General features: G+C 44.8%; 5 protein-coding genes and 1 pseudogene across 10 annotated transcripts; 4 read left to right on the top strand and 2 right to left on the bottom strand.

The window, feature by feature from the left end:
- Positions 1-15,392: 15,392 nt before the first annotated feature.
- On the top strand, positions 15,393-15,961 carry LOC119827072 (annotated as a pseudogene).
- Positions 15,962-33,076: 17,115 nt separating this feature from the next.
- On the bottom strand, positions 33,077-53,119 carry Uhmk1 (U2AF homology motif kinase 1). 4 transcript variants are annotated; one of them, XM_038349056.2, is made up of 9 exons: positions 52,708-53,119; positions 50,744-51,036; positions 49,913-50,104; positions 47,108-47,202; positions 45,709-45,785; positions 45,482-45,580; positions 43,736-43,824; positions 34,029-34,087; positions 33,077-33,320 (listed from the first exon to the last, which is right to left on the bottom strand). In XM_038349056.2, exons 1-8 carry the CDS (start codon positions 52,973-52,975, stop codon positions 34,061-34,063), a joined length of 1,140 nt encoding a protein of 379 aa, XP_038204984.1. In that variant the 5' UTR covers positions 52,976-53,119; the 3' UTR covers positions 33,077-33,320; positions 34,029-34,060. The 4 variants fall into 4 exon arrangements, with proteins under 4 accessions (XP_038204984.1, XP_038204983.1, XP_038204982.1 ...); XM_038349055.2 differs by having other exon boundaries at positions 33,077-34,087; XM_038349054.2 differs by lacking the exon at positions 34,029-34,087.
- Positions 53,120-83,997: 30,878 nt separating this feature from the next.
- Positions 83,998-109,902, top strand: Sh2d1b (SH2 domain containing 1B). Its single transcript, XM_038350141.1, has 4 exons — positions 83,998-84,197; positions 104,058-104,121; positions 106,849-107,011; positions 109,312-109,902. The coding sequence occupies exons 1-4, from the start codon at positions 84,064-84,066 to the stop codon at positions 109,347-109,349; spliced, it is 399 nt and encodes a 132-aa protein (XP_038206069.1). The 5' UTR covers positions 83,998-84,063; the 3' UTR covers positions 109,350-109,902.
- Positions 109,903-120,229: 10,327 nt separating this feature from the next.
- On the bottom strand, positions 120,230-415,724 carry LOC119827302 (carboxyl-terminal PDZ ligand of neuronal nitric oxide synthase protein-like). 3 transcript variants are annotated; one of them, XM_038348855.1, is made up of 12 exons: positions 415,210-415,724; positions 338,623-338,694; positions 214,302-214,394; positions 200,385-200,458; positions 170,261-170,369; positions 158,767-158,908; positions 150,410-150,576; positions 148,827-149,006; positions 141,681-141,846; positions 140,210-140,362; positions 124,611-124,938; positions 120,230-123,723 (listed from the first exon to the last, which is right to left on the bottom strand). In XM_038348855.1, exons 1-12 carry the CDS (start codon positions 415,312-415,314, stop codon positions 123,228-123,230), a joined length of 2,085 nt encoding a protein of 694 aa, XP_038204783.1. In that variant the 5' UTR covers positions 415,315-415,724; the 3' UTR covers positions 120,230-123,227. The 3 variants fall into 3 exon arrangements, with proteins under 3 accessions (XP_038204783.1, XP_038204784.1, XP_038204785.1); XM_038348856.1 differs by having other exon boundaries at positions 200,385-200,443; XM_038348857.2 differs by lacking the exons at positions 338,623-338,694; positions 415,210-415,724 and adding an exon at positions 302,851-302,869.
- Positions 131,582-134,396, top strand: Spata46 (spermatogenesis associated 46). Its single transcript, XM_038348859.1, has 3 exons — positions 131,582-131,684; positions 133,189-133,284; positions 133,876-134,396. The coding sequence occupies exons 1-3, from the start codon at positions 131,582-131,584 to the stop codon at positions 134,394-134,396; spliced, it is 720 nt and encodes a 239-aa protein (XP_038204787.1).
- A 44,653-nt stretch (positions 415,725-460,377) lies between the features above and the next one.
- On the top strand, positions 460,378-499,256 carry Olfml2b (olfactomedin like 2B). Its single transcript, XM_038349516.1, has 8 exons — positions 460,378-460,887; positions 463,346-463,609; positions 465,430-465,537; positions 477,645-477,821; positions 482,660-482,885; positions 484,551-485,069; positions 497,658-497,834; positions 498,339-499,256. The coding sequence occupies exons 1-8, from the start codon at positions 460,714-460,716 to the stop codon at positions 498,938-498,940; spliced, it is 2,247 nt and encodes a 748-aa protein (XP_038205444.1). The 5' UTR covers positions 460,378-460,713; the 3' UTR covers positions 498,941-499,256.
- Positions 499,257-519,402: the final 20,146 nt, after the last annotated feature.

Raw genomic sequence — 519,402 nt, 5'->3', positions numbered from 1 at the left:
ACGTAGCAAGAAAATTCCTGAGCATTTTGTTCTAGTCCCCATATCTTCCCTTGGTCTGCGTCACTTGGTATGAGTTAGGGCAGGTAGGGCCTATGTCACAATGAAAGTCTCAAGCAACGCCCGTTGGCTTTGCATCAGAATTATACTATAGAACTATGGTCTTAAAGCTTACTGTGAATGAAAATAATCCCAGGAGTCAAGAGTATCTCATGTTCCAGACCAGGCTGGCTACATAAACACTATATAGAAAAACGGGAGAAGGGGAAGATTTACTTGGATTCTCAGTGTCATTGTCAAGTTAGTTTCTATGTCCCCACAGCATTGGCTTATTCACTTAATTTCTTCAACTCAGCATAATAGATGAGAACGTGAATTCCAACGCTAGACAACGTGAGTTTGAATTGTGGCTCTGTCTGCAGTCACTACTTTAATATCGTTAACAAGTTACTTACTATCTTTGGGCGCCATCAGGGATGATAATAAGACCAACCTATTAGGGTTGCTGTGAGGATTATTGTTTTCATAATACTTCAGAGTAATTACTAACACACATTACTCGAAAGTAATTTGTGCAAATCGTTGCTTGAAAAATAATATTTGCTAAACTTAACTAGGTGTCAGGAAACAGGGCATGAGTTTGAAAAGAGTTTGTTTACTCCCCTCTCCTGGAGTTTGGGCAGGATTCTTTCCTAATTAATACAGTTTACAAAAGGGGATGAGATGTTGTTATGGTTTCAATGTTCCCACCAAAACTCATTGGAATTTAATCTCCCTTGTAAAGTATTTAAAAATAAACTGAAAGGGAGTGGAGAGATGGCACAGTGGTGAAAAGCACTGGCTGCTCTTTAAGGGACCTGGGTTCGATTACCAGCACTTATGTGGTAGCTCACAGCCTTCTGGAACTCCAGTTCCAGGAAATCCAGTGCCCTTTCTGACATCCATGCTTAAATAGGCATGGATGTAGTGCAAAAAATAAATAAATAAATTTAGGCAAAACACCCACAAACTTAAATGTTTCTAAATACGTAAGTTTTTTTTTAAAAAAGAAAGAAACTAAATGGGACATAGAAGAGTTAGTTAGATTGGGAGGACTCCCTGGACATGGTGGCATATGCCTTTAATCCCAGCACTTGGGAGCAGAGGCAGGCAGAACTCAGTGAGTTTGAGGTCAACCTGATCTACAAAGTAATTTCTCAGACTGTTACACAGAGAAACCCTGTGTCCAAAAACCACACACACAGACACACACACACACACACACACACACACACACGAGAACTCAGGAATAGTTTAATAAGCTAGTTTAATGTTAATGGATTAGTTTTAGAATAGGTTTGTTATAAAATGTTTGGTTCTGCTCTTGTGCACACACTTCTTGCTTTGCAACGCCCTCTGTACCTGGGGACTCTGGAGAGTTCCCACCCATTGATCTTGGAGCTCCCAGCCTCTAGAATCGTGAGATTAAAAAACCCTCTATATTTATAAACAACCAAGTCTGTAATATTAAATTATAGCAATAGAAAATTGTGTGATATGGCAAAGGGATGAAACATCCCATTTCAGAACATATTCTATTGTGCTAGACTTCTTTCTAGTGAACTTTCTAGTGAAGAAAAACAATCCTGCCATGATGCCAATGGCTATGGATGAATTACATGGTAAAGAATTCTTTGTAGCTTCTAGATGCTGAGTGTAGCCTCCAGACAACAAAAATACAAATAAGGTGAAAGCATGCTGGCACATTCTATAATCCCAGCACACAGAGGAAAGATCAGTTCCAGTCTGGGCTACATAGTAGGATGCTAACTCAATACAACAATACTATCAGTGAAACTATAAACAAGCCTGTAGCTTTCAATAGTGAAACACAAGGAAACAGTTGGATAGTGCCTTTGTCTCTGGTGGCGTCTCCAAGGTAGGAAACCTCAGATCTGATTCCTCATTGGAGCCCTCAGAGAGAGCTTCAAAGAGTAGCTACAAGAGTAGACTGGAGAAAACCATGTAACCATGCTGTCTGTTCTGACTTTCTGACTTTAAATTCACAGCTAAGACAAGCATGATGTCTCATTAGGTAAAATGCTTGCCACCAAGCCTGACAATCTGAGTTCAATTTTCAGGTCCCACATGGTGGAAAGAAATAACTGACTTCCGAAGAGTGGCCCCTCTTGTGCCTGCACATGCACGCACACACACACAGATAGATAGATAGATAGATAGATAGATAGATAGATAGATAGATAGATAGATAGATAGATAAGTAGTGGGATGTTTGTATACTCTGTGAAGGTATATTTCTGTGATTGGTGTAATAAAAAGCTGACTGGCCAATAGCTAGACAGGAGGCTTAGGTGGAACTTCCTGGCAGAGAGAGAAGAAGTGGGCAAAAATCTAGGCACATGAGAGAGATGCCAGGAGACATGGAGGAAGCAGAATGGGCAGTATGTAACAGAACGTAGATGAACAGAAATGGGTTAATTTGTTATACAAGCTAGTTAAAAAGAAGCCTAAGATATGGCCAAGCTTTCATAATTAGTAAGTCCCTGTGTTTGTTATTTGTAAACTGGTGGCCCAAAGAAAAATCTGACTACATTTGACATCTAACACGGCACATACCCAAAACCCACTGCTCAAAGCACACAGAGGCCGACTTGTTTGGCTCATTTGAGAGGCCCTGCTATGAACAGCCAATGAGCTACTCTGTAGCGGGAAACTTGATAGAAACCCACTCCAGTGCTGGGGCACTCCAGCTTCCCAGAGCTGGGACAGTTAAGTGCAGCTGGAAAGGTTATGCAGACCTGAAGGGGGTGGAGCCAGCAACCAGTGCCATAAGCCAAAACATAGCAGCAGGGGGCCTAGCCAAACAGTTTAAGATTTGTCTCACCTGGTCAGAGAATACCAAAGGTGCTTAGTAAAGTCAGGTCCAGACTGAAAAAAATATCTGAACAGATAACAATATATTTGAATAGGCTTAGTTGCTACAGAAAAAAAGAAGGAAGAAAAGAAAATGGGTATAGACAGTCATAGAAAAAATAGTTAAAAAATAATAAAGTATTTAAATAAAAAAACTAATGTAAAAAGATTAAGTCACATAAAGATGGGAAATACACAGGGTGTCTGGATCCTGTATGATGCTTTGTTGACTTTGAATTTTTTTAAATGCTAGTAAACAAAAAACAATAGATGCTGAGACATTGGATTATATTAACTGCTAAATTAAACCAACCTATATAGTTTTAAAATGTCTTAACTTCAGAATGAACATCATAAAATAAGTTGCACTGCTAGTCTCAAATATTTTACATTGGTATGGATTTTTGTATACTGGTGTGGGAAGTTCTTCTGTCTATGCGTTGCTTTTATTGGTTAATGAATAAAGAAGCTACTTTGGCCTATAATAGGGCAGAATAGAGCTAGGCAGGGGTGAGGGGACCTAAACTGAATGCTGGGAGGAAGAAGATGGAGTCAGAGAGAAGCTGTATATCCCCTCCGGAGACAGATGCCAGATGGAACTTTACCAGGCAAACCACAGCCATGTGGTAATACACAGATTAATAGAAATGGGTTAATTTAAGATATAAGAGTAAGTGAGAAATACACTTAAGATATTGACCAAACAGTATTGCAAATAATATAGTTTCTGTGTGATTATTTTGGGTCTGGGCAGCTGGGAACAAATGAGCACTTTCCCAACAGTATGCTGATACAAATTTAAAGTTGGTTTTGTTATACTGTATATGTGTTTAAGCTATTATATACTCTTGTTTAAGATATTGTACCTATGCAACTCATTTAACAATGTAATGTAATTTTCTAGTCCTTGAAAGCTATTATTACAAACTATATAGGATAATTAAGAAATACAGGTTAGTAATTAGTCATCTATAATAGTCAAACTTGTCATGTTAGGTATGTTGTCAAGGTCAAATGGATTTTGGATGGATGGGTGGTCTTCAAACACTTCAAAGACCTATAGAATATGGTATTTAGAATGTTTTAATAACATAAGGTTTATAATTCATGACAGTGAGATACATCTGCTCCTGGCAACATCAATTTACTTCATAAAAGGATGATGGGCATTGAAGAACCTACATATGGAGTTTTCTTTTACTATGGCAAAGTTAACCACTGGGAAAGAAACTTCTCTTGACTGCTTGATAGTATGTTGTCCAAATTGGACAAGCAGGCACAAAAGAAAGCTAGTGCCAAATTTCACCAAGACAAGGCAAGACAGTCCTTCAAACTTCATGCTTCACAAAAAAATCTGTCATATATTCTTGGCCTATAGGTTGAAGATGGATGTCCCAGAATTGCAGAGAAACCTTGGAGTAATTACCAGGCAGCCAGATATCAGTGCTTTCTTAATTTTGGAAATTGCTTGCTCTGTACTTCCTGTTTAATCATGTAATATTATATCCTTCTCACGTCTCTGATAGGGTTGAAGACAGGACAGTTATAGTTCTACAGTTTTTCCTATTACCAAATTCTGAAAAGAAACTCACAAAAGTTGTAAAGCTTAAGCTGTTTATCTTAGAAAATGTTTTGAAATCTAAAATGATAGTTTTGGGTTGGTAATACAAGTTAGGATAAAAAATAAATTAGATATAAAACTTTAGACTCACCAAGATAGGTTAGATAATGGATTTTTTGTGAAATTGCCAAATATAGAGAGACTATAATGTAATTCTTACCTGATAATTGTTCTCATTGTATAATTTTACTATGTTAGAGTTAAAACCTTTCCTTTTATTTTTGACAAAAAGGGGGAAATGCTGTGGGATATTTATATAATATGTAAAAGCATATTTCTTTGATTGGTAAAATAAAAAGCCAATAGTTAGGCAGGAGGTATAGGCAGGACTTCCTGGCAGAGAGAGGAGAAGTAGGAGGCAGAATCTAGGCACATGAGAGAGATACCAGGACACATAGAGGGAGCAGGATGGGCAGTATGTGACAGAATATAGATTAATAGAAATGAGTTAATTTAAGTTATAAGAGATAGTTAAAAACAAGCCTAAGCTAAGACCAAGCTTTTTTAAAAAAATTATTTATTTATTATATATACAATATTCTGTCTACGTGTATGCCTGCAGGCCAGAAGAGGGCACCGGACCTCATTACAGATGGTTGTGAGCCACCATGTGGTTGCTGGGAATTGAACTCAGGACCTCTGGAAGAGCAGGCAATGCTCCTAACCCCTGAGCCATCTCTCCAGCCCCAAGACCAAGCTTTAATAATTAGTAAGTTTCTGTATTGTTATTTGTGAGTTGGAAGCTCAAAGAAAAATCTGATTATATAAATAAGTAAACAAATATGAGTTAAAATTAAATCCATAACCATTGCAATATCACAAACCTCTCTAGTCTCCTCATTCCGACATTCTCTAAGGTAATTCCTTTATTTTCCTGAGACTCCTATTATTTCCCACATACTTACTTACTTTTTTTTTGTTTGTTTGTTTGTTTTTCGAGACAGGGTTTCCCTGTAGTTTCTGGAGCCTGTCCTGGAGCTAGCTCTTGTAGACCAGGCTGGCCTCGAACTCAGAGATCCACCTGCCTCTGCCTCCCGAATGCTGGGATTAAAGGCGTGCGTCACCACCGCCCGGCCTACTTACTTACTCTTAACAGTAACCTTGTTCCTTTCATTGAGAAATGGTCAGAAGAGAACTTTCACAGACCCCATACAAGCAAATCCACCCAATTACTCTATCAGTGCTAGTTTTTTATTCAAATACCCATGGTCCAAGCCCACTACCTGTGTATGAATGTTCGTGCAGAGGTCAGAGAACAATCTCAGGTATCATCATCAGGACCACCTTCCACCTCTTTATGAGGCAGAGTCTCTCCTAGGTCTGGAACTCGCCAATCAGGCTAGACTGGCTGCCAGTGGGCCCCAAGGATGCTCCTGTCTCCACTTTCCCAGTGCTAGGATTACGAGACCATACCATCATGCTGGCTCCTTTTAAATTTATTTTTGTTTTTATGTGTTTGAGTATTTTGTCTATATGTATGTGTATGTGTACCATGTGTGTACTTGGTGCTCAGAGAGCCCAGAAGAGGGTGTTTGAGCCTCAGGTATGGGTGTTTAAATTGGTTGTGAGCTGCCACGTGAGTAATGGGAATAGGACCCCTGCCTCTGCAAGAGCAGCAAATGTTCTTAAGCACTGAGCCAACCTTCCATCCTCATTCCTGACTTTTTGTCTGAGTTCTGGGGATTGAATTTACAACCTCATGCTTTCAAGGTAAGGATTTTATCATCTAAGCTATCCCAGAGGCCTTAATAGAAGATTTTTTGGTTTTGATTTGTTTGGAATTATTTTTGCAGGAGGGAAGTTTGAAACATAACCTCAGCCGGGCGGTGGTGGCGCATGCCTTTAATCCCAGCACTCGGGAGGCAGAGGCAGACGGATCTCTGTGAGTTCGAGACCAGCTTGGTCTACAAGAGCTAGTTCCAGGACAGGCTCCAAAGCCACAGAGAAACTCTGTCTCGAAAAACAAAAAAAAAAAAAAAAAAAAAAAAAAAAACCATAACCTCACTATGTAGTCCTGGCTGTTCTGGAACTTACTAGATATACCAAGTGACCTTGAATTTGGGGTGAACTCCTGCCTCTACCTCCCAAGTGCTGAGATTACAGGCATGTATCACCATGACAGGTCTTAGAGATTTGGGGTATTTGTTTCGTTTTGTTTTTTGTGGGTTGTGTTTGTTTGTTTGTTTTCTCAAGACAGGGTTTTTATGTGTGTCTTTGGTTGTCCTGAAACTCCTCTGTAGACCAGGCTGGCCTCGAACTCACAGAGATCTGCCTGCCTTGGCTTCCTGGGTGCTGGGATTAAAGGTGTGTGCCACCAAGCCAGGCTAGATATTTCTCTTTATTTACATAAGCATTATAAACATAGAACTTTAAATATATTAAAGGAAAAACAAGAGGGAAGAAAGAAAATAAGGGAAACACCCTCTGAGCCTACCACACATAAGAATTTGTATCAACGCTTCAGTTTCTTTCCTTACAGGCTAGAACTTCTAAATACTTAAGTACTTTAAAAAAGAGTATTTACAGATAATTTGTAGCATTCTACCCCTCCCTGTCTTCCCCTGAGGAATGAAAGGAACAATTTGTTTTTTTGAAAACCGACTTGGTGTTTACAAACCACACCCTGACCCAGCTGAGCTCATCTCCAGCCAACAAGCTTTAGAAAAGACTACTGAGAGCTGCTTTGTCTGTGAACCCAAACCCTTCCCAGCATCACACAGAAGTCATTTATTTTTTTCTTTTCTTTTCCTTTCTTTCCTTTCTTTTCTTTCTTTCTTTCTTTCTTTCTTTCTTTCTTTCTTTCTTTCTTTTCTTTCTTTCTTTCTTTCTTTCTTTCTTTCTTTCTTTCTTTCTTTCTTTCTCTTTTTTGTTTTGTTTTGTTTTTTGAAACAGAGTTTCTCTGTAGCGTTGGAGCCTGGCCTGGAACTCTCTCTATAGACCAGGCTGGCCTGGAATTTATAGAGCTCTGCCTGTCTCTGCCTCCCAAGTGCTAGGATTAAAGGCTGTGTGTGCCACCACGGCCCGGTTTCACAGAAGTCATTTCTGACAAGGCTTCCTCAACCATGAGGCTGTCCAGATTCTTGCTTTGAAAGGGAAAGAAATTTTGTTGTACTGTATTACCAGCAAGTAAAATAAATGGATGGTAAACTATAAACAGAATAGATTGAATCCATCAAAAAAGATTAAATCCTTTCTGTAATTATTCAGCCACAAATAAAGCTGCACTTCCGGGTTCTAGAGCCATACATGTACAGACAAGCCCTCAGGCAAGTGCCTGAATGTTAAAGGGCCCCATGTGACCCACTTGCGGGTATGTGTAGTTCCATCCACGTACAACTCAGCGAAACCCTGTGAGCATGCATGAGCCCATCATTTGCATATGACGTAGCCACGCCAACCCCCTGTACACTTGTGCTAGGCAGCTTTTAAAAGCTGGACGCGCCATCTCCCTCTCTCTTTGCACACCAATTCCCCAGGCCTGTATCCACCCCCTCTAATAAACTCCTAAGCGGGTTTGTTGCGTGTTCCGTGTTTCCTTCTCGCTGTGCCAGGTAATTTCACTTTCATTGAAAGGGAGGTACAAACCAGGTACCATGTTATTTGCAGGTGGGAAGGCTGAGGCAGGAAGATGGAGCTTGAAGGGTAGCCTGAGCTAGTTCCTGTCTCAAGATGGAGGGGAAGAAGGGTGGAATGGAGCTAGGGTGGGGGAGGTAACACAACAAGCTTCTTCCTCTTAACCAGAACCCTCATTAAATTACAGTGTGAGGAATTTCATGCTTAATCTGTTTTTATAAATCCCAGAGTGTCTTTTAATGTTTTTTTGTTTGTTTGTTTGCTTTTGTGTTTTGTGTTTTTTTTTTGTTTTTTCTTTTCCTACTAGAAACTGTTCTACTGTGTCAGGTTTTATTAGATTCTACTAAAAAGGTGACATTTTGTTTATAGATTAAGTTTCAAATCCAGGACAAATGGCTGAGAAGCCTACTTAACATACCAAAGCAGACCTGGCCACCAGGTTCTCCCAGCATCCCTCAGTCCATACCTGGTACAGGGCATGACTGGTTTACCCCGCCCCCTCCCCTGAACTCTCTAGCTCAAGGGCTGGGCTGCCCTTCCCCCAGAGGGTCTTCCCTCTGTCACCCAGACATTTTAGTTGCCACCCCTTTTGTACCTTTGCCTCCTGGCTGCAGTTCTACTCTCCCTTCCTCTTCCCCTCCCTCACCCTCCAAATGTCACGACCACTCTGGCCTCTCCCAGATGCCCCGCCTCTGACTATGCTCTCCCAGCATCCCTATAACAGACTTTCTCCTCCACCATGCCAAGAACAGTCATGTCCTCTCAGTTCTATAGATTTTTTTTTCATTCATAGATGATCACTTATTTAAATAAGTGTTTTAAAATTATTTGTTATTGACCTTTAAAAGGAACTGGAATCCACACTTTAACAGACAGAAGTAGTACTTTCCTCGTACGTTACTAATAGAAACACAAATGCAGCCTTTCACGTGGCTGCTGGTGGCTGGCACAGCGTATGCCACGATGGTGATCTTTGTGTTAGCGGGAGAGAGTAGACAATGTGCTTGAGCTGTTTCTCACCATGAAAGTTGAGATCAAAAGGAAAAAAGAAAATACCATTTTCTAGTAATTAACTGATCGCACTTCATACCCCCATCTTTGCACCGTTCATCTAGAAACCATCAGTAAGCCGCATCCTAAATGTAATTTCCTGCTGTGGGATGGGACGAGTTCCAGAGTCCCATCATTAATTATATCAACTTGCCATTTGTTAAGCACAGAAAAATACTTTTGGAATTTTTTTTAAAAAGGTTTATTTTTATTTCATCCAGAATTGGCTGAACTGATACGTATCTATTATTTCCTAGACACATGTTACGAGACACTGAGTCCAGTCCTAAGTGTGCTAACAAAACTAAAGAGATTTTTCAGTGATTCTCAAGAAGCACAGTGTGGGTGCTGGGTCCATCCGGGGCTCAGGTGGTTAAAGTACTTGCTGTCCCAGCAAAGCAGCTGTAGTTAAAACCGGGTGTGTGGCACAGGCGATTGATCCTGGGGCTCAGCGGTGAACCATCCTGGCCTAATCAGCAAGCCCCAGGTCACAGTGACAGACCCTACCTCAAAATTCCAAGTAGTTGAGCCAGTCAGTCATGGTGCACTTGGGAGGCAGAGGCAGGTGGATCTCGGTGACTTTGAGGCCAGCCTGGTCTACAAAGTGGTTCCAGGACAGCCAGGAGTGGTACACAGAAAAACTCTGTCTCAAAAAACAAACAAACAATAGATGAAGAAAATGACTGAGCCCCACACTGGAGCACCGGACTGAGCTCCCAAGGTCCTGATGAGGAGCAGAAGGAGAGAGAACATGAGAAAGAAAGTCAGGAACGTGAGGGGTGCATTCACTCATGGAGACAGTGGGACAGAACTAATGGGAGATCACCAACTCCAGTTGGAATGGGACTGATGGATCATGAGACCAAACCCGTCTCTCTGAATGTGGCCAACAGTGGGGGCTGACTGAGAAGCAAAGGACAAAGGCGCTGATCTTTGATTCTTCTGCATGGACGGGCTCTGTGGGAGCCTTCTCAGCTTGGTCGATCACCTTCCTGGACCTGGGGGGAGTTGGGAGGACATTGGTCTTAACATAGAGTAGGGAACCCTGATGGCTCCTTGGCCTGGAGAGGGAGGGAGGGGAGGTATGGGTGGAGGGGAGGGGAGGGAAGGGGGAGGAGGAGGGGAGGAGATGGAAATTTTCAAATATAAAAAAATAAACCATGAAAAAACAAACAAACAAAAAATCCAAGCGGACGGTGCTTGAGGAAGGACACTCAAGAATGACTTCCTACCTACACACAAACACATGGGTGGGGGGGGGTTGTGAGGGAGGAGGAGAGAGGAGAAAGAAGAGGTAAGAGATGAGAAATAAACAGCATGATGCTTACAGGGAAAAATATGAGAATTCTAAAATAAATCTACATCTAAAAGAAACACCTGGCACTTCAACATCCTGTTGACAAGTAGTCAATAATCATTTAGTGGATATGGAATTTGTTTTTGTTATTTTGTTTGTTTTTGTTTGTTTTTTTAAAAGATTTATTTAGTTAGTTATGTATACAACATTCTGCCTGAATATATATGCTCGCACACCAGATCTCACTACAGATGGTTGTGAGCCACCATGTGGTTGCTGGGAATTGAACTCAGGACCTCTGGAAGAGCAGCCAGTGCTCTTAACCACTGAGCCATCTCTCCAGTCCTTGTTTTGTTTTTTGAGAGCCTGTCCTTGGAACTAGCTCTTGAAGACCAGGTTGGCCTCGAACTGACAGAGATCCCCCCCCCCTCCGCCTCTGCCTCCCGAGTGCTGGGATAAAAGGCGTGCGCCACCACCGCCCGGCTCGAGGATATGGAATTTGGCAAGACTCAGGCAAACCAGTTTTAAGTGGGGTCTGAATTTGGAGGAAGAGCAGTCTATATATTTGTTCCATTTCCTCTCCATGAGCTTCAGGGAATCTTCAAGAATAACCCCTAGCACCACACAAATTGGGTGTGGTGTTGCTTACTGCAATCCCAGCACCCAGGCACAGACCTAGGAGGTTCAGGAAGCTCAAGGTCAGCCATGGCTACACAGTGAGGAAACACTGAGCCTAAGATACCTGTGACTGTGTCTCAAAAACAAGTAAATAAAAATGAAGAGATGAAAACCCATTTCTCAGCCTTATTTATACACATGGTTACCATTTCTGGGACTCTGGATTTTCTTCTTATGGCCTAAAATGCCATCTGGGCCACTTCCTTCAGCCTAAATCACTTCCCTCAGTGTAATGGTCTGTCCTGTCCCTTTAAGAGACAAGTCCCACCCCCCTCTGCCCAGGCAGAGCCCTTCCTTTCCAGCTCTCCCCAAAAGATGCACCTTCTGCCTCTCTCCCTTCTCCCCACTTCTTCCCACCCCTTGCTTCTCTCTCTCTTCTCTCTCTCCTTCTTCCTTTCTCTCTCTCTCTCCCTCTCTCTCTCTGTCTCTCTTTTCTCTCTCTCCCTCTCTGCTCTTCCCCTTTCTCCCCTTCCCTTCCATAACCCACTAAATAAATATCTAACCTCACTCTGCATGGTGTGCCTATCCATGTCTCTGTTTCTCACCTGCCGCATGGCTCCCTGCATGGGACTGGCTGTCTGCCACCACTGGGGGACCTGTGGCATGGTCTCATGGTGCCATTTGGGAACCTACAGCATTTCTGCTGCTGCACCCCTCAGGAACAGTGCTGATTTTACTTAAACCATTAACACTCAGTGTTTCTTGAAAGCAAGCTTGCTGCAAAGAATTTTCTCACACATGTCTAAACCCAGGAATATATTTAGCTTGCCTTCATTATTTAAAGCATAGCTTTCCAGAATATAAAGGTCACCCATTTCTTTCTGATACATTTTCATATTTTTGCTGAAACATGTTTCTCACTTTCCACCCAAATAAGCCAGAACCCGCCAACAAGGAAACTTGTGTTCTGTACTGTGAGTCCTGCAAGGGTGTGTGTGTGTGTGTGTGTGTAGAAAAAGAGGAGGTGGGAGCACACCTGGCAAGAACACCACAGGCTCCATTCTCAGACAGAAGTGCAACCCTTTCTCATATTAAATGCTCTTAAATTGCTGTTTGCTTTTGCCTCAAACTTGTAAACAATTGCTTCTCTTTAACCGCACGTGTGATTTTAGAGCAGTCTGGGAGGAAGGACTTCCCACCATTGCACTGCTCTGGTATATACAGATTAAGTGTGTGCAAAAGCTTGGATCCTTAGAACAGCAGCCAGCAGCTTGAGAACACTTGATTGTATGAGTTGCTTGGCTCCATCACAGAAGCCTATCCCTCTGGAGTATGTCAGTTTAGTTTAGTTTTGTTTTTTTTCTTATTGGAAACTAGAAAAAAATTATGTTTTCATTGGGGATCACGGGGGACTCAGATGTCCTGAGCATCTGCTGGGTTTCTAGTGTGACATATTATCCATGTACCATTGCTCTCAAAAATAGAAATTTGGAAGCCTTGAGTCACGGCTCATGCTTGTAATCTCAGCACCTAGGAGACTGAAATGGTAGACTAACCACGAGCTCCAGGCTAGCCTGGGCTACGGAGTGAGAGCTGATTCAAAAACCCAGATGATGCTGATGACAATAATGATGAAAAACTGGGCCTTTTTTTTTTTTTAAAGAAAGTTTGAAAAAGCACGGGAAAAATTCACCTTCAGAAATATTTTAAATTGCTACCACTCCAAAGAAAAGTTTACATGTTTAATATTTGAGTCTATTTTAGATTGCCACCAAGAGAAAGATTTACTAATCATATGTAGCATATTGCCTGTTCTCTCGTTTCTCCATCCCTCCCCATCGCAGGAGCCTGTGTGTGTGTATGTGTGTGTGTGTGTGTGCGCGCGCGCGCGTGTGTGTAAACATGGTCTGTTATGTAACCATGGGTATCCTAGAACTTGCTGTGACCCCAGACTTGTAGTGCTCCCCCTGCCTCTGCTCCCAGATGCTGAGGTTACAGACATGCACCATCATGCTCTGTTTAAAGATTATTGCTGCTAGTGGGATAGATCTCCACCAGAACAAACTTGGAACAAAAAAGAAAAGAATTTTAATTTGAGGTCATACTTCCCCTTCGTTATGGGAAGAGCTAGGATATAATTTATAGAAGATGAGCCTAGGAAAGACCAATTCAATAGCCAGAACCCTCACTTTGCAAGGAGCAACTGCACCAAGAGCAATATTTAATGTGTGTTTTGTTTCTTTAGCCTTTGTCCCCACAGGGGTGCAGGGTTGGGTGCGGTAATTATTCTTTTCCGTCTTGGCTTCTGCTCATTTTTGGAGTAATGTGGGTGAGAAGTCATTGGCTAGTCATCGGCAGGAGGGATGCTGAAGTAGGAACGGAGTGCCCACCCTCCTCTGTCACTTTCCCAAGAAGAGGAGGATCCATCCCCTCAGGAGCAGACACAGACCCGGCAGAAGGGGCCACCACTGCCAAAACTTGAGTCATTTCCCTCAGTGCTTAGGCAAACCCTGAAAAGCATTTCCTTCTCCAGCATCTGGGACCGAAATCTCACCATGGCTAAGAGTTTGGAGTCAGGGAGGGGAAAGAACAGAGACTGAAGGCAGAAAAGTTGAGAGGGTAGAGAGTTTAGTTAGCTGGTCTCTAAGCCCCATTTGGTAGCCAAGGGGAGGATCTGCTCTTGACTTAATCCTAGAAGTTACTGTTCTCAAATGTACATGGGTATCAGTCCTGAGTTCAAAACTAGATAAAAACACAACTTGAACCCCAGACGTACCCAGGTGGGGTTTTGTTGTTCCTGAGAGCATCATAAGTTATTTATCTAAATAAATAAAATAATCTTTGTGCCATGGCTTTGGGGTCCCCACAAGGAGAATAATCAGGAAATCATTTAACATTTTCTGTTTGAAAGTAAGAGAATCCTGTGTTCATGTGTGTGTATGTGTGTCTGTGCGCACGCACGTGTGTGTCTGCAGTGGTGGTGGTGGTGACAACACCCAAGGTTTCATGCATGTTAGAAACCTACTGCTGAACTTCCACAGCTTCTAGAAGTTACTTGGTCTTTGCCATATCTATGCCCTAGTCTATGTATCTGTCTTTTCATAATCCAAAGGCCCACTGAATTGTTTCCTCCAAACAAAAGCTAACTAATTCTCTTTAGAGTTATAAAGCAAAGTTTGCAAAATTACAATGGTTTTGCAATCTGTGGCTGTTATCCAAAACCTGTTTTAAAATGACTGAAAATTTCCTGGCTTCTTGTTCAAAGTTTATCTTTAGGCTCTACGATCTTAATTATCCCATTGAGAATATTTTCTTCTTTCTGTTTATTTTTTATTTTTGAGATGGGTTTTTACCCTAGCTTAGGCGGACACTGAGTTCACCATGTAGGCCAGGTTGGCCCTGGTTTGAATTGAAAGCACTTCCTGTCTTAGCCTCCTGTGTGCTAGGATTATAAACATAACCACTGTGTCCATCTGAGAATATTTTCTTTAAAAAAATACTCTTATTATTATGAACAATGTTTTTGGATACCATACAAATTCCTAGGTGAGAGTCACGTGATCCGGCTGTTTCAGTGTGGACTTTCAGTTGTGCTGCCTGTTCAGTGTGGTAGGGCAAACTCACCTTTTTCCACTCCAGGCTTCTCAGTGTTCATCTGGATTGTTCTAGCAAAGGTCACAATTGCCATAGTTAATATTTGACTAAAACTATATTTTTTTATAAAGAGGATGTTGCTTCAAGCTAGTTAAAAAAAAACAAACTTCAGAAAGATTTAAGGTGAAGTGGTTCAAGAAAAAGAAAGGCTTGTGAACTCAGACAACTAGAAAACTGAGATGTGCTCAAATCATATTCAATTCATAACTTTGAGGTTAGTCATTATTAGTTTTAATAACAGAAAATTAATTTTTTGCTATTGTGTGATCAGTTTACAATTGCTATGACCAAAATACTTGACAGGCTGGGCGGTGACGCTTGCCTTTAATCCCAGCACTCAAGAGGCAGAGGCAGAGGCAGGCAGATCTCTGTGAGTTTGAGGCCAGCCTGAACTCTACAGAGTGAGTTCCAGAACATCCAGGACTGTCACATAGAGAAACCCTGTCTTAAAAAAAAATACCTGATCCACCCTCCACCCCCTCCCTGCTGCTGCTGCTGGGCTCGCTTCGCTCCAGCTGAGCCCTGAGTAGCAGCAGGACCAGGGCAGGGACTGACTCCACTCCTTGGACTTAGGACGCCACATCGCCTTCCCTTACGTGCGTGACTCAGTCGCATATCATTTCTGTTTATGCCTGGGGTGGAGAGAAAAAATCCAAATGAGCCGTGTAAATGAGTATGGAAGATTATGATTTCCTGTTCAAAACTGTTTTAGTTGGCAATGCTGGAATGGGGAAGACGGGCCTAGTCTGACAATTCGTTCAGGTCAAGGAGCCAGAGTTGGAGTGTATTTTATGATTAAGACGGTGGAGAACGGTGGAAAAGGAAAGTTACATGGACTGCATGCTAGGTCCTGATTCCCTAGCAACATATGGCCCACCAAGGCCGCTACTGATTCCTTTGCCTCAGCCTTTAGTTGAAATTAAATAATGCTTTTCCCCTCTCCGGGTAAGGAAGAAGTTCACCAATGTGTTCTATCTGTATGCTAGCAATGAGGTCATCACTGTGCTGGTGGGCAACAAGATTGACCTGGCTGGAAGGAGAGAGGTCTCCCAGCAGAGGGCAGAGGATTCTCAGAGGCTCAGGATGTGTGTTACCTGGAGACGTCAGCCAAGGAATCTGATAATGTGGAGAAATCCTTCCTTGACTTAGCATGCCAACTCCTCAGTGAAGCAAGACAGAACACACGGGTGAACAATGGATCTTCTCCCTTACCCGGAGAGGGGAAAAGCATCATTTAATTTCAACTAAAGGCTGAGGCAAAGAGAATCAAGGGAATCAGTAGTGGCCTTGGTGGGCCATATGTTGCTAGGGAATCAGGACCTTCTGACTCCTGTAGGCTCCAGAACTTACAAAGCATGCAGGCCAAGGGCCTCGACTGCAGGCCAGCATCATCAGCAGAACACATAATGGTTTCAGCCTTTTGCAATCTGGCATTGGAGCAAGGAGAAAATAGCAGTAAGCGCTCCATGATCTGCAGAGCGTGTTGCTTTTGTTTTTAAAAGAGCAAGTAAAAATGCATTCCTGAACACAGAGCAGGGGATCACGTACTGTGGGAATCCCGCCTCTGTGTCAGCGGGTACATGTGGGGCTGTTCTTCAGACTTCAGTGGTTATCTGGTGCCCATGGTTTTCTCATCTACCACGTAAACCAAAACTGGAAAGGCCACGTACTTATCGATAACCCCGTGGAGATTTTGAAAAGTGCTGTTTCTTCTGTCCACAAGCACTTCCAAAACCTTTGGGATGTAAAAACGGAAACTCTTCTCATGACCAACAGTAAAAATTATTGTTTAATAACATATACAAGCTCCATGACTCCTTTTGGTGCTAATCATTATGGTATTTCACAGACCAAATGTTTTACTACATTGATACCCTTAGATATATTGCCTACAAATAAAAAGAAAACGGAGGGAAAAAAACCTAACAGAAAAGAGGTAGGATTTCCTTGTGATCATGGCTTCAGCAGGGAGTGGTGGAGAGGGCATGGTGGAAAGAAAGGGCAGGGTGGGCAGGACATGGTGGGCAGGGCAAGGCAGACAGGACATGGTGGTCAGGGTAGGATGGAAAGGGCAGGGTAGACAGGGTAGAGTGGTATGAATAGAGCAGGGTGGACAGGGGGAGTGGACGGGGGAGTGGACAGGGCATGGTGGGCAGACAACAGTACAGCAACACAGCTCACATAATTGTAGGCCGGGAGGCAGCGTGAGGGAGATAGGGATTGTTGATATACTCAGCTGGCTTTCCTTTCACCCTTCTTGTTTATCTGGGCTCCCAACCCATGGGATGGTGCTGCCCATGTTAAGGGTGGGTTTTCCCTAGCAATTAATCCTCTCTGGAAATACCCTTACAAACACACTTATCAATTAATCCTCTCTGGAAATTGTGACTGGAAAACCCGCCGCAAGTGTCGCTGGAACCCGCCGGGTGAAGGGGTGAAAGGACGCTTAAAAGAAATCTCACACTAGCTCAGAATTGAGAAATATTTATTTAGGGGTGAACTCACAAATCAGAATCCTCCGCTTGACCAGTTGAATCATGCGATCCAAAAAGAGCAGCCGGCGGAAAGGAGCAAGGGGAAGGAGAAAAGGGATGGACCAATTTTTCATCCGTGTGTGTGTGTGTGTGTGTGTGTGTGTGTGTGTGTGTGTGTGTGTGTAGTATAAGAGGCCATGCCGGGCGGTGGCGCATGCCTTTAATCCCAGCATTCGGGAGGCAGAGGCAGGCGGATCTCTGTGAATTCGAGACCAAGCCTGGTCTACAGAGCTCGTTCCAGGACAGGCTCCAAAGCTACAGAGAAACCCAGTCTGGGGGGGCGGGGGAGGAAAGCCCACGCCCCAGTAGGTGGGTGATTACAAGCAGCAGGTCTTTCTTAGCAGGAAATACCCTTACAAACACACCTATCAATCTAAGACTAAATCCAGTCATCAGTGAAGATTAACCAGTTCATAGTCATGCTCCTAGAGCATGAAATGTGAGCAATGAATCTGAGTGTGAAATGTGCCAATAAATAGAAATGATCTGCATGAAGCATACTCGCCAGGGGCACATATTCAGAATCATGAAGCTAATTGTAAAAAGCATCATTAAAGAGAGATTTAAGCTTTGACATTCTGGCTGCACAGAGAATAAACTCTCTGAATTAATCTTTATAATCTTGTTCCTGACATTAAACAAACACACTGACAAGCTACTGGCTCACACAGATCCATACCTGCATGAACTGTAAAATGTCTTTTGTGAATTAATAAACACCCATTACCGAGATTTTCATCCAAGCAATGAGTTCATACTGCTGTTGGATATAATATATTGCTAAAATCCTCAACAAAACTCCTCACCCAGGTATTTAGACCTGATTTTGAAATTGAATAATTTTTTTGTTGTTGTTTTTTGTTTTCTGAGACAGGGTTTCTCTGTAGCTTTGGAGTCTGTCCTGGATCTAGCACTAGTAGACCAGGTTGACCTCGAACTCACAGAGATCTGCCTGCCTCTGCCTCCCAAGTGCTGGGATTAAAGTCGTGGGTCACCACTGCCCCGCGAAATTGAATAATTTAAGTTCACAGTGATGGTTTCAATAGGAATGGCCCCATGGGCTCTTATATTTGGATGCTTAGTTATTAGGAAATGGCCCTACTTGACAGAAATTAGGAGGTGTGACCTTGTTGGAGAAAAGTGTATCCTAGGGGTAGGCTTTTGGGGTTTCAGAAGCCCAGGCCAGGCCCAATGACTCTCTCTCTCTCTCTCTCTCTCTCTCTCTCTCTCTCTCTCTCTCTCTCTCTCACCTCCCTCCCTCCCTCCCTCCCTCCCTCCCTCCCTCCCTCCCTCCCTCCCTCCCCTCCTCTCTCTCTCTCTCTCTCTCTCTCTCTCTCTCTCTCTCTCTCTCTCTCTCTCTCTCTCTCTCTCTCTCTCTCCCTCTCTCCTCTCTTCCTGTTGCCTGCAGATCCAGATATAGAAATCTCAGCTACTTCTCCAGTATCATGTCTGCCTGCATGCTACTGTGGCCCTGGCCTGATGACAATAGACTAAACCTCTGAAATTGTAAGCCATCCCCAATTAAATGTTTTACTTTATAAGAGTTGTCATGGTCATGATGTCTCTTCATAGCAACAGAACGATGAGTAAGACAGAAGTTGGTACCAGGGACTGCGGTATTGCTGGGATAGGCCTTACCATGATTTTGTTTGGAGAAATACGGAACACTTTGGGACTTTGGACTAGAAAAGAAACGAGATATTTTAAGCTAGACTTAATGAGCAATCCTAGTAGGAGCATGGAAGACAGTGATGTTGAGGGTGATTTGAACTGTGGGGGTCTGGATCAAGAGGTTTCAGAGGAGAAGAATGTTAGTATGTTGGTGAGAGATCATTCTTGTGAAGAATGTGGCTGTTTTTTGCCCTTGTCCAAAAAGTCTGCCTGAGGCTAACGTGAAGAGATCTGGATTAATTCTGTTGACAGAAGAAATCTCAAAACAGCCTAGTATGATTGATTCTGTTTTATGGTCATTAGTGGTCACTCTTATGTAGATCTATAATGAAAAGGAACAAGCTGAGCAAGGAAAAATACAAAATGTACAGTTCAAAGATTAAAGGGCACCAGGAAGTAGAGTGGAGCTAAATCCTGTGTTCAAGTAGAGAAACAGAAAAGAAAAGCCCGATGGTAAATGAAATAAAGGAGTGGTTATCTCAAGGCAAGATCCCATCCAGCCAAATTTCCTATTTGTAAAAAGGAACTAAAGAAAAGCTTAGAACTGAGTGTGGGCATGCACGCCTTTAATCCCAGCACTCCAGTGGCAGAGGCAGAGGGTACCTCTGAGTTAGAGGCCAGCCTAGTCTACAGATCAAGTTTCAGGACAACCAAACTTAGGCAATGAAGGAAACCATGGAAAAGAGAAAGCTGATGAAAATGTAATTGAATGAGGGGCAATGTTTTAGTTCCAGCAAGCAGAGCTTGGTAGCTTTGCCCATGCCATTCTGGCTTTAGAGTCAAGGATATAAGACAGGGGTTGTGGATTCTTTCTCTGAAACCAAAGAAAGCAGAGGCCAGGTTTGTCAGGGATGTCCTTGTTGGAGGCCCAGAGAGATCATTGTGTGCAGCTGTGAAGGGGAAGCCTGGGTTGCCCTGGAGACCCCAAGATGTTGGAGATGTCAGAGCCATGGGATGTCTGACAAGGAGAACTGCTAACATGGAGTGGAACTAGCCCAAGAGAGACAAGTATGCTGCAGTCAACACAGCTGGAAGGAGTTGGAGATCTGAAGGGTTCTTTGACATCAGACATGGAGATACAGAGTTTGGAGTTTGCCCTACTTGGTTTTGGTCTTGCTTTAGTCCAGCATTGACTCACTGTGATCCCTTCTCCTTCCTTTTGGAATGGTAATATCTGTCCCGTGCTAGTACATATTGGAAATATGGGATCTGCTTTTTGATTTTTATTTTACGAGGAGTTACAGTTAAGAGATCATCTTGAGTCTCAGAAGTGACTTTGATCTTGGACTTTTAAACAAGTTTGAGGCTTTTCTAGACGATGCGGACGTTTGAAGATGGAGTGAATGCATTTTTTGCATTGTAATATGGCTACTAGCCTATGAAGGCCACGGAGTGGAATGTGGTGGTTTGAATAGGAATTCATAGGCTCATGTATTTGAATTCTTGGTCATGAGGTAGTGGGGCTACTTAACAGGGATGAGGAGGTGTGTGGTGCGCCCACAAGTATTATACAGTAAATGTACAGCTGACAGATCTATTAGGCTAATCCACATGGAGAACCTGTTTCGGCAGAGATGTGGGAACACTTGTCTTTTGGATAAGTCACTGTCAATTCTGTAGAAATCTTGTGAAATCATGGCATTTCTCACTTCTATAATAACCCAGCAGTGTCAAAACCTGACGTTTCCTATAGGGCAAACGGACACCTCCCCCCACACCGTGAAGCCATGGTGTGAAAGCATTCCTTCCATCATAGCCACGTTCTCATAACCAAAATCTACATAAAACTAGTCTCCCACGACTTTCTTTATTGACTGGACTCTAACAGCAGACTCAGGAAGCTGTAATCTACTGGTCTTCTGCTGTGACTTAATAAATTACTAATATTCTGTATTTATCATTTACCTTGGTTTCAAATTAACATAAGATCATAGCCCAGGGAAATTAACTGTTTATACAGGGGTAGGGGAGGGGAGAAGGCCTGAGTCATTAAAACTAGCTTCAGACAAAAAAAAAAAAAAAAATTCTCACTTGGGCACCCTGCTGGAGTCAAAAGCAAAGTCCCTAAAAGCCATTCCCTTTAACTGAACCAGCTAGACGCTAATGCAAATCAGGTACCTTGCCTCCCTCCCAGGCCCTTGCTCTAGCTACCGAGGCCTATTCCCAGCCCCTAAGTAGCTTCACAGCCATGCCCCCCCACCCCGAGGTAAGGCGCCTCCTTGTCAGATCCACTGGTTTTTCTTGTGATTCTGTGAAATGCATATTTGATACGCTTGTTACCGCCTATGGGATTGCTAACTTGTCTTATATATGCCTATATAAACTGAAAGCTTTATGGAGAACAGCCTTTCTTTTTTTCCTTCTCCTTCCCTTTTTTCTTCATCGCCCAAGGGATAAAGAAACACGCAGGAAGTTTGAGTCAGTCATTTTGTTCTACCCCTCAGATCCCTGTCCCCAACCAGTTCCCAACCAGTTTTTGCCTGCCATAGTGAATCTTTCTGGACCCTGAGCACCAGGGTTTCAAACGCTCAAGTTAGGCCCAATGGCTCACTCCCTCTTCCTGCTCTCTGTGGATCCAGATTAGTACTCTCAGCTATTTCTCTAGAACCATGTCTGCCTGCGTGCTGCCATGCTTCCTGCCATGATGATAATGGACTAAACTTCTGAAACAATAAGCCAGCCCCAATTAAATGTTTTCCTTTATAAGAGCTGCCTTGGTGTCTCTTGGGGGGTAATAATTGTTTTTTTTGTTGTTGTTGATTGGTTGGTTGGGTTTTTGTTGTTGTTTTTCAAGACCGGGTTTCTCTCTGAAACAGTCCTGGTTGTCTTGGAACTCTTTCTGTAGACCAGGCTGACCTTGAACTCAGAGATCCACCTGCCTCTGCCTCCCGAGCGCTGGGATTCAAGGTGTGAGTCACTACCACTTGGCTAAAGAGGGTAATAACTGTAATAACAAGAGAAAAAGATCATGAGCAACTATGTTTCTGAATCCATTGCAGAGGATGTATTGTACATACTTTTAATTAATGAGTTGTCTAGGAGGTTAGAGAAATGGCTCAGCAATTATAAGTCTGTACTGCTCTTGCAGAGGACCTGGTTTCAGTTCCCAGAGCCCACACTGGGCAAGCTCACAATCATTCATTTGGCAGGGGTTCAATTCCCAGCACACACATGGTAGCTCACCAACATCTGGAACTCTAGTCCCAAGGGATCTTCTGACCTCTGAGGATACCAGACATACATGTGATGAACAGACATGCATGTGGACAAAACAGCTACATAAATAAATAAATTAATTAATTAAAAAAAAAGAGAAGCTCAACCTGAAGTTTGACTGAGAATAGTTACTACGGTGACAGGAACAAAGGAGAAAACACCTCTGTGGCATTTCCTGTAAATTAGCTTGTGTTGTCCTCACTGGCTAATCTTGTAAATTGTACTATGTACATATTATCTCTATGTTACAAAGGCGACCAAGAGGCTTACTGAGGCCAGTTAATGTGTGATCAAAATTGAGAGAGAGAGTTAAACAAATCACCTTATCGTTCAACTTTTCTGTCTTCATCCATGCTACCTCACCTGCCTTGCCTTCAAATCCGTAACTGTGTGTGTCTGTCTGTCCCTCCCCCCTGGCCACACACCCCACATCTGGCATCTCATCACCTCACTGTAGTAAGGGTAAGGAGCCCTGGGGAACTGTAAAACAAACAGAACTGGACAGGAGATTACACGGGAAAGTAGTGAGTGACCTGAGGCTAGCCTGGGCTTACCCAGTAACCGAAAGATACTGGGCAAACATGGTATTAAAAAGGGTGATTTATTTCTTAATTTCTATTTGCATCCATGTGTGACAACCAAAGACGTTACATTTCCAGCTCTTGATGGGTCCTATCTGTCTTACTGACTGGCCAACTAGCTGATTTTCCTAACAGTTTCTCTGGAGAGAAGAACACAGTTGAGTGTGAGCAGGCATGTGAATAAGTGGATGAATGCTATTTTGAATGATAGACTACCAGTTTGCTAAAACCTGGAACAAAAAGCATGATACATGACTTTGCAGCAGAGCCTACCTCCCGATTCTTTCTTGACTTTGATTCAAAAAGCTGATACACAGGCCCCTGAGTGGGAGGCAATCAGGTAGTGAGTGCTTGACCACAGCCAGGTGCCACCATGCTTCACGTGCTAATGGTGAACTCTCCTCGGCTGGTGCTCTGCGGGGAATGGGCCCCTTTGTAGCAGTGGTCTTGCTGGCTCTCCCACCTTCCTGATGCCTGTTCAGAGTGATACACTGGGTCATATGATCAGAATGTACACAATGTGTGAATCAGGGCTCTGCAGAGAGTCAGAACCAACAGGACATAAAGAGAGGCAGAGACAAATGCAGGAGGTGGGATTTATTAGAATCACGTGAAGGCTATTCTCAGCTGTTAACCTGACAACCAAGAATGAACTGCAGTCCAGAAATGGAGAGAGCTACAACCCAGAAATGGGAGGGCACACTTGTGATCTGGGTTTTGAAGCAAGACAGCACACCTTCATACCAGATCTTGAGACTGGAGGACACGCACCTTTAATCCAGACCTTGAGGCCGGAAGGCACATCTTTAATCTGGGCCACACCTTCTGCTGGAAGGACAAGCAGAAGAAGGAAGTGGGTGTGTTTGTTTTTTGCCTATTTGCCCTCCCCTTGTCAGCACATCCATCCCTTCACTGGCATTGGAGCCTGCTTCTTCCAGATTCTAGCAAACACAGAACAGCTGAGATCCCAGCCTCTTGGGACTGAGCAACTCTAGATTCTTGGACTTTCTATTGTTGGACTGCAGTCATTCCAATAAATTCCCATATGCGCGCGCTCGCGCGCACGCACAGAGAGGGGGGGTTGAGGGGGGGAGAGAGAGAGAAAGAGAGAGAGAGAGAGAGAGAGGTGGGGGGGGGGAGAGAGAGATTCATTCCTAAATTCTGTGGCTCTAGAGAACCCTGACTAACAAATTGACTGATGTAAGTACAGGGATAAGCAGGCTGCCGGTGCCAGAGAATTTAAATTCTGATGTTGGAGAAAGTGGTCCCAGCTACAGGAGGGACAGCAAACTCACCCTCCCTCTGTTTTGTTGTCCTACCCCATCCCCTAACTGGTCACAGTCCACCCACACCCACCCCGAGGACGGACCTTCCCCATTGAGCCCACCGACACAGTGTCAATCCCTCCCAAGAACACCCTCACAGCATTCCCAGAACACTTTACTAGCTATCTGCATACCTGTCATCCAGTCACGGTGACATCCAGACATCTTCTCTTCTGGTTCTGCAGAAAGTGTGGTCAGGTAGACTGCTGGTGGGCCAGCATCTGCGGCAGGCAGGCTCACCAATTCGGGAATACTTAGAAAACGTGTAGCCACTGCACCTAAACTGTGCTCTCCAGCTGCTCTAGCAGGAGCAAAAGTCATTTGATTCCACAGCTGGACCAGGTTCTCAGGAGGGGCAAGACTTATTTATTGCCTCTTTCATTTATTTATTAACATAAAATTATTAGGTTTTGCTATGATATTTTTTTCTAATAAAATGATCCCAAACTCATAGGTCTCTGCCCCCCAAGTGCTGGGATTAAAGGCATGGACCACCACTGCCGGGCTGTTTCTTGAGCTGTTTCTCCCTGGCCCTTTCTCCTCCCCTCTCACTCTCTAATCCTCTTCCCCATAGTCTTCCTTTTGTTCTCAGGTCACAGGTGTCCTTTTGTTCCTCTCCCTTCTTTCTCAACACCACTTGGTCCCCTCCTTTGGTCCCCAACCTTGTGTCATATTTTTTACGTTCTCACGTCCCTCATTTACATATATGCAGACATCAACACATCTGCCTATGACAGAGAACATGTGAATTTTATCTTTCTGAGTTTGGATCCTCTCACTTAATATAGTATTTTCCAGATCTGTCCAATTTCCTGCATATTCATAACTTTATTTTTCTTTACAGCTAGGTAACATTCCATTTGTTTAAATTCCACATTTTACTATACGTTTATTTACTGATGGACATCTAGGCTGGTTCCATTTCCTTGCCATCAAGAATATAATGCAACAAGAATACAGATGTGTAAGAATCTCTATGTTAGGATATAGTCTATCAGTATGGGTCATTTTAACCTACAGGGTTTCTCTGCATAACTGCCCTGGCTGTATTGGAACTTGTTCTGTAGATCTGGCTGGCATTGAACTCACAGAGATCCACCTGTCCTGTCTCCAGAGCGCTGAGATTAAAGGTGTGCACTATCACCCAGCAATTTTAATTTTTTGGTAAATGCCACACTGATTTAGTAATGGCTTAGTAATGTCTTACTAGCTTACATTCCCACCAGCAGTGAATATGAGTCCCCTTTTCTCTACATTTCTTCAAGAAATCACATAGCATTCTGATTGTAAATGTATCCTTTTAGCTGTAAAATAAGCAAGATACAACCATTGCTCTTAGAGCTCTCATGCACAATGGAAACAAGCAGGTTAAATGTTACCAAGTATGGACATAAAACTCGTTGGGACATCAAGGAGACTAATAGCTGAGTCAGCCTCGGAACCACAGGTCTGCAAACACCTGGCTCATGGCTGGATTCTTAAATGACAGCCGTTTCCTAAACAATGCAAATGGAGGAAATATTCTCAGCAGATAGCACAGCAATACCCAGGTAGAGCTGAAGGAGGAAAGGCAGAGCATATAAAGTTTGGTAAGCAAATGAGATGTTAAATTCAAACACAAAGTCAGGCTAGCGAGATGGCTCAGCAGGTAAAGATGTTTTGTTGCAGCAAAGGTGCTTGCTGCCTGAGGACCCGTGTGGGCTCCATCCCCCAAACCCGCGCGATGAGAACAAATGCCTGAGAGATGCTCTCTGATCTTCACAAGCATGCTGCAGTACGCATGTACTCACTCATGCTCTTCTCTCTCTCACACACACACTAAAATAAACCAAGGCAATCAAGGTTTGGTTTTGCTTTGCTTTGTTTTTCAAGACAGGGTTTCTCTGTGTAGCTTTGGAGCCTGTCCCAGACTTGCTCTGTAGTCCAGGCTGGCCTGGAACTCCCAGAGATCCACCTGCCTCTGCCTCCAGAGTACTGGGATTACAGGCGTGTGCCACCACCTCCTGGCTGGTAATAAAGTTTTTAAAAAGCACAAATTAGCAGGCTTTACTATAAGTTTGCCAACTAAACATCTCCAGAACAGTGGCCAGAGAATCTGTCAGTCAGCATATACCAAGTAGTTGCTTTTCTTTTTCTTTCTTCTTTTTTTTGGGGGGGGGGCGGAGTACAGGGGCCTCACTGTGCTGCAGAGCTAGTCTAGAATTTACAATCCTCCCATGTCTGCCTCCTAAGAGCTGGGATTATAGACACCTATCACCATTCTTGGCTACTGTAACTTTGATCAACACTGGCTAACTGAAAAGTTATTGAAGTGCTTCAAAACCAGGGGAAACTAGTCAGGATAGAAATTTCACTGATTGGTGGCGTGGAGCCCGAAGTCAGGGAAACCACATTAATAGCAACAGGTTCTAACTGCACAATAAGCTGCAATAAGTGCAAGCTTCAGGGGCTACATTTAAAATGCATTTACAGGGCCAGAGAGATGGCTCAGTGGTTAGGAGTGTGTACTGCTCTTATAGAGGATCCAGGTTTGGTTCCCAGACTTCAGGCAGCTCACAACTGTCTTTAACTCCAGCCCTAGGGGGATTCAAGCCCTCTGTCCTTTATGGACATCTGCACATACCTACACACAGAGACATAATTTAAAAAAAAGAAAAAATCTTTAAAAAATTTATTTAAGGGCTGGAGAGATGGCTCAGTGGTTAAGAGCACTGCCTCTTCTAGAGGTCCTGAGTTCAATTCCCAGCAACCACATGGTGGCTTACAACCATCTGTAATGAGATCTGGTGCCCTCTTCTGGCCTGAAGGCATGCTTGCAGGCAGAATAGTGTATACATAATAATAAAGAAAACTTTAAAAAAATTTATTTAAGATGGCTAAAGACATTTGTTGCATAAATTTGATGAACTGAATTCAATTCCCAGGTGGACGTTGTCTTGAGACCCACCCTTGGCATGCACGAACCCCTCCCACATATACTTCACACATAATAACAGTAGTAGATACAAATCAATAATATTTGGGGGCATTTAAAGTCTAAGATGTGGGTGACTTATGACTGCATGTTGACGAATGAGGAGCGGGAAAATGAGAGGATGGCACAGTGGGGTCTTCTTTCTCCTCCTCCTCCTCTTCTCTTCTTCTTTTCTTTTTTGAAGAATTATTTATTATGTATACAGTGTTCTGCCTGCATGTATGCCAGAAGAGGGCACCAGATCTCATTATGGGTGGCTGTGAACCACCCTATGGTTGCTGGGAATTGAACTCAGGACCTTTGGAAGAGTAGCAAGTACTCTTAACTTCTGAGCCATCTCTCCAGCCCTGCACTGCTATTCTTACACCTGATAAACTCAAGGATCCTGATGGCAGACTTTTGTTAACTGTTCATGTCAGCTAGCGTGTCTTTGTGTTGTTGATAGTCAAGGAAGAGAGATGATGAATGGAGACGAAACAGCTATAAGACACAGAGGTGAAAACATCCGGTCGGGCTTTGACCTATGAGCATGGCACATGGAATGTGACAAGCAGTTGGTATAAAATAAATGTATGCCCGTGTTTCGTGAATCCTGAAGGAATATGGTCACCTCAAAAGAGCAGAACAAAAACACAGAAGAAAAATAAATGTCAAGGGAAAAGATTTAAAAAAATACAACTCAATGGCTCACACCTTTAATCCCAGCATTCAAGAGGCAAAGGCAGGCAGATCTCTGTGAGTTCAAGGACAGCCTGGTCTACAAGAGCTAGTTCCAGGATAGACTCGAAAGCTACTGAGAAACAAAACAAACAAACAGACAAACAAACAAACAAAAAAGGCAACTCACTTAGGACACTAAAATGCTTAGGAAGGAAAGTTAAATGTTTACTTCCATGAATGATGTAGAAATGATCCTTTGGTTATCATGGTAAAAGCAGAATTGTCCGTCTTAGGATTATTAAATATGATTAAATCATATAAATATAATAAAATGAAATGTATTAACGAAGAGAAACCTCCCTATATCAACCAAGCATTACATGGTTTTTACTCCAGATGTGTGAGGCATCCACACTCAGTGTTTCCATTTCTGCTTAGGAAAAACCAGCCACTGGTGAGCAATGTAATGATGCCATTGGCTTTGCTCAAGATCAGGGGAGTAATTCCTAGGCTTAGCTCAAGGAAGGACTGGAATGCCTGAGTCACACTGAGCCATCCGTCAGAAATCACAGTGGGGTGAGATTCCATCTGGGATGACTGCCAAACAAGTACTCAGTGTTATTTGTCTTGGAATTTTGTGTAAAAACTTTAAAATTTATTATTAAATGATCACTGGACTACGGCATTTGTCAAGTATGATAATTCTTTGGAGCATATTTGTTCTTTTTCCTCTCATACTTAAATATTCCTTTAAAAACATACGTGTACATGGGATTTAGCTTTTGAGATGGTATCTCACTATGCAGCCTAAGCTGGCCTTCATCCCACCATACTCCTACCTCAGTCTTCTGAATGGTGTGATTACAGGCAAACTCCACCTTATCCAGCTAAAATATATTTCTAAGCATAGCCTCTGAAATAAATGTCATTTCAGCATGTCATTCTCCTGGCACACAGACACAAAATTTCATATTGACCCACCCGCACACACACACATACATACACACAGGCACACTCACAGAAACACATGCTCTTTCACCTTTCTTTCACCTTCCCACACACATAAACACAATGCACACACGCACATACACACAATGCACACGAACACAACATAAAAATGCAACACACAATCGCATGTACAAGCACACATGCATAAACCCTCTAGCACACCCATATAAACACATGCACATATGTAGAAACATGTGTGCACACACTATTGGGAATAGAAGGTCACAAAGGACAATTAGAGTTTAGATACATGTGCTCATTTGACTATCCAGGATGAGACAGAGATGGCTAACACTGGACAGCCAGAGGGCCAGAGAGCCAGTGACTGTTATATAACCACTCCTGGAAAAATACTAGTTATTTTATGATTCTGTTTAAACACAGCCTAGAGAGCAAAAACTTCAGCTGTCTATCTATAGGCCTGTGTGTCTAATTCTGTGCAGCTGTGTGCTGATGTGTTCTGGGTACCTTCCAGCATCTACCTGTGTTTCAGTAAATAAAGCATGTCACATTTGCCTATGGCTCCTCAGCTCTTTAATTTCCCAATCCCCTGTGACCTTTCTCCTTTTGTGGTGTTGGAGCTCAGACCCAACACACACACACACATACACACACACACACACACACACACGTATGTACACAAATATACATGCAAACACACATGCATGCATAATCACACGCACAATAAAACCACACACATACACATGAGCACAGGCACACACACATACATAAGCGTATCCACAAACATGTACATAATACATGAAAACATACACACAAAAACAAATATAAATACAATTATGTACCTAAATATACGCACACACATATCCAATATATGCATGTGCACACACACATGCTCAAAATATACACATGTGCAAGTGTGAAATGCACACAGATCGTGCTTTTTAAAGTGCTAGCATATGCCAAATTATAAGAATAGATTTAAACATACAATCAAGTTATTTTCTCAGTGTTCTAAGAACACTGCAAAATTCATAGATAATCTGAACGCAAAAGAAACACTAGCATGGTAGTGCACACCTGTAATGCTGGTGCTTGTTTGGAGGCGGGAGGACTAGGAGTTCAAGGTCATCCTGGCTATTTAGTGGGTTGTATAAAATCCTTTCTAAATAAATAAATAAATAGGATTCCATCATACAAAAGGTGAGAGGGTTAAACCACAGGAATGAATTCGGAATTAGCAGAAATGTGAGTAGTTCCGAATTAGTTGAAGCAAGAAGTACAAGATGGGAAAGACACAGGCATTGAGGCTGGACTGGCAGGCAGGGCTAGATTGTGAAAAGCCTCAATAACAATGTAAGAGGATTAAATCACTAACCAGAAGGCAAATGGGCAAAAACAATGTTTGTTTCCCAACACAGGGTTTCTCTGTGTAGTAGTCTGGCTGTCCTGAAACTCGCTCTGTAGACCAGGATGGCCTCAAATACAGAGATCCAACTGCCTCTGCCTCCCAAGTACTGGGATTAAAGGCATGCACTACCACGCCAGCTAAAAGCAATGTATTTAAAAGCAGGAAATAGTGCGGCCAGGCTTATTGTTAAACGCAAAGCGGTTGCAGAGATGGCTTGGTGATTAAGTGTACTTGCAGATCTTGCAGAGGATCCAATTTCAGTTCCCCACACCCATAAGTAGCTCACAGCTGCCTGTACTCCAACTCAAGGGGATTTGATGCTCTCGTTTGGCTTCTATGGATGCACGCACGCGCATGTGCGCTTTTTTTTTTTTTAAGAAGGCAAACAGCAGTGGAGAGCAGAGCGTATAAAACTGGCAGCAGCTGGGACTTGAAAGCAGCAGTAGAAAGGAGGGTTGAGGGACTGAAATGTTTGCATAGGAAATGGAAAGGTGGATGAGGAGGAAACGGGGTTCTACCGAGCAGTGGTGCAGAGAGCACAGCACCAAGGCTGGCAAGATGGCTCAGCGGTTAAAGCATTTGTGCTGTAGGCAAAAAGGCTGGACCTGGGACTCCCTAAAACCCACATAAATGATGGGTGGGTGTGGCAGCTCACCTGTAATTCCAGCCATGGAAGGCAGAGACAAAGGATCTCCAGAACAAGGTTGCTAGCCCAGACCGGCCATATTAACAAGCTTTGGAATTGACCGGGCACCCTCTTCAAAGACTAAGGTGGAAGAGTGATTGAGATAGAGTCCTCACATCAATCTTAGGCCTTGACACACGTGCGCACACATGCACACCTCCTCTGCACACACACCCTCACACACACCACGCATATACGAGAAAGGAAAAACAAACACATGAGATGTTAGACATTCACTGTACAGACCAGACCCTAGGTCACGTGAACCCGCTTCAACCATACAATGGAGGCCAGGTGGTGGTGGCACACGTCTTTAATCCCAGCACTCGGGAGGCAGAGGCAGGCGGATCTCTGTGAGTTCGAGGCCAGCCTGGTCTACAATAGTTCTAGCACAGGCACCAAAAGCTACAGAGAAACCCTGTCTCGAAAAAAAGAATGGAATGAGTACTACCTATCGCACTCAGAGTTAGAACAGGTCTAAGATTAAATGGAGGGGAGATACTGCACTTAAAACAACCTAAAAGACCTGTCTGAATGGTCTCAAGTGTCAGGGGGTTTTAAGTAGCTTGTGAATTAGTACTGTTTCTGCTTTTAGTCTGCACTGCAACCAGGGCTGCACTTAGAACAAGCATTCAACAGTTTTAAGTGTGGCTCCAGGCAGGCAGCAGCTGTACCTGTGAGCATGTCAGAAATGCAGTCTCAGACCTCACACAGACTAGTTAGGGCAGGGCACAGCAGCAATATTCTTGAAAGCTCTCTGAACTGATTCTATTGTGTGGTCTATTATGAGAATTGTTGATTTCAACACTGAAATTGCTGATTTCATTCAGATTATTATTATTATTGTTGTTGTTTTTTGAGACAGGGTTTCTCTGTCACAGCCCTAGCTGTACTGGAACTAGCTCTTGTAGATCAGACTGACCTCGAACTCAGAGAGATCCGCCTGCCTCTCCCTCCCGAGTGCTGGGATTAAAGGCATGCGCCACGACCGTCCAGCCTCAGATTATTTTTTTAAGGTACCAGTATTCCTCCTAAATCATAGGAAACTGGCACAGTTTCACGAGACAATGAATCTCAGAACATTAAATATGACCCAAACTCTGGAAAATGTGTCTGCCACCTAACTGATATGCTCTCACAAATAGCTGTTGATCATTACAATCATGCGATTTCATTCACTCCTCATAAGCATACAACTATTGGCAAAATAACATCACTTGATTAAAGCAACCCACTCTGCTAAAACACAGATTAGCATGCAAATCTCCCAACAGTTGAACCAGGATATTTCTGCAATATCATATTTTTCCAAAATTAAAGTTACAATTTAGTATTGTTAATTTGGGTTCAGTAACTAAAATTAAACAAAGTTTTTTGTGTGCATTTATTTAGTTGCATGTGTGCACATGCCTGTAATACATGTGCATCAAAGAACAGCCTGTGGAATGTCAGCTCTCCCTCCATCATATGATTTCCAGGGAAAGTAGTTATTTACTCCATCATATGTGTGTGTGTGCCTGAGTATGTGTATGTATGCATATACATACATATATGTGGTGTGTGTGTATGTTTCTGCTGCTTAGAGAAGCCAGGAGGGGGCAGCACACACCCTGGAACTGGAGTTATGGAGTTATAAACAATTATGGGAGCCAAATCTGGGTCCTCTAGGGAGCAGCAAATTCTAACCATTGAACAATCTCTCCAGATCTGGGGAAATTTTAATAAATTAAACCTAAGTAAGGTCTCATGCTTGCTGGGAAAAATTACTGTCAGAAACCTCTGAAATAAAATTAGGTAAATGACACTCACCTGTAATCCCAGGATTTGAGGTGGAGGCAGAAAGATCAGAAGTTCAAGGATAGCCTCAGCTACATAGTGAATTGAAGGCCAGCTTGATGTGGGAGTCTTCTGTTTGTGTTGATTTCATTCATTAATAAAGAAACTGCCTTGGCCCATTTAATAGGCCAGCCCTTAGGTGGGTGGAGTAGACAGAACAGGGAGAAGGAAGTGAGGTAGATGGCTCAGACAATTGCCCCGCCTCTCCTCTCTGGGACAGACGCCATGAAGCCAGCCACCAGGTCAGACATGCTGAATTTTTCCCAGTAAGACACCATTTGTGGTGTTACACAGATTATTAGATATGGGTTAGTCAAGATGTGAGTTAGAGGCTGAAACTAATGAGCTAGGCAGTGTTTAAATGAATACAGTTTGTGTGTTGTTATTTCGGGGCATAAGCTAGACAGGTGACCAGGAGCAGAGTGGCGGGAATGCAGCTTGCAGCTCCATACTACACCAGCTGACCTACATGAAATGCTATCTTAAGAAGAAAAAGAAACAAAAGAGCATTTCTTTTTTTCGTAAGCTTTATTTTTATCACTCTTATCCACCACACATCGGGAAGCTGTCAACAGTGCATCGCACGCTGAGTCAGTTCACAACAAAACTGAACAAGGCAATTGTGTTTACAGGGGAGTCTTCAGCAGAAGTCCGCAATGCAGCTCGCTGAAACACAGTGCTCACACTTTAGAGGGAGGTGGAGATAAAGTCCTCTGCTATCAGCAAGAAAACAGACGTCTGAAGAGTGGTATGGAAATCAGAAATTTAGGGATTTGAAAAAAGAACACCTTGGTACTAAAACACATCTATCTACATTTATAGTCCCACTTAGTTCAAACAAACAACAAAAGCCCAACCATTCACAAGCAGTAAAACATCATGAAAAACAGAATCATGGCACCAAGAAGTGCCAAGACCAACATGCTACTGGAACATGGGGCAGACTGTCAGAGGCAGCTCCTCGCTGCGCACGGTCACGCTCCTGCCCTCTGAGGAGAAGGCAGCCCAGCGGGAGCCAACGCTCCTTAGAACTGGCTTTGGTTTAGGTGATCTTTCACATGTTTTTAACCAGACCTTCTACGCCCAAAACATGTTTGCAAGGGAAAGCAGTAGTAGGTTTTCATATTCAGAACCAATCACTCCAGTGCCAACATAGTTTCGAGTTCAGAAACCATGAAGAGGTATTGATAATAAAAGGAATTCCTAGGAGTGACAAGAAGATGGAAAAGATAGAGCCCTTTTTAGGAGGGGAAAAAAAGCGTTCTACCCCAGATCTAAAACTACTTAAAGGAGATTAAGGAATGTTAAAGTATTTTAAGATTTTTTTTCAAAAAAAAAGAAAGAAGAATGAAAAATAAATTGATGAAAAAGATGTGACAGTTTTATATTCTGCTAATTACAGACGTGAAGATTAAGGTTTTTAACATAATAATAAACAGTACTTACACTTCTTTTCACAAGGTGCTGTAACTCTGCAGTTAGTGCATACTAATGCCACCCATCCCCTGTGCAAAAGGAAGACACAGACGGCTGACCCTCAGTTTCCTTCTGAGTCTCAATTTGCAAGAATAGTAATAAAGCACAAATGCCCACGGCTGGAATTCAAATACTTTACAAAATTAGGACAAACTGAATATGGATATTTAATCTGGCCTCATAAACCCTGACAACAATCTGCTGGGGAACAAGGATGAGGAATGTGTCCGAAAGGCAATGTTTTCATGCTACAGGTAATAATCTAGATTTTTAGATTGTGAACTGTATGCGGAAGATTACTAACGCCAGTAAGGGAGTCACTTTCTTATTTTCCTCTATCCGTATTAATTAATCATTTTCTTCCTTACTCTTAACTCTGACAGCCTTCTGGTGACCCACCTTATAAAATAACATAGTAAAGGTAATTCAAGTAACTGAAGAGATTCTGAGAGGAGCTGACAGAGAAAAGGAAAGTGATTCCAACCACGGATCTTATTTATTTTAATTTTATGTGCATTGCTGTTTTTGCCTGCAAGTATGTCTGGGTGAGGGTGTTGGATTCCCGGGAACTGGAGTTAGACAGTTGTGAGCCACCATGTGGATGCTGGGAATTGAACCCAGGTCCTCTAGAAGAGCAGCCAGTGCTCTTAGCCCCAGCCATCTCTCCAGCCTCCAATGGAGGATCTTGAAGAATTACTAGAGGTATGCTCATTTATAATAGTGGCTGCAGGTGGTAGTAGCCTGTCTACACAAGTTGCTCAGTAAGAAACAAACAAAAAAGCAAACAATTCCAGTTTTCTTCTCAGAATGTAACTTGCTTTCATTATACAGAGAAGTAGAATAAAGCTGTCTTTTGCACAACAGAGATTAATGGTCACTCAGGCAAGTAAGAACATGTCTTATTGCCTTTTCATTAAAACACTAGGAACTCAGTTCACAAAACACACACCATCTTCAAAAGAGCCACCAATTTCTCTTCACATTGTTGTGACAGCTACCTAGTTTAATACTCAGGCAATTGTTTAGTGAGGTTCCCGGGAATGCCAGCCTTTAGAATGGTGTCAACAAACACAACTGCCTTGGTTATGACTCTCTGAAAGGCACAAATACAGCAAATTTAAAGCAATCATTCCTATAAGCAGCACAAGAAACAGGGAAAGTGCTGAGCTACAGATAATCAATAGTTTATCAGGATAGCAAAATTTGTGTAAACTTTTGTGTTTGTCTTATATCCTGAAAAATTCCCTTAATGACCACCTATAAAGTTTCCTACAAGAGTTGGGCGTGATGGTGCACACTGTGATAAGCAGCACTTGGGAGGCTGAGACAGGAAGATCCTGAGCTGGAGGCCAGTCTAGGCTACACTGTGAAACCCTGTCTCCAAAAAGCTGTTTATTTCTAAATGCTCCCTGGCATATATATATCCCTTTGACAGCTCTTTTCTTCTATAAAGTCATAGCAAAAATAGTCTAAATTGTTTACCTTCTTAAATATCTAGTACCTGCCAGCTGCTGGTCATGGTATGAAGCATTAGTCACCAGACAACTTCAGACATAGTGAACACCATCTTGGGGAGGACAAAAATCATGATCCATCCTGTGGTATCAGGTGAAGAAAGGATCAAAATTCATTACAAATGGGGTGGGGGCACTCTAAAAACTAAAATATCCAAGCTTCTCCATGATTAAGAATCTAAAATCTAAACACACCCAGATGAGCTCCACATGACCGAGACTCAAGATCAGGGTGTTCTTTGAGGAAGTTAGGACACCAGGTGGAAAGACTACAGACCCTACTCAAAAGAAGGGTGAAAGCTGAGCACCTCGAGAAACAGGATTTCTTTTGAGCTAGCAGTGACCAAGGACTGGTCTGTATGTGACCACAATTTACAAGAAATAGAGAGAGCTGGAGCAATGAGATTTGAGGCAAGAACACTAACAAATGGAAGGAGATCTCAGAATTAGATGTGCTGGAGAACTGACCTTTCCATCAACATGCAACACTGAGACACATCAAGTAGGAAGAGTTTTACACATACATAGTTTTTAAGTAAGCCAAGGAAAGTCTGGACTCACACGACTCAATCCACGTTATTCCAAGAAAAGGTGACAGTGTGGTCATCACCTGGAGCTTTTGCCCAGGTGAGGTTTAATATTCACCAGGAAACACAAGGCACTTGCTCCTATGAGCCAGTTACACATCCCACAGATGGAAAGTTATGGTGTGACCCTACCTGTACCCTAACTGGAAAAAGCCAGCCCGTGTCCTCTGAGCGAGAGTCTAGATAGACCACACGGCTACAAGTGTCTCCCTGACTGATGCCCTCACCCACTATGCTGTTCTAATTACCATCGGGTATGATGATGCTCATTCTCATAAACTGCTGAAAAATACAATGCTATGTACAATAGGCCTAAGAAGTCAGAGTGAGAACTACCAAAAATGATGACAAACTGTCAGCCACCTGCCTTTGATCAACAAATTCAAAAGAGCCATGAAACAGCTTCTAATGAAGAGTCTAACCTGCCTTTAAAGTTACTCCACAGCTGAAGCCCGTACTTGAGGGAAAGTCCAGTGTAATAAGACACCTGCAATTCTTCTGCACTTCTCTCTGTGAGGCAGCATGGTTGGTGGCAGGTTAATATATCTCAACACTCTTTAGCAGCTACAGATGAAAGAGAAGGCTGTGCTTCTCTCAATGAAAAGAGAGGCAGATGAGTAAAACTATATTAGTCATATGATTCTAAAAGCAGCCGTAAACTTAGCTCAGGAGACAGCAGAAAGGGAGATTTCCCAAAGATAGCTGCTGTGCCAATGGCTACAAAGAAAGGAGGGTATCCAGTGCTAATAAACCCCTTACTGAGGTGCCCAACACTACTATTCTCTTCTAAATATAGTATAAGAGTTTTTATCATGGCTACTAGCCACCTCCTCCAAATACTTCTAAAGAATGCAAAATTCCCCAGGGGCAATCAGTTCCTATGCCTTATCTGGGACAATGGTAGAGTAGTACCATGGAAGAACAAGGAAGGAAGTGGGAAGGCAAGAGGGAAGGAAGCACAAATACTAAAATAGGGAAAGAAAAACTACCTGAGATAAAATTTGCCCCCAGAGAAAGGTGCTAATATGAATCCTTGCCTCTTTACCTTGCCTGGTAAAAGAATTCTTCTAGGTTTTTAATAACTTCAAAGAATTAAGATTTCTGTGCATATATTTATTGTGAAAATTGCATCTTTTATAACATTTGGTCCTATTTAAGAAAGTCCTCATGGTATCAGAGGAGGGAGACTACGCAGCTGTCCTCTTTGGTAAATGGGCTAAGAACTAGCAAACAATGGTTTAAATCATAGTAGGGTAGCTTTTGTTTTCAATTTTGTGGCTTCAATATAAATTATTTAATTCAATACATTTACTTGGGCCCACCATTTACTTCCTTAGTTCCCTCAAAATCAAGTTAGCATCGTCTGCAGTAAGTCTACAGGGTCAAACACGACACACACCTAGGAGTACATTTGCACTACGAGGATCACAGAAGGCTGAGTGCAGAAATGTTAGCAGCATCGCCCGACAGAGCTTGGAAGCCTATCTGCAGTTTATTTGCAAGGATCTTTTTTATGAGACAGGGGAACATATGTCAACCATACTTGCTCTTCCAAAGAACTCACTTGTACCTCGTGACCACAGAAGCAGTCCCTGATGTAAATATTTATGCTCTAGGAAAGCATAGGACTTCACAGTACTGATTTCATGCTCTCTAATTCTGACTTGAAAACCACCCAATCAATTCTGGAAGAGCCTTCTATCTAAGGAACATATCAGGGACCATGATGTAAGACCATGACGTAATCCCCTTAAAACAAATTTAACTTCATAAGAGGGAGCTCTGAATAATTTGATTTTACTAACAAATGTTGGACAATGTATCTTTCAACAGGATAAAATAACTCATCCTTTAAAATGCAAATTGTAATGGAGCTTTCAGGAGCTTATATGGCTCGGACAAGAGAAAACTATATAAGCAGGCTGCAGTCAGGGAAAGAAACATGCTCTTTCCTAAGGAAAAACAAATAAATAAAACTCTCATTCAGGTAAGGAGATGGAAAATTCCAAACTGGTGTACAGTCTGTGGGTTATCCTGTGCTATCAGTGCTTTACTAAGTTACAGCTCTCAAGGCAATCTACTGCAGAATAAGAAGAAACCACGCTCACAATCCTCAAGCCACAGTCCATCTGTGCCCACAAACTCATGAGAACAGCGCCCTCTAATCAAGGACACATTAGATCACTACAGAGCTTTTAGGAACTGAGTTTTGATTCCTGTCTACTTACACCTAATAATACCCCAACCTTTCTTTACTCCGTTACAGTCAAAAGCCCTCCAGCTGCAGACAGAGGCAAAGGGGACAAGGGATGAGGCGGCAGGGCAGCAGGGAGGACACAGAGGAGGAAGGGTCCATAACTGCCTTCTTTGCACCTTTCTCTTTTCCCTTCACTGTACAACAAACTTTTTTCTGATCCACTCAATTTCCCATTACAGCAGAAAAAAAACTACATCTGAAGAAATTTTACAATTATCACAAGAGAGAGGTTCAGTACAAAACAGATGAGTTAATCTTGGGTCTAAAGTAGACCAAAGACTGGGATAATTTACATGTACAAAACCTTCTTTGTTCCAGTCACTCGGAAGAGTTTCAGTGTAACCCTGGTCTAGACTCCAGTTTGTTCTGCACTTTTTGTCATTTACATTCTATCAGTCAGACCAACTTTCGAGAAACCTGTATGTCACGTCTCACAAGTGTGAAACAGGCAGGAAGAAATGGTTACAGACTGTATTAGCTCACAAGACTCACACTATAAAGTACACTGACTCCAATTTCTCTATTCTTTCACACCTGCACACCCACTCAAGCACACATACTAGACATAAAAATTGTGCAAGATCAAGCATCAGCTTTCTATTGTAAAAGCCTTAATAGTAATTTAAAAAACGTTGATAGGCTCACTGCAGTTTCTTCAGAGGAATATTAAGTTCTACAGTACTCCCTTAGAAAAATTCACAACTCATTGTTAAGAACACGGTACGTAACTGCTGCTTGACAATGACTTAACATTATTAGAGCATCCAGTGCCAGCTAGAATAACAATGAGATACACCTGACAATACAAACAAATAATCTGTGATGTCACCAACCCTAACAAATTTGTTAATAATATTCACTATGACAAATTACTCATCATTGCTTCATCACCACATGAAATGACATCTTTTTAGGTTGCATACTAAAGAGCAGCACCTGCCCTACTGCACAAGTTAAGGGTGCCCACATGGGTGCTCTAACCCCCTCAATGTATAGCTGAGAGGTCTTGTCCTACTCAGTGCCAATGTTTGCAATGCAGTCACTGTTTGGGCAATGGCTGCACATTAGTAGGATTAAATAAATGTACAAGGTACCCTTTAAAATGGGTAAAGGGGTGCTCCTGCATTCAGCTGTGGAATATAATAATCCAAGAAATGGAAGAGGAGAACAGGAAACAGTCCTTAGGTTACTAATTAAAGCAAGGTTTGATACAGGTATCCCCTCTTGTAGGCACTCAGTGGGTAGAATGTAGCCACAACAAACTTTCCGTCAAACATCCTCCCAGTCAGCAATTTCTGAGCAGCTTTGGAATCCCCAGCGTTTGCGTACTCAACAAAGACCTGCGGGAGTCAGAGAGGCAGCATCACTTCACAGCAGTGAGTTCAGATTTACATCAGTACTTTAATGTCCACCCCGTTACACGACATATACAAACATTAACTAAGACCATGTGAGACACTGGTCCTCTAAGATCTTAACTGAGTTGGAAATTCATACTGCCTGGTATTTTACTGTACCTTTCTGGCATTTACACCAGTGTTTACCTGTGTATCACAGCTGCCTACAGTATTCAAGATAGAAATATCCCAGGTTTGTAGATGAGCAACAACAGACTACAAAATGCAGTCTAGGTGTTTTGTAGGCTCTATCAGGCAAGCATAAGTGTGCTGTGTATCAGTTTGCACAACAAAATCACAGAAATGCATTTCTCATACTATTTCCTATTATTAAATGACACAAATGTGTATCACTTGGGGATTTTGTTAAAATACAGATTTTGCTTCTATTAGTTCAAAGTACAGCTTCAATGTCTGTAATTTCTTTTAGAAATGAATTCTCTCTCTCTCTCTCTCTCTCTCTCTCTCTCTCTCTCTCTCTCTCTCTCTCTCTCTCTCTCTCTCTCTCTCTCTCTCTCTCTCTCTCTCTCTCTCTGTGTGTGTGTGTGTGTGCAAGTCAGAGGATAACTCTCAGGAGACAGTTCTCTCCTGCCACCTTATAGGACCTGCAATTGAACTTAGGCCATCTAGCCTACCCACAAAAACCTCTACCCCAAGTCATCCTACCTGCCTGTGTCTGCTTCATCACATTTCTTAACAAGCTCTGATGGCAATGCTGATAATCCACTGAGCACAACTTATAGTAGGTTAAAACACTTCCTTAGAACTCAGCTCAATTCATTAAATTCTTAAGAGCTATCAAAGACAAGTTAGGTGAAAAAGCATACGAGTTTTAGTGAAACTCAAAGGAGTAAGGAGTAGTAGATGACAGAGCCAGGTAAGGATGTAGAGCCCAGAGAGAAACTAACACCACAATAAAGAAAGCTACACTTGTAGAAGTACACGATGGGAAAATATCTGAACAAAGCTACTCGCAACTATGCCTGTCAAATATTTATACAAACTACAGACCGAAACTATAATAAAGAAGTTCAAACCCAGTGATTTCCTTTCCTGGAGCATCTGAATCCTTCCCAAAAGTAGAGATTGGAACAAGGAACCATGGACATTCTCTTTGCTGCCCTAAAGCAAAAGGGCAGGGAATGGGAATGATTTGGAACAACTTGTTCTCAGTTATCCTACACATCAGAAAATGAATTAGATTCAAGAACTGCCTTTCTGCTCTCTCTGTCACTTACTCATTATGTCAAGAATTACCATCTGGCGATGGTGGCGCACACCTTTAATTCCAGCACCCCAGAGGCAGAGGCAGGCAGATCTCTGTGAGTTCAGGGTCGGCTTGGTTTACAGAGTGAGTTCCAGGACAGGCTCCAAAGCTAAAGAGAAACCCTGTCTTGAAAAGAAAGAAAGAAGGAAGGCAGGGAGGGAGGGAGGGAGGGAGGGAGAGAGGGAGAGAGGGAGGGAAGAAGGGAAGAAGGAAAGAAAAAAGGAAGGAAAGAAGGAAAAAAGAAAGAAAGAAAGAAAAGAATGAAAGCAAGCAAGCAAGCAAACAAAGAAGAAATTCAGAGACTTTTGAAAGCAACGTGAAAATGGATCCTCACCTTCCAGTTAGTTTCAGACAGGGTTCCAAGTCACCCAAGCTGGGCTAAACAAATTTTATGTAGGAAGAAACCCTTCAACTTGTTTTTCTGCTTCTGCCTCTGCTACTCAAATGCTGGGATGATAGGCATGTGCCACCATGCCTAACTCTTCTATACACGTTCTGTGTTTTCAAACTAATTCACCTACAAATTCAGGCACATTCCCAGTTTTGACCTCTCCCTGCACAGGAACCCTTCTCTCATTAAATAAATTAATTAATTAAAAAAAGCCAAGTTCGCTTCCATGGAGTATAAAAAAAATTATAACAGAGTTCCATATGCATGCATATGTATACGCGTGTGTGTCTGTCTGTCTCTGTGTGCAAGTGCAGGCCTGAGGCTGAGGACAGGTGCCCTCAATCACTTTTCCACCTTTTCTTTTTAAATGACTTATTTCTCACTGTCTAACTAGAATGGATGACCAAAAAACCCCAGGGATTCTCCTGTCTCTGGTTCCTCAGTGCTGGAATTGTAGGTACATGACAACATACTTGGCTTTTACATTATTAGTGATGTAAATGGGTTTTCATGCTTGGACAACAAGACCTTTCCCCTCTGTGCCATATCCTCAGCCCCAATACCCAATTTTTTATGGAATATTTCTAGGTGACCTATGACTAGTCATTCCATCTCATGCGAGTATTCTGTTAAGCATGGTGTGTGTGTGTGTGTGTGTGTGTGTGTGTGTATTCGTATTTTTGAGACAGGGTTTCTCTGTAGCTTTGGTGCCTGTCCTGGAACTAGCTCTTGTAGACCAGGTTGGCCTCAAACTCACAAAGATCCTCCTGCCTCTGCCTCCCGATTGCTGGGATTAAAGGCGTGCACCACCACCACACGACTGATGTATAAATTTATACCTAAAGAATTTGGACCTCTGATAGAATTTTCTAAGTTTATATATATTGGAAAGTGAGAGGTGGTACTAATTTTGCTCCTTTAATATAACTATGTCTAAGGTATGCACTGCTCCTGAAGACAAAGCAAAGATTAACCAATAATAAAACAAGCCATATATATCGATGTCTCACTGGTCAAATTACTTGCCCTACAGCAGTAAAGGCTGGAGTCTGGATCCCAAGAACCCATGTAAAATGACAGGCAGCCATGCTGCTTTGTCTTAATTTCATCCTCAGAAGGCAGAGAGCCAGGAAATCCCTGGAATAAGCCAGTCCAACAAGACTAGCCATATTCGCAAGCTCTGGGTTTAACTGAGAGACCCTGCCACAATAAAGAGGAAAAGAAATGGGGAATGATTCCCAACATCAGACTTAGGCCTTCAAATGTACACACACACACGTACACAAACACACTCACACACACAAAAATGAAAATAAAAAGTTAGATAAAATGATACTTGTCAGCTATTCAGAGACCTTATTTCTAAAATATGTCATTAATTGAAATAAAAACATCTCCAATTGGCCAATGAGCTATAAGATAATATCTTCAATCAGCAGCATGGTGGTGGCATGTGCCTTTAATTCTAGCACTCAGGATGCTGGAACAGGAGGAATTGGTAGAGTACATAGTCAAGTGATGGCACCACTCTAGATGAACATCTCCAGTGGGAGGGTCAGGATAAGAAGGGCAGCCACTGCACAGAGGCAAGGGCTGCTGCTGCACAGCCTACACTCTGCAGGGCAGATCCCTCAAAGTGATATGCCTTGAATGTTAACAGCGAGTAGAATAGAAACCTGAAATATATTAGAGTAATGTTCTGTTTCTCCAAAAGTAAAAATAACATAAACAAAGCATTTGCATGTTCTTATCCTTTTTTCCATGTGATTTATTAGAGAGAGACCTTCTAATAAAAATGATGATCATAGTTTTCACCCAGACAACTGACTGAGGACGCATGGACCATCACAGGCTGGTCAAACCGAGACACGGCTCAGGCACGAGTCTCCACCCAGCAATGCTGGTTTTCTTTAAATGATCACTAATCACTTTTATTGCAGTCAGAACCTAATCCAACTGGTTTTTTAAGTGTACTTAATATGAACAAAATTGAACCAATTAGCTCTCTAATTAGACCTAATGGAAATGAACACACAATTCAGCTTGTGTCACTGTCTACAATGGCTCAAAAGTACATTTTTAAAAAACAGAGTTTAAATGACTACAAAATTAAATATACTGTAAAATTTCTAGATGGGTAAAAAGCCTAAGAAAGTAATTATAATCTATACTGAAAAGAAATTCTGTACACCTCCCACAGAACCCATCTAACACACAATTTTAATAGTCTCCAAATAATTCTGCAATTATAAAAAATGGCTTACTTGTCCTCTGCCAGGATTTTCCTTTGGAACAAGCAGAGACACCACTGGTCCATATTTCTGACACTCCTCTTTGACATCTTCTACAATATCTGGTGAGAGAACCGCACAACAGTAGGCCGGTGACTATGTGAGAACGCAGGGACACACAGCTGAGTAGTGGAACTATTTTCCTTACCTTAGGGGAAAAAAGCTTAAAATATATAAATTCAGAGCATTAACAATTTAATAGTCTATATTTAATGTTTTAAAATTCCCATCTGTCATTCTGTTTTTCCTGTTAAAGTCAACCAGCACCATGAAGTTACCACTGTATCTGCCAGTGTTATCAGTGTACACAAGCAAATAGAATTTTATGTAGTTTAAGGAACAATTTACACTTTAGTATTTCTTAAGTATATCTTTGTAGTTTTCTAGATTTTATATTTATTTTAACTTATTATTTAATTAGTTTATTTAAGTGCTTTAACTGCAGATATACACGTGCAACATGTGACTGCAGAGCCCCCGAGGACAAAGAGGGCATTGGATCCTCCAGAACTGGAGTTATAAGACCACTGTGAGCTGCCAAGTGACTGCTGATCCACCTCTCTGGACAGTTTTCCATATTATTAAATGAAATATTCTCATTTGGTTTTATGACTATGTACTTTAGGACAATTTACTATATTCAAGAAATTACCCAATGTCTCCCAACTGATGACTACTTAACTATTTCAAAACTTCTTGATATTGTAAACAATACTATTTACAATTCATTCCACTTCATTATTTCTTGCAGCTGGTATTCTAGAAATACCATTGCTAGGTCAAAACTGACATAAACTTGCAATGTTGTTACAATTATCAGGTTGTCTTTCCTAAGGGTCTAACATAAACTCTTTAAGCAGTGTAATCAAAAATTTGTTTTCCCATTCCCTATAGTTTTTGCTCTTTCTGTGCCCAGCAAAAAAGACATAGCAATCTGGATTGAACTGACGTAAACTCACTCCTTTCTACCGTAAATGTTTATTGGGTGCCTACTATACACTCTTCCAAGTGTGCTACAATCCAAGTCTTAACCACAGTCATCAAGCCTTTTAGGTATGTGCACACTGGCTACTGTTGCAATTTTAACTGTTTTCCAACAAGTAAGTTAAGATACAATCATGCCAAGCTGCTGCTCCCTGAACATGGCACACTTTCTACTTGATGTTACTTCTTCCTACCACTCACCTTTTAGGTAACTAATCATTGAGCTCAGCTGTAACCACTGCAGTGAAAGCCCTCACTGATCACTCAAGCTAGGCTGAGCACCCTTTTTCTGTTGTCATTTGTATGTGTTTCTCTTGCATTAAAAACAAGAAATAATCCCATGTGTCTGAATGAAAAGGCTGTTAAAAGGCGCACACACACACAGAGAGAGAGAGAGAGGGAGGGAGGGAGGGAGGGAGGGAGGGAGGGAGGGAGAGAGAGAGAGAGAGAGAGAGAGAGAGAGAGAGAAATGACAGCACAGAGGAGGGACAGAAAACAGATCAGAGACAATCTTATGGGTAAATATTAATTTGGTAAAATAAAATGTCAAGAGTCCCAATGACTTTAGGAATCTAAAAAGCACAAATATTTTAGACATTACAGAATTCAATGGCCTGTTTAAATTTTGTGTTTAGAAAAAAATAGAAGAATATTATGAATAAAATTCAGATTATACAGACATTGGTCATACTGTGTGTGTAAGAAACACTACAGTATAATTTGGGAAGCACTAACCTTCATATTCATCTTCGTTTTTAAGATAATCATCATCCAGCACATTGAGGAGTCTGAGCACTGGAGTTGGAAGCATCACCAGATCTTCAATGTGAGGGGCTGTGAAGGTTCATGACAGTATGGTTAAATGTAATAAACTGAGGAACTGATCAAGTAAGGAACCTGAGAATATATACAGATAATTGCCGAAAGACCAGGGAGGGGACATAATGACAGATACAACTTACCAAAAGGAATGCTGAAGAATGGGCTGCACAATGCCATCTCAGCAGGGATCCTTCTGCTTGGGTCATCGTGAAGCATGCTGAGACATAACAAAGTCATTATTATTACTGCCAAACCTTCTGAAAGTAAAGCTATCAGAAAAACAAAATAAAAACAAAACAAACTAGTGTTCATCTCAGCACCTCCTTTACTCTCGTGGATTACTGAATCATTCCCCCGTGCAGAATAGAAAGATCACCTGAGTAACAGTGCAATAAACCACGAGACATTTCTGACACAGTATCACGCTATGATTTAATGTTTCTGACTAAAAACTGAAACAGGAGAGTGACGCACATGCTACAGCACAGTGAGGCAGGGGCTGCACAAATGTTTATGATAGTACAATTAGCAAAAACAAAAACCAGAAGATAGTAGTGGGGTAACTGAATCTTGCCAAATCCTCCTAATCTTAAAACAATTTTATGTAAAAATTTACAGGCAATAATGCCGAAACAGACTATTGATAGTAGTAATACTCACACAGCATAGGCATTCATTTATAAGAAAGTAGAGAATAAACAAGTGTACAGATAATAAACAAAATAAGGCAGGAGAAGAAAACAATAAGACAAACAGACAGCACTGGGAAGTGCAGCAAGCCAATTTTAAAAAAGCAGATGAAACTAAAAGGGACTACTGCACTTATACCAGGTAAATAGAAACGAGTCTCTGGGAAATCCTAAGAGCTAGAGTAACCCAGAAACTAAGATTTCCTAAAATAAGCAGCCAAGACACTGTCATGGAAAATTCCAGTGAGAAAAAAATATTGGGAAAAGAATTCAAATGATTAAAATGGGGGAAGACAGGAAGACAGACAGAGGGAAAGTAAGATTTATTAGAACAAAACCAAGGAAGAAGAGTCAGATTGCAGGATAGGGAAAAAAACACACCTTTTCCCCTCTCGTCTGTGGCTATGAGACAATGTCTCACATGTAGTTTAAGGCAGCCTTAAACTACAGCTCTCCTGCCTCCACCTCCCGAACACTGGGATTACAGACATGCACCATCATGCCTGGCTTTCCTTTAACATTACATAAGAACAGCAGAATGACACTTATATAACTAGAAAGGCATCTTAATTGCTCTGCTTTGTTTGAGACAAGGTCTCACTACGTAGCTCTGGCAGGCCTGGAACTCTCTTTGTAGACCAGGCTGGCCTTGAACTCACAGAGATCCTCCTGCTACTGTCCAGGAATGCAGGGATTAAAGGCGTGCGCCACCTCATCTGGGTAAAATTCCTATCTCTAGGGGAGTTAACATCTACACTGATAGGCAAATCAGTAACACTAATATAAATTTAAAAAGGAAAAAAAAACATTGGTAAAGTCTGCAAAGCAAGTTATACTGTGTCTAACATACCTTTTGATAAGGTCTCTGAGGTGATAGGCTGGAATTGCGGCATTCACCACTGCTTTACTGGCAAATATATGATCAATAATAGCAGAACTGTTTGCCTAAAAGAGGGATAAAAGTCTTCCTTAGGTTATTCATCTCAGCTCGCATTTATTGAGCAGTAGCCATGTGGCACTATTCCATGAGCAACATGCGATACCTCTTCCAAGAACTTACAATCTTAATGGAGGAGACTGCATTACAGTGAATTTCTAGAGGCACTAATTAATACAATACCTGGCATTATTAACATCTTCAAAACTCAAGAAATCACACTGAGATGAAATTTTATGAATGACTGTAATAGGTGGGTCATAGTGCCTAATGATGAGTCTTTGTTAGTATTCAGGTGAAATAAACTGTCACTGAGAAAAAGGAGGAAGCATGAGAATGTTGCCTTTGTTACATTATCCACATTCCATTTGTAGACGACAGATAGCACTTGCTCCTTGAGTACTGTGATGGTTAATCTTCATTGCCAATTTAGAATCACTGAAGACACTGGTAAGGTATACTTCTTGGGTACACCTGATAGTGTATGTCCAGAGATTAACTGAAGGGAGAAGGCCTACACAGCATGTAGGTGCACTATCTCACGGGCTTGAGTACAGAATTAAGGAAAAAGGGAGACAGCCAACCAAGCACTAGAATGTCCCCTTCTCGGCTTCCTAGCCATCAGGATGCAAACTGCCCTGCCACATTGCTAAAATCTTCCTGACAGCATGGACCAATACCTCTGAAACTGTGATCCAAAATAAATATTTCCACTAGATATAAAAATGTAACTAACAATATGCAGCAAGTACTATACTAACTCAGAATGCAGAACTGTGTAAATAACAAACACTCAGACATCCACAATAACTAGGATCTACTGGTTACTTACCATGGACCACACACTATGCTGAAAAACGACACAACATTTCTTTTTTAGTTTTAGTACTCTTATAAGACATTACATCCATAGTCTTCTTACATTACAGGAAAGTAAAAGGTTTAATGAACCCAAATAACTTAGTAAGAGGTGAAAGTAATATATAGTTGAACTTCAGAATCTATGCTCACACAAGCTTGGCAATTTTGCCACTGCAGAAGGCGATAAAACAGATTATGACACTATACCTAGAGAGACATATATTTGAGATTCCATTAGTATATGTCATGCCTCCAAATTTCACACAGTTTGAGTGTGACTTATTTCTGATGTGCTCTGGGCCAACTAGATACAGTTTTAAGGGCCTGAACACAGTCTAAGCTAATTTAAATGACTGACCCATATTCAGATAGACACTAAAAAACACTTAGCTTGTTAGCTATTTGGAAATATCATTAATATAAAGAAAATAACATTGGTTTTATGTCCATACACAACATTTTTTGGGCCAATAATAAAATTAAGGTAATCCCACTAGAGAGTTAGTGTATTCATTCCAAGAATCACTAAACCAGAAATCAGTGACTAGGGTTTAGCACAAATGAAACTATACTATAATGGCCACCTACTATTTGTTATATGTTTGTTTGTTTATGGTTTTTCAAGACAGCATTTCTCTGTGTAGCCCTGACTGTCCTGGAACCTGTTCTGTAGACCGCTTGCCTCTGCCTCCTGGGTGCTAGGATTAAAGGTATGCACCAACACTGCCCGGCAGCTAGACATTTATTATTAAAATATTTAATCTCAAATACTTATTGCTTAAAACTAGATTTAATGATAATGTCAAAGTATTACATACAGAGATACTGAGAACATCATCATAATAAAACATCACAATACATCTGGAAAACTAATTAGGATGAATTCCTAACTTAGAGACATACAAAAGTTCATTTCAGCCAGGAGGTGGTGGTGCATGCCTTCGGGAGGCAGAGGCAGGTGGATCTCTGTGAGTTTGAGGCCAGCCTGTTCTGACAGGCTCCAAAAGCTACAGAGAAACCCTGTCTTGAAAAACAAAACAACAACAACAACAAAAAAAAAACAAAACAAACAAAAAAATTTCATCTCAATGTCTGAGATTTGGAATTTAAAACCATGCTCCCGCAGAAACAACAAAAGCAGTAATTGCTATACAATAATCATATAAGCTAACTAGATAGTGCAGAATGTGTAGCAGCCTATGGAACAGTAATAAATACAAAGTACTATGAAGCTATGGAAAGCGTCTAGAAAGAGGAGCTAGCACATGACCTGGAACCAGCTATATTACACAACTCTAGCAGCCAATAGGACTGTTCAGAAAAGTTAACAAGATTGTGCTATAAAGTACCTTTTAACTGTAAAGCATTTTTAAAAGATTATTATTTAAATTAATACCTATAATTTTGCTAGTAATACTTCTGAAGTTAAGATAACTAACTTGATCAACAAAGGAAATTTCTTTTTTGGTGGTGGAGGGATGTTCAAGACAAGGTTTAGAGCCCTAGCTGTCCTAGAACTAGCTCTGTAGACCAGGCTAGCTTCTAACTCACAGAGCTCCAACTGTCTCTGCCTCCCCAGTACTGGGACAAGAGGCGTGCGCCACCATGACCAGGGACTTTCTTCTGCCAGTTTGGGAAATGCGTCCTGGCGTTTCAGCCAGTGCTCGCTACACCAGGGCCTGGGTGAAGAGCGGTGAGGCCGCAAGGCCGGGGTCAGCGGAGCACAGGGAGAGGCCCGAAGTGTACAGAGAACATGACGGAGAGGAGGCAGTCAGATTCTCCGACTAAAACCAAAACATCATACAGCAAATTACTAAACTGAGGAAGCCCGCAAAGCAAAACCTTCGTGCAGTTTACCTTCCATTCCTGAGATCTGACTGTATGTTTCAGTTTCATTCCTGAGAACATTTCCAGTAAAATGACTCCGAGGCTCCACAGATCCACAGCTGAGGTACATTCTGTATCACTCTGCAGGCCAGCCTGGGCCAGGCAGTTTTGCAGTTCTGCTTCTGGAGCTCGATACCCGTCTGTCTGAATATACTTGACATCCTACGGAGACAGAGACACACTGCAGCTAAGAAGGCTCTCAGTTTCTGTCCTTCTCTGTCATTCTTCAAAGGCACAGCAGTGACCGACAAAACCAACACCATAAGCCTTAGTCCTCATCTACCACAATTCTTCAGCTCCTTTTAAGGGAGGTTAGCACAGAAAAGCTGCACGCATTCTATACAGTTGCTCAAAAAGGAGTTTTTTTTTTTAAAGACAGTTTCTTGCCTATTATGATAAAGACCCTCTGCAAAACCTTAATAAATCATAGAGAAATGGGGATTTGCCTGAATTGTCACATCTGCCATCAGTCATGGATAAGAGCCCCAACACCAAAGAAACAGGAACAGCAACCCGGCAACAACTCACCAAATGCTGACAGACCGAAAAGCTTTCTATGTGGGCTAAACATGCTTATTAATTTCTGAGCTTTCAGGAGACTTACTAACTCCTTCTACCTGACCCAAATTTATGCCCTTGTTTCACAGAGCATCACTGAAGTTCTTTTAATTTCTTAAAATTAAAAGAAGCACTGTGGTACTTTGCAAGTGTCCCTTCAGTCTCTAAACTGCCACTGTTATTAAAAACATTTGGCTTGGGTCATCAGAATTTAAACCATAACGAAGAAGAAAAGACTCTTACCTGATTGCCTTCTTTGAAGCTAAGCCCAAAGTCGATGAGCTTAAAGCACTCATTCTCCGCGCTCCACAGAATGTTTCGTGGTTTGAGGTCTGCGTGGACATAGCCCTCGTGGTGAAGGAAAGCAAGGGCCTCCAGAACATCTCTGGCACAATGCTGTATCATCCACATGGAGCAACCCTGGTGACTGGAATATAAAAGCAATTCCGAAACACTGACATCCAGGAGTTCAAGCAACAGACAGCGTGATGGCACATTTGGAGGTAAGTGTATGGTAAAGACTCCATATAAAGTCACTACGAAAAGAAAAAAATTACAGTACTTTACACATCAAATTCATAGTAACTCACTACCAAAGTAGTTAACTCCTCTATATAAAATCTAATTTTTATGTGTGTGCGCGCGTGTGAGACTGCGGTGAGAGCTACTATTATAGTGAAACAATGGAATTCCCCTCTAGCTAGACTTTATTCACCCCTCAAGAGCTAATCCAGTTGGTGGGGCGATGACGGTCTAAGGGCCTCGCCCTAGCCATGCTAAAGAGGTAGAGGTGTATTAGTCCTTTCACGAGATATTTATTTTCCCAGAATTCCTGCCCCTGGCCCAGTCTCTTGCAAAACAAACCACGCTTTTCTCAATCACGATCTTAAAGGGACCTCCAGGCCTTGTGGCTGTGTGACGACCCCATCTCCCTACCAGACACGCTGGCCTCCACACTGGCTCGCCACTGGCAACATGGCTTCTTCTTTTTTTTTTTTTTTTCATTTTCTCCTTAGAGCAGCTGCTGAGATTTCAGCTTGCCTTCCCTGGGGTTTTTCTTTTAAACTCCCAATGAAATTGTCCTCAAGCACTTCCCCCAGTGTCATGTGACCTCTGAGGCAGTATGCCCCCAAATCTCAAGCAACACTGGGAACCGACCTCAGGTCCTCTGCAAGAACAGCTGAGCTACTCTACCTCTTGCTCCCAGATGAGGATAACTTTGATCAGCAAGGAACCTCCACTATTTTCCAATGAGTAAATTCTTTGGACAGTGGGGTTATTTAAATAAAATAAAACACTGTATATGGCAGTAGTGGGTGAATATGCACTTAAGATGTCAAGAAAAAAATATTTAAAGTAAAAACCGTAATATTAAGTAACTCTTAAAAACAAATTGATTGGTTGGTTCATATCTTAAATAGTAAATAAATAAATCAAGACATTGCAGATAACATTTTAATGTAATCTCGCAGGGAATCAACAAGTAAGGAGGCTTGCAAAAAATTTTCCCTGACAAACATCAAGGTTAAGGTGATACTCCACTTAGCAAGCTTAACAAAACACTAGTATCAGAAAGATTTTCTGCCAACAAATAAGTATTATAAAAAGGTCTTCAATTTATACATGGATTCTGTATACCACGATGTATAACCAATACAAGCTTGCACTCTGAATATCTGAGTCACGAAAGTCTTACTAGAGCAAATGCAGAGCTCCTAAATTTCACTCTTTCACAACTTCTAGGTAATACTTTCTCTCCTCTCCCAAATCCACACTAAATATGTAGCATTTGAGTTGCTAGTATGTTATTAGCTGTCACTGATGTCATTGGATGCCACAGCCCTAGAATATTTTCCATTTTCTATTGGAAGGAAAAGACGCAAAAATTTCCACTCAAGACATGACAACCTAGCAAAGGAATGCCTTTCGCTGCCAAAGGCATTTATCTATGCTACTAAGCACAGGCTGAAAACCGAAGCAGACAGGACTTTACTAAGCACTGCTATGTGATAATCACCTCCACCATACCTCAGAGCGTTGCAAAGGAAAGGCGGAGGGAAAAGGGACCTGCATCGGGCAATAACCAGTGAGGCCCAATCCTCTCCTCCCACCTAAACGGACCAAGGGCCGGAGGGGCGAGCGCGGCGCTGAGGGCAGGTACGCTGGGAGCGGGACCGGGGCAAGAGTCGGGAGACGGCCACAATTACCGATGTTCCTGTGACCCTGCAACTGCTCCAGCGCTGCCCTCTCTTTGCGGAAACCATACTCCGCGGCCGACGCCGCAGCCCCGGTAGTTCCCGGAGGCAGGAACTGCTTGAGGGCTCCGGGGGGCGAGCCCGGGTTGCCGCAGCAGCGTACCCGATACACCGAGGCCGACGAGCCGCTGCCCAGGCGGCTCTGTACCTGCCACAGCCGCCCGAAGGCCTCCAGGAAGCGCGGCGGCTCGGCGCCCCAGGCGCAGCCGGACCCCGCCATGGTGCGGGCTGGGGTGAGGACACGCGAGCCGACACGACGCGCCAGGCAGGCCCGCGGCTCCCGCCGTCACATCCCCGCCCGGACCCGCCGCTCCGCAGGGAGGGGCTCGCAGAGCCCGTACCGACTCCCGGGACCTCAGGCCGCCATGACACCGGAAGCGGGAGTGCGCTCAGGCCGGAAGTCGGTGAAAAGCCAATCCTAGAGGCTAAAGGAGGCGGGCCTAGGAGGGGCGGGGCCTCCATGGAGCCGGGGAAGCTAATTTGTTTCGCAAAAAAATGACAGTGAGATACTAAACTTAATTATTTGTCCTAGGAGTGTAGTGCAGTAGTTGAGTGCTTGCCTAGCATACACAAGGAAGACCGTGGGTCCAGTACCCAGCAACACATACGTCAATATTTTTTGGTTTTATTTATTTTATTGTTAAAGATTTATTAGATTTGTATCTATATGTTTGTGTGTTTATGCGACATGTGTGCGAGAAGGCAGAAGATATCATCTCTGGTGCTGGAGATACAGATGTTTGTGAGCTGCCTTGTTTGGTTGATGGGAACTGAACCCCTATCCTTGGGAAGAACATTACATACTCTTAGTCACTGCATGGTCTGTACGGCTTTTTTTTTTTTTTTCCTCCGCGAGGCAGGGTTTTACTGTGTAACCCCGGCTGTCCTGGGGCTCACGCCGTAGACCAGGCTGGCCTCGAACTCACAAAGATCCACCCGCTTTGCCCTTCTGAGTCCTGGGACTAAAGGTGTGCGCCACCTGGCCTGCTTGCAATCTTATTTTTTCATTGCCTATTATTGCAAGCCCAGTACGACCTACCTGCTTGTTCCTCCGCCTGAAATCCATTATCACTATCTTCCTTTCTAATATACCCCTGATTTTTGTTTAGGACAGTGACATGCATAAAAGAAATACAAGTACTCCCTCCAAGCCGGCTTTGACCACGCCTACAGGTCTGGCCAATGACACCTTCCCAGGCAACTGCCAAGGAGCTGCTGGAAAGTTTTGCTTCACGTGTAAGTTGTGTTTTCTTCCCTGATGTTTCTTTTCTCCTGCTTAAAAAAATAAATAATTAAATAAATAAACATAAAGTTAAAGACAGATTAGTCACCTTGTGTCCATGCAGCAACTGAGAGAATGAAAGTCAGATACAAACATATTAATTGTATATAGACCTATTGTTACAAAGAAACCCAAAATACAGTGTCTTAAACAAGGAAACATTTCTTCTCTAAAGTAGGGTTCTGCCATTTTCCATGGGGCTTCTATCTCTGGGACCTATGCGTTTATTTTGCTTTTCAGTGTTTCATAGTTTGAGAATGGGGAAAGAAAGCAGAGAAGCACAAACCATATCCCATTAGCTAGTGCTTAGCTAGGCATACAGGCTGGAAAACCCAAGCATAATTTGATTACTAATGGAAGAAGAGGAGAATGGATGTTTAGAGGCAAAAGCAAGTCTACCTCACTCATGCCCCAGCAGAAATACAGAAGGCTTCTGGGTCCTTGACAGTGTTGTAGAAATCCATTCTGCTTCCCATAGCCAGTCTCCAGACATCTTGCTCTGTGTGTGTGTGTGTGTGTGTGTGTGTGTGTGTGTGTGTGTGTGTGTGTGTATAGGGGCTTGGGGGGGTCTATTGATTTAAGCCTCTTATTGTTTTAGCAATTTGACAGGTTTTTTAATGCAGGTAAATATGCACAGCAAAGCATTTAGCATATTAATCATATTTAACTGAATGGGTGAGTAATATTAAGTACATTCACATTGTGCAAACATTACCAACAACCATCCACAGAACGTGTTTCATCTTGTAAAACTTATTAAATAAGTCCCCAATCCCACTTTCTCCAGCCCCTGACAAGCCACCATTTTATTCTGATTCTTATCCATAGGCCTCCCTGGAGTTTATCTCTTAAATTGGCTCATACGAATCACCATCTAGCATACCACTCGGACTAACACGGACAACCTCTTGATGACCAAATACAAATACCAGCCCACAAGTCAAGAATTACTAACTGGGGCTGGAGAGATGGCTCAGAGGTTAAGAGCATTGCCTGCTCTTCCAAAGGTCCTGAGTTCAATTCCCAGCAACCACATGGTGGCTCACAACCATCTGTAATGAGGTCTGGTGCCCTCTTCTGACCTGCAGGCATCCACACAGACGGAATATCGTATACATAATAAATAAATATTAAAAAAACAGCAGTTTTTTCTGATTCTGCTTACTTAGTGAAGTAATTCAACATGGCCTGCTTTAAAAAATTGTCACTAGGTTTAGGCTGGAGAGATGGCTCAGCAGTTAAGAGATGGTTGCTCACAGAGGTCTTGAGTTCAATTCCCAGCAACCACATGCTTTCCCAACTATTCTATAATGGGATCTGATGCCCTCTTCTGGCATGCAGGCACACATGCAGACAGAGAACTAATAAACATAAAATACATAAATAAATAAACATTTAAAAATTGTTGATGGGACAAAGGGGATGGGTCATTGTGCAATAGCACTTTCTGCACTAATACACGGATCTGAGATCAAGTCTAGAGTACTTATGTAAAAAGCAGACATGGGAGGTATGCCTGTAACCTCAGTGCTAGGGACCCTAGGAGACAGGAGGACAGTTAGGGCTCGCTAGATGCCAACCTGACACCCTCCTTTGACTTCTGCACGTACACCACATACCACAGAAAGAATATACAATTTTATGAAAGTTTTAGTAATAAGAGTTCTAAATTTAAAATTAAATTTAAATAAAAAAATCTAAAAGGTTTTTAAAATCAGAAACAAACAAACAAACCGGGAAGAGAAGATGGCAGTGTTTGTTACAAATAGGTAGTGACTACCTGAACATTTCAGGATCTGGAAAGAAGAACTGAGGAATGTTTGAGTCTTTGTGATGAGACCAATCTCTCAGGTTAAAAGCAAAGTGGTGAGCGGGGCAGTGGCGCACGCCTTTAATCCCAACAATCAGGAGGCAGAGGCAGGCGGATCTCTGTGAGTTCAAGGCCAGCCTGGTCTACAAAGTAAGTTCCAGGACATCCAGGGCTTTTACACAGAGAAACCCTGTCTCAAACATAACAACAACAAGCATAGTGGTGGTGTTAAAATCAAGATGAACTTGGGAGTAACACTTCAGCTTCATTATCTCTTGAAGGGAAGGAAGAAAATCAAGTCTACTCCAATGCTTCATGCACACTAGCTTGCAAAAGGGCCCAAGATAGGGCTCAGAAACATAAGACAAAAAGGTTTTCCTCAGTTCTCCAGATTAGTTTCTTGTCATGATATAACCTACCCCCTGGCTCTGGTCCTTACTGACTGAGCCCCTCCCAGCGGTGCCTGGCACCTGCTCAGCATCTTCCTCCAAGATGGAATAGAAGAGATGGCACATCATCACAGGTCCCGACAAGGATGACCTCCTCAACCAATCTCTGTAGGCGTCTAAGGGTGGACTGTCACCGTCACAAATAATTCAAACTTCAGAAGTGCTTAGTCTGTGACAAGAAGATGGTACTTCTTTCAATCTCCATAACAACACAGTAGTTTTTTTATAGTAGGAGAAATGGATACTGAGTCAGAAGTCATTTGCCTAAGGTCACATGCATCATGAAAAAGTCACAAACTTAGCGTTGAAAGCTGGGCAGTTCAACTCCAGAGCCTATGTTCTCTCCTGTGCTTTTGAATGTAAGTCACATTCTGTTTTCTATAGACCATATAGTAATTCATCATTTACCAAGAAATGCTGTTACCTGTCAGTTCTGCTGAGTTCTGCCGAAGCTTACAGTTGATCTTAGATTAATATTTTAGGCACTAGAATGACAACTAAATATATCAGTGATACTTGTTTTCGTCAGGCTATATTTGCTAATTTGTGTGTTTTTCCCTTTGAGAATCCACTAGCCCCCCCCCCCCCCAATCCTTAGCCTTCCATATACAACTAGGAGAGGCTAGTAGTTTTAGCTAAGGCTTTCTGGCTTCTCGGAGCAGTTCTAAAACTACTAAAGACGCTTTGCTGGTTATTAGCAGAAGCTGGAGAAGAAAGCAGGGAGACCGAGAAGTCATTTTCCCCATCACCATGTAGACAGACGGTTGAAGGGTTTGAAAGGAGAGGATTCAGTCCCGCATTTACTTTCTTCGCTCTGCTTTGCCACATTTTAAACGGGTGGAAATCACAGCTCTGCTCTTCTTCACTGGTAATGGCGTGTGGTGTGAGTGGAATACAAATCTTTTCTGCACTGCACATCCAATTAGTGCCCTTAACAAACTCAGTCATTGCTTTCTGTATTATGATACAGCTCTGACACGGCCATAAAGGGAAAAGACTTCCCACCTTCTCTCTGCACCCACCCCTTCCCCATGGAATAAACACATCAGAAGGTAGGATACTAAAGTATGCTCAGTACTAGTACTGCAGGCCATGGCAGGGCACGGCTCTAATTTACCCAGCACTGGGGTTTTCCTGATCACCTTTTCAGTGTCTATTAACAGTCCCACCAGAAGGTGGAGACAAGAGCAGGGAGATTAAGAAGCCTCAAACAGTACCCTGGGGAAAGAGGCTTTCCTAAGTCTGAGGGAGAGACTGTAAGCAAAGAAAGCCGCCCAAGTGAACCACTTGCTGTGTTTTTCGAGCCCCCTTTCTATTGCTCTTTCTATTCCTCTTCATACCTAGCCTTCTCCAAACCCTTCCTATCTTGCATCTGGTATTGTCTTAGTTAGGGTTACTGTTGCTGTGTTGAAACCAAGCAACTTGGGGTGGTATGTTAGACAGTTTTATGTCAACTCTACACAAGGTAGTCATCTAAGAGGGGGGAACTCCAATTAAGAAAATGCCTCCATAAGCCCAGGCTGTAGGCAAGCTGGTCGGACATTTTCCTAATTAGTGATTGATGAGGGAGGGCCCAGTCCGTTGTGGGTAGTACCATGCCTGGGTTAGTACATCCCTGAGTTCTATCAAATGGCAGACTGAGCAAGTCATGTGGAGCAAGCCAGTAAGCAGCATTCCTTCATGGCTTCTGCCTCAGCTCCTGCCTCCAGGTTCCTGACCTGCTTGAGTTCCTGTTCTGATTTCCTTTGATGATGAACTGTGATGTGGAAACGTAAGTCAAATAAACTTTTCCTCCCCAGCTGGCCTTTGGTCATGGTGTTCCACCACAGCGATAATAATTCTAAAAAGAAAAAGACAGGGAGGAAAGGTTTTATTTGGCTTACGCTTCCATATCGCTGCTCCTCATCAAAAGCAACGAAGGCAGGAAGTCAAGCAGGGCGGGAACCTGGAGGCAGGAGCTGATGTCGTAACTATGGAGGAGTGCTGCTTACTGACTTGCTCCTTGTGGCTTGTTCGGCTTGCTTTCTTATAGAAACCAGACCCAAGCATGAGCCCACCCCAAATGGGCCAGACCCTCCCACATCAATCACTAATAAAGAAAGTGCCCCTCAGCTTTGCCTACAGCCCAATCTTTTGGAGACATTTTCCCAACTGGGACTCCCTCCTCTGATGACTCCAGCTGTGTCAAGTTGCTATAAAACTAGCCGGTACAAGTAATGCCTTTAAAAAAAGCACAATAAATATGTAAGAATTCCCCTCTGTCTGTAAGAGATCATGTTTCTACATCAAAGGAAAGGAATTAAAGTTTTTTTTTTTGGTTCTTTTTAAAGTCCTTTTAATCCTACATAAAACAATCAGGGTCCAAGATTGAGGATCAGAAAAAAAGCAAACAAACAGCTAGCCGAAGATCCTCCTGCTTCAGTGAGGACTGTGGTCTCAGGCTCCTGAAGAGGGCCTGGGTCATCCCTTTAGAAGTTACAGAAGAAGCGGTGGCTGGTCAGCTCAGTTGGTTAGAGCGTGGGGCTAATAGAAGTCACAGATGACTCTGCTTGGTCTGGGGAAAAGGAATATAGAAAGCTAGACATGGAGCTATTTTAAAAAGCAAGAATGGATCCCGTAGGAAGCGGATACTAAACAACAATCCAACAGGCTGCGGGGATAGCTCACTCGGTGAAGTGCATGCAGGAGAAGCACAGGAACTTGGATTCAACCTCCAGAGCCCACATGAAAAAGCCAGATAGGGTGGTACAGACTTGTAATGTTAGCCCTGGATGCTGAAGACACGAGTATCCTTCAGGCTTGCTGACCAGCCAGCTTAAACTAATTGATGAGTCCCAGGCTATTGAGAGATTCTCTCTTGAAAAACAAGGTAGCTCCTGAGGGACATCTGAGGCTGACCTCTGGTGTCTGCACCCACGCACACACATGTGTACCACACACCCACCCATGCAACCACACGCACACATGCACGTACAGCCCACTCTGCCTTACCAAGGAAGTTGGCAGGCCCACCATAGCAATAGTCTTGTACCTGAAGCTTCCCTTAAATTTAGGAGAGGATCTGAGAGACTGCTGTTTCCAAGGAGCACAGAGGATTTCTCTAGAAACTAAGATTCCCCTGTGGACAATGCCATGCCCTTGGCACCCAACCATCCTGCTACATTGTCTGTTGTATGTAGTTTTTACTTGTATAGGAAATCCTCCTCTGTAGCAAAAAATTGTTGGACTAGCTTTGGATCCCCAGCCCACAAATAATGACACAGAGACTTTTTGCTTCGTTTTTTCTTTTCTTTTTGAGACAGGGTTTCTCTATAGCTTTGAAGCCTGTCCTGGTACTAGTTCTTGTAGACCAGGCAGGTCTCAAAATCACAGAGATCCGCCTGCCTCTGCAGGATCTTGCTGTCGTGCTTGCCTGAGACAAACCCCTTCTTTGTTGTGCTAGAATAGTAAAACATCATCTTCTGAACTTGGTAGAGCCTATGAGGATAGCATGAAGAGTTTGAAATAAGGGAGAGAAGCTACAGAGAAAGACAGCCTAGCAGAAGACAGCCCAGCCAGCGAGCTGTGGCAAGAGCAAACAGGAAACCATAGCTGATCCCTCAACACACGGGAGCTAGAAAAGCTTGTAATAAATGTCATCTGTTTAGTGTGACTTCGTGAGTATGAGGAAACTGAAACTGGGTCTGCCTTTGTAACCTGTGGAGTCTAATGAGAGATATTGAGGGGTAGGAAGGATTGGCTGGTGTAGGCAGAAGTTTGCTATACCGCAGTCACTTGCAAACACACTGAGGCTTACATTAACTATAAATGCTTGGCTGTTGGAATTTATTCAGTCAATAGCTTTTGGGGGTACTAGACTCAGGGGCATGGTGTTCTGTTTGTGGATGTGATTGTTTTTAAAAGGAGGGACTTGTTTGCTTTCTTAGGTGGTGGTCGGAGATCTGATCACAGCTCCTAGCGCCCACAGAGGAGAGGACCGAGGCAGCTCTCTATCTTGTTGTTCATGAGTGTTCCCCAATAAATATTTGATAACCCCTTTATCTTGGGTTCTCATGGATTCATTTACCCACACCTATACTTGGCCACTTGTAGGGGCATGGTAGATTGATAAATAACCAGATCAGCTCAATGTAAAAGATTTAGTTTTTAATAATTGAGGAAAAAGGGAAAACTTACATGACCAAAGATCCCACAAGCACCAGGAGCGCAGGAAACCAAAGAGGAAAAACAAGCACACACCGATGGTTTTATAGGCTGTTTGGGGCCCCAGGGGGAACACACCTTATACAGCACATGATTGGCTGAAGTCCCCCATCATCTCCCCCTTTCTCTAAACAAGATCAAACTAAACCCAATACAACTACATACTGTAGGAACAGATACCAAATATAAAATTACAAACAACAAACAATATTAAGCAAGAAACATATAACAAAAGTTTTGCTAAGCATTCTATTTCAAGGAGTCTAAATAATGTAGAAGGTAACTACGATTATCTAATCTTCAACTCCATCAAAGATCTGAGAAGGGAAGTAATATTGCTTAAGCAACCAGGAAGTACAAACGAGAAACCTCCAAAATGTGCAACAAATGACAGAGGCAACTGACTACCTGGGCAATCACCCAAAGTCTCGTTTGCAATGTTGAGGCAACCAACTTTGGCCAAGGCCTAACATAACAAACATACCATTTTTAAAGGCAAAGAACTTTTATTTAGAACTATCCTACCCTGTCTTGGCAAGATAAGACAATTCTGTTTTTATCCATTTATGGATACTCTGTATCTCTGTCAGTAGTCAAGGTATGGGCTTTCCTTTGCCCAAAGGCCAGTTCTGCCAAGAAGACAAGCTCCCAGTGGATTGTCTTTGGTGCTTAATGTTCTCTTGGGAGTAGGGTGGTGTTGCCAGGAGTGATTGTGTCTCATTAGTACGAAACTCTAGGTTAGATTAAAGGCCATTTTCTACAGCTCTTCGAAGAGGTTGAAGATTATACTATCTATACTAAATATAATCTCTATGTATCTAAAAAACCTGATTATCCTAAATATAAATACGATAAACATATATGACTATTGATTTATAATTCTTGATACCTATCTAACTTGAAGACTAAGAGAATAAACAACTGTGCAATAAATGAGGACAATGATCTCCAAATGTAAACAATGTCATTACATAAATAATAGCAGAGGTAGAAATGTACATTGCAATATGGTAAATATATCAATACTCTCTCTCTCTATATATATATATATATGTACATATATATAAAACAATTGTTTTAAACAGAGGTAGAAGCATACTCATACAATAAATAGAGGTAGAAGCATACTCACATACAACATTTAATATATCAATATATAAGAATCAGCACCAATACAATTTTCTAAAAACAATAACTCACAAATACCATTTATCCCATCAAACCATTTAATCCCCTTTTATTTTTTATTTTATTTTTTAATCAATTAACACCCCTATCCCATAAAATACCTCCCCCATCCCCTCAACCCCATACTGACCACAAAATGATGTCCCTAAACCTGAGGGCAAACTCTGTTGGGAGAGGGGGCGTCGTCCAGTTCAAGCTTATTACTAGCTAGCTCTTACATTTTCTAAATTAAACCATATTCTTTATTTACGCTCTGCCATGTAGTGGTACATTTATTAGCAAAGCACATTCATCTCCTGCTCCTTCTGTGTCTGACTGGCAACCCCAGCATCTGCCTGTCTTCTTCTTCCCAGCATTTTTAGTCTGGCTCTCCTGCCTAACTTCTCTTGTCCAGCTATTGGCCAATCAGCCTCTTTATTAAACCAGTCACAGCAACAAATCTTCACAGTGTACAGTAGGTGGTCTATGTGGAGGGGCAGGGGAAAGTTGTTCTAGAAGGCACTGACATGATCTGGACCCTTCAATAGGATGACAGCATGGAGCTTCCAGGCTAGAACTGGGGCAGGTCTGGCAATCTTTCCATAGTCATGTGCTTTGGCTTTGCTTTTTTTTTTTTTTTGGATATAATGGGGCGAGAGATATAAAACCAAGAAATTAGGTGAGAAGTGGGATTAATGTTCTTTTCTGTATAGATGCTGGAAGAAGAGACACCAACTCCTTCAGACTCTTGTCAGCTGAAATTTCAATGAGAAATTAGATTTCTTGTAGCCCAGAAGGGAATTTTCTACATGAGTTTCTCTATGGGACCTTTCTACCCCCTTCAGCAGGAGGCCAAAGGACTGTCAATAGAGGAGGGGTAGGGATAGAGTCACATTGCCATCCTCAGCAGCCTAAGGAGCATTCCCTATGCTTTTAGGGATCCCAGTTCAGGCCAAACCTGGATTCCTGGCTTCAGGGATGGAAGAAATTTCTCAAACTAGCTGGTCTTGTAAAGCAGAGTTGAAAATTTTATTAACTACATACCTAATAAATTTATATAATTTTTTTTGAGACAGAGTTTCTCTGTGTAACAGCCCTAGCTGTCCTGGAACGAGCTCTACAGTTCACACTGGCCTTGAACTCACAAAGATCTGTCTGCCTTTGCCTCCTGAGTGCTTGGATTAAAGGCATGTGCCACCACCAACTGTATTAATTTATATAAATTAAACATATATATCCGGTTAAACATGAGGGTTAGGAGAAAAAAAGAAAAAGAGGGGATCCGAAAAAGTAAGACACACGTACACCCAAAAGTATGAATGTGGGCTTCTCAAAGAAGTCAAGGAAAGTAAGATGAGCCCAAATGTGGGTATGGGCTTCTCCAGGAGAAAATAAGCAATTCATTGCCCTAGCGTTAGCCATGGGTACCATTTAATGGCTTGGAGGTAGTGGCTCTCAACTTGTGGGTTGCAACCCCTGGGTCGCATATCAGATATTTACATTACAATTCTTAACAGTAGTAAAACAACAGTTATGAATTTGCAATGAAATAATGTTATGGTTGTGGGGGTCAGAATAACATGAGGAGCTGTCTGTATAAAAGGGTCACAGCAATAGGAAGGTTGAGAACCACTGCATCTCAAAATGTTGCAGAGAAAACTTCTGTCCCCACCCTCTTGATAAGAGATATGTGAGGTGGTTTCAGAGGCCTTACATGGAAGTATAATATGACGAAATAAAGCCAGGAGCCATTAGGTTGCACAAGGAATTTAGTATGTTTGTACTTCTCCTATAAATGGGGATTCTGGTGTGATTCCTAGAAAACAGCATGTTTAGGGCTGGGATGGGAAAAGACCTTGAGCAATTGTTACTGTGCCAGATTGTCTGTCCCTTTTCTGCTGGTGAGAAGCATCAGCCAGTTTCCCAAGTGAGGGAATCTTTTTCTTTCTCATGTCTCTCCAACTGTTCTCTGCCCTTCCATCCTGCCTCTGATCCTCATAGTGGAGCCACCAGAAACGCTGGCCGTCCACAAATATTTGTGTTTATGCTGTAACTGAAGGTAGCCAATAACTGTAAGCTCTGAAGATTCCAGCTCCCATGAAAGCCCAGAAAACCTATTTAAAAGTGAGAGAGCTAGGAGTGGTGCATGCTGGTAATCTCAGCATGTGGAAAGTGGAGGCAGGAGGATTAGTTCAAAGTCATCTTTGGCAATAGAGTGAGTTTGAAGCAAGCAGGCACTGCAGGAGATCCTGTCTCAAAACAGCAACAGTAAACAACATTGCAGAGAAGATAAGATCTGATATGAGGTTTAGGAAGTGGAGACACATGTGGTTTCCTTGTGCTGACCAGGTGGCCCCTTCCTTTATGTTCTTTAACATCTGAGTACTAACCAGACCCAGCCATGTTTAGCTTTTGAGATGGGATGAGACGAGACTGGGCACACACAGGGTGCCATGGCCCATACATCCCTCTTATTTTTCCTTCTGCCTAACCTTGACATTTGCTTCTGCATGCTCTTTTGGTTCTGTTTCTTCCCTCTGTCAGGTACCAAGTCTGATAAGCTAACTAATGGTCCTCTACGCTCTGAGCCATGTGGATATGTTCAGTTACTTGACCAAAGAAGAAAATGCCTTCTACTAGAAAGGGAACCACAAGACAGGGAGAGCCAAGAGTTGTGGAGGAAGTGGGTCTCGCAAAAGCATGTGACTGACATGGCAGCAGAAAGGAAGCTACTGGGACAGGGTGCAAAGGGCAACAGGTGAATGGGAGAAAATCAAAACCAAACTTTGTTTGACAGTTCCAAGAGTAAACCTAATACTTTGTATAGTGATCTTAAAACTAGTTTTTAATCTAAAACTAAGATAAAAATAAGAAAAAAGATGCCTTTTAGGTAGAATTGAGGTTGTTAATTAGCCTGTTTAAAATAAGGAGATTATTCCAAATTATCTCAGATATATCCAGGGTGTAAACATGGATGTTCTTAAAATTGCAGGAAGACAACTTGGTGGTCATGGATATTCAGTTAAGGGGAAGGCAGAGCAAGCATTTGAGTGGGGGTTAAAAGGTCAAAGAAGCTAATCACTGTTATTTGCTCTGAGGACAGAAGAAGGTGATGAGCCAGGAAATGTTGGAAGTGTCAGGTGGTGTGGGAGGTCCTTCTGTCTATATGTTGCTTTTATTGGTTAATGAATAAAGAAACTGGCTTGACCTGATAGGGTAGAACTTAGGCAGGTAGGGAAAACTAAACTGAATGCTGAGAGAAAGGAGACAGAGTCAGGGAGAAGCCATGTAGTCCCCTCTGGAGACAGACACTGGGAAGTTTACCTGGTAAGCCACACCCTTGTGGCGATTCACAGATTCCTAGAAATGGGTTAAATTAAGATGTAAGAGTTAGTCAATAAGAAGCTAGAGCTAATGGGACAAGCAGTGATTTAAATAATATAATTTCTATGTGATTATTTTGGGGCTGAGCAGCTAGGAACCAACAAGCAGCCTCATTCAACAGTCAGGAAATTGATAATGGTGTGACCAACAGCTAACAATAAAAACCCAACCATTAAAAACTTCCAACTGCAACTGCATGAAATGTGAGTCCACCAAAGACCCCAGTGCACAGAAGATGGATTTTTTTTACATAGAACCTCAAAAAAGAACAGTTCTCTGTGAATATCACAATATTTTAAAGAATTATACTATTTTTAATTATGTGTATGCATGGGAGCAGTACATACACATTAATACATGTGCATACGCATGAATGCATGTACATGAGGAAGCCAGAGAGGTGTTGTATCCCGTGGAGCTGCAGTTATAGGCATTTGTGAGCTGTGTTTCAAGCTATACTACAGAGTTATAATACTAAAAACAGCATTGTACTGGCATAAAAACAGACACATAGATTGAGAACACACACAGAAGTCCACACTCCTATAAGTCAAATGATTTTTTGACAGAGGCCAATGATACACATTGGAGAAAATAAGACATCTTCAACAAATATTGCTGATCAACATATAGGTAGTTATATATAGGAGAAAAAATTCTATCTTTATCTCTCATCTCTCACTCTGCATAAAGCTCAAGTCCAAATAAATCAAGGACCTCAATATAAGACCTGATATCCTAAATCTGATAGAGGAGAAAGTTGGAAATGTGCTTGACCTTTTATTGGCACAGGAGAGAACTTGTGAACAGGACTCTGAAAAGCCATTAAGAACAACTAATAAATGGGATCCAGTGAAGTTTTTCAAAATATTCTGTATAACAACACCACCACAGAGGAAGGGACCAGCCTTCTGCAGGTCAGAGAGACTGGGAAAGAGATGCAGAGGAGAAGTGTAAAACCACACAGGCTTCTTTTCTGAGGGATAAAGGTTTCTTCTTTCTCTTATTCTTTCTGTCTTTGTTCTACTCTACACTTTTTCAATTCTGCCCTTTTACCCTGGTGTTTCCTTTCCTTATCTCTCCCGATATTTCTTCTCATGACTTCCCTATGTCTTCCTTTTCTCTCTTATTTTTTCATTTGTAGCCAAAAACCCCAACAGAATCATTCAAACATAAAAATTACAATGTGGTCACATTCTATTTTTTTAAATGAATGATATCAATGAATATGAGTAAAAAGCAACATGTTTCCCATCCCCTTTTCATGGATAAACACTTTACATATTGCAGGTAAAAAAAAAAAAACCAAATTATCCTCAAGAACCCACATGTAGTTAAATATTTATCTTTTAGACTTCTCATAGCAGGAGCCTTTCAGCCATAATTGTTTACATACGCAACAGATTTTATAATTGCCAGGAAAACAGGTTACTAGTTTCACTTTTCATATTTTAGAGTCCTGTCCTATTATCTTTATTTTTAATTGATTTTTATTGAGCTCTACATTTTTTCTCTGCTCCCCTCCCTGCCTCTCCCCTCCCCTTCAACCCTTTCCCAAAGTCCCCATGCTCCCAATTTACTCAGGAGATCTTGTCTTTTTCTACTACCCACGTAGATTAGATCTATGTATGTCTCTCTTAGGGTCCCCATTGTTGCCTTGGTTTTCTGAGACTGCAATTTGTGGGCTGGTTTTCTTTGCTTTATGTTTAAAAACCACTTATGAGTGAGTACATGTGATAACTGTCTTTCTGTATCTGGGTTACCTCACTCAAAATGATGTTTTCTAGCTCCATCCATTTGCCTGCAAATTTCAAGATGTCATTATTTTTTTTTCCTGCTCTGTTGTACTCAATTGTGTAAATGTACCACATTATCCATTCTTTGGTTGAGAGGCATTTAGGTTGTTTCCTGTTTCTGGCTATGACAAACAAAGCTGCTATAAACATAGTTGAGCACATGTCCTTGTGGCACGATTGAGCATCCTTTAGATATATACCCAAAAGTGGTATTACTGGGTCTTGAGGAAGGTTGTTTCCTTATTTTCTGAGAAATCGCCACACTGACATTCAAAGGGGTTGTACCAGCTTACATTCCCACCAGCAATGCAGAAGTGTTCCCTTTACCCCACAATCTCTCCAGCATAAGTTGTTATCAGTGTTTTTGATTTTGGCCATTCTTTCAGGTGTAAGATGGAATCTCAGATTTGATTTGATTTGTAATTCTCTGATCACTAAGGATGTTGAAAATTTCCTTAAGTGCTTTCAGCCATTTTAGATTACTCTTTTGAGAGTTCTCTGTTGAGATCTGTACTCCATTTTTTTATTGGGTTATTTGTTCTTTTGATGACCAGTTTCTTGAGTTCTTTGTATATTTTCGAGATCAGACCTCTGTTTGATATGGGATTAGTGAAGATCTTTTCCTGTTCTGTAGGCTGTTGTTTTGTCTTGTTGACCATATCCTTTGCTTTCCAGAAGCTTTTCAGTTTCAGGAGGTCCCATTTATTAATTGTTTCTCCTAGTATCTGTGCTACTGGGGTTATATTTAGGAAATGGTCTCCTGTGCCAATGCGTTCAAGTGTACTTCCCACTTCCTCTTCTATAAGGTTCAGTGTAGCTGGCTTTATGTTGAGGTTAGCCTGGTATTGGCATAAGAATAGACAGGAGGCCCAGTGGAACTGAATAGAAGACCAAGATATTAATCCACACACCTTCAAACACCTGATTTTTGACAAAAAGCAAAAAATATCAAATGGAAAAAAGAAAGCATATTTAACAATATATGGTGCTGGCATAACTGGATATCAACATGTAGAAGAATGAAAATAGATTCATACCTATTACCACGCACAAAACTCAAGTCCAAATGGACCAAAGACCTCAACATAAAGTCAGAAGTTCTTTTATTGTACAGGATTGTTTTGGCTATCCTGGTTTTTTGCTTTTCCATATAAAGTTGAGTACCATTCTTTCGAGATCTTTGAAGAATTTTGCTGGAATTATGATAGGCATTGCGTTGAATCTGTAGATTGCTTTTGGTAAGATTGCCATTTTTACTATGTTAATTCTGCCTACCCAAGAGCATGGGAGATCTTTCCACTTTCTGGTGTCTTCTTCAATTTCTTTCTTCAGAGATTTAAAGTTCTTGTCATACAAGTCTTCCACTTGTTTGATCAGAGTTCTCTGAGTTATTTTATGCTATTTGTGGCTATTGTGAAGGGTATTGATTCTCTAATTTCTTCCCCAGCCTATTTATCATCTGTGTACAGGAGGGCTACTGATTTTTTTGAGTTAATCTTGTATCCTGCTATATTGCTGAAAGTGTTTATGAGTTGTAGAAGTTCCTTGGTAGAATTTTTGGGATCACTTATATAAACTATCATATCATCAGCAAATAGTGAGAGTTTGACTTCTTCTTTTCCGAATTGCATCCCCTTGATCTCCCTTTGGTGTCATGTTGCTCTAGCTAGGACCTCAAGAACTATATTGACAGATATGGAGAGAGTGGACAACCTTGCCTTGTTCCTGATTTCAGTAGGATCGCTGGGAGTTTCTCTCCATTTAGTTTGATGTTGGCTGTTGGCTTGCTGTGTATTCCCTTAATTATGTTTAGGTATGTTCCTTGTATCCCTGCTCTCTTCAAGACCTTTATTATGAAGGGATGTTGTATTGTCTCAAAAGCTTTTTCCGCATCTAATGAGATGATCATGTGGTTTTTATTTTTCAGTTTGTTCATATGGTGGATTACATTGACATATCTTCATAATTTGAACCATCCCTGCATTTCTGGGATGAAGCCAACTTGATCATGGTGGATGATGGTTTTGATGTGTTCTTGAATTCGAGTTGCCAGTGTTTTATTTAGTATTTTTGCATCAATGTTCATGAGTGAGATTGGTCTGTAATTCTCTTTCTTAGTGATGTCTTTCTGTGGTTTGTTATCAGGGTAATTATAGCCTCATAAAAAGAGTTTGGCAATGTTCCCTGTTTCTATTGTGTGAAATAATTTGAGAAGTATTGGTATTAGTTTTTCTTTGAAAATCTTGTAAAATTCCGATCTGAAACCATCTGGTCCTGAGCTCTTTTTGGTTGGGAGACTTTTGATGACTGTTTCTATTTCTTCAGCTGTTATAGGTCTGTTTAATTTGTTTATCTGGTCTTGATTTAATTTTGGTAAATGGTATTTATCCAGAAAGATGTCCATTTCCTTTAAGTTTTCCAATTTTGTGGAGTACAGGTTTTCAAAATATGACCTAATGATTCTCTGTATTTCCTTCATACCTGTTGTTATATCCCCCTTTTCATGTCTGATTTTGTTAATTTGGATATTCTCTCTCTGCCTTGGATAAAGGTTTGTCTATTTTGTTGATTTTCTCAAAGAACCAACTCTTTGTCTTAATGATTTTTTGTATTGTTTTCTTTGTTTTTATTTTGTTGATTTCAGCTCTCAATTTGATTATTTCCTGCCATCTAGTTCTCTTAGGTGAGTTTGCTTCTTTTAGTTCTAAAGTTTTCAAATGTTCTGTTAATTCACTAGTGTGGGATTTTTCCAGCTTCTTTATGTAGGCAGCTAGTGCTATGAACTTGCCTCTTAACACTGCTTTCATTGTGTCCCATAAGTTTGGATATGTTGTGTAGTCATTTTTATTGAATTTTAGGAAGTCTTTAAGTTCTCCCTTTATTTCTTCCTTGACCCCTTGATGATTAAGGTGAGTATTGTTTAATTTCCATGTGTTTGTGGGTTTTCTGGAATTAGTATTGCTGTTGAATTCTAGTTTTAAACAATGGGGATCTGATAAGGTACATTGGGTTATTCCAATTTTTTGTATTTGTTGAGGCTTGTTTTGTTACTGAGTATGTTGTCAATTTTTGATAAGGTTCCATGAGGTACTGAGAAGAAGGTATATTCTGTTATGATTGGATGGAATATTCTAAAGATGTCTGCTAAGTCCATTTGAGTCATAACATCTGTTCATTTTTTGTCTGATTGACCTGTCCAGTGGTGAAAGTGGATTGTTGAAGTCTTTGACTATTAGTGTGTGGGTTTAATGTATGATTTAAGCTTTAGAAGTGTTTCTTTTTAAAAAATATTTATTTATTATGTATACAATATTCTGTCTGTGTGTATGCCTGCAGGACAGAAGAGGGCACCAGACCTCATTCCAGATGGTTATAAGCCACCATGTGGTTGCTTGGAATTGAACTCAGGACCTTTGGAAGAGCAGGCAATGCTCTTAACCTCTTAGCCATCTCTCCAGCCCTAGAAATGTTTCTTTTACATATGAAGGTGCCCTTGTCTTTGGGGCATAGATGTTCACTATTGAGATTTCCTCTTGATGAATTTTTCCTATGACTAATATGAAATGTCCTTCTTTGTCTCTTTTGATTGATTTTAGTTTGAAGTCTATTTTGTTAGATATTAGGATAGCTACACAAACTTGTTTCTTAGGTCCATTTGATTGAAATATTTTTTTCCCAACCCTTTACTCTTAGAACATGTCTGTCTTTGAGGTTGAGGTGTGTTTCTTGTATGTGGCAGAAGGATGGATTCTGTTTTTGTATTCAATCCTCCAATCCATTAGCTTGTTCCTTTTTATTGGAGAGTTGAGCCCATTTATATTAAGGGATAATAATGACCAGTTATTGCTATCTTCTGTTAATTTAGTTTTCATTGTTGGTGATGTTAATTTGTGCGTTTTCCCCTTCTTTGGAATTTGCTGCTATGACACTATCAATTGTCTGTGGTTTTGTTGATGTAGCCAACTACCTTGGGTTGGAGTTTTCCTTCTAGTATTTTGTATAGGGCTGGGCTTGTGAATAGGTATTGGTTAAATCTGGCTTAGTCATGGAATATTTTGTTTTGTCCTTCTATGGTGATTGAAAGTTTTGCTGGGTATAGTAGTCTGGGTTGGCATCCATGTCTCTTAATGTCTGCATAACGCTTGACCATGACCTTCTGGCTTTCATTGTCTCCAATGAAAAGTCAGGTGTAATTCTGATAGGTCTGCCTTTATATGTTACTTGGCCTTTTTCCTTTGCAGCTCTTAATATTATTTCTTTATTCTATATGCTTAATGTTTTGATTATTATGTAGTGAGGGGACTTTTTTGTGATCCAGTCTGTTTGGTGTTCTGTAAGCTTCTTGTATCTTCATAGGCATATCTTTCTCTAGGTTGGGAAAGTTTTCTTCTATGATTTTGTTAAACATATTTTCTGTGCTTTTGAATTGAACTTCTTCTTTTATACCTATTATTCTTAGGTTTGACCTTTTTATGGTGTCCCATATTGTTGACTGAGGTTTCTTTTCTGTCCTGCCTGGTTCCCACAGTTGTCAAGTCCCAAAGAAATCATATGGAAGTCTACATTAGTTATAAACTGATTGGCCTAGTAGCTCAGACTTCTTATTAACTCTTATAACTTATATTAGCCCATTATTTTTGTCTGTGTTAGCCACGTGACTCGGTACCTTATTCGGCAAGGCAGTCACATCATTCTTCTTCTGTGGCTGGGTCAAGACTGTGGACCAAGCTTTCCTCTTTCCAGAATTCTTCTATTCTTGTCACCCTGCCTCTACTTCCTGCCTGGTTGTCCCACCTATACCTCCTGCCTGCTTTGGTCAATCAGCATTTTATTAAAATATAATTGACAGAATACAGACCATTGTCACACACCACTATGTTTCCTGGATATTTTGGGTTAAGCTTTTGTTAAATTTAATGTTTTCTTTGACTGATGAGTCTATTTCCTCTATTTTATCTTCAATGCTTGAGATTTTTTTTCTTCCATCTCTTGTATTCTGTTGCTTATGCTTGTATTTGTGGTTCCTGATAGTTTTCTCATGGTTTCTTTTCCTATAATTCCCTTAGCTTGTGTTTTCTTTATTGTCTCTATTTCAGTTTTCAAGTCTTGAATGGTTTCTTTTATATGTTTGATTGCTTTTTCTTGGTTTCCTTTAACGGATTTGCTGATGTCCTCCAATTTTTTGTTTGTCTTTTCCTCCATTTCCTTGAGGAATTCTCATTTCCTCTTTAAGAGTTTCAAACATTCTACTGAAGTTATTTTTAGGTCATTTTCATCTGCTTCATCTATATTTGGTTGTTCAAGTCTTGCTGTTGTAGGGTCTTTAGGTTTTACTGCTGTTGTGTTGCTCTTTGTGGCATTGTGTGTGTTCTTACCTTTTCTACTCATCTTTTCCTCTAATAGGTGTTGTTGCTGCTGTCTGTGATTCTGTTGGTTAATCTTCTAGGTGCCAGTGAATCCAAGGCTCAGATAGTTGTTCCTTGTGGTACAGTCAGTGCCATGGTTCTATTTACCCCTTTGGTCATTCTGTGTTCCTGGAGGTCACTCAGCACTCTCAGGCTTTCTCTACTCCCTTGAAGTTTGCTCTCTCAGGCCTGCTCTAGCCTAGGTTGTCGGCTCAGACCTATTTCTGTAAATGTTCCTGGTCTGGATCCATTCCTGCAGAGTTTCCTGGCTAGGGATTGGTCTTGTAAAGGACTCTGGCTCCTATCTACTCTCTCAGAGTTCCCAGGCTCAGGTACACTCAGACCTGCAAAGGACCTGGCTCAGGCTTACTCCCTCAGAGGTCCCAGACTCACGCTTGGACCCGCAGAGGTTTCTGGTTCCTGGCTATTCTCTTTGATGTCCCAGACCAATGCCTGGACCCACAGATATCCTGGCTCAGGCCTACTCCATCTGAGGTCCCAGACTCATACCTGGACCCACAGAGATCTCTGGTTCCTGCCTACTCCCTCGAAGATCCCAGATTCACGCCCAGACCCGCAGAGATCCTGGCTCAGGCCTAGTTCCTTAGAGGGCCTAAACTCATGCCTAGACCCACAGGGGTCCTGGCTTAGATCTAGTCCCTTGAAGGTCCCAGATTTATGTCCGGACCTGCAGCAGTCTCTGGCTCTGGCTCACTCACTCAGCTGTTGCTTCCCTGCACCTGTTCCTGTGGAGTTCGCTGTTTCAGGTCTGCTCTGGCCCAAGTTGGTGGCTCAGTCCTGGTCCGCAAATGACCCTGGTCTGGATCTGCTCCTGCTCTCATGGAGTTAGGCCTGCTCTGATCCAGGTCGGTGGTTCAGTCCCACTCCTGTCGTGTCCAATTATCTTAACTAATCATCTAATCCTTTGTTTTTTTAGTTACATGAAGTCATTATTTAAAGCTTTTTTGTTTAGCTATAATGCACACAGAAACCTGTCAACACATTTCCCAATATCAAAAAATTACTTGAGTTAACTCCCGGAACTCAACTGTTTTCCTTAATCATTAACCTAAGCCATAGCCTCTATGACTCTTCAAGTAAAACTCATAAGTCCTAGCTGTGTGACACTCCCTCGTCCTTATTTTCTATCCTCTGCAGCCCCTGCTTTATGAAGGGCAGGGCCAACCCTATATCCTATCTTCACCTATATCAATCTTCTCACTAAATTAGCCTCTATCATAATCCTTTACTACTGTTGTTTCCATGTTGAGAGATCCCCCCCACCCCAAGAGGCCACCAGAATCCAGTCAAGTCCAGAATACAAAAACAAGGTCTATTTTTTATTCCAGCTATCTGGGTGCTGTCCCCAAATGTGATGCAGCACAGTAGGGAGAGCTCCTGTTCCTCTTTTGGGATTGACATATATAGGCAAAAACTATAAGCCAGGGTTATTTATGGTCAAAAGAGTTAGTCTTTGCTAAATGCAGGGTATGAACCATTTCTGCATACCCCTTTCTCCTTTAAGCAGTTGCTTCTGCTTTTGTGCATGCCCCCCACCCACTCCTCAAACAGTTATTTCTGCCTCTGTCTGGACCGCAAAGCTAGGTGGCTAGCTGCTTCGTCACTTTTGCAAAGGTTCCTGTTTTCAGCTGACTCTTGATGCTGCAAAGAGTTGTAAGACAGTGTCTTGATCTACTCTTCACCAAGCAAAGCTTTAAAAACTTTTATGTCTTACAACTACATTTGTTAAAAATCCCTTAATCATCAAAATTCTATTTAAACTAACACTATTATTGTATAAAATCATTACTTCAGTTAAACAGTACAGCTTAAGAGGAAATCATCTTCATATAATCCACAAATAAAAATGCTCAGTAGAATGGGATATTTCCATAAGATAATCACACACATTAAAGGTGTTGGAAATCCCCCAACACCCAATCACACCATGCCAGATACCAGAGAAAATTACAGCGGCAAACATGTAAAGGCAGAGCAGTAGCAAGAGACAATCCAGTGCCAAAGCCTGTGGGGCCTTGCCTATCCAAGATTCATCCAGCAGTGTCTTGCCTTCTGGTTGGCTGACCTCCTGAAGTCAATTGCCACCTGCTGCTCTTCTGACATAGCCACCAGCAGGATACCATCATTGGAGTGAAGAGGCAGCCTACAGACTTTACCATCTATACATCTAACAAAAAAATTGGTATCTAGAATGCACAAAGAACTAAAAGAAATTAAAAGCAAAAACAAAAAAAACTAAACATCAAAAAAACCCCAACCTTTTAAAAGAGTGGGATGTAGTAGTACTTTCTTATTGGGACTTCCAGCTCACAAATAACACACAGACTTCTTATTAGTTATGAAGGCTTGGATTTAGCTAAGGTTTTTCCCAACTAGCTCTTATAACTTAAATTAATCTGCTTCTATTTGTCTGTACTCTGCCATGTGTTTCAATTCCATTTAGTCTGTACTGTATGTCTTACCTCTTCAGTGTTTCCCTGGTGTCTCTACCTCTCTTTTTCCCAAAGTCCTCTCTTCCCATGGAAGTCCCACCTATTCTCTTCTGCCTAGCTATTGGTCATTTAGCTCTGTATTAAACCAATCAGAAGGAGCCTTGGCAAAGACACATCTTCAAAGTGTACAAAAAGGTTATTCCACAACATTTACCCCTTTTTGTCTAAATAAAAAGGAAAGGTTTTAGCTATAACACAGTAAAATTGTATACAGTAAGAACAATTATTGATTAAGAATAATTCACAATGTCCAGTCCATTTGTACTTGGCATATTTGAAGAAAATATTTTTATTATCAATCCTATCTTGATGAATCCAAAGTTTTATACCTAAACCACTTGTTGCCATAACTTGTATTACCAAACTAAAAATATATTTTTAGACCTTAAGACATTTCCTAAATAAAAAAAAGCTTAAACATTTATGTCTCTCAACATTATAACATTTTACCTCTTTTGTGAGTTTCTCTTTTGAATTTGGTAAGAAAGAAAATGCTATAACTATCTAGTTTCTAACCCCCATCAGAGACCCAAGAAAGATATAATATTACCGGAGTAAATAGGAAGTACAAGCAAACAACTGCCAAAGCTATAGAAATGACAAAGACAGCTGGCTGCCTGGATAGTTACCCAAGGTTCCTCTGCAATGTTGAGTATCCATCTACTATCCACAGGCCTACAGTATCTGACATGTAGAGGTCCAAAAATGTAAGCCTATTTCCACCTTGTCTGATGGTCAGAGAGTTTGGAGGTTGCTTAAAATTGTTGACAACAACCAGAGTTACACATATTGACCCAGGATGTGGTTACTTGGTTCTTTTGACATTAAGATGGTACATACAGGTAGCTCTACTCCATCCTGACAGATATCCAGGATATGCAAACATACTTCTGCTCCTTCTTTTGTAACAGGAATTTTGACCTAGAGAATGGCTACCTTCAGGATATTTGATCTAGGGTGGCTTCACTGTCTAAACAACAGAATGCTAATAACTTGATGTCTCAAAGTGTTGAAGCAATTAACTGTTCAACTTGTCCTTTTTATCATGTTAAAGAAGTCTCTTGTTGCCTTCTTTCCCCTTTTGTATTGGGGTATAAAGGTGTCTAAAAAATTAAATGAGGGTGATTTCAGTATTCATTGGGACTCCCTCCCAATACTATCCTGTTTCTGTTTTGTTATTTTTACTTGTATCTTCATCTTCCTTACTATTTTTCTGATCCCCATGCCCCTACCCTGGCAAGTGGTATTTTTGTCAAAGCTAGTTTCTGACACTGACAAGCTTTTCTGTGAAGCAGGAATTTTGAAGGATTGACCAACCTTGTCTTTGCAAAGTTTGGCAGTTGCCTTCTTTTGTGTCCTGTTTTTCCGATTTGGACAACATATTGTCAGCAGTATAGGCAGGGGCAGTTTCTTGCCCAGTGGTTAACTTTGTCACAATAAAAACAAACATCATATGGAGGTTCTTCGATGCCTGACATCTTTTTTAAAGTATATTGATGCTGCCAGGAGCAGACATATCTCACTGTCATAAAAAGTCTTATATTATTAAAGCATCTTTTTGTCTGATTTTTTCAAAACAGGGCTTCTCTGTTGCTTTGGATTTGCCTTGAGCTAGCTCTTGTAGACCAGGCTGGCCTCAAACTCACAGAGATCCAACTGCCTCTGCCTCCCAAATGCTGGGATTAAAGGCATGTGCCATCACCACCCAGCAAAAAGCCTTACATTATTAAAACATTTTAAATGCAACATTCTGTAGGCTTTTAAAATGTTTGAAGACCACCTATGTGTCTAAAATACATCTCTATTTGACCTTGAAAACATATTTAACGTGGTTACAAATTTGATTGTTAAATGACTGCTAATTTATAATTATCCCAAATAGTTTGTAATAATAACTTTCGAGGACAAGAAATTTACATTACATTGTTAAATGAGGTGTATAGGTATAACACCTTAACAAGAGTAGAAACATATACAGCATAACAAAAAATAACCTTAAATTTGTATCAATATATGAAAATCCATACCAATATAAAATATTTGAGATTAGTAGCTCTGTTTTAGTTAAAAGTAGATTCAACAACCTACCCTTTTATCCTAGCATTTCTATGTCTCCACTTTTTAAAATCTTTTTAGAAAAACATCTTTGAATCTAATCTCCTTTGTTTAGTTTCCTCCCTGACCATGATCAATAACAACTTTAATTAATCCCCCTAAACAATTACAAATATTCACCAAATGATCAGAAACCATCTACCCTACCTCTTGGGAATGTGGGCATCATATTGTCTAGATTGCTTCCTGTTATCTGGGGTGAAGGCATCTCTAGGAGACCGTGAGAAAATTGGGATAATGGTCAAGTTCCAGCTATGCCATATGAAAGTATTCTATGTAATATTAAGTCATGAGTACTCTGTAGCCACAAGATTTATCATGTTTTATCTAGTCTCAGAGTTGTTCCCATGTAGTCAGTTTAAATGTCACCTGTCCTTTAGTTTTCTTGTTTATTTCTTCATGTCTAGCCAAGATTTTCAGGATGTCTCCTCCAGTAAAATTTGATCTTTATTAATGTTGAAGAAATATATAGTATAACCTCTCTCCCAATGCAACACAATTTTGACTTCCATTCTAAAGTTAAGACATCCTTATGAGATGCTATGTAGCTGCCAAAGAAGTAAGATGCCAGAACCTTACCGGTAGGCCATAGCCCCATGATGATACATAGATTTAAAGAAATAGGTTAATTTAAGATGTAAGAGTTAGCAAGAAATAAGCCTGAGTTGTTGACCAAACTGTGTTGTAATTAATGTAGTTTCTGTGTGATTACTCAAGTCTGGGAAGTCAGGAAACCAAGGCTCAGTCTCCTTTTACATAATGATGCCCAACATTTGGCATTGTACATTCACATAAAGCCTAAGAAAGCTTTAAAAAAGTACTTCTAAACACAAAAAATGGGAGTCAGTGGGAGCTTTCTCATAGCCACATATTTTCAGATAGGCTCTGTTTTCTGGCAGTGAGCAGAGGCATGGTTCCTTTTAAGAGAAGGCTTCCTGATTCAGCATTAGCAATAAAGACTTCATGGCTACTTTAAGAGCTGGCTTCCTGGTTTGTGCTGGCAGCATGACTAGCTCTGGTTCTTTAGTGAGGTTCTGTTACAGAGCATTTTAATGGGATTTGTGAGCAGAGTTTTACAAGTTACTTAATGGTGACATAGACCAACTGCATCCCTGGAGCTGGGGTGGTAAGCATGCTCACAGAGGTGGTAACCATACCTCTGTCATGTTGGACTGGGCAGAGCCAACAGACAAAGCCACAGTGTTAATGCCTAGTCATGCCTACTCAGCATTTCAAAAACAAAAACTAAACAAAAACAAAAACAAAACAAAAAACCTCTCCTGGTCAGAAAATGATCACAGATATACAATAAGACAGATTCAGATGAAAAAGACCTCTGAATGGGTTATAGTGTTAGATAAATGTACATGGGCTTAAGAGAAAGGGAAGAAAGAGTACATACAGTCATAGATTAAAGAAATAAAGATAACAAAATAAATATTAAGAAGTAATAGAGTAAAACAAATGTCACATAAAGATCAAATATATACAGTTAGCATATTATTGTGTTTTCTTGACAGCAGAGAGACATTTGATTCTGGGAGCTGCTAAGCTAAACCAATATAAAAGTATCTTGACTTCAAAATTTAAGTCTAAGAATTCGTTACTAGCGGGGCGGTGGTGGCGCACGCCTTTAATCCCAGCACTCGGGAGGCAGAGGCAGGCAGATCTCTGTGAGTTCAAGGCCAGCCTGGTCTACAAGAACTAGTTCCAGGACAGGCTCCAAAGCCACAGAGAAACCCTGTCTCGAAAAACCAAAAATAAAAAAAAAAAAAAAAAGAATTCGTTACTTTGGAAAAGAGGCTCTGTTTTTGTTTCCACAGAAGATGAGAACCTGTCCTTCTAGGCTGAAGATGGATGCCCCAAGGTTACAGAAGAACTTTGTGTGACTGTCCAGACAGTGAGATATCTCTGTCAATTCTAGAATATAGGAAGTTGCTTGCAATGCACTTCCTGTTTACTTAGGTAATATTATATCCTTCTGGGGTCTTTGATGAAGTTAAAGACAGACAGTTATAGTTATGGTTTTCCTTAGTTATGATAAAAGATAAATTAGATATAAATATTGTAAGTGTAATTCTTGCTTGATACCTGTTTTGTTATATGTTATTTTACTATGTTAAAGTTAAAGCCTTCCTTTTTATTTAGACAGAAAAGGGGAGATATGTGGAATTTCATTCTGTATGCTATCAATATGTTTTATTATCATTGGTTAATAAAGAAGTTACTTTGGCCTATGGCAGGGTAGAATATAGCTGACAGTAAAACTAAACTGAATGCAAGAAGAAAGAAAGCAGTGTCAGGCAGACGTCAGGTAGCTGCCAAAGGAAAAAGACACTGGAAGCTTAAAGTAAGCTACAGCCTCATAGTGATACACAGATTTATAGAAACGAATTAATTTAAGAAGTAAGAGCTAGCTAGAAATATGCTATTTCTGTGTCATTGATCATAGTGTTGTAATTTTAAAAAAAAGACATCTTTAAAATATATAGGCTGGTTCAATTTAGCAGTTCTTTTCACAATCCAATGTCTCTCAGTAACTGTTGCCTTTGTTCATTGATATTTAAAAATTTTAAAGTCAATGAAACAACATACAGACTCCAGATGCCCTGTTATCTTCCATCTTTCTTCACCTCATTCTTTTTACATCACTTTACTCTCTCTTTAAAGACTTTATTATTTTCAAACTATTTTTTCTTTGACTGTCTATACCCATTTTCTTTTTTGCTTTAGCACCTAAATATATTTTAAAACATACTGTACCTGTTTAGAGTTTGTTTTTCTGTTTGTTTTTATCAGTCTGGACCTTATTGTTTGTATGCTTGTAGCTGTGTGCTTTGAGAAGACAAATCTTTAATTTTTTTTTCTGAGACAGGGTTTCTCTGTAGCTTTGAACCTAGCTCTTGTAGACCAGGCTGGCCTCAGACTCATAGAGATCTGCTTGTCTCTGCCTCTCAAGTGCTGGAATTAAAGGCATGCATCATCACCACCCAGCCTGAGGAGATAAATCTTAAACTACGGGGCTATACACTGGTGCTTGCCTCTATCCCCTTCAGTTGGTGAGTGCAGAGCATTATGCCTATGGGAACCAACCTGGAGCTGGTCTATCCTCCCCAGGTCTGGAAAATTTCTGGGTCCACTGTGTAGTAGGCATTTTGACCTAGTCTCCCACCATCAAGTAGCACTACTCGCTGCTCATAAGCCCCATTCAAGTGCCTGGTAGCAGAGGCTCTCAGATATCTGTCTCTGTACACAATGATACGTCTTCACAGTGTCCAAAAAGATTATTCCACAACAGTGGGGATGGAATTAATCAGAGAGCTCTCAAATGATGAAATATGAATGGTGGAGAAACATTTGAAAGCATTTAACATCTCTAGTTATCGAGAAATGCAAACTAAAAGTACATTTTAGTTTGTTTCAGTCAGGGTAGTTAAGATTAAAAACCAATGATGACAGATGATGTCATGAACATGGGGAAAGAGAAATACTCATTTATTGCTGGTGGGAGCACAAACTATAGTCACCACTATAAAAATCAGTGTGAAGGTTCTCAAAAAGTTAAAAATAGATCTACCACATGACCAAACAATATAACTATTAGGCATATACCCAAAGGCTCCTTTGTACTTCTGTAGAGATACTTGCTCATCTGTGTTCGTTGTTGCTCTGGGAAATTGAAACATCCTAGATGCCCATAGACTGCAAAACAGAAAATGAACATGTGTTACATTTGCTCAATGGGAAATTATTTAGTTGTTATGAAATTCTCAGGTAAATGAATGGACTTGGAAACAATCATTTTTTGGGTTTTTTTTTTTGAGATAGGGTTTCTCTATGTAACATCCCTTGCTAACCTGGTACTCGCTTTGTAGACCAGGCTGGCCTTGAACTCACAGAGATCCACCTGCCTCTGCCTCTGGAGTGCTGGAATTAAAGGAGGAAATAATCATTCTTAATGACATAACCCAGACCCAGAAAGACTGAAGTCATATATTTTCTCTATTTGTGGGTGTTAGCTTTGAAGCTTTAAATATGTATGTTCTATTTGGAATACCTATAGAGATAAGGAAATTAGTAAGGGCCCATGGGGTGATATTTCAAGAGAGAGGAAATAGGATGCAGTGATGCAAGAAAGGGCTAAAAGAAAATAATGGTACAGGAAGGGTTAAGTGAGGAACTGGATAGGAGGGTAGGCTAGAAGAGGGAACACTGGGAGGGACAACTAACACCAAAGGCGTTTTGAAAAAGTTCTTTCTACTGTAGAAGTTTTGTGTGTGTGTGTGTGTGTGTGTGTGTGTGTGTATGCATGCATGTATACATATATTATACACTGTAGTAGCATTTCATTTGTGTTTTAATAAATAAAGCTTGCTGGAGGATCAGAAAAGTAAAACAGCTACAGTGTCCAGCCTTACAGACCAGGCAGCAATGACACACACCTTTAATCCCAGCAGCCACACTAGTTTGCGATAGAAACCAGGTGGTAGTGGTACATGCCTTTAATCCCAGAACTAGAGAGGATTATAAAATGAGAGGAGACAGCTATCAGGCTCAGTCTCATTCTGAGATTCCTGGAGGCAGGATTGCCATTTCAGACTGAGGTAGAGGTAAGAGCCAGTGGCTGGCTGTTTCTCTTTTCTTGCCTTCAAGTTGAACTCCAACTTCTGTCTCTAAGTTTTTATTAATTGTGCTTCAATACACATAAAGAATTAAAATGGCGTTACCTGTAATGGTGCACAATGCCCCATTAGACAGTACGAGCTAACAGCTAAGAATCCCAGTGCCAGGAATGGCTTACTTATTTTAGAGTTGTTGTCTAGTGAGACCCTATCTTAACTAGGGTTTCTATTGCTTTGAAGAGACACCATGACCATGGCAACTTTTATTAAGGAAAACATTTAATTGGTTGGCTTACAGTTTTAGAGGGTTAGTCCATTATCATCATGGTGTGACATGGTGTCCTGAAGGCATAGTGCTAGAACAGGGCACGAGAGTCTTTACATCTTGAATGGAAGGCAATAAGAAGTATTCTGAGACACTGGGTAGTACCTTTAGCATAGAAGACCTCAAAACCCACCCACACAGTAACACACTTCCTCTAACAAGGCCATACATACTCCAACAAAGTCATACTTCCTAATAGTGCCACTTCCTCTGGGGGGCATTTTTTCAAACCGCCACAGGTCCCATAGACTTCAAATATTATAGGTTATTGTCATTGTTCTTGGTTATTCTCCAGAACTCTATGGTGAGTCCCTGAAACTGAAGACATCATATACTTGAGTCATAAAACACAGAGAAGATAAACTGCCTCTTATCTGGAAGCCTCATTCTTGGCTAGCTTTCACAGTCCTGTGCACGCTACTAAAGAAGAAAAGTCATCACTATTTTTACGCAGTTGTGAACTCTATGAGTTAAAATAATGACCAACTGTCAAGATATGCGCACTGGTGCAATAGCAGCACAAATGTCATAGAAGTAACCAACCCACTTTCTGATTGGATTTAAAGTCCACTGCACTAATTGAAGTTATAACATGTACCCGGACACTAGTAGGCCACTAGAGCTTAGCACACTGATGTCATGATGAAAGTACCATTGAGGCCATAAACCTCAGTATACAGACACTGCCCCCTGTCAAAACAGTAGTCCCCAACCTTCCTAATGCTGCGATTCTTTAATACATTTCCTCATATTGTGGTGACTCACAACCGTAAAGTTATTTGGTTGCTACTTCATAACTGTAATTTTGCTACATTTATGAATCATAATGTAAATATTTGATATGCAGGATATCTGATATGCAACCCCTGTGAGGGTTACAATCCACAGGTTAGGAACCTCTGTGCCCAAAACGAAAACAAAGACCTAATCCATCAAAATCCACAGATCTGGGAAAGTCTCTAAAGGTACTAAGCTTGCATTTTAGTTTCTGTAGTCCTGCTCTGGCGGTCCTGGAACTCACTCTGTAGATCAGGCTAGCCTCAAACTCACAGAGATCCACCTGCCTCTGCCTCCCCAGTGCTGAGATTAACGGTGTGCACCACAACACTCAGTTGAGGCTTAACTCTTCTTGATGAGGAGTGTTAAACCAGAATGTGGTTTTGTGCTTTAAAGTTCACCCCAAGAAAGGCTTGGGGCTGCACAGGGATCCTGAGCACCCAGTGTAGTTACTGCTCAGTTAATAAAGGCTTTCCATGGGGACCTGTGTCCAAGTAGTCTTCTCTGATGGATGCTCCCAGACAGAAACTTATGCTTAACACTGTTACTGAGGTCAAGAACCTGTGGCTGGAGGGTTCTTGGACCAGGGGAGACTCGACTACTATGACTTTGTGAAAAGGACATGGTATTAAGCCAACACCAAATGACTTATTGTATCCACAGGGCAGTGCAATCTCAACCTTCATCAGAGCTTACTTTTAAATAGATGCTGATGAACACAGAGCATGACCAGAGAAAGCCCAAGAAGAATATGGGTATCCAGTACTGTTGTACACAGTGAAGTTGCGCCATGCTACAGGGCTCACATAGGAAGTTAACGTAAGAGGAGAGAAAAGGGGAGAAGGGGGCAGAGAAAGGGGGCAGAGGCCAGTTCCTGGGGATAAGAGTGGTGGAAGAGAAAGAGAGAGAAGGAGAGAGAGGGGGAGAGGTGGAAAGGGAATGTAGCAAATGTGCCCAAGGGAAGCTCTCAGTGACTGCAAGGGATGCTCTCAGTGACTGCAACTGAGGACCTATCCTGTCAGGACCCAAGGGCAGGCCAGTACAGATGCCTGAGTGCTAGCAAATCCAGCAGGATCAGTGGTATGCTTGTTAGAGAGCACAATGCTAGCCAGAAGGGATGAAAACCAGTGGGAGATATGCTGGACGAGGGAGCTTGACTCTAGTGGTTGCTGCTGCATCCACGAACAGCATTGCCTGTTCTTGCCGCCTTCTGTGAGTCATATTTGAGACACCCACCCCTAGGCTGAAATGCCTTGGTCACTTTATCACCCCTCCCTTCTCATTTCCTGCGTCTGATAAAGCTGACTGAACCCACAGAGCAATTTCATCTTGTTTGGACAACACTTGAAGAAGGGACATTTCCCTTCCACCACTCTCTCCACTTCCCTCTTTAAAGTCACGACTTGGCCTGGAGCTGGATCTCAGGTTGCCAGGACAGTTAAAGCATAACTTCGCCCTCCATGGAGCTGCCTTACTACCACGGCCCGCTAACCAAGCAAGAGTGTGAAACCCTGCTCCTCAAGGGCGGGGAGGATGGCAACTTTCTGTTAAGAGACAGCGAGTCTGTGCCAGGAGTCCTGTGTCTCTGCGTCTCGTGAGTAGCTTTGTCTTCATGAGTTGAACCCTGATGGCAGCCTTTGCAGTGCTAAGGAGTCGGACATGGCCAGGAGAGGCTAGAAGGATGTGCCTACCCAGCTCTTCGGCTTCCCTTTCCCTCCCGGTTGTGGATACTATATGAACAGACCCTGAAATAGCAGAAGTAGGGATGGTGGGGAAGGAAAATAAGAGGGTGATGGGCAGAAGGAAGAACTGTCAGAACACCGTCTCCTCTCCGTATTTCTTTATTTGCTGTGGAGAAGTCGAGGGACCCTTTAGAATGTTTCAGGCTGAAAGGTTATTTGGCTACATTCTCACGCAATATCTAAAGTGCTAATATTTCATACTTTGTCTGGTTGATAAAAGACTCTGTAAGCAGCATTTCTTTGTTTCTTTTTATCCTTTTTGTGGTCCTTTTGAGGCAAGCAAACGCAACCGTCATTTTTATAGATGAAGAAATAGAGAAACAGCGAGTCCTTGATCATGCCTGTTCGAGACATGGAAGAGGACTTTAAGGAGGGCCTCCTGAGAGGCGTAGTGATGGGTGCAATGGTGACATCAGTGGGAGAGAGAGTGGGCTTAACTCTGAATCTAGAGTAAACAAGTAAGAATTGAGGAGCAGGATAGGGTCAGTCATGGAAAAGTCCTAAGAGGAAACTTCAGAGAGAAGAGAAGCGCTGGCTGAAAGGAACCCTGGGTTTTAGCTGAGTAAAGGCCACCATGATTAGATATCATCTGCGGATGGCACAGACGAAAGAAGCCGATGAGATACTGAGGGTGCTCAGATAGTACCAGGATCCTCTGATGAAGCGGAATTTTGTAACCAAAATGCACAGGTGGGCCGGGGAGGTTAAGGAGCTCAGCTGAAGTCTGGGCAGACAAAGGGTTGTCGTCCCTGTAAGGAGCTCTCTTGTGCTTCTCAGAGAAAGTTTCTAGGAGAAAGCTGAGAGGGCAAAAGTGACTGTCATTACTAACTGTTATAGGGGGACCTTTGTTTCTTTAAATGGTGCCTGGAGAAACAGGGGTGTGAGAAAGAGGGCATTAAAGTCCACCCCAGCTTCTGAAGCTAAATGTGATTTTCAAGTTTTCTGTGTGTCCATCTGTGGTTCCATGTGTCCGAGGCCTGGTCCCCAGGTAGTAATATTAAGAATGGAACAAGGGGAGACCATTGGTATTGGAACTATTACCTTTGGAAGGATCTTAGGAGATGCCGGGTTAGTTCTTCCTAAGTGGGCAGCTATAAAAATAGTAAGACTGGCCCTTCCCCTGACCCTTGTTCTGGTTTACTGTCTTCCTTCCCTCTGCATGATGCCATCTGCCACTATGTGATACAGCCAAGTGAGCCTTCGCCAGAACTGGGCCATACTGAGCAGATGAATGGCAAGCTCTGGGATCTGGAACTTCAAACCGATAAGGAGAAAGCGTTAATCCCAACGTGGAGAATAAGACCACTACCACAGTTTGAGCCAAATTTAAAGCAAGCTTGATTTTTTTTTTTAATGAGGTGCATCAAAGAGCTGGCTAGTGAGTGCCTCCTAAATTGAGTTAAAGAGAAAAGTCCTGAATCCATTTCTTGGACACCTTCTGAGGAGTAAACTCATGAGTAGTTTTACAGAAGAGAGACAATGGGGCAATGAGGAAATTAAAAAAAAAAATCTCAAAAAAAAACACCCATCATATGGTCGCCATGATGATTGTGGTTACCTGATTAGGGAAGGTTTAGAGAAGGTTCAAGGAGGGTCAGGGCGGGTCAGGGCGGGTCAGTGAGCCTCAGGGAGGGTCAGGGAGGGTTAGGGAGGGTCAGGGAGGGCTAGGGTATTCTTAAAAACAAGTCTGAGTCCTGGGTTGGGGAATGTTAGGTTCCTGGAAACAGAGAGCAACTCAGCTCTTACAGTAAATAGAAACTCATGTTTAACAATATAGCACAATGGCTCCTGCTCTCAAAATAGAGCCAGGAAGATTCCTCATTAGTCGTTAAACTAGTGCTACACCATTGCACCTCTGGAGGAAGTGATCTGAACTACTTAAGGTAGGGTACATGGCAATAGGAAAAAGTGAGACTGGACCCATATTGGCCAGGATCCCAGAGTACATGGTCTGCACTGAGATTCTCTTTAAACTCGAAACTTATTCTTAGCTTCCCTGAGGTGTGTCCACCCAGCTCATATATTCATCTAGAGCAAAGGCCACTTAGACTTGTTTAAAAACAACAACAACAACAAAAAAAGTCAAATGAGAAAAGGAATAGATGAATAAATATTTGCTGAGCACCTTCAGAGGATCAAGCTTCACCGTCCTCGCTGCCCAAGTCAAGGAAGAAGAGGTCATGTCCTCACCCATGTCAGAGAAGAGCCAATGAAATGTCATGTGGGCTCAGACATCAGGTGTAGGTCAAATGATCCTAGTGACCTCATCATAGACTTACGATCACCATTATTTAAAGTTTCTCACAGGCCAAGCACTGTGCTATGTTCTGAGCTGAGACCTTCAATACAGGCCTGAGCCCATTAGAGGAAATTAAGAAGGCAGTGGACCCTATGGGGCATGCAATTGGTATGATGATTAGAGAGAGTATCGTGGTGCACCGTGGGAGCTGACAGCAAAGAATGACCAATCCATTGAGGAGCAGAGAGCCTCATGTTGGTGTTGAGTCTTAGAGGATAAACCGAACCTTCTTTTATTCATTCAGCAAGTGTATGTTGAAGTTCTTTAGGTCCCAGGCATAGTTGTAAGCATTGGAACCCAGTGACAAATAGTGGAGGAAATGCCCCTTTGTGGAGATCCTTGTAGTAACTAATGTTACCCTTGTTCTTGTTTGTTATCTGTTTTTTGGTGTGTGTGTGTGTGTGTGTGTGTGTGTGTGTGTGTGTGTGTGTGTGGTGTGTATTTGAGACAGGGTCTCACAAAGTCCAGGTATTATTCATCACTACGTAGCTCAAACTTATTCAAAATCACAGAAGTCTGCCTGTCTCCACCTCCTAAATGTGATTATAAGTATGCACCATGCAACTGTTTATATAGTATCCTAGGTCTCGACTTTACTAATGCCCCCAGAGTCACTGAAATATGTTCAGGGTGGTTATCTCAGAACTAGGCTAAAAAGTGCCCAGGGAACTATGCTATAAAGTGCCCAAGCAGGGGACCTGAGCCCTGACTGTGCCCTCATATCCAGAATCTTGCCATCCTGCTTGCCAGAGACAAACCCCTTCTTTGCTGCACTAAATGGACTTCTGAGCTGTTACCGAGCCAAGCGAGGAAAGTTAAGAAAAGTCAGAGATAAAGGAGGGAGGACAGCAGTGGTGGCTCATGCCTGTGGACCTAGCAATTTGGATTGCTAACCTGGCTTATAGAGTGAGGCCCTGTCTCAAAATTCCAAAAAGAGAAAGGAAAGAAGGAAGGAAAGCCGGAGGGAGGGAAGGAAGGAGGGAAGGAAGGAACAAAAGAGGAAAAGAAGGAAGGGAATGGAGGGAAGGAAGGGAAGGGAGGGAAGGAAGGAAGGAGGGAAGGAAGGAAGGAACAAAAGAGGAAAAGAACAAGGAAAGGGAGGGAAGGAAGGAAAGAAAGAGGAAAAGAACGAAAGGAAGGGAAGGAAGGGAAGATGGAAAAAAGTAAAGAAGGACCATTGAGCCTGGCATAATAATGTACGCCTGGAACCAATTCCAGCCCTTGACGGGGAGAGGCAAGAAGATCTAGAGTTTGAGGCCAGATTTGGCTACGTAATAAGTTGAGGCTAGCCTGAACTATACAACATCCTGTTAAAAAATAAATAAAAGGAGGAAGAAGATGAGGTGAGTAGGAAGAGGAACTAATGAAAGGCATGGGAAGCCTCAGAGAACGTCAATCTTGCCAAGAGCTACATTACACATGGACAGGAAACCGCATCTGATCACCCAAACTCATGAGAGCTAGAAAACCTCAATGTGTGAGATGTCTGTGCAGTGTGACCCCGTGAAAGTGGGGAAACTGAAACTGGCTCTGTCTTTGCACATCAGGGGGTGAAAAGGATTCATCCGAGGAAAGACTCCATCAAGGGAAGGGCAGAGAGGCTGCAGGTGTTGTCTGCATTGAGGGGTTTGGGGCAACGACTCTCTCTCATCAGAGTTGCAGCTTCCAGATCTTTAAAAAGGGTTCAGAAAGAAAAGCAATAATCTGAACAGCTATATTGTCCTTAAGACATGCGTAAACGCCTTCAAGAAAAACCAAAGGGCCGGTTGAAGTTCACTGGTGAAGAATTAGTCTATCATACACAAGGCTCTGAGTTCAATCATAGTAACAAAATACAATTATTACTACTAATATAATTCTCAAAATAAAAATTAAAACAAGGATTCTTGCCTGGGTTTCCAGAATGTAGGAGGTTGGAGTAAAAAGATTGTCATGAGTTTCAGGCCGGCCTGAGCTATACAGTGAGTTTCAGAACAGTCTGGAATATGGTGTGAAACCTTGTCATAAGGGCAAAAAGAAAAAGAAAAAAAAAAGAAAGTGGGAGGGGAGAAAGGCAGGAATGAAAGAAAGAAGAGGAAAAAAAAGAAAGAGGAAAATAACCATTAACACTTATAAAAAGGGAAAGAAAAGCAGAAATTATTTTCCTCCAAATTCAGAAGTCACTTACATTTCAACACACATTAGCAAACTTTTTGCCACGCACACATTGCGATTGTATATGTAATAAATGGCTCTCTAAACAAAATAGTTTTTAACCTGTTTTTCTCTGAACATTGTGTGTGTGTGTGTGTGTGTGTGTGTGTGTGTGTGTGTAGGCCAGAGATCAATGTCAAGCATCTTCCTTAATTGCTCTCCACCTTATTATTTGAGGTAGGATCTCTCATTGATCCTAGTGCTTACTGATTTGGCCAGACTAGCTTGCCAGCCATCCTCAGTGATCCTCCTGTCTTCTCTTCCTCGGTGCTACGAATACAGGCACATAATGCCATGCTCAGCTTTTACACGGGTGCTGGGGATCCGAACTCATTTCCTTACGTTTACACAGAAGCACTTTACTGACTGAACCATCTCCCCAGCTCAACAAAGCTAGCACTACCATCCTCATGACTGAACAGCATTTTTCTGGTTGCAATTATAATTTATATATCAAGTATCTAGGTTATTTCCAATTCTTATTTTGCATTTGATCTGGCGGATTAAATATAATTGGGAACAATTGACAGCTTCATACTGACATCTTTGAAAATTTGCCTTTCACGAAAGTCTAAACATTTTAATTTTGTCATGCACATCGACAAATTGATACAGCACCAGCTTGCACTTACATATGTTCTAATCAAGGGCAGGAAAATGATGGGCAGTCAACAGACTCAAAACATGGCTTATAACCTTGGGTTCTCCAGAGTTTCCAGACATGGCATGGAAAAATGTAGTCCACAATTGTTTGACACCATGAAATCCAGTAGGTTCTATTTCCTTCCACTAATATTTCAAAGTTTGGTTAAAATAAAACTAAAAGGCTGACTACAAACATGCTTTTCCATAATACTGGCCACAACTTGGGACAAAATACTCATGAATGAACTGCTCATGAATCAGTTGAGATTTACACGTAGTGTTTCATGCTTCAGCAACAAACGACCATTCCCAAGGCTAGCCCATTCTGCAGTGAAACCGTTCAAAATAAATGAAGCTAAGCGAGTCTAGCCTTTTCCAAATGTTTTTCTCTTTGATTTTCTTTGTACTAAAGTTTCTTTTCTTCTGTGATACTTATTTTGCTGCTAAGCCCATCTAGTATCCTCTTCCTTTCGGGCTCAGTGGCCTTTAAGGAAGCTTCACCACACTATTTTTGCATCACTGTTATCCACACGTTAACTTTCCCTCTTCCTTCTAGCTTCTTAAACATCTGGAATAAAATTGTGTTGTTATCCTTTTCTGCTTCTCCTATTATCTGTCTCATTCCTGAGTCTATTTCTGCCGATTATCTTATTATTGGTTTACTTCTCATTGTTGGTTTTATTTTCTGTCTTTATCTGTGCCTGGCAAATTTGGATTAGGTGTCAGGTATAGTAAATTTTACCTTTCTGGGTATCAAGATTTAGTGTTCCCATGAACGTTCTTGAACTTTGCACTAAGAGGCACTAAGTTACTTGAAATGGTCTCAACTTTTGAGGGTTTACTAGAGCCAAGAATAGCTTTGGTTCCAGAGAGACTTGTTCTTCTATGGGGGTAGAGTTAGGCTATCTTTCTGCATAGCCCACTGATGGATGTACAAGACGTTCTCCCTGTTCCACGAGAAAGAGAACCATTTTCAGACCACAACCTTGGGCTTCTCTTAGCTCTAGTTCTTCTTCACTTTAGGGGAACTGTTAGATGTTCCTGCACTAAGTCACCCCTGTCCTTGCCAGGCCACAGGGGGAAAAATGTCTTTCAGCCAAAACTAATGTAGCAAGGCTGCATTTCCCCCTTTTCTCCAGGACCAGTGTCCAATGTAGCAAGGCTGCATTTCCCCCCTTCTCTCCAGGATCAGTGTCCAATGTAGCAAGGCTGCATTTCCCCCCTTCTCTTTGGGAATCAGTGTCCAGTATTCTAAGGCTGCAGTTTTGTGTATCTTTCCCCAGTCTCTCAAGGCTTTTGAGGAGAAGGGATAATAAGTATTGTCCCATTATTCCATCTTAGCTGGACGTAGAAGCCATATATATCCTGCTTTATAGTTAGAAAAAGCAGCTATCATGTATGGAGCATTTACTATGCACCAGGCAACAGGTTCACCACTTAGCACAACTATTTTAATCATCAGCTCAATAATATGACTTAGCAGAAAAAAATGGAGAATTGAAGGCAGGGGTCATGATGTTTTGATTTATAATAAAAATAAAATATATACATAATAATTTACATACCTGTTTATGTACACAATTGATGTTCATCCTTTTTTCTAGAACGGATTCCTAAAACTCGTTGGGTCTCTGGGGTGATGAGTGCCTTTATATGTTAACAAAACTATGTCAAGATAGCCTCAATATGAGGATTAATTGCCAGAAAGACCTAGGTTGGATAAACTCTATCCAAACTTCTCAAGAGAATATGTGGAGAGAAATAAAGGTTGTTGTTTCTGGGTGTGGGACTTTAATCCTGGGACTTGGGAGACAGAGACAGGCAGATTTCTATGAGTTTGAAGTCACCCTAGTCTATGTAGTAAGTTACAGGTCAGCCAGAGCTACATAGCAAGACACAGTATCAAATGAACAAATAACAATTGTACTAATGTATAATATTGTTGAAAGTGTTTATGAAGTACAAAAGGGAGGAAAAGGAAGAGAATACAGAGAGTGCGAAGATCCACTAGTGGTTTGGGAATCTCTCTGAGCAACTGAAATCAGACACACTGACGGAATGGTGAAAGAAGTCAGCCAATAGGAAGGGAGCAGAAGTGAGCAGAAAGTGAGGTTGAATTTGTGGATTCTGTAGGTCATTGGCTGGTGTGGGAAATCCTTCTGTCTATGTGTTGCTTTTACTGGTTAATGAATAAATTTGTTTTGGCCAGTGGTTTAGCAGAATAGAACAAGTTGGGAGTTCAAAGCAGACAGAGGAGGAGTGAGTAGGTGGTGTCACAAGAAGCCATGGAACTGCCAGAGGAGAAAGAAGCGAGCTGCCAGCCCGAACCTTGCCAGTAGGCTACACGCCTCATGGTGAAATATAAAATAATAGAAATGGGTTAACCAAAGATTTAAAAGATTTAAAGATTTAAAAGCTAGCTAATGATATGCTTAAGCTATTGGCTAAACAGTATCGCAAATAATACAGTTTCTGTGTGATTATTTTTGGTCTGGGTGGCCAGGAAATGAACGAGCAGCTTCCCCCAACACTTGACTACTATCAGGGCTTCTAGTTTTATTATAAAAATAGTAAGAATCAGAAAGGGTTGAAAACAGCATGGTTTGATATCTATCTATCTATCTATCTATCTATCTATCTATCTATCTATCTATCTTCTATCTATCCATCCATCCATCTTTCTGTGTTTACCTATCTACTACTTACACTCTGGGTATATGCTCACTGTGTCTCAAAATATCAGACTCCTGTGGATGCGTGTATGGGTGTGTGTACTGCTTGTTTCTGTGGCTTATCATTTATTTATTTATTTACTTATTTATTTATCTTTTTATTTATTTGTTTAGTCTCACACCCTAGCTTAGGCTGACCTCAAATTCATGGCAATACTCCTGCCTTGGCCTTCCAAATACCAGGGTTGTAGGTGTGCCACCTCACCAGGTTTATGTTGTACTGTAGACAGGCCTCGGGGCCTCAGGCAAGCACTCTACCCATTGAGCTAGGTTTCTTCTGTAGATCTTACTACTACTTTCACTGACTTGTTCTGTCTTTTATTTTCCTTGCTTGGGGGTTGTCACCCACACTCTTTCTAGCCCTGCCCATCTCCCCTCTTCTCTGGCCTCTTTCCTTCTTCCCACTCTGCATCTTTACCTCTATATCTGATTCATAGTTTTAAAATATTATCTAGGATGCTGTGTGTGGAACAGACTGAAAAGAGTTACGTATTAACACAGCAAGGTTGGGGAGACTACTGAAAGAGTCTAAGTCATCAGAAGTTAATGAAATAAAAATGGAAGTGATGAGATGTGGTTCAATCAACAAATACCATGAAGGTACTAGGCCAGTATCAGATATTATAGGGCATGAAGATGACTGTGGACCATTTATACTTTATTATGAACAAGAAAACTGTTGTAATAATTGAGGCAAAATCGTGGCTATTTTCTGATATATCAGATGAAATCAAACTAGTATTGACTTACATTACTGTGAAGTGTAACATGAGGGCCTGCTTGTCAGGGTTTCTGTCTTGCCCAGTTCCTGCAGCCGTTTAACCCCAAAGAAAATCACACAGAGGTCTCCATAAGATTATAAACTGATTGGCCCATTAGCTCAGGCTTCTTATTAGCTCTTGTAGCTTATATTAACCCATTATTCTTATCTATGGTAGCCATATGGCTCAGTACCTTTTACAGAGGGGCAGGTTACATCCTGCTTCTTTGGTGGTCTGGGCAGGACTGGCAGGAATGGGCTTCCTTCTTCCCAGAATTCTCCTGTTCTCATTGCCCCACCTCTACTTCCTCTCTGGTTTTCCTGCCTGGCTACCGACCAATCAGCATTTATTTAAAACATAATAGACAGATATAGAATTTTCTCCTGCACCAGTGAAGAATTTTTAAATGGATGCATATACACATACATATATAAAGAAAGCATTTTTTGCTTGGTCATCTGGGATTATTCAGTCTAAAAGAGAATATGAAATTGTGAACTGTAATTATAAATTCAGTAATGTGGGCTGGAGCGATGGCTTAGCCATTATAGGCTAGGCTCACAACCAAAAATAAATATAGTAATGTTTAATAAGATTGCAATAATTCATCCACACTCCAAGATATATTTAGATTTTATGCTAGTCAAAGACCCAAGTAAAATGAGGATGTGGGCATCAACACTACACATAGTTCATTCCTTTATGGGGCTTAGTACAGACAGACATTCTTCCAGAGATGGGCTTGTGTTATGGTTTTGGCAAGTGAAATTGGTGCTTTAGATGGGGTTCAGTCAAAGGGAGACATGTGTACATACACTATAGAAATAGAATAAGGGGCCAGGCGGTGGTGACGCACGCCTTTAATCCCAGCACTCGGGAGGCAGAGGCAGGCGGATCTCTGAGTTCGAGGCCAGCCTGATCTACAAGAGCTAGTTCCAGGACAGGCTCTAGAAACTACAGGGAAACCCTGTCTCGAAAAACCAAAAAAAAAAAAAAAAAAAAAAAAAAAAGAATAAGGGTATTTGCTCAAGAAGGATGAACTAAATAATAGCTGGAGGTCATAGACATCAGAACACAGAGTAGTGTGGAGAAGGTTGGGAAGGAAATGTGGGACACAGAGCATCCAACACAGGAATCATGCTGGGATATTTATCACATCAAGTCTAAGAAAACTCACAGGTATATAAGAGGAGACATGAAATAAACAGATGGATAAATGGATCTAAGATTCAGGGGCAAGTTGGATCTAGGAACACAAATTAAAATACAATTCAATAAAAATATTTTACTTGTGGTCCTTCTGTTTAAAAACACTACATCTTTCTTTATTTGATGAACTGTTCTTTCCAAACCTCCTGGTAGTGTTTCTTCATGAAGATTCAGCACATTCAGTGTAAGTCAAGAACTGTGTGCTGGGTCTGTATTTAGAGCCAGGCATTGTGCTAGAATGGATAGATCACACAGTGTGATTCGAGACTTGAGGAACTTACACCTGAGAGTAAACTGGAAATGGATGAATGGATAATTAAAGTTCAGCATGTTAAGTCCTGGATATGGATAGTAGCGGGTGATCCCTGCTCCCCATCCCCCCAAGAAGTCTGTCTCCTTTGCTCTATCTCAAGACTTTTCACTGAGGTTCTCAGCGCCCGGAATCATCAACTCAGCTACGTTCTATCACCAGCTGTCTGCACAGAGCTCTGGGTGGAAAGATGGTGTGTAGACTAGTTATTACAGCATGTTGATTGTTAGCGCCATGATATCTTTACTGGGATAATAATCATAGTCTGATGGTTGGTCTTAATTGTCAATAAGACACAATCTAGAGTCACCTTGGAAGGGAGTCTTAAGGAAGGATTCTCTAGATCAGGTTGGCCTGTGGGCATGTCTGCCAGAAATTATGTTGATATGTTAACTGGAGTAGGAAGGCTCACTCCCTGTGGATAGCGCCATTCCCTAGCCAGAGTCTTGAACTGTGTAAGAGTGAAGAAACAAATGAGAGCAAGCAAGTGTGCATTAAGTTCTTGCTCTTTCCTTCTTGACTGTGGATGTCAGTGTGACTTCCTACAATGATAACTAGAGCCCCGAACTAAGATAAACCCTTTATCCCGATGGCATTTTATTATGGTACTTTATACCTGCAACAGAAATGAAAGACATAGTTTTATAAGAAGACACCACGCACCTATCAGCTCCTCTTCTTTCCCTCACAGGAACTACCTCTGACTATCTCGTCCCTGTCCCCATCCCCACCCCCAAACACACAGGGAAAGAAAATCAGGGGTACAGAATCTCTTAGATTGACATTTTAGGTCAGGTTTTTAAAAGATAGAGAGTTTTTTTTTTTTCCCTGAATGTTGAATAAGATCCACCCTTCCCTCCCCAAAGAACTGTTAAATAATGAAAGCATAGCCTGGCTCACACCTTTAGTCCCAGCATTCAGGAGGCAGAGACAGGTGGATCTCTATGAGTTCAAGGCCAACCTGGTCTACTGAGCGAGTTCCTGGACAGACAAGGCTACACAGAGAAGCCCTGTCTCAAAAAAAAAAAAAAAAAAAAGGAGAATGAAAGAATTAAAGTATTGCTGTCCAAATATTGTTAAAAGTTGGTGAGAAAAGTAATAAGTATTTAGGGTTGACAAATAGTTTCGGATCCCCAGTAGTAGGTTTCTCTGCTTATACAATAAGCCAGATCAAGCAGAATAAAAAAGTCTAGGTGTAATGAGCCAAGCACCCCCAATGACTCTCAAGCACCCCAGAAGTGAGCCAGGGGAGGGAGGAAGAGAAATCACATGGCAGGACTAGGGACTGGAGCTTAAATACCCTGTAGGCATGGTCTTGAACAGCTCTGGGGAAGGAGCTGCAGCTTGGCAGGCTTTCTGAGAAGGACAGGATTTGGAATGGGGTGGGGAGAGCTGAAATGGAGCTTCCAACTAAACAAGGGCTTTAATTCTTTTCATATGTTTAACTGTCTTGTTTTAGAGTTTGTATAAAGATTGGAACAGTCAATAAATGCCTGAAATCTAGAAGGCTCCCATCAAGATTACCAGAAGCAACAAAACTTGTAACTTGCCCTCCCTTCCTTCCTTCCTTTCTTGCTTCCTTTATCTCCTTCTCCTTTTTAGACAGGGTTTTTCTACACACCCCTTACTGTGCTGGAATTTACAAGTAGACCAGGCTGGCCTCAAATTCACAGAGCTCTGCCTGCCTCTCTACCTCCTGAGTTCTGAGATTAAAGGTTTACACTAGCATGCCTAGCTTCTGTAACTTGCTTTCAATACAAAAAATATTAATTCCCATAAAATTCAATATTTTCCTGAAAGTTTTTTTTCAAAGTTACAGAAGAAATGACAGGATTATTAGGATGAATAAGCAAGGGAGTTTCAGGGGGATCCTGCATTATTCTTCCACAGACAGGTAAAAGTGTTTTCCAAAGGCTGACAGTCTAGGCAACAGCTGGACATCTACACAGAGGCAAACCTTCAGTGGACACCAAAGCCACTGATGAACTCCCCCTTACCCCTTCTTCCTCTCAACATTCCTGCCTTCCTTAACGTTCCATCCCTTCATCCCCCCCCCCCTTCTGTCCTCCCTGGTGTTTATCTTAAAATCTGCATTTGAATAAAGCCATTTTCTTTCATTTGCTCCATAATGAATAGCAACATATTAATGATAAGTATTGAATCCCCAGTTATTGGATTGCTCTGTCAATGCAATACGCCAAATCAGATCAAATCAATAAATCTGGATTTCATAAACAGAGCAAAGCAACTCTTGGGTGACTCTCAGAAAGGCAGGAGAGAAAATCCCATGGCAGCTCTACCCTGTAGGCAGTCTTGTGCAGTTTCAAGGGAGGAACCACCACACTTGGGTTTTCTGAAGGGTGGGGTCTGGATTGGGAGGCAGGGAGGGGAGGCGTTGGAATGGGGGAGTGAGAGACTAGAGTGGAGATCGCCAACAGTTAGGTTTATGGTGTTTTAATCTTTTTTTTAAAGAGTGTGTTGTGTGTGTGTGTGTGTTGTGTGTGTGGGTGTGTGTTGGGTGGGGGGATAGGTACACAATTGTGAAGCACAAGGGAACCTGAGGTTAAAGTAGGGAATCGTCTGTAATTGTTTTCTTTTTATTCGTTGAGGCAGGTTCTCTCAGTCAAACCCAGAGCTGACAGATGAAGCTAGTCTTAATGAAGGGACCACACCCAGACACAATTTCCAACACAAAGAGATCCTTGATAAAGAGATAGATGGTGGTGGTTGAATCTGAATCAGGGAGAAACAAGTGGCTCAGCAGAAGACACAAGGGAAAACCCCTGCTAGGGCAAGTGACTGGAAACGTTGGTCAGTATAGGCAAATAGGGATGTTGATAACTGGACGTTGGTGGTCAGCCCCAGGAATGAGGAAGTGGCCAAACAAGAAAGAAGATGGGAAGAGCAGCCTGCCAGCACCACATTTGGATTGGTTAGGGCCATTTGCTTACCAGCCAGCTTGCTCTGGGAAATCCCTTCAGAGGCTGGGATTACAGGAAGTCACCCCTCACCTGGCATTTCCTGGATTTCTGGGGATCTGAACTCCAGTCCTCATACCTCCATTGTTAGTGCTTTAACCATGGAGCCATCTTCCTAACCCCTACTGTGGAGTTACTTTAATAATTTAATCACATTAGAGATAATTATGTAATTTATTACTTTATGTATTTACTTGGTTTTTATATTCATGAATTTTTAATATTTTATTTTATCTTAAAGATGCACTTATTTTTAGCATTTGGGTTTTTGCACCAGGAGTGTGCCTAGTCCCCATAGAAGACAGAAGAAGTCAAATTCCCTGAACCTGAGCAACACCACAGGGCTGTGAACTATGTGTGTGCTGGAAACTGAGCCTGGGTCCTTTGTCGGAGCAGCAACCGTTAAGTCATCTCTCCTTTTTAAAGCCCCCTTTTTCCTTTATTTCTTTTTTCAAGACAGATTTTCTCTGTGTAACAGTCCTAGTTGTCCTGGAACTCATTTTGTAGACCAGGTTGGCCTCGAACTCACAGAGTTTTGCCTGCCTCTGCCTCTTGAGTGAGCCACCATGCCTGGCCCTTTTAAGTATTTTAAATAAATTAAATATATAGGTTCACCAATCTTTATGTTTTTTCTTTTGTTTGGTTTGGTTTTTCAAGACAGGGTTTGTCTAAATCTTTATTTTTTAATAACCGATAAAATTATCAAAATGGCATTATCCACAATGTTGCTAGCTCATAAAATACACATTTTCTAATTTTACTAAATTTTATCAAATTGTTCTCAATTTGTGGCATATTAACCTTTCTCTAAGGCGTCATCAGACCTTTATTTGGCATTAGTGAGTTCCTCCAGCTTTGCCCTCTGGTATGAGACGGGTGTGACAGTGACAGGTGTGACAGTGACAGGTGTGACAGTGATGGGTATGACAGTGACGGGTGTGACAGTGACAGGTGTGACAGTGACAGGTGTGACAGCAATAGGTGTGACAGTGACGGGTGTGAGAGTGACGGGTGTGACAGTGACGGGTGTGAGAGTGACGGGTGTGACAGTGACGGGTGTGAGAGTGACGGGTGTGACAGTGACAGGTGTGACAGTGATGGGTGTGACAGCGATGGGTGTGACAGTGATGGGTGTGACAGTGACGGGTGTGACAGTGACAGGTGTGACAGTGACAGGTGTGACAGCAATAGGTGTGACAGTGACGGGTGTGAGAGTGACGGGTGTGACAGTGACGGGTGTGAGAATGACGGGTGTGACAGTGACAGGTGTGACAGTGATGGGTGTGATAGCGATGGGTGTGACAGTTACGGGTGTGACAGTGACGGGTGTGAGAATGACGGGTGTGACAGTGACAGGTGTGACAGTGATGGGTGTGATAGCGATGGGTGTGACAGTTACGGGTGTGACAGTGATGGGTGTGATAGTGACGGGTGTGGCAGTGATGGGTGTGACAATGTGGGTGTGATAGTGATAGGTATGACAGTGACGGGTGTGGCAGTGATGGGTGTGACAGCGATGGGTGTGACAGCGATGGGTGTGACAGCGATGGGTGTGTTAGCGATGGGTGTGACAGCGATGGGTGTGTTAGCGATGGGTGTGACAGCGATGGGTGTGGCAATATCTGAGAAGCCATACTGGTGAGCACATGGTAGAAGGTTGGGATTCTCTCCTGATTGCTTCCATCCTCTCGGTTCCCATTTCTCACCGAGAAGATAAGAGCATCAGCTGAGAGTAAGACTCTCTAAAGAAAGAGAATGCTGTTCCACAAGGAAGCAGAAATCATGGTACATTATCTAGCTAGGCAGAAACAGTATTTATAATGTCATCATAATGTTAACACTTAATATTAACTTACTTAAAAATTATGTGATTGCTGAGAAGAGAAAGCAGAGACAGGAAGAAGAGGCAGAAGTACACAAAAGATAAACCCTCTAAAAGAGATAACATTTTCAAAGAAGGCAGTTCACAGATGTCTGTGTACAAGATTTTGAAATGAGGCAAGTACAAAAAGTTACTAAGAAGCTCTGGACAAGGAGCAGGGCCTGGTGCTGAGAATGGAAAAATAGGCAGGAAACTGCAAAATTTGGTTATAAATTTTATAGTTGACGTTTAAACTGCATGCATATATTACTCTGGCAAAAATGAAATGTAATTGGAAAGTAAAACCTATAAAGTCTATCACCTTCAAAAATATTTCTCCCTCCACCCAACAATTGAGAGTACTGGCTGTCTTAGGCACCAGACATGTATGTGGTACACAAATGAACACACAAGAAAAACATCCATACACATAAAAAAGGCAGATGATGGATTTAAGGAGAAAAGATAAAGAAGAAAATTGTTTCTAAGGAACATAGGGAAATAATTAATTCTCTGGAACCATTAGGAGTTTAAGTGAGTGGGGTGGGAGACAGAGGCAGGTGTATCTTTGAGTTTTAGGCTAGCCTGGTCTATCTATAAAGTGAGTTCCAGGACAGAGAAATACTGTCTCAACAAACAAACAAACAAACAAAAACAAGCAAGCAAGCAATCAAACAAGAGTTTGAGTGAAGCTAGTCATGGAGGAATATGATTTTAATCTCAGAGTTTGTGGAACAGAGATGGGGGATCTCTGTTGAGTTTTGGGTCAGCCTGGTCTATACACTATTAACCTCAAATATTTTACACTGGTATGAATTTTGGTATATTGACACAAATTTAAAGTTTTTGTTATGCTGTATGTATGTTTTTGTTCTTGTTTAAGGTATTATGCTTATGAAGCTTTCTTTAAAATGTAACATATAAGTAAGAAATGTAGGTTAGTAATCATCTATAATAATAAAACTTGTCATGTTTTCAAGATCATACAGGGATATATTTTAGATAGATAGTGATCTTTGAACACTACAAAGACATTTAAGGTGTTTGATCACTTAAGGTTTTTCATGACAGTAAGACACATCTACTCCCAACAGCAATGATCTACTTCATAAAAGGATGATGGACCTCAAAGAACCTCCATATGTAGTTTGTTTTCACTGTAGCAAATTGGGCAGAAAACTGTTCTTGCCTTGACTGCTGACAGTATGCTGTACACACTTGACAGGCAGGACACAAAGGAAAAAGACTGTTGAACTTTTCCAAGACAAAGTAGGGCAGTCCTTCAAAATTCCTGCTTCATACAAGAGTCTGCCAGATATTCTAGGACTGTGGCTCAAAGATGGATGCCCCAACACTGCTGAGGACCCTTGGGTGACTGCCTCGCCAGCCAGATGTCTGCCATTTCTATAGTCTTAGAAGTGGCTTGCACTACATTACACTTCTGGGTCTTTTTTTTTTTTTTTTTTTTTTTTTTTTTTTTTTTTTTTTTTTTGGTTTTTCGAGACAGGGTTTCCCTGTAGTTTCTAGAGCCTGTCCTGGAACTAGCTCTTGTAGACCAGGCTGGCCTTGAACTCAGAGATCCACCTGCCTCTGCCTCCCAAGTGCTGGGATTAAAGGCGTGCGCCACCACCGCCCGGCTTCCTTCTGGGGTCTTTAATAAAGACTAGATACTTTTTTAAAAAGCAGTCTTTTTTTTTTTTCTTTCTTTCGGCTCATTTATTTATTTATTTATTCCGAGATAGGGTTTCTATGTAGCTTTGGAGCTTATCCTGGAACTAGCTCCTGTAGACTAGGCTGGCCCCAAACTCACAGAGATCTGCGTGCTTCTGCCACCCGAGTGCTGGGATTAAAGGCATGCACTACCACTGCCATGTCTGAAGACTAGCTACAGTTTTCCTTAGTTATGATAGAAAATAAATTAGGTACAAAACTTTGAACTTACCAAGATAAGATAAATAAATACTTTCTTTGAATTTGCCAAACAAATGGACTCAATATTATAACTGTAATCCTCACTTGATAATTATTCTTGTTATATATAGCTTTACTATGTCAAAGTTAAAACCTTCCTTTTTTATTTAGACAAAAGGGGAAATGTTGTAGAATATTTTTTTAATTAGGCAAAGATATGTTACATTTATGCTGCATTTGTTTAATGATGTAAGGATGGGATGTGTTGCATTTGTTTCATCTTGCCTGCCTAAGGCACTTGACTGATGTAATAAAGAGCTGAATGCCAATAGCTCGGCAAAAGATGGAGAGGTGGGGTTGGCAGGCAGAGAAAATAAAGAGGAGAGATCTAAGCTCAAGGAGAAGAGAGAAGGAGAGAAGAGCAAGAGATGAGGAGAGGGACACGCCCAGGCCAAAAGCCAGGCAGCTACCAGTCAACCACACATGAGAAGCACTGAAAGCAAGATATACAGGAGAATAGAAATATAAAAAAAGCCTGCAGTAAAACATAGATGAAGAGAAGCAGATTAAGTTATAAGAGCTAGTGGGACAAGCATAAGATAAGGCCAAGCTTTCATAACAAGATGTGTCCGTATCACAATTTGGGAGCTGGTTGGTGGCCCAAAAGAAAAGGCCTGGTACAAGATGGAAATAGCATATTGATTGAAATTTCAAGATCTGAAGTGTAATTTCTACGGGCATGTTATTTTCATACTACATAAACCAAAGAAATCATAAAGTTGAAGTTTGTAAGCCAAACCATTGTATTAGGCTACACTTCCTTATAAAGTCACATAAATCATTATATGTGTGTGTGTACACATATACACATATATACACACATATATGTGCACACACATATCACCTGAGTATTAAAGGAAGTAGTGATAATGTTAAGTAAGTAATCTAAGAAGGATAAATATATTAGCTTGGTTTCTACTGCAGTGATAAATACCATGACCAAAAGCAACCTTCGGAGAAAAGAGTTTATTTGGCTTACATGTCCAGATCTCAGTCCGTCACTGAGGGAATTCAGGGCAGGAACCCAAGCAGGAGCAGAGGCAGGAACCATGGAAGGATGCTGCTTACTGATTTGCTCTTTAGTCTCATGTTCAACTACTTAAAAAAAAAATCCGGCATATTCATGTGTAAAACAGTGAGTTCACATGGGATATGGAAAAACATGGTTATTATTAGTGATGAGTGGGGTAGGGTGGTAATTTGTGGCTAGAAAAAACTTGCTTCAGACTATCAAGACTCAGAATACTTCATACTGACTTGATAATGATGCATGCATGACTCTAAAATAGTCCACCTTTCCCTACGAGGGAGCCACGGTGAAATGATGCTCTCCAAAAGTGGTAAATATTCAAAGAAGCTATTTTGTAATGGTATTTTTTTTTGAGACAGGATTTCTCTGTGTAGCTTTGGAGCCTGTCCTGGAACTCACTCTGTAGACCAGGCTGGCCTCGAACTCACAGAGATCCACTGCCTCTGCCTCCCAAGTGCTGGGATAAAAGGTGTGTGCCACCACCTCCTTTCTTTGTAATGCTATTTTAAATACTGAGACAAAAATTATTCTTACAACAAAAGAATATGCCCTTGGAAATTTAAAGAGTTTTTATAAAAGTATATATCAACATAAGTCAGGGAATTAAAAGTGTTATGGAGTTCAAGACTCCTGGAAAAAGACCACAGAATCAATCTGGATAATAATCAGTTAAATTTGTGAAAACTGCTAGCAAGAGAACAGTCTCTGAGTCAGCCCTGAGATTGCCATGCAAAGGGGAGTGGGGGGAGGATTTTTAAAGTGAAATGACAAGAAGAAGCAGAAGCAGGTTCTAGAAGCCAAAAAAGGCAGTTAGTCACATCATAACAAGTAGATGGTCAATGAGCCTGTACATTTTGGGGTGGGGGGGTCACTGAGCCAGGGTTTCCAGGAACTATCTTCCAGGGACAAGCATCAAAGACAACCTAGCCAGGACCAAGATGGATGACCACCATAAATGGAGCTAGCCAGGACCAAGATGGATGACCATCATAAATGGAGCTAGTCAGGACCAAGATGGATGGCCAACATAAATGGCGTTTCTTTTGCTATCACAGAAGGAATTATCCTGTTTCTCCTCTGTGTATTTAAACCAACTGCAGCTATCTTTTTTATACGTAACAGGACCTGCCCAGGGAAGGCACAGCTCATAGTAGGTCTGCCCTCCTACATCCACCATTAATCAAGAAAAAGCACCACAACTTTCATACAGGCCAATCTGATAAAATCATTTTCTTAGTTAAGGTTTCCTCTTTTCAGAGGACCTTGCTGTGTCAAGGTGACCAAAACTTAACCAGAACAAGCAAGGAAGGAGTTGAGGGCACATAGGTGAGAACAGAGAAGAGAGGAGAAATTGATGGGTTGGAAAATTCATGGGTCAAGAAATTGTGGAATCATTGAGCTAGAGAAAGAGATGAGAAACAATAGAAGAACAGGATTCTCATTATGAAGTAGCTGCACTTCCCGACAAAGATCAAGATGCAAGCAAGGACCTTCAATATTTCCTCCTCATCTGCTTTGCTAGAGTTCGCCGTCTGTCATCTCTAAGAGGCTCTGTGTTTCCAAACCCTTTTTTCTTTCAAATTCAAATGAGAGAGTCTGGGAATGGTCAGTTTCTTTCTTAGGATCTAAGACAGAAAAACACATTGTGTCTAAACTGTATAGACAGCCACCACGGAGTTTTGTATATAAGAACATCAGTATTTACGAACTCATCTTTCCATAGGTTTAAAAAATTTGTCTACACCTACCGAATCTTCAGAGAGAAACATGGATATTACAAGATACAGGTAAGAATGCATAAGGACTGTCACACAACAGTATGGGAATTAGGGGAAAGCTGGGGTCATCTCCTGAATCTTTGGTGTGACCACACGGAGGTTTTTACAAGCAGGAATACCACACCAAGTTCAATAAGCAGTGAGTGTCACCTGTCTCTGAGAGAAACAGGCCAGTGCTGGAGTGGAGTGCCACGCTTTAGTAATCCTGGCTGTTGCTCCAGACTGTAGAGGCAGTCAAGCCCACTCCCATTAAGGTCAACCACATGAACCTGGACACCATTGAAAACTGCAGTATAAAACTAAACCATATCCCAGGACCGGAGTGAGAAGGCAGGTGGGGGGAAGCTCAGACGTTCCAAAGTCAAGTGTATCCATAGCTGACTGAAAATAGAACAGGAGCCATTAAGTCACTGGAAGTTTTAGCGACTCCTTTAGTTTTTCTCTGGTTCCCTGTGAACTCAACAGGGAAATCTCTTTGCTTCTTTTGAATTTACTTATGCGCTTTAAGAAATTTAAGTATAACAAATGTAATGGAATTCTTAATTACCACCATAAGATCCTAAAATACTTTCTGAGAAATATCTTCAATATGCTCACGTAACTGTGAATATCTGAAAGAGATTAAAACATACAGCGATCCCTAAAATACCTAAGCATCTTTTTTCTTTTTTCTTTTTTTTTTTTTTTTGCTGTGGAAGACATCCTCGAGGCAATTGGTAAAATTTGAATTAGTTTCAAAATTCAAACAAGATTAGTAAGTAGTACTTCATGAAAGTTAATTTTCTCATTTTAATCATTGCAATATGGTTATGCAATGTCTTTGCCTTTTGGACTACTGAAGTACTTAGAATTAGTCAAAGAAATACACCTTCAACTTTTCAAATGCCTTTGAATATTTTTTTGAGATCATACTTTAATTGCATCATGGTCCCTGCCCTTTCTTCCCTCCAGACCCTTTTTCTCTTTCATGGCCTCTTTTCACATTGTCGTTACACACACACACACACACACACACACACACACACACACACACAAAGCACATAAGTATAACCTACTCAGACTGCATTATGCCACTTGTATCCGTAAATTTTCACTAACATGACTTGACTATGCATGACACCAATAGACATACTAATGTGGATGGTGGAAAACTCACGAGGCCTCAACTATACGTAAAGAAATACAGGCAACTGAAAGATGCCGAGAGCGGGAGAAATGGTCTTCTGAGGAGAAAAATCACACCAATTGCATACCAAATGGTCATCCCTAAAAACTATTTTTTATTTTTTTATTTTTTATTTTTTTTTTTTGGTTTTTTGAGACAGGGTTTCTCTGTGGCTTTAGAGCCTGTCCTGGAACTAGCTCTTGTAGACCAGGCTGGTCTCGAACTCACAGAGATCCGCCTGCCTCTGCCTCCCGAGTGCTGGGATTAAAGGCGTGCGCCACCATCGCCCGTCTTAAAAACTATTTTTTAAAAAGAAGGTTCATAGACTGGCTGTGGTGGCTCATGTCTGTAATCCTAACACTTAAGAGGTAGAAGCAGGAAGTTCACAAGTTCAAAGTCATCATCAGTTGAGGTCAGCTTGGGCTACATGAAACCTTTTTTAAAATATATATATATATATATATATATATATATATATATATATATATATATATCCATTTATTTTAGAGAGAATAAAAAGGCAAACAAATAAAACATTATTATATAGTATATGAATGGAGAATTTATGGGACTTTTACTTTTACTATTTTTCCAATTTGCCTGTGTCTGTCTGCAATTAAGTTAAAATAAAATGCCTTCTATTAAGTAGACCATTTTGAAACCCATTCTTCCTTTTTTCTTGTATACATTTGGGAATTCTGGATATTCCCTCAGAACCTGCTTTGTCCCTCTTGTTTATGTTTCTGAACAAACTGGAGAGCTCTCCATGCGGCACATTACTCGGATCCAGAGAAGCATTCGGCTGAGGGAAGGTTGTACCCTCACAGGCCTGCGGCAGGCAATGCTTCGAGCTGCAGCGACAATCTCACCGGAACGCACGCCCGCCGAAGTGTTCGCATCTCTACAGTGGAGGCTAAGCATGTGCTTCAGAAAGCCTTCCAGCCCTATCTGTTAGCCAATGCTCGGGCCATAGATCCCCACAGTGACGACCAAGGAAACCACACACAAAAGGGCAGGAGAGAAAAACTCTTTTTGTTTTTAAGGTCCTATCAGAAAAGTGGATTTTTTTTTCTTTCTGGTTGCTAACCGGAAAACGGGTCTGCGATTTCACTAAGTCACGTTGACACCTTACTCTCAGTATAAACTGGGACTTGTGCCCTGTGGAGAGCCCACATGCATCTTATAGGTCAATTATTTGGCATTTTCTCCCAGGAGTCCCCTAACTCAGCAAAGTTCAGGAGCACGGCATAGTCTGGTAGGGAACTCCAGGGGGGTTACATTAAGAACCACCCCGGACGAATTGCCAAGGAGGGGGCTCAACACAGTGGCTGAGGATCTTTTAAGCAGAACTCCCCTGTATATGGAGTTGCTCAGTCACGAGCTTCCTTTCCAGAATGAGGAACCTCTCTGTGAAAGGCCATTGGTGGGAGCACCGGGCCTGAGCTGTAGCCCCTTGCTTTCGGCTTGTCAACTCAACTCTCAAAAGCAACCCTAAAAACCACTGTTGCAAGAAGTGTCACATTTCACCCACAGCTGCAAAGTGACCAGTGACCTTTTTTATGTCTTTGCAGACTGTGGAAGGGACACCAAAGCAGATCTTTCCAAACCTAGAGGAACTAATCTCCAAATTTGAAAAGCCAGGCCAGGGACTGGTGGTTCACCTTTCAAACCCAATAACGAGAAAGAGCTCCTGCCCAAGAGGAAGAAGGGTGATGTTAGAGCTGAATGTCTATGGTAAGAGCCCTGACAAAGGGTCAGAACGGACCCGAGCCCCACGTCCACTCGTAGTCTACTCTGTAGAGTCAGTGGAAATTGATGCCTTGCTCTAGGACATTCCTCTAAAGAGCTTCATCTTGCTAAGTGCAGTTTCCACTATCCTGAGAAACAGCATCTTTAGCCCTGCATGTGGCCAAGACATAGAGTTGTCTGTGCCAGGACAACCAGCAACGAGAGGGAAGGCCCTGACAGAAAAGCTGACGTGGACTTCATTCTGGGGCCATGTGTACTCCACTCATGGGAATAAATGTACAGATGGGCAGGTTTTCACTGAAAAAAATCATATCAAATCACCCACCAAGACTTCTCCTGTTACATTTTGCTCCATTTTTGATAAGCTCTCATTTGTAAAATGATCAGGAACAAATCATTTCATATATATCCCCCCAAAAATGAAGCCATTACGATACATGGGGTGGGGGCTTCAGGACCTGTGAGTAAAGTCTACTCACAGAACTCGCAGATCATATTCCAAGCTTACCCTCACCTTCGTCATCTGCCCATTGCAGCTGATTTGGAGAGAATTTAGCATCTGCCCAATTGCAGGGAATTTTGAATTAAACACAGACACCCAGAGACATTTTTGGTCCCACCCGGTTCCTTATGACCAAGTGTGTGGCTTCATTCTGTGCGAGAGGGATTGCAGTTGTCTGTGGGTGGCACTGGTGATGACAGCAGGTTGACTAACTAGAGAAGGGTGAGAGGGCATGAGTTCTCAGGGATCCTGGAAGCATCCCTATCCATGCTATTCCGTGGGAGCATCCCTATCCATGCTATTCCGTGGGAGCATCCCTATCCATGCTATTCCGTGTGAGCATCCCTACCCATGCTATTCCGTGGGAGCATCCCTACCCATGCTATTCCGTGGGAGCATCCCTGTCCATGCTATTCCGTGGGAGCATCCCTACCCATGCTATTCCGTGGGAGCATCCCTATCCATGCTATTCCGTGGGAGCATCCCTATCCATGCTATTCCGTGGGAGCATCCCTATCCATGCTATTCCGTGGGAGCATCCCTATCCATGCTATTCCGTGGGAGCATCCCTATCCATGCTATTCCGTGGGAGCATCCCTATCCATGCTATTCTGTCTGAGCATCCCTATCCTTGTTATTCTGTCCGAGCAAAGTCGCCCTTTAGACTGCTGTGGTAAGCGTCTCAATTCTCTAAAATGATGAAGCATGGGATTTTAATGATGAAAAGAAAACCTATCCCATACAATTGTTCCCATACATCCACCTTCATTCAGGGGATTGTGTGATCGGTACAATCTGGTCATTTCCTACAGGCCCAGCCACAGACACAGCCCTAGTTCTCTTTTCCACAAAATTTTACAGAATTAGGAAGTATAAAAGGTCTTGAGAAATAGCCCGGTTGGTAAAGTGCTTGCCTTCATTGTGTGAGACCCTGAGTTGGATACCTAGAAATGATGGTTTTGAAAATATGGACATAGTGGCACAAGCTTGCCAGCCCAAGGCTGAAAAGGCAGACACGGGTAGATCTGTGGAGCGCCCTGCCCATTAAACTGGTGAGCTCCAAGCTTCCAAGAGAGAAGGTAGATGGAACCTGAAGGACGACATGTAAGGCTAACCTCTGGCCACACTCGCAGGCACTCATGTGTATACACACCTGCATACACACCTGCGTCCATGCATACACGCTTACACACAAAGGTGTTAAGGGGAAAAAGAAGAAAGCATGAATGTGCCAAAGTCAGATGCTTGTGCAAATCAAGATGAGTTGCTGGGGATGGTTGGTATGGTAATAGTATTGTCTAAGCTGTAATAAAATGCTACCAAATCCCTGGAAATTGGTAGAGAACGGACTTGGGAGAGGTCTTTCCCAAGAACTGTACATGGAATTTTCCAAGTGTGATCAGACCTGGTAGAATGTGCTCTATATACTTAGCTACTAAAGGGGAAATGCCTTCCCATGGCTTGAATTCTTCCTTCCCTTACTCTTGTCTCCTTAGAATAAGCTCCATGCAGAGCTACACGGGATTTTCACTGGTGAAGGCAGACACTGAGTACTAGAAACTAAGGCTCCACTTATCAAACAAAACAAACCAAAACCAAAAAACAGAAAAACACAAAAACCCTATTTGGCCAGCCACGTTCCTAGTGCCACTGCAGCCTTTGACGGTGTCTCTGTAATGTGGAATCGGCACTGCTTTGTGCATGGTGCTCTTTCCCTCGAGTCGGGCTGCCTGGTGGGACTTCTGGGTGCCACATCTCATGGCTGTCCTTTGCTTTTCCCCAGAGAACACTAGCGAGGACTACGTGGATGTCTTGCCTTGAAAACAAGAACATAGGAGTAAACAAGCTGACAGAAAGGTGGTAGAGTTTTCTCCGCTGCCACCACCTCTGCAAGTGTTGATCGAAAGCGCCAGTTTCTAGCAGGCCTTTGAGACTCCTCTGATCTGGGTAGCAGGATCTTCTCTACTGAAGCCTTGGAGAAATCCCTTCCCACATCCTGGCCTTCTGGCACACTCACAAGAAGCTCCAAAGCCACTGCTCACCTGTCACTTTCCTATTTTGGGATTGGACAGCCAGAAACTAGTCTCCTGACTGGCTGGTCAGAGGCACTGCCACTGCATCCTGGCTGACAACATCTAACAGGACAATGGGAAGGGCGGCTTCATAGAGAGGGAAGAATGCTCTACAATGACTTTAGAGTCCCCGTCCCATGGTTGTGTGATTTTGGACAAACGACACTTCCTGGTGTGGTGGAGTGGTTGATACACACTAACCTGGGCCCTCTGTTGAGCCTGGTTGTCCTGGGTGGAGCTGGGGTCTGAGCAGAGGAATCAAGATCTAAGGATACTGAAGAAGCAACATGTCCTCCACTTGTCTTGGTTGTGATGAAAGGGCTGTGACCCACCCATGGTCCCTTTCCCTTTAGTTTGGGCTAGGTTGACTTCCTGCCACACATTCCTCTGGCCACAGTTTTTCCTGATTTTTCCCAATTCTATATATGCAGCAATCACTTTGCCAACCCTGCCTTCTGATAAACATGATAAAAATATTTATTTTTTTATTATTAGTATTTTTGGTTAGTATACAGAGATATGGGTTTCATTCTGACCTTTTTATACCTTAAATCATCATCTTTCTTTGTTTTCTTTTTTCTTTTTCTTTTTTTTTTTTTGAGACAGAATCTCAGTCTAGCCCAAGCTAGCCTCAAACTCAAACTTCCTGTCTCAGCCTCCCAAATGCTGGGATTACAGGCACACATGGTCACATGTGGCCAATACTTTCTTCATTCTTGACCTTCCATTGTACTGCCCCACTTTCCCCAGCTCGCTGGGACCCTCCTGTCCCTACAGAGACCTCCTTCTGCATATATTCCTTTGCCCTCTCTGTTCTTGCTTCCATTTTAGACCTCTTCCTCCTGTCTCATAGTTTGAGTTTTGAACTTTCATGTCCTCCATATGAATGTATGTTTATACATATAAATTTAAATCTAGATTTTTGCACAGGAGAAAAATGTGGTTTGTCCTTCTGAATCGGATAAATTTCACTTAACACAATGATCTTCAGGACTGTCCGTTTCTTGGTGTGTGAATTCTATGAATTCATTGTTCTAATTCCATTGCGCATGTTGTACCAATGCTTGGTTATTTTAAAGATGTTCTCACATGGGTGGTCCTATTCCTGCTTGTGTTGTAAGTGCCATCCAAGGATGGCTGTGCCCCCCTTGCGGGAACATGATGCACAGAGACGCGCCTTCCCTGCACACAGGAATTACGGGATGGACACATTTTTTCTCAAGGGTCGGATGTGCTCACTTTAAGGCCTCTTGGATTTTTCTGCTAGTTTCAAATGTTAAGCAACAGCTGGACATGTAGTGCAATGGTGGAGCACTTGCTTTGCCTGTGAAAGGCCCCGGTTCAATCCCCAGCACCTATGAAGTAAGCAATCAAGCAAACAAATAGATAAAAACTAATTAAGGCCTGGTTAGAAGTGTGGGTGCATTCATCTGAAGCCTTAGCCACTGAGGGGGACTGAAAAGTTGAGGTCAGCCTGGGCAGCACAGTGAATGGAAATGAGGCCACGACCGCCCCAAGGCAATGGTGAAAGAGAAGGTTTTATTGTAGATATGAGGGAGAGAACAGCTAAGAGTCCCCTGGAAGGGCCAAGGCTCAACAGGGCCAGCGGACTGAAAGGGCCATGGGAGGGGGCAGGCGCACCACACGGGGTAGATGGGACAGGACAACCCAAGAGAGGAAGTCTCACTCAGTACTTGTGGTACCTTCCAGCACTTCTCACCCTGCCCCCTACCCTAAACTTCTCCAGCCCAGGGCCTGGGCTTCCTCTCTCCCAGCTTCCCTTTCCCTTGTAAACTTAGCCTTGTGGCTACGGCTCTGGGGTCTCGGTTCCTGGTTCCTCCTTATTCTCCTGGTTACTATGTGCTCTATTTTTGTTTCCTCTCTTTTTCTCTTCTTCCCCTCTTGTGTTGTCCTGTACCATCCACCCTATGATGTGTGCCACTTAAATAAAATGAACCTTGGGTCAGGAGACTGAAAGCAACAAGTTGGGACAAAGTAATCAGAGAGCATCAGAGGGCATCTGGATGAGAGAAAAAGATGCACTGGAAGTAGTAGGGAGGGCTTTTGAATGGTGCAGCCTTTTCTGTTTTGGTAGAGCAGAAGGATGTGCTTTTGGGGAGATATCAGTAAGGAGACACGGTTAGCTAGTTGCTACTCAACCTCTCTGAGCTAGCAGGTTTTCACCCCAGCCTTTGAGTCTGGGGTTTTATTTATAAATAGAACAATAGTGATTCAGTTAAAGCTACCTTTATCGGCAGCGGCAAAACCAGGGCATGTGGGACAAGAATTCGCACCGAGCCATTGCCAGAGAATCAGGAGCCACTGCCAGAGAAGCCAGCCCATACCTGCAGAGTCACAGTGGCTGAAATGGCAGTGGATTAAGGTGTAGCCACTGTGCCAAAGAAGAAACTACAAGTAACAAATTTTACCATACAGGTTTTGTATATTTTATTAATAATCAGTTCCTCTCTCTCTCTGTCTCTGTCTCGTCTCTGTTTCTCTCTCTCTCTCTCTCTCTCTCTCTCTCTCTCTCTCTCTCTCTCCTTCTTTCTGGCATTTTGAGACAGGATTTCTCTGTATGGTCTTGGCTATCCTGGAAATTTGCTTTGTAAACCTTGAGATTCACCCGCCTCTGCCTCCCAAGTGCTGGGGTTAAAAGCCTGCACCACCACCACCTGGCCAAGAATTAATTCTTAATTAATGTATTAATCCTTTTCAATTGTCATAAATTGCAACTTATATTTTATTACTTTTCTACTAGTTTACAATAGTACCAGGATACTTTCTTAGTAAACCTACTAGTATACCTGTTGGCTCTGGGTTTGTCCTGTGTAAATTTCTTCACCCCCTTTTTTCTTTTCTTTCTTTTTCTTTTTTTTCTTTTTGGTTTTTTGAGACAGGATTTCTCTGTGTAACAACCCTAGCTGTCCTGTGTTGTGGGAGTTTCCACTGTGTGCTGTGATTACCATTAATGAATTAAGAAACTGCCTTGGCTTGTTGATAGGGCAGTACTTAGGTAGGCAGGGGGTGAATGCTGGGAAAAAGAAGGGTGAAGTCTGGAGATGCCATGGAGCCGCCAGAGATAGACATGCTGAAACTTTGCTGGTAGGCCATGACCTTGTGGTAATATACAGATTAATAGGAATGGATTAAACTAAGATGTAAGAGTTAGCCCAATAAGAAGTTAGAGCTAATGGGCTAAGCAGTGATTTAATGAATACAGTTTCTGTGTGGTTATTTCTATTCTGGGCCATGGGGACAAACAAGCAACTCCTCCTACTATAGTCCTGGTACTACCTTTGTAGATCATACTTACCTCGAACTCACAGAGATCCACCCGCCTCTGCCTCCCGAGTAGTGGGATTAAAGACAAGCACACCACTGCCCAGCCTATGTAAATTTTTTGAGAGTGTATTTAATAACATTTTGTTCTCTTTCTTTTCAAAACTGATGTGTCCTCTTTTTGAGTTTATTTCATTGGCTAAGGTTCCTACTATACATTAAGCCCTATACCAGACTGGCCTTGAAGTCTCTGAGGACCACCTGTCTCTGCCTCTTGAGTGCTGAAATTAAAGTGTGCATTACCATTGCCCAGTGACATTTCATTTTTATTGACATGATACCTTTTTTTATTATTTTAATGTTCCTTTTGCAGCTACAGATGTATCTCCTTCATACATTAGTTCTGTCTTTCTCTTTTATATTAACCAGTTCTAGCTTAGTCCTTTCAAAGCCAGATTTTTGTTTTATTCTTTTTGCTTTTGTTACTGTTTTTAGATTTTTTTTATTGATAGGTTTTCCATCTATGGGGGCACCTAAACTGTCTTCATTATTTGCTATTTCCTGATTTACTTAATTATGTATTTGTTTATTTATCTATCCATTCATTTATATTTATTTTGAGTCAGAGTCTTCCTATGTAGCTCTGGTTGATCTAAGATTCACTATGTAGCCCAGGCTAGCCTCAGATTGGTGGCAACTTAAGTTTTTACTTCCCCTCCTTTTTTCCTATCTATTGAGAAGATCAAGTTTATTTCTTTTGATATGAAAGAACTATTAGAGTGTTTTGGTTTACCCATAGCTCATTATGACTTATATTTCTGTTTTTCTCTGTAACACTGTAGTATTTTCCTTGTGACCATCACTAATCTTGCCTGGTTTCTTAATAGTATCTAAAATGTAGTCAATTTATTTTGTATCCTTTATCACTTAAATGCAGTAAACATGCTAATTACCCATTCTTTTCTCTCATGGGATCTCAAAGCACACAAAGTCCTTCTAACTTTAATATTTTGCTAATGTGTTTACTGCAAGGGGATTTTTGCATCCTGGCAAATTTTCAGTGTTCTCATTAAAGCTGATCTTTGAGTGGTAAACTTTCTTTGGTCCTGAATGCCTTATAATGTCTTTTAGACATTACACTTTTCCACATTGCGATGGTTGAACTAAGTAGCAAATAGCAGATTAAAAGCTCACAAGGTAAAGAGGCGAAGCCACTGTCATCAGCCTCTTTAACTTGGTGCACAGGCATCTTACTGAGAACACATGTCAACTGCATTCTCCTTCATAGCCGAGTTTCCTCCTGGAAATTTAAAGGATGGTTTGTCTTTATGATCTTAAATTTCCATGTAATGTGCCCAATTGTAACATGCTTTAGAAATATTCTCTCCCCCCTCTCTGTTTTTGTTTTGCTTTTGTTAACTCTACATCGTTGATTTTCAGGATCTCAGAATTTTGGAGACTCTAGTCTCTGTCAACAGGTCACCACTATGCGGCTGAGGCTGCCCTGGAACTTGCTAGGTAGCCCAAGCTGGCCTCAAACTCCAGATTGCTTTATGCAGGCATTACAGGACAGCATGACCATGCCAGGCCCTATGCTTTTATTCAAAGATTGTCTTCCCTATTATTCTCTCTCCATCTAGAATGTCTCGTTAGGGAGTGTCATTGCCTTTATTTTTTTCTCCACAAACTACTTATCTTATGTGAAGACAAATGAGCTTAGCATAAATGCATGCAACTCTAGGCAGAGGGCAGCATTTATTAATGCCATTTTTGTCATGAAAAAAATCTTCCTTTTGTGGAAGGGATGAGAAGCTGCAATCCTAAATCGATCCACAAGGGGTCAGCCGGCCATCGCGGAAATGAGTGCCATGAGGATTTTTGTTTTGTTTTATTTTGTTTTGTGTCAAGCACTGTTGAGTAACCATGGTAGCTGCCAAACCTGAACGATTTTTTGGCAGGTATTTGCCAAGCGGGACTCAGCGCCCGGTTGAATAACTCCAGGGTCGATAACCAGATACGTGCATAAGCCAACCCTCTCTGAGTTTGTAACAGAAGCACCTCTGCCTTTCCATTCCTGCCACTCTTCTGCAAGTGGAAACGCTTGCATTTCAGAATGCATTCTTACTAACACCCTTAAGAAGGAATGTTTTGGGAGAGATGGCTCAGTAGTTGAGAGCACTGGCTGCTCTTCCAGAGGATAGGATTCAACCCCCAACACCCACATGGCAGCTCTGCGATACCTAGAAAACAGGATAAGGACTCTTACTGCTAAGGGTTACTGTGGGGATTGTTTTTGCTTGCTTTGGTTTCCTTTCTTTCTTTCTTTCTTTCTTTCTTTCTTTCTTTCTTTCTTTCTTTCCTTCCTTCCTTCCTTCCTTTTCTTTTCTTTCTCTCTCTCTCTTTTTTTGGGGGGAGGGAGGGTTTCAAGGCAGGGTTTCTCTGAGTAACAGCCCTAGCTGTCCTGGAATTCACTCTATAGTCCAGGCTGGCCTCGACCTCACAGAGATCTGCCTGCCTCTGCCTCCCACTACAGGGATAAAGGCGTGCGCCACCACTGCCATTCTATGAGACTTCTTCCTTGCCCTGGTTTCAAAATGCAGTCTGCTGATTCCTCTTCTAGAAAACAAGGGGCAGAGGAGAGGGTCTCTAAATTCCCATACTAAATAGAATATTCAGTGTTCAGGGAAATTGCATTTATCCTTAGAAAAGGTCAAACTAAAACTGATATTTCTGGGCCATTACTAGTTCCCGGACTTCTTATTTGCTTGTGTGATGGAAGCACACAGAGCAGTGGGTGACAGAGAAGGGGAGTGACCCCCCAGTTGAAAACCTCGGCCTTCGGGACTCATTTGCTTTTCAACAGTTGTAAGGTTCATTCCTCCATCCCTCCGTTCTACTGAAATACCCCTCTCAAGATAGGAGAATTAACAGACTCATGTGTGGATTTTTCTGAACGTAGTAAAAGAGTACGTGTCTGAAAAATGGGCTTCCTCAGATTGCCTGTGCAGTGTCCCTGAGAAAAGCGCATGAGATGGTGTGTGCAATTTTATCAGAACGATTGCTGGACTCCTCAGAAGCTTTGGAGAATACAATGAATCTCCCATGAGTGCCTAGGATGGCAAAGGAGAGTATTAAGAACTGGAGCCCAGGGGGTAAGCGTTTATCTGGCATCAATAGGTGCCTAGCATTCCTGCTTTAGACTATCAGCATGTTTCTGGGCACCCTGTGGCAAGGTGGCACCCGTCTATGCAGGGAGCAGGGTTAATGAAGGCTCTGGATGGACTTACATGAGCTACTTACTGGCCCATTAGTCAGTTTCCATTTCGAGTATGGCCTTCCATAGTCCACTGCGCAGTGACCAACCAGGCCCAGAAAGTCTGCTCTAGATAGAGACACTGAGGAAGACAGCCAGCCCTGCAAACCACACGGGAGACACATGATCAAAAATGTGGGGTGCTGGGGGGGGGCAGAGGATGTGAGGGCGTGTTGTGTTGTGGTCTGAATGTAAATACTCCCCACATTTAAATATTTGAATACGTGGGACCCCAGCTAATTGGCCCTGTTTGGGAAGATAAAGCTCAGCCTGGCTTGGAAAACATCATTTCACATTCAAAGCACAACAGGGTGTTGTCAGGGCAGGAAGCCTAGCAGAAGGGAAAAGCCCCAGTGGAGATGTGAAGGATGAATTACCACAGCCTGACCAGATCAGAAGAAAGGAAGGTGGAAGCTTAGATGTGGCAGCCATGGTGGTGAATGCCTATAAGCCCAGCACTTGGGAGGCCAAGGCAGAGTGATGGCAAGTTCAAGTCTAGCCTAGGCTATGCAGTCACACCCCATCTGAAAAACCAAAACTAAAACAAAGGCAGAGAGGCAATTCTGGGCAATTTGGGGTGCTGGGATTTTGGGGCAGAGATGGAATGGTGGTATAGGAACCTGGAAGGGGAGCTAGGTTGGGGCCTGGCAGAGAACCACCTGACAGCTCACTGCAGGCTTCACAACAAGGCCCAAGGCCTGGTCACAGCATTTGCTACCCACAGTCACGGGTTGATAAAGGCCTGGCCGAGGCCCCTGAGCCCCCTCTTCCTGTTAAGCTGTAATGCACACAGCCCCCCCTCACAGACTAGTATCACATCTCTAAAAGATACAGCCCCCAGACAAACCTCACTGAATACAGAGCATTCTTCAGCTTTGCTGACTCTTCCAGACAGAGGACCAAAGACTGAGCTGGGCCAGCAAGACTAACTGGAATAGAGTTTACCCAGAACTATGAGCTGATTGGGTCTGCCCTTTGCAGGTGTAGGGAACTCATCAATGGTGCTTGAGTCTCAAGCCCTTCACAGGGCTGGTGGAATTTACTTCCCTTGGCCACAGAAGTCCACGAAGCTCCCTTTCTTATCCTTCAGTGGTTGGGACCATCCTAAACCTCCTGGGAGTTGTGGGTTGGCCCACAGTGTGGGCTGAACACTTGGATGTGCTCGAACATCAGACTGAGCCAACTGGAATTACATAAGAAGCACAAGTTTAGGAGAGATAAGGTGGTAAATGGAGGGCTGTTTTAAGAAAGAAGGTAGCTAAGCAGATGGCACTGGAAACAGCTCACTGTTGAAACAGTCCAAAGGGGTGGGGGAGCTACAGTTTGTTGGTAGGTTTTATTTGTAGGCCTTTTTCTTTTCCTATAGCAAAGGAAAACACAAGCCACATTTCATGTGCCATGCAACCAACATAAATCTTTAGCAACGCCCACGAGAGAGAATGCAGTCTGCTGTATTCGAGTTGGTCCTTAAATATTTCTTCAGGACTGTTTCCCCTGTCGGTATTAATAACCGAGTTTCCTGGGGGTAGAGCTGCCCCAGGCTCCCTTGGGCTGGTCTGTTCATCATGGCAGCAGCTGGGGATAAGCTGGACACAAAGACTTGTGTCTCAGGAGGGTCGGTCCCTAGATACAGAAAGCGGAGGAATTTTCTCATTAGTCGGAAGTCTGGGCTTTCATCAGGTGCCCCTGGTACAGATGGCAGCAAAGAGGAAGGCTCTCCGTGGGGCGGGGGAAAGACCTCCACAGGGCTTCCACTGGACAACTGGGAGTTTCCAAAGCAAGCTTTCTTGGGAGATGAAGAGCAGACATGCCACTGGTACTTAGGGAGGTAGCGAGTCCGCCCATAGGAGCTATCTGTACTTATCCCTACTTCCAGGAGAGCCATGGTAGGGGGTGTTCCCTGTGAGGCACCTAAATCTCGGGGGGTGGAGGGGGTTGTGGGGAACATTACTGAGTGAATCTAAGGGATCCCAAGGGCCAAAATCTTAGAGATAATCATTATAGCCAGGCTGGACTGGGAAACTCAGAGGGGTGGGATGGCAGGGAATGAAGAGACAGTGGAAGCCTACAACTCTCCTGAACATTCCTAGCACCCCCACACCTCAGGGTGATTCCAAAATTGGTGAACAAACCGACCAAGAAGGAATTCTCTAAGTTTGGGACAGCATCTGGGGCTGTTTAGAAGTGCTAATTCCATTACATTTGAATATCAGCTGGGGCCCCTCACCAGCATTGCACAGAGCCTGGGAACAAATAAGAATTCTTAAGGCCCTCCAGTAGACTACTGGTGTCCCTTAGCAATTGCTGTAAACCCAGAGGAAACGGACATTCCTACAGTCGAAATGAACTGGCCTGCTTTGGGTGGCTCTGCCATGCTCTAAGACATTGGCATCAGTGTCTGGATAAAAGTGCAGTCTTTGTCCCTTTAGCTTCTAGACCAGTGGTTCACCTTAGAAAACAGCGCAGGAAAAGGGTCACGTGCACATCCACTTCCACACTTAGAATTTCCCTCAAAACCTTTTTTCATAACCATTTTTGCATACTTGACTATAGGCAAAAACAACAAAAACCCAAACTAAACCAAAAACCCAACAGCTTTGCGCAGCAGAGGGCTTGTAACAGGCAAATTTCACACCTGAATTGATGACAGAAGCAGATCCCAAAACCATCCAATGAGAGAGGTCGCCTAAAGAATGGTCACCAGAGCACACGCTTAAAGAAAAATGTTGCTATTGTAAGCATTTTCAATGCATTTTCCCATGCACGGAATTCCGCTGGGTCGGTTTTTGTGTTGCTCCTGTTTTCTTGGAATAATATAGCTGTGCCCCACAGTGGGGTAAGCAAACTCACTTAGAAAACTCAGTTTTTCTCTTCTTTGTTCCCTCTGGAACAATGAGATGCAGAAAAGGTCAGAGCCTTCACTTCATGTAGAGATGCTTCTGACATAGAGCCAGGGCGCCTCGACATACTGGGCCATAGACTCCAAACCCAGGTTTAGTCACGGCAGCAAAAGGAAGCTGGACAAAAAGGCCCCTATCTTTCCCCTCTGGTAATGTGGATGGCTTGTGTGAACGCAGAGGAAGCCCCTTTCTCTCCCTTCCCTTTTCTTCTCTACCGTCTTCCTTCTGAGGAAATCAAAGGCTCGACTGACTCTAGAGTAGTGGTTCCCAACCTTCCTGATGCTGTGACCCCTTTAACACAGTTCCTCATGGGGTGGTGACCCCCAACCATAAAATGATTTTCATTGCTACTTCATAACTCTAATTTATGAATCACACTGTTATGAATCATAATAGAAATATCTGTGCTCTCTATTGGTCTTAGGTGACCCCTTGTGAAAGGGTTGTTCAACCCCAAAGGAGTCACAACCCACAGATTGAGAACTGCTTCTAGAGCATCAGTCCTCTGGACCTTGAAATCTGACAGCAGTAATGGCAAAGGGGCTCCACACCAGTCTTGTTCATGACGTCAGCAAATATCACCAAGGGCTGTCCCAGTCCAGAGCAGCCATGGGAAAGCAGTTTCCCCCAAGTCGAGAGCTTTGAGTATTTCTCTGCTAGTCACTGATGCTAACGAACTCCCCGTGGGGAGCTGCCCTGGTTTCTGTGGTGAGTGTGCACACAAACATGTCCCTCCATCCCTCTGTGATGGAAGTAGGCTGCAGAGCCTAGGGTAAGACCTTCAAGAAGGATTCAATGGGCATCTGAGTTTCCTCACAGCTTCCCCCCCAAGGAGGGCTGGACAGGTATACATCAAGTTGATGGTCAGAAAGTCACAGATGGGGACCCTTCCAGCAGTCAGCGAGTCAGTGGCATAAAACACAGTCCACCCTAAACACATCCTCGTTACTCTAACAGTCTCAAGATGGAGGCTTGTTTGCGGTAGCCTCCTTCATCATCTCTTCCAGCCCCCTCATCCCTCCATCTCGCAGGTTTGCAAAGCGAAATTTCATGGTTCTGCACCTACTCAGGGAACCTCCAGGAGCCCAGGCCTCCAGAATTTTCCACTAGTCAAGAGGAAAAAAGACAAGCCAGCAAAACACATTACCATTTTATTATGTAATTTTCTTCTACGAGAAAAAAAATCTCTAAAAATATAAATATGAACTCTCTAAAAAATACCCAGAATAGAACTATAATCTTGTTCTTCCAAACAGGGACCAACCCTGCTCTGTAAAAGATGATGGATTCAAAACACATGTCTTCATATCTCCCAGATACAGAACATTCACAGATACATTTCTAGAGAGAAGAGTGGGCTGGGACAGGGGAGGAGATACCTTCTCTCCAGACTTCTGGAAGCTTCCATTATGATCGATCTATCAGGGTAAAGCTATGGACTGAACAAGAGTATATGATGGGGCTGGAAAGAGGTGGAAGAAAAGGCTCCAAGGCCCCAGCTTCTTCAAACATAGAAGTCATATCCTTCATTCTTCTCCATTAGCCTACCCTCACCCCCATGCAGATCAAGGTACAAAAAAACTAAGCCCCCAGGGGAGTTTGATTCAGTGTGAAGGCTGCTGTGCTGCAGTCCAGACTGCTGCATGGTCAGTGAGCCTGTGAAGGCCCTAGATGGAAGAACTGGTGTGAGTCAAAGCCTCAAGAGGATTTGCTCCTGCTGGTCCCTGGGAAGCGCTTAGCCCCTAGCACCCGGCTGTAACTGCAGCATCTAAGACAAGGCTCAGTCTCAAAGGATCTCCTGAGGTAGCAGCATCACTTCTGTAGCAGGGAGATGGCCAAGACCCCAGGAGTTGGTGTAGGCATCCATTGCACCTAATTCAACATCAAACACCATCTAAAGTACTCGAAGTTTCCTTTACAGGGGTCTTGGGACAATATGGTAGGATCTCTTGGCTAATCCTGGGCCTGAGGGCCAGGCCTCCAGCAGTAGCCTGAGTACTTAGACAAGCCAAGCCTCATGTTGTCGGACTTAGGCAATCTTAACACTTCATCTTTGGGGAGGAATAGCCCCATTGGGCAGCTACTGGCTGAGCTTCCCATCAGAGGAGCAAACCAAGATTCTGGTATGGATAGATCAGATTACACTGGATTTGCTCTCTGGTGCATGCCTAGACTTCCCACCCCACAGCCTGAACTCTCTCTGTTTTGGGTAATCACAAATCACTCTGGGAAAATTCATAGGTCCTCGAATGCTAGTTCTAAGGACTTCTCCGATTTCAGGGTCAGATGTCACATCTTTGGGATGTTCTTGAAGCAAGGCACATGTGATACATAAGTGTTAACAGTCCTGTATACTCCATCAGAGCCTTCAGATGCCTGGCTACATGGGTTCTCATCTGAGAGAAAGAGATAGGACTCTGTAGGGAGCATGGGATGGGTCAGAGGGCAGAGATGGCTGAAGTCATACAGCTGCTTAAGCAAGTATTTGAGAAGGGAAATCTCATCCCAGGGATCCTGCTGAGGCCTCCTCTTCGGGTTCTGCAGGAGTTAGCTCAGATATCTGCTGGTTGGGAGGAGGGTAGCCCATTGGTGATGTTGAACTGGAAAGTGAGACCTGTGTGCCCAATCTCACAGATGGGAAGCCAAGCAAGCAGAAAGGGGAGGACCACAGAGAGTAGAAAAAAACTGCTACATGGCCTGCCCTGGCTGGACGCACCATCTCCAGCTTTCTTGTGGAGCTCTGACCTCCTTGTTCAAGAATAGGGATGTCCTCTTCTGGCTACAAAGACCCTTGTGGCTGGGGTCACTACAGAGCCTCCAGGCCACAGGAAGACAGCATGATAGGGCCCCTGGAGGGAGAAAGGAATACAAAGCAAGTTAACCTGAAAGACAGGGGCTGGTCAAGGGTCCACAAGCCTTGTTGGTTCCTTACACAGATCCTGCGGGCAGAAGCAGAGGAAGATCGCCCTTACCTGGATGAAGGACAACAGCTTGGGTATCTCTGGGCAGGCCTGGGGCTGCAGGGAATTCAGGCAACCTTAGCACAAGCATAAAGCAGCACACTCACTCACCAGCATCTGCTCTGCCTCCACAGCCCTCAGCACATTCCAGTCTCTCACATGCTCCACCCTGGCTCCCCCCACCCCACTCTTCCCAGGCCCCCCTGCCCCGCACTACCTCCTTCTGGGTGTGGTGGCCTGAGAAGCTGCCCTGATTCTCAGCGATCCCCTTCTCAGTCCTGACTTCACTCTTCTCTGTGATCTCTGCGCTTGGCTCTTGTAGGCCCAGTCCATGTTCCCGAGCTCTCCTTTTAACATCAGAACACTCTCTGCTGCTTCTGCAGGGGCCTGCCCATCCCCGATTTCACACACACACACACACACACACACACACACACACACACACACACACAGCAAGGAACCCAAGCACAACTGCCCACACCATTTTCCTAAGTGTCTACACAGAGAGGTAGGGCTACATCTAACTGGATGGGAAAACCCTGGGGACCCTGGTGACAAGGTTCAACCTTTGAGGTTGTCCTCAAGGCCCCAAGCCTGGGAAGAACATCCTCTAGCCCTAACCCAGAAACAGAGAAATGATGGTGGCTAGGGCTCCACGTGGCCTAGAGACTGAAGGAACTATGATCAGGTTGCAGTCAGGCCTGATCCCATCATCAAGCCAAACCTACCATTCCTCCCTAGCAGTATTGCCATCAAGGTAGGGAGTCCTGGCACCATTATGGAGGAAAGGGGCAGAATCAGGGATTGGGGTGGGGATGAAAGAACAGATAACATATGCATCGAGTCAGACAGCAAAGAGAATTCCTGCCAGACCTATCCTCCTAGGCAGTTGGCCCTGAAATTCAGTAGGAAGCTGGGACAAGCCTGAGAGTGGATGATGAGCAGCAGCAGCAACCAGAAGATCTTACAGAGAAGTAGGATCCTTTGCCATTCTGCAGACTCCCTAACTGGGACTACTTGTGGCCATCTGGTCCCGCAACCCCTCAGATAGAGAGGGGGGCTTTGCTCTGCCTTCCACAAGGAAGATGAGGGCGTGGCAAAGCTGGGACAAAGGACCTGTGTGCAGTGGAGGAAACAGTGAAGATCGTGCTCAGCAGGGAAGACAAGGCGCACTACTCGAAGGACAGCAGGTCTGGGTGAAGCCCCTCATTGTCAAGGCTGGAAGTCCGTGCCCGGGGAGGTGGGCTGCTGTTCTCCCAGGACTCGGCCAGACTGATGGGGCTCAAGCTGAGTTTGAGGCCGTTCCTCTCAATGGGAGCTGGGGAGGAGGTTTTTCTGCATTCGCTTGCTTTCAGCTTGGATTCCTCCTGGTTGCTCTTGTGTATTAGGTCAGGCACCAACAGGGACACCTCCCCATTGGACAGAGCCTCTCCCCTATCTCCCACTTCACTGATAGACTCTGGCCGAGAGGTATCTGCAGAGACAGGCCGGGCAGTGGGGGGAGAGTTCTGGGCCTGCTCAGGTGACAATTCCGTCCCGTATTCGAGATTGCTTAGGACAGGCTGCGATGAGATCAGCATGTCCTGGGTGGTCTTCAGGGCCCGAGGGGTTCGCTTCCGGGTTATGGGAGGAGGCGGATCCAGTAGAGGGAAGGCTTCTTGGACAGACCTGCAAGACCATGACAATAAACACTCAGGCTTTATGATGGCTGAGACACCGATCTATACACATTCTCCAGTCTCTACTCTGGTTGCTCCTTCAGCTTGCCTCTCCCTTCTTTCCCCAGTGTGTGTTTCATCTGTTGAGTGCTCATTTTGGGTTTAGAGTGTAGAGTTTAGCAACTTCAGCACAATTAGCTACAGGGCTCTTCCCTCCTCATTCAGTGCTCAAGCGGCAAAGAGTGCTGCCTCTGTGAGGCTGGATAAAGATCCCTGCCCTCGTGAAACCCGAGTACTGGGCCTCGAGAAAGGGTGCATGAGCTCTTGATATAGGTGTTGGAACCAAGGCCCAGAAAGGAGCTGTTGGGTGGAAACAGAAGTAGCCGTAGCAGCTGGTTTCTCCCTTCCTATTAGGCACTCAGGCTATAGCAACAGTTCTCAGGAATGGCTGGCATCAGAATCCATGTGGGGAGTTTCTGGGCAATACCAGGCTTCAAATTAAGTTTCAAATACTAACTGAGAGGCACAGCTATCTCTCTGAACTGGAGTCATTTGCAAGTGAAAATATATCTAAACCTGCCATGGTGGCTCATATCTATAATCCCAAGAAAGCCAAGACAGGAGACCTGCCATGAACTGGAGGTCAGTTTGGGCCAGAAAGTGAGCTTCAGGCAAGCCTGGGTTACAGTGTGAAGCAGAGCTAAGGCTATAACACCCAGGCAGGAAGTGCTTCTCTGGTTACAGAGGCTGAAGTGGGCTCTCAAGAACACAGGTCTATCTCAGCTTTCCTTGCAAACTGCTCATCCCCTCCCTGGGTCTGTTTTCCTCCGAAGACAGTTTAGTCTGTCCATGTTCCTACCCCTTCAAGTGGGATGACGGGCGACTGAGAAACCTCACCTTTCATCCTCCAGCCAGGCTCCACAGGCCGCATCTTCCCCACCAGCCAGCTGGGCCCCAGCGGTCTTGTTAATCTCCGTCACACCCACACTGCCCAGGCTTGAGGGCTCCTTTCTTCGCAGGAGGTCATTGACCTTGGCCCCCATGGCTTTGCCCAGGTTCTTAAGGTGCTGACTGCTGCCCACCCTCAGTCCTGGTCCTCCTGGCTCTGCAGAGCCAGGGGTGATGGAGTTTGGGGCCACAGATCTGGACAGGTGCGGGAAGGAATGGCTGGATTGGAGCTTTGGAGTGAGGGCTGTGTTCAGATTCTCAAACATGCTGTGGTCAACTATGAACAAAGAAGAAAGAGAGACATGTAAGCGGAGGGGAGGGGGACTCTGGTCTCTGTTACTCAGCTTTCCTTCTTTTATAACACACTCAACGCTTATCAACTCACAGAAGGTTGGAAGTTTCTCATAAAGATGCCTTTAAACTTTCAAGGGTAGTTTCTTGTGATAGGACATGAGACCAAAATTCCAGTTGTTCCCCACCCTGGTCAATCAGTAACCGACTCCAGTCATAAAAAGTCAAGCATATTCCTTGAAACCAGCTTCCTTGACTCATGGTTTGACCTCTTTGGCCTCGGGGTCGCCAGACCCTTTGAAGCAGAGAGAAAATGAAGATGAGACATGAAAGGCAACCGATTTGCACTGGGCGAGCACATGCAACACTCTCTGCTCGGGCGCTGGGCGCAGGATCTGTGTCGGGAGCTGCCCTACTGAAAGACACGTGTGACACATTCTCTCCATGGAATATGGGCCAGCAGCTCCCAAGGTCTCCTGGGGTGGAACTTTGGAGAGCAGGTAAACTTGTAGACACAGAGATCAGGCAGCCAATCAGGGCCTTGCTTCCAGTAAAGGAAAAATGTCCCCATGAAAGCCAACTAAAGAAGTTAGACTAGGGAGAGGCTCAGAGCAATAACGGAGGGCCCGACATCACAATACTAGCTATTGATTGGCTGGGATCAAAACTCAGGCCTTCTAAGCCAGAGTCTTGGGTTCCGTCCTCTACTTGGGTCATGGAATGGCTATGGAAGATGATCCTCTTGGGACCTCTGAATGGCCTGAACAGTTTGCTTGAGGGTTCGCGTACTGGGTGGTAAACATTCCCCAAGGCTGAGGCCACACATCATGTAGCTTTGCATTTATATCCTCAACACCAAGCGTGGGCCTGGCACACAGCAGGTATTCAGTGAGTATCTCAAATGAACTGCTCCAATCCACTTGGCCAGTGAAGCGTGAGGAAGGGTAAGAGAGCGGCAGCCCTGAGGTCTGTTGTTGAGACAGAGCTCCAGGCTCTCCACTATGCTGCTCTCACACTGGGTGCTGTTATCATTTTATGTCAATTCGACACAGGCTAGAGCCATCAGAGAGGAGGGAGCCTCAACTAAGGAAATGTCTCCATAAGGTGACACCCTAAGCAAGCCTGTAATTAGTGACTGATGGAGGAGGGCCCAGCCCATTGTAGGTGGTGCCATCCCTGAGCTGGTGGTCCTGGGCTCTCTAAGAAAAGCAGGCTGAGCAAGCCACAGAGAGCAACATAGTCAGCAGCATCCCTCCATGGCCTCTGTATCAGCTCCTGCTTCCAGGTTCCTGCCCTGTTTGGGCTCCTGTTCTGACTTCCTTCAGTGATGGTCTATGGATGTGAAAACATAAGCTAAATAAACCCTTTCCTCCCCAACTTGCCTTTGGTTATGGTGTTTCATCACAGCACTAGAAACCCCAGGGCACGCTGCCACCTAGGCATCCACATCCTCTCTGAAAATTCATCTAGGTCATTAAAGGAGCCAGACTTGGAGCCTCAGTTGTCCATGACCATTGTTATAGTTTTATTGTCTATCTGGACGAAGAGAGGTTGCATGTGGTCCCTGGACTGTCATTGCCAATAGTTCTGCTAAGGGTCTATCTCAGTAAGGCTTTCCTAAGATTGCCTGAGGATATGCCTTCATGTTCTGTCTCATTTGTCCTGAATTGCTGTGTTCCAGACCAGGAGGAATGCTTTGCTTTCTGTGATTTGACTTAACAGATCCCCCATTGGATCAGTCACCTAGATAACTTGTATTTGAAGGGGCGAGTGCCATGGGAAGAAGAGTGGAGTTCTCACCCATGGGTGACTTCATGGTCTTTACCTCTGAGTAGCCTTGACCCATGGAAACATTTTCTCATGGAATATGGGCTGGCAGCTCCTCAGGGCTCCTAGGATGGAATTACTGTGTGGTGGTAGGAACATGCCAGGGAATTTGGTACAAATCCCCAGCTGTTTGGACTCCAGATGTGCACCCAGTACACTGGCACAGCTCTTAGCCAACCCCACAGCTGCTCCTGACCATTCTCTTAAGAGTGTATCTTGCCATGCCATACAGTTTGGCCTAATTTGCCTATCATGACTTAAATCCTTCCATTTTATTTACTCAGGCATTCCACAAGCTGGCCAAGGTTATTTGGAAACTAATTTCACTATCCCTCTCCTCCGCCCCCATCCAGAAAGTACAGAGAACAGAAAGGAATTGTATGCAATGTTCTATAGGTGTGTAATAGGAACAGCAAGTTCTCCACTGTTTCCCGAGCCTCCTATTTCTCTGGTGGTTTCTATATATTGTTAAAGCAAACACACCCAGTTTTTAAGGTGGAAACCCTAAAACTGCCTATCAATGTGATTTGTAAATCAGGAGTGACAATTAATACTTTTGAAGCAGACCTTTAACAACTTAGATGATGATACCTCATCTGGATTTTCTGTACTTCTCTGTGAAAGATTCTAAACTCAGCAATTTAAAGTGAATCTATTATATGATTTCTTTATCATTACCTCAATTTTCCTCGGAAATACACCTGGTCTATCTAACAGAATGGGAATGCCCTTGAAAGAGGGTCTAGGATCTTAGAGTGCTTTCATTATCCACAAGGTCTTGCATAACAGAAAGCATTTAATAAATTAGTTTAATTGAATTTGACTTTTATGTGAATTATGAAAAAAGAAAACCCTCATCTCAATGATGGGCTAATAATAGAAGCAGTCACTCAGGCTGGCTCCAGACTTGGGAAGAGTCTCAGAAAGCACTCAGCCCCTCTGTGGCAGCGGCTACATGTGAGCGCAGGCTAGGAAGCATCGTCTTCTCTGTCCAGCTGGCCTCTGTTGTCCCCACAGTGGGCCCCTTTCCTGCTAATGGCCCTCTCACACTCTGTCCCTTCAGCCCCAGTCTTGGTGACTGAGAACAATGACGATGGGTGGCAGGTGACTGGATCCAGCAGGAAGCCCCCCAGTCACACCCCATTACATGCACATACTCAAGCAGGGGTGGGGGGATTTGGGGAAATACATCATCCACGAGGAAGAGGGAATCTTACCTGTCCGAGAAAAGGGCTCGAAAGGCAGATGGGGAACAAATGAGAGAAAGACACATTTATGTAGTGACCAACCACTGTGAGAGGTATCTCCTGTTTGAGCCATCAGCAACAACACAGGAACAAGGCCGTGCCACAAACCTTTTTAGCAAACCATGGAAAGTCCAAGTTCCCACAGACTTTCTGGTAGCTAAATCAAAACAGGGTCGTGTTTTCAAAACAACAAAAAGACACTACTACAGCCTTCCCAACTTCCCTCCCGACATATTGGGCCCCCTTTACAAGAATTCTATGTACCTAGTTTGTAATAAAAGCACTCCCAAGTCACTTGAACCCTGTGCATATAACTCATATCTATGCGCCTTTAACATGTAAACTGCTACATTGTAGCCAGGAAGACATCCATTCACACATTCTCACTCAGTCCTAAAGGAACAGTACGAAAAAGCCAAGTGGCAGAGGCTGCCCACCACAGAGGCAGCGGATGGAAAAGGGGATTCAAAATCATGTAACCTGACCCCAAGACCCATGAGCTTTGCCTTACACCATGGTGACCCAAATGACATGGTCAACAACCTTAGAGCCACCAAAAATAAGTTCAGTTTACACTGTCAACATCCCAGCAGTCTAAGCCAACCATGGGGAGGGACAGAAGGAAAATTAGGATCCCTCATTCCTTCAAATGTTCAGGTAGCTGGGAATAAATGCTCAGACAGCTTCTACAAGATGGTCATAGTTGGGAGTTTAGGATGGGATTTTCCTTTCGCAGTCGGTATGTAAGCATTGCCATTTACATCCAAAGCACTTCTGTGTAGCTAAATTGGTGGACTTTGATGATCCAGAATGGGGCACCTGAATCTTCTCGTCCAAGGGTCACAATCACCTTTTACTCTACGTCCTACTAAGGCACCAAGCTGTTATGTAGGAAAGGCAGGCAGAGAGATAAAGCGGCCCAGAGTCCACAGTCTCATCAGCACACTGCCTTCCCATGAGGGAGGTAGGATGGAGGAAGCCACTTGCCTAAAAGAGCGCCAGCAGTTAGAAACAGTATCTGACCCCTAACCTGAAGAAAGAGAGGTCGAAATGTTTAGGTATAAAAGGATATAGCGTAACTTACCTCCAAATAATTCGGAAAACAACTAAACAAACATATTAAGGACTGGAATGTTGTTCAGTGGTAGAGTGCTTGCTCAGCACATGCAAAACGTTGGGTTCCATCCCCAATCACAAACACACACACATGCATATACTCCCGCACACACACACACACACACACACACACACACACACACACACACACGTGTATACACACAAATTATGACAGGTAGAGGAACTGATAACACAAATGGGATAAAAACGTTAAAACAGGAAAATCTACCTACACAGCATATGGATATTTTTGTACTAATTTTAAGTTTTGCAAATTTTAGGAATTAAAATTATTTCCCAAATGTGTATCAAAAAGCATGCTCTAAACAACACAACCAATAGAACAAGACAACAAAAACACTGAGTAGAGGTAGAGGCTAGGAAAATAAGAGAGAAGGAAAGCAAGGTGGTCACTCCCAGAGGACGGAGGGTCCCAGACGTGGGGACACATGGAGATGTTAACACCAAAACGGGGACATGCATAAAGAAAATAGGGGACAAACAACACCACTGTCATGGCTCTACAATAGTCTTCCTTCTGGCTGGGCCCTCTCAGCCGAGATAGGCCACTGAGGAATGACAAAAACAAACAAAAAACCCAACAACAACAACAATGAAGACAGAAAAAGGAAGGAAGGAAGAAAGAAAGAAAAAGAAGGAAGGAAGAAAGGAAGGAAGAAAGGAAAGAAAGAAGGAAGGAAAGAAAAAAGAAAGGAAGGAAGGAAGGAAGGAAAGAAAGAAAGAAAGAAGGAAGGAAGGAAGGAAGGAAGGAAAGAAGAAGGAAGGAAGAAAAAGAAAGAAGGAGCCGCCTCCCTCCCGAGCTGACTCCCTACCCCCAAGTGAGTCCGACAGCCTTCACTAATCCCTCAAGCCACCACCCACTAAGGCAGACGGAAGAAATCACTCACGCCGAAAGAGAAAGAAAGGAAGCAAGGCGGAAGAACAGAAAGAAGGAAAAAGAAAGAAGGAAAGAAAAAAATAAAGGAAGGAAGGAAGGAAGGAAGCAAGCAAGCCAGCAAGCAAGCTAGATCCCAGCTAATAGCCCCCACCTGCAGTATGGGTGCCAGAGACTTTCTTCCATCTGCGGATACCTGTTCACTCCATCGAGAGTTTCTTTTGCTATGCAGTGCCTTTTTAATTTCATGCAGTTCCATCCTGGGGCTATTTCCCGAGTCCCTGGAGTTCTGCTTAGAAAGCTCTTGACGATAGCTATAATCTTGAAGTGTATTTATGTTTCCTCTAGCAGTTCCAGCATTTCTGGACTGTAATTGTCTCTGATCTACTCTGAAGTCACCTTTGCATGGAAGGAAGGATCGTGGGTCTCACTGTATTCTTTCGCAGACGGATGCAGTTTCGCTAGAACCAATTGTCTTTTCCCCATTGCAAGCTTTTGACACCTTTGTCAAAAATTAGGTGGCTACAGCTTTGCCAGTTTATTTCCAGGTCCCCTGTTTTATTAGTCTAGCACCCGTGGAAATTATAATATTAAACAAGGTGACCCAACTCAGAAAGATTAAAAGCTAGACATCTTTTTTTAGGTGCAGATTCTAGTTTGTGATGTTTATAGATAGATGGGTGTCAGGGTGGTTAGGGTCCAAAAAAAATACTAGAAAAAGAGACCCAGAAATAATAAAAAGAGATGCTAAGGAAAGTGGAAGAGGACACAAGAACACATGTATGTAATGTAGAAGGAACGGCGGGGCTGTTTCCTGCCACCCGGCTAGCTTTACCCAAAATAATTACATGGAAACTGTATTCTTTTAAAACACTGCCTGGCCCATAGTTTCAGCCTCTTATTGGCTAATTCTCACATCTTCCTTTAACCCATATTTAGTAATCCGTGTAGCACCACGAGGTGTGGCTTACCAGGAGAGATCTTAACCTGCGTCCATCTTGGAGAGGAGAAGCATGGAGACTTACTATGGCGACTGCCTGAAGCGTCTCCCAAACTCTGCTTCCTTTTTCCCACAATTCTGTTCTGTCTACTCCGCCTACCTAATTTTCTGTTCTCTTAAAGGGCCAAGGCAGTTTTCTTTATTAATTAACCAATAAAAGTAACATAGACAGATAACTCTCCTCCATCAATGTAAAAACAGAAGAGTGCTGGGAAGGCTGTGGGGGGTTGGGTGGTTAGAGGGTGCGGAGAAGGGAGAAGAATCTACTAAAACACAACTTTGTTAAAAAATTCTATAATGATAGCTAATCCTTTGTATAACGATTAAAAACCTTAAGTTAAGAAGAAACAACAAAACAAAAAAGTAGTTAAGTTTTTAAAAGGCCAAAATCTTTATCCGAGAACACTACATCCATCTTTTAAACCCGTAACGGAATCGTGGGACCTTGTGATGTCAGCTCCATTCAGAATGTTTACTGCCTGGACAATCTGGCTAGCTTCTTGGGGGCATCTGTGTGACCGCCATACCTCGTGGTGGTCAGAACATGGAGAGCTTCTCACTTCTCAGCATTTCGAGACCGCGAATCTCTTCCTCTGCCCTGAGTGCTTTTCCTGATATCCTGTCCTCACTTGCCACCAGCTTGCCAGGTAAATGCTGAAGTCGCTAGGACCATAGCGATGTGGTATTCCCTTCATTAAGCTCACTGGAGTTTATTTTGAAAAACATGATCCCGCCAGATCATGCTATAGGATCATGATTGGTTGAGAAAGCCAAGCAATGTCGGGGAGAATATAAGTTTTCTAAAGACTGCATTCCTGGTAAATCTTGCTGATTCATAATCTCTGGCAAGGGACAGACAGCAAAAGCATTTGTGGTCATATTTCTTTCCCTTAGAGGCAGCTTCTATATGAAATCTCAAGTGGGTGATCTGCCTATATAGAGAGCAGGCCCTCCCATTAACTTGGTCTTAAATTGGAGGGAAAAAAATTAGTTAGTGGCAAATAGTAGGCTAACTGATGAGCGCAGGGAGGAACAAAGGGAGACACGCGAGAACTTGTCAACTGAAGTGTGATCCTGGCTCTTCAGTGTGAGTATCTTGGAAGCTGAGAAAGGCAGCTTCACAGGCCTCCATCCCAGATGAAATGATTCAGAACAAGATTCTCTAGGGATTCCCCATGCTCACTGCAATTGAGCTGTCCTGCTGTGGGAGTTCTAAACATCCATTTGCCTCTACAGAGAATAGTTTAAAATCCGTATCCTCAAAGCTCAGCCATTGCCACGGGTTCAAGGCAGAGCCACTTTCTCCCAGACCCACCTAGTGGAGGTCAAACCCAGAGCCTCATGCACACTTGGCAAGAGTTCTCCCACTGAGCTAATCCCCAACCCTAGATGGTTGTAGACTTTTCTTATGGGAACTCCTCATTTGAGATTTAGTAGCTACTTCAGTAAACAAAATGCAACAAGGGCCCCTACACACCCTCTGAGAAATGCTTCAGCTGGAGAATGTGGCTTGCTTCTCATTCTCACAGGGACCATGCAACTTGCCTGTGTGGGCTGTGACCAGAGCGTCCATCCTGGAACCTGTGTTCCAGAGTTTTGTGGTTAGGCTACATGTGATAAGCAGGAGCATTAGGTGAGGCATGGACCAAGGAGAAAAGGTGTCATCTGAGACAAGTCCATTAAAGTTTGGAACCAAGGCTTTAATCATGCTAGACATGATGTTGCTGGCCTGGCCAAACCTTATATTCTCGTTTCCAAAGTATGTTTCTTAGGTCTGAAGAAACTTCCCCATCTATGACTTCCTGGGATACCACCTATAACAGGCCAGCTTGTTTGAGTTCAGAGGTCACTTTTTTTTTTTTTTTTTTTGGTTTTTCGAGACAGGGTTTCTCTGCAGCTTTAGAGCCTGTCCTGGAGCTAGCTCTTGTAGACCAGGCTGGTCTCGAACTCACAGAGATCTGCCTGCCTCTGCCTCCCGAGTGCGGGGATTAAAGGCATGTGCCACCACCGCCCGGCAAGAGGTCACTGTTTTGCATTAGTTTTCAAATCCCCAAACACACAGAAGGCGAGCCTCTAAAGTATATCTTGGAAGTTCCCCCAAAGAGGACTGTCAATCTTGCTCAGTTCACCACTGTTTCTTCTGTAACCCAGACATTGCAAAGACAGAGGTACCCACTGAGGCATCTAGACTAGCTTGGGCCCTGGCCCTGCAGTACCAAAGCAATGCTCTCTGGCATGGGATGCACGGTCTCTCCAGGTGAGGCCTTCTCCAATTCAGGACAGGGCCATGTGAGAAGCTACAAAGTGACAGGAGACGAACCCCAAAGGGAAGGGTGTCTGCAAGTTCACTCACCACATTCTCCCTCCCCCGCCCGCACCTCCTTTAGAAGAGGCCCATAGAACCATGAAGGCTTCTTACGTCCCCAGTCCTCTCTGCCAAGATCATGTGGAGAGCCAGTTTCTGCCTGAGTAGTCTATGGAGGGATTAGAATGGGTACCAAGGCTGGAAAAGTTGTCAAACCATTGGTGGCAGAAAGATTCTAAGATGTCAGATGTCTGTCTACCTGTCCTTGCCTATCCTTAGAGGTCAGAAGTCAAAGGGTTTCTACACAGGGCAGGGTCTGTCTCCAGCCCAGACACCTAGTGGCTATTTTCCCTAGCAGGAAAAGAATGCAGCAGGAATGGATGTCTTGGGCTGTTCTTCCCACCCCTCACCACCTGAGGTCTTTCAGCCATCACCAAGGTGGAGCACAGGTCTCCTGAGGTCATGGCTGCCTGTCTGTCTGCTTCCCCTGATTGCCTCCAGACACTTCAATCTTCCCTCAGCCCCAAACTCAGACCCTGCCCTTTCTTTTGCAGACTTGAGGGACAGCCAGAATGGGGAGCAGCTGAGGCGAAACTGCACCATCTACCGGCCCTGGTTTTCTCCTTACAGCTACTTTGTATGCACAGACAAAGAGAGCCACCTGGAGGCCTATGGGTTCCCAGAAGTGGACTGGGAAGAGGGCAGAGGGGATAACTGCCTTATTGAGGATGTGACTGACAGTGTCTGCTCATCTTCCTCCTCCCAAGAGAACACATTCCCCAGGGAGGCCAACAGGAAATCCAAGCATGGGTTGGAGTCTATTACATCCCAGGATATCCTAATGGCTTCCAAGTGGCACCCGGCCCAACAGAATGGCTACAAGTGTGCGGCCTGCTGCCGCATGTACCCCACTTTGCACTCCCTCAAGAGCCACATCAAGGGGGGCTTCAAGGAGGGTTTCAGCTGCAAGGTGTACTACCGCAAGCTCAAAGCTCTCTGGGGCAAGGAGCAGAAGGCCCGGCCAGGAGATAGGCTCTCCTTCAGTAGTTGCTAGGCCTTCAAGTAGTCTGCTGACACCTTAGGTAAATAGGGATGAAACCTACTTGTGCCTCTGGAGAGGTAACAATAAATTGAAGTTAATCATAATTTTCTTTGGTCAAGTCTGGTCACCACCATCTGCTCTTCTTGGTACCCAGTAGATCATCATCTTCAATTAGTGATTGCCTAGCAACACCAGACCCACCTCTGTCCCCACCCCCGCTAGATAAACACTATATATACTTGAAGTTTGAGAGCATCCTCTAAGCTGCCATGAAAGCAAGGTACCCAGACTCGCAGTAGCGGCCTCCTCTGAAATCAATAAGAGAAACAATTCTTAAATCATGCTCAGACCTGCTTGGTCAGAAACTCCAGGGAAAGAGCCTGACCAGCTGTGCCATAACCATCCTCCACGGTGACCCTGAAGCGATTCAGATGGAAAGAAACCACTGCTCTAGGGTGCTGGTCTATAGGACCAGTCCTTGTACACACTGAGGACAAAGGGCAGAGAAAGAATTCCTGCAGTTTGAAAGGCATCTTAGATATTAACCTTTTGAGGGATTTGTATCCCTGGAGAGGACCACATGACTCTGAGCATAAGTCAGGAAAGAGACAAGGAGTACGGGCTCCTTGTCATGTACCATGACTATGACTCAGAGTGTGTACCTCTTGCTAAAGCAGACAGAATTATGCTTATCCCAGGGGATATATTTCCATGGCTGTTTTGAGTCATGTCAAAATAGGTAGGCAACCATGTGATAACACTATATTCTGCCCCTACACAGTGTACCAGGTGGACAGTCCTGACCCTGACTCCATTTCAGGGCCACCCTCTCTGCCAATCTGAAACAGAAAGAAGACTGGGCATTTCCTTTTGGGGACTGGGTATTAATTTAGTCCCCGAAGAGTGGGTCAGTGTGTGTAGGTCCCTCCTTTGTTTTCCCCATCATACACGAAGACCCTTCCTGGAGCCTAACTTTATGGATCAGCAGAGCGGCTTCTGTTTATTATTGTGTTACCAAAATATCATGCATGATTCTTATGTTTCCCCAGCATGAAAAATGCTGTGCTCAAATCCCCATCACATAACATACTGTGAGAGCAACCCTGACCCTTCACCAAGCCCTGTATTTCATGGCTTTTCCTGTGCCCTCCCTTCTCAGCTAGAGGACAGAGTCTTGACTGTCAGGCTCAAAAGCTGGGATTTTCAGGCCACAAGCTGGCCACTCAGAAGCAAGGTGGTCTCTAGGCAACCCTGACATCACTTGCTGGATACCATCCCCCAAGGGATATATGTAGCTGGTGAGCCTTTCTAGCACCCACGCTGTGTTTCTTAACTGGAAAAGCCACTGCGCGCTGGGAGGCGGCATCTTAACATGTGTGGTTGTACAGATGTGGCATGTCCCATTGATAGGGCTCCTTAGCAGGTACAGTGAGAAGCGTACACAGGAGAGGCCTCTTGGGTTCACCACTGCCTGGGAAATGGATCCCAATCTGCTGCCAACCCCACGCTCCTTGCTATGGGACCTCTGCATTACATGACTCAAGCAGCCAAGAGGAAAACCAGCCATCAGGGCTAGAGAAGGGACCACACCATGTGCTCATTACTACCTAGGGACAGGAAGGTGCCTTGAACATTTTGCATTTAATATACCGAGAGGCATCATAACTAGGACCAAGTCCCATGTAGTTTTAGAACACAGAAAAAGGTGCCCAGCAGTTCCTGTACCTACCAGCACAGGTGTGGGAAGGAGGAAGCGCACTAAGATGCTGTACTGTCCCCTGGAGTGGTCTTAGCTATCTCTGCTGAGGTCTTTTTAATGCCATCTTATATGCTCTCATGAAAGCTGCATATGGCAGGCACCATCCCAGTGTACGGGTGAGGAAACAGCCCAGTTCACTTCACTGTCAGCGGCGAATAGAGGGTACATAAACCTGGTTAATGGCCTTTCCGGTCTTGCCTCTGGCCCGGGCCTGACAAAGCACCAGATTTAACAGCTGCCTGCCTTCAAAAAAGCCAAAAGTCCCAGTTTTTGGAAGTCAGAAAAGGAAAGGCTACATCGTGAGGCCCATGCGCCCACATGCCAGGATTTACAGTGAATCCTTGTCGCTGCAATACTTCTGGGAAGACATGAGGAGCAGCTTGTTTTGTTCTCTGTATGGCACTTGGTTGGAATGGGCACTTTGGGGCAACTACCAAATAGCAATCTCAGAGTTTTGGAGTCAGTAAAACTGCATAGTCCCGATCTCAGATACTGTAGAAACAATGCCATAGTGTTCTAATAAATTCACTACCACTACCCTCGTACTCTAATGGTATCTGGAGTCTGAAGAGACCTGGGGTCGTAAGAGTCTGAAAAACTGGGTGGAGGCTGGGGGATTACAATCTCTGTTTTAATGGCCTTGGGCAGATAATTCTTTGTCAAGGCTGTCCTATGTATGGTAGGATCTCTGATTTCCATTCACTATATGCCAAAAGCATCTATCCCCTAGGTATGATCAATGATAAAGCATTGAGACACTGTCACATGTCCCCCAAGGAAGCAAAATTATTTCCAGTTAGCAGCAGCAGACTGTCTGACTCTGCAGGGCTGGCTCATAATCCCTGCAACCAAGGATCCACCTGGCTCCTCTCCTCCAGGAAATATGGATTCTTTCTATATCGTGTCCTAGAGCTGATGATACCTAGCTTAGGAAATGGGTGCAAGGGAAGGGGACAGAAGAAGCAGGTTAAATAGAAGAAGCAAGTAGAGACAACGGAAAAGCTTTTAGAAATAAGAAAGGTTTATTTAGCAAAAGCCACTAACTAGTGACAACATCCAGGGAGTAAGTGCACTTACATTAACAGAATCGTTTCCCAGAGAGCTGATCCAACAGTTAATGACACACGACAGTTTCAGGAAGCAGAGGGCTAGCAGAGGGGAGGGAGGGAATGGGAAAGCAGTCAAGCAGAGTCTAAATAAATACAACTCATAAACAAGGTCAGCTGAGAGGAACGAGGCTCAGAAAGGTTTTTATAGACAGCATCAATATAAGCAGGAATATAAGGAATATAGTTTTCCGTTCCCATAGGCAGTCCATCCTGTGCAGAGAAATTCTGTCCTGCCTCTGCAGCTGCGAAGCCTTGTATGCCCAAGAGCTTTCTGGCACCTGGGGCCGTCTTCAATAAGGAACCCCTGGTGTCCATGTGTCCTCCATACAGAGTATGGGCAGAGTAGAAGGAAGGAGAAAGGCAGAGTTGAGTTAGCAGAGCAAGAAGCAAGGAAGGCGGAGGATGCTGCTGGGAGACCAGGTCTGCAACATTGTTTGTCCTGTCCATTGGCCTGAATGGTGGCTGGTGACCCCACAAGACCACTAGATCCACTCTTTGTGACCCATTTCCACATATCAAGTGTGTACAAGTTTAGGTCTTATGAGGGAGGATACCAGCACATGAATGAATTTCCAGAGAAGGTGATAATCAGGGAAAGGGGAAGGTCAAAAAAGGCAGAAAGCAAGGGCAAAAGTCTTACATGAGTCTCAAGTCAGCGTCCATCCATTCACAGTCTCCCCAGTTTCTCTATTTCTTCCTCTCACAAGCTTTAAAAACCATCATCTTCCTCCCACACTTCTTCGCTCTCCTCTAGCCCTATCCACACGCAGTCCATACACCTCCATTTGTCCCCGATTTTATCCTTAGCCCTGCTCACAGGGTAGTAGCCTGTGAGGAAACAGAACACCCTCCCGCTCTCTCAGGTCCACAAAAGCTTGGATCCAAAGGTCCTAGACTCAAGGAATCCTAGGTTGGGATTGAGTAAGTTAGACAGGCTCAGCCAAACTTGATTCCTGCCAGCTGCTCCTTCAGTTTTGTGAACCTCACATCTCAAATTCTTCCTTCCTTGTGTATCTGGACCTCCTTCTAATGGTTAATTAGAAAATAACAGAATTTTACCTCTTCAACTAAATGCAGGGTGGGAAAAGGAAACAATGCTATTGTTCATCCTAACACCCTGGAGCTCTTTCTAGTCATGTCTCAAGTTCAAAAGCATGACATTGCTTCCCTTACACACACACACACACACACACACACACACACACACACCCTGATACACTCGGGAGTAATAATGTAAAGCTATGCTAATTTCCTTTAACTTAACTGTTTAGTTTAAAAGAAACTCCACTGTGGCTGTAAGAAAGGGCCATGCTTGCATTCAGATACTTTTCAGAGCAAAGCTGGGTCAGAAGAACTCCATTTGGGCAACTCCATCCTTATTAACCTTATTAACTGTCGGTCTGATAACACTGCAGTTCAGCCTACGCTTGTCCAGGATGAAAATGAATGATCCCCCCAACCCTACTCTTCCACCCCCACCCCGCTCCCAATCATATAACTTTGAACACGTCTCAGCTATCTTTTCAGGAGTTGGAAAAATCTATGAATCAGTTAAGGTCTTATTGGTGGGGGAGGGTTCTCATGAGCACAGCCAGCCCATTACTGAGTGGAGATCCTGCACTTCTAACACCTGTGCTCAAGGCATGCACTCGCAGAGAGATGGGCTGAGGTGCCATGTCTGTGGTCCCTGATCTAAGTGGCAGTGATTCTGAAGGGTAGATAATCTCAGCCATTAGCTTGCATCTGTTCCCCCCCTCCCCCTCCCCCCGTGCAGTAAATACTGACCACTACAGCCCAGTGGAGGGGACAGGAACAGAGGTAAGGCAAGAGAGCTCTGGACTCAGAGACTTGCCCAAAGGCACAGCACTGTCACAAAGGGGTGTTAGGGTAGTTCTTGGCCTTATGTATATGAGCTGGGTTGCAAGCAGGAAATGGGTTGGGGCAGGGTTTCCAAACTGAAGAATCAGACCTAAGTGAGCTGCAGCAGCAATGAGCTATCCTCCCCCTGGGCTTTCCCAGCAGGGTCCTGAACTGTCTTAAAACTCCCAGCTTCCTCAGAGGCAACAGCCAACACCCAGCTAGAGAAAACTCCTAGTTAGCCACTCTGACTTGTGAATCCCCTCGACTCCAGACTCAGGCATAGCCTCCCTTTCCCAGGAGCCCAGGGCACCCAACCTCTATGGTCTCAGCCAGGGCCTGGGGAGGGAATTCTCCTATAGCTCAAGGGAGGGTTAGGCAATTTATAACATCCTGATATCCAAAAACAAAGTACCCGAGAAGGTACCAATGGCTTCCCTTTCTGGTCTGCACCACAGAGACAGGAGAGCGTGAGTGTCACCGAGGCATCACGGGATAGATTGAGTAGAACCTGACTATAGTAATAGCGGTAGCAGCAGGCCTTCCGGAACTGTGGTTCTGAAGACGGACCTTGTCCCAAGGCCCTAGGTTCTGGGAAGCCCTGTTTCCACCCCTTCAGTCGTTAGCATTATGCATGCGCTGATTCCTGTCTCTGAGAATCCAATTTCTTCCCCGATTTACCTTCCAAAGCAAAATCCTGACCCTCTTTCCAAAGCCCCACACTCTCCGCCCTGGGTGTTATTCTCACGCCTTCCCTGGGCATCCCCTGCCACGGAACAGGCAGACTTGACCCCATTGGCATCATGCTGCCACCTCCGCCAACTCCTTGCCCTGCACCTACACAGCGATCTCATCATCCAAACTGTCACCCAACTCCTGCCGCTGTAGGACATTGAGCAGGCGTGGCAGCTCCTCCTGGGACCATGAGTCACGCTCCTCGCTTTCGTCCGTGTTGGACTCATACTCTGAGGCGATGCCTGACTCTCGGAACTTGATGAGCTCCAGGCCACCCAGAAGCGGCTCACCCTGCGCCATCGGCCTGGTATCCTCAGACGGGAGGAAACGAAAGCACTCCAGCTTCACCAAACAGTCACGCCTACCTAAGGGGCTGCCCGCTGGGTGGGCAAAGTCAGCCAAGCCGGCACCGAGCAGTGGCGAGTGTAGGTCTTCTGGCTTAGGGGTGGTGGGTTCACAGAGCACAGGCAGGGCACCTGAGCGGAAGGTGATCTCCAGCAAGCTGTCCTGGGAGCCCACTGAAGGGAGACAAGGGACAAGGAGAGGCAGTGTTAGGCAAGGCTTCAAACGGGAGCTCAGTTATTAACCCTTGCAGCTGGGAAAGGCTTGGTTCTGACAATTACAGTCCCTGAAATGGTCCTTTGACTGACTCGGCAGCATCCCTGAGAGATTTTACAGCTTAACCCAGCACTTTTTCTCTTCCACCCTTGCAAACATCAGATGCACTTGGCTGCTGGGTGGGGTGGTGTGGGGCTGGGGACAGCTTTCAGAGAGTTGGGAAGGATGCTGAATGCCACATAGTGGATTTGTGATGGGGGAAAAGGTACCAACCCATCCACATTCCAAATACGGGGTAATAGTGGAACCTTGCAAGAGCATCTGGACACCAGAGTGGGGTTACACACATTTTAGACCCCAGCCCTGTCTCTGACCACTGATGAGAAGTCCCCATGGGCTGGACTATGAGACAGCTATGAGCCGTAACTTTAAGAAACCAATGGCAGAGCTAGAAAAACATCAGACTCGCAGTGAAGTCTTAAGTGTGAGTCTAGGCTCCACTCACTGTTGGCTAATTGTGTGACTGAGCTACTTATTAAACCTCTCTTGAGTGTGTTTCCTCAGTTGTGCAATGGTCATGACAGCGTTTACTACTACAGAGAATAAAGGAGCTTACACATTAAAAAATTCGATCACAGTTCTTTGTGTAATAGCTGATCGGTAGGTATTTGCCAGCACACAGTCAGCACAGGCTTCATGCATGCCTAGAACTCACTCAAAGGCAAGTTTACGATAAAGGCCAGGAACTAGACTGCCTACTGCTTCCCAGTTCAGCTTGAGGAGTCTGGTATGCAGGTAGCAAAGAATCTCAGACCGTAGAGTCTAGTTATGGCCACAGTTACTGAGCCGCCTTATCAATTAAATGGACATCTACATAGTGCAGAGAATCAGTTACTAAAGAGTTTGGGGGAACCCACAGAGTTCACAATATGATACCCCGTATGGGCTCAGTATATTTTCATTGGGAAAATCTCTCTGAGAAAGAAATGGGCTTTCTTGGAATATAAAGTGACCAAGTTTTCTATAAGGAGAGAGTGGACAGATATGTACTAGTGTCTCCTAGGGACCTTCAAGGTCAAGTCTGGGTAGTGGATAGAAGGCAGCCAATATGGACTCTGGCCCTGTAATTCTATAATTTATGAAACGTGCAGACTAGTAACAATGAAGCCTGTGTTCTATTGAACTATAAGGGCGCCATCAAGGCTCTAAGCAAGCATCCCCGGTTTGTGAAAATAACTTATTTTATGAAGAGTGAGGCTGGATGGGACCTCAGCTTACTGGCATTCTGTCCTGACAGCTTCAGCTCCAGCTCCTGCACTTGCTTGACCAGCAGAGAGATATGCTGGAGCATGTCCTTGTTCTGCAGCAGGAGCTGGTGCACTCGCGCCTGGGCCTCCAGCCGTGCTGCAGCCTCAGCAGCCAACTGATCCTTCAGCAAGTGAACCTGCAGAGAGCATGAGGCCAGGAGACAGAGAGAAGGAGGGACAAAAAAAAAGAGAGGGCATTACTACAAATTGACAGTTGCCAATGGATGGCCAGGACTGGAGATGCCCCTTTCCACATTCAATTCAAGATGAAGAAACCCTGCATGGAAAATTGGGCACCTAGAATTGTAATGTTGGAAAAGTGGCCAAGAGAAGACAGGTTGCCAGCCCTGTGGACTTCTCTCTATACTTCAGGCACCACTCTGAGCCCCATGTCAAGTGCAGAAAGTAGGAAAAACACTCACTTCCTGCAGTGTCGTGCAGATAAACTGCCCTCCATTCCTGTTTTAAGAACTTACATAGGCCCCACACAGCACATTTTTCTAACTTCGATTTGTTTGTTTTGAGACAGGGTCTTGCTGTATGGCCCTAGCTAGCCTGGAGCCGACTGTATTAACCAGGCTGGCCTTGAACTTGCAGTCACTCTCTTGTGTGTCTGCCTCCTCGGTGCTAGGATTGCAGGCATGTGCCATCACACCCAGCGTTACCCATATCTTTAAAAAAACAAAAGTAGCTGGGTATGGTGGGGTACATGTTGTAATCCTAACATCTGGGAAACAGAAGCAGGAGAATTTTGAGGATGGTCCAGTCTATGTAGCAACTTCCAGGCCAGCCAGGGCTACCTAGCAAGATCTCAAAATCAATTAAAAAATAAAATACAAAAGCTTATATATTGACCAGACCATCACCATGGGACGCCTCACCCTAACCAATAATCTTTCCTTCTACTTTCCTGAACATCAGTGCAACAAGACACAGGAAGTAGAACTCCATTGCAGTTAGTGAGCTGGTTGTGATAAAGCTTGGCTTCTCATATCTGGGTACCAGCTTCTCCGCCTTTCAATTCTTTTCTTATTCTCAATGGACACCCATAGAATCCCTGATTCCTCCTTGGAATGGGTTAAATGTTTGTTGAGTGACTAACAGTAGTGCTCTCCTGACAGCCATATAAAGCCAAGTTCACAGTGAACACTTCATCTATTCATATCCCTCTTGTGGTACGGGGTCAGCCACGGCACACTCAATAGGCTCTAGGCCTGTGGTGTTTACGTGCCCATTCCTGGAGTGTAACCCTTGAATAAAGGTGAAATCACTGGGGAGAGATGGGGCAATTATATCCAGGATGCTAGCTTCAGGAAAATAGTCAGAAGGCCAGGGTTCACGTATACATGGTTCTTGTACTTAGGAATGGGATCGGGAGGATTTTGGAAGGCTCTCAAGAAAGGGAATGAATGAGCTTGGTCACCTGGAACCAAGTCAGTGCATAGGAAAGATGGTTTTCTTGGAGACGAACCATGGTGTTGACAAAGAACCTGGGTGGGTGGGTGGGATGTGGGGTGGGAGAGGGATGGAAGAGGGGAAGCCTCCACTGTTCTCTTTCCCCTTTTCTGAAAAGCAGCATTCTCTAGAAATTCCCATGTGGCTGAGACTGACCAAGGCATCTGCAGGCCTCTGCATCTGCCTTCTCAGGACACAGTGCTGAGACGATTGTACTCAGGTGCAGCGGATGCTTCCTTCTCTGCCCTGTTCAGAAGAGAAGGTCTCGCAGCTGGCTCTGCTTTGAACTGAGCAAGGGCACCAATGAGATTTGCCAACACTTTTCATTAGTGGATCCTCAAGGTCGGGCTCATTCTCCCCAGGGCGATGATGCTTAAGGAATCTAAAGGAAATCTGGCCATTTAAAGGACTGCCAAGGACAGAACTCTTGTTTTGATCAGGATGATCCTTTGCTGTTTCAGATTCCCGGGAGAGATTCTCAAGAGGGACGAGAACAGGAAAAGAAGTGTCAGTAACACTGGGGCCTGGGGTTCTGATGGAGGGCAGCTATGAAACACGCAGCTTCCTGGGAAAGAGAGGCACGGAGAAATTCCACCCAGGGGTCTCCTAAATCCTACTGAATCTAAGAAACAGGGAAATGGCTATGGGAAGCCCCAACCTGCATCCCCACAGGACAGGCAAGCTCAAAACTCTAGCTGCTAGTACTGTTACTTACATGAAATAAGAGTATCAGGGAAAGGACCCTACCATCTATGCAATCTACTTATTAGATCTCTCACTTTCTACTTACTTTGGAATCAAACAGAAATATAAGACAGAAATATGGAACGTGGCTTTTCAGTGGATAATCAGAGAGCACAGAGCCCTGCACACCACTAATTAGCATCTGTTATGGGCTATACACCTGCTACACCCTCAGGTACCAGCATCCCAACAGAATAGACCATTAGGAAGCAAGCATGAGACTAGCAGCTGAGGTGCTGGCATCTTCGCTGACTCCTGAGACAACCCACTTTTCCTTGGGCTTCATCTGCCCCATCTGTCATGGGAGAGGGCTGGCTAGGGACTGAGATGTCCGATTCTGCATTCAGACAGTCAAAACCACTGGAGGGCACTTAAAAAAGTCCTCAGATCCCATGGTGACATCTGAGAATTGGGAGGGAGAACAAAAAAAGAGGAGAGAAGTTAGGGGAGTGTTGGAAGCTTCTCTGGCAGGTGTCCAAGTTCCAAAGGTGGAGTGCCATCAACACCCGAGAGACGACCCTTGAATACTATGCTTCTGGTAAAACCCATTGACATTAAGTGCCATGAGCAAACACGCCAGAGAGCGAGTGCCTCTCGTTCCGGATTACATAAGAATTTTACCTCTGCCAGCACAGAGCGGTATCATTTCGGATGTTTTTAAGCCCCATGAGCACAGAAACGACGCGCGGCTGTCACTGCCCAAGCCAGCACTAATGAGCCTCCTGCATCTGCAGTCATCCAAAGTGGAATCAGGCAGGAGGCTCAGACCTCTGCCTGCAGCACCCAAACCAGGCCAAGTGAGGACAGCACGGCTTAGAGCTCTTTAAACTCGGAAAGGAATGCTCAAATGAGGTGGTGTTTGCTTCACCCTTGGCTTGGGCTCTGTTTCTCAACTAGGACGGGAGTAGAAGGTTCCACCCCCACCCCCGATACCCGTGAGTCGTGGACGTTTATCTTTAGACAACTTTTCTTACAAAGAATTGAACATTTCCCACACAGCTGACCACAGTCCTTTCGGAAAAGGTAACTGTGGAATGTCTCCTCTCCAGACTATGGCACCTTGAGTACGGACTCTCCCATTCAGACTAAGCCAGAGGCACAAACACAGCGCTGTGGCACTTAGAGCCACACTTCATGTCGGCATCCAGCTCGGCATCCCAATCCCAGAACAACACGTATAACACCAACCCTGTCCCTCCAGCCCTGGACCACTTCCCCAAAGTCGGGCGCTCACCCTCAACCCACCCGACCACCTCAGACCATCGCCCCAATCAACTCTCCAGCCTACTTGCCTGGACTCCAGCTCCTCCATCAGAAGTGGGGGCAGGGCCAGGCTGAAGTTAGGGAGTGGCAGGCACATGGAAATGGCAGCGGGGATAACCAGAGCAATCCCCCCCCACCCCCTTCCCTATACAGGATAAAGCAGAGGCAGGCAGCGCTGTCTCAGCATGCATTAGGCCAGGGACTTGGGCAAGACTGGGGATTGGGAAAAGCCACAAGGACAAACGCTACGTGGAGGGCCAGGGTGGGGGGTGCAGCTTCCAGCGCTGTTTCTCTAACCACAACACGCAATATCAAAAAGCATAAATAACAAATTACTTGTTCCTAAATAAGCAGAGTGGCAACAGGCAGAGGAGGTCTTTAAATAGCAACAATGAGCTTCACTACCATTTTCCCAAATGCTAGGCTAAGGGCTTGGCAAACTGTAAACATATCTGGCCCACTTAACTGTTGTCAATAAGCCATAATCCTGGAGCCAGGCAGGCCCAGCATGCAGCTATGCAGGCACCAACTATATCCCAGGTACGATTCAAGGTGTGGCTCTGTTTTTCATCCACACCCTTGAACTTCTGGTCCAGGTAAAAGCAGAAGCTAATGCAGCCAGGCGAGCCTCATGCTGGGCTGGGAGAGTCTCAGAGGGACTAGGGTAATTCACTATTTACACACTGCAGAATGACCTGGAAACCCTTAGGAGTTGGTTAATACCATCTTTGCTCATACGTGTTTAAGGCCAAGGAAGGCCTGATCAAGATCAGCACTGAAGGAATTGAGGTGAGGGCTTGAGGTCTTAGAAAAAGTCACGACAACATCAAAAAGAACGGACTATGGTCCTGAAGGCAACAGCCAAATCAGATTGGTGTGTGAGAGCCAATGCGGCGGGGGGCATAAAGAACGCAGTAAGCAGCCTTAAGAGCACACATTATCTGCAAGAAATTGGGGCTTTACCCTTAGATTTTGGACTAAGAAGTAACACAGGAGGGTTTGGGAGCTCAGAGAAAGGGAAACTACATTCTTAGCCTAAACACTAAGACAACAGTTACAACTGCTGAGTTCTGGGGACCACTGGTGTTTCAGTGAGACACCTTGCCGCATGCCAGCAGCTGTCTGACAGAACAAGAGAAAGTTGACATCCCCAGTAACTAATTGGTCCTGAGGAAGAACCAGGGTATTGCAGTTGGTCTGTTGCAGGCCCATGGTAGATGTCAGGATCCCCTGTCATCAGCCTGCTTGCATGCCTTACATAACTGATTAGACCCATAGATGGGGACAATGACAGAAAGTTCTTTGATCAAATCCTACAAAGGTACGGAGCTTGAAGAGGCTGGTTTAAGACTGAACCCACCTGCAGGACCGGGGGGACAAGGGCCAGCTGAGAGTACAGTTGTACCCTACTGTGTCCCTGGCAGTATATATAAGATGCAGATGGAAGGCAGGTGGTCAGAGAGCGACTAAGGACAATGGCAGGGACAGGTTAGAGGACTATGCTCAAGAAGCCATCAGATGACCTTAAGTCGAGTTCGATGGAAAAAGTTCAGAAGGCTACCGCTCTACTCAGAGTCGTCACTGTCCTACGGCAGCCTTTTGTCGTATTACTGCTTGAGCCGAGGGTCCAGCGGCTCACTTGTCAGCTACACCCAATAGATTCTGAGTAAATGAGAGGCTTGGACTGGCCAACCTGGTGAAACACCTAGAACTTAGAGAGAGGCTCATGAAACGGATCTGTAACACTATATGGTTCCCTTTCCTTAGATCCCACACCTCCTAAGGAAGAGGCGATTAGAGTAGGGCAGGGCAGGATGTTTTGTTAAGACAGACAGTTGCTATGCCAGAAAGCCACTTTTAGGTTTGGCCCTGATGGAGGCTGACCTGCGACAAGTTGCGCGTCTGACTGAGTGCAGGCTGAGTGCTTCCTTCCACTGCCACAACGCCGCGTGTAGATGTGACACTTGCAACTGATTTCTCTCTAGCACTTAGCTGAGACTTCAAATTCAGATGCCCTTTGCTAATAAGACAGCATGAATATGCATCAGATCTACTCTTGGGTAAATAATAATTACTTGGGAATTGATATGCTGAAAGAGAATTGTTTGGAGAATGGATCCGCATTCAGTGGAAAACTTGGGGAAATGCTGAGCCTCGGGATGGGCCGGGGCTGAGATGCACAGGCTTTGTGTTGCCGTCAATCCCCACACTGAGGAGGAGAGTCTCAGACTACCATGCTGTCATTAGCCAGAGATGGATTCTTTCATTTGACAAAGAACGTTTTTTTCCTCTCTCCAAATATAAGAAGTCATTAATGACATTCCCTTTTCTCTGACACTGATTTGGGAACACCTGCAAATCCTCCCACCAGCATGGTGTAGTCTTTGATTTCACAGTCAGATCTCCCACCCCCATGCCGCCTCCAAGGCTCTGTCTGCTACTTGGAGCATCGTCCCACTGGTTCCGCTCTTCTGAAATGCGGAGCCAAAGTGACCCACAAGGCACCAGCCTCAGGGACGGTCGGTGAAGGCTGGAGGACAAGAGGGCTCTTTCAGGCCAAGCCATAGCAGACGGAAGGATCATCCAGGAGTCAGTAGAAGAGGAAGCAGATCACACAGACGGATCAGTCAATTCTCCCTGGAGGAGTCTATTTCCTGTACTGAACACGGAAGATCTCAGCACCTAATCAAGCCTATCCCATCCAGAACACTGGTGCACACAGTGGCCTTTCACAGATAACTCTCCAACCATCCCATCCCATCCTCCTGACTACCTTCGTCTACCCACATAAGGCCTGATCCTGCCTGGTTCTGGCTTCACACTTCAGCTTTTATACGGATCAGATGCATGTGTCTTCACCATTCCCTGACCTGCCCATCATCGAGAGACGGCTCAAACTACGAAATTCCAAGGAAGTATGGATGACAGCGACCTCCAAATGGAAACCAAACAGAAGGGATTCCTGCTGAAAGCAGCAAGGGCAATCAGCTCAATCCTCTCCCAAGAGCAGCAACGATCCAACCAGATTCCAGGGCACAAACTCCATCCAGATGCGAAAAGGTAGCCATTTCTCAAATGGCTCAGATCATCTACCTGAATTCCCATGAGTTCATTGCTATTAGAATGAGTTCCTAATCAAATACTGTCTGGAATAAGTAGGTCAGTATTGGAGGCTTGAGGACCTGTTCCGGTCAAGAGGGTTGGGATGCCTGAGCAGCAGTCTGTGCAAGGATGCTAGTCACAGATTTATACTTGGAGCTGTTTTAAGAGTTGTCACCCCTGTCCTAACTCCAAAGGCATCCCCTCCCACCCCAAACATGAGGAAATAAGGTAGGGAAGGGAGGGTGGGACTGCGTACTTCTTTTTCTTTGGTACGTTCAAATCATCATCCAACAACATTCAGCCAAGCCAGCCAAGCCTTACTCAGAGCGAGGGATACACGGGGGGAACCGATGTGTTTTTCCGTTTTAACCATAGCTCCCACCTGTCCCCCTCCCCTGTCACCTCCTAGAACCCCAACAAGCAATGATCCAATAGCATGAGCAATTCCTTAGAGCCCCCTAGGTTGTAAACCTGCCCTGAGCCCCTTGCTAGGGAAGGCGCGTCAAGCCCATGAGAGTGGAGCCTGTGAAGAAGGGAGGAGGCTGAGGAGAACCTGGGCCACAGCCACTTGCGTCTGCTGCTGCTGCTGCTGGAGGAGCTGCTGGAGAAGCTGCATCTGGTGCTGAGTGGACAGGGGCGTCCCCGCGCCCAACCCTGGTGGCTTCGAGGAAGCAGAAGGGAGCAGCATGCGGGGTGAGGCTGTCAGCATGGGCTCCTGAGGACTGGGTGAGACCTGAAAAGACAGAACATGGCTCATAGGCAGAAGCCACCTCCGAGGGCATGCTCCCTCTTACTGTGATGGTTGCGATGGGTACATGGGCAGAGCGAAATCCAAGTGCTAGAGATGCAGCATCTTGAATGACAGGAATAGCTCCAGGGAGAAAATGCTGGCACACCTGGGTTTGGACCACAGAGCCAGAAAATTCTATCCCCATACCTTGGGAACATCATTTGTCAATAGGGTGGGAGACGGGCAGTTGACAAAACGGTTTTTCTTTTTAACCCCTCGTTTTCTGATGAATTGGGGTTTCTAGCGTTAGAATCTGTTTGTGTACACAGCAGCCTATCATGTTACTATGGCAACAAGAGAGAGATGGTCTCAGTTCTTCCCCCGTGCTGTCCTTTGCTTCCTCTTCTGGGGTCAGATGCTCCAGCCTCTCCCATCTCTTCTCACAGTGAAGGAAGAACATTTGGACATCACATGACCCGGAGGGACCTCTGTTAGCTAGGTGACCACAGCTGCGGTCTCTTTCTCCTGATGGACACTTTCGCTCAGATGGCTCCGGTAAGTCAGAGTTGAACGCCAAGGAGGTAGGTTTTGTTTCCAATGGCTCTGCTGATCTTCAGATATTCAGGAAGAAGGCACCGGGGGACAAATGCCTATTGCCCCTTGTAGAGAGGTCATGGGGCAGCAGAGGAAACTGGAGGCACTGCCCGCCAAACTACACAGGCGTTTCCTCATGAACTGGTCTAATCTAGTTGGAGGACAGAAAGTGCCCAAGAGCTTCCTGGGAACCCAAGGGTCAGGAGCTTCCCTTTCAGTTTTTATTTTCCTTAGCTTAGTTGTCTCTAAGTTTGAATTTAGTCTTGGGGCTTTTGGGGCTTGTTTCATGGATCGTATCAGAAGCTCCCCTAAGCCTTAGTTGTCCTACCCGTGGAATGCCAGGCTGGGGTGATGAGGCCCGCCTTATTGTGGTCTCAGTTTCTAATATGCCGTGGGCCAGTTTCCAGACTCAACAGAGCTGTTATCCAGGAGTTTTAAAGGCACACAACTGCTAGACAAGGCGAGGGGGCTCAAACAGTCTGTTTTTCATAGCTAAGTCATGTGATTCTCTGCATCACATGGGTCTGCACAAATATCACAAGATGCTGTTGTGTACGGAGAAAGGGATAGAACATTGACGGGATTCCCCCAGGTGGGCAATAAGCTTCAGACACCAGCTCCACAGCACCCTCACATGTGTGCCGGCCCATGGATGCTGAACCTGCAGAAGTCGGACCCCTCGGAGAGGCGACAAAATATGCCACTGGGTGACAGGGCACCTCACTTCTGAAGCTGCAGCAGCGGGAGCTATAAGGCGCCTGCTGGCCGAAGGCTACAGCTGCGACACAGCTTGCTCTTGGAGGACCACCTACCGTGGAGTCTATGTGGGAGTCTCCTTCCTTCCCGACAGCATCCAGGTCCGTCACCCCGCGACTGAACTTGAGAATGTCATTCCCGGGGAGTGGAACCTCCACAGCATCAATATCAGTTTCCTCCGCCGGAGCAGTGGAGCCCCTCTCAGCTCCAGGAAGCTGGCGGCCTGCAGGGACAACAGGGCGGGAAACAATGACATAAGGAACGGTATTTTCGCTTTATTTTGTTAGTCCTCCGTTAGTCAAGCCCGGGCGTGCCATGGGCTTCCTCTGACATTTCACACTTCCTTTTGTTACATCTTTTCAACCCCGTATGATACTTTTAGTCTTACATCATAGTAAAGTTCAGAAACAAACAAATGTTTCCTCAAGCTGGGGGCAGCATCTCCACAGCCTGGAACATTTCTAACAGCAAGGCGTAGAGACGCTAGAAGAAAGGGCGCTGTCATCGCTAACTTCATCCCAGCTCAGGGCTCTGCTTCCCAGCCTGGCACTTACTCTCAAGGGTTCCACAGAGAATATTTCCTTTCCCTATATTTGGGATTAGGTTTGTCACTATGTTCTGTTTTGGTGTTTCAAGATGGGGAGGGAGACTTGACTTTATAGCTCAGAATAGTTCACAAGGCCAGCCCCAACCTGTGCCTATCTTCCTGTCTCTGTCTCCTGAGAGAGGATTACAGGCATGTGCCACCATGCTCCTCTATGTTCACCACGATTTCTTCAAATACAATTTCATAATAGCTTTCAGAGACCAAGCAGCAGCTGGAAAACAGAGTTGGGTGGTGGTAGCGGGGTACACAGAGTGCTGATTCCCTAACGTTGGAGATAGCCCAGACAATCAGGTGTTAGGCATGTGTCTGCTTTGCAGAGCCAGTGGCTGTAAGTCCTTTCTATGCAGATAAACCTGACTATGTATGGGAGCGAGCTCAGTATTTAGAAGTCAACAGTATGCTAGGTTTTCCTCCTAGCTGATCCAGCCTTTTATTTCCTTGTTTTTATTGCATTTATTTATGCATTGTATGTCTGTGTATGGGTGAGTATGTGCCACGGCGCACCTGTGGAGGTCAGAAGACAGCTGACCTGAATTGCTTCTCTCCTGTGGTGTGGGTTCCAGGGATCAGATTCAGGCTGTCAGTCTTGGCAGCAAATACCTTTACCTGCTGTGTTCTTTTGCTGGCCCCTAGCAGGTTTTATTTGAATAAAGTCCTTCCAAAGGCTTCCCAGTCTATGTACATGCTGGACAGTTGCTACGTGGGAGAAGGCATACCTCCAAGGAAATAGATCTCTCCCGGGAAACCCACCCCAGGGAGAGTCTGAGAGAGGGTATACTGCAATAAAGATTTGAGCAGTGGTCCCACCTTGCTCTGAGCCTTGGGGGTGGCCAGAGGCAGCTGTTGCCAAAAGATACAAAAGATATAACTCCCCCATAGTACAGGGAACAGGAGAAGAATGAGGGAGACAAGAAAGACAGGCACAGAGCAGGGAAGGAGAGAGGAGGCACTGGGAGGCAGGTGAGTGAGAAGCAACATAACCCCCCCCCCCCCCCCCCCCGCTGAATCCCAGAAGAGAAAACGCTGACATCGAAGAAGCCAGGACAGCTTCCAGCACTTGCCCTTTTCAATTTCCAAGTGTAAATAAGTTTCCTCTGTACAATGAAGGGCCTGCCATCCCATCACAGGCAGGGCTCCTCTGGAAAGATAAACACTGCATTCAATGAAAAGCTCCCCAACACAGAAGCCAGATCCCTGCAGGAAACCATCGGTTTTCCTCTGGACCTTCATAGGAAAATCCTTCTCAGGAGAGCAGATGCGAAAAGAAAAAACAGGTTGCCAGCAGTTTACACACACTAAGAAGGTGAGTGGGAGGCATAAAGGAAGCCACCAGGAGAAGGCAGTGAGCAGGCTTCCTGAAGAAGAAAGGGTTCCACCTCCAGATCCAAAGGGCACCGACAGCTGACACTCAGATACACTCAGCCTCACGGCCACAGGAAAGCCAGATCAACCACTCAGCTCATACCTACTGTGAACTACAGACCTTCAGAGCATCCCCCATCCATTTCCTTGTGCATATGTTCCATATGCAGAACCCTAGCTACACTGCTAGCACCAAGAGCTTACAATAAACCCCGTCCTAGGTTCATTCACCTGCATTCTCTCAGTGCCTCAAAGAACTGGTACCCAACATGCAGTTTGCTGGAGATCACTGAGTGGGCAAGGGTAAGGTCAGGATGAAAGTCCGACTGCCCTGTGTAGCAAGCCTGCAGCTCCAGTGACCTCTTGACACGACCTTCTCACTTCCATAGCCACCCACAGTCTGTGCCAAAGGGCCAGCCACCACAGAAACCCAGGCACCTGCCAAAGATTATTCTAGAGCTTGCTGTGGAGTTACTTTTTAAATTGCAACTAATATTTAAAGCAATCAACCTTGTGTCAAGTGGATGCCCGTCTGTGGGCAGACTGATTTGATCAGATGGAGGTTCAAACAGAACAAAGACGAATCTCCCACGAAGAACAGGGAATGACAGCAGCTGATGGCCTTCAGACTCAAATTCAACCTTCCCCAGGTCTCCAACAGCACATTATTGATTTACCAGGCTTCTAGTCATGTGAAACAATTACTTAAAATGAACCTCCCATTAAACACAAACACAGATAGAGATGGGAAGGAGGAAAGAGATTTCTGTGTAGCTATTTCTAGCCAAGTTTAATTGCTGGGGAGAGAAGACTCCTCAGTGAAACTGGGGTAGTGTTCTTGATGCAGATTCCTTTAAATCACCCATGGTCCTGGAGGAACCCCAATAAACTCACTGGTTTCTCAAGCCAAACTTGGGTGTAATCATTCTTTACCGTCAGGGCTCTGTGGGCTGAATGAACATTTGTTCCTGTCTCTGCAGGAGAAGCCGCACAACACACACTCACTCATACACACAGTAATACACACACACACACACACACACACACACACACAGTAATACACACACACACAGTAATAACACACATAGTAATACACTCACACACACAGTAATACACACACACACACACACACAAATGATATGTCATGTACTCTTTCTCCCTTACATTACTGCATAACCTCACCTTTGCCAGCAGGTGCCTCCCTCCCTCTCCCCCAGGGATGCCAGTATGTATGATAGAGTGTGCCAACTCGAGCTTGACTGGCCTTGAAAAGATACAGCTAATGTATCTTTGTCATCTTAAACCTCGAAGCAAGCATGCTGGGTGAATTAGTTTGCTTTCGATTGCTGTGCTAAACGTCATGACCGAAAGCAATTTGGGGAGGACAGGGCTGGTTTGGCTTCTGCATCTCCATCACAGTCCATCACTGAGAGAAGCCAAGGCAGGAACTCAAGCAGAAGCAGCACAGAAACCATGGAGGAACGCTACTTATTGGCTTGTCCAACCTGCTTTCTTACGCAACCAAAGAGCACCTGCCCAGGGGTGGCACTGCCACGGTGGGCTGGGTCTTCCCACATCAATCATTAATCATGACAATGCCCTACATGACAATCTGATCTAGGTAATTCCTCATTGGAAGTTATTTTTGTCCAGGTGGCTCTAGTTTATGTCAAGATGATTAAAAGAAAAAGCACACTGGGCCTGACACTACCTGTGGAAGGCCAGTTATATAATTACATTCTTTAAGGTATATAAGAATGTCAAGCAGATGATACCTCATGTATATTAATGCAAATTAAGAAAATTGTCTCTAAAAAGGTAACAGAACAGGCCAGGTGTGCTGGTGCATGCCTCTAACCCTAGCACTCAGGAGGCAGAGGCAGGTGCATCTCTGTGAGTGTGAAGCCAGCCTGGTCTACATAGCAAGTTCTATACTAGACAGGGCTACTACATAAAGAGAGGTAACAGAACAGAGGGTTAGTGGTGCCTAGCATGGCTGGAAGGTGGGTGCTGACTTTTATTCTACAGCGAGAAGAGAGTAGCTATGCTGGACTCTTCAGTAGCTACCGTCTCCGCCACTGCCTTCCTGGCAGTCCACCGTTCAGCCCTTCTGAATTCACTTTGCTTTTACCACCTCAGTTGTATTAACTCCCCCAGTGGAGACCATTCCTCATCAAAGTCACTCTGGTTGGAATCTCTTCTCAATCTTCAAGCTCATCTTAGCATGGAATAAGCACTTTATAGATGATTGTTGACAATGATTAAAACACACCCCGTCCCTTGGCCGCGCGTATTGACTGTCAGTTTACTCAAGTATTTATTGTGCTAGGAGGCCCCTGTGCTCCCAAGGCTCACAGCCCATTGAAGACAGAGGGCAGGCATCCTCTGCCTGGTACTCAGAGGGCTGGGTGTTAATGTCAATGGAATCCTCCAGGAGTGCTGAGAACACAGGCACACAGCAGAAAACAATGTATTCTGAGTTTCTGAAAGGGGAAGGGAAGAGAATGGGAGCTAGGAATCAGGCCCCCCAGAGGAGAAAACAAGAGTACAGAATGAGGAGGAACTCTGCAGGAAGCAGAAGGCACTGTGCCAACAATGGCTTTAAGGTACAGGAATTACCCAGAACAGGAAAGGAAGGAGTTTGGGGTACCTGGGGGAAATGAGACTGAAAGCAAAGAACAGGAAGTGATCCCTACTGGGAACTGCATGGATTCCCCAGAGTCTCCTCCTCAGCATGACAGGAAATCCGTCATCTCCTCCAGCGGATGGCTTTAGGGGCTGTAGGTTGAAGGACAGCACTGTTCCGATTGCAGGAAAATAAGACCTATTTCTTAGTGTTGCCTGTAAGAAAGGTCACTGGCAGTTCTTGTCAATGGGTCAGCCCAAGACATCATGACCTCCATGACCAGAGGCTGAGGGACAGATCCAATTAGCTACTTAGGAATTACAGTAACCTCCTCAGACAGGACTTCTGCGATGACAATGGCCGTCCCTTCCACTCTAGGATAAAGCAGTTTCACCAGATCAGTGTCCTCTGCTTTCTGGTTAGAAATTTCTCTCTCTCTCTCTCCTCTCTCTCTCTCTCTCTCTCTCTCTCTCTCTCTCTCTCTCTCTCTCTCTCTCTCTCTCTCTCTCTCTCTCTCTGTGTGTGTGTGTGTGCACCAGCTGCCAGTGTGAGCATGGCTTAGAAAGCTCTTGAGATTTCAGCTGCTACTCTCTACCAGCAAGGTAGCAGGGCATTGGCAAAGTGTTATTAACAGAGTATGGGGATATGGCTCAGCCAGCCTATACAGTGCTTTCAAGACTAGTTTGGGCCAGGCAGTGGCGGCACACGCCTTTAATCCCAGCACTCAGGAGGCAGAGGCAGGTAAATCTCTGTGAGTTCGAGGCCAGCCTGGTCTACAAGAGCTAGTTTCAGGACTCTCTGTCTTGAAAACCAAAAAAAAAAAAAAAAAAAAAAAAAAAAAAAAAAAAAAAAAGGACTAGCTTGGTCCTCAGAACCCATGCAGAAAAAAGCCAAAAGCCAAACCTGATGGGTACGCACTTGCAGAGTCCTGGTGCTGGGGAGGAGACAGGGTAATTCCTGGGCCTTGCTGGCTAATGTCACAGCCTAGTTGGTGGGTTCTAGCCCAGTGAGAGAACTTGTCTCAAAAAAAGTGAATGGCACTGAAGGAAGGATACCCAAGATTGTCCTCTTGTCTCCATATATATACACATACATATATTCACATACATACACAAAGCATGCAAACACACATGCACATGCATGTGCACGCACATACCCTCACAGTCACATACACAAAAGGAACGTCTCCAGGCAAGAAATCCACCTCTCATCTAGCAGTCTACGGCATCTTACAGTGCAGAACTAAGCAAATAGCTTCCGATCTCTGAGCAAAGTCATCAAGCATAGGTCTCCAGAGCATCCAAGAGAGGCCAGGAACTATCCCCAATGGGCTCTCTACCCATAGCTACACAGGCCTGTGAAGTATTTGCCAAAGACTACTTGTAACCCCGATCCCTAAGTCTCAGAGTACAGAGGTGGAAAGGGGTTAGGTTTACAACATTACCATGGCCTGTTATAAACCTGTTATAAACCATGAGTGGTCCAGTGCACAGGGGAAAATACAAGGCTCCATCTAGTGATGGTTATTATTAGGGAAGATTACTGTGATGCTTGCATTAGCCAGAGGCTACCATCAGTTGGCACAAATGAGAGAGCCAAGAAAGAAGCATGGAGGCCCCCTGGGGTCACAGAGGAACAGGGCATTAGATGAAATGTCATGTTTTCTTAATTTATGACTAATATGTGTCCAGGGTAGAAACGTTATGAGTACAGTCGGGGGTAAATCTTCTTGCCACCTCAGCCACCTGGCTCCTTTTTACAGAATGATCTATGTTGCCACTTTCCTGTGAATCAAGCCGTGAAGATTCTATGCATGGCAAACTTGCATGTGCACATATATGTACATACATGTATACCACATGTGTATACATGATTATTCCTATGTACTTACAATAAAATGTAATTTCTAGGAAGCATAACCACAGTTCTAGAGCTTGATTTTTTACAAAATGGACAAAATGTCTTAAGATGGAATTATATCAGTTCACAGATAATTGAGTATTCTTCTTAATCATTGAGCAATAGTCCACTATTTATACTTAAAAGTGACTTCATAGCCAGGCATGAAGTACATACCTTTAATCAAGAGGCAGAGGCAGAGCAGAGGCAGGCCAATCTCTCTAAGTTTAAGGCCAGCCTGGTCTATAGAGTGAGACCAGGAGAGTCAGGGTTACATAGCGAGGCTCTGCCTCAAAAAAGAGAAAAGAAACGAAACTGTCTTTTATAATCCTTTGGCTTTATAACTGATTCCTCACTTATGTAACCATACAGAAGGTTTACTGTTTCACATGTCTAGTCTATCTTTAGAATGCAGTCCTAGAGATACTACGAGCATGATTTAGGAGTCAACTGACATGTAGAATTTTGAGTTCTGTGGGTATTCTCATGTTATTCTCCCCAGGGATCTGCAACATATTAGCGCATGTGCCTGACTCGGGCTCTGGCCTCCTGCTTTGAGCGGTTCAGTTGCTTTACAACAGCACAGCTCTCCCTGGTCGCATCTACATGGATATTTATTTAAATATAGAGCGCCAGTCAGTCCTTTGTTACTCACTTTTCCTTGAAACTTTCTACCTTGATTTTAGAAGTTTTCACACACCTGTGCTCAAACAATAATAGTTAACATATATGTATATATAGCTAACATGTATGCATCTATAGCTAACAAGTATGTATTTGGTCTTTCTGTGTGCCAAGCATCAGATTTGGCCTTTTAAAATCTATTAGCTCACTGAATTATGTCATGACTCTGAGGCACACACTATGAGCTATTTCTCTAGAAGTAGATACTTAGGCTCAAGGCCGAGTGGAACTAACTTCTGCATGCATGCCTAGAGACTGTGACTGTGCTGTCCAAATGCAAACCAGGAGCCTGTCTGTCCAGCCACGTGACAATACTGCTATTTAAGCATAATGCCTATTTTTTTGTGATTTTTTAAAAAAAGATTTAATTATTTATTATGTATAGAGTGTTCTGCCTTACATGCCAGAAGAGGGCACTAAATCTCATTATAGATGGTTGTGAGCCACCATGTCGTTTCTGGGAATTGAACGCAGGACCTCTGGAAGAGCAGTTTTCTTAACCTCTGAGCCATCTCTCCACCCCTATTTTTGGGATTTTTTTAAACTTTTTTCATTTGTTTTAGAGACAAGCTATATGTAGAATGGGTTGGCCTCAAATTTTTCATGATTCTCCTACCTCTGCCCCCTCTGTTTTCTAACTCTGATGTGAATAATTAGTTCATATGACTTTTAGGATGTCTCATCTGCTAATGGAAATAATTGAATTTTTGCATTTTTCTTTGATTACCATTTTAACTCTTCCTTTTAAAGCTTTTTGAATTTGAGTACCCCAGGTTACCAGGATGTCTCCTTTGCTTATAGAAATCTGTGCCATGTAAGACACAGTATTCATGCTTATGACATTTAGGTTTTCCATTCAATACTATGGTATGTTCTTCCATTTCTTAAACTAAATATGTATATCTATCTAATCTTAAATACTTTATCTTGGTTAAACTGTCATATTAATGAACTTCTTTTTCTGCAGAAGAAATCATGTAGATCTGATTTCTGGCTAGTTGTTATTGGTACATATTAACACCATCCCTCACTCAGGAAGCTAAGGTAGGAGAAGTCCAAGTTCAAGTTCAGTCTGGGCTACAAAGCAAGAACTTATCTCAAAGCTAAAACAGACAAAAAGAGAACAAAAGGAAAAAATGTAATCAAAGTAAATGTGAAATTATTAGAATTAGTTTTTAAGTAACTTAACGCATGGCCCACACTGTGTCCTCCCCATCTGCAGCCACGGTGCCTACCTGGGTCTCCTGAGCCATCGCTGTTCCTCTCACTCTCCCCATCTTCCTGGCCATCTGCATTCTGCTGGGTGTGCTGCAGGCTCAGCTTGTGGCAGACTTCAAAGGCCTGACCCACTGTCCGCACGATTCTCATAGCTTGACTCTGGGAAGGAAGACGGAAAAGAAAGAGTGAAGGATGTAGAGACTCCACAAGGGCACAGCAAGGGTCAGTGTGGCTGAGGATGTGCAAGGTGGTCAGAAGCCTACGCAACCAGAGAAGGAAAGGTGGAAAAATTCAGGATTTCTTGGATGCACACATACCCTAGAAATAGCACCTGTGACACCATAGCTCTGAAGCAGTCGTCAACTGGAAGACAGGCGCCAGAGGCAAGTGTTCCAGTTCTGCACTTAGAATTGGACTTGGCCTCATTTGTCCCTTCCAGTATGAAAGTAGTTCTGATCCTTCAGAATCTGTCACCAGCCACTACCAAATGTCCAGTGAGCCCATCAAACTAGGAGGGACTGGGCCATCCTTTGCCTTCTACTGGCAAAGTTCCCAGGAGCTCTTACAGACGGGCCTCTGTGGGGCTGAGAAGACAACGGTTAACTGCAGAACCAGCTGAAGACTGGCATCCTCACAGACCCACAGTGACCAGCAGACAGGAGAGGCAACTCTTTACCAGTGCTTCTCTAAGACATTTTATACCCAGATCTGTACACACCATGGGGAGAGTTTCTTCAATAAATGGCATTAGGAAAATAAAATATTTATATGCGGAAGAGTGAAATTAGACTTCCCGACTTATACCATATATGGAAATTAACTCAGATCAGAGTCAAAACTAGAAAACTACTAGAAGAAAACAGGGATGAAGCTCCAGGGCACTGGTTTTGGGACACGATGCAGCTCCTTCCTTGCTTTTATTCCTGCTATGTAACTTCTTCCTTTAGGAGCCCAGTGGGAAAGCTCATAGGCTTCCAGGATTCCACCACTTAATACAGAAAGATAGGGAGGGCAGAGAAGCGATTCTCAGATTGTCTGCAGCAACGCAGCAGGCTGCACAGCTGGGGTCCCTGGGCATGGTCTCAAAGGTGTCCCGCTGGTTAGATAACTTGATGATTAGTTACCTTTCACCTACTTTCAAGTACTGAAAATGAAAGATATGTAAATATACAGTTGCAGAGCCCACAGTGAGGAAAGCCAAACATTGCGCCATCATCAACTCTGGGTTATTTCACTAGACTTTACCTTATGCCCAACTCGAGCACTAGCCATGTTTTGATGATCTGAGTTTGGGTGTGACTGCTACCTACTGAGACCGTATAGTCCACTGATAGTATTTTAACCCCTCCCCCCCCAGGGGACATCAGCATGAGGCGGATGACACTGTATTACTACTCTAATATCCAGAGCTTTGACAGACTAAGGGGGTCCTGCTGAGGTTACGCATGATTCATTTGTACTTCTCATGATGTTGAGATTTGTCTGTATCTCCCATATTACATCCATGAACTCTTTCCCATTCCTAAAGCATGAGAACCTGTACTTCAGAAGGTATGGTACCTAACAAATCAATGACGAACATGCCCCAACTTTGTTCATCTCTTTTCTATAATGATGATGATAAATCATTTGAGAATTTCATGAATCTCATACGATATATTTTCATCATATTCACCCTAACTCCTCCCTTTAACTCTTCCCAGGCCCACCCCCAACTGCCTACCCCTCCAAACTTCATGCCTACCTCCTCTTTTTTAATAACCCATCAGCTACAATTTGTGCTGTTCAGATACTTCTGTGGGGCCATCAGTAGAGCGTGGACAACTTCACCAGGAGCTCTACCTTTAAGGAAAGCCTACTGTCCCTCCCTTAGAAACCATAAATTGTCCCTAGCTACTCAGGGGTGGGCTCACAAACCACTCCCAACTCTAGAGTACCTACTGGACTGCCTTATTCAGCAGGCAATTGCAGCTGCTGGGCTATAAGGACATCTACATCACTTTTGATCATGAGGATGCTCCCTGGTCAGGGCTGGACCAGGAAGCTCCACCTTCAGATAAAAAGACCACTTGCTGCGGCCTCAGTGATGTTCATCTTCTAGTTCCCTCCCCCCTTCTTTCTGAAAAGAGGAGCAGGCTGCCTATGGCTTCTCAATCTTTCACATCACAGCAAAGCTCATCCACAAGGCACCGCATGTGTGGCTTTCTTCTGCCTGCCACTGCCCCTTAACTTCCCCTCCCCCAACTAACTTTTGCAGATTTTCCTCTCCTAAACATCTTTACATGATGCAGAAAAGCTAAATGCTTTAGGTTCGCAAAACAAAAATGGGTAAGACTAAGCTTTTGGGCTTTTGGTTTTTGTTTGTTTGTTAGCTTTTGTTTTTGTTTCGTTTTGAGACAGGTTTTCTCTGTGTGGCCATAGCTGTCCTGGAACTCACTCTGTGGACTAGACCTGCCTCCAACTCACAGAGATCCACCTGCCTTTGCCACTTGAGTGCTGGGATTAAAGGTGTACACCACTACCACCTAGCTGAGCAATATTTAAATACCAAGAGTTTAATTCTGTGACTTTCTTATATATAAATTAACACAGAAATCTCATTCTGAGTAAATATTTTCAAGGAATGGGTCAGTTTCCCCCATCACTCCCAGAGTAAAGACTCAGTTTCCCTCTTTAAAATTTAGTCACATAGGAAACAAAGCTCATTTCTGAGTGTATTGCTGTAAAATCTTAAATTTCCCTAAGAAAGACATGGTACAACTTCCATCACCTCTGTAAGTCACAGGCATGTCCTCGGATTACAGGATTGGTCAGGGGCAGAGGAGGATTTATAGGCTTGTTTTGGATTTATATAAGAGGCTGGGGTGGGTGGGAAAGACCTTCATAGAGGACTTTCATCTCTTGTGTATCCGCAGCTGATAATGGATGTTGGGGGTACTCTCAGAACTGAGTATTTAAAGCCTCTAAATTCTGCCTCAGTCTCTAGTCTTCCACCTTCAACAAGAGCAAAGATGCAGGCACGCACATCTAAAGGTTCAGCTGTTTAAAAGCCCGCAATGGCTGCATGGAAGTACACTGGTTTTAATGCTTGATGCACGCAGCATTTTTACATTTCAGTGCATCTTCTAGACTCAACAACCAACTCTGAGCTCTATTTGATTCCCCTGGAAATGCAGAAAGGGCTGCTTTGGGCTACTGGTTGTGCCTTCCCCTATGTTGGAAGGGGCAAGTCACCCCCTCAGCCCCTGATGTCCTTCTATCCTCCCCTGGTCACAGTTTCTTCATTTAAGTTTCTCTAGCTCGCTAAGGATGTGAACCAGTAGTGTGTGTTTCTCATTGCATCTCATCCATTGCACGGAGGACTGATGTGTGAGGAATGCACATGCTAGCACCTCCCACAGGACTCTCATACAGCAGTGCTCAAGAAATGTTTTACTCTGACAAGTGTAGTATCAGACTTTTATAATCCTAGTTCTTGTGGGGCAGAGGCAGGAGGACTGGAGTTCAAAGTCAGTCTGGGCTACATATCGAGACATTGTCTCAGCTCGGGGGGATGACTTGACTTTGATCCCCAAAACACACATTGTGGAAGGAGAAAACCAACTCCCCCAAGCTGTTTGCTGGCCTCCACATGAATATCATGATATTCATAAATATTATGAATATCACAAACATGCATACCAGCACACACAAACTAAATAACTAATGCAATAAAAATAAAAACCTCTATTCTTATTAAAAATTTATTGCATCAAAAGGTAATTAAGTCAAAAAGGGTAGATCAATTATTTAATCATATTATTTGCACAGTGTTCTACCTGCATCTATACCTGCATGCCACAAGAGGGCACCAGATCTCATTATAGATGGCTCTGGGCCACTATGTGGATGCTGGGACTTGAACTCAGGACCTCTGAAGAGCAGCCATTGCTCTTAACCTTTGAACCATCTCTCCAGCCCCCCAAAAGATATATCTTGATAGGCTGTTTGTGTTTTCTTTATTAAACAGCAGAAACATGAAGAATTTAAGAGAATCTCCCTTTTTTTAATATATCCTAAGGTCAAAAGGATGATAGTCATTGCCTCCTTCCTATAGCATAAGAGGAAAACCCTTGAGCAAATGCATCTCATCTCTGAGCTAGTGCAACAGCTTCTGTGTGGGAAGACACTGGTGAACTTCTGCATTTGCATGGTTGGTGTAAAATGATTTCATTTCAATTTCTCTTACTCTTTTTAAAATAAGGCTATGTCTCCATTCACAATAAGAGGTATAGCAGCATGTTTGATGGACAGCTCTGTGTTCTTGAGGAGGTGACTTGGTACACATCAAACTAGCCTGTCTGTTCTGCAGAATGATAGCATACCCATAAAAGACCATCCCTCGCATTCATCACTCTGGGGGGTCAAAACCAGCTAGCTGGCTCCTAACACCACTTGCCAATAGCTATATGGCGTCCATATGCCTTTGACCTTTAAGACTTTCCTTTCATCACCACTGAAAATCTTTTTAGAGGACTTTCTAAGAGGACCTTTGGAGTGGAACAATTACTGGAAGGCAGGAGCTCATCCTCTCATAGCTACTCTCTGCACAGCCCACCGGGCTCCTTTCTACAGGTCGACTGCACTTGGTGATCCTAGGCAAGAAAACTGTTTCTGCTGGCTACCTTGAAATGCAGGAGTCATACAAGCTGGAACCTTCTAGAAGGCCAGGTCTGAACCTAAGAGGGATAACTCCATTGAAGAGAAGCTTCAAAATGAACTCTTTCAGAGGTTTTCATGAAGACTGGGTCTCCAGGATCACATGGAAGCAGCTGCCCGGATCTCGTGATATTGGGAAATCAAAGTGGAGGTTTGGAGATTACAGGCATTCACGCACACTGTGGAGCCAGCAAGTGGACTATTAGGAAGACAGCCTTTTCCAGCTTTCAGAGATCTGGCCACTCTCTGGGATTTACTAGGTTGGGAACATCATTATACCGCATGATTTTTGTACAAATCCAGCTTAGTTTTACATAATCCTTTGAAAGTGCTGGGTGGCGCATGGACCAAATCTTCCTGTCCAGGAGCCAATTTCTCCTAGCAGCCCGGAGCATGTGTGGCCTTGTGGTTATCAAGATTAGCTTGGATATGGCTGCTTTGATGTTTTCAGAGCTGGAAAGGGATACCTAACCTCAGAGTGGCTCTCAGCTGCAGACGGAGAGCAATGACACTCACTGGAAGTGCCAATTACAGGCAATTTCGTGAAAACAGGCCTGGAAGGAAGCTACCGCAGAACCGTATGCCTCTGATCCCACCACACAGGATTGCTTTAAACCATCTCCCTAGCCTCTTGATAGAAGCCCTCTCCCAGCCTACAATCCTTCTCACCCTGGTACAGAAACCAAGACAAGATGGATGAATTAGCTATTCTCGTTATGCCTAATGTGGGCTTCAACATAGCAGGTGTCAATAGTTGAGAAACTGGTGCGATGAAAAGGACAGGATTCTCTGCGAGCATGAGCTATCTGCTCAAAAGTAGACAAAGGCTGGTATATTCGCTTCAGAAAGCCAGAAATCAAATGTTGATTCTCGTACTTGATCCATCCACAGGAAAACCACTTATGACACCATTCCACCTTCTCCATCTGATGAGCCCGTTGCTGGTTGGCTATATATACTTGGGAATCTTTTCAGAATTGATGATTGCTGTACTCTTCTGAATTTCACCACTCCGGACAAAGCTCTCTCTCCTTTACACCTTGTGGAGATGATTTTAAAGCCCTCAGAAGAGCAAGGAAAGCAGAGCCCAAAAGCACAACGTGCAAGGTGCACAAGAGATGGCGAGAAGATGAAGCTGCCGGTGATGAGAAAAAGGAAGAAACATGAGGCCTCTTCTGCCAAGAAGCCTTGCTATTGGTCTACCATCCCTCTGCTCTGTGGCGACCCCTCTTCATCTTCTGGGCCCTGGGGATTTATCTCCCAAGTACTTCTGAGTTCTAGGGAGTTGGCTTCCACCAAGTCAGGTGCACAAGGACTTTTGTAATCTCCCCTGACCACAGCAATAAAGTACAGTGCCTTTATGTTGAGCTCAACTACTGCAGAATCTACCAAGAATAGAACTGGATGTCATGTTTCTTTAATGTGTCACTTAAAGGCATCTCAGAAAGGAGCTGGGGAGATAGTTCAGCTGGGAGAGTGTTTGCCACACAAGCACAAGGGCCTGAGTCTGATTTTCAGAATACACACACACACACACACACACACACACACACACACACACACACACACGGGGCAGGAGAGGGAGTGAGACAGAGTGTGAGCATGAGGCCTGGTGGCTCAAGTTTATAATTAATCCCAGCATTAGGGAGATAGAGACAGGTGTACTCCCCGGGCTTTCTGGCCAGCCAACCTAGCCTAATGAACAAGTTCCAGGCCAATGAAGAAATTTCATTTCAAAAAGCAAGTTGGATGGCACCTGAGGAGTGACATCAAGGTTGACCTCTGGCCTCTGCATGAACACAAACACCCACAATTCATGCAAAATAAATTAAAGGTACCTTCAGTTTGGCGTTGTCAGGGACTACGAGCTGAAGCATGAATACATTTATATGTGGGCATCAACATGTAACATACTAATGGTTTGAAATAAATGATAGGTGGGTGAGGATTTTGTCCACTGTGTTGTTGATGGCTTAATTACATAATTTGGTAGAGGGACTTCCTTGGACAATGAATCATTGCCCGGTATGGAAAATTTACTTTCAAAGTGGGTCTGACTTTCAACATTGATGGGAAATAATGGTCATAATCTCAGTGCTGTCAGTATCTAGATAGAGGACAAGGGATGGGTTAACTCACCTTTCCAAGTGTTACTAGATACTTGCCATTTTTTCAATATCTTTATATTATGTGCACTGGTATTTTGCCTGTGTGTACATCTGTGTGAGGTGTCGGATTCCCCTGGAACTAGAGTTGCAGACAATTGCAAACTACTATGTGGGTGCTGGCAATCAAACCTGGGTCCTTTGGAAGGGCAGACAGTGCTCTTAATCTCTGGTCATCTCTCTAAACTGACACTTGTCATTCTTTAACACATGACCATCACTGACCTTCCAAACCTCCTCTAAACTCTAAAGGACAGATCAGCTTTGCATCTGTGGACCCCAGTTTGCTGATAAGAGCGTGACAAGAGGAAGCAACTTCTCCTCACCCAACCCAACTGAACTGTGATTGCAGGAAAAAGGATGTCGAGGAGTTGACTTTGCGGCTGGTAGAACTCCCTGCCGCTCCCGCTAACCACTAACAAGGCCTGGGGAAATGTGCTAATAAGCACAGCTATGTGCATTAGGTATGAATGAGTGCACCCTCTGGGGGATGTGAAAAAAATGCCAAGAGAGTGACATCCTCACCACAGGAGAGGTGGAGAGGCCAGGCAAGGGGTTGCCCAAGAGGGGAAGAGTCTTGCAAATGATACTGTCGTTATATCCCAGAAGGCGGGAAGCGCAGGAAATGCCAAGTTGCCAGAAAGTCATCATCAAGAGCTTCCTCTGTTTCCCAGCACCAATGGGAAAGGTGCTGGGACCTCTTCACCCCAACCTGACATGCAGAACTCGCTCCTTCAGATCAGAAACACCAGTCCACGGCACACACAACAACTAGCATTCCTAACATGCCTCTCACCTTCTTGGGTGACTGGAAGACTCAAGCCCTGAGAGGTTCCTGGGTTTCTCTCCACAGGGTTAGTGGTAACAGCTCTGGACTGTCAAGGAGGAAGCCAACCTAGTTCTAATTTCAGTGACTTTATCCATTCACTGGTCAGGGGTAATTAACTATCCTGGGCCATTTCTTTTGCTAATTATAAAGTGGGGCCCAAGCACTGTTAACCATATAAGGACACTATGGGACAAATACCTATGTCACAGTGTGTTGGGGCACTCAGAGTTAGGAGTTCTTTATAAGCTAGTAGTGATTGCAGCAAAAGCCACTACAGATTGGCCTTGGGGACCAAGGCTACACCTTAGGTATATGATTTTTTCTTATTTTTTATTTTTTTGAGACAGTGTTTCCCTATGTACCCCTGCCTGTCCCAGAACTAGACCAGACTGGCCTCAAACTCAGAGATCTACCTGCTTCTGCCTCTGCCTCCTGATAGCTGGGACTAAAGGCGTGTGCAACAGTCTGCTATCTCGCTTCCAATGAGAACCCAACAATTGCAAAAAACAGCTGCAAGTTAAACCCCAAGATGAGAAGCACATGGGTCATTCATGTGAATGGCCAGAGAAAGATCCAGAGGTACAAAAAAATCGTTTTGGAAGCTAGGAGTAGGGATTCCTTAAAGAGGAAGACTGAGATGTCTGGCCAGTATTCTCAATCAGCAGCAGAGACAACCCATTTTCTATAGCAAGGGTGACACTGCATTAGAGGCCAATCATGAGAAACATGTCACCGGCACACAGAGAGACATGGTGTGGAACAGTGGTAACTAAATATTAGGCACAGCAAGCAAGACACTTACTCAAGGCTTTTCTATGCTGTGATCAATCTGAGAACTCAGGAGAGCACTGGGTTTCCTGGCTTCCCACCAATGTGACTCTTAATGGTCCACAACCATCCTTGCAAGATACATTTCCTTAGGGTCTATAGTTCTTTCTCCCTGTCTCTTAAATATGCCTATGATTTGCCCATTAAAACTCCTTCCCAAGCTATTATCTCCAGAAACCAGAGGGCTTTGTAAGAAAGTTAAACACTTATTTGGAGGCCAACCAGGATGGCGCGCAAAACCTCCCAGACACATTCCCCACCCCTCCCAAACTGGGTTTCCTTTGCTGAACAATTCCTTGCTCTTTCCTGGCTTGGAAACAGTTTCTCCTGTCTAGAGTTTAACAGCAACAGCGCTCATAGTCCAGGCGGTCTGGAAATAATTCTCCTAGCTGCATGGCTGCAGGCCAGCACAGGGCCTGAGAACCAACCCCATGAAGAGCTACAGACTCAGTAGGTAAGGGCAAAAGGGACACAGAAAGCAGGCGAATGAGAAGTAGCTCTGAGAGCTAGGAGGTGTGAAAGAAACCAGGGTGACCCGAAGCAGAGAACGTGTCCTTGGTCAATAGGAACTCGATTCGGTACCTAACGCTAAGACCTAGGTTCTAGGTGGAGGTCATTCTCACACACTGGTTGGCAGCAGGACACCCCAGCCTGCTGTGCCACCAGACTATATCCCCAAAAGGATCCAGGATCTTCTTCACCTATGTTTTTTTTTTTTTGCTCAAAATCCTTTTGTTCTGTGTGTTTTCTTGGTTCTAGCAACTGCCTTTCTAGGAGAACCTGGCAAATCACTCCGAGCTTCCACTTACTAATCTATGAAAATGAGAATAAAAAGCATTTATTTTGCCTTCCTAAATATGCATTATAAAGATAAAATGAGATAAACACGTAGGCAGTAGGTAAATGACTACGTTATCTATAACTCAAATCTCTAAGTTGTACATAGTCTATGTACGAGACTGCAATCACTGCATAGGTAAGAACTCAATGGAAGGAGGGGTGGTTCACTCTTGGGTGGCACACGAGAGAACAGTGCAGACGGTCGCTATCCATCAATGAGCCCCTCACTCTCCTAGTCCCTAAACCCGCCCATCCCCAGTGACTAGGGCTTATTCTCTCTCTTTCTTGCTACTCAAGTTCCCTTAAGTTCTAACACACAGCCTAATATGGCCTTACGTACATCTCCTGCCCTTTCAACTGTCATATAGACGGTAAGCCTGGCAATTTATCCACCTTCTCATCTCAGAAAGAAGTTACTGCTCCTTTCCTACCGCTACACTCCTTTCTGGTTCTAGAACTTTCTGGTCCATTCTATGACATATTTCAAAAGGGCCTGACAGCTGAAGATGGATCTCACTGAAAGACAAGGGCACAGATCTTAGAGGGCATGGTAAGTTAGCACTGTGTTCCTCCTTCATAGGAAACAAGACAACTATATAATATGAGTTATGATGGTTTGATTTGGCATCTTTTTAACTATATGATGGCGTAAAAGCTACACATTGTATGCATGTATATATGTATGTATGTATGTATGTATGTATAGTAGAAATTATACTTCAAAATTTGAGTTTTCCCCCCCTAGTCCAATGGTGTTCAGTAGGGAATGCTTGTGACACTGGACAGTGGCAGCCAGCCACAGCTCCCAGAAATGGCCAGTCCATAGGTATTGCGCTGTTGAGCAATAATGGATGCTATGCTGGATATATTAAATACATTTTCAGTTTATAATATTTTTAACTTAAGAGAGGATAATCATGACATAACCTCCCTCATGTCAAGAAACACATGTATTCGTGAATTTTGACCTTGTCAGGTCTTACTTGTAGTGCCCATTTGATCATGATAAAGTACCCACGAGTCTATGAGTGACACCGTAAAGCACAGGAGGGGATGTACAGGCAGCGGACCCGAGTCTTATGAGAAGCCAGACTTGACGGTTTCTCTCTGAGAGCAGAACTGTAAGACCTTAGAAACTGCTGGGGTGCTTTACAAAAACACACACATGATGCTGTAGCCAAATCAGTTTTTAAAATGCTAGATTAAACAAGTTAAGGGGCTTCCTTAACATCAGGGTCTCTCAGAAAATTAAATACAGTAGTTATAACATGAAACACTTTGGGTGATAAATGTTAAAAAAACATTTATTTTTGGAAAATGCTGGTTTTAAGGCATCAGAGAAAGTGGGAAGGGAACAAGATGGGGTAACTGGAATAAATATAATTGAAACATTATGTACATGTATGAAAATGCCATAAATCTCATTATTATGTATAATTGTATAATTATGCTAATAAAACATTTTTAGAAGAAAATGCTAATTTTGTCTGTCCTCAATGTATCTTTAAAGAAGCTGAGACTCGGTGGGGTAGCAATTGACTTAAAAATTATTTACTACAGTAGGAGGGTGGGGTTAATTCTAGGTTCTCTACCCCTCAGGCAGGCATTCCAAATCCTAGTTTTGTGTGCCAGGCCCTAGAGGAATGCCAGAGAGAAAGGGCACCTCTACAGAAGTGTAAAAATTACATTTACCCAGTGTCAAGGTTGTCATATTAAAATAATTTCCCATGACAACCGATATCATACCCTCAGCTAAATTAGATTCCCCATGCCATGATTTACTAATACAGCTGGACCACTGAGTTACATGCAAGACTGGGGTCAAGGGTCACCTTAGTTAATACTTCTTTCCTTCAAGCTAAGGTCAGCTGCTGGTTCTGCTGGTTCTGCCTATCTGGTCCTCTCTCAAAAGATGCATCAAACAGTGGATCCCTCTCTATTGCTATATGTAACTAAGTACAAAGTTTGGTTGATGCTGCAATCAAAGAGGGTTTCATTGTATTGGAGCAATGACAGGTGACTAAATTGGTGTTACCAGTTCTGGTATTAAAACATCCATCTCCAAACTTCAATCAGGGAGGCAAGTTGATGACAGATACATGCTGGGTCCATTAGACAAAACTAGCAGACTACCCATGATAACCCCCTTACCTTCTTTTTGGACTTAAAGACATTACACCTGAAGATATTGCTGGCCCCATCCCGCGCGATATAGCTGAAGATTTTCAAGTCTTGGGAATCATGGGAGACGTAGAAGATCCTATGGAAAGAACAACAGAAAAGCACACTGAATGTGGCATTCAGTCCAGGGTGTCCACAGGAAGCCTCTGATCACGAAGAGGTGGAAGGCAGAACTCACTGATGCCAAGCCATCAAAGAAAACCCTTTTCCTGTGGGATCCAAAAGCTGCTACGCAGGAGGCTCTACAAACATGGCTGCTCCTGTGAGGGGCTTCCAGATTTGGAAGAGCATGCATGGTAGGGTGTGGAAACCACATTAATATTGATTACATCCTGAGGTTGCCAACCTCTGCTGGAAGGGGGAAAAATAGTTCCCATCTTTGCCTGAGCAATAACTCTATATTAAACCCAGGGAAATGTACACAAGTTTTCTGAGACCTGCTCACATTTATCCCCAAAAAAGGAGCTTTGGGAAATTAACAATCGGGGCCATGTTGAAAAATCTAAGATATTTGCATTATTACAGGTCTCCTGGTGACAGTGACTTCATTTCCCACCCCACTCTGCATGAGCCAGGTTTCTAAATATTCCTCGCGGATCTTGGAAAACATGGGCAGCCAGGTGCCATGGCAGCAGCAGGGCACTGAGTGCTCCTGAGCTCACAAGACTTCTGTGTAGATATCAGTACACAAGTAAGACGCGCTACCGTGAAACATCCAGCAGTGGAAGCGGCGGAGTACAACGGAGGCCGCTGTTTTAGAAAAGATGGCCAAACGATGCACAGCGATTCAGAGACCTAGATGACATGTGAAATGCAATCGCGGAGACTGCCGGGCAAAAGCACTATAGGAAGAGGGACAGAGGTTATGAGCCAGCCCTACACAGCACAGAAGGTGCTAGGGCGGTCTGAAAAATGACCAGTGTGATTCAAGCAAGATCACAGAACCCAATGTCAGAACACAGAGGAAGTTCAGTGTGTGTATTCTAAGTTGAAGATGAGAGGCCACTGGGGACTCTTGAGCTGATGATTAACTTCTTCATGCTTAGAACCAAAAGTTCCCTCTTGCTGCTGGCTTGGGGCTTTAGGAAGGTAGGGACAAAAGTGGAGGCAGAAGTAAATGGGGGGAAGATTATAAACAACGTCCTGGAGGCTGCTTAACACGGGCTGGTCCAGGGTTCTATCGGAGCAGTAGAGGCCAGTGGGGTCAGCTGAGTGGTTGGGGTACAGCTCTTAGTAAAGTCTACTGGGGCCACAAGTTCTTCACAAATCTTTTTTTCCTCTCTCAATAATAACATTGACAATATTGGTAATGTTCATAGGTAAGTTTCTTTCTTCCTTTCCATCTATCTATCTGGCTATCTGTCTGTCTGTATGTCTGTCTGTCTATCTATCTGTCTGTCTATCTGTCTGTCTATCTGTCTATCTGTCTGTCTATCTTGTCTGTCTGTCTGTCTCTCTGTCTCTTTCTCTCTCTCTATCTTTATATCTATCTTTTTTTTCCTTTTTTTGAGACAGGGTTTCTCTGTAGCTTTGGAGCCTGTTTAGGGACTAGCTCTTGTAGACCAGATTGGCCTTGAATTCACAGAAATCTAACTGCTTCTGCCTCCCAAGAGCTGGAATTAAAGGTGTGCATCACCACCGCCCAGCTATCTCTATCTAGCTTGAGTCAGGGTCTTGTTATGTAGCCCTAAAACTCCTATACAGCCTAGGCTGGTCTCAACTCAAGGCTATCTTCCTGCCTCGGCCTCCTCAGAGCTAGAATTAAAGGTGTATATAGATGGGTACGACCACTCCTGTCATACAGGCCTATTTAAAAAAAAATAATGTTAAGGATATGGGCGAAAGGACGGAACTTAGTGTCTGTAGCTTTATAAGTTTGTTATTTACTGCACTAGAAGTAATGGAGCCATTTAGAAGCTTAAATGTGTTGTCCACAAAGTAGGGCTGATCATAGAAATATCTTGTGTGGTTATCAAGAAGATAAATGTTTAGTAACACACCATGCCACTTCTCTTTACCAATTTTGCTGCTAAGAACTTTAGAAACCGGGACTACTCCTAGAAACCCGGTACAACATGAAAAAGAAAAGTGGGCTGGGACTAAGAACACTGCAAAGAACCCTGGGAAGGGAACCACATCTCCTCTGCTAAATTCTTTTCGAGGCATTCTTGTGTGTCTCATCTTCAAATAGACACCATGGCTTCCTAGAGAACTCATCTGAGGTTGCAGGGTGCACAGGAACCCCCTCAGCCTTCTAAAGATGTCAAATTACTAATATATTAATAAATATTAATAGCAAAGTAGCAACCAAGCCAACAGCTGGGCCACCGTTTCTCCTAACTGAGCTCTAGGCTCATGAAGGACATCCTCGCTCCTGGAGACTCAAGTTTCTCAGAGTTACCTGTCTTCTACCTGCAGTCACCATTAGCCCCTCCCTGCCCTTCTCTCCTGCACGGCCTCAATGACCACAATATTCACTCAAGACCGAAATCTAGGGACCGGCCTCGAGTCCTTCCCTCTTCTGTTGCCAGTACCCGTTCCTCATGATCAGGTTCTCAGCACTTCCCAGAGTGTCCCTCATTTGTTTTTCTCAACTCCACAGTCTGCTTTCGTTGGGTTGCAATGCATTCCGCAGGATGCGTCTCTCCATTTCCTACCTCACTGCCAACCCATTCTTTACAGCGCTAGCACTGATCTTTTTAAAAACAGACTGCGCTCCACTATTTTTATCCTAAAACCATCTAAAGGCTTCCTGCTGTCTGCAGGATAAAGCCCAGCCCCTCTACCTTGGAGTATCTGCCCTGTTTCCATCTCATTCCAGAGCCCTGACCTACCCAGGTCTGCAGAGCCAGCTACACACATCCTCTTGAGTTTGCAATCCCTGGGGACACCCTGCAGATCCTTTAAGACTTGGATCAGAGGAACCTTCTTTCTCCCTCAGCAGGCTGAGCAGCTTAACCTCCCGGGGCTCCCTTGAGTCACAGTGTGCATCATACAATGACATTTGTACAGAAGATCTCAGGGCCAGCACAGTGACTGGCATGTGGGAGACAGGCACTCCCATCGTCGTTAAGGAGAATCTGTAATGTAGTCTGCCCAGCTACTCATTTTTCCCCGCTGGAAGTCAGGACCAGTTAGTTCAGACGCATCACACATAAAATTCCTTTGATCAAGTTTTTAATTTATTATGTAATGCCCTTAAGGACTGAGAGCTGGATTTAAAACTGACAGAGCAGAGATGAATGCGAACTATCCAGCCAACCAGACACAGAGATACGGAAAGTATGCAGGGGCAGCGGCGAGCTAATGTAACCTTAATAGACAAAGCTTCTTTTCGGACTATCTGGTGACAACCTCTGCATGAAGCTGTCACTCTTTTTGGACTGTAGCTCTCTGGAGACCACTCTGTTTGCTGTACCTAGGTTCAGAAGTGCCAGGTGTTATAAAAAGTAAGCAATCTCTATGCAGCCAAAAATAATTATTTGGTGAATAAAGACAACATTCTACCATCAGGACCAAGAAGTAGGACTCTTTCCCATGGGGCCTCATTCCTTAGCAAATGACTAAATCCAGAAGTTAAAGGCTCAGCTCTAGACTTCTAGATACAGAAATACATACTGAGGACCTTTATTCTTCATTACTTGGTTTGCTGAAAAACTGTTGATGGGGGGAGTAGTCAAAACTGGGAGGGAGGAGGACCATATTTCAGGGATTTACCTCCTCCCTCCTCCCTCTTTCTTCGTCTTTATTCTTAAGATGAGGGTAGCTCTGAACCTGCTTCCAGAAGTGTCCTGGTCAGTCTTCTCACCCCTCGCCATAATCATTAAGGCTAGGGCACTAATGCAGATCATTAAGGTAGTAATGGTCCTAAGGTTCTGAAAGGCTTTGCTTTTCTTCAAGTTCAAAGATCTCTTGCTTTCATTTCATAATACGCACAGAATTATAATTTTCCCTTATTTAATAAAAAACAACAATGAACCTGTACAGATTCTTACATCCATATACTTTCCACAAAGAGTGAGAATTTCGCAATCTCTTGCATAAACTATACTTGGCATTTATCACTATTTTGGAGTTCAGGTGGACAAAGCCATAAAGATTCATAAGACTGTCCAGTAATACCCCTCTCCTGCTTCCTGGACTAATAATTTACAGGTAAAATTGCATTTCTGTTGAGCATGATGGTCATAGAATAAAAATAGAATTTCAGATTAAAATACACACACACACACACACACACACACACACACACACACACACACACAAATCCCCAACAACCATGGAGACATCAGGCTTGGAACCCAACATCTCAGTCAGTCAGGGTTTGTCAGTGATAGGCAATTTGTTTCCTAAGACAGCATCCATTCCCTTTTGGGAAGGTTCTAATTACTTGGAAGCATTCCCTTATGTTGATTGGAAATCTACCCACAGGAATTCAGTGAAGGAAAATGGGTACGAAGACTGGCCTGAGGGTAGGACAGGCCTAGATTTCAACAGAGGCTCTGCAGTGATGCTGGATTTAGCCACACCTTCTCCCTGCTCTGGCTCCTTGCTCTCAATGGGGGTGGTCGTACTGCTGACCCTCATTTACAGGACTGACAGAAAGGGTTCAGGGGGTTGACTTAGAGCGAGTGGTAGACAAATGGCAACTGCCCAGACTAGGTCCACCCTCTACTCTGACACCTTAAACAAACCTATTGACAATGACTTCAATATTTGTATCCAACTACTACGTTTGCATTTATTTTGTTACTTTCCTCTTAGAGACAAACATTTCCTCTTCCTTCAGTAGTTCAACTAACCCATATCCAGATCTCTTTTTGTTCCGGCAGGTTGGCACTGTGGAAAGAATATGAGCTTTGGGATAAGAAAGATCCAGGCTCAGGTCAGAGGTGTGCTGCTTCTTAGCTGTTCGGCTTTAAGCAAGACAGTTAAATGATGTAACCGTTTGTTCCTGTATCTAAAACAGCGCAGTAATGACTTCTATCTGGTACTATCTTACACGTTAACATATGTATACAGCATTCAATCTGATGCCTAACACACAATGAGCTGCTTGCTCAGTAAACAGGAGTACCACTTCCCCTTTTAACCTTTTAAAACCATGTAAAAACTTGCCACTGACTCCTTTGAAACAAATGCACTTCCATAAAGCGATCTGGCAACACAGACAATATCTTTTGATGAATATTTTCTATGCCTGAGAGCTGAATTTTCATCAGAGATCTGTTTTGTTCTTTAGTTACAGTGTCTCACTGCTGGCTCATATAGTGGTCAACTCACGGCTTCAAAGGCTTTTTGCACATTTGTCCCGAGGCAGATTTCCTGAGCACACCTGGGTACCCAGCTTCTGGGACTGGCTCCTAACGGTCACTCTTTCCTTTTCCAAGCGCTCACAGACCATCTGCTCAACGGTCTTCTAGATTCTGTCTATGGGTAATGACGAATCCACTCTTCTCCAATTCCTGGACCTAGATGTCCCTTCTTTAAAAGGCAGGATGTCTCCTTATAATCTAATATATGCACTCCACAGTGTTACAAAGACAACCAAATGGTATTTTGGAATCACACTTTTGGGGATTCAAGGAACTGAGGAGGTCTGGGCACACTGAAAGGAGATGCATTACTTCCTTGCTTTTATACACAAACACACACACACACACGTATATGTATACGTATACGTATATGTATATATATTACATCTTCTGTTGTTCTACATTACACTTATGTTCTAGTGTTTCTAACTTGAAGATCAGTTCTCTATGTGACAGTGGGGCAGGGGTAGAAAAGAGATGATTGGGAGGTGGGGAGACTTGAGGGTTTCTCTCTATGCACTAACTTTTTCTTCCCTTCTTTCCCTCATCTTCTGCCTTGCCCACTTGTCCAGTGTCCAGGCTCTTAGACCACACTGAAGGCTTTTCTCTTGCACTCGTTTTAAAACCCCCTTTCACCATGTGTACTTCCCAATGTCCACAGCATGAAAATCTACACGGCTACGCGATTTCTCTTGATAGCCTTATATTCTGGAATGTTTAGTCAACTATGCTGTGCCTTCATGTTCAGCTTCTCATCTCTCTAGCCACAACTCCACTTCTTACCATGCCATGCTTCTCTCTGAGCTCTAGGGAGCCATGGCCTCTTTGATGCCCAGCTTCATGTGTCGGCTTGTTAGGGCCATGAGCCCAGCACTGTTCTGGGTATATCTGTGAGTCTGTTCTGGATGATAACATTTTAAACAGTGGACTCGGCAAAGCATATTTTCCTCCATAGTGTGTGTGAGCCTCAAGTGAAGGCCTAAGTAGGACACAGTGGCTGACCAAGAGGGACTTCCTCCTGCCTGAACACTGCTGCGGCACTGGTATTTGCTGGTGTCTGGGCTTGGACTGAAACATCAGCTTTTGGGGCTGCAAACCCACCAGCTTTTGGAGTGAAAGTTATACTAGCGGCTTTCCTGGTTCTCAGGCTTTTAGACTTGGGCTGGAACCAGACATCACCTTTCTTGGGTCTCCAGTTTCCCAAGTGCAAATCTTGGAAATTCTCAAGTCTCCAGAATCATGAGTCAGTTCCTTATAATAAATCTGTGTGTGTGTGTGTGTGTGTGTGTGTGTGTGTGTATGTGTGTGTGTGTGTTTGTGCACACGCATGTGTGCACATGTGCACATATACATGTGTATACATACATACTCATTCTGTTGGCTCGGTTTCCTATAGAACCTTGATTAATACAGCCATTGTCTTTATTAGTATTTCTATTGCTGTGAAGAGACACCATGGCCATGGTAACTCTTATAAAAGAAAAAACATTTAACTGTGGCAGCTGGCTTAGAGTTTAGAGGTTCAGTTCATTATCATCATGACAAGGAGCATAGCAGCATGCAGGCAGACATAGACATTGGAGCTGAGAGTCCTGAATCTTGCAAAGGCAAAAGGAAGTGATCTAAGTTACTGGGTGATATCTTGAGCATATATGAGACCCAAAGCCCGCTCCACAATGATGTACTTCCTCCAATGAGACTACACCTACTCCAACAAGGCCACACCTCATAGTGCCACTCCCTTTGGGGGCCATTTTCTTCAAACTACCGCAGCCATAATTTTCTGTGTGTTCATATCCTCCCTCCGATGCCTCTCATCTCCACTGAAACTGTCTGCTGATTTTAGAACTCCATAGCTGCTGCAAAGAATATGGAAAATCTTAAGCTCCCTGGAAGGTTTCCTATCAGGTCTGTATTTAAGCTCCTCCCCATTCCAGACTCACAGAGAAGTCTCTGCCCTCTTTCTAGTCAACCCCTGCTAGGTCTCACCCAGTCATCCCAACCATGACATAAGCACAGAACCTGAGGTCAGAGGTCTGGACCTGCCAAGGGCCTTTGAGTCAACTCTGTTCCTTCTCTCAGACTTCATTCTTAATCTTAATTCTTAACCTTTGAAGCAATAATAGTAGAAACATCGTTTACTATTATGGAAGCCATAATGTCCATATTAGCCAATGATAAACAGTGGTAGGCAACGGGTTTGTACAAATATTTTAAAACTATGGAAATGAGCATAGACATATCAAATGAAATACCAAGAAACATACTCACTGCTCTCCCATTACTGTCTTTAGAGGTGGGATAAGGTAGTTCTGTAGCTTGAACGTGGAGCTACCTTAGTCTGTTTTTCATTAATATAATGAAATACCCATGGCAATATATTCTAAAACAAAAACAAGTTTGTTTATACAGCTCAGAGTCTAGAGGCTGTAAGCCTAAACCACATAGCATATGATCTGGTGAGGGTCCCCTCTGGCTGTGTGACCATAGTAGAAAGCATATGGACCTCTACATGTCTTCTGATCTCTTTCCCTCTCCTTATGAAGCATCATCCTGTGCTTAGGGGAGTTCTACTCCAATGATCTAATTGAATCACTTTCTAAGTCACACTTCTAAACATTATTGTGAGTTAAGTTTTCACGTGATAGCATTAACACAGTGTTTTAGGGATCAAACATGTGCATGCATTTGGGGTGGGGTGGGTCAACAGCAAACCACATTCAGAGTACAGTAGGCTGGAAACCCTTTTCCTTGAAGTTCTGTAAGACATGGGCTTTCCTAACTCAGAAAGCCATCCCATAGGATGGAGGAGAATGAAAGCTAAGGGAAAAAGACAAGAGATGAAGTAACTACAGTTGGTAGGGACAGAATCAAGTCATGTTCTTAAGGGAAATCCCCAGGATAGGAAGTATATGTGAAAGACTGCAAACCAGAAAACAGCCCCACCCCACATGGTTGACTAGAGAGAGCATGATCCTTCCAGCCTGACCCTGCACTCAGGAACAAATGATTCCCCAGATAGCTCAAACAATTTTGGTGACCCACCCCCCAAATGAGTGTGCTATCCCTAGAGGAACCCGGGAACAGTTTGGAACAGGTGCCGGGTCAGAGGGAGGCCAGTGTCCTCTCTGCTTTGCCAAAAGAATACATAGAGAATCTGCATAGAAAGGAACGCAGCAACCCTCACACCCACCCTCCGACACTGCCTGAATACTTGTGTGTCCTATCCCACTCCCACACCATGACATAGCATCAGGATGGTTTCACAGCCTGTCCTGGGCTGTCTCTCACTCTCTTTCCTGCACCACATTTATTTTTAGTCCAATCTTTAGAAAACACTGACCTACCTTTGTGTTGATTGTTTTTCTCTCTTACTGCTGGCTTAATCTGCTTATCCTTCTCCTTCTCCTGGACTTACAGGGCTCACTATCATTTTGACTGCTTCTCTTTCATTAGCAGTTACTTTGATTTCCATCTTTCACATCCCTCATGCTCAGAACAGAAGTCTGCTTCCCTGAGATTTCATTTTCTCAAGGCTTTTTGGCACGGAGCATGTGTGTGTGTGTGTGTGTGTGTGTGTGTGTGTGTGTGTGTGTGTGTATGTGTGTGTGTGTGTGTGTTAGAATAACCCCCAGCAATGGTGCCCTTTAAGTCCCTCGTGGAACTTTCACATGACATGTAGGTATTTTGACACATTGTCCAGTATCTGTTTGTCACAATGAGTGGGATGTATGTCATCTGCCACAGTATGCTGTAGAAGGAAGGGATCTCAGGGCTGGGAGACACTTTGACAGCCAGGCTCATTTCCCAAACTGCAGGCAAAGGAAAGCAAACACAGGAGCTGGTTTATAAAGGTCCTCTCCAGGAACAAATGCATAAATGTCTCCATTACTGCTGCAAAACATCTCCTATGCACCCAGAGAAAGGAATAAACACAACTGAGTTTTAAAATCTGCCGGGAGCTAGACAAATGTATGCTTATCTTTTGCGAGCCTAGTTAAGGCACCCTTGTGGTCTATCTCAGCTGTTAATTTATGTTTTAATTTCACAGCTGTTACCAAGTTCTTTCTTATGTCCCACTAAAATCTCCCCTGCTTTGCTTGAATCAACCACAAAGCATCACATAGCCCTTCCTAAATGCCAAGTGCGTGATAAGTTAATTTCTTCTTCTTCTGTACTTGACAGGCAGGAAAGAAAAGTCAGCATCCCTTAAAAACATAGAAAAAATCCTTTTCATATACTTCAGGGCTTTCTCTCACTTCTTTCCAACACTCAGAATGTCTTTAAAATAACTTCACCTGCTGTTGGCTGTCAAGATCCAAATCCGTTTATACAACCGGCTAATTCTCTTTCCTCTAAGACAGAGTTAAGAGTTTGGATACGAAGCTTCTCCCAACCGTTGTTCAGGTGTTGGAGGCCTGGCCCCAAAGCAGGATTCAGAGGGAACTTGATCATGAGAGCTTGAACCTTATTAAGGATTAACCCGCTCACGGACTCTTAATTAGATGACATTGTGGGGGAAGGACAGAAACTAAGCGGTTGAACCTCGCTGGAAGAAGCAGGTTCCTGGGAGCATACACTGAAAGGATATCCTGTCCACAGCCCCTTCCTTGTTTTCCTCCCTCTCTCTGTTGTCCCTTTCCTTGCTTCCTGATTGCCACAGAGTGAGAAGCCTTTCACCATGCCCTTCTGCCATGACCTTTCTGCTATGCCACAGTCCTAAGAGCAATGGAGCCCACTGATCTGGAACTGGAAGCTCGGCCATAGCTGTTTGCCCCAAGTATTTCGTCATAGAGATATAAATAAATAAATAAGTAAGTAAATAGATAGATAGATAGATAGATAAATAAATAAATAAATAAATAAATAAGTAAAGCGGTCTATCTACCGAGTTTGCTCACATTTGCCCAGGGTAATCCCTGCTTTTCCTATACTTCTCAGGGTCCTCTCGCCTCCCGAAGATTCTTGTTCAAAGATAGAATTTCCAGCCAGAACCAGAAAGCAGAGGGAAAGCCAGTAGCGTTATTCTGTTTGGTATATGTTGGGGCCCTTGCATACAAAACTGCAGCCTCCTCTCCTTTCTTCATGGACAGTGACTGTGGTCATCAATATCCCATGGAGAAAGGCATCACTGACAGATGTTCCTGATAAAACCATGCACAGAGGTGTATACCTTCCGTCCTTGGCTCCCCACAGGCACACTGCGATCTCCATGTTGTAGAGAAATAGAAGAACAGACAGAAGAGTCACACTGCAGGCCACAGAGCGGTCCTACCATGTGAAGCTACTGAACATTCTGAGACTTGGTCTTTTTAACTGCAAAATGGGAGAAGAGGCTCATGGGAGTATTCGAAGAATAAGACAGTATGGTAGAGACTGGGGGTGTTGGCAACCCAGTCCAGGCCGTGAAAGCAACTGCATTCCTTGAGAACTCTGAGAAGAATTAACTGGGAACTGTGGGGAGAGGACAGAGCAGGTCCCTGGGCACCCTCAGCATCCTAATGATGAGAACTTTCAGAATCTAGAGAGAGAACTCCATAACAAATCCACAAAGGCAATCTGTAGGCAGGGACCACAGTAGGAAAAGCTGGGGAAGAGGTCTGAGGGGGACAATGGAAAGCTGTCAATCACAGAAGCAGAAGGGAGCAGTCGTCATAGTAGACACTGAATGGGAAAGGCAGAGTCATGAGACGCAGTCCATTCGTGGGCAGGGAGCAGAGGGTATGCTGAGGGCCCATAGGAGCTGGGACCAGACGGTTGTCAGGACCAATAGCGGTGAGGCCAACTGCATGCTTCAGACCTTACCTCACGAACTAAGGGCACTGGTGGGGTCTGAGCAGGGCAATGTGGTAGCTGAGGTCAGCAGGATAAATGGACTGGAGGAAGGTGGCAATAAAAGGCACACTAACCGGAGGCTGTTGTAACATGGAATGTGTGGGCACACAGGAGAGCCTGGGCCTGGGGCTTGCCAGGTGGAAGGCTACACTGATCCTCTGTGCCCAACTGTGAGACACAGTGAGTATTTTTAACTCTCAGGTTTTGCTTTGTTTTGATTGTTCAATCTATAAGCTCTGGGGATGTCATGGTAATTTGAGTTTGTCACGTCAGGTGCCAACCACAGGGTAGGGAGACTGGCGTGCCCTGGTAATATGCAGAATAGTCAGCAAGGCTAGACTGAGCAGCTTGAGACAAAGCAAGAGATGCCCAAGTCCTAAGCAAAGGCTGCAATCACAGGTGTAAGGGGACAGGCTTGGGCATCCCTGACAGGAAGAGGAAAGAAGGGTCTGACATAGCTGACTGAGTGAATGGCAAGGAGATGATGGGCTTGGAGCATTCCTCAGTTGGGAGGAAGATAACTCTATTGTGGGATGCTTGGTAGAAAGGGACAAAGAGGGAAAAGGAGGCTGGGAAGGCAGGGAAGGAAGGGACAGAGTGTGGTTGGTGATGGACACGTCAAATTTGAGAGGTGAAATTGTGCAGGGACTTATAGCTGGGATTTCTCACATCTTGGGAAGCAGAAGGAGCTAGACCTGAACTAGGGTTGAGCTATACTGATGGAGGAGGGTCTTCTATCAATCTGTTGATTTCATTGGTTAATTAATAAGGAAAACTGCTTGGCCTGATAGGTTAGAACATAGGTGGGTGGAGTAGACAGAACAGAATGCTGGGAAGAAGGGAAGTGAGTCAGATGCAATGAAGCTCCGACCCAAGATGGATGTAGGCTAGAATCTTCCTGGTAAGCCACCCCTCGTGGTGCTACACACATTACTAAATATGGGTTAATCAAAATGTGAGAGTTAGCCAGTAAGAGGCTGAAGCTAATGGGCCAAGCAGTATTTCAGTGAATACAGTTTGTGTGTTGTTATTTTGGGTGTAAAGCTAGCCGTGTGGGATCCGGGCGGGACTAAAAGCACACCTGCTCGCCCATCTTCACTACACTATACCTTCAAAGGCCTGCTCTTAGCAACACGACTTCTCTAGCTAGGCCCCACCTCCTAAGAGCTCTATAACCTTGCAACACAGAACCAGTAGCTGGGATCAAGCGACGGACCCAGAGAAGGACCATCACAGCAATGACAGATTCAGGAAGGGTTGAGAAGGACTGAAGGGCCACATCAGAGCTCCCACTGGGTGTCAATAGAAAGAGACCTAGTGAGACATCACTGGTGGGTGACCTTGGCAAGGTCCATCTTGGCTGAGTTACTTGGAAGGCCCAGTTAGAAGGAGCTGAAAAGCTCAAGGGAGTTTTGGAAAGACAGACAGCAAATGCAATTAGTTAAAGAGCTTAGTAGCAATAGGGCAAGACTGAGGGGCTGAGAGTTATTTTTCTTTTATAGGAGTGTATTAACAGAAAGAAAGGAGGGAAGGAAGGAAGGAAGGAAGGAAGGAAGGAAGGAAGGAAGGAAGGAAGGAAGAAAGAAAGGAAGGGAGGAAGGAAGGAAAGAAGGAAGGAGAGAATGAGTTTGGACAATAGCTCAGCCAGTAAAGTGATTGAACCTGAGTTAAATGCCAAAAACTCACATGAAAGATACTGGATGCACACAGAGACAGACATAGAGACAGACAGACAGACAGACAGACAGACAGACAGACAGATACACACACACATGATGAGAAAGAGATACACAGAGAGAGACAGAGACAGACACACACAGAGAGGGAGACAGAGAGAGAGGGACACACACACATACACACACACACACAAACACAGACACACACAGAGCCAGCCAGCAAGGGGGCATGGACAGGGAGACAGAGAAACACACTCACAGATAGACAGAGAGAGACAGAGACAGACACACACAGAGGAAGACACAGAGAGAAAGAGGAAGAGGGAGACACATAAATACATACATACACACAGACAGATGATGTGGACAGAGACAGAAACACACATACACAGAGAGAGAGACAGACAAACAAACAGAGACAGAGAGAAACAGAGACATGGAGACAGAGACACAAGTCTCAGGACCCAGGGAAATTACACAGCATATGATGGCTCAAGATTTAGAGGCAGCAGAAGACAGGGTCTAAGTGGACGAGTCACCTCAAGAGGATGATCTGCCACTATGGTGGGCGCTGGCCTTGACTCCTTCTCCCTTCCTCAGACAGCTCCTTGGCAGCCTTTTGAAGCAGTCCAGCTTTTCCCTGACAGGGAGCTGGAGCTGTTTGATGTGGAAATAGGAGTTGGCTTGGTGGCAGCAAGGGTCAGCACGAGTTTGAGGACAGTGTCCTGATCAAAGCTATTCACCTGTCCATTACTTAGTTGGCTCTTCTGAGGGTGGAGACAGCTAGCAGAAACGTGACCTGGGTCTGAAGGAAAGCAGGCAGAATCAAGAGGAGATGCGTATTGGCTTATCCTGGCACTGAACTCCTGAGGAACCAGGCTTGTGTAAACGTGGAAGCTGGATACACCAGGAGGCCAGGCTCCAGGCAAGACTCTCTTGGGACTTGGCTTCTGAACACTTGGAGTTTCTCTTTTAGAGTTAGCTTGTCAAATTCTTCTTCATCAACTGAGGTGTCTGACAGGCTTAATTATTTCCTTAGGGCTTAGTTTTTCCTTCAGTGAACAAAGGCAATTGGGAAGATTAGGCTTAGCTCTTTTCCTAATAAAGGATTCTTACCCATGCACATGTTCACACACTGGCATACACCGAAGTTTGGGTACGACAGCAGACTGACCAGAGTACTCTCCTATTATTTGGATATTGCCCCAAATACAGGAGGAAACGTACCCGTAGCTTCTCCCATCTTCAAAGATTAATTATGTGCTAAAAGTAGACAACGATCCCATACACACATCATAACTACTGGGAGTTGTCATTCTGGGGGTCTTCCTGCTTATCTCCTCCAAAAGAAAATATTTCATGAGGGCCATTAATAAGAATAAGATGAGCCCACTTACTAGCTTTTATGATTTCATCCTTTCTCCTACTCTCTGAATGTCAGGAATTATCAGTGAGATTGTAACAAACAGAACAGGAGGTGAAGTCAGAGGCCAAGATAACACACAGTCAGGCAAAGTGATGAATGCACAGCCAGGGGTCTTAGCCAGGCACCCTCCACTAGCTGCAGGAAGGAGCGTGGGCATTTTCAAAGGCAGCCTGCCCGGCTGTTAATCCCACAGCAGTAAGAGGTGCTGGGCTGTCTGAGCAACAGTGAGCACGATCGTTTGACCCTTGTTTCTCCCTGTCCCCAACTGCAATGTTCTTCGGAATAGTAATTAATCAGTGGCTTGTTTTCTGTTAGGACACACATTTTCTTGATCTAACATTAGTGTTGGTTTTATTCTTCAAACACTTGCATACAGGGGAGAAATTCAGTGTTGAGTGAAATGTTGATTGGTCAGCCCATCTATTTATCCAATCTTAGACCTAGGTTTGAAGAAGGATCATTTCTACTTTGGGGGAATTTTGTAAAGATTCAAGAAGAAATCAATTAAATTGAACAAATATGCACTGAGCACTGTTATGTGTAAGAGATGGAGGTCAAGCAGCCCGGGTGATCATTAAGTTGCAGTCCCATTTCCCTACAATTTTATTTTATTCATCACTGGGGCTGTGGGGAGGGCGGAGCTGGAGGGAAGGCAGGAGAGAGAGAGGTATGTGTGGTGTGTGGGTATATGAAGGTCACAGTACATGTATGGAGGTCAGACGACAATTTTTGGAGTTAGTTCTCTCTTGCCACTTTGACAGGCATTCTGGGTATTGAACTCAGGTCTTTAGGTTTACACAGCAAGTATTCCTACTGAGCCATCTTGTTGACCATCAAATGTTGTTCCTGCTAAAATGTATTGGACAGATAAACAACTATTACCAAAGAGATTATCTTAAGGGCACTGAAGAGGCTGAGACAGGAGAATTGCTGCTGAGTTTGAGGCCAACCTGAGCTATAGAGCAAGTTCCAGGCCAACCAAGACTATATAGCACGAACCTGTCCCCAAAACACCACAAAGCAAGGGAAAAGATAACATCTCCACTGTGAAGGTAGGGATGAAATGAGGGGTTCCTGTGGGGTGTGATATTTAAAATAAACCTTTTGAAAGATGGATAAGAATCCGACAGGCAGAAATGTTAAGCCAAACACAGAGAATACTTAATTAATCATACTTTGATCTTGACTGCTGCCAGCACCTTGGAAAAGCCGTGATTCTTTAAGAGTCCGCACCTCAAAATCTCTTGATAGAGGACATAGACAAGCCAACTCCTATTCGTCCCATCTCATCCTCCATCTCATCCCAACTCCCTGTCCATCTCATCCTTCATCCCATCATTCCCTATCATGTCCCATCTTATTCTACCATCCCATCCCGTTTAAGGGACTACCAGAAAGAAAACCCAAGGCCACAATCCAGTGATGCTCCCAACAGTGTTAAGACAACAAGGAAGAGCCCACAGAAAGCTTACTAGCCAGGCCAGAAAACAGGGCACTGTTATAGTGTCTAGACTGGTTTTCAATGGAAAGTATCTTAAGTGGCCAATGTGGGCTAAGCAGTGACACGACTCATTGTCATCCTAGAAGCTGTCTATTAATAGTAAAGATCTGTCGGCAAGGGACTATATCACCAAGTCAATGGCTCTTCATTTGCCTTTAAGGTTGGTTACGCAATAGCCCTCCTCATGAGCTATGATTTTTTTTTGTCTCTGGAAGGCGGTAAGCCTTATCACTGTATCACCAAGACATCACCTGCTCTTTAGACCAGGCCTTATGCCAACTTCCTCAGAATCCAAAAGATCCCAAGGACACCGAGGACACCATCAAGGCTACCCCTTATGCAAATCCGAGCCTTTAAAGCTATTTGAAACTCAACAACACAAGATTGGTTTGTTCTGAATAGAGAAACTCCTCTATCAAGCTATAAATGGCTCCCGGACTGGTGAAGGAGTCAATCGTCATTTAAACATTAAATTGTTAAGAAAACTCGATAGCTTTGATTTTTGGTTTTGCTTACTAGCTCCTAACCAGTCTGAGAAGTAGGAGAGAGCTCATGGCAAATCTTCTTGGCTTCAAAAGTAAAATTTTAAAGATGACACTGAACCTTTAGTGTCATGAAAGGCTATTCCTTGGGGTTCATGGGTCTGCAGGACAGTAGGTCCCCAAATTTCCCTAAAATTGAAAATTCTGATCTGGGCATAGTAGCTCATACCTATAATTCCAGCACTTGAAAGGCTGTGGTGATAAAATGGCCTGGAGTGTACAAGAATATGCATCCTCCAGCTCTAATCAGATTTTCAAAGATACTTATATCCTAGGGAGTGTCAAGACCACGCAATGAAGGCCCAGGACAATGCCTGCTTGGCAGCAGGGAGCGAGGGGTTTCGCTTGGCACACACACTTTCCCCTCTGAGATTCCTCAGCGCCTCACAAAGCTCTAAATCAATTCTCTTGGCATGTTTAAGGAGAAAATGAAGCACCGAGTAATGAAAATCATTTCATAGCAGAGCTGGCCCCAACCTGGCTCCCCAGTTTCCTGCTTCTTCCTCCACAGAGTAATCCTCTCCCTGGAAGACAATGTTTAATTATGTGACGGTTGCTACCGTTGGCCTAATTGGATTTTTCTTCATTAATGTAAGAGATGCCCTGTAAGGTCAGGCCCAGAGAGGCTGCTAAAGTCTGTTTCAGCTGTCTTCCACGCCTGCTTACTTGCTCTTCAGTGGGCTTTGTGCCACTCTTGGGCTGCTCTTAGGCCACCATGAAGGACAAGGCCACTGTAGTGGTCTGACTGAGACAGGCCCCCACAGGCTCATCTATCTGAATGCTTCGTCCCCAGTGGGTGGAGCTGTTCGGGAAGGGGTAGGAGGCATGGTCTTGTTGGAGGTGTGTGTCACCGGGGTTGGGCTTTGAGCTTTCAAAATCCCACACCTGCCCCAGTCTCACGCTCTCTCTGCTACCTACTGATCGGGATACAGGCTCTTGGCTACTGCTCCAGCACCAAGTCTGAGCCATGCACAGACATGACGGTCATGGACTAACCCTCTGAAACTGTACGCAAGCCTCCAGTTAAATGCTTCCTTTTATAAGGTGACTCCCTTGGTCACCGTGGCTCTTTACAGCACAGGATACTGACTAAGACAGCCACCAAGAGGATAAGTAAGCTTAATGGCCTTCCTGAAACAAACATTTTAAAGATTATATTTATTAACTTACTTATTTTGATGGTGCTGGGGATCCAACACAGGATCTTTAAAAGAAATTAATTTTTAGGTTTATTTATTTCATGTGTGCTTTTCCTGCATAATGTTTGGTCTGCATGTCTCTGTATGTATGTGAACCACATGTATGCCTGGTGCCTACAGAGGTGAGAAGAGGGCATTAGATTTCTTGGAACTGGACTTATGGATGGTTGAGCCACCATGTGGGTACTGGGAAATGAACTCATGTCCTCTACAGGAACAGTAAGTGTCCTTACCCACTGAATAACATAGGATTTTGCACATCCTACCCAAGCACTCTATTTCTAAGCTAGGACCTCAGCCCTGAAATGAATGTTTTAGCATGGCAAAGGAGCAGACCTAGCCTACCCCCGCTTTCATCATGCAATGATCCTGAATCCCTGTTATCTACTAAGGATCTCTCCAGGCACTGGAGACACAGAAGTAGACAAAGCAGGCATGGTCTCTGCCTCCACAGTGCTTAAGCTAAGGGTGTGACACAAAGTTCTATTTGTTGAACAGGACTGAATTTCCAATCAAGTGGGATGCCACAAGAGACAGAAAGGACAGTTAGGTCGATGGAGGAGTGTCTATGTGTTACTTTCATTGGTTAATAAAGAAACTGCCTTGGCCCCTTTAGTAGGACAGAAAATTAGGTAGGCGGAGTAGACAGAACAGAATTCTGGGAGAGAGAAGGCAGATGCTTCAGGCAGTCACCATAGGCAGTCGCCATGCTTCTCCTCTCCAAGACAGACACAGGTTAAGATCTCTCCTGGTAAGCGACCACCTCGTGGTGCTACACAGATTACAAAATATGGGTTAATTAGCCAATAAGAGGCTGAAACTAATGGGCCAGGCAACGTTTAAAAGAATACAGTTTCCGGCCGGGCGGTGGTGGCGCACGCCTTTAATCCCAGCACTCGGGAGGCAGAGGCAGGCGGATCTCTGTGAGTTCGAGACCAGCCTGGTCTACAAGAGCTAGCTCCAGGACAGGCTCTAAAGCTGCAGAGAAACCCTGTCTCGAAAAACAAGAAACAACAACAACAACAACAAAAAGAATACAGTTTCCGTTTAAAGCTAGCCGGGTGGCGGGATGCAGCCCCGCCGCTCCATCAACATTAGGTAAGTATTGAAGTTCCAATGGGAGGTGACTGGACCCTCCTTTCCCTCCTTCATTTATTCTCTATACTCAGACATCACTGATCTGGTCCATGCCTAGAAGAACTCACGGTTGGTGCATTTCTGCTGCTCTCACCTGTTTTGGTCCTACACTGATATCTCCTATTATATTCAGATCACGAGGCAACCTTTCCTGTGTTTATCTTGTTGAACCGAGTGTCCCCCCATTTATTGTACATTGCCCTCCAAGCCAGGTGAGATTCCCTGCAATGCTGCCTTCGCTTTGGCTCTTTCAGAGCCAAAGGCATCATGGGAAATTTGCAATGTAGAATTATACTGAGCTTTGAAAAAAACCAGAGTAACCATATATTTGCAGATACAGTATCCTAAACAGGAAGTTAAGATGGATACACCATACACATCGATGATGCTGGGGGTACTGATAGCTTCCCCCTTAAGAAACTAGTATTTTATTTTATACAACAAATATACATTATTTGGGCATTTAAAAAACTTTTTGTCTGAGGGGTACCCAGATGGCTCAGCAGGTGTCTTAGTTTGCTCTCTTTTGCAGTAACAGAACATCATGACCAAAAGTAACTTGGAAGAAAAAAGTTTTATTTCAGTTTACAGGCTAGGCTAGGGTTTATCACGTAGGGGAGTCAGGGTGAGAGCTTGAGGAAGGAATGAAAGCAGAGGCCATAAAGGAATGCTGTTGACTGGCTTGCCCCAATAGTTTGCTCAGCTTCCTTTTTTATACAGCCCAGAATCACCCGCCTCAGGGTGGTACCGCCCATATGGAGCCTGACATTGCCACGTTAACCATTAGTCAAGAAAACGCCCCTGCAGGCTTGTCTAGAGGCCAATCTAATGAGGGCAATTTCTCAGTCCTGATTCCTTCTCCCCAGATATGTCCAAGTTTGTGTCAGACTGACAAAAACTGACCAGTCCAGCAGGTAAAGGCACTTGCAGTGTAAGTCTGGTGACCTGAGCTGGCTCCCAGGAGCCCACACAAAAGTGGAGAGAACCAACTCCACCAAGTTGTCTCCTGACTTTCATGTATGTCCCACCCACATGTATACACACCATGTACACATACTCCATGATAAAGGAGTGTAAAAAACCCTTACGTTTGCATCCCATTTCACCGAACATCTGTCTGAAGCCTGTCATAGGGAGTAGAGGCCAGAGCGAAAGCCTGTAGGATAAGTGCTAAGTCCTTTAGTATTTCCACCCCCATTGCTCTCTACGGAGTAGCATATCCTGACTGGAAAAGAAGCAATGAAAGCAAAGGAAGGAAGACAGAGGAAAAGAAAGGTCAGACACCTGCCCAATAGAGCAAGAGGCTGCAGCTAGTGATGGACGAGTCATCAATCCTTGGCAGAGACTCGGTGGCCATTCTAGGTGTTTACTGAGACTCGCCAAGCACCACTAGAATACGGGGGTCCTTTTCCACCCCATGAAGAGGAATAAAGACATTGCAGAACCCTAGCTGACCAAAATTAACCACAGAGATTTTGGAGGACTGAGGACAGATAGAGAGCCAGAAAGTAAAAAGGCAGGGCTTAAAGAGGATCTCTGCCCTTTTAGAGAGAGGAAGAGAAGAGGTAGGAGGTCACTGGTGGCTTCTCCGCAGCTTCTCTGATCATTTAAGTTTTTACCCCACTATCTGACTCCTGATGTTTTAATGATAAAGAAGAACTAGATTAAACACTTTACTTACATGAGATCACCAGGACTGAAGGGTGGCTATTTCAGGGCAGGGGGCAGCTGAACATGTGTGAAGAGGGGCAGGGAGCCATTGAGATTGAGAAAAGAAAAGACAGGAGCTGAAGTTGACCACGAGTGAGGGTGGGGTCCAGAACAGACACAGCTGGCAGCGGTATGAGGATGCTTTAAGGGACAAGGGGACTCTCATTGGGGAGGGGTCTCCCACAGGCAGTAAAGGTATAGGGTTGACAAGTAATAGGAGATGAAAAGGGCGGAGACATTAGTGAGGATTTCTACCACAGTGAACAAGGGATCACAGGGCAGCTGTGGGCGGTAACCGAAGCCAGACAAAATGAATGCTCTCCTCCCCCCCCCTTCTCGGTTCTTTTCAAAATGTTCTCCATGCAGAAAATTGGGTGAGCTATTCTTACTCATGCATATGTATGAGAAACTGTCAAGGAAAGGTCTCAAAGCTGGGAGAAATAAAAACATCAACTCTTCATGAAGCATTACTCATGGTTAGAGTGATAGAACAATTATATCTGTCAAATGAGCTGTCCAGAAATGACACAGGAGAGTTAGGGAGAGATCCCTCAGCCGGGCGGCCTTCACACTCCTGATAGCAGCGCTTCCAGTTTAGCAGAGGCCCCGTAAGAACCTAGATAATGGGAGGTAGAAGCAGGAGGAGGAAAAGGCGCCCAATCGAGAAACAGTCCAGGAATCTGCAAATAGCAACACTCATTTAGGAGACATCATAAGCAAGGGCTGGCTCAAGCTCCAGGTCTACACCTCCATCTCTGACCTTTCAGGACGTTCTGTAGCCTGGGTTCCTTCCAGAGTCCAGTGGAAATGGACTGCATGCCAGGATTTAAGTTGGCTTGTGGTGGTTTAGAGGAAGGTGCTATGGGTTTGGCTGTGCCCTCAACAGTTCATTTGTAAAGCCATGGTCTTTACTTAGTGTAATACCTGGTTGGTGACAGTCTTTGGGAATTGGGGTCTTATAGGAGACTACACAGGTCACTAGAGATGTCCCCCAAAAGGAGACTATGGAATCTACACCCATGTTCTCTCTTCCCTTTCCCTGGCTCAAGATGTGACCACTGACTCCAGTATGTGCTTCAGTCATAAGCAACCTTCACTGGAGGTTCAAACCAACAGAAATACCTGAATTGTGAGCCACAATAAAACCTCGAAGTGACTGGAGATTAGTTCACCTACCATCTCTCATAGCTAGCTATCTGAGGTCTGAGTTGTGTGTCATTATATGCCTAAAAACAGGAACACTCCAAAGTTGTCTATACTTTAGAGACCACCAATCTTTCTTTGTCCCCTACGAACTGCTCTTCTTGCCTTTGTGACCATATTACTATCTCTTCTTCCTAAAACAGATTTCTACTCCACCTCATCATTAAGTTACAGTTCATCACATTACAATTCATCCTTCCGCTGCCAAGTAACTGAAGGAGCTCCTTCGACCATTCACCCAGATGTCCTCACATCATCTTTTCTTCTGTCTTAACTCTTCGGCCCAAATTTATCCTTTCAGAATGGATGCTCTCTTATTTCTAAGCCTCTCCACTAAGGTTACCTAGGATTTTTTTTCCTGCTTGATTTTCACGATTAAAATGTTTTAAGGAGCTCTTTCTAAGCTTCAGCACTTGACAGGTACTTAACTTCGCATATTCTTAACAATAATTCACTGTTTTCTCTCTCTGTTCTCCTAAAAAGTATGTTTCTTTCCAGATGTTCTAGTTTCTTTTCTGTTCCTGCAATAAAATACCCTGACCAAGAGCAACTGCAGTGAGAACAGGTATATTTGGCTTACCACCCCACGTTATGATGGTGACTTGCGGAAGTCACTGTGGCAGGAATTTGGAACAGCTGGTCACATCACAACCACAGGCAAGAGCAGACACAAATACACCCATGCTGCTTATTTGCTGTTCATCTATCCTTTCCTGCTCAGACGAGATCAAAGAAGACCCCATGCCTAGGGAGTGGTGCTACCCATAGTGGGCTAGTACTTCACACATGAATTCACAAGCAAAACCATTCCCCACTGACACACCCACAGGGCAACCTGCTCTAGACACATCCTCAGTTAAGACTTTATTCTTGTGAGTGTAGGCTTCCCAAATTGACAGTTAAAATTAAGTGGCATATCAGGCAATAGATTTTTTTTTTCCAAGGCATGCCGAAAAATCTTTGTCCTATGAATTCTAGAGGTTTATTGCTATAAGCTCACAATTTAAGAAAAAACTATCTTTGCTTGAAATTTGGTGTCTTTCCTGAATGTGAGGAAACATCTATGCTGGCTAACTTTATGTCAACCCAACAGAAGCTATAATTTTGGAAGAGGAAGCTACACTTGAAAAAATACCACCCCCCCAAAACTGGCCTGCAGACAAACCTGGGTGCATCTTCTTGATTGATGATTGATGTGGGAAGACCCTGCTTACTATGGGCAGTGCCACTCTTGGGCTGCTGGTCCTCAGTACTATAAGACAGGCTGAGCAAGCCATGAGGAACAAGCCAAGTGTCTTCAGTAACAGGATCTTATTAACCAGTTCTGGTGGGTAACCAAAAACAGTAGAAATTGCCTGTATTGTTTTGGGGACTTCAGTTTTGTTCCTAGGACCTTGACTAATAAAATTAACACATATTAATTATACATAATAGTGAATTTTATTAAGTCTGACATTTACACAGATGATGTATTCTGATTATGTTTGCACACATTCCCACTGTTCTATTTTGTTCCTCTCCTTCTTCCCCGAATCCTCTTCTTAACTAATCTCGTACTTCTACATACATGTCATTATTTATTTGTTTACTTTTGTGAACCAAAGACTTTCTTTAGGACTGTTACAGGTACAAGAGTGAGTAAAACTTTGTTTATAGGGGCACACACACCTTACTAGTGGCTACAACACACTGAAGAAAATGCCTCTTTCCAATTAACCATTATCTACATACAAATCTTGAGGGAGGGTCGGAGCCCTGTGATGGTTAATTTCAATTGTCAGATTTTTATTCTGTTTTTGTTTTTTGAGACAGAGTTTCTCTGTATAGCGCTGAGTGTCTTGGAACTTGCCCAGTAGACCAGGTTGGCCTCAAATGCATGGAGATCTGCCTGCCTCTGCCTCTTGAGTGCTGGGATTAAAGGTGTGTGCCATCACGGCCCAGCTTTCAATTGTCAATTTGGTCAGATCTAAAACCATCTGAGAGATGACCCCCTAAGCATGCCAGTGGAGGATTATTTTGATTTGGTTACTTGAGGTGGGCAGACTTGGCTACTGTGGGTGATACCTTTCCCTGACTCAGAACCCTAGATACTGCATAAAAGGCAACTGAGGTCAGCCAAAGCATTCAGCACTCTCTGGCTTTTGACTGTGCCTGTGATGTGACCAGCTGCCTCAAGATCCTCCTGTTGTCACTGCTCTGCCATGGTGGGCTGTACCCTTAAACTGTGACACAAAGTAAACCCATTCTCCCTTGAGTTGCTTTTGTCAGGGTATTTTATAACAAAGCAACTAAGGCAGCCCTGAAAGCCTCCTTATCTTCTAAGCCAGGGTGGTGACAGCCCCTGGTCTTTTAGAGATCCTATGGAAGTAATCAGAGATGCTGTGAGTTAAAGAATTCAGCAGCCAGGTCATGTCCAGAAGCCAGGGCTCCACACATCTACCCCCCCCCTTTCTCTGGCTCTAACATTTTTTTTCTATCTCTTCTTCTACAATGTTCCCTGAGCCTTGGAGGCGGGATAGAGATGCCCCAGTGTGTCCAGACTTCGACAGTGGTTTATTCTCTGTACTTTGATCAGTTATGGTTTTCTGCAGTCACCACTGATAAAGAGTTTCTCTGACCAAAACTGACTATTCTATGAGCACAGATCTTCATTAGAAGCCAATTAGACAGGCACACCATATTCATTTAGCAAAGAAGCAACCGTAGCTTAGCACTAAGGCCTACCACCACTCCCAGCCATGGACTGTAGCCAAGTTTACAGCACCACATGCCCATTCCCTCCTGTGGAATAGGCATCAGAAAGTGGCTGGTTGCTCCTTGTCCTAGCTTTATTTTGTTGCTGTGATAAACACCATGACCAAAAGTAACTTAGGGGAGGAAGACATTTATTGGGCTAACATTGTTAGGCAACAGTCCACCACTGAGGGACATCAGGGCAGAACCCATGGAGGGAATGCTGATTGCTGGCTCATATTTGTTAGCTTTTCTTATATAGTCCAGGACCACCTTCCCAGGGACGATGCTGCCCGCAGTGGGCAGGCCCTCCTACATCAACTAGCAATCAAGACAATGCTCACAAACCATTCTGATTTGGGCAACCCCTCAACTGAGACTCCCTTCTCAGATGACTCTGGGCTGTGTCAAGTAGACAAAGCTAAGTAGGGCATTCTCATAATAGACTTGCCAGTCTATTGGACCAGTGAATTCATCTTGTTTGGTTGTCAGTCCACAAGGGTCACAGCTGATTAGGACTGCAGCTGATTCTTATCCAACATCCTGCATAATACCTTCCGGCACTATGGTTGCTACACGGCAGAGAGGAAGCTTCCTGCCCAGTTCCAACTTTCTTTCTCTATGCCCTGTCACCAAGGTATGAAGTGTCTTCAGTAACTGCTTGTATTGTCTTGGGAAACCCAGGGACATTCCTAGTCAACAATTCTTAGGGAATTGACACTGGGATTTCCATTTGATAACCTATTGCTTATGCAAGCAGCTTAATAGTTTAATAATTATTAGAAAACTCGGTTTAAATTGCTATGGTTTCTGTCTCCCAACTGGCCTCAGCATGAAATACCACTGTTTATCCCAGTGCCAAGCAGTTTTCTATGCACTTTTTCCTCCCTCTCCAGGAAGCCCCAAAGTAACTGATTTCTCACTCAAGAATCAAAGCATGGATGGAGGTGGAAGATCAACACTGGAATACACCTGCCTGACTTCAAATTAGCACAGCAGCTGTTTGGATATTAATGTCATTTCTGAGAACTGTCTGGAAGCCTGTTGGGAACAAATCTACATGGTTTGGTCATTGAAAGAACTGGAGAATTACTCAAAGACTTTGAGTCATATTAATTTACTTCCTCTAGCATTAAGGGAAAAAAAAGTAGGGGGGTTGTTTGTAGTTCAATCTCTAGTAGCAAGGAATATAAATACCACAGGGGCGGATGTAGTCAAATATGCTAATTCTGCCTGTGCTCAGTATGAGTGTAGGAGAGGTGAGTTCCAGGCAGTCACACTACAATTCAAAGGCAATGGTTTCCACAATGCGAAATAAGTAAATACACTATTGAACTTATTTTTATCCTAGGAACTATGTCATTTAAAATAAAAGGTAAAACAAGCATCCTCATGAAGGAAATGAAATCCAAGGCTGGCAAAGAGTTGAAAACAAAACAACAATAAAGCCCTCGTGCTCTTCCTTTCCCAGGGCCAGCTCTGCTTTATTTCATGTGTGACTTGGAAGAAGATATTCTCATTAAAGCCACACACGCATAGAAAACTAGGAGGGAGAGTCAGCCTGCTACTAGGTTGCTGTATAAATTCTTACCGAGTGAATTCGACCAAGCTAAACCTATGTGTTCCAGGATCTTCTTCCCCCAAAGATCCCTTTTTTGGGGCTGCCCATCAGACAGACTAGTGAGAAATTTGGATGGTGGAAGAGAAGCAGCAGGGGCTGGAGAGATGGCTCAGCGGTTAAGAGCACTGACTGCTCTTCCAGAGGACCCGGGTTCAATTCCCAGCACCCACATGGCAGCTCACAACTGTCTGAAAATGCAGTTCCACGAGATCTGACACCTTCACACCAATGAACATAAAGTTAAATAAATCATTTAAAAAAATTAAAAAAAGAGAGAAAGCAGCCGTCCTCTTCTGGAGATCATCAGGGGTTAGAGGGCGCATCTGGGCATCACGGGTCTCTCGAATGACTTTTTGGAGCTTGTCCTCACTTTTTTATGTCCTGCGTCCAGCTCTCCTTCACAGATGTCAGCTCTGCTGAATAGCAGTGGCCTAGGTCTGACATCAGAAGCTTTACTGCATTGCCAGGAAGAGCCAGCAGCCTTGCATGGACCCTGCACTTGGCCCCTCTGCAGGTGAAATCTAGCAGACTCTAACTCAGGCTCCCGGATGCTCCCGGATGCTCTGACTCAGAACCCACAGCAGGCAAGGTGGGTGAAGGCTTTTTCTCTGACCCTTTTTGGACCTTCTATATGCAGCTCCCCCCAACTGTGCAAGTCTACATTCCACAGCCAAGTCCTTACCACAGTGATATGTAGGCATAGTGTCTTCATTTCTGTATTTAGGCTAAGAAAACCTTAACACTAAAGAACACAGAAAATAGGATTTAAAGCAACTACTTTAAATATTCCTAAAAGTCTAGAAACTACCACAAGCTAAGACCTGTCATAGTTAGTTATATAAACAAATGATAACATGATGCAATTTTTAAGAACCATTAAATTCCACATTGTAGAAGTAAATATAGCATCTAGAATAGTCTATCAAATCTTAACACTTAAAAATCTCTCTCTCTCTCTCTCTGTGTGTGTGTGTGTGTGTGTGTGTGTGTGTTTCTGAAAGAAAGGGAGGGAGAGAGGGAAGGAGGGATGGGGAGAGAAAGGGAGAGAGAGGGAGAGACAGGAGAGACAGAATGTGTGCATGTGTTCTGAAGCGAAGAAATACTCATTTAAAAATTTCCTGATGTTCCCCTCTTCAGAGTATATTTTTCTTTCTAAAAATGAATAGATGGGAAAAGATATACTACACAAATTGAAGGAAACCTCAGAAATAGAAGAGAGTTGGAGGGTCATTACTATGAAATTTCAATAATCAATATAATTAGATGAACAGAATAGAAACTGACCATAAAGAAATGGCTCACTGATTTCTAATACAGATGCAATGACAGTTGAGTGGAGAAAGGATAACCTTCAACAAATGGGGTCAAGATAACTGGCTATCCATGGGTGTTAGACAGAAGTGATCAGAAGACAGTGGATGGAGTAGGGGAGGAGGTCTACTTAGTCCACTCCTCACATGGAACCAAACTGAACCATTTGCATGATCATAAAACCTAAAACTGCCAGGCAGTGGTGGCTGATGCCTTTAATCCCAGCACTAGGGAGGTAGAGGTAGGCGGATCTCTGTGAGTTTGAGGTCAGCCTGGTCTACTAGAGCTAGATCCGGGACTGGCTCCTGAGAAACCCTGTCTCAAAAAACCTAAATAAATAAATAAATAAATAAGGCCTAAAATTATCATGCCCCAGATGAAAACAGAAAGTCTCTGAGTTAGGGAAAGATTTTATGATAAATTTTAAATCCACCAAAACCTGAAACTTAATAGACATAGTAGTGCCTGCCTATAACCCCAGTACTTGGCAGTCCAAGGCAGGAGGATTGCAGGTGTGAGGCCAGCCTGACCTACATAATGTGACCCTGTCAAATAAGTAAATTCAATTAAATTAAAAAAACATAATTAGAAAAAAAACTATTTATGAGATAGGGCTTCTCTGTGTAGTTCTGGCTGTCGTGGAACCCACTCTGTAGACCAGGCTTTCCTTGGACTCAGAGATCCGCCCATCATAAGCATGAAGTGGACTCTATTCGGGGGGGGGGGGTCGGCATAATATGAAGGGGGATGAGAAAGGGCGAGAGAGGGCACAAGGTGACTCTGTAGAGTGACAACATTGTCTACTCTCTTGGCTAAAGTGATGGTTTCACAAATGTACATACACATCAAAAATTGTCAAGTTATGTGTTTGAAGATATTCTCATTTTAAAAGAAATATCATTCTACCTCAATAAAACTATTTAAAAGTAAACAGTTTGTTTAGAATATATGAAATGGGAAAGTCCTTCCAACCAAGAATAGGCAAAATTAAAATTCATGAACAAGCCAGGCATGTACTTGGGAAGCAGAAGCGCATGGACCTTTGTCAGTCTGAGTCCAGTCTGGTCTATATAGTGAGTTTCGGGACAGTCAGGGCTACACAAAGATACTGTCTCAAAAAAAAAAGTCGTGAACATCTGCAAAAGGTCACTTTGTTTTATTTACATGGTGCAAAAACAAAAAACAAACAAAAAACAAACAAAAAACCCTCTATCTGGGGGCTGAAAAGATGACTCAGTGTTGAAAGTACTTGCTGCTCTTCCAGAGAACATAGGACCCAAGTTTACAGCATCTATATCAGACAGTGAGTGTTACTCTAGCTTCAGGTGATGTGGTGTTCTCTTCTGGCCTCGACAGCCACTCACACTCGTGTGGCTTGCACACACAGATACCACACATTCACATAAAACGTTCTTCCTTTTACAAAATGCACAGTATAGTGGTTTGTCTATTTATAGTCTCTAAGCTAATATGATCTGTTTTTTAAAGCCTTTTCTCATCAATCAAATAGAAAGTAATTGTTCCCTCTTGTGAATTACCATAACTTATACTAATTTTCATAACGTAATTTAATGCATTTATCTAACCACTTACTAAGTGCCTCACATGGGCCAGGCACAGGCTTGATGCACCATATACAAAGGTTAACAGAGAATAGTTCCTTCCTTAAAGAGCCTTACAGCCTAGTGATGAATTATTTATTCAATTAGCTAACAAGCAAACAAACAAGTTGCAATAACACACTAAAACAACTCTTCCAAGAGCCCTTCCCCACATTGTCACCAAATGCATGGTAATAATCTGAGAGTTGGCAAAGGCCAAGGTCTAAGTCTAGGTCTCCAAATTCTCCTAAGGATGACTCTTTTCCCAGGAGAGAAAACAGGCAGAAGGGAGGAGGTAGATCTGCAGAATCTGGGATGGAAGAATGATACCCACAAGTCAGGGTTATGCCATGGTTCCAGGGACAGCCCTGGGTTTTGTGTTATTGCTACTGATTTTCTCATCCTTAGAGAAAACATATGGGTGGCAGCCATTGGACTTCTATGGGAGTTGTACCAATCTAATTGTGAAAGCAACTTCTGAGGGTGTGTCATTTCCAGTTGCTACAATAGCATACCATAAACCAGATGGCTTGTAACTAATATTGTACTTCTTACAGTTTCAGAGGTTGGAGAGTCCAAGATCAAGTGACTGGCAGGCTCAGTATCTGATGAAGGTCTATTTGCTGGTCCACAGATGGTACCCAAGAGCCCTGTCCTTGTGTGGTGATAGGAGCAAACTAATAACTCTCTGAGACCTCTCTAATCCCAAACATCTACCCTCGTGGCCTAATTCTTTCCATATAACACCCGTCCTCATGCTATCAGCTCGAGGGTTAAGTTATCCACAGATAACTTTTGGAGGATCATAAGCATTGGGGCCACACATTGTCCTGGGGGTGTCCTTGGGACATTTTGCTTTTTCACATGACCAAAACCTCTTCTCTATGTTCAAATTCTAAGGAGGAAGAAAAGTGGAAGAGACAGCACTGGGGAATTGGAAGTATGGGAGATGAGCTAACTCAGTTATCTCTTTTCCCATGATCAATATCTATGCAATTACAGAATTCCAAGTAGCACAAAACCCACAAATTGAAAAGGTCTCCAATTACAATGCGGCCATTTGAATTAAACAGCAAGGAGAGATCCCTCAAACCCCCCTCAGGGCAATTCATCACCACAAAAACTTTTAACCTTAAAGATAGTTACATCTACAGGTCTCAGAGGGGAAAGGCATTAGTACTTTATTTAAATTGGTCTGCACCCACCGGCAAAAGAGATGGCTCCAGGAGACAGCAAGGGTCCCTGGAGCTCTGCATCTTCCTGAGCACTGGGCTGGGCTCTTACCTGTAGATAGGGTCCTGCATCACCAGCATCTTGCTCTCATCCCATGTCCACTCCTTTTTCTGCAATAAAAGAAGCTGTAAATGAATAAGTTAGGCTTGTCCTCAGGGCAGAACCAGGGCACACATTGTGCTACTAATGCATATGCAAACACACGCATTTGCTCCTGACTTTTTCCCTCTAAGAGGCTCAGAGTTGATTGCTTCAAAAGGACAAGTGGAAAATGTCATGTGTCTGGTCTGATCAGTTTCCTGCAGGCGCTTTAGGAAAGCGTCTCTCCAGGCACAGAGGATGGGAAGGAGCCAAGAAGGCCTCATGGGAGCACAGGCGGACTCTAAATTTCTTTATAGAAAGTCAGGGGGCGGGGAGAAGGCTATATATCAATCAATCCAGAGGAGTGGAAAAGGGGGAATAAAACAGAGAAGGGGCAAAGATAAACCTTCAGAATACGTGGACAATGTTGTCCAACCCAAGTGAAATGTAGCCCCAGGCTCCTCTGGGAGGGGATAGTGACTGAACCCATGTGTCAGGTAAGTTGACTAGTGCCCTTGCAGTTTCTCATAAAAGGATAGTCATGCTGGCTGCGACCAACTTGCTGTGACGGCAGAAAAGACTGCTGAAGCATGTGCAGAGGAGGGAAAAATGAGGATGAGAAAACTCAAACTGAAGAGCCTGAAGAAGTGAGCAGCACCCCAATGTGTGGTGGGAAAGCTCCTGAGATCAGCCACCTTCCCTCAGGCCTGACTCCCAGTGCAGGGACACAGAGAATCCTGCACCACCTTTCCTGGTCTTTATCACATATACATAGTGTTGTCAAGGGAAACTGGGGGAGATTGCATTCATCTGTGAAAAAAAAAAAAGACTCAAGAGAGCAGGGAAACACTGCATTAATAAATGAGGTCTTTTAGCGGGGTGGGGTTTTAAATAGAAGGCGCAGGATGGTTAGCCACTCTTAAAACATGGAGGTTTGAAAGCTCTCCAAGAGATTACAGAAGACCACGATCAGGCCCAAAGAGTAACACACACACACACACACACACACACACACACACACCCCACATACTTGTTTCCTTTAAATACTTGTTTGAGAATTTCATGCATGCATGCAATGTGTTTTGATCCCTCTTTTCACTTCCCTACCTAAATACTTTTCCTTCCCAACATCATGAGCTTTTTTATTTATATTCACGGAGTCCATTTAATGTAGCCTAGATGTGTATAGGTATAGGAATAGGACCATCTATGGGAGCATGCAACTGACTCTCTCTTTCCTAGATGCCATCAATTGCCAACAGCTCCTCAGCTGAGGATGGAACTTCACGAGTCCCTACTCCATCCCTGTTGAGAATTTGGCTGGCGTGATCTTGTACAGGCAGTTCCAGCCCATGACAATGTAACATCAATGCAAAACTAGAGGTAGATTTTAGACTGGTTCACAAGCACTCAATATTAATCAATTTAAACAATTTTACAGCCCACAAAATTTCAGTTATACCTAAACTGTAACTATTGTTTAAAGAGTCTTTTTCATAATGGCTATTCATTACCCTCCAATGTTCTAAACGGCCTATTTAGAATAGCACAGAATGGGGAGACTAATTAATTTTCTAAGAACCCCTTCAGAAACATAAACATAGCAGGTTCAGAACTTCCTTATTAAACAGTTTCAGGGTTTACAAACAGCCCCTACTGGACACATTTTCCAAACTTTCTGTTATCATAGTTGACACGTTTTGTACATACGACACCTGTTCCTGCAACCCTGATTCTCTGAAGCCCTTTGACTCTGACTCACCTGTGGTCTGGTCAGCATGGGAGGAAAAGACAGCCCTCGCCGTATTTTGGTAAGGACATCACCCTGAACCCATCGGCTTCACCACTTCATTAGCTGCCTCATCACTCCACGAGCATCCATTGGAGCCATTTTCCAGTGGATGAGCAGAAATATTTTTTAAGGTTTAAAGTCCAAATAGCTGGATGGCTATTTCCAACCTAGAAAAGTTTACTATACGCACTATTTAAAGAACAATATAAAATATATGAGGTGTGATTTGATTTGGGGCTGGGTGGTGGATTTTTTTTTATATAACATGAACATTAAATTGAGCCACGACTGTAGTCATGATCTGTTCTGCCTGACCTTTCAACTCAACCAGCAATATTCATAAAGCGTCGACTATTCGCTGCTGAGGCCTTCTGGTGAGTTGATTTCAACTGTCAATTTTTTTTGTTTCTAAGATTTCTACTTAGTTCTAATTAAAACTAATTTCTTATGTACCTACTTTGTACTTTTTTATTTGTTCAGACAGGAGCCGGACATGGCGACACAAACAAATTGAGGCAGGGGGATCACTGACCCCGGGAGTTAAAGAGCAACCTGGGTAGTATACTAAGGCATGTTCTCAAAATGAAAATAGAAACAAGAGTATCTATGACTGCTCTAAGAGCATTTTTTAGGACTCCTCCCTTTGTCTTTGTCAGGTAACTTTACCAGATCTGGCAACCTGGGAAAGACACTTCCTACCTTTTGTCTTCCTCGCAGAGTGAGATTTTACTCCTACTTTCCCATCTTCAGAATGCTATTCTAACTGTATAGAAGTCCACTGAGATTTACAGTCTTCAGGTCTGGTTAATTTCATTGTATGATGTGTTGTCTTTGCAAGAATTTATAATAAAGTTTATTTTTTTTTCAAAGTGAGATACTTCTTATTCCTTCAATGGCAAATTACTTTCATTTGAAACCCAGGACCTTTAAACTATTATAAGATTTGAGATTCATTTAAGCTTTGTTTTAGTGTCACCCCACAACCATGCCCCAAGAGGGGAAAGAGAAAGACACCACCTTGCCAACGATGGCTTTCCTACTGGCCTCTGTTGTTGCTGCTGTGGGTGCTGCTCCAGCTCCCCACCTGGCTCACAGAGGCCAGAGTGCTTTGTGCTTGCCTTCCACGTATCCTCCACCTGGTGCTGCATGCAGCCTCATTACTGCTGGGCAGTGGTGGGAGTCCAGGAGCCCACAGGCCTTCACTGACATCACCCAGGGAATAAGGTGAGAAGGTGGGAGGAGACATTACCATTGGCCAGGATGGAAGGCTTTCAGCTTTCTCTGATGGGATAGGGTGCCTGACTCTAGCCCAGCAGTGGGGAAGTCAGGATTCTACTTAGCCGGGTTGGCCTCACTGGGGATTTAGAGAAGAACTATTTCCTAAACATTTGCCTGGGAGAGCATTATGCTCAGCTGTGTTCTACCTAGCCAAGGTGATCTTTTCCTTCTCCTTTGGGTAGAGAGCAGGCTGCATGTACTCCCATGGCATATCCGGGTTGCCAGCTTCTTTAACTGTGAGTCTGGGATAGATGAGGCATAAAGAAACTTCAGCCCACAATCATTTAATTCCTGGTATCCGTGGTCCAAGCCCCAGTAATGGCAGATGGTTTCTGTGACCCACATATATTTCTACTCAAAGTGGCTGTGATATTAAGACTGAATCAGAACCTAGATTACATTTCTGGCCTGCCCAGTCTGCTCCCAATTCAAAGTTAATCCTGGGAGGACTCATCTTTGCAACTCTAAAGAACGCAACTAACCTCTCCATTAAAAGGAAAGAGTAGAGAGGCAAAACAATGTCATGTAGCTATTTCCTTTTTTGGCATTCTTGGGCAGGAGGATGGCAAGGCCAGACTCCAGGCATCTTGTACGAGTTTCACGGGAATCAACCAATACTGGCAGAGTCTATTGAAGCCAGAAATTAATTTTAGGAGCAATTCCTGCATCCACAGAGCACATCCTTAGAAGGAAGGAAAACTCTCAGCAATACATTCACTCAATTATTGTCCTTTTCTGAAAAAATCCCATTAAAACTTTCTCCTCTTCATTAAAAACCTTGCAGTAGCCTTGGGTGAATCCAATAAATCTATGAGGAGAGCAAGAAATGAACACAGTAACTCAAAAGGTTTAGGGGAAGGGTAGCCTCTCCAAGGTTTTGATTACCCAAGAATTTAAGGTAAACAGGAATTTTGCTTCTTGTTTTTTCTTTAAACACAGACTCTTCCATGTGCCAGTGATACTCCAAAAGTATCAGGATGGGAATGGAAGGTCTGCAGCCCTCAACACTGTTGCACGCCTGGTGTTCTTCCTGCCTGCCTCATCCACAGAGCTCACCAGAGTAAGGTGTGGCTCCCGGTTTGCAGCCTCTTCAGAACAAGAACCCAGTCTTCCGGGTTCTTAGAACAATGTTGGCCCCACTGCTGGGGATAATTTAGACGCCGTGCAGTGTTGGGAACAGCTCAACTCAGGGGAAGCTCCACACATCTGGGCTTTCGTTTCTGCAGCACAGCGGACGGAACCCAGAGACTCCGGCAGCACCTTGCTATGTAGTATGTACACTGAGCTATGTAGAGCCCAGCTTAACTGAAGGACTGTTAGATTCTCCTTAGTCCGAAGTGACTTCTCATCTCCTCTATTTCACAAGCATTTGAAAGACAAATAGACGACAACACAAACAAGCCACCCCTTCTCACTTTTCCAGATGAAAATACATTTTTCATGGAAAAAGTAGCAAATAATAATAATAATAACGAGAGATTGAAATAGGAAGAAAGACTAATAACTGTTCTTTACAAGATTATAAATTAAGGTTAGCTTCAAGCTTAGGCTAGAAGGTATAACTGAACAGTTATCATAGCCAAACTGGTTCAAGCATCTTCAGCAAGCCCACATAACTCCAAGCTGTATCCAAAGCCAGCCTCCTCTTCTTCTCCCCTCCCCTCCCTTTCTTCTTACATAAATGCTTGAAAATAGGCCTTCAATTCTTGGTAGCTGTGAGGACATTTTTAGTTTTGCTACTCTCCGTCCTGGCTCAGCTGTAGTCTCCGAGACAGGCAGGAAATGAAGATGTCCCCAGTCTGGAGTGGAGTGGAAGGATAGAGCAGGGGTCCAGGCCTCTAAAGCTCCAGCAGCACCCCTCTAAGTACCCTCTGTGGTGTCCTTCACAGCATGGGAGGAGCAGCAGGGCTACCTTCAGTCTCCTTCCACCTCAGACATGTCTCACATGAACCCTCTGGGAGTGCAAGAATTAACTATAGAAAGGGGTGGCGGGCAAACTAGCAAAGTCTCCAGCAAGAAAACACTCACCCCCCACCAGCTCTGCAAATATAATATAATGGAATGGAGGCAAGCCACAAGTGTGGAGCTCGTCCCCAGTGAAGCACACAAATACCTAGCCTCCAGCCACACCTTGTTCTGCAGCCCTAGATGTAAGTCCCCTGCTTACCCCCAGGGCCCTGTGGAGCCTTTTATGGGTGCTGTGAGCCCAAGTTTACTAGCCTGACCATCTCTCTAAACATGACTCTTCACTTTCTTTTATAAGTTCTTTATTATAGAGTCTTTTGAATGCTTATTTTATTTATTTAATTCTTTTGAGACAGGGTCTTACTAATGTAGCCAAGGCTGGCCTGGAACTCACTATGTAGACCATGTTGGCCTTTAAACTCATAGTGAGCTGCCTGCCTTCTTAGTGATAGGATCAAAGGTGAGTACTACTGTTACCTGACTTGCACAGTAGTTTAATTTTTAAATTTTTTTTTTATATTTTGGTTTTTTGAGACAGGGTTTCTCTGCAGCTTTAGAGCCTGTCCTGGAGCTAGCTCTTGTAGACCAGGTTGGTCTCGAATGCACAGTAGTTTAAAAAGTCATTTGGAAGGTGTGGGCACAAGAGCATACTGAAATAAGATCCAGAGAGAGTGTCGCTAACCTAGTGCCTGGCTGTATCTTGCAGGCCATCACTACAATCAAGCAGGGATCATGCAAGGCTTGGCTGCTCCTAACCCAGTGCTGAGGAGGGAAAGCAGTCCTCCCAGGAATAGTAGGGGGTCTCTGAGGGATGGCCTGCCAGTCCTGAGGTTGCCTGGCAGTCCCAGTGGCTCTTACCAAGCGGCCCCACAGTCTGGCACTCATCAGCCTTTCCCGGCTGCTGCCCCTTTTACCCTTTAGGCCTTTGCCTGGCACTTGTGTCTTCTCAGACTAACAGGGCAGGGCAGGAAGGACAAAGAGAGGGAGGGAACTCACCTTTATCTCTTTCAGGTTTTATTCTCAGATGTTTCCTAGTTCTTACAGGATAAAAGCCCATTGGGCCTTTTTTGCTTGTTAAAAAGTTTTCTAGATTTATTTTGCATGTATGAGTGTTTTGCCTACAGGTATCTATGTATCTATGTGTACCATATGCACTCCTAGTGACTCTGGAAGTCAGAAGAGGGCATCAGATCTCCTGGAAATGGAGCTACTGATGGTTGTGAGTCACCTAGTGGTTGGAAATGGAACCTGAGTCCTCTGTAGGAGCAATAAGTGCTCTTAACTGCTGAGCCATCTCTCCAATCACCACCCCCAAACTGGTTTTTGTTTTGTTTTGATACAATGTCTCTTGTAGCCAGGGCTAGCCTTGAACTTATACAGGTCTAAGGATGACCTTAAACTTCTACTCCTCTGTCCCCTGTCTCCAAAATATTAAGATGATCGGTCTGTAGGCCTACAGCTGGTTTGTATGGTACTCCATGCATGCTAGGCAAATACGCTACTGATAGACCTGCACCTCCAGCCCCCACTGATCTACCTAAGCAGGGAATTTCTGCAGAACATTTACACATTAAAATTGGCCTCCTGTTTTAAAGATGAACGCAGAGGCTGTGGGGGCAAATGAGTTCCTGCTAAGGCCCTTTCATCCTGTTGTAAACAGCCTGCCTTATCTGCTTCTAAACCCTATCCTCTTTGTTAAGGTGATGAAATACAAATCTTTTCCTCTCCACTGTCATGGAGGTCTCCGCTTCCAGGAGAGAGTGTGGGTGAAGGGCCTGTGTGTGCTTCTCTGAGTCTGATAACGGGGGTAAGCACATCCGGATCCAGAACCTTCATTCCTTTATGTACCGAGTTCAGGTCAAGTCCTCCATGGAAAGGCATAGACCTTTTGGCATTCCAAAAGCTTGCACTAGGAAATATTTTCTGAGATCCAGTTCACAGGTAGGACTAGTTAGAAAAGTGAGAGAGAGAATAGAATGAAGAAGAATTAGCACAGTGGCCCTCTCTCCTTTTGAAAGTCAGGAAAGTTTATGACACCTTCGTAGCCCTTGCATAAGAACCCAGAGGTAGTAAAGGAATGTGTACTGAAATTTATTTGCTGACCATATTGGAGACCAGAGGCAAGCGCATTCTAGCCTGAAGTTTGGTATTATTCACTCACCAGACAGCCATGGCAGCTTATTTCAAAATAAATACAAAAGGCCTAGCAAGGCTCTATAAACCATAGGCTGTATAAACTCAGCTTGACACATTCCCCTGCTTCCAGGTGAACAGTTACTAGCCGGAAAATAAAGCTGTCTTCCACGCACAGGGTAATCAATGGCTCCAGGATAGCGCATTTCAAAACTGAAGGGATAATGAACCCCACACAGTGCTTGTGATTTCTAATGTGATTATTTTAAAACTACTAGGAAATAAAGTCCTACAATCCGAAAGGAAGATAACCAGACCAGGTTTGGGCTGTAAATTCACAGTCTCTTTCTGTCTCTATCTGGTGACCTTGCTCTCATCTGCTCATCCTCTGTGGCCACAGCTAATCAACTTGGGGTGGTGGTAACAAACCGGATCATTTCTGAAGTCCTTCTAAACTCTGGTTCTGTAATTCTGAGGGCCTCCTTTCCTTACCCAGTGAGCTCAGAAAGAACTCTTTGTTTCCATAGTAACACCATCACTTGGACAATACGATAATTTCCTTGTGAGGTGATGGCCTTGGTAATAGGAGTCAAATATTGGATTTTGTTGGGGATGCAGGTTAGTGGTAGAATGCTTGCCTGGCATGTGTAAGGTCCCGAGTTCAAGCCTCAGGTCTGGAACAATAATAAGCAATGGATGGGGTGGGGCAGAGTATGAGAATGGTTTTCACATCATGGGATACGCGAGGATGCACAAAATCTGAGTGCACCACAGCCCACTCACTAGAAAGTGTAGGTGCTCAGTGTCGGTGTGCGCTATTATTAGCAGCCGCGCCCGTCACCATCTCAGGATGTAATTACTGCTGTCCCTCGCTCTCTCTCTCTCTCTCTACCTTCCAAAGCAGATGAGACAACAAGTTAGAGAAGACATGCTCCCTTCCCACGAGAGGCTCACACACAGGTGGGGAAAGAGATAAATTACTCTAATGTGGGATGAGTCCCTGGGTTCACCCTCCAGCACTCCAAAATACAAGAAGATACCTTTAGCACAGTTTCCCAAGAGCTGTAATGGCCTTATATGTAAATGCCATCAGAAGTAGTCAATTTGGGGCTGGCAAGATAGTTCAGTGGTAAAAGCATTTGCCACCAAGCCTCACACACACACACACCCACGCACACGCACACACCCACACCCACCCCCACCCACCCACCCACACACACACACACACACACACAAATGTAATAAAATGATTTTAAGAAACAGCTTTGGGCTGAGACAGTGGCCAAAGTCAAATAAGCTGTGGAGGCATAAGGAACTGAATTTGGATTCCTAGTCAGATAACAGACAGACAGACGACAGAAAGGCAGATAACAGACTCATACACACACAAATGTAATAATTTTTTAAAAAATGAAATACCTATGTTAAGGCTGTGGAGATGGTTCAGTCAGGACAGTGCCTGCTACATACACATAAGCATTAAGAACCTGAATTTGGATGCCCAGCACCCATATAAAAGGCACTGAAAGCACCTGCCTATGTATAACATTAGTACTAGGAGGGCCGAGGGAGGGGATCAGCCTAGCAGAACCTGTGAGTCCTAGGATCGGGGAGAAACCATACCTCAAAAATAAAGTAGTGAATGATAGAAGATACCCAACATGGACCTATGTATGTGTGTTTATGTGTGTGTCCCAACTGAATGTGAGTCTCTCATGTGAAGAGAGCATGTCTTCTCTAACATGTTATTTCAAACACCCCCTGCCACACACACACCTGATTCCTCTACGCTTCCAGCCTACAGTTCCCAGAACATGGTGGATCCATGGTAAGTATTTGTTCATTAGAATGTTGGAGCCTTTCTAATCTGTCACCTTAGGGGATTCCAACAAAGTCAGTGGTTTACAGAAGAAATCTGAAAACATGAAACTGAGCTGTTTAACAGAAAAATTCCTTGGATGAAGTTGAAGGTTAATCTTAGTCAGGATTCTACTCCCCAGCAAAGGGTGCCATAGTGTGGTTCTAGGGTTATAATAAATGAGCATGATTAGCTACACAGAAAAGATAACTACTTGGGCCTCCTTGAACATTGAAAATGATGTTCTGATTGGAATACATCAAAGCGAAGCCAATTATCTTAGCAACTGAGCTTCTGAAACTAATTCAACTTAAGATTCATTATCTTAAGTTGGCACCAGTTCAGGGAGAGTGCATTCCTAAATGCTTGTTAGCAAACCAAAAAGATGGTTTTTACACAGCAATGGAATGACCGTCTCACATCTGGCTATTGCCCACACTAGTGGAATATGCATAAAGGTTGATCCATCTGAACAAATCCTACTACCAAACACTGATGCGTGTGTGTGTGTGTGTGTGTGTGTGTGTGACATGCTTGCACATGTCAGTCCCAGGTGTGTCATTCCTCAGGAGCCATCCACCTTAGTTTTTAAGACAAGGTCTCTCCCTGGCCTGGAGCTCAACGAGGAGGCGTCATCGGCTGCTGGCAAGTCCCAGAGATGCACCTGTCTCCATCTCCCCTTTGCTGGATTATATCATGCTCAAGCTTTACATGTGGTGAGCTGTGTATATGTGGCATGTATGCATGCATGTTTTGCATGTGTATGGGTGAATGTGTATTCTATTTACATACCTGTGTGTGTAAAAGCCCAATGTTGACCTCTGCAGCTGTCCTCCATCTTTTGAGGCAGGGTCTTTCACTGAAACTAGAGCTCACTGATTCCAGCTTGTCTAGTTAGCCAGGATCCCCGGGTCCATGTCCCAAGTGTTGGGGTTGCAGAGAGCCAACATGCCTGTCTGGACTTTACCCGGTGCTGGGGATCCTGAACTTCAGTCCTGAGTTACAGCAAGTGCTTTGCCTGCTGAGCCATCTCTCAAGGCCTTCTGCTCGGTTTTTTTTTTTTACACTGGTTCTGGGGGCTGAACTCAGGAACCTCCCCACTCCCTGCTCAGTCCCTTAAAATAACAGTGACAGAAAAGAAGAAAGATGTGATGACCAAAAGCAACAGTTAAGACTTCACTGCTGATTTCTTCTGGATTTACTGACACGACCGCATACAAATGACATCCATTCATACAGCTAGCCCACAGCCACAGGCAACGCAATCATTCTAGAAATGTCAGGCCATCCAGGAAAACGTTGAGCTCACAAAGATAGTCCTGGCCTTATAAAGCTCACTAGGCAGCAGGGGTCCCTTTAAAACACGTCTCTTACGGTGGGAAGAACTCCATTCACTGATCAGTCATAGACAGTTTGAAGACAAAGAGGCCGCCTGATGGCCGTTCTGGGAGGTGTGTGACCTCAGAGTATCCCTGGAAGACTGAAACTGGCTTCTGAGGTCTGCTTTCTCTGCAGCCAAGTAGGTTGACAGGGGCTTGAGCGCACGCATGTGACCTTATCTACATACAAGCATTAAAAAGCATGGCTCCATGGCTTGTGCTGAGATCTGAGCTGACAAATCACCCCGACCCAGTGCAAACCAACATGGGAGGGAGGCACCAGTTAACATCTCACAAGCAAGTTACTGAGTACGAGGCAGGAGCGCCAGACTGAACATAAGCTGTGCTGCTCTGCCCATAGTTAGGGGCCAAGAGGGCCAGGCCTTGACCATGGTGGCCTTAACTCCTGGCCCTTGCTGACTGCTCCACTTCCTTGTAGAAAACTGAACAGTTAAACTGTGGCATGTCACACCCTTCTCAACCCTCTGCGAGGGAGAAAGAGAGTGTGTGTGCCTGAGTTTGGTGGCAGCACTCTCAGCTACGGCGACTGTCGTGTGGGAAGCAGACAACAAAAAGGCTGATTGCCGGTAATGCACATTCATCTGCCAGAGGCGGTAGAATATGCACACAGTGATTAAAGGCATTATCCACAGCACAGCTCGGGCCCTGAAATGGACACCGGGCGTGGGTGGAGGAAATAAGACAGGAGGCTCCTCTTTCCCAAGATGGCATGGGAAGAATCAGATCTAGGACTGACCTGCTACACTGCCTCCTTCCTGGGGCAGGAGGGCAAACGCTACAGATTACCAAGCATGCAGTTTCAGAGTGAGTCACGAGTCCCCAGGACTCCCTCAGGGACATGCTGACCTAGCTTAGCTTTCATGTACTTAGGGAAAGAGGGGGTGGCTTCTCTCCCAGCTAACACCCCAGCATTCCGCTGCCCTTGTCGGTGTGTGATCTAGCCTGTCTCCCTAGACATGATGGAGATGGCACCACACATGGTATCTGATACAAGGGGGAGCCCTGAGTGAGTTGGGAAATAAGGCTATCCTGTAAGGACAAGACCTGAAGCTACTCCACAGTGGATGGTAGCAGAGCTATACTAAGTTATCTAAAACGACATAATAGCTCCCAGGGGCCTAACTAGAAGTAATATGCACAAGGTGGTGGGGTGGAGATTTTAGGTGTGTTAGCCAGAGATGAACAGAAGTCAGACAGTCATGCAGAGAAGCTCTGTCCAGGACTATCAAATAGACTCTAGGAATTGTACTCCCAACAAGGTCATTCTGAACATCCAGTGGCTCCAACACTCCTGATGGAGAATAGCAGAGCTGGCCTGCCTCTGTGTCCACCCAGCAGCCCTGTACTAAATTTCCTTCTCATTTTGCCTCAGATTGGTAGGAAATGTGTGCTTATGAGGATAATCTCTGGTCCAGGAGACAATTCTACTTCAGAGTGGATTAAGAAACTGTTAGCCCAGTTTATACGTCTTCTGCCTTGAGCTGGTCATGGGACTTAGTGTCCCGGGGGCCACAGCTTCAAAACTGTAAGTCTGGATAATATTTCAGGCCAGAGGAATAAGTTTATTATGCATTTTTCTCCTTTTTAATTTTTTGACAATTTTTTACATGTGTACAATGTATTGTGATCATATTTGCCCCCATTGCCTGCTCTTGTTTCCTTCCCATTCCTGCTGACCCCTCCTCCTCCCTAAGTAGTCTTCCTCCTGCTGACCCCTTCTCCCTAACTAGTCTCCCTCCTGCTGATCTCCTCCTCTTCCCTAACTAGTCTCTCTGCTGCTGACCCCTCCTCCTCCCTAACTAGTCTTCCTCCTGCTGACCCCTTCTCCCTAACTAGTCTCCCTACTGCTGACTGCCCTCCTCCCTAACTAGTCTTCCTCCTGCTGACCCCTTCTCCCTAACTAGTTTACCTTCTTCTGATCCCTCCTCCCTAACTAGTCTCCCTTCTGCTGTCCCCCTCCTTTTCCCTATCTAGTCTCCCTCTTGCTGACCCCTCCTCTCTAACTAGTCTTCCTCCTACTGTCACGTCCTGTCACGTCCTGTTGCTTCTTTGTGTAGACCATGTGCAGGCAGCGGCAGCTGCAGTGTTCTCATGGTTCCCATACCCGCGGCATATCCAGAGGGCAGATTTCAGAACTCTTCCTCATCTTGGTCTCCTATCATCTTCCCTCCCCTCTACAATGCTCCCTGGATTTTGAAGTTTGAAAGACTAATAACTCAGCCCCTGGCAAGGAGCGGGGAAAGTCTGTGAAGAGATCTCCAGCCAATGACAGGGCCATAGTGACCAGTGAAAGGCTGTGTAACAATGGGTGTGAAAACATCCTGTCACCTGGAAAAGCGCTCACAAATGACTTTACCAGTGAAGGATGCTGAGCCACCAATTCCCCTCATGTGAAGACCCGAGGACAGCAATCTAACACACATGATAAAAACAAGTATCCCTGAACCAGGATTGTGGGTTGGACTGGTTCTGCCAACTCTGAAAAGGTCTTCCTCAAGTTAAAAGGTCTTTCCTCACTTATAATTTCAATCCCAGAGACTTAAGAGGCATCTATGTGCTTCATCTCTCTTAGTCAAGAACTTCCTAGAAGAAGACACTTTAGGTCTCCCCCATGGCTATATGCAGTGTGTGGACCTGTGTGGGTAGGAGAAGGCACTTCCCAGGGGCAGCAGCAGCTGTGAAAGAAGGCCACAAGTCACATAGAGTGGGGGCTGCAGGACACTTGGGGTGGGGTTGAGCAGTCCAGGTAGCTGCCTCCTCTCTTGTGCTCCCCCCGCCCCTGAAGCTTGTTACTAATTTCAAGTTGACAATCTCTGTCCCAAACATTTAACACAAGCAAGTTTCACACTTCAGAGGACTGGGGGAGGGGATGCTATTCAGGGAATGTTTGTGTAGACTTGACCAGTCTGGAAATATGACTTTGAAATGGACCAGCATCAGAAACTTCTGCAGTACTGACGTGATGCCCCAACAATTTCCAATTTTGAAACATTTTGGATTTGAGTTGAGCAATGCTCCGTGTGTGTCACTTAATGTGGAAGCATTTCCCATTATGGGACTCAGATAAACCAGGTGTGAGAATATACCTGTCATCTCAGTGCTCGCGAGGCCAAGGCAGGAGGAATGCAAATTCACGTTCAGTTTAGGTTACATAATGAGACTCTGTCTACACACACACACACACACACACACACACACACACACACACACACCTCAAAGGTAAAGATATTCAAATGGAGGAGAGACATTGAACATGAGGTTGCTGGGAAATGACCCACAGGCTATGAGTTACTGAGACTCAATCTGAGCAATAGGCCCACTGGGCCACGGGCCTCTGCCTCACTATGCTCCAGCTGTGGCTTAGCAACTCTGCTGACCAAAGCAGAGTCCACCGGATAACGTTCTAAAAGGAAATGATGGCTCATGTCTAGCTGGCCAGTTTCCGGTCCAGAGTCACTCACCTTTTTCTTCTTCTTCAGAATCACTTTCACACCATCCACGGAGACCATGATGCTCACTTTCTTCTTCTTGATGTTCTTGGCTTTAAACTCATACTGCAAAGAGAGCAGAGTAATGGATTCTGATTAGACCAGCCATCTGCAGCGCCACAGCTGGCCACCAGCCTGGCAGCAAGGGCTGCAATGCTGTGCAGTCCATAACAAGCACCTCTGGGGACGAACGAGCATGTGGACAACTCCAGAGAAGGCTCTGGGGGAAAGAACCTCCAGGTTAGAACAGGAACCCAAGTAGTCATCAGCTCCCCCTTGGCCATCACCTAGGACCATGTCAGCAGACCTAAACATTCTCAGATGGACCTAAGCCATTCCATGAGATACAAATACAGCCTGCCTTGAAAGTCTCCCCTATATACCAAAACCTTCTCTCAACAATTCACCCTGCTGTTTAATGACTCACTGTCAGGCAAGTACTCCTGTGTCTAACCAAATGCTACTGGCACACCATTCCACCCCCAGGGAAGATTAAGGGCTGGAACCAGCCTTCACACCAGGCTTTTTGCATAAGAAAAAAAAATTGTGAATTCTAAGCTATTCTCCATGAGTTCCACCTCCAAAGTCCTTTACCTGCAGGTCAGTCTCCAAACCTACCCACGGTTTAATTCATCTGAACATTGCCAGGCTGGAAGATAGTGGGGTGAGGGAGGAGCTAGACCAATGATACTCAGATACTCATACAGTTTGCATTGGAAGATAGTGGGGGTGGGGGGAGGATAGTCCAATGATACTCATACAGTTTGCATTGGAAGATGTGTGGGGGGGATCTAGATCAATGATACTCATACGGCTTGCGTTGCCTCACACCTCCAAGTTTTCAGCTCGCATCTGCAGTCCTGAACAGGACGTTGCATCAGTCTGCCTTGCTGCAGAACACCCGCTCAGACTACACCCCAAGTCTTTCCATGAAATTTCCCCGATCACAGTCACTTTTTATGCCTGTACAGATGTTTATTGCTGGCAGTCCAATTCATCATTTTCCTCAATGAACTTCATTCTGAGTACTCCTCACATTTAGCAAAACCATTTTCAAGAGGCTTGATGAGCCATGCCTGTAGTTCTAGCATTCGAGAGGCTGGTGAGGGAGGGTTGGCAGGAGTTTGTGGCCAGAGTGGTTTACATAGTGAGCTCCAGGCTCACCTGGGCTACATAATGAGACCTTGTCTCAAAAATACAAAACAACAAGAAAACATAAAAGCACTTTCATTTGGTCTCCAATTTAGTATTACCACATTAAAAAAAATATCTGGAAAGCTCTCAAACATGTGTGATACAGACTAAAATAATCAATTGGTTCAGACACAGAGCCAAGACCTCCAGCTATGCCACCGTCCAGTCTTGGCTAAAGGCACCCAACTCCTCACTCGGCTCCTGAAACTCCATTATTTTGAAGTGAGTATGCTGCTAGGAATCACAGGAATCCATCCCAAAAGAAGGAAGAAAACACATTGATAACCTTACCAGAAGCCATAGCCTGACTTCCCTAGCCACGCCCTTCAAGAAGCAGACCTCAAGAGATGCCAAGCTGGTGATGTAGTTTAGCTGGAAGAGTGCTTGCCTGCCATGTGGAAGGTACAGTGGCACACACCTGTAATTCCAGCACGTGGGAAGTGGAGGCAGGGGGAGCAGAGGCAAGGGTCATCCTGGGCTAGATAACAAACTGAAGTTAGACTGGGTTTGAGATGTAAAGTCACTTGCCAAGCAAAGCTGCTGATGTGAGTTCCATCCCTGGAACCCACATAAAAGTGGAAGGAGAGGACTGATTCCATGAAGTTGTCCTCTGAGCTCCATATACATGTAAACACACAAATAACAAACAGAAGGAAACAAGCAAGCAAAGAGTTCCCCATTGCCCACAGTCTGTCCCTTACACCAAGATTTTTTTTTATTCTAAGTCATTTTATTTTATAAGAATTTGAGGATCTAATTAGTTCAAGAGCCATAACATACATGTAAGGACACATTTAAAATATGGACTGTTTGCTCGTTTATTCCGTCCAGCAATAGATGGACACTAGAGAAGGAATTGTGGCATAAGAAACAAAACAAACGAGGCACCTCCTTTAGCGCCTAGACCATTCCCCCTGAATACAGGAGGAAAGGGGAGAGAAAGGAGGGAGATTTGGTAGCAAAAGACAGCAAAGATTTCACAAGGAATCACCCTTGTCATTACTGGCCAACACCATTAAGTAGCTTTGCAGTGTAGAGCCCCTATATTTGGGGAAGAAGTCAAGTATCGTCAATAATAAAAATAAATTACATCCATTTTTGACTTGGTTTGAAGCTGAACTAAAATATAAAGCAAATATTTGGGATTCCATTTTTTTCAGAAATCTGATTCACCGCTATGCAAATAATCTGACATTTCAAAAATGTATTTTCAATAACATTTGAACCGCCAAGAATTTGCTAATCCTCCTGCTCTGCTTACAATGCTCGTACCTCTTGGATACCTGCTTCCTAGAGACAAGGACACAGCCTTACTAACGGAGGTCGTATAGCCTTCTTTCTATTATCAGCACGTGCTGTTGATCACAGCTGAATAATCTCTAGGTGTCAATACCATATATCTCTCAGTCTGATGGCCACACACCCCCAGCCTCAATCACAGTACTCTTCCAAACTGCTTCTTATCATGGGGACCTGGAAGAAGGGCAAACCCAGGTAACAATTACAAAGAAGACAGCGAAAGTCTGCCTCGGCCAGAATCCAAATGAAGAATAAAAGAGGAGGGTGGTGTGCATGGAAAGGTGAGGACGGGAGTCTGGCGTGGGACAGGAGCTCGGCTTCCTATCACAGTGCCCTCTAGCTGTTCAGCACCCGCACCCGTGGTGGACAGAATAGGAACTGCTTAGCAGGCACCTGGGGAACGACTCCAACTCAGTTTGTCCCTGGCCTGCAGCGTTCCACTCAGCTGCAGTCTAGATGAACTAACATGACCTTGGGTGAGAAAACAGTCGTGCCAATCTGCAAGACAGCTGACTTTGGACGTACGCCGACCAGGAGAGGGGAACCAGCCCTAGTTCCTGACCACACCTTCCCTTACCTCCGCTTATTCGAACGGAATAAACACACCTTCCAGCTGCACCCCTTTCTGAACAGGCCTTGAAAGTGTAGGCTGCTCCTGCAGCCACACACATGCTCAAGAGTCATGCCAATAGACTCTGGCAGAAGTTATGGGCACAAGAGCCTGGAGAGAGCCAGTGAAGGGCAAAACATGCCCCATGCAGGCCAGTCTCAACTGCTTTTCTGTCTTTGGTTTCTTCAAGGATGCCCGTTTCACATTTTCTTACATATTTCCCTTTTCCCCCTTTATAACAACAAAATTAAAGCAAATACATCAGTACCTGCTTCTGCTAGGCACTGTGCCATCTCTTCTACCCTCAATTTTACTGTATTTGGGTATGTATGGAAGGGGGTGGGTGCCCGTATGCATGCCTGTGAAGACCATCAGTCAACCTCAGGTACCATCTCTCAGGAAAGAATTGCCTTGTTTTTTAGGTAATGCCTCCCAGGTAGCTAGACTGGACTGGCCGGTCAGAGAACCGCAGGGATCTGCCTTGCTCCGTGTCCAAAGTGCTGCTTTTACAAGCACATACCACCATGGTATTTTTTTTTTTTTGACCAAACTCTGGTCCTTAAGCTTTCAAGGCCGTGCACTTTACTGATTGAGCATCTCTCCATCCACAACCCCAATTTTAGATAATTAATTGCCTGCTAAGCCAAACACAGGTGCCTCCTATTTCAAGACGAATCTTGTAATTGACTACATCTCTTTCCTATTTGGTCCACTTCTCTGCTGGATTCACCCTGGGATCAAATATCATGATTCATCACCTAAGCCTAGAAAGATGTCCCCAGCTAGTTCCTTGTGATTCTGAATCTTACCTGTATTTTTACAGTTCGTGTAAAATGGGATATGGTTGGTGCACGCCTCTATTCTCAGCACTTGGGAGGTGGGGCAGGCTGATTTCTATGATTTTTAAGTCATCCTGGTCTACATAAAGAGTTATAGGCCAGCCAGGGTTACATAATGAGACCCTATCTCAAAGACAAAACAGAACAGAACAATAATAAAAGAAAAAAAAGGCAAAACCTTCCACAAAATCTGGGGTCACTGAGATGACTCAGTGGGTAGGGTACTTGCCACCAAGCCTGGCGATATGAGTTCAGTTCCCAGAACCCACATGGTAGAAGAAGAGAATAGACTACTTCAAATTATCCTCTGACCTCTTCACGAGCTCTGTGTCATAAACACACACACACACACACACACACACACACACACATGCACGCATAACAACAACAAAAACAATATCGCAAAATGGAACTAAACTTTCTTACAACCGGAAGCACTTTCTGCCTCTATCACCATGCAAATGCTCCACACGCAGGGCTCTTACAGGTCTGTGGGTGCAACGATTACCAAAAAAGTGAGACATTATTTTCTCCCAGAACTCAGTGACATTGTCAACACAGGTGCCTCTTCTAACATCTGGCACAATGCTCTGGAGTGCTTCAAGTTGAAAAGGAACGAGAGAGGCAGGACGCAGGCCCCTGGGTCCCATCACACGCAACTGCCAGCACCGCCTGCACGCTGCCTGCAAAGGCTCCGAGCTCTGTCACACTCTGTTTTAGTCCACCTGCCTCCTGATGTCCCGACCACTTTCCACCTGCAGAGCTGGAATGGAGCTGCCATTCTTCCGGGAACTCCGGACATAAAAGCAAAATGCCGAAATATATTTGCCATTAAGCCATTTCTTTTCAGAGTAATTACCCTCCACTCAGACAACCATGCTTTCATGCTCATTAGGGGGAGAAGGAAGGGAAGGGGCTCCCAGAAAGAAGTCCTCCCTTTTCCTGGCTGCTGCTGCTCTGAGGTGGAGTGCTGTTGGGTAAGCGGGCTTGGGAGGAAGCATCTGTGTCCCTCGGGGCAAGAATCTTATCTGCTCAGGAGTTGCCAGGGGCTGAAGAACAAATAGAATCGCTGGTGCCACCACTGTGGATCAGGCCAGCAGCAGAGTGTATGCCAACAGGCCTGGCCCTCCACCCACTGTGGCCAGACTCTTTTGATACATTCACTTTGCTGGCCACGTTAAACCGGAGGACCCAACATTTGAGGGAACAAAACAAGACAAAGTCCTGGAACACCAACCCCTTGGAATGTCAAAGGGAAACTATGTGAGGTTCATAAAGAGCCTTGAGATCTTGTATAGGAACGAAGGCCACGGAACTCGGTGTGCTGTGCCAGTCAGTGAGGCCCAGGAAAGGGGAGGCTGGCTGGGGGATGTCAAAGGTGTCAGGAGGACGCACTCGAGAAGTGACAGGAACATGAGGATTGGCTAGAAGCCAAAGCTGAGTCCAGACCAGCAGCTTGGGTCCTGAGCATCTGCGGATTCCCAGACCCGCCTCCTACACCACGTATCTTGGTCTCAGCCCAGGTAGCTAAGGAAGGACTGGTAGTCAGTCCAAGGAGAAAAAGGTCCATGCCAGCAGGGCAACTGAACCCACTGAGATTGACAGCCACTGAAAAAACAACGCAACACCGGAGAGAAAGAGAGGCCGCAGAGTGACTTTAGAGCCAGACAAGGGTCAGGACTATCATACTCCGCACACACGCAGCAGTCAACTTTCACGGCAATTTGCTGCCACCCTGAAGAATGGGTGACAATATTGATTTTTTTTAACAGATTATATCTTTGCCCTTAGTTCATTTGTCACCCTGATGACAAACACTTTGGCCCTTCTCCTTCCTACACAAACATGAGCTCATCTCTACCACAAACTGGAAGTACCTCTGGAGAGATAGCTATGGCATAAAGAGTTTTCAGGAAGGCCATTTGCACTTATTGAGAGTTTAACAACATACACAGTGATATTAAAAAAAAAATCCAAGTGCAGCCATGCCCATAACACCATCATTCATGATAGTCAGAAGTTGGAAGCCACCTGTGTTCATGGATGGACGAATGGACACAGCAAATGTCATCCATATATACAGTGAGTACTATTCAGTCTTAAAGAGAAGGATGTTGTGCTAAGTGAAATAAGTCAGTCACAAAAGCACAAGTATTTTGTGATTACATTCTTATGAGGTACCCATGATTGTTAAATTTCTAGAGATAGATGGTAGTGGGATTGGTTACAGGGACTGGTGCTGGGATGATGGGGAGCTAGTATTTTATGGGTTAAGCTTCATGGATTTTTGTTAATTTGGATTTTTTTGAGAACAAAGTCTTGTGTGTGTGTGTGTGTATACACATCCAAGTCCATCTCAAGTTCAAAATCTCCCTGCTTCAGCTACAGGAACTCTAGAGTTACATCAAAAACACGGAGGAACTGGAAGAGGAGGGTGGCAATGGCCTCGCACAACAATACTTACCACCACACAATTCTAGATTGAAAAATGGTTAAGATGATAATTTGTTTTTGTAACACATCCTTTCCCACAATTCAAAGACACAAAACTGGATGTGAGGGTGATCTGGCTCCTACATCTCTCACCCCAGGGATCACCAAGGTTGGTTCAGCTGATCTGGCAGGCTAGGCCGTGTTCCCATCCTCCCTCAGTGCTCCACGTATGTCTCTCCCATGGCTGTGCACTCAGTTGAAGAGGATGGAGACTTTCCCCAGTAGAGGAGGACTGGTCTTCAGTCCAGGGTATACAAGTAGTGTGCTCCCCTGCTAGGACCTCCAGACAGGCTCTCAAAGACACAAAACAGAAAGCCTCATGTATCAAATAGAGTTCTGCTGCCAGCGAGTCCACCTTAACCACATTCACAGAAGCCTTCTGCATTCAGCATGCAAGGTAAACATGCCAGCTATCTCCACACATCCACATATTTACACCTGTTAATTACCCTGCCTAGGATGCCCTCCCTGCACATCTGCTAGCCAAGTCCTCCTTCCTGAACTATCTGCTCAGGACGGTGCCCTTTATCATAACCCCCAGAATTCCACCAACTCAGTTATTACAGCTAACGCAAGTCTCTATTCACCACCCAATGTGGGTTGTTGGCTTACTTATTTCTATCAAAGGTCATACTTTCCTTGAGAGCAAGAAATATGACTCACATATATTTGTATGCAAGAACATGGTACTAAGCCCAGGAGGGTGATAAATAAAGGCCAAATAAGTGAGCAGACACAATTAACAGTGGTTATTCACAGAACTTGAGAAAAGAGGACATAGTAAACAAGGGTAAAAAAGATAAAAAGCTCTCTTGAAGTTAACAGACAACATGGATGCCAAACCATGCAAAGGCATTTAATAAGAGTCAACCTAGCTGGGCTGTAATCTCAACATCTGGAGGTTGTGGTAGGGGGAGGGGGAGTTTGAGATCAGTGTGGGTTATAGAGGGAGTTCCAGACCAGCCAGAGATACACAGTGTGACATTGTCTGAAAAAGCAACCAACCAACCAATGAAACAAACAGGGCATGCTCTTTTAAACTGTCTGCTCCACAGAGCACTGCTGAATTCCCATCTATGCCCACAGTGGTCTTCTGCAAATGAAAAACTTCAAATTTGCCATGACTGGTCAAGCGGGATCACAGGTTCAAGCCCATCGGGGACACACCAAGTTTAAGATTCTTGAGCTTCATATGGTGTTGTTATTTTACCACACTTTCTTTTGGAGGAGCCTGCTACCCAATTCCCAAATAAATACACATGGAGCCTTATTCTTTCCTATAATTACCCAGCCTTAGCTTGGCTTCTTTTTAACCAGCTTTTCGCAACTTAAATTCTCTCATCTATCTTTTGCCTCTGGGCTTTTATCTTTCTCTATTTCTGTATACCCTTCTTTCTTACTCAGTTTCTCGTTGTGTAGCTGGATGGCTGACCCCTGATGTTCTTTTTTCCCTTCCTCTTTCTTCATTCCTTGATCTCTTTCTCATCTTCTCTCCTATTTATTCTCTCTGCCTGCCAGCCCCACCTATTCTTTCTCCTGTCTTGCTATTGGCTGCTCAACTCTTTATTAGACCAATCAGGTGTTTTACATAGGCAAAGTAACACAGCTTCACAGAGTTAAACAAATGCAACATAAAAGAATACAACAAGTCGGGCCATGGTGGTGCATGCCTTTGATCCCAGCACTGGCGGGGGGGGGGGGGGGAGGCGCAGAGGCAGGTGGATGGATCTCTGTGAGTTTGAGGCCAGTCTGTTCTACAGAGTGAGTTCCAGAACAGTCAAGACTACTAAGAAAAAAAAAAAGAATGCAACACATTTTTGCATCATTAAAACAAATGTTTCACAGTATAAACAAATGTAACACATCTTAAAATAATATTCCACAACAATATGACTCAGTCAAACCCAAAATGGGCTTGCAGATGAGCTTTTAGGGTACCCAGCTTCTCTCGGTCCCAGCTCCTGTACGTATGAAATGAGAACTGGAGAGACAAAGGCCCTAGAGTAACGGTCCTGACACTGCTGTACCACTCAGTGGCCTGTAGGGTTCAGTTATAAGAAATCTCAGAACCACCACTGAGACCTAGAATAGAGCAGATGCCAGATCTCATCTGCGGAGTCTATGAGGGTTCCTGAGGAATTAATTTTTCCTCCAACAGCTTCAATACTCTAGCCACAGGCCGATAACAAAAACTATTCTATGGGCTTGAACTTTGGGTTCAGTCACTACAAGGCCTTGATTCTACATTTGAGAGATTGACTGGTTTGGATGTAGCAGAGTTTTTAATGGTCTAATGAAACGTTACAAACTTTTATTAGCTTAAGAGAATAAAACTGGATCTAAATAATAATCCATATAATCTGCAAAATCCTTTAAAGAGTGTTAATAGAAAGGTTATCTTTAAGAGGATATTGATCAGCCCAGCATGGTGGCACATACCTTTAACCTCAGCACTGGGGAGGCAGAGGCAGGAGGATCTCTATGAGTTTGAGGCTAACCTGGACTACAGAACTAGTTCCAGGATAGCCAGGGCTACACAGAGAAACTCTGTCTCAACAACACAAAACAAAAGATACTTATTGTTCTCGACACATGGAATTGCAGCTCCATCCAAGTTCAGCTCTGTGAACCGAGGAGATCTGGAGTCAAGTTTTAAACTACACATTGCAAATAAACACCCCGTACCCTACAACAGACAGCAGGAAAGATGCCAGACCTAATCTCACAGATGCTCATCCAGGGGATCTGGTGGATGTTGCTGTTCTTCTTGTTTCTAATGTGAATGGTGGTAAGACAGGAGGATCCGGTCACATTGTCTAAAGGACACGGGTTTCCTCTGTAAGTATATCTGATGGGGGTTATATAGTGAATGAATGTAAATAAGGTGACTTTCCAGTTACAGCTTCAAGTGATGAAAGCTGTCAGGTACAGACTGATGGACTGAATACTGATGCACTCTTCTTCCATGTCTGGCCAACAGACAGCAGACCCAGGTAACTGCCTCATACAGAAAGAGATGGTGAACAGATCTGAAACTTTCCTGGTATCTTCTCGGTTCCCAAGGCAAAGACTGTAAGAGAGACTTTTGTAATATTTAAAGGCCCCTGGGCTTGTGACAATCACAACTTCAGACCCACTATTTTCACAGAACCCATGGTCTAGGCCGATTACAAAACTCTGATAGTGGCACCTAACTATAACCCGAACACTTGGAGGGATGAGAGAGGAGGATCACAAGTACAAGGTCATCTTGGGTAACACAGCACATTTAAGCAGGCTTGAGCGTTAATAGGAAGACTTTGTCTCAAAAACACAAGGGCCAAGAAGCTGGGTGTGGTGGCGCACAGCTGTGGTGCCAGCATTTGGGAAGCAGAGGGAGAAGGACTGCCTCAAGTTGGAGTCCAGCTTGCACAGACTCAGTCTCAAAAACAAGACAAACAATAACCAAAGGCTAGAGGAACACATCAGTGGTAAAACACTACCTTCAAATCCTTGGGTTCAATCCTCAGCAAAAGGGTAAAAAGGAAAGTAAAGGAAAAAAGTGAACATGAGAAATATAAAACCTGTTGGCAATCTATGGGGACTCCAGCCTAGCCCACTGATAATGTATATGGAGACTGCACTTTTGTTTCCGGGCTGCCCAGAACCTAATAATCACACAGAAACTATATTAATTACAACACTATTTGGCCAATGGTTTAGGCATATTCCTTGCTAGCTCTTACATTTTAAATTATCCCATTTCTATTAACTTATGTATCACCACAAGGTTGTGGCTTACCAGTAATGTTCTGGCATCTTTCTCCTTTGGTGGCTACATGGCATCTTTTTGACTCCACCTACTCTCTCTCTCTATCTGTTTGGATTTTCCACTTGGCTTTACTCTGCCAAGCCATTGGCCAAAACAGCTTTACTCATCAACCAATAAAAGCAGCACATAGACAGAAGGACATCCCACATCACTCTGATGTCAGGCAAGAGATCTAAACAGTCATTGCTGTCCCAAGGGAACTTGTGTGTTCCAGCTACAAGATTCATCTCACTATCATGGGCTCCCCACACATCCTGTACTGGCTCCCAGACTGTGCTTCAGCCTTGATGGATTCAGAAGACTTTTAGATGATTTTTATTACAGCTACTTGAGATGATCACTCAAGACCTGCCCAAAGCTGTCTTCAATAGGTTTAGAAGGATCACTCCCCTTCGCCTGTGACATCCAGTGTGCGTGTATGATGAGATCTATAAGTAAATCTCTTACTCTCACCATAAAGTGAGAAACGTGCTCCCTGCCATGATGGTCAGTTTGGTCTCAGTCCCATAGGAAGGGACCCAGTTGGCCATGGATTGGGATCTCTAAGACCCTGGACCAAAATGAGCCTTTCTTTCTTTAAGGTGTCCCTGTCAGAGGCTTTTATCCTAGTGATGAGAAACTCACATACCTTAGCACACACAAAAACAATAAAAAGAGTCACCTTAGAATAAAACAATGTGTCAGGATCACAGGTACACTACTTTTTAATATATCTGTTATTGCAACTGCTGAAACAGAGATTCTTAAGAAAGGATCATTGTGATTCGCCATCATCCATTTGCTAAACTGAAGGCTGTTAAAACCATTACTAGTATGCTGGAAGCAAATCCTGCTAGGTGGTAGGTGTCAAGTCCTGCCCATGCACACACACACACACACACACACACACACCACACACACGCCCGCGCTCACATACACACACAGTCTCATACCCTTTGTATGCCTGTATGTTTAACCTCAAAAAAGTTTTTATAGGAAACCTGTGTTTGAAACATCTGGATTCACAAGTGTTGTCCAAGATTTTTAATCACACAGATGAGAAGCTGGTGCCCAGGGCCGGTAAAAGACTCCCTTCCAGGTCCCTCTGCAGAAAACCAAAGCCTGGAACTCACATCTCCTAATTCTTAGCTTTGTGATTTTTATGTTGCCTGACATCTGTACTTTTCACTGGCCTCATATCATTGCTCCAGGAAGTCAAATTATTCATTAACATCTCCATTCATTCATGTATGTTTAATGAGTTCTTTGATGTGTGCGCAACCCTATCTTAAAACAGGAAGCGAGAAGAGGAAGAGGAACTCATTGGAAAACATAGGGTCAGGGACATTTCCAGGGTCTTAGTTGGAAATCTGCAACATCCTCCCCACCAGTTCTTCCCACCCTAATGGCACAACCTGCCCTCTCTCTTTTGCTGCTTCCCACCCTCTCCAACGCTCAGAAATATATGCCAATAATCCGGGGAAAGTACTGAATACCAACAAGGTCAGAAAAACATGGTCCAAGGACCTGCTGAACGGAGATGGCTTCCAGGCAGGAAGTAGACAAGTTCATTGCTGTCTGAAAGACAGAGAAGGCAGAGGAGAAGTTTGTCCAAACACAGATGCTCTGTGGGTAGGAGGCATTTTCATAGCATCAAGAGGCCAGAATGATGGAAGAGGGGCAAATTAAAGCAGGCCCTCAGAGGAAAGGCAGTGGCAGCCCCGAGCATAGGCAATTTTGGGCTGTGTTCTCAGGGGAACGCCAGAATGGCAGTTGCTCCCCGTAGAGAAGAGACAAGACATGCCTTGGAATACAGATATTGCTTTTTTTTCCTGGCTGGGAGCATGTTGACAGGTCATGGGGAGCCGAACAGCCATCCCAAATGATTGAGGGCCTGACGGACTGATTTATCAAGCAACGTAAGTACCAGCACTAAAAATAACCCGTTGCTTCCAGGTTGCCTTTCCTTCTAGAAACTCCCACAGCCCATCAGAAACAGGAACAGGCCTCCCTCAGTCTGTGGGGTTGGCCCCTGGTCCACAGCAGATACCCTAAAACCATAAAGGCTGAAGTCCCTTATATAAAACAGTGCACTATAGACACATAACCTTTGCACAGCCTCTTGTATACGTTAAATCAGCTTTGGGTGACTTACAATCCGCTATTTGGTGTAAATGCTATGGAACAGTTGCTGTGCTCCTTCTTGTTAGGGACTGATGAGAAAAACGTATGCTCATGTTTAGGACAGATGTTCAATTTTTCCTCCATGGTTGTGTGGCTCACATGTAGTTGGGAAAGCACACTACATTAGAACCCCTTTCTTTAAGTTCATTCAGAGACGGAGGAGGACCAATCTAAAAATGTAACGCAATTAACTCAAGTCCAGTCAGTTCTGTCATTCTCTCTGCTCTCCTCTCACTGGCTCATATGACTTAGCACACAAGTGGGAGAGCGAGACATCAGACTTGCCATTCAGAAGTGGGACAGGCACAACACTGCTCTCAGGGATGACTCAGACCTCACACAGCAGAAAGAAAAAGCTTTCCCAGGATTGAGTAGAATCACAGTTTAAGGTGTTCTTCCTTAAGGAAAAATGATTATGAAAAAAAAGTGATGGACCCTTCTGTCTGTAAGGTTTGACCTCCCTCTCTCTGTGAAGGGTGTCCTTCATGGCCCCCAGCACCTCTCAGTGTCCACCACACACATCCCACCCACCTTAAACAGAAACACTTCCTTGAAGTCCTTTGACAAAGCCTCACCGAACCCTAATGAGAGTTCCATGACAAGCATTTGGATTGCTTTGTGCAACCTTGACAAGCCCTCTGATCTCTCCGGGTATCATTCTCCCTTTTGCACACTGAGTACATTGCTTTAGATTGCATCTGAGAAACTTCCTGGAGAACGCAAACTTCAGAACCCTTGTCAGAAACCGTAGAATGGGCACATTTAAGGAAGTGGAAATAAATGGACAGAAACAAAGAAATGAAGGAGTTTGGTGATGTCAGATGGACCTCAGAAGCAAGGGACAAAGATGGAGAAGGAAAAGGGTGCAGATATGGAAGAAATTGAAATGGGGCTTTGGGATGTAAGTAGGAGGGCATCTCAGGCTAAAGGGTTTTTTAAAGAGTGAAAAATAGAGAGGCAGATGTTGAATATGATTTTGGCACCAGCACTGAGAATTCAGAAGGAAAGACACTGGAAACAAGAAATTCAAGAAAGAGCAGGAACATGTATCAAACATTGGGTTACACAATTTTCTTACTTCTGGATGAGATCACTTTATAGGCTGAGAAGCAGGATGAAGAAATGGTCTCTAAATTCCATGCCTGGAAAAAGCAGCAATGCATTCGATGAGCACACCAGGGCACAAAGGATGTCCTATGCATCTTGCACCAGAGAACCAGGGAACAAGAGTCAGAGAAAATTTTTGGAGGCCCGGAAGTCATTCACTGGGACCCTTTTCAAAGCCCTTCTCAAGTCCTTGAAACACTGACTGTCCTCTACAACTGAAGGTAAGAAAGGTAAGAGACTAGGTTGTGTTCATCTCTTAGGACCTAGAGAGTTCCAGGCATGAGGCAGGTGCAGAAACCACAAGAGGAGGACTAGAGGCCTTAGTGAACACCCAGGGTAAAGGGGAAGGCAGGATGAAGGAAGGCTTCTAAGGAGATGCTGAAGAAATTATGGGGAGGACACTAATAAAACCAGAACTGACCCAGTAGACCTTTGAGCCCAGCACTCAGGAGGCAGAGGCAGGCAGGTCTCTGTGAGTTCAAGGCCAGCCTGGCCTACAAAGTGAATTCTAGGGCATCCAGAGCTACACAGAGATACCCTGAGTCAATGAGCTCTGAGGATTCACCTATGTGCCTGTTGCCCCCAGCTTTCATCTGGATTCTGGGATCCAAACTGAGATTCTCATTCTTATACAGCAGACACTTCACTAAGTAAACTGTCTCCTCAACTCCAGGACTTAGTTCTAACCACAGTGAAGTATCTATTCTAACTCATGCCCAGTACCAGCCACAGCTGTTAAGAGTCAATAAGTTTTTTTCTAATTAAGATGTTATTTTATGCTTTGAGGGCCATGTTTTTTCCCCCTTTTTGGCTATGTAACTCCACCATAGAAACATGTAAGTAAAAACAGGCCATTACAGGTAAATATATGTGGCTATGTATCAATAAAACTTCATTTATAAAAATGATCAGATTTGACCCATGAGCCATTTGTTGCCCACCTGTGATTCCAGCATTCAGGAAGCTGAGGCAAGGGAATCACAAGTTTGAGGTCAGACTGGATAATATAATAAGACTGTCTCAATTTTTAAATATTTATCGTGTAAAGAAATGGAAACTATGTAGTTCATACATGATACAGTAAAACTAAAGAAAATTATAAGTGAATAGTAAAAACTTTAGTAAAAGGATAGAACTATATTGATATAAGCATTGGAAAGCATAAATAGATCTCAAAGACATTACACTGCTAGGTGGGAGTCAGTCTCAATAGATCACATTCTGTTTGATTCTGGCTGCCTGACATTCTCCATCGGAGAGAATCACAGTGAAAGAACAGATCGGCATGGGGCTGGAATGATAACTCTGTGATTAGAGCACTTCCTGCTCTTGCAGAAGACCAGAGTTTGGCTCCTAGCACCCACATGGTGGCTTACAGCTGCCTGTCACTCTAATTTCCAGGGACCCAGTGCCTTTTTCTGACCTCCACGGGCATCAAGGACACACATGCTGCACATGAATGCTTGCAGGCCAAATACTCTGACACACAAAAATAAATATATAAATCTTTAAATTGAGATTTGAAGACATACAAAAATAAAACTGAAGTAAACAAATATCAGCAGTTGCTAAGGGTTAGGGGAAGGAGAAAGATAGATTACCAAGTGACAGCACCAGGGACATTTTAAGGATGATAGAATATTCTGTAGTCTGACAGTGGGGGTGGTTACACAACTCAGAGCTTAAAATCAATTTCACCATGCTAATTTCAAAAGCGAAGTGAAAATTAGACAGAGCCACATGAGGATAGGGGGCACCTTCCCAGCTCTCCCCATTCTTCAGAAGGTTCCAGACTGCCAATCCTAGCACAGGCTGAAGAGCACCATGCCCTCCACAGCAGAAAGTAGAGCGACAATTCTGGACTTGCTGCCTCCATTGTCAAGGTCAGGGTCTGCAGAGTCTCCCTAAGGTGAACATCGCAGTGACTGAAGAAAATGGGGAGGTTCCCTGACACTGGGTCCCCTCCAGCACATATACAGTCAGTCCAGGTAGGGACAAGATCACCCAGGAGGGCCACAGCATTTTGAGGGTCATTAAACATTCTGCTACCAAGTTATAATTACTGCACTCCCTGTGGGGAGCCATCGAGGTACTCTGTTATCTCAAGGAGTTGCAATCAGATCTGGACACATCTCTAGAGGCGCCAAGGTTCCGTATAAAGAACGCTCCCATCTCCATGTATGCAAGTAATTGCCCAGTCTAGTTTTCCTGGTCAGGTGTCTTACCCACTCCGTTCTGTTCATAGCAAGGCTGCCTAGTTGGTTTCTGAACATCTCTGCCTCTTCACGGGGTGTATATCAAACAAGGGCTTACAGAGAGAGAGAGAGATCCAGCTCAGACACAAGAGCACACTAAATAACAGATGTGTGTCTTGGCAGACAGTGGAAGGAAGGTCCTCAGGTTGTAGCTGATGAAGTCATCAGGCAATCATAGGTTAGAGAGGAAGGGGACACCATCTCTTCCTTTAGTGCTCTCTGCATAATGCTTCCCCTACCGGGACATCACGTATCTGCGCGTCCTTCTGTGGAGCTCAGAAGACACGCGACCCGTAAGCTGGAGAGTGTCCCAAACTTCAGTCAGCATTCTGGAACACACAATGTGGAACCGCCTTCCTGTTCTCCACACATCAGAAAAGGGGGAAACAGCTTTTCAGGGCACAGAGTGTTGTGTTCTTCCAAATTCCTGTCTGTGGCCTAGTTCCAAGGAGGGGGGAGGTTTGGACTATAACTGGGCTGAGACAGAGTATGGAGTGAGGGGGCTCCTAAGGATGGGATTGGTGTCCTCTTAAAAACTTGACTGCGAGGCTGGGTGTAGCAGGACATGTTTGTGATCCGATTTTATCACTTGGGAGGCAGAGGCTGTAGGGCTGAAAGTGTAAGGCCAACAGCTCTGGTGTCAGTGAAGAGGAGAGAAAAATGTAGGAGGAGGAGGAAGGCTTGGCTGAGGAAAAACCACGTGAGGAAACTCTGCAAGAAAGTGGCCACCTGCAAGAGGGCCCTCACAACAGTCAACCATGCTGGCTCCAAAAAGACTTCCTGCCCCCAGGCTATGAGAAATAAATGCCTGCTATTAGGGCAACCCTGCCTATCTCACTCTTTTATCGAGCCCAAGCTGATTAAGACAGAATTGGTGGAGGAAATAAAAAATTATCAGTATGAGAGGCAAGAGAGATGGCTGCCCATGATAACTGATGTGGAATTGAGGTCAAACCCTGAGAACAGGCACAAACAAGGCTGCATTGGTCTCTCCCACTTAAAGGCCACCTGTTCTCCCTCACTCTACCATAATCCCGTAATAATTCTCACATAATTTAATCATTGACTCCAATGATCTTTTATAAACATCGGGGTCACTATCATAACTGTTATTCTATTTAATATCTTGTACTCATCAACTTGGCCCCTAGTTTCTCCCCATAAGTCATTTCAGTCACGCTTGCTTGCTTTTCAGTGTGAAAAAGTAGCCACTCTCCCTTCACCCCTGGGAATATTCCATGGATCATGCTGGGTATCAGAAGAGTGGGTACCTCCTCCCCATCCTCATCTTCCTAAAACACTGTATCTTAGGACTGAAAACATTTCACGGTACCCCACTGTCTAAACGATGTGCTCAAACTGATACTGAACCACCAGACTCAAAACAGTTTTCTCTTTCTCACCAAGCAGCTCCTCACGGCGTGTGGCTTCTACGCCGTGTCCTGTGTGTGATATGAGGATCTCAGAGACCCCACTGGGGCTGAGACCCGGGCACAGATACCTAGCTCTGCATCCTACTTCTCAACCAAAGCTGCAGTCCTAGCGGTTATAAGTAGGCACCCCACATAATGTCTCATTGAACAAAACCTTTCATTTTAGACATAAAAACATAAAAACCACTGATTTGCTGCAATGGTTCAAATGCACGATCGCATTCTGTCTGTCCTGAGGGTATTTAGTTTTTTTCAACGTCTAAACTTGGACTTAGCATTTACTATCCTAAACTCCCACTCAGTCCCTAGTCCATCTAAAATATCCTACAATTCCACTTCAATTAAGACCTCCTCTGACTATCACAGCCTGAAAGACAGCAGCAATTAGTACTCAGGGGGCTTTACAATAGTTTTATATATATATATATATATATATATATATATATATACTATATATATATACTATATATATTTATATATAATGTCTTTATATAAAGCACACACACACACACACACACACACACACACTCTTCCTGCTCTTAACACAGCTCTTTCTCTTCCTTGCAACCGGAACACTAGCTCTTTAAAAAGAGACACATAAGGGTCTTTGAAGGTAGACGTTATGTAAGGTCAGCCTTTCGCCCTCTTTAGTGCCTATTCATAGAATTTTCAACTAAGAACAAGGAGTTCCTCTGACAATGTAGACGGCTGGGGCTGCTGTGTTAAGATTGTGAAAAAGCAAAGGACGGAGCGAGGAAGCATTAGATAGTCCAGCTGTTCCAGTGGGACAGGAAAGGCGTTCAAGAACTATAAACCCAGGCTTGCTAGCATTACCCATACCCTAAGAAAGAAGACTCCAGGCAGGAGGGTCTATGGATAGCCCCTCGTTAGCCACCATTTAATGTGAAGAAAAGCAGCCCACTCCATGTCCCCTTCCGTTTATTTTTAATGTATCTGGCTACTCTAAAGCATATAGCCTAAAATCTCAGCACTGATGGATCTACACATTTGATCAGTGATTGCTTAGTGGCCCCCACACTCCATGGCCAATGTCATGTTTTCCTATGCAAAGACCACAGGCTCGGCCTGTGTAGCCTACTGCTCCTTCGCTAATGACTTTGAGGTGATGGGGCTACTGCATGGATCACGGGTAAAGGTTTCTCTTTCCTACTTTTTCAAAAGAAAATTGAAAAAGGAAAAAGAATCGTAGTGACAGCGCTTTGAAGATCACCTCTAATGGAACTTGTTTTGTAGTAATCAGAATACTCTGAGCCCAAATCAAAGATCTTTTATGACTAGGTTCCATAATAATATGCCATTTAACAATTTATTGGTGTGGAATAATTATGCCAAAAGGAAAACAATTTTCCTCCAGGCTAAAAGGAGCTCAATTTCGACTACTTTTCCCCCAGCTCTTTAAAAATGTATAATCAGAAAGATACTCAGTTGCAAGCAATTACATTTAGATCACAGCTTAAAAATAAGCACTTAAAAAAAAAACCTCATTGTGTTTGTCCATTTTCTAAAATGTTGAAAATCACTTCTCAAAAGGTCCCTCATTTCATATCTCCTTATCTCTCACCGGCCTCTCCAGTCACTACAGAGAATAAAGGCAAATCCAATTTTAACGCAGGGATCTTACATCTGATACTGAGCAGTGCATTCAAGAACCTGTAAGGGGCTTTGCCCTTGAGAAACTGGCGACAAGGTGGCTTACACTGCTCAGACTCAATGAGCTTAACAGGCAGGACACCCCCAACCCCAGCCTGTTTCTCTGGACATACCTAAGCCTCTTCTAAGTCAGAAAGAAGGACAGCTACCGAGAAATGCTCTAGCACACCAGTGGGGGAAAGAAACCTGTCTCTGTGGGTCTTTTGTCTAAAGCACCTAGGGTACTCGCTGGGTCCTCTCCATTTGGAACTAGGAATCTGGTAGCAGGAAATGTTTTCTCCCATGTTTCCCTGTGACATGTTTCCCTCCCCTCCAGGGCCACCTTTTCCTTGTGCTGCTTCGGTATTCAAATAGTCAGATGCTGGGCTTCTCGGATGGACCCAGACTGGCTTCTGGCTCGCATTTCTAGTTTCCTCTTTGGCTGATTTCAGAAAACTGTAGCCATTCTCCTATTTCATTTTGAGTTTGGCTCTCATGGTTCCCATCCATTTCTGGGCATTCTATGATTCATTTGTTTCAGTGTCCCTTTCTTGTTTTAGGAGACACTGTCTTCTTAATGCCAATTTTATTATCACCATCTCCTTGGTTTCTTTTGTGATTTCTGCTATTTGCTTTCTTTAGTTTAGCCTATTATGTATATATTCAGATAGTTAATATCTATATCCATATCTATCTATCTATCTATCTATCTATCTATCTATCTATCTATCTATCTATCTATCTATCATCTATCATCTATCTATCTATCATCTATCTATCTATCTATCTATCATCTGTCTATCTATCTATCTATCTATCTATCTATCTATCTATCTATCTATCTATCTATCTACCTATCTATCTATATACACACACATACACGTGCGCACACGCCATGTGTGAGTGTATGTCTGTGTTTCCTTAAATAAGTTACTTCATGGAGCTTGGCTGCTGACTCAGATTTACAGAGAAGAAGAGTAAAAGTGGAAACACTGTGAGGAGATACTTGTTGCTTGGAAGGTTTCACGGATACCAAGCTTTACTGTAAAGTAACCAGAAGACACACGAGGCTTTCATTTGCAGAAACCTCCATAGATAAAGATCTGGAGGTCTTTCCCCTGGAACCATTCAGTAACTCCAGGCGTGGGGCAGGGACCTTCCCTGTCAACATTCTAGAAACACAGCAGAGGTTGAGGACTTGCCAGTTCAGTGTGTATACTCTTCCCTCGGGCACCTCAGTCTTGCCTTCGACAGCGACGTGTACCCCAAACCTTGAGCCTTACGGGGCCTCTTGCATCACTCCCCTTTCCTGCAATCAACACATCTTCCTGCAGGCCTGGGGCTGAAGAGGTGGCCTCTGTTCCAGCAAGGCCATCAGTATCATCTGCCCCTGCGCTCTGTCTTTCAAGCAGTCACGAAACTCTCTTTTTCAAGTTTTATTATTTTTATATCTTCTTTATTTAAATAACATTTGTCATTTATTTTACATACCAACAACTTTCTTCTCCTCCCTCCCCTCCTGTCCCCCCACCTCTTCCCCATCTACCCCCTCCCCATCCACTCCTCTTCCATCTCCAGTCAGAGAGGCATAGGCCTCCCCTGGATTTGTGCATTGACTTGATGCAGGACAGCTCTTTCCCTTACATGGAGGAGGGGCCGGGAAATGCAGCATGGGGAGCGGGTTACCAAAAGCCAGCTAAGTTCCAGGCTCTGGTTCTGCTCTCAGTGTTAAAAGCCTTACTAAGAGACTAAGCTACACGATTGTCACACACATGGAGAGGGCCTAGGTTGGTCCCATTTAGGCTCCCTGACTGTTGGTCCAGCGTCCAGGAGCTCCTGCAGCTTAGGTCAGCTGTCTCTGTGGGTTCCCCCATCATGACCCCCTTGGCTGGTACAATCCCTTCTCTCTTTCTTCGGCAAGACTCTTAGGGCTCCGCTCAGTGCTTGTCTGTGGATCTCTGCCTCTGTTTCTCTCAGTTCCTGGATAGAGTATCTCTGATGGTAATTAGGGGAGTCACCAATCTGCTTACAGTAGATCGCCAGTTCAGGTACACTCTCCACCATTGCTGGGAGTCTTGGTTGGGGTCATACTTGTGAGTTCCTGGGGGTTTCCCTGGTACTAAGTTTTTTCCTAACTCCAAAATGCGCCCCCATCAAGATGTTTCTTTTGTTACTCTTCCCCTCCATCCTGCCTCCCACCTGCCTCCTGAACCTACCCAACCTGCCTAACCCGCTCCCTCTAGTTCCCATCTCTTCATCCCTCCAACCCCTCCTGCCCCAGTTTATCCAGGAGATCTTTTCTACTTCCCCTTTCCGAGGAAATCCAGGCATCTTTCTTTGTGCTCTCCCTGTTACCTAGCCTCTCTGGTACTGTGAACCGTAGGCTGATTATTTCTGTCCTTTACTCCTAATAACCACCTATGAGTGAGTACATACCATGTTTGTCTTTCTGGGTGTGGGTTACCTCACTCAGAATGATTTTTTTCTAGCTCCATCCATTTGACTCCATATTTCATGAGGGCTTTTTTTTTTTTTAACAGATGAGTAGTCCTCCATTGTGTAAATGTACCACATTTTCCTTATCTATTCTTTGCTTGAGGGGCATCTAGGTTGTTTCCAAGTTCTGGTTATTACAAATAATGCTGCTATGAACACAGCTGAGCAAGCGCCTTTGTGGTATGATTGCTCATCATTTGGGGATATGCCTATAATTGCTATAGCTGGGTCTTGAAGAAGATTGATTCCCAATTTTCTAGGAAACCACTGTACCAGTTTTTAAAGTGGCTGTACAAATTTGCACTCCCACCAGCAGTGGAGGAGTGTTTCCCTTACTCCACATCCTCTCCACCATAATCATGAAAATCTTTTAATTGACCATTTCTCCTTCCATTTTCTTTGCCCAACTAGTTATTTCAGTAGTGTTTCAGGGACTGAGGGTAAATACCCACAGCCAACCACCAGGTGACCTGACATTCCCTAACATTGGTGAGGACCTCTGGGAAAATGCTGGCATAACTACCTATATTAGTCTCAGAGTTGCTAAAATTCTAAAACAGGTGGTCTCTTTTCACCACAGTCATTAAGGGGCAGGGCTGGTAGTGGATACAGGGAGACCAGTCTGATGCTACTGCTGAAGTCCCGTGAACTGAAATGCTTAGGTGGGTGGAGATGGACAGAAATAGCTGAATTTAGTAACTGGTCCAGAAGTAAGGAACAACAGTACCTGTGTCAGATTAGATATGCATAGCAACAAGAAGGTGGGACCAACAGGGAGGTCTTGGGGTGTGAGCAATTGCCAAGAGTGGTTCTAGGCACCAGATCAGTGTAACTGGAATAGAACTAGACTGACCAGGAGGACAAAGGGGTTGACTTCCAATCAAGCCTGGTGGTGCTTGTTTCATAATGCTGGCACTTGAGAGGCTGCTGAAGGAAGATCTTAAGTTCAGGCCAGTCAGGGCTACATAGTGAGACACTATCTCAAAAAAAAAGTTTGATTTTTGGAATTTTGAGATGCCTTTGAGAAATCTAAGAGATGTTACACAGGAAGTGGTTTATATAATTAGAGTTTGGAGTCAGGAAAGACAGCTAAGCCAGAAATACAATTTCTGGAAGTCTGTGGAAAGTTGAAAATTATCTGAGATTGGGCAGAGTGATTTTAAGAAGAGAACAAAATTATACAAATAATGTATAGACACCAACAGTCTGGCATGATCCTTTCTGATACAAATAAGTATAGATCCCAACAGGCTGGCATGATCATACGTTATGAAACAACAGGAAATGGCATTTTGCAGTATGCATGGTTGATTACCCCTCCAATGATTTGAATGTGTCTTCTAAAACTGAGGGAGTCAGAAACTTAATCCCCAGTAGAGCCGTGGAGGTTGAGCCTAATAGGATATGTGTAGGCTGCATTAGCATTCAATGGGTTAATGCCATTCTAAAGGGGCTCTCTTGTTTTCTTGTGCCTCCACGGTGTGAAGAAACAGCAAGAAGCTCTTCATCAGATGCCAGAACCTTGATCTTGGACATCCCTGATTCCAGAACTGTGAGACATCAATTTCTCTTCTTTATCAATGACCCAGTCTATGGCACTCTGTTTCAGCAACATAACCCATCCTAGGCAACCCAACATTTTATCACAGTTCAAACTCATGGGAGGGATGACCAAAGGTGACAAAATCAGGGTGGTGTGGTGGACAGGGAAAGTTAAAAAAATTAAAGAGGCAATCAAAATACATACTAACAATCTAATCCCGAGAAGCCACTGACAAACATCCTGTAGGGCTGGAGAGAGTGGAGCAGGGCCAACTGTTTTATCAAGACTTACTGTGGCAGAACCATACAGCTAAAAGTCCATTTAAGGATGAAAAAGACAAGAAAGGGAATATGAACACATAGGAAAAGTAAGCAAGAAGCTTAGTAGTGGTGGGTATATTTAAGGTCTCAATAAATGGCTCATATGGTTAAATACAATTTTTATGTTGTGTCTAAGATTACTGGCACCTTTGGGTTTTGGGCCACTTACAATGCTTTGTAGTTAACAACATCCAGCCAATTATTTTGGATAGGAATAACTGTTAGGTAGGAACAAAAGCATTCTAAACCATTGTACATAATTTGTAATTAAAAGGAGCTATACATTCCTAGAGAATCAGATGGCCCATTTTCCTCCCATAAAAATGTAAGTTAGTCTAAATATGATTCTGTGTTCCTCATTCTCTCATTCCGTAAATTAGCAGAAACTTTCTCATAAGAATGTTATTGGGCTATTACCATGATAAAGTTCCTCCCCTCAAGAAGAGATGCTGTTCTGAGACACGATCCACTACCAAACAATTTAATAAGAGAGGTATGAGGGTCTCCAGCATCTGGGAAAGAAGCTGGTTTCAGGGTCACTCCTTCTGAATGAAATGAAAACACACTGGCCACAGGCTTCAGTAGTTTATATTTTTCATGCCTTCCTTACCCATGAGTGACATTTCAATGTGAAGAGCAAATGAAGAGCAGGAAGGAAGACCTGAGAAACCAACACAGGTGTCACAGTCCCTGAAGAAGAGGAATTTGTACTCCTTGCTTTACCTGATATGCCCTTTCTCATTTAGAACTTTATCAAACAAGCAAGCCTCTCTTGACCCCATGACCACTGTGACTACACACACACACACACACACACACACACACACACACACCCTGTCAGACATATCATGACCCCTCCCACAAAGCAGTCAGTCACCTTGCTGTGAATTGCTTCTAGTGTTCATTCATAATTTAGCTTCAACCCCCCCCCAAACCCTGGCTTGCAATGGTTAGTTTACTGTCTTTCCCCAGCCTAGTCTTACAACTGGACGGTTTCTATCATAAATCAAGATCCGAGGACATAATGTTTACTTCTTTCCATTCAGGTCACCTGCCATAGAATTGAAAACAAGGTTTTCTTGAACAGGTGGCATGTTTCTACCAAATTGGATCGATGTGTTCTACTGTAGAAAGTCAGAAGAAGGGCAATGTCTTAGAGTCTTACGGCTACCGTGAAATACCACCACGAAGTTACTGGTGTAAAACAAGGCAAGTGTAATCTCCTTCAATTCTGAAGGTCAGAGCGTAAAATAGCCATCATATGGGGAGATAGTCCTGGGGAATCCTAGGGGGAATTTATTTATCTTCTTGACTCTTTCAGCTCCTAGGAGTTTCCTGTATTCTTTGGCTCCCAGCTCCTTCCTTCATCCCAAAAGCCAGCAACAGTTTCTAGATCTACATCTGTCATGACGATGTCGTATGTCTCTCTGACCTCACTGTCAGGACCTTTCTGATTAACTTGGACACACCTGGATGATCAACACTAACCCCATCACAAGATTCTTAATCCCACCTTCAAAGTCCTTGTTGCAAGGTAACAAATATCAGAAGATATTTGGTTAAAGGAGAGCATGACATAACAAAATACTTCAATTAAACAAGCATTAATTTTAAAAACTAAGACTGATGCTTAAAAGAAGACATTTTATTACCTGAAAATTGTGGTTATATAGAAAGGTGCATTATCTGATGCTAATATAATATGATATTTATTCTATTTATCAGAGATTTATTTCCATCAAGTGTTCTTGAACTTATGTAACCAAATACATGTTAACCCTCAAAGTAGTCACCTTGGAAATACAATAAACCCTATTGAAATAATTATTGGTTAAAACTTGGAAGAAATCTCTCCTTAAGAAGATATTTTAAAACTAATATATAAACAATTGATCCCAGTGTCATTGCTTTAGAACCACACCTTAGCTTTTAAAAAATAATAAAAAAACTAGACTAGCAATAAAGCAAACTGATCAAGGCAGGTAATCATTAGATTTAGTTGAAAATGAACGTTTACCCATCCCCAAGAAAAATGTGTTATCTGCCCCTGCCCCAATTATAATAAAAAGACTGAGCTACAAGATCTTGATGCTAAGAACAAGGGGATCCAATTCTGAAGAAGTGTCCAAAGCAGAGGCCCAATCGCTGCAGCTTCTGCAAACAGTACCACACTCCTTAGAAAGAAATGATGGATGCCGTTCAATATGACTCTGCCTCTGGTCAAATGGTCTCCATTTATATGGGTCACTCATCAAATTTCATTTATGTATACAGAAATACAAATCCAGGCAAGTTAAACTAGATGATATCTACTTGTAATAATACCTGCAGATGCCCTGTCTTTACAAAGCTCCCCTCTGTATTGATGCTGATGTCAGATACCAGGTGTTTCTGAATACCATGACAAACAAACATAAATTTGTCCCCCATTCCTCCTGTAGATGTTAGGGACATGACTTCACAGACTTCGGTTTCTACCCTGCAGACCTGGGAACTGATGATCTACTGGGGTGTGGGATGCATTTCTGAATCACACATGCATGGCTTCACAAATACACACTCCACATGAACTGCTCAGAATCACTCTACAAATCTCCGAGTTGTACATATTTCAAGTTTCGGACAGCAGACCCCCACTTGCAACTTCATAGGTAAAGCCGGGCTCTATCGCTGGCTTGATATATGGCACTCCTGGTGGTCACTAAAGCCCCATTCATAGCCATGACATCATTGTTTCCATAGAAACAACATCACCACATTTTCAAAGGAGAAGGAACTACAAGGGATTCTCAGAGAAGACAAAACCCGAACAATTGAACTGGAATAAGTAAGCTATTGCTAATGTGCTCTTTTAAGGGTCTCTTAGTTTCTTGGGGGAAAAAACCATAGATTTTTCAAGCATTACAAATAACTAGAAATTATAACTGCTAAATTTCTTTCAGTAATAAAATTTATTGCACCTTGAATAAGTCAGTTTTATATTAAAAATTTATTCTTATTAAAATAGGACTCATAATTCTCCAATGCCCATGAATGCTTGAATGCTTTTTAAAAACATTAAATGTTTTAATGTCCCTTTTGACTTTGTATTTATGCCGTGAATTGAATATAATTGAAGGTATATTTTAGTGAATTTTTGGCAGTTCAACTAGAACTAATCTCACATACAGTTAAATTACATAATAACAGGAAAAAAATCACAATTACAAATACTGAACAACAGAACTATTTTTATGAAGTTTCATACACAGACTGGCAAAGTTAAAGTATTATGTAAACTTCGATCAAAACATTTTCTAAAATAATCACGACTGACAAATCCATAGAAAAGGGAGTCAGCCACCAGCCACATCCTAAGACTGTCTATTCAAACAGAAGAGTGTCTGTCCATATTGTTAGAAATAGACCATTGAGCTTAGAGAGGGAAACCAGCTCATCCTTGCAAGTGTTTATAATTAAGTCTGATTTACAGCTCCAGAAGCATCTTAGGAATGCTTTTCTAAACGTGGGACCGTCTTTCAACAGTATGGAAATATTGCTCAAGCCAGTCACCCAAAAGCAATTTAACTCAGAAAAGACAAGAGTGCCATCGGGGTGTGGCCAGAGGAAAAATGCCAGTCCAGATGATAACAATCACCACCAGATACCTACAACCAATCAGAGATCTCCTTTCCTTGCTGACATCAGCAATGTTGAGGCTAAGCTTCATTGCTAAGGCTACAGGGAAAGGGTTCTGTATTATGTGGAACTGTCAAGTGTATACATAATTTTAACTACTTCACAGAAACAGAAAGACATCATCCCATATCCCATGAACCTTCATGACACCCTCTGCCAATACCAAGATTATGCCTATGTACTAACCTCCAGTATTAAATAACTCCTTCAAAGACCCAATTGTGTAACAGTTTCCCCCACAATTAAAACATTCCATCCTGCAGGAAGATCCTTAAGTACCGAGGTAAACAACTCAAAATAGCTTCAGGAAGGCCCTGAAACCAACCAGATTCACTAGGTCCCTCTCTGCCATAGTACGCAATAAAAGCTGAGAGCCCTTCTCAGAGAAGAAAGGTTGTGAAGACGACTCTGAGAGAAGCTCCTGGAAGAAGCAGAAGCCAGCCGAGCGGCCCGAGAGAGGTGTAGACCAACAGAGGCTCCTGGAAAGGATGCCCTCCAACCTGTGTAGCTGCCTGAAGGCTGTGCAGTGGGCTTCCTGTTCCTAGCTTTGTGAGCTGTCACCCATGCTGGGTTGGCCTTCGGTGATTCAGCTGTCTTTGAGTAATTTCTCCTCCTATAAGGAAGCTTTCACCCATATTCCTGTAAGTAACCCCAACAAAACTCCCTGGTTCACCCAACTGGACTTTGGTGACATCTGTACTTTGGTCTGTCATGGGATCCCTATCTGGGGTGAGTAGAAGTGTGGGTTGCATCTCCTTAGGAAAACTTAGTCACAGAACAAACCTGTTTACTTATCCCAGCGGCAGACTGTTTTGTGAGCACTCTTGCCTCCCCTAAAAATGCATCTGTAGTGGGGAGACAGTGACAGACAGCATAGAATGAACATGATGTTCAGAACATCACCAGTTCCACAACAAGTCAGATAAAGATGGTACGATGATGGATGTACATGTCAAAGGCTTGATCCTGAGAATACACAAACTCCTGGAGCTTGAAGCTGGGCTAGGAGAGATTAAGATACACAGGACTAGCAGATATTCCTATGTCACCCTGGTAAATATAAAGATATAAGGAGAGAACAGAGAGAAGTGGTGGTGGATTCCCTCGAAGTCAAAGATGATAAATGTGTGGTGGGCGTCATAGATCCCATTCATATTTGCAGTATAGGACCCATGGGTAAGGAGGTTGCCTATAAAACAAAAGTATATAAAATTATGAAGGCATGGTTCCTGTTCTCACAAGCTCAGAAATATTCCATTGTTATAAATACCGTGTGAAGACATCGGCTGACCAGCTGCTTGCCAGAAACAGAGGAATTTGAAGGCTGGAAAAGACTGGGAAGTGAGAATATGTGTAGAAAGCTCTAGATATCCACACAATAGTAAAGAAATGCTAATAGCAATACTCCACAGGAAATCACAGGGGAGTTGCTTGCTCAAAATTTAGACACGGAACAGTTCATAGACAATTGGAGAAAACAAAACAGGGTAATAAATCTGAAATGCTTGATTAAAAGGCAGGAAATACACTCGTAGAGATTTGAATTAAAGAGAAATGGCTATGATAATGAAGAAAATCTGGAAAGATGAAGATTAAGCTGAGTCCAGCAACCTCAGGCTACACTCACGGTGATCCACAGCACTAGGATGGCCACGGAGGCCTCAAGATGCTACCCGAGCTAGAGAAAGTCACTACCCATGCAGGAGGTACTGTCTTTATACATGTGTGCCAGACTTGAGCCTGGCTTTCTGCCTCCTCTTCAGCCACTTCTAGTAGCACTCAGAAACATGACATGCAGACAGCATAGAGAAGCCCACTCTCTTCCACTGTACCCCAGCATGCCAAATCCTTGGCCTCAGGCAAGCTCGCTCTCTAAGATACCCTTCCAGCCAGCTGTGGAGAGGGCAAACACCTGTAATTTTCTTTGCATTTTAGAGGCTGAGGCAGGAGGATCCAAATTCAAGTCCAGCCTGGACTACACAGAGAGACCTTTTATCTAATTAATTGATAAATAACTTAACAATCAATCAGTTCTTCAAACAAAAGGCTATGATAAACTTATCATGACTTTAAGAGTGATTGGCTGTGTATTAGGTTAAAATTTTAATACTCTTTAGGCTCATTTATCTTTCTATACTTTATTTTTCTTCCCATTAGCCCTTTTACCTGTAACAGCTTTATCCTCTGATTTATTCTTAGAAAATGGCTGAACAAAAGTTAGTTTCATCCAGAAATAATTTGTTGGAAGAAGTAAAGGCCTTTAGCACCCAGGAGATAAAGCCAGGAAGACCACAATTTCAAGACTAGCCTGGGCTATCAGGAGGGGCTGACTCCCAAACGAAGGGACAGAGGGTAGAGACCATCCTGAATGTGACAAAAGCTTTAGAAGTGTTAAGTGACTGAAGGGTTTCAGTTCATCTAAGAGAAGTGATTAATTAAGGTGAGACACATTCATAAGCAACTCTGGATGTCTGGTTCAAGGTGGCAGGTTCAGGACCAGTGAGATGGCTCAGTAGACCAAGTCATTTGTTATCAGCCCTGATATTCTGAGTTCAATTTCTGGGACTCACATAGAAGGAAGGAATCGACTCCTATAAGTTGTCTTCTAATTTTCATATGTGTACTGTAACATATACACAGATACACACATACCATGTATAAGAAAATGTTTAAAAAATAAGATATGGCAAAAAAAGTCCTTGGCATATCAAGTTTCAGACTAAATTCATCAGGGACTCTAGGAACTGATGAAAAATGACTTAGATATCATACCATTCCATTAATTAAAAATATACTTTTTATTTTATTTAATGTGCATGTCTGAGTGTATATATGTGCATTATTTGTGTCAGAAGTCAGAAGAGGCATCAGATCAAATCTCCTAGAACTGGAATTATAGATAATTGTTAGTGACAGGGGTGCTGAGAACCAAACCACCCCCCTGGTCCCAGCCCTCTATTCTTAAGGGCCAGGATACCCTGTTACCCCATCAAACCATATATTTGAGTGTGCGTGTGCACATTTGTGGGCATGTTTATAAGGAGGGGAGTAGCAATGTGTTTCTAAAACAGGAAGAAGGCAAGTGAATGAGCAGGAGGAAGCGCTGATGTGTCCATGGAAGGTGAGTCACGCCAGGGCTCAAGGACAGTTTATTTATAGAGGAAACTACATTAAATAAGGTTCAAAACCAAGGCAGTTTTGGCCAACAACTGGGAATTTCAAGGACTTGTGAGCAACTAGGATTTACAAAGACCTTGGAAGGGGTGTTCAATTCATTAGAAGATTAAATTGAACTCAGAAGCCAAAGAAAAGAAAACAGCTGCAGTAAAACCTAGTAGGTATACCAGATGGCAGAACGGAATTCTCGCTCAGATGCACTGCCATGTGCCAGTGTCCTCATGGGCTGAACTGGGTAGATATGTTTTGTCTGTCTCATCACCACTCCTCCCATTTACCCATTTCCCTTTTTTCTTAGTCCTTCTATAACATCTGGGTCTGCTTGCTCACAGAGAAAATAATTGCAGGCATAGCTTCTGGTTCTCCCATCCCACCCTGCCCTACTGCAGCCCATCGCATGTGTGCAGCGAGCTTACAATGCTCCAGAAATCATTCCCCAAAGAATTCGCTTGACCTTGTTTTGTTCCAGGCTACTGAATACAGCGTTCACCTTGGCTGGGGACTTCTGCCCCCATCAGCACCTTATATACAACAATGGAAATTTGGAAGACAGGAAATCAAAGAATGTGACTATTGAACACAGAGCAGTTCCTTACCTGTTCTGAAAAAAAAAAACTGTCTATCTGCAAATAACCCACATCTGAACCATGTTTCCCATGCTACACCTTAGTCCCACAGGTTTCTGGGCATAAAACACTTGGAAGAAGTCATTAGAGAAAGGAAAACTGCCTGGGGAAGAGTCTGCGATGTTGCCTGTTTGGGCAGACCCACATGGAACAGGAGAGTGGAGACAATTGCAGTCCTCGGCTTCCTGTGAAAGAGCCATTGTTATCAAAGAAAGTTCTCAGAGGGGTTGGGGAAATAGTTCAGTCGATAAAGTGCTTGGCCACGAAAGCATGAGAACCTGTGTTCAATCCCAAGCATCGTGTAAAAAATTAGGTGTGGTGATATGTATAGGTCATCCCTCCACTGAAGAGGCAGAGATATGAGGATTCCTGGAGCTGCTGGCTGGCCAGCCTGGCTGAATCTGCAAGCGTCAAGTCCTGACTTAAAAAGTCAAGGCAAATGACTCCTGAGGAACAACACTGAAGGTTGACTTCCGGCCTCCACACACATATACCCACAAGAAAGGGAAGGAAAGGGTAGGAAAAGGAGGGGAGAAGAAATGGAAGTCTCCCAGAACTGGTATGATGGGACACACCCGTGACCTCAGCACTAAGGAGGCTAAGGCCAGGTCAGAGGGTTACAAATTCTGGTCAGCCTGAACTATATGGAAAGACTCTATCTCAAACGAAGAAACAAACAAACAAAATCAGAAGGTGGCCACTCTGCTATATAAGCCCCGTGTCCTAGTTTCATTTCTATTGGGAGAATCAAATAATCTGACCAAAAAGCAACTTGGGAGAGAGGAGTTTTCTTTCAGCTAACCACTCTAGGTCACTGTCCATTCTGGAGAAAAGTTAAGGCAGGAACCTGAACTGATTGCTAGTCCACACGGCATTACCTCAGACCATGGAGCTCACCCTACAGCCATAGAAGCAGATCAGGAACCACAAGGATATGGAGGGTACTGCTTGCTGATTGGTTCAGCTAGCTTTCTGACAGTGCTCAAAACCATCTGCCTAGGTATGGTGCTGCTCACAGTGGGCAGGGTCCTCCCACATCAATTAACAACCAAGATAACCTCCATGGACATGTCCACAGACCAATCTGATCTAGTCATCTCCTCAATGAAGGCTTTCCTCTGAGATGACCCTAGGCTGTGTCAAACTGACAGTTAAAGCTAACTAGCAAATTCAGAATGCCTCTCAAAATGAGATGTTCCTCAAGGTCATCTCTGAGGCCTTGGACTTTAGATCTGCCTGACAAACACCAATTAACTGTCCTGATCCCACAGCCCCAAGGGAGATGGCAAACAGATGAGCACAGTCTGCACTACCCCTTCAACCCCAACAGCTTTTTAAAGGGAGGGCCCTTTGAGGAAGAGCACTCAACAGCATCACAAACTGCTCATACTGAAATGGACCAGCAAAAGCCTAGGTCAGTCATCTACCATCTGTGTGAGCCCTGGAAAGTTAGTTATACCCACTAAGCCTCAGCCTCTTTATCTACAAAAATCCACATGTGCCACAAAGTATATTGATAAAATGACATGCTCTTTCCAGTTTAGAGTGACCTGTTCCTATAGCAAAACTGGTCATGTTCAATAAACTACAGCGTATTATAAAATACTATAGTTTGCAATGGAGAGACTCTTTCTTTATATGCTCTCACTAGTCCCATCTTCATGTAATCTAAACATGTCCATGTTCTCCTAAGACCTCATATGTCCCATCATGCTCAGCAGGGTGGCAGCACAGTCCCCTTGTCAGCTCCTCTGGAACCCAAGTTTTCCAAGCGTTCTATCTCCCTCTAACAGCCCTATGCTTTTCCCTTGACACAGCCTCACCCCGGCTCCCCCCAATTGCCTTCTTGCAGCCCAGTTCATACCCATTGGCCTCCAGAGAATAGGGTATGCTAATATTCACATCTCTCCACTTATAAATACACCCAGCATGTTATCCCAAGCTATTTGTGGGAAATTCCAGTCCTCTGTCCTGCTGTTACAGAAACAAACTAGCTTCCAATTACATTTAATGGGGATTCAATCTACAGACTCTACAAGGACCTACTATGGCCAAACTTTAGAGACAATGTTACACACACACACACACACACACACACACACACACACACACACTTATCAGAGCATTAAGATGTAATGTTCATTGTTTATGGTACAGGTGGGAAGACCAAACTGTCTCAGTGGCCCAGTTCCAGAATCCAGTAATTCTGACTTTTCCTCCACAGGAGCTGACATTGTCTCTCCAAGATAGTTATCATTGTTTCTTTGATACAGGATATGACCGATTTATTTTTCAGCTGTCTCTAGGCCATCCATGCTGTGAGAACCAGAATGAAGCAACAGGACTTTGGCTGCAAGAGTCCTGGGGTCACATCTCATGGCTGTCAACAGTTTGTGCAAACTATGGGGACATCTTCAAGTTCTAAGTTTTTGCTTCATATGTAGAAGGCTTCATTGACTACCACTCATCCTTTACTTCAAAGAGGTGTCCCCAAGAGGTGAAATGACCTATCACACATATGAATATCACAGCCCTTCTCCTGGAGAGCAAATCCAGGTCAAATGTTCATACTCATCCGCAATTATCTGATTAGCCCTCACCGTCCTTACCCCTACCTTCATTTTAGCACAGAAATCGGGCCCATTTCCCCAGCACACTGAATCCCAAACTCCAAGGGAAGACGGTGGTTTCAAATTAAAATGTGTCGAACAGTTGAGCGGATGAGCTCATGCATGCAAAAATGATCTGTAGAACATAAAGCAGAGTGGAAATGTTGATGGTTCTTATTGGTGTGGATGGAGGGAAGTAATCCTCTTAACTGCTGGAAACCATTCTGCTCCCATTCAAGCAACAAACTGCTGCATTTGAAGGGCTCTATAAGGAAAGGGACTCTGACATGCTGCCCACAGTGCCCTATTTCAGGATTCTCTCATGACCATGCCTAAGCTCCCAGCTCATCTGTGTTCAGATAGAATATTTTTTTTATTCTGATCCATAGATGGTCACTGTGGGAGGCTGGGTTGAGCCACATGAGTATCCAAAAGAGTGAGATGTCTATTGGCTAAATCGGCAGGGGATCTGGTGCTGGACCAGGGAAAGTGCATTCCGACCATGAGCAAGTTCAAGAAAAGCACTCTGGGTCCCTCCATCCCCCACTTCTGGTAAAATCCAACTCTATATCTAAAATGCTGTGCACATCAGGAGCCAAAGGAAACTGTAGTGGCCAAAGCCCGGGAGAGCTTGCTCCCCCATGCTGATCCATTCAAGGAAACAAAGCCCTTCCAAGTTGCACTGAGCTGGTCTGGAGATGGAAGGCCTTTATGCAGGTTTCCAAGGAGATGAGTCAGATGTTGTTACCATAGAAACTATTGCTACCATTTATTGTCCATCACCCCCTGACAGTAAGGGAAAGGAGGGCAGTGTTTTTTGATGGAGACGGAAACAAGAAGAGTTGGACTTTAGTCAAGATGAAGAAGCATATTGAGATAGGTCCCCGAAGACTTCAATGGCGTCAATGACAAAATGTCTAAGTTCCAAAGCAAATGAATTAGAGACATGAGTGTTGGTGGTTTGTTGTGATTTGTGTTGATAGAGTGGGGCTGAATAAAGCGGCACGTGAGAATGACCTCTGCCCATCTGTTGGCCCTGTCAACAAGACCCTCCAGCAAAAAAAAAAAAAAAAAAAAAAAAAAAAAAAAAAAAAAAACTAGGGGTGCGAGGTGCGAGACTCATAAACATGGCTGGCACCACAACTCATGAAAGTGGCAGGGTTAGAAGGAAACTAAGGTAAACTGTCTGCTTAATCCTTTTCTTGTTTAAAGAAAAAAACATTTTTAGAAGTCCCTTTGATTTTTGCTACTACCAGTACTTTAGAGATAGTATTCTAAGGTAGAAGCAAAAATCAAAGGGACTTCAGGGCTGAGGAGATGGCACGGTGGTAAAAGTGCTTGCTGTGTAAGCATGAAGACCCGAGTTTGAAACCCTAGCTCCAACATAAGAAGCCAGACACTGCTACACATGCTTATAACTCCAACTTTAAGGGACAGAGATAGGAGGATCCCAAGAGCTCGATGGTCAGACAGCCTAGCCAAAATAGCGAGCCTCTGGATCAGTGAAAATCCTTGTCTCAAGCCAATGAGGTGGAGAGGAACATACCCAGCATTCTGCTCTGGTTTCTGCATGATCATACAGGGGTATTCACACCCCACACTTAGTATGAACACAACCAGCACACACACACACACACACACACACACACACACACACACACACCACAAACCAAAAACAAACTTGCTTTCAGCTTTTTCTCATCCTTTATAAAGACAACCTCCACCTGGAAATTCATCAAATGGCAGGCACCTGCACTCACAGAGCTGCCCGGAGGGACCTGCAGCGCTCAGGGTCTGTTCCAGGAGTGGTTACTCAACCCTGGGCACTCCAGGAGCCAGACAAAGCAAGCATTCAGGTACCCTGGGATCGGGTAAGGAAAAGAAAACATAGTTCAGTCCCTCTGGTTCCCCATTTATGTTTTTCTATCAAATAACACTGCTGGGCACTGTTGGGATCCTCACTGATCAGAAGCGGCTGTCTCGGGGTTCAGTTTGGAGGGATAATGGAAGAAAGAGGCAGGGAGAGCCAGTGCCTTTCCAAACACGGGATTGGTGATGTAATCGTAGATGCCAGGCAGGCAGGAACTAGGACAATTCAAAACACCAGGAGTTGTGCACGTCCTTCTGATGACCACCGGAGAGCCAGCAGGAACCCCACCCACACAATTATAGGGAGCTGCTGAGGTCCAGTAGTAGAGGGAGCTAAGGCCCTTGCTCCCAGAGAGCTGATATTCATATTCTAATTCAGCTTTAAGCAGACTCCCACAAGAGGACTTCGAGAGACTGACAAAGTGAGTGGGTGTGGTGGTTTGGAAGATGACGGTCCACAAAGAGAGTGGCACTCTTAGGAGGTGTGGCTTTGTTGGAATAGGTATGACCTTGTTGGAGGAAGTGTGTCACTGTGGGGGTGGGCTTCGAGGTCTCATACATACTTAAGACACTCCCAGAGTCTCAGTTCACTTCCTGTTGCCTTTGGATCAAGATGTAGAATTCTCCAGCACACTGTGTCTGCCTGCACACCTCCATCCTCCCAGCCACCGTGCTCCCCGCCATGATGATAATGGACTGAACCTCTAAAACTGTAAACTTCCACCGCAGTTAAAATGTTTTCCTTTATAAGAGATGCAGTGGTCATGGTATCTCTCCACAGCAATAGAAACCCGAAGTAAGATAGAGAGCATTGCAGTTCCTTGGTATCTTCACTGACTCTCATTGCAGAATTATTACACTAAAATCAACATACATACAACTGTATACTGATCTCATCTCTCTTTAATTGTATCACAAAGGCTAAGACAGGGAGAATGATAATTTTACTAGTAGTTCTAGATAAAAACCATGCTAAGACATCTAGAAAAAAATGCTAAAGTGTTTCCTGACCCAATCCTACCCATTCTTCATTAGGGATTCAGCCCCTGTCCTCTCCTAGGGGTATCCTCACTATGGCCTTCATCATTCCGTACTGTCCTGTGCAGTCATTCTCTCTGCTGGACTATAAAGGTTTTTGAAGACAAGACTACATCATGTCTTGTTTCCTGTGTCTCCAAACACTAGGAGCTAAAAGGTGGACTATAAAGAATTCTGATCTACACACATCGCAAAAGTCACAGTGGGAGGTAGTCACACCCACCCTCCCCTGCACACTGCTTGGCTCATTAGTAAGAATTCTAGCCACATGATCATCTGGCCTGATGCCTTCAGGAGAGATCAATAATGACTAATTACCGCTACTTCCCTAATGTTTATTTTAATACTGGTATAAATATAAGGAGCGAGTGGTTGGAAATACATGTTTTCTTTTAAAATTTTCATTTTTTAGAAAAAACACAAATCTTGGTCCCATCAGCAGTAAATAGCTCAACAGGGAGACTCAGAGAAAAGAATTGCCAAGTCCACTGCCAAAGAAAATGCTTATTTTAATGACATTCTGACACACCTCCAAATCCAGCTGGTATTTTGGCTCAAACAGATGTTCTCAGTTTGACCCATTTCTATACCAAACCTGACTAGTTGGTGGAATTTCAAGGAATGTCACAAAGGTAGCTGCTGGAGGGCAACTGGCCTGCTTCCTGCCTTCTCCTTTATTGATAAGGCTGCCTTGAACCTCCATGTATGAATCTCTGCATGGACATATGCCTCCATTTATCTCAGGGAATGTTTAACATTTCAGGGACTGTTACGTTGTTTGTCAAAGTAGCCATTCCACTATGTATATCCACCAGCAGGGTATGAGAGTTCTTTATCCTCCCCCTGACATTCTCACTTACACCTGATACAGTCAAGTTTTTTATCTTTAGCCATCTTATAGTTATGTGTAGGAATTCATTGATTTTCATTTTTCTTAAGACTAATGACATTGAGCGCCGTGGCAAGTATTTATTGGTCATCTCTATAACTTCTCTGATGAAGTGTCTTTTCAAAACATTTGTCCATGCAGGTGTGTGCATGTTTTGTGAGAGGTTCATGTGTGTGTGTGTGTGTGTGTGTGTGTGTGTGTGTGTGTGTGTAACTACATGGAGGCCAGAGGTCAACCTTGAATGTTGACCCTCAAGTACTGTTCACTTTTATTTTTAAAGACATAATCTGTCCCTGGAACCCGGTGCTCACCAAGCAGGCTAAGCCAGCTGGTTGATCAGTAAGCCCCAGGGACCTTCATCTCCCCAGCACGGGGATTACAAGCATGTGCAACCACACCCAGTTTTTCACCTGGGAGTTAGGGATCAAGTTCAAGTCTTCCTGCTTGTACAACAGGCACTTTATTGACTGAGGCATCTCCTCAACTCTTCATCCACTCTTAAAATCATTTTCTTAGCGTGTTTTAAGGACTGTATGTATTTTCAAGTCTAGTCCATAAACAAATACCTACAGCAGTCGCCTATAATATATGAAAACTTAAGCATTCTACTGGTCTCTTCTCTTCCCTCATCCCACCTTTATCTTCTGCTACATCAAAGCAGAACTACAATCTTAGCGCTAAAGTAAGCAAAGCAGCAGGCAGATATAATCTTCTCATGTCCCCTGCCACCCTGCAATGGACAGCACCCAATTCTTCCTGTGTAGACCACAGGGAGCTAACCTAAGTTATCTGTAAATGCCCCTCTACTAGCAAAGATACACAATCCCATGGCTGTTTACTCAAAACTACACATCTCTCTTAGAGCAGTCACAAGGGTGTCCTTAAGTTGCAAAGCTTACAGAGTTTGACAAAACGTTCAACAGACCAGCTTTGAGAACACAAGCAAAACCAAAGCAAAGCAGATGGCCCCAAGCACCTGCCCAGCAGCCTGAGAACCCCACCGGTCGGGTTTTTCTCCATCCTCCAGCCTACATACACAAACATGAACTCAGGAGCAAATGGGACTGTCACTGCTGAGCAGGTGCCAACCCTTCGGGGCCTCACAGAGCTGGTTTCCTGACTTGAAAGTGAAAAGCATGCCAACGATGTGGTTGGTGTTTGAAAAGCCAGGTAGAGTTCTCAGAGGAAGCTGCCTCCTGGCGAGATCCTGGGACAATCCTCAGGCAAGAACAGGCTTCATTGCAGATGAGTCAATGAAAGCCTTGGATCCTAATCAGGTTTCTGCCACTTGTACCCCCTTTGAGAGGAAGGAGGTCTTTCAACAACGCTTGTGACAGCTGTTGTGCAGGTTTAATGAGCTGGGGAAAGCCTGCTGGGGGTCCCGGCAAGGAGGAACAGCCAGTTAGCATCTTGGATGGTCCATGAGTAAGGTTCTTTCGTTTCAAAAATAATTGAAAATTAGAAATACTCATAACAGTTACTGGGAATGTCTGCCTCTTGGATGTGATCCTCCCAGCTATGCCGGGGTAGCTACTCCTTCAGATAGCCTCATGACTTCTGCCTGAGTCGATGGAGCAAGAGGGGAGAAGGCCAGCCCCTGGTGAGGATGAAGGGATTCTTCTCCTCAAAGCAGACTGTCTGAAAGGAGATGACACTGTTTTCCTGCCTCTTCCCACCAATCAGCAGAGCCTTCTCTCTTCCCTGTTTCTTGCCTTTGGAGGAAAAGACCCCATCTGCAGGTTTCCCGGAAATCAAAGGCTAAGTCCATACAGGTTCCAGAAGTGGATGCTGTAGTCTTTTGGGCAGACGTGTTCTTTCTGTGCAACCCCATCCCTGCTGCTCCTCACACTCCCACTTGCTTCTCAGAGGAGCTGGCTTTTCCCCACCAACAATGGACGGCTCACTCTTCTTACCTACCTAGCCCTTGGCTTGCCACAGTCACCTGCATGCCCCCACCCCCAAGCAAGACTACTGCAGACGTTAGAAAAAGTTTCACCCACTGAGATGTCAGGTCTAAATCAAGAGCAAGATTCATTACCAGCTTCCAGACCAAGTGCAGTGGTCTCCGTGACAGACGCAGAAACTTCCTGTTTTAATCAGATTTCTGTTTTGCCCGATGCATGCGTGGGTGGGTGTGCTGGGGTGTCCAGGAGGGTCGGGGTGTTGAGCCTAGAACCACGAAAAATCAATTCCTTGATAGAATTCTCCTTTTACTTTCCCCTCTCTGCTTTTTCCTGCTTCCTCCTTCCCAAAGACCAGTTAAAAGAAAAGTGGGATGTATGGTCAAGAGCTCAGAGCTACACGGAAGTCTCGAGCAAGTCTCTCAAAAGTTGGGTCATTTCTGTACTGAGTCCCGTAAGCTGCTGCTCCTTTCAGATGGTGGGGCTGAGACGTGTGTGTGTGTGTGTGTGTGTGTGTGTGTGTGTGTGTACATGTATGTGTCATGCATGGTGGGCTAAAGCAAGTGCTCTAAGGCTGAGCTCTACCCATGACCATTCTTTTCACTTCTTTTGAGACCCCCGTTTTCCAACTATAATTTCTATATAACTCATGGCATCTACAATCCAAGCTCCATTTTATTTTGCCACACTTGTGGGCTGGAAATATGGAGAGGCTTGGCTGGGCAGTTCGCACCTGGGGTCATCACACTGGCACAGTAGGCTGCTGGCTAGGGCTGCACCATTTGAAGGCTCCACGCAGCTGGGTATGTCCTGCATGGCTCACTCACAAGCTAGCGGATGAGGCTGGCTGTCAGCAGAAAGCCCAGCTGGAGTTGCCGCCAGCATGCTGGCACATGGCCTCCCCAGCATGGCTGGATCCAGCCAATCAATTTCTTAGCAGCTAGTATCCCTAGGAATGAGCAGGGGCAGCCTGGTCATGAGAACAAACCTCAGAAACCACACACTTGAATTTTGTTGGCTGTAAGCAAGTCACTAAGGTCAGCCCAGATTTAAGGGGAGCAGTCAGAGACCTCACCTTCAATGAGATGGATGTCAAAAACGTATACATTTAAAAATTTTCACACTGGACTGTTTTCAACAATTTAAAAATCCTCACCCATTTGAGGTTAGGACATCTGTTTATTGTTATTGCTCTCAAGTCTAGCAGCGTTCATATACATACTAGACATGCAACAAACAGATTTTTATTTTTGCGTGTGTGTGTGTGTGTGTGTGTGTGTTTGTGTGTGTGTGTGTTTCTTGAGACGGGATCGCATGTAGTCCAGGCTGGTCTCAAATTCACCATGTAACCAAGGGTGGCTTTGAACTCCTGATACTCCTGCCTCTACTGGCTAAGTGTTCCTAGGTTCTGATCACAGGACTAAATGCTAGGAATTCCAGGCCTCTCAACCAGGCAAGTGTTGTATCTCGACGTAACTGTACATATCTACTGACCACACACTGATTCAGGAAGGAGACCTGACCACACACTGAGTCAGTGTGGCCCCGTATTTGGGAAGTGGGAAGTAAATGTAGTTTATTAAGGAGTGACCATAAAGCCATCAGAAGACTTATCCGCACTGCTAAAGGCACGGGCTCAATAAGTGTGTCAGGTGCAAGGCAAGCAAATGGATATGGCAGCAAGATGCAATACTGTTTGAAGAGGCACCGACCGAGGCACCGGAATATGGGCTAGGAGCTCTGGGCTTTCTGTAACTACATGATGCACCCTTGACTCTCCATACATGTCCTCGAGGGTTAGCTAGCAACATGGAGGCCTTCCTAATTCCTGGACCTATTTTGAGAAGAAAACCAGACAGATGGAAGAGAAAAGAATATGAAAGCAAATCACTCTAGATGCTGCCCCCTCCTCGGATCCGTGCTTTCTCCTGGAATCCTCTCCTGCTGCTCTCACCCTTCACAACGGCCATTCCCCCATTTTTTTTTCTCTCAGGGGTGCATGACTCCACCAGGCTCATTCCCAGGTGACCCAGGGTCAATAAACATGCATCATGGGTTTTCTGGGGTCCTTGGCACACTGAAGACTTGATGAAGACTTGCTTCCTTGAAGATGATCTGAGTTAGTGCATGTACACACACGCACATGTCCTGTGTTGGTGTATGTACACCCACATATATGTCCTGTGTTGGTGTATGTACACCCACATATATGTCCTGTGTTGGTGTATGTACACACATATATATGTCGTGCATTGGTGGATGTGCACACACATGCATGTCCTGCGTTGGTGTATGTACACATACATATGCTCACCGTAACCATCTTCAGAGGATCAGACCATTGGAAAAACAGACAAATTCCTTTGGTGAACAGAGATCAAAGGGTGGAGTTATTGCATGTAAATTTTTTCATTGTGCTCAAAATAGAGTTTCAATGCATTGGCTTGTACAAACCATTGAATTCTAAGAATATTTGACATGTTAAAATCTAATCCAATCCAGTAACTGGGGAAAAAAAGGAAACTTGTACTAAGATAGTACAGTGGCATTTCATTTGTATTTTAATAAATAAAGCTTGCACGGGGATCAAAAGGTAAAACAGCCACACTGGCCAGCCTTACAGACCAGGCAGCAATAACACACACTTAACCCCAGTAGCCATACTAGTTTGCCATAGAAACCAAGCAGTAGTGGTGCACGCCTTTAATTTCAGAACTAGAGAGGATCTTAAAACGGGAGGAGACAGCTCAGTCTCATTCTGAGGTTTCCTGGAGGCAGGATCACCATTTTGGATTGAGGTAAAGGTAAGAGCCAGTTTAAAGCTAGCTGCTTTGCTTTTCTGATCCTCGAGCAAGTTTTATTTATTAAAATAAAAATGAAATGCCGCTACAAAATAGTGTGATCTGTCAATCAGATGGTTCCTTCATAACCTTTCCCCCAGATGCGCCTCCGCAGATCACCCTAGAGGTACCAGCCCACGTCAAGAGGGCACTCACAGTTGAATTGACCTCAGTGATTTTCTTACAGTGAAATACTTTTTTAAAATCAACACAATCATATATAATATATAATATGTGCACACCTTAAACATTACTAGAAAGCATGAAAACATATTTGCTCATTGCAATGCTGATTTAGGTTGGATGTCTTCCCTGTAGGTAGAGGTCCACAGAGTAACTTCCCACAATATTCCTTGCACAAATAGCATGCTGGCTCTGCCTCTGAGTTTTGCATCCTTCCAAGTGAATTAAGAGCTAAAAGCCACTTGCTAATAAGCAATCTGAGTGCGGAGCCACTCCATGGTTCCTATTTTCCCTCCAGCCTTCATGGATATTTTCTTCATTCCTAATTCATGAACTAATTGGCAACTTCTCTTGCAGCAACTCACTCCTACCCACTGTGCTCCAAAAACTCAACTTGGTTTTGTAAATGCGGCAAATGGAGGAGAGTACGCGTGAAGCTTCTAGAAGAGTGCCTAGCACCTAGAGAGTGATCAGTGACGGGTAGCAACTCGGCTCACTCATGTGCCATTCATACCTAATAATTATTCAATTACAAGAGCGAATTTAGCTGACGCAAACAGGGTTAGGAACTCACAATCGGCTCTGGGTATGAACTAAGCCCTAAAGGGAAACAGGAAGTTCCTGGTGAAGCATCAAGAACAGCAGCAGCAGCATAAATGGCAGCACTAAAGAGTATGTAGGTTCACACAGGAATGGAGACAACCAAGTTAGATGGAGGCCACTTTAGAAGAACGTCCTTTCTGCCTCCTTAAGTCCTCCAGACTCCTACCCCACCCCCCACTGTGGACTCCATTCCCACCAGTGCTCATGATAAAGCTAGCAGTTTCCGGCCTGCCCAAAGGCACTTGGGAAAAGGGCAAGTTAGTCAGGAGTGAAACCTATCCTACATTCCTCTTCTTATCGCACATCCTGGCACGTGGCTACCTCCACAGAAGGAGGAGACGGCCTTCCCCCCTCCCACAGCTGTCCTCCCTCCTCTGTGTGCTCGCTCAAGCCCACACTCTAAACCAGTGGTTCTCAACCTGTGGGTCTTGACCCTTGTTGGGGGGGGTGTCGAATGACCATTTCACAGGGGTCACCTAAGACCATCAGAAAACACAGATACTTACATTTTGATTCATAACAGTGGCAACATTACAGTTAAGAAGTAACAATGGAAATAATGTCGTGGGGGTCACCACAACATGAGGTCACAGCATTAGGAAGGTTGAGAACCACTGATCTAAACAGAACACAGCTAAGCAGACCTATTAGACCGAGCACTGCAGTATGCTGCAGGTGACACCTTCATTTAAAAAAAATAGTCAAAAAAACCCATCTCATTGAAAACAAGAGATCACAGGGAGATGTGATCTCCTTTCGAGCCTGGTCCACTATACCCATGGTTCTACCACCAAGCCATCCTACCCACGCCTATCTATGGCTGGCCACACACCACACCTGTGCAGCACAGTCCTCTCATTTCATCCCCCAGACGGACGAGGAGACTGCAAAGGACTCACACCTCTCTGTGTCCTTTAAAAACGACTTCTATTTCTAGTAAAGACCAAAAATAACAGCGACAAAGGAGTCTTTATTTGTAGAGTACACTTAACGTTTTCAAAGTATTCAGGCACCAGACTCCTTGCTAAGTCTCCCTTTTGGTGATGAAGTACTGAGATGGTTGCTCTGTGTCCACCCAAGATCCCTTCAGGAGTAAAAGACTCGTGGATGCTTTAATCCTCCAGACCTTATTTTTAGGCTTATCAGCCGATGGGCCATCTTCCATGTTAACTTCAGGCACTGGTAATAAATAATAACTGGTTGATCCCCAGTTACAGGACTGCTCAACTCTAGTTGGAACAGGGCTGGGGGATGAGTTTGCTCTGAACCTACAAGGCCCGTGTGTTAGAGGCTCAGTCCCCAGAGTGGCATTAGTAGGATGGAAGGTCACTGAGTCACTGAAGCCCCTGTAAGGGCTAGAGAGCAACCCCTTTGGTAGTTCTTGTAAAAGGGTTATCAAAAAGCCTGGACCAGTCTCTGTCTAGTTGGTCTCGCTTCCCGATCGGCAGTGTGGTTTCTTGCTACTTAGTGTGAAGGCCCTTGCCACTGCTGTTTGCCATGATGTGGTGTATTAAGAGGGACCCTACTAGAACTGATCAACGCAGGTACCTTTGAGCCTCTAGAACTATAAGCTAAGCAAATCTAGCTTTATAAAGTTAGCCTGTCTCAGGTATTTCGTTATAGTTATGCAAAACCGACTCTACTAATACTACCGGCACCCTCAACAAACCAGTCCCTGAGCTAAAAACGGGATGCAACAGTCCTTAGTGCATACGCCTCAATGCACAATGGGAAAACAGTGACAGAAAGTGGCTGACCGAAGGTCCGGGAATGACCAAGGGACTGGCAGAGGTCTGGGGACCAAACTTAAATCTTCCAACCTCTAACCCCGGTAGCTGTTCTACCTTCCCAAACTCCAATTTTACAGCCAAACAGTTTAATGAGAGCACTGCTATTGGAGGGCAATGTTACAAGACATCACATGCCCCCAAAGCAATCTCCAGCCTTCAACTCTGATGAGAATTTGCCCAATTAAAATCCCAACATCAATCTAACCTAAGGGATGTTGGCTTTCAGCCCAAAGCTCTTGAAAACTCTCGACTCAGGAGTTCCTGCCACAAGGAAAGATTTGAGAATCCTCTAAGGCGAAGGTAAGCTGGCCTCAGCAGTGAGTGGGGAGCAAAGAGGTTTAAATCACTGCCCTCACCAGACTCCAAGATGAACTTCTGTGAGGGCTGGAATTGCCCAGGACTGATGGACAAGTTACCACCAGGATGGAATATCTTGACTCTTGGAAAAGCAGCAGTTCACCGAGATGAGGTTCTTCTGACAGGGAAAGGCGAGCACAAGTCAGTGAGTCAGCACAACCCTGCGGGTAGCTGACAGGAGGGTTTTCTACAGAAGCCAAAGGGCTGTCAGGGGTTCCCTTTTACCTGGCTCACACTTCCAGACAATGGAAATGACAGGCAAAATAGAGGAACAACACCCTCCCCAAGGGCTGGGGAGTTTTGTTTTATTTTATTTTTTTTCTAGAAAGCAATGAAGCTAAGATGGCAGCCTATAATCCCAGTACTTAAAAAGCTTAGGTAAGAAAGTTGCAATTCAAGGCCAACCTGGGCAAGAGAGAAAGAGAAAGAACTGAATTTTTTTTTTAAGGTTGGGGTGGGGGATGGAAAAATGGCTCAGCAGCCAGATAACCTGAGTTTCATCCCTGGGACCCATGTAAACATGGAAGGTGTCCTCTGACCTCCATGTGCTCCATGGTAAGTATGCCCCTCCACTTCACGACACTGGACACACGCACACACGTGTACACACACACACACACAATTCGTAAATTTTTAAAAAGAGAGGGGTAAATCCATATGGGGAGTAAGATTAGAAGACAGAAAATGAAAAGATGAGAGAGGAACAAAGGGTTCTAGCTCTGCCCCCACCAGAGGTTAATGAGGGAACACACAGGTATGTGCCATTATACTGGGCACACAGGAATGGAAAGCCATTCACTAGTGACTCCCTGGAAATCCTTGGGCACGTTCTCAAGTTATGTTCTTTGATTTTAAATGCATGAGTGGAAGTCGGGTGTTGGTGGCACATGTCTTTAATCCCAGCACTTGGGAGAGGCATAGACAAGGGAATCTCTGTAAGTTCGAGGCCAGCCTGGTCTACCGACTGAGATTCAGGACAGCCAGAGCTATTAAACAGAGAAACCCTGTCTTGAAAAAAACAAAAACTATAATAACAATAATAATAATAATAATAACAATAAACAACACATGAGTGGCAAATTGTGAGGATTAAGCTAACGTCTCCCTTATGATTAAATGATAATGTTTCCATAAGACACCTAATATTGATACAAGCACTTATAAGGAATCAATATTATAAGCGTCTAAAACTGGCAACCAAGGAAAATGTCCACAGTGCGTAGAACATGGCAGGTATTCAGAACGATTCATTGGCAATTGAAACTTGGGGGTTACACACAGGAAGTATGGAATTGGATTGGCCTAATGCTGAGTTTCAAGGCACAAAGGAATCCAGTAAAGAGGAAGTCAGCAACAAAAGCAAAGACTTTCTTTGACAGTGACTGATTAATAAACACCTGTGGAGTAGATGGCTGAAAATCTAAATAATCAATCTGTATTTAACATTCGAAACCTAACTCTATACCAGGACAAGAGAAGTGACATATAAGTTGGCTCTGCTCTTCACCAACTCTCACGGGGCATCTGTGGCCTTAGTTTCTCTAAGGGGTGGAGAAAACAATCCCTAAGTCCCTTCCTGCTCTCAGATTCTGTATTTCTATGGCTTTCTCAGAAAACAGGACAGGTGTAGCATCGTATCTGCCCATAGCCTTAGATTCCTAAGTGTTTGTGGGGGTGGGAGGCGTGTGTGCACATGAATATGCTCACATCATGAGTGGGTGAGGCAGGCAAGTGCTCCCTGCATACCAGCCGCCTGTGGACCAAAAGACAGAATGCCAAGAATTACTCACCATTACCTTTGTGTGTGTGGATAACTACCCCTTGCCTCTAATCACCCTGGCAGGCACATGAGCCTGATTTTAATTAAGCAAAGCAATGACCGCATCTGTCTGCCATCAGAGCTTTGATCTCCCTATGGGGCATGTTTCTGCACTGTTGCCCACACTCCAAAGAGCCTGAAACGAAAGCCAGAGAGCCTTTGACAATTCAGCCTTGACAAAACTCTGAGGGGTCCATCTACAGGTACGAGCAACAGTGGAGGACTCTGAAGGTACAGAAGCCACGGAGACTGCGGCGCAGAAGGGCAGGGAGGGTTTGTGCTGCAAAGCTTCGAACCCAGAGCCCGAGGAGGACTTGGGGAAGCTTTAAGCACTGTCCCAGCAAGTTAGCAAATCGCCACAGGGTATGACGTAATCGTGACAGAGTGGCTGCTGTGGGGGAATGACTAAGTGCAAATTCAGGATCACAGGTCAAGCCTTCTATAAGGGGACCGTCTCTGGGTCACCAGGAAGTAAACATCACAACAACTGATAAACAAATAAAGTCAAAGTTTAATACTAATCATTATCATTATCATAAACCCTTTCTCTCTACATCACATCTCTTCTTCCACATAATAAGGGCTCCCAGAAGGAACCCTTAGGTTCAATAAAAAAGTACCACCTGCAACTATATGGACAGGGTGACAATGCTATAAAAGATATTCTGGGACCCGTGAGGACTGCACACAGGCAAGGCAAAGATGGGCTGGAATCAGAATGGAGTTCTGCCTCGTTTGCTACTGGCACAATGCAGCTTGTGGGACCCCAGAAGTAACATGACTACAACTTCAACATGCACTGTGGTTAAGCACAGGAGAGAGGGCTGGGGTTGTAGACAGGTGGTCCTTCTGCGGAGCTCTGGAACATGTCCTGGACCCATGTGGGAACAATCCGTTCTTCCCATGACGGGAGGGAATCTCTAGGACTGGACAAGAAACATGCTAGAGAGCAGGGCGGTGCCGTTTGAGAAGGCAGAGTTAGAAAGGACAGGGACATAAAATCATACAAGATTCAGAGAGGAACAGACAGGCCTCTTTGGGAAGGGATTTAGGAGGTAGAGGCCCTGGGCCACTTAGAGGAGATACCAGAACGATCTTGCTAACTTCACAGACAAAAATTCTATTAAAAAGACCTCTTGGAACACAGTTTTCATAGGGCCGCTCTCAGATCCAAAAAATGTTGGATTTGAGTCTGATATGGAGCCAAATGCCTGTAATCCGAGGACTTGATTGTCTAAGGCAAGAAGAGGATTACAAGTTTGAGTCCAGCCTGGGCTACACAGTGAGACTTCATCAACAAACTGACTTTTCCTACTGCCTCAACATGGACACTTAATTTTTCCTTCCTCCCTGTAAGTGTTTCATAGCTTTCTATTCATGTTCTGTCTTTAACTCCGTCTTGATCCCAAGGGTATCTCTCACCAGGACTCCATACCTGGCGTCTCCCCAGCTCTGGATGTTGATCCCTCCGCTTATAGCTTTTCCTCATCATCATCTACTGAGCAAAACACTCATTTTTCAAGGTCTGCTTCCAACACCTCCTAATGTAGGGATGCAGTGTGCTTCCCAGGCACTGTGTAGCTCTGTCACACTCTGCCTTGGGTTCCGGCCCTCTGCACATAGTCTTTGCAATAGACTTTCCATGACCCGCAGGTAGAGACAGCCTGTTGTGTGGCTTCGTAACTTTCCAACAGCAGACAGGAAGCCCCCTCAATGGAGGTGATTAATATATGACAAACAGCTTAGTTCTTAAGGGCACAGATTCTGGAGACAGATTGAACATTGGGATCATGTGTCACCCTCCTACAGGCTGTGTGATCTTTAACAAGCTATCAAGCCCCTGTGTGTTAGTTCACCACATACGAAATAGGGGAAAGCCACTGTGTATGATGGGTTATAATGATGCTCATAGGATTTAATTCATGACAAACACTTGGAACAAAATGCTTTTAAAAAATGTATAGCCACACTCAGTATTGGCTTCATGTTCTTTCAGCTTCCCTGGGACAAACTAGCAAGAAGATGAGGTACAAAATCAAAGCACAATAGAAAATGCCGCAAAACAAGCAAGCTCTCCTGCAGCTGTGCGCAGATCTCCCCACCAACGCATACCCCACCAAAGATCAGAGCATTCCCATCTTCAGTGTCCCCAAGGAAAATACAAAAGCATCTTTACTTTTTATGAAAGAGGATAAAATGCTCTATATAGAAGAGGTGAAATAAATCAGTTCTAATAACAGCCTTTTAATCCCCTGGTCCCCAAGGAAGAAAGGAAATGAACAATGCCAAGCATTCCGAGCCCAGCCATCACCAAGCAACTTGCGGCAGGAGCTGAACAGGCCCACCATCTTTCCCCCCACAAACCCAGAGACGAGGCTTCTTCCTCCTACTTCAAGGGTCCTACTCATGACTCCAAGCTCAAAACAGCAAGCCTTTCCTTACAAACCTTATCTCTCAAAACAGTGGAGGCTAGAGGACCTAGACCCCCAAAGAAACTCATCTGACGGGAGTCACAAATAACAGCTCTGAGCCAGGAGCAGAGACTGACTTCATGTGAATTTAACTGCGGTCTCCTTAGGGAAAATTTCAGAATACATGAGCCTAGCAAGGGGCATCCCTGTTGATGTGCTGGTGTAATCCTGTTCTGTTTTCACAGCACTGAAATGTCTGTCTGGAGTTTTGTGTTGTTAAAAGATTGACATTCTGCTTTTTGCAATTCTGCATTTTGTGATCTAACACAAGCCTTTTTCGTGTGTATGTGTGTTGCACACGCGAGTGCATTTCTATAGAGGTCAGAACATAGCTTCCAGTGTCGTTCCTTAGGCATCGTCCATTTCTGTTTGTTTTTGTTGAGATGGTATCTCTCACTGAACTGGTCTTGGTTAGGGTTGCTGGCCAGAAAGCTCAGGAATTCACCCATCTCTGCCTCCCCAGTGCTGAAATTACAAGGGTACCTCACCACACCTGTTTTTCTTTTCCTTCCTTCCTTCCTTCCTTCCTTCCTTCCTTCCTTCCTTCCTCCCTCCCTCCTTCCCTCCCTCCCTTCTTCTCCTCCCCTCCCCTCCCCCTTTCTTTTTTTAAAATGTAGATAGGGCTCAAACTCAGGTCCTCAAGAACTGACCTATCCTTACAACCTGACCTAAGCCTTTAATCAAATTCTTTTAACTTTTTAGAACACCACTTTAATGTATGCATCATACATGGGCATATTATTGCTTTGTGCTTCTGGAGGCACAGTAAAGCATAGCGGGACCACACAGTGGAGGAGATCTGTTTGTGGTATGGTGGCTCGATATAAAGACAAAGAAGAAGGGACCAGGTCACAATATCCTCTTCAAGGACATGCCAAAGCGACTGTCACTCCACCCGGACTCAACATCTGCAAGTTCCACCATATCCCTAAAGTACCACAGACTGGTGACTTATATGGGCCTTTTGGGAACACTTCTAGACTGTAGCATATATACATACGTGTGTGTGTGCATATGTATATACATGTGTGCACTTTATAGCTCTCTCTAACCGTTCTTGGGGATTCATTATCGTTTACTGGTTAATAATTACTTATATTAAAATTTCCTCCAAAGCATACATATGAGTCTGTGTAACCCAAAATTCAGGAGACTGAGGCAGGAGTATTACAAGATCTAGGTTATCCTGGGCTACATAATGAGTACCAAGCTGCCTGAGCTATATAACATCAAGACTCCATGAAGAAAAAAGAAAAGTACAGTTATAGACTAAACTTCACCAGATACAGCTAGAAATGAGGGAAAACAAGTTGCTAAGGGAGCAAAAAATGTGTTTGCAAAGTAACTTTTCTTTCCTCTCAATGACGCTCACCTCCTCTGCTCTAATTTTAATGCTTCTATGGTAACTGTGTTTTCGACAGTGTATCTGCTACCCTGGGGTTAGCATACATTCAGAAATTCTTTATGGAATCAAATTAATGAGTCAAACGAGAACTATGCTTCCTGCCATTCCTTCCATGGGGATTTACTCTCATTCTAATGATGAGAGGGTGAAGCTCTACATGACGGGAGATGGTAGATGAAGGAAAGGAGAAAACTTAACCTGCAGAAATGGGGAAAAACAGGCAAAACAGGAACCCAGGGCAACACACAACAACCACCAAGCAAGCAAACAATGCTGCAAATCATATTCCAAAGAAAATAAAATACTAAATGGTAAACAACCAACCAAAAGTAAAATAAATCCAACACCACAACAAGATAGCAACATAAGATACACCATAGATGAACTTCCCTAACTACCTTAGTGATGAGGGATTTCCCTCTGTGTGCTGTGAATACCATTGGTTAATAAAGAAACTGGTTTGGCCTGATAGGGTAGAACAGAGCTAGGTGGGGAAAACTAAAGTGAATGCTGAAAGAAAAGAGGCAGAGTCAGGGAGAAGCAATGTAGCCTTGCCAGAGACAGATGCCAGTCGGATTCTTGCCGGTAAGCCACAGCCACGTGGCAATACACTGATTACTAGAAATAGGTTAAATTAAAATGTAAGAGTTAGCCAATAAGAAGTTAGAGCTAATGGGCCAAGCAGTGATTTAATTAATACAGATTCTGTGTGGTTATTTTGGTTCTGGGCAGCCAGGACAAACAAGTGGCCTCCTACAACACCATAGGTATAAAAATTCCCCATAAAATACAGACAGTTCAGCACATAAAAAAGATGATTCAGTATGATCAAGTTTGTTTCATCCTATGATGCAAGGATAGCTCAATATAAGAAAAACTCATCAATGTAATACTGAGCATAAATCCCAGACTCAAGGACAGGAACCATATAGTCATCTCACCACCCCTTCACAGTAAAAGTCCTGAAAAAACGAAGTAGACGGACACATCTCAACACACCAAAGTCACAAACAACATGACAAGCCTGTACCCAACATTATAATAAACAGGGGAAAATCTGAACGCATTTTTCCAAAATCAGGAATGAAAGAGGGTTGTCCATGCCCTCCTTTCTTATTCAATATAGTTTCTTAAGTCTTAACTAGAACACTAAAGGTAAGTGAAAAAGATGAAAATGATAAAAATAGAGAAAAGAAGCCAAACTATTTCTATTCTTACATAGTATAATCTTATACTTAAAAGATTTTTAAAGACTTTACCAAAAAGTTCACAGACCTGACAAATATTTTCAGCAAAGTAACAGAACACAAAGTAACACAAAGCAGCAGTTTTACTATATACTGACAATAGTTTTCTGACAAAGAAATCAAGAAAAAAAGTCACTTCACATTTTTAAAAAGAGGTGGAAGGCCTCTGCAGTGACAACTTGGAATCCCTAAAGACATAGAAGAAGCTTCTAGAAGATAGAAAGGCCTCCAAGGCTGAGATGGAAAAATAATTATAAAATGGTGATATTACTACAAGCAATCTATAGATTCAATGCAATCTCCATCAAAATTACAATGACATTCTTTACAGAAATAGAAAAATAATCCTGAAATACATATGGAAGCATAAAAGACTCCAGATAACCAAAGCAATCATAACCAGAAAGAGTAATGCTGAAGGCATCACAATTTCTGCTCTCCAATTTTACTACAGTGATGGGGTAGCTGACCAATCCCTTGTCTGAGGAGCGTGACCCCTTTGGGGCACAAAATACCTTTAAAAGATCCATGTTTTGGTGGTTTGCTCTCTTGGTTCCCTGCTCTTCGCTGGAACTCTGGCTCTGTAATTTTCTCCCATTTTCTCCTTTTATTAAAGCTGAGTATTTCATATAAGGCTAGTTTGGTTATTTCCCATTGCCGGCCAACCACGCCCGCTACACTACAGAAGACAAGGTAACAAAATACATATCACTGGCCATATAGACAGGCACACCAGTGGAGTAGAATAAAGGTCCCAGAAGCTGGCCCACACTGTAATCATCATCAGATGTTGACAGAGGTGCCAAAAACATACATTGAAGAAAAGTCTTTTCAACAAACAGTGGTGAGAAAATTAGAGACTGACAGGCAGAACAGAGAAACTTCAGCCACATGTCCCACTCTGTGAAAACATCAATTAAAAAATGGATCAAAGACCTGAAACTTTGAAACAGCTAAAGGAAAACATAAGGGAAATCCTTCACGCCCACGGGCAAAGGCAAGGACATCTTGAAAAGGAAATACTAGTAGGAAACAAGAAATGGGATTTCACAAGACTAAAGAGCTTCTGCACAGCAAGGACAACTGCACAGACTGGGAGAAATTCTTACGCAACCAGAAATCAGTAGGTTGATATCAGGAATGTATAACTCTGAATGATAAATCCAAAAGAGGAAATAATCCAACCAGCAAGTAGGCAAGTGAACTGAGCGGAAAGTTCTCAAAAGAAGATATATAAATGGCTAATAAATGCCTAGGGGAAAATAGTGTGGTGGTGTACCCCTTTACTCTTGGTCCCTGGGGAACAGAGGCAGGGGGACTTCTGTGAGTTCCAGGCCAGCCTGGTCTGCACAGTAAGATCTTGTCTCAAAGTTTAAAAACAGTAAGTCCACACAATTAAAACTACACGGACTTTTCCATCTCACTCCAGTCAGAACGATTATCATTCAAAGAAGAAAGCGTAAATGAGGAGGAGGATTCAGGAGGAGAGGATTATGGATTCAGGGGGAGAGGATTATGGAAGGGTAAATTAGTTCAGCCACTGTGAGAGTCAGAATGGAGAATCCTCAAACAAAATCTAGAAACAGAACTACGACATGACCCAGCCACAGCACTCCTGGGTGTGCGCCTGAAGGAGTCTAAGTCAGTGCACCACAGAGACAGTCTATCCACAACAGGAGAGGAACTATCCACGTTGCCAAGTGGTAAGGCCAGCCTGACGTCCACCAACTACATACAGATACAGCAGGCATTTTATTTGGCCGTAAAGAAGAACGAAATGATGTTACTTCCCAGAAAATGGATGGAACTGGAGATCATTGTATGAAGACTTGGGCATTCAAATATCATGTTTTCTCCCAAATGCAGAATCTCAAATTTAATATTTGATTTTTAGGGGAAAGACTCAGTCATCTGGAGTGGGGAACAAGAGAAAGTAATGAGACAAAAGGAATATATGCTTTCCTCCCCTATATATGATGTGAAAGCAGAACCAGCAGAGGGTAGTAGAGACAACAAGAGTAATGGGGAAGGTAAATACAATACTATACATTTATGAAAAGTAATACTTCTTAAATTAACTTAAAGCAGGAAATAAACTACAACTTGTGGTACCCCAATTAACTACAGGAAAGTTCATGAAGCTTCCCTCCCTCCACTCCAGGCACCTTACTAATGATTCATTAACCAAGGCTTCAGTAGACTCTCACTCAGCAATTCCTGATGCAGTATATGCATACAACCTGTACGTATTGGCACACAGCCAGAGCCCGGTCTCCCGGTCCCCATGCTCGCCTCTGCTTCCTTCCTGAATCACAGGCCAGTGGCAAACCCTGATGACAATCCCAAACAAACAAGCAGAACTGTTCCATCAGCCAGGGTCCCAGCCCAGACTCTCACTCCCACCTTTAGTAAAGAAAGGATTAAAATGTTGCCTCTCCTGGGAAAGTGTTTGTGTTAGAATCTCCACACTATTTCTTTTAGTAGATTCCAATTTTCTGCCGGGAGTCCTGTCTGGTCCTTGAACTTCTTGATCACATTTGTGTTTAAAATCCATGTGGAAGAGTTTCAGTGTATGGGGTTCACCCGAAGATCTGTCTCATGGATTTCCTTTTCCTCAGTTTTCAGTGGTTTGGTTTTATCCTCTCAAACAGCCACTAGTGTTTGATGCCTAATAAGCATTGCATGTGACAACCAATAGCATCACTGTGAGGTCCTTAGTGATGCCATCTTCCTGGGGAAGACTTGTGTTTGCTCTAGGCAGGCAGGTGGGATTGAGGAAAAACCTCCATCTTTAGCTGACCAGAAGCCTACTTGATTTTGCTGAGAACAACTTTATTTCACGGTTGTCCTATTCCCAAGAGAGATAGAAATATATTAGATAATAGGCATCAGCAGGAAGATTAAAAGTTTCCTCTATGATATTAAATATACACATTCTGCGATGCTACATGATAATTATGAATGTTGAAGCTATGGGGTGATAGATCAGAGTGTATATGTGTGCTATATATTTATTTCTCTCTATATATAATATATTTTCTTAATATCTGAAACGTATTAATTATTATTGTCCAGGATGCCTTTCTTCTTGAGCCTTCAACCATAAAAGGGAACAGACATGATTTCAGGCTAGATATTCTCTCCCGCCCCTCCTGTCAGACAAATTGCTCTTTGGGAATTAAAAAAAAAGTGGAGGCATATAAGGTACACAGGAGGGAGAAGCCTCAAGAGCTGAAAGCACAGTCTGACATCAGAGTTGATTTAAGAGGGGAGAAGCTAAGAGCTCCCCGAGGGCAACACTAGCTTTAGAAAGACAGAGTGTGCTAATGGGGGTGTTTATCACTTCTTCCCTAACTAGCTGTTGAGCTTAGAAAGAAATGCAGCCCAGAGTCAGGAAAAGTGACTGAAGCAGCCCAAGGGGGAAAGTAAATACAAGTTGAACAGATCCAATGCTTATTTAGAACCAGAAGCATTTCAGATTAACAAGTGTTTCAGATTTGGTGTTTGCGTAGATGATACCAGTTAAATACCCTAAATCTATACATCTTAAATCTAAAGTGCTCTTTCTTGGTATGGGAGCATTTCAGAACACTATGGGTTAGGGAGGAACAATCTACAGTTTGAAAAAACTGGTTTAAATACCAGTTTTAGTTATAGCTTTGCAGTTTTGTGTCAGCTCCATCAGGTAACTGTCAATCTCCCATTGCCCACTTTACTATGTACACCTCCTTTGTATTTCAGACCATTGGCAATATCATACTTCCCGGAGGAATGCTTGGCTTAGTATTCAGATCCCTAGTGCCTGTCACTAGAACAGTACCAGAAAACAGTTCTTAACTGAATGTCTGATATAAGCAAAAATATTTTTATTTGGCTTTACTTTCTCCATTTCTTCTATATTATTCCTTATTTCTAAACAGAGAATACATTTAACCAATCATTTTAAATCATTTTACACAAACACAGTCTATGCTATTAACGCTTGATGGCTGGAAGAGAATGGTTTCCTGGGCCCGTCCTATCCTGTAAAGCACCACTAGCAACAATCCAAGGATGGCAAAGATGGAGAAGGGCATTGGGGTGGCTTTGTAAGCCACCGCGAGACCCGGTTCCTAAAACCGCACCCCTTTAGATTCATAAAACCTCAGAGGTTTGCCAACTCTCATCTGTAACTTGTATTCTCCAGATCTAGGACAGGGGAAACAGAAGCAGGTACAATGCTGGCTGCTTATGAAACGCCTGGTGACACACGGATGGTCTCTGGACAGCGGAGCCAAGAACACTCCTGAGACAGCAACTACACAAACTACCTGAAGGAAGAGGCCCTGCGGGCACTGTTTCCTTCCATATAGTTCACAGGCAGAAAGCGAACGAGAGCAAATGGAGCCCTGAGTATGGAGGGTTCATGCACCTGTTGTGGCAGAGGACACCAGGTCAACGGAACAGGAGCCCTGAGGAGAGGGTGGAAAGGTGGAGACAGGACACGCCCATGAGTGCTCATGGCTTGTACCAACGACAGCACTCTGGGCCTTTGGAAGACCAAGACTCTTAGATAAGAAACGAGGAGGGGATCTCAAGTAATCTCACAGGGAGAACTCTGGAGACAGAGGACTGCCACGTTTGCAGGCCTTTCTACCACAGCAGGCTCAGGACTGACCCTAAAATTTAGAGAGCAGGTGGGGCAAGGTGGGGTGACCAAATTGCAAGACTCGAGCATATCATGGGGACTATAACCATTTCCAAGCAGAAAACCAACTAGAACTTTCTATTTACTGAGATGCTTTTTTTGGGTGGGGGGGGGGGGTGGGCGCGGGTTGTCACATCTTCCCTGTTTAAGACTCCCCGGAGCTGGGCATGGTGGAACATGTCTTAAATCCCAATAGTCAGGTGTTGAAGCAGGAAGAGCACAAGTTTGAGGTCAGCCTGGGCTACACAGTGAGACCCTGGCTCAAACAGACTCTCTAGGGCCCTGCTTTTATTTTACAATCACTCTGTGATAGAGGGGAGGCACTCTGGACTGCAGAAACATCAGCCCTAGCCAAAATGGCAGTGGAAAGTCTAATCTGTCACCCTGGCAACAAGGCAGCCAACTTCCTAATGTCGTCCCAACGTTTCTCTTGCTCACTACCAATATCGCTCTAGATTAAATTAGGTTCCATAACCCATAGACCATAGTGGGTCCATAGCATTTCCTATCTTCTTGTTCAGAAATTTTATTTCATTTTTCATTAGTCAAAACCAAAGTTTCTCTCCGAACAGTAATCTGTCTCCACATTGCAGTGGCCAGCCTCAATATGGTGCTTATTTTTTTATGTGCCATTTCTCCAAACTTCTGTGGTTCCAGCATCAAGATCAATGACCATCAAAATTAACAACTTTGGATCTCTCTACCAAAAAGTTTCTCATTCTCAGGAAAGTCATGAAGTAATATACTAAAGTAAGGAGGAAAAGCAAGGAGGTGCTAAGTCAATTCTAGGTGTGGTGGGCATGTGCAGAAACACGGCTACTCCTCGGGAGCCCAAGACAAAAGGGTCCATAAGACAGGGGAAGAAGGAGAGAGACAAAGAGGGCAAGGGAGAGATGTAAGGGGAGACAGATAGGTGGAGGAAGGGAGGAAGAAAGGTAGAGAGGGAGGGAGGAGGGAAGGATAGAGGAAGCTCTCTTTCTCTCGTCTCAGATTTCTGCCTATGAACAGCCCAGGTGACACCAGCTCTAACCTGTGAATGGAAGACATTCTACTCTTTTATTTCCTCTAAACACTCTTGTGCTCTTGAACAAAATGTGAAGATGGCAACGTTAATTACAAGTTAATGACTCTACAGTCTTTAAACCTGTGAATGAAAACTGCCATCTACCACAAATTAAACAACTCATTATTTACATACGCTTCCTAACAGTGAACTAGACTTGGCCCCTAGCAAGAAAGTCTGGCAGAAAACACATTGTTCCCAGGGCGCGCAGGCGCAAGTGAAAGGAGTTCTTTGGGTTCAGAACAAATCTCCCACACACCACACCATCATGTATGGTACTGAAATATTGACATTCATTTGTCATCCTAAGCTTCAGCCCTTGCCTTCCAAACCTTCTACACTGTGAGCAGTGTGCTAGGTGTGCAGAACCATAGGATACCTGGTTCGGCATTTTACTGATTTTCTATATTTCATCTGCAAAATTGATACTATTAAGTTTAACAATAAATACTGTTGAATTTAACAACAGATGACTAAAAACAAAATCTTTCATGAAAGCAATAACAAATAAAATTGGGAATTTCTCCTTCCAAGTCACTGAATCACTGTTTAACCAGGCCCAGAGTTTAACCTTCAACTTCTTGAAGTTTTCTCTGGGCTTTATCCCTGACACCCCATCCCTAGACCTTTCAAACACTCATCTCTGCCTCTCCCACCACCCTCATCCCCTCCTGAGTACTTTTCCTTAAACCGTGCTGCCTCAAGCCCCACCCATGCCCTCACTGCTCAGTGTACAGTCTACATACATCATGGCCACATGGAAAGGTGAGGTTTCCACTGTTCTTCTGTCCTCAAATGAGTTTCTATGGCTTCTTTTCAATACAGAACCTCCTAAAAATGCTGAGGAAGGGGGATATTGATGGAGGAGAGGCATCTGTCTATGTGTTACTTTCATTGGTTAATAAAGAAACTGCCTTGGCCCTTTAATGGGACATAAAATTAGGTAGGCGGAGTAGACAGAACAGAATTCTGGGAGAGAGAGAAGGAGGATGCTTCAGGCAGTCACCATAGTCAGTCACCATGCTTCTCCTCTCCAAGACAGACACAGATTAAGATCTCTCCTGGTAAGCGACCACCTCGTGGTGCTATATAGATTACTAAATATGGGTTAAGCAAGATATGAGAATTAGCCAATAAGAGGCTAATATTAATGGGCCAGGCAGTGTTTAAAAGAATACAGTTTCTGTGTAATTATTTCGGGTGTAAAGTTAGCCGGGTGGCGGGACACAGCCCCCACCGCTCCATCTACAAGATATGTCATGGGGTTAGGAGAGAGATCTTCAAATTCCACCTCAAAGTCAAAAAACTTAAGAATTCTTAAAACAGGTAGATTATCTCTAATCTAAGCAAGGTGTTTGTTGGGTTGTTTAAAGTCACATAAGCATGGAGAAAAACACAATAGTACTGGATATAAGTTAAGAATCTTTTTTCTTTCTTTTTCTATCATTTGTTTTAATTTTTATACATGGTCTTAGCTCTCCTAAGCTTGCTTTCAACTCACTGTGAAACCAAGTCTTAACCCTGATCCTCTTGCCTCTGCTTCTAAGGTATGAGGGGTAAAGTTTGAATCACCATGCTGGCTTTTACAACCATTTTCTTCAAGATTCTCATACCATACACTCAATATTTTGAACAAAAGGTTAAAATGTCCACAGGGAATATCACATACTGCCTTGTAATTGTAGAAGGAGAGGCGGACTGCATGAGAGGAGTGCGGGGCCTTTTGTTCCGGCAGCCCAGCTAGCTTATACCCGAAATAATCACACAGAAAACTGTATTAATTTAAACACTGCCTGGCCCATTATATATAGCCTCTTCTTGGCCAACTCTCACATCTTGATCTAACCCATTTCTAATAATCTGTGTAGCACCGCGAGGTCGTGGCTTACCGGGAAAGATTCGAACCAGCATCCGTCTCAGACAGGAGCTTCATGGCATCTGCCTGTCTCTGCTTCTTCCTCCCAGAATTCTGTTCTGTCTTCCCCACCTACCTGGGTTCTGCCCTATCAACTAGGCCAAAGCAGTTTCTTTAATAACCAATGAAAGCAGCACAAATACAGAAGGCTTCCTATACCATGTAATACCTAAGAAAAAGCATCAACAACACTTCAACAGAAGAAGCTCAAATCCATGCAACTTTTAGAAAGCAATTTGTTAATACCTAACAAAATTGGCATAACCAGGCTGGGGAGTCAGCTCAGTGAATAATGTCCACATTGTCCCAGCATGGGAACCTGAGTTGGATCCCAATAGTCCACATTAAAAAAAAAAAAAAGCCTGGCATAGTGACTGTAATCCCAGGCTAGGAAGGTAAAGACAGGTAGATGATAGATCCCCAGGGGCTACCAGCTAGCCAGTCTAGTCTACTAGGCAAGCTCCAGGCCAATAAAAGACCCTGTCACAAAACAATAAGGTGATCACTCCTAAGACAACCCACGGTTGTCTTCTTCCTAACACACATGCATACCCACATACACATGGGTACACACACACACACACACACACACACACACACACACACACACTGGCATAGTCTCTAATTCCACTATTCCACATCTCAGAATAAGGCTGTAAAAATATAGAGTATCATAACAGACAAGAACATTCATTGTTAAGTTTTTATAGTAGCAAAGAATGTTAATGCAAATATTTAGTGGGCAAATGGTTAGATATGTTATAATTGTATTTATACATCAGAACACTATGAGACCATTAGAAAAGGATGTAGTGTCTGTATGTATCATCACAGGAAGGTATCTATGATTTATAACTAAGTAAAGAAAAACAAAGCTATAAATATGTATATATTATGATACTATTATGCTTAAAAAATCAGAGGCTGACATTCATTAAATCTTCATGTTCCAAACACTATGTTAAAATAGCAACATGAGTTTGAAATTTAATAATTGCTAATGATGCTAAGTTATTTAATGTTCTCCATTTGAAAATGTAAGAAAGTAAGGCTAGGAGAGGATTAGCAATTTGTCACCAGACCAAGAAATCAATGAGCTGTGAAGCCAGGCTTTGATGGACACACACACACACACACACACACACACACAGAGTGAGAGAGAAAGAGAGAATATACAAATCAGCAAGTTTTCATTGTAAATTTCTGAATAGGTTAACACCATGCAATTAACTTAACCACTACCTCCAACATGTAAAATAGTGTTTAAAGGGGTTTTGCTATGTTTTGTTCAGAACAGAACCCTGATCATTAGTTTAACCTACTCAGGATAATAAGATCTATTATCTCATATGCATATTCAAATAAAGGACCACACCAGAGTGTTCTGCCATTAGCCCAAACATTCTAAAAGCATATGTTAAAGAAAACCAGCATGCATGTGTAAAATAACATGGCATTCTTGGGATGGGGTCCCCAGGGAATGAATGCATTTGCTTGAAGGAAGCCAAGTGTGGAAATTTACAGCTAAATGGAAAAGTCACAGTCCAGGTAACACCACAGGGCCTGGGAAAGGTCCATTTGATGGACCATGGAGAACCATGGGCCCCACACCCACTCTATCTACCTAGGCTTCCTTGTTACCCAGTGTTGCTCATAGAAGCAGGCCTTTCATCTGTGCAGGGCACCTAGCAACTGCCTCAGATTATGGCCTATAGACGGGAAGGAAGCAATGCTGCTGAAGAGAGTCCCTCAGCATCCCTCACTCACACCCACAGGAGGAAAGCAAGTTCTCTACTTCGCATGTCAATATTTACTCCTCCCCAGGGGCCCAGCAGATTAAAGCTGCTTCCTGAAAGTGAAGTTACAGGCAACATTTTCCCAAGTCATCAATCTTTCCTTCCAGCAACAGAACGATCAGTCCAAGCCAGGACGATCACAGACTAAAGCTTAACTCATGATGAGTCCTAGGAGGGCCTGCATCTTTGCTGGCTGACTGGAGGTGAGCAGGGCTGCTCTCTCAGCACTCACTGCTCCCCAAGGGGTGACAGATTACTCTGCAAATTAACACTGCCCTTCAGTCGTGTGAATGAATAATTACTGCACCCTGTCAATTTCCTGATGAGGCCTGAAGCAGTTCCCCCTTTAAAAGGAAAAGGAGGCGGGAGAGAGGGCTGATACCTAAGAGGGCAAGGGTGATTACTGACAAGGCTGATGACCTCAGGTCATCCCCAGGAGCTACCTATAAGAAGAACCATTTCCTGTAAGTTGCCTGTCCTCTGACCTCCCTCCATATACAGGACATAGCACATGTATGTCTTTTCTCTCCTCTTTCTCGCTCTCTCCTCTCTTACGCACACACAGATAGGTAGGTAGGTAGGTAGGTAGGTAGGTAGGTAGGTAGGTAGATGATAGATAGATAGATAGATAGATAGATAGATAGATATAGATGATAGATAGACAGAGAGACAGAGAGACAGACAGACAGACAGACAGACAGACAGACAGACAGACAGATGATAGACAGACAGACAGACAGACAGACAGACAGACAGACAGACAGATGAAATGTAGAGAAAGAGAAGAACCTGGATCCATGGCTCCTAGGCAGAGCAACAAATAAAGGATGACTGATTTTGTTTTTTAAACAGAAACAGCTTCTAGGATGCGAGATGAAAGATTGACAAGCCAAGAGTCAATCCAAGGCCTAAAAAGTCATCAGAGATTTAAGTCTGAGTTCTCATATCCTTGGAGGTAAACTACTAGTAACAGCCAATTTTGCCAAGTATCTATAGAGCAACCAAGGACACCAGCCACTGTCCAGAGCTCCTGATAACTCTTTGTGATGTGAAAACCAATGAACCAGTGAGGTAGGTGTGGAGTTCTCATCCCCACTTTATATGAAGGCCAAGAGTGAGGAGCTTGCTCAGGGAGGGGCAGCTGATAAATACAAGATTTAGGATCCAGCTGTCACTTAGCACCCATGCTGTCACCTATTCCCTGGTCATTTCTCATTGCTACCAGCTGCATCTGAGGCTTTCCTCTAGGCATGGTGGTGAATATCCCAGGACAGCTCAAAACCAGTAACAGAAAGGCTGTTCTAATCCCAGACATCAACAAATCCTCTGGTGATATCAAGCCAGACACGGGTGGAAAAGAGACATTCCAAAATAGCTAGAGAAGCGAGGTGGAAGATGTATCACCCGGAGACACACCTGTCTTCATGTCTGGCAGCAGTCCCAGATGCCAGTGGGTGGGGTTGGAGGAGACAGTGTTCTCTAGATAGTCCTGACAGCCTCTTCTACTTGCTGGATTCCCGGAAGAGCAACAGGTCAGTCAGCAAGAGAAACTGACCTTAGATCGGTTCTACAGCTGGCACACAATAAATCTGTGATCATCTCTCCAAGACCAAGAAGTCTATAATCAGTCCTAAGGATACTGCCACAAGATCTGCAAATGTTAACTGCAGGGCCTGGCCCTGGAGATGGTAGGCATCAGAGCAACAGTAGGATAGCATTGTAGCTGCATCATTAAAAATCCTTACGATGGTTACTTGAAGGTTTGGTCAAAGCAACACCATCATAGTGGCATACTCATTAATTAGCTTGAGACCTAAAGTGTAATGGAGAAATTGAGGCTTGGGGAGGCCAAGTGACTTTGTTTGCATCATCCCAGAGCAAGATCTTAAGTTATCAGTCATTTCCTCTACTGAAGTGCTTTTCAGTTTATAAAGCCCCGAGACTGTCTCAGATACAATCTCTAAAAGCTCAACTTTTAAGTCTGCCCAAAGATGAACTATTCTGATGGACTCCGAGGTGCCCCAGTGTGGAGCAGACCTCACTCAAACGCCACTCAACCACTCACCAGCTTTGACAGCTTGAAGTAAACCCATTTTATTGAGATTCGGCTTCTTCATCTGGGCTGTGTTTGAATGGAGATGCTCCCCCATAGACTCTTGTGTTTGAAAACACAGTGATGCTGTTTTAGAAGGTTGTAGAACCGTTCAGAGGCACAGTCTTGTTGGAGGAAACGGGTCACCGGGATTTCACAGTCAGGCCCCATTTCCTGTCTGTTTTCTTCCTGATTGCCAACCAATGTGTCCGGCTGGGTCCCCAGGTGGGTCGTGCTTCTGCCACCATGCTTCTCCACCCTGGGAGACTATATAACTCTTCTTAAGCTGTAAGCCAATAACCCCCCTCTCCCTTGGGTTGCTCCTGTCAGTTATGGTGACACAGTGGTGAGGAACCTGGTCTCTAGTAAGGGTAACGCTGCTCTTCTTACAGCTGGCTATCAGCAAGAAACAAGTGCACGGAAAGTCCCCAGGCACCTGAAACACAGCACTAACTATTGTTACTATTACCACCCTGCCTGCAGGGTAGAAGGAAGCTGACAGTGTTTAGCAAACTGGGCAGCAGAGTGGCCAAAGGCTCATTATACAAACCAACCAGATGGAAAGGGGTAAAGATTCAGGGAACGGTGTACAGGTGGCTAGTTATAACCAAGGAGTGAAAGTACAGGCTATGGCCTTCATTCCGGCAACACTGAGTCAGTACCATAGGCTCATGTTGCTTCATTGGCACAGATGGTAATCAGGGTACCAGTGCTCACGAGATCACAGCAGTGACTGAGCCAGAAGTTGACAGCACAGGTTTGGAGACACAAATGGAAAGTGGTAAAGTACAATAAAACAACACCAGTTTGGAGCTGGGGGAAGTGCCAAGTATACCTCAAAGTTTCAGCTTTTTCAGCTGAAGGAGATAAAGCGTGGACATTATCAAGTTGTGCATCACACAGCTAGACACCAACTCCCTTCCTTTTTCTGGGTGAGTCACTTGGGGCTTTTCTATAAACAGCTGACAAAGGTTGTTGATAAAGGGCCATTAGAGATAATAGCAGCAATAATACTTATAGATGTGCTAAGTACTGTTACCCCACCTTGCCCATTTGAAAGGAGAGGAATTCCAGGGAAGAGCAATCAGGGAACTCACTCAAGGTGAGCTAGGAATGGCAGTGCCATGCTGTGAACTAAGGCTGCTGGGCTCCATAGTCAGTACTCTAATATTCTCATGCTGACACCTACGCTTATTTTTAATATAATTCTTTTTCTCTTACATTCCATGGCATTCCCGGAATGACACCAGGCTTGGCACACTATCTGCAAACCAATGAATAGGTTTATATTCCCATTTGACAAATGAACAAAGTAAAGCAGAGGGGTTAAGTAACTCACCTACAGCACCTATCAGGGCTAAGTGGGAGAGAAAAGGCTACAATTCAAAAGCAAGTTGCCAAGATTCCAGCTGTAAGATATCAGATCCACTCTAGAGGGAAAGAGTTCAGTATCATGGAGGCACAGATTCAAATGACTTTAGCCAAACTTGACAGCACACATCTACAATCTCTATTCAGGAGGCTGAGGCTGGGTGATCATGAGTTTAAGGCTAGCCTAAGCCACATAAATCCCTGTTGCTTAAAAAAAAAAGACAAAAGAAAATCAAGAAATCAATTTTATCAACGCGTTCCCCATCAGCAGCACCTGTTCCCCTGTAACCTTTAGCTGGACAGAGTTTAGCTTGCACACACCCTGAGTCAAGCCCCAGCCCCAGCCTAGGCTTCCCTGTCATGCCATTTTAGGTTTTTCCCTTGGCGTGTAAGCCCAGTGAGCAGCAGTCAGAGGAAGAACCCAGTTGGGAGGGGGGTGGTGGGAGAAAGTAGGAATGGAAGACTGGTGGCTCAGGATAGTGAGCCACTAATGACCAAGCAACCTGGGAAGGCATTTGAGGAATGAGCACAGGGCAGAGGCAAAGGAATGTAAACAACTGTCACAAGGCCCAAGAGTGATGATGGGAGAAGGGTACGGGGAGAAAGAAACAGAGGTGCACATGAGGGGCTCTGCGCTGGTTCTACTTGCCATACCACACACTGGCAAACACACCAGAAGCTGCACACACACACACACACACACACACACACACACACACACTCACGCACACCAGGGGATGGCCTACAAGCACCTTGGCATAGTTACAGAATGAATACTTGCGTAAGAAGGCTGATGGAAGTGCAAACAAAACAAAGCTAGTGAAGCTGTCATTTCCCCTCTCCTCTGTTTTCCAAATGTTTTCAAAGTGTCTCGTGATCATTGCAACTGTCCTCGTTTGAGCCTAGAACACATTTACCAGAAGAATCAGGCTGATCTGAGAGTAAGTGAAGGACCCAAGGGGCCATTCTTTCGGGAACTATCCAGATGATGGACAGGAGGACCTGTTGGAAGAATCTGTTCTTCTGAGGTAAAAAGGGTTGGGTGCTCAAGATTGGGCCAGGCACAGGGTGGTTCCAAGCATAACAGATCACCTGCCACTCAGACTGCCATCTGATTGGCATTCAGACTCTCTCATTTGCTTGGGAAAAGACCAGAAGAGAAGTATGTCTGAGAAACAGAGACAACAATGGCCCTGGGCTCAAGCAATGAATCCACCCAATGCTGCAGGTTAAGGTGACACCATTTTAATAGAGGGCATAACAGGGTCACTACCATCCCAACAGGGCAGTTTCAAACAGTGCAGTACCAGGACCAAAGCAGGGTACCAGGCCCAACTCTGGTAGGTGTCAGAGACAGCAAGTCCCAGGGCCTCAGGGAGGTACATCCTGGAACTTGTTGACTCTGTAGCTGAGAGTACATGCAGGCATTATAGCTGAAGACAGCCTAGATATCTCTTGGTCTTGAGAACACTTGAGGTATCTACCAGGGACACTAAAGAATTCTTGGGAAAACTCTTAAGGAAATCATAAGATTATCATAGCAGACAAGTGCAAAACCAGAATATTTTCTGCTATTAAAGTTTTTCTGTTCTTGATGTTCCATCACTGATATGCCCTAGAGTGTGTGTTGGGGGAGGGAGTAACAATCTAAAATAATATTAAGAATTAAGAACAAAGGTCTATTAGTAATTAAGGCAAGCAACTATAATATGCAAGAGAAACACAGAAAGCTAAACACAGGGACAGTAATCCCATGGGCTGTCAGCCATTCCTTATAGAAGAAAATAGATAATTCAGATATAAAAATTAAGCAAACTGACAGCTCTGTAAGGTGTTTCCTAAGAACAACAGGAAGCAGTAAACATCTGATATCCGAGGAGAGGTAAAGGAATACGCATGGCTAATGTAGATGAGGATTTCACAAAGCGAACAAGACCAGAGGGTTGGCAGAAAATGGAAGCTGATCCACCATTTGAATGGTGGGCAGATAAGGCAGCTGTTTTGAACTATTCTGAACCAAAGACAGATTATCAAGGCAAATCAAAACCTAGAAGTAAAGCAGCTCTTCCACCCTTGTTTACATGTTATTTCATTCCTGCAATGACTCCAATGACGGCTCGGCTGCGTCCTCAGCTCTCTCTTTAACCTTCGGCTAGACTGTGGGCTTGGAGACAGCCAGCTGTATACTCACCTCTCCAGCACCTAGCACAGAGTTTGGCAAAGAAGACATGTTACATTGGCAATGAATGAATGAATGAATGCTTAACAAGCAAGTACATTAAAAGGGCTGAACAGAAAGACTATCTCTGAAAGCTATGGAAAAAGGAAAGTCAGTCCATATCGTACATATACACAAACAAAAAAAGGACAGCATGTTCACCTGGCATTGAATTAAATTTAATTTAATTCTTTGATGGTTTTGTATGCATATACTATGCCTCTACCAAGAAGTCTTAGGTCCTAGAGGGCAGGGACTGCAAACTTCTACTTCTCGGCCTCCCATTATAGTGCCTGGCACAGCACTAGATCTATGGTCTTAAATAAATATTCATTAAATAGGCTTGAATGAAGAATATGAGAGAGGACAAGTAAAGTTACTTCTAGCAGGCAAGGCTTTCATTTCAATTTCCAGGAGAAATGAGCTGGCTATTTATCAGGCTCCATTGAGACGGGCATTCCTCGGGACAAAGACAGCCTTTGAGAAGGACAGGAGTGGCAGCGCCTTCTCCAGAGATCCACGTTTGGCATTTCCAAGGGAGAGCTAGGGGTCAACAGTAAAATCTGCTGGCATGGGTACATGCCAGGCAGGTTGGCAAAGCACCTGCCCAAGCTGGGACTGACTCCAGGCATCCTTACCAAAGTCAAGAAAGCTCATAATTCATCCGATGGAGCACCTAAAAACTTTCCAGTTCTCTGGATAGGAGGGCAGACTGGACAACCAGATGTCAACTGGGGGCTGGGACATCCTCGTTCACTAAAGCACACGGTCCAGGTGAAGGTGGAAGGTCTCTGCTTCCTGCTTCTGGCAACTCCAGCTGTGGAATTTGTCAGCAAACATGCCCGCACAGGGTCAATGGGAGACTCCTATGACGCAAAAATTCCATGAGCGGGCAGCACCCGGTACATCTACCACGGAAAAAAAAAGGGGGTAGAACAAAGGAGCTAATTATTAGAGAAGGAAAGGATCTACGCAGGAAATGAAAATGGTTATTATGGCTGGTGCTGTGGATGAGTGTTGCCAATCTACTTAAACATTATTTAAACACATTCGGAACTAATCAAGGGGTCATGATCACAAATTCATTTCCTTTCTGAGGAAATAGGCCAGAGTTTCAGGCTATCCCGGACTCCCCAACGGCGTATGGATTCCTGGAAACTGGGGTAAGCAGCCAGCCCTGCCGTGATGCCCAAAGATGCCAACCACCTACTTTGCCTAGATAAAATGTCTTGCATTGCCCCATATTGCTCAGGAGAGTCAGAAACAATAGTTACACTGGGCAAGTATCGGTAGCTTGTGGCTTAAGCTCAAAGGAACTATGAACAAGCTTTCAAAGGACAGTCTCCAAACTTCCAGGAACTGTTATGGTCCATGAACTGTGTGTTCGTATGATTAAGTGTTCACTAGTTAATATTCAAAGTCCAAGGAAGAGCCGGGGTGGAAGAACACAGCCTGAGCAGGAGCAGAAAGGAGACAGGACACTCTTCATAGCCATACCATAAACCACCCTCTCCCTAACCCAGATCCCCTGCCCATGCTTAGGTCTCCTAAAATGCTCTACCTTACAAGAATTCGAGTTTTCACAGTTACCATCTGGTGTCACCTTGTAGCCCTCTGTTTTGCTACCACTGCCAAATGCACATCTGCTACCAGGTTGGCGGGGGAAGATAGGGGACTCAGACTATACTCCAAACCTCAGATGCTCAGAGATTCCCAATCTTATGTGTCAACGAGGATGTGGGTAGGAAGGGTATGGATGCACAGAAGTGGACTATATTTCCTTTTTTTTCCTTGCTACTTCTTATTACATATACAGTGTTCTGCCTGCATGTATGCCTGCAGGCCAGAAGAGGGTGCCAGATCTCATCATAGATGGTTGTGAGCCACCATGTGATTGCTGGGACTTGAACTCAGGTCCTTTGGAAGAGCAGTCGGTGATCTTAACCTCTGAGCCATCTTTCCAGCACCTTGCTATTTTTTTTTAAATTTTTGGAATTATAATGTAATTACAACATTTCTCCCTTTCCTTCCCTCCCTCTAAGTCCTACCATATACACTCCCACCACTCTCCTTCAAATTCATGGCTCTTCTTTCATTAATTATTATTGTATGAATATACATACATACATACATACATACATAATACATTCCTATATATAACTTGTTCAGTCTGTCTAATGTTATTTGTAAGCATGCTTTTCAGGGCTGACCATTTGGCACTGGAAAGCCAATCGGTGCCCTCTTACCTGGAGAAGCCCAACCCTCCTGCTCCTAGCTTTCCTCGGTTGCCTATAGTTCTTTGTGTAAGGATGAGGCCTTGTGGGCACTACCAGTCCACTTCGGCATGCCCATAAGCTGTCATCTGGCTCATCTTACATTTGGGCAGCCAAGTTGGTGAGACTCTATGGGTGTAGCTACTGACATTCCTAGGAGAGACAGTCTCACAGCATGGCCCCTGCTCCTCTGGCTCTTACAATCTTCCTCCGACACCCTCCTCAATGTCCTCTGAGCCTTGGGTCCAGGAGTGTTTTATAGATGTATCCATTGGGATTTGGCTCCACAACTACACATTTTCATTAGCTATGACTTTCTGTAGTGGTCTCTGTCTGTTGTAAAGAGAAATTTACTTGATGAGGGGTGAAGACTATACCTGTCTGGGGTATAAGGACAAATATTTATAAATTGTTGTTAGGGATTATGGAGGTTTAGGAAATTAGTGGTTGTCAATTCTTCTCCAATAACCATGACCACACTAGTACTGAGTAGTTAGCTACGTTTCCAGCACCAGGCTTATCTTCCCTCTTGCTGAGCGGGTCTTAATTGGATATGTTTCTTGCAGGTGGGGCAGGCTGTCTTTGCTCACCACCACATCTGACCAGGACTGAGGCAAAATATGTACTGTCACCTGAATTAAAAGTAAAATGAATCGTCCACTCAATATAACAGGCACAAACCTTCACGAGACCTGCTCAGACACCTAGCAGTTCTTATGGTGACTAGGAATAGTGACAGTGTCAGCTGACGATGATGGAGACCCGGCTGGGAGACGGACCTCTGGGAATGTCTGTGGGAGACTCCATTGATCACATGCACGACGGAGGAAAGGACCATTTCCTAGGCAGGGTCTGTGAACTGAGAGAGAGCTAGCTAAGCTCGAGCATTCAAACACTCGTTTCTCTCTTCTGCGCGGGGACATCAAGGAGCCAGCTGCTTCAAGTTCATGCCTCTGTGACTTCCCCGCCGTCATGGGCTGGGTAGCCTGGAACTGAGAATCAAACGAACCCTTCCTTTGGTCATATTTTATCACTTCAGCAAGATATGAAACTAATACAAACACGGTGGCAAGCTGAAGCAAAGGCCAACAGGTGAGCTGACTCACCGCTCACTGTCCCTTCAAACGTAAGATAGCACAAGAAAGGGGGTGGGTTGTCAATCCATGCAAATCAGCTCTTTCCACAATTTCCCTAGAAGGTCACGGCTGTACCATCAACCCGAGGTGAGGAGCTAAGAATTCTCTTTCCAGCCATTTCATCGCTTAGGGCCTTTGCTTTTCTTTCTTAAAAACATCATCTTTAAAAGGAGGGAGGCTATAAGGACTGACTTAAAACCACTCCTAGGGGGTGAAGGATGACTCAAGACTGGACATTCTTAGTTTAGCTGGCCCCCCCTTGACGGCAGGACATGTAGAAAACCTACACCTTTATTGGTTTTCTTAAACCATGAAGCAGTCAGCTGTTTCTGTGACAACAGAATCACATGGGGAGGAAGGAAAGTAGCTCGCCAAACAGAAAAACGCCAGGGGAAAAGAGAACCAGGACACTAACAGGAAGACCCTCACTGAGTTTGTTTGTTTCTTTTAAGCCCCAGAAGGTTGATTGGTTCTTTGGAAGGTGAAAACAAAACAAAAAATTGAATGGACTACATTATGAAAATCCCTGAATCTGTATACTGAAGCGTTCATCCTCAGTGTTATCATAGGATATTAGGAGACAATGATTAAATGAGGCGGGGAAGGTCTTAATCCAACAAGGTTGTGGCCTTATCAGAAAAGGAAGAGAAGGCTGGCAAAATGGCTCCACGGGTAAAGTGCTTAACACATAAACCTGATGACCCGAGTTTGATAACAAGAGCTCACATGAAAGTAAAAGGGCAGAGCTCACTGCACAAAGCTGTCTTGTGACTGCTACTCGCATGCCATGCCATGTAGACCTCCCCGTCACATAATAGATGGTTTTATTTTATTTTAAGGAACAAGATGAGATCTCTCTCTCTCTCTCTCTCTCTCTCTCTCTCTCTCTCTCTCTCTCTCTCTCTCTCTCTCCCCCACTCCCATCTCCCCATGTGTATATGCCTAGGAAAGACCCAATGAGGACAGAGGAAGAAGGCAGCCATGTGCAACCCAAAGAGATCCTTCTTATTAGATATCAACCCTACCCAATGCCTTGACGTTACTATTCTTCCCAAACTAGGAGAAAATATCTACTATTCAAGACACTGGTCTATGACAACCCAAGCTAAGATAAAAGAACCAAGTAGCCACTAGCTCTTCCAAGCCTCCAAGGCCACTCACCCTCATTTCCAAGGCTAGACAGGCCTAGGGTTCAACACTCCCACATGAAAATATGTGCTTAGCGGAGATGAAGCACTGAAACAGCAAGACACAACAGGGGTGAAATAGGAGTTGGCAAAGGAAAAGTTGAGAAAGTTCTTTCAAACTTTCCAGGTTTGAGGGCAGCAGTGCAAACTGGCATCATGACAGGTTGGGACCTGGCAAAGTGCGCTGGTGATAGTCAGTTCAGACGCTGTGCCCACAGTGGTTATCTACGACGGAGATAAAATAAAGGAGGTGGGTAGATTGAGGAAATCACAGTGTCACGTAGCCATCTGGATGTGTCACCTTCTCCCTAGATTTGAATTAAACTGACCTCCTATGCCACATTCAGGGAAGCATTGTTTTGAGTGCATAGGCAAAACACTCCTGAGTAGCCACTGCTGTGGCCTGGCAGATGGTGATTGCCTTGAAGTAATTACAAGTAGCAAAAATATGTCTAGTCAATTACAGAGTTGAACAGGTAATCTATGCAGTCCTACAAAAATATGTCCATGAAAACCAAGGACATCACAGGAAAGGGCTGGCCTCTGACGGCTCAGAGCTGAGAGAATCGTGACTCCAAAAGAAAGAATGTTCACAGAAAATAGATTAATTTTGACTCCTGGTGCCAGACACCTCCTATGACAGCTGCTTTAGAGCTACAAGGAGACAGACAGTAGAGAGCAGGGAAAACAAGTTTGCATGCTGCTCAGTGAGGCAGGTCATCTCACAGTGAATGAGATGGAGCTGTAGGTTGATGGTGGGGGCGGGCAGTCACTGTGCAAATGAAGCTACCAGACCAGAGTTTACCCAATGTTCTCCTGAGCCCCTATACTTCAGGTTACTCCCACTCTAATAGTCTTTTTTAAAGACACTCTACAGGTAAAGCAGAGTACCCACGAGTCTGAGACTCCATAATGGTGCACATCCCTGGAGTAGTAAAGCAAGGATCACCATACCTGCAGTCATGGTCGCTTTTCTCAGAACTTGAACATTAACGGTTATCCCTACAGAGGATTCATCTCCTGGACAGGAAGATCCCTCCATCACCCTAGAATTAAGATATAACTAAATGTATATATTTACATGTAATATTTAAAAATCTCAAGGGCCAGGAAGGGTTTAAAATCAGCTACTCCATTGCCTCATCATTCATGAGCTTCTACTGCAGCATCCCCAGTGATGGGAAGTGCCCCCAACAGTTACAAAGCATCGTGAGTGATAGGAAGTGCCCCAACAATTCTGATGGCTTGAAAATTATCTTTACATCTATCCAGAAGCTGGATTCTTTTCAACTGGTTCTACTCTCCGGTACAGAAGCACCTAGGCTCTTTGCTCTAGGACAGAAAACGACTCGCAAAATACTGGTCCTCACGGTGTTAGGGGGAACCTGGTCCAACTCTGCCATCATGTTTCTCCTAGGAATAGCAAAGACATTGTCGTTAGAGTGAATTTTCCATTCACTGAACTTCACAGAGACCACTGCATTTATCCCTCTTCTTTCATGGGTGAGATCCAGTCTCACAGAAAGAAATCGGCTTAGCCCAAGTCCTCACAGACTTTCCCGGAAGCTTAGCCTCTCTACTCTTCCTTTGCAAAGGAAATCTGAACAAGGGCTGCAGGAACTGCCTCATTTCTTTGCAGTGCTGACACTCTTAATGTCAGGGACTCACTCTACAAGGAAAAGCAAAATGACAACCAGGATAGTCTGAGTCAGAGGCTCTCAACCTTCCTAATGCCGTGACCCCTTAATACTCACGGTGTGGCGAACCCCAACCATAAAACTATTTTGCTGCTACTTCACAACTGTAACTTTGCCACTGTTATGAAATCACAGTGTAAGTATCTGATATGCAGGGTACCTGTTATATGACCCCTGTGAAAGGGTCATGCGACCGCAAAGGGGTCGAGACCCACAGGTTGAGAACCACTGCTCTAAGGAACTATGTGCTAAGTATGGATAATAAGGATGGCTTCAAATAGTCTGCCAGCCTCAGGTGAAGGTAGGTCAACCAGGAAAGGGAGATGAGCATGTTCTGCCATCAAACATTGATTAGACATTGACTCTGTGGCTGAGAGACATTGAGGAGGAAATCCTCCCCCACGTACTTATAGCAGCTGAGAATGCAGGACATCATTTAGGGTCCAAAATGCAGTGAATTGATGCCGCTCAGCCAGGGATGACTGTGCCCTTTCAGGGAACACCTGGCAAGGCTGGCAGACATTCACTGACAGACACAACCGAAGGTACTACTAGCAGTCAGAGAGCAGAGGGCAGGCGTCAGGGATCCTGCCGAACATCCTCCAAGATGGTTCCTCACATGAAAGAATTATCTGGCCCAAAATGTAGAAATGAGGGTGAGAAAGCCTAAAGAGAATGTTGAAGGGATGATGGCTCAGCTGAATCCGAACTGATCCATTTCAGTGTCAATTCAGGGTGCATCTGGGTGAATGGAAGATAAACAGGTTGCAGGAAACCATGGTGAAAATAGACGATGTGGGGCTGGGACGGTGGCTCAGTTAGTAGAGTGTGTGCTCAGCATGCCAGCATTCAGAAAGTGGGACTGGAAAGATCAGAAGTCCAAGATCATCCCCATCCTTGGGTACGTAACAAGTACTCAGCCTGGGATATATGGAACCCACTCTCTCTCCCCGCTGCCTGCCCCAAACAAGATGAAGTATGACCCAAAGTTAAATTGTACTTTAGGATTTGAGAAATGCATGGCAACTTACAGCCTGCATCAGTCAGGAAGAAGGGTCCGTGCTTGATCTTGGAATAGAGATAACACTTCAATAGGAAGTCTGGGAAGTGAACAGTCTGAGCTACGTGATATTTACAGCATCCCTAACCTTACTAGGAGAATCCATGAAACATAGTGTGGTCCTCCCACACCACAGGGGGCTGGCAGAAGTCAAGGCTGTCCAGAATTAGTATAAAGTTTCCTCCCACGTCTGCCCCCATGCCTGAAACAAGAGAGGAACTCAATGAATAGGAAATAGCATAAAATAACATTTACTCGGCATTATTCCATTCCAAGTATTGTGTAATAGTTTCTCCATAGTATCTCACTCAGTCCTTGACCACAACACTGTAGAGTACCTAGAAGATGAATGAATGAATGAATGAATGAATGAATGAATGAATCGATCAATCAGTCACAGAGAACCAACCTAAACAGATGAACTTGGGATCTTGCCATCTCCGACTGTTCCAGGTGCCCTGCTCCTTTCTTCTGTACATCCACACATGCACACATGTGGTGTCTGTCCAGTATCAGCTGTCCACTGCAGATGTGTCTAGTAAGTCAGTGTAAAAGCATTTCAAAGGCCATTGTGACACTAGGTACTACACAATACCCAGAACTTGCCAGGGTTTCTTTTGACCAAAAGCTGTACAACAAAGGACACCAGAGCAAGGACAGCATCCTGGGGCACCCTTGGGGACGAAGTCCAAACCCTGGCCCGTGTTAAAGCCAGGCAGCGGAGTGCAAGCAGCTTCTTTTCATTCGCACATTTAACACACTCTCTAATTATGTGATAAAAATCCCACTGGCAACTCTTTTTCCCAAAGCAGTACATAACCACGATCCAAATATTTCTCAGTCTCTAAATAATAGGGTAGTTTTATAAGGCATGTATTGGCAGCAGCTGCAAGAGGACAAATGGGTGCTGGCTAATTCCTTCTATTTATACAGTGCTCCTGCCATTTATAGGAAGCCCTGATGGTCTAACTTCACTAGATCCAAGCAATCGTGCTGCAAGACCCACCACGTTATCTTCATCTTACAGTAAAAGAAATTGAGGCTTGAACCTGAAGCCATTAAGAGCACAGCCCGAGCTGGAGGGACGGCTCAAAGGTTGAGAGCACAGCCTGCTCTTGCAGAGGACCTGAATTCAGCTGTCAGCACCAACATCAGGTGACTCATGACAACCTGTAAGTCCAGCCTCAAGGGACACCACACTCTGACTTCTGAGGACACCGGCACTCATGTGCACACAACCATACACATACATACATTTAGACACACAATAAAAATAAAATTACTATCTTTTAAAGAACATTTTTAAAATTTATATGTACATGTACGATCCCATCAGAGTCTGTGTACATGTACCACATATGTACCTGGTGCAGGAAGACACTGGATCCCCAAGAACTGGAGTTACAGGTGGTTGTGAATCACTACATGGGTGCTGGGAAGCGAACCTGGGTCCTCTGTAAGAGCAGCAAGCACTCTTAACGGCTGAACCATCTCTCCAGCACCCAACATGTTTTTGTGTTACACTTTAGAGTTTTAGCTTGAATTTGTAATGTATGTTACTTCTGAGACGTTGCCTTCTTTGGTTCTCAGGGTTGATACACAAGAGGAGGATAAAACAGTGAGCTTGCAGCATTGCTGTTCCTACTGATTCAGCCTTTAGCCAGTCTGATCTCTTCCATCTGCCTTTCTGAATCTTCTGAGTCTAATTCATAAATACTGTTTGGGATATCTAGCAGCAAACATCAGGAATAACAGGAGTAGGTGTAGCAGGAATTCTAATTGTTCTTAATAAAAAGAAAAAACCAGAGTCAGATACTAGGGGGTGAAAGCGGAAAGATCAGAGAAGCAGAGCGGCCAGCTACCAGAGAGACCTTTTACCTCTACTGATGCTCAGATCAAAGGGGCTATCTGGTCCTCAGACTGTGTCCTCTGACTGACTGCTTCACACTGCACCTCAGACTGATTCTCAGACTACATCTGAGCTCCTGTCTCCTCCCACCTTACGTTCCTGTCTCTGCCCAGCCACATCCCTTCCTGTTTCCACCTCCCAAGTACTGGGATTAAAGGTGTGAGATAATATGGGAAGTCCTTCTGTATATGTGTTGCTTTTATTAGTTGATGAATAAAGCTGTTTGGGCCAATGGCTTAGCAGAGTAATGCCAGGTGGGAAATCAGAACAGAGAGAGAGAGAGAGAGAGAGAGAGAGAGTAGGCAGAGTTGAGAGGATGCCATGTAGCTGCTGAAGAAGGACACGCCAGAACCTTACCAATAGGCCACACCCTCGTGGCAATACACAGATTAATTGAAATGGGTTAATTTAAGATGTAAAAGTTACTTAATAAGAAGCCTGAGCTAATTGGCCAAAGAGTATTGTAATTAATATCGTTTTTGTGTGATTATTTGGGTCTGAGAGGCCGGGAAACAAGCGAGCAGTCTTTGCCTGCAATGAGCCACCACCACCTGGCCCTAGTGGCTTTAGCTCTGCACTCTGATCTTCAGGCAAGCTTTGTTAAAACACTAACAAAATACCACTACAAAGAAGTCTATCTATTCCATCCTCGCAGCAGCCCTATTGTTCTAGTTATGAGATAGGAGAAATCATTCCACTTCTCTATCAGTCCCTGATCGTCAATAAGAGTGCATGATACTCTCTAACAGCAGTAACTCAGTAAACATTAACAGGCTTAAAATTTTACTCGTATATGGCACTGGCAAAAATTAAAGGAGATGTATTCCCAACACGATGACTTTTCTAAGAATTTTTTCCTTTGCATATGAAAATCAGTAATTGGCTCCAACAGATAGGTTTACCTTTTCTGTTAGGTTTCATCTTTATTTTTTTATTCAGTATATATTTGTTGATAGCTATGTAAAAAGACCTAATTAAATTAATAAAAATTGAGGCCAGGTGAGTTGGCACACATCTTTAAACCCAGCATTCATGCAGCAGAGGCAGGTGGATCTCTGAGTTCAAGGCCAGCCTGGTCTACATAATGAGTTCCAGGCCATGTGGGGCTATGTAAAGAGACTCTTCAATCATCATCAACAACAACAGAAATTGGATTAAAAAGAAGAAAGAACAAAGAAGGAAGGAGGAAGGAAGGAAGGAAGGAAGGAAGGAAGGAAGGAAGGAAGGAAGGAAGGAATTGAGCTCAAACAGACAAGGTGCTCATGCACACACAGCACAATCTTCTGACCATAGTGGCCTTGCCCTGGTAGTGATATGAACCAGCCATGCCCCTGTATGTAATTTTCACCCCTGTTTCCTTTCCTATTTATTTGTTTCTGATAACAGACAATTTGTACTTGGATGTCTATAAAGATCATCATGATACATCTTGCCCCTCCTCCTATTCCTATTGTAACAAGGCTTAGCCAGTTTCTCAGGTAGCAAAGTTGAGATCAACTTGGCTTTGCAGGACAGACTGAAGCTATCACAACCACTCGCCTCTACTCTTTGGTGAAAAATCAGCCACAAACAGGTGTGGATTTGTTGCAAATAAAAATTCATAAACGCGACAAGCGAGCACAGATTTTGTGTATAGGGTTAGCCTGCCAACTTCTGAATTAAATGAGAGGGGTCAGCCCATCATCTTGCAAATTGAACTGACTCCCAGAAGTCAAATCTATAAAATAGGAGTCTAGAGAATAGGAAATAGTGCCCATCTCATCCGATCCCACCCCCAAATAGTTTTAATGGAAGATTGAGGCCTGGGCTGTAGCTGAGTGGTAAGGAAGTTGCCTAATGGAAACAGGTTAAAAATACCTAGGCCATGGCCCTCTTCAGAGTTCCCTGAACTAAACATTTCTTTATCCATTCCAGCAAATGGCCAAATTATCCGGATGTGTGTGTCTCTCTGTATTTCTGTCTCTCTCTATTCCTCCCTCCCTTCCCTTTCCTCTCTCTTGTTTTCCCACTGTCTGACACACACACACACACACACACACACACACACACACACACACACACACTTTCCCATTTTCCTTTCCCCCTGTTCTATCCAATTTCCTTATTTATGATATAACATTCTCTAGGAGGCTTTCTGGCCCTGATTGGCCTTTCTAAGTGGGAACAGATGGTTTCCAGGTCCTTCCCAGAGGGGTCTTCACTGTATGAACAGGAGCAGCGACTCTGGCCATATCCAACACAGCCAAATAAAAACCTTTATTACTCCTGACACCAGCAAAGAACCTTAAAGACCTGCAAGACCCAAGCAGGCCCCCAGAGCAAGGTCTACTTTGCAAGTCGGCTGACACACGTGTTAGCAGTTGTAGCAGGGCTGGCCTAGCACTACAATTCACAGACTGATCTCTGTGCCTGTCACCTGTGAACATACTTCTCTGCCCCCCCTTAATGAAGATTCAACAGGGATGAGGTGGAAGGCTTCCTGGGAAAGCCTCACATCCTTCTGCATAGAAATACAGATGGTGGGATGAGGGCAGCAGGACGAGGGCGGTGCTTAGAAGGAAGGAACCCCTTTAATGTAAGCTCGCTTTCTCTGGTCCCCATTCACTTGATGGTCATCGTCCACCAATGAACAGATCAGAGGTATGGTGACTGCTAAGAGGGCCACACTCACTTTTAATACTCTGTCTTGCAAGGCAGTGACACAAGCAAGCCCTACTCTTATGAACTAAACACACAGCATCTATAACCAAGCCAACGCTAATCCTTAAACACGCCTAAAATGGAGCACAAATCCATGTAGCACCTGGGAAAACGAGGTGATGTGTATTGAGGTTCAGGCATGCCTGACGAACAGTAACCAACAAATGTTTGCTCAGCTCGCGGATGCATAACCAGCAGGAACCAGCATCCTGTCTGGGGCTCCATCATCTTCTTTTCATACCCTAATTCCTTACAAGGCTTTGTCACTAGGGCCGGTTTATTAACAGTGTGACTTTTAGCCCTTGATCTGTGCGAAATCAAGCATCACAAGGCAGTCCCAATGTCCTCTGTTACTTAGATTCTAGCTGAAGGGAGTGTGGCAATGACAGCATATGCTTGGGAGCCTAGCACAGGGGGCCGAGGCAGAAGAAGTCAAACTAGGCTATACAGTGAGCTATGGGCTAGCCTGGGCTACAGTGTCATACCTTGTCTCACAAAAAGATTCAAATAAAACAAATGTTTGGTTTCTAGGTCATATATATATATATATATATATATATATATACTGATTCAACAAAATCTGGGATAAATGTGAGTGGCTTTTTTCTTAGCCCAACTCCCCCCCCCCAACCCCAGCAAACAAATCATGATCCATTCATGTCTCATACACGCATTCACAGCCACATGTGCCCGCACAGTCTGAAGATAATTGCAGCATCACCAATCAGTGATTCTGGTTCCTAATGGTTTCTAGGAAATCAGAAATCCCGAGCTTGACAGACCCACTCCTCCCACCCGCAAAAGCCACTCAAACAAATGAGTGCAGCTGCAAAGACCAAATGGCTAGGACTTCACGCACAATGGGGCAAGAAGTTCCGACAGACTGTGCCTATGGCAGAAAAGCAAAGGGTGGTACCCCTACATCTCCATCTGACCTCCTGTTGTGAACCACACACAGAGCAGCTATACCATCCTGAAATCTACCCGCCAGTTGTTGGACCTGAGTCCCAGGCCAGTTGCCACGTGCCCACATCAGCAACAGAACATCAAGTGTCTTCATCAGTGACTGGCTATGCACGGAGAAGAAGTGAAAGACACCATCAGCAAACAAGAACCTGACAGATGACCTACAGCTTCAGGGTTGCAAGAGCTAAGGAAAAGTGGGTGACGTACAGGAAGGCCTGAGGCAGGTGAACTCATAGTGTCAAGAGAGAACAGTGGGGAAGGAAGGGGAAAAACAGGCCAGGTCACTCTCGTGTGCCCTTTAAGGATGTGGGAGGATGTCTGCAGCCCTAGGAGCAATGGGTGGTCACTGCAGAGGTGGGGCAGGGCTAGATGTTTAGGGGGAGTGCTTGGGTAACCTGTGAAGGAAGCTGAAGAAGTCTAAGCTGGCTATAACCCTACCACTTGGGAGCTGGAAGCAGAAGGACAAGGAGTTTAAGGCCAGCCTTAGCTACATAGCAAGTCTGTCTCAATAAAAGGGACCCTGTCTCAATAAAAATAAATAAAAAAGGAGCCAAGCTCAAGGAGATGAGTTTGATCCTAAAGATCCATATGGTGGTGGAAGGAGAGAGCCAGCCCCTATGAGTTGTCCTCTGCCCTCTCCACAAGTGCTGCGGCACATACATGGTGGTACACACAGACATACACGCACCAGAAATAAAATCCAATTCAGAATGCTTTCTTTTGATTTATTTACTTTGTATGGGTGCATTGTCTGCATGTATGTCTGTGTACTATTTGCACACCTGGTGTTCCCAGAGACCAGAAGAGGGTGTTGGATCATCTGTAACAGGAGGTTACAGCTGTCTACAGTCCATGATGTGGGTGCTGGGACTCAAACCCAGGTCCCTGAAAGAGCAACCAGTGCTCTTAATCACTGAGCCATTGCTCTAGCTCAATTTAAATTTTTTATTTATTTATTTTTTTTTTCGTTTTTCTTTTTTTGGTTTTTCGAGGAAAATTTTTTAAAGGAAGAGGGAACGAGGGAGGAAAGGAGGGAGCATAGAAGGATCTAACTTGGGGACCTGTGGCAACAAAGGGAACAAAGAAAACTCTACTCTTGTGGCATGCTTTCCTTTTTGCATTTCAGATCAGGTCTCACAGGTAGCCCAGGCCAACTTCAAATACACCACCCTCTTGCCTCAGCTTTCTGAGCATCACAGGTGCACACCCGCCTGGGCTGTGTGCAGTGTGTTTCCTGTGTCTCGCTATCTCCCCATGCTGACTCTCAGTGCTGCTAAAATTCATCTTGTGTTTCTTGAAAAAGACCCTCTCTTCTGGGGCCCTGTTGAGCAGGTGGGAGAATTCCCTTCAGAAGCAAGACAGAACTGTGTCTTAGAGTTTCTGCGGCTGTGAAGAGATACCATGACCACAGCAACTCCTGTAAAGGAAAACATTTAATTGGGTGGCTTACACTTCAGAGGTTCAATCCTTCATCATCATGGTGAGACGGGCAGAGTGCAGGCAGACATGGTGCTGGAGAAGCAACTCAGAGTTCTAGATCTTGAGCAGGCAACAGGAAGTGGTCTGAGATACTGGGCATGGCTTGAGCATATATGAGACCTCAAAGCCTGCCTCCACAGTGACACACTCATCTAATAAGGCCACACCTCCTAATAGTGCCACTCTCTATGAGCTTATGAGAGCCAATTATATTCAAAGTACCACAATCTGAATGATCAACACTTAAGGAAAACCTCAAGTCACACACATGGCTGTTTGTCACTTGATCTCCTAAGTGGCATCAGCCTTTTTAAATATTAGGGAAATATTCAGAAAATGCACACAAAGACAAGAACTAAAGTCAACTCGAGGGAAATGTCAATGAGTCAATTAAAAAACAACAACACACACACATACACACTACTGCACGTATGAAGATCTGCCCTGGGAAGTCCTGATACTCTTTTTCTCTACTGCTGTTTGTCATAAAGCTGTCATCTCATCTTTTTAAAACTGCTCAAAGAAGACACTTCTCTAGGCATGGTGGCATACACTTGTAATTCCAGTAGTTTGGTGGTTAGAAAAGGAGGGATCAGTGATTCAAGATCATCTTCATCTCTGATTGCTCAGAAAGTTCAAGGCCAGTGTAGAAACCATGAGACTATCTTAGAGGAAGGAAAAGGGAAGGGAAGGTAGAAAGAAGATAGGAATGAAGAAAGGGAAGGAGGGAAGGTGTTGTAATAAGATTGCTTTTTGTTCTCAGCCGTGAAATAATCACACAGAAATTATATTATTTAAAACACTGCTTGGTCCATTAACTCTAGCTTCTTATTGGTTAACTCTTGCATCTTAATTTAACCCATCTCTGTTAATTTGTGCATCAACATGAGGTTGTGGCCTACCAGCAAAGTTTTGGTGTGTCTGTCTCTGGTGGAGGTTCCGTGGCTTCTCTTTGACTCCACCTTCTTTCTCCCAGCATTCAGTTTAGTTTTCCCGCCTAGCTAAGTTTTGCCCTATCAACAGGCCAAGACAGTTTCTTTATTCACCAATGGCATTCACAGCATACAAAGGGGAATCCCATATCAGGAGGGATGGAGGGAGAGTGATGGAGGAAAGGAGATAGGAAGGAAGGAAGGTGGGAGAGGAGGGAAGTAGAGAGAAAGGAAGGGAGGAGGGATATTTTGGAGGACATACTCCGGGAAGAAAACTGTTCCTCTCTATGCTTTGGTCAATGAATTTAAGGCATGTAACAATATGGGGACCTAGATTAGAACCCACTCCTCTAATTCCTGGTCCAGGGCTTCAGTCCATCCTCACGGTTGGACAGATAGACAAACAAGCATGAGATAGATAGCTCAATGAACATCACTAGAAGGTCCAGTGTTGCACCTCCTTTAACTCATAGACCTCTGTTCATGTCAAGAAGGCCGAACTATTAAACAAAGGAATGAGCATTTCCTCTGATGGATTCACACTGCGTGACTCAGACTACCTGCTGACTCAAGTTCAGCTACAGTTACCATGCACAAGGCCACACGAAGACTCCATACCCAACAAGTCCTTTCTGCATCAGTAAGGGAAGAGCAGAAATTGGTCAACAATATTTGAGTCCCTTTATCCAACAACATGGGATGCGTAAACTAGCATTACATCTGCTAATAAAAAGAGTATATTCCTGAATTTTTGCTGGGGTTTGGGTTTTATTTGTTAATATTTGAGATAAGGTCTCACTATGTAGCCCAGACTAGCATGAAACCTATGACTCTCTTGCCTCAGCTTCCCAAATATTGTGATTATAGAGTGCTGGGATTAGACGTAAGTAGTGCTCTTTTTATTCAAATGAGCTAAAGTTAGGTCTTCCGATTATTTGAAGAAAAGCTGGTTTTAAAGATCTGCTTATTTTTACTTTACATGTACATAACATGTTTGTTATGTGTAGCATGTGTGTCCTGGTGTCTGGAGAGGCCAGAAGAGGGCATCGGATCACCTAGGTGCTAGGATTCAAACCTAGGTCTTCTGGAAGAGCATCCAGAGCTCTTTGCATCCAAGCATCTCCAGCCTCTGGAGGGAAGTATCTAATTAACACAAAACAAAAATTAGGTATTTTTGTGAAACCACGTAGCAATATATATCAAGAGTCTGAAGTTGTTCTTATACTTTGACCTGCCAACACATTTTATTTGTTCTTGACATGCCTGGACATTTGATTCTAGGACACACTCAAGGAAATATTCTGAAATGCATGCAAAAATGTATGCATGATAATGTTTACTATAAAAGGACAAACTAGAACATAAACTTAATGACCACCTTGGAAGAAATGATTAGATAAAATTACTCCACAGCTTTAGGATAAAATACTAATGAATTTTTTTTAATGAATCCATTAAAATGTGTGTTTTCCATAAGTGAGTAAACTTGATGTTAAATATTTTGCCTATGATCAGGCATAAAAGGATTCAAAGTGCCTATGTTCTGATTTTGACTTTGTAGGAAAAAAACCACAAAATACAGAAGACATTGTATCAAAGGCACGTGGTGGCTGCTTCTATATAAGATATTACAGGTGTTCTGTTTTTCATTATTATTTTTCACTCATCAAATATTTTGTCATGAGTATATAATACTTTGATTATGAAGAAAAAATGAACAACACATTCCTCAAAATGGAAGAGGCAGTTCTCTTTATATTAAAGACTCCCCCGTCCCAAAGACATTTGGGTAAAAGACTCATAACTCCACTGTAAGCATCTCTGGTACATTTTTGACATGGATATACCAATGGCCTTAACCTGATATTAAAATTATTGCCCTACCTCTACCTTGCCCACAGACCAGAATGGGTTCTTTAATTCTTTTCTGAACATGTTCTAATATGTTGTTACCCTCTAAAATATGCTGTTCTGTCCTGATTACAATACTTCAAGTGTATGAAGTAAATTGTATCAAGAAAATGGGAATTTCACCTCTCTTGTTCTAGATAAGCATCTTGATTAATACAGCCTAAGCTTCTATTTCTTCTTCTCAGGAGGGGAAGAGTGCTAATCATGACCTGAGACTCCACCGAAGATATTTTCCTTCTTGTTGGAGACCCCTGATTCTCCACAAGTCACCCTTCCCCACTGGAGCAGCATCATTCTGAACTGTATGCTGCAGCACTTTTGGAATCTCAGGGCAGCAGAAGCCCCATGTTTCAAAGCTCTATGGAGATAATCTTCTCTGTTCCCCAATGCCAGAGGTCCAGAGTCTCATAAAACATAGGAGTCCTTGGGACAGATTTTCTTTAACTTGCTTTCCTGGGCCCAGTATGGGTGTGGTGGTTTGAATAGGAATAGCTCCACAGACTCATGTGTTTCAATACTTGGCCAATAGGTGATGGAGGACCCTCATTGGTTAATAAAGAAACTGCCTTGGCTTTTTGATAGGACAGGATTTAGATAGGTGGAGTAGACAGAACAGAATGCTGGGAAGAAGGGAAGTTAGGCAATCGTCATGCCTCTCCTCTCTGGGCAGTCACCATGACTCTCCTCTCCGAGATGGATACAGGCTAGAATCTTCCCGGTAAGCCACCACCTCGTGCTCCTACACAGATTACTAAATATGGGTTAAGCAAGATATGAGAATTAGCTAATAAGAGGCTAAAACTAATGGGCCAGGCAATGTTTAAATGAATACAATTTGTATGTTGTTATTTGGGTGTAAAGCTAGCCGTGTGGGATCTGGGCAGGATGAAAAGCAGGCCTGCTCAACTCCTCACTACACATAGGGAGTGGCACTATTAGGAGATGTGGCCTTGTTGGAGGAGTTGTGTCACTGAGGGGTGGGTTTGTGGTCTCATATGCTCAAGCTTCACCCAGTGTGCAACACAGTCTTTCCTTCTGCTGCCTGCAGGGCAAGAACTCTCAGCTCCTTCTCCAGCACCATGTCTACCTTCGCGCTGCCATGTCCTGCCATGATGATAATAGATTAAACCTCTGAAACTGTAAGCCAGCTCCAATGAAACAATTTCCTTTATAAGATCTTGTATGGCCATGGTGACCCTTCACAGCAACAGAAACTTTAACTACAACAAAGGGTGAGTGGTCTTTGGCCCCAGAGTAACAGAGAGTGCCTCTCTTGTTTCTGAACAGTCTTATAGGAAGGGAGGTTCTAAGTTGTGGCACGGCAATCCTGTGTTTTCGTCAAGAGATGGCTGTATGCTGCATTCTGAGCCTAGTGAAACACATACACACACACACACACACACACACACAGAGAGAGAGAGAGAGAGAGAGAGAGAGAGAGAGCCCAAAAGCGACACAGGAGAGAGAGAGAGAGAGAGAGAGAGAGAGAGAGAGAGAGAGAGAGCTCTACTCTTTGTGAACACCTCAGCTTGCTAAAGTAGCCCTGGAATGGGGGTGGCAACAGGAGCATCATTTCTTCACCCAGTGCACAGATGGAAAAATTGCACAAGTGAGTTGAGTTCCCAAGACCTCACATTGAAAGCCACCCCAGTAACAAGCAGTGCCCATCTCAGGGCACACACTCTGGTTCCACCAGTACCTGTTGCCATGGGTATCAACTGCTTTCTGGACATTAGGACAGAAGCATTAACTTGCATTTCACTTACTCTACATTTGCATACAGAATTAATAGTCTCTGATTTCAAGTGATAAATTAAATAATTAGGTCATGTCCACTGCAGCTGTCATCAAATCCAAAATCATGTGTTTTAACCACAAAATATTAAATGTTAAACTGAGTTTGTTCAATTATGTCCCTGGGAATCAGAAATCCCTGGGGGCTGGCTCTTAAGACAGGCTATTTCTCTGCCATCAGGGTGAATTTACTGGAGAATTTACAAAGATAAACACATACATACACAGAGGCATACACACATACATACACACACACACAGAGAGAGAGAGAGAGAGAGAGAGGCATACACACACAGAGAGGCATGCACACTCACACACATGCATGCACTCATGCACACACACGCACATGCACGCACGCACACCCAGGATCAACTGCAGAATCTCCAAAAGCTCCACTGTCCTGAGCAGTCCTTGTAGAAACCCCGGGAACTGCTCAAGCCTATGATTTCACCTCCCTGTCCACTTGTTAGGTTGCCAATCAGGGTAGAAAACCTAGGATAGAAACTTCAGCCAGCTCTGCCTGTTACCTGTTGCTAAGTCTCAACAAAGTGGAGATGACACCATCTACAGAGCCTTCTAAAAGTTTAAAAGAGCAAATTAAACCAGTGTGGGCAATAACTGGTACAGAGCAGCTTAGCCTAGCAGGTCTACAATCGGTACTGACCCTTCTCCCATCCTTTCTTTAATGATAGCTTTGCGGGTTTCTGTTGAAAGAATAATGTCACCCTGTCTCCTGCTTTGAGACCCACACAATTCTAGAAACAGAAGGATTGTCAAATAACAGTTGAAACTGCTATTGGTGAACTAGGGGAAATGCCCAAGTCTTAGGAGCTCAAGGCAGGAAGCCAGAAACTTCTCTAAATGATGCTGTAAGGGATATCTGCCATATTTAATTGATGAGTCATTGGTTGTGTGGCTATTCTCTGCAGGGCACGAGGCTAATTCTGCCTTCCAACTGCTTACCTGCCAGCTGAGAAAACATGGCCCCAAATCATGGCCTCTTTGGGGATGACATCTTCCTTTCTGGACTGCATCTAAACAGCGTGGAACTGGCCAGACAGTGTCCTGCAGGGTCCCATGTGAGCTCAGGAGGCAGGCAAGGGGTAACCCAAGTCTGTCACAGCTCTCTTAGGGCAAAAGGGTGACACAAGGAAGGGACTCAGTAAGCATCAGGTTAGTAAGTGAATCATTGAAAAAAATAAATCCAAGCTGAGTAGGGGCAATACAATCTGGCATGTGCATTCCCAATGTCTACAAGGAGAAATAAAGTGTCCTCGTCCCCTGGGACCCATCATCTCAGAAGTCAGGACAACCCAGAACCCTGCACTGCTTGCAGATGTCTCTTGGGGGGATGACTTTGGGTTGAGTTTCTTAAAAAGCTGCCTAGAAATGCCCGAATCAACTCCCGTAGATGTCAGTTACTATACCCACTCCTTTAGCCCAGGACAGGATCACAAAGCTTAGACTGAAGGCAGCTTCACCAGGAGCAGGCAGTTAAAGCCTAAGCACCTAGCTTCTGATTCATATGCAGATACCTCTGGTGACTGGAAAATAAGGAGAAGTATCAGGAAAGATTATAGTCTTGACAGCTCATAGTGTGATTAAGATGTCATCCTCACCCTGGCTCCCCTGGTCTCTCCCAAAGCCCCAATATGAGCATCACTCTCTCCCACACCCTTGGCCCATCCTTCTCTCATAGCTTCTTAAAATGCCTTCTAGGTCAAACCTGGAGGAAGTGAGCGCAGAATCCAACCACACTGCAGTAGCAGCAGCAGAACTGAGAAACCCTAAGGGCAGCCTGGTGGAGACTCTGTCCTCTTCATGGTGCCCACGCAGGCACAAGTCTCCAGGCACAGCCCGGAAGAGTAGCCACCTGGGAACACAAGCTAACCTGCAGACACTGACACACAAGTGCAGTTGGGTCAGGGAAGGATCCAGGAAGGCAAGTGCTTTAGTCCTGGGCTCTGGGACACACGAGGCCCAGGCATCTCTGCTTGCTCACTTAGACATTGGCGACAGAGTCTGGTAGTGGGACGAGAACTCTAGGCAGGAATTCTCCTATGGGCCCCAGCCTATGGGCCTGTTGCAGGAGATTTGATCACACTGTGTGAGGATGTGTCTGCTTTACCTCATCTGCCTAAGGCACCTTCTTAATGGATTAATAAAGAGCTAAATAGCCAATAGTTAATCAGGATAGGATAGGCTGGACTTTGGGCAAAGATAGGAACCCTGGGAAGAATCGGAGGCACCCAGGATTCACCAGCTTGACATGGAAGAAGTCGGACACAGGATACCGAGGAGAGGTAACAAGTTATGTGGCAGAATGTAGATTCATGTAAATGGGCTAAATTAAGTTTTAAGTGCTAGCTGGGAGCAAGCCTAAGGTAAGGCCAAGCTTTCATACTTAGTAAGAAGTCTCTGTGTCTCTATTCGGGAGCTGGCAGTCTAAAGAAAATCCGACTACATGGGCCTGATCCTAAGTGAGCAAAAACAAGCATTTTCCCTCTCCTGGGCCTTAAAACGGCTGGATAAGAGGAGCCCTGAGGAGCCTCCCAGCTCATTTGTGTCCAGGTTCTTCCTCCACAGGCTTTCAAGCGAAAGGCGCTTCACTTAGGCCTTACCTTATTCCTTAGACAAGAGCAGGCTCAACTCACTTGTTCACTGTGTAGACTCAGACCTGAAAATTTCCAATTGAGATCATCTACAGTAGGAAACTACCATGGCCTGTGTGGCCACTGGCAAGAATCTCAGTTCCAACCCCTTCACTGGGTAGGACACCCGATCCTATATGTATGCCTTCCACATCAAAGGGCAAGGTTAAACATGGCTACACAAAACCAGGAAGTTTTCCTGCTGTTTCATCAAATTTGGTCCGAACATCATTGTTCAAGCTTGTCTGCGCATGGCCTTTGCCTTGGCCTAAAAACTCTCCCCGAGGGAAGACTGTTTCTTGAGGCTTTGTAAAAAATACCCAAGGCAGTGCCACCGGCAGTTAATTATTACTTAACCACATGGACTCTGCCCCCAAACGTTTATTTCTATTTACTTGTCAGTAAATATCTACATACAAGTAGCTCTTCAGCCTCTTCCTCAAAAGGAATAGGAGAAGAAAGGAGAACAGCCCAGAAACGCTATCCTAGCTACTCTGGAAAGTTTTCTGATCACCGAACATGAAAAGTTACTGCCTAAACAAGGAGCTGGGGTAGGTATAGCAAAGAAAAGTCAAGACATGGTGGGGCCCCCAACACTGTACCCTAGATTTATTCATGCAATAAATGTCTCCTTGCCACCTGCTAAGGAACAGGGAGGCTGCTCCCCCAAACCGCTGTTAGTCTATAAAGTTAGTGATTACTTACATGTTGATTTTATACTAGAATATGATAACTGCATGTGTCCATCTTTTCATTTTTATCTTTCCTAGAGTTGACCTTCTACAGCTGACATGGTCACAGGAGGTTCATGTAGCATCTCCTGGCCATTTCCTGTCAGGTCACCCTTGAGAACTGGCACTCTCACCTGCCATTAGATATCCCCTCAACCCCGTCATATCCCCTGATCCCCCATCCCTGACACACACACACACACACACACACACACACACACACACACAGAGAGAGAGAGAGAGAGAGAGAGAGAGAGAGAGACTGCCACAGCAGTGTGACCCAGACACCAGGCCACACATTCCTGAGGGCAGGCATAGTCCCAAACACTAACAAAGCAATTACCATGTGTTGCATACCATAGCTTCCTTTTTGTTTTTCTGAAACAGGGTCTAACCCTGTAGCCTAGGCTGGCTTTGAAGTCCTATCAGTCCTCCTGTCTCAATTTTCAAGGAAATTTGAAAATTTCAGGTGCAGAAGATCACACCTGAAATCCCCATCAGTAGACAGAGTTCTTTGCTGCACATCTGGTCTCAATTAAGGTCAGTTGAACCTATTAAGAAGTTATAGTTTGGGGCTGGAGAGATGGCTCAGAGGTTAAGAGCATTGCCTGCTCTTCCAAAGGTCCTGAGTTCAATTCCCAGCAACCACATGGTGGCTCACAACCATCTGTAATGGGGTCTGGTGCCCTCTTCTGGCCTGCAGGCATACACACAGACATAATGAATAAATATTTTTTTAAAAAAAGAAGTTATAGTTAGGTTGAGAAACAGCTTGGTACCAACAACCCTAATAAAGAAGGGAGGCCTTGTGGGTCTTCAGGTGTGAGCCATAAGCGGAGTCAGATTCACTGTCCCGTGAGTCATTCCTGTCTCCTTTGTGAGTTCCCCGTCAGGTAAAAGGGTCTCATTTTACCACACTATCCTTCCAGCCTCTAGAGAGGCGTGAACTCTTCAAATAGTGGGGGGAAATCATCAGGAGGAGACAAAAGAGTCCAGCATCAAGGAAGACCTTCTGTATCTCAGTCCTGTGGTTCCTTAAGCAAGTCTCATTTTCCAAGTACAAGAGAATTCTTGGAAGAGATGCCACCTCTTTACTCAGCAAAGAACTGATGTCTCATTGTGGCAGCAGAGAAAGAACTGTAACCGAACCGAACAAGATACTCAGGCATTGACACCTGTCTTCAAAGCGGCACGTTCATATGATGCCAAAGGCTGTTCCATTACATTTTCATCGCCTTTACCCCCTTAGTCTGATAGTTAGATTAGTTTGACAATGGCATAGCTAGATACTATATATGGTGGACTGTGATGGTTAAAATGAAGTCATTAGGACTTTCAAGAGTCTGAGAGAATGGAGAGGGAGGGAGGGATGGAGGCAGGGAGGGAGGGAGGGAGGGAGGGAGGGAGGGAGGGACAGAGGGAGGGAGGGAGGGAGGGAGGGAAACACCTAGTAGTTGAAGGATAGTGATAGGAGCAAAAAGCACAAGGGGCTCATGGGAGAGTAAACCCTGCACCATGCTCACAGTCAGGAAACAGGGATGTAGAACTGGGCATGGTCATCCTAACACAAGCCTGTAAACCTGGCACTTATGTGAAGATGTTGTCCTCAGTGCTGTCCACTTTATTTTCAAGAGAGAGTCTCTCACTAAACTTGGCATCCTCTAGTTCTGGACTGCCTGGCCAGCAAGCTTCAGGGGTCTTCCTATCACCTACTTCCTGGTATTGGGTTTACAGCCACCTACCGCAGCATCCAGCAGGCACCACACCAAACACCTTAGGTATTAACCCAGTGAATTGAAAGAGGACCCCTTCAGTTAACTATCCTATACTAATGTGCTAGACAGGAAACAGTAATGTTTATCAAAAAAAAAGTCACAGAACTTCTGAGCCCCTGAGCTCAGGGGCAGCCTTCTGAACTCAGTGAACAACACAGTATCTGGCGTTTCCTCTACCAGTTGCATGCAGCACTGAAATCCCAACCCAAACAGACTGCTGAGAGCAATGGGCTTGGCCTGACACCATGCACCCAAGTAATGCCCCTAGCCATGGTCAACAGCCAACTCTTGCTGCTTTTTTTTTCAGGACACAGTATGCCAACCCAGTTTCAAATACCTCAAGGATAAAAACACAGCTCTGCTTTCTCAAAGCATTCCAGTCCCCCGCCCACCTCCCCTTCTTCTCTTTCCATCCTTGTACCCAAGGACAGCCAAGAGCTGTTGGCAAGACACCATCTCAGTCCCACAATCCCAGACCAGAGGTAAAGGGAACATGGGCAACCTGGCCAAGCCCCGGGAGCATTTTTTATGTAATTCTTTTGAAGATCTATGAGATCATTTAAGGAAAAAAAAAAAAAAAAGGACCGTTTTCATCCCTAAGCACCCCCTGGAACACAGTGCAAATTCCAAAAGGTTGCAAGGGAACTTTTCCACAGTCACAAAACCAGCAGGGAAGAAGAAAGCATAGCACTCTTTGGAAAAGTACTCAAAAGAGGGCACTGAAGGAACTGAGGTTCCTTCAACAGAGGGAAGACTCCTCAGGTGGAGAAGGGCCCACCCGGGGCAAAGCCCAGCCAAGTTCTCAACAACCCGTGCCAGAGAGAGCAAACCCACAAACCTGCTTGGGCAACACAGCAGACTCCCCACCCCAGAAACGCAGTAATGGCGGAGTACTTCATTTTACCAGATAGAAAGGTCTGGACTAGGTAGCAGATGATCCAGGCAAGCGGTCATCAGGAAACTGAAAGATTCTGTTTGAAAAACAGAGCCATGGTGGATTACACATCTAAAACCAGAACTTGGGAAGCCGAGGCAGGAGGCTGGCTGCAAGCTCAAGGCCAGTTTGAACTACACAGTGACTTGCATGCCAATGTAGGCTATAGAATGATAAGTTGTTTGGGTAGGGGGGGCAAAGGGAGAAAATGACAGGGGGATGCTGGGAAGATGGCTCAGTAGAGAGGAGAGCTTGGTGCACAAACCTGAGAACCCAAGTTCAAATTACCAGTCCCCATGTAAGTATCCAGGCATGGCAGCAGGTGCATGCCTGTAACCCAAGTGCCATGGGATGGAGACAGGAAGACCACTGATGCTGGCTGACTGCCAGCCTGTCCCCGAGGAGCAAGGGACTAGGGCAGAGAGTGATAGAGCAGGACACTGGATGTCCTCCATGCACACACATGTCACATATGGCACATGCACACCGAAGGAAGAAAGGATGCGGGTGGGAGAAGGGAAACAGAACAGTATGTCTAGGATTCTCGTTCAAGGCTGCAAGCACCGTGTTATGTGACACTTGCTGAAGTGTCAGTCCTGGATCTCCGCAGAGCTTGTGAGACAGGCAGCCTTAGCAGCTAAGTCACACTCCAGTAAACTGCCAGCTTTGCCTTGGCTCTCCAGGCAAACTCGCCAAAAGCTCAGACAGAAAAGCAATGTCGAAGGAAGGAAGGAAGGAAGGAAGGAAGGAAGGAAGGAAGGAAGGAGGGAGGGAGGGAGGGAGGGAGGGAGGGAGGGAGGGAGGGAGGGAGGGGAGGGGAGGGGAGGGGAGGGGAGGAGGAAGAGAAATGTCTGGACCCAGAGAACAGAGCAACAAAAGGAGCTTCTAACAGGTACCGGAGGGTGAGGGAAAGATGACCCCAGGCTGTGGAACAAGGGCATCATTTCTAAGATGTGCCCCTTTCCTCCATTTCCCTTCCACAAGCAGGTGAGATTCTTGGGGGAGTTATCTGGGAAAGGAACAGACAACCAAACAAATAGAGATGAAAGCTGTGGGGATTCGCAGTCTTGGCTGCTCGTCAGCAAGACAGACAAACATTTATGAAATGATAAAAAAGGAAACAAATTAATATTATCCACAAGCATAGATTCTCCAACACTCTCTCCTCCCTCCACTCCGACTTGATTGCTTATCTAGTTCCTTCCCAGCCTTCACCCATTCCTCTTTGATCTCTTTTAGGGCCGTTTCAATAGCCCCATGTCTAACAGCTATGAGAGCCAGGGCGCATGCACCAGTGTAATGTGGTACAGAATCTTATTTCCCATCACTTCCGCGAGCCTCTACTTCAGCCTGGAAGAGTCCTCAAATCCATCTTAAGCCCATGTATAACAGACAACCTGTTATTAAAATTAACCTAAAGTGGGACATCTAAGCCAGATGTTCCAGCACCTAGGAGTAGAAGTAGGAGCATCAAGGGTTCAAGGCCAGCCTCTGTTACCTGTTGATAAGGAAATAAATGTATAATGGGGGACCTAGCACTCCTGTTAGGACAGAACAAGCCACAGGATGCTGGCTAGAGCTCTGTTTTGGCCACTTCAGTATTGTTCCTTAACTTCCTTGGAATCCTAGGGTCATCTTTTTCGGTTACAATTCAAGCACTCCCAGGGTTAGAACAATCCTAGCGAGACACTGAGGATTCTCAAAAGGTCAAGTTGAACTCTCAATATAGTGATGTCATCAGCTGTGACTAGCTGACTCCTCACACATCGACACTTCCTTGATACTCCTAAATGGTATTTGGAAGGCAGAGAAACCAGGCCAGCTAACTTCAGGGACTGTAGACAGTATAAAGACTCAGTTTGCTAGGCTCCAGGACAAGGACATCAGGACTTCTGCTGAGCTTCAAGCTAAAAAAGCAAACACAGCAGATGCAAAATCACCCAAAAGAAACAGAAAGATGCCCTGGCTGCTAAACACTGGTATTTTAAGCTCGACCCCCTATCATAGGCCAGTGGCAGGGTAGATCCTTGCTGTGGGGGTCAAACCAGCCTTTGCGGTTCCTTCTTCCTCTAGTGGATCTAACACATCTTACCCACAGTTCTCGTCCTGTGGGTCCCAGCAACCCTTTGACTTCTCATTCTATCCGCTCTGGCCTACTCCACTAGGTCTTTCTTATGCTCTGCTCGAAACGTCACCTTTCCATCCTGCTAACAGCAACAGAGAACCCAAACAAACCCTTGGAGAATTCTTCAGAGCCTTTTCCCATCCAACAGAATCATCTTCAGAGTGCCAACCACCAGGGCTGGCCCCAAAGGCTGACAGTCTAAGTTATAGTTCTTGGTACCCACATGGTGGGAGGAAAGCATGAACTCCCACGAGTGGTCTTCTGACCTCCACAAACATGCCACAGCATATGTCACACACACAATAAACAAACAGTTTTTAAAAGAATGTCAGCGTTCATACTGGCATCACACAAATCCCCAAACCCCTGTGCACTTAGAAGGGTGAAACAGAAGGATCACAAGATTGGGGCTAGCCTGAGCTACATAGGAAGATTCTGTCCCAAAAACAAGAACAAACAAAAATCTGGAAAGAAATCAAGGCAATGACTTAGATGATATAACAAGCAAGCATCAGAACCCCTTGTAGGACCTGTTATAACACATCTTGTTAAGTCACATCTCCAGGGTCTTGGGGACAGCTCAAGACTCTACATACCTAGCAAACTCCCAGGTGAGTCTGATAATGCTAATCTTATATCACACTTAGACCATTGTGTGTGTGTGTGTGTGTGTGTGCACACATGCATGTTTTACACATGAAAAGCACACTACCACTGAGTTACATTCTCAGTTTTTTTAAAAAAAGCCATTGTTTGAATATCCCTAACTATTCCCTTCAAGAGGACAATCACCCCTCCCCATGAGAAGCAGTAACACAAAATCTATTAGCTGAGCAAAAATCACAAGCCAGAATCTACACAGACACTTCAGCTTACTCTAACTAATTCTAAGCGAATAGAAGAGTGCTGAGTCTAAACGAACGGTGCAATTGCAATAATTATTATTATCACCATTATTAAAATTAATTGGTCAATAAATCTTGATCAAAAGGATCAAAAGCAGATGACAAACACAAAGAGGTCAATTTCGGAATCAATCTGAGCTCAGCCGTCTCCTGCCCCTAGGCCTCTTTAAGGGGTCAAGTAGAACAGGGGAATGTAGCCAGCTATCTGGGAAAAGGCAGCAAGAATTTCTGGAATCCCTTATCTCCTCTGCCAGGCCAAACACAGATTCCTCAAGCAACTCAGTAACTCAAAGAGTACAAACTAACAGTCCTGAGAAGATCTGGGACTCCCCCACTACACCTCCTGGCTGGTGCCTTTTCTCTCAACTCTACCAGGACAGAGAAGAAACAGAAAGGAAAGAAGCTAAGCAGCTCCCTTCTCAAATCACTACAAGGCTAAGATGCTTTCAAACAACAAAGGCATCCCCTCCCCTGCAAGGAGTGTTAGCAGAAGATCTGGGAAGACCAGCACCCTGGGGAAGAGGAGAGCCAGCTTGATGAAGCAGAGGGCTGCATAAAAAGAGCCACAGAGCAGTTTTATCTTTACCTCATTATTATTACTAGTCTATGCATGTTCATGTATGTGTGTGCGTTACTAGTCTATGCGTGTTACTAGTCTATGCATGTTCATGTATGTGTGTGCGTTACTAGTCTATGCATGTCACTAGTCTATGCATGTTCATGTATGTGTGTGCATGTACATGTGCGTGTGCGTGTGTAAAGCAGAATTCAATCTTACATGCCATTTCTCAAATGTTCCTTAGGTGTTATCCATCTTGGGTTTGGTTTGTTTCATTTTGTTTTGTTTTTTGAGACAGAGTCTCTCAGTGGGGTCTGGAGCTTGCTTATGAGGCCAGACTGACTAGCAAGGGAGCAGAAGGAAACCTTTTTCCACCTCCTCAGATCTGAAATTATGAACAAGTTTCACCAAGCCAAATCTAACAATCTGAGTTCAATCCCTGTTACCCATTTGGCAGAAGGAGAGAGCCAGGCCCACCAAATATCCCCTGACCTCCCTACTTGCTGAGGCACAAGTGTGTGTTCACATGCATACATTCAAATAAATATTTTTTTAAAATAAGTTAGTATACCAAAGCCAAACATAGCAGCACACGCCTTTCACCACAGTATTTGGGAGGCAGAAACAAAAGGATCGAGAGTTCAAGGACATTTTGGCTACACAGTGTTTGAGGTTAGCCTGGGCTTCATGAAATCCTGTCTCAGGAAAAAGAGAAGCAAAAGAATTAGCAGATAGCTAACAAAAATGATACCATTTCTTCCAAAATAAATTATTAGTAAATAGGGACTTTAAATGCTTTCCTGTTTCCAACAAAGCTGGCTTAGATAAGCATGTTATTTTGGTTTTTCATAATGCTGGTTTCAAGTGATAATTACTGGGTAGTTATTAATAGCCAAAATGTTCAGCATGAAAAAGATGAACCTCTAGGTGTTGGGTTTGTTTTAATTTTTTATTTTTCAGCAATACTAGGGATCAGCATCAGACCCCCAGGAGGCCAGGCATTTAGCTCTACACCTGACCCCAAAGACCATCCTTAAACTTTCTAGCATAAGGCCAAAGGTCAGGATGTAAGTATCCTGATACATATATGCCATGCTGCAAATGCAAATCTGCATCTCTTCAGAAAGTATGAATTTTAATATCAACCAACTAATAAAAAGAAAACTGAAGGTTGGCATGGTGACTTAGACTCATCATCTCAGCATTTGGGAAACTAAGGCTAGCCTGGGCTACAGAGGAAGAACTCTTCTAAAAAAAAAAAGCAAAATAAAACAAAATAACTCAAAAGAAAAGGGAAATGGAAATATTTATCATACTGGGACAATTCAGCAAAATTTACTGTACTTCTCAGCTGGCATGTAACACCACCACACACACAGCCTAAGGTCAAACTTCCTCTCTTCACTTTTCCCAAAGATTCAAGAGCAAGCTCTTACACTGCATGGCTTGGGCACAGAACCCATAAACATGATTGCTGGCCCTGTACTCTTAAGAAACAAATCAGGAAAGCTAGCGGTCTGGGTCTTATTTGGGACATTAGCAACAGAGCATTAATCAAGTATTATAAAAATGGCCTATAAAGAGACAGCATGTGAGCCTGTCTCTGGCCACAGAAAACCGAGAAGAATTATCTCATTAGGCAGAGTTTGTGGAGGAACCCACTGAGCAGTCTCCCAGCAGGCCACAGATAATTTACAAAATGATCACAAAGGGGTTATTTGCTTATGCAAACTAGTACCTTCTACGTGACAGGTGCAGTATGCCACTTGACCAGAAGTTGTGTCTATGGGTGTCCTAAATGTGAGTGAAAACCAACACCAATTTTAAGAGACCAGCTTTCTACACCCAGCAGAGGAGAAGTCAGTGGGTGGGTAAACTGGTCACTTTGACTGCTACTGATTTCTCCTGTGAGGAAAAGACCCCCTCACAGAGAGAAGGATGGCAAGCCAGGGACAATGACCGGAGATGTTTTCCCACTATACCTATGTGGCCCTCAGAACTCCCCAAAGTGCCTTATTTCTGATCTTACACGATTGAGAATGTATCACTGCGTCAGGCAAAGTCCAGAGCATCACACGGCATCTCAGACACAATTCTCAAAGAGTACAGCAAGGAAGTACGTGGTCATGACTGAAAGGGGCACAGCTCTGGATGTGACCGCAACCACAGGACCACTGTGACTCAGATTCCAGCTCAGGAAGAATCTGCTTACATCCTCCAATCAGTGATCCACATTGGAATGAATCACCACCATGCTCGGCCAGAATCATGTGTCTCTTCATCCCCGTGCATGGTGGAGAGGGAAGCAGGGACACCCAGAGAACATGATGTGGAGCCAAGGGTAACACATGCATCAAAAGGCCTAGAATTCTCCAACACTTTGAATACACATGCATATAGAAATATATTCTAAAGAAATAATGGTGAACGTGGTCAGTGATAAACCAGAATGAATGTGGTCTAGGATAAACTAGAAACAATCTAAATGTCAAAAAACTTATACTAAGTAAATTATACTATTCCAATTTAGTAAAACCCAAAGAGCTGGTGAGATGGCTCAGCAGGCAGAGTGGCTGTGTTAAGAGTCTGATGATTTCAGTTCAATCCTCAGAATCCATATAAAGTTGAAAAGAAAGAACCAGCTCTGCAAAGTTGTGGGTTTTTTTGACATACACGCACGCGCGCGCGCGCACACACACACACACACACACACACACACATTCACATGCATATTTCACATACATACTCATACACAGTCACATACACACATCACGGTATGCATATGTGCATGCACATGTATGCACATACACTGTACAAATGTACATGCATAATGACAAATATTTTAAAATATGTTAATAAAGTAATGTAGCCATTCAAAATGTAAAAAAATAAATGATGCTAGAAATAATTATTTAAAGACATAAAATTACTTTATAAAGCCGGGCGGTGGTGGCGCACGCCTTTAATCCCAGCACTCAGGAGGCAGAGGCAGGCGGATCTCTGAGTTCGAGGCCAGCCTGGTCTACAAGAGCTAGTTCCAGGACAGGCTCTAGAAACTACAGGGAAACCCTGTCTCGAAAAACCAAAAAAAAAATTACTTTATAAAATAGCAAGTGAATAAAGATTATAAAATATTCTGCATGGAAACATCTCATTTTATTAAAAATACTCCATGTTTTCAAAATCTATTCTATTTTATTTTTGGATTTTGAGACGGTCTTATGTGGCACAAGCTGGTCCAACTCCACTATGTACCTTAGTTACACTTGAACCTCTAACCCTCACAAGTGCTGGGATGCTGGGTTTACTGGCAGGTACCACCACACCCAGCTTCGTTTGCAAAAATTATAAGCTGAAAATATCTGTCTATAACAGAAACCCAGAGACTCCTTGTTTAAACAACAAACACTTCTGAAATTCTGAAGGCTAGAAAAGCCAACATCAAGATGCTGGGGGGTCCAATGTCTGCTGAGAGCCTGCTTCCCAGTTTCTAGACAACCATCTTCAAACTGTATCTTCATATAACCAAGAGTTAGCTCCGATCTCTTCGAATTCTTACAAGGCTACCAAGCCCCTCATATGAGCCCTGCCCTGGTGACACTACCTGGACCTGAGTCTCACCTCCTAATACCGTTTCACTAGGAACTGGGGTTTCAACACATGAATTGGAGGAAAGGGGAACACAGACATGCAACCCATAGAAAGAAAATGTAAAATGCACAGTGATCATGTTAGGTCAGGGGAGATCTGCTTTGCTTCTTTCCCATCCCCCCCATTTAAAAAATAATCTTTTTATGAGAAATGTGATTCAGACTTTGCATCAAAGCAAACAGAAATCGCTGTTTAAAGATAATTAAATGTACCATGGAACATCTCACAGGCTTTCAACGCCCGTGCGTGGGAGACTGTCACAGCAACTCAGGAACAAGTGCACCCGTATTAAGATTTCTGCCCAGCGACAGGCATTAGAACACAGTGCCAACCACAGTGTGGCTTTGCTGCATGCTTCCAGAGCTTAAACAACTGCTGCTGGATATAGGCCCATCTTGGTGCCATAATTACCAGTGTTATCTTAACATTCACAAAAAAATATGTCAACAAAACATTAAGAAAAGCGACTAGGAAAAAAAGGAGGAAGATCTGCCCTGGCTCCCAGGCTAAGCTTATCAGATTTACTCCCTTCCTTGGACCTGGCACTGGGGAAACCTGAAGGAACTGCAGAAGCTCAGAGTGTCCTCAGAGAAGGACAGGAGGTGTCAGGCAAGGGGTCAGAACTGGAATCTGGTTCCAGGAGGAGACATCCGTGCACATTCTTCTGAGAGAGAGAGGGGGAGGAGAGGGAGAGGGAGAGGGAGAGGGAGAGGGAGAGGGAGAGGGAGAGAGAGAGAATGGTTTCATCTCCTCCATCACGAAGCCCATGGCACTCCTCCATATTCTATTTGCTTTTATACTGTGTGCACATGTGTGAAAATGTTCCTTTAGAACATGCATTATAATCTAGAGATTCTTCTAGCAGCTCTGGAGGTGGGTGGAAACGCTCACTCCTACAGAAAATCAGAAGTACAAGCCAACGCAATCTGTCTCACTGCACATGGTGAGCTAACACGAGAGCCCAAGCTTAAGGACACAGCTCCGACTCAGTCACCTCCTTACTCCCCTGCCCTTTACCCACACTGGCTACCCAGAAGACCCTGATCGAGACTCTAGAGCCCCTCAAGGCACTAGAGTGTTGACCAAAGGCTAAAGTACTCTGCTGTAGCAATGAGTTTGGGGAAGTAGGGTAGAATTAGTTTAGCACAGAAAACATGAGCTGCCAACTAATGCCACCAAACAGAGATAGAGATGCCTGCACCTGCACCCCCTCTCTCACAAAGATGTCCACATGCCGATTCCCAGGGCAGTGAACATGTAACCTAACACTATGAAGGGAACTTCATAGATTATGACTGAGTTAAGCACCTGGAGACAGATTACTTTGTCTGAATCACCCAGTGGCCAATGTAAATTTCAAAAAGTCTTAGACATGGAAAAAGAGGCAGAATAGGAGCATATAATTAATATATATATATATATATATATATATATATATATATATATATATATGAGATACAACAGCTCAGGATCTGAAGGTGCTGGAGGCCATAAGCCAGGAATGCTGGTAACCCCTTGAAGCTGGAAAACCCAAGGCAAAAGATTCCCTAGGAGTTGCGGGAAGAAATACAGCTTTGCTGACACCTTTATCTTAGTTCAGCGAGATTGTTAGACCTCTGATATACATAATCTTACAATAAGCTTATTGAATTTCAAAGTTTGTGGTGATTTATTACAGCAGCAATATAAAGCAATATAGATACTAACTTTGTACTAAAATGGGGTTTCTCTCCATGTAGCCCAAGATGGCCTGGATCTGGATCCTCCTGCTGTGGCATCTGGAGTACTGTGATTACAAGCATGTACCACCACATCATACTGAACAATTACTATCATGAACCTGGTCCTCACTGCGGCACAATGAACAAGGCTTCTTAATTCAACCCAACGCTCTCAGTCAGTCAGTCTCGGGAGCTACTGTAAATCAAGACTGCTGACTTTGTACAGGCATCCTCTGGGGACCTTGCCAACTGTGCTGGACACAAGATTGATGGAGCAGAGATGACTGTCGGGACGCCACACGATACAAGAGAGAATAAGGTGTTGGAGACAGGTAAAACAGGGCTTAAATGTTGCTTGCTGCGTGGTGAACAGCAAGCAACACACCTAAGTTTACTTTTACTTTTCACCTGAAACAAGGTAAAAATACCAGCTTGACAGTATTGTGACCAACTGTAAAGATGCATATGACAGCCCCCATGCACAGTGCCTGTCAGGGAGTAGACACTATAAATGGGAGCTGACATAAAATGGCAATTATTATTCTCTCTCTCTCTCTCTCTCTCTCTCTCTCTCTCTCTCTCTCTCTCTCTCTCTCTCTCTCTCTCCACTCCCACTCAGGGTAAGGAGTGACGTGACCTTGACTCCCTTTCTCCTTTGTCAGATAAAGAAAGCAGACAGTCCCCTAGCCACCTCCCTCCATTCCTCTGTGGATCAAAACAGCAATGGAGGTGGAAGCACCACGAACAACACAGGCCCAACACAGACAAAGCAGGAGGGTTTTCATTTCTGTACATGAACTTTCCAGAGTCTTCCAGAAGAGCTAGCTTTCTCAGGTCAAGGCCAGAAAAGAAGCTGCACAAGCTGCACACCCTTGGTTCACCTCAGCCCATTGTGGGAAGCCCACCATGCTTCCTGCCTGGTATAAGGGGCACAGCTAATAGAGCTCGTGCCTTATCTGAGGTATTGTTCCTCACAGAAGGCACAGATGAAATAAGTCGGCCACTCTGGCCTCTGGCCTCTCCCCCCCTCAAGCCCATTCTCTGATTCTGGGCTGTCAGGAAGCATCCACACCCAAAGCGGTTAGGTTTGCTCTGCTTACCTATCCAGAGGGCCTTGGAAACTGTGGGCCAGGAGCAGCAAGCAGCAGAGATGCTCTCAACACTGGAGCTGCCTCACAGTAAATAATGGAAAAACTGAAAGAGCTGACAGAGAGGCTTCATCTTTTCAAATGAGAGAATTATGCAAATAAGTTATTTTAAATGGAAATCATTATTTAAAACATGGGACATAGAGATTATATTGAATTTTGCCTAAATTTGTGGACTGGGCTGAGTTAATTAACTATTGATTTATTGTAGTTTTTCTGACATAACATGATAACAGGACGTCCTTTATTTCACCTCTGACTCTGACAACACTCCTACACAGAGGCAAATCCTCACAAAAATTATGTAAGGGATCCTGCTTTCTCAAAGGTGTGTCTTAAGATTCAAAACTATTCAAATCTTCCTCTTTTGAAGCTGGCTTCTTGTCAGTGTGCCACATGTTTTTCTCACTAATTATGTGTGGCTCTCACCCTACCTACTTCTCATTTATCTGTGAAGAGGTTTGAGCAGTGCCCAGGAAGCCTTTTATTGACTACCTATCAGCCTAAGCCTTCCACAAGACTTGCAGTTGATGGACTTTTCATTGTATTGCCAGATTCAAAAGCTCAGGCTTGGATAACGGAAGTAAGCAGCTGACAGAAGAATGCAAAAGAATAGATGTTGGTGCTGAGGGAGGGGAGGAACTGCAGAATGGGGACCCCTTTAGTTTCCTACTGGTCAATAACCAGTGGCCACCAAACAGCACACCTTTGTTAGCTGTCAGTCTCTCCGGGGTCCTTTACTGAGGTTCTTGCAAGGCTTCCATGGTAGTGTTCACAAGGCTGGGATCCACTGATGAGCCTGCATCCTCTAAACTGACAAGGCTGTTGGCAGAACTCAGTTCCCTGCAGCTACAAGACCACTGTGGTTTGAAGCCCCTACTGGCTCACATTTTCAGCACTTGTTCCCCAGGGCTGGGGCAGTTTCGAGAGATTGTGGAGAGTTAAGAAGATAGGGCCTAACTGAGTGAAGTCGGGAACTCGGCCCAGAGCCTTTCAAGGTTGTAGCCCAGGCCTTGGTTCAGTTTCTGCTCTCTACTTCCTAATCTGCCACAGTGTCTTCCCACCACCACAAGCTCCGCCATGCTTTCTATGCTACAATGACCTAGAACCTCCCAACTGTCAATCAAAATAAACCTTTCCCCCTATAAGTGGATTCAGGCATTTTGTCACAGCCACACAAAGGACCACAGGGGTCACTCTCAGCAACTAGAGACTCCTGTATTTCCTCCCACACATCCCTCTCACAACATGGCTCCTGAGGTCTCATGTTCTGAGATAGTTTTACACTGTGTAAAGATGTATTTGCTATGATGGATGTAATAAAGAGCTGACCAGCCAATAGCTAGGCAGGAAGTAAGTATAGGTGGAATTTCCAGGGAGAGAAACAACAAGGAGAATTTAGGTGCACGGAGACACCAGGAGACACGGAGAGGAAATGAGGTACAAGATGGAAGAGAGGTAATGCCACATATAGGGTGGAAATTAATATAAATGGGTTAATTTAGTTATAAGAGCTAGTTAGGAACAAGTCTAAGCTATAAACTGAACTTTCATAATTAATAAAAAGTCTCCATTATAGCATGATTAATAAAAACCCAGAGACAGAAAAGTCAGAAAATCAAACAGCCAGCCACTGGCTCTTATCTCTACCGCAGTCCAAAATGGCGATCCTGCCTCCAGGAATCTCAGAATGAGACTGAGACTGAGAGCTGTCTCCTCCCGTCTTACATTCCTCTCTAGGGCTGGGATTAAAGGTGTTCACTACTACCACCCAGTTTCTATGTCAAACTAGTGTGGCTACTGGGATTAAAGGTGTTTGTCACCACTGTCTTGTTTGTAAGGCTGATTAGTGCAGCTGTTTTACTCTCTGAACTTCAGGCAAGCTTTATTTATTAAAATACAAATGAAATATCACTAAACTCCATGTCATTCATTGGGAGCTGGCCGGTGGTACAGAAAAAGACTCGTTACTGTCTACACTACCTGCAGGAGCAATAGCAATTCCAGTCTGCTAAAATGGAGTTTTGCATCATACAGCCAGGAACTTTATGCAATGGGGTCACTGGCTACTTCTACAGTGACTGTCTCAGGAGTTGACTGTGCTGTTGTTGGGGCCACTCCTGCTTTCCAAACCACAGTTTACTTCAGAAATTCAAACACAGAAGACCTCATAGCCTGGTCCTCTCCTTTCACCTCGTCGTCTCCATCCTACTCCGGGGCTCTAATTTGGGCCTTGACAGTCTTTCTTTCCTCCTCTGTCTTCAACGGTGCCCAAGAGCCAACAGCTCTCACCATGTCTCTTCTGACAGAAACATCTCAGTAGCCCCCACCATCAGCAGGATAAACTCAACTTTCAGCACACACCTCAATACCTCTGTGACCTTATTATCTAAGAAGTTAAATGTCAAGTGTATCCTTGCCCAGTCTCCCTGTGCTCTATTCTGAAGTCCCAGGATGTGCTGGCCTCTGGCTGGACTCTCCTCTTTGTCTCCTGTCCTTAGCTGGAGGACCACATCCTCTGTGAAGTCTGCCTTGATCTCCCCAGGAGGCTCTGTGTGATTGTTCTCCCACATTCACTCCCTGTGTGATTAGCTCCTCACTCCCTCTGCCCTACAAGACAGTAACTGGTTTCCAGGGTCTTTTCACCAGACTGGGAACATCTGAAGGGGAACAGCTAGGAACTGCTCTCCTTCCTGCATTTTCAACAGCAATGGCTACTGGATTTATCATGTTTCCAGCCCAGCATAGTGAGTGAGACACAGACTGTAGAAATGTGTTTGGAGACCATCTTGATCCCCAATAGCCGTGTTCTATGGCTTAGATAGACTCAACGCTTCATGTGTTGAAACTTAGTTCCCATTGGGCAGAATTAAGAGATGAAACTTCATCTGACTCTGGTATTGAGAGGTGGAGCTAAGGTGGGGCCCTTAGGAGGTCACTGGGATTGGATAAGGCCATCAGGGTGGAGTCCCTGCAACTGCATCTATACACACACGCACGTACACACACACACACACACACACACACACACACACACACACAGAGACAGAGAGAGAGAGAGAGAGAGAGAGACCATTTATTGCCATGTGATGACCTGTACTACCTCAGGACTCTGCCACAGAGAGCCATATGTAGCCCCTCCAACTCTGACCTCCAAAATCTCCTCCATCATTTATCCGGTGTTAGGACTATGTTCCTGGGAGCAGCAGCAGCAGAGCAAGGCTAACACACACGACACAGGTCAACTCACTCGCTTTCTTTGTGCCATGGTTTCATCACCTCTAAAATACGAGCGGTGTAAACCTAAGCAATTCTTCCCCTAAGACCATAGCCTTACTGTTTATCCAAACGAAATTAAAATGTTTGCCTCCATAATAACCCGCATACAGATGTTTGCAGTAGCTTTTCTCATAATTGCCAAACCTTGGAAGCAGCCGACGTGTGCTTTAGGTGGTGAATGGATAAGTAAACTGTGGTGTGTCAAACAATGGAGTAGTAATCACAGCTCAGGAGGCGTGAGTTAGAAGGCTTTGAGGAAACACGGAGCAACCTTAAACATGCCTCCTTCTGAAAGAAGCCAGTCTGAAAGACTATATTCTGTATGATTCCAGAGGCATGACTTTCTGGAAATGTCAAAGATTATGGAGGCAGTGAAAAGATCAGTAGTTGCCAGGGGGCAAGGAGGGAGGAAGGAAAGCAGGCGGAGCATAGGGGGTTTGCAGGGCAGTGAACGTCCTCTACCCAGACCTCCGACACTGAACATTCGCCACTGTCTATTTGCCCAAAGCAAGCACGACCGTAAGCGTGAGCCTGACATGACACATGGACTTTGGGTGATAACAATGTGTCACTGTAGGGCCATCGATTGTCACCACTGTGTCCCTTGAGTACGTGATGGCAGCAGCCGCAGAGACGGGATGTGGGAGTGGGAACACGGGGTTCCTCTGTACTTTCCATGCAAGTGTTTCAAAAATTGTTCTCAAACACTGGTTTATTAATCTTTATCAAGCAGAAAAATTTCCATCTTTATGCAATTAAAATGTGTATAAATAAAAAGCCCCGTGAGCATGCCAAAATAAACAAAAGAGTAGGAAAACTCTGGATGTCAGCATCTGGATCGACAGGGCAGCGACCTGCCAGGAAGTGGAAATGTGAGAAAAGGCAGAGCAGAGGGTAAACTGCAGTGGCTCAGCCCTGTGGTCGGGGCCCGATGCCAACCACTCAAATGGCAGACTCCCTTCCAACCTACCTGGAAGGCCTGCTATCACAGCCTGCCCCGAGACCTGAAAGGGTCATGTGTGGGCCAGTTCCTCTCCTGAGTCACACAAGGTGAGTCACTCTTGACACAACCTCCCCAGGGTTCCTGGCCCTTTGGACCAAAGCAAAGGGGAATATGGCTCGTGGGACTGAACTGCTCAACACCAGAATGGTCCTGAGCTCCAAACCCAGAATTACCCTTCTCGTTCACATCACTTCCTGTATTTAAAAGAGAACGTTCTCTAGGCCAGCAGAATGGCCGCTGGTAAAGGTGCTGGCGGCCATGACTGACAGCCCAAGTTTAACCCCAGGGACCCACATGGTGGACTCAAGGAATTATCTCCTACAAGCTGTTCTCTGATCCCCACACAAGCTATGTGGAACATGCGTGCCCACCACAGCCACACACAAATAAATTAACTTTTAAATAATGGTTTAAAGGTCTCTGACATGAGGACACTTGCCACTTACAGCTGGAAAAAGAAAAATAGGTCAGTATAGAGGCAGGTCAACAGCAGAGTCGTCAGTTTTCAGAGTGAGCTGGTATTGCCCTGATAGAATTAGGGGAAAGCAGATGTTAAATGTGGAAAAGTCCCTATGCGTGTTTATCTAATTGATTTGAAAACTTGAATCTACATAAAAACCTGCCTAGGAGCCGGGCGGTGGTGGCGCACGCCTTTAATCCCAGCACTCGGGAGGCAGAGGCAGGCGGATCTCTGTGAGTTCGAGACCAGCCTGGTCTACAAGAGCTAGTTCCAGGACAGGCTCTAAAGCCACAGAGAAACCCTGTCTCGAAAAACCAAAAGAAAAAAAACAAAACAAAACAAAAAAAACAAAAAAAAAAACCTGCCTAGGAGTGTCTTTTATCAGCTGCGTTCATAACCATCAAATTCTAGAAGCAACCACAAGGCCTTTCAGTGGGTGACTATATAAACTGTGGTACATCTGGAATATTATATGGTAACCAAAACAATGAGCTATCACACCACAAAAGAGACATGAACCTCAACTACATATTGCTAAACAAAAGAAGCGGCTCTAAAGAAGCTACACCCTCTGTGGTTCCAATTACATGACAAAGACAACACTATGGTGACACGGAACGGACCAGTGTCCCGAAATCTGGAGAGGCGGGAGAGATGAAGCACAGAGGCTACTCAAAGCTGTAAGATTACTAACAGCCAGCCCTGCTGCCCTACGCAGGGGTCCCCAGGAAGCCACAATCCCTCAACCTCCTCCGCGACAGAAAGAGACTTGACGGGTTTGGGCTCTGCATCTCCCCACTCTTGCCCCTTTGATAAAAGCCATCACATTTAGAATATCTGGAGTGACCATACTAAGTGGGACAAGAGCCAGGTACAGAAACTCACAATTCCTGTGTCCCCACCAGCACCAGGAGGGCGTATCGTCTCAATACCTCAGACGTACCGTACCTTGCTCCAAAGGCTTGGTCAAATCCCCACCTTCCCTGGAGAATTAGTTCTACCCTCTGAGCAGCCTGCCTCTTCTGTCCCATGGTGCTCCGACCTGATCACTCTTCTTTTCCTTCTCCTCTACCCTTTTCTTGCTTCTATTCCTGCTCCTCTTCATATCCCATCATCAGTACAACTTTTCTTTATGTGCACGTGCAGGGCAAGTACCTATGATGAAGGATATTACACAGCACAGAGACGGAGAGACTGGAGTCAAAGGCCATGTAGTTCTGGAGGAACCCCCAGCTCTGCCACTTTAACACACACACACACACACACACACACACACACACACCCTGTGGCCTTCAGCAAGCTATTCAGTCTGTTCTCGCTACCTTATCAGTCAAACAGCACTGAGCAGAATGCCTCCCATAGGAGCGTTTATAAAGATGAGCAAGGTAAGCACCCATGGAACCCTGAGAACAGAAGACTCGGGAAATCTTAATCCCTGCTTCCTGAGCCCTGTGTTAGGAACACACATGAACACAGGATCACCACTGTCACACAGCTCGGTAAGAACAAACAACAATCAGGGCTGGGAATGGAGCTCTGTTGACAGTGTGCTTGTCTAGCATGCCTGAAGTCATGGGTTCAATCTTTATGCCATACAAACAAGGCGCAGTGACACGCACCTGTAATCCACCAATCTAAGCAAAAGAATCAGAAGTTCAAGGTCATCCTGGTCTATAATGCAAGTTCATGGGCCAGCCTGGGCGAAATAAAACCCTATCTTAAAAGTTAAAACCACAATACAAAGCAGATTGAAATATCTCCAGTACAGAGAGGGTAGCTGTGGTGGTTTGAAAAAAAAAAAAACAGTGCCAAAGGGAGTGGCACTATTAGGAGGTGTGGCCTTGTTAGAGTAGGTGTGGTCTTGGAGGAAGTCTCAAAGCAGGTTTTGAAGTCTCCTGTTTCCTCAAGCCACGCCCAGTGAGGTAGTCCACTTCCTGTCACCTCCAGATCCAGGTGTAGCTTCTTCTCCACTCCCAGCTCCTTCTCCAGTCCCACGTCTGCCTGCATATCGCCATGATGGGAATGGACCAAAGCTCTCAAAATTTAAGGCAGCCCAGTAAAATGTTTTCTTCTATAAGAGTTGCCATGGTCATGGTGTCTCTTCACAGGAACAGAAACCCTAAGACAGTAACAATCTACCAGGTAACTGTAGCTGAGAAATCGAAAGACTCGAGCATGAAGGTTTTTAGTGTTGAGACGGGCTTTGAAGAAAAGAGACCAGCAGGAACAAAGAGAGAAAGAGAATTCCAGAGAAAAGTAAAACCACAAAGGTCAAAGAAGGTCAAAGCAAACAGGTCACCCTGGAGGGTTAGTAGGACATTTATTCTGGCCAGAGATCTGGGTGCCCATGTGAACATAAAGAAAAACGACTTTGGGCAGGCACAGTAGCACCAGATCAATGAGCTCCTTATCACAAAACCCCAAGGAACCCCTGATTTTGAGATGAGACATAACAGACCTAAAGTGGGTGACCCAAAGTGGTGTCCTCTGTGGATGAGATGAGCTTCCAGCTTTCCACTGCATGACTGCTCTCTTTGGGGACATATGGATGCATGCCCCAGTCTTATACACTGTGAAGGGGTCTTCTCACTCTGCAAATGGGAGGTAGACCCTCTAAGGAGCTCTCAGGGTGCCCAGTCATTCAGTTAAATGCAGAGAATCTGGGATAGATTTCTTAAGTGAAAATCATAAATCAATACGATCTCTTTCAATAAACAATCCAGCTACTGAGTCCCCATCAGCCTCTCAGCAGGATTCAGTTGTTTAGTTTAGAAGCAGCCAAACTCTTACTTAAATTAAGTGTCATCCCTGCTAAATGAAGACCAGATGTGTGAGCCAACAGAGACATCTAATCAAGTTTGAAGAAAGGATTGCTGTAAATGAGAAAACCGAGGGAGGCTGGGAGCCAACTGAGCAGGGCAGGTGCTAAGGGGGCAGTTGGACCAAGGAAGGTCACTTGGCAAGGGAAGGCTGATGCTGTCCTAAAGCCCAGACATGGGGGTATGGGTGGGAAAGCCCCCTCTGGTTTTCCCCTAGGCAGTGAGAATCCCAGCACTCTTAGAGACCCCAGCCAGGGGGTTCATCTTTTACTTTCACCTCCAAATCCACTGAGAACACTGCCCCAGCCGAGTTCCCAAAGCAAGCGAGAAATCTTTGCTATAATCGTCACACTACCCCGGGCTAACCCATTCCAGAGAAGGCCTGAACCAAGCCTGACATATCTTCAGCCTTTTGCTGCCTCTGCCCCTAAAACCTCCTGCTTGGCAGCGAATAACAACTTAGCCCATCACAGAGAAGTGGAGTTTTGCAGGCTCCTCGGCTCCTCGATGTATCATCTTCACTGGATCCTCGTCTTAGTTTTGTCTTTCTTGTTGGGACAGGCTTTTACAGTGTAGCACAGGCTTGTCTTAAACTCCTGACCATTCTGCCTCCACCTCCTGCATGTTGGCATAGCAGGCATGAATAGTTAGGCCATGCCGAGCTCGTTGTGTTTTGAGGAAGGAATACTTACGAGTATGTGTCCGTGTGTGTACATTTGATGGCCCATGCTCACAGTGTACATACATACAGGCTGGAAGTGGTTGCTGTCTTCTGTCTTCCTCCACCTTATCTGTTTTGTGTTGGTTTAGTGTTTTTTTTTTTTAATTTTGCTATGATTTGTTTCAGGCAGGGTCTCCTGTAACCCAAGCTGGCCTTGAACTCACTATGTAGCCAAGGATATCTTTGCGCAGCTGATCCTCCCTGCTTTGGCTTCCCAAGTGCTAAGATTATAGCTATATGACACAATGCCTAGCTTATACAGTACTGGGAATCAAACCTGAAGCCTCATGCCTGTGATGTAAGAACTCTACCAAGTGAACTATACCCCCAGCTCCCCACCCTATTTGTGGGACAGAGTTTCTTCACTAAATCGGAATCTCGTTCATAGACTGGCTGGCCAGAAAGCTCATGAGATCCGCCTGTCATTGCCCCGCCCCCTCCCCAGCACTGGGGTGACAGATGCATGTCAATCACATGGAAGCCAGAGATCCAAGCTCAGCCCTCAAGTTTGCACAGCAATGCCTTTACCCACAAAGTCAGATCCCCAGCCTCTCCTCTTGGTTTTGCAATGGAGGAAGGAAAGAGAAGGGAGAGGGTAGAAAAGGTGTGTGCTCAGGATCCAGGACCCCACCAGTCCCTGAGCCCCAGCAAAAGGTCCAGCACATGGATTTCTAGCCTGACTCTGTTTATCAGCTGTCTCCACAGCTGTACCAGCTGATGTCACAAAGCTTGGCTGTGGCCCAAGAGGAACAGGTTGTTGTGGAAGTTCATACCTGAGCAGGCCAGCTCAACAAGCAGCCCCGAGAAGTGCGGAGGGCTGGGACTAGTTTCAACAGGATAGGCTGAATGTATACCAATATTGATTCTATACAGGGCTAGGCCTAGGGAGAGGTCACAGCCACACTTGGCAAGAAACAGGCACTGTCCAAGTAGCAGAGGCTCCCCATGGGGCAACGCAGCAGCTACTTCTGTCTGCCTTAGAGGGGCAGCACAGCAGTCAGGAAGCCAAGTTCTAGGTCCCAGATCTGGGCAGTGACCAACAGAGCAATGCTGGGCAGGTTGCTTCTCTTCCAAAGCAACTCTGTAAGTATGGTGAATTTCCTGCAGGCAAACACACAGAACAGTGCCTCTCCTGTAGCACCTGTTGTCAGAGATGTGTGTGGTACCGATGCTTTTTAACTAGATACTTGGTTGCTGATATGGCTCAGCAGGTCACCTGGAAGAAAGAAAGCCATGCCAGGAGTCATGCATGGTTCAGGCCTGTAATTCTACTACTCGAGAGGATGAGGCAAGAAGGTTGCTAAGAGTGCTAGGCCAGCCTACGCTACAACGTGAGCTTCTGATTCAGATAGATAGATACACATAGACAGACAGACAGACATGATAGATGCATGCATGCATGCATTTACATACATACATAAATACATACATAGAATGATAGGTGGAGAGGTATTTATACAGACAGACATATATAGATAAATAGGATGATCGATGGAGACAGATAGAGGCAGACAGACAGGCAGTGACAGACAGACAGATACAGAGAAGATAGTGAGAGAAACAGATAGATACTTGTTTAAAAGAAATCCACCTCCTATTCCTGTTGTTTCCTGATTTTTCTGTGAAGTGACTTTCAGGCTCATATCTCTAAAATTCTGAATATACATATACATACATACACACACACACACACACACACACACACACACATATATCAACTCGTATATACCCAGCACTAGTCAACTTCCTTCCCTCCCAGTTCCTCTTGGCCAGAATAAACAAAGACCCACTTGGCTCCACAAGTGATAGAACAGGCAAAAGAAGACAAGGTGACAACTGACAAAGATATATACCAGCAGTCTGTGTCTGATCTAATCCCCCTTGCTGGGAGAGGCTGAGGCAGTGGGGGAATATGTGAAATGGAAGGCAGGTGGGGAGAGACAGTGGCCTGGTGGGGGCCTTGGGGGAGGGTCCAGCTTGCCTTTGTCAGGAAACAAAAATGCAACACACTAGCCCTTCCTCAGCCCACAGTCACCCTGCAGTAACCTATCAGGACAAGCGTCTTTGGTAAGCCAAGGCCCAAACCACTAACTCCCTGGCCCCATGCCAGCTCTCCCTGTGATCCGGGCCTGGCGCTCAGCAAGGCAGCTCAGGGGGAAAGCTAAGGTCAAGCTCCCTCAATGACTGTTTTCAGGAGGCCAAAGGCAGGTGAGAGCTCACCTATTTAATTAGCCAGCAGGGATGAGATAAAGGAGAACAAAGAAGGTGCCAGGTCTCATCAGGAGAGTGAGCAGGTAAGGAGGGGCAGGGCACACGGCTAACAGGACACCAACATCACATTAGCAACCTAACTGCCACTGTAGACAACCGGGTTGAGAGGGATGTGGAGAAGCCATTTGTCATTCCACCGCCAACCACCAAGTGGTTAAAAGGCCTCTCCAGGGCCGCAGCTCTCAGGCAGCCCAGAGAGAGTGCAGGAACCAGAGCTACTCAGTATTGTTAGCACTGATTCAATACCAAGAGGCTGGATATGCACAAGGTACACCTAGTGGTACAGCAGTCTCTGCTCGGCAAGCTGTCAGTCTGGACTCGATGGGGCAACAGAGACAAGCCAGAGAAACACCACCAGACGAGGGCATCCTCCTAGCCAGGGCCCTGAACAAATGACTTGTGCTGCCAACTCCTATGGCACTCTGTGCCCAGCCATCACCTAGCAGTACACACCCCGATGATTCACAAACCCCTCTGTGAGGTCTCTCACCAAACTCCTACCAACCATTCTCAGAAAGTATTTCAACGTCGGAGACAGCTGGGCAAAGTCACAAGTCTTTCCAGAGTGTGGTGTTGACATAAAAGATAGGAAAGCTACTTTGAGGGGTCAAGAGAAACTTGTAGATTTAAAAAAAAAAAGGACACCAGAACTGGGCTCGTGGAGAAAGGCAGAAGTTGAACTGGGTCCTAAGAAGACAGGCTTCCGCTACCCAGAAAAATCTTCCCAGGCAGAAAGGAAGAGGGAGCAGGAATATAAAGATGTTCCACACCTTTCCTGGGGCCTGAGCTACTAGAAGAAGCTGATGCTCCTTGCTCAGAGCTCAGAGTCCAATCAGGAGATGGCAAAGCATCACCAGTAGCTGTTGAACAGAACAACACCAATAGGACTACCCTCAGAGGGACAGGCTGGGCAGCAGGGAAAGGATGGGTCAGAGAGAAGCGGGCGGTGAGGCACACTGATACAGAGGGCCTCTGCAAAGCACACACTTGACCGATACCCACACCCCAATGGCTACAGTCATATGTGCAAAAAAAAAGAGACAGGGCTCCCCTTTACTTGCAGAGGGGTAGACAGATCTACATATTTGAGACGTATTTGTTTAGCAGGCAGTTTGGCATGGTTGGCTCGTGGGAAGACTAGAGATAGAGAAAGGAGGTGAAGACGACTCTGAGCTTGGGAGCTTACATTCTGGGCGGGCAAGATGACTTTCACTGGCATAAGCTGGCATATATAAAAATTCAAGGGAGAAAGTTCAAAGAGGAGAAACTGCTGCAGAAATAATGAATCTGGGTTTTGACACGCTGAATTCAAGGTGGCTTTGGAACACAAAGTGGGGAGGTGGTGCCACACAATATATGAATTTCAAGCTCTGAAAAGAAGTTTATAGAAATCAAATAAAATGGCCTTATTTACATCTAGTGCTATGCACTGCCTGGCAGTGTTCCCAGATGGAAGGCAGACACATGAGGGACACAGATGACACTGTCTGCCCAGACACTTGGGAATGAGGAGACTCCGCCTGCTCTTGCAGGATCCCTGAGCCAGACGCCAGTCTCGGTTCCCAGTACCAGCAGCACCACGCTCAACCTCTGCCATGAACTTACCAGCTCTGAGCTATTTAACCGTTCTCTGCCTCAGCTTGCTCATCTATAAAGTGGATGATGGTTGCACTCACACCCACACAGAGGGGCGATGATTGGCAGACACTTCTGCGCGCTCTACCTGTGGGTCAGCTATATAGCAACATGGCACAGTGAAATCTAGACCCATGTCTGCTTAGACTACACAAGGACAGGAACACGGAGCAGTGACTCCACTCCTATGACCCTTCTCTTTAAAAAAACAAACACAAAAAAAACCAAAGCAGTAATAGCCACTCCTGGCAGGGTTATTAGAAGCTAAGATAAAATCACAGTAGGAAAAAAAAAAAAAAAACACCTAAGCCACTGTGGAGAAGAAGGAAACCACAAATGCGGACCTCTCCACACAGGTCAAAAGAATGTGTTTCTCAGAAGCTGAGTCTTCACTGTGGTACCAAAGCGATCTCATTAGGGGCACAGCATCTTTATCCTATGGTATGTTTGATCCCAGGAACACTCTGGCCATATATCAAAACCAGTGTCATATGCTAGGTACAAAAGGTCACCAGAGACCAGCCTGGGCTCTCAGAGTCCAGCTCAGAGAAGTCACAAGAAAAAATACTTTCTGGCTAAACACAGGAGTGAATTAATTGCTAATGCATGTTATGACATAGATGGGCCCTGAAAACATCTCATCCAGTGAAATAAGCAGAAACAGGTGACAAATCTAGCATAAGATTTCACTTGTGGGAGGTCCCTAGAAGAGATAAATGAAGAGACGAGACACAGGACAGAGTTCCAGGCTGGGGATGGAGTTACTGATTAATGAGCACAGTTTATAACAAGGATAATGAAAGGCTTGGGATATTGACAGTGGTAAAGGACACAGAGTATTGTGGTGTATTTACACCCACAGATCTGTATACTTATATATATTTAAAGCAAGAAATCCGTTTATACATGAATGCGTGTTTAAGGCCAAAGAAGTCACCAAAGTAAGCATGTACCATGTCACCTGCTGCCAAAGCCAGAAAGTTGAGCAAAGGGCCCCTCGAAGGCTGCCTAGTGTAGCAGCCACAAACTGGCATTCAGTACGTACTTCCTCTTTCTACAGCAGACAGACTTTGCCAAAAGAATACCCAAATGCCAGGTTTGGTGTTGTTCACCAATAGTGTCAACTGCTCAGCAGGCTGAAGCAAGAGGATCATTTGAGCCTACAAGTTCAGGACCAAAGTGAGACCTTGTATCAAGAAAAACCTCCCTGTTCCAAATGAAGCAGCTTATCTAAGAAAGCGGACTGAGCTGGATGCATTCAGGCATTCCTGCAGAAACTCAAAGATATCCCTGCTTGCTCTTAAATATGTAAGGCTTTAATAGAGCCAGTCCTTTATTTAAAAGCAACTGTATGTTTTGTCTTGACAACTCTGGGCTCTAATAAATCATCTCTGCCCTAGTTATTTTAAAAAAAAATCATTCCTGTGTTGGTATAATGACTCACATTTAAAGGAGGCAAAGGCAGGAAAATCTCTGTAAGTTCAAGGTCAGCCAGATCTAAGAGTGAGTTCCAGGATGGCCAGAGCTACATAGTAAGACCCTGTCTTTAAAAAAAAAAAATGGAAAATAAGAATTACTGAATTCCTCATGTTAGAAACATAACTGAATTAAGTGACTTTTCATTCTGGTTCAAATTTAAGGAAAGATAAATGTGCTTTTCATGTGAAATCCAGGTACTCAGTAGGCTCTTAGGGAATTAGCTTCTCTTGAGATGTGACTCGCGGGGAAAATTCCTACAAATAACCACCCATTCCAGCTCAGGTTTCTACACCACCATTCATACTTTCCCACAGGCTGTTCCTTGAACCTAGAAAGCCTATCCTCTGCTCCAGGATTTTATACTTACTGTTCCCTCTATTTGAAACACTCTTCCTACAGAGAACCAGATGGCACATGCCCTCCCTACCTACTCACATAACCAAGAGGTCTTCCCCAGTCAGCTATACAAAAACGGCACTCAGTCTACCTCCTGGTACTACCTAGTCTCATTCTGCAGAGAATTTCCATGTGATTCTGGATATCTAGTCTCTCCTTCTGTTCTTTCTCAGCCATCAGAATGTAAGCTTCATCCAGGTAGGGACTAACTTCCTTAAGACTCCAAAGCCTAAAATAATGTTGGCTCAGAAGTGGAAGTCAATATCTCCCTCCCAGTGAGTAAGGGAAAAAAAATCAAGGTTGGCTGTCTGTGCATCAATGCCTCTGTTGATGAAAATGCCAGCCTCAGCATCCCTAGGGATGCCAACTTGTGTCCTTTGGTAGAATGGAAGACAGCTGTAACATGCTGCCGAAGTGTTTTCTTAAGTTTAAACCAAGTCATGCCCCTTTCAAAGAAACCCAGAAAGACAAACACCCAGTGACGGACTTGTGTCTAGTACTTCAAAAGTATAGTGTAGAATACTAGCCAGTAATAAAAAGAAATAAAATGGTAAAGTATGAAAACCCACAGGGGTACTTTGCAAACACTGGAAGAAGCCAGACACGAAGGCCCACATATTCTCTGAGACCATCAGTAGTAACTGTCCAAACTAGGCAAATCCATTCAGGTAGGAAGTGAATTGGTAGATCCTTGGGGCTGGGAGTTTTGGGGAGATTGGGAGATGAGATATTAGAGGTGCAGAGTTGCTAGAAGCAACGGTTCTGTGGTAGAGCACTTATCTAGAATGGCGGAGGCCATGAATTTGATCCCCAGTGCTGCAAAAGTTTCAAAAATTCAATAGCGGTTCAGAGTTTCCTTTGGGGGAAAATAAGTTCTATAATAACAGTTGTACAATGCTGCATATGAATATATAGTGGATCCCATTGCTAAAATTGTATAGTATGTGATGTATAAATTATAATAGCATATGAAATATATCTCAATAAAGTCATCACCCAAAAAAGTATTGACAAATTATAATATCATTTAAATATGTAAAACATAGTCTAGATATAAACTACTTATGCATACAGGCCTTAATAGATTCATAATTCAAACCCAAGTTATATTATGTAACCAATAAATTCAAATAAGTCAGAGAAAACTTTGCACTGAGATCACATCATTGCTCTCAGTAGGAATCCACAGTGGATACCTTACCCGAGATCTCTGGAGTCCAGAATAAGCAGACTCCAGACTCAACAGTGTTACTCAGAATGTCCACCACCAGGACCACACAGGCACTAACAAGTCAAAAAACATAGCAAAAGCAACAAAAACAAACACTGAACAAGCAACCCAAATGGCTATGCCCAGGCATGGGCTGCTGCCAGTCCTATATACCGTGCAAAGAACCCACAGATCTATTTACTTTATGAAAATTCATTACATACAGATGAAGAGCTCTTTTTTGAAAAAAGATTTATTATTATTGTATATACAGCGTTCTGCCTGCAAGTATGCCTGCAGGCCAGAAGAGGACACCAGACCTCATTACAGATGGTTGTGAGCCACCATGTGGTTGCTGGGAACTTAACTCAGAACCTTTGGAAGAAGCCAGGCTGTGGTAGCACAGGCACGCCTTTAATTCCAGCACTTGGTAAGCAGAGGCAGGGGAATCTCTGAGTTTGAGGCCAGCCTGGTCTACAAGAGCTAGTTCCAGGACAGACTCCAAAGCTACAGGGAAACCCTATCTCAAAAAACCAAACCAAACCAAACCAAATCAAACAAACAAAAACCTCAGAACCTTTGGAAGAGTAGTCAATGCTCCTAACCTCTGAGCCATCTCTCCAGCAGGCCAGTCTCATACTTAGCGATCCCCCTGCCTGTGCCTTTTAAGCACTGAAATTGCAGGCATGCAAATGGCAAGGCATTCTGCTGTTGTTGGTTTGTTTTGGGGGCACAGGACTCCCATCTTTGTGCATACCAGGCAAGCCTTCTACTATTGAGGTGTAGCTTCCACCTAGTACTGTCATTTAGGGCACACAGGTCCACGGGTCAGGCACATCTCTTTGTACTGTGTATGCATTCACATATAGCTGGTTAAATCTATCTACTGAAAAGACATCATTTAAATTTTATTGATAATTAAACAAAGAATGAGGGGTTGAGTCTGTCCAAAGCCCCTTGATCACAAGCAGAAGAAATGGGATATGAATTTCATTCTGCCTCATTTCATACCAGAAAACTTCCACAAGAGGGTGGGACCTTCCCAATGGCTAGAGCCCAATGCTCTAATTCACTGTGATGATAGGCAGACTAGCGCCCCAGGCCTACAAAGGTGCTATATTACTAGACAGAAAGACTTTGCGGGTGTGATGAGAAGATGAACCTGACAGAGGAATAAGCTGGGATTCCTAGGGAAAAACGGAAGTGAGGCTACAGAATATGAGGCGATATCTGATAGGAAGCAGAGGTCACAGTGGCAGGACGCTGGCTGTGAAGACAGAATGGAGGTACATGCTAAAAACATGGGCAGCCTTTGGGCACACCCAACCTTTTGACATGTGACACCACGCTGTCATCTGAAAAGGTCACATTTGAAAACCATGCAATTAAGTTAACAACAACAATAAAACTCTCACCGTGTTGTAAGTTTATAACTGCATGTTAGGTCCCTTCCATAGCTGCCTTCAGCTGAATGTGCTCAAGGGACCACAGGTTGGATCCACTTGCCAGGATGCTGGAACAACAGGCTGTTCTCCAGGGGCTCCAGCAGGAAAGTGGTCCCACCAATGCCTTAGCAGTTCCACACTTCAGGCTTCTGACCCCCCGAAATGTCAAGATGAGAAGTTGGAGCTATTTTAAGCCGTTGATAGAAAGAGTGGTCACTGTGTCCTGTGAAGTGACAGGGCCAAGCTAACACAACAGTGTGGTACTTAGACTCTGAACTTGCATCAAAAATGAGAGCACCTAGTGACAAAGGAGCCCAGTGCTGACCGAGGCAAGCAACCAGGGAGAAAGATGATAAAGAGGCCACACTAGATCCACTGCCATGGGGAAAAGGGACATGTAGACAGGACCCTAGATCCAGTCACAGTCCTCCTCAAAGCTACCAGTCCCCCATGAGCTACCAAGAACACATCTAACTCAAGCCTTCCAAAGAGAGCACCCATGGTCTTTTTGGTTTTCCATTCTTTTGTTTTCCTTGAGAAAAGCTCTGGGAAAGCCAGCAAAAGTGGCCGCTGCAGGGAGAGGTGGGGGACAAGGCCAGTTCCTGGTTATCAAGCCACTGACAACATATCCCACCTGTGCAACCACACTAGAGAAATCAAGGCACATTAGGTAGGAAACATCAATTCCATATTGCACCATTTTGGAAGCCATTTGCAGCGTGGACCAGAATGCACCTAACCTGTGGTCAAAGTGGCCAATGGGAGGCCAGGATCATGTGCTGGACACTAGGAGTACAGTAATTCCTATGCTACCAGTGACCGGGTATGTGGCAGGTGCCTGAGAGGACAGAAGGAGCCACTCAAGATGGCTTCCCCAAGGAAGGAACGCTAGCACCAAAGAGGCTGGCTGTTAAAAGCAGCAGGATGAGGCAGCTCAACGCCTTAGGGTATTTATCTGCATGTATGAAATGCTCTGAAACCCAGAGGAAAGGTCTACAAAATGATAGCCATGAATATAAATAGCCCTTTATGGTTTAGAAAGCATTTTTTTCCACGCACTATCCCAGATCCAACAATAGCACCAGAGAGACAGGATGAGAAGTAGCATGCTGTCTTTTATGAACGAGGAAACGGAGATTAACAGCAGACAGCGGCCTTGCCAAGGTCACACATTAACTCAAGGGGAAAACTCCAGCCCAACTCCCATTACTCTTTGTTGAGAGCCCTCTCGACTACACCGAGTACCCTTCCCAAGGGGACTACAGTGAAGTGGCCGGGACTAGTGTTGACATCTGAGAACAAAGGACACAGGAGAGTTGGGCGTCATGTTAGACACTGAAGTTCAAAGGACAGTTGTGACAGGATGTGGCCCCGTCCTCCAGGACCAGACCTCTCGGAGCTGTGACAGCCTCGTCTCAGAAGCTGTCTGTCAGCAGCAGTTATCATTACTGGCTCATCTCTGTGCGCTCCCACAAACGCTTGCCTGTCTCCCCCAAACTGGGTGTAATCTTCCTGCTGGACACGCACCTTCTGAGCCTCTTTTCCCTTTACTAATAATGTGTGTCCAGAACACACATTGCTGTGCGTCATAGGAGGGAAGGCCAAATGAAAGCATGGTAGAAGATCCTCAAAGAACAGAGCCACTGCCAGGCACAGTGGCAAGCCTACGGGCCCAGCTACTCAGAAAGCTAAGGCCAGAGGATCACTTACACCCGCAAGTTCAAGACCAGCCTAGTTACTATAGTGAGAGGCCAGGTCAAATATTTAATCCGTCATATTCAGAAATCCCTTTTCTGAGTATATAGACTGAAAAAAATCAAAGTAGGTTCTCAAAGAGGCATTTGCACACCCATGTACACACAATATTCTTCACAAATAGCTAAGAGAGAGAATTCCCATTAGTAGATGAATACATAAGAAAAATGTGGCCTAACCACACAAATTACAAGGAGGCCTTGGGACGGAAGGAAATCCTGACCCTATACCATATGGATGGGCCATGAAGAAAGACATCATGCCAACATAAGGGCCAAATGCTGCATGGTTACTTTCTCATGATACCTTCAAAGCAGTCAAAACTGCAGAAACAGAAGGTAGGAAGATGGCCACCTATGGCTGGGGAGAGAAAGGATTGTATTTAGCGACTATAGCATCTCAGCTTCACAAGAAGGAAAAAAGACTGGAGATTCTACATGCAACAGTGAGGATACATTTAACTGCTGAACTGTCCGCCTTAACTACTGAACCTTTGAAAAACCTTTGAAAAGCAGAACTTCGTGCTATGCATGTTTATCATCCATTTCTTAGAAGCATATTAAAAGGGGGGAAATGTCTATGACCGATACCATAAATTCAAAAAGAATGTGGAGAAAGTGAAAAACCAAATGAAAAATCAACAGAGGGCAGAGGAAGCATGGCAGTCAACGACGAAGTCTATATGTATTTGACTGAGTCCACACTGGGGCATGAGGTTGGAGCTAAGCAAGGATGCATCCAACTACTAGACCCCAGCTCCTAACAGGACTAGGGACATCATCAGACAGACCCTGAATGGATCCTTTGGGAAACGTAAGAGTCTCATAACCACTTCACAACACAGCTCTCCAGAGAGGGCCAGGAGATAAGATCTACAGAGTTTAGCAATGATAGGCATGGCGCCCACACCTGTTCCTGAGCACTCAGGAGACAGGCAAGGAGATCGTAAATTCAAGGTCAGACTGAGCTACATAGTGAGATTCTATCTCAAAAATATGAGACGAAAAAAAAATAAAATGAAGGCCTTGGCAATGCATCTCACCTGTGAGGCTCCGATTCTTATCAATAGCTGCTCTCAGGACTACCTACTGCTCTTTGGCCAAGCCCTGAGGCCTGGGGCTTCTAAGACCAGCAGAGTACCCAGCAACCAAAGTCTGCCGTGTCCGACCCAGCATTAACCAGACACCACTCAACATAAAAGGACAGTGTCAGCTGTAGTCCTTTACACAGAAATCCCATGCCCTAGTTCTTGACAGCTGTAATTACAGCCCAAACAGCTTTTGAAAGGCAAAGAAAAAGAAGAAAATAGCAGCCTGGACCCAGCAGTGAATTGTGGGGCTTGGGGCGGAAGACACACAATCACAGCTCTTACTTCTAATGGCAGCCAGTCCACACAAGCAACTGGACAGCCAGCCCAAACAACTTTCTGACCAATTAATTTCTCCTTCTAATGTAATGAGCTCCTCATTAAGCACTGGAAACAGCTCCCACACGGGGGGGGGGGGGGGGGGGGCTGTAGGAAGAGGCATGCGGCTGCCAGAGCTGGCAGGTAATGAGAGAAGAGGAAACTGCCACATTCCAGTCCCAGATGCCTGCAGATCCCATGACCAGCTAGCGCCATGCCATGTCTGGCCTGCTCCTGCTTCCAGGTAATGTTTTCCTATGCCTCTGCCCATTCTAAGTTGTGTTTCTGCTATGGGCTCCCTTTCAGTTGCAGTTATTTGGTTCCACCCAACTAGGGTCAAGATTCATAATCACCATTCCAAAGAGCCCTCAGCAGGGAACTAGGGGCCACAGCACAGTCTTGAGTATGAACCCTTAAGTGTGGAATATTCCTTTATACTGTGTGAATATATGTCACTGTGACTGGTTTAATAATAAGCTAACTGGACAATAGCTGGACAGGAGAAGGTTAGGCAGGAGAACCAAACTAAGGACACTGAGAAGAAGAGTAGAGAAAGAGGAGTCACCAGCCAAACACAAAGAGAAAATGGATGTACAAGATGAAAGAAAGGTAACGCCAAGTGGTAAAATGTAGATTAATATAAATGGGTTAACTTAAGTTGTAAGAGTTAGCTATTAACAAGCCTGAGCTATTGGCTGAGCATTTATAATTAGTATTAAGGCTCCATGTAGGTTATTTGGAACTGGCAGCCAGGAAAGGAAGTGCACCTACACCCAAGCTGCTGTGAACAGCAACCTGACCTGAAGTATTTAACCTGGCCAAGGTTCCATGTCCTCATACACGAAATGTACTAAGAACATTCTCACCTCATCAAAGTAGCTATAAATAATATATTCAATATGAAAATATCTAAAAATTCACCCCACACAGAAGTAGCTGTTACTATTGGGGGAGCTACTGCTTTCACAATGATGGTAATATCAGCAACAGCCATTCCCTCCCATCAGTCAAGCATAAATAAAAGAGGACGTCAGTGGACACCCAGAGTGCCGGCCGCTCCAGGCCCAATCTTTTGATCATAGCAGCAGTGAACACAACTCAGGGCTTCGGCTTCTATCCATATAGGGGGGCAAAGGAGGAAGTAAGGAGGCCTGAAGCTCAGTGCCGCAGACCTGCAGCCGAAGAGGGAGTAAAACTTAGAGCTTTTCCATGAGACCAAGTGGTAAGTGACAGAACGCATTCAGGCCACATGTCCATTTCTGGGCCCCCATGACTTCTCATGACACCATCCTCTGATGTTGTGACCATTCTGTCTCATCAGATTACTCTCATCAAAGTACTTTAGGTTTCCTAATTACCAAATCCATGAAGACAGCACTGTTGTACATAATAGTATCAATAAATTCACCTTGGTAAAGAAGAAAAGGCTGGATGACTGGGAGCATCGCTGAGCCACACAGAAAGCCAACGGCAAGCATGTTTACACTCCCCCAGCACTGATGTCATTGCATTGACGCTTCTGTTGGCAGGGTAAAGAACCAGCTCAAAGGAAAACTAACCAAAGCAAAATGAAGCTCTGGTACCTATTGTGTTTTTCCTCTTAGGTAAACAGATCGCTCCAAAGAACAATGACCTAAACCAGGCTGCACCCGGAGATGGCCAACCCAGCCATGCTAACACCAACTCCTGCCACAACACACTCACGATACACCTCAGCGATCCCAAGCCCACCTCCAAACTGCATGGTTCTCTTGTTCTGGTGTCCCTTGTCCCATGGAGCAGAGTCAGAAAGCAGTGGGTTGCCATGTGTAGCAAACTCTCCCAGGAGATACAGGACAGTGTGGCAGGGGGTTGGGCAAGCACAACATCCAAAAAAGTTGACACATCCTGAAGCCTCAAGCAGCTGACCAAATAAGGTTTGTTGAAATTTCATATCCACTTAAAATTCCAAGCAAACCTTCTATTCTGTGCCACAATCAATTACCATTTTAAAATGTTCTGACCAACTACTAGAAGCTCACTAAAGTTTTGTTCTACCTTTTGCCATTCTCCTTCACTGCCTAACCAACCGTTATACACACATCACGGATAGAAGAGCTTTCAGACACGAGACAGGGAGGATGGCACTGCTCAGACATCACACCCATTCCAACCTTTGGCCCCTATTGCACAATTCACAATAGTCTCCCAGTGGTGTCGGAATATGGACTCTTGGGCCTGGAAGGGTGCAGCCATCCATTCTGCCTCTCAGCTCTGGCTGAAAGGGCAAGCAGCAAGGAAGCTTGACTCCAGAGTCACACACAGGGGCCACTCACCCGAATTCTGCGCATGGCAGCCACGATCTCCACCCTGCTGTTGGGTCTCGGCACATCCAGGCTTCCCACATACTGTGGAGAAGAAGCAAAGAGAGAATGAGAAGGGGAGGACAATGTCCCCAACCACAGAACGTCAGGAGTTCAAAGACTCTGAGGCCGCACGCTTTATCTCCCCATTTTACAGAAAAGGAAATTAAAAGCCCAACGGGTATCATCTCCTTTGAAATAGTTTCTAGTTTTTAATAAATAAGCAAGTTAACCAGAAATTACTGCTTCCATTTTCATCTTGCTCCTAATGTAGAAAGGCCTGTGTTGGCTCAGAAGGCATCTGAATAAGAAAGGCTCTTTATAGGGATTCCTGCCAACGTCTACAGGGCACAGTAGGTGGCTTTTTCTTTACTTCCCTTCAATTTCTTCATCTGTAAGATCAAGTAAATTAACACACACACACACACACACACACACACACCTCTTACATAAAAGTGCTTGCAAAAAATAAAAATAAATGGACTTAGAGAAAAATAAATACTTTTGGAGTTGTTTGTTGTTGTTCCGGGTATTTTTTTTTGCTTTGTTTTGTTATTGTTTGTATTTTTACAGGACTTCACTCTTAAATCCAGGCTGGAGCTCATTATGTAGCCCAGGCTAGACTGAACTCACAGCGCTTCTCCTGCTTCAGTCTCCCAAGGGCTGTGATTGCAGCCTGAGTCCCTATTTCTGGCTACTTTTTTTTAATTATTAGAATTTTACTGACTTATCACTAGACATATTGGAGACCTCTGATATTTTGTTAAGTTCCTGACTGGAGAAAGAATGGATTATTAAATTTTTATGTAAAAAATTATCTAATTGTACTTTTATTAATTTTTTCCAAAACAGGATTTCTCTGCGTGGCAATCCTGGTTGTCCTGGAACTCACTTTATAAACCAGGCTGGCCTCGAACTCACAGAGATTTGTCTGTCTCTACCTCCCTGAATGCTGGGATTAAAGATATGTGCCACCATGTCCCCACCAATTGTGCTATTTATTTATCTTTGGTTTTGGAGAGAGACTTATCATCTAACTCAGGCTGACCTCAAAATTGCCTACTCTCCTGTCTCAGCCTCCTGAGTTGGAATTACACACGTGCCTCCCACACCTGCCCCTGATTATACTTGAAAATTATCTACCAAACCAGACCGCATTCAGGTTAAAGTATAACATGAAATTCCTTGCTAAAAACCAATCAAACAATGCAAAATTAAGCAAAATAAAATAAGTTCCCATTCTCAACAGGTTAGTTCCAGTTTCCTTTTTCTGTTTGCTGATGGACATAAACTCAGACTATTAGTTCTACAGAAAAAAAGGTTGGATTATTCATGACTTTAAACACGGCCTCGGTATCTGTCTGTGCCCATGCGTACAGGCGGGTCATAAGGAACGCAGCACCTCTTTTGGATCTACCACACCGGACTCCAGCACTCCCTTGAATCCATCTCATCTACAGATCCAAGAATTAGCTAAGGAGTCGGCCTTGGATAGCTTGCTATGTACCTAAGCAAAGATTGCATTGATGAAAATAGGAATAGTCTCATTCAAAAGATAATTCCCCATGGTTTCAAGAAAAGAAAGTTTTTCCCAAAACTTGGAGCTAAGGACTGTTTCCAGTCAAGAGAGTTTCACAAATGACACTGGGAACAAGCGGATTTCCCCTAGTATTGACCAACAGCTTCTGTTGACACACTGAAGAAGGAAGTTCCCAGCAGCAGATGAGGTGGCCGCAGTCTGGCCCCTGGGGGAGCCCACCAAAGTACACAGGCTTATTGGTACAGGACCTTGCACCTTGCTGAGGCAACAAAGCCCCTAGATCGAATGTGCGGTCATGGTTTCTCTGTGGTTAGCAATTCTCCCCAGTGAGCTCTGCTGGAGCTGCCAGGGCAGCAATATGTCAGTGACCTATGCAGCCAGAGATGGCATGACACCACTCATGATTGCCCAATTACAAATGCCCTCCAGGCTAGGGGAAGTGTCCAGGATCTCTCTCCTGCCTGTTCCATGCTGCTCTGCCCTGAACCCATCGCAGTCAGAAACATAAACCTTCTGAGGCTCAGTTCCTCCACAATCATGTGAAGGCCAAGGTCTCAGGACTGAGCAAGGCCATCCATTGTAGAGGAGCCTGAGGGGAAGGGGAGGTACATATCCTTGAATCACTGCCAGCCCAGAAGGGAAGCTGCTAACCACGGCGCCTGGCTACTGTACCCCAGCCCACGTCCTTCCTAGGGAGGGGTGCTGCTGGACTGGTAATACTGGAACAGTGAGGAAACTGGGGGGGGGGGGTAATGTGGGATACCCTTCTGTATGATGTGTTTATGTTTTATTACCATTAGTTAATAAAGAATCTGCTTTGGCCTATGGCAGGGGAGGATATAGCTAGATGGGAAATCCAAGCAGAGATAGAGAAAGAAGGCCGAGTAGTGGGATTCACAAGAAGACATGAGAAGAAAGATGTGAGGTAACAAGCCAAGAGCCTCAAGGCAAAATATAGAATAGAAATGGGTTAATTTAATTTATAAGAGCTAGTTAATAATAGCCTTAGCTAATAGGTCAAACGGTTTGTAATTAATACAAGTTTCTGTGTGACTACTCGGGGCTGAACAACTAGGAAACAAAAGCATAGCCTCCAGTTATGGAGGGGGGCATAAAGGGGACACAGCACAGGACAGGAGATGTAATGTAGAGAGAAGGAGTTCCCCAGCGTCTGCTTAAGTTTTCAGATGTGAGTGCCCCTATTCACACCCATGTTCACACTCCAAAGGCCTGCCTCACTCCACCAGCCCCTACCCAAGCAGCACACACCTACACACGTACTTGCTATACGCATGTGTGTGTGTGCTGACATAACTCTAACACACACCCACTCATGCTGTACACCCACTAACTCATCACAGTCACACCACACGCCCACTCTCTCCTTCCCTGCAAAGAAAAATCACAAATCTGCCTTCCCAAAAGTGGGCCTGCAGGAGCCAGCACAGCTCCGTCAAGCTGTGCCTGAGGGTCAACTGAAGAGATTAGAAGGATACACACGAGGCCAGGCGGTGGTGGCGCACGCCTTTAATCCCAGCACTCGGGAGGCAGAGGCAGGCGGATCTCTGTGAGTTCGAGACCAGCCTGGTCTACAAGAGCTAGTTCCAGGACAGGCTCCAAAGCTACAGAGAAACCCTGTCTCGAAAAACCAAAAAAAAAAAAAAAAAGAAGAAGGATACACACAAAGGGGACACTAGTCTACCTCTCCCTTGAAAGCTAAATATTCACATTAACAACATCAATCAAAATGAGAACCATGATGCCGGGGAAGCAGAGAGGTCAGAAAGCCAGCACCTCAGACCAAAGCAGAGGGTGTGAGCACCGCAACCACCTTCCTTTCTACCACAGCCAAGTAAATGTACCTGACCTAACCACTATCACCCCAACAGCTAACGCTTCTATCCTGACCAAGTCACGAGACAGTCCACATCCGTCCCACCTGCCTGAGGGTCAGTTCATCCTGCTAATTGCTCATTTTTGGTGGTCAAGTTCACGTCATTTTTATAAGAAACTGAACTAGGCTAGGAGCCCCTCCCCCTCGCCACCCCATTCTAGACCAGAAAGGTGATTCCCAGGCTGAGTTAACAAACTGCTGCTCTCCCTTGCTACTGTGATCAGGCAAGGCCAGCTCCCTTTCTCTGATGGCTGGGGGAGGGCTTACCAACTAGAAATCTCCTTCCCTTTACCTGCATTTAATGAAAAAGGCCTGTTCAATACCTAGAAATTAAAATCCTTTCCAAAACGGCAACTTGTTTTCTTTCCTTCAGCTCCCCACATCACATCCCTCCCATCATCCCCCTCGCCCTCCTCACTCTGGTATGAGCCCCAGTCAGACAAGGCTGGAACTCAGGCTTCAATCCTTGAAGGGCTTCTCCCCGATTGTTACAGTACATGACTAACTGCAGCTTGTTCATTCCTGTCCCTTTGGGGATGGAGAGATGGCTCAGCAGTTAAGAGCAATGACCACTTTTTCAGGGGACCCGGGCTTGATTTCTACCACCCATGTGATGGATCATAACCATTCATAACTCTAGTTCCAGGTGATCTGATGCCCTCTGGCTTCCGTGGGCACTAGGCATGCACAAGGGACATTTGGCATACAGGCAAGATACTCATACACATAAAATTAATTAAAAAAAAAAAAAGCTTTAAGAACCTTCCATGATGGCTTGCACCTGCTCTGAAGATGACAAATAGCCGTCTCAATGTGGCCTTATGGTCCATGTGGCCCAGCCATCCTCACATATACCTTACTTCCTCCTCACATGCTCTTCCCTGCACACGGAACACTCCTGTCTCTGTCTAATTCAACTGGACCCCCAGTCTCCATCCCTGACTTCTAAGGAAGCTGAACGCTTACCCTGAAGACTTCATAACTCCCTCCAACTCTCCTCTGAGGCATCCACACGGGACTGCATACATGTATTCCTGGGATGAACATGCCTATGACTTGTACTTTGGTCGAGGCACAAAGAAGATATCCAAAACTCATCTGATTAACCATCATCTCACAAGAACGGGTGTGTACTTGCCCCAGATGCTCATGGGAGGATCTCTGCTTGGGGAAGGTGAAGGGAAAGGCCTAAGCGCTGGCTTCTGCCTGGAATTCCAACACTGACATCATTGCTCTGCCTCTCAGTATCAGCCACCCCCCTTCCGTTCTATTGTGGCTTCATAATATACCTGACTGTCATCTAGATGCTTGGCTTGGATCGAAGCCAGGTACTCCTGAGTACCACACACAATCCCCAGCTTACCAAAGGACAGTGGTATATTAAACCCTGCTGCGGGTGGATTTCTAATCACCTGGCCTTCTATACATCTACAGCATCCCTGTGTCCTCCTCCTTCCAGGAATCCCTGCTGCGAAACATGACATGGGGACTCTATTCAGAGCAGCTACCACAGAGCAGAGGGAGGACGCAAGCAAAAGAGTTTAAAAATACCGCAGCTTACAACGTTTTCATTATCATCTAAAGTGAAATAAAAAGCCCATAAACTCCAAAAGAAAAAAATCAGGTATGGTAACTCATAGTTGTCAACTCAGCACTCAGTAAGCTGAGGCAGGAGGATGACCATGAGTGTGGGGCCAGCCTGGTCTACAGAATGAGATTTTATCTCAAAGACATCGAAAAAGAAAAGGGAATAATTTAAGGACAATACAAAGTGGATAAGTAGTCATGATAATGAGGGTGAGACAGGTCTTTTATTTGCGGCTCCAGGTTTCAGGCAAGCAGGAATTAACTTCATAGAAGATTAACAGGGAGCTTCAAATGCTTTTCTGCAAATTTCTGGGTAACCTCAGCCTGGGTGCCACACGACTGCCTTGTGAAGTACTTCCATGGCCCTGATCCACCTTATTTCCCAGAGATTAACTCCTGTAGATGGTGACGAACTGAACTGCCTTGTCTCCTCGCATGGGACTGATAATGCAAACAGCAAAAAGACAGAACTACTTGTCATACCCACCCATGTAACGCTCACCACCCACAGATCCCTGTGATGTCTGCCATCACCCTCCCCTGGGGGGATCCCTCTGTTGACAGAGCTCACGTCAGATGTCTCCAGGGACAAGGTAGAAAGTTCAGAGCACAAAGATGAACGCTGTGTATGATTCTACTTCTGCTAAGATCGAACCAGCAGGTAGCAGACCAAGCCTCACATAGACACTGGTCTCTAGGAGGTCTGTATAGTGGTCAACTGTGAGTTAATGAGGTGGTTAACAAGAGGGTGTATGGGAACTCTGCTTCAGCCCAGGAATTTTCTGGTGTGTGAACCTAAATGGACTTTTAAAAATAACTATTCATTAGAACAGTAATAATTTGATTGTTCTGGATAAGCCAAAACCTAGCTGAGACTGGCAGGTCTCCAACTCTGGAGAGGAAGTGTGCTGGGGACACATGGGTTCTGGCCCGACATCACCATCCCAAAATGATGGTGATTTGGCTGGAAACAGAGTTAGGGTTAAAGAGCAACCAACTCAACTCTTGATGGACAAGAAAACATTCAGAAAGACAGCATCATCTTCCAGCATGGATCTGGTTTGTTTTTTTTTTTTTTTAAATCTAGTGGTTGTTCAGCAGAAGCAGGGCCACCCCAGCAGAAGGACACAGCTCCACCAATGAGCCAAACATAAAGAAAGGTTCCTGGTGCTGCTGTATTCCCAGTTCTCTTCTCTCTGAAACGTTCTAGAGTCTCAACCCAGTCTCTGCCACGAGCTGCCCTAATAGCCTCCTCCCTTTACAGAGAGCCAGCTCTAACAGAGCCAGCCAGTGACAGTAGACAGAAGGTACTAGATCTCTTCTAGAGTCTCAACCCAGTCTCTGCCACGAGCTGCCCTAATAGCCTCCTCCCTTTACAGAGAGCCAGCTCTAACAGAGCCAGCCAGTGACAGTAGACAGAAGGTACTAGATCTCTCCCCGGCCTCCAGCTTCTAGTGCAGAACCCGCCCCACCATATTCTTCATGAACCTTTCTCTGGGAACTCCAAACCAGGTCTGCTTTCTGTCCTGTGCACCACCTATCTCCTCTCATCCCTCTGGTCTCCTAGCCACACCCTGTCCTCTCTCTAACCGCCCCCCCCCACACAAGCATAAAGTCATGTGATAGCCTGCATGTAGCTAGAACTCACCAGCTGGAATGGACCATCTCTGAGTGTCCGGATCTATCCTACAGATGAGCAGAGTCACAGGGAGTTATGGGAGTCACACCAAGGTTCTTAAAAAAACAAAGTGTTGAGAACTCACAAGTGTTTAGCTCAGTAGGGTCATCCCGCTGGAGCGAATGAACACTCACTACTGTGACCCCAGCTGAAACCTCTCTTCTTATTACCCTGTTGGCATCTTTCCCCATACGGTCTGCAAGGGGAGTTGTATCTGCTTCACATGGTTCCTATCTTCCCCAGTATAGTGTGAGACCCTATCAGGACCTTGCTCTTATTCTCTACTCCACTTCTTAGAACAAAGTCTAGAAAAGGAAACCTCAACTATCCCCTGGGCTGGGCATGGTGACATACACACTTGAGACTGAGACAGGAGTATTACTGTGACTTCAAGGCCAGACTTTGGTATATAGTGAACTAAGCCAGCCTAAGCTACAGTGAGACTCTTGCCCTGACCCCTGTCCCACAGTCAAAAAAATAAATGAAATAAAATGCAATAACAATAAGGAAAGCTCCACTGAACCAGCGAAGGAGAAGGGGAGCCCACAGGAGTCAAGCACTCAGCCCAAGGACACACTCCTGCAGGCCTGCGGCTCTGCTCCAAAGGGAAAGCCCTTCCTGCCTTCAGATCTGCTCTGTGCAGCTGAGCGTCCTGCTGAGCTAGACTGCCAATGTGACCTGGGCCACGGTTCTCGCCTCATTTAGCATGGAACAAAGCAGCATTAACCACAGTGGCCAGAGCAGCCCAGATTCCAGAGCACTCAGAGAATGACCTTCGAGTAACTGCTCTGGGGGAGGGGAGGGAAGAGAAAAGATGCTGCCCTTAGGGCCCCACTCCCACTTCTGAGGCCTGCAGCATTGGTCCCTGGGTGCTGAGGTGCCAGGGACCTGAGGAGCAATAAAACACACACCACAGTCCTTTCGGCTACAGACAGGACCAAGTCTCAGTACCCAATCCTCCCCAACTCTCTATGCTCACAGATGTGTACATGTACACACACACACACTTGTACATATATATCCCAGAAAAGCTTCAAATGCAGCTGTATACCACACCTTTATTTATTTCTAGTCAAAACACCTATCTTTCTTCGTCTCTCCTCTAGTCACCCAAAAAGGCAAGTATTATGTGAAACCGGTCTGATGTGACTGTCACTATTGATCACGGCAAAACAATGGGGCAAATGAGTATGTCAGAGGTCACCATAGATTCCTTCTTATTCCTCAACATTTGGGGCTGGGTGTAAATCAACTGTGGTGACCTGTCTTTAGGCTAATGCTATGCAATTCTCTAAAAGGGACAGAGGCAGGACAGAGCTATCAAGGGACTGTCTCTTAGTCACCATTAATAAAAGCTTAGGAATGCTGGCCTGGTTATTCTTTATGAGGACTTGACAGGTAAAAGCTGTACGACAGAAACTGCTGGATTTTCAGCTACTGGATGGAAGCCTCAGTGCTGCAGTTAACATCCCTGGATCTCGTCACGGATGCAGGTAGGGGGCAAAGGCCAGGGCAGCATCCCAGGCAGGCAGCACTCTCCGCCTGCCCACCGAGGATTCTCACGTTCAGAGCATGGGGAAGAGCAACACCGACACAAGCTGCACAAAAGTCAAATTCCCCGTGAAACAACCAGTCAATCGGGAACGCAGACACGAACCAGGAACACTTGAAAGTGACAGAAGCCAGGTCAATAGCATAGCTTAAATAGCAGCCTGCAACGGCATTAGATCCAACCCTTCATTTTCGTACAGGGGGAAAATTGTGACTTAGAGAAAGAATAGAACCATAGCTTTTGAGTGGCAGAATCAGAAAACAGTGTGGGTCCCTTCCTCTACCCCATACTCCAACAGGAAATAAAAGCAATCAGGAAGAACATGGCCCAGTGCCCCCATTAAGGCCTGATTTGCTGCATTAGATGCAAATCAAACTGGATAAGGATATGTGTGCACAGACACTCACATACCAGTGAGGTCAAAACCAGTGAAAAGCTGCTACATCCAAACACCTTAGGGGTGGAATGAAGATACTCAGCAAAGAATATGGAGTCACGTCACTAAAGGAGGGGAGAGAGAGAATCCCACTAGTACAGAGGAACACAGAACCGAAGGAGGCAAGCAATGAGGAGACCCCAGGACAGCACTAAAATCAACCTATTCTTCTGCACGTAAGAATCAAGATATTTAGCTTTGGGAAGGACCAACATTCTAGTCAACCGGAATCTAAGTTTACAAGTTTTCAAGCTTCTGTTTTACCTGTGAAGTACATCTAGTGTGTGTACCGCCTACATGCCGGACCTGTCCTAGGAGCATCTAGTGTGTGTACCATCAACATGCCGGACCTGTCCTAGGAACAAATTCGACAATACCTGCTGAAGATGGAAGTCAGTGGTAGAGTGCTTACTTGGTTTATATAAAGCTCTCCTCTCTCTCTCTCTCTCTCTCTCTCTCTCTCTCTCTCTCTCTCTCTCTCTCTCTCTCTCTCTCTCTCTCTCTCTCTCTCGTGTGTGTATGTGTATATGTGTGTGCCAGAGACAGAAAATTAATAAATAAGAACTAACTAATACAATCAAAGTTGTATCATTTATAAAATGCACAATGGTATGGAGATTTTAATTTTTTAATTGGTTGAGAGGTGAGTTTCCTAAATGTTTTAATCATATTCACCCCATAATGCTTTCATCTCCTTACCCCTCCCCTTCCCTATCCACCCAACTTTCTGTCATTTTAGAGGTTATTTTTTTTTCTCTTTGGTGTGTGTGTGAGAGGGTGGTTTTCGTTTTTCCCTGCAGGACCAATTCGTGTTGCCAAAAATATTTTTGGATATGTGGTCTTCCACTACAGCATGGTCAACTTACCAGGAGCTATACTCTTACAGAAAACTCCCCACTTTCCTCTTAGCAGCTAACAATTGCCAGTCACTCCATGGCTAAGGGTGGAATTGCATGTCCAACTCCCTTCTCTGTGCTGATATTTGGTCTAGCTTGGAGACATTGTTCTTACATTACTATGTTTTTGTCCTGTGCATAAATGAGACCGTGAGGATACATAATTTGTGGCTTTACAGGCTCCCTCTTTGAATCAGCATTATCTAATGAGAGCATGGGGCAAAGCGAGCCAAAATGCCAGAAAAGTGATCCAAAGGGCAAAGCCAAGACATTAGACTTCACAGAATCACCGTGCATTAACAGGGAATGAGGGAATGGGGTGAACGGTACAAGCAGATAGCATCACCAGTGACCAGACCACACAGATAACTGACAAACGTCTTGACTCACCAGCCCTCCTCCTCAGAGAACGACCAAGTGTGACATGGCTCATAGGACGGACTCAGCTGGAGGGAGGCAAACACCTCGCCTCCTCTCTGAGCCATGACAAGAAAAGCTTTCCTAAGACTGGGGATGTGGGGACAACAGTACTTCACTGATCAGTCATCAGCCTTGATGCTAAATGAACCCCTGCATGTGAGCAACATCCCCAGACAACCAGCAGGTAAAGCCACAGAAACATCAAAGCTTTCTCTATTTTAAGCTCTCTTGATTAGAAGTCTCCCTCAAATCTATCATGCACTGCCCTAAATTAAGAATTCAATGCACTTCCTCAGGATCAGAGAGACCACTAATTATCCCCTTCCATGTTTAAGCCAAAAACACAGTGATGACCCTGTGAGAAACGGCCCCGCCCCACTGCTATACCTTGTTGAGTCTCTGAAGGTGACTTTCAGAATTTTTCTGGTATTTTCTTTCCCTCATCAAAATGACACTTCTATCGTTAGCAATAACTGTCTCAAATCTTTAAGAAAGTACCACCTAAACTAATCCAGCAACATGTAAACAGGATTATTTACAATTGCCAAGAGGTGTTTATGTCAAGAAGAAAAGGTTTGTTCAACACACATTAAAAATAATAAATGTAAGATACCATCTTCATGGAAGAAAGGACAGAAGATCATGTGTGTGCTACTCTTAAAGCGCAATGAAAACGAATTTGGCAAAATCCAATATCCTTGCATGATTTAAAAAAAACAGACAATAAACTGGAAACAGAAAGGAAATTTCCCAATCTTAATAAAGGGCATTTATGAAAACTCTGTGACACGTCTAATGTGAAAGATTGAACATCTTTCCATTAAGAAGAAAAGGGTGGAGGGTGAGGACAGGAAGAGACCATCCAATGAGAGTATGCACACCTGTGTCCCAGGCACTCAGAGGCACAGGCAGGAGGACCAGGGTTGAGGCCAGCCTGGGCTACAAAGTGATTTCAGAACAAGACAAGGGTGCCCACCTCATCGCTTCTATTTGGTACAGGACTGGAAAGATGATTCAGGAAATCATAGGAAGAAAAGAAATTAAAAACACCCAGACAGGAAAATAAAAATCAAATAATTTATATTTATAGGTAATAATTTCACATGCAGAAAACTCCAAGAATCCACCAAAAAGTAAGGTATTGAACAATGAGTAGATTCAAAATGAAATTAAGGATATAACCCCATCTGCTACATTATCAAAAAGGACAAAATAGTCAGGACTAACTCTATCAAGATTTATACACTGAAAAGTATTAAGTTTAATTGAAAGTATAATTGAAAAAGATAACAAATCAACAGGAAGACATCCCATGCTCATGAGTTAAATTTAAACCACTAAGACAAGATACTTCCCAAGTAAGTCTACTGAGTAAGGGTAATCCCTAGCAACACCTCACTTGTCTTTCCTGCAAAATTAGCCAGTCAATCCTAAACCTCATGTGGAAACGTAAGGAACCTAGAACAAAGAAAACAATCTTGGTAAGGGACAATGCCAGAGGGATTCAAAACCTAATTTGACTGGCAATCAACAACACAGTGTGACTTTGCATACAGTCATGTATGCAGGTGGAGAGAGTAAAAGAGTCCAGAAACCAGTCCTCATGGTCATGGCCAGCGAGGGAGTCATGTCATCTCACCAGGCAGCCCAGGCTGGCTTTAAATCCCTGATTCTCCATGATAATAGTGTTATGTCAACTGGACACAAGCTAGAGTCATTGGAGAGGAAGGAGAGAAAATGTCACCATAAGTTCAGCTGTAGGCAAGCCTGTAAGGCATTTTCTTAGTTAGTGATTGATGTGAGAAGACCCAACCCATTGTAGGTGGGGCCACCCCTGGAATGGTAGTCCTGGGTTCTATAAGAAAGTAGGCTGAGCAAGCCATATGGAGCAAGTGAGTAAGCAGTTGTCCTCCCAGGCCTCTGCATCAGCTCCTGCCTCCAGGTCCCGCCCTGTTTGAGGTCCTGTCCTGACTTCCTTCAGTGATGAACAATGATGGGAAGAGTAAACCACTTTTCCTCCCCACGTTGTTGCTGGTCATTGTGTTTTATCACAGCGGTAGTAACCCTAACTAGAACACTCCTGTCTTCCACATCCTGTGATTACAGACTTGTGTCACCACACCCAGACCATCACTTGACTTCTGACAGGAGAGCCAAGACAAGTTCATTTGTGAACGAATGGTCTCCTACACTGGTACTTGGAACACTGAATAGTCACATGGGAAAGAATGAAGTTGGACCTCTCCTTTGAACCATATGCAAAAACTAATTCAAAATGTATCATGCATTTAATATAACATTCTAAGAAGAACACAGAATCTGAGTGAATGGTTGCCTAGATACAACAAGATACAACAATGAACAAAGGAACAAAAGAAGACTTAGCTGAAATGAAAAACACTGCTTCAACAGAGTTCACCAGGACATCAAGAAAATATGGGTTGGGCAACATGGCTCAGCAGGTATAGATTGCTGCTGCCAAACCGGATGATCTGAGCTGTATTACCAGGAAGTCCATAATAAAATAAGAGAATCAACACTTTCATGCTGACCTCTACACATGTTCTGTGGCATGCTTTTACACACACACACACACACACACACACACACACAAAGTGAGACGATAATTTAAAATAAGTAAAATGGAAAAAATGGAAGGGGACAAAAGTTTTATTCATTTATATTTTTCATGTATGTGAGAAAGAGATGTATTTACTTTTCTTTGAGTCCAAAAAAGGGTGTCAAATCCCCCAGAAGCTGGAGTCGTGAGCCCAACATAGGTGCTGGGAACCAAACTCAGATCCTGTGCCACCTTTCAACTGAGCCATCTCTCCAGCCTCAGGACTAAAGTCTTCACAAATCATATCTCTAAAAGGACAAATATCCAGCCGTGCAGTAATGGTGCACGCCTTTAATCCCAGCACTCAGGAGGCAGAGGCAGGCAGATCTCTATTAGTGTGAGGCCAGCCTCATCTAAAGAGTGAGTTCCAGGAAAGTCAGGGCTATACAGTGAAACCCTATCTTAAAAAAAAACAAAACAAGCAACAAAAAAATGGGTGTCTTAGTTAGGGTTTTTATTAATGTGAAAAGACACCATGACCAAGGCAACTCTTATAAAGGAAAACACTTAATTGGTTGGCTTATAATTTCAGAGGTTCAATCCATTATCATCATGGCAGGACATGGAGGCATGGTCCTGGAGAAGGAGCTGAGAGTTCCTAATCTTGCAAACAATAGGAAGTGAACTGAGTGTCACAATGAATGAAGCTTGAGCTAAAGAGACCTTAAAGCCTGCCCCCACAATGACACACTTCTTCCAGCAAGATGATAATTACTTCAACAAGGCCATATCTCCTAATAGTGCCTTTAGGGACCATTTTCTTTCAAACTAACACAGGGTGCCACATATCCAAAATATAATGCAACAATAAAAAAATAAAAAACTACAAAAAAGGAAGAATAAGGATGTAAGAAAGAAAGGATATGAACAACACTTCTCCAAGGGAATACACAAACAATAAGTGATGTCATGTGATCAGTCATTTAGGAAATATAAATCAAAATCATAGAGAGGCCAGGCTCCATGTGCATGCCTGCTACTCATGAAGCTGGGAGAGGAACCACAAGCTCAAGGGCAGCTGTGGTCCATAGTGAGTAAAAGGTCAGTGTAAGCTACATAGCAGGACCTGTCTCAAGGCAGCATCAGAGCTATGATGCACTTCACAGACCCAGTGGAATAACAGCTTCAGATAATAATAATAATAATAGAACAATTTAGATAAGCACTTCACCGAGGTCAGTCCTCTCCCCTTTCCTTTCTCTCTTCCATCCTCTTCTCTCCCTCCCTTGCTCCACGCCCCCACTCTAGGACATATCCAACTGTCCTGTGCTTCACAAACATCTCCCTCTCTCCCCTCCTCCCGATGCTCTTCTTGAGTCTATACTAAAACTTCTTCTTAATAAACTCCAACTTTTAAAAAAACAGAATTCATGAGGCTGTGGAACTAGAATCCTTCCTCATCTACAGCTATGGAAAGTAGTCCAGTCACTTTGGGAAATGGATTAGCAGGTGAGGCCCAATAATGCTAGATGTTAGAGTTAACATATGAGCCAGCAATTCAACTCATAGATATCCAGGAGCAATGAAGACAGCCGCACGAAAACCTGTAAATAAATGATCTTGTTGCCTCGATTCAAGCAGCCAAGTCATAGACACAATCCAAACACCTATCAAACAAAAAATGGATGGTGTAGAAGGGCACATCTTCATGCTCACAGGTAAGCAAAGAGAAACTAGGACGATCAAGCACACAGCTGTCTCTTCAACAGAAGGGATGTGTACCTGTTTTCCACACAGAAGGCTGGGAGTGAATTAGTTAATAACCTGATGCTATTGGTAGGGCCAGATCACATCTGAATCCCTCAGATTATTGTATTTCTTCCAGACTCTTCCTCCCTAGACCTTTATCCTGAGCACTGCTTCTCAGTCAATAGAACCCTTCCTTCCGGGAGATGTTGCATGCCCTCTATAGCCTGGTGACCTCTATGCTATCTCCGTCAGATCCATACCAGATCCCAGGCCCTTAAGCTATAGAACCCATCCTCATGGTAGAGGTCACACGAACTATGCAAAAGACTTTCAATGTAGTCACTCCTTATGCTTTTTTTGTGCACAGGTATTAAGATCATTATTACCAGAAAGCTTTTCTTCCAAAATTGTATTGTATTTAAATATGTCTAAAATAAACTGCCTGGGGTCAGACTCCAGATGTTTGAACCGGTTCAGCTTAGTCGTGCTGAACCAGATTTCCTCCCTTGACTTTCATGGTTCGTTTCCCTGCTGGCCATCACATTTTAGGAATCCCCACATAAGGCTTTTAGGAATGATAGGACACCACTCAAACCATGGAACTGTGTGCACTTGAAAGGGTAAATGTAATACGTGAACTCTGTCTCCACAGAGCTATAACACACACGTGCACACAAGTATACCCATATAGATGCATGCGTGTTCACATACACACTCTCCTGTCCTCCCTATTTGGTTTTCTGTGAACTAGTACATACAGCTACAACCAAGCTTGACTATGCATGAGCTTTTGAAGAGCATTTTTTTCAAGTAAAGGCTATGAGCCTCCATCCATTTTGGCTGCTAACTATCTCTTCTGTGGATTTCTGTGTTACGGGCTGTCATCTGGATGCTTGAGTTCACTAGATAAATAATTCATGGGAAGCTAAGCTATAACTACACTAAATTTTAGCTCCTCCAGAAGATATATTTTCCTCTCCCAAAGACCATGAGGTTTTTTTTTCTTATGCTGTAAAAGTATAGAGATCCCATTTCATATACTTATTCCCTGAGGCAGTAAATGGGACAGAAGCTCACAAATGAGATTATTTCTACATCACACTGAAACTTCCAGAACAAATTCTCCAGCCACTGTGCCTTTTCTGGGACTGCCTTAGATGACCCCAAGTGGTTCCATTTCTAGGTCTGCTTCTTACCAGCACCAGTCTTCAGGGCCAGAACGCGTTTTTAAACATTCACTGAGAGAGAATTAAAAACATATTACACATTTTCCAACTCATAAAGCTTAAATATTCAAAAGCAGGGACTGAAGTGAGAGTGTTTCACTGTGGTAAGAGTTCAAAACGGAAAGTATAGCCTCAGGGTTGGAGGAGCCCTTAAGACAACCATGATGCCAGGCATTGGGGCACACACATGTCCAACACTTGGGAGGTGAAGGTAGGAGGGTCACAAGTTCAAAGCCATCATGGGTTATAAGACCTTGCCGTAAAAATATAAATAAATAACTAGATGATAGATAGATAGATAGATAGATAGATAGATAGATAGATAGATAGATAGATAGATAGATAAAGGCTAAGATAAAGTATGACAACTACTACCAGTCTCAGGCTAGTTTGGGCTACATAGTGATTTTCAAATAGACCATCCTGGGCTACATGGTGTGACCCTACCTACAAAATTCCTCATATGCAAGCTAAACAAGGTCTCTGTGCATGCGATCTTTTCTCCCAAGCTGGTAACATGGTCTCTTTGCTGTGGTGCCCATGTGCGCTCTTCTGTGCAGGGCGGCCTTCTCCTCTCGGGACCACTTTGTGGATCAGGCTTCACTCTTCTCAGGGGTTACCTGCCCAGGTAAACACAACCACCGCCATCACTCATGGCAGGCTGAGGCATAGGAGGGCAGCAAGGCTTGAAAGCAGGGAACTGAGAGGAAACAATACAAACGGGTGGAGAAAGAAAGCAGCAGAGAAGAACCAAAGAGGGGATGTTTCCTAGTCTCACCTCCGTGGCTATGATAAACCATCCTGACCCAAAGAAACTTACAGGAGTGTAGACCACTCTAATTGTGGGTGTGAACCCTGGAGAGCAGGGCCGGAAATTGAGGCGGACTAAATTCTTGTGCAATAACCAACTTTATTCAGAGCACCAGACAATTTATACTCTGAGGTTAATAAGAATCATCTGAATAAAGCATACAACCACAAGGACAAGCCACACGTGGCAAAAACATGTTCCTTCCATGGAGGTGTATGAATAACAACAACTAAAGGGCACTCGCTCCTCTCCGCTACGCCTTGCAGGAACACGAAAACACATTCCAAAAACAATTCTGTGTTCTGGAAAAACTGAGGCCACAAGACTCATGTCTTGTTTTCTAGAAGTTTTCTCACAGGCCCTCGGAAATGTCCTCACACAATTCCATTCTTGGAATGTGTTCTGGCAGGGAGAAAGGGTTGATTTGGTTTAGAACTCCAAGCCGCAGCTGACAGTTTGAGGAAGTAGAGGCAGAGCCTCAAGCACTTAGAGGTGACGCATCCATTGTCAAGAGCAATGAGAAAAGAGGAGAGGATAAGCAAGCAGCAGTCCTCAGCTACTCATGAAACAGGACTGCTCACAGGGAGCGTCCCACATCAACTAACAATCAAGACAATCCCACAGACATGCCTACGGGCCAACCTGACCTACACAATCATTCTGGAAGACTCTTTTCTCGGGTGATTCTAGGTTATATGTAATTGACCTTTAAAACTAAACAGCACAGGGCTCAAGAAGTTACACTGGATAGAAAACCAGCCCTGACTCCACCCAGTGACACCCAAACCCCAAGTGCACAAGAATCAACGTACTCTAGGCTCAGCCTGTCCCTGTTATATTTGCCTATTTTTTGTTTTGTTTTGTTTTGGAAAAAGGGTCTCACTCTATAGCCTAGGCTGACTTTGAGTGCCTCAATTTGGTTCAAACTCTCTCTTCTACCTCAGACTACTGGATTCTGGGAAATACAGACCCAAACCACCACACCCAGTTGGTTAACTTGCACTTCACAGAGTAAAGTATCCTCAGAGGCTGCTCACTGGTCCTCAGGGTTCCGGCACTGAATGGCGTGTCAGCAGAGAGTGTAAGCAGAGACGGAGATGCCAGAGATCACGGCCCGGAAATGATCAAGTGTGATAACGAAATGACTCTTGCACAGAGAACTACAGGGGCTGAGATGAAAGCCTTCTAGGGAGTTAGCGAGGAATGGCCCAAAAGGCCTAGGCTTTGGAATTGGATCTGGACTGAAGTTCGAGCCTTAGTGCCTTCTATAAGATGGGAAGAGCATCATCTCGTACAGAGTGCCACCCTGGAGTCAAACCCTAGCGAGCGTGTGACAGCTCTTGCCCTTCACAGCTTCTCTTGGCTCTCTGTCGGGGTTAGCATCTGCTTGATTCTGCAATTAAACTGTCTCCCCACAAACAGAATTCGCTGTCAGCTCTAAGGTGTCACTGTGCACTCCTGTGCCCTGAGCATCTGGTCCAAAGCCTGGCCCAACCTCCAAATGAAAGGTAGCAGTCACTGCTTTTCCTGTTCTTAAGCAAGAGCCTTTAAGATATTATCACATTCTTTTACCTGCCTTTAGGCGATCCCACACCTCCCACACTCGAAGGACTCCCTGTGTTACCCAACTTCCTACAGTGACCCACCCAGGAATCCTCATAGCCAAGGTCTTAATCATTCCTATTAACATAATCATCGCAAACCAGCACATACTTTTGCAAGGACTTTTCCGATGAGGCAATCCAAGTAACCTATAGGAAGGAGGATGTAAGAGGGTTATTCCTCCCCCCCCCCCAAAAAAAAAGATGAAAAGGGAAGGGTTAAGAAAAGGATAATGAAGTCCAAGGGAAAAGGGGAGCCAGCAAAGGTGAGGGGCTCAGTATACTGTGGAGACAGACGTTCCTGGCAGGAAAGGAAGACACCCAGGAAGGCAGGTGCTGGCCCAGGTCTCTGGGCCTTACCTTTTGCTTTACTCCAAAAGGGTCCAATGCTGATGTCTAAAGAACAAGTGTTTCAGGTAAAGTAGTCTGTCAGACTGTGATCCAGGGACACTGCCTCAAAGCCAGTGCTCTGCAAATACCACACTAGACAGACAAGAAAGGGTCAGTGCTCCAATCAGGCCCAAAGGAAACTCCAGCTCCCCAAATTCCAAAAGGGACAAATGGCTATCTGAGGTGCCTGTTAGCCTACCTAAGAGCACACTGGCCTCCAGGCTCCCTCAGTATCACAAGCAGCTATGACACATCTCACAGTCCCTTAGCATCCTGGCCCTTCTCACCTCCTCCCCTGCCCTAGACTCCCTCCAGCTCCTGGGCTTCCCTTCTCCCAGCTGCTTGTTCTCCATATAACCCTGCGATTTTCAATTCTCTCTCTCTCTCTCTCTCACACACACACCTATAATAAAAACCTTCCCCTTCCCCATACCATGGAGCATTCACGTCATCAGTTCTATTTCTAGCTCAACTACTTTCAGCTGCTCTGTGAGTTCAAGACAGCCACTACCTCAGTTTCTCACCCGTGAAATGGAATGCAGTGGTTTTGAGGCTGGATAGAAAGATGGGAAATTTTAAGGAACATTGAAAGGAAAGTAGTACTTTCACCCTAAGGATCTGGCTGAGAGTTAAGAATTTTGATACAGCTGTGGGCATGGTGGTGAATGCCTTTAGTCCCAGCATGCGGGAGGCAGAGGCAGGTGGATTTCTGTGAGTTTGAAGTCAGTCTGGCCTACATAGAGAGTTCCAGGACAGCCAGGCTACACCAGTTAGACCCTGTCACAAAATTGTAAAAGATTATGATAATAATAATTTTGGCACAGTTGACCAAAACCCCTTCACTGGCCACAGCATCTGCCATTACCACACCACTACTTTCTTTTGGAAAGATATTTCAAGCAGGAATGCTAAAGCATGCTTAGGCCAATATGTGCATGACCTTTCATTTTTACCTCGTCAACATTCCTTTCTCATCTTTAAATATCTACTTTTCTAAGTAAATATCATAAACAAGGTTACGAGCCATATTCACAGTCAAAACATATCTTGACTTCTTTGTGGCTCTGTGTAGTAAGGCTTCCTTTGACTTTTTCACCTTTCTTTTTTTTTTTTTAATCAACAAACTTATCTGTAAGCCTTTCAGTACAAAGTACTTTATAAAGCATTTCTGTAATCCCATGCACTACAGAAAATTCACTTGATAAAAGTAAATTTCCTGGCTAGTTTTATGTCAACTTGACACAAGCTAGAGTCATCAGAGAGGAGGAAGCCACCATTGAGAAAAAGTATCCATAAGATCAGGCTGTAGGAAAACCTATAGGGCATTTTCTTAATTAGTGATTGACCTGGAGGGCTCAGCCCATGGCGGGCGGGGCCACGCCAAGGCTTGTAGTCCTGAGTTCTATAAGAAAGCAGGTGGAGAAAACCAGTAACCAGCACTCCTCCTTTGCCTCTGCAACAGCCCAGGTCTCCATGTTCCTGCTGCTTTGAGTTCCTGTCCTGACTTCCTTCAGTGATGGACGACAACGTGGAAACATAAGCCAAATTAACCTTTCCCTCCAAAACTTGTTCTTGGCCATGGTGCTTTATCACAGCGACAGTAACCCTAAGACAGCAAGTACTCAAAGAGTTCCACTTAATCTTTTCAATCCCTCGGACACTGTAACTTCAAAAGCCACCACAATCCAAACTGAGGGCTAGGAAGATGGTTCAGCACCCATGTAAATGCCCAATAGATACGGCAGCTTGCCTGGAATCCCAGCACTTGGTGTGTGGAGACAGGGGATTCTCCAGGGCAAGCTGGCAAGCTAGACCAACCAATTCAGCAAGTTCATCGTCCAGGATGAATGGCCCTGTCTCCAAATTTAAGTGGACAACAATTAAGACATCTGAGGTCATTCTTTAGTCTCCAGCTAAACACACACACACACACACACACACACACACACACACACACATTTTTAAAAGCTCCAAATATACATTACGGCAATTCCCTCCTTTTGAGAAGCTGGAACTCACCTATCTTGTTCTATACTACCTCCTTTCTTAAGAGTGCGCATATGTCTTCATGTCCTTGACCAAATGCATAGTGTGAGTTACCTTTTTTGTGTGTGTTAAACAGTGCATTCTCCTTTACCTAATAAGTCTCAAATTTGCTCTCAATGATTCATCCTAATATTCTTTCTGTAGCATTAATCAAAATCCCAGCCTCACCTAGTTAGAGGTCTGAGAAACTGATTCCTCAGGATGCTGCAGACCACATGTCAAGCTGTGTCCCCTACTGTTCCTGGCAGTGTTTACATCTAAAATGTTGCCTGAAGCCTGCAGTATTGGAGGTTCGGTTGGCAAATGATAGACTTTTGGGAAGTCACTGGACCATGAAGGGTCTGGCTTCATTGATGAATTAATTTGATGGAATGATTGGGAAGTGACAGAGATTTATGAGGTCCTGCCAAGATGGAAAAAATAGGTCACTGGGGGCATGCCTTTGAAGGGTGTCTTTTGTCCCCTGTCCCTCTCTATTTCCTGGCTGCCAAGAAGTGACCAGCCATCCTGGGCCATATCCTGCCATCATGGCACACTGACACCACAGGCCCAGAAGCAAGCAATAGACCCAAGTGACTATGAACAGAGGCTGTGAGCCAGAACTGTGTCTTTCCTCCTCTATCATCTCAGTTATTTCTCGGAGCAAAAGAAAACTAACACAGGAATTAAACAACATGCTGGAAAAGCATACGGTGCCACATGGAACTCTACTTCTTTATGACAAAGTCGCAGAGTACTTTATATTTGTTGAAGAAAACACAAATATGCACACACACACACACACACACACACACACACACACCACTCAAAGAGAGAGAGAGAGTTGGTGGCTTAGAAATGATGGGAGAAGCTTGCATGAGTTCAGTAAGAACTGAGCTAAGGAGAAGAATTCCATCCCAGACAAAAGAGGTTCTAGGCAGGAGCCTTCTTTGGGACATAGAGGAATATTGTTGGAAACCTAAGCAGGCTGTACCAGGCCTAGCTTAAAGATGCTCCCAGTGCACACTGCCTACCTCACACTCCAAGACGCCAAGAACCAATGGCAAGGGTCCACACTTGCATTACAGGTTCAAAAGGGAAAAAAAGGTTTTACGGAGACATTGATATTTTTTAACAGGAATATTTTATGGAGAGGAGCAGAAGATTCATGCTACCTACAGCAGAACCACATGCCATCTCCATTAGACATTCTCGTTCATCTCTCCCTCCAGAAGTCACAACCCTTCTTCTCCTCCCTACGAGAGGTCTCAACGGTCACTGCACACCCCATACAAGCAAAACCTTAGAAGGAGTACACCTGAGCATCCACCTATCCTTACACAGACCAGACAGCTAGCTGCCATGACGTCACTTCCAGTCACAGAACACCTGTCAATCACACAGACAAGGCTTGTCCCTGGAACAGGTGAAAAAAATAGGGAAAAGCTTGCCCTCGCAGACACACAGGAAGCAAGCCATAAAGCTTAGGTTGGCATCTGGCCCAGTACCAAACAAAACCACAGTCCCTTGGTGGTTAGAACCTGTGGTGTTCAACTGCCTCATCCCTGGAGCTAGCTGTGGAAGGTTCAGAGAGCAACACTAACAAGGAAGAGATGAGGCCAGAACTCAGGACAGGCACAGGCAACTACTGGGTCAGAGGAAGTGCTGCAACATCTCCAAGCAGAGCCCTGGGCCATAGGATGCCTCAGCTACACACATGCCTCTCCGGAGCTGGGAAGTTCCTGGGGGGAAGAAGCAGGGGCAAGGACGGTTAGGCTCAGGGCTGCAACAGGAAGCAACATTAGGCACAATTAGAAGAAGCTGTCCAGTTTTCCAGGCCATACCCTGGTTTTAGCCTTGAAAGCCCAAACGCCAGGAATCCCCAGTCCTAGATAACAGTGGAATAAGGTGCCCTCTCCTCCCGACCCTCAGAGCTTCCAATTGCAAGAAGTGAAACACCCCTGGTTAGGTGCCAGGGGTGCCATAGTGCTACTAACAGCCATATGAGCTAAGAACACACCTTCCTTGTGCTCCACACAGAAATGGGAATAAAAGAGAGATTCTAGGAGAAAAAGAACAGCCCTTTAGGGTGATCTGAAGTAGCTGTACTTTGAAAGTTTGTGCCCAAGATTTATGTGTCAGAAACCTAATCTTCAAAGTTCCATGTTGGTGGTAGTTGAAGGTAGGGCCTCTGGGAAGTGATGGGGTGGGGAGAATGTGGCCCCTATGAATGGATTTACCTATTCACGGAATAATGAATGGGTTATTGTGGGAATGGCTTTGTTTTTAAAACTCTTCTGATTTACTTGCTCATCACGGGATGCCCACTACCTTAATGTTGTAACTTCAGGAAAGCCCTCGCAGGGTGCCCGTGGACTTCTCAGCATTCAGAACACAGAGCTAAATAAACTACCTTCCTTTATTAATTATCCAGCCTTGGATATTTTCTTATGACAACAGACAATGGACTCCACTGACTGACCTCACAGCCTGGCCGGCCAGGACTACAGGGCTACCCTCTGAAAACTGGCATTGGATCACATCACCCCCTGCCAAGGTTGGACCTGGTACGGAGAGCAAATGAACAAAATAAAGGATCTAGCACCATAATTATTAATATCAGTGCTTATATTTTTATACAAATTCGAAGAACTTTACCCACCCCATCTCTACAAAGCCTTATCCTCTTGGGTCACTGCACCCACATTTACAAAACCTAACCAAAGGAAAACCACATATCCCATCACCACTCGGCCCCATGGCACAATAGGGGGACAGACTAAATATAATCTTCCAAGACCTTGAGCAAGAACCACACAGTCACTTTCTTCCTGTAAACCCAACCCATAAAAACTATGAGAATAAATGGATTATAATAACTCCCAGTTGATAAGGTTTTATTATCTCTATTATAGTTAGTTAGTTAGTTAGTTGGTTGGTTAGTTAGTTGGTTAGTTAGTTATGGTGAGGGGCACATGGTCACAACACAACTGTAGAGGGGTCAGAGGACAACTTATAGAAGTCAGATTCTCGCTTTCCATTATGTGGGTCCCAGAAATCAGACTCAGGTCATCAGGACTGGGGGCAGACACTTTACCTGTTAAGCCATCTTGTTGGCTCTCAACTGATGAGTTTTGAGGCAACTGGCTATTAACACGGAGTATATACTTGTTATAAACTACAGTTCTTCTTTTTCTTATTTTTTTGAGACAGGGTTTCTCTGTAGCTTTGGAGCCTGTCCTGGAACTAGCTCTTGTAGTCCAGGCTGGCCTTGAACTCACAAAGATCTGCCTGCCACTGCCTCCCGAGTGTTGGGATTAAAGGTGTGCGCCACCACCACCTTATTTATCAAATCAACATATTGCATAGTTAAGAGGAAAACAAAGGAGCAGCATAATGTAGTCTGCTCCCTGGGTGTGCTTAACCTGGACTATAAGGGATGGATGGTGACTTCAAAGACCATTCCAGCATCTCTCTTACATACTTAGTCTCTCTCACAGACCAACGTGTGCTTACATGCACACTCCAAGCCAAGCAGAACTGTTGCTTCTTGCTTTCAGTTAGGGAGGGTATTCTGTCTGTGGATTTCCAAATTAATATGCAAGATAGAGACATATGTAAGCAGCCATAACATTCTACATATATGACAAGACAGCCACACCCAACTACATTGCAGCTGTACACAAGTATAGACTTAAAGTAAGACCTAAGTAACGCAGCAGAAGGAGGCAGAAGCTTTTCATTAGCTGGACAGCAGGATGCAGAGCAATCAAAGGGATGCTGGAGAATGTGGGCTTAAAAAAATGGGTGGGCTAAAAACAGAGAACTAGTGGATGAAACAACTCCATGACTTACTTCTACGGGTCTTGGCGTTCCCAGACCACCTCAGCTTTAAAGCAAAGAACACAGTAGCAAAACACATTGTGCCAATTCTACACAGCACTCCTAGAAACCATGGTGATGGGTGTTAACTCAGACCAGCCGAGAGGAGGGCTTCCAGAGGCACAGGCCAACCCAATAAACCGCAAGAGCATGGCAGATCAATAGTGTTAGAGAAGTACAGAGGACAGAGAAACAGCTCTGGGGTGGCAAGAATGGTCCAGAATTCAAATGCGCTCATCAGTGTAGCTAGAAGGATGCCACTGACCATGAGGAGACGGATGGATGGAAAATGTAGGGAACTGGCCTTGCTTCCTTCAGAAGGTGGTGGGAAACTGAATCGTGCTTTTCTTTCTACATTTCTCTGTTAGGGGCATGTACCAATCACAAAGGTAGAAAGCCCAAGAGTACAGACTCCAAATTTCAGCTCTCACCTTCATCACTAAACCTAAACTCTGAGAGGGGCCAGAGGTTACTAGCATGGAGGTTCAAGGTCAAGTACCAGGTTGAGTAGAATCTCAGAGAGTCCAGCAGCAAGTCCTGGGGCTTTCACTAGTCACTCATTCCTCAGCAGACAGGGAGCTGCTGCACTTCAGCCCGACTCAGGTTGGCCTGATAATCCTCGTCTCTCAGCATAGCGTCTCTCAGCATAGCGGGGCATGGCTGGAAGGGCAGTCTTCATCCCAGAAGGGCTAAAAGGGACTTCTCGATAACCAGATATAATAAAAGAGAGGAAATGTATACACTTCTGCAATTGAAACACACACACCTAGAAAACAGTGGAAAATGAGCAAACAAGCCCACTGAACAGAATCTCAAATTTTAACTTTACATTCTAATTTCTAAGGCCTGTAGCTGGTTCTCTGCTTTTCTACACAATGTAGTAATCAATGAGGTTTAAGCTCTATGAGGAAAGGATGGTGTCTTGCATTTCCTTTCTACTCAGGTATAGTGACTCTACAAAGGACAATTAGGCATGAGTAAGGGGATGGGGAAGATCGGGAGCCTAGGTTCAGATAATGCAATACTTGGTTGGGCATGTTGGTTCATGATCTTGAGTTTGAGGCAAGCCAGAACGACAGAGGAAAACCCTGTCTCCAAAAGAGAGGGTCTATTTATAACATATCTTTTCCTACACAGACGTAGGAAATTCACAGATCAGAGAAAATGTGGTCCACTAAGTCCATTTACTAAGACATCTGCAGTCTTCTCAAAAGTAGTTCTGCCCATTTGCCACTGGTCTTGGAACCAGATACTGTCACTGAGTCTCCAAAAGTCAGAAGTGTGCAAGACATTGTCATGCTCTGAGCTAGAGCCCCAGATGGCCACAGTAATTGCACTACAAAGTAAACCATCTCCCTGCACAGATTCTGCTGTACCCTTAGGAGACTTGAAGGCTTCTGCTTCTCAAGGTCCAAAGAAAATGTCAGTTCTGTACCCAGAGCAGGTGTCCCCATATCAGGATGACATCTACAAATCCAGGACATTTGTACCAACTGTTCCTATCCTCCAGTACTGGAAATCTTCCAGAATGAGAGATAAATACATCCTCTCATGATTCCAAGAGCCGATCTTTTATCCTTGCCATATACTGAAATTGAAAATCTTTGCAGAGTCTCAATACCCCGTGTCCTTGAGGATCTGGCAGCTTGACATGACCCAGTCCTTCTTGGAGCCAGCAATGACTGCACAAAGCAGAGAAAAAAAGATGCTAATCTTTTAAATCCTAATAGGACACAAAAGACCAAGAAGAGATTCAACAGTGACATCATGCAAGGGTCACAGATATGATAAGGAGATATCGACAAAGTCCAGCACAAGTTCAGGTGGACAAGTACCTAATTCACTTGGGCACTGGTCAAAAGTATCAGAAAGATGGTTTTTGAACTTGAAGGATGAGTATTGGCTATTGAGTAGAAACAGAGGAAGGGGCCCAATTCTAAGAAGGTATACAGCACACACAGAAACAAAAGCTAGGCCAACATGATTCACTGATGTGTTTGGGATTCTACCAGCCTTAGGCCCACCAGTGAAATGACACAGAACAGGTGGCTAGAGCAAGGCAGGAGGGTTTCATATCCTTACTGAAATCATGGACAACCATTTAGTGTTTGGTGCAATAAACTTTGTGGGAGTTGGGTCTTAGCAATCCAACTCAGGTTGTCAAGTCGCCTTTACCCACTGAGCCATCTCTCCACCCCCGAGCTGGAATACACTTGACTCGGATGTATCTGGCAGCTTCGTGGATGATGAATCAGAGAGGGTGCAAAATGAGAATGACACAGTGAGAGACAAGGAGGATCTAAACCAGCACAAGAGAATTGGGAACAGGATGAGGGGAGGTCCAGGAAGTCAGAAAGTCCAACGATGTAGCCACGAGGTAGGGAGAAGAACCCAGCATTCCAGGGTTCTTTCCTCTTAAAGCAAAGGCACACTCACTGTTTCCTCAACTCCCTCCTCCTCCCCCACTCAGACCTCTACAGTCTTGCTTTCGGATAAGTTATGGGCCATACCTGGCTTTGCTGTCACTCACACCTCAGATTTGTGTCACTCACCACAAATGCTGGCTATGCCATATGATTTTCACACTCTGTAGTTGAACCCCTGTGTTTTTTCTTAACTGAAGTTCATCATCTTTCCTTGTTAGAAAACAAAATGGTTTTGTGAAAATGTACCCTCTCCCTCGTCCTTCCCCACTGAGCCCAAACCACATCAAGTTCACAGGGCAAGAACTGGTCTGACTCTATGTTCCCCTTCATGCCAAGCATGTTCTTGGCACCCAGGGAACGCTGATTACTTCTACCAGCCGCAAAAATAATAATCTATAAATACCTTGGCTTCCTGCAGTTGAGAGGAATTAACCAAACTGCAATTAAGGAAAAGCTGTAGAAAACATTTAGTTAGCAACCTTCCCGATGTAGACAACAAGATTAAGGCAATAAATACCAGCTCCAACATATTTCTTTGGTGACATTCTATAAAACAGTCCATAAAATACTAAGGACTGCCCAATGTCACAGCAGAATGCTTGCAATGTATGAGTCACCCATAAGCTTAAATTGAACAGATTAACCCATCGTGTAAAAGATAGTATAATAAGCATCAACAAGTTTTACTAGTGCCAGAGAAGAGAGATGTTTCCTCCCCTAAAATCTCATTGAAATATCATACTTTAGGCCAGCAGGATGCCTCAGTGGGTAAAGGTACTTGCCATAAAATCTAGTGGTCTGAGTTTCATCTCCACAGCCTATGTGGTAGGAGGACAGAATCAAACTCCTGTAGGCTGTCGTCTGATTGCCACATGTATACCATGGCAGGCAGGCAGGCGTGTGTGTATGTGTAAAGCAATGTAATAAAAATTTAAACCATACTTTAGAACAGCAGTTCTCAACCCCTTTGGAAAACCTCTACCCCCAAAAGTATTTATATTACAATTCCGAACTGTAGCAAAATTATAGTTATGAAGTAGCAATAAAAGTAATTTTAGAGTTGGGAGTCACCACAACATGAGGTATTAAAGGTTCGCAGCATTAGGAAGGTTGAGAACCACTGGTTTAGAACAATAAAACAGTGTTATAGCATGATCTTATTTATATACTTCTAGAGAAAACTATAAATGGCCTCTGGATTCAGGCACAATAGTAACCGGAAAAGGACATGAAATCTACCAGTCTTGGTTCTGGCCAAGAATAGATAAGATAATAATACACCTACAAAGAAATGTAGGTTCATGGCTGCTACAGACTGAAGTCAAAAGGATCCTAAGTCACGGACCAGGCATCTAGAGCAACGGGTAATACTATATTACATCAATTACTATCACACTGAACCTCGCTGACACAAGTTTCAAGGACAATCAAAATCTATCACAAAGAAAATACAAAAACCATATAGCGCAAAGAGAATGGCCAGAGCAAATAAGAAACCGAGGATTCAAGGAAGGTAGGGAGTCCCAACAAGAATGGAGCGTCAGGTCTGGAATGAATCTTAAGCCATAACAGCCCCCAGAGCCCTAGTAACCAAGGTACACTGAAGGAGTTCAGATGCCACCCTGTGTCACAGGACTTCAGGACTCAATGTAGGTGTGACTTGGGAAGCTCTGATCTAGATTTCTGCTGTGACATCAAAAAAAAAAAAAACCTTTTATCTCAGTAACAGAGCTTCAGAATAAGGCTACCATCACTTTACATGTTGCTTTAGTGAGCTGAAACTCAGCTGAATAATTATGAAGTTATCTTATTGAATAATAATTGTCACATTCCCAAGAGCTCATCTTACTGCATAATTAAAGGCAAGTCTCCTAGTTCCATTACACACACCGGCCACTCAGGGAGGACTCTGAATTATCCTGACTATCTCTCTACCAAGGTGTGGCAGTTTGAAAGAAAATGGCTCCCATAGGGAACGGAACTATTAGGAAGTGTGGCTTTGGTGGGTGGCGTGGAGGAAGTGCATCACTGTGGAGGGCGGGCTTTGAGGTCTCCTACACTCAAGCTATGCTCAGTGTGGGACACAGCTGCTTCTGTTCCCTGCGGATCATGATGTAGAACTCTCAGCTGCTCCTTCTCCAGCACCATGTGTGCCTGCATGTCTCCATTTCTCACCATGTTGGTAATGGACTAGACCTCTGAAACTATAAGCCAGTACCAATTAAATGTTTTCCTTTATAAGAGTTGCTGTGTAGTGGTATCTCTTCACAGCAGTAGAAACCCTAACGAAGACATAAGGTGACTTTACCTAAGTTGTGATCACGGTGGCTAGAAAGCAACTAGACACTAACTCCCTCTGCACCCGTTACCCTATCCTTCCCAGAAGTACCTCTGCTCTCACTAGTGTCCCTTGCCTGAGGAAGTATAACCAGCCTGCACTTTCTCCTTTCCCCAAAGTCCAAGATGCTATCACTTTCAGGTAGAAGGAGTAACACATTTGACAGTATTTGACAAAGTCTGTCCTATGACCTTTACCTTCTAACAACCACGTTTGAAAACTTCCTATAGCCCTTCAGCCCACCTTCCTATGCAGGGCTGAGGGCCACATGTCCAGAATACACATATGTGCCATCACTACTAGACTACATTTGTTGTGCAGTTTTCGCTTTCAAAGTTTTTCCATATTCTCGCTGTCATTCCACCCAAGCAACGCTGCTGCTTCTGGTTCACATGCTAGAAACTTATGGAGTGGAGAAATGCAGACACTTCCCCAAAGTGTCCAAGGTCACACCAAGGAGAAAAGTAAATTTCCTCTTCTGTTTATCTTCATCACATCCCAAAGATGCCGCCAAACAACACTAGAGCCCACAGAATGACCCAAGAGGCCCATAAAGGAGGCTTTTGCTTACTGTGTAAAGCTGCAAATATTGGGGCTGGAGAGATGGCTCAGCGGTTAGAGCACTGTCTGCTCTTCCAAAGGTCCTGAGTTCAACTCCCAGCAACCACATGGTGGCTCACAACCATCTGTAATGAGGCCTGGTGCCCTCTTCAGGCATGCATGTAGACAGAATATTGTATACATAATAAATAAATATTTTTTTAAAAAAAAAAAGCTGCAAATAAGACTCTGAGACCAGACCAACTGCCTAGAAGAGGTTTAGATCAACTGAGACACCTGGAGAGGACACTGTCCAACCTGGTGAGCTGCCTGCAGCCTGTGCACTGTGCTCCAGGTTCCCAACTTTGTGATGCGTTACCATGCTGGGGTGGGCCTTGATGATGTAGCTGCTGCCTTTGAGCCATTTCTGCTCCTATAAGTAATCCCTCCCCCCATTACTATATACAACCCCAGTAAAACTCATTGATTCACCAAACTGAACTTTGGTGGTGTTCCTACGTCTGTCTGTAATGGGCTCCCTATCTGGGGTGAGTAGACATACGTGTTGCTAAGCAGCTCCCCAGGAAAACTTTCATCACACAACATGCTGCAGAGCTTGGCCAGTGGATGAACCGAATCGCCTCTGAATACTTTCTAATGGCACAGGGACATTTCCCTGCAAGGACACTCCGCTTAGATTGGGCTGTTTACAACCATAACCAAACACAGCTCTCGGTGGGAAGTCAGAGTTCTAACTGCCACCTACCTCTGAAGCTAACACAATGAAGACCCTGCTCTCCCTACTGAGCCCACTTCATGCCTTATTGGGCCCTGTCAGCTACTGCACAATCTGCTGCCATCGAAAGGGGATTATGTGCTTATATATCTACTTCTAATTGCACTGTGAGGCCCCAAGACTGAGAAGATTCCGCGAATCCCCATACAACAGAGACAGAACACAAGCTGCCACTCAAATATTCAACCAGATATAAAATATATACACGTCCTGGGCGTTCACATGTTCTACGGTATTCGTTGACCTCCACCTTGGAAGTCTGAAGAGGAAACCCCTCCAGTTGTAAAAACAGTAAGAAAATAGGAAAGCATTTTTGCTTCTCATAAGTTTTTAGCCACATCCCTTAATTTTAATTTTTTTCCCATTTACAAAATGACAGAGGGGAACTAAAATTCTGACCTATTTGTTCTAAATTAGCAAATCTTAATCTGTTAGGTCTACAGAGAAGTCTAGGGATTGGTCTCATTTTTGTTCAGTCCTCAGGGGACTCTGAGATTAGCAGCCCGCACCCACTAACGGCCATGGCACACACTGGTCAAGATTTGCTCTTATGTAACCACTGCAGGACCTGCCTAGGGAGGCTGACCACACAGTCAGGTGTGAAGGTGCCATGCATGGTAGCCTCTCAGGGTTCTCATTCTGCTCAACATAAAGGAAGTTTCTAGAAAGACACTCCCCTGCCTTGGCCAATGACTTGCCATAATGAAAACCACAGCAGAGACATTCTAATATCCTTATCTGTCCCTCGTGTTCTTGGGAATCGGGAGCTGAAGACTCAACACCTGTGGTCCCAAGGCGGAGATGCTGCAAGACTCTACGAGATGCTGCAAGACTCTGCCCAATGCAGAACACTGGAGGCAAACCACGCACTCCTACACTTGCCAGGAGGATGGCAGTCCCTAGGATGTATGCAAATTATACTGCTGCTGCTTATGAGCCTTGAGACTTTGGTCCAGTTTCTTATCCTCTGCTTTCCTTTGTTTCCTCATCTGCGCAATGGAGAAAATGCCCCCTTCCCTACAGGCCTGATTTTACTAGAGCCACTGTTAGAACAGGGGCTCAATGGATGGAAGCCATAGGCCTGCTTAGAGTCACTGTTAGAACAGAAGTTCAATGGATGAAAGCAATTGCTGCTGCTATAATGCAATATATTTGACACTAAGAGAGAGACTTGGTGGTGCAGGTGGCTGAGGTGGGAGAAACCGGAATTCCAAGTCTAGCATAGCCGTTCTCTACAGAAAGTCACATACTCTACAGCTAAGCCAACAAGTACATGTGAGTCTCAAGCAATTTATTAATCACATTCATTACTGTAGAAGTTAGAAAGGTCCTGGCCTTAAGTGACATACAATTTAGATAGAATTAATATGATAAATCAAATCACAGATACTATCTGCACAGGATCTGTGTTCTGCAGTCACTAGTTCTCCAAACATTGCCTGTGTTTTCAAAGGGAAGGACTTGTACCCGAGAAAAATGTGGATTCATTCATTTTTCAGCACACATGGAATCAACAGCATACTTACCAAGAGGGAGAGAAGCTTAATAAAAGATAATTTCCAACCTCAAGGAGCTAGAGGCCCCTCAAACACTGGTATTGGTGTACTGAGGACTCAGAAGGGATGGCATAACTTTGTAAGGAGGCTGAGGTCAGAAACAATGGCAGAGATGCAGCATTTGATCTGAGGCAATCAGAAGAGGGTTGGGAAAACATAACAGGCAGAAATGTAGGAAAGGATGCTCCGAGCTCTTGGAGGTGATGAGACTGGCCAGAGCAGCATTCGAAGTTTAAACTGTGGGGTAATGGGCTATGATGGGGGGGCTGCTAAAAGGCCAAGGTGGATTGTGTAGAGTCTAGCTTTACTTACTGAAGACAGAGGAAGCAGCAATACGATGACATAAGGTACATACGACTATAGGACAAATTTGTAGACAGATAATTCCATGGAGAGCAGATACAGAGGGCTAGAATTGTCAGATGAGGCCTTTTGTGGCATCGGGGAGGAGGCCTGAATACAAGAACTGAAGATAACACAGGAGAGAAAGCTTAGCTATGGGTTCAAAGCACTTGGCATGAGGATGTTCACAGTGGCTGGGCAGCATAGTCTGCTCCGGGATAGCGTGGAGTAAAACACTGTCTCAGAAAGCACTCAGATGGCTGTGGATGTAGCTTAGTTGGCAGAGTACTTGCCAAGCATGGAAGAAACCCCAGGTAAGAACCCCAGCACTGCATACAATTGACCATAGTGGCACACACCTGTAAATCTAACACTTGAGAGGTGTGGACAAGGATCAAGAATCCAAGGTCATCCTTAGCTACATAGCAAATTTAAGGCCAGCCTGGCATATCCTATGATCCTGTCTAAATAAATAAATCAATGAAAATGAATAAAGGAGCTGGAGAGGTGGCTCAGTGGTTAAGAGCACTTTTTCTAACAGAACTGGAGTGTGCTTCCCAGGGTCCACAAAGCAGCTGACAACCTCCTCTAACTCCAGTTGCAGGGAACCCAATGTCCTTTCCTGACCTCTGCAGGCACCAGGCACACAAGTGGTATACATACACATGTGCAGACAAAACGCTCATACACATAAAAGAAATACATCTAAGATTTAATTTTAAATTTCACAAAAAATGGTAAATTCAGCTTTTAAAAATATAACTCACTTAAGTTCTCATGAGTCTCTGTGTACAGAGAAAAAGGGGGAATGCAAGCCACGGGTTATCAAAAAAAAAAAAATGAGACTCTCCAGAGATGGAGAGAAAGAACCAAAGGATTCATCAGACCCACCCTGGGCTGACTCAACAGCCACAGAACTGGCCGGCCGTGGAGAAGTCCCAGGCTGTGTCTGGCTTGCAGCAGATCCCTGGAGGTTCAGAGCATTTCTTCAAGCAATGAGAGGAGACAGGGGTCAACCATGGAGCTGAATCTTCCCCTGCTTATACAATCCATGCGCTGTCAGTTGCTGACAAATTACCTTGCAAAAGCGGCAGACATTTAAACATCTGCACTGGCAGGACGAAGAGGAGGAACACCGGCAGCAGTGAAAAGGAAGGAAAGCTAGCCCAGAGAAACAGGGCTAGAATACAGACATTTGAATGAGGAGTTCTCATTGAGAGCTGTTGAACAATGATGAAGAAAATCATCAATATTTAATATAACGTTGAATATTTCATTGTGGTGCGATGACATTTTTGTAAATGTGTATAAGGAGTAAGAGTCTGTGATCAGAGTTAAACAATGGCAGACTAGAGACAGCATTTCCAATTCAATTGAATGAGTGTGTCCCCGAGGACAATGTAACCATAATAGTATAAAAACCCAAGGTTCATATGGAAACGTGGCGTATAATAAAGTCAGTATTTTCTAAGTGGGAAAAATTAACGTAGCAAATACTATTGGGAAAACTGAATTGCAACTTAGAAATATAATTTAGATGGGGGCGTGGTCTGGAGAGATGGCCAACGGCTAAGAGCAGGTACTGCAGAGGACCTAAGCTCAGTTCTCAGCGCCCTGCATTAGACGGCCCACAACCACCTGATGGACTGAACCCTACAACCGGGAGCCATATGGGTCCTAGGATCAAACTCTGGGCCTCGGGCTTAGCAGCAAGTACCTTTACCTACAAGCCATCTCGCCAGCCCTTGTTAAAGCAATCAGAAACCTAACTAGTAGGTATTGCATCTCTGTTCATTGCCTCACTTGACAGTGGTACTGTATGTGAGGAAACACCCTTGTTCTTGGGAATCTGCACAGAAGAAAGGATGGATAAAGAAACTCATGTCAGCAAGTCACTTTCGAATGATTCGGGAAGGGGCTCAGGAGATGGCTCAGAAGTTAATATCTGCTGCTCTTCCAGAAAACCAGAGTCCAGTTTCCAGGACCTGCAACAGGGTGGGCTCACAACTACCTGTAACTCCAGATGCAGAGGATCTCATGTCCTCTCCCAACCTCCACAGGCACCATACACATGCAGTACACATACACACACTCAGGTTCACACACACACACACACACACACACACACACTCAGGTTCACACACACATACACACATACAAACACACACACATCCTGTTTCATACTATTGCTATTTTGCTATTATATAGAGGGAAATTCAGTAAATAAGCCTGTAAATAATAGTCAACATCCTGAAATCAATTGCTTAATAAAAGGAGGGGCCATTTTAAATTATGGTACCCACCCAAATTTATGTGCCCATAAATTCCAGCTTTTAAATACGAGGTTGTTCACCTGTGTTAACAACAATCTTGTTTCCAATCTCCTTAGCTTCTCATAAATGAGTTAGTCTGCCCTGGCTTCAACCTTTCAATTATGGCTCCATGCCCCCTGTGTGGACATGTTAGCTAAGCACTGATCCCACACCTGCAGGGAGGTGGGGTGCTAAATCCTGACCCTGTCCAGACCATGACAGCAGAGTTCTTCCTCTGGGGTAGGAAAGGGAATAGTGAATTCTCACTCATTTCCACCATCACTGTTGGTTCTTCTGATGATGAAGGGGCCCGGCACTGAGGGCCCTGTAGGTCGACTTCACTCTACAAACGCACTAAGACCCTGTGCAGCTACAGAGCTAACGAAAGGCACTGCGCCCTTCTGAAAGTGGGGGTACTGTCCCTGTCACCACCAGCTGCGAGATTTGGGGCAAGTCACATGGCTTCCATTTCTTCATCAGCAAAGATTCAGCCCCATGAATGGATCCACTGCCCACAAAGGCAGTGTTCCAAATGAAAAGAGGTGGAAGGCGCTGAGCTTTCAGTAGCAAACCTGATACTCAGGCCTGAACAGCATGGGGAGCCCTGCCCCTGCAGCAATGGAGTGAAAGGGAAACCCAGTGTAGGTCTCGTGTGCGTGCGCACTTGTGTGCGTGTGCACGTGCGCGTGCGCGCGCACGCGCGAGCGTGTGTGTGTGTGTGTGTGTGTGTGTGTGTGTGTGTGTGTGTGTGCAAGCTAGAAATCAGCCTCTGTGTCATCCTCAGAACATACTCCACCTTGTTTTTTAGGCAAGGTCTCTCATTTGCTAAGCTGTCTGGACAGTTGAGCCTCAGGGATCCACTGTGTTCATTCTCAAGGTTGGGATTTCAAGCGTGCACCACCATGCCTAGCTTTCTTCCATAAATTCTTGCTATGAAACGCAGACCCACATGTCGGTACAGCGAGCACTTCACCAACTAAGCCATGTCTTCAGCCTGGCATAGGTCTCTTTCAGAATCTGTCTTAGTTAGGATTTCTGTGGCTGTGAAGAAGCACCATGGCCAAAGCACTCGGGGAGGAAAGAGTTGGTTTCATCCTGCCCTTTCAAGTCACAGCCATCACTGAGATCAGTCAGGGCAGGGACCTGGAGACAGGAGCTGATACAGAGGCCATGGAGGGGTGCTACTTACTGGCTTGTTCCCCATGGCTTGCTCAACCTGCTTTCTTATAGCACTCAGAACCACCAGCCCAGAGGTGGCACTGCCCACAATAAGATGGGCCCCCCTCACATCAATCATCTGTCAAGAAAATACCCAGCTGGCTTGCCCTAACCGACTAATCTGGGGGGAGCATTTTCTCGGTTGAGGTTCCCTCTTCTAAAAGGACCCTATCTAGCCTTGTCAAGATGACACAACACTAGCCAGCACAGTATCCATATCCATGAGAAACAAACTCCACGGGAGGGGGGAGGCATCCACACGCTGGGTAGCAGCAGACTGCTGGGGAATGCAGTCAGGAGAGGGGAAGATTTAGAGACAACCCCGGGGAAATGGTACATAGTGCATATAGAGAACATGTCTTTTAAAATGAAAGAGAAAATCTAGAACAATCCTCAGTCTAGTTCCTGGACCAGATTGCCAGTTCTGTTCTTGGTAACTGCCAATCAACTGCACAGATTTCCATCGGCCAAAAGTCTTCACTTGCAGAAAAATTCCTCAGTTGTGGACATCCATGCAGTATTTCCGCTTTCCATTTCCACATTGCTAAACCATAGGGATGCAACTGTACAGTGCACAAAGCAGTTGGTCATATCAGGCTTCCTTTAGGCTCGGTTCTTAAAGTCATGACATCATGATTTGATGAAAACTAGAAAGGATGACAGAAGGCAGCACCTCGATTCACATACCTGCATGCGTGCACCAGCACTCACGGCCCACACATATGCGTATGCAGCTACGTAAAACCCAACAGCTTTCTTAAGAGGTTAGAGGAAGTCGCACTGCCCCCAGCAGCATGAAGACATCTTACGGCTCACATTGGATCACAGTGTTTCCCTTGGGCTGCATGCAGACTGTGACCACCCATGCCGCCTCCTCCTCACCATCCGTTTCTGGCATGCTGAGCCAATGATCCCTAATATGCCTCATGCTTCCAGTCCCCAGAGGACAATTCCAGGCAATTCCATGTGTCCCTGGAAGTCTCCTGATTCATTAAGAATCCCTGTCCTTGCCCTTGGTACCTTAAGAACCAAGACTGAGGTCCCAGGCCTAGAAGCCAAGTGCTCTGGCATTCACGCGAAAGCTGGAGCTGCACAGGAAATTGAGGGACAATCACAACCCTTTTCATAGAGGAAAAAAGCCATGCAGGCAGGTCTCTACTACTTCTTTTGGACTGAGCCATCTTCGTGTGAGCAACTTTTCAATGAAATTTCAAAACAAACAACAACAAAAAGAGCAGCAACAACACCAGTTCTCTGCTTACATTTTGCCATTTGTTGTTTTTGTTGGGTTCTGTTTGGGGCTTTTGTGGGATGCAGAGGACCCAGAAAAGATTTCACTTTTAAACAGAAGCTGGGAACAGAGACACGCCAGTCCTCAGGGAACACTGGCACCCGGGCTCCACACTGGCATGATTGCCTCTTGTAAACCCTTCCCGGTTAATCAGGTTTCACGTTGGCTTGTGTCTGTAAACCCAGAGAGTAAAGCCCTTTTTGGAATGTGTCCACAGGCTCCCCAGACCGGCTGTGCTGCCCCACAAACTACTAGAATAATACCTGCCAGAAGTCCCTGAGTAGCCAGCCCCTCTTTGGTTGTTATGGTAATAGAGGGCTTCAGTTTCTAGATCTTTCTTTAAAAGGAAAATACCCAGGCCAGGTGAAATGGCTCAGCAGGTAAGGCTCTTGCTGCCAAACCTGAAGACGGAATCTACATGATAGAGAGAACCAGCTCCCTCAAGTTGTCCTTTGATCTACACACACACACACACCATGGTGTACACACTAAATAAATAAAAGTGATTTTCTTTCTAAAGGAAGAAAGTGGTGTCTCTACCTTCCCCCAAAGGCTGCAATTGATGGCAGATTATCATGATTCCAGTATCATCAATGAGCCTCATGCCAGGGTTCTAGAAACCCTGGTGAATTTTCCTATCGGGGCCATAGGCTCCCTGAAACGATACGATAAATGCTGTTTAGGGGCAGTTTTCTGAGAAGAGAGGCTGTGCTGGCTAGTTTTATGTCAACTTGACACAAGCTATAGACATCTAAGAGGAAGAAACCTCAGTTAAGAAAATGTCACAATGGAGTATTACTCAGCTGTAAAAAAAAAAAAAAAAAAAAAAAAAAAAAAAAAAAAAAAACACAACAACAACAACAACAATGACATCATGAAATCTACAGGCAAATGGATGGAACCAGAAAGACCCAGAAAGACAAACACAGAATGTACTCGCTCATAAGTAGATACTAGATGTAAAGCAAAGGATAACCAGGCTACAATCCACAGCTCTAGAGAAGTTAGATAACAAGGAAGACCCTAAGAGGGATGTATGGATTGGCCTAGGAAGGCGAAACAGATGAGATCTCCTGGGTAACTGGGGAGGGGCAGTAAATGGGAGAGGATGGGGGATGAGAACATGAGGGAACAGGATGATCCAGTTGGGGGAGTGAGGGAGTAAGAGAGCAATGAAAGAGGTAACTTGATAGAGGGAGCCATCATGAGATTAGGGAGAAGCCTGGTGCTAGGGAAATTCCCAGGAATCCACAGGAATGACCCCCCAGCTAAGACTCCTAGCAATAGTGGAGAGGGTTCCTGGACTGGCCTTCTCCTGTAATCAGATTGGTGAACATCCCCACTATCATCTTGGAGTCTTCATCTAGTAATTGATAGAACCAGATGCAGAGATCCACAACCAAGCACCAGGGTGAACTCTGAGAATCCAGTCAAAGAGAGGAAGGAGGGGATATATGAGCAAGGGAGGTTAAGATCATGAAAGAGAAATCTACAGAGACAGCCGAACCAAGCTCGTGGGAATTCATGAACTCTAGTCTGACAGCTGTGGAGCCTCCAAGGGCCTGAACTAGGCCCTCTGCATGTTGGATACAGTTGTGTAGCTTGATCTATCTGAAGTGTCCCTGGAAGTAGGACCAGCATCTATCCCTGGTGTATGAGCTAGTTTGACAAAGCCCATTCCCTATGGTGGAATGCCATCTTAAGCCTTAATGCAGGGGGAGGGGCTTGGTCCTCCCTCAACTTGATGGGCCAGGCTTTGTCGATTCCCCATTGGAGACCTTACCTTTTGGAAGGAGTAGATAAGGGGGAGGGGCTTGGGAGGAGGTGAGGGGGTGGGAGGAAGAACTGTGGTTGGAATGTAAAGTGAAATTTAAAAAAATCATTAAGAAAAAAAAAGAGAAAAGAAAATGCCTCCAGCTGGGTGGTGGTGGTGCACAACTTTAATCGGAGCACTAGGAAGGCAGAGACAGGTGGACTCTGTGATTTCTAGGCCAATCTGATCTAGAGAATGAGTTCCAAACCAGCAACCCTGTCTTGAAAAACCAAAAAAGGGAGGGAAAAAAGGGGAGAGAGAGAGAGAGAGAGAGAGAGAGAGAGAGAGAGAGAGAGAGAGAGAGAGAGAGAGAGAGAGTGAGAGCAGGCAGGCTGAATAAGCCAAGGAGAGCAAGCCAGCAAGCAGCACCCTTCCATGGCCTCTGCATCAGCTCCTACCCCCAGGTTCCTGCCCTGTTTGAATTTCTGCCCTGACTTCCTTTAGTGATAGATTACAAAATAAACCTTTTCTTCCCAACTTACTTTTGGTCGTGGTGTTTCATGATAGCAATGGTAACCCTGACTAAAACAGAAGTCAAAGCTGCCAAGACTCAGAGGAACTCAGAATGCTCCCAGAGGACATGTGTAGCCTCTACCTCTACCACAACCTCTGTGCAGCCCCAGCCACCTACAGGGCCCAAATGCAAGCAGATTTGAAAATATGAATGATTACTAGATCAGTTCAGAGAAGCATGAATACGGAAAAGCTCTCACAAATACAGGTTCACCATACAGAAAAACTGTGCAGAGCACTTTGGCTTTTAAGAGTGGACTGTGCTATTGGCGAGACAATACACTGGTAAGCATTTGAGATTGAGGAGACATCTTACAATCTTTTCAGCTGCATCTTCTCTTTCCATTGTGGGAAAAAAAAAGTCAATACGAGATGCACAGAGAAGCAACAGGAAGTTGTCTTGACTGATACATAGTAAGAACATGGAAACAAAGGGCAGGTATGTGGGCCTGTGCATCAGATGGCCAGCAGTCACAAGGGTCTTTAAGGCTGCCAGGAGACAGTAGACCCTGTGTCCTGACGCGCTCTCTCTCTCTCTCTCTCTCTCTCTCTCTCTCTCTCTCTCTCTCTCTCTTTCTCTCTCTCTCTCTCTCCCTCTCACACGCACCCACACATACACTCACACACACACACAGGCACAAACACACACACTCCTGCTCAGAGCCTTCCTGGAAGAGCTGGAAGGATAGCCGGGCTCTTCACAGGAAGAACTAAAGGGCATCCTAGCTGCAGTCTGGCAGGGCACCAGCCCTTTTTATTATGGGGCACACAATGACACATTCCTTCACCACTGAGCTCAGCAGTATGTCTAAAATGCAAAGAGGAAGGAAGCCAGCCAGGCTGAGGGGTAGCTGAGGGGATCCCTGGGCATATTATTTGACCCCTGGTTTCTTATGTCCCCCTTTCTGCTCAACAGGATAACACAGCAAAAGTGGCTCACTTCACGTTTCCTGTCTAGAAAAAGAAAAATATGATGGTAAATTCTCTATCAAGAAGGGGGGAGAAGAAAGGGGGAGGGAGGGAGGGCACTGAAGTGTCAGGCACAGGCTGTAATCCATTAAGCAGCATCAAGTAAATCCACACACAAATCTAGTCACAACCGGCCAGCATTAATCTGCTGATGATGGGACCGAGGTAAGGCAAGCCACGCTATCTGGAGAGACAGCCCCGAGAACAGAAAAGGGTGCATGGAATGAGATCCTTTCCCCAGGAAACTGAAGCCAGCATTTTCTGATTATTAGATTAAAGCCCAAGAAAATGTCTTAATGCTATCCATAGGGGCACTTTTAGCTCCCTTCCTAGTCCCTGGTGCTTTGAGAGACGCATAGCTGTGCAGGAAACATCACGAGAACTCAAGTAATTTAAATGAAATGGGTTTAACTCAGATTCAGACAATGGAACAAAGGCTGCCTCTTTTCCAAAGCTTGTGAAATATACGTGTCTCTGTCCCCTAAAAGAGCACAGTTCCACACAGATAGGAACATCAAAGAGAACTGAGCCAAAAGCTCTCCAAGAAGACACCACCTACAAAAGAGCTTGTACAGAGGAAGAGCCAAGTGAAGCCTCCCCCAGAGAACTTCTAAGACACAGCCCACACAGAGTCTGCACCAAAGCTGGAGTTTCCCATCTTCTGCACTGTCTGTGGGGCACAAAAATATTTCAGGAGGGAGAGCTCTCCCATCAACAGCCGTTGATGCTAGGACTGATCCCCGAGTCATGCACTATGACATAAAGCTACTAGCTCATGGGTTTTTCTCTTGTCCTCCTGAGACCTGTCATACTCAAGATGTTTACTTCATTCAACACTCCCTTGTGCTCAGCATTGCTCTGGCCCACGGTATTTACTCATAATCGGAAAGATCTCACAAGTGCTCTTAGTAGCCAGCCATCCCTCCAGCCCCAAAACCTGTTTTCTTTTCAGTCAGTTCTTCAGAAATAGGCCTCACTTTGGAAAACAAACAAACAAACAAACAAAAACCCTATCTTTAGAACTCACTCTCTTCTTATGCCCAGCACTGCCTGTGCCAACTTCGACCCATGTGCAATGTTTTAGACCTAAGTTATTCTATCAGCTTCCAAACTGTCTGCAGCCTCTTACTGAACTGTTTCTCAGTGTGACTATCAGGCCCACTTGGTAGCTCTGGTAAAATGCACATTGACTCAATGGGTCAGTGGTTCTGGCAAGTACCCCATGACATTGCATGCTAGTCTATAAGCCACACTCTAAGGGAACGCTCTAACTACCTCAAATAATATTTCCAGACAATTCCTCTTCCTAGGACCCCTTTCATAAACACATGCAATGGTTCCCAAAATCCAAATCTCTCATTGATTTATGTCTTTTTAAATTAATATTGCAACGGAGGTTCTAAGAGCTGAAGCCATTTGCCCCATATCATGCAGTCAGCAAAACATTTAGACTCAGAAAACACCTACCAAATTTAGAGTCACATTAAACTGCTTTTATTTCTTCAATACACTGAACTCTATCTGAAATTACCTCAGTCATTTTACTTATATTATTATAATTTGTCTCCTTCTACCCATATCTCTAACACTGAGGCTAGCTTATAATTCTCAGAACTAACGAGGGTTACTTCTGTTGTCTTCACTGTTACATCCCCAGAAGTAACCCAAAATGATGTCCAGCTCATAGGATAATACCTGTTGAATGAAAAGGTAAATGCTATCAGATGGAATCCATTGTTGCTTCTTCTATAACAAGATAGGCCAAGAACTGGACCATTCTGGAAGCCTCAGTCAAGTCATAAGCATGAGCCACTGGTTTCTGAGAAGCAGCTCAGAACACTACAGTGTGAACACGGGACAAATGTGGGGAAAATGCCAACCCATCTGTTACAGTTTGGATACAAAGTGTTCCTGTTCCCACGGGTTCACATATTTGGATAGCTGGACCCAGCTGGGGGCTGCTCAGGAGTTGTGATATCTTCAGGAGATGGGGCATAGCTAGAAGAAGTGAGCTGATGTGGAGGAGGCACCGAGGTTTACAGCCAGGTCCCAGCTCATGTCTTGTCTCTGCTCCCTGACCCACTGAGATATGAGGAGAAGAGGAGCTACAACCATACTCTCCCACCGATGTGGATCTGCCTGTAGCCATGCCTTCCCCACCATGACAGACCATATCTCCTCAAACTATAAATTCTTTAAATTTTTTCAAAATAAATTCTTCCTTTCCTAATTTGCTTCTTGTCAGATGTTGGGCCACAGCAACAAGAAAATTAACTAATATACCTACTTGGCAAGACCTTCCGTCCATTCTAGGGAAGAGATCTTAGATGCGCAAGGCAACTAAAGCAAACTTAAGAAACAGAACTACAAATAAATAGGATGAATTAGATAAAGTTGCCCAAAAACCCAAAACAAACAACAAAAACAACAAAGCCCTGGGTGAATGGAGCAGGTTAGATCATGTCTTAGCAGGAGAGCTGTTGAAAGGGAGGTTGAGCAACACAAGCACATCCAACCCCCAAGATCAATGCAGAGTATGAAGATGTCTTTATGTCAAGCTGGTGAGCATGAAGCCCCCTGACAATCAGCCAAACACTAAAGAGCCTAGGTGTCACCGTTAGTGAAGATATTCATGCATGTGATTAGGAGTCCTAGTCTTGGATGTAAAGGGGGAATCTCCTGGGTGATCTGGATGGGACTGATTCGCTCAAAGACCTGCAGAGCAGAATGGGAGCCCCAGAAGGAACTCTGCCTATGGACAGTAGCTTGCCTTGCTGCCCAATGTTCCCACGTGATGCTCTGTCCTGGGACTTGTCTAACAACTTCCACAATCACATAAGCCAGCTCCCTTCTGCATGTCTCTCCACAGACGCTGCCTAGTGGTCCACTTCTCTAGTTGAACCCTGACTGAGGTCTCAGCTAAGCAGGATGACCATGTCCTGCTGAAGAATAGCATGGCCTCTTCCACCACCTGCATTCATAATGAGAGCCATCGTGGTCCTTCCCATTCAAACTGTTTGTGTATGTGTGGACACCATACCACCTTAAACTAGGACTATGGACGACTAAACAAAGCCACGTTGACCATCCCATTGCTTGCAACAAGGGGCAGGTATTCTATCGTGGCTGCCGTGCTTCCGAAGAGAAGGGCACATAGGCAGAGGAAGAGATCCTCTCAGACAGCCTAAGCCCCACACTGTACCACATCCCACCAACAGGACTCTACTGAGCACCCAGACTCATTCCTGCACTTGATATGTGGATGTCCTGCCAACTGAGTCATGTTTGGCCCCCTGCCAGTCCTTCTCCTTCAGAAGCAACTGTGCTCACTACAGGAACCAAGATCACCCACCACAGGCCTGCTGCCAGTCTCAAATGTCACCTCCTCCAAGGCCTTCAAGAGGAAAGGGGTATGTGTGCTCTCATCCTTGTCTCTGGGTGCCAAGATCCTGTCAGCTTGCTTCTTCTCAGTGCTCTCTGTGCCACCATCTTCTTCTGACTCACTTTGGGCCCAGCATGCCCACGTAAAGATGGAGCGCAAACAGCTAACGAAGCACTAGGCACTGAGGACGACATGGTAGAACCTTCAGGATGCTTCACCCTCCTGGAGTCCTACACATTTCACTGGAGTAGAGCAACTCACTCCGTAGCTTTATTAAAGACCTGAACCATGTGGGCAGATGGTAGAACGAGAGCTAATTCTTCACCGTCGACTTGAATAGATTGAGAATCACCTGAGCAATACAACTCTGGGCTTGTCTGCGGGATGTTTCCAAGAAGGTTTAACTGAAGAGGGGAGGTTACCCTGAATGTGGGTGGTGCTGTCCCACAGACTGGGGAATCCAGACTGAATAGAAAAGGGGGAGGGAGAAGAAAAGAAGCTGAGGTTCCTAGACCTGGATGTAGTGGGGAGGGCCTTGGACTTCCCACAGGGCATGGTTCCCTGCCCTCTCTTAAGGAGGGAGGGGGAGGGAGTAGGGTGAGTTGGGAAGCAGGAGGGGAATGGGAGGAGGGGAGGAAGTATAATTTTTTTAATGGAAAAATAAAATAAAAAAAAGAAGCTGAGGACCAGCATTCTCCCTGCTTTATAACTAGAGACACAAAGTGACCAGATGACTGACATCCATACCAGCACCCTGAAGGATGTACCCTCAGACACAAGCCAAAATAAATCCTTAAGCTGATTTTTGTCAGGTGTTTTGTCACCTCAGTGGGAAGGTATCTAATGCAGAGGCTGCTAGTCTACCCCGGCCTACTTACAACACTAATCCACGCAGTCTTTGGTACAAGCACGCCTGCACGCAAGGGACTACTTAGGACCAGTGATTTGACTTAAATAGCAAAAGTAGCAGGGAAAACTTACATCTCCTTTTCATAAACGACAGCTTTAACACGCTACTGACAAATCTACTCAACAGTGTTTAGGATGGCTATCTTTTAAATGCGTATCTGTGTCAGGATTTCTTATGTCTCAAGCTCGAAGGAAAGATAATCTTTCTAAAAGAACCTACGTATCACTGTTGTTAAAAGCCGAATCAAAGGACATCTTGAGATAGGGACGGCCCCTCCAGGAGCCACTGTTCTACGCTCCCCAGCACGTTTGGACATACATCGACTGGAGATGAAGAGGACTGAGAGAAGTGACCTGGGCCACGCTTTCAAACCCAGCGACACATCCTCAGCTACCTCCCACTAGAAGCTCCTGGGATGGTAACGCAAGCCTTTCCTTCTGAGGTGTTTGCTGGCATCCAGGCACTGCACCGTACCTCTGTTGGCCACACCAAGAAAAAGTTCTGAAGTAGAACACATCCTCAGAGACTACCACTGGTTCCCAACCACCAGAGAGGCAGGCGAGCTCCTTAAGGTGGCAGCTCTAAGAAGTGCAGTTTTTGACAACCAGTTAGGTGGAAAATATACAACGGCCTTAACTAAGGCACCACAGTAAATAATAGAGACCCCAGGATAATTCAGGGCCTCCCTAGCTTAAGGACAGTGAGAAGACTCGGGGCACAAGGAGATAACACCATGAACTGTCAGACCCAAAGGGTCATCATTGGGGATCTTCCATGAATCTTTACTACCGCCCATGTCTACTGTCTATGGGCTGATGCCTTGGGCAATACGCTCCCAGGCCTGCAGGATGGAAGACTTCAGAGATCAACTGATCCAAGTTCTCCTCAACTCCAGTCAGGCTTGACTCATTCTGACAAGGAAGAGGGTAACTTCTTGACAGCCATGAGGGAACACAACAGCATCCAAAACCTCCGTGTCCATTTCCGCCCAGGAACATCAGCCTCCTACTTGGCAGGCATCAGCCTCTCTGGATCTCATGCATCAGGAAAGGCTCTGACTGCCACAGCTTTCTGGCAACCACATCACTCTGTTGACATGGCTCTCACGACATCCTTTAAGAACCCTAAAACAGTTTTTACACTTATAAGTAAAGCCAGATCTCCACCGTTCATACCATCCTATTAATTTTGAGACTAGAGATCCAAAAGACCTAAAATAAAAAAATAAAAATATTTTTAAAAAGACATTCTTGTGGGATGGAGTGTGCTTCTCAGATATGAGTCCTGTCATAGGTCAATGGGCTCTTCTCTATTGTCAAAAGTGGCACTCCTCACCACAGCCATGGCAGATCAGAGGGACACCCCCCTGCAGATCTCCCCTCAGTGCTGAACAGACAACCCTGACTTTAATAGCTCTGCCTCCTCCCCAAACACACCACACCAGTTCCCACTACAGGGCCTTTTCCCACTCGGTCCCTCTGTCTAGAGCATTCAAGTCCTGTCTAATTTAAAGGAGCCCCCCAGCCAGCCAGAAGGAGAAGCCCCAGTCACATACCTTGAAGACTTCATGTTATATGGCCCAGTTTCATTTCCTTTAAACAATTTATCCCTGCCTACATCACTTCCTATTAGCCTCGGAACTTGGTTTAGAACAAAAGGTTGTCTGTCTTGTTCAAAACTGTATCCCTGGTGCCTGGCATACAGGAGACAAATGCTCAATAGATGTTATTTGAATGAATATCCGTGAGTAATTTCATGACTGTAGCAGACCTTGACATCTCTAGATACCCTTGGGTTCAAATCCTGGTTCTGATGTTCATTAGTTTTATGAGTTGGGCAAGTAGCTCATCTACCCCAAAATCACAATGTGGTGGTTTTTTGTTTGTTTGTTTGTTTGTTTTGAGACTGCTACATAGCCTAGGCTAATCTCAATCTTAACAGTCTTTCTGAATGCTAGGTTTACATGTGTGCATCAATTCCAGTCGCTTAAGGTAATCCAGTTACTTAATGAAATCTTAATATATATACCACAGAATTTTAAAGAGAATTAAGTCTTATTATTTGTAAAGGTTGGGGTTAGGATTAGAGTTAAAGACTCAAGTTCCCAATATCCCTGGAGTACAGTTATGCTCTGAGTTGACAATAGTAGAATTTGTTCCTCTTTTGACCACGGCAATCATTGTGGTGGCCTGTGCCATACAAATGACCAGCCATTGGCATCACTTAGGCTATTTCAACCTCTGCTAAAGGAAGGAGGAAGTATGACAAAGCAGAGACAGCAAGGAGTTTGTTGTCAGAAGCCGATGACTGGAGTCTCGGGCGTGACCAACCAATCACCCTGGCACTATACGTGGGCGTGTTGAAGAGGAATGTATAAGATGGTACAATTGTGTAAAAAGCTTCCTAACCTCCAGGGCACTGAATTTAAGGGTATTATCTATATGAAAACTTCACTCATCTATAGTTTAATATTCTTTGGGTCCCACAGGCTCAGCTCACTTCCTTGGACATGTTCAAAGTCCTCCAGCTGCCGAACCAGCTACTCAGGAGGTGAACTAGAAGGAGCACAATTTCAAGGCCCACTCTTGGATACACAGTGAATTCAAGGATAGTCTAGGCAATGTAGAAAGAACTTAAAATAAAAACACGAAATGGGTCTGAGGTATAACTTAGTCATGGATTGTGGAAGGTCGTGAGTTCAATCCTCTGTACTAAAAAAAAAAAGCGGGGTAGTGGGAGCTAGTAAATGTGGGCCCAGACAGACAAGGGTCCATAGATGACTTAACGTAAAACTAAAGCAGCATGCTAGAGACTCAACAAAAAAATGCAGGCAACCCCCCCCCCACACACACACACACGGGGTAACCTACTTGAATGCAAAGCAGAAGGGTGCAGGGCAGTGGATTAACCCAGGCTTAAATCCTAACTCTTGAGAAGTCACAGCCCTTCAATAGGTCTGTGAATCTTGGGGATGAGAAAACAACCCAGAGACACACACTTGTTAGCTGGCTGAAGAGGACAACAGAAGACAAAACAGTGAAGGAGAATCAAGCCGCACAGTGAGAGGTTCTCTGGTGAAAGGCCTCCCGAGGAAGCAAGCTTGAGTCGCCTCCCTTGCACGAGCTGACGACCTGGTGAGCACGGAACCAAGGAACCCAAATGGGAACAAACTCAAGCCACTGTGTGTGCTCTGTTCCCTCCAGGAACTTGTCTCTAACGTGCAGGGACAACATAAGAATGAAATCCCATGCCATTTGCAGAGAAGTTTTCAGACATTCCCTCTTTGAGCTGGGTCTATGCCAAGCACTCCATTTTCATTTCAGGTTCTACCGCTGATAACCTTCAGAGCTCAAAAGCAGAGACAACACAGTGATGGATCCCAGTGGTGACCCAATTTCGGAGCCACCAACTCAGAGCCACTTAGTTTTTCCCATACCACAGCCCAGATATCATATTATTTCCAAAGTAAGCAATTCAAGAAACACAAGATAAAGATCATGAGTGTGTGTGCACATGTGAATGCAGATGGTGCACATGTGTGTGGAAGCCAGAGTGTAGTGTTCCTCAGGTGCTGTCCACCCATTCGGCTAGACGGGCTGGCCAGCAGGCCTGAGGGATCCGCATGTCCCCACCTCCCCAGTGCTCAGATTACCTGGCTGAGTCACCGCACCCAGCTTTTTAATGTGGATGTTAGGGATCAAATTCAAGTTCTCATGCTTACGTAGTAAATGCTCTACCAACCAGACTATCTCCCAGTCTACAATCTTTCCTAACAGTCTCATTCGCAGCCCGGCAGTGGTGGCGCACACCTTTAATCTCAAAGGCAGGGTCAGGTGGATCTCTGTGAGTTCAAGGCTAATCTGGTCTACAAATCAGTTTCAAGACAGTCAGATCTACGCACAGAGAAACCCTGTCTCAAAAAACCAAAGAAATACACAGAATAGAATAGAATTGTCTCACTATCACTAGCCTTGATTTTTACCATCAGTCAGTGCCCGAGTTTCCCCTCACCACCTCAAAAACATTGTTATATATCTCATAATAACTAACATTCAAATGAAGTTCAGATTACAACTGATTAATTCATTTATTTTTAATTCTCAGGTTCATCTCAAATTTTTCTTCTCTGTAGTTTAGGCAATTATTAGAAAACCCAGATCATTTTCCTGTGGGTTTTTTTAACCTGAGTTTTGCTAACTGCATTCCCTTGGTAGTAGTGAGCAGGTTCCTTGTAGGTCTTTTTTAATCAGTGTTTGGTATGCACCTGCAACCCCAGCACTTGGACTGCAGGTAGACGTCTCAGGAGTCTAAGCGGCTGTGGCTATATAGCAATTACAAGGAGAGCCTGGGGTAATGAGACTGTTACAAAATAAACAATTAAAAAATTTTTAAGTCTTAAGTTTGGAGGTTTGGTTAGATTAAGGCATTTTGGGGCCAAGATAAATCCAGAAACATAGGAAAAATGACTCAGTGGGTAAAGGTACTAGCTGCCAAGCCTGATGACCTGAGACCTGAGTTAACTCCAGGCAGTCATTTGATGGAAGGAGAAAAATAAACTTCCGCAAGCTGTTTACTGACCTCTGCATACACACACACACACACACACACACACACACACACACAAACACACACATATACATATACACACATACACAAATACACACTCACACACACATACACATATACACAAACACATACATATACACACACATATACACATACACATACACACTCCATACACACTCACACACACATACCACATACATACACACACATACACATAAACACACACATACATATACACACATACACATACACACTCATACACACACATACACACATACACACACATACATATACACACATACACATACACACATACAAACACACACACATACACACATACATATACACACATACACACACATGCATACACATGCATACACATACACACACATACACACATACACACACATACACACAAACACACACATACACACATACACGCACACACAAATTAATAATTGTTTTTTAAATCCAGAGACATACAAAGCCTGGCTAGGTCCCCTCTGAGTTGTCAGTGTCCTGGAATCATTTCCTAGATTCACGGATTTAAGTGATATTAGCGAACCATGGTGATCCTGTCACTTCCCCCTTCTCCTAGCTGCCCTCCCCTCCCAGGGCATCTGGTGAAGTTCTTTCTTTCCCTTCCTTTGCCAGTAGTCACAGTAATGAGCTACTATCCAAGCATCCCACAAAACACAGAGCTTTTCCTGGGTATCGTTTAATTCATCGCCATGTTAATTTTTAATGATGTCCAAACTGTCCTCATTTGGCCAATAGAAACATCTCCAGTTGATTTTAAAGCCTTCTTCAACATGACCTTGGAAACCCTTGATGGATTTCCTGCTTGCTAGTGTGACAGGGAGCTCCAGGCACATCCTACTCCTGCCTCTGACCGGAAAGCCTCCACTTCTCCAAAGAGCTCCTGGCTGCTTTTCTTGGGAAATGATCCTTGTCAATCACAAAGGAAGGCTTCCTGCCGCTGGGTCAGCCATTTGGAGCCTTGCCCATAGTCAGAACTCAAGTATTAAAAAAATAATAATAAAATGCTTCATGAGTTCGTACCATGAGCCATCAAACTCAGGACGGCGGGATTTCCGTCACCTCATTGTCCTTACGTCAGCACTTCCTTCCTCCTGCCATGATAATTAGCTGTTTACCCCACAACACATGTAGGAATCTCGGAATAACCCCTCCACACTGCCGCCAGCAATGACAGCTGCACAACAGTCTACAGTGTTTTCAGAAGCATCCTGACATGCTTCTTGGGGATGCAGACGATTGGGATGGGTGTCACGAAGCCAGGCAACTGAGTTCTGCTCCAGGAGGTCATGCCAAACACCCCAAAACAGGGGCATTTATTTGGCCTTCTCAGAGCTCGCTTTTTATTGTACAATTATGTATAATTTTATATTTTTCCAAGACTAAATAAGCAAAGCAAAGTATATGAAGGAAAGACTGCATCGTCCCATCCCTTCCAGGCTGTTAGTTCTTTGCTCCTAAGGGCAGCCTTTCGCTATTATTCTGATGATATTATATGACTCTGCCATTTTCAAAAACAAATCAACAAGAAGTAAACAAAGCCACATAGTCTCTTTCTTTCTAAGATAAATGGTATCTTGTGCTTTCGTCTAACATATCCTAGAGATTATTCCACTAAGATATAGTGCTTCCCTCTCCCTCTCCCAACACACACACACACACACACACAGTGCTGGAGATTGAACTCAAGGCCTTAAGGCATGCTTGGTAAGCATGCTTGTCCCCCCCTTATGCCACTGTTTCTGAGAAATGCCATCTTTGTCTGATCTGAATCACTCTGAATCAAGTTGAGCATCTTTTCATAAGGTTATGATCCATTCATGATAACAATAATCCATGGTCAAGGATTTTATATCATTAGTGTGTTTGTGTGTGTGTGTGTAACTGTACGCACCATGCCAAGGCACACCTGTAGAGATCAGAGGACTACTTGTGGGAGCCATTTTCTACTTCCATGTGGAGCCTAGGGATGGTAGTCAGGCTTGGAAGCAAGTGCCTTTACCCACTGGTCCTAATGTTTCTCATTTTCCCTTCAAAGGTATGTAGCTCAACGGTCTAAGCAAAGGGAACAAAAACATGCATATGGAACATGAAAAATGAGAAGCATTTCAGGAGGTTTCAGGTGAAGTCACAAAATGCCAGCAAAGAAGAGTGGCCCCAGCAGTAAGAAAAAAATCTAAATTCTTCAAAGATTGTAGCAACCAAAACTGTAAGGCACCTAAAGATCAATCCAACTATAAGCATATAAAAATACAATCTAGAAACCTGGTGGCACCAACCTCTAATGCCAAGCACTCAAAAGGAAGAGGCAGGTGGATCCCCATGAGTTTGAGAACAGTCTGATCTATACAGCAGAATCCAGGCCAGTCATAACTACATAATGAGACCCTGCCTTTAAAAAATGCAATTAAGAAATGATACATGTCAAGGAAAGACAGAAGACTCAATTGAGAGATAGAAAGGGAGAACAATTTATGTTGAAAGAGAAATAAAACTAATAACCAATAAACATAAGAACAAAGGCTTCCAGTAACTGACAATCAGGAGATTGTTTTTAGGTATTTCACATCAAGCATACTGACCAAAATAAATAAATAAATAAATAAATAAATAAATATTAGGAATAACAGAACCAAGTGATGACATGGGTCCAGCACAAAGCAGCAGAGATATATACTCCATCAGCTTGTATTCATAATAATCACACCAAGGGAGAACATGGAGGATGTGCCCGTTCCACCCCAGCACTATGCTGAACAACTTATAGTGTGCTTAAGAAGATGTAGAGATTTCAATAAGAATGTTTATTGTGGCATTCTATGCAATAAAAAACTGAAAACAGCCTACACCTCTCATAGGAAAATACATAAATTATGGTATGCCCATACAACAGAATACTACGTAGCAGTAAAAACAAATGAATTCAAGATACCAAGCTAAACTTCAAAAACACACTGGGGGCTGGGGAGACAGTTGGTCAGCACAGCACTTGCTGTACAAGCAAAAGGACCTGAGTTCCAATCCCAGCACTCACACAAAAACAAGGTGTGGTGTTACGTATCTCTAACCCCAGTTCTGGGGTTAGAGTAGAGACAGACAGAGCCCAGAGCTCATGAAGGTCCAGGCTGGGTAGAGGATAAACACACAATAGAGGAAGACAGCCTGCACACACACACACACACACACACACACACACACACACGCACACACACACACACCTGTGTACACATGTTCACACACCCACACACAAACATGCACAAACACCGCACAAGTACCAACAAACACAGTAAGAGAAGAAAATGTGAGTTAGTACTGTATTAAATAATTAAAAAAGGCAAACAAACTTCTTGACTCAGAGTCTCACCACATAGCATAGGCTGGCCTCAGAGTCACATACCTTCCTGTCTCAGAGTGCTGGGATTAAAGGAACATGTTATCCCACCAAATTCACATACATATTTTTCAAAATGACAAATATAAGAGAAGAATAAAACAATGACTTGAAGGCAGTAGTTACTTCCAAGGAAAAAGATAAGTAATGAAAACAAATGAAATATACAGGAACTTAAATTATGTGTGCTCTTTTCTGGGTGTGTAATTTCTTCTTTGTTTGTTTGTTTGTTTTTGAGACAGGGTCTTCTATGTAGTCCTCCCTGCCTAGCCTGTCATTCACTATTTAGACCAGGCTGGCCTCAACCTTGCCTCGGCCTCCTGCATGCCAAGTTAAAGGTGGGCATCAGCAGGCCCACATGTGTGCAGTTTTATCTATAATATATGCCTCAAAATACTCCCTAATATGGAAAAGTTAAGTTCATGCTGAGAGTCCTGACTTTGTTCCTAACTGACCAAGTTCTACAGAGGCACGAGCTCACACTAAGGGAGAAACCATCTAACAGTGAAAGAATGAAAGCCATCTCTACATAAAATACCTGGAAAACGAGGATTCTGCCATCCTTAGAGTGACATAGGTAGAAGCAAGGTACTGAAGAGGGAAGGCCCATTAACATCTCCATTGACAATTACATCTTCTTACTAGGCACAGTGGTGTACTCCTGAAACCCTACCATCCAGAGAGCAAAGCCAAAAGGTCATGAGCTTGAGGCCACCTTGGGCTACAAAACAAGACTTTGTTTCAAAAAAATCAACTCTCTGCAAAAACTAAATTACATCTCTAATATGTTGTCTCCTCTTAGAAGCCCTTGATTAACACTGCTGTACTAGTGAAAAATTTAAGTCACTAATTGTCTCTTTAAATGCCAGCAAAAGAAACCGAAAGGAATGAAATGATGAGTGAAGGATAACCCTAAAACTTACTAACAATTAACAGTATCAATGGACATTCACCAACAAAGCTTAAAGAAGATGAGAAGGAAGACACAGGAATTAGAAAGGAAAAAAGCAACACAGCCACAATGAAGAGAAACCATCCGCACGGGACTCCGATACTATCCCAATAAACCCCATAAGACGATTAGCCATTAAGAGTGCATTCTAAACTAGGTGTGGCAGTTCACATCTGCAGTCCCAGCACTGGGAAGATGGAGGCAGAAGAATAAGGAATTCAAGTTTCTTCTTAGCTATACAACAAGTTTGAGGTCAGCAGGCACTACCTGCTTTCCTTTGAAAAGAGGAGGGAGTAAGAAGAAGGGGAAGAGGAGGAGGAGCTAGTGTTTTAGTTAATATATTATTTAACCCTCATAAAAATTTTGTGAGGCACATCTTATTACTCTGTTCTGTCAATAAAGAAGCAGAAACCGAGGCTCAATAGTAGAGTGCGTGCCTACCATGCATGAGGTACAGGGTTCAATTCCCTGTGCTTCAAAATAAATGAAAGGAAGGAAAGAGGAGAAACTAAACACACATTAAACCCATAGCACGTTCCATTTGTCATTAGTCAAGTCTCTGCTTGAAGAAGTTGCATGCCCCAACTCTGGGGTTATTAGCAAGTGCTTGCACTGGCTTATGGAAAACAGAAGGTTATATCACACCCATGTTCATGACACAAGATACTTGCAGAAATTCCCCGGGGAACAGGAATATAATGGACTTGTATAAGCTGCTGCAGCAACCAGATGACATGCCTACAGAGTGTAAGAGTGTCATGTATCTATCTGGTACTAGATTTAGAGCTAGAATGGATTAAATATTTGGCCCATGCTTTTGACACCTGAACCTAAGTTTGGAAGGGACCATTAACAAGACAAGAGACAAGTGTGCATCTTTTTTGCTCAACCCTCAGGCAACTGTGTGATCTTGGATAAATTAACTCCAGCTTCAAATAGTGCAAAGCAAAAGAAAGAAAATAGCCTCAAAACGTCCAAGAGTCTACCATGTGTTCACCTCCCAGCCAGGTCAAGGCCGGGTGCCTGTAGACCCAGCTCACATACTCAAGAGATGTGTACTAAATCCTCCATCCATTAGTGAGACTATGTTTACGGTTAGTCTTATCAAGCACGATTAGAGGGTGGCTCTTTAATTCCATTTTATGGGTTTTGTGGGCTCCAGGGGAAGAATAAATCAAGCGAGAGTTTGTCAAGTCTGACTAGGCATATGCCACCAACACTTAAATGGGACCTGAATCTGTAGAACAAGAACGTCATGCTCCTTACCAATCTATCTGTTGTCTTTACGGAAGACCAGAGAGTAAGTGGACTTGGGAGCATGGGGCAGAAGGATCAGAGAACCAACCCTTTTATGCTGCCATGAAGACCACTCCATCAGATAGCCATGGTGACTTCCATGGTGAGTCAAGATTATGTAAAGTCTCCCTCTCTCAATCTCTCCCATCAGCTCAGAGTTCAGTTGTATATCTGCCATCAGTGGAGTCTTGCATATGATATGAACTCTGATATAACAGGCTGCAAGGGAATCCAGGAAGGTTACAGGTGAGCACTTTCCCCACCCTACATTGTTAACAAGTCACAGAGTAACAGGGCTTCCTGGAGGAATCTCAGAATCTACTCATTGATCACCATCATCAGAAACACACATCTTAAATGACAGAAAACTATACCGTGATCTTTGTTGAAGCTGGTTTATTAATTCCATTGTAACGCTTCCTAATTTTTCAAGAATGTCTGTGGTCCCTCCTCCACTACTCTGCATAGAGCCCAAAGGAGCTATCAAAGGCTGAATACATGTATTCTTTTCTCACCTACTACATGGAGAAGTCAGAAAGGTCCACAGGACATCCCAATGCTGCCGGACTCCATATCTGCATCCCATGGTCCTTCAAGATTACATCATAGCACCCAGCATGGGACCTGGCTTAACATAGTACTCAGAAACCACTGATTGCATGAATGAACTTCTCTTTCAGTTTAATGCACACCTACTTATTCTCTGTTTGGAGATAAGGGTTAGTTTTACTAAAGCCATCTCTGCCCAGCAACATGTACTCCACCAGAAGCTCTGGAACCCAGGTTCCATTAGCTAAGGGATGCTAAAATATTTAGAAGTTAAAAAATCAGTTCTAGTCACAGGTGAAAAATGACCATTGTTTCAAATAAAGGAACTGTCTTAGTTACTTTTCTATTGCTGTGGTAAAACACCATGACCAAGGCAGCTTATAAAAGAGAGGGTTTAATTTGGGCTTTATGGTTTCAGAAGGTTAGAGTCTATGATGGTAGAGCAAAGGTATGGCAGCAGAAACAGTGAAGAACTCACATCTTGATCCACAAGTGGGGGGGGGGGTCAGAGAAAGAGAGACACTGAGAAAGTTGCAAATCTTTCGAAACCTCAAAGCCTGCCCCCAGTGACACACATCCTCCAACAAGACCACACCTCCTAATCCTTCCCAAACACTTCTACCAAGTGGGGATCAAGTATTCAAACATAGAAGCCTATGGAGCCATTCTCATTCAAAACCACCACAGGAACTGGAGATCGAACATAGTCCACATGTCTGAAAACTTGTGAAAGTAAAGATACTAGTTGAGGGAGAGGGAAACAAAAGAGGGGGAAAAAGGAACGGAACACATACACCCCTTAGTGGCGCCATTTTCTCTAATGGCAAATACATTTCTCTTATCGTCGTTCCTCTCACTTGACAGCTCCACTATGGCAAAGAACCTGAACAAAGGGTGCACTGGAGAGCATAGACAAGGGATTAATACTCAGATCCTCCTTACCACATTATGTAGAAAGCCCCCCTTCCTTTAATGTCATATAATTTAATACTCAATTATGCATGCAGGGTCAGTGACTTCATTCATCTTTTCTTTTCTTCCAAACAATTTCACTCAGTACATATACACCAAATGTAAAGCAGGTAGCAGGCATTGATACACAAATATGAATTATTATATTTTTGGTCATCTTTCTTTACTATCCTCTTGATTAAGGGAAACAAAACCACTGGGGGATAGAATGGGTGCTGACAGTCATAAGGTCAATTCATTAAGTCAATTGTCAGGAATCATTAATCAATAGGAATCCCTTTCTTGGAAATGTCACCAACCCTACATTTGCCACCTCGTGCAGTGAGAAGTTCCCTGGGACTCCCTCAGCCAGGCCTTTCGGGTCTGCCCTTGCTTCTACCATGAACAAGCTGTGAGACTGCTTCAGAAAGGCACCATCCTACTCCATAATTACTCCAAACAAACACCAAATTACGTGTGCCTCTATTTTAAGTAAACCCACTATTGGAAACACTGAACTTCTTAAAACAAAAGAGTGAATACCCTCCAATTTACTCTGCGCAAGCCCTCTTCTCTCTACAATGGTCTACTTAGCAACTACTCAACAGGAAGCCTGGGGTTTGAGAGTCTGGCATGGGCGAAGGAACCTAGACTGACTGAAGAGCCTATCCCACTATCTGCTTCATCAGTAGCCTTGCTTTTTGCTGTTGTTTTTTTGTTTTGCTTTTTTGTTTTTCAAGACAGCATTTCTTTGTAGTTTTGGAACCTATCCTGGAACTAGCTCTTGTAGACCAAGGTAGGCTCAAACTCAGAGATCCTCCTGCCTCTGCCTCCCAAGTGCTGGGATTAAAGGTGTGCGCCACCACCACCCAGAGCATCAGCAACCCTGAACAAGACTCTTTCACCTCTCTCTACCCAAGTCCCCTCATCTATCAATAATGGAGTTGACTCAGAACCTGACTCTTGGAATAAGGCTCTGACATTCCTCCCCCCACACTGCCAATTCTATTCTATCTCTCTGTGGCTCTTCTTCTTCTCATGTTCTCAGTAAACCACGTTCCTTTGCCCCAGTGAAGTCATCCACCATCACCTGCCCCACATACTGGATCAGTCAGAGCAAACAGCCAGAGCCCAGCCGGACTGCTGAACCTCCATGAGTTCTTGGACTGTGTAAGGTGCCCTCAGGAGTCGTGGAAGGGGACACCCAAGACCTTCCTTCCAGGATCTTCATCAATACATGGATCAAACAGAAAATGGAACTACATACAGGAAAAATAGATTTATAGACTGTCCTATGTAAACATTTACGTCATTTGCTGCTTCAACAGGAGAGGGGGGGGCTTTAAACAATGATTTGCCACGGTATGATGAAATGTTTAAAAAATGATATGCCAGTGTGCTTTGTGGGCCTTCTGCATTCCTACAATGGTGTCTGTCAGCAGAGCAACTGAGCAAAACCAAAAACTCAAGCAACATTAACATTCAACAAAATTTCATGACAAGGTGCTACCACAAGCTCCAAATTACAAGCAAATCACCAGAAGCCAGTGTGGTACTGATGTCTGTGTGTGGTGACACAGAGACAAGGGTGCCTGGCGAGCAGCACAGAGGGAGGACACTTGCCCACTGTGACTCTGTGCCCATTCCCAGCACTACAAAAACTAGAATAGAGAAGTAAAGACATGAGGTCCAGGTAGACTTGGATGAGGGGAGCCCCAAAAGAACCAGCGGAGGAAACTGGAGCACTATAGCTTCACACAGAACTGCTAGGGAGCCGCAGTGTGACCTGAAGGGCTGTAGTGCCCGCCCCCTGGGGCCTCAGAACCAACTCCCTAGGGCAGGACAGTACCGGGAACAGAATGTCGGGGAACAGAATCAGAACTGAGCGAAGCCGCTGACCGTGGTAAAGGAGTGAGCAGATACACAACACTGGGAGATGAACTGTGGACGTGGAAGCAGGGTCACTATTTTGTTTTGTTTCCCAAGCTCTAGGCATTGAGCCTAGGGTCTCATACATGCAAGCCAGGCAACTGAGCTATAGCCCCTGCCCACCAGATTTTTAGTCTACAGGAAAATAGAGGAGCTTTGTTAAATTAGAAAAAATCACCAAACCGAGACCCCTTTCAATGCATATGACTAGTTCGCCTGCATGTGTGCCTATACACCGTGAGCAGGCAGTGTCCATGAAGGCCAGAAGAGGGCATCAGAAACCATGGATCTGGAGTTAAAGGTGGTTGTGAAACGGCCGATGGGTACTGGGAACCAAGCCTGGGTCCTCTGCAGGAGCAACAACTTAACCACTGAGTCATTTCTCCTGCACTTGAGACATCTTCTTTAAACTTCATGAAAACTAGTTACATAAATATTAACAGAGAAGCAATAAATCTATGAGCATTTCTATAAGGAAAAGCGAGGCTAAGGGACAAAATTACATCTCTAGTGGTATGTGGCAATGAACGCATGCCAAGAAGACATTTAAAAAAAAAAACACATGAAATATAACATTTTAAAATAGCCTATAAATATTTTAAACTATGCAAAGCTTGGAAGAAAAAAAACATAAATTAGAATCAGGAAAATTCATAAGTGAAATGACAGATTTCAAAAAATAAATGGAAGTTGAAAAAGTTAGTTCAGAAATAAAAACTAAGACCTAACGTATGAACCCCTAGGTTTGATTCCCAGCAGTGGGGAAGGAGGGTTGGGAGCAGAGAGATGAAGATTAAGATGAGAGAAATGAAAGAAAAATCAGACGTAGCAAACATCTGAAACTTGGGGGGAAATGGTTACCGAGAAATAAAGGAGAGGAGGAGGGTTTAAAATGGCAGATGTTGAGGGTACGCAGAGAACCAACATATGGACGAGGAAGCCCCTAAAGAACAAACTGAAGCAAAGGGGCAGAATCCCACGGCGATTCGAGAAAGCTTTTCCAAAGAAGAAAATAAAGTAAGAGGATTGGAAATTTCATATTGAAAAGAGCGGACGGGACTGGATATGTAACTGAGCAGTACCGCCTTACCTAACCTGTGCCAGGGCCTGTATCTGACCTCCAGCATGGGAAAGGGAAGCACACTGTACCCCCGGGGTACCGAGTGTGAGGGCGCGTACCTGCAATTCCGACACTTGAGAAGATCAGGCGGGCACGGCCAACCTTGGTTACATGGCAAGCTGAGGCCAGCCTGGGCTATACACAACTGTTTTTAAAAGATAGGCACCTCATTTTTTTTTCAAAGCACAAGAATTATTAGGAAAAATTAGGTCAGCTTACAACAAGCTTTAACACCAGGAGAGGGAGAAACATTAAAGAAAATGTAAACTAAAGATTTTATATCCAGTCGTTTTGACCTTTCACAGACAAAAGCTTAATAATATGTAGGAAAATCAAAAGATTATTGTCCCCATGAGCCCTTCTTATAGATACCAGAGAAGAACTTTACATGAGCAAAATGACTATGCACAGATCCAAGTTTTAGTAGTGTTAAGTACGTGGTTACTGAAGAATTAAACGAAGGTTAAAAAGGAGATTTTTTTTTTAATGTGTCCTGGGGAATGCTGGGCAAGTGCTGTACTGTCACAATTGATCACAAAGTCAGTGGCTTAAAACATTAAAAATTTATTCTTTCTCCATTCCAAAACCAATTGTACCTGACTGATCACAAGGTGCCGACCTGAAGATGCTCTGGGCAGGGTCTCCTCCTGCTTCTCCTCCTGCAGCTTGACTTGTAACTGAGTCAGCCCAGCCTCGGTCTCCATGGTTACACATCTTCCTTCTGTGTACTCCCCCTCTGCCTTCCTTGTGAGGACAAGTAGGACTTATTTACAGCCCACCCAGATAATCGAGGGCAGTCTCCTTGTCTCAAGCACCTCAACACAATCATGGATGGAAAGCCTGCTGTGGACAGTGACAGTCACGGGTGGGTTCCAGGGGTTAAAGAGTGGAGGGATGCTTAAAGGGCCTCTCTCTAGCCCTTCGTGATGGTAGGACTTGTTAACATTCCATTACTGCAGCACATGCCTGAGACTAACCTCTTCTCTTTATGAACAGTATCCAGCTCAGTCTGAGATGTTCCCTTCACAGTAAGTTGGCCTTGCTGCTTTGGGGACCCAGAAAAAGGATGAATATCACAGCAAAAGACAAAAGAGAGAAGCTGAGTGTTCATCTCGCCTTCAGGATATGAAAACAAGACAGAAGGACTCAGAGTCCTGCAGGCCCCTCCAAGGGCACATCTCCAATGACTGAACACCTTCCACAGGCCCCTCCAAGGGCACTTCCCCAATGACTGGCACCTTCCATTCGGCCCACTTATTTATTTGTTTGTTTGTCCGATTGACTGATTGATTTTTAGATTTATTATGTTTATCTGTGTGTATGTGTCTGTGTGAATGTGCCACATGTGTGTAGTACCCTCAGAGGCCAGAAGAGGGTGCTAGATCTCTGAAGCTGGAGTTACAGGTGCTGGGAACTGAACTCTGGGTCCTCTACAAGGACAGTGTGCTCTTAATCTTCAAAACATCTCTCTACTATCACGTAGCCCAAGATGGCTAGACATTCATGTAGTCTAGGATGACCTTGAACTTTTGGTCCTCCTGCCTTCACTTCCCAAGGGTTAGTTGTAGAATACCACTCCAAGCAAGGTCCCATTTCTTTAAGGTTTTACAGCCTCCCACAATGCCACTCTGCATGTGGCGACCAGAGGGCCACTTTGTTTTTTGAAACAGGCTCTCTCTAAATCCGGAGCTCACTGTTTCAGCCAGATCACCAGTCATAAAGTTCCAAGGATTTTCTGCTTCTCCAACATCTGGCTTTCACACAGATCAAACTCAAGTCTCCATGGTCATAGGGCAAGTGCTGTACCAACTGGGCTATCTCCCCAGTCTGCCCTTTTGAAGAGTGAGTCTTAGGGGCCATTCCTCATCTAAACTATATCAGACCCCCCAAAATAATCTTTTTAAGTATTTGCTCTATTACATTTTAATTATGTGTGTATAGGAGGGGATATGTGTGTGTGTGTGTCCACAGAATCAAGATAAGAGTATCAGATCTCCCAGAGCTTGAGCTATAGACACCTGTGAGCTGCCCAAGGTGGGTTTCTTGGGACTAAACTCAGGTCCTCTACAAGAACAGCATCCAGTCTTAACTACTGAGCCATCCCTCCATCTCAACAACTGTTCCTTCTTTTATTTTTAATGGTATTTGAGACTGAACCTAGGGCTCTCCTACTGAACTATACGCCAGTGTGCCAGGTCCTTTCTTTTTTTTCTCCTCCTTTTCTTTTTGAAAGTGATTCTCACTAAGTTGCCCAGGCTGGCCTTGAACTTGCAAGCCTCCTACTACAGTCTACAGATTTGCAGGTCATTGCAGGCCTGCACCACGAGGCGCTGCATATAGTCACTTTTTAAGTGGTAGAATATAGATGGTGCATGCAAAAAAAAGTGTTCTCAAACTGTTTTCAGTAATCATAACTGTTCCTGATGTTATTAACATTAGCCTGAGAGTGCTAATTATGTGTTACAGAATAAAACAAATGAGTAATTATGGGATATTCAATTGTTAATTCTTATGTGTGCAAAACCTCAAAATATTGGTGTGGAAAAGGAACCAGTAAAGTATAGCAAAATATCAAACTTCTAGACTCAAATTCTATCTGGAAACATAAGTGTCCACTCATTCCTGCCCTACTTAGTGCATGCATTTCTACCCTTCTTCTATTTCCCACCTCTGTCTCTGAGAAATGGCTCCACCAAGCAATGGCCATCCAGTAAAAGCGAGCATTAGCGATGCCCAAGATACCAGGTCTGCCTAGAGAAATGCGTGGGTTCCAGGTTTGAAGCAAAAGCACACACAAGTCTAAGGGGAAGTGAAAGAAAGGAGAGCAATGAGAAAACAGGTGACAGAGAGGAGCGTGGAGGAAGCCCCGGACCAGCAGACAAATCAGTTCCTAGACTACATATTTACAAATGCAAGCAAAAACATGAGAAAGGGCCTAGACTGGATCTCAAGCATTAAAAAAAAAAAAAAAAAAGTAAATCAAGCTTTACCTAAGAGGAGGGGAGTATCACTCAGCCCTGAACACAACATGCACAGACTCAGACCAGGCAGGTGTGTCACTCCAGAGGCTAAGGCAAGAGGATCACAAATTCTAGGCCATCCATCCATCCATCTACCCATCCATCCATCCAACCATCCATCCCTCTATCAATCAACCAATAAATCAATCACATGTTTTTAAAAGGCCATGTTGGCAGTATCTAATCAAGACTGCCGGAGTGAGCTTTGGCCTGGAAACTTTGAAGACTCTAATTCTAACTAGGAAAGTATTGTGTACATCAAGCCTCCTTGGCCTGCTGCCATTAAACATTCCCCAACATCCCATCCTCTCCTAACCATCACGCCATACCTGAAGAGAGATAAGGGCTGGTTTCATATCTACTGAGTTTATCCAGTATCCCATTCAATTATGTATCTCATTGTAAATCCATAAAAAGAGCACTCTGGACTAATTAATCAGGTTTGACAACCTGGATAACCCAGGTCTGTCCTTGAATGTCCCCATTCTGTGTGCAATGCTCACCGGTGGCTATCTGGATGCATCCTGTCTGTAATCACCCTGGGAGTTTTTAAAATTCATAAAGCAGGTGGCACCTCCAAGTTAAGCAAAAAATAAGAAGCCATGGGTACAAGGGAACACGTATTTTATAAGTTCCCTAGATGATTATAGGGTTCAGCTAAATTGAAAACACTGTTATACAAAATTTCACTTCTGGAGCAACAAGGTTAACAGGCAAGACTTTTGAACTATGGACTACAAATGCCACCATGTAAGGCCAAGATCTTGACCCTGGGGCAGCTCCTGGGGGTGGAAAGTTCACATAGGACCATAGGCCTCCTTTTACTTGAACTTGTCAGAATCAAGATCCTATCTCCAACTTTTCTTTCTTTCTTTCTTTCTTTCTTTCTTTCTTTCTTTCTTTCTTTCTTTTTCTTTTTTCTTTCTTTCTTTCTTTCTTTCTTTTATTTCACTTTTCCTTTCTAGAAATTTGACCCTATGGCATTCTGCTGCTTTCAAAATTCTCCCTTTTGGCTCTAATGGGCAAAACTAAAGACTAAGACATACATGCCCTCTCGTGAAACAGTAAACGGTATAAATATTTGAGAATTAAAATATGTAAATTAAGATATATAAAAGGTATAAATATTTGAGAATTAAGATATGTAGAGAGTCCATTCTGCCTGCATGGACTTCTGTTTGAGCAAGAGAGCTGGAGGAAGGAATACCGCACATCCCCTCCTCTACATCTTGATCACCGAGGGCGCAACACACAGCCCAGGAACCCGTGCAGCACTGTGCAGTCTTGCTGGGCTCCGGCTGTTTGCACTAATTGATCTGTCAACCCATAAGTGGGCTTGAAATTATGGAGATGTCACCTCACCAGGGCCAGGGCACATGGTCTGTACAGAGCAAAGGAAGAATTAGAGAGCCCCAGAGATGTGGGGCTGGGGGACCTCATTCTAAAAGTCAGGTGCTGACTCAACTCCATGACTTACAGGGGAGGGGACTTGGGTACGAAGAGGTGGAAGGGACTTATTCAAGGCTGCCAATGCAACAAGGGCTGGGATCGGCTCTGCAGCTGTTCAGAAGGCTTCCCTGCCTCCACGCTAGACCTCAGGGCCAGTTTCCTGCTGAGAGTTCTTATCAAGGACGGAAAATGTAGGCTGCAACGGGGACTTGGGAACACTACAGCCCTTCCAGCTGACATATCCAAGACACCAAGGCTCCTCCCTTAGAAGAGGTGAGTCAGTAGCCTCAAGTGTGTGCTTCAGGCATATTTTTAATGAAAAGCAATTTCCAGCTACTGCTGGACAAGGGAAATAAAGAATCAGTAAGAAGCATCACGGTCACAAGATGCCTGGTACCACTAGAGCTTTAAGCATATTGGCTTCGCTCTAAAAAAGCAAGAGCCTCACTGAACCTCAGCCACCTCTATGTGCCTTTGCAGCCACTACATGCCAGTGCTATAGAAAACATAAAAGTAGAACCATGTCTATGGAACTATGCTACTCAAGTACACAAGGAAATCTAAGACTATAAACCAAGTGCTATAATAGCAATTCAATAGATGGAGGAAAGGGAGAAAGCAGTATTTGATGGGCTAAGCCTCGCCAGCATGGGGTGGGGATACTCATTGTCGTAGGCCTCCAACAACAGATCACAAACTAGCTCACCTTTAGGAGAAAAGTGAGAGCCACATCAGAAAACTCCATAGCCCTGCCAAGGGAGAGCCTGGGAGTGGGAGTCAAACAGCACGCTCTCCCAAGAAACCATTTTTGTAAACCAAAACCAATCCATCTTCGATGACCACTGGGCTGGGCACAGGAGATGGAACTGGTACACTGCAAAAGAGCCATGTTGGGAGGCTGCAGAGATGCTCAGTGGTCAAGAACAGTAACTCAACCAGGAGTGATGGCATACATCTTTATATTTAGACTTTCTTTTCATTTATTCTTTGTATTTTTTACATCATGCATCTCGATCCCATTCATTTTCCATCTCTTCATATCCACCCACTGCCCTTGCAACCACACCCCCAAAATAAAATAAAACTTAAGAAGGAAAAAAGGGTAAAATAAAATCTCACCATGGAAGCTGTAGCTTGACATAGCGAGACATGCAGCAAATCCTTGTATCCATAGAGCTTTATGTGCAAACGTTGATTGCAAAGGATCTTTGGCCTGATTTGAGGCCTCTGGTTTCTTCTACACTCACTGGAACTCCTCTTTGTTATCCTGTCGTTGCCCTGTGTCGTGGAGATCTGTAGCTTTGGGTCTGTGGGTCAGGCCCCCTCGTGTGCTCCAGCAAATCACAGATGGGGTGGATATTTGGGGTGGGTCAATTCATAACCCTGATTCTGGGCCTGGGTAGTTTCAGGGTTGGTCAGCCTGCCAGTTTTCCCCTGTCTTCATCACCAGGGTGAGCTCTCCAGCATGATCCTGGTTAGTTCACCCCTTTCAGCCATGAGCAAGAGACAGGGCCAATTCTCCTGCTTTCACATCCTCAGAGTTGGCTCTCTCTCTCACCTACACCTTCAGAGCCAGCTCTACTGTGTTGCCCAGGTGAAGTATAGGGGCCACCCTCCCAAATTTTGTAGCTGGTGAGGGACAGGGACAGCTCTCCCACTCGTATGACCTCAGGGCCAGCTCTCCCACTTGCTACAGGCAGCAAGGGGCAGAGGGTGAAGGCATCTCTCTCCTGCCCACATCACCATATGGCAGATGAGGGGCAGGGCCAGATCTCCCACGCTCACATTCTTGGTTCAGTTCACCTGCACCCCTGTCAACAGTGTCAGCTCTACTGTGCTGCCCAGGCAGGTGGTACACATCTTTAATCCTAGTACTCAGAAGGCAGAGGCAGGCAGATCTCTGAGTTTGAGGCCTATGGAGTGAGTCTGGTCTACAGAGTGAGATCCAGGACAACCAGACAACCAAAGTTACATAGAGAAACCCTTTCTCAAAAAGGAAAAGAAAAGAAAAGAAAAGAAAAGAAAAGAAAAGAAAAGAAAAGAAAGAGGGAGGGAGGGAGGGAAGGAAGGAAGGAAGGAAGGAAGGAAGGAAGGAAGGAAGGAAGGAAGGAAGGAAGGAAAAGCAGCAAGCAAGCTTTTGGGGTTCTCAGTTTCAGAGGTTTGGATAGGAGATGAGATGAATGAAGACATTCCTTCCATACTGAAGAAAGGAAATCTGCACACACACACACACACACACACACACACACACACACACACACACACACCGTTATTAGTTTAGCGCATCCACCCTGACAATACCTTCTTTGTTCTGACTCTCCAGTTCAGGGGGCACCTGGAGAAGTACGGGGTTGATATCTGCAGGCACTGACTAGACTCCATGACCCAAAAGTACCCGAACCCAGGTGTGCAGGAAATGAGAAGGTACCAAGGATGACACCACAAGAGACCAAGACATCACAAGTCTTCAAAACATGGCTGACCACCTGATCAGAGGAGAGAAAGGTCTGGGTTGACTGACTGCCTGGGTTCTGCTTCCAATAAAACCAGCCAGCTGGAGGCAGGATGTGAAGGCAGTGCCTCCAAGGGTGTTAACCGGTCACCTCCACAGACTGCCAGCCCCTGAATAAAGCACACTTAAGATGCATTCCTGCCTCTCCTGCTGGTGTTTGCAGGACAGATATCGAAAGCATGTAGTGATATTTCCTTTGTATTTTCATAAATAAAGTTTTCTTAAGTTCAGAGAGTAAAACAGCCACACTGATCAGTCTTACAGACCTGGCAGTGGTGACACACATCTTTAATTCCAGTAGCCACACTAGTTTGCCGCAGAAACCAGGCAGTAGTGGTGAACGCCTTTAATACCAACACAAAAGAGGAATATAAAATGGTAGGACACACAGTCTCATTCTGAGATTTCTGGAGGCAGGATCGCCATTTCAGACTGAGGCAGAGGTAAGAGCTAGTGGCTGGCTGTTTTGCTTTTCGGTCCTTCAGATTGAAGCCCAATTTTAGTCTCTGGGTTTTTATTAATCGTGCTACATTCCAGCTGCAGCTCTAGTCCACGGTCAGCTGGCCTGGACCACTGCTCAGGTCTGTGCAGGCACAGTGCAGCGTGGTGGGGACAAGTGTCCCAGGAGGTCTTCTCAGCTCATCTAGCCAAGAAGCAGAGAGAGAAAGGGGTCAACATGCCAGGGTTTCCATGACATCATCAAGGAACCTCCGGGACTATCTTCTACTAGACCCCACTTCCAAGAGGGCCCCCACCTCTTCATGGTGCTGCGGGTCAAGGACCATGCCTTTAACACACGGGCCTTTTGAGGACCCAAGGTCCAAACTGTAGCTCCAGCCATATGTGGCTTCTCTTCTTATTTTATTTAACTCCCCCAAGGAGTCCAATCAGCAGTATTTCTGAGAAAGAGTGCTCCAGTGCCAGGGCTCAAACACTCCATCACAGCAGCTTGGAGAACCTCCAACATCACCCATGCCATCTCAGCAAGCCTGGGCCTCCAGGCTTTATTCGTTACCTTTACATTTCATAATATTCCGATATAGACCAGTTGAGATCAGCTGCTTAATTGATCACAGGCATCTACAGGCAAAACCCCCTTCATTTGCAGAAACTGCAGAACTCCTGACCACAAGGACAGAGCTTCATTCAAGCGACTTGACGGAAGCTGTTTCTACCAAACACTGGCTATGGGTGCCCAAGTTAAGGAAGGGAAGTCCACATGCATCCAGGAGCAAGTGTGAAAGTATCATTTCAGGACAGGTCATGTGTGCTTATAGGAAACAGTGGGGTGGGGGGGTGAGCCAATACGTTATCTGTCACTTGGCCCATGAGAGACATTGATCTTCCTCTTTGCAAGGAATAAAGAAAAGAAAATGCTTCCCTGTGAGTCACGTTTCCTCCATCCAGAGACCAAAGCAGGAGAGTTTACAACGAACATGGGCAGAAAGATACAGCCAGGTACCCACAAGGCACTGCGTCCCTGTGTCCCAGGCGAAGTATTTCAGCATGGACCCTGTCTCTGCAGTGTGTTCATCCTCTGACTCCTTTCCTTCCCCAAACACACACACACACACACACACAGAGAGAGAGAGAGAGAGAGAGAGAGAGAGAGAGAGAGAGAGAGAGAGAGAGAGAAAGAGAGAGAGAGAGAGAGTAACAGAAGTCAGTATGCTCTCAATTCAGGGTGCAATGTGGGAAGTGCCCTCTTCTTGGCCATTTCCTTACACCCAAGAGACCCTGGGTGTAGAGACTCTCGAGGCAAACAATTAAACTGCTCCCCCCCCCCCAGAGGTGTGGCTTCAGGAATAAGTCAGAATAGGGGCAGGAAGATGGCGTAGCAGGTAAAAGTGATCTCAGCACAAATCTGCAGATACGAATTTGATTCCCAGAAGTGACAACAACCACTACCACCACCAAAGCCAAACATGGTGGCACACATCTATGATTTGAGCACTCCTACAAAGGGATGGAGAATCAGCTGCAGGTTCATGGGCCAGCTAACCAGGATGCTGTCAGTGGCAGAAACAAGACCAACCTTGCCGTAACGGGGTAGAAGGCAAAAACCAACTCCCAAGAGTTGTTGTTATCTGATGCACCAATATAACATATGCATACACGTACTCCAACACAAGAACACACACAAAATTAATTAATTTTAAAATTAAGATCAAGACGGGCATAGCCACTGCCCTCAGTTCTCAAAGGACACTCAGATCCTACCATAAGAAACCAGCTGCAGGGTTACATGCCGGGGTATATGAGGATTCAGCTTTCTGTGGGCACAGAACTTGCTAGAAGCGCCTTTTTAAACAACTTTAAAGCCAGCTGCTCTGATGTTTAAAAGTAAACATGGTGCCAAGCATGAAAACTGAGAAGGGAAATGTAAGCATCGCAAGGTATTAATTAATCCCATGCTGCAAGATTCCTTCTGCCTAGATTAGCTTTGCTTAAAGAAATATTTACCCAGGAAACTCAAAGACAAGTGAAGACAGACAACGTGCCATACTTAAGATGCTGTGATTTTTAATCATAACTGGGATTAGAAAGCTGGAACAAATGTGATTGGGGCTTAGACCAGAACCTAGTTAACCCTTCCCCGCCCCCTCCCAAAAAAGCTGGCAGCTATTTTAAGCCCACATAGCAGTCTCGCTGTCTGATTTGCAACTTGAGGAATCAGAGTAATTCTGCGGCTAGACATTTTTTTAAGCAGGCATGTATAATGACGTTAATGCGTTACCAATCCTCGGAGTTAAAAAAGACAACGATTAGAAAAGACAAAACACTATTCTGTGGATTTAACCATGTGCAGACCAAACAAGCGAAACAAACTGCAAGTTGTAGAATTGGATTTAATGAAAACAGCAAGCCACTCTATGCCAAGTACTGTGCTAGGCATTTACGTGGCCAGTTCCCTTCACCCTCCCACCTACCCTCTGGGGCATATGATGCGCTGAACCTCTCTTCCAGACGAGAGACGTGAAGAAATTCATACGAGGTCATATAGCAAGTAAGGGGCAGAGTCAGGGTTTGAAGCCAAACACAGCATGGGCTCCTGAATCTACATTAGGAGTTCTTGACAACCAAATTTATGTGACATAAAATAACAAAGTAAAGAAAATAAACAGAGAATTGTGGGTGGGGAAGGTATCTAGTCATTAATGAAAACATACGTAAAGGACAATTAGTTAATGATAATTACCTATTCTCGAAATTAAACATATGTTCTAATTCAAATTCTAACTCCTTTGTCCATCACTCATTGGGGTTTCCTTTCAGGCAGGAAAAGACCTTCCTGGGAAGCAGCGCAATGTAAACTGGAGGTGAGAGGAATAATTAGAAAGACACGGTGGCAGAGGAGTAGCTCAGGTTACAAGGAACCAAGAACTGCAGGACTAAAGCAAGGGAAGCAGTCAGAGGTGACTAGCACCAAACAGCAGCTCCCACTGAGCGGTGGCCAGGGAGGACCCTGGCAGCCGTCACAGGCAACAGCTAAGAACTAACATTTATTCACTCATTCACGTTATATATATATATATATATATATATATATATATATATATATATATACAAGACATTGTATTCATCACTGTGGAGGACACAGGAGACAAGCATCGGGCCAGGACAAGCAGCCCTCATCCCAGGCAGGGGTCCTGAACTTACAAAGTGAGTGGACAGCACAGACTCATTGCTCTCTGTTCATTCCCTGTCTCTGGGTGCAGTGTGACCAGTCCCCCTCAAGTCCCTGCCACCGTGTTTTCCCCACCGTGATGGACTGTCACTTGAGCCTTGAGCCAGAACAGGCTCCTGCTCCCTGAAGTTGCTCATGTCAAGGTATTTTACCACAGCGACAGTAAAAGAAACAAAGACAATCTCAGAACCAAAAGATCATAGGTATTATATGTTTAAAATCATGAAACGTCCAGAAGATGAAAACCTAGAACCAGAACATGGAACAGTGACCACTTAGGACTGGAGCACAGGGGTCCCTTCGAGATGATGGAAATGTTCTCAAAGGACTGTGGGAACAGATATGTTTGTGAATACACAAACATTACTGAATTAAACATTTTAACTGGTGGATTATATGGTGCATGAAACATATCTCAGTAAAGCTACGAGAAAGGGGTTGGGAAGAAGGCTCAGTCAGTAAAGTGCTTGCACTGAGGACCTGAATCTGGATCGCCAACACCCATGTTACAGAAACAAGAAGAACAGCACACATCTATATCATAGCCCTGGAGGACAGACACAGGCAGATCCCTGCAGCTCACTGGCCGGCAGTCCTTCTAAGTCTCCAAATTCAGCAGGAGACCCTGCCTCATAAAATAAAGTGGAGGACTCCACAGTTATGAACACCCACTGCTCTCTCAGAGGACCCAAGTTCAGTTCCCAGCACCCACACCAGGCATCTCACAACTGCCTGTAACTCCAGCTTCAGGGAGGTCACCTTTCCCTGGCCTGTGGGCACCTGCACTCACCATGCCAAAATACAGGGCATCAGTCTCTGGTCTCCACATGCACACAAATACATATGCCACACCAAGAAGAAGAAGAAAGGAGGAGGGGAAGGAGGAGGAAGAGGAAGAGAAGAGGAAGAGGAGGAGGAAAAGAAAAAAACTAAAGAAAAAGGGGATGGGCAGCAAAGAGAGGAAGTTTTTCCCAAAAGAGGAGGAGAAGTAGGGGGAGGAGGAGAAAGAAGAAGAGTACCAGGAATCAAGTTTTCAGTGTAGGGCAGGGAAAAATAAAGCCTGCTCCTTGGGCATCAAGGGTAAAGATAGCTCAAAGGTCCCCAAGAAGCTCCAGGCAGCATCCCGTAGTGAAGAGGAGGTAGGTAATTATAGCCAGTGATAGCACTTAATGTTCCACTTCTTTGAAGCACCATTATGAGTAAGCAATAATAAACAGTACGTTGAGTCTAATTAGGGTCCTATACATAGGTGACTAGTCCGCATTATGCGTGATTTCGACCACGAAAAATGACTCTGACATGTTGGGCAAATGGACAATGACCAAATGCCACAAAATCATGAAATTTACAGCTAAGGTAGAAATAGATGCATCCCAGGACACTTGGGCCTATCTACTTTTATAAGAAAGACGCAGCTCTATGCATCAGTAAAATCTCTCACCACACATGTAATTTTACAACTTGGCTTTGACACGCCCTCGTTAAGAAGTGGGGTTTAGGAAACTGCGGGTAGCTCATTTGATAAAGTGCTTGCCTCATAAGCACAAAAACCTGAGTTTGGTCCCCGGGACCCAGGGATGGTGACCAGTGCTTGTAATCCAGTGTTGCAAATGCAGAGGCAGGAGAATTGCTGAGGCATGCCAATGAGATGAGCTGGCATCCTGGGCAAGCTCCAGGTCCCAGTGAGAGACTCTGACTCAAAAATACAAAGCGGAGGACTGGCCAGATGGCTCCATTGTTAGGAGCAGAGGTCCTCTCGCAGGGAGCTCAGATTCAGTTCCCAGCACCCACTTGGTGGCTATTTATAATTCTAAGAGGATTCAATGCCCTCTTCTGGCCTCCACTGGTACTGCATATATGTGCTACACAGACAAACACAGGGGACAAACAAAACAAAGCAAAAACAAAAAAGCAAACAAACAAAAAACACACATAAAATTAAAAATAATTCTTTTTTTAAAAGGTGGGCAACCCCAAGGAACACTGTCTATATGCGCCCACACACTCAAACACACATCTAGAAGGTGAGTCTATTTCTAGTGCCCTGCAGTCATGAGCAACAGAACATAGCAGAAGTGACCTGTAAAACTCAGAAGGCCAATCTTAGCAGTGTCCTCCTTCCTATAACATGTCCTCTGGAAAGCCAACCACCACACGAAAGACCCACTGTGCTAGGAAGAAATATAAGCCAGCCATTAGATTCAACAACCACATGGAGAATCTACTAAAGACGTGTAAGTGGAGCCTTCTAAGACTTTCCTGTCTGTTCACCAAGAGAAAAAAAAAAAGAACCCAACATAATGTTTATCATGTGCACCAGAAGAACAGTCCAGCCAAGCCCTGCCTGAGTTCCCAGGCCACATATCATGAGCAAAATACACAGTTGTTGTTCCCAGCCTGTCTAAAGGTAGTTTGTTAGATAGCAACAGATAACTGAACCCAGAGATCCCCGATGGTTCTGTCACTATGTGGCTATGGACCTTAGGTCAAGACTTCCCTCTGGACCTCAATTATCCATAAAGTGAGTCTACACTAGATGCCTAAGGTGCTTTTCAGCTCTGATGACCAGAACCACAGTCCAGAGAGTGTGGCTAGGAAAACAGAGAGAAAAGCTGTGTCAGGGGTAGATAAGGTAGTCACAGACCGGGGTCAAATACCCTGGAGGGTGCGTATCCAAGGAGGCAGAGGCTAGAACGAAGTAGGGCGTGTAAGTGTTCAGTAAATTCATTATGGTTTGGAAAGGCAATGTTCCCCATAGGCATGTGTGTTAAAATCTTCATCCCCAGCTGGTGACTCTATGTTAGGGGGTGGTAGAAATTTCCAGAAAGCGGGCCCTACCTGGAGGAAGGAAGTAATGACGATGCCTTTGAAAGTTAGACCTGGTCTCCCATTTCCTCACCACCATCTCTCTCTGCTTCCTTTATAGCATGAGGTGAGTCACTTCCGCCACATGCTCCCACCATCACGGTGTGGGCAGTAAGGGCCACTTCAGCGAGAGGAGCATTCGCTTCTCTGGGCAGTGCACACCTGCGTGCTGCCCTCCTGCTGGACGTATGCCAGGTGTGTAAGCAATCCTGGGAGGGGGGGTGGCAGGGGTGAGCGTTCCCCTCTGCCACCTCAACCAACAGTTAGAACCATCCACTGAAAGCTCTGAATCCGTGAGCTAAAATGAACCCATCCTGCTCTAAGCTGTGAGAGTCAGGGATTCCATCACAGAGACTGAAGTCTGGCTTGGGCAAAAACAAGTTTTCACTGTTTGATGCTGACACGCTCTGTGAGGCTCATCACCAAGTCTTCCACCTGAAAAATCAACAACGCTAATGCTCCTGTTTCTGAAAGCCCCTGGCAGGCAGCAGCCTCCCTGAGCCTATATCCCTACTCCATCAAACAGAGCCGCGGAGACACATCTGGTAAAAAAAGCGGTGAGACTTGAGTGAGATCTTGCAGGTGAAAGCGTATAGATTGGGCTTCATCATTATATGCATTTGGGATGGGGTGCATGCAGGAAGATGGGGTCTCGGGTATCTTCCCTATACTTCCTGGGTGCTGGGATTGCAAGCATGCATCACCACACCAGAGCTTCGCGCATGCTAGAGCAAGCACTCTACCGACTGAGATACTGGCAGGTATGTATGTTTCTTAAGTAGGCAGAGGTTCAGCCAGGGACACACTGTCCCACCTAATCCTAAATCTTTGTGTCTCCATGGAACTCTGAAAACTGAGAGGCAGATGTCCCGAGAATCACTCCATCCAGTGTTGATTCTGAAAAATTGCCAACCCTTGGAAGAGGAAGGCTCTGGCTCATTTTCCAAGGCACCTAACAAGGCAACAATGCATTTGCATTTTTACGGTCTGTGCTTTTCCAAAACAAGGAGCAAATGCCCTGTGGCTTTAACCCTGAAATCCCCATGGTGATGCATTTCTAGGGACAGACACGGCTCAATAAAAAAGTGGAAGCTAGCTGCAGAAGGTACTTACTGGGGTGCACAGGGAGAACAGAGAAATGATCTTCTGCTTCCACCCCCACGCAGGTCTTGGGTGACATGGGATTTGAATATGCCAGAGTCCAGCATCAACTACAAAGAACTAGGAGGAAGGACCCAGTCCGTCAACTCAGTCTTGGCCTATGGAAGCTCCAACTGCCCTTGTCCTTTCTTTTCCACCTCACCCTTCTCAATGCTGAACCCTGGCCCCCTGTGTTGTCTGCCTTGGGAACACAGAGCAACCATGGCTTTCCTCTTATTGACCAGCACTATCTGTGAATCCAGAGTTACTATAGAAACCACACTATGCAGCCCCCAGACATTTGCTCAGAAAAGAAACTACATGTTTAGTACTAGAGAGAAAGAAAATAGAGTGAGATCCAGAAAGTTGAAGGCAAGCGTCAAGCCCAATATTTCTTAAGGTCTGGTTGCAATTACTTCATTTATGTCACCCAGATACTCATTAAAGGTACACATGTCCCCTAAATACATCAAGCTAGAAGAACTGTTCGTTTATTTGGTTAGTTGGTTGGTTGGTTGGTTGGTTAGTTGATTCATTGGTTGGTTTTTCTGATAGAAGTATGTGGCCCAGGCAAGTCTCTAATCCCCTGCCTCACCATTCCAACTGCAGAAGACTATACTAAGATTTGGACTTTACTTGAAATTTGCATGTACATACTTAGATTTTTTGACAACTAGCTATGACCAAATGCAAAGGCCTATGAGGAAAAAAAGGCAACTTTAAATCTGACTAGTCTTTTTATCACTCTTAAAAAACAAGCAAACAAACAAAAACCCAGCACCCAGTGGGCTGGAGAGCCCCACCACTCAGCTCTTGCAGAAGAGCAGAGTCCAGATCCCAGAGTCCACATCAAGCAGCTCAGAAGTAAGTATCTGTAACTCTGGCTCCAGGGAGATCCAGTGCCTCCGGACTCCGGGGGGATACCTTCATTCGCATGCACACAACCACACACAGACATATAATTAAAAATAATAAAAATATTTTTTTTAAATATAGCACTGGTGAACCAAACAAAACAAAAGCCAATTTCTCAGTGTATGTCTATGCAAGAAAATTAAAGCATAACCATAATGAAAAGTTACACTCTTAAGAAACTGCTTACCGAATCCACAGGCCCAGACACTCGAGCCCAAACACTGAATATCCTGGGCCAACCAGATCTATTCTGAGACAGAGAAGTGAGATAAGATCTTGGCTGACAGCTTCCCTCTGGTCCCAGTCATACTCAGCAGCCCAGTCCGCATTCCAAGGTAGAGTTTGATAACTGCAGAGGATGAAGGGGTGACGCCTCTAGTCCTAGCAAATGTGACTGAGAAAAGCTGTTGGGGGGGGGGGGTGTATGATTCGCCAATCCATACATCGGCATGAGAAAAGGGACGCAATTCTAAAGACATGTGACCTCTGGGCTCCTAACTGACACTCCAAGGATGTTTTGCAAATTGAAGGAAATGGACACCTGATGGCAGTTCTTGCACAATTTACTAACCTGTGGTCATCCAAGAAGAGAAAGCGGAGCAAGTTTGCCTCCGCGTCAAAAGTGCTGTTCTCAAAACCATCCAAACCCAACCTAAAACAGAACTCACTTAAATCTCACTCGGTGACAAGCACACTGTGCATGCTGAGTGTCCCTGCGTCTTTCTTTAGGGTATAGGTGGGGGAGTAGGGCAGCGGTGCCAATCGAGAGCCTTCCCCTGAAAAGCACTGTTCCCGGGAAGAGCAGTGGGAAACTCCACTGCAGTCTCAGAAGCCAAAACTCCTCGCACAGCCAGGTGCCTCACCATTCCAGGGTGGCCAGCCTTATACACAGCCACTGGTCCAGCACGCAGATTTCCACTCCACCCCTCCCCCCAGGGTGGCTTTGGGCTTGGCCCTGCAAATGTCAGTCGTCTGGGCTAAATTCTTCTTTAGCAACTGCTGAGATTTAACAGCGCACCACAAAACTGGAAAACGGGTTCCACCCGACCTCCACACCAGTGACTGGCACATGTAAAAGAGTCGTGTGAGTGCAAACATTTGGGGAGTGACTTTAGCAACTAGACCCAGCTACTTGGAAATTTTTTTTCTTTTAATGTTTTTAACTGGTCAGGAAACAGGCATTCTCCTCTTAAAACACCTCCCGAAAGCACCTCTCCTGGAAGCCCAGGAGGTAAATAACACCAGCGCTTCCTTAAAAGCTTTCAAAAGAACCAGGCGGTCAGGCTGCGCTGCTCAGGCTGCTCCGGGAAGTAACTCAATCCAGCCTTGGCGGGCAAGGATGGGGTGTCTGCAGGTGGGAGAAGGGGGTGAGGTAGTACACCTCAAACTTTGCAGGTGCTCTTTTTAGCTGTTCTGGGCAGGAGCTGAGAAAGGCCTAACCCACCTGCTCTGCGTCCAGGACAGCTGGCATCCCAACCACCCAGACCTGCCCCCTCGGGGTACTGCCCTCCCGGTGGCCCCTCACCTTGGCCTCAAAAGAGATGCCGTGCTGGAAGGCGTCCTCGTTGTGCAGAGGGATCCTCAGGTCGTGCCCGTCGTCCACAAGGTTGTACTTGGTTTTGCTGGGCATGGTGACCCGCGGTGGACCCGCTGCTCCAGCGGCGGCGGTGGCGGTGGCGGTGGCGGCGGCAAGAAAGAGCTGGGGAGAGCCAGGAGAGGGAACAGTGGGGCCAGGCGAGGTGGCGGCGAGGACACGGGTCGTGCAGTGGGTAGCCTGGGTGCCAGGCGGTGGCTGGGGGGGAACCCAGAGCGAAGCGGAGGGCCGAGCGGCAAGGGCGGCGCGGATGCGGCTGGTGCGAGCTGCTCGGTGGCTGAGCTCTGGCTACCGGGAGGCGGCCAGGCGGCTGGGAGGCGGGAGCGGGTGGCACGGAGCCCCAGACCGCGACGCCGAGCGAAGGGCGCACGGCCCGGAGCAGGGCTAGACCCGGAGCCCGATCCCGAGCTCGGCGCGCACAGCCCGGGACGAGGAAGAAAGGCAGCGGCGGCGGCGGCGGAGCAGGGTGCCTGTCACGGAGACGCCGGATCGGCTGCCAGCCCGCGGCTCCTCCTGCGGGGCGGGCCCGGGCCGACTCCTCCCGCGCGCCACAGCCCCGCCCGCCCTTCGCCGCCGGGTCCGCCCCGCGCCCCGCGCGCGCCCAGCAGGTGAAAGTCCCCGCAGCGTCTAGCCAGGACCCGGGAACTTCGCCCCGGCCTCACCATAGGACCTAGGCGACCCAGCCTGCTCAGCTGGTAGCGGCGAAACAGCGTCGCCTTGCATTTGTTTGCTTGTTTTGTTTTGTTTTGTTTTGTTTTGTTTTGTTTTGTTTGAGGAGCGGGAGAGGAGCGATGTTTTGTTTTGTTTTCCCAAGAAGGCCCAAGATCTGTCCCAGATACTTTAGGTCTGGGCTGCATTAATTCTGAGATCCCTGCTTCTCCTATGAATCAAGGCGAAATAGGAGGAGGGACTGTCTCCAGTGCCTTTTGTCCCTTTGGGTGTGCGGCTTGCGTCTGGGGACACAGCAGGGTGTCTTTGGAAAGAATTTAAATATTTAAGAGTCGTCAGCCTTGTTGAACTGAAGTAGGCAGAAAAGGGAGCCTTAGGAACAAGAGATTCCAGAGTGTTCTTATGCCCTTAATCAAACTTCTATAATTGAGTATTGACTTAAAAAAATGTTGCCGAAATTCTGTGAGGTTTCTTAGTAATGAGCAAATGAAGCAGCCATAGGAGGATTTAGAGACTAAATATTCACTGTGTGTCAAAACGTCATAGATAGTGTTGAATAACAGTTTCCTCTCAGATTGACAGAGTCCATCCTACTGGGAAGCTCCTTAAGCAGGAAGGTAAACAAGTCAAAGTAGCTCCAGAAAGTCCCTGAAACTGGTCAGACCCACTAGGCCCCTCCCTGCCAGAGTAAGCAGTAAAAGCTGAGAGCCTCAGCAAAGACTCCCAGAGCAGACCAGCTGCCTGGAAGAGGTCAAGACCAGAGTGGCTCCACAAGGGCACTCTCCAACCTGTTGAGCTGCCTGCAGACTGTGCTGTGTGCTTCAGTCAGGTTCCTAGCTCTTGTGGGGGTGAAACTTGGCGATACAGCTGTCTTTGAGCCATTTCAGCTCCTGTCAATAACCTTACCCATATTCCTGTAAGTAACCCCAGTGAAAGTCATTGGTTCAACCATGTTGGACTTGGGTGGTATCCATTCATTGGTATGTAGTGAGTTTCCTATCTGGGATGAACAGGTGTGTTCGCTGTGTCTCCCCAAGAAAAGTTTGTCACACAGCTATGTATTTATAGCTGCAATTTACGTCTTCATAGCACCAGACACCCCAATAGTAACCAGCCCAGCTGGGGTCAGAGCTAAGATCCCCGGGATGAAAATGACCGGTTTGGGATGTACAAACATGTGATTGCTAACATCGTCAACCAGACCTAGACCCTCCTAGGAGACAACCCTCTGATCAGTCTGGGAGGGAGGCTCACATTGGGGAGCTGGAATGGGAAGACCCACCCTAAAGGTGGGTGGCACCATTCCATGGGCTGGGGTCCAAAACTGAATTAAAAGGGGAAGGTGAGCTGAGCACCAGCACCCATCTCTCTCTGCTTCCTGACTGCAGATGCGTGGGACCAGCTGCCTCCCACTCCTGTCACCATGCCTTCCCCGCCATGACAGACCACGCGGGAATACTGCAGCAAAAGAAATCCCTCCTTCCTTACATAGTGCTCTATCAGGTATTTGATCACAGCAACAAGAAAAATAACAAGCACATCTCTTTGGTTTGGTTTTGTCTTCGTTTAGGTTTGGGTTTCTTCTCCTAGTACTAGGGACTGAATCTACTTTTGAGCCCACTCTTTACTTGCTCTTTTCAAACAGTCTCACTCTCACCCAAGCTTGCCTTGAGCCTGCAATCCTCCTGCCTCATCCTCTCTAGTGGCTGGGATTACAGACCAGCATCACCAGGTCCAGAATAATCCTGCCTTCAATGCTCTGTGGACATCGCCACCCAAACCATTCTTAGACTGTTGCTTGTTGCCTAGGCTACCCTTGACATCCCCAAGAAATACCCCAAAGACACCGGCCTGTGTCATCTCCGTGATGAATTTAAGTGAGTGGATACATTACTGTCCTGATGGTATTTCTTATCTTGTCTCCTAGGGTGAAAAGTGCAGCTGCCCTTAGCTGTACACTGCTGTTCCCTATGTCTGCTCAAATTCCTGTGAAGAGATATCATCTTCCGGGGATATCTCCCTAAATAAAAGCAAGCCAGTGACTAGGACAAATTAATCACACACATTATGCTGCAGAGACTTTATTATATTCGTAAATATTAGTAAGAGCCAAAAATAATTTGCACCGAGGAAATGCACCAGTAACCTTTTTATAAATACGAGCCCTAAAGCTCTAATCAGGCATGTATGGCTCCTTGAATGTCACCATGGCTTTAATATGCATCAGAAATGCACTTTGTAAAACCCAGCCCAGGAACTCAACATTTTAAAGGCAAGATGTTAAATAACTATTTACATCTCATATTCTCTCCCAAATTAGTCATGTTCCCTGACTCTAACAGGCCTTTTCTCTATAGTAACTTGCACCTCACTGGCCTGATGAATTTGCCAGAATTTCATAACTAAGACTGTAACACATTGTGTCAAGACATGACACAAAAAAGACAAGAGGCCTCAAAGGTCTGTCAGGGACTAACATAGAGAGCACCACACAGAAGATACCCGATGATTGCTTGTAAGGCTGGTGTGTCGCGCCCTGTTCTCACATCTTAACATTGCCTCATATGATATACACATCAGCCCTAAAGTAGCAGATTTCATGAAGAAGCTGGAACCCAGAGAGGTTTTTCACAACTTGCCAAGGTCACACGTACAAAGGAGAAGACCAGAAGGTGCAGACTGGCCCTGCTATGCTCCTGTGTGTAAACATGACTCTTGTGAAACTCCAGGGTTGTGGCTCGTTTCGGTGTGTATTGTTGCTTGCCTATGTTCGCTCTGTTTCACTGAGATGGAGCGTTACAAAAAGGAGAGCCTGTTCTGATGTGGCCTTTGCCTTCTATCACGTCAGCACCAGACAGGCCTGCAAACAGCCTTCTTTCAGAAAACAATGGACATCCACAGTAATTTCCTTTTTTTAATATTTTTAAAGTGATATCAGCCTTTCTTTTTACACCTTTGATTACCATTGAATAATACCTCCGAATTTCCAAGACTGTTGAAGAAAAAAGCAAATAAAAGCTTGAGTTCTCTTGTTCCATATTTTTCAGTTTGTTTCAGTTTTTTATGATTTTATTTTGCACCCAGACAGGACTCGCACATTTGCTGCCCTGCTTCAGTCCCCCAAACTGCTGCAATTTCTGACCTGTGCCATCAAGCCCAACTCGTAGTTTTTGAAGTAACCACCTGCTGTGTAACTCAGACTGTCCTGGAACTCATAATTCCCCGGCCTCAAGCCTAACCAAATGCTGGGGCTGCAACTGTGGATGACCTCATGGAACTCCCTTGTATTAGTATTATCTGTGTATTTGTAAGAAGAAAACAATGATTTATTCTCAATGCGAGGGAACTGAATCCAAGGTCCTGTACACATCAAGCAAGTGCTGTATCCCTAAGCTGCATCCCCAGTCAATGCTTCTGGTCCTTAATTACTACAAATTACTTAAAACTCAGTCTGAATTACATTTCATTTAAATAGAGATTGCTTATTCATGAAATACTTTCTATGCTAACTTTGTTTAGTTATTTTTTTTAATTTATTCATTTTTATTTTATATATATGAATGCCTTGCCTGAAGGTATGTTATGTGCACCACGCTGTCCTGGAGCTGGAGTTACAGACAGTTGTGAACCACCATGTGGGTGCTGGGAACCAAACCTGGGTCCTCTGGAAGAACGGTCATTGCTTTGAACCTTTGAACCACCACTCCAGCCCCTTAACTTTGTTTAAAAATTAATTCTAGAGTCTGTGTGGTAGCGCATGCCAGTAATTCTGGTACACAGGAGGCTGGGAAGCTGAGGCGGGGGAGGGTGGGTCAAGAAGTCAAGGCCAGCCTTGGCTATGTTACAAGACCCTGGTTCAAACATAAATAAATAAAAATAGGGGGTTGTAAAGATGGCTCAGTGGTGAAGAGCACTGGCTGTTCTTTCAGAGGGCCTGGGTTCCATTCCCAATACCCACATGAGGCCTATAACCACCTATAGCCCCAGTCCTAGGGCACCTGTTGCCCTTTTCTGGCCTCCGTGGGCATCAGGCATGAAAGGGATTCTCAGATATACATGCAGGCAAAGTACCCACCCACATAAAAATAAAATAAAACTTTTAAAAATCAAAATCAGGCTGGGTTTAGTTGTGCACACCTTTAATCCCATTATTCAAGACCCTTCCTCAAAAAAAACCATTAATTGTGAGAGCTAGGATTATGGTTCGGTGGGAGAACACCTGTGTAGCAACTGCGGTCTTCAGCAATCTTTTCATTACACAGTCACAAATGAGTTTAGAATCAGCAGAAAATCTATTTTTTTAATTTTATAACATATTTGGAATTCAAAAAACAGATTTGCTTGTAAATTTCTACTTTATGGGGCTATAGCTTAGGTTCAACCCCAGTACTGCAAAGATAACAACGAGATAAGCCTTGCGCTGACTTACTAATGAAGTCTCACTTGGCCACATGAACTGCTCATGTCTTCATTTGACAGATGAGGAAACTGCAGCCAAGAGACGGAAATCCTTCGCATGGATGGAGAAGCAGTAAGTCCTGGGAATCCTTACACGAACATTAGCCAACAAAAACGAAAAACATGTTAGCTTGCTAAATGCCATCCAGACGCTCTATGATCGCTAATCTTGGCTGTCAACTTGACTCCATATGGACTCAACCAAGCCCCAAGCATCTTACACACCTTTCTTCTCTTTTTTCTTTTTTCTCTTCTTCGTCTTCTTCTTCTCCTTCTCCTTCTCCTTCTCCTTCCTTCTTCCTTCTCCTTCTCCTTCTCCTTCCTTCTCCTTCTCCTTCTCCTTCTCCTTCTCCTTCTCCTTCTCCTTCTCCTTCCTTCTCCTTCTCCTTCTCCTTCCTTCTCCTTCTCCTTCTCCTTCTCCTTCTTCTTCTCTCATCTGTATTTACCTTTTAAAGCAGATGGGATTGGGCACTGTATTTCCACTCACAAGCCTTGCTGAGGTACAAGACCTAGGGAAGCTTAGGATTTTGATCTCTGTACCCTGGACAAAAAAACAAGCCACATGGACAAATCCTGTTGTTTTAGCTTGGGTACTTACTTCTAAGACTAGTAAATGTAGCATTGACTATTGGGGATGGAAAATTTTAAGATGAAACCTAAGCCTTCTTATTTTTTTCCTTTTAAACATGAAGTTATATCTCAGAACACTTCCAAGTGACAAATTATTTGGTCTACTATGGAATCCAGTTCAACACCTAAACACTTCAGACCACAAAGTTAATAGGTTTAATTATATCTCATAACAAGTGTTCTACCAACCAATTGAATCGGACCTATAGTATCCCAGGGTCACATAAGTAGAAAGAAATTTTATCTTTCTCCTAGTTTTCATGCCACAGAGATGTTTTAAATGTTAATAAAAAGTCCCAGAAAATATATTATCAGAAGGAATGAAAGTAAGCATCAAACATGTAGTTCTGGTGAAGCTTCGAAAGAAATCAACAAATGCCTCAAAGAAAACCAAGAAAACTCATAACCACAAAACAAAAGATCCTATGTTGCAACGTATACCCATCACACTGGTGTGGCTTCACTGTATCTCGTGGCCCTCCTGGAGATGTAAAAGATATGTCTATTCACCAAAAAATAGGGAGAAACTCACAGACAAAAAGAAAGATTCCTCAGGTTCAGTTTGTTGGAACCCACCCCAGTCGGTTTCTTATTCCTTAGACACTTCAGCCTTCCTAAGTTCCGTGCACCAGGTTCTATATAACTGGTAGTTACCACATCAAAAGAGGGTTCTAGGCATGTCCCTGGCTTCCCTCCACTTCTCCAAGAGGAAACATTAACATCCTCATTTCCCTGCTGTTTGGTTCTATTCTGTTCCCATGACGGCTGCCACAGCCCCTGTAAGTCACCATGGCTGCTCTGCTTTATGATGCCCATGTGTAAATCAAGCCCGGAGAAAACACCTATGAGATGTCTCTGCAAATTCTAGCTTGTATTTTTTTTTAACCAAAAGAGACTTAATTTTAGAATTTACAAAGCATAGCAAAAACTTAAACTATTCTAAACAGCAGGTTGGTGTGGTGGATAAAGCCTGTGACCCCAGAACTTGGAACGTTAAGGCAGGAGGGTTGCCATGAATTCTTGGCCATCCCGGACTACAGAGTGAGACTCTGTGTAGTAGTTTGAGGAGTGTTCCCCAGAGGCTCAATTATGCGAGCACTCGGTCTCCTGTTGGTGTTGCTGTTTGGGGAGGTTATGGAAGGTGGGGGGGGGGGGCTTGCCTGGACAAGTAGTCACTGGCGTGGACTTCGAGAGTTCAACAGCCTTGTGCCACCTCCAGCTCTCTCTCTCTCTCTCTCTCTCTCTCTCTCTCTGCCTCATGGTAGTGGTGGAAGATATGTTCTCTTAGTGTCCCATCTCTCCTGCCTTAGCCTCCTGAGTGACCTAACAGGTATCTATCACTGTATTCACATCCGTAGTACCATTTTTACCTGACAGTGTTTGTAGGGAACCTAGAACTAGAAATTGTTGCCCACCTTAGAGGATAGCAATAAAGATATTAAGTTATTGGGGCTGGAGAGATGCCTCAGTGGTTAGGAGGGCTTATTGCTCTTGCAGAGAACTCGCATGATGGTTTACAACTGCCTGTAACTCCAGTTCCAGGGGATCTGACTTTTTTTCCGACCTTAAAGACCATCAAACGTGCCATGTATACATACTACATGATGCTATTATAAAATTATATAAGTATAAAAAACCAAATCATTATTTAAAAGATATTAAGTCATTTTCCTTTAGGGAAGAAAAATAGCATACTCATTCAGGTATGGTGGTACACGCCTTTACTCCCTTGGAAGTAAAAGCAAACAGATCTCTGTGAGTTCAAGGCTAACCTGGTCTACATAGTGAGGTCCAGGTCAGCCAGGACTAGAGTGAGACCCTATCTTACTAACCCTTTCTAATACAAGTTTGGTCTATAATGGTCTTTACGATGTGGCATGTTTTCCCAGTAAGAAAGATTACCCTCTTGGGTGTGGTGGAGCATGACGTACCTATCAGGACGATTACTGAGAATGCAAAGCACCCTGAGCTCCAGAGCAAGGCCCTGTCTCAAAAAAGCATAAAACAAATGGCCAGGTATGATGACTCATGCCTGTAACCTCAGCACTGGAGAGACTGAGTCAGCAAGGTTAGAGCAAGCGCAAGGCCAGCTGGGGCTACCTGGCTGAGAGCCTGTTTTAGAGAGAGAAAGAGAGAGAGAGAGAGAGAGAGAGAGGAAGAGAGAGAGAATGGGAGGAGAGGGGAGGAGAGAAGAGGAGAGGAGGGGAGGGGAGGACAGAGGAGGAGAGGAGAGAGGAGAGGAGAGGAGAGGAGAGGAGAGGAGAGGAGAGGAGAGGAGAGGAGAGGAGAGGAGAGGAGAGGAGAGGAGAGGAGAGGAGAGGAGAAAGAAAAAGGAAGAAGGAAATTTATTCTAAAAGGTATCACATACTGTGTTAGAGACATATTATTCCACCTGCAATACCACACCACCAGTCATTTTTAAAGTAAATTTCTTTTTCAAAAGTATGTGCACAGTCCGTTTTTATAAACCAAATATCCCGTCAAATTCACTTCCTAGTGGGAATGCCTTTGGGATACTAAGCTTTCCCCAACAGTCAAGTAAGAAGAGGGACGGCAAGCTGAGCGGAAGCATGGGGAACATGCCTGGCTGAAGCATCTTCCTCCTGGAGTGCCTTCCCGCACACATCCCTGGACCAGAAAGGCATGATACGCGTGCTGTGTGTCAAAGGTTATGGCCCCTGGGTCCCATGGTGCACATCCGTGGTCCCAGGGACTCAACAGGCTCCAGAAAGAGGACTCCTGAAGCACCAGAGTTCGAGGCCAGCTGCCTAACAAAGGTAAGGCATAGAAGAGGTGAGAAAAGGGACAAGGCCTTAGAAATTATGAGTTAAAGAATGAAATTAGGTTCTTGGCATGTTTAGAATTCCCTTCTTCATGTAGGTTTTCCCGGATCTTTCTTAGATAGTATATAATCATCCCATCCATCATTTTCTAACTCCAAGTTTAATTTCCACATTAAACTTGATATTTGTGTTTCTTGGCCCGACTCAGTCTTTCAGACAAGAAATATTGGTTGATTCGTGAGTTTGTGATCAATAACAGCAACATTGCTTTTATCAAGTGTTCCTGCTGTAAGATTTTCCCAGCAGGAGTGGTGGATGTGAGCTAGTGTTGTACCTTTGATAAAACAGCCTTTGAAGTCAGAAGATAGCATGTAGTCCAAGCACAAGAGTGAAAGGCAACATGTCTACGAAGCATCAAGAGGAGAAAATCATTGGGGTCCCATGACCACGCAAAGTTCAAAGAACAGGTCTGGTTTGAGTCGCGTTTGAAAGGGGGGGGGGCAGAAGTTTGATAACACAACAGACGAGCAGACATGGAGACAGGGTCTTTGGAGACATTTAATCTGCAAAATGTCCTTAAGGGACTGTGGGAAGATAAACTCACCGGAAGGAGGGTCTCCTGGGAGCAACTGGTGATAAAGCTGGTAGCTTCTGGAGACAGCAAGGGGGAAGATGTCAGTACTTGGCTTGATGACTGTACTTTATGAGTCTGAACTGAGTTGTGACCCAGGGTGCTACACACACACACTCACACACACACACACACACACACACACACACACACACGTCTTGTTTAGTTCCTCCACTAACCACTGATATTCAGACCTCCTCTACCTTTCACCCTCTAAACTTCACAAACTCTGCTCCTAAACCCGGGGCTATTTTCATTCGCTATCTATTTAAAACACAAGAAGAGACAGCTGTTAAATTTAGAAAATCGGGGCTTGTCTGTTTGACTAAATCTATCCTATGGCATTGTAATGGATCTTGGTTCCTCTTTCTAAAAACCCACATTCTTAAGATGATACAAGGTTTGTAAAAAGGCCATGGGGACAAACTGGGAATGTGATATTAATATAGCTCATGATATTTTACTTGAAGATATCTCTTTAGGGGGCATGAAGCTTTTAGACAGTTTAAAGCTGTTTTTGTTGCTGCTGCTGTTTTGAGAGATAAATGGGGCCAGGGAGATGGCTCAGCAGGTAAAAGGATTTGCTACTCAGGCCTGATGACCTGAGCTTGATCCCCAGAGTCTCTGTAAAGGTAGAAGGAGAGAACCAACTCCACAAAGTCGTCTTTTGACCTCCCTAACATGCCCCCCTCCACCTATCATACACACAAACATACACGGTAACAATAAAGCTTTAAAATATGGTTAAGTAAAGGAGTTGGGAGGGAGAGTACTTGCTTAGCATGTGTAAGACCCTGAATTTGACTCTGGGTACCACAAACACTAACTAAATAGAAAACATACAGACCACCTCAAACCCACACGAGGATGCTAAAAAGAAAAAAGAAGGCGCCAATAGCACAGTACAGTGGCAGAGAACTTGCCGGGCCTAAGCAAGTCCCTGGATTCTGTCCCCAGCAAGGTAAGTAACAATAAAACCGACAAGCAAATGAGAAAGGAAGAGACAGATGCGCAGTACCACCAGGTGTGTTCCCACTTGCAGGGCCAGAGTCACACTCCTGACTCCGTGAGAGCCCCAAGTGGTTTCTCGGAAGCAGGTTCAGTCCTCCGCACTCAGCTGCTGCCTTTCGAACTTCACACGAAGGTGACGGCACAAGATATTTTTCCAGTTACCGGCACCTTGGCCAACGAGGCAGGCGTTCGGATTCAGCTTAGCAGGTTTCTGTCATTAGCAGCTGCCTCATTCCCTTAAAAGGTCCTGTAATCTCTTTTATAAATCCCTTGACATCACCAGCTGGCCCCTCTCCACACCACTCAGGGCATTTTTCTTGCAATCATGCTGGAGGGGCCTCCGAATTTTCCACCTCTCTGAGCAACCTCCCAGTGCTATTCACTGGCTGAAGGCAACCTCTGTAATCTGAGCTCCACGTAGGCGATAGCACTTTAACTGCAGCCAAGTTTAATTCAGAACAAATGTTCCTCACGTTCATACCTTTTTGGAAAAGCATCCCAGCCTAACGGCTAGAGCAGTGAAGCAGTCAGGGTGGGGCAGGGGTGGGGCAGGGTGGGACTGCCCAACAAAAATCTGATGCTCCACATGAACACATTGGGATACCTACTGTAGTCCACTCATCCCCCCATTGGCCCCCATCACCTTTCCTGAGATGACAACAGAACTCCTCTCACTGCCTGTGTTGTGTATCTGCCGCACGCAGCAACCCAGGAAGAGTCTGTCCCACGGTGGAATGGAATCAGTTAATGAATCAAATATCTGAGTTAGTAGAAGTTACCATGGGTATAGGACTTGCCAAGAAGGCAACCAGATCACATTCCTTTCTGAACAGACGGGTACTTATAGACCTGTGTCCCTAGCACCATTATCCACCAAAAACCTTAAAAGCAATTCAACTTGTCAACTGAAAGATGAATGGATAAGCAGCAGCAGCAACAAATAGTGTCTACGTGTACCAGAGCTACAGCCTTAACAAAGGAGAGAGGTCTTGGCAGCTGCTTCAATAGGGATGACTCTTGAGGACTTAAGCTAAGTGAAGCAAGACAGTTACAAAGAGACAGGTATGCTCTTACTCCCCTTAAATAAGGTACAGTTTAATGGATACAAAGTTTCTCTTCAGGGTGATGGTGTTCAAGAGATGGGTAGGGATAGGCCTGCAAGATGACTCACCTGTTAAAGGCACTGGTTACCAAGCCTGACAACCTGAATTCAGGCCCCCAGAGCCACGTGGTGGAAGGGGATAACTGACCCCACAAAGTTGTCCCTTGACCTCAGATGTAGCTCAATTCATAGAGTATTTGCACAGCAAGCAAAAAAGCCTGGGTTTGATTCCCAGCAACACACAACCTCTGTGATCCCAGCACATGAGAGGTAGATCCGGAGGACCAGAAACTAAAGGTCATCCTCAGGTACATAGTGAATCTGAGGTCACCCTGGAACACATTAGACCCTGTCTCAAAAATAAAAGAAAAAAACCAGGCTGGCAAGCTGGCTCAGCAGATAAAAGCACTTGCCACCAAGCCTGAGGACCAGGGTCTGACCCCTGGGAGAAGTGGAAAACCATTTCCTGCAAGCTGTTCTCTGCCCTCCACATAGTATCATGGTGCATGCAACCGCAATCAGTTAATCAATGGAAAATCAATACTCATTCTGCTGATGAGAAGAAAATTTCTGCCTGATCCTTATCTTCTAATTGAGACAACCTGAAGTCAACAAACATGTACTATTTGGGGACATTCAAGTTCTTTTGGAGACCAAGTGAAACAGTGAAACAAGCAGACGCAACTATCACACTTGAGCATATTAGATTCACCTGAGACTCCGTATGTGGCCAAGCAGTAGCTGTCCAAGGCACGTTTATAGTTATTTCCTTGGAAGTTCCTATTGCCTGGAGGATTACATGACGCTGGTTTCAAGCTGAATTCCAAAGACAACATTTTTCTTGTATTTACCAGGTGCCTGGAGGTCGACGTTACCTCATTCTGAATGCATTTAGTGAGTGTCTACCAGATACCATTGTTATGTGAGACATCTGGCCACGTGGCCAATAGATACGTCTTCGTTGTTGAGTATGCTCTGAACAATAGGAAGAAATAGACAAAATAATTTCTCTTCCCAAGTAATTCATCTTGACCTAAACAAGGAGTTAAAACTGATATCATGCCCGGAGTAAGTAGTGTATGCCTGGAATCCCAGCACCCAGGAAACCGAGGCAGGAGTATTGTTTTGAGTTTGAAGCCAGTCAGGGCTCCATAACAAAGCTCTGTCTAAATACCCAGGGAAATTTAGTATCCAGGTGTCCACATGGTACAGAAATAAAACAGAAAAAAAAGAGTCAAAGAGATGTTATAGGGAATGGGAGGAGGAGAGGGTACTTGGTATGGCAGCCAGGGTAAGGGTAGGGAGGATGGAGAGCCAGGGAAAGTATGTGGTACAAGCAGTACTCACGTCCAGCATTGAAGAATTATAGTACTTCCATAAGCAAGGACAGTAAAGATCATTCTGGGCAGAAAAGATCCAATCAGACTGTTGTCATCTGTCCATCTGCTTGAGGCCAGGACACCCCAGCTTCCTTTGCAGATGCATTTTGGCTTTTAGTCTATCAGTTGAGTCCTGTTCGGCTGTCCAGTGAGCTCTTGGGTCTTTCCCAGATTAATTCCGGAACTCTGGTCATAGAGGTTAGGGGGACACGAGCCAGGCTTCACAAGCTGCCTGAACTCAGACCTCTGTCCTGTGGCCATACATGCCTTTCCAGAAAAGAAAGCTCTACCAAGGACTTCCCTTCCTATTCTAACCAATAGAGGGAAAAAGATAGGAAAAAGTAGTTGTTCATTTTGAGATCATAATTCTTTACAGAAAATAAAAATGACAATGTGATTCTTGGGGCAGAGAACATGTTCATGGTATTATTTCTTTGTTTGAACATATACACACATCCACTAGACACACTGTACACAGACATGGTATAGATACACAGTGTAGACACACTGTATACACATGCTATAGACTCATGTTATATATACACACAAGACATACTACACATGCATATGCTATACACACACAAGACATACTGTACACAGATGTACAGACAGGCAGACACACACATACACAATTCCAACAGCAAAAACTAATTCTATCACCTATGCTCTGCCCTCACTGCACCTCCAAACAAATCCTGGATTTCACGGAACAAACCTGTCCTTGAGCTATGAGAGGCATACTCTGCTGGCTCAGGGTTATTACTATCTGTGGAGGAAAGAAGGGACTGTCCCACAAGGAAGAGAAGGAAAAGACATGTACCGATGCACCCCACAATTGGAGGCTCCCAGCACTTCCACTGAGCCAAAGATCAGAAAAGACCATTATCTTGTTTAGACTCGCAACTCCGAAGGCCAGAGATTGCTAAACAGATTTACAACGAAGACATAAGACTTCAGACTCAACTCACCCCCATCACTTCCAAAGTCCACATGACAGCTGTTGTGTGGATGTTATCTGGTTTATGATGTTATAGGGTGGGGCACAGCAGTTGGAAACAATGAAAACCCAAGTTCTATATAGGGTCTCGTTTTGTTCAATTGAGTGTAGGGGTTGTTTAGTGGGTGGTTTTTTGTTTGGTTGGTTTTTATTGTTGTTTATTCCTTTTGTTATTGTCCATGTTTTCATATGTTCAAAAGATTCCATTTTTTAAGTGTTTTAAGGCAGTCAGGCAGTGGTGGTGCACACCTTTAATCCCAGCACTTAGGAGGCAGAGGCAGGCAGATCTGAGTTTGAGGCAAGCCTATCTACAGAGTAAGTTCCAAAACAGCCAGAGCTACTCAAAGAAACTCTGTCTTGAAAAACCAAAAAACAAACAAACAAACAAAAGTTCGTAAAGCAGGACTAGAGAGCTTGCTCGGCAGGAAACAGTATGTGTCACCAATGCTGAAACCCTGATTTGGTCCTTGGAACCCACATGGTAGAAAGACTCCACAGACTGTTCTCTGATCTCCACACATGCCCCGCCCTTGCTATACCAAATATATACATTTTTTTAGGTTTTAGAATGTGTGAATTCAATTCATAACAACTCAAAAGTCAAAATAATTCAAATATCCATGAGAGGATAACTATAATACATTGTATATACACATGAAATAGGGAATATTGAGTAACCCTAAAAAGAAAAGAACTCCTGGGGCTGGAGATATGGCTCCAAAAGCAACAGTTTCTCCTCCAGAGGACCCAAGTTCAGTTCCTAGCACCCGCATGGTGGCTCACAGCCATCTGTAACTCTAGTTCCAGGAGATCTGATAGCCCCTTCTGACTTCTGTGAGCACCATGAGTTGGATACACGGAAATACATGCAGGCAAAGCAATGGGTACACATCAAAATAAAAGAAAAGGAAGAGGATTCTTAGCTGAGAGTGGCGCTGCAGGCCTAACGTTCCAGCACTCACGAGGCAGAGACAAGAGGACCATTGCAAGTTCCTGACCAGCCTGCTCTAGGGAGCATCTTTAGCAAGTTCCAGACTGTTACATGGTAAGGGCCTGTGTCTTGGTTAGGGTTTCTATTACTGTGAAAGGACACCCTGACCATGAGAACTCTTATAAAGGAAAACATTTAATCAGGTGGCTTAGAGTGTCAGAGGTTTAGTCCATTATCATCATGGTGGGACATGGCAGCATGCAGGCAGACATGGTGCTGGAGCTGAGTTCTATGTCTTGATTGGCAGGCAACAGGAAGTAAACTGAACTAGTGAAAACTGTGCCCATATTCCCAAATATTGACTAGAAATGTTTGTTTACATGTAAAGGGGAATATGATATAGATATGAATAATTTGCATTGGTATGGATCTTGGTTTATTGATACAAATTTAAGGTCAATTTTGTTATGTGTATATGTATTTCTGATCTTGATTAAAGTATTGTGTTTGTGTAGCTCATTTAAAATTGTAATGTATAATTAAAAATATGTTAATAGATACTCATCTATAATAGTTAAGATTATAGTCATGTTAGAATTTCTAGATGTACAAAGATATATTTCAGATGGATAGGTATTCTTCAAATCTTTCAGGAACCTTCAGAATATGGCATTTAAAATGTTTTAATAACTTAGGACTTTTCATGACAATGAGACATGTCTGCTCCTGGTGGCACCAATCTACTTCAAGAGGAAGATTGGCATTGAAGAGGCTCCTTATCCATTTGGGCAAAAAACTGTTCCTGCCTGGACTGCTGAACTGGACATGCAGGACCCACAGAAAAATGACTACTGAACTTGACTAAAGGTGAGACGATTCTTTGAGGTTCCTGCTTCATGAAAGAGTCTGCCACACATTCTGCAGGACACAGAAAAAAATATTACTGACAAACTGCCAATATAGGCAAACCTGTCTTTAGAATTTGCTGATTCGTGGAAAAGTCTGCTGGATACTATGGGCCTGTAGGCTAAAGATAGATGCCCCAACAGTACAAAAGAACTTTGGGTGACTGTCCAAGTAGCGAGATCTCTCTGTCAATTCTAGAATTTTGGAAGTTGCTTCAAATGCACTTCCTGTTTACTTAAGTAGTATTATATCCTCCTAGAGTCTTTGATGGAGTTGAAGAATAGATACCGTTTTCCTTAGTTATAATAAAAAATAAAGTATATATAAATATTGTGACTATAATTCTTGCTTGATAACTGTTTTGTTATATGTAATTCTACTATGTTAAAGTTAAATCCTTCCTTTTTGTTTAAACAGAAAAGGGGAAATGATGTGAGAGGTCCTTCTGTTTATGTGTTGCTTTTATTGGTCAATGAATAAAGAAACAGCTTTGGGCCTATAGCAGAGCTATAGGGGAACAGAGCTAGGCAGTGGGTTGGGGGGAAACTAAGCTAAATGCTGGGAGAAAGAAGGCAAAGTCAGGGAGAAGCTATAGATCTGCCGCCTGAGACAGATGCTGGGAACTTTAGCTGGTAAGCCATAGACACATGGCAATATACAGAATAATAGAGATGGGTTAGTTTAGAATATAAGTTTAGCCAGAAATATGCTTAAGCTATTGGCCAAACAATATTGCAAATAATATGGTTTTCTGAGTGGTTATTTCGTGCTGGGAGGCTGGGATGAACAAGTGACCCTTTTCCCAACAAACTAGGCATATCTTAAGCATATATAAGACCTCAAAGCTGATCCGCACATGACACACTTCCTCCAACAAGGCCACACCTTCTAATAGTGCCACTCCCTATGTGCTAATGGGGGCTAATTACATTTAAACTGCCACACCCTGTCTCAAAAACCTAAAAAATATAAAAACAAAAATAAATCTTAGCACCTGGAAAAACACTGGAGAATTATAGTAGGTATTAGAACAATCCAGGTACTTGATAATGACAAGCAAGCAGTCAGCTTGTGTAGCAACCTGGTTATGCAGTCTGTGGCTTCTGGTTGTATCACAGCATAACACAGGCACCCCTTCAAGTGCCTGTCTGTGGTATGTGGAGAACATGTTTCTGGTAACCCTGTCAGGACACAGGATGTTTGTGGTGAAGAGGCAGAACCTGGACCAGGAACTCATTGACATCTGAGCTTGCAGAGCTCAGGGCTGGACAGTGGGCTGAGTCTGAGGCCTGTGATGGGGAGGATTATGTCTTCTACCTCTTTCTCAGCTTGCTAGAACCATGGCCTTGCATTCACTGCCCCTGCTCCCAACATACAACTGAAGGTCGGATGCTTGGGAATTTGGTGCTATGATGAGGGAACTCTAGCAAAGCAGACTTTCATCTTCCTTTTCCCCTTCTATCAACATGAATCTGATCTTCCAAAGAAGGAAATGGCTAAGATAAAAAAATTTTAAAAGTATGGTCTTACCAATTTAAAACAATGACATTCTGCTTCACTTATAAATACACATTACACTTTCCACCCTGTTGTGAGCTCCTACCTAATACTGGTTGTCAAAGGCATGTCATTGCATCCATAGTGCTGCACTGAGATGAGAGGACACACCCAGGGCCTGGAGATGGAGCCCACTGGCAGAATGCTCACCTCACGTGTGCAAGAAGGACACACCTGCTGTGGAATAATCTGTCTGTACTCTGTGGATATGCATTACTCTTATTGCTCAATAAAAAGTTGATAGGCCAGTAGCCATGCAGGAAGTTATGTGGGAAAGCCAAACTGAGAATGGTGGGAAGAAGGAGGGTGGAGTCATGTGTCACCAGCAGACAGAGAGAACAAGATAGGTGTGTTGTACTGAGAAAAGGTACCAAGCCATGTGGCGAAGTATAGATAAGAAATAGAAATGTGGGTTAATTTAAGTGTAAGAGTTAGATAGTAATAAGTCTAAGCTATCAGCTGTGCATTTGTAATTAATATTAAGCCTCTGAGTTTTTTGAGAGTGGGTTCAGGACAGGAAAACTCCAACGATACACACCCAACCTTTCAGAGATGTGTTTTAGGTCTGTGGATGCAGCTCAGCTGACAGAGAGATTACCAAATATATATAAAGCCCTGGATTCCATCCCATCTCCTTCTAAAACCTGGCATAGTGGCACATTACTGTAATCTAGGTCTTGGGAGATAGAAACAGGGGAATCATGAGTATGGCCATCTTCAGCTACTTGACAAGTCCAAGGCCATCCCGGGATGCATAAGATCCTTTCTCTGTGCGCGCGCGCACACACACACACACACACCCCAAACAAACAAACAAACAAAAATGGATGTAGCAATTTAGTAATACAGCCCCCAGGAAATCTCCTCCTAGGCCCTGTGACTAGACTTGCCTGTGAGTGTCTGTATTGCTTGGCTCTTCGACTGCAGTATGTAGGTGGGATTGTGTGCTCCTCAAGGGAGGTGGTCATGGTCTACTGGCTTTCTGGTCTCCACTGATGGTTGGTTGCTGTATAAATTGTGGGGAACAAGGCAGAAGGTTCTCCTGTGCAAAGTATAGAACTACAGACAATATACGTAGATTTCCTTCAGCCCCTCCCCCAGTCTATGACAAAGTGATTTCTGACAGCCAGAGTACCATGCCAGACTAGAGAAGATGAGGGCAAAGGTTCAAGCCCCACACTGAGTTCTCTTGAACCTGCTCTTGAACCCATTTACAAACCCAGCGTGTCAGCACCTGAAATCACCCTCATAGAAGTGCTTCTGGGAAGACCTCGGGGGTCTCTAAAACACAGAGTGGGATGAATAATAGTTCTGGTACTTTGGTCCATACCCACTGCTTCTGTCGTTCATGGTGTCTTTTTTTCAACCACTCCTTCCAGCTTACAAAGCCCCCCTTTTTACCCATTACCTCATCTGATTCCCAAGAGACCCCTCTTCTGGGGGAGAGGTGATTGTGGTATCCCTATGTAGACAATGAAACTGAGCCTGAGACAGATTGTGAGGTTTTCCAGGATCAGGGAGATGAAACCGCGGGGTCAAGAATGGAAGGCAGCCCTGCATATCAGTCGCTGTAACAGTGGGGTCTGGAGCAGGCTTTCTTGGACCACCAGCCTCCAAATCATGACCCGGAGACTTATTATTAATTATGAATGCTTGACTTTAGTTTAGGCTTGTTCCACTAGCTACTATAACTTAAATTAACCTGTTTCTCTTCATCTACATTTCTTTCATTCTGTATGTCCTACTCAGTGGCTGGCTGGCTGGTGTCTCCCACTCTTCCTCCCTTGTTCTCTGCTGGAGCCTAGAGTCTTCCTCTTAACTTATTCTCTCTGCCCACCAGCCCCACCTATCCCTCTACTGTCTAGCTATTGGCTATTCAGTCTTTTATTAGACCAATCAGGTGCTTTATGCAGGCAAGTAAAACAGCAGTACATCTTTACATAAAGTAATATTCTACAACAGGGGTCGAGTTTAAAGGCCAGCCCTGCATGTCCAGAACAGCCTTTTCAGGGCATTCCTTCTCTTCAGGTTCCATCTCCTGCTCTGTTTGCCCTTCCCTTCATGGGAGGAGCTTTCTGGAAAGAGCAACAGCTGTGAGGCCAAGGCCAAAGGAAACATAAGTTATCTCCATATAGCTCCCCTGGGAGAGCGGTGAATTAGCTAGGGTGGCAATGGCTTAGAGAAAGGCTCCCAGAGGCTTCATTGATGCCATGGCTCTCTGAGAAATCTTCATCCTCTAACATCGATCTCACTTTTCTGGCCCGTGTTCCACCTGACATCCCTGCAGGGCAAGAAGCCCAATGTTTATGATGTCCCCAGCACAATGAGTACAAAATCCAGAATCTCCTCTCCCTGTCTGTTGTGTTCACAGCACAGAAGACCTCGCACGTTTCCCACAGGCTCTCTTGAGTCCTCTGTCCCACCTATGCCCAAGCTCAATCCGGGACCATGACGCAGGCCCCCGCTTGCCTATACATTCTCTTTGCAGGGAAGAGTTCCGCTCCTAAGGTCTCTGCCTGCATCCCTCCAATCTGCGCCACCGCCGCCCTCCCTCCCCCAGGGCCAGCCCTTCAGTGTTTGCTTGCTTTCACTCGGTTAACTCATTCACTCACTCAGGAACAATATACATACACGTGTTTTCTTTTCTCATACCAATCAGCCACTGGGAGGCAGGGCCTTGTGCACAACTCAGGTGCGAAGAGGACGCTCATCGAAAACAAACGCTGGTGTTTGAAGAGAGCTGTGAGAGAGGCCGCAGCCCTGGGCAGGCTCCGTTCGTGCTGCGCTCTGCTGAGAGCTACTGAGATTTCCAGCCTTAATCCATCTCCTGAGTCTCATCCTCCTCTGTTGTCCCTGACAGCTGTTACACTGGCACCCCGGCCATCTTGCCATAACTGATTGCTAGTCATGTTGAGATAGTGCCCACGGCGGGTACATTGCGGGTACATTTTCAAAGGCTTCAGGAAATAAGAATCCATGCTCTTTTAGCATTTGTAGGCATTCCTTTCTATTATCATCTTCCCCCCCCCCCCCCCGAACAATTACTGTACCACTGAGCTGTGTGTCTAGACCTCTTTTGTACTTCTTAGTCTGAGATCGGGTCTTACCATGTTGCTAGACTCGCAACCTTCCCGCGTCCTTCCTCTGAGTAGCTGGAATCCCGGGCCGGTGCCACCTAGCATGACTTTCCTTCCCTTAGGAATCTGGAGAGTATGCCCACCACTCTCGCATAGGAAGAGGCCTAAGCCCTGAGCGCTGGGGATGGGACCCAGAACCACACAGCCAGCTGACTAAACTGAAGCTACAGCTCAGGCTTCTCGGGTCCTGTCACTATCCGTGGGTTTTCTCCCAGCTAAGAAGGCTTCTTCAGAGCCGTGCCCTGGCTCCCGGTGCTGATGGTGCATGGTCTCCACAGGTGCACAGCTCACTGCTGCCTGCCCTCCTCCAGCGCTGTTCTCTGTAAAGCTGACAGTCTCTGGTGCCCTCCAGGGGCAGAACTGAGAAATGAAAAGCTCACACAAGGTCTATATAGAGCTGTGGTCCTCAACCTTCCTAAAGCTGCGACCCTTTAATACAAGTCTTCACGTTATGATGACCCCCAATTATAAAATTATTTTCATTGCTACTTTGAAGCTGTACTTTTGCTACTGTTATGTGTTGCGATGTAAATATCCATGTCTTCTGATGGTCTTAGGCTACCCCTGTGAAAGGGTCGTTCCACCCCCACCCCCAAAGAGGGCACAGCCCACAGGTTGAGACTCACTGGTTTAGAAGTTCACTGAGATGTATAGGCTTTGGGTCTGGTTATTACCAGTGTGTGACATTTTTCATTTGAAAGTTTTTTTTAATAACCAAGTTTATTTAAACGTTTAAAGAACTAAAACGATGACTCAGGAATCTGCTCCACCCATCTGTCATCTCCACAGGGCTCTCTGTGTCGTCAGGTAATAATTCTCAAGTGAGGAGAGAACTTAGTCCCCTCAGGCCAGCAGCATGCTTCACCTTTGCTCAGAGTTCTCAGAGAGGCTTCGTCACCTGGTTCTGCTTACGTGCACCGGCCACTGAAACGGGGCTCTCTGACTGGACAGCTGCTAGCTGTCGGGGATTCTTCATATTTGGAAGGATCCTAAATTTTTGTTATAAAATTGCCTATGCCAAAGAAGTGTTTTATAGTAAGTAGACGCTGCAGTCTTGTTATGAGAGAAGTGAAGTCAGAACATTATTTGCCATATAAGTAATATGCTGTGGGTCTGGGGACATAGCTCAGATGATAGTCTAGTTTAGGAATCCCGGGGCTCTATTGCTAGTACCACCTAAACTGGGCATGGTGGCTCAGGTCTGAAATCCCAGCCCTGGGGAGATAGCGGCAGAAGAATAAGACATGAAAATCATACTTAGCTAATAATGAGTTCAAGATCCCAGCTTGGGTCTGGGATACACGAGACCCCATCTCAAAGTAGATAGACAAGTTAAGTAGGTTTGTGGGTAGGTAAGCAGGCAGACAGACAGACAATAAGGAAGACAGCCCGGGACTGGGCAGGTTTATGAGCGGCCTTATCTACAGCACCATAAAGATAGTCACCAAGTTGGAGCTGGCACTGAAGTTACAAGTACTGGGACAAGAGGTAGACCAAACTGCCCTTCAAGGCTTACTGGAAAGATGGGAAGGGCAAAGAAAGCTGCTGTGGCAGTCTAGAAAGGAGGCTGGCATTTTCCTGGTGAAGGTTCTGTTTCTTTATAAATTTTACACAGCAAGGGACTGTGGCATGCCACATTTGGTCACCTCCCTAGGCTGGGGTTCCTGGTTAATTAGATTAATTAGATGAAACTTCTGGTATTAGAGGAAGAAGTGGTGTAAGGAATCAGGTTGGGAGGGGGAGAAAACACTGACCCCTCCCTCTGATGCCTTCGCTAGCCCCCCCAAAACTGAATTTGATGGTGCTTGTGTCTAGTTCTTTCCTTAAAACATGAGACCAGCAGGCAATTTGAGAGGTCTCTAGTGTGACATGTAGTTTGCCATAACCTCTCTAGAAATGATCATTTGAAAGTGATATACTTTTTTTATCTGCTTACTTGTTTTTAAAATAGAGTTTCGTGTTGCCTGTCTGGCCTCCCTCATTTGGTACTGGGGATGACCTTGAACTTCAGAGGCACCTGCCTCTGCATCCGGAGTGCTGGCATGGCAGGCACTTGTCCCCATGCCTGTTCTGTGTGGTGCTCAAGAGGGACTCTAGGGTTTCATGCATTCTAGGCAACATTCTACCAACTGGGCTACATCCTCGGCACCATTGGATTCGACAGAAATGAAAATGATTTCTAGCAGCATCCAAGAAAAAGAAAATCTGGGGGTTTTGGTCACTATCGGAGAAAAAGAAAGACAAACCAAATACCTGCAAGAAATTACTGGCCTCCTTTTCATGGGATTGACAATTTAAGTAGATCTGGTGAGTATCCACAGAATCCTTTGGTAGAAAAGACTCCTCTGTATTTATATTAGGGAACAAATCTTTCTGCTTGCTGCAGTAGATTCTAGATGAGAAACAAGGCTTCTCATGAACCTTGCAAATAACAGCACTTAGAGAAGAAAGACTTCAATATGTTACTGAAAAGTATACAAGCACTCATATGGAAAAGTCATATAACTGATCTATGCCATTTTTAACATCAATAATTTTATATAACAAGTTTCTGTGACTGAAATTGGAAACTTTCATATATTTTCTTGAATGTATCGTATTTTATGTGTCCTAGGGTGGATTTTTATGGTGCTATTTACTTTTATCCTAACTTATGCAAAAATCTGAGAAACCAACATTTGAATATATAATTAATTAGGTTTTCTGACTCATATTTTATCTCATATATGAGCTCCAGGTGTGTGTGTGTGTGTGTGTGTGTGTGTGTGTGTGTGTCTTAAAAATAGAAAAGGGAGCTAAGGAGATGGAGAAGTGATTAAAGCGATCGTAACATCAGTATGGGGACTAGAGTTTGGTTTGGTGCCCATAAATGCCAGGCAAGCATGGTGGCTTACCTGTAATTTCATCCCCAGAAGGCAAAAAGGGATCCCCAGAGCCATCTGCCTAGAGAGAACAGGCATACAGGTGAGCTCCGGCTTTGATGGAAGACCTTACCTCAGACACGTGCACACCCACACACATGTGCCCACATGCATACAGCATGCATGTAAACATACACTTGCACACCACAATACCCATATGAAAATGGAAAAAGAAAAAATAGAGCAGGGATTATGAGAGGCCAGGAAGGGAATTTAAGGGGCAGAGAAAGAAGGGAAGAACATTATAGAATACCTGTGACATGACAGAAAAAGGAAGCAGAGAGAACTTAGCAGGGAGAAAAGGACGATGAGAGACAGGCAGGAGAAATGAGAGAGGGAGGGGGAAGAAGATGAATAAATTCATATAAAATATATGGCATAAATGTATGAAAATACCATGATGAAACCTTCCACTTTGTATAAATTAAAAACAAATCAAAACTGTATTTTCGCCGGGCGGCGGTGGCGCACGCCTTTAATCCCAGCACTCGGGAGGCAGAGGCAGGCGGATCTCTGTGAGTTCGAGACCAGCCTGGTCTACAAGAGCTAGTTCCAGGACAGGCTCCAAAGCCACAGAGAAACCCTGTCTCGAAAAACCAAAAAAAAAACAAAAAAAAACAAAAAAAAAAAAACCTGTATTTTCTTTGAAAAAATTTATGCATATGTGTATTTTTTCTGGATGTATGTCTACCTACATGTAGTGCCCATAGAGGACAGAAGAGGGCATTGGATCCCCCGGAACTAGAGTAAACCCACACTTGTGAGCTACCATGCAGGTGCTGGGAATCACACCCAGTCCTCTGGGAGAATATACTGTGCTCTTAACTGCTGAGCCATCTCTCTAAGTTATATCTTCTAACACACAGTTAACTGGTCAACTGACACATCTAGAAGATAAACCTTTGCCCAATGGCCATGGAAGACGAGCAGACACATCAGCTGGTGTGCACAGCACAACGGAGCACTGATGCACTATGAGTCCAAACACATCCCTCATGGTCACAGTTCAACTGTGGGTACCAATCTGACCTTGAAAAACTCCCTACCATTCCTGATCTTCCATTTTAGTTTTAAAAGTAAAGCACACAATAAGAGCATATTTGGCATCATCTGGAATGTCAGCATATAATCAAACACGGCCATAGACTTTAAGACTTGAGACTGTGTTTGCTACTGTACACAGACACAGTCCCACTCTGTACAGTAGTAAACCCTGGTCATTTAAATAGAGGAAACCAGGGGAGAGCCGAGTTAGCCCCAGATATGCTGAACTCAAAATAATCTGCATGTTTACATCAATACTATTTTAGAATTGTTCGTTAAATGGTGCATCCACACTAAAGAAAACATAATTGAGTTTACAGCCTAAGTTATCATTAAAGAAGGAAAGCTTAGCCCTTAAGCCATTCACAGAATTCCACATGATCACAGCAGCTGTGGGTCAATGACATTTTGACGTTAGGGTATCTGTGACTTTATCACACAAAGAATCAAGTGCTACACCAGGTGTGGGAGTGAATACCTGTATTCCAAGGGGTCAGGTTGAGGCAGGTGGATTGCTCTAATGCTGAGGCCAGCCAAGGCTATAATAAGACTCTGTTATATTATATTACATTTATTATATTATATAAAAATAAACAAATAAGCAGGTAAACTACAAATAAACAGGAGATAATACAGAATCAACACTATCACACCATATCAGCAGAACCTTACAATCATACATGTAGATGTGAATACAAACCCTAAAATCACAGCCATCTTCCACACTTTAGAATACCTTACACGTGATCTTTAAAATATTTTCAAGATGAAAATATTAAGATTAAAAATTCTACCGAGCGGTGGAGGTATATACCTTTAATCCCAGCACCTGAGAAGGCAGAGGCAGGCGGATCTCTGTGAGTTCATGGCCAGGCTTGTCTACAGAGTGAGTTCCAGGACAGCCAGAGCTAATACACAGATAAATCTTTTTCAAAACAAAACAACAAGCAAACAAAAAGAAAAGAAAAAACAAATCTGATGAGATTTAAATGCTGGCAAATTTTTCTTTTAGTTTGGTGCTTGTGATTTTATTTTTGTTGGGAGCAGTTTCTGACATGTAGCCCAGGCTAACATCAAGCATGCAGCAACTCTGCAGCCTCAGCCTCCTGAAGGCTGGGATGTGTAGTACCTACTCATGGAAGTGACTGGCAAGGAAAAGGAGCCAACAACAGTGGCTGGAATCTATCAAAACTACTCTGGGACGCAGGTAGCGTTACCATGAGATAAGTCACTTGATAAGCTTTGGAAAATGAGTCTTAGGTGTGCATCAGTAACCAAACTGTTGATTCCTCAGGGAAATGCCTCTAGCCGGCTCCACTCTATGACATCTACCTCTATTGTTCTTCATGCCCAAGGAGACCTCTGATTTCAAACAACTGGCTACTCCACTGAGGTTTTTATAACTGACCTTTATTTCCACTTTGGTTGTATTAGACATATGAGGTTGATGGGGTGTCGTACCCACCCGCCCCCCCCCCCGCACCAAATTTACAGCCACCAGAAACTCAGAATGTGACCTTATTTGGAAATATGGTCCTTGCCAATATAGTTAAAATGGTGTTAGTGTGGATCCTTCCTGTGAGAGAAGTCTATAGGAGAATGTCAGGTATGGCTGTAGTGACAGGCCATTCTCACAAATCAAGGCAGGCCACAGATTGCTGGCCTCCTCTGGAAGTGAGACAGAGGCAAGGAAGCATTCCTTCCCTAGCCTTGTGGTAGAATGCTGCAGCAACCACCAAACACATCAGCCATTGTTCTCTCTCTTTGTTCTGTCAGTCTGTCTGTCTGTCTGTCTGTCTGTCTATCTCTGTCTCTGTCCGCCCCAACTTTGCTACTTTTGCCCAGCCAGAAAAAAGTTTATCTTGGGATAGGGATTTTATTTTAAATCATTCATTACATCATTTCCTAATTTGCATTGTTTATTCTAAGAATTTGAAGTAAACCTGGGCGGGGTGGGGTGAGGGGTTGGGATGTAGCTCAGTGAGTAGAGAACTTGCCTAGCATGCACCAAGCCCTGGGTTCGCTCCCCAACATTACCTTCAACCAGGTATGGTGATGTGTGCCTGTGATCGTAGCAGCTGGGAGGTGGAACAGACCTGCACCTTCAGGTACATAGGGAGTTCAAGAACAACCTGGGACACATAAAGGACTACCTCAAGAAAGATAAAAGTTTGTACCACTGCATAGAATGTGACTTTTTCCTGATCGTTGTTTTCAAGATTTCCTCTTTGTTGTTGGTTTTCACTGATGTAATTATCACATTCTTTTGTTTAGCACGCATATATGTGTTTTTTTCTATTGCGAGTTCATTTAGCACCTGAGTTCATTAGTTTTGGGGTTTTCCTCCACATGGAGGATTTTCAGCTACTGTAGTTTGAGGATGTCTTTCGTCCTCTGCATGTGACTGCAGCTACAGGTGTGCTTGACTCCTTGCTATTCTCCTGCAGCTCGCTGTGTTCGGGAAATTCTCTGGTTTCTTTGTTGTCCTCCCCGCAAATGTGGGTTTTTCTTCCTCTGACATTGACTTTAGATAATCTTTATTGCTGCACCCTCAGATTTATCCATCATTTCCTATAGTACCTCGTATGCTGTCTAGTGGGTTGGTTTTTCCATTTTTAAATGCTATATTTTAAGCTCTTTTTCCCTCCTATTTATGTTTTCCATTTGTCAAAGAACAAAATTTTATATATATAGTTTTATTTATTTTACTCTGGAGTCAGGTAGCTTTCATTCCCTAAAACAGAATAAGTACATTAATGGAAACAGAGAGGGAGAGACAGAGACAGAGAGAAAGATTGAAAACACACACACACACACACACACACACACAGGGTGGTGGTGAGAACTTAAAAATAACTTTCTGGTTAGGACAGGGTTTCTTCAGAAACACTTCCTTATCATGCCAACTACAGCTGCCCTGTTTGGGAAATGGAGTTGTTATCGCTCTACCCCTGACTCCTTGGGCTGGTCAGATACACAACTTAGCATGAAGTGAGCTATTCCATGTTCACGTTTGCCCTCATCTGTGGGAGCCACATAGAGAAGCAATAACCTTTCTGATACAACAGCCCCTCTCCCTCTCCCCGCCTCAGTACAGGGGCATTGAACCTAGAGCCTTGAGTTCAACAGGCAAGGGCTGTGGCCTTTCAGCCACATCTCAGCTCCTACATTAAAATCCTTAAGGTTTCCTTTATTGAGTGTTACACTAGCTACTTTTCTTCAATTGCTTGGGTTTATTTCTATTGACTGGATGTGTTTTATTTTGGTTTCTTTCTTTCTTTTCTTTTTTTTTTTTTTTTTTTTTTGCTTGCTTTGGAGACAAAGACTTATTCTGTAGCTCAGGATAGCCTTAAACTCGTGATCTTTCTACTTCTACCTTCCAAGTACTGGGATTAGAGATGTGACCACCATAACAGACTGATGTTCCTTTTGATGATGAGCTAAGTTTTCTTAAGTGTGTGTGTGTGTGTGTGTGTGTGTGTGTGTGTGTGTGTGTGTGTGTGTTTAGGAATATTTTTGCTAGGTGCTGGACATTCAAGATACTACACTGTGAGAATACATCAATAGCTTCCTTTAGCAATAGTCTAAACTCCATTTTGTTTTAGAGACAGGGTCTTGTTATGTAGCCCTGGCTGGTCTGAAACTTACTATGTAGACCAGGCTGTCCTCAAACTTACAGAGATCTGTCTGCCTCTGCCTCCCAAGTGCTGGGATTAAAGGCATGTATAACTAGTTTACTTTTCTTTTAAGGGGTAGCTAAGTTTTTTGTACGTCAGCTCTATCTTCTTGACACTTATTTATTTAAATTTTTACAGTGAATGTTAAGATAGCTTCCCTTAGTGATATTGGTGGGATTTCTTTTCTCACTCACCACCAACTGATTCTGACATCAACCAGTGTCCTGTAATTTAATGACTCAGAATTTGCATCAGATTCTATAGTTCAAGACCTTTAGTCCCAAAACACTTTATGTGCCTGTCTTTATCATCAGGTATTTATAACTCCGCTACCAAATTGAGGGTCCCCAGCCACCTGCCTTCCTGTCTATGACTTGCTAAAGTGACCTGAGAAACTCACAGGAGTGCTTTGCTGATGTACTGAGTAAAGGAATGCCTTATGGGGGCAACACACAGGGCAAGGTCTGGGGGGATCCATGCTTTCAAACCCAGGTGTGTGCCCCCCAGCATGCCAATGTGACCAACTGCCTAGGAGTAAGATGACTAGGGACCACCAGGAGGAAAGATTACAAAATGATTCTAGTTACCCATTTAAAAGCATATTCTCGCCTGCATTGCCTTAAAACACAGATTAAAGCATAAGACCAGAATGTTTGCACACCAGGAACGCCTCTTACACCTTGCTGACACCATGGCTATACAAGGGGCTCATTACCAAGGAAAAACAGCATCCCATAAAATGTCCTTGTAAGCTCCGCAATCAGCTCGGATGGCAGATGATCTGCCAGAACAAAACCACAGCCTTCATCTGCTCACATTTTGTTTTGCTTCTTTGAGACAAGGTCTCATTACATAGCCCTAGCTGGCCTGGAACTAGCTTCAATTCGCCCCCGTGTTAGGATCGCAGGTGTGAGCCACCATGCTCAGCTGGATTTGCTCTCAGTTGTCTTATAAGTCACTAAATTTGGAGACTGCAGAGCCGAGCAGTCCATTATCAACTCCCCACCGGCTTTGCTGGTGTTAACACCTCTGATGTGAGGTTGTAACACTTGCTACAATATTTAGCAAAAACATAAAGGCTGTCTTTGCTAAAAACACTGGCTCTTCACAACAGCATGAAGATATCGGATGAATGGCTCAAATGGGATAAAAAGCTTGATATCTCTGCCTTCATACTGTGTCTGCTCCCTTCCTATCTTAATCTTCAGATTCCACCCGGGTCTGCATGCAGACAGATGCTGACCATTTCAAAATTAACACACAAAAATCAATAGCTTCCTATATACAAATTACAAACATACTGAAAAGAAATCAGGAAATACTACCTTCCATAATAGTCTCAAACAAACAAACAAAACCTGGGATAGCTCTAACCAAGCAAGGGAGACTTAAGACATTGAAGGAAGAAATTGGAAGATATCACAAGATGGAAAGATCACCCATAGTCATGGATTAGTAGGATTAATATTGTGAAAATGGCCATCTTACCAAAAGCAATATACAGTTCACTGTAATCTCCATCAAAATTCAAACACAATTCTTCACAGAAACCGAAAAATAAAAACTTCAACTTCACATGGAAACACACACAAATAAACAAACAAAAAACAACCCAGGGTAACTAAAACACCAAACCCCTAAATAGTCAAAGAACCTCCGGAGGCACCACCATCCAGATTTCAAGTTATATTACAGAGATATTTTAATAGCATATCTCCTGTGTTTGGGGATGGCAGGCATGCAACATCATGCCAGACTCTGGGACCCTGCATATAAGAATCAACTAGTCAAATTAAGGGAAAAGTTGACAAAGCAGAAATCAAGGACGCATATATAGAAATGGGCATTCCATGTGCTAGGTAGCAGTAAGAGGAACATACAGTTGAGGCAGGCTGAATTTATCAAAACAAGCTGTGGTAGCATGAATGTAATTGACCCCCATATGCTCATAAGAAGTGGCACTATTAGAAGTTGTGGCTTTGTTGGAATAGATATAACCTTGTTGGAGGAGATGTGTTGCTGTGAACCGGCAGACTTTGAGGTCTCATTTATGCTCAAGTAACACCCACTGTCACGGTTTACTTCCTGCTGCCTGCGGATCAAGACGTAGAACTTTCAGCTCTTTCTCCAGCACCATGTCTGCCTGCATGCTGCCAAGCTTCCCACCATGATGATAATGGACTGAACCTCTGAACTGTAAGACAGCTCCAATTAAATGTTTTTCTTTATAAGAGTTGCCATGGTCATGGTGTGTCTTCACAGCAATAGAACTCCAAACTAAGACAGTGATCATGGAGTTCCTAGAGGTGAAGTAGGTACAAAGGCTACTACATTTTTTACTTGACTTAGAAGAAATGTCCGTTCAGAGGCAATGCCCTCCCATATTCTCCCAAAGATGTATCCAGGGCACTCTTCTCATCCTGATGTGGGATTTCCCTCTGCCTTCCCCAGAAGACTCATGGTCTTTCACAAAGGTGGCAGGACGCTGGAGAAAAGGATCTACTTAGACCTGCACACTGCCTCTGAAAAGACATTGATTCTAGAAAACCCAGAACATCACTGTAGCCCTCCAGCCAGTGTTAAGAGGTTCGTGGAGGTCATGTGACCAAGGGAAAGTTTTATGTTAGGTCTGACGCACAGTTGGTCCAGTGTGTTCCAGCAACTACCTTGAAGGGGTGTTTCTCTAGGTGTTGGTGCTGGGTGAGACTAGACATATTTAATCTCTGTAGAATCTGCACTTTGTTTTCCTAACCTATGGGGTAAGGGCCATTATAGTGGGAGCGATTAATTAGAAGCATCAGAGATGTCTCTGTCTGGGAAAATAGTGACCCCCAAAACATGCTACATCCTTAGAGGGATTATAGAATGTGTGCAATAATCAAGTCTTGAAAGACGCAAGGGAAGCATTACGGTCTAGATGTGAAATGTGCCCCATGATCTCACATGTTTGAATATTTGGTCCCCAGCCAGCAGCTCTGGTTTGGGAGATTGTAGAACGTTTAGGAGGTGGCCACACCTCTTAATATCTCACAGCGGGGATTCTGTTTCAGCCCGAGTTTGGTGAGGACATTTAAACCACAGCAATGCTTTAGAAAATTGTGCAATAAAAAGATGAGCTTACAAGCCCCCGAAAGGCAGTAGCAAGAAGCAGCGAATTGATAGAATAGCTCAGTCACACCGGTAGACCTGGGCATGAGACAAATTTCATGCTATGTGCGAGTTTCCTGCTTCGTAGCTGCCTCTACACAGAGGAGTGAGAGGGAAGGGTGGAAGTGGGCTTGAGGCTAGAGAAAATGAATTTAGCAATTTGATGGGTTTGGAAAATGACACCAGACACCAGGTGTCACTATACCCAAGCCTGAAAACCGCCAAGCAGCCACGGAGCTGCCAAAGGATTTTCCAGAGTGATGCGAGCGCCATCTGCTGGCTGGGCTCCGTCCTGCCAGGCGTTCTCCTGCAGGGCTGGCTTAGAAATTCTACTTACACTAGAAATTCAAAGGTCTGCTGGACACTGGGGTTGGCTCCCTAGGAATCTGAGCAGTATGCCACCAAGTTCTATAATTGAAGAACCAGCCCTTTGAGCCCTTGGGGATGTTAAGACCTTAAGCCAGGGTTTGCAAATTTGCACTAATGTAGTTCTCAATTTTGATTCTATAAGGGAAAGAAAAGGGCTAGGCAAACTAGACACCATACACCCCCTGTGGTGGTTTGGATAAGAACGACCCCCATAGGCTCATATATTTGAATATTTGTTTCCCAGTTGTTGGACTGTTTAGGAAGAATTAGGGGGTGTGGCCCTGTTGGTGGAGATGTGGCCTTATTGGAGAAGGTGTGGGCTCTCTGACAGGATGCTGGGATCCAGGCTCAGGTCCTCTGAATGTAGTATGTGCTCTTAACCACAGAGTCATCTCTCCAGCCCCAATGTGCTGTCTTTCTAACAATTTCAAAAATGAAAAACAAAACCAAACCAGTAAGCTATTAGAATTGAAAGTGAGTGTCCAGCATCTGAAATATTTTCAAGTCCTCCCAGAAGTATGAATGCCATGGGCTGGAGAGCCCAGGAACAAACCCTCACTTCATGCTGTGAGCCAGTGAGGGTGGATGTGTGAACAGATACGCCCTGGGCTCTAAGAAGGACTCTGAACTGTGGGCTACTTACTTATACTTCATGAGATTTTGTTCTCTCGCCTATGACACGGAGGGAAACACATCTGTCTTCCAGCAGGACTTGGAGAAGAGCAAGGCCAAAACAAGCAAGGAGTGACACCGTCATCAGATGCTCTCAATACTTAGCTGGTCCCCAGCTACAGTTCAACACCAGGACCACCTGAGACAGGAAGTGTCCACCAAGAGTGACCAGCAAATTCTCTCATCCCAGCCAGACTCGGGGTAGTCCCGCTAGTCCCCACCCCCCACCACTTACCTGGTACACAGTAGCTGTGCAGTCATCAGATTAGAATTTAAGGAAACATAAAGACTCGTTGAGGGTATACCATGAAAACACAGAATGTCCACACTTTCCATATCTCAGGTATTCAAAATTTTCTGCAGCCATTAATGGATTTACAGGAATATGGATACAAGGCATCTGTTTTCTGTGGAAACCTATATTTAAGGCCATTATTTTTGAGAACACACAGTAGGATCAATAAATCAAGCTGCTTGGTTTTTCTCAAGAATCTGGCACCTTGCTGTGCGGTGATGGCCCATCCTATCATTTGGGAGGCAGAGGCAGGTGGATCTCTGTGAATTCAAGGCCATCCTGATCTCCAAAGTGAGTTCCAGTATAGCCAGAGCTACACAGAGAAAACCTTATTTCAAAAAACAAACAAAAAAAAATCTGGCATCTTAAGTTTAAAAGGAGCCACTTGGGAATCATTTGGTCAAACAAGTTTGTTTTTTCTTTCTTTGTTTCTTTCTTTGTTTCTTTGTTTCTTTCTTTCTATTTTTTGAGACAGGGTTTCTCTGTAGCTTTGGAGCCTGTCCTGGAATTCATTCTGTAGACCAGGCTGGCCTCAAACTCACAGATATCCCCCTGCCTCTGCCTCCCAAGTGTTGGGATTAAAGGTGTGCACCACTACCACCCGACCAAACCAATTTACAAGTATACAAAACCGAGGTCTGGGACTTCCAAGAGAGGTCAGTGGCTTTCCAAGTACACACCACTGAAGTGGCAATGCTGGCACCAGATGCCAGGTCTCCTGGGCTGAAATATCTCACTACCCACAGACTACAGTCAGCTATTTTTGTGTGAACCTGCTGTTTCACATGTAGCGGTTAAAGTACCATTAAGTGTGGAATTGTAGAAAAAGATAAAGTTTGTATGTGAGGTGCTGAGGCCAGGCTTTTAAAAGCTAAGCAAGCATTCTGGATAAGGCATGAACTGGAGTCAATGCTAGCCTTAGACATGGGCCACGCAGAGCGACATAAAATGGGACGCCAAAATGAGGGGTGGCATGGAATGCAAATGTGGTATTTTATTCTGTGTTTCCTCTCGTTCTTCCTGCTCTTGTTTTTCCTTAGGATCATATCATGTTCCTCTCCTTTCAAGAGAGCTTGTTAGAATCAGAAGGTATTTTCTGTATGCCTCATGGAATCTACAGAACAAAATGTGTACTAGACACACCATAATGAATCAGCAAGGAATCTAAATGCACCAGTAGAATAAATCAGTTACCACAAAAGCAGGCTGCAAGCACAGGGAAAAGAAACAGAAAAACTAGGGAAAAAAAAGTTATAAAATGGTTCTGCTTACTGTGGGAGAAATTCATTCATTGCTGGAAGTTTCATTTTTATTTTTTACTTTTAAAAATAGGAATAATGACAAAACTTCAGTTGACAAGTACTCAATAATGAAATATATTGACAATTCACAATAGTGCAAAGGTCTCTCTCTCTCTCTCTCTCTCTCTCTCTCTCTCTCTCTCTCTCTCTCTGTGTGTGTGTGTGTGTGTGTGTGTGTGTGTGTGTTTATATAAATTGCAGTCATGCAGTTCCGAGCCCATCAGTAACTCAATACCTTTCCACACCACACCCATGCTCTGGTCCACACACCCATGCTCTAGTGAGCACCAGCTAGAGGCAGGCTCCCCCCACTGGAACTTTTATCAATACTACAGCCCAGTAAGGGGCGGGCACTCACGACTAAAGTATGCGCTAAAGCTGGGTTGCAGGTGCATAGACACTTGAGGGTTGCAGTCGATTTTAGCAAGAGACATCACAGACGTGGAGTCACGGAGTCTGTGGAAACCTCCATCATTACGGCAAACGCCCAGTTCCATGCAGTTACAAAGAGTCTTCTTCAGATTCACAGCTTTAAGGCCTCTAGTCCATGTTGAGGGGACCCATGCCTTTAGAGCTCTATTATGGGGGTGGCACATTTTGGTGGGAGTGGAGAAAAGTTGATTACTTCCTAGCTAAAAGGGAAAGAAAAGAGGGAGGGTCTGGGGGTTCTACCCTCCTCTTGAGGGTTCGCCTCACTGATCTGAAGATCTCTTAATAGATCAATTTCTCAAAGGCTATGCCTCTCCCCAACAGTGCCACAGGCTGGGACCAAGCCTTTATGCCCATGGACCTTGGGACACTGTAGCCGACTGGATTAATTGTCCTGTTGCTGTGGCAAAACCCCAATAAAGCAACTTGAGGAAAGCAGTCTTATTTTGGCTCAGGGTTGAAGGGTGCAGTCCACCATGGGTGGGAGTAAGGGCAGCAGAGGCTCAAGGCAGCTGGTCACACTGCATCACAGCCGGGATTTGGGGAGTGAGGAATCAGCCTGTTTTCTCCTTTTGATTCAGCCCAGGACCCTGGTGCCACCCACAGTTAAGAGGCTGCTCCCTTCAAATCTACACAATGCCTCACAGACATACCCAGAGGCTTGGCTGTTAGCTGTAGCTCCTGTCAGGTTGACCACAGACGTTAACCGCACCTGTAGCATGCAGGAGCAGAATCTGGAGTTAGACATAGACATTTCTCTCCTAGGTCCAAGGATTCTTTCCGGTCTTACTCTGGAAATGCTGTCACCTTACATGACAGCTTCCCTCTGTTTCAACACAAGTTTGAGAACACAGTTCAGCTTAGTTCCAGCCACCCCTAGACATAGCCACAGGCCAAGACAGAGGGCTCTCTCAGACCCCAAGTGTGGGGCATTTTTGCAATTCTAAGAGATGATAGGAAAGTTCAAATGAATTTCTGCCTTCCAGTCCCATTTATGTTTTTTTTTTCCCTGAATGGACAAAGGAATTCCCAGTAAGGAGAAGCACAGTTTCCCATAAGTAAAAGCAGACTTTGCAACTGTTGATACTGTGAAAGGAGATGCACTTCTATCAGGCAGTGGTGGCTCACGCCTTTAATCCCAGAACTCAGGAGACAGAGGCAGGCGGCTCTCTGTCAGTGTGAGGTCATCTGGTCTACAGAGTGAGTTCCAGGACTGCCAGGGCTGCAAAGAAACCCCATCTTGAGAAACCAACCAACTAATCAAGCAAACAAACAAAGGAGGCACACTTGATAACAAAAGGAAACCCTTTCATGCAGAAAAAGGCAGAAGCCTTAAATGTATTGATTTTAGCCATGTATGTGCACACGAGAAAATACAATCCATATCAAGACGCAGAATGTTTCTTCAGCCCCAGAAAGTCGCCTTCTCTTTCTTTCTGTCAGTATCAACATCTCTGAAGAGGCAATGGCACAGTATTGTCAGTGTGGCTTTATTTATTTTTGTCTGGCCATTTTCATTTGTTTGTTTTGGTTCAGCACAGTATTTTTGGCTTTGTTTCTGTTATTATCTGTACCAGATTTTTTTTATCTCCTGCATTTTTCTATAGGAAAAAATTAAATTTTGCTATCAAACACCTCCTTTCACAACCACAACAGTCGCCAAAAGTCTGTTTTTGCCACAGGGACTTGTGCTTCTCCTGACCGGGAGACCCTTTGTCCACTCAGAAAAACCACAAATGAAACAGAAGGCAGGAATTCGCTTGAATTTTCCTGTCACCACTTAGAGTTCTAGCTTGTATTTCTTTCACTGGATATCAGTCCACTGCAAAAATATATATTGCATTTTTTTTTAAAAAATGGTCTTTAATTCATAAATATATTTGAGTTATTTTTAGTTTAGGCTCTTGTGAGCAAAATTTTCCATAGCTAGACACTGTAGCACTGGGAAGACTGAGGCAAGAGAACTATGGGTTTGCAGCCCCTGTGGGCTACACAGAGAATTTCAGAACAGGCAGGGTACACCACACCTCAGGAACAAACCAACTAGCTCGCCATTTCCCAGTTGTTTCACCTTCAACAATTTAGTGCGGCTCTCAGCTTCATTTTCTCCATACCTGCAGCCTGAAGGTCATACCCACTCTGTGTGATGGTTGTGAAGAATAAACAAGATGAATTGCTTAAGGCCTCTGTCTTAGTCCGTGTTCTATTGCTGTGAAGAGACAACGGAGACCATGGCAACTCTTATAAAGGTAAACATTTATTTGGGGCTGGCTTACAGTTTCAGAGGGTTTACTGCATTATCATCATAGCAGGGAGCATGGCAGCAGGCAGGCAGACATGGTGCTGGAGGAACTGAGAGTTCTACATTTGGATCTGCAAGCAGCAGGAGGAGAGAGACACTGGGCCTTTGAAAAATCCCAAAGCCCATCACACTTCCTTCAACAAGGCCACGCCTCCTACACCTCCTAATCCCTATCAAGTAGTGCCGCTCCCTAATGACCAAGTATTCAGATCTATAAGCCTGTGGGGGCCATCCTTATTCAAAGGGTCACATCTTGTCAGTCTAAAGAGACATTGTGCACCTTGTCGGATCCCCCTGCAGGTGCCGAGAGGCAGTGCATTTCTAGGCCTTCAGCGCTCGGTCTGATGCTCTGGGGAAGGAACCCGGCTTTTGGCCAGAAGCACTGTTGCTCAGGAACCACACGTACCACTTTTAGATATCAAAACTCCGACTGTTTTTATTTCCTCCCCAGAAGCAAGTGAGGAAGAGAGAAAAACAGATGGTGAATTGAATAAAATCAGAGACATGAAGGAAGGTTAGGGATGGGGGTGGGAAATCCCACAATGGCTTGAGCTGTTTTAAAAGAAGGCTGTGTTTTACGGGAGAGAGAAGAGATGCCGGCTGAAGATGAAGTGGAAGCTCCAGAGGTCTTTCCAAATCTCGGTCGTGTGGTTTTTATTTCAGGTGTCTCCCTGTATGGGAACTTTGGCTCTCAGAGCACATAGCTGGGTTTCTTTCCGTCTGGAGTGAAGTAACTTTTCCCTCAGGTCCCAGCATTAGGTAGAAGCGCTGGTGCCACTTCCGCTCGGTCAGTCACTTCCTTGCTCCGCCCTGTGATAGAGATGACCCCCACCCACCACCCCTCAGGCTACAGCTACCTGGGCATTGGTGTCTGGCTGCCTTTGTCAGCAAAGCTGAGTGTTGGCAGTTGATTCCAGGGTCTAGGCTCTGAGATCACCCCAGGCATTGCTGTAGCTTTAGAGAAATATTGGTTTGGCTGGGGGGCAGAAGGTAACTCACTCCTATAATCCCATCACTGAGGAAACCGAAACGAGAGGAACTATAATCTCTAGGCCGGTTTAGCCGACTTCATAAATTGTAGAGCCTAGATTAAGACCCTGTCTCAAAACAACAGAAAGAAAGGAGTGAAGAAGAGAAAGAGGACGAGGGAAGGGAGGAGGAGGAGAAGGAAAAAGGGAGGGGGAGACGTTCGAGGAGGTGGGGTTTCTTTGGAAAGGATAAAGACACATCAAGGATAAAGATCATGGTGCAGAGGAAGCAGAGGATAATAATATTTTAGTTTTGCTGCTGGCTTTTGAGACAGGGTTTCACAATGTAGCCCAGGCTACCCTTGACTGTGTGTCTCAGCTTTCTGACACAGGAGGAGTGTGATTCTTCCACATTAAGATGGAAACTGAGACCCATAGACAAACACAAGTCACTAGCGGCAAACACTGGAGTCCATGCTGGACACCAAAGTCCATAGAACATGTTTCAGAAAGGACCAAGGTCAACTAAGTCTTGACTGCCTGTGGTAGCTAGTGTTACTTGTCTGTCAGCTTAGTGGAAAACAGGCCCCTAAGCATGCCTGTGATTAATAATCTTGATCACATTGTCAGTGTGGGGAGACCCATCTTTACAGCAGGCGGACCATTCCCTGGCTGGGAGACACTGGACTGCAGAAGGAGAAGGTGAGTTGAACGCTCATTCTCCATTCTCTGTTTTCTGAATGTGGAGTGATGGGAGCAGCTCTGTCAAACCCCTGCCACTGTGACTTCCTTGCCACAAGGGACAATAATCTGGAGCCCTGAGTCGAGTCCACTCTCTCCCTTACGCTGCTTCATCACAGCCATGGTAAAGAGACCAAGGCTCCTCTTCTCTGACTCACTTCTTTTTCTCTTCCCGTTTTTCTTATTTTTTTTTTCTCTGCTTTAGGAGACAAGTGTCGTCGTGTAGCTCAGACTGGCCTTAAATTGGTTTAGGTAGCCACTGCTGGCCTTGAACTCCTGATGCTCCTGTCCCTAACTCCTGATTGATAGGAATACAGATGCGACCCACCACGTCTGACCTGTACTCAGTTTTTTCTCTCTCTTCCCAGATAGAACGTTGACTTTCTCTCTGCTCCAAACAAAGGAACCAGTGTAGGTTTTTGTTTTTGTTTTGTTTTGTTTTTAATCTTTGATCTTTGAGGGGCCTGCCATCAGCTCCCAAAGAATAGAGAGACTTTTTCTTACTTATGAATGCCCGGTCATAGTTTGGCTTACTTTTAGCCAGTTTTTCTTAACTTAAACTATTCCATCTACCTTTCACCTCTGGGCTTTTTGACGTTCTCCATTTGTTCTGTATATATTTCTTCCCTCCTTACTCTGCAGCTGGCTGTGTAGCTGGCCCCTAGTGTCCTCCTCCCCTTCTCCTTTTTTCTCTCCTTCCTCTTCTCAGTTTCTCCTTCTATTTATTCTCTTTCCTTGCGGTCCCACCTATCCTATCCTTCTCCTGTTGGTCGTTCAGCTCTTTATTAGACCAATAAGGTGCTTTAGGCAGGCAAAGTAACACAGCTTCTCATAGTTAAACAAATGCAGCATAAAGAATGCAACACATCTTTACATCATTAAACAAATATTCCACAGCATAAACAAATGTAGTAGGATCAGCGGGCCACTTCAAAACACTCCTACATCAAACAAATGTAGCACATCTTAAACTAATATTCCACAGCACACTAGTGCCTCACACCTGCTGGTGAGGAAGTCAGGCTATGGAGCAAGCTGGCCAGCACACTGGCTTTCACAGATATACCCCAGACCTCAGTGTGAAAGTATCAGAGCTGGATCACTGAGTTTAGTTCCCCAAGTTCACCGACAAAGCAGACCTGGCTCTAGAACCTCTCTGAAATCAGAGCTGCCCAGAGGGTGGGAAGACGTTGAGCTGGGAGCAGATTCACCAAGGTGGGAGGGAGAGGCTGTTCATCAAAGATAATATACATCTGGACATGCTGACCAAGTCTCAGGGGTAGGGAGGAATAATGCCCTTTGTGGAATACATAGAAAATGCGAGAAAATAGAAATCAGGCAATATATTTTGGCTCAGCATCCAGAACCTAAACAGCATATCTTTATTGAAAACATAATTTGTGCTTGATAAGCACGTGCTGATTTGATTTTGACTTTAAATTTATGTTTTACTTGGTTTAATAAAAAGAGAAATGTCAGTGGTTGGCAGAGTAAATAAATATAAATGTCATTAAACACTAGAGAAATCCAAAGAAGAAACATGTATTCTTACTTGACAAAAAAAAAAAATCTGTGGTGGGAATATATGTGTGTGTGTGTGTGTGTGTGTGTGTGTGTGTGTGTGTGTGCGCGCGCGCGTGCGCCCTGAGTGCTTATATGGAGACCAGGCTCTGATACTGGCTGTCTTCTATTACCTACTTTATCTACACTTTATATTTTGAGACAGGCCCTCCACTGGCCTGGCTAACCAGCAAGCCCCCAGGATCCTCTTGTCTCTGCCACCCAGTGTTGGAATTATAGGCACAGACCACTCTGCCAGCTTTTTATGTGAGTGACGGAATTCAAATGCTGGTCCTCTTGCTTGTGAAGGAAGTTCTTCATCTCTACTGAGCCATGTTCTCAGCCCCTATAGTCATGATCTCTAGAACGTGAGTTCCTGAAGTCTGAGGCCATGCTGTAACCACACTGTATCCTAGTGTGCTGTGCCCAGTGAGGGCACCTGGCCCCCCATGTATGTTCAGGAACTGAGTTAAGCTGAACTGAAGAAGAGAGAACACAGAAGACCAAGGGTGAAATACGACGAGAAAGCAGTGAAGCAGAGAGACCAGGGAAGAAAGACCTCATTTTCGACTGCGCTTTCCTCCCTCCCTCCCTCCCTCCGTCCCGCATTTATTGCAGCTCCCTGGCCTGGCTCTGACTCTTAGCCAGCCAGGGGAGGGAGATGGCAGAATGATGTTGCTCATGGGACCCTGCTATGCTCTTTGATTCTGCTGCTGTGGGGCAGGTGCTTTTTCTAAATTACACACGGAGGTGGCAGGTCATTTCTAGCCACCAGCCCCACCTGGCAAATGAAGCCTTGGTTGGCAACAGACTGACATTTCAGAGAAAAGCCAGGGGGCTCCTGGGTAAACGTGAAAACAGATGCTCCTGCCAAAAGCAAACTTGGCGGGGGTTGGGGGGCAGGGTGGTGGTTGAGGTAGTCAGGCAATCTCATGCATGCAGCAATATACTGGCAGGCAAAAACGGGAAGTGTCCCAGGTCTCTGAGAGCTGAAGTGGCACACTTGGGGCTTCTGAGACACCCCCTAGAACATTTCCACAGCATGTCCCACTCCAAATCCATTTCCACATTGGTAAGAGGAAGTGATGCCACCGATTTGGGGATTGAACATCACTTGATAGCTGGCATAGGCTTGGCTCTCAGTGCAGCGCTGCCATCATGCAGACTCTTTCTTGTCTTGGCACCTTGGTGACTTCATCTGTTAGGCACGGAGGGTTGTATTTACTTTATACGAACACACTGAGGGTCAAAGGACTTGAAATCAACAGGCTCTTAAGTAGATAACTCTGTGGCTTGAAAGCCAAGCCAAGCTCAACTCAGTATCTTCAGACCAGGGTACCAGATTAGCAGGCAGAGACTTGGCATAGAGATTTCCAAAAGACACATCATAAAGGATTCCTGGGGAATTCTTGAACATGTCCTAAGAACATGTGGTCTGGGCATCAGCATCTTTGACTGGCTACTCAAACTCCAAAAAGGAAAGGGGTTGGTACCTTTAGTGGTGGAGTCACAGCTTAACCAACATGAAGGCCAGGATTCAGTAATAGGCAGGGAAGCAGGGAGGGAGGCAGGAAGGTAGGGAATCAGGGAGGGAGACAAGCAGGAAAGGAACACTGAGAAGAGTCTTTTTTATGGTGGGTATAAGGCTAACTACACTAACCCCATTTGAATGAACACTTTTTAAATGACTTGAATGAAGACAGAAATTCTACTTATTAAATTTGGAACTCACCCAAAGTTAGAACAAAGACTTTTTTTAAAAAAAAAATCATGCTTTCAACAGGTTGAAAATGATGGACCAAACCCACCATAATTTTCAGTGTTAAAAATGTAAAATCCCATACTTGGGTTAAACAAAAATCACTGGAATGCAGAGAATAGAAGAAACCAACATGACACTTACATATGAAAAATGAAAACTACATTAAAAAAATAAATCAACATGAATCACTTGTGAAATGTGACTGCCAAAAAAGCTGAGGCGGCTGCATGCTCCATTAATGAAAGAGCGGTACCAGGAAAGCAAGAGCGGTGACTCACACTGGTGCCATCAGTGCTGCAGAGGCTGATGCAGAAGACGTGCCATGAGTTTGAGGCCAGGATGGCCAACGTACCGAGTTCTGGGCCATCGTGGGCTAGAATGAGACCCTGTCTCAAACACCAAAACCAAAATGCTTTCTTAAAAGAGAAGAGTTAAGAAAAAGTAAACCTATTTTTCTGTGCTCCAACTTTTCTTCAAACTGGTAGAGAGAGAGAGAGAGAGAGAGAGAGAGAGAGAGAGAGAGAGAGACAGAGACAGAAAGAGAGAGACAGACGAGAGAGAGAGAGAGACAGAGAGAGAAACAGAGAGACAGAGAGACAGAGAGAGACAGAGAGAGAACTACAGTAGTGAAGGATCTGGAAAGCTACATGGTCTGAGAAAGATACTAAAATGGAGGAAGACCATAGAGAACAGGGACCTAGTCAAAGAATGAGGTGATTTAGAAGATATGTAATTTGGATCATCATGCGAAAGAAAAGCCCTCTGGTGGAGACCTAATAATCATGTTCTTTGGGACCATAGAGTTGAATATTTCAAAGATACTTTAAGAGTGAGTCTTAGAAAGAACAACAAAGAAGACCCTAAGAGAGACATGCATGGATCTAATCTACATGGGAAATAGAAAAAGACAAGATCTCCTGAGTAAACTGGGAGCTTGGGAATCATGGGAGAGGGTAGAAAGGGAGGGGGAAGAAGGGAGGGGGCAAAGAAAAAATATATATCTCAATAAAAACAATTTAAAAGAAAAGAGTGAATCTGAGAAAGGAGTTATCCTCCAGATGAGAAAAATAGAGATTCATGGTCTCAAGAACAGCTGGTATAGCTCCAAGCACCATGACCACATTCGAAGAGAAGAGGGTAGGAGATAGCATCAGAAAACCCCCACTTTCCCATTGGTCTCTCATCAGAAATCGAATATATTTTCCAGAAACTCCTTGCAGGCTTATTCAATTTGTTGAGCAGCACAGAATCCTATGGTTACATTTTGCTGTACAGGAGACAAGAAAATTGAGTATCTGACTATGGGTAGCCAAATCAAGCTTAAACCAATTATGATCAGGTCAACATGCCGATACACTAGTAATAGTAGAGTAGGCAATGAAAAGAGTTTGGTAGGTTCCTTGATTACATGACTGAGCAGCTCAATAGCCAACTCCTATAGTTAGGGAGAAACTATAGGTCATTGCTAGTAGGAGTCTCTGGTACTTCAGTCAAATGCACATTAGTGAATACAAAGACGCTGTTGATGAAGGCAATGGGGAATAAATACATCCAGTTATACTACTTGTAGCTTCCATTTATTCAACCAATAGTCATTGAGTGGCCACGATACTTGTGGTAGTTTGAATGAAAATGTCCTCCTTACCCCTATGGGCTCATACGTTTAAATGCTTGGTCCAAAGTTGATGGAACTCTTTGGAAAGGATTAGAAGCTGTGGCTTTGTTGGAGGCTGTGTGTCACAAGGAGTAGGTTTGGGTTTCAAAAGCTTAAGCCAGGCCCAGTTTCTCTCTCTGTCCTTTGCCTGCAAACCGGGATGTAAGCTCTTAGCTACTGCTCCAGCACTATGCCTGCCTGCCTGTCACCATGCTGCCATCCATGACGGTCATGAACTCTACTACCCTCTGAAACCATGGTTCCCAATTAAATGCTTTCTTTTTTAAGTTGCCTTGATCATGGTGTTTGGTCATGACAGTAGAAAAGTCTCTAGGACAGTGCTCCAGGTACCGGTGGCACTCTGAAGATGTAACAGTCCCCGCCGTGTTAAGTGGGAAAAACAGATAAATTCCCAACAACCAGTCCTGTAGGAACACATCACCACAGAGGAATCACCCTGGGTCAGGAAAGGCTTTCCTGACTGGTGACTGTCATCTGAAAAGAGAATGTGAAGACTGAGGCTGCCATCTTCCCGGAAATGCATCCGGGATGCCTTGGATCTATCTCCTACCTGTTGAAACACCCTCACTGTGATGGTCACCCTCCTCTGTCTCACTCGTCCATCAAATCCTTACTGACCTTCTTTCTAGCATGGCCTGCTTCTTCTTTAAGCTATGCAGGATATGGTTGCATTCTGCCTTAGGGTCCCCATTGCTTCTTGCACCTCCCAGATCTACCCAGGAAACGCCTCGCTGACTATCACCTTGCATTTAGTCAGCCCTCAACATTTATTTTAACTGGACTTGAAAACGACATTTATAGCATTAATCCCCATCTAGTTTCAGACAAGATTGGATAATATTCATAGAAAAGCATGTATGTAGCGTTCCTCCAAAAGTACATATCTAGAGGCTTAGATTTTTCTACATAAACTTTTTTTCTTTTTTAAGAAAATACTAATACTTGTTATTATTAGGGTCAAGGGTGTGGATCAGTGTCAGAAAGCTTGTCTAGGATCCAGAAGCCCCTAGTTGGATACCTAGCACTGAAATATTAGTAATGGCGATTAATAAATGGTAACATTACATTTCTGTCAACTATCATCATATCTAAGCTGGAGTCTGCTTGATGCATTACATTTATTCCAACCTTGTTGCTTAGCTTTAGGGACAAGGTGTTAGGGATTTCTCAAGAAGGTCCAATCCTTGAATTGATCTGGCTCTGTTGAGCATCTTCAGAGAGACAATTGTCCTGAACGATAGAATGTTCTTCCTGAAAGTGACACATTGTTTCGAAAAACAAAACCAAAAAAAAAAAAAAAAACAGAGTAGGCAAATACAGGGGACACTAATTAAAGAACATGACAGCATACTACCAAGCCCTTGCAAGTATACACCCTTTAAAGATTGTCAGGTCAGAGCGAGAGAGTGACCTGGTGATTCGTCCCAAACCATGAGATTTTTAAGAGGTGTTCCCTTTTAGGTAGTTGTTTGGTTCTGGGAAGTCACCAAGACAAAACAGAGCGCCAGAGACCCGTAGCCAGTATCCTTATTTTAAGTGTTTAACTCTGTCACACTCTGGCAGAGATTCAAGATGCATCCTCTGAGTGAAGGTATCAGGTTCTAAAGTTGTGGCAGGCATGCGGACTACCATTGGCCTTAAATTCAAAGCTGCCCGCACTCCCGATGGAGTCAAAACCGGCGAGCGTTTCTCCTCTGTCCAAGTTGAAGTCCAGGGACAAGTCAGGGCGTGAAGAAAACTCGAGAAAAGACACATGAAGTTCCACTGGGGTCAGTTTCTACCGTCCGAAGCAAGGCCAGCCGCGCCCTTCCCACGCTGGCCAGCGCCCACTAGCGCAGTGGCTGATCGGGGAGGAGGCGGGGTCCCCAGGCGCAGAGCCCAAATCTGTGCGCTTCCAGGTCCTCCTCCTCCGCGCCGTCACTGGCTGCATCTTTCTGCCCCGGCACAATAGAGGCTCCGCCCTCCCTCCGCGCCAGCCCCGCGGCGCCCTGGGCCAGCAGCCCTCCCTCGCCTCCCGCGCAGTGGCCACTGTCCTTCCTGCACTCGGTCCCTGTTGCTTCAACTTTCCCGGCGCCAGCTTCCACCTGAGCCCACCCAGCGGTGACGCCCTCAGCGAACCGGCGCCCGCCTCCGCCCCCCTCCGTCACCTCTTTCTTGTGCCCTCTCTGCACAGTTCTAGGCTGCTGGGGTCAGGGAGGAGATGCTCAGGGTCCCTGGGGAGTTCAGTCCTGCTCTACTCAGCCACACCCAGCTTTAGACGGCTCTCCGAGCGGCCACTCTTCCGGACTCCTGTGAAGACGCCTTCCAGCCTGTCTTTGCTGAGACCCCCCTACACAAGGTGGTCTCTGAAGGGACTAAGGTCCCTGTGTGTCGCTTCACTCATGGCCAGTCCTCTGACATTAGTTCTCTGCTTTGCTCTGATGGTGACATGGGTCTGGGGGTCCAGTACCCCTCCCACAGGGACAAGCGAGCCCCCTGAAGTGGAAACAGTGGCACCCACCGAGGATGACACTCTGCAAAACGAGGCGGACAACCAGGAGAACGTTTTATCTCAGGTAGGATGAGGAATCTCACACCCTCCCCTCTTGCCTTGGCGGGATGGCAAGGAGGTGAGGCTGGCCCTGGATGAAGAGTTTGTGAGCAGCTGGTTTTCTCTTTATTTTTAGTGAGGGGGGTATTTCCTTTTCGTTTACCATAGTATATTGTTTGTTTGGTTTTGGACAGACTTTCTTGTAGACCAGGCTGACTTCCAGCTCACTGTGTAGCTGAGGCTAGCCTTGAACTTCTGGTTCATACTTCCCAAGTGTGGAGATCCCACCACTCTGGCTTTTTGTTTGTTTTGTTAAGGTATCTTCTTAAAAGTCGGTGTATGGGTCCTCCTCTAACAATTATGGAGTGTTTCAAGCTTGCCAAGTGAAGAGAACGGAGGGGAAAGGAGGACTCAATACAGTCCTTGAGAAGAAAGGAGTGTGTGTGTGTGTGTGTGTGTGTGTGTGTGTGTGTTGCTATAATGTCTGTGAAAAGTACCTCTTGCCTGGGAGAATGCTTGTCACAATTGGAATGTGTAAACAGGAGGGCATGCTGGATAGGAGGCAGATGGCATAAGCCACGGGAGATGTTTTATGGCCTCAGATGAGACACTGGGGGCAGAAGCACGGGGCGAAGACAACTGCCACATGTGTGATGCATATGAGGGGACCCCAGGACAGAGAGGTTTATGTTAAGACCTGGTTCACTGGGAGCAGAGAGAGGAAGTACGGATCCACACAGTTCTGGCTGACTCCCAGTGGGGGCCAAGTGACCCACGATAGTGATGAGCCTTGTGGCGTGTCTATTTATGAATCTCACTCAGTCCTCGAAACACCCTGATAGCCCTCCCAGAGATGCTAAAAGTGAAAGGGCTTCTGGCAGTCTCCAGCCTAGTTCTCAGGACTGCAAGGGACACGTCTCTCACTTATGTGGTATTTGAGCTCTCCAATGCTGGCACACTGATGTGCAGTGGGTGTCACTATCGTCCCCAGGATGAGTAGTGTCGGAGAAAGGATGCTGAGAGTATTGCCTGTACCTCCACTAGGCCCTCAGTCTGGGTCTTTGCGAGACGGGGGGGGGGGGGGGCGCTGTCAGCCTACTTTGGGGTTGATCAAATGCTTGTTTCTTCTTTTAATAATTATGCTAACATATGCCCTGTGCCCACCCATAACCTCACACTGACCCTTCAATTGAAAAGACTTAAAATTCCTCCCACTGGGGCTCTGGAAAACCATAAACAAAAGCTTGCCTGATACCGGAGCCCCCTGAAGGGAAGGAACCCATCCCGGGTTCTCTGATCAGGGTTGCCTAGGAATCTAGGCAGTTTCAGAAAGGAGACAGGAACGATTTATTATCAGCGTGGAGAGACTAGCTGCTTAAGTCACCCTGAACTACACACACCTCCTTCTCCCACTTGGTCCAGTCTGTATTTGACAACAATCTTAAAGCAAACATTAGCTTTAGAAGAAACCCAACCATTGCAAGGAAAACATTACAAGCCCTCTTCCCGCAGACAGTATCCCAAGGAACATTGGCAGGTTCCAAGCTGGCCTGCTGCCATCATTAGTCAAATGAAGGAACCCCTCTGCCTGGTTAGGATAGGAGCCTTGGCTCTGGGGATATAAGGCTATTGGAGATGAGTTGATGGGGCTTATGAGGGCTTTTCTCCCAGGCCAGGGACCGCAGAAAGCCAGCATGGGAAGGCTAGGAGGAGAATGTGCCCAGAAGGAAATGTTTGACATTGTAACTAGTTTTGGTTCTTCTGATTGGGGCTAGAGCTTTGGGTCAGTAGTCAAACTTAGGCTACATATACCCTACAGACTTCTGGATCTGGGCTTTTTTACCCTGTCTCTACCAGATCTCTGTCAATCTAATCTGTCTTTGAAGGCTCACATCAAATACCACTTCCTCCAAGCAGATGGAGCCTTAGCTCCCAGCACAAGTTTATCCCTGCTCTTCAGGGGCACTTGGTGCTGTCTAGTCTGTGTGCCTTACTTCCGTGGTCTATTTGGGAACAGGCTCTCTGCCTGGCCCATCACTGCCTCTCATACTTCGCGCAGACCTGAGGAGGTGCTCTGTAAGTGCTGAATGAATAAATGGAGGAGACCCCTGTAGTCCTCATGGTCCAAGGCCAGCTTTCCCATTCCGCCTTCAACTCTGTCTCCGTTTCTAATGTAAACCTGGATTTGAGCAGAGGTTGAAAGTACAATGAGGATTGGTTTTGTTTTTGTTTTCTTTAAATGGTAAAAGGCTAAGCGCCCCCGCCCCCTCCAAATAGACAGCTTTCCAAGGCCAACGTGCTAGCCGAGTTCTGAGTACATTCAAGGAAATGTCTGTGTCAGCGAATTATGAGTTATGATTTGTTCCCTCCGTGGCTCGGGGCTAAAGCCTTTGGCTAGGGCAGGACATTTGACAAAGTGAAGTGATGCCTCCTTGAGAAGCCTGTATTTGCATCCCTCCAACTCCGGCTCTGTGTGTGTCTAGTTGCTGGGAGACTATGACAAAGTTAAGGCTGTGTCCGAGGGTTCCGACTGCCAATGCAAGTGTGTGGTGAGACCCCTGGGCCGAGACGCCTGCCAGAGAATCAACACGGGGGCTTCCCGAAAGGAAGACGTCTACACCGTGGAAACCATCACCTCGGGCTCCTCCTGCAAATGTGCTTGCGTTGCTCCCCCGTCTGCCGTCAATCCTTGTGAGGGAGACTTCAGGCTCCAGAAGCTTCGGGAAGCAGACAGCCGGGATTTGAAGGTAGGAGCTGGCAAGGGGAAGTGCCTTGGATGAGAGGGTCCCTTGGGGTTCTAAGAGACTACAGACTCATGCTGGGCGTGGATGGCCTTCGAAGAAGGTCAGGCCTGGCCCCTGGAGTCTTCAGTGTCACTTTGAGGCCGGTCTAACAAGCTGGACATTTTCATCTCTGAAGCCAGAGAGAGATGGGAGTGCGAGGAGAAAATTTTGCCCGATGCCCACCCCTCCTATGCAACCAGGGAGGCCAGGCCTTGGAGAAGCTGCCAGGCCCATCTGGCCAAAAGAACTCAGTGTTCTCCAGGAAAATCGCTGTTACAATTTACTGTCTGCCTACCACGAACACAAAAGATGCTAAAGGCACAAAGAGGAGCGAGCCCTTTGGTCCTGGCACCGCTCTTAGAGTGACTTGCTCCGGTCAGGTGGGGAAATTTAGGCCTATGTGGGCAGCCCCTTGGTTGGCTGGGGGCTTCAGCTGCCCTGTTCTGGCTCTTTCACTAGCAGTGTGGGGAGGTCAGACTGCCTTGTGTTCCAGTCTTTGCTGTATGGTCCTCCTTTGCTTCTCTGGGTTCAGCGCCCTTGAATACAGTGTGGAGGACCTTGGGGGATCTGGGAACATTGATGGATGACACCTAGTGAGTAGTTGGCACAGTGCCCGTGAGTGAATGAGGGGAGATCTGATGTGTTGCTGCTGGGTCTGGGATCTGGCATCCACACTGACATAGTGGCAGAGACCTTTTTAACATGACAAGGACTGGCTCAGGTTTGGCCATGTGACTCAGGGTGGTAGCTCTACCCAGGGCTACTTACTGAAGCCAGTAGCACAGTATTCAGCTCTAGAGTTGGATCCTGGGGCGATTTCTGGAACCACACCAGACAAAATCTGTTAGGACTCAGAAAAGTTATCAAAGTCCATGCTAACCAGCTATAGGATCCCCTGGGATGGAAAGAGATCTTCTAGAAGTTGAGCATTTCAGTGTGGAGTTCTTCATTTGGAAGCAAAGCAAGGAGATGCATGGGGAGCAAAGATTACAGAAGCGTGGCCCAGCACTCTCCCCCACACAGGCCCTTGGTTGGAAGGAAGGCCTTTCCCGTGTCTCACCTGTCCTTTTGCCTCAGCTCTGCAGGCCCTGGATGCTGCCAGAGCCTAAGTTATTAGGGGAGGTATTTGGAAAAGATGAGAAAGCTGTATGCCCTGAGGCAGGATGCCACCTCAAACATGGACCACTGTGTTGTTTATAAGCCAGGATCAGTTTAGTTTTCTGTACTGAGAAGGCACTGGGTGACTTTCAGGGCGTTTAGTCTAGAATGAAGTGAAGGATTTCAGAAGCATGTCCTTGAGGTGTTGACATACTCTGAATTACCTGCTAGTAAAGAGTGAGTCTCACACACACACACACACACACACACACACACACACACACACACACACATATATATATATATATATATATAGAGAGAGAGAGAGAGAGAGAGAGAGAACAGGGATGAGGAGCTTAGTGTCTAGTAAGAAAGGCAGGACGGAGGCAGCTGGCCTGCTCTGTAACACACACAAACAACCTGTGAAAGCGTCTAGACCTCACGTTTATGTTCCTGTAAGGTCATCTATCTAACTGACCTTTTACAGGCAGACTACACATCACAGCTGGGGCTTTTCTGTGTCCTTCCCTACATAAATATGCTTCTCATGGCACCTCTCAATTCCTGGCTCGTGGCTTCCGTAAAGAGCCCTCAACATAGAGACCTAAAAGAGAACTTCTTTCCTGGGGTTCTCTTGGCTCCAGCCCTGAACCTGAACTAACTAACCCTCTGTTCTTGTTCCTTAGCTTTCCACAATTATAGACATGCTGGAAGGAGCTTTCTATGGCCTGGATCTCCTAAAGCTGCATTCGGTCACCACCAAACTGGTGGGGCGAGTGGATAAGCTGGAAGAGGTAAGGAAGAGTCCAATCTCACTATTGTTTTGCAGGCGAGCCCCGAAGGATAGAACCCTTTAGTTCTGTTCTCTCAGCCCCCTGGGAGAAGCTCATGGACGGGTGCTGCTGGCTGACGTCTAGCTCTTGTGCCCAAAGAGTTACTGCTTCAAGCGCAAATCTATTGTGTTAGTTTCGGAGTGTGGCTTAGAGCAATGGTTCTCAACCCTCCTAGGGCTGTGGCCCTTTAATACAAGACCTCACATTGTTTCCTGGATACTTCGTAACTGTAGTTTTGCTACTGTTTTGAATGTAATGTAAATGTCTTATGTGTGAACCCCGAAGGGGTTGCGACCCACAGTTTGAGAACCACTGCTCTAAGTGCTGGATTTTTTTTTATAACATTTGTAGCCACTATGTTCAGTATGTATGGGTTGCTGACCACAAACATGTCAGCATTCCTCTTGGGATAGATAGGCTTTGGGGGTCCTATTATGGGGAATCTGAGGTTCCCTGCTGAGTGATTAGTAGCTGTGAGAAAGAGAGGATCTCTAGTTTATGCAGAAAGAGCAGCAGGCTCGGAGTTAGCAGAGTGAGTTACTCTGTCTGCCCCCACCAAGCAGCCATACCCCCACCCCTCTCATGGTGTCTTGCCCACTTTTGTATGACTTTCCAGGCAACAAAAGGTACACTAATCATGACAGAACTACGTCAAAATCATTAAACACAGCATCTGAGTTACGACCAAGGAGAGGCGAGGGTAAACATTCCCACAATGCCGTGCTGGGAATGCTGGGCAGAGAAGATGAATCACAGCATTCATGATTAGCTAGCTCAGCACCTTCCCTTCACTCGTAAAAGACACTCCCAGAGGGGCCTGTGAGATGAGTCAATTGCTAGAGGTGATTGCCGCCTGCACCTTTACTGAGTTCAATCCCCGGGACCCACATTGTGGGAGAAGAGTACAGACTTCCCCAAGGGACCTCTGACCTCCACACCTGTGCTGTGGCGCGCGCACGCACGCACACACACACACACACACACACACACACACACACACAGAGAGAGAGAGAGAGAGAGAGAGAGAGAGAGAGAGAGAGAGAGAGAAGAGAGAGAGAGAGAGAGAGAGAGAGAGAGAGAGAGAGAGAAACAGATTTTTAACTGTCCCCAAAAGTCAGAGCCCATGTCTCTAATCCCATCTCTTGGGACGCAGAAGCAGAAGGATCATGCGTTCAATGTCAGCCTGATTTACATAGCAAGGCTTGTCTCAAAACCCTTTCCTAGAAAGTGAACCCCAGTTCCGCTTCTGTCACTCTTAAGTTTAGACCCTTCCATGCTGAGAAGAGTTTTCGGAATATGAACATTGTTCTGGGGACATTAGTGGGTCTAAAGTCACATCAGTTGCCAAGTATGATAAGAAGGATCCAGGGTCTGCAGCTTGAGCCTGCAGACAGAGTGAGGCAGCCACATAGACCACATCAGCCCGCTCTACTCTGCTGACTGTCACCGTAGGGACTGTCTAGTGAAGTAGAGCCGATACTGATAGCTAGAATGGCATTACCATCTCACTCCAGACAGAATCCATGCAAACACAGGACCCTTCCAAACGCATTGGTTCCAAAGGATCAAACCAGGGCCCAGAGCTGGAAAGTGCCTCAGTTCCCAGAGTCCCCTAGAACTGTCCAAATGTGTGATATCCCTTTAAGAAAACAATTAACAGCCACCCTTTATAGTTTCATTCGCCCTTGACAGCCACATAGTTTCCATTCTTGCCAGCAAATACAGCTCGGGGGAGGATAGCTCTATGAGAGGAGACCAGAGGCCAAGGTCAGGCACCCATCCTCAGAGGAGGCAGTGGAATGGACTCCCAAAATGGGCCGAGCCCATTCCCAGCCCCCGTGGCATGGCAGCGGACCCACTTCTGGCTGGGGGTGGTAGCGGGAGGAATCTGGTGCAGGACCGTGCAGTGGCCCAGCGGGATGGCACTGAGTCACTGAGGTTTTGTCTCAATCGTCATAGTGACGAGAGTATCTCTTTTCAACACTCACGTTTGGTAGCCAGTGTTGGACTTTTATAATAGCCGTCCTTGTATTCACACAGCATTTTACAGTTTTTTTAAACATTCCATATACATTTAGTGATTTGTTTCTGTGAGCTGAGCAGGATGTGAGCCCTCAGGAAATTCCATGGCTTGCCTGAAATCAAGAGTTAGGGCTGGGTTCTGGTTCAGGCCTTCTGGTTCTGGTCCAGGGCTCTTTCTAATCAATGTCAGAAGTTCCTTCCAGTCCTTGTTGTCTGCCCTGTAGGCATCAGTTTTTCCTAACCAGAGTTTAAAAACCATAGCTCTTCCAAAGGAGTTTCTCTCAGAACTGTGGCTGTGTCCCATATGTATGAACGTCCCACTCCATGGAGGTTTCCCTAAGCCAGACAACCCGAGAGAACAGGTCACTGTGCTGACAGGAGTCTTTTGACCCATGAGGTGAAACGCTGTATCCTAGACTGTGGTGGACTCAAGACTATGCAGGGCGTCTGTCTGGGGTATGCCGTGATTGAAAAGGCAGAATGTGGGTAAATGGAAAAAACACTCCTTCACTCCAGCCCGGCTCTGTAGGAGGAATTGAAGTAAAATTCTGCTCCCACTTCTTTCAGATTCTTGAATCCCAAGGGGAGTTCTTTGGAGGTCAGACAAGAACAAAGGAGGTCAGATTGGAGGGGTTGTTCTCTCAGAGTAAGTGTGTTGCTTGGCAGAGCAAGTGGGCACACGTGTGCACATCTGTCTCGGGCACTCGGGAGAGTGTAGGCATGGAAACCTCATTTGCAGATGAAAGAGGAAGGAAGAGGGGAGAAATGAATCCCAGTCAGAGACTCCTCACTCAGTAAAATCCTCCCTGGCAGCTCTGCCTGTGGGTTGAGTTTAGTTGAGCTTTTATTTTAAATGATGTTAGCACACCCACAACCCCCATGACCTCCCAGGATCACCCCCAGGGAAGCTTAATCATCTTCCTTTTTTTCTTTTCTTTTTTTAGGTTTTTTTAAAAAGGATTTATTTCTTTATTTGTATATATTTGAGCATTTGCCACATGTGTACCTGGTACCCATGGAGATGGGAAGAGGGCATCAGACCCCCTTGAACTAGAGTCACAGATGGTTGTGCAGATAGTTGTGGGTGCTGGGAACGGGACCCTGTCTTCTGCAAGAGCAGCCAGTGCTCTTAACCACTGATCCATCTCCCCAGCCCCCTCCTTGTTTTGCTGTGCAAGTTTATTCTCTAAGGATGAGTCCCAAGTGTGACAGCTTTCTCTGTTTTTGAACTTTGATTATATAGACTCCTATAGATCACGTGTGTGTCTTTGAGAATGTGTGTATGTTGAGCTTCTGTCACCCAGCTTCACATTTTTAACATTTAACTCTGTTGTTTCTGTGCCTTATGATTCACCAGTTTTTATTCCTCTGTACTATTCTGCTATATGGTTATACTATATGGATATTATCTATATGTTCGGTGATGATAGACATGTGAATTATCTCCACATCCATCATTCAGAACAGCCCAGGAACACCCCTGTGTAGGACCAACCCTGTGTGTGTGCCCGGGCACATGCCTGCTCACATTCTCTAAGGCCTAAGACAAAGAATGAAGTGAGAGGATCATTAATTTTCTGAGAGCAGTGGTTCTCAGCCTTCCTAATGCTGTGCTCCTTTAATACACTTCCTCATGTTGTGGTGACCCCCAACTATAAAATATTCTGTTGCTATTCTTATTTCATAACTGTAATTTTGCTACTGTTATGAATAGTAATGCAAGTATCTGATACACAGGATATCTGATATGTGACCCCCAAAGGGGTTATAACACACAGGTTGAGAACTGCTATTTTAGACTTTAAGGCAGTATTGCCAAAGTGTCTTCTTGAGCGAGTGTAAGCTTATGTCCCCCCAAGCCGATATGAAATTTCATCAGTTTTTGATAAGGCCAGGCTTTCTAATTTGGGGAGGGGCAGATATACTGTAGTGAAACTATTGGAGTGGGTTTCAAAATCTGAGCCCCAAACACCTTTCATATTCACTTTGGGGAGTCCTGAAACTCATGCACCCTGCTTCGAGAACTGGTGCAGGAAGAAGAAACAGCCTTCAACACGGTAGACTCATGCTGACAGCCTCCTGCCAATGGCTGGGGAGGGAAGGGAACTCAGAGACTGTGATGGGGGAGGTGGTGGAGTTGAAAGGTGGGTAGACACAGCATAAGTGCTGGAAGAGGGGAGGAGTGGAAGTTTAGGAGGGAACCCTATAGTTTCCAAGGACAACAATAAACCCAGCTCATTGCACACAGACCTAGGTGGCACTGATTCAACGGAAGCAAAGAGTTTCGCCCTTAACTCCAGGTGTATCACGGGCACAGAGACTCTCCAGGTTGTCTAAGACTGGAGCCGATTCTAAATGCTGCGCGGTTAGAAGCGTGGGCTGTGACACCTAGTACCGCATGTTGCTCCCAGGAGCTTAATCAGAGGTGGAGAAAATGATGGAGGAAAGATGATTAAAAGACAGCTCTGTTGTGGAGTTTCTATGGGATAAAATTCCCATAAATATGCAAATCGTTTTAATGTTATTTATTATGAATATAGATGCAAAAATTCTTTTTTCTTTTTTATTGATTTTATTTTATTTTATTTTTTGGTTTTTCGAGACAGGATTTCTCTGCAGCTTTAAAGCCTGTCCTGGAGCTAGCTCTTGTAGACCAGGCTGGCCTCAAACTCACAGAGATCCACCTGCCTCTGCCTCCCGAGTGCTGGGATTAAAGGCGTGCGCCACCACCGCCCGGCTTTTTATTGATTTTATTGAGCTACACATTTTTCTCTGCTCCTCTCCCTTCCTCTCCCTTCCCCTTCTGTCCTCTCCCATGATCCTCATGCTCCCAGTTTGCTCAGGAGATCTTGTCCTTTTCTACTTCTACTTCCCATGTAGATTAGATCCATGTATCTCTCTCTTAGGGTCCTCTTTGTTCTCTGGGATTGTGAACTGTAGGCTGGTTTTCTTTGCTTTATGTCTAAAAGCCACTCATGAGTGAGTTCATATGATATTTGTGGAACCCCACCCCTAGCGGCAGGACACCTATAAACATTTGTGTGCACGTGTCTGGATATGCCTGTCTATGGCCGTGTGTATGTATTTGTATGCGTGTGACTGCATATCCCATGCTTATAAAATATATGAGGCAAACTGGTAGCCCTCACCTGTAGTGTCAGCCTCTAGGAGCCAGAAGCAGGAAGATTAAGAGTTCAGGATAATTCCTGGCAATAGGGAGTTCAAGGCCAGCCTGGTTGACTTAAGACACCATCTCAAGTAACAGCAAAGAAAAAAAACCAAATACATGCATGCCTACAATCTTTCGAAGCAAGGTTTCTGTTGCTGAGCCCGTGTGTGGCTTTTCCTTTACCCCTGTGCACCAGTGAGCACTGGGGAGGACATTGTGCGTCAGCTGAAGCATTTTCTCCAGACAGTGTTCCTCTGAGGAAGATTAGAAGTCTCGGCTGGATTTTGCAGGCTCAGAACTAGCCCTCTTCCTAGAATGCACTGGCCCAGGCATTGATGAGATTCTCCCCGAAATCTGAAGATCTATTGCTTTCTGTGTTTCTGACTCAGAAGGCATGATCAAAGGAGCATTCCTCACTCAGGGGGATACACATTTGCACTAACAGGAAATGTAATTTTCACCTGTGCAGTGCTGGCACTGAGTTAGGGAAAAAGTTGCCTTCCAATCTTCCCTTCCGCCCTACCTCCCAGTCCATCAGAACACCCCAAGTGCTCTCTCTCCTGATCAGAAGGACTCTCTGCGGTCATTTTACTCTTGCGGCTTTTTCAAGCGTAGCTTTGGAGAGGAAGGTTTCCTCTGTCTCCTGCAGTACACACTGGAAAGGCAGAGGGTCAGATATAATGTTTCCAGTATACATGTCAGCTTTACTTAATTCAATTTACATCTTAATGTGAGTTCAAGCCAATAGGTCACCTCTCCTGGGGTTTTCTATGCTTCAAATCTAATTTGCTACTGTGGAGTTCAAGCTTTACTTCTTGGCTAAAGGTATAGGAGTCTGCCTTCCATCTACTGGCTTAGGAACAGTTCATCACTGCCAGGATATGAGGGAGCATGGGGCTTGGTTTCGGGGGTAAGTGTCTGAGGGTTCATCTAACATTGAAACTCATCCCCAGGAACCTGAACTTATCTGAGCCCCCTTCCAAGCTTGGGATCTCCTGAGGTCAGTTGGCTGGGGATCTCCTGAGGGCAGCTGGCTGGGGAATCTCCTGAGGGCTGCTGGGTAGTAGTAGTGCTCTTTGTTCCCCAGGCCTGGCTCAGCAGCACCTGACACGCACAAGATGCTCAGCAGCTGTTTAGTTAGGAAGGGATTTAGAGCAGCAGCCCGTGACTCCCTCACCCCAGATCCACCTGCTCCACCAGCTGTGGTCAGAGGGATTGGGCCACAGCCTTCTGTGCCGCCGTCAGGCGCACCGGCTGCTCGCAGCTGCTCTTCCTACCCTCGCTCTCTTACTAGGAGCTGGGTGACAGCTGTCAGCTGGGGTGGCTGTCCCTGGCCATCTGGTCCGAGTTGTATCCCCAAGGGCTCAGATGGGGAGGGTACAGCCAGGGCAAGCTGACAAGAACCACTAGCTCTCCCACTTTTGATTCCTTCACCCCTACACATGTTCACCATACAACTGCAAGACCACTTCACGCTTGCTATCAGCTCCCGAGCCTGGTGCACACCAAGCCCTGCCTGCCAGGTAGCTGATGTATTGGCTTGGGAGCAAGGTTTGGCCCACATGCAATCTGGCCCTGGTTCCTCCTTCATGTATCTAGTGTATCCCAGGGCTCTTTCTTCCCTCCCTGCCTCAGCCATCCCAACCGTAGCTCTCCTTTCCGTTCACATCTGCTTGTCTGCTACTGTGACAGAAAAGGCCATTCTGCTGCTGTGCTACCCCTATGTGTCCCAGCCCTGTTTCGCGCCCAGGCACTCTGTCACATACAGCCCCTGGTCTGCGCTCTGTAACAAGCCTGGGTGCGGCGGATGCCTTCATTCTTTCTTCAAGATGCTTGGAAAGGTTCCGTTGGTGGCATGTGACCTCCAGAGCCAACCTCCATCCATACTCTTAATTCTGGTTAGTAAAGCAAGGCCGTAGAGAGCTGCCAGAGCTCTGCCACCTTCCTCCCTCACCCTAAGCAGTTCTGTCCTAAGGAAGGCACTGTACCTTTTGTCTCTCCCTTCCATGCCCACCCTTGTCCAATAGCTATGAGAGTTGAGTCTGCACCCGGAGGATACCCCTTCCCCACGCCCATGCCCCCAGTGTGCACTTCTGGGTGTACTGGCTTCCACGCCAATGCAAAGTCTATGCTGAGCAGTGTGTTGATGAATGTCCCTTGCTGACTCCCGTTCCACCTATAAGTTGTTGCTACATTGCCTGGGGACCCTGCCGAGCCCGCGTGCTGCCTCCCTCTGGTTTCTGTACTCTCGCTTACAGTTAGCGCTGACACCATGTGACCTCCTGGACTTGCTCTCAGCTGATAGCTTGCTATGCTATACCCAACTGCATGCCTTTCTGGTGCGTGACACTTTCAGTGAACACTCCCCGGTTCCCTAGTCTAGGGACTCCTAGCCAAGCGTCCAGATCTTTAATTGTGTTCAGCCGTCTGTTCCAGCCCTCTGGGATGCCTGCTCTTTCACTTTTCCTCCCCACCCTCTACTTCATGGCGCCAGGATCCTTGGCAAGGACCATGTAGAATGCTGGCATAAGCCAGATAGGCACCCTTCTTGCTGTCTTCAATGCGTTCTTCATGAGCCAAGTTGTATACGCCATAAATGTCATGGCTGCAGCTGTCCCAGAGGGGAGCAACTTGAGGCATGAGGGCGTGGTGTTCATCCATTTGACAGGGTAGTATCCTAAGCACCCTGAGTGGGTGAATGCCATGCCACACACCTCCAGGCAGTTCCCCCATGAAAGGTCCTTGGTGTGATGAAGGCAGAGCCTCAGAGAGAGCCAGCAGCCACGCATGGGAGGTGGCTGTGTAGAGGTAGCCACAAAGGGGCAGCAGCTGCTGCTACCACCCTAGGGACATCAGCTGGCTTAATCCAACAGGCTGATGGGGGTGATGCCACCTCCAGCCTAGTGTTTATTCAGGCGGCCAACAGGCTTTGCTGTTCCCACGAGGAAAATAAACTATATAACTCCTCTGGGTGTTTAGAGCTGGCCTGCCTCAAACCCTCCTCTGTGGAAATCCAAACTAAAGGCCTTGCTGAAATCAAAAAGGGAATTAGACTATAAATGAACGGGCAGGGAACCCCTGGGGCCCAGTGGGCAGGAGGCAGGAGTTGCACCTGTGGGCTGCTGCACTGCAAACTCACGTTTGGGGGTGCTCAGGAATCAGAGGGCAGCCTTTCACATAATAAAGACACTCAAGCCCGCGTGCTCCACCATCTCGAGCACTCCAAAATATCAGTTGTTTGGGTGGAGTCCTGGGGCCCTTGCTGGGAAGTGGGTCTACGCACAACTCAGCCCTCTTGGAGTGCTGTCCCTGCCCTTGGTGAGGAGTCAGTACTGGCCTCTTTTTGTGTGACACATTGATTTAGTTTCCCACAATTCTTTTCTCTTGTTGGTGTTTTCTCATTTCTTGGTCTGTTGTTTACTTCCTCATGGAAGATGACCTTCCCCAGAGTGGGATCCTCACTGAAGCCACCCCTGAGGTCCTCAGCATCCATGCTTGCTCGCTGAGCCACCCCCACTGAAGCTACCCCTGCAGTCCTCAGCATCCGTGCGCTAACAGAGAAGTTATACACTTTTGCACTGCCTGGCTTTGTTCTCTGGCTTAGAGTAAGAAGCTATGGGAGAGATGGCTGCTCTAGGCTGGCTCATAAGGATGCCAGAGACCACGAACCTTTCCGCTCTCACCCAGGAAGACCTTGGCTGTCACAAACAGCTTTTCCCGACTTCTGTTTACTGGCTGCCTCAAACTTCTATTTAAGGCAGCATTTCTGAAACTCCTTTGTGGACTCAGCATACCTGGAGATTTGGGGGAAATGAGGGTTCCGTTCCTGCACGTCTGGGGAGGGGGTAGTGCTGATGGTGCTGGCCTCTTGTCCATACTGTGAGTAGTGAGGATCTGTGGGAGCCCAGCATCCTGATTCGCTCTGCGGATATAGACCTTTCGTGAATCTGAAAGTTAACTACAGGGATGCTGTGGCATCTCTGAAGTGCTTGGTACTGCTGAGGACGGGCTGGACTGGCTGGGCACCCTTAGTAGTCTAGTAAGTGAACTTCAGGAGCAAAGGCCAGGGGGTTGGGCGATGAGCCAGCTCTGCCACTTTTTATTTTTATTTATCATGATTGTGTGTAAAAGTGATATGTGTATGTGTGCCATGGTTCACGTGTAGAGGACAACTTTGTGGAGTCGAGTTCTTTCCTTCCAACTTTATGTGGGTTCTGGGAATGAAACGTAGGTTTCCAGGTTTGTGAAGCAAGTGACCTAACGCTCAGCGCTATGTCACTGGCCTTCGACCAGTTGTTTTTTTTTTTTTCTTATGACATTTAGCAAATTGCATCCATACTGTGGGCCTCAGCAACTTCTCTGTAATAGGAAAGGTTAGGCCTGAGTGCTGTTCCAATGATGACGCTGTGAACGATACCTGTCTAGTATATTCTCTGTGCAGTCAGATGAACCAGTTCATTCCATCCTCATAACCATGGATAGGGCACGTGCTGGTACCGTCAACATTTCACTGATGGGAGATGGTTGCCGAGGGAGTTGAAATAACTTGCCTGAGGTCATCAAGCTAGGAATAGCAGCTGTGAGGTGTGAACTGGACACCCTCCTCTGTCATCTATGACTTTAACCATTGCACCCCTGCAGCCCTGTCGGGAAAAGACCACACGCTCTCATTCTTGGTGACTTCTCCGAACGAGACCCGTTCCTCATGGACTGTAGCTTTCACAGCGAATTCTGTGCCACTGAGAGAGCCTGGCTTGGGCTTAACCTGTGCAGAACATGATGGGCTCTTGTAGAGCGCAAGACGAACTGCCCCTCAAACACTGTGCTGGCCATTCCGGAGTCTGGAAAGTTCAACAAGAACCTACTGCACTCCCCTGGGCCACCCCCACAGGAGGCCTGGAGCCACAGTGTCTGGGTGTCACCATCTTCTTGGATATGTGAACATCACCTTGGCTCTGAGCCACCCAGGACATTAGTGGCACCAACTAGGCTGCAGGGCTCTGCTTTTGAAACCTCTAAGCTCTTGTACTTTTGTCTGGTAAAGTGTAGAGAGCAAATATATCATCTCTTTTACTCGGCTGCTTCCTCTATCAACCTTACCAACTTAAAAAACAGGTCCCAAAGATGAACACATCTGACATCTAAATTTAACTGATTTTGTGCGCATGTGACCCTGGGGATTGAACCAAGGACCTCACACATGCTAGGCAAGTGTTCTACTGCGGGCTCCATCCTCAGCTCTTTTAATGTCTTTTATTTTGACAGTAAGTTGCTGAGGCTGACCTTGAGCCTGCTCTAGATCCAAGGCTGCCCTTGAGTTTGCTCTGGATCCTAGGCTACCCTTGAGTATACAGTATTTTTTTCCAGCCTCCTATGTAATTGGGACTATAAGCCTGAGCTACCAGCCCTAGTGGTATAGACTATTTTATTATATTAATTTTCAGAGCTGAGAATGGAACCTGGGGCATTGTCAAAGATAGACAAGGCTTTTACTACTTCTTCTGCTGAGCTGCATCCCCAGTCTTCCCTTTTGAAAAAACCTTTTATTTTTAGGTGCACACACACTCGCACACATCTGCCCATGTCACAGCATATATGTGTAGGTTGGAGGACAACTTGTAGTAGTTGGTCCTCTTCTTCCTCCATGTCCAGGAATGGAAACCAAGTCATCCCCCTTGGTGGCAAGCACCTTTCCTTGTTGAGCTATGTTGCTAACTCTACTCAGAAATAACGTTTTGAAGGGTTTTATTTTTATTATTTTTAATTATGTTTATGTCTATATGCCTGTGTGTCCGTGTGTGGGCATATGAATGCAGGTGTCTACAGAGGTGGGATGTGTCAGATCTCTGTGGAGTTGTAATTACAGTAGAGGTGTGAGCTTCTTGATGTGGGTGCTGGGAACTGAACTCGGGTCCTCTGCAAAAGCCCATGCAGAACATGTCGAGACTTATGGAAGCCTTAGTGTAGGACCCGTAGTTGGACAATGTTGGATCTCTATGAAGTTGCTTCCTCTAAAATAGACTGCTAGGCAGAGGGGATGGCTAAGCTCTGTGATTCAGATCCCACCTGCACCCACCTTTGACAGGTACCTCCCCCCCCCCGACTCCTGCTCATGTCTGTCAGGTAAAGAATGTGCTGCAGTGTCTCTCCCCAATGACAGCCACCCCCTCCTTGAGACAGAACTCTGGGGGCATTTGGAGCCTGCCTCAGGCATTCGGAAGACAGCAGTGCCAGCTGACCGTGATGCAGCTTTGGCCCTTTCTGGTGTGAACCAGGGTTAGAGCCTGGCAACTGCCAACTTGGGGTCATTTCAGGCAGCTGTTCTAAGGCATGGGTAGGAAACTCTGAAGTCAGCCTACCCATTCTCTGTGTGAGTGATCCAAAAGCGCGGGAACGAAAGGTCTGCGCTCATAGGAGAGCAGTTAGCACACTCCTTTCTCCGACCAACTTTTCTAAAGTCACCTCAATACACTTCTTTCATACACCGAATGACTGATTCACTTGTGCAAGTGAATGGAACCGCTGGCACAGTTCTTCATCACTTGGTAAGAACACTGTATACTAAGAGCCAAGAAAGAGCCTGCCGGGTGCCCTGGCCACAGCAGTGCTGTTAGTAAGGAAGCTAAGGTAGTCTGGGCATGCTTAGCAGTTGGGTGTCTCAGAGCTGGAAACACTGGGTGCCCGTCCCTGGTTCCCAGAGCAGTGAACCTCACTCTGAGCTGTCCCATGTAGCTCCATGGCTGCCTATCTCCATGCTCCAAGCTGTCCCCACGCCTACACATCTCATAGTAGCTAGTTGCCTATTGCTTGTCTCCAAAACATTTTAATGTATTCTCTTTTCAAAATCTCTTCACCCCCCCCCCCCCCCCCCGGTCAGGAAGTCTCTAAAAATCTCACCAAGGAAAACGAGCAAATCAAAGAGGACGTGGAAGAAATTCGAACCGAGATGAATAAGCGAAGCAAAGAGAACTGCTCTGAAAACCTTCGAGACAGCATGCCCGACATCCGTTCAGCCCTGCAGAGGGATGCGGCGGCAGCCTACGCCCACCCAGAGGTACAGCCCCACATCCCCAGGGCATCTCCTCAGCCTGCAAGGGTGGGATCTGCTTCGGGAAGAGCTCTTCAGGGCTTAGGGTCTCTCTTCTGTGTAACAGCTCCTTAGGTGTGATGAGCAGGGATTAACCCAGCTTCACTTGACACTGACAGCCAGGGAAGTTCAGTGAGTAAGGACGGAAGTTGGTATTCAAATCTGGATCTTCTGAGCCTTGGCACCGTTCTCACAATGCTCCTATTAGTGAGCATGTCCTTGCAGGACATGTGTGCTCTCGTCCCTGGGACCATCCAGGTTTGCGCATGTCCAGGCATCACGACCGATAGCACATTTTTTTCCTCTCAGAAACGTCTCAGCTTGGAGACAGTAAACAATATGGTCCTCCTGCTTATAAGGGACTTGTTTAGCCACTGTCATCACTGTGTGGCCATCACTGAAGTTCTGGAAAGCAGGCCAGACACAGGGCCGTACCCCATCTTACAGATGGACATAGATCTTGGATCAGTTGGAAAGCAGCGGCAGAGCGTTTCAAACTCTGTCCCTTTCACCCAGCTGTAAAGCACCGCCAGTCACCCCAGCGTGTAGGGAAGCAAAGGAGGAGTGGAAAGGGGTTAGAGTCCTGATCTGACTTCTCCCACTAGGCCTCATGTCTTTTTTTTTTAAGACAAGGTTTTTCTGTAACTTTGGTGCCTGTCCTGGAACTAGTTCTTGTAGACCAGGTTGGCCTCAAACTCACAGAGATCCACCTGCCTCTGCCTCCCGAGTGCTGGGATTAAAGGCGTGCACCACCACCGCCCGGCTTAGGCTTGCACCACCTCACAAAACAACAGGCCCGAGACCAAGCCTTTAATACATGGACCTTTGCGGGGGCTTAAGATCCAAACTGTAGCAGGCCACATTGTTTTGTGGGACTTTGTTGCCTGGGTCACTGTGAATTTGGGTAGAAAGGAAGGAAGGTTGTGTGTGTGGACTCAGGACTCTTTTTCTTTTGGTTGGTTGTTGGTTAGCCTAGGCTAACCTAGGCCAGTCTCAAACTTGCTGTGTTGCCAAAGATGGCCTTGAACTCCTGATCCTCCTGCCTCCACCTCCCAGATACTGGGGTTACAGAATCTGTAGACCACCATGCCTGGTCTGTGAAGTGCTAAGGACTGAACCCAGGACATTGCAAGACAAGCACTCTGCAAAGCAAACTACATTCCCAGATTACAGGCCCAGAACTCTTGGGTAAAGAAACTCATTGGAGTGGGGCCAAGCAGGCATACCTGGTGGGTCTGGGAACTTTGGGGCACATATGTTCTGAAGGCAAAATGAGAGAAGAGGACTTTGAGGCTACAAGCACTGGAAAAGTATGGTGTGTGGACTTCCCCAGGATATAAGTCAAAAGCGATTCTATGCTATAAAAATGAGGAAGGGTAATAATTATCTGGCTTTTTATTTTTTTGAAACACTATATTTCTTCAGAAATATTTTTTCTCATGTTTGAGTATCCCTGACATGTTGGCCACTAAACATGTGTTTAGCCTGCCTGGTGGGTCACCCCTGAGGGAACCCAAGATGGTAACCCCAAAGCCAGAAGATTTGGGGAACCAGAAAGAGACTTGAGGGCACTTGCTCCCCACTTGAATCCTGTGCCCCTCATCTCAGTCTCCTACTGCCTACTGCGGCCAGTACTCCTTGCCGTCTGCTTCCAGCTTCCCAGCCAGCCAGCTAAGCTGGAGAATTTCGTCTGTTGTTTTGATGATACATTCTGTGGTATGTTCAGGAACCCAGCTCAGATTTCCTGAGGGCAAACTGCAAACCAAATCAAACACATCAAACTCCTTTCCTCCTTGCTCAGCAAAGTCCATCCTTCCTTAAGTCCCCACAGTGCACAGTGCTGAAGTTAGCACAACCCACCTAGCCAGGCTGGTAGTGTAGGAGGCCCAAAGGTAGACTCATCGTCTCCCTGTGTATGCAGCCCTGTGTCTTTCGTGAGCACCATGCTGCAGCAGGGGAAATGGTTTAGCGGTTGACCTTTGGTTTTTGTAGATAGTGTCAGGAAGTTCTTGGAATGACAAGTGATACGGTGGTCTTCCAATATGGGCCTTGTCTAGAAGTTTGGCAGAGGGGCTCAGAGGCTAAGTCGAGTGGGAGTAGAAACACTAGATGCCAGGAGATGAAGTCATTTGGCAGACTCTTGGATGAACAGAGAGAGGCAATCAGAGCATGGTGGGGGCAGCTGCCACCCAGTTCAACTTGTCGCCAGTGAAGCCAAGGAAATTATATGTTGTCTGGCAAAGGCTGTCCACTGTCTTGCTCCATATCCTTGGCTGGGACCAAGAACTGCAGTCCCTGCCCTTTCCTGAGATCCTGGAACTAACGACAGTTCCTGAGGTTTGCCGCAAAGGAATGACAGCTAGCTTCTGTAACACAGAGAGAAGCCAGGGCCATCAATTAGATGCCCCTGGGCATTTGAGGTAGGGGCTGCGGCAGGGGCCGCCTGTCAGCCTCACAGGCAGCTCTTTCCACTGGGAAATGAAACATCTTCCATGTCTGCTGGGCAGTTGCCAGGCCACAGTCCTGGGGACAAGGGGATGCGAGCCACTTTTGGGATGGCAAGCCAGTAGTCTTGCGGTTACAACCAGTGTGGCTTAGTATAAGGAAGAACATAGGCCCAGGAAGTGACAGCAAGGCCTACATGGTGATTGTGTGACTTCATTTGTATCCTTCTCAGCCACTTCACTGAGTGATTTTTCAACTAAGTTGTTAAATGTTTTCTCATTGATGAAATGTTGGTAACATCGCATTGGTCCATTTTTGTGAGGATTAAAAATAATAAATAGTGGATTTAAATTAAAGGATTAAAAATAATAAATAGGTGCTCACTAAAGTGGCATGACCAGTAAACAGGCATCCCCATTCCTCTGGGAGAGGTTACCTCACAAGAGCAGAGGTTTGAGGGAGACCCAGGGAACTGGCATGGAGAATAGAAGCTGCCCAAGGCACAGCTGACATCCTAGCATGCTTTGTGTTCTCCTGAGCAGTTCTTTGACCCCAGTGAAGGGAGACTGACAAAGATATGACTTCCAGCTGCCCGTCACCACTATGTGCCAGAGAGACACACATATTTAGGTGATGTGGGAGGGTCTTCTGTTTTAATAAAGAAACTACCTTGGCCAGCCCTTAGGTGGGTGGAGTAGACAGAACAGGAAAAAGGAAGTGAGGTAGATGGCTCAGTCAGATGCCACGCCTCTCCTAAGTGAGATAAATTGCCATGCCTCACCTCTCTGGGGCAGACGGCCGTGCCTCTCCTCAGGGAGAGAGATGCGATGAAGCCAGCCACCAGGTCAGACGTGCTGAATCTTTCCTGGTAAGACACCATTTGTGGTGTTACACAGATTATTAGGTATGGGTTAGTCAAGATGTGAGTAAGAGGCTGAACCTAATTGGCCGGGCAGTGTTTAAAAGAATACAATTTGTGTCTTGTTATTTTGGGTGAAAAGCTAACCATGTGGGAGCTGGGCAGGATGAAAAGCAGGCCCACAGCTCCTCACTACATTTAGGGTCTACCATATCTGTTGCACCATTTGGCAAAACTTTCGTCATGGGAAAACAAGTACTGACGTGAGTTGTAGTAAGAAGGGAGCATGCCCAGTTTTCTCCAGGCTGGATTTAAAGGTCAGAACGAAAGCCTGGTTTGCCCCCTCTGCACACAGTGACGGGGTGTTGTCATGATGGCTGGACCTCTGTAACTAATAAGGAGTGGATAAAGCCCACTGTGCCCTGACCTGGGTGCTGTTTCTATTAGGGCCTTCTTCCCAAGGCCTGAAAGTTTGGGGTTTAAGGAACCTTACCTCTCCTCTGATCAAGGAGGAGGCTGATAGCGTTGGTGACCTCTTTCCTCAGCCACTGGCATCCTCATGAGAGCCCCATGCTCCCACACTCACGATCAACTACTCCTGAGAGCTGGAGTAGCCTGCAAGGTGGCCCTGACTTTGAGTCCAACCAGTACAAATCTTGCACCCATAGTTCTTTGCTCGCCACGTGGGTGATTGTCCTGCCTGGAGAGGCTACCGTGATATGTCACTCAACAGACTCGGGAGGCCAGTGTGTGGCGACAGCTCTCTGAAGGGCAAGGTCATTTTTTAGCACAGCCAGTGCCATCAAGGTGACATTCTGATCGTGTCCTGGGGATCTCCCAGACTCCAGGATGCTTATCTTGAGGTTTCATGTCACTTGACAAAATCAAATGCCAATCATAAATGGAGGCGGTTCCTTGGGAATATTATGATTCAGAACTTTAGTAGATATTAAGGAACATCTGCCTCTTCTCTTTCATATTCTTACAGTCTAGAGAAGCGACAGCTTCCTTAAGTTGGCGCCCATGGAAAGCATCTGAGTGAAGCCCTGCCAGGAAGTGCAGTCTTCTTTCCCTTGAGAATTGAGTCTGTGACTCAAAAACAGTTTTTGATTTTTTTCTTTTTTTCTTTCTTCTTTTTTTTTTTTTTGCATTGGAGAAGTCTTCTAGGCTGGCCTTGGATTCAGAGATCCACCTACCTCTGCCTCCAAAGTGCTAGAATTTAGAATTAAAGACATGCATTAGCACACCAGGCTTATGCCTTAATTTCTTAATCTGTGAGTGAACGCGATAAAAAGTAAGCCTGCTTCTTTGTTTGTCTGTTTGTTTCTTCGAGACAGGGTTTCTCTGTGTAGCCCTAGCTGTCCTAAAGCTTGCTCTGTAGACCAGGCTGGCCTTGAACTCACAGAGATCCTCCTGCCTCTGCTCCAGCACTGTCCGCTCTGTCCCATCTCTCTGAACAGTGAGTGACTTGTCCTTTCATTTTGTCCCCTCTGAGGAACAGTATGAAGAACGGTTTCTGCAGGAGGAGACCGTGTCACAGCAGATCAACTCCATTGAACTCCTGAGGACGCAGCCGCTGGCTCCCCCTGCAGTGACGAGGCCACAGCAGCCCCTGCAGAGAGAGGTGTACCTGAGGGGTCGGCTGGCCTCCAAGCCCACCGTCATCAGGGGAATCACCTACTATAAAGCCAAGGTCTCTGAGGAGGAAAATGACATTGAAGATCAGCGTGAGTCTGGGTCAGCGGGACGGCCCCAGAGGCAGGGCAAGGAGGAAAGGGCCACTTGGACCTTGTAGAGATGGGGCTCCACACATTGTCCATAGTGCAGTGTTCAGTTACCTAGGCGTTTGCTGAGAAGCCTTGGGGAGGTCACCTAAGTTTTCTGGGTTTTAGAAGATACCATGGCAAAGGATAGATGAGCTGGAGGGAATTCTGCATCCTCTTGTCCAGTCCTTCTTTGCAGATGGAGAAACCAAGGCCAGGACAGAATGACTTCCTTGGAGACACTTGGTAGGCTCTGCCATCTGCTTCTCTCTAGGGTCCTCAAGCTTGCTGAGTGCCCAGCACCTTCCCCCATCCACCTTCAATCTTCCTGCCTTTTCATAAGGAATAGATGAGCCTATTTCTGTGTTGTCTCCACGGCTGCTGTCATCTCTCTTTTCCTTGCCCAAAGCTCCCAGGAAGCCACTATTCCCCCTCCCTGAGCCAGCTCTTTTCTTCGACTAGGATTTGGAAACAGCCTTCTACGCTGCCTCCCTGCTTTTCAGCTTGTTCTTTCGTCTGCTGCTTTATTCTCAACCTGGAGCTGCAGAGCCATTTCTCCTTTAGCTTTAGCTGTGTTTTTCGTTACTGGCTGCGGAGCTCTCTCCAAATCCCGCTTCCCGTCCAGCCCCTGGGATGCCTTCTCCCTGCCTGTCGCTTGCGGTTTCTCTTACCTCCTGGTGTTCTCAGTGAACATCTGAAATCTAACTTTCTGGCTAATTTTCCTGCACCTAGAGCCCTTGTCCCCTCTAATGAATCTTTGCTTCCCATGTCTTTTCTGCTCAGAACTCTTCAGCTTCATCCATGTCACCCAGAATAAAAACTCAATTCTAAACGGACGCCAAGCTGCCTGTGACCCAAACTCCATTTTCCTCTGACCTTACCTCCCGCTCACACCCTCTGCTGTGTCCACACTGGCTACCTCAGTGCCCCTCAGCCTCAGTAGGCTTATTCAGGTCAGGGCTTCTCATTCACTGTCTTTCCACCTGGAATCCTCCCATCACCTCCCCCACGCTGCTAGGCTTAGCGTGTTACCCTCTCCAGGATGGCTCTCTATCCTTCTCAGTGAGTCTCATCTGCGCACCCTATTCGTTCCTGCAAGGTTTTAGTCTTTTTATTTTCTTTCTTTCTTCCTTTAAAATTATTTTTAGATATTGTTTTCCAGGCTGGCCTCCAACTAGCTGTGTAACCCAGGCTATGCTTGAACTCAGAATCCTCCTGACACACTTTCCCAAGTGCTAGCATTGCAGGTGTGAGCTGTCCAGGCCCATAGTCCTGGACTGCTCCTCCCCAGTCCCCCACAGAGCTGGGGTAAGAATAGCAACAATTTGTTCACGGACTCCCAAGGAAAGACACTGCGCTTCTAGCCATGTTCCTGGCCATCTTCTAAGTCCCCAGCCAGGAGGGTTTGGGATAGACCTCAACTAGAGGACTTGTATAACACGCACGAGGCCTAGGCTCGACTGCCAAAAAGAAAATAAAAGTGATAAGGTGAAATTTTGCCTGCACTCCCTCTCTAAGATCACTGCCACCTTGCAGCAAGGAACCCCATTCACCTGCCAGTTGCCCTCCATTCTTGGCCAGATTGTTCCTTGTCCCAGGCCACAAATGAGTCTTGTGTTTGTTCCTCAGATGATGAGCTTTCCAGTGGTGACACTGGCGTGGACTTGCTGATTGAAGATCAGCTCCTGAGGCACGAAGACCTATTGACAAGTGCCACCCGGAGGCCAGCACCCACTCGCCACGGTGCTGCTGTAACAGCTGATGCAGGCGTCCAGGCCACATCCTCGTCCTCGGTCCAGGCCTCTGCCTCAGCAGCCCGCCTTGCTGATCCTGACCAGGCCTCAGCTGGACAGCTCTTGGCAACCACGCAAAGTAGCACAGTGTATCCAGAACCTACAGGGGCGATGCCTTCTTCTCAAGTCCCACCCACCACCGTGGCCCACACAGCCATCCCACCACCTCCAGCCTCCCTTGCTCCAGCAATGGTCCCTGAGGACACATTTGTGGAAGCACCACACTTGGTCCCAGGGTTGCCTGACACAGCTGGGACAGACATGCCCGAGGAAGAGGAGACTACAGGTCAGGAAGCAACTTCTGCTGGCCCTATCCTGAGCCCCGAGGAAGAAGATGACATCCGGAATGTCATAGGTGAGTTCTTTACCCCTGCACCAGATCTCCTCTGGTCGGTTTGGTAAAAGGTAGAGAACACTGTAGAGAATGGGGACTGGGAAGCTAGCCCTCTAGCTGCGGCGGAGCGCTGGGCTGGCATGAGCAAGGCTCTGGGTGGGTCTCACTCTCAGCCCTCCCAAAGCAACGCAAGAAAGGCCAGTGAGGGTCTGCCTCTGGCTGGCAGTTAGTTTTCACATCCAGCAGCATGGCCAACCTTTTGATGTAACATGACATTGTCACCTGCAGAATACTGGAGAACTCTGCTAGAGAGTTGCAAAGAAAGATACAAAAGAACAATCAGAAAACAAAACAAAACCTACCAAAAAATCTTATATTTTAATTAAGTTTGTAATTTTGTATAGGACTGTAATTTTAACCATCTTTATCCATGGGCTGCCGTTTGGACATTTCTGAAGTGTTTATGTATCTGAATGTGTCAGTGACAAGATTAGTAGTCTCCTTTCTAAAACACATATGAATAATAAAATGAAGGCCTCACTGTCATGGATGAGTTTTCCAAACATCAGTTGATCCAGTGAGTTTGTGATTGATACTGAAGTGTCCATCAGTACCTGAATAGAGTTTACCACAGCAAGGTTACCAGGCCATGAACCAGCAGAGGATTTTTATTGGCAGTGGTTCCAGAGTCATGGCAAACTAGAGCCAGGTTGTTGGTTAGTTTATGGCAACTTGACATAAGCTGGAATCATTTGGGAAGAGGGAATCCCAACTGAGGAAAATGCCTCCATAATATTGGCCTATAAGGTGAGTCTTTCAGGCATTTTCTTAATTAATTATTGCTGGGATAAAACATCACGACCAAAAGCAACCCAAGGAGAAAGGATTTATTTGGCTCATCATTAGGGAAGCCAAGGCAGGAACTTAAGGTAAGAATGTGGAGGCAGGAACCGAAGCAGAGGTCATGGAGCAGTGCTGCTTACTGGCTTGTTCATCATGGCTTGCTCAGCCTGCATTTTTATAGCACCCAGGACCACCTGCCCAGAGATGGCACCGCCCACAGTGAGCTGGGCACTGTGCTGGCTGCTGGGAAGGCCGGCAAGAGTTTTTAAAGGAAGTTGTCATTTGAGATGGGTTTAAAAGAATGAATAGGACTATCCTATGAAGACAGAAAAAGAGAGCCTTTTTCTTTGAACCATTGGCAGGTCCAATGGTTCAAGGTACATTCAAGAAGCAAGGCGAAGACAAGGCCTTTTGTTCAGAGAGCTCCATGGGCACAAGATGACTCTGAGAATAAGGAAATCAAGGAGCAGGGGTTGGGGTGGCAAATAGAAATAGTTGCAGCAAGTAGCTGACTACCTGTGTATGGTGGTGTGAATTTGAAATCCCAGGACTCAGCAGGCCAAGATAGGAGGAGCTCCAGTTTGAAGACAACTTGGGCTATATAACAAAACCCTAAGTTAAAAACTGAGTTTAAAGTGTTCGTTTTTTACCCTAGACTAACAGTTTATTAAGTCGGCATTTGTTCAGTGATGCTGCTAAGTGGTGGTGTGACACTGATAAGTGGCAGGATGATGCTGTTGAGTGGCGGGGTGACGCTGTTAAGTGATGGGGTGATGCTGTCGAGTGGCAGGCCTGTCAAATATTTGGGAAATCCATCTGCTTTAGCAGAGGGCAAGGTCTGTCTCATTGTCCTCACTTCCTTCTTCCCAGCTTCCATCCCTGTGGTAACCCTGTTCCCAGTCCCTCTTCAGCATATGGTACTAGTTCCAAGAGCAAAGTAGTACAGGGGGTACCCACCGAAGGCCACACATCTGGCACTGTACCTTCTTTCCTGTCCCTGCCACTGGCAGCAAAGTGATCTTGGCAAAGCCTGACCTTCCTTTGAGTCTCTAATGAAGTGAGCAATTTGCTGACTGTCCTTTCTTTCATGATGTTCTGTGGGTTTTCGAGGAAATTTACAAGGCTGTACTATATAGTAAGGCATGCTAATTGGGGGAAGTCTCAGAAAAATGAGAGTGGCAGCAGGGAATAGGTAGTGTCTTAATTACTTTTCTTTTGCTGTGACAAAGCACCATGATGAAGGCAACTTATAAAAGACAGCATTTAACTGGGTTAGGATCCACAATGCTGAAGTGAAGGCGTGGTGACAGGAACAGCTGAGAGCTCACATCTTGATGTTCAGGCAGGAAGCAGAGACAGAAGGAACATTGGAAATGGCAAAATTTTTTTGAACTCTCAATGCCTGCTCTAGTGATACACCTCCTCTAACAAGGCCACACCTCATAATCCTTCCCAAAGAGTTCCACCAACTAGGGATAAGAAATTCAGACATAAGAGTCAGTGGAGGCCATTCTCATTCAAACCCCTACAGGTAGTAAGGTTAGGATCTCAGGGCACAGTCTCAGGCAGGTTCACCAAGAAGGCAGCTCTTAGGTGGCAGAGATAGTGCTGGAGAAGGAGAAAGTGTTTTGTTCTCTCTCTCTCTCCCTCTCCCTCTCTCTCTCTTTCTCTCTCTCCTTCATCTCTCTTCCTCCCTCTCTCTGTCTTCCTCTCTCTCCCTCCCTCTCTCTGTCTTTCTCCTTCCCTCTCTCTCCTTCCCCCCTTTGTGTATCTATGTGAGATGTGTGTATGTGCTTACGTGTGTATGTGGGTATATATACACATATGTGTGACAGTCCTAAGTTGACACCAGGTATCTTCCTTGATAGCACTCCATGTTATTTGTTGAGGCAGGGCCTCTCACTAAACCTACAGCTTCAGATTCTGTCTCTGCCTCCCAAATACTGAGACTACAGGCAACCAACACACTACCCTGACTTTTAAGTGGGTTCTGGGGACCTGAGCCCCAGTCCTCATTCTTGTGTTCTCCTAACCGTCTCATCAGCCTTTCCCTTCCTCTCTTCCCCTTTCCTGTCCTCTTCTTTCCATTCCTCTCCTCCTTACCCTTCTCATCCCTCTCTCCTCCTCCTTCCTCTCCTCTCTCTCCTCCTCTGCCCTTCCCCACTCTTTCCTTCTCTTTCTCTTATTTTTCTTCCCGCTGCATGGATAACTGCCATATGAGGATTACCCTGTCACCCTAAGACCCTTCACCTTTCCAGTTCCCTTGGCCTCATACTCCACTCTACAGCTTCCTGACGCCCTTGGGTGAGAAGGGGAAGTTCCTTTAACTGTTTTTACCCTCTGACCTCACTGCCCTCTGCTGGCAGCTGAAAAACTCACAGTGAAGACACCCTGGGTTTTTATTAAAAAAATTTCCGCATCCTCCATGCCTCCCATTTCCCTCCACCTCCCCCCACTCCCCTCCCCTTCTCTCTAGAGTCCAAAGAGTAGTCAGGGTTCCCTGCCCTTTTGGGAGTCCAAGGTCCTTCCCCCTCCATCCAGGTCTAGGAAGGTGAGCATCCAAACAGGCTAGGCTCCCACAAAGCCAGTACATGCAGTAGAATCAAAACCCAGTGCCATTGTCCTTGGCTTCTCAGCAGCCCTCATTGTCCACCATGTTCAGGGAGTCCGGTTTTATCGGGGTTCACTCATCCATTGCTGGTGGGAATGCAAACTTGTGCAACCACTTTGGAAAGCAGTGTGGCAGTTTCTCAGGAAATCGGGGATCAACCTACCGCAGGGCCCAGCAATACCACTCTTGGGAATATACCCAAGAGACGCCCTATCATATTACAAAAACATTTGTTCAACTATGTTCATAGCAGCATTATTTGTAATAGCCAGAACCTGGAAACAACCTAGATGCCCTTCAATGGAAGAATGGATGAAGAAAGTGTGGAATATATACATATTAGAATACTACTCAGCGGTAAAAACAATGACATCTTGAATTTTGCATGCCAATGAATGGAAATAGAAAACACTATCCTGAGTGAGGTAACCCAGACCCAAAAAGATGGGTATGGGATGTACTCACTCATAATTGGTTTCTAACCATAAATAAAGGACATTGAGCCTATAATTCGTGATCCTAGAGAGGCTAATTAAGAAGGTAAACCCAAAGAAAAACATATAGTTATCCTCCTGGATATTGGAAGTAGACAAGATTGCTAGGCAAAAATTGGGAAGTTGGGGGTGGGGTGGGATGGGGGTAAGGGGAAATGGGGAGAGAAAAGTGAGAAGGGAAGGATGGGGAGAGCTTGGAGAAATGAGATGGTTGGGATAAAGGAAGGGTGGATATGGGAGCAGGGAAGTTTATATCTTAATTAAGGGAGTTATTTTAGGGTTGGCAAGAAACTTGACCCTAGAGAGATTCCCAGGTGTCCAGGGAGATGTCCCCAGCTAGTTCCTTGGGCAGCAGAGGAGAGGGTACCTGAACTGGCCCTATCCTATAGCCATACTGATGAATATCTTGCATATCACCATAGAACCTTCATCTGGCGATGGATGGAGATAGAGACAGAGACCCACATTTGAGCACTGGACTGAGCTCCCAAAGTCCTAATGAGGAGCAGAGGGAGGGAGAACATGAGCAAGGAAGTCAGGACCGCGAGTGGTGCCCCCACCCACTGAGACAGTGGGAGCTCACCAAGGCCTGCTGGACTGGGTCTGAAACCTTTGATCTTAAGGTCATTGGTTTCCAGCCTGGGAGCCTCTGCTCTCATAGACAAGCTAGTGAAAAGCGAACTCCCCCACTGTTTCCAGCCTGGGTCCCATCTCCCAGTCTCTCCCACCTGCCTTGCCAGGTTTTCCACCAATGGACTTTTAAACCAGTGTAACTGCCAATAGGCACTTGTCTGGAGTTCTCTTAGTAGTTCAGCTGGTATGCCCAGAACATATGTGTCCTGACCCCCACTTACTTGGTGACAGAAGCTAGATATTGGGGACACATTCTCTTGGTGCTCAATATTCTGTTTGCCTAGAACTGAGTCTTGCAGACCCTGGCAGCAGATGCTGTTTCTGCCTCTTCTATCTACCCAGAAAAAAAAAAAAACCTTGGGGAGTGATGGATGCAGTGTTTTGTTTGGATGCCAAGGCTAGGACAAGGGAGTGGTCCAGGGAAGGAATTATTTTTCCCTTACTTTTCTGATAGTTTCACGCATATATACAATGCATTATGGTTATATTCACCTTCCATTATTACTGCCCCCCCCCGTTATCCCCTCGTTCTTCTCTCAACCCCATCTTCCTGATTAGTTCCCCTCCCTCAACCATTAGCAGCCAACAGCTCTTCAGGGAAAGGCGGGACCTTGTGGACACCTCCTCTATCCGGGATGGAATGTTGAAGGCTGTGTGTTCATTTTATGTCTGTCCTCCCCATCCTCTGGCTCTTAAATTCTTCCTGCCCTTTCGGTAGTCATTTCTACTCTACTGACCAGTGCCTCCCACTGGCTGCTGTTAGTGTGGATAAGGTTCTGTTCCTAGGATCTTCTCCGCAAACTCCTGACTTTCTGTGCCTGGCTAAGCAAGAACATGATGTGTTGATATCTCCCAGTCACCAGCTAAATAAAAGTCATTTGGCTGGAAGAGGTACAGGGCCACTAAGTTGCTGTTGGCAAGGGTGGACTGCTATTTCGTTTTGTCATTTATTTGGGTTTTTTTTTGGGGGGGGGTGGCAGTTTTGATTTTTTTGCACAGTTTAAGATGTGTTTCTTTTCTCTTTTTCTTTCCCTAAAACAAAACAAAACAAAAAATTTGGCCTCCAGATCATAAATTTTTTTTTTGCCTCAGCTTCCCAAGTACTAAGATTATTTGTTTAGGTTTGTTTTGCTTTTGAGACAGGGTTTTGCCACTGTCCTGGAATGTCGTGAAATTTGCTATGTAGCTCAGGCTGGACTTTGAACGACTCAGAGAGATCTTCCTGCCTCCGCCTCCTAAATGCTGGGAATAAAAGAGTTCGCTACCTTGCCTGACCTTCCCATGTGGTCTTAAAGGCAGTGTAGCCTAGGTTAGCCTCAACCTTCACCTTCTGGTCCTCCAGACACTTTTTGACTTTTGGAATTCTAGGAGTGCATCACCACACCAGAGTTTATGTGGTGCCCAGGATAGAACCCAGGGCTTCATGCATGCGAGCTACATCCCCAGCCTCTAAGGGGAATAGCTTACCCTGGGTTTCTAGACCTGGTTTTGTGATGGCCTAAGATAGCCAGCACTGTCCTCGAGGAAGCTTAAATCTCAGGAAAATTCTTACACAGGTAAGTGGGGATTGTTTTTCTGGACACTGTAGTGTAACTCTATGACAGAGAGAGGGAAGTTCCTGGTGATGTCAAGTGGCAGCCTGGGCTCAGGAGAGACTGAGGACCTAGGAACTCAGTGCCTCTGCTCAGCAGCTCCTGTTGCCGTAGAGAACTAGAATGCTTGGGCTAAATGGCCACAGCCCTGCAGATTCCTAGACGTTATCAGTGCCAAGTCCTGATGTGATTCTTTGCAGGGGCCAGTTAGGGGCAGTGGCGGGGGAGGGAAGGACACAAAGGACAAGCCTATGACAACACCAGCATGCGTTGGTCTGTTTGACTCTATCATGATCTGTAAAGAATGTCTCCCCCACAGAGCACAGAGTCTGAGAAACCCCAGGGCTTGGCCAATCACTCTGGCAGTGCTGTGAGGGGCTGGGCCTGCCTGCCTCAGGTCAGGGAGGCCGCTGCAGGGACACTCAGGGAGAAGGATGCTGATGTAGCCTGGGACTGTGCTTTTCAGTGCCTCCATGGCCCCAAGACTCTTCTTACAGGACAGACAGCAACCTGTCACAGGCTACACGCAAAAGTCTGGTAACTCCTCTATCCCAACCCTCAACTCACAGGGAAATTGACAGCCTCCTAACATAGGCCCTAAAAATATGTCTATAAAGTAAAGTTGTTCTTTAGATGTATACAGACAAAAGTCTAAGGCCTTCAAGGAGGATAAATCCTCTTGTACTTAAAACTACACCCCTCAGTGCCAGGTCATGGGGATCCAGAATGAGCGAGGCATGGTCATTCCCTTAATGGGCTGACCAAAGGAGGAGGCCGGCAGCCAGGGTAACAAACTTGTCTGAAGTAAGCATCAGACATGTCAGAGACCACTGTGGTGGGGCTCCTCCAGGGTCACAGGACAGAGAAAAACCCAAAGCAGAATACAGTAAGAGCCAGGCTTATCAGGGGAGGGAAAGACAACTTGGGTGTTCCAGCATAAACTGACACAGTATAAATTGCTACATATCCATATTAGTTATCTTTCTGTTACTATGATAAGACATCATGACCAAAAACAACATAAGGAAGAAAGAGTGGATTTTGGCTTATGGTTCCAGAGGGCCAGAGTCTCTAATGCCTGGGAAGACATGACAGCATGCAACAGGAGCAGGGAGCTGGCTGGTCACATTTTCTCTCCATCCACGGGCAGCAAAGAGGTTTCACAGAAAGTGAGGCAATTCTCAAAGCCTGCCGCCAGTGACATACTTCTTCCAGAAAATCTGAACCTCCTGAAGGTTCCAAAACTTCTCTGAACAACACACTTGCCTCTGGGAAATGCCTTCCACTCAAATCACCACACCTTAAGGATTTCAAAATGGCAGCTTCAGAACCTTAACACGGAGCAAACCCTCCGAGCAAGAAGCCTTGTTACTGCACAGGCCAGAGGCTCATCAAGACATCCCTGGGCATGGCCCCATCAGGCAGCCTGGCATAAGCAACTAGAAAAGGGTGAGAGACCTCGGGCCAGAAATCTTAGGACTGAGTTCATTCTGAGGTGTCTTTTTCTATGTGTGTTCTTACGTTTGAATGCCTTTGAGTCATTTGCTGTTCAGCTGCTGTTCTGTGGCGATCTGCTGCAGAGATTGTCGCATGCTCAGCCTGGCGGGCTCATTTTAGTGTCTGCTTGCTACCTAGAAGCAGCTGAGTCAAGACTTCTGAATAGAGAGAGATGTTAAGAAGTAAGAATGGTTCCTTGAGGTGATGGCACAAGCCTTTAATCCCAGCACTTGGGAGGCAGAGGCAGGTGGATCTCTGTGAGTTCAAGGCCAGCCTGGTCTACAGAACAAGTTCCAGGACAGTGACAGTCAGGGCTACATAGAGAAACCCTGTCTTAAAAAGACTAATAATAATAATAATAATAACAATAATAATAAAAAATAAAAAGAAGACAAAGTAAGAACAGTGATGCTGGAGGGCTGTGATGTATGTATGATGGGGACTTGAGGCTTCACATGTTAGTTAGAGATGGCCAGTTACTAAGGTCTTAAGCAGATGTGTATTATGGGAATTCAGCTCTTACATAAGGTCGTGGACAGGCAGGCTGGATGGAGGTGAATCAGCAAGAGAGCTGGTGTCACCGGCATGAACCATGCCAGTGGCAGTGAGATCTACACGAAGTCTGTGGTGGAGGGGAAAGGGCTGGGGGGTGAGGAGGAGAGGAGAATGGACGCAACTCACAGACCACTTGAAAAAGCGTGGGCTGAGGAGATGTCAGGATTACCCCAGCTTCTGGCTAGGTTAGTGGGTGTTGCGCTGTGCAAGGAAATACAGGCAGAGTAGAATGCGAAGGTGGGGAGCAAGTGAGGACGCTTGTCAGTAACCAGGAGTGGGGAGGCAGAAGGACACCCAGGGACAGGTGTCAGGGAGGCCATCGGATGCACCATGTTGGAGATGCAGACCGGGCTCTGTGTCTTCAGTAGGAGCTGATGGGAGCAAATGAAACACCTGGGAGGGGAATGGGGGCTGAGAAGTTACATAGGGGGATGGGATGGGGACTGTGCGACAGTCCTGGGATGGGTGGGGGTGCTGCAGATGGCCCTCAAGTACTCATTTGAGCTGACGGTGGCACAGGGGACATAAGTTTGCTGCTCTCCTCATCTAGGCTATGACATGCAAGCAGCTGTATGTACTGAACGGGGAGGGAGTCTTCCTCTCATACCCGGTAAGCTTTGTAGTCAGGGCTGTCTGCTTTGAAGGACAGTGGATGAGCAGCTGGTTTAGAAGAGAAAGTGCTCGTGGATGGTAGTATCTGCCACCGTCATCCATAGTAGGCCTGCTCCGAGGAAGACCAAGAGGGTCACAGATAGAGCTCTCCTCCCCTGGGTCTGTGAAGCACCTGCTACCTCCTGCCTTCTCGCTAAGGCGGTGGTCTGTGCCCATGGGTGGGAGCGTTGAGACTCTATTCGTGACATGCTTCATTGCCGTCACAAAGTACCCGACAAGAAGCAAAGTTAAGGAAAGGAAGGTTTATTCTGGCTCACATTCGAGGGCGCAGTCCGTCATGGGGAGGTGGGGGGTAATGATGGCCAGGTCTTGGGGCAGCTGGTCAAATTGTATTGACAGTCAGAAATCAGGGGGTGATGGACACTGTTTAGCTCACTTCCTCCTTTTTATTTGCCCTAGGGCCCCAGCCCATGGAACAGTTCTGCTCACAGTTAAGGGGATGGTCCCATAATCCCTCACAAGCTTGCCCAAGGCTTGTCTTCTCCATGATTATAGCTCCCCTCAAATTGGCCATATTAACAATCGCAAGAACTGTCCCAGACTCTGAGCATGGTGACATGTCTGGGCCTCGTGGTTTCCTAACTCCCCAGGATCCTGTCTTCAAATGGTTCTGACACCACGCACATCAGTCCTACCTTCCTGCATGGATTCATCCATTCTGTAGGGTTTTCTACAACCCAGTGACATAGGAAAATTTGTCCCGAGGACCCAGGTACCAGCACTGCAGAGCTGCAGGCTGGGATTCCCCTCTTCCTATAGGAGCAGGGACACCTCCCCTTGCTCCAGAAGCTGACCTCATCTGTATCCAGTCCCACCCTACCCATTTGCCATCAGCCTCCTGGCTAAAAACAACAGACATTTATTCTCTAGCAGCTCTGTAGGCTAGAAGTCTCAAATGAGTTTTATAGGACTAAATTCTTGGTGTCAGAAGTCTAGTTCCTTCCAGAGACTCCAGGGGAGAACCTGTGCCTTATTTTTCCAGCATCCACTTGGTGCCAGCATTCCGTGGCCTGCGGCCACATCAGCCCGGTCTGTGTTTCCATCATCACACTGCTCCTCCTCTTCCGTAGCCTGTTTCCTGCTTCACTGCTGTGTGGACAGTTGTGATGGTTTAGAAGCCACTTAGATAATCCCTGACAATCCCAAGATTTTTGATCCAGTCACACCAAGTCCTTTTTGCCATAGAAGGTCACATCCGTGAGCCTGAAGGGTTAGAGCGTGGACATCTCGGAAGGCCGGTCTTGGTTTATTTCTTTTTAAGTTGCTGTAATAGAGTACTCCAACAAAAGCAGCTTACTGGAAAAGGAGCTTATTTCAGCTTACAGCTCAAGGTCACTTTTATGGAGGGGAAACCAAGGCAGCAAGAGCTCAAATCACACATGACTGTCACACATCCGCAGTCAGGAAGCAGAGAGTAATGTCTGCGTGGTGCAGCGCTACCCACTGGGGTCAGGACGTCCCTCTTTGACACCATCACCAAATTCCCCAGTGGCATGCCCAGAGGCTCGTCACCCACACGAGTCCATACTATGCGAAGGCGACAGCGAACACTAACAGTCACGGGGCCGTCACTCTGCTGGCCCTCTCTTGTCAGGGTGGACTCTCCAGGTGCTTTTGCTGTGTGCTGTGAAAAAGTCAAGGCTCTATGCCGTCATGGGGGCAACATAGACATTGGAGTTAGTGGCAGGGCCAAAATGCAGGCCGTTGGCTCCAAAGCCAGGCACGTTGACAGTCCCACCTTAAGGCCCTGCCACTGAACACCTCAAGGCTAAGATGCAACCCTACCTACCGGTGTTTGGTTATCCCCAGGAAATGAAGAATCCATCTTGGCTTCCAGAGCCGTTGGCAACTTAATATGTGGTGAGAGATGGGCATGGCTGGAGCAACTGTGACAGTAACACCTTCTCTCACATGGCATTTGTGGGCTTCAGGGCATGGCTGGCAGAGAATTGGTCAAGGAAGGAGGTACATGAGTTCAGGCTGCCTGGGGATGGCACGAGAGGGCTCACCTCAGTGCGGGGGAGTGTGGCTTCTCCACTGGCAGCCACAGCCCCGCTTAACGCCAGGAAATGAGATATTTTCCATCTGACTGCTGCCAGGCCCGGCTGGAGACTTCTGTTTTATTGTCTTGAACAAATGAGCTCAGGCCTGAGGGAATGAGGCTGGTGGGTGGTTTCTGCTGTTTGTCAAATGGAGACAGCGTCTCTCCCCACTCTGTCAGAGTTGAACCCGATAAACCCCACTCGGAGATGCCTACAGCCAACCATCTGCAACTCACTGTGAGGCTGGCCTGGAAAACACTGTTCAACCCAGTTCTACCCTATGTCTGCCCCGAGCGGGGGGGCCAAGGCACAACTGCCCTTTCCTGCCCTGCTAGCCACAGGCCTTGCATTCCTCCTGCCTCAGATCACTGGGACACAGATTTCATGCAACAGACTGGAATGGGGGCTCCTGGAACTTAGAGAACCCTGAATCCAAAATTATTTTTGCCCTATCTTATTTTTGTCCCAAGTGGCCAGAGCCAGTCATTCTCACCACTATCGTTCCCCAGGGCCACTGGTCTTGATGGCAGGTAGGATGGTGTCTGATGATGCCCATCTTCGGTTATGCTCTTTCCCCAGAGCCCATGCACACGGGGCAGACAAGTGCGTGCTCTGGGAGTTGCACATGACTTTAGTATTATTCAAGCTGATATTCCGTAATGTCACATATCCAGCATTTCACATTTTCAATTTAGTCTAGAGTCCTAAATAGTTCTAGTGGCCTGTAAGGACCTTTGCTGGATACTGGGCCATTCCAAGGCCACTTGGAGGGGTCCTGCTGAATTCCTGCTCCACTGAGGAAGACCGGAGCTTTAAAAGGGGGGCCCACAACTAAAGCTGGTGGGGTGTCCTGTCCATCCAGCTCCCCAGCAGGAATTCCAGACAGCCTGTTGCTGGTGAGGATATAGATTATGGACCTAATAACAGTTCCCTGCGGACATGATGGCCCACTGTCCAGTCAGAGCCTCGCTGGGCTGCGGGGCACAGCTGGGGGCTCCTGACTATGAGAGTCCTTTCTTTTCACACTTCTCTCTGTTCCCAAGTATCTGGCTATCTGCTGGCGCCTGTGGTGTGCCAGATGCTTGGTGTTCTGAGTTCTGAGAACGCAGTAAAAGCCACAGCCCTTGGTGTGTATGCTCTTGTTGGGGTGGATTAGAGGAAGGAGAGAGTGGGGGGTGGGGACATGTAGAGAAGGCACACCCTGGCCTGGTGATCACCCAGCCGTAGAGTACTTGCCTAGCGTGCATGAAACCCTGTGTTCAGTCCCCGCTAACTAAAACATATACTCTCACACAGGCACAGGCGTATCCTGTAATAGAGGTATGTTTTTGGTACTGTGGTAGCAGGGATCAACAGAACAGGACAGAATGGCTTTCTGGGAGATGGTATATTATCCAAAAATGTCTTCATCTCTTTGCCTGTTAAAGAATAGGATCACAAAGACAGAGGCAGGGTGGCATCACAGTGGCCCACCATGATGACTGCGGGTAGCTTTGTGGGAGCAGATGGTAGACTACACACTGGGAGTACCATCGGATGATGCTGAGATGCCTGGTTCCTCGGGACCACAGAGGCTGCCAAGAGGACAGCTGGAGGGAGCAGCAGAACTGAAGGGGCAGGGAGGACATCTTTAGATAACTTTAACCCTTCCGTCATCTCTTCTCCATTAGGAAGGTGCAAGGACACCCTCTCCACAATCACGGGGCCCACCACCCAGAATACATATGGACGGAATGAAGGGGCCTGGATGAAGGACCCCCTAGCCAAGGATGACAGGATTTATGTAACCAACTATTACTATGGCAACACACTGGTGGAGTTCCGAAATCTGGAGAACTTCAAACAAGGTTTGTGGCTCAGCTCTGATGTGGTAATGCCTCCCAGCCACATTTCCCCTCTTCTCATTGTGGCATAGTGAGGGTACGCAAGAAGCAGAACATCCTCTATGGACTGGAAAAGAGGGCATTTCCTGAAGGGGTGGTTGCCTCTTTGACTCTCTCTCCCTCTCTCTCTGCCCTCTTGGCTCTGTCCCTCACCTTCCCAGCTCCTGGGATATGGAAGACCTTAAGCTAGGATAGAAAACATCCTCTCTTCCCCTTGGCCCTCAACAGTTTACAAATCTCAGTTGGATAGATGAGTGTGGGACCCTTGGGACACTCAGCAAGAGGCGAGTGGGATTGCTGTTGCTGTGTCACAGCTGAGGACGCTGGGTGAGAACAGCCAGCAATCTGCCATTCGGCACTAGAGAGTAGTAGTGCCAAGACACAAACCCAGGTGTACAGACCCCGGTCCATAGCTGGTCCATCCCAGGCAGCTCTTCCCTGAAGCTTCCCACCTTCTTGCCAACACAGGTCGCTGGAGCAATTCCTACAAGCTTCCGTACAGCTGGATCGGCACGGGTCACGTGGTGTACAACGGTGCCTTTTACTACAACCGGGCCTTCACCCGAAACATCATCAAGTATGACCTGAAGCAGCGCTACGTAGCTGCCTGGGCCATGCTCCATGACGTGGCCTATGAGGAGGCCACACCCTGGCGGTGGCAGGGCCACTCGGATGTGGACTTTGCTGTGGATGAGAATGGCCTGTGGCTCATTTATCCCGCTCTGGATGATGAAGGCTTCAGCCAGGAGGTCATTGTCCTGAGCAAGCTCAATGCCGTGGACCTGAGCACACAGAAGGAGACCACCTGGCGCACTGGGCTCAGGAGGAATTTCTATGGCAACTGCTTCGTCATCTGTGGGGTGCTGTATGCCGTGGACAGCTATAACCAACGGAACGCCAACATCTCCTATGCTTTTGACACCCACACCAACACGCAGATTGTTCCCAGGCTGCTGTTTGAGAATGAGTATTCCTACACCACCCAGATAGACTACAACCCGAAGGACCGCCTCCTCTATGCCTGGGACAATGGCCACCAGGTCACCTACCACGTCATCTTCGCCTACTGACACGCCTGACCCCACAAAGAGAAGCGCAGAGGGGCCACTAGCACCTTGTGTGTGTCTGTGTGCATGTCTGTGTGTGCGAGTGTGCAGGTGGGTGTGTGTTTTTAAAATATATATTATTTTGTATAATATTACAAATGTAAAGTGACAGTTTGGATCTTATTTTTTTTTATATGGATTGTAGATCAATCCATACGTGTATGTGCTGGTCTCATCCTCTACAATTTATATTTTTGTGCAAACGAACTTCTCCTTTTGACCAGTAACCTACCTTCCTTCGTGCTCAAACCTCTAACTCCTGAGCACAAGGTGAAGGGTTTCTTCCTCTGGGTCTTGGAGCCAGACTGTGCCAGGAGCAGGAGTGGAGGGCTCAAGAAAGAAGTGCTAAGTGGCGGGATATTTTTAATGTATTAGAGAAGTTCTTAAAACTCAAGAAAAAATGTTTTTTTTTTTAATAAAGGAGAAGTTTTAAAATCCTTTCCCAGGTCATTTTTGTTTAACAGAGATGCATTTCACTAGGTGTCAGCCTCCTGCTCCTGCAGGAGACAGGTCTGCTGCTCCATAGAAGTGGAGGTGTTCTTTCAGCCTAGTGACACACACCTGAAATCCCAGGAAGGCGGCAAGTTCAAGGCCACGTGGGCTACGGCAGAGTGAATTCCAGACCTACTTAGGCAACTTACCACGCTTCTGTCTGGAAAAAAAGAGAAGAAGAAAAAGAAAGAGTATTCTGTTGCCAGACTGACCTAAATCTAAGTTGAGGTGCAAGACACTCCCTCTCCCATCGTTGGTGTGGTGGTAATGTGAGCTCTTTCTTCTCTTCTTTTCTTGTCTCCCTGCCCTCTTCTTTTCCCTCCCTGATGCCCCCCTTCTGACATCTGATAGCCTCACACTCACAATCCTCCTGTCTCACCCTCCCAATCACTCTGATCACAAGCACAAGCCCACACACACAGCACCAGCAACCCAGCCTCTGGCCTGAAGATAGTTACTGTTGAAAATACAAAGCTGAGTGTGACCGTCCGCAGCCTTCCTTAAGAAGCCTTCCCCCAGTCAGCCAATCCCCCAGACAGCTGTCTCCTCTTCTCCCCCAATCTTATCATCCCAAATGTGCCCCCAGAGGGGACATTTCTTACAGAAACCAGGTTCCTAAGGGGCAAGGAGAACTGCAGAGCCCCCTAGTTCAAACAGCCCCACGCGGGACCTGCAGCCCATAGTGTAATTCTCCCAAGGCACAGGCACCCGGAAAAATGTGGGGAAAGGTGTGGGAGGAAGCAGAGGTGATAAGGCCGGGAGAGAATGACGTCATGTCGCCACACAAGGCCCACTGTCCGTCCCACTCTCTCTGGAGAACCACGGCTGCCCATATGTCCTTATGGGCCTCAGCCTCCTAGCCATGCCCACCCCTCGTTGCTGCTCTAGTCTTCCTGTGTGGCTTCCCAGTCTGCCCCTCCACTTGACTCTCCGGCTTCCTGGCACCGACCACAACGAACAGGTTTTTACCATCCTTTAACGCTATCCCTTGTCAGGCTCCAAGTCCAATTTCTCAGATGATTCTAGATTTTATCAAGTGGGCAATTAACACTCACCACCTTAAATGATACATTATAAATAAGTACAGCGAAAGTTGTTTTAAGACAAATTTGTGAGTTAGTGTCCATAATTTTTATTTGTAGTGTTCTCTTGTAGACCTTGTGCCCAGGGATCTGTACACGTTTCTCAGATGGAGAGGAGTTTCAAATGGAGAAAGTGTGAGAAATCCTATCGTGATGGGTGTGGAAGAGTAAAGCAGAAAAGAGACAGAGGAAGAAGGAAGGGAGGAGCTTAAGCCTAGACTACCTGTGGCCCAGATGGTTCCAGAGATTCTGAGGTCACTCGGTGAGGTTGGTGGCATTCTGCTGCTACTGCTTGGTCAATGCATGGGAACAGCATGGGTGACTGCATATGCCTCCTTCCCATCTGCTCCCAACTTGTGAGGAGGGATGTTGGGTGCTTGTGTCTGAGACCTGGCTCCCTGCTTGGCCCTTATGTGAGTTTGCGTAAGCCCCTTAACCACTCTTGAGTCCCGTTGTTTCTAAAACACGGGCCTGACTTTGTCTGCAAGGAAGGTAGACTGTGAAATACTCAAGGAGGGTAAAGTACAGGTGTGAAAAACATTAGCCGTCAGGCTGGGATTGGGGCTCAGTGGGAGGCTTGCTTGCCCAGAGCACAGGAAGTCCTGGGTTCCGTCCCCAGTACAACATAAACAAGAGTTAGGTGTGATTACAGTGCACACGTGTAATCACAGCTCTACGGAAGGGAAGGCAGAAGGATTGTTCAAGGTCGTCCTCGACTCCAGAACGAGTTCAAAACCAGACCAGATAGACGAGACCTTGCCTCGAGAACAGCAGCAACAAACACTGGCCGCTATTGCCATCTAAAGATAAATTCCTTATCTTGACTTCCCAAGCCAGCCCCTCCTTCGAATTTCCTTGATGTTCTCCTGGTCTCCAGGGACACAAGCAAAAGGCCCTCTTTATTCTTTTATCTCCTTGAGTCTCCACAGCAGCACTTAGGAGGACAGTAGCTTGTCGGACAAATCCTAACCCCAGTGTGTGTTGGCTGTGTAATCTTATGATCTGAAACAAGACATTGAGATTCTCTGAGTCCCATTTTTCTCCTGTTAAAAATGTCAGTAATGGTTGTCTTAGAGGACTGTTTGGATACCTAACAAAACAGCTAAAGCATAAGAAAAAATAAATAAGTACTTAGTTTTAGCTTTTATTATGAAAATAATTCCAAAAAGTAGAAACCAGGGCGCTGAGGAGATGGCTCAGTGGGTAAAGTACATGCACGGCAGGAGGACCTGAATTTGTGTTCCCTACATCCACATAAAACACGGAACATGGAGGTGCCTGCTTGTTATCCTACTGCTGGGGAGTGGAGACCGGCATCCTAGGGGCCCGATGGCCAGAATTGGCTGGCTCTGGTTTCAGTGAGAGACTTTGTCTTAGAAAGCAAGGTGGAGAGTGACTGATGAGGACACCTGACATCATTCTCTGCCCCCCACAGAGAGAGACACACATAGACACACACACACAGACACACAGGCACAGACATACACACAGATATACCTACACAGACACAGGCTTATACAAACACACAGACACAGACATACACATAGATATACACACAGAGACAGACACACACACCGACATACACACAGACATACATACACAGACAGACACACAGTCACAGACATACACACAGATACACTCACAGTCACAGACATACACAGATACACAGATGCACACAGATACACACAGACACACACACAGTCACAGACATACACACAGATACACACAGACACACACGCACAAAGAAAGATACAAACACCAGCCACCACAAAATAGAAAGTATAAGGAATCCCCATATTTGTACGTCCAAGTTGTCATAATCATCAGCCTTGATTTCCTTGATTTCCCTTTCTGCGCATACACTCTAAACTGAAGTCAGCTCACCATTTTACACCAGCATTCTGTACACATCTCTGACAGGAAGAGATACTTTTCTACACTGACTTCCACTTAACAAGTTTAAGGTGGTTCTTTGAGATCATTACCACTGGCCCACACTTAATTTCCCAGTGGTCTGAGACATCTTGTACTATTGGGGGTGGGGGGGGGGGTGGAAAATTTGGCCCACACATTGAACTTAGGGCTCGTAGCTTAAGTCTTTCTTCTCTTACTAATTTTTTTATTTGGGGCTAATTTTAGACTTCCAGAAAAGTTACAAAATCAGTAGAGATTTCCTGCATACCATTTACCCAATTTCCCGCAACGTTAACACTTTACCCAATCCCGGTCTCTGACAAAACTAAAATTGACTGCAAGCTCCTTGCGCTCAGCGTGGTCAAGACTCCCTCCCCGCCTTCCGTCACGCTATGGCCTGGCTGAAGAGACTGCTGTTTTCTGCGGGAATGCCTCTTTCCGCTCACTCTCTCCCACCACTCAACTTAGTTGTCTCGCCTCTACTTTCCCTTTAAAGATGAGGTTGGGCTGCAGAGATGGTTCAGCCAGCATCCACATGGTGGCTCACAACCATCCATGACGCTGTGGTGCATAGACATACATAGGGGCAAAATACTCAAATACGTAAAAGACAAATAAATCTAAATACTTAAAAAAAAATAAAGATGAAGTCTAAAGATTCAGTTAGCGCCAGGCGGTGGTGGTGCACACCTTTTATCCCAGCACTCGGGAGGCAGAGGCAGGTGGATCTCTATGAGTTCGAGGCCAGCCTGGTCTACAAGAGCTAGTTCCAGGACAGGTTCCAAAACCACAGAGAACCCCTGTCTAGGAAAAAAAAAAGATTCAGTTAGTTAATTTCCATTCTCCCCTTGCTCACCCGCCACGCTGGGATGCTATCTGCAGACACACCCTCTCAGGTCCACCTGTCTCTTGTGGGCCCTCCCAGATTTGCTGCTGACAGACAGACCTGGCTTTGATTGTGTGGATGGCCACCAGGCCACTATTTATCCTGATCGATATCCCACAATTTATTTGATGACTTTATTTATTTATTTATTGCTCCCGTAGGAGAGTTTAGATGAGTTCGGTGAGTCTTTGAAAACTCTCAGGTCAGCCGGGCGGTGGTGGCGCAGGCCTTTAATCCCAACACTTGGGAGGCAGAGGCAGACAAATCTCTGTGAGTTCGAGGCCAACCTGGTCTACAAGAGCTAGTTCCAGGATAGGCTCCAGCTGCAGAGAATCCCTGATTCACAAAAAAAAAAAAAGAAAGAAAGAAAGAAAAAAGAAAACTCTCAGGTCACACAAATGACAGCAGCAACATACAGATTCATGTGAGTAACATATGGTGTGTGTGTGTGTGTGTGTGTGTGTGTGTGTGTGTGTGTGTATGAAGGGGTTTCACTATGGACTCCAGGCTGTCCTAGAATTTGTGATCTTCCTCCCTCAACCTCCTAAGTGCTGAGATTTCTTGCTGTGCACCACCGTGCCACGCTGGAAAACCAGTTTTTTATAATCAAAACATCAAGTGGCTGGAGAGATGGCTGGGCTGTTAAAAGTACTGGCTGCTCTCCCAACGACCCAGGTTCAATTCTTAACCCCCACACGGTGGCTTCCAACCATTTGCAATTTCAGTTCCAGGGAATTTGATGTCCCTTTCCATACTGCAGTCAACAGGCATGTGTGTGATACACAGAGCTATGTGTAGGCAAAACACCAATATCCATAAAATAAAAATAAAATTTTAAATAAGTTTAAAAAGAAAAGAGTTGCAAAACCAAACACTGAACTTGATTTTAGTTTGCCACCCCAGCCACTACTCCACTTGGGCTGCTGTGGGCAGGAGTCTTTGAATTGGGGAGGAGGTCATTGCCACACAAGAGAACAGGGTGGTGGGGAAGTGGTAGGAGAGATGGAACGAGGAAGGGGGGATAGAAGGAGGAGGCCAAGTGAAATGGTGGGAGAGCATTGCCTGCCTGTCTGGCTCCTGAGGTCTGGGTCTCTGAGACGTTTGAGAAACTCTCCCGAACATTTCTGTGGTGCTCAGAAGAGTTCCCTACAATTTAGTTGGATGTTCTGCCATTTTCTCTTCCTGTGACTAGCCTCTATTATAGCTGGCCATTCTCCTTTCCTGAAGGCGGAGAAATCTCATGCTTTCTCCTCTGCCCCTCCAAATGGTCTACTTGGACAGGACCTAGGATGACCTCATCCATGACCACATCCGGCCCACAGAAAATTCTCACACATTATTTATCCTGACAAAGTCTGGGAGTGCAGGCTCATCCCAGCTAAGGAATTACTGCTGAGAAGTAGTCCTTTGGTCCGTCTTCCCATCTTAGTTTACCCAAATGGGTGTCAGCTGTTGGTCCACTGTGTTTCTCCCCAAACTACAAGAGCGCGGATTAAGTGTCCCCAGATGTGTGTTTAAAGCCACCCTCCCACAGCCTTGCATAAAGAGGAGGCATACCCAACCCAGAAAGACAGCAGGACCCAGCAGAGCAATTTCCAAAGGAATCCTTCAAACATTCTCTTAAAACCTCGCTCCAACGCAGAATGCTATTATGATCTTAAAGTCAGTAAAGAGTTTAAAAGTTTCTGGACTGCTCCCTGCTGAGTCCTGGCCATGGATTGGCTCAAGCTTGGGGATCCATCCTCTGGAATGTGAGGCAGGCTTGGTTGAAACTCATCTTGGTATCCTAGGCTACTTCCCCAGTTCCCTGTAGTCAGGACACTTTCGCAGCCCCTGTGGCCTGTCTTCCTTGACGCTTGGGCTGTCTGTAACGTCTTATCCAAGTGAAGTCATGTCCACTCCCCCAGGCACAGCAAAGATTGTCCTAAGTATGAGCTCAGCAATGACTGTGCTTGCCTTTCATCATGGTTGGCAACAGGTAGTCCCTGCAAAGGGTGATTCTCTCATCCAGACTGAGAAGTGGCTCTTCTCAGCACCGGGTCTAACTTATAACACCTGTACATGAGAGATCCGTCGCACGAATGAGGAGTTGATTTAGACCACGCAATATGCAAAGTCAAATTAAAGATGCCACTAAGTGGACCCTGACTGAAGACACGGGGCTTCCTGCAGTAAGTGTTCAGGGTTTTCATCAATGCTCCACCAGTCAGGCAGATGATAATGTGGCCATGTTGAGAATTAGGGAAACTGAGGCTCAAGGAGGGTCGACTCTGGATACACTGAGAAGGGGATCCCTATAGGAGTCCACAGTCTCTACCCCAGGAACTACAACATTCACCCCTCACTGTCAAGGCCTGAGGGTGACCAACTGCCTCTTCAGGAAGTCCAGAGAAATAGAACTATACCCTGTAGTCCAACTAGTAAAGAGACATGCAGGAAATGAGGCCACGTGGGGTTTCACAGAGCCCAGTATTAGTATTAGAAGAGCAGGAGGTGTCAGTTCTACTTTCTGAAGATTGTGTCCTGGGTAATTTGGAGATGAACTTAGCTCTCCCGACCACAGTTTTCTCCGGCTTCCCATGAGCACCCCAACACTGGATCCTCCTCCCTATATGCTTCATTAACAGCTCCCCAACTTTTGTAAAATCGCAAATGGGAACCCATAAAGGTCTGGGGCTGTGACTTTCTAAGAAGCCAGCACAGAATCAATCATTTGCTTTTTGAGGGCACTCTCATATTCTACACAGACTTTTATTAGCCTCGTATCTTTAGAAGTCCTTGGTTACAAGCCACAAAAATAGTTTCTTGCTTTCTTAAGCCAAAAGGAATTTATTGGAAAAACCCTGAGAAGTTCATAGTCTCGGAGGCAAATGTGGAAAATCAGATCATGGGAAAGACAGAACGGGGCAACTCTGGACAGCAGAACTCTGTGACTTGTCTCCTGAAGATGGTGCCTTCACAGGAGACTCTGATTCAGATACCTACAGCTCCCCAGGACTATCAAAGATTCAGATTTCTACAAGAGTATCTGATTATGGGTTTGGATGCTAGCCCTGCCTCATACCAAGGGTGGGTTCTGACTGACAGCCCCACCTTCATCATGCAAGTTAGGAAAAGAGCAACTCCTCTAGGAAGGGCTGCTGAACAGAAAACAAAACAAATCAAAACAAAACCAGATGTCCACTATAAACATTATATTTAATAGCAACCTCCACTAATACATTCAAAGTGTGCCTCAATTTTCCAAAGTTCATGTCATACAGAGTTCTCTTTCCATATTAGCTTCTGGAAAACTGAAGCCCCGTTGGAAACGTGGGATTTTTATGGTATCCACACTGACCTTGCCTCTCTACCAGGTCTATTTTATGTTTTCAATGTTTCTTTTCTTTCTAGATAGCCGTGTTGGAGGATATGTGTGCATGTGTGTGCTTGTGTACATTTGTGTGTGCATACGTGTGCATCTGCTTCTGGAGTAAGTCCAAACATAAATGAGCAGATTATCCATGACTCTTCAGGAATGTGTGATGCTGTAGGATGCAGCTTGTCTCTATTGAGGGTTTTCCCATTGGAAGTCTGGAAACCAATGGTTACAAAGATGTCATGGCACAGTGTCCACACAGTGCTCAATTGTTGGTGCTTTCCCAGAGTCACCGAATGTAAACAAGCTATATCAAACTTTGCTGCATAGTCCTCCTGTGTGGGGACCCCAGTGTGACCGATTGTGACACGTGTGGCACGGCCAGGACAACGAGAGTGAGCGGGAAAGAATCCAAGAACAAAGGCTGGTTGGCTAAGGCAACGTGGGGCAAGGCTCCACTCCGGGGTTACTTTCCAAGTGACCTCAGCTGAGCTCTCTTTCTGGAGGAGATGGTCTGGCCTGAGAGCACCAAGGAAAATCTGGCAGTGCCTAGGGGAGTTAGAGAGTGGCCAACAGCCACGAGAGCCAAGAATGGGCTGGAGAACTCTGGTGAATTTCCCAGAGTCCCACGGCAGCCAGCTCTTGACTGAAGCAAGGCTGAGGTTGTAGATAAAGACACTAGGTCTGCCCGCTGCCCTCCGGAGAACCCCAGCTCCACCCTCTGACCTCTGATAAGCTGGCATTCCGCCTGTGAGCCTGGAGAGACCTGGGGGGGGTGGGGTACACTTCACATGGATCCTGGTTGCAGAGGGCAGTTCCCCACCCACTCTGTCCGGCTCAAACAGAAGGCAGCAGTCAGAAGGCTACAGCAGGCAGGCTCTCACTGGCATCCCTGCCCACTGCTCTTGACGTGGTCCCACACGGCAAAACAAGGAGCCTCTTCCAGTTCTCTCCGCGTGAGTGCCCACGGCTGTGTCCTGTTCTAGCTCAACCCCCTGATTGGTCCAACACCCGTGTTCATGCTCAGCGCATGGACTGCTCATGCCCATCCCTTGTCTAGTTAGCCATGGCTAGGAGAAATCCTTTGGGATCACAGAAGAGCTCAGTAAATATTAATTTAATTGAGTTGTTAGTTCTGGCCTTTTCCTTTAGCTTAAAAGTCACTGAAAGAACCCTCAAAGCCTTCATGGGCCCAGATGGATAGGGATTCCTGGACCCCAGGGCCATAGAGCTCAATATTCTGAGGAGAGGGGATGTGTTTGGACCACTGGTGAAAAGCAGTTGTCTGTGCTGGGGTTCCCCAGAGGTATATAACTTATGGAATGGGGAATTTATTCGATGGCTGTGGTTCAGCTAGTCAGCAATGAAAGGGCCCAGAATCCAATAGTTGTTCAGTCATGAGGCGCCGTGTCTTAGCTAGTCTCCAGTGTACACTGGAATCCTGAAGAAGTAGGTTCTAATGCCAGTGAAGTAACGGACTCCCGTTGTTAAGAATGAGAGAATAAGAGCAAGCTGGAGAGAAAGAGGGGGGGGGATATTTTGAGATTCTTTCTTCCATGTCCTCATATAGGCTGCCAGCAGAAGGTGTAGCCCAGATTAAAAGTGGATTTTCCCACCTCCAAAGATCTGGATTAGAAGTGGGTCTTTCCTCTTCAAATGATTTAATTAATAAAAAAAAAAAATCCCTCACAGGTGTGCCCAGTGATTTGGTATCTCTTTGCCTTTGAAAGGACTTTTCCAAGCGGATGCCTATGCAGCACCCCTAGGACCCTTGAGCATAACTCTGGAAACAGATCTAGGCTCAAGGAGCCACCTGAGCCCTTTAAGATTGTTTAAGACCAGTTTTTGCACTGACACGACAGACTGGATGTAAGGCCTTATCTATTAGCCATTTTGACTCTTCCCTGGGCACTACAGGCCTTTGCCCTTGAGGTACCCTGGCCCCTGAGGGAGCTTGCTTGCCTTTGCTCAGCTGTCTTTCCCAGTCAACAAGAACTGAATTTTTCCCCTTCCCTCGAGGCGACATCCAAACCACCCTTCCACAGGAAGACCCCATCTTCCCCTGTGACCTGCCCCGCCTCCAAATCTGTCCAGCTGTCTTAACATATGCTGTATCAGGACACTTCAAGGCCTCTCATTCTCATTTACTCCTTAGCCTGGTTGTTTCTGGAAAACATTTCTTGTCCCTGTCAGAGCTCAGCAAGGACTGTAGTAGATAAATGTGCTGGTGGCCACCAGAAAATTCTGATTCTGATCAGACAATAGGACCTTTACATTAAAAAAAATACTTATTCATGTATTTGTGGGCACACACACTATACTATGTGTGTGCTATAATACACACATGTGGGGGTCAGGACAACTTGTGGGTATCACTTCTCTCCTTCCCCCATAAGGATCCCAGGGACTGAATTCACTGAATTCAGATCCTCAGGCTGATGGCCACACCATTACCCTTTGAGTCGCTCAGCCCTCTCAGTAGCCCCTGATACCCCCCAGGCTTATTCCACCCTTCTAGCCCTCATTACTGACTGAGGAATTCCTCTCTGCCTCCACATACCCAGCGCCATGCTGACCCCTCCACCTCACAATGGCCGCTTCTGTTGTTGGGGGCTGCTTTCTTCCACGATGCACTTTCAGAACAGAAAGGACCTTCACAGGGATGCCCTTTTGGTCATAGCATTCCTGCAGGACAGACCATCCCACCCTCTGTGGCTCTGCCGGAGACACGGTCTTGACTCGGAGGGGCCATGGCCCCTATTCCTTTCTTCTCTCTTAAAATCTTAGAGCAAGTGACTGCTTCTGGCTCCCAGGCCTTGCTGCCTTTTGACCTCTGAGGAAGGCAGTCTACCTTTGTGTCTGTGACACCCAAGCCAGTGGTCAAGATGGATAGGAGGCTGCAGAGAAAGCTGGGAAGCCTGCCAGGAACTGAACCTCTCTCCCATAGGAAACTGCTGACTGGAATACAGGGGCCCCCAAGGCAGCTCCTGGCAACAAGCCTCAAAGACTTGTAATGTGAATCTCAAGAGCGTCCCAACACAGCTCCCAGGCCAGGCCAGCAGTTGGGTGTGGCCTGAGCAACAGGGCTGAGGGACTATACCCAAGAGGAGTGACACTGGCTGGCAGATACTCGAAACATTGGATGCTGGGCTACCAAGAAGGCCGCGTGCTTCCCTGAGTGTCTCTCCTGAGCCTCCCAGGGAAACAACTTCAAAAGGTGGGGGCAGAACCGGGTGGGGCGTCTGTGTCATGCCTGTATCCTGCCTCGCTCCAGCTAGTCTCACTAGTGAAGGTGGGACCTCCCTGCCTGTGCCAAGGCACACTGAAAGTCAGAGTCTTCTTCCAACCCCCATCTGACACAGTTGGCCTTTCTATTTTGTAGTGGCTTGTCACAGCAGGCGGGTTATATGCACATCCCCTGATGAGAAAGTCTCTTGATGCTGCACACAGTCACTGTAAAATCTTTGCTCCAAGAATTTAAGAGTTCGCATAACTTTTCTTGGTTGTAAGATTTTTCTTTTCTTTTTTTCCCTCTGACTCAATTTTTGGATGGGTCTCCCCTGAGAAGTCACTAGGGTGTGATATAAGAACCAGACAGGTGCCAAGGTTGGGTCTGAGCTGTTTTTCTGCACCCCAATAAACATACATGGGAGCTGAGGTTGAAGCTGGCCTGTCTGACCCTTAGGCGCCATTCCTAGGCCACTCTCTCCCCAAGAGAGTTCCAAGAGGGAGGGTTTGGCCTCCTGACTCAAGGCATGGAGTCCTCTCCCAGGGGCAGGAGGAGGAGGGAAGGGAATGAAGGCATTGCTGACTCTTTTTCTCTGGAGGACCAATCTGACCAGAAGCCGCATGCTAAGCCTCTAACCCCCAGGAAGCCTTCCAACTCCCAGGAGTCCAAGATCTGGAGGGCTTGGACACCTACCATGCTTGATGTTTCTCTCCGAGTGCGGTTTCAAGCAGGACGTCTCAGGAACCGCATCTGGAGGAGAGCAGGTTGTCAGGGTGTCTCCTTCCTGGATTCAGACCCCAAGCCCTGGATGCTTGCTGACTTGGCTGAGCCTGTGCACCTGGTGAAGGACCTCGTCCTGACTCCTGTCACTTCGGTTGGGAACTCAGCCACCTGGGACAGCAGGAGGCCATGTGACCCAACAAAAGAAGTGGATCGCTCTACTTTCTCTTAGTTTATCTGTCCTGGTGTTGCTTCAGGCTCACCTGTCCCTCACACCAACCCACGCCTCCTGCTCTCTTCCTGTCTGTGTGGACCTGGGAGCAGATCTCACTTTCCTTCCTCTCTCTCTCTCTCTCTCTCTCTCTCTCTCTCTCTCTCTCTCTCTCTCTCCTGGACCTCCCTGCCCCCACTCTGCCCTCTTCTTTTTCTCCTTCTCCTGGTCCTGTTTCCTCTCCTTCCAAGAACATGCCATTTCACCAAAAGTTCCATTTGCAGCCATGGTTATTTTCATGTTTCCCATTCTAACATCACCGAGGAATGCCTGACGTCATCTCCATGAGCAAATCCAATAGCCAGCCGCCCCACTTGCTCTCTCCGTTCTTTACGAGAATTTGCTCAGTCTGGACTCTGATTATTGAAACACAGCTTTCTCTGTGTGTCCCTGGAACCCTGCTCTCCCCTCAGTGTCTTGCAATGTTTTGCTTCACAACAACAGATGTAGGTCTCAAAAGACAGCTCATTGCTTCCCAGACTCTTCTACATCTATATTAGAATCACCTAGGGAAATGTAACATTCCTGTACTCACACCTTACAGCAATTAAGTCAGAACATCTGGGTGTGGGAGCCAGCCTCCAACAGACTCTCCATGATTCCAACCAACAGCAAAGATTGGGGGAACTGCCAATATGTAGAGAACCGTGCTGAAGGGAGCAGAGCCTGCAGCTGACTGGATAGACTCTACAGACCTTGGGGGACCATGAAGAGAGAGAGGAAGGCGTAGGACCCCTTCCAGGTACACCTGAGCTCTCCCAGCCTGTGTCTCAGGGAGGGCCGATCATCAGTCTGAGAGGCATCCTTCTTCCTCAGCAGAGGGTGTGATTTCGAACAAGGTGCCTCAGAAGCCCTATTTTCAGGAGTCATGGATCCAAAGGAGAGCCCGGAGTCAGGGTGTCTCCTTTTGGGATGCAGCCCCTGAGCCCTGGATGCTTGCTGACTTGGCTGAGCCTGTGCACCTGGTGAAGGACCTCGTCCTGGCTCCTGTCAGTCATTTCAGCTGGGAATGCAGCCACCTGGGGCAGCAGGAGGCCATGTGACCCAGCAAAGGGTGGGAAACCGAATGTTCACAATGATCTCTGTCAACTTTCAAAGTGGCAGTCACAAGAAGAGAAAGATGGACGCTGCACTTGGGGTACCAGTGGCAGAGCCTGGATGTCCTTAGCTCCAGCTGCTTGGACAGGCATCTTCATAGAGGGCTCTCAGACACCTATGTGGATCCTTCTAGAGGCCTGCTTAAACAGATTACTGGGCCTAGCCAGCCTCAGGGTCTGTCTTGGTTACTTTCTGTTGCTGTGATAAGGTGGTGTTTAATTTGGAGCTTATGGTTTTAGAGGGTTTGGAGTCCATGACCCTCATGGAGGGGCGTATTACAGCAGGCAGGCAGACCTGGCACCGGGGCAGTATCTAAGAGCTCACATCTCGAGACGCAACCATGAGGCAGAGAGAACTAACCGGGAATGGCACCATGGGCTTTTGTAACCTCAAAGCCCGACCACAGTGACACACTTCCTCCAACAAAGCCACACCTCCTAATCCTTCCCCCAAAGTTCCACCATCTGGGGACCAAGTATTCAAACATATGAGTCTGGAAGGGGGGGGGTGGGCTATTTTCATTCAAACCACCAACCGTCTGACTCAGTAGGTTTGGCTTGTGAGCCTAGGAGTTGCCTTTCTAGAAAGTTCTCAGGGGCTGTAACTGCAGAGCAGCTTCTAATCCGCCAGACAGAAGGCAGAGGGAAAAGGTAGGAGGAGGAAATGAGAAGAGGAAGGGGAAGCGAAGGATGGCCCATCTGTTGAGGGAAGGCTGGGCTCTAACTCTGCCAGTCCTGTGTCCCTGCTGAACCCCATGCACTTCACACTCACTGTTAGTGCTCTGTGACCATTAGCATGTGGTGGCATGTAGACACATGTGGTGGCATGTAGACACATGTGGCGGCATGTAGACACACGTGGCAAATGCCAGTTGATGGCCTATTCTGGAAAGACAATGTATGTTTTGGCTCTGTAAAGACACAACAACATGATTCAAAATACTAGCTTAGTATGCCCCAAATCCTGTGTTCAGAGCACGCTGCCCACACAGCAGTCCTGGACCTATCACAATGGCTGAGACTGTGACAGGGTTCCTGCTTATCTGAACATCACTGCCTTACAGGAATTATGGGTATTTAACAAACACCTACTTCAGAAGTGTTGAGAAGGAAAAAAAAAAATCCAATTTCTGTGAGTTCAATTCTCCTTCTGGGTTGCTTCTGTTCTGCTGGTCTGAACCAGATTATAACTCCTGGGGACAGGAATTAGTCCCATGTGCTGCCGGCTGCAATGTGCCTCTAGAGGAGTTCACAGGCATGGTGACCCATGGAGCCATTTACAACAAAGGTCTCAATGCTTCAGCCTCCTCCCTGCCTAAGCTGTTGAAGATGAATTTCCATTTCCTTCCCACTAATGGCTTGATGGGAAGGGCCTGGCTGGTGGTATGGGGGCTGTTAGATTTTGTCTTCTAAGAGACTGCCAGACTCAACAGGGTAATGTGCTGGTCTGATGAGAAAAATGTTGCTTAGCAGAGGGGAATTCCAGCAACTTGAAAGCAGAGGCAATGTGGTAAACACACCATTTATATCCTGGGACCAGTAGTCAAATGAGGGAGTGAACTCTGTGGCTATGGTAAGACCCTGGTCAGTGAGCCTCCCACTCCCAGATCTCTCCTGGGATCAACTTATTCTCTAACTTTATTCTTTTAGGCTGACCAGCAACTTTTGGAAGTTGTCTTTTCTTCTGTGGAAACAGAGGGTGACCACATGGAACCAGGGAAGAGGCAATGTTTAAAGAGTATTGTCTAGTCTCTCTGCAGTTTCCCACAGCCCAATACAAGATGCTCGAGCCTGGTGCAGCCCTTAAGAGTCTGTGGTTAAAGGTTCGCATTCCAGGGCCATGTCTTCTATCCCACTGTCTGTGATGAAACATCCAAGCATCCCCACCAGCTCTCCTGGTGCTCAGACAGTGGAGATGGCCACAGAGACTTGAGAAGCCAGGCTGGACACCTGAAAATGGAAGTCAGAGATGGTGTCCAAGGCTCTGAGTCCTTCCTGGATACCTAGTTCACTGTTTATAGAATTATGGGTTATTTCTGTAAACAACTGGAGACACACTTTTTCAAATTGGTCTTACAAGGTTCTTCCTCTAAGAGAGCACAGGTTTCAGGAGTCTTGCAAGCAGCCAATGTTATAAAATGGCCCGTTTATTACTATACTATGTTGCACTTATAGTAAGACAGATCCTTTGGTACTGGACCAGTGTATTGCTTGATTAGTAATCTCTCACCATCTCATGGTCCAACACCCTCACCAGGAGATAATTCTGCAAGGTGAACTCATCAAGCAGGGAAGTGTGATCAGAAGAGCAGGCAGTGGATGTATCCTGGGAACAGGGTCGCACGTCATGTCCCACTGTGTAACTCATACAGATGGAGACCACAAAGGCCAATGTCCAGGGGAGGCAGGGCAGCAGCTGCTCTCCACACAGTCAGCACTGAGGATGTGTTTTCTAAGGGAGTGAGTCACCCACGGCAACCTCTTCAGCACCATTGGACCCTTGCCTTTGAGTGACGTTCCCCTTTCGGGAACAAGACTCAGCACCCTGTCTGAGCATGTATGGCTTGGTTTCTTTCTCTCAGCTTTGTCACCTGTTGTCATCCTTTATGGGTGGCCTCCAAGGGAGACTGGCAATGTAGAAGGCTATGACTTTATAATCCTCAGGCTTAATGTCAAACTTGCAGCTTCACTAAATGTACTAGTCATGAGCTCCTGAGCCAGTTAATCCCTCCTGTTTCTTCATCTGTGATGTGTGTGGATAATGATGTCTATGACTAAGATGATATCTTTAAAAAATTCATATATATATATATATTCACACACACACACACACACACACACACACACACACACATATATATATATATATATATATATATATATATATATATATATATATATATTCTCTGCATGTATGTGCCTTGGATTCCCTGGAACTGAAATTGGAAATAGTTGTGATTTGCCATGTGGATTCTGGGAAAAGAACCCCAGCCTTCTGGAAGAAGAGACAGTGCTCTGAGCCATCTCTCCAGGCTGACTGACCGTTTTAAAGCTTAACTATAATGCCTATCACAACGTCTGGCAGAAAGTCACATCTTCAATAGGCAACAGCTATTACCACTAACTAAACTAAGGAAGGATTCTCTTCTAGTGTTCGTACTGATCATATCACATGGACGCGATGCAATGAAACATGAGGTAGAATTTGTGGTAAGCAAAACACTGGATCTGAGTCTCTATCCGAAGAGGAATAGTCAGAGAAACTGCAGGGTCACAACAGAAGAGTCCTCTATTCAAGATACCATGTGCTGTGCAACTGTCTTTCAAAATTCTAAAACTGGCTTGATCTACATCCCACATAGAGTCTGAAGTCAATGCTTGCGTTAAACTGCTGTCAGTCCACAGAGACTAGCTTCATTCACGGTGGCACTGACATCCCAAGCTGGGGAAGGGCTTTTGGTAGAGACCGGATCTGTGATTAGGTAACCCTGATGATGTGGATGTTAAGGTAGATTTTAGATGATTCTACTCCTGATGTGATTGTAGTTCAAATGTTTGGACACAACAATAAAGAAAAATTTTACTTGGTCCATCCTGGGAAAACAGTAGAAAGGAGCTTGGTGTTTCATTTCAACACATACAAACCACAAAACCTCTTTAGGCTCCCTTCCCATTACTAACCACTACTATTGAAATTCGTTTGTTTTGTCTTTCTACGGACAGACAAACCAAGTTTTAAAACTTTTTATTTGGATCTTAGAGAAAGAACAGGTATTGCATTATACTTATTGGAGAGTATGAAATAGTCTGTTGCCATTATTTACTGTAAATGGACATAATTTTTAAAGGAGAGAACAATATATCTTCCCCACATTTCTTAAACACATGATGAGACAGGCTCTTACATAGCCCAGGCTGACCCTAAACTCCTGATCTTCCCACCTCCACCTCCCAAGGGCTAGGACTCTAAGCATATTCCACCATGTCTGGTATTGGTGAAGGAACTCATGGCTTCAGGAGTTCTAAGCAAGCACTCTTTCATCTGAGCTACAAATCCATCTTCCAACATCCTTAAATGATCATGGATACACTTCTACTGGCTTTAGCTGAGCCTTATTATGAGGAGGGGGAAAAAAATCTAGAATCTCAAAGACTAGTAGTGTTTCGTAGCTTTCAACATCTCCTGAATCCTGGCAACTACTCAGAAACCAGAGTGGATGATTAAGATACTTCAATCGATACACACTTGCCACGAAGTCAATCTACTAGTTCAGTCTGGGATTAGCATACTGGGGAAAATGCCACACTTCCTGGTTTATTTAACTATAGTCAGTTAACCGAGGACAAAAATACACCAGTGTGGTATTTGTTGACCTTGACAAGTGACTTATTTATTCTTTAGTTCTTAAACCCAATATAAGTTTTTTTCATGCACTAAGTCTGCAATGCTTAAAGTTAGTGGAACACAGGGCCATTCTGTGACACTGGCTAGCCATGACATAACTCAGTAAATTTCCTAGCACACAGGTTTATCATTCCTTTTTTCATAGATTCTATGTGTACCTGACAGATATTGCTGAAGGTTCTAGTAATATCCAAAATAAACTATGTTTTAAGCTTAGTTATTAAAAATATAAGCTAATAGACTACTAATAGAATTTTCTTAGGCAGGAGAAAACTGTATTTCTTCCATGTGCATAGTTCCTTTTGGACTCTGGTGATATCACATAGGTAGTCCAGAAGTTATTTAAAAATCACCCATGATTCCCGTAGTGGGGGCTGGGGAGGAATGTCCCCTCCAAGTGCTATTAGGGTGGAAATAACAATGTCTTCATTCCATATGTTTCTTCTGTGCTCTACGTTTTTTTCCCTGTTAAAATGATGGCACAGTATATTCATATTAGCAGAGAAAACAATCATTACATACATGAGTTAAAATGGCCTCCAACTGATGAAAAGAACATGTGGGTACAGAGAATGGGGTCTATCAGTTGTGGAGAGATGCAGCGTGCTTGGGGGCTACAGCACGAGTGCCTCACTCAGACATCCGGGTCTATCTGTGCACCTGCTGAAGGAAGCAGTCAGCCCCTCCGGCTGAGGTGGGAAGGACGCCTTCACGGGTGGGCACCTCCATGAGTTCAGACGAAAGGGGAGGGCATGGGACCAGACCCTGGCTCTCTAGGTCAAAGGAGTTCAAGAGACTGCGTCTCATAGGCCACCGAAGCAGAAGCTGGACTGGAAGCTTTCAGTGGGGAAGGAGGTCAAACACAGACCCCGGGTTTGTCCCTGTTGTACATTTCTGTCAGATTTCAGAGTAAAATGACAAGACCCAAACACAGTCTTGCAGCTGTGAAACGGTGGGAGTTCTCCCTTCTCAAATGTTCCAGTCGTGGCAGCCATGTCCAAGGGCATCCCGCTAGGTGACTACTGGGGAATATTTGTCCAGGACAGAGATTTGGGCCAGCAAGACTGACAGGACAGTGTCTCTCTAAAGATCAGAGAAAAGTCAGTTTGAATCCCTGTTCTCTGTTTTTAAGTAACATTTTTCTTTTGAAATTTTAGGAAAGAATCGCATGATGTTGTCACTTTCAAGTACGTCCTTGTCTGCTTCTTTGTTAGTTTTTACTTATGTGTCTGTGTCTGTGTGAGTGCCATGTATGTGCAGATGCCTATGGTGGCCAGAAGAGGGCGCTGGATGCTCTGGAGCTGGAGTTGCAGGCAGTTGTGAGCAGGAGCTGTGGGTGTTGGGAATGGAACTTGGGTCCTCTGGAAAAGCAGCGAGGACTCTCAACAACTGAGCCATCTCGCCAGCCCAGTGTCTACTTCTTGATAACAAGAAAGGCAAAAAGGGGCCAACTTTGTGCTGCAATTTCATAAGGAAGAAATTAGAAGGCTGCTATGAACCTACAACCATGGGACTCTGGATTTTAAAAAACCGCAAACTCTAGCCAGTGGTCTAAGGCGAAGCTGCTGTACTCCACGCGTGGCAAGAACAACATCTGCCCCCAAGCTCCTTTCTCGTCTCTTAACTGAAAGCAGGCTTACGTTCCATTCCAAGGGAGCTGTTCTCTGAGCTAACCCCAGAGAGAAGCAGTTCTGACTCAGCAGTTAACAGGAGGAAACATCCACTTACTTCCACTGAATTTCAGAACTGGGGACTTGGAAACACATGAAGGACCCCCCGTCAGCCTCCGTCCCCACTTCCCAGCATCTCAGTACCAACAGTCCGGGGCACAGAATCATCTAGTAACAGGTGGATGACTTCCTCTGGGAATGGAGCTAATTTAAAAAGCAGATTTACTTATTTTTATGTGTATCAGTGTTTCGCCTGCACACATGTGTGTGCGCGCCATGTGTGTGACTGGTGCCTGTAGAAGTCAGGAAAAGGCACAGGATCCCCTGGAACTGGAGTTTCAGATGGCTGTGACCTGTGAACCGAACCTGGGTCTTCTGGAAGAGCAGTGAGTGCTGTTAACCACTGAGCCAGCTCTCTAGCTCAAATTTATTTAATTTTTCATAATCTTGCAAAATCACATTTCAAAACTTAATAAGTTAAAAATATATATTATGTACACATATAGCTCCTATATTTCCAGGCTATAAACCCACCCCAAAAGGCAGTCTCATCAAAATAAAAAATAAAACCTGAATGTCTGCTCAGTTGGTCCCAGTACAGCAGCTCTCCTTTCCAATGGGCCCCGAGCTAGCACACAAACGTTAAGATAAAAACTGTTGCATGCACAGATGACAGCTCTTTCAGCAATTTAAACAGCAGGATGTGTCTGCGTATCTGCCAAGCGCCTTTCACGTTTCCTGAAAGTACCCCGAGGAGGCCCACATTTCTCATCCCTCAGGATGGACTTAGGAGTGGGAAGGACAAGACCTGGAGGACTAGTGAGGGCAGAGATGGCAAGGCGCCAAGGCTCCACAGTACTTTTGGACAGCCCTTCCCAGCTCCTTGGCTCCCTGACCTGTGCTGTATGTCTGCCTGCTCTCTGACTGTCCTTCCTCCCAACCACCATCCCCAATGTCACTTGTCGGAGAGGCATCAGCTTTAGTAGGTGTGGCACTACTGAGGCCTGTGGTCTGAGGAGCTGGTACAATGAACACAACAGAGCAGAGATGCAGAAGGCAAGAGGCCCCCAGACGGCTTCTTCTTGTGTGCTACAGCAGGAGGGAGAGATACCACTGGAATCACTTCAGACATTATTGGTGTCTTCCAGCAGGTCAGCAGGGGGATGACGATGCTGCCACTGCCTACAGTCCGACCACACCCTCCCTCACAAATGGCTACCCCTGAAAGTATTCCATGTATTTGCTATCTATTCCTTGGTACCCATTAGAAGACCAGTTCCCAGGGAAAACAGGTCCATCTGC

Source organism: Arvicola amphibius, chromosome 12 (assembly GCF_903992535.2).
Source record: "Arvicola amphibius chromosome 12, mArvAmp1.2, whole genome shotgun sequence".
In the NCBI taxonomy this organism is placed as follows: domain Eukaryota; kingdom Metazoa; phylum Chordata; class Mammalia; order Rodentia; family Cricetidae; genus Arvicola; species Arvicola amphibius.
The sequence above is the reverse complement of the archived record's forward strand: the minus strand, read 5'-3'. Positions and strand labels throughout refer to the sequence as shown.

Coding starts and splice junctions, on each gene's coding strand:
- Uhmk1 (XM_038349052.2), bottom strand. CDS start 52,975: ATGGCGGGGTCCGGCTGCGCCTGGGGCGCCGAGCCGCCGCGCTTCCTG. Junction 50,105..50,743: donor GCTTCAAAGAAGGCAATCAG/GTAAGAGTCTTT, acceptor CTGTCTCCGTAG/GATGTCAAGTATATTCAGAC. Junction 43,825..45,481: donor AAACGAAGATGAATATGAAG/GTTAGTGCTTCC, acceptor TTCTCTCACCAG/ATATTGTAGAAGATGTCAAA.
- Sh2d1b (XM_038350141.1), top strand. CDS start 84,064: ATGGAGCTGCCTTACTACCACGGCCCGCTAACCAAGCAAGAGTGTGAA. Junction 84,198..104,057: donor GTCCTGTGTCTCTGCGTCTC/GTGAGTAGCTTT, acceptor ATCTTTCCATAG/GTTTAAAAAATTTGTCTACA. Junction 104,122..106,848: donor ATGGATATTACAAGATACAG/GTAAGAATGCAT, acceptor ATGTCTTTGCAG/ACTGTGGAAGGGACACCAAA.
- Spata46 (XM_038348859.1), top strand. CDS start 131,582: ATGGAGAGCTTCTCACTTCTCAGCATTTCGAGACCGCGAATCTCTTCC. Junction 131,685..133,188: donor ACTTGCCACCAGCTTGCCAG/GTAAATGCTGAA, acceptor TCTGTAACCCAG/ACATTGCAAAGACAGAGGTA. Junction 133,285..133,875: donor TCTCTGGCATGGGATGCACG/GTCTCTCCAGGT, acceptor CCCCAAACTCAG/ACCCTGCCCTTTCTTTTGCA.
- LOC119827302 (XM_038348855.1), bottom strand. CDS start 415,314: ATGCCCAGCAAAACCAAGTACAACCTTGTGGACGACGGGCACGACCTG. Junction 150,577..158,766: donor CGATGGCTCAGGAGACCCAG/GTAGGCACCGTG, acceptor TTGTCCCTGCAG/GCCGCCAGCTTCCTGGAGCT. Junction 140,363..141,680: donor GCTGTCAGGACAGAATGCCA/GTAAGCTGAGGT, acceptor GTCTCCCTTCAG/TGGGCTCCCAGGACAGCTTG.
- Olfml2b (XM_038349516.1), top strand. CDS start 460,714: ATGGCCAGTCCTCTGACATTAGTTCTCTGCTTTGCTCTGATGGTGACA. Junction 463,610..465,429: donor CAGACAGCCGGGATTTGAAG/GTAGGAGCTGGC, acceptor CTTGTTCCTTAG/CTTTCCACAATTATAGACAT. Junction 477,822..482,659: donor CAGCCTACGCCCACCCAGAG/GTACAGCCCCAC, acceptor TCTGAGGAACAG/TATGAAGAACGGTTTCTGCA.